The following is a 524,729-nucleotide window of genomic DNA, read 5'->3' as shown; positions in this document are numbered from 1 at the left end:
GCTGGGGGAGGGATGCCTTCAAAAAGTAAAGATATTGCTACCCACTGAGGCAATTGTGACGGCGTTTCACTGCTCTCTGTGCTGATAAAATCCTGATTTGCTATGAAACATAGTCACTTATATGCAGTCTTTCCCACAAACCAATTTCTCTTGAATCTCCAATCTCACCTTGTGAATTAGCTTATTCTGCCCTAACTAGCAACCTTCTCATATCGTCCTGTCGTTAAAATAACAGCCGCTGGACCCAGTGATACATTGAGGGTGCACCTCAGCTCCTTCCCGGTGACGACCGTTTCCTCAAGGGAGCGACTGGGGCGCTGACCTTCACTTGATCATCTGGGTTCCATTGACAGAAACTCTGCTGAAACCACTCTCTCTCTAAAAAGAAAGAAAGAAAGAAAAGCCAAACCCCATATATAAGAACATACAAAGGTGTTAAAGGAGACAGCACACACAGAGTCTTTAACCTAAAGAAGTACTTCTCAAAATTTTTCACTGAACCTGTAGTAGCAGAGAACCATAAACTATCCGGGAGGAGAAAGGAACCATCATAACCTAAATCCCATGTTTTGTCTTAAGAATGCTTGCACACTTTTCACTCTATTCCATAGTGTCTCTGTGTGTTTGATTATTTTAAAATTAGGTTTTATATATCAAGAAAAGTCTCCTACCTGTCTCATTGATTAATGGTCAAGTGACATGTGACGGCACTGCACCCATCCATTTGGAGAAACGAGTGGATTCAAGGGAGCTGACACTGCATATCAAGGCAGTTTCTGCACTCTGTGCATTACAAGATTTTGAAAATTCACACTGGCATAGATATGTAAATATGAGTAACAGGCATTTCGCTGCTCTTTGAGCTATCGTAAGGTTAATGCTCAGAAGTTGCCGGAGACCAATGGTTTCACTAAGTGTATATTCTTGCTGAAAGTTTAGGTCACAAGTCATAGGTTGGCTAAAAAAATCTCTGCGCCCTGATCCATTCCTTTTATTTGTTTCAGAGAAATACATGTTCATGGACTTTTTCAGTGAAGGAGGATAATGATATTCTTAAAATGCTAGTGATGCTATAATTTCATCACATGTAAATGAACTGAGCCTTACTCCAATCTTAGTCCCCACTGTCAATTCTTTTCCTATAGCTTTCACACTTCATTTTCATTGCAATTTTTCTACGAGTATAATTTTAGCTGGGTTTCTTAGGAAGGCTGAAATGCTAATGCTTCATTGAAAGATTCAACCCCAGGTTATCAAGAGTGAGGAAAAGAGGACATGTGGCAGGTAAGAATAGAAAGCAAATACATGGTGATGGTGAAACTGATCCTGAACCTCTTAACCTCAAGTCTGTGTGCCTGATGCACAATGAGCCAGTCATCGAGACACTGGTCCTTGGAGATGGAAAAAGTTTTATTTGAATTGGCCAAAATGAGAAGGCAGGAGGATAGGCTCTCTCAAATCTGCCTTAATGAAAGAAGAAAGCAGGAGGTCCTTGCAGAGCTAAAGGGCTTGGGAGGAGGAATTTCAGAGAAACAAAGGGGAAATCTGTGTTTCTTTCATGCCAGATAAGGCCTGGAGCAATCAGATTTCTGGGTCAACTAGCTGGGGGCTGGTTATCTGGTGATCATGACTTCCTCAAAAGCATTCTTCTGCAAAACAAGCTCATAAATCCTTGTGACCCTTGAGTCACCCCTCAGGTTAAACAAGAAAACAGCAAATTAACAAGATTAACTTTTTTTCATCAGTGTCTGTGATGGGAACAAGGTCAAAGGGTAATCATGTTCTCATTAAATATCTACAGTAACCCTCAGGTACCTGGCTTCAATATGTTACCAACCTGGTCTACGCTTCATGAACTTGAAAAGACACAGCCAGTTGCTTGGTCCTGTGAAGTGTTTGTGGACAGGCTCTCTAGAAAACTGTGCCCAGGAATAGTCTATTAAAGCAAAGACCAAAGAAGAAATTTACCTGCAAACTCCCTCTCATCTCTTATCTCCCAGTGGTGGTAATTTACCCTACTGGTGGTTAACTCCTGCACCTTCCAGGTTGAGTCATACAACTCCTTTGGCAACTAGAGAAACAAACCCCATGCCCTGTAACCACGATGTGGTATTTGTGCTGGATTGTTCTATAGGCAACCTGGTTATGCTGGAAACTGTTTCCCAGAATCCCCTATATAAGCTTACAAGTCTATATTGGTCCAGATGAACAAAACTGAAGTTTCCTGATCGTTGACTTTCATTTCAGCAAAAGTGAAGCAGCAGCCATTAAACCCTAAAAGTCTTCATTGATTAGGGGTGGCAAGAGACAAATGTCCAGATGCAAGAGTGTTCTTGTTTGTTCTCACTCTTCCCTGCTCTGTGTTCTTCTCTGCCCAATAACCATAACCACATTTGGGCTAACAGACTCTTCACAGTGACTCACAGGGGTGGTGGTCACAAAGAGCCCATACTCTTCCATAGACTCCTGCACCAGCCCTCCATGTGGTCTCGCGACAACAGCTGGATGTGCCTAGCTTCCAGATTTTCCTGCAAGCTCAGACTCCTTTGCTTGTGTCAGGGCTGATCTCTGATCCTTCAACCCTTTTTGAGACTCTTACTTCCCCAGCTCCTCTCACAAATGTGGAGATCTAATTCCTATAATAAATTCCTTATTCAACATATTCATAATAGTTCTGCTTTCCTGATTGAACCCTGTCTGCCAGGGGCTTAAGCTTGTGGCTGATCTGCTCCAGGAGGCCTTTGCTGGGTCAGTCACTTGAGGGCAGTTGAGGCCGGGCAAGTAGCTCAGAGACCTGGAGAAATTGAGGCCAAGAGAATCTGAGGAGGTACTCTAGCTGTGTCCTACACCAGCAACAAAAATATTCATACTTTGCTTTGTATTTGTTCATTGTGAGTGTTCAGCCTTGAAAATATTTTTAATATTACTAAACATACTTTGGTGAATCATTCCCATGTAATCAAAATGCACAATGGCTTATTTTACCTTTATTAAGATATCATTTGGCTCCTTGAATGGAAAACAATAAATCAAATCTCAGTTGGACAATTCTGACCAGCATCCTCCCCCAGCAATGGAAGCATCCTGTCTGAGTTTCCACCAACAATGACTTTCAGAGTTTAATGGCTGCTGCTTCACTTCTGTTGAAATGAAACTTAAGTCTCAGGTACCTTGAGTTTTGTCCATCTGGACAAATATAGACTGGTAAGCATACAGGAAAGGGGATTTTGAGTTTCCCATTTTGTTTAAAATTTGAACATAAAGATGAACATTCTCTTTGTAATTTACTCTTTGTAAAGTAGTTGTTTATTTATTTATTTATTGTTTTGCAGATTTCCCATTTTTACAATGCCAAAGGAACACAGTGAGAAAATCAAAAGGCAAACTCTTTGAAACAGTAAGTTCTTGAAGAAGGGCACAATGTTACCTAGTACTTCTAGGATGAGTGGCTTCGATCTACCCTTACCTGCAGCCTATTTGTCAGACTTGGTGCTGCCTTTTTAATATGTACATACATTTTTTCTCCCAATTTCTACAATGCTCACTAAAAATCACATGTGTTGTTGAAAGTTTTCTTACCAAGAATATTGCCACTAAGAACTCCTGGGTAAGCATCTGGGAAGCTCAGAAGCCTAACCTCCAGGTCCCAAACTCCATTTAGTCCTATATCCTTCTTTCCCACACAGTTATGATCTACTCAGATGACTTGCTGATCCAGCCCAGAGGATATTGTTATATCTACTTCAAAGTGAACCACTCATTCAGAGTGCTTATCAGAGTGCCTAAAAGGATCAAGAATTGGGATATTATTGACCTTATAGGTTGTAGGGGGGGTTGGGGTTTTTGGTACCTGTTTCATTCATTTAATTCAATAAATATTTATTGAGTGTCTGCTATGTGTTAGGCATTATTCTGGGTGCTTGAGATATGAGTGAGCTAAACATAGAGCCTGGCCTCGCAGAGCTTACATTCCAGGAGGGGGAGACAGACATAAACAATAGACCTAACGGTGAAGAAAATTACACAGAGTACTAGGAAGTCATACACAATATGGAAAATTTTAAAAATTGAGCACATTCAGAGGGATGGAGGTGGGTTGCCAAGTTGCAGTATTAAGTAGAGTGGTCAATCTGGGCCTCATTGAGAAGATGACACTCAAACAAAGACTTGAAGGAGATGAGAAATTAGTCAAGCAGATGTGTGGGGATGGGGGCCTCCCACCCAGTCGGAGAGATCAGCCACTGCAAAGCCATGGAGTGAGCAGGCCTGGTGTGTTCCAGGAAGGGCAAGGAGGCCAGAGTGCCTGGAAGAGAATGAGCATGGGAGAGAGTGTGAGGAGAGGAGGGTAATGGGGGCCAGATCATGAAGGCCTGTAGGCCATTGTGAGGGCTTTGAATTTTACTCTGAGATGGGCATCAATCACAGGTCCATACTGTAGAGTGAAATGATTTGATGTATGTTTTAAAAGAGCTACTCTGGTTGCTGTGTCAAGAACAGGCTCTAGGGAGGCAAGGATGGAAGCTGGGAGGAGGCTGTTCCATCATTCTGGTGAGCGATAAAGGTGGCTCAGGCCGGGTGGTAAGAAATGGTCAAATTCAACATGCATTTTAAAGGTTGAACCACCTGGATTTTCTGATGGATTGGATTGTACTTGCTAGTAAGTGTTTGCAGGAGTTACAAGTGAGTCTTACTCTCATTGTACTCTTCACTTTCTGGTGAGGTCTTGAGGAGGAAACTTGGAGCCCTGCTGCCTCCAGACATCAGGGAATGCCAATCACTGGCAAAGATCCTAATGATTGAGAGTGACCCTTACAAGGGCTACTACTTTTATCATCCCAGCAACACAACAGTGCTCTAGTCTTTGGGCTTTTATAATACACACACAAACACACCTTGTCAGACACAGGATTAGCTCACATAGAAAAGTGGGATGTTTGGGCATACAATGACAAACCCCTCAGGAGCACAAAAGTTCAAAATGAATTTTTTTTGGGGGGTGAGGAAGATTGGCCCCAAGCTAACATTTGTTGCCAATCTTCCTCTTGTTGCTTGCAGAAGGTTTGCGCTAGGCTAACATCTGTGCCAATCTTCCTCTATTTTGTTTGTAGGTCACCACCACAGCCTGGCCACTGACAGAGTGGTGTAGATACGCCCCAACCACAAAAGCAGAGTATGCTGAACTTAACCACTAGGCCACAGGGCCGGCTCCCTTGTACTTTTAATAGATGAGTTTAGCCATTTATATTCATTGAGTAGACAGATGTATTTGGTCTCAATTTTTTAATGTTATTTTTATAACTGTTTTTTATATTCTTTAAAATAAGTCACGAGTATTCAGTTTCCCATGATTTTTTTGTGAGTATTTCTTCTGCTAAATAGGAAGGCTCACATTGTTCTACTTGTTATCTTTACGATTACAGCTTCGTGTAAGGCCACAGTCCTCTATTTTTCAGGCATGTCTACTATTTTCCTACTGTAAGCACTGATTAAATTAAAATGTTTTCTATTCTACCCCCTACTTGTTCTCTACCACATAATTTTATATTTATTCTTGACTTCCAGCTATTAAAGATAAGGAAATCAGCAAATTTACATGGCTTTTACTTTCTTTCCTCTTTCCTCTTGCAGCTCTTGTTAATTTTTCATTTTTCTGTTGTCAGGCACATAAGATTTACATTTTGTTCTGTTACCCTAATCCCCATACTGTTTTTGTCTTAGATAAATATATTCGCTGCTCCCTGTCAGACCTCTGCAGTGGTTTCTCAGGTTTTCATTCAGCCTGTGTTTGTCATCTGATGGAATCATTACGTAGGGCTCAAGGGACCAATATGCAGGCTCAAAACTTTGCTTTATGCTTTTACACTTGAGCAACAATTAGATAGCATCTTTGGATCACATCTTTTTTTCCTTGAAGATTTTCTAGCATTGAATATTCTATGGAGAAGCCTGAACCTAGTTTATTTTTGCACCAGATGAATTATTTAATTTTTTTAAAAAATTCTTTTTATCTTTGAAATTCAGCAACTTTAACAGGCTATGTCCCTTTGGAGAGAGTTTCTCCTTGGAAATTTTAAGTCCTTTCAAGTATTCTTTTATTTTAGGAAAATTTTCTATAATTATATCTTTAAGTATTATTTCATTACTCTTGTTTATTTTCCTCACATTTTAATTATGCAATTGGCTCTCCTTGCCTTGCCTTTTATATCTATCATTGCTTTCTAGTCCTTGAAAATTTTTCTTCATTTCCACCTTCATTTTGCTCACTTCCTCACTTCTACCCAATACGTCCCTTTCTGTATTTTCAGCAGGACCTACCTTCCCATATATTGCCCCCCATTTTGTTTTCATTTCTGTGATGGCTGCATTTTTTCTTCCACTCTTCCAAGTGCTCTATCAACTCACATCTCTTTTCTTCCTGTTGTGTTAACATCTGTTCCACAAGCTCTTATACCTTTGTTTTATGTTTTTTTATGATAGAGGAGATTCATTCATTCTGTTCTTAAGATTCATGGTAAAATGTTGGATCATAATTTTCAGCAGCTCTGTGGAAACATTTCTCTGGTAAGTGTGCTTTGTCAACCCTTTGTTTCTTCTTTTCTTTGCATAGCATCTTTGTATGGATATTGTGCACATTCCTTTTTGATTACTTACTTCTGAAGCAGCTGAGTTTTTCCTATATCACACCTTGCAAGAGGTTCATGTGGTAGAAGGACCAGGGCCAGTTATAAGCTAGCTGAATTTCTTTATAACTTCAATTTTGTATAATTTGGTTAGCCTTTACTTCTCCTCAGCCAATGGCGACAGGCAGGGAATTTTCACAATGTGTTTTTCTTTTCCTGCTCTGCCACAGAGATAGACTGCTTCCTGTAAATATTGCTTGTCTATGTATTTCCTCATTTAGATCCTCCTCGCAAGCTTCTCAGAACCAAACCAGGTCCAGGGGACTCTCGTGGCCAGCATGGGTACCTTGTCCTTGCTGTTACAAACAAGGGATTTTGGTTTTGCAAATAAAGGTTTACCTTTCACCTTTAAGAAACATTCTTTGCTGTCTCTAAGGTTTATATCCATGGACCCTCTCTCTGCTTTCACTAAGTGCAGCCCTGCGTGTTCTCCCCTGCTTTGGGGGAACTATTCCATTTATTTTGTGGTTTGGAATTTTAGCTGTTTCCTTAGTTTAATGGGAAATATAGCTTGTGAGTTTCCTTGCTTCTTTACTTGTCTTCTTTCTTTCTCTCTCTCTCTCTCTCTCTCTCTGTTTCTTCCCTTCTTTCTTTCTTTCATACTTTCATACTTCTGGTTGTTTTTGTATGATTTCCTGTGAGAGAAGAGAGAAATGGCAACTTCACACTGACATCTTAGATATATTTTGAAGCTAAAGATAGGACTTGATGATTGATTAGATATGAGAAGTGAGATTTCTGACTGGAGCAGTTAAGTGGAATGTGGTATCATCCACCGAGATAGGAGACCCCAGAGGTTTGGTAGGTCAAAAATTATTAAGTTCAATCTTACATGTGTTAAGTCTGAAATGCCTGTGAAGCATTTAAGTGGACATGTTAGGTAGGAAGTTGGAAAACAATGTCTATAGCTCAGAGAAGAGGTTTGGACTGGAAGGATCACCTAGTGAAGAGAAGCATCTGGGGCCCTGGATGAAAGCTTAGAGAACCCCAACATTTAGAAATTGGTAGAAGGGGAACCATGAAGAAATTGAGAGAGGTGAGTCAGAGAGATAACAGGAAACTCATGAGAGAGTGATCAAGAAATCAAGACAGAAAATTGAATGTTTCAAAGGAGAAGTAGTGACATTGTCAAATGCAGCTAAAAGGTCAAGAAAGATGTAGATAGAAAGGTGTGCATTGGATTTGGTCCACATGGAGGTTGCTAAGAACAATCTACGGTGCTTAGTAAGAGCAGTTTTGGTGGACTATAGGGCAGAAGCCAGATTGAAGAGGATTGTGGCGGGAATAGAAAGTGAAGACGAAGAGAAAATTTACTGTAAAAAGGAACAGAGAAATGTACAGTGGCTGGGGGGGTGATGGTAAGATCAAGGAAGGCTTTTTAGAATGGACAACACTAAAACATGTCCATATATCATTGGAAATGATCCCAGAGAGAGGGAGTGTTTGATAACTCATGGAGCAAAGTCCGGGGGGTGGCTAGAGCAGCTGGAATCCAGAACACATGTTGTGTCAATGGCCTCTGATAGGAGGGAGAATCCAGGTTGGTAGATGGGTAAAGGTGGAAAGAAAGAAGTTCCTGTTTGATGGCTTCTGTTTTCTTAACAAAGAATGAAGCAAGATTGTCAGCTGAGAGTTTTCAAGGGGTAAGAGTTAGCAGATTTTGGGATGGAGAAGAAATAGTACTTTTGAGAGCCAAGAAGAAAGCTACAGGAAAAGTAGTATGAGGGCTGTGTTGTATAGAGGGCTCTTTGGAGGACTACAATTCCAAAGGTAGAATGAAGCTAATGTATAATTTTCTCCATCAATGTTCAGCTGCTCAGATGCAGGGCAAGAGAAGCTGGGATAGATGGGTTCTTATAGGGTTGCACTTTAGCCTACCAGAGAAAACAGTAGAGTAATCAAAGATATTTTATTGGAGAATTATGATGGTAGACTATGGAATATAAACTGCATGAAAAGGGACACGAAGAACAGGAGGGAACTAATGGATAGTGAGAAAGTGGTGGGGTGGATGCAATTATTGGCTTGTTGTTGTGTTGACTTTGTTGGTGAGGCATCCTTCTGGCAGTAGGGCACATACATGTTTTTTTCTTGTCTTAATCAAACTCTGCTTATCTCCCTGATGTAAACTGAACTTTGCATTTTCACTTCACCATAGGCCTAAAATAGTTTTGCTGAACTCTACCTATAATTGAAGGTGGAGGACTGGAAGATGCATGAATATTCAAAGTACATTATGAAACTTGCTATGTCATGGGGTAGGGAGGCTTCAAAATTGTGTGTGTGTATGTCTGTGTGTAATTCTTGATTTCATTATTTAAGAAAAGAAAAAAAATACTACTGTACTTCTGCCACTGAATCAAGTTCTGCATCCTTCAACAAGAGCAATCTACTTCTGAAGCAGGTTGTGCATGATCATTATCCTGCAGCAACAGGTTTATCAAAGACACAGGAGGGGCTGGCCCTGTGGCCAAGTGGTTAAGTTCCCGTGCTCTGCTGTGGTGGCCCAGGGTTTCACCAGTTTGAATCCTGGGTGTGGACATGGCACCACTCATCAGGCCATGCTGAAACATCTAGAAGGACCCACATCTAAAAAATATATACAACTGTTTACTAGGGGGCTTTGGGGAGAAAAAAGGAAAAATAAAATCTTAAAAAAAAAGACACAGGAGATAAATGGTTAACAGCAACCAAAATATGATGAGTGATAGCCAGTCCTCAAAAGAATCAATTTTCCAGACAGAAACCTCTGGAAGGTGAATGAATTACCCAAATCTTATATATGTGAACTATGTGAGATGGGGAATATATATTTGAAAGTAACATAAAAGAAATTAAATAATTAGAGGCAGGTAGCATTAAATGTAGGTCCACCTGCTTTCTAAGATTCCTTTATAATTTCTCTCCATTTTATTCATAGCTTTAATTTTCCTAAAGATTTTTCATCTGATTTTTTACCATCCTGGAACACTCTCTGATATCATCTACCATTTTTTCACTATATATAATTTTACTATGTAATTAAGCAAAATCACATGTAGCCAACTATAAAAGACATGTACTGGGGTTCTGATATTAGTTTATAATTCTTTTTTCACTAACAAACCGGCAAAATCTCTTAGCCAGATATAGCTGCTGAGACAACAATATCTGTTTTGGTCTGGTCTCAATCTCTCTTTTTTCTGGTTCCACCAATTCTCTCTTCTAGGTTCCGCCTAAATTGGTCTGCCATGGGACTCCACTTCACACCTCAGGATGTTTATTCTGACTCTCCATTTATGCACCTTAAAACTCACTTTAAGCATAGATTTTTTTCCCCCATCCATCAATTGTTAAATAGGTGGTGCTTCCTCCCAAAATGTTGAAAATGTTCTAAAAATGTGTTACGTACTAACTGACAAAGCTTCCTTTTCTGCCTGTGAGCCCTGCATTTTTTATCGTTCTCCTAAGCACTTCATATTCTGCCCAAGCTTCTGGTAACAGGAAAAACATTTTAAATTCTATTCCTTGTTAGGAGGAAGAATATCTTCTGGATCAGTGTTGTCCTACAGAATTTGCTGTGATGATGGAAATGTTCTGTTTTGTGCAGTCCAATACAGAGTAGCCCAAGACACATGCAGCTATGGAGCATTGAAGTGTGGCAAGTGCAACTGTGGAACTCAATTTTAAATTTTATTTGATTTGAATTAGTATCAGTTAAAATTTAAATGGCCACATGTGACTAGTGGCTACTGGATTGATCAGTGCAGTTCTAAATTGTATTCCACTGTAAAAGCAGATCCTGATTGGTCAAAAAAGAGAAGGTTATTACACTTTCTTCATAAATGTCCTCCCTGGCGGCAGTAATTCAGAGAATTTCCTTTTCAACCATTTTAAGCCAAGGACTCCTTTGAGCAATGCTAACGTTTAGCTGATGCCTGCACCTTGTTCTGTGGTCAATACAGCATATCCTCATGGGGGCTAATAATGGATGAGTTCATTGCCCTGTATTTGGGGAAAAGAGAAAGATCTCTTCCGAATTCTTCAGCTATCAAGAGACCTGATCACTGAAGTTTATCTATTTATCAATCAACAAGAGATTTTTCTTTCCAACTGAAAACAGAGCCTGTGTGAGAGGTTCCAAAGCAATCTATGAATATGCATCCAGGTATTTGATGTTCATCCACAGGACAGGACCAAACAGATGATTAAATTATTCCTGGGGAGTTTAGGATGATGCGATGGTAGGAGGAGGCCCCCAGTCAAGAAAGAGGCAGGGAGCCCCTAGGGAAAGAAACCATGTGTGCTACCTGGGAAATTATAGCCTGTGGCTGTTAAAATGCAGTTAAGTAACTGAGGAAGAGAAACGTTATTCTGGAAGCCATATTTAAGTTATTTGTGTTTTTCTATAATTGTTTTCATTAACTTTGCCCTTACTCTTTAGGGAAGATATTTTGGAAATGTCAGCAGGTGTTAGCTCTGCTAAATGGAAACAAAGAAAAGAACTCTGTGTTTGGGCCAGAATTCCTGAGAGTCGGGGGTGGATAGATCAGGGGAATTGGAATGAGAAAACCAAAGGCAGGCGAGTCTCGGTGAAACAGATCCAGGACCCTTGCTGATCTGGACTCTTATTTCTGACCTCTTTAATAAAAGCTTGGAGAGTGTGGGATATTGTTTTACTCAACTACATACATTTAGTCTTCAGCTGTCAAAGGCTCACCTCCCTAAAGGGAAATTGGTTTCCATCTATTTAGTTCACGAATTAGGTTTTGAAAAAAAAAAAAGAATCTATATTTTATGAATTACTTTTGGCAATTTCCTCTCTGTATCCTATGTTGAAGAATTTGACTATCATTGTTTATTAATATCTCCAAGTCAATTTAAAGCAATAGTTTTTTGTTTTGGGAGTTGAGATATATAAAGTGACTTGAATATTTTTACAGTTCTGTAAGACGGAATGGAGTTTAATAATAAAGTAGGAAGATTATGAAGTTTTATATCTATGAGGCAACTGTTTCAATGGATTTTTCTTCCCAGGAAATGCTGAAGTTAAAAGAGCAAGTACGGACCAAAACCATCCTTATGTCAGAGGACAGAACTCTTACTCTGGGCCCGGTGCTTTAGAGGTCCTTTCTGGCCTTCCTCCAGCCATGCACCTCCCCTTAAGGCATGAGATGTGCAGGACCCAGGTGGCATGCCCATCAGAGCCTTTGCCCCTCGTCTACACCACACTCTGGATAATCAGGTCCCTAGTGCCAAGGGGCAGCTTTTAGAAGGAAGTATGGACAGAGCTTAGATGTGGGGCTGGATTGTCCCATGTGTGAGCATGAAGACCCTCCCAGGATGGGTTAGAGCTGGAAGTGGAGAGAGAAGAGGGGCAGGACAGAGATGGGAGCCAGGGCCATATCTTCCTGCACTGCCAAGTCATCTGGTGAGAATTACAAGGAATTGGAAAATTCTGAATACCTTCCAGGTCATTATGAAGATATAGTTGTCAAGGTAGGAGAATAGAACATATTTTACTAAACAGTTTGTTTCTTTGATTTATAACTTTTGAATGTTTATGCATATGGTATGTGGGCCTCCATTCATACACTCACATTCCTGCCCAGGTCTCCAGGGCAGTGTACTTTGTCCAGGGAATGGGAAAGTGTTTGAGGCCAAGAGAACAGAGTTCTACAACTTTCATTCATCAGTGTGACCATGGGCAAGTCACAACCTCTCAATGCTTCAGTTTCCTCTTATGTCAAATAAAAATCTTACCTGCGTGTTTCACAAAGTGGCCACATGATAAAAAGAGAAAATGAACTCAAAATGTTTTATATAAATAATGCTGCATGTAATTTTTGTAGCAATACATACTGCTGCTTTTGGCATGACCCATACATCTAACACTAGTAGATAACTCCTTTTTTCTACACTGTATAGCAGGCAAGACACACTTACATCTCATGAACTAGTCTGATATTATGGTACAATCTTAACAGTCTTATCAAACCGGAAACTATCTTGACACCAGCTTTGAGAGTGTAAGCCAAGGGCAGTACAATGCTTTTGAGTGCCATTTAATCTAGTGTTTCCCAATCACTTGCAGTGCAAAGACTCATAATATTAAAAGCAAACAAAAAAATTTGCAGACTCATTCATGAGGGTATCAATTGAGGAAAAAAACACCATAATCAAAACTTAATCATACTTTTAAATGAATCGTGCTTTCTTAATCACAACAGCATCTGCACACATTTGCAAAAGCATAGGTCATACTATGTGTGAGAGAATGATTCTGTTTGGGGACAGTACCTTCTGTGTGTCTAGACTCTCAGGCTCTGTACTGATGAGTTCAAGGCCTCCCGGCGGTGGTCAGCAGATCAGATGATTAAGGTACATGTGTTGGGCACAAACTTATCACTGAATAAATGATTAATTGAATTAAGGTACTCAAATATGTATTAATCACCAATAATATACAAGGCTTAGGACAAAAAGCTGCCCTCATGAGGCTTATAATCAAGTACAGGGAACAAGGCAAATCCTGAACTCCAGATCCAAACAATGGAACGTAGGATGAATACAGGAAGCAGTATGTGGGGATTAATGGCCACATTCTAACATGGCAGGAATCAGCAGAAGTGTCATGAAGATCATGACGTTTGTGTTTCATCTCCAAGGAACAGTGGGCCTTTGGAAGGCAGAGATAACCAACTAACATTTGTCCAGAGCCTTCTATATAGGAGGTACTGTACCCGTTACTGTAACAACCCTTATAACAACCTTACTAGGTTTTGGAGATTTTTTCCAACTGTTTTATAAAAAGGAAGAACCTTGGGGCCGGCCCGGTGGCGCAGCGGTTAAGTGCACACATTCTGCTTCTCGGCGGCCCGGGGTTCGCTGGTTTGGATCCTGGGTGCAGACATGGCACCGCTTGGCAGAAGCCACACTGTGGTAGGCGTCCCACATATAAAGTAGAGGAAGATGGCCATGGATGTTAGCTCAGGGCCAGTCTTCCTCAGCAAAAAGAGGAGGATTGGCAGTAGTTAGCTCAGGGCTAATCTTCCTCAAAAAAAAAAAAAAAAAAAAGGAAGAACCTGGGGCTTAGACAGAGGTTCAGAAACATGTTCAAAGTCAAACAGCTAGGAAAGGCTGGTCCTGGGTTTAGGATCTCAGCCTTTCTGACTTTGCTCTTTCCAATTTACCAGTTTTTCTCAATTTTGGGTTGTTTTCTTACTGCTTTTATGATTTGGGGGGGATCACATCTATATACCAACTACAGTATTGTTTACCTAATATGTTTTTGAAAGACTTCTTTTTAAAAAATATTCTTGAATGCATTTTAAAAACAAACTTTATATCAAACCATATCACAAGCTGCAAACAGAAAATAACTTTAAAAATAAGTGCAGTGAAAACCAACAATAAAATGTCATGAAATCCTAGACACATTGCACTAGGATCAAAGGCTCTGAGCAAGCAGTCTGCTTGCTCGTTTTTAATATGGGAGATCTGCAAGTGTTAAAAGAAGATATTAAAAACATACGAGTGACAAATCGAGCCTTGCTGCTTGAGGTCAGCCAAAAAGGAGAGAGAGAGAGAGAATTGAAAAGAGAGACTTTCTCACTCTGTGATTCAATGTCTTTAGAATGTGATGTCTGGGAATGGCCAAAATCATCTCACGATGCCTTTGCCGCATGCCCCATCTTGTAGTAGGAGAGTCTAGAGTTAAACACAGGGGAATGACCCTTCCAAGGAAATGGAGGGAAGCTATCAAGTGCCTCAGGTTAGCAACATCCACTGCTATGCTAATAATCCTTAGAGAACTTTAATTCCCTTAGCATCCTTGTCTATCAAGAGGGTTGGATTCTCGATCCCTTAGTTCCTCTGGAGAAGAAGGAGGCCTGTGCAAGGAGGACTCAAGAATAGCAAGGACGCCTTAAGGATCTAGTCGCCACAGGGCCTGCAGGCTGAGTAAGTATGCTCCAGGTCTGAGTTTGCTTACAGGAAAGTCTTGATTTTCAAATTAGGCCCTGGGATATGAAACTGTGGGACATAAAGTGCATTCCACTTTGCTAATTTTATTCAACAATTTGGAAGAGAACTTAACAAATTCATTTTGGGGGCTGGCCCGGTGGCATTGTGGTTAAGTTCCTGTGTTCCACTTGGTGGTCTGTGGTTCACAGGTTCGAATCCTGGCACTGACCTACACACAACTCACCAAGCCATGCTGTGGTGGCATCCCACACATAAAATAGAGGAAGCTTGGCCTAGATGTTAGCTCAGGACAAATCTTCCTCAGCAAAAAAAAAAGTGCGGGGCTGGCCCCATGGCTGAGTGGTTAAGTTCACGCACTCCGCTGCAGGCGGCCCAGTGTTTCGTTGGTTCGAATCCTGGGTGCGGACACGGCACTGCTCATCAAACCACGCTGAGGCAGCGTCCCACATGCCACAACTAGAAGGACCCACAACGAAGAATATACAACTATGTACCAGGGGGCTTTGGGGAGAAAAAGGAAAAAAAAAAATCTTTAAAAAAAAAAAAAGTACAAAGCCTCATTCCAGATGAAAATGAGCATTGTTGTTCATGGGGTCCAGAAATTGTTAATGCAGCTACATTGAGACACAATCTATGCTTCCATCACAGTAAGTTGATTGCAGTGGTGACAGTTAGACCTTAACATTTTTTGCTAGGCTTATAAGTAAAAACTGGATGTAACAAGACTATTCAATGTTAGAAACAATTAAGGAATAGTATATTTTATATCATTTGCCAACATAGCAATGTACTTCCTATAATTTAACTTCCACAGCCCTAAAGTAAATTTCTTGAAGAAATTGGGTCTCAGAGATTACAGGTGGGGACTTTTTGAAAGTATGTCCATACTCAAGTGGAGAAAAGCCCAACTAAAAGAATGGTGGACTGACTGACATCACAACTGTGGATTAAGCAAAAGTTCTTTTTAAAAGGGCCATCTTGAAGATTATGACTCAGACTTCAGAGGAACTAAGGTGATTGGCAGTGGAAGAAATCACGTGAAATTTCTTAAATAAAAATTTCATGACTTTAAAAAATGTTGCCTATGTTATACATAATTTTTTTAAAATCTTTTTACAAGAAAAGAAAAGTACATTTTGACAGTATTGTAAAGCAAATTCAGTGCTGAATTCAAGAAATATACCTAAAACAAAGTAATTCAGTAAGGATAAAAATAAAAGGACAGGGCAAAGTAAATTAAGCAAATGTAAACAAAAGGAGCAGAGATGGTGGGGCTGCCCCAATGTCATAGCTGTTAAGTTCCCGTGCTCCACTTTGGTGGTCCAGGGTTCATGAGTTCAGATCTCAGGCGTGGACCTAGCACTGCTTATCAAGCCATGCTGTGGCAGTGTCCCACATAAAATAGAGTTAGATTGGCACAGATGTTAGCTCAGCAACAATATTCCTCAAGCAAAAAGAGGAAGATTGGAAACAGATGTTAGCTGAGGGCCAATCTTCCTCACGACAACAAAAAAGAAAAAAAAAAGAGCAGAGAGAGTGATTTTACACCAGACAAGGTTGGATTCAGGCCAAAAACTGTTAAGTGAAAAAAGTACGGCCCTTTGTAACACTTCAGGGCACAGTTCACTAAGAAAATATGAATAATTTATATCTATTATCAAATAAAATAGCATTAGCATTCATAAAGTAACAATAGAAGGTGATGCAATAAAAAACAGAAACCCATCTGTGGTGGGAGATTAATCATTTGAGTCAAGAAGAGAAAAAATAAGTGAAATTATAGGACACCTAAATAACGTCATGAGATAGTCTTTATTGTTAAAACAGAGAATATATCCTCAAGTATCCATAGGAAATTGATAATTTGATAATTTGATAATAATTGACTATATTAAACTATAAAGAAAATCTTAAATTGCAGAAAGGAAAAAGGTAGACAACATGCTCTGATCATAACACAGTAAGAGTAGAAATTAACAGCAAAACCAGATTACACAAAACTACCACCGCTACTAGAAATCTGAAAAGGAGGAGCTCTCTTAACTCCTGGGTGGGACTGAAATTCAAACTAAAGTTGGATACGATATAGGAAATAACAACGATGAAAACCTGTGTCAGAACCAATGAGACTCAGGTAAAGCAAAACGCAAAGGTAACTTTACAGCTGTAAAATACTATATTAATAAAGCAGAGAGAATAACCATGTGTGAGTTAACAAGTTAGAAAATAAACCACGAATTAATCTAAGGAAAGAAAAGAATTAATAGAGATAAATCAGAAATTAATAATTTCAGAAAACGCAAAAATAGCAAAACTAATAAATACATGCAAAAACTATCTTTTCAGGAAAACACAGTAACAATATAATATAAACTATGAATTAATCTTAAAAACAAAAAAATAGAGAAAGCACAAATACAAAGAATGAGAAATGAAAAGGGAGAAATAATCACTTATATAGAAGAAATCAAAAGAATCACAAGAGATTCTGCTTAACTCTATCATAGGTAACTATTGTCTATGAAAATAAAGTTGAAAATAGGGACGCATAGTTAAATGGGCACTTGCAAAGAAGTTATATTCCCTGTTTTAACAATAAGGGCTAACTTATTCATGATAATATCTAGGTGTACTATAACTAGGTAAATATAATTTGCCAAAACTGACTCCAGAAGAGACAGAAAATCTGAATAGACCAATTACCATAGAGGAAATAATGTAGTGAAAAACCAAAATTCTTTTCCCTTCTTGGCAAAAAACATCAGGCACAGAATTCTCACAGAAAATTCATAAGGGAATTGATAATTCTAATGCTATTTAAAGGGTTTCAGAACGTATTAAAAGAAGGAAACCCCCTAAATTATTTTAATGAAAGCCAATAACTGCATTAAGAAAACACACACACACAAACAGTCTCATTATGACTACGTATGCAGGATGCCTTATAAAAAAATTGGAAGTAGAATTCAGTAGCACAGTGAGTATATATATCAGACCGTGTAAGGTTTATTTAAAAAATGCAAGATAACTCAACATTAGGAAATCTGAAATAAAATAATTCATTAAACTAATAGATCTAAGGAGAAAATCATAAAAATCTTAAAGTATTTTTCATGTATGCCATAAAGGCATTTGATAACATTCAATATGTATTATTGGTTTAAGAAAATAAACCTCCTAGCGAAATGGGAATAGAAGGAAACTTCCTTGACCTGATAAGATATAGTTACCTAAACTCTAAAGCTAGCATTATGCTGAAGATACTAGAAACATCCTCACTGAAGACAGGAAGAAGTCAAGAATGTTCTAGAGGTTAACACTGATCTTTATTTAACACTCTTCTAGAGGTAATAGCTCACGCAATTAGGGGGAAAAAAAGAGATAAAATGGGGTACAGGCATCATAATTTCCAGATGATATGATCGTCTATTTGAAAAATACAAGAAAATCTTACAAATAGTAAAAGAATACAATAAAGTTGTTAGTTACAAAATTAGTATACAGCAATGAACATACATATGACTCTCCCTCAACCAGTCAGAGTGGCAAAGGGATGGAGTTACGCTGATTGATGTGGGTCAATCGGACCCGCGCCTGCAGTTAGGAGTGAGGTAAATTCCACTCAAACAGCAAGGGGTAGCTTCCCCAGAAGAAAATCTAAGTGCTGTATGAAGATAGAAGTTGGAATGGATGCTGGGTAGGCAATAAACAAATGTCCACTCAACCAAAGAAGGATTAGTTGTTTTAGTTCTCAACATTAGCAGCTGCTGCTAATCTCCTCTCATAAGATGGGACAATAACAAACAGTATCATAGTTACTAAACAAAGATGTTTGAAGAGAAGCTAGCAAGGATAGTAGTAGCGCGGGGTATTTTTTTCTCCAGCAATATTTGAAATGAAGTAACGGTGTCTCAAATCCTGATAAATCATATAATGCTGTGTTACCCCTTGCATTTTCCTGCCTTCCTTCTCCTGTTCTTTGTTTTCTTTTTTGGCACATAACACTATCCAGACGAATTGTGTAAGGGGACACTAATTCTTCCGGGCGTATGTATATTCAGAGCTTCTGATCCATACTGTTATATAAAGAATGCTGAATATCTGTATGTTGGAATCTATGCATGAGATCAGTAACTTTTTTCATACATCATTTGGTTTACTGTAGATTATTGGATCCCAAATGCCTTACTCATTAACAGGATTCTCATACATTTAAATTACTCTCATTCTCCTTGGATGTTAAAATAATATTTTTTTAAAAACCTAACCAAGTTACCTCTTATCTTTTTATCTCAAACAGATGGCTTTTACAACAGTAATAATTATGTTTTATTGACTATGTATATATGACTTTCAAATACAAAATTTCACAATTGCCTTTAGAAATACACTTTGGAGAAGGATTTTTTTAAAAAACCAAGTTACCTTGGGTATCTGAGAGATGATTGGGAATTTCTTCTTCAGAATGGATTAGTCTTCACTAGATTAAAATTCAATAACTGTTTAAGTTAGATAAAAAATAGAACCTTTATGATCCACGACCAACTTGACTGAATTACAGTAACACAGCAGTGGAGGGATAACAGGTATCATTTGTGTGTAGGAAGAACACAGGAGCATGTTTTGATGGATTTCATTGTGACATTTGCCTCTAGCAAGTATTACTGGAGTTGGAATGAGAATCTTAAAAGTTCTTTCCCCCCATCTTACTAGCTTTATTGAGGTATAATTGACATGTAAAATTGAGTAAATTTAAGGTATACAATGTGATGACTTGATATGTGTCTATATTGTGAAATGATTACCACAATAAGGTTAGTTAACACGTCTATCACCTCAAATAGTTACAATTTGTGTGTGAGAACTTCTAAGATCAACTCTCTTAGGAAGTTTTAAATATATGATACAGTATTGTTAACTATAGTTACCATTTAAAAGTTCTATTAAGCATTTTTTAAAGATAAAATGACTAAAAGAAATCTTGCGTTTATAGTAATAATAAAGGAAAATGAAATAAACACATTAGAGGTTTGTGAAAGCATGTAATGTAATTTTTGTTTGCATTTTAATAACTCAAAATTCAAATTACAAATATGTAAGTTTCACAGAAAAACAAATATTTGTATTATATATTTATAATGTAGCTAGTGCATATATCAATTTAATAAATTAAAATGATTATAATACTGTTTCAAATGTATAATATAAAAATTGTCGCATACTATAGCACATACTAGTATGATTGACTCAGATTAAATAAAATGTTTTTTTTTTTTTTGAGGAAGCTTAGCCCTGCACTAACTACTGCCAGTCCTCCTCTTTTTGCTGAGGAAGCATGGCCCTGAGCTAACATCCGTGCCCATCTTCCTCTACTTTATACGTGGGACGCCTACCACAGCATGATGTGCCGAGTGGTGCCATGTCTGCACCCGGGATCCGAACCAGCGAACCCCGGGCCACCGAGAAGCGGAACGTGCGTATTTAACTGCGGCACCACAGGGCCGGCCCCCAAAATTTTATTTTTAAATGATCTAAAATGCTATTTTCTCTCATTTAAGCCTCTCAAAAGCTACATAACAAAGAATAGACAATGAAAAATAGATTTGACTTGAACTAAAATGACTATTTTAAAACAATTATTATCATTTTTTTTTAAAGATTTTATTTTTTTCCTTTTTTTCCCCCAAAGCTCCCCGGTACATAGTTGTATATTCTTCGCTGTGGGTCCTTCCAGTTGTGGCATGTGGGACGCTGCCTCAGCGTGGTTTGATGAGCAGTACCATGTCCGTGCCCAGGATTCGAACCAACGAAACACTGGGCAGCCTGCAGCGGAGTGCGTGAACTTAACCACTCGGCCATGGGGCCAGCCCCTAAAACAATTATTTTTTTAATAGTTGATGCAAGCACTTTATAATATCCAAAAGCTAAAAAAGGAAATAGTGAAAAATAAATCTCTTTCTCTTTTCTGCTGCCAGGCGTCCAGTTCTCCTCTCTGGAGGAACCACTGGTACTACATTCTTGTGTCTTTCTGGAGCTGTTCAATATGCAAAGCAGCTAATATATGGGTAGAAATTATATAAAATATCACTATACACTTGTTCTATACTAAGGTTTTTAATTGAAGAATACGTCTTGGAGAATAAACCATATTAATGCCTATAGAAATTCTCTATTCCTTTTTAATGTTTTCATAGTATTCCCTTGAATGGTTGCAACAAAATTTATTTAATCTGTTCCTGTATTAGTCAGAGTTCTCCAGAGAAACAGAACCAATAGTGTGTGTATACAAACAAAAAGAGATTTATTTTAAGGAATTGGCTCATACGATTACAGAAGCTAGCAAGTTCAAAATCTGCAGGGTGGTCTGGAAGACTGAAGACCAGGGAAGTGCCGATGTGGCAGTTTAATTACAAAAGCCATCTGCTGGCAGAATTCCATCTGTTCCAGGGAGGTCAGCCTTTGTTCTATTCAGGTCTTCAATGATTGGATGAGGCCCACCCACAATATGGAGGACAATATGCTTTACTCAAAGTCCACTGATTTAATTTAATCTTAGTCTCACCCCCAAATGCCATCACACAACATCCAAAATAATGTTTGACCAAATATCTGGGCACTGTGGCCCAGTCAAGTTAATATACAAAATTAACTATCACAGTCCCCTATTGATGGTCATTTAGTTTCTTTACAATTTTTGGCTAATATACTGTGTATCCTAATACATAAATCATTTCAAAGACATGCAAGTATATGTAAAAAGCAAATTCCCAAAGTGAAATTGCTAGTCTATAGGTGTATGCTTTTAAAACTTTGATAAATATTGCTGAATTGTCTTCCAAAGTGCTTGCACCAATTGATGCTTACAAAGGATGAGAGTGTCCAACAGTGTGTTAGGAAATTTTTGGATCTTCGCTATTTGGATAGGTGTGATATGAGTTCAGGTAACTAATGAGAAGGCTTTGTATGCATTTTAGCGCGGATGGTGTTCCCTGTCACATACACAGATTCAGGATGTATATGGTAGTGTTATCACAATAATGATGGAATAGAATGTAGAATGCACTTTATTTTAGTATTAGCATTAATGCTAAGAGATTAGAAATGAACATTAATCCTGCGTTTATTATTAAGAGTCTGATAAGGGCACATAAATTTTTTAGTTATACTTTATGGGGGAATCTATACACTTGAGGAGTATTCATAAATTTAGAGATTCAGTAAAGTTCTTGGAATATAGGCTCTGTTTTAATATCAAACATCCAAGATTACAACTGAAGGAAGGGGGCTCGTCTAGTGGCACATGGGCTAAGTTCACACGTTCCGCTTTGGTGGCCTGGGGTTTGCCGGTTCAGATCCCGGGTGCAGACATGGCACCGCTTGGCAAGCCATGCTGTGGCAGGCATCCCATACATAAAGTAGAGGAAGATGGGCATGGATGTTAGCTCAGGGCCAATCTTGCTCAGCAAAAAGAGGAGGATTGATGGCAGGGGTTAGCTCAGGGCTAGTCTTCTGTGAAAAAAAAAAAAGGAGGGGACAGATTTGATAGGCATTTGGAAAATAAATTCAGAAGTGAATGATTAGATTTGGAGGTGAAGGAAGGGGAGGAATTAAGAATGGTACCCTCCATTCTCATGCCTTCCTGGCTTTGAAGATTGGTAGAAATTAAATCTATAAAACAGTCAATTCAAAGAAAGACCATAGACTTACTGTGGTGATCATTTTGCAATGTATACAAATATCTAATCATTATATTGTACACCTAAACTAATATAATGATTTATATGTCTATTATACCTCAATTAAAAAAATATATACAGGGGCCGGCTCGGTGGCACGAGTGGGTTAAGTTCACACATTCTGCTTCAGTGGCCCAGGGTTTGCCGCTTCGGATCCCGGGTGCACACATGGCACCGCTTGACAAGCCATGCTGTAGTAGGCGTCCCAAATATAAAACAGAGGAAGATGGGCACGGATGTTAGCTCAGGGCCAGTCTTCTTCAGCAAAAAAAATAATAATAAAATAAAATAAAATAAAAATATATGTATATACATACATCTTGTAAAAAAAAAAAGAAGACCAAGTTGTGGACAGATTTAAATTCCTCATATTGTCCTGTTAGTAGTTATTTACACTGTTGTCTTCAGCAGAGATTCAAGCAGAGACGTCCCAGCAGCAGAATCGTGGTGCCTTCTGGCATCCTGGTCCTCTAGAATTCATTCCCCTTTCCCCTGCCTCTTGGCCTTAGGGACTCTGATGCTCTTTTCTATTCAAGTGACATTTGACCCACAGTGAAAGTGAAAAAATGTTTAAAATCTTCCCTTCCTTCTTTCCTTCCTTTCCCACTTTTATTCCTTTCCTCTCTCCCCATCTCTTTCCTTCCTTTTCTCGTTCTTTTCTTTTTTCCTTTCATTCAACACACATTTACTGAGAGCCTTTATAAGCCAGGCAATGTGTGAGGTCCTGATCATACTGAGACGACTAAGATGCAAAAGTCACAGTTCTCTGAGGAACCGACAGTTTCAAAAAGGAAAATGTAAATTGATCACATCTCAACTTCTTTCGTTTTCATTATTTGCTTTGTTGTAACTGCTGAAATAATTTATTTTAGTAGCCTAAGTTTGTTTTTTACTTATATAGAAGTATAAATCATAAACATAATGAATATATTTTCAACAACAACAAATGCTCAAAGCTGGTCCTATCACAAATTAACTCTTTTATCATATACCATTTTAGACATTTCAACACAGTTTCACCAGTGTTCTGATCTGTGTTTAACATGGTATCTTAAGCAAAGCATATGTCAGTTATGAAATTTATGATTTCAATGATCATTTATAATGTATTTATAATTACATAAATAATGAATTTTGATTACTATACTTATTGTTTCTCATCCTAAATTAATTATTTTTCTTTTATCTGGGGAAGCATTATTATACTATTATGCTGTCCTATAATTTAATATATTGCTCATCTAAAATCTCATGTTAATTTTGCCTAATATTTAGAAGAGGTACAATTTCTAATAATACTATAACCAAAATGATATAAAGCAGAATGGGCCATTAAGAAAATCTGAGCTTATTCTCCTTTTCCATTATGGGCACTTTGTGAGACAGTGGAGTAGATTTTTTCCTGTATCTGTTTTTCCACAAGTTAATTTAGATTAATTCTTATTACTGCTTCATGATTTTGAAGGTCTAGGGTCTTAGAATCAAAAGTCAAATACTTATATGTATTTTTAAAGAAAGAATTTTAAAGAAGTTTATTTCTGATACATAGAAAAGTATTAACACCAAATTATTTTAAAAATTGTATTAGTGGTGAACAAGATCATGGAAATTTCCTTGTCATAAAATTAAAGTTGGCTTCATTCTTTTTTAAGGAAGTAAAATATGTTAATGCATTACATTTAAATATAACTTTTTTATGGCAATAGCAATAGATGAACCTGCATTTCCTTTAACAGTAAATTATGTTATTTGATTTCCTACCATGGGAGTTTTAAATCATGAAACTTTAAAAACATAGAATCTAGGGGCCGGCCCTGTTGCCTAGTGGTTAGCTTCAGCATGCTCTGCTTTGGTGGCCTGGGTTTACAGGCTCAGATCCAGGGTACAGACCTACACCACTGTGTCAGCCATGATGTGACAGTGACCCACATACAAAGTAGAGGAAGACTGGTACAGATGTTAACTCAGGGCAAATCTTCCTCAAGCAAAAAAATCCCAAAACCCAAACCCAAACCCAAACCAAACCAAAACAAAGCACCAAAAAACATAGTCTTATTTTCTTAGTTACAAAAAGCTCTGTTCATTGGAAAATGTACTTTCTCTTCACAGAAACAGATGGTATATAGTATTTGACCTTCTCAGAGAAGGTAGAATTGAAAAGTACATGAACAAGAGTACAAATATATGAATTTTGAAATGCAGCAGGTAAATTCACAATTTCTAGCTAAAAATGCTCTTAAAATAGAGTACACCTCTCATCAGATACTAGGCCTTGTCTTTCGACAATGGGGCTGAAAGAAGATAGGCAGCTGGGAAGGAACTCATTCATCGGAGTAGTCTGCTTCTTCTTTTTATCTCTTGTGGAAGAGAGGCGAAAAATAAGACAGTGAGGGAATGAAGAACGCATACTCTAGCTATTAAGGTTTCAAATGTGTAGCAGACACAACTATTAAGTCTTTGTGCAGTAACACACAGTGGGTTGGCCACTCAGCTCACAGTGATTCTCCAAATGACCCTATTTGGCTTACTCATCTCATCCCTCATTTGGGAGAATTGTTCATCTTCTCCATGCTCGGAATGGGATGTGCCATTCTGTTACAGAGTAACCCCCACCTCTCAAAAGGAAATGCATATGACTCAAGAAGAGTTAATAACATTAGACACCTTTGGTCATTGTGATTGGTCCAAGGGATGAGTGTATAAGTCTATGCCAATCAGCTTCCTTCCCTAAGATTTTCACCAAGTAGCATCTAAGGGGAAGCACTTCCATTTCTGTTTGGTTGCTAAGCTGTGAGGATGAGCTTGGATCCATCAGAGGCCATGTTTCTAGACTTATGCAGATAGCAGGCCCCAAATCATAAAGCTAACAATCAGAGAGAAACAGATCCAAGACATGAAGAGAGAAAGAGAGGGAGCGGGAGAGAGAGGGAGAAGAAACTTAAATTATCACTTTACACCCATCAGGATGGCTACTATTAAAAAACCCCAGAAAATAACGTGTTCATGAGAATGTGGAGAAATTGGAACTCTTGTGCATTGTTGGTGGGAATGCAAAATGGTGCAACAACTATGAAAACAGTATGGCAGTTCCTCAAAAAAATCAAAAATAGAATTACCATATGATTCAGCAATTCCACTTCTGGGGATGGACCCAAAGGAAGTGAAAGCAGGGAGGAGAACAGATATTTGTACACCAGTGTTCATAGCAGCATATTTACAATAGATAAAAGGTGGAAGCAACTCAAGTGTCCACTGATGGATGAAGAGGTAAACAAAATGTGGTATATACATACGATGGAATATTGTTCAGGCTTAAAACGGATAGAAAGTAAGACACATGGTACAACGTGGATGAACTTGAACACATTATGCTAAGTGAAATAAGCCAGATGCAAAGGGACAAATGCTATATGATTCCACTTATATGAGGTACCTAGAGTAGTCAAATTCATAGACACACAAAGTAGAATGGTGGTTGTTAGGGGGGAGGTGAGGGAGAAACAGGGAACTGTTTAACGGCTATAGCTTCAGTTTTACAGATGGAAAAGTTCTGGAGATTGCTTGCACAACGATGTGAATATATTTAACAATACTGAATTGTACACTTAAAAATGGTTAAAATGTGAATTTAAGTTAGTGTATTTTACCACAATTAGAAATTAAAAATTAAACAAGTTCTTAAAATCATTAGAGGAAAATAAAGGTAAAAATCTATCTAATCTAAGCATGGCATAAAGAGTAAAAGCCATTACAGAAAATGTCTACACACACAAAGAATGTGTTAAGGCTGGGTATCTGTTGCTCAGTGTTATGGCTAGTTTTCTTTTCTTTTCTTTTCTTTTTTGAGGAAGATCAGCCCTGAACTAACATCTGCTGCCAATCCTCCTCTTTTTTGCTGAGGAAGACTGGCCCTGAGCTAACATCCGTGCCCATCTTCCTCTACTTTATATGTGGGATGCCTACCACAGCATGGCTTGCCAAGTGGTACCATGTCCACACCCAGGATATGAACCGGCAAACCCTGGGCCGCCAAAGGGGAATGCACACATCCAACCACTGTGCCACCAGGCCAGCCCCTATGGCTACTTTTCTTTCATCTTTAACAAACTATTTTTCCTGTAATGAACATTGTTGATTTGCATAATAAGGAAATCTGATAAGTAAGTTTTAATTAGGAAAAATGAGATACTGGTTTTTTTCTTCATTCTGTCATTCACCAAAGATCATGAAAAATTATGAAATTCAATGTTGGCGAAGGTATGGAAACAGGTACTCTTGTACATTGCTCATGGGAGTATCATCTGGTACAAACTTTCTGAAACGCAATTTAGTCATATATATCAAAAGCCTGAAAAATGTACTCATTCTTTGATCCAGCAACTCTACACCTGAGAATTTCTCTTAAGAAAATAGACATGTAGCTCAAATGTTTAGCTACAAGCTTGTTCATCGCTGATCTCAGTGTGGTTCATAATAGTAAGAGACTGAAAACAAACTAAAGGTCCAAGAATAGGAAAATTATTTTAAATAAATTACAGTCATATTTACAATAAGATACTTTGCAGCCATTTAAAATTGTATGGCAGAAGAATAATAAACAACATGGGGTAATGTTCATGTTAAATTAAAAAGCAGATTTTAAAATTGTATGAGTGGTATCATATCACATGAGTAAAAAGACAGATAATATATAAGCTCAGGGAAAAAAGAGTAAAACGCATTCATTAAAATGTTAAATGTGCTTTTTCCTAATGGATTATAGATGATTTTTGGCATAGTATAGTAGGTGAAATGCTTATGGATCCTCCAAAGTCAGCTGGGCCCAGAAGAATAGTGTAGGATTGAAAAGAAGATCTAAAACCATAAAATTTAATTTGCTAATTTTTACAATATGCTCAAAAATTAAAACGCTCAAAATTTATTTTTCTCTGGTGTTCTCCTTATGAGACACAACACAGACATATGAAGGAAATTTTTTAAAAAAATGAAGCCATCTTTTCACCTCGTAAAATAAAGTGACTTTACTGACATTTCTGTTACTGAAAATTAAGATTTAAGTGTTACTTTTATGCTCTCTACTAGTGAATAGAAACATGAAAAGATTATAAAGTCATCTGATGGCAAACTGTTTTATTTTCCACTCTATTTCAATAATCACTCTATTTCCATAAATTCTACCCTCTTTCCATAATCACCACTTTTTGTTCTAACCCCTTTCTTAATCTTTACTTGAATTCCAATCCTTTCTGTATGAATGGTTTTAGTGTACATATTATGTGCCCAGTGACACGCATTTTTTCTACCCTGTAATCTCCTGAAAATCCACTTTAAAAATTAGTGACTCATTTGGATAACTAGAATTAGACACCACAAATTAATTTTGTGCTGTACATATGCTTCTACTTACACAAGTAGATGGAAACTTTTTTGGGAAAAAGTCTTTGACATTTGTGTTTAAACTAATGGGCACACTACATGCATACATCATTAACAGAGGAGAAAAAATTATGTCAGTCTTCAGTTGGGTCCTTTACAATTGTCCTAGAATATAAAAATCAATCTGATACCGGAAATTCCACAAATAGGTCTGAAATCTCACAGAATAAAAATGATTCAAATAACCCAAATTCCTACATAGAACCAGGGTATAACCTCTAAAATGAAAGAGCTAAGGCTAATTCACATTTTTTCTTTTTACAGATTTTATTTTTTTCCTTTTCTTCTCCCCAAAGCCCCCCAGTACATCATTGTATATTCTTCATTGTGGGTCCTTCTAGTTGTGGCATGTGGGACGCTGCCTCAGCATGGTTTGATGAGCAGTACCATGTCTGCGCCCAGGATTCGAACCAACGAAACACTGGGCCGCCTGCAGCAGAGCACGCGAACTTAACCACTCGGCCACGGGGCCAGCCCCAAGACTAATTCATATTTTAAACTACAGTCATGCATTGCTCAATGACGGGGATATGTTCTGAGAAAAGCATGGTTAGGCAATTTCACCGTTGTGTGAACATCATAGTGTGTACCTACACAAACCTAGATGATATAGGCTACTACACACCTAGGCTATATGGTACTAATCTTATGGGACCACTATACGCAGTTCTATACGCAGTCCGTTGTTGACCAAAACGTCATTATGCAGTGCATGACTGTACAACAAAGTTTTACACCACTAATTTCTGAGGCCTATGATTTCATGAAACTCATTTCCTGATGACCCAAAACACCTTTAGGACACTAGTAGTCATGGTGGAGCCATTAGCTACCACTCCTACATTTTGTCAGAAAATAAGGGCACATACGGAAAGACCAAAAACTGACAATAAAAGGCCAATTTTAAAAAGCAGAAAAGCGATTAGGCGAACAAACTAAGAGCTTAATGCCTCTATTTAGATAAGACCTTGAAGCATTAAGTTGCAAAATTCAAATAATATTTTATCTCAGTAGAGAAAAAAATGGAAATAAGGGTACGTATTTGGTAAAGGAGATACCATATCACATTTATATAACTTGAACAGCTTAAAAGATATTTAGTAATATCCAAGACTACCTTGTTTGGCAGAATTTTAAATCTCACAGCCCTAAAGATAGATTATCATTTTCTTAACCTAAACATTGACTTGCAATGCCACATTCTGCTAAAAATACATGTGAACAAATGAAATAGAGCTAATTTATGTCATTAAGAATTAAACCTCACTGTGTTTCTGCAAAAAATGATTTAATCTGCTAATGCTTGGGGTAAAGGATTTATAGCAACTTTCAAATAGGAGTGGTTCCACATGGTAGTTTTTCCCAAGATATTTCCCCAAGGACTTATTATAAGAGAACGTCAATCGATGTGTAAATGGAGAAGAGGATTGCCTATGTGGATGATTCAGTAGGGTACTAAAAACATCCATCTCGCTAATGCCAACAGATTCGTTACCTTCCTTCCACCATTCTGTGAGAGTGCTCTGAGCACTAGGAAGCCTCATAAAACAGATCCTTTCTAGTGCAAACACTCTATGGAGAAGGACACATTAAGTCCAAACACCTCAGTGAGAATGAGTTACTATTTTGAGAAAGCAAGAGCCATGCAATATGAATACACTGGACACAGGACCACTGGGAGTCAGGGGTTGAAAGAGGGAGAAAATAGCAAAGAAAAGCGAGATGGAGGCAAAGACAAATTTGTCCTACATCTCAATCTTGCCTTCCCAAGGCAGACTCTGGCTCCCACCTATGTTCCTTCTGTTTGCATTCTCTTGGTCTCTGTATCTCCCCATTTCATGTTAGCTGATCAAGAAACAGAAAGTGGTGCAGGTAAGAGGGAAGGTCTCAAAATTTTAATGTTATAGATTATAGCCTTATTTAATAGCAAAAAAAAAAAAAAAAAAAAAGGAAAAGTAATGATTCTTCTTGGCTCCAGAGAGAAATCATTGAGAGACAATGGCACAGATTGGCTTCCCTGAGAAGCAGACTCTGAGTCAGAGATTAGCAGGCAGGAAGTTCATGAATAGTGTTCTAGGGATCATTGTCTCTGTAAGAGAAGACAACGGAAGGGAGAAGGACTGGCAGAGGAAGACGGTGAGCTGTGATGGATTCTCAACGAAAGCCTTAGCCCTTTGGAACACTCTGAAGATGAGATGACGCTTTGGAGATCCCTTGAAGTAGTGTAATAGGGCCAGGGCTTTGTACCTCCACGTTGACCAGTGACTGTGTTACAGGCTATTAATCCCAGCCCTGATATCAGTTCCCCTACACTGAACCCAGCCTATATGGAGTTAAAACCAAAAGGATTCATCCTCTGCCCTGCTTCTTTAGTTACAGTCATATGTAAACATCTGTCTCTTTAACCTTTGACTCCCTGAGCTTTACAACTGAATAGAGGTTATAAATTGTTAAAGCCCAGGTGGCCTCAAGCTGGGCTCCTACTAAAGTTGTGGCTAATCATAGGTCCTTAAAGTTCTTTTACAGAGAAACTAATGTCCAGAGAATATCAAGAAACTGAAGCTTCCCAGACGAATCCACCAAGTACAGCCGCCTGTGGAATTCCTTATCTCCTGCTCTCTGCAAGCAGCCTCTCAAGGCCAAATGCAGGCTAGTGGGAAAACACTGGCCAGCAAGGCTACATGCACCCCCTCCCCTACTCAAGACCCTCAGTAAAAATCGCTACCCCTTTCTTGGCGGGGAGCGAGCAATTCTTGAGGCACTAGCCCTTGCTTTGCTCCCTCTGCCTGGCAAAGTAAAGCCTTTCCTTTCCACTCAAGACTCTGTTCTTGTTATTTGGATTGGCATAGGGTTCAGAGACAGAACTTTTGGTTACGATTGGATACAGAGCGCCTTGGGAAGGGAGTGTGGCCTTAAGCAAGGAAGCTCTTTCCAGTAGAGGCAATCCCTGAAGGGGGCTGACAGCCAAGGGCTGTCGTGTCTGCAGCACTGCTAGCAGCTGGGGGAATACGGCCTTCAGTCCTGAAGTGGGAAGGGGGTAGTATTACAGTGTCCACCACAGCGAGAAAATTAGTACCTACCACAGAGCTTGATTTGTGTAGTCACTCAGTAGATGTTTGTTGAATAGATGAATATTCTTGTTTTGTCTTTCAAATTGCTCACCCCTTTTCTAACAGAGAAACAATGTGATATTATTAAAGCTTTTACAAACAATTGGCTTTGATATCAGTTTTTGTCACGTGGAAAGACTGGCAAGAAATCTTTGCAATGAAACTATACCTGTGGCCAAAGAAAGTGGCATTATGTGACAGATATCTGTGAGAATCTGCTGTAACTTAACATGCACTTAGTTTTGATTTTTGTAAAATGCCTTTTCATTTTGAAACAATGCCAAACATACAGAAAACTTGCAAAAAGAGTGCCAAGGACTTTTGTTATTTGAACAATTTGAGAGTAAATTTCTAACCTAATGCCCCGTTACCCGCTCATATTTTAGTGCGTATTTTGTATGTGCAAAGACATTCTCCTGTCTGACCATAATACAACGAATCAAGATCAGGAAACTAATACTGACACATTACTACCATCTAATCCTCAGACCTTGTTCAAGTTTTGCCAAATGTTCCAATGTCATTTATAGTAAAAGGATCCAGTGAAGAATTAAGTGTTGCATTTAGTTCCCTGTCTCTTTAGAAGTCTGCAATCTGGAACAGTTCCTCATTGACTTTCATGACCTTGACACTTTTGAAGATTACAGGTCAGTATTTTTAGAGTGTTCCCCAGTTTAGCTCTGTCTAACGAAGGCATTATGCTCCTTTGTCAGGAATCTCACAGAAGTGACGAAGTATTCTCATTTTATCATATTGTGGGGGAGGGTGATTTCCACACTGTCAATTTGTCCCATTACTGGGGTGTTCACTTTGACCATTTGATTGAAATGATGTCTTCCAGTCTCCTTTATTATGAAGTAACCCCGTTTCCCTTTTTAATCCATAAGTATTTGTAGGGAGGTGCTTTGAGATCATGTAAATATCTTATTCTCAAACTTACAACTTTTTGATTTATTTATATCAGTATGAACTTGAAGATTCATATTTTATTCAAGGGGTTATAATTTATTACTATTATTTATTTTGATGCTCAAATTGTCCCAGATTTATCTAATGGCATTCACTTCAAGCTGACTTCTAAGTCCTTTGACATGCGCGCCCCCCCTCTCCCCCCAGTTTTGGCATGGCATTTCCTTACTTTCTAGCACAGTAAATGTTCCCGGGCTAGTTTGTACTTCGTTTGCCCCGACCCTGGAATCAGCCATTTCTCTGAGCCTCTATTTAAGACCACTTTTCCGCTAGTGCTCTGGACTCATCACAAGGATATAAAAGAAACGCTAAGGAGGAGTTGATGAAAACTATATAATGGATTTGTTTCTTGCTCTTTGAATTTGAAAGATACGACACGCTGCCTGAAATCCTAAGCTCCAATGGTACAGATTTCACAAGACTTTATTGCAATATCTTTACTATATAGCTATATATCTTCTTTAGCACATCTCAGAAGTAATATGGTTAACAATACTTCGCCTAACATAGTGCATTTGTGTAACCCAGACCTGTAAAAGGTGGTAAAACCTGTTTAAAACCGCTCTGTAAGATTTGTGACTGCCAGTTCAGCAGCATGGTTAGTGGACTTTAAGCAAATGACATGGGTAGTGGAATCATTTACTATGAAAATAATCTCTACCTCACTATGTGGCTGTAAATATTAAATGCGAGAGCTCCTGAAAAATTGCCGTGTAAACAGTAAAGAGTTATTTTAATGTAAAATGGTATTTGGAAATACTAACAATCACTTACCTGTTAAAACCTCTAATAGTGAACTCCCTGGTTTTCTCAAGAAAAGAAAAATCAATGTGGCAAAACACTCTAATACTATTAGCCTTTTAAAAATGTAAGATTGCCTTCATATGACATATTTTTTCATAGGACCTTTAATATATCTCAAATTGCAATTTTGCTGTAATCTCTTGATGATTATGTTATTTTTCCTTATCAACTTTCTCACATGCTCTGTTAAATTCAGAATATTTTATTTTTTGGGGTCATCTACAGATAAAATGCTTGTTAAGCTGTTAAGATTAATGAAAATGAATCACTAACGAAAATAAAAAAAAGTCTGCAGCTCTTTCAAAGTGAAGAGAATGGTTTGTTAGACTATGACTGGACTGGAGTTAGTAAGAAAAAGAAATATTAAAGAATTCCCACCTGTTCTTATTCACTGGGAGTTTTGTAGAAAAAAAGAGGCAACACTAGCAAGCTACGGCAAATTGTTTAGGCTAAGAGTGGTATTGTTTTTTAGAGTCCTACCTTTTAGATTACATACAGAGAGATTTTTAAATGAAATATGAAAGAGAGTTTAGCTGAGGGGGGTGGGCGAGAGCATAGTTGAGGGGTTAGCAAACTTCTTTTGTAAATTTCTGGATAATAAATTTAGGCTTTGCAGGCCATACAATCTGTGCTGCAATTACTTAACTTGCTCTTGTAGCATGAAAGCAGCCATAGACAACATGTAAACAAAAGAGTATGGCTGTGTTCCAATAAAACTTTACTTATAAAAAGAGTGTGGATTTGGTCTGTGGGTCATAGTTAACCAACCCCTGGTATAAATGAAACAAGATTTACCATGATTAATAATTATGGAGCTCAGTGATGGGCACATAGAGGTCATTACCCTATTCTGTGTATAGTATATATTTGAAATTTTCCATAATAAATTTTATATAATAAAAAGTGAAAAAACAAACAAGAGATAAAAATTTAGATGAGGCATAAAGAAGAGAATGGGATAACCAGGCTGTGAAAAAATACACTAATATTTAATATACACATTTAAAAGTACTTTATCTTAATAATCAGAATTATTGGCAAGAATAGAGGACAATTTCTTATTTTCTTTTTATATAATTTGCCTGATCATTTTTTATGTATTTATCTATTTATTTATAGTTTATTGAGGTCATATAACATTGTGTAATCTCAGATATACATTATTATATATCAGTTTCTGTACAGACTGCATCATGCTCACAGTTTTTATCCATCACCATACACCATACATACATGCCCCTTTACCCCTTTCCTCCACCCCCTCACATCTTTCCCTCTGGTAATCACTAATCTGTTCTCTTTATCCATCTGTTTGTTTATCTTCCACAAGTGAGTGAAATCATAGGGTGTTTGTCTTTCTCTGTCTGGCTTATTTCACTTAACATCACACCCTCAAGGTCCATCCATGTTGTTGCAAATGTGATGATTTTGTCTTTTTTATGGCTGAGTAGTATTCCATTGTATATATACACCACATCTTTATCCATTCATAGTTGATGGGCACTTGGGTTGCTTCTACATCTTGGCTAATGTGAATCATGCTGCAATGAACATAGGGGTGCATAGGTCTCTTGGTATTATTGATTTCATGTTCTTTGGATAAATAGCCAGTTGTGGGATAGCTGGACTGTATGGTATTTCTATTTTTAATTTTTTGAGAAATCTCCAAACTATTTTCCATCATGGCTGCACCAGTTTTCATTCCCACCAACAGTGTATGAGGGTTCCCTTTTCCCTACATCCTCTCCAACATTTGTTGTTTTTTGCCTTGGTAATTATAGCCCTTCTAATGGGTGTAAAGTGATATCTCATTGTAGTTTTGATTTGTGTTTCCCTAACAATTAATGAAGTTGAACATCTTTTCAGGTGCCTGTTGTCCATCCGTATATTTTCTTTGGAAAAATGTCTGTTCACATCCTCTGCCCATTTTTTGATCAGGTTGTTTGTTTTTTGTTGTTGAGTTGTACGAGTTCTTTATATATTTTGGAGATTAACCCTTTGTTGGACTTACGATATGTAAGTTGGTGGGTTGTCTTTTTGTTTTGCTAATGATTTCCTTTGACTTGTAGAAGGTTTTCAGTCTGATGTAGTCCCATTTATTTATTTTTTCTTTTATTTCCCTTACCTGAGGAGACACGGTATTTGAAAAGATGCTGCTGAGACTGATGTCAAATAGGGTACTGCCTATATTTTCTTCTAGGAGTTTTATGGTTTCAGGTCTTACCTTTAAATCTTTGATCCATTTTGAGTTAGTTTTTGTGTATGGCAAAATATAATGATCAACTTTCATTCTTTTGCGTGTGGCTGTTCAGTTTTCCCAACACTATTTATTGAAGAGACTTTCCTTTCTCCATTGTATGTTTTTGGCTCCCTTGTCGAAGATTAGCTGTCTGTAGATGTGTGGGTTTATTTCTGGGCTTTCAATTCTGTTCATTGATCTGTGTGTCTGTTTTGGTGCCAGTACCATGCTGTTTTGATTACTATAGCACTGTAGCATATTTTGAAGTCAGGGATTGTGATGCCTCCAGCTTTGTTCTTTCTTCTCAGGATTGCTCTAGGTATTCAGGGTCTTTTGTTGTTACATACAAATTTTAGGATTCTTTTCTCTATTTCTGTAAAGAATATCATTGTGATTCTGATTGGGATTGCATTGAATCCGTAGATTGCTTTAGGTAATACAGACATTTTAACTATGTTTATTCTTCTAATCCATGAACATGGAATATCTTTCCATTTATTTATGTCTTCTTTGATTTATTTCATTAATGTCTTATAGTTTTTAGTGTATACATCTTTGACCTCCTTAAATTTATTCCCAGATATTTTATTCTTTTGTTGTGGCTGTAAACTGGATGGTATTCTTGAGTTCTCTTTCTGCTAGTTCATTACTAGAGTATAGAAATGCAACTGATTTTTGTAAGTTGATTTTGTACCTTGCAACTTTGTTGTAGCTGTTGATTACTTCTGATAGTTTTCTGGTGGATTCTTTAGGGTTTTCTACATATATCATCATGTCCACAAGTAGTGAGAGTTTCACTTCTTCCTTTCCAATTTGGATCCCTTTTATTTCTTTTTCTTGCCTTATTTCTTTGGCTAGGACTTCCCATACTATGCTAAATAAGAGTGGTAAAAGTGGGCAACCTTATCTGGCTCCTGTTCTTAGAGGGATAGCTCTCAATTTTTCTCTATTGAGAATGATAGCTGTGGGTTTTGTGATATATGGTCTTTAATATCTTGAGTTACTTTCCTTCTATACCCATTTTATTCAGAGTTTTTCTCATAAATGGATGCTGTATCTTGTCAAATGCATTCTGTTTCTATTGAGATGATCATGTGATTTTTATTCTTCATTTTGTTAATGTGGTGTATCTTGTTGATTGATTTGTCGATGTTGAACCATCCCTGCATCCCTGGAATAAATCCCACTTGATCAAAGTGTATGATCTTTTTAATGTGTTATTGTATTTCATTTGCTAATATTTTGTTGAGGATTTTTGTATTGATGTTCATCAGTGATATTGGCCTGTAATTTTCTTTTTTTGTGTTGTCCTTGTCTGGTTTTGGTATCAGGGTAATGTTGGCCTTATAGAATGAGTTAGGATGCCTCCTCTACTCTTCAATCTTTTGGAAGAGTTTGAGAAGGATAGATATTACGTCTTCTTTGAATGTTTGGTAGAATTCAACAGGGAAGCCATCTGGTCTTGGAATTTTGTTTTTTGGGAGGTTTTTGATTACTGTTTTAATCTCTTTACTTGTAATTAGTCTATCTATTCAGATTCTCTATTTCTTCTTGATTCAGTTTTTGGAAATTGTATGATTCTAAGAATTTATCTATTTCTTCTAGGTTATCTAATTCGTTGGCATAGTTTTTCATAGTATTTTCTTATAATCCTTTGTATTTCTGTGGCATCCATTATAATATCTTCTCTTTCATTTCTAATTTTATTTATTTGAGGCTTCTTTTTTTCTTACTGAGTTTGGCTAAGGGTTTGTCAATTTTGTTTATCTTCTCAAAGAACCAACTCTTAGTTTCTTTAATTCTTTCTACTTTTTTGGGGGGTCTCTATTTCATTTATTTCTGCTCTAATTTTTATTATTTCCCTCCTTCTTCTGACTTTGGGCTTTGTTTTTCTTTTTCTATTTCTGTTAGGTGTAGTTTAAGATTACTTATTTGAGATTTTTCTTCTTTGAGGTAGGCCTATATTGCTATGAACTTTGCTCTTAGGACCACTTTTGCTGCATCCCATAAGAGTCAATATGTTGTGGTTTCATTTTCATTTGTCTCCAGGTATTTTTTTTTTTTATTTCTCCTCCGATTTCTTCATTGATCTAATGGTTGTTCAATAGCATAGTGTTTAGTCTCCACATATTTGTGACTTTCCTGGCTTTTTCCTTGTAGTTGATTTCTAGTTTCATAGCATTGTGGCTGGAAAAGATGATTGATATGATTTCAATCTTCTTAAATTTATTGAGGCTTGCCTTGTTTCCTGACATATGGTCTATCTTTGAGAATGTTCCATATGCACTTGAGAAAAATGTGTATTCTGTTGTTTTTGGATGGAATGTTCTATATATATCTATTAAGTCCTTATTCTCTAGTATTTCATTTAAGGCCACTGTTTCCTTTTTGACTTTCTGTCTGGATGATCTACCCATTGATGTGAGTAGGGTGTTGAGGTTCCCTATTATTATTGTGTTGCTGTCAGTTTCTCCCTTTAGGTCGTTAATAGTTTCTTTATATACTTTGGTACTCCTGTGTTAGGTGCATATATATTCATAAGTGTTATGTCCTCTTGGTGGAATGTCCCTTTTATCAATATATACTGCCCCTCTTTGTCTCTCATTTTCTTTTTTATCTTGAAGTCTGCTTTGTCTGATATAAAAGCATGGTAACACCTGCTTTCTTTTGCTTACCATTTGCTTGGAGTATTGTTCTCCATCCCTTCACTCTGAGCCTATGTTTGTCTTTAGAGCTGAAATGTGTTTCCTGGAGGCCCCGTATTGTTGGGTCTTTTCAATCCATCCAGCCACTCTGTGTCTTTTGATTGGAGAATTCAATCCACTTACATTTAGAGTGATTAGTGATATATGAGGGCTTAGTACTGCCATTTTATCTCTTGTTTTCCAGTTCTGTATTTCCATTGTTTCTTTTCCCTTGTATTTCTGGCTACCATTTCAGTTTGTTGGTTTTCTGAATTTTCACTTTATTTATGATTTGTGGCTCTGCTCTGATTTCTTGTTTAGTTGTTACCATGAGGTTTATGTAAAAGACCTCATAGATGAGATAGTCTATTTTCTGATAGCCTCTTATCTCCATTAGCCTAAGCAGGTTCTATCCCTTCCTCTTCCCCTTCTGAGTTATTGTTGTCGCAAATTGTTCTTTACTGTGTTGTAAGCTTATGACTAAATTGAAGGGTTTGTAGTTATTTTTGACAATTTCCTTCCTTTTGTCTTTTATGTTGTAATTAAGCGTTTACTGACTTATTCTGATATAGAGCTGAAATTTGATTCTGTCTGTTTTTCTCCTTGCTCAACGTTTTGTAAATGTTTGCTTTTTAGTTTCAGATGGAGAGGGCTCTTTTCAACATTTCTTGTAGGGCAGGCCTAGTGGTGATGAACTCCCGCAGCTTTTGTTTATTTTGGAAAGCTTTTATTTCTCCATCATATCTGAAAGATAGTTTCACTAGATAGAGTGTTCTTGGCTAAAGTTTTTGTCTTTCAGTATTTTGAATATATCACTTCATTCTCTCCTAGCCTGTAAAGTTTCTGCTGAGAAATCTGCTAAACGCCTGATAGGGGTTTCTTTGTAGGTTATTTTCTTCCGCCTTGTTGCCCTCTGATCATTTTTTTTAGCTGTATTGAATTTGAATATTTATGTCTATCCTTCAAGAAACTGGTTAATTTTGTAAAGTACTAAATTTAGGTGTACTTAAGGGCCAAGAGATGTTAAAACAGATTTTATTTTTAAAAACCATCACAGAAAATAAAAGGGAAGCTTCATATAGGGTTCTAGAACTTTGAGTGGCAATGCTGTTGAAAGTTCAATGTTATGATATGCCCTTGCTCTAAATCCCTGGCTGTGATATATAATATATGTAAGGGAAAAAAAATACACAGCTTAAAAAAAAGACACAACTTTGTTCAGTAAGGTAAACATTTCTGTGAGCTGGGAACAGAAAAGAAATGCCATGAAGAAAGTGGGAGCTGGAGCCATGGGCCTGCTGGACCCTGCATCATGAAGTAGGTAGAAGCAGTTGAGAGTCCATATCATTTTGGGGAGCAGAGAATAAAAGTGCTCTAGATGAGATGGAGATCAGAGACAGCCTCACTGCCTAAAACTAGGAGCTGGCCTGGTCATTCTTGCTTACTCCCATTCCCTCACAAGGAATCTTTAAAAAGCTGCCACTGAGTACTGCTTGACACTACAGCTTTATGGGAAGCTGCATGTTTCTGAAAGCAGGAGGACGGAAGTGCAGCCTGGCAATCAATATCCCACATATTACCATGGAGGAAGTGATAAGTTACTGACCCAAACTCTTCTTTCCTCACTGTACCCAGACCTTATACCATTGTAACTTTGAAGTTCTTTCCACAAAATGCAGTATACTTTTCCATCCTTTGACTTTGGGCTCAGCCATGAGACTTGTTTTGGCCAGTGGAATGTTATTAGATGTGATGAAAGCAGGGGCTTGAAATGTGCTCGTTTACTGGGTCTTATCCTCTTGTACTTCTGTCACCTCAGTGAAGAGTTTTCCCCAGGGTAGCTGCTACCCTTCAGTCTGGGCCTCAGCATGAACATCTGTGGAGCAGAACTGCCCTACCTGCCCACAGACCTGTGATGTGAAGCAGAGCTTTCAGCCATTGCCACCTGAAGCTGCTCTAGCTGGCCTGCAGATTCATGAGAGAGGTGAAAGCTTATTGTTATGTGTCACTGAGATTTTCTGGTTGAATTTGTTATGCAGCAATAGCTGGCTGATACAGAAAACCTAATACTGAGATGTTACTGTTTAGTTTTACAAGAAACTAAAATATATAGTACTAGTGTAGGGAACAGGTGGTAGATGGCAAGGAAACTATTAAACAAGCTGGAAAAATGGCAACCTGTGTTTGATAAAACCGTTGCCTGTGGTAATGCGAAAGACAGCAAGACTTATGTTGAAACTGTGAGCTGGTTACTTTTAGTTCCATTTTATAAGGTGCTAAAAGAAAGAGATAAATTCAGAAAAACCCTGCAAACTTGCCAGAATAATTTAGAGGGATTTACAGAGCCTAGAACTGCTTACTTAGGAAATAAAACTCTTCATCTCCAACCAGCAAGAGAGTCTCAGATTCAGCCTTGGGGGAGAAATATTAAATTAAGGGCATTGCTGTAACTTCTTTATTAAGACATCTGAAAGAACTGATTTCTCTAGATCCTCTTGGCTGGACAAAGGGGTTTCTAGAAAGCTTAGGGGCACTGTTCCTCAGAAGGATTATGGGTGGAAGTTACTTCATAATAAAGTATAGAATGAAGGCACAACCCAAAAAGAACTGTGGGGTTGGTTTTGTCAAACAGAGTTCACTGAAAACAAATACCTAGAAAATCCATGTTTTTGAGAGAGTTGTGTTGGTGAACCAATCACTAGCTAAGACTAGAAGGGATTGAGACTGAGCTATAAATAGACCTCCAGGCCAAGAACTTTTTACAGGCAGGAAGTAGGTGTGAAAGCTTCTTAGCACCAGAAGGGACATATTCTCTAATGCCCTCTTCAGTCGTGACTAAGGATGATGGAAATCTAAAGACTTTCTGGGAGGGTGAAACCAAGAGCAGTGGAGAACAATGAACTGGAGACCCCACAGAAGAATTAGGGTCTAAACTTCTTACTCCTGGAGTGGGGGACCTGGTTAACATTTTCCCTATGGTATTTCAGAATATGTGATGCTAATGCCTTTTAATCTTCCCATTTTTGACTAGGATTGTTAATTGCAGTTATCCTATCCTTGTTCCATCATTCCATGTTGGGTAAGTGTAGGGAAGATTTTACACACACACACACACACACCACACACACACACACAGGTATATTTTAGTTCATAGGTTTCCAGATCAAGGGGAACCACATTTAAATCTGATGTATACTGTAAGATACTCGATTTTGATCCTGATGCCATGATTGGATGAGGCTGTTGGAGGTCTTGGGATAAGGGTGAGTCTACTTTGCTATGGGACAGATATAAATAAGGTGGTGGACTGTGATTGACTGAATTGATCCTTGGCCTTAATCCTTCCTACTGTCCACCCCTTTGCCTTGTAACTTTGCAGTTCCTCCCATAAAACGCAGAGTATACTTACCTGCTCCTATGAGACTTGCTTTGGCCAATGAGATATCTGTAGATGTTAATTAAGTAGGGGCTTGAAATGCTTGCACAATGGGTCTTCCCCAATCACGTTCCTGCCTTTAACAGAAGACAAGCTTTCGCTGCATAGCTGCTTCTTCCTCAGCCTGGGCTCAACAATGAACACACCTGGAACTGCCCCAGCTGACCATAGACCCATAGTCTGAATCAGAGCTGCCCCATAGACTTGTGAGCAAAATAAATGCTTATTCCTGTGTGCCACTGAGATTTTGAGGTTGTACTGGCAATAACTAATAAAGACAGGAGAGATATTTAAAATTCTCAGACTAAGACCTGGTTTGAGACTGGAGACCCTGGAGCTTGTTGGCCAAATGCAAAATCCTTAGGGAGATGTGGATAACAACACCTTTCCCATTTAAAATGAACACGAAAATCAAAGTTCCAAAGCACATGAAGAAACCTACCATTAACAAATACTTCCACAAAATCAATAATCAGAACAATTATTTGTTCCAAATTAAACTGAAATAATAGGACAATCTAGAGAAAGAAAAAAATATGTTTCATATCCTCAAAGAGATGAAGCAATACATACATTTTAAAAAGAATAAGACATTATGAAACAAAATCAGCATGATTCAAGAATAGGTAGAAAGGTAAAAAATTTAGAAAAATATACCTATTGAAATAAAAACACAATGGGAATTCTAGACTGCACACAGTCTAAGAGAGAATTACTATTTTAGAAGGCATTACTGAGGAATTGATCTAGAAGACAACAGAAAAAAATTTTTTTTTGAAGAAGATTAGCCCTGAGCTAACATCTGCTGTCAATCCTCCTCTTTTTGCTGAGGAAGACTGGCCCAGAGCTAATATCCATGCCCATCTTCCTCTGCTTTATATGTGGGACGCCTACCACAGAATGGCTTGCCAAGTGGTGTCATGTCTGCACCCAGGATCCCAACCGGCAAACCCGGGGCCGCTGGAGCAGAACATGCACACTTAACTGCTGAGCCACCAGGCCCACCCCAGAAAAAGATTTTTAATGAGAAAGAGAAAATAAGTGACACAGAGGACAGATCGAGAGACTCCAACTATCTAACGGAACTTCCAAAAGAAGGGAATAGAGAAAGTACAAAGAAGCAATATTTGAAGAGAGAGTGGCAGAGAACTTTCCAAAATTGAAGAATACCCTCTTAGCTTAAAAGTTCACTTTGTACTGAGCAGGATAAAATATAAATTCATATCAAGACACATCAAGGTAAATTGCAGGATATCAAAAATAAACTAAATCAAGTCACCATGCTGTACACCTTAAAATTATACAGTGATGTATGCCAATTATTTCTCAATAAAACTGGGAAAATTATAGAGAAAAATCTTAAAAGCAGTTACCAAAAAGGAAAAAAAAATTAACTATAAAGTAACAATAAGGAATTAGACTAATATCAGATTTCTAAGTGGAAAATATAAACAATAGGACAATGAAATAACAGCTTCAAAATTGGTGAGGGGAAAAGAAGTCTGAATGTAGAATTCTATACTCAGCACAAAGCTATCATCCAAAGAGTGAAAACAAAATAAAGACGCTTGCAGACAAAAACAAAACAAAATTCCTAAACACATCTCACGGGAATAACCACTAAAGGTTGTAAGAAGAAAAGTGAATCCAAGGACAGGAGTTAGATGCAAGAAACAATGGTGACTTTATGATATGTGAATTATAGCTCAATAAGTTACTAAAAAAGGAAACAATGGTGAGCATAAAATGTCAGCATTTTGAATATTGATTTAAAAAGTTTTTTATGATAAAAAAGTTGATGCTAACTTTTCAGACAACAATAAAAGAGAAGATAGGAATCTGTTAGTGGGTAAATAAAATGAAGTAATGTTCATTTCCTGTTTGAGAGGAAGAGAGAAATATTGAACAACTTTAGACTCTGGTAAAAATTTTATAGATATATATGTAGAAAATTTAAGGGTGGCCACTAAGGAAGAGAAATATAATTTATAACTTCCAAATAAGAAAAACATAAAGGGTGGGGAGAAAATACAGAAAACCTCATCAATCTAGCAGAAGACCAGAACTAAAGAAGCAAATGTAAATAATGGTAGACAGAACACAAAATGGTAAAAAATATAAATCCAAATGTTATTAATCACAATAAACATAAACTGATTAAACTGACATATTGCATGGCAAATAGAATCTGATTCCATAAAAAATAAAATTCAGCTACATCTTGCTTATAAGAGACATGTCCAAAGTAAAATGACAAAGAAGGTTTGAAATAAAGGGATAAAGACACACTAGGCAGAGTTCTGCTTCTGGAAATGGTAGAGCAGCTTCTATCAGACTAAATCTCCTATAACAATTATAAATTCTGGGCAACATATGAAAAAACAACTATTTGGGGTCTGGCCCAGTGGCATAGTGGTTAAGTTTGCGCACCCCACTTTAGCGGCCTGGGGCTTGTGGGTTTGGATCCCAGGCATGGACCTACACATCGCTCATCAAGCCATGCTGTGGTGGCATCCCACATATAAAGTAGAGGAAGATTGGCACAGATGTTAGCTTGGGTACAATCTTCCTCAAGCAAAAAGAGGAAGATTGGCAACAGATGTCAGCTCAGGGTCAATCTCCCTCACCAAAAAAATTTTAAAAAGAGAGAGAATTAAGTGTGGACAAATTAAAGGGGAGAAAAAAGGGGGAATTCTTTTGTTCTGGTGACTCTTTTGAAAGTGACAGGTTTGGGAGGAGCCAACTTACCTTACCCAAGTGGAAGCTGACCCCACGCATGGCACACTATTTCTTCAAACTACATCAGACTAAGCTACATAAGGATGAGGAAGCCATTTTTTCTTCTTCTCACCATTATGTACTTGGCTCTCAGTACATAGGTGCCCAATATAGTTGTTAAGTAAACTTGCACAACAAAGGTAAAAAAGGAACCAGTGCTTTGACCCTGAAGCCATTGAGTCACCGTCTCTTTATCCTGCCATCTATAACCCTTTCCTCTCTTGCTTTCTTCACTTTTCATCTCAGTTATACTTTTCTGTCCTTTTCTTTATACCCCACTCTCAAGGGGCCATACAATGGAATAAAATCCTCTCTCCATTACATGCTCTATTTTTATATGATAAAGATAAAAACTTTATACTTCATTCTCAGATAAACCAAAGAACAGTGGTTGAATTAAACAGTGTGTGAATTTAAGTGAGGCCATGGAGCCATACTTCCTGAGTGTGAATCCCAACTCCATTATTTACTTGCAGGGTGTCCTGCCAAGTCATTTAACCTCTCTGTGCCTCAGAGTATTAATTTCATAGAACTGTTATAATGGTTAAACGGAAAAATGTTTTACAGTGCTTAGAATACCAGTGACATAGAAAGAGTTCAATAAATGTTACCTATTATTTAAAATATCCCTGAGATTTGTATGTGGCCTGTGATTTAGCTGCTAACAGGATTGTAAAAAACAACGAAAACATAAAACTGAAATTACAATTAGCAGAATCTTCTTTTTTCTTTTGAGGAAGATTAGCCCTGAGCTAACTACTGCCAATCCTCCTCTTTTTGCTGAGGAAGACTGGCCCTGAGCTAACATCCATGCCCATCTTCCTCTACTTTATACATGGGATGCCTACCACAGCATGGCGTGCCAAGTGGTGCCATGTCTGCACCTGGGATCCGAACTGGCAAACCTGGGTCGCCGAGAAGCGGACTGTGCGACCTTAAGCACTGCGCCACTGGGCTGGCCCCAGCAGTCTTTTAAAATGAGCTTAATAAGTAGGGTATCAATTTGAAAAGATAGCATCTGAACAATTATTAGGATATTTATAGAGAATATAAACTCGTTAAGAGAATCTCTGCAATAGGAGACATACATAGGAATTCTTTATGTTGTAATCCAAATGGGTAAACATTTTGTGCCTACTGTGTAAACTGTACAGCTGGATTGGAGGTTACAAAAATAAATAGGCTTTGCTCACAAAAAGCTTTCAATCTTATAGGGGGTGCAGTATACTTTTTAAATTTAAAAAAATTATACATGTTCACCAAGGAGAAACATGGGCAATAATGAAAAGCACACACACATACACATACACACGTTGGCTTTTCAAACTCATTCCAGCTTAAAAGGCTATAAACCATAGCATGTGCAAGTCTGTGTCCTGCTTGCTTTCACTAAAAAGCATTATTCCCATGCTATCTAGTTTTGGAAGAATTTGTTGTTGTGTAATATTCAATTGGTGTGTGTACTAGTTTCTGAATTCCTTGTTATAGCCATTGATATTTAGTAGGTGGTTACGAGTACAGGCTTCGATTAAGACTGCCTGTATCTGAAGTCTAGCTTCCCCATTTGCTGGCTGTGTGATCATGGGCAAGTTACTTCATCTCTCTGAATGGACTTTAGCTTCCTTTCTATAAAACAGGAACAATAGTACTTACTCTATAGGTTTTGAGATGTATGTAAAGCAATAAGCCCAGTACCTGGCAAATAGCAAGGGCTCAATACATTTAGCTATTTTTCTAAGAAGCAGTTGTAGACATTTTGGTTCCCTCACCAAGATCCATTCATGCCTTCCACATTATAAAGCAGCCATGTAGTTAGCGGTGAGGGTTAGACATTGACTCACTTATATAAATCAGCCTAACCCAGCTCATCCAGCTATGATTGTTTCACATAAACCATGCATAATCTGAATTATCCATGGCATTTGTATTGTCACAAGAATGGACAAATACGTACTTTGGCAAACAGATCTCATTATGGTCCTATCAACATAAGTATTACAGTAGTAGCATTTTCTTAATGTGAACTGCTCTCTCATCAAAGGAGAAATCCTACTTGGCAATGGTGAATTGTTCTTTGAACGCATCATTTACACCTTCTAAAATATTACTTAGATTTGTTTATATCCATATTAATGGGTAAACTACGAATCTATAGCTTTGATTTTAACTGTCTTTAAGTTTTAGTGTCAGGTTAATGTTAACTACGCAAGATAAATGTGTACACTCACCTTTTTCTGGCAGCAGGAAAAAACTATAAACCACAGAAATACAGTGATTCTCAAAAGTCTGGATGAATGCGCCAAGTGATCAGGACTCAATTGAGGAGATACAATTCACTGATAACTATCTAAATTTTTTCTTTGGTTATTGACCTGCTCAGGTTTTCTAATTCTTGTTGAGTGGACTTTCTAAACCTGTGTACCGAACATTTCATAACAAATGTTTAAGTTAAAATATATAGTTGAGGATGACATTTATTTTAAGTCTCCTCTGTTTTTTCATTACTGTTACTGTTTCTGGCTTTGATTTTTTAAAGATTGCACTTGCCAGGAGGTTGCCTTTTAATTGTTTTCTAATTTATTTCTAATGAATCTTTATTATGTTACTTTTCTTTCTAGCGTTGTAATGTTTAGTTCATTCATTTTCCCTCTCTATACAATGGCTATCAATTTGCCTTTCAGTATAGCTTTGAATACATCATGCTCTCCTTTTTCGCCATTTTGTTTTCACTTTATTTTACCACATTTTTCTTGACAAAATAGCTGTTTAGATGAGGGTTTTAAAATTATTTTCCAGGTGATTGTGCTTTTATTGTTTCTAGTTTTATTACCTTGTGGTCAGAGGACAGGGCCTGTATAACTTCTGTCTTTCCAAATGCTCTTCAAGGGAATTATCAGGCTCCAAGGACTGCTCTCAGCTCTTTTAGAGTCCATTCAGATGCTGACGCAATGTCCAGCAGGTGGGCACCAAATGCTGACCCACTACGTTCCTTCAGGAAATCCAAGGAGACCCATGGAATCTAGGCTCAGGGTAGAAGAGGATAGGTGGTTTCCTTGCAATTTGTCTTTAGGACACAGAGGCTGGAAAGAACAAGTTTGAGGGTTTTTTTTTTTCTGTTTTGTTTTTAATCCTGCTGTAAATATTCTAAATCAGTTGACGTGCAGAAGTTGAGATCTTCCTGGGTTCCTTACGCTGCCTCTGTCATTCAACATTGCTATCTGACTGATTTGTAAATTATTCCATTTGAGAAAAAGTTACATCCTCTTTTTCTATACAAACTTCTTTTTCTTTTTTTTTTTTTTCATTTTTAGGGTAATTCTCCCTTCTATTTGATTTGTGTAATGATAGTTCACAGAACAGATGTTAAGATTTCCACCACAATCTCCTGCACTATTTTAAAGGCCTCTGTACTTGTACCCTTTAATCCTATATTATCCTGCATACAAATGTTGGGGTTTGCTGTCTTCACTACTGATTATGATTTTATTAGTAAATATGTTACTGTTATTCAGCCTACACTTTCTCCCTTAAATTGTACCCTGAGATACTTTTGGTGTTAGGTGTGTGTGACAGATTTGATTTAAACATAAGTCTCTCGGAAGAAGCAAATCATTCCATTTTGTTTTCAGAATTTAAACAATTTAAACAGCTTTTGGTCTGAAGTGCTTTTGACTTTTGTTACATACGCAATTTTATTCTTGTCTTTTTCAAAAATTTGGACAGGAAACATTTTGTTATTAATTTTATTATTAACCACCTTAACAGATTTCAAAAGATTCTTAAACTTACATTTAATTTTCAAGTAAAAAACAGAGTAATAAATTTCAATTTTTCTTTACAAAAGGTAAGGATTTTTCCCCTTACTTTGCCCCACCCCCCACTCCCCCGAAACTGCCTTCATTAACTTAATCTGGGGTTATAAATCCCATTAAAAAATTTTGAGATAACTTACTAAATCTCGTTTTAAATATTACATTTATAATAATTATCTGCATTGTCCTAATAATCTCAATGATTTCAATACTCACCGAGTGGCCTTTCCACATTCTTTAATTCTTAATTTTGATTCATTTTGGTAGTGTAATGACAATATTCAAGCAATTTTTTCTATAAAGGGCAAATGAGTAGTATGTTGGATATCACAGACCTTTTTTCTGTTACCGTCACATTTGGATGAGTAGAGAAATCCTGAACTAGACAACTCTGTAGACACTGCTCCACTCAGCTGACATTTAATGTGTGGAAGAGGATCTTCAGACTTGAGCCTTTTTTTAGATCGAGGTTTCTTCTATTAAAACTATTTATTGTTTAATTTTTTTGTTGTCTTCTTTGGGAACACCTGTTGTTCGAAGGATAAATCTTTGTAATCAGCCTTTTAAATCTCTACCTTTTCTCTCACTATATCCACCTGAGGGTGCTTTTGGTTTATTGTAACTTATTTAAGCTGCAGAATCCCTTAAAGGAAAGCTTATTCAGCACAATATACAACTGATGGAGGCAGCTCTGATCCGGTTGCTGAACAAGTTGGGGGAACCCCCTCCATCTTTCCTTTGTTGGTTCATGCAAACCCATTGAGTTCTGAAAAGCAGTTTGATAGTCACTGTTCTACATTATGGGTTAGATTTTCTTCAGTTCTGTGACTTTTTACTGTTTCTGACAGAAATTTTAATTTAGCTTCTCCCTTTCCTTTGCTACTCTTATTCTTCTCCCCCTCTTGTAATCATAATGCCCTGTTGCACCAGAGCGGGAGCTGAAGCAGATATTCTCTAATATTTCTTGCTAGGCATGCACTGGAAGAACAAAGAAACCCTTCCTTCTAAATGTCTCAGGATATTGCTCTTCTCTCATACTGCAGAATGTCTGTCCCGTTAGCCTCACGTTGATATTGCTTAACTCATTAAGAAACAAAAATCAAATTGAAGTGTAAGATAAGTGCAAAAAAATGCAAAACCATAAAGAGTACAGCTCAAAAACTTGTCATAAAGTTATCACCATGCTGGTCAAGGAAGACAAGATTCCATAAGCCATAAGCCCCCTTTGCGACCCGCCCTCTACTCCATTCTGACTAAAGGTACGTTTTGCTTGTTTCTGAACTCTTCTATAAGTGGGAATCATAAAGCATACTTTTTGCTGTTGGCTGGTTTCTTTTGTCAACATTAAGGTTATGAGATTCATCCAAATTGTTACATGTAGCAAGAGTTAGCTCATTTCCTTGCTAAAGAGTATCTCATTGTATGCATTCTGTAGATGGACACTGGGGTTGTTTCCACTTTGAGGCTATTATGAATAATGTTAAGAACATTCTTGTATAAATATTTTTTGTACTCATATGTTATTATCTCTGTTGCTTATATGCTTAGAAGTATAATCACTGAGTTGAGGGTAGACGTATGCTTCAATGTTAGTAGGTATCTGTCAAACATTTCCAAAGTGGTTCAGTCAACTTACAATCCCAACAGCAGTTTATGAGAGTTCCTGTTGCTCCACGCTCTCACCAACACTAGGTATTGTCAATATTTTAATTTTTGCTGTTCTTATCAGTGTAAGGGTATCTTACTGTAGTTTTAATGTGCATTACCTTGATGACTAATATGGTTGAACATTTAATAGATTTAAAAACTTCTTAAACTTATACTAACTGTCAAAAAGGAGAATGTTTTAATGTTTCTTCACAAAAGATAAAGAATTTACCCAATTTTCCCCTCCTTTGCCAAAAAAAGGAACTGTGATCCTTTCTTGGCCTTCTTTTGTGACGTGCTGGTTCAGTCTCTTGCCCATTTACTCATTTCTCAGTGAGGATTTAGCTAGGCAAATTGCAGAACTGGCAGATTGAAGATTGCTTTCAGCTCTTTTACAATCCACTCAAGTGCTGTCATATCCAGCAGGTGGTCAGAAATGATAGTGCCATTTCATTCCTCCAGCAAACCCAAGAAGGTCCGTCAGGTCTAGGCTTAGGGAAGAAGCGGGTAAGAAATTTCCTTGCAATAAGACCAAAGTTTTTAAGACAGAGGCTGGAAAGAACACTGTTTCTTTTTTTAAAAAAAAAAAAACTTGCTGGAAGTATTCTAAATCTGCTAGTGGGTAGAAGCTAAGAGATCTTTCTGGGTCACTTACGTTGCTTGGTCATTCAGCATTACTACTATGGTCAGAGATGGGCTCTCTTTTATGATTCCCCTGCCCAGGTGAATGCTAGTTGTAGTTCTCTTGGTTAATGAAAAGCTCCAAGATAGAGCAGCTTCAGTGCCGCTAGTTAAGAAACGCAGAATGAAGCCTCTTCTGATGGGACTTTCAATAGTTGTCTTAAATTTCTAACACAGCCTTCTGATACATAGGTTAATAAGGAGTGTTAGAAGATGGAAAACTAAGGGGTCATCTTGCTTTACTGACAAGTTGTTTTGATGTGGAATTTGAGTCAGCTATTTAAAAAAAAATCCACCCCTTATCAGGATGATGCTGAGAAAATCTACTTCCATTCTTTTTTGTGAAATACTTTTGAGTGACTACAGTGAAAAAAGACTGGGCTGGCTAAAAGATGGGACTACATCATAGTGCCTACAAGTCCCAGATTTAGAGTAAAAGTCGTAGGAAATGAGCCCTGTTAGGAGTTTCTAGTGAAGGGATTAAGCCAAGATGGTACCTAAAGGTAGACAAACCCTGGTCGAAGTTTGTGATGACAAAGCAAAGATAAGTGCTCCTTCTCCAAGCATACGCTTTTTTTTTTTTTTTTTTTTTACCATTGTTGATCCAATTTTGACATTGCTAAGGCAGGTCAGCTGGTCCAAGAGCTGTCAGCAACTAGCATAGATTCTTCCTACAGTAAGTCCTACAAGTCACAAATTGCAATCTCCTTCTCTACCTTCCCCCAAATGTCACAACGGCACTTAAATTTCTTCAGTTACTAATGTACTAATGTGGAAGAGGAAAGAAGTCTTTTGCGCCAATGGATCAATAAAATAAGAATGCAAAAACTATCTTCTAGGGCTAAAATCCAACACAACAGACAGACTATCGATGATGAAAGGAAAAACAAATTAAATTATGTATTTTTAAATATCAGATCTTCTAGTAAATTAGTAGATGACTTTAAAATAGATGACATTAATTCTCATTTAAAAAGCAAGCAAAAAATAACAGAACAAACATGCAAAACCCTCTAAGAACTCTGTGCTAATGAATGTTGTGACCTATGTATTACCAGTGCTGTAAAAATGGTAATAACATATGAGCAAGAAAATCAGTTAGTAGCAACATTTACCTACAAAATCAGAAATGGGGATAGAGGCAGGAAAACAGAGTGTAGATTCACAGGAGTATCTGTGAGTCAGCACTTTAGTTATTCTACTGTGCTCAATATTTTTCCCAATTTCTGTGGAAAACAGTACTTGCCTTTTCACACTCTTCTTGATTTTTCTATCTCAAATGCAAATAATTTTCCTAAAACAGTCTCTTGAGGTCTTCCTTCCAGCACTTCTGCAGCAGTGTGGTCAGAAAGGCAGTCTCTAGGGTGTGGCAGTCATTGCAGCCATGGCCATCTTGCAGCTTAGCTAGCTCAATGGACCCTGATGTCCACATATTGGCTGCAATTCACTGACAGTCACAGGACTCCCTTTTCCTGTGATAACCACTCAAATGGATTTTCACAGAGCCTGGTAACTTTCTCAAAGTATAGTGGGATCTGCACATTCTCCTGAGGATGTCTTTTCTACTTAAATAAAGTCTAAGCATGGTCATTGTAAAGAATGAACCGTAACTTCATATTTTAACTAAATATTTCTATCTGATCCCCTAGCAATACCATACCTTCAGTTCCCAGGATCCATGTGTTCTTGAGTTACTGTTTCTAGAAAAGGAAATAATGCAATCCACTTATTAGAATTCAGATATTAAAATGGAACTTATCTAATAAGGATGACCCTTATGTTTTCTTTCTTTACTGAAATCATATGTAAAAATAACTGCTATGATTTTTAATAGAGCTTACCATCCACATAAAGAAGAAATAAAACTTGCATGTGGCTATACCTCCAGGTGAGAAGGCTACATAAATATTTCATTTGTTCTTGCCCTCACTGATGTTGTTTTACGTATTTGTTAAGAAGTTATTGAAAACTAAACTGCACCTAGAAATCAATAGATTTTTTGAGTGCACCAAAAAAGTATTCATTTTAAAATAGGATTCACTTTAGGACTGCAAAAATGCTCTCATACATATACATGTATTTCTGCACCCTTTTGATTATTTTACTTCAGTTTTTTAGGCACTGATGATAATTACATCACTTTTATACTCCTTTGTCATTGAAAAAGAACGACACTTACCTATATATTTCTTTAGACCTAAAATCTTTGATAATTTATTAACATAATTCACTTCAAAATAAATGTAAATAAAAAATAAAATTAGGTAGAAGCTTTGAATGGCATAAAGCAAATAATTACCATCCTTTCTAAACATACAAAAATATTTGCTAAGATGAAAAAGCTGGCCTGACATTTTTCATTTGTGACACTGCTTGTGTTTTTCAATTTCTTATTGCAGTTCGTATTTACTGATATTAAATTAGGGAAAGTAGGTGCTTAATTCTAAAAAACGCCCAATGTAAAAAGACTTGGAAACTTCTTGATGTCTTACTTTTACAAGACATCCAAGTGTCCAAGATATGGCATCTCTTTAGGTTAGTATACTGCAAAGTCAACGCCATTGACAATCCTATCAGAATCACTTAGGGAGCTTGTTGAAAAACCCACCCAAACCTGCAGAGTCAGTATACCTGTATCTTAAACCAACACCTGAGGTGATTCTTGTGGACACCGAAGCTTAAGAACCACTGCTTTAAACTATTCAAATCCTATCATTTCAGGCTCAGAGCCTTAAATAATGTTGGAAAGCTGCACTTCACTGTTTGTGAGCGGCAAAGTTTATCACCACCTAGTGGTATAATCTCTTATTGCTATTTTCCATCGGTTCATTAATATTGAGTAGGTTCTGAATTAAAAGAGAATAAAATTCAGAGAAAGCTGAAATTTTAGAGTAATAATTTCCTTAGTATTTTGCATTAACTTTTTGTCTAGTGTGGGATAAAAAAATTTTAAAAATAAACTTGAAAATAAAAGTACACCATACCATATGAATAAAATATTGTATATGTGCTAGAGGAATCTTCCCCAAAATATATTCCTTGGGCTACCAGTGCCCTGTTAGTAGTGTGCCTCTAAAAATACATATCACAGCACAAACTATGGTTTTCTTTTGGAGATATAGGGATGATGCTCATTAGCATATTTAAGGCTCTGAGAAGTTTCATGGTCAAAAATCCTGTGGAACTAATAACATTTCCTAAATATATTTGACCATGAAAATTTCTTTCCTAAAGAATATTTATCGACTTCTCTTAAGACATTAGTATTTCAAGGAACATAGTTTGAGACATGATGCTCTAGAAGCAGCAAATGTGATAGCTGCCTTCAGCATCTGTAATCTACCATAAAAGAACTGACAATGAATTTACAAGAAAGTTTTGATCAGGCTTTATTTTAAATGTTATTTATTATTTGAACCACATATTTGAGAGAGAAATTTATTGACCTGTACTGTTTAGCAATTTTTTTAGAAGACATACATACCTAATAAAAACCCAATTATGTTAGCGATTTTAGTAACTGACATATGCACAGCATCTAATATCAACATATCATGTTTTTATACCCAAAGTGCATTTGAGAAGTAAACATTTAGGCAAAGACATTAAGTGCTAGATTACTAAATGCTATTTCTTAGGTTCTAGAATTTTCTCAATTTTAGAAAAATGTGACATTCTGGCTTTTAAAGTTTTAGGAATCAACTGCAAGAGTCAGGAAAGTAGGCATAAGGCTTAATAATTGAGAGGATTACGATTAAAGGCACAACAAAGCCAAAGTAACCATTGTTCACTGAGACCTGCGACTGGGAAAGAAAACATAGCAGAAGGTTGCACTACAGAAGCAAAGAAGTGTTTCGTAGGCAGAGAGCTGTTAGACGAGTCTTTTTAGAATTTATATGAAGGACTCAAGAAAGGATGAGGCACTTCACTGAAACCACAACTGTTTGCTGGAACTGGCCCCCTGACCTTAAATACAGAATGGACAAATTGGGATTATTTAATCTGAATAAAAAATCTGGAGTGCAGGAGGGTAGCAGGATACCCACCATGTGAAAGATTCAACTTCTTCATATGGCCCAGTGAAATACTTAAGAGGAATAGGAGAAAATTGTAGGGAATCAGATTTTACGCCAATTATGAGGATTAACCAAAGATGCAATGGACTCAGGAGGTAGGGAGCTGCCTATACATTATTTAACTACCTGGAAGGAATATTTTTGGGGGAATTTAAGCATTACTTGAGTGACAGAGCCAGATAACCTATAGGCACAATTTAATTCCAATCCGTGAAAATGGAACTATGTGTGCAGTAAATGAGTCTGGGATGAATAAACGTATCTGTTGGTAATTAATCTTTAACTCTCCTCATTTAGGTTTTTCATTTCTAAAGACAGCATTTACTTACTTTTTAAAATATGCCCTTTGGCTCACAGAAAGATACTTGGTTCAATTCTCATTCAGTAAATCTTGCTTGGAAGATAAGACTAGAAATTTTCTTATCTAACTTTACTAAAATTACTGATTCAAAAAAAGGATTTTAACTTTTCACTGGAGAGATGTCTAAGTATGAAATACTCTATTATGCTTAGTGAATTTAATGCTTCACTACTTTCAGTTTAACTCAGGATATGAGAGGCATAATGAGGAAGTAATTAAACGATGTTTTAAAAACTGCATTTATAATGTCTTTTTTTAAGGTGCCAAGTTCCTGACTTAGATATACCTTTTTTGATACATATCATTCACCTCAAGAGCAGATAAAATTTTTTTCTTGGATTTTCAAAATATAAGCAGAGTAGGTTCCTAATTTTTAATCTTTTTTGAAAGGACTATTCTTTCTATCATAGTCTGTTTTGAAAACTGCTTACATGACATATTTTTATATTTATAAAGGGAAAACGTCTACTCCCTAAAGCCACTGACATTTATTTAAGCTTTATTATCAACGATAACTTAAAACAATTTTTTTCTTTGTCATCACTGCTCTATAATTTTAAAGGATATTTACAAAATTAGCAACAAATTTTGGTATAACTGTAAAAATACAGTAAAAGAATATTTCCAATGATATGTCTTTTGGCTCTTGCCTTTGAGCCAGTGTAAGCAGCCAATCTGCATGTGTAGATTGAGTGGCAATTACCATATTTTATTGAATCTAAGATGCAACTGATTGAGGAAGCACCTTTATTTTATGTTCTACTAAGAAAGAAAAAAAGGTTGTCAATTACGTTATGGCACACAATTGATATTAAGTTGTTTCAGATTTTAGAAGCATAAAAATATGAAAAAATGTGCATCTCAAAATCAATGAAAATATGTCATGTGGTCAAATTCTAAACACTGTCTATTAAATTTTTTCATTCTCATCTTTCACATAAATAAGGCATGATTTAGTTAAGCAAAGAAAACTTTATTTCTGCTACACATAACAACATGTTGCTCTAAGAAACAACTACCATATTAGTTTTAGCATTAATGTGTGGATTCAAAAATACAAGTCAACAATTCCTGCTCCCCAGACAAAACAATGTACACAGACTATCAGGTATATGAAAAAAAAAAGCTGTCAACTGTCCACAGGGAGTGCGTCCAGTCACATTTTCAGTCAGTCAGCTGAGGATTATGTCATTATTTAGTCTTTGTTCTGTAGAAAGAACACAACACAAGTATGAAAATCATCACCTGAAAGGAAATAGCTGTTGTATATAGTATTCCTAAAATGTTAGGAACTCTTCCTTTATTTCAATATAACCAGTGTTATCTGCTTCCTTAATCACAGATGCCCCCAAATAAGCAAAACCAAACTTACTCAGAAGGATGATGCAAGCAGGTACTGAATTTCTGGAGGGAAAATGCTGTAAATTAATACAAAATCAGGATGCTCTGAAATACTAAATCTCTATTTTCCTCAAATAGAAAGAGAAACATATTTTGCATATCAGACCCACATCAAAATAGAACTCAACTACTTTCAAAGTTATATTCTTAGACCAGTTTCTTTGCCCATTTCCCAGGCAGGGCTCACTTAATCCTAGGTGTATTACTCAGAGACAAAAGGAACTAGCCTTCAGGAGCAGTGTTTGTGTCCTCTTGAAATTAAAGAAACAAATAAAAAAGTGCCCCTAAAAAAACTCAACTGCTGCAATCACGTAAAATTTGGGAAAGCCTTTCATACTATTTTATTGAATCTTAAAATCAGATAATATATTTCTTCAATGTACCAACAAAGGAGGAGAACCTCATTAAGGAATCCACGGTAAATGGAACATCCACAGCAAAAATAAATTAAGAAGCCGTGCTGCAACTACCAACGTAGCTAATTACGTCTCACCATTTTTAACTAATCTGACCCTACTTTATCTTTGTTCTGAATATGTATAACAGTTCAATAAAGGAAAAAGAACAGATTTATGTTTTATGACTAGTCATGCTGAAGAATATGCACTTTGCTAATGTAGGGAATTGGATGAATGTACAACTTTTATGGGGGAAAACGATATTATAAAGCTTCATTCTCACAGCACGAGCTGGCCATGAGGTAGTGTTATATCATTAAACTTTCAGTTTCTGATCATTTGGATGAAATGATATCTCAAAGCTTTCACTGAAGTCACCAATGCAAGAGTTTTAGCTTATACTTACAATGCATTTTTAAATTTTACATTATAAGAAACTTTGCTGGCTCATTTTCTCTCAATAAGTCTATGAAAAAACTTGGCCTTTGAAAGGTGAAGAGAGCTGCCCAATCATAGTCAGTGAAGTGTCAGAGCTGGAATTCCAACCTGGATCTTCTGATTTTAAGTCTAATATTCTCTCTACTATATAAATAATCATCAGGAGAGGCTCAACCACAGGAGTAATTTATATATTTTCCCCCTACTAAGAAGTTAGTATTATTGTCCTTTTTCAAGAACAAAGATTCTTTGAATAAAGGTAAGAATTCTTACCTATATATTGAAACATTCACAGACATGAATAAACACATTTTTGCACGCTGTTTAGAAGATAGCTTGTCTAAACAGAATTCAGTTCTTAACATTTTATTTATAAATACTAAAAACTGCTTTGTTATAAGAAAGACTTGCTAATTCTTTTTCACTGGCAAATTTAATATTTCTATCTTATATAGAGTAATGAGAGTGGATTCTGTAATTAAATAAAATATTTGAAAACATTTCTAAATTAGGATTATTCATAATGGGCCCACTGGGCACTTCCTATTGCCAACTGCCTTCTAGGAAGGAGAAAGTAACCACTGACTGGCTCTATTAGAGGAAGGGTCATCAGGAGTAAACCTTGAGACAACTCATTCTGATACTGCTAGTTCTCATAATTGGTCAGAAAGAAAACCTAAAGTGAAAAGAAAATTGCTTTACAATTAGTAACTTCAAACTGAATCTAACAAGTGCTTGCCAACTGCTAGCATTTGACCAGCAGTGGACTTGGGAAGCTGGTGTGTGTGGCACTAGGGGACTCTCAACCTCCCCTAAAACTCAGAATCCATTTCCAGAATAAAAAAGTGACAGCTGAGCATTGATAACTTTAAAGAATGTTTCCCCAAACCATGGAGATAGGAATTGACTGCCATAGAAAAAGAAATTTAAATTTAACTTCTGAAAACTAAAAGAAAAAGGAATTCATATGGTTATATGTATCATTATTTATTATAGACAAGAGTTTCTGGTAAATTGCCAGGGTTATTTTCTTAATAAATATATGCACCTGACAATATTTTCTGAATGTGTAGTCTGAGTGCACAAACTCACAAATTAAGTCCAGAAAAACACTAACATTTAGGTTCCAAAGGTCCAAAAAGATGTATTATTTAATACTGCTTTTTAGGTATTTCATTAACGAAATGTCAAAATATTCTTTATAAAGACTGCTATAAATTACCTCAATTTATAACTCAAGACATTAATTCTTCAAGTTAAAAATCCTTAGAAGTATTTTAATTTTAAAGTTTATGTAAGCATATAGTAGAAAGTTCAACTCTTAATATCTAACACATTCTATTCACAAACAAACAAAATACTATTTAATTTTCTAAATTGAAAGCTGATTTTATTTTATAGAAGGGCAAAAACATTCTTCCAGGAAACATCAAAAACATTTTTTTAGGTTTAAGAAGTACAAGTTTAAAAAATATATTGTAAAATTAACCCCTGAGCTGTGGTTTTATCCGCGAAGTTTTAAGCCACAGTGCTTATAATCAACACCTTCTAAATCCTAAATAGACACTCTATGTACATTCCTCTTGCTATACTAGTTAGCCAGTGCGTTTTAAAAGTCAGATTAAAAAGGGCTTACCTCAAGACTCAGTAAGTTCTTTGCCGTTTGTTAGATTCTTCTCTTGGGGAATCCGCCAGCATAACTTTAAGTCTGACTCCATTCAGGATCTTTCCATGTAAAGTAGTAATGGCATCATTAGCGCTTATTCTATCTGCATACTTGGCATACCCCACATTTTTTCCTGACACAAGGTAAACTTCGATCAGGTTACCAAAACGACTGAAACAAAGTAAAAAAACCAGCTGAAATTGATAAACACAGCTGCTCAGGTCTAAAAATTGGAGTCCATTTTGGACTCCTTTTTCACCCCTCTCCTTACATCCAATCTCCAGTTCGTGTCAATCTTCCTTCTTAAACATCTCCTCAGTCAGTTTCTCTTCATCCTCACTCAGGTCTCTCCTCATTCAGACCATCACTCTTTCTTCCTTGATTCCTCTAATACCTTCTTCAGTAGCTTCCCTGCCCTCTGGGCTCGTCCCTCTCCAATCTATCCTCTACCCTGTCTTCTGAGTGATCTTCCTGAAATACAAATATGATCTTCCTTCCTAAAATCCCTTCGGCAGCTCCTCAGGCCTCCAGGGTAAGGAGAAATTCCCTAACACAGGGCTTGCTGGCCTTTCTTGACAGGGTCCCTGTCCTCACCAGCTTCAGCTCCCCTCATGGTTCCTCAAATTCCATATTCTAACCACCTCCTCTCACATTCTCGCTGGCAGGAATAACCACCCAAACTCCCAGCTTTCTTCCCAGGCTAAATGACTATTATTCTTCAGGCCTTCACTATACCTTGCTTTTCTCAAGCAGTCTTCTCAGAGTTTCTACGGGAGGTGCCCCTCCTATGTATTTCATAGCTTGAACATTCCTTTCACAACATCAGTCTTGCTAGGCTGTAATTCCTATTTACCTGTCTGTCTGCTGCATGAGATTAGCTCTAAGAGGACAAGGGCCATTACGTCTTGTTTACACAATGTCTCTTGCCCTTAGCAAAATCACTGCCTGGTACAGAGGAGAGATTCAAGAAAGAAACTAAATGAATTAGTTAAATAAAAGTCAAAATACTTGAACCACATCCCTGATATTTTGTGCAGCTCTTTAACAAGCTTCCTATCTATCTTTTTAGTTCACTAACATTGTTGTAAGGCAAACAGGAAAAAGATCAAAAAGAAAAAGTTAAGGTTAAAGGAGTTATATGAAAAACAAAGAAATGAACAAGAGCCTTCTCCTTTTACACTTACATACTCTTCCCTACAATCAAGTTATTGTTTACCTAATGTAATTACAGTCATGAGTCGCTTAACAACAGGACACGTTCTGAGAAATGTGTCGTTAGGTGATTTTGCTGTTGTGGGAAGACTGTAAGAGCATCCTTACACAAACGTAGATGGTATAGCTTATACATCTAGGCTACATGGACTAATCTTATGGGACCATCGTCACGTATACGGTCCATCACTGACTGAAATGTTGTTTTGCAACACACAACTGTATATAATCCTTAAGGATCCAACAGAGTGCTAGCAAAATAGAAGATGCTTAGTAATCACTGTTCAGGTGAATTAAAATTACAAAGGAAAAGATATGTGAAAATAATTCTAGAGGACAGGTCTATATAGATCTATATTCTATCAAGAAACAAATGATTTGTCCATTCTATGCATGCAACTTTTCAACACAATACTACAGGACTTACGTCTTTCGAACAAAATAACAGGAAGTTCTGTGTAGAGACTTAGGATGTGTAAATAATAAAGAAGAGAAGGAAATGATAATATATTTTAAAAGGTGATATGAATAAGGACTTTATTAAACTACAGTACAAATCATCTCTGATAGCTGATAGCTAGGGGATATACGAAGTTTCAAGATTGTGAGTGCTTAAATTACTGGTTTAAATAAATTATATTATAAAACATAAGTTTGTGGAATACAAATCTTACCAGAATATATCCTCCAATACATCTAAAGGTAAAGGATGAGGATTAAACACGATAAAAAGTCTTTCTTTCACAGGAGTTTCAGGAGGGGCTTTTTTTTTGCATGATGGAAGTACAACATCTGTCTGGATTTGAGGCAACTGTGATCCAGAACTTCCTCCAAATTGCTGTTGAAGAGTCAGGCACAAAATGAGAAAAAGAAAAACTGCACTTTAGAGATTTTTAAGGCAAGAACTAAAGAGATGTGTATCATTGCACCTATGTGGTGTTTTACTATAGCTCTGAAAATTTGCTTACATAGGAAACAAACAAAGGCCACATTTATTTTATATGCTATGCGTATTGTGAGGGTTGAATTCTTACCTACTTACCAGAAATTGCTGCTGACTTGGGTTATTCCACACCATTGACGCAAGCTGTGCAGCTACCATCTGCGTTGCCATTTTTCTAAGGAGACTGGAGATAAGAACTAATAATTTACAGAAAACTAGAAACATTCAATCTCTTAAGAAGTCACCTGTTTCATGTGACTTCCTCACGTGAGAGGTCAATTTTTTTCTATTTTCATTCTTTAAGTCATATCACGTACATCCAAAGGTCGGCTTTGGCCACTCCTGGAATGGTACTTACTCTGTTGCGTTACTCCCATCATCAATGAAGGAAACACCTATCCGATTTCCAGGAGGGTACTGAAATCCATGTAACTTGTATTTTGCATAAATAGCTGATGCTACATTAAAATATTGAACCACTCCATGACCTAAAACAAAGGAGAGAATATACAGGAATTAAAAAGAAAGCAGACTGAATACCTAAAGCCTGTGTTGCTACAAAAATGAAACAATATAGAAATACCCTAATATCACACAACTAGTAAATACAGAATCAAATGTGTTAGGAAACAAAGTTTTCTTACATGTGTGCAACAGCTGTGCTCCTACAAGCAAAGTATAAACCATATTATGGTGAAAACACGAACATTATATTTTAAGGAAAACGGAATCATAAGTTCTGTCCAATGAATTTAATTTTAGGATATTGGCTTTTCTCATATGACAATGAGATACCTAAAAACTAAGTAGTTTTTCTTAAATTTTGATTCTTTGAAATCTACTTTGAAATTCTAAAATTTTCCCTATCATACTGAGTAGGAAATGAAAGGAGAAGTGATATATGAAAAGAATACATAGTCATCTTGGCTAGCTGCAGTGGTAGAGAGAGGAAAAGTCATATGCATGAAAAAAAAACAAAAGGTTGCAAACAGAGGGTCTCAGATCAGAAGTCATATTTCACATTCCTTTGCAGAGCTTCCAGCTAAGGGGATAGATTTCAAATCAGGTGGGTGGGGCTGAAGGGGGGGATAATTTTATACTGGAGTCCTTATACGGAGAGCCCAGGAGCTTGTAACACAACCAAAAGACAATACAACACAATCATAATTATATATTATGTATATATTTATAATACAACCCACTTTGGGGAAAACACTGTTATAGTTTAACGTTCCTCTCTAAACCCACACATTCCAACATATTAATGTAATTAAAATAAAAGTCAGAAAGTAAACAAACATATAAAATTCATATAATTTTTGCATATATGATTCAATAGGATTCTAACTATATGGTGATACTTCCATTAATAAAAACATGTTCCAATGACACACATATTTATCAAACAAATCCAACCAGAGAAACAATACAGAAGGTAAAGGAACAAATAAATTTCAACATACCAGATAAAAGGGAAAGAAAACACAAAACAAATAGAATTATATATGAATATAACAAATGTGCCAGAAAATACAAAATGTGTGCCTTTGAGTGAGACCAAAGAATGATAGTGTAAGATTGGGTTAAGGTTGGAGATGGTCCAAAGTAGGTTCGCATGGGCAGTCTTGCTTAAAAGACCAGCACTGGGTAGGGTAATATTAAGTATGTGGGGGATCTGTGTGAAGAGTGGGGGCACTCCAGGCCTGTCAGCCCATACTACCTGACTCACTTCTCTACTTTCCCTCAACATCCTTGACACCCTAAAAGGACTAAGTCAAGCATATCTTGGAAGAAATGCCAAGTATGATTTCTCTATACCACCCCTCACCTCCAATTCTTTACAACCAACTAACCAACTGAGATTTATTGAGAGCCTATTATGTGCCAAGACTTACATTAGGTATTTTACATATATTGTTTCTAATTCTTATCTAACCCTGGCATAGACAGCATTAAGTATCTCAGTTTACAGATGAGGAAAGAGAGGCTTAGAGAAGATAAGCAATTTGCCAACATCTCAGAGATACGTGCCACCGCTGGGGTTTGCACCTAAGTCTAATGTAAAATGGAAGGAATGTCAACCTTTTTCATTATGCTACAATGATTCCATTTTAAAAAAACACCTTAAAAAATCAAAAGGCTTAAAAAAAATACAAAGACAGGGGCCGGCTCCGTGGCTGAGTGGTTAAGTTCACGCGCTCCGCTGTGGCGGCCGAGGGTTCGGATCCTGGGCGTGGACATGGCACCGCTCATCAGGCCACATTGAGGTGGCGTCCCATATCCCATAACTAGAAGGACCTGCAACTAAGACATACAACTGTGTACAGGGGGGGTTTGGGGAAATAAAGCAGAAAAAAAAAAAAGATTGGCAACAGTTGTTAGCCCAGGTGCCAATCTTTAAAAAAAAAAAAAGAATACAAAGATGGATTAAGCTAACACTAGATAATAAGTTTAATCGATTAACTAGTTAACAAGTTCAAATGGCTGATATTAGAGCCTTGCTTCTATTAAGAGTGGGACTAAGTAGAGAGAGAAGTAGGGCAATTAGATGCTTGACATGAAGGGAAGGAGTGTCATTTCGAGGGATAAAGTTCAAGAAAAAGAGATTAGGGCTGAGGAGGAAACTTTAAGGGTTTTATAACTTTGCCTAGCATTAATCAAGAGTACAGAGAAAGACTCTATTCTGAGGTATTTTTGTTGTACAACTGGAAACAGAGAATGCTCCATTGTGTGGGAATTAAAATATTTCTAAAAAATAAATGACTATAGAAGAGACATATTCCTTGGGGTTTATTTATTAAGGTATCACTGTATTTGAAAGTTTAAAGTAGAGAAAAGGAAACAAAACCATCACACAAACGGTATCTGATGTAAAAAGTGCCACTAGAGAAAAGCATTTTAATAAACTACAGTATATTTAAAAATAATATAAAGATTATTTTACCATAATTAGAATAAGGATCTCGCTGAACCTCACAATATTCCAATCCTGGTACTATATCAAAAATGCTGAAAAGCTGCTCTTCAGTGAAAGGAACTCTTGACACCACTGACAGGCGTTTGGAGATGGCTTCCTGGCCTCTGTTGTCATTCTTGTCAAAACTTGAAAAATCAGATTGTTGTTCTTCAACAATACAAAAAAAAGTAAATCTTTAAATTTCTACACATTCAAGAATTCACTTAACAATTTTAGGTCCTGGATAATAAAATGAACTGTCATTAAGTCCACTGCACTGAGCAAAGGCACTGTACTTTGTAGGATGCTCTCGGTCATCAGCACTAGCAGAAGGGACCAGTGATGAGAAAACAAACAACTCTCCCCACTCCCCTACCTCCACCACAGAAATATAAGCAGAAATGTGTAATCTACCTTCACAGGAATACGTTTTGTATGCAAAACTGCAAAATCTGCCTAGTGTTTCACCTAAAAGAAAGTTTATGCCAAATAACTTTCCCAGGCCTTACTTTCATCATTCACTTTCCCCTTTTTCTAGTTTCTACTTTTGTCATTCCTCTCCTTTCTAGCCCTAATTTTAAAGCAATAGTAGTTTAGGGATAAAATTCTAGTACTCATCCTGAGGGGACATCTGTCCCTGTCTTTCATACTTTTTGGTCAGTTGCATAGAGGCAGCAGCTCACCCAAAAAAGTGGCAGTGATGTGGTCTAATAACTAGATAATGCGTGACTAAGCATAGAAAACTATCATTGGAAATAAGTTAAACAAAATAAGTGTTAAATATTAAGGACATGAGGAGTCATGACCAACTTCTTAAAAATAAACCCCACTACATTATGACTTTTATTCACAAAATGAGATTTACAGACTGCTGATAAAAGAATATTTAAAAAAAAATCAGATTGCATATACTACTTCTACTATTAAGTATAGGCAGCCCACTTACCAAATGGAAACATATTTACTCTAGGTTCATGTCCCAAAGTCTCTTGCCTCATGTTACTATAATAATCTTGTTCTGAGGATTCAGATGCTTTATTTTTAGGTTCAGCCAAGATAGCCCTAAAACCTGAAAAAGAGAATCCATGAATTTCAAGTTTCATAGCAAATTTAACATACCTATAAATATACTGGATTGCTAGTGCTTTACTTAGCTTTATAAATATAATTGTAGAAAAAAAAGTCTACACAATGGCCCTCTCCACCAAACCTCCTTCTCTGCTTTTTGGAAGACAGCAAAGAGTAAATGAGAAACAGCAAGAATTCCAAATTATGGGTCAACGTAGACATGAAAGATCAGCTCTTCTATGCTATTGTTTCAAATCTCCCCCTGCCACAGATGACATCATCATTCATTCTCCCTGTCTCCTCAACCCCAGAATCCTATAAGCCTTCTTCACATTCAACCTGCCATCAAGATTCTTCCTGTGAAATACACTTAGAAGACTTTATCTTTCACTCAAACTTCCCTGCCTCTGTTTTTAAGTTAGATCCTCTTCAATTAATTACAACAACCCTTCAACTGGTCTCTTTGCCTCTGGATCAAAGGTTTTAATTAGGAGCCCAAGGAAGAGCTTCAAAAGGTAAGAAGGCTCCACAAACCCTCTAAAACTTTAAACAAAATGTTTATGCATATGTGCATAGGGGCATATTTCAAGGGAGACGTTTCATAGCTTTCATCGTATTATTCAGTGGCTCCCAAAAGAATACAACTAGCCACTTTGAATTCATTCTCTGGAAATGCATCCTTGATACTGTGGTTAGACCAACAGACAGTTGGTCCTGAAACAGTTTTTATTTCTTTTCTCCTTTTAAAACAATCTATGAGGGAATCCTAACATAGACTAAGCTGGAACTCTTCATAAGCTCCCATATATGGTTCCAATGTACCTAGTCAACTTTGTCTCGTAATTTCTCAACAGGAATATTATGCTTTCCTCAGACTGTCGCCTTCACAGTATTAAGCAAAGACATGGTTATTCGTAGCTCTGTGTCTCTGCTAACACTGCTGTCACCTTCTGTCCTGCCTACTCTACACCACATGCAAAGCCTACCTCCAGATGCATTCCCATGCTCATTTGGAGCACTTGTTTTTCACCATTGATAGACTATACCACACACTTTTGAAAATTTTCTCATTTGGAAAATTTTTACTGAGTCTACTATAAACTGCACTATCTTTGACAGAGAGCTCAAGAAATCTTTTTGAGGACCTATTACTCTACTAGGTACTTGGGCGACAAAAACAGACAAATAAGACATACTCCTTGCTTTCAAAGAGCCTTAAAAAAAATCCTCTATTATTTTCTGGCTATTTTTTGCCTATTAGATCTTGGCTACCCAATATAGCTATAAATTCCTTAAATGCTGGGGCTGCTATAAGTTCCATTTGTATCCCTTTACTTAACATATTGATAAGTACACCACAGCTACTCAATTAATACTGACTGAGAAATTGAGAAGGATCTGAGAGTAAATTTGGGTGTGTACCTTAGAGATATCTAAGAATTCTACTGATTAACCATAATTCTTTCTAGTGTATAGATTTTTATAATATCCTGAAACCCACTAACTTAATTATTCCCATCTCATCTCTAACGGTCAATATAAATAGAAGCATGACAACAAAGAATATTTTCCCTGGCTTCTTTAAAATTCCTATTCTTCATTATGTATACCAGCAACAGCAGAAGAACCAATTAACGTTACTCTAGTTGAAATTAACCCAACGTCTATTTACTTACCTATGTTAGTGAACCTTATAAATCCTATGTTTATTAGTGTACTCAATTTTATTTAGGGTTTAGGTCAAATATGAACAAATATTACAGAAAATTTGAGTTTTTTTAATATAAAGAATATTTAAAAGAAAAAAAAACCCGTGAAAACGTATGTCAACTTTTTAATATGTAAAACTAAATTACTTTAAAAAACCCAAAAACCTATAGAAATAATAACCAAAATATGGCCACAGCATTTTCATTTATGAAGTTAATGCAGTTGCTCATATTTCTCTTCAAGATAATGCCTCAATGAAACCTCAATCACGGCCCCAAAATAATTTTCATCCTCGGACTATATATATTTAAACTCTCATTGCTAAGAGTAAATTAGCACGTATGGTTATTACCGAAAACCAAGATTAGATTCAGTTATTTAGAATAATTAGAATTTTTTAAAAAAAGTCTTTAACAAAGTTAAATGAACACATCCTTACTTCGATCACAATTTTCTATTGCTTGGGCAGCTTGTGATGGTTTTAAGTATCGAACATAGCCCAAACCTTTACTTTCTCCAGTGACTTTATTCTTAATAATGCTGCAATACTCGATATCTCCATACACCTATGAGAGTTAAAAGAAATGATCTTAGAGGAGTCAAAATTAATAATTGAACAGACTATTTCAGAACTAACCTAAAATTTGTTTATTTGTGCTTCTTGCTCGCAAAAAAGAAATTAGAAACAGACTTCACAGCCATTTTTAATAATGGAATCAAAATGTCACAAACTAACGAGGCACTACAAAAACAACCATAATAATGATATAACCAAATAAAAATGTAACTAAAATAATGATCATTTTTATCTACTGAGCATTTGCTTTACATATATTATCTTTTTGTTACAACAATCCTTCAAGGATATATATATATATATTATACTGTGTATTTCACAGAAAAGAAGCTGGGCCCTAAAGAAATCAAATAATTTGTCAAAGTCATGGAGAGACAGTAAGAATTTGTGAATGGTCTGGAAAGCTCAACATTTTGCTAAGTAGTGGTTAAGAGCAGAGGCTCTGGAATTGAACCTTCTAGATTCAAATCTTGGCTCAGCCACTTATTAACTGGGCAGTTTAGTTATCCTGTGTGCCTGTCTCCTTATCTGTGAAATGGGGCTACTAGTTGTACCTACCTCATGGGGTTGTTTTAAGGGTTAAACGAACTAATATACCTTAAGTGCTCACAGAGGGTCTGAGACATACTAAACACTCAGTAAATGTTAGCTATAATTATTTGTCTGTCTCCTAAAAGGAGCAGAAGTGAATGTGCATTCTTTTGAAGGAGAGCCTCTCAAAGTATATCTCTAAAACACACTGGTTCACTCACAAAGTTAATACTCTGTGAGAAATACGTGATGAATATTTGCTTTTAATGTTGGAAGAATTATGGGATGTAAATTCTCAGTATTTATAATTTATGTTACAAAATTCTCATGTAACCAATTAGCAACTTAATTACTACGTATTTAGATAAAAATGTCCTATTTGTTCATTCAGAAAAAGAAAAATTTATAAATACAGAAGGTAAAAACTTTTTCTTATTATTGGAGAAAGTAAGGAATATATATTTTTGGTATTTGTTATTCTTCAAGTATTTAATTCAACTCTCAATTGAGGTAGGACAGAGGGAGCTTGAAAATTACTTTTTACTATTTGTTTCTTTTCTTTCCTGCTTGCTGCTTATCTGATTCATACTACTGGGAAGATTAGTAGGAAAAGGATGAAAAATTACAACTCAAAACAATTTAAAAATTGCCTTTTAAAAATTTTGTGAAAGTATATCACTACATATAAAAGTCAATGGCTAAAAAGAGATTTAAAATTGTCTCCAAATTTCATTGACTATAAGCTTACTATAGTTCAGAGCTGCAGTTAGTTTTTTCCTTAAATAGAACTCCTTCAGAGGCCTAATATGAGGACAAAAATCCTATGAAGGATAAGCCTTTCTGTGAACAAGCACAACATCAACATGCCATAGGCTTGTAACAAATGCTGGATAACACAGTCCACACCCTCAGGCTTGCCTGATTCATCTCTACATGAGAGGCAATAGAGAGGAGTGGTAAAAAGGTGCTTTGAAATTTTAAGGACCAAAAGCAGGCTCTGCATTTAGACAGCCTGGGTTTAAATATTGGCTCCATCACCCACTAGGTATGTGACATTACTCAAAACTCTGAGCTTTATACGTCATTTTTCTGAATCTGTATTTTCATTATATGGGGGGGGGGAAACACCATCATTAATATTTTCCAGTTTTTACATATTCTTTAAAAAGTTAATTTATTCTAGGTTTAATATTTAAAAACTAGAAATAGATGACTTAAAAATAGTTATTTAATTCTCCACCACCAATCTAATGATCTAACTCAAAGAACACAAGATTTTGTAACTATACAAATGACAGGATTATAAGTTATCACAGATGCTAGTTGATTGGAAAATGTAAGTACCTTAAATTTTTCCCGCAGATCTTCTTCCGTGTAGGACTTTGGTATCATAACAAATATTCTTGTAAGTTCTTCATCTTCAACATCTCGGTGACTTCCAGATGATCTGGACTGAGCAATGAAAACCTAAGAAACAAGCAAAACCCCAAAAATAATGTGAAAAAGTCAACTGTTTTCCTATTCCTTAAGTATTTACTTCCTTATTAGAATGAGATTCGTATTAGGTTAAATGAAATACAATAGGGTCCCATCAAAAAGTTTTTTTAAGCAACCTTTATTGCAGTGACTTTTTATATGAGGGTATACCAACCTCTGTGGTGAGTTTTTTCCAAATGTATTTTTACTTTTGCATTTTTGTTTACCAAGAGCAACAGCCAGTGCACCGAAAAAGAATGTGTACTCTGCAGTTGTTGGGTAGAATATTCAATAAATGTCAATTATATAGCTGATTAGTAGTGTTATTAAAACGTTACATATCTTTACTGATTTTGTCTACTTGTTCTATCAGATACTAAGAGAGGAGTGTAACAATCTGATTGTGAATTTATCTTTTTCCTTTGAGTTCTACAAATAACACTTCATGTATTTTAAGCTCTATTATCGGCTGCATAAACATTGTTATGTACCTTTTTTTTTTTTTGCTGAGGAAGATTAGCCCTGAGCTAACATCTGTGCCAATCTTCCTCTATTTTATATGTGGGTCACTGCCACAGCATGGCTGATGAGTGGTCTAGGTCTGTGCCCGAGATCTGAACCTGTGGACCCAGGCCACCAAAGTGGAGTGCACCAAAGCCAACCACTAGGCCATGGGGCCAGCCTGTTACATATTTTTTGACTGATATTTTTATTCTTATGAAATTACCCTATCTCTATTAATACTCCTCATGTTTAAGACCATTTTGTCTGATACCACACGAGTTTTTCCTATCCATTTACTTTCAACTACTTTGTCTCTTTATGCTTAAAGCATGTCTCTTGTAAAGAGTGTTTAGTTTGGTCTTTTGGTTTTTTAAAATCCTGACACTCTCCATCTTTTAATTGGAGTGTTTAGTCCATATATGTTTAAAGTAATTAATGATACAGTTAGGTTTAAGTCTAGACGGTCATATTTTTCATTGTTTTCTTTCTAATATTAATCTTTTAAAAAAGGTAACGTAACCATATTCTGGATGATCTCAGTGAGCAGACACAGGATTTATGTGAGCAAGAGAACACAAAGGATGACTTGAGGCTCTATTTTCCTACTATTAGCAATTTTCATTGAAACATCATCTGTGACATTAGATTATTACTTGGAATTTAATTTGTAATATTCTTTTTATTTAATTTGCAAAATTGTTTTGGTTATATATTATTCCAGAAGAATGTTTAAATCTCTAACTAGGATTATGGATTTGTTTACAGAATTCTAAGCACAAGAATTTTAATGGCTAGTTTTATTTTTTTATAACTTGAAGAAATGTAATAAAATTAATATAAATCATCACACAGGGTCCTTGAAGGTTTTTTCCTTCTTCTTCTTTCTTTCTTTTTTTTTATATGATGAGTGAAAGCTGTTATGTCCTCTGTAGGTACTGTGCATCATCTGGATCTCAGGTCCCTGCCACTCTCTCTAGCAGTGTGTATCTGATTTTTTCCCTTCTGGCTGACTTTATATATATATGTATTTTTGGGGGAAGATTAGCCCTGAGCTAACATCTGCTGCCAATCCTCCTCTTTCTGCTGAGGAAGACTGGCCCTGAGCTAACATCTGTGCCCATCTTCCTCTACTTTTATACGTGGGATGCCTGCCACAGCATGGCTTGCCAAGCGGTGCCATGTCCGCACCTGGGATCCAAACCGGTGAACCCTAGGCTGCCAAAGCGGAACGTGCACACTTAACCGCTGTGCCACCGGGCCGGTCCCTCTTTATTTATTTTTAAAGACTGGCACTTGTGCTAACCATCTGTTGCCAATATTTTCTTTGTTTTTCTTCTCCCCAAAGCCCCCCAGTAGATAGTTGTATATTCTGGTTGTTGGTCCTTGCAGTTCTGCTATGTGGGACGCCACCTCAGCATGGCCTAATGAGCAGGGCTAGGTCTGTACCCAGGATCCAAAGCAGTGAAACCTTGGGCTGCTGAAGCAGAGCATGTGAACTTAACCACTTGGCCACGGGGCCAGCCTCTCTTCTTCTTTTTTAAAGGGGGGCTGCATACCATTCAAGAATGAGAAAATCTGGATCTATGGAATTCCAGAGTAGGAGGCAGCAACCAAAAGACGCAGAACTTCTAAAGCCATGGGATTTTAGAAATATTGAAAAAATAGGTCGTTACGTTTGCTTGGAAAACAGCTTGGAAAACCCCACCCCCACAGCCCAAAGATTCTTCCCCAAGGTGTAGGACCTTGCTTATAAGATACAGCTGGTGACATATCCCTCGATAGAGTCTATTTCTGGTTATTCCTTCAATAAACCTACATTCTCTGCCAAGCACTATATGAGCTAATAGTAATAGCGTATCGAGTAACACAGAAATGGTCCACTACAAAGTTAGTCCAGGGGCCAGCCCAATGGCGTAGTGGTTAAGTTTGCACACTCTGCTTCGGTGGCCTGGGGTTTGCCACTTCAGATCCCGGGTGTAGACCTAAGCACCACTTATCAAGTCATGCTGTGGCAGGCGTCCCACATATAAAGTAGAAGAAGATGGGCCTGCATGTTAGCTCAGGGCCAATCTTCCTCAGCAAAAAGAGGAGGATTGGCAGTGGATGTTAGCTCAGGGTTAATGTTCCTCAAAAAAAAAAAAAAAAGAATAAAGTTAGTCTAGTGGGTGTATCAGTAATGAATGGTCAATAGGGAAGTACAAATATGGAGCCTTTAAGTATATGGGAAGACACCAGGGGAAAAAAGAGTCTCAAGTAAGATTTGAGATTGCAGGTGCCATCAGATCACAAATTTCTAAATTTTAGAAAACGGAACATTTCAAACTTCTGATAAAGGAGACAGTATCTAAGTAGAACAGATGTATAATAATTAACCACCTAACAGGTGATTTCTCCTGAGATTTTATGCTCACAGACTACGGGCTCTAAATAAGAGGCAGTCTTACAAAACTAAAAACCAAGATTTTTCTCTTCTGGTTTCCACGTTTACTCCTTACCTCCAGATAATGTAGCTGGTCAGAATGACTCCTACTTGAAAAATCTTTTCTGGCTGTAGGCCTGGTGCTATAATTTTCTTATTTGTTTTAAGGATCCCTTGGAACTTTGCAAAAGCAAAGTACATGAGAAAAACTGAAACTGAATTAACTTAGAAATACTGAAAAAAAACATATTCCAGTGGAAGACAGCCCAAACTGAAGCTGATGAAGAATGAACTTAGACTGTCTAACTAGGCACTGTAGTGCAACAACCTCTGGCTGAAGCTGAGTGGAGAAAAAGGTGAAAAAGAGAATTTAAACTTTAATAAGGAACAATTTAATTTCTCTGTGGCTACAAGAGAGGGTACCTTTCAGTGTCGGGACTTTTATTTCTCTTGTAGGAATTTAATCAGGGAAAGGGGGGCCTATAAGTTTTAAATTTAGGGCATATTTTTGGGTTGCCTACAAGATCTCTGTGGTTATATTAAACTCGAAGTATAAAAACTGTCTCTGCTAAGATCGTAACTGCAAAGAGATAATTATCAATCTGGTCAAGAGTCAGCAAACTATAGTTTCCTGCTTTTCTAGAGCCTATGATTTAAGAATTGTTTTTACATTTTTAAAGGGCTATTAAAAACAAAAAATATGGGGGCTAGCCCGGTGGCGCAGTGGTTAAGTTCACACATTCCACTTCGGTGACCACACCAGTGGTTCACCAGTTCAGATCCTGGGTGCTGACCTACTCACCACTTGACAGGCCATCCTGTGGCAGGCGTCCCACATATAAAGTGGAGGAAGATGGGCACAGATGTTAGCTTAGGGCCAGTCTTCCTCAGCAAAAAGAGGAGGATTGGTGGCAGATATTAGCTCAGGGTTAATCTTCCTCAAAAAGAGAAAAAAGAGCAAAAAAGAAAAAAAAACCCCAAAAATATGTGACAGAGACCCTATGTGGCTCACAAAGCCTAAAATATTTACTATCTGGCCCTTTACAGAAAAAGTTTGCCAACTCCTGATCTAGTATATGCTGTGGCCTTCTATGTAATTTGACTGATGATCTGTTCGGACCCATTTCAGAGGGCTGGGGAGGTGGGAGCAGCGGGAGTGTCTACTGCCTTCTGTGTTGGTATATTCCCAGGCTCCTTCTCTTTTGTGAATGGAGGTACAGGGAAGACATCCAGAGACTGAAATATCTGAGTCTTGCACTTACACCAGTCCACATTAATAATGTTCTTCTCAGTTTTCTGTAGTAAATGGGAAAAAATGAAAAAAAAAGTTGAGGGAAGAGAGAATTTTGTGGAAAGCTCCAACAGAATTACATATACAGCAACTTTTCTACAGGACAGTGAAGACTACAATTTGTGCAACTGCCAGATTCTCAGGAATGGGTTCTGAATTGAGTCCACAGCAAGTAAGGAATGACATCTTGACTGCTATTGACAAACAATGATATGCTGAGGGCTTACCTGTGCCAGGCACTGTGCTCAAAGCATAGAGTAAATCAAATCACCTCGAAATCACCCTTCCTGCCATGTGTCAGTTACCTTAATTTTACAGACAAGTGAGTGCAGAAACTTAAAAATACCGCCAGGGTGAACTAAGAGTACACAAAGAAGCATTTAATAACAACATAACTACATTACCATCACAATGATTTGGCTCTTCTTAAAGCAGTTTACTTTGGTCTGCTTTCAAAGAAAAGTGGCAGTAACAAAACATGCTATTAATACCTTCACAAAGAGGCCTTATTTTAAAAACCACAGAAGTACAATATACAATAGTAGCAGTTTTAATCACATGCAGCTAAATACTATATACACGCATACTTCTGTCTGGGACTGGGAAAATGCCCAACACCAGAGGGCCAGAGCTTAATGTACTTTTATCAAGTTGCTAAAGCCCCGGACCTGCCTGAGGAAAGCCGAGTCATCTGTTTTGATACATCGTAATCCGGGGGTGTGAGAGAGGAGGGCCAGAGAAGTCCTCCACGCAAGCCAGGGCCAGAGCCAGGCCGCGGAATCCCGAGGTCCGGATTCGTGACAGCGAGAGCGGGGAGGCCCAGCCACTGCAGCTCTGCAGCCCGAGTCGCCGCAGCTGCCCGGTCCGACCCGGGGGCGGATGTAGCGCCCGCATCCCGCAAACCCCGCACCGGGGCCCTGAGGAAGCCTCTCTCCATGCCATCCTCCCCTAGGAATGCCAGGTGCTGCCGGCCCGCTCCCGGGAGCGGACGTACTACCCCTACCCTACCCTGACACAGCTTTGGGGGAAGGGGACCCATCCCTCCCCGACACCGCCCCCGCGGGCACCCCGACCGGCACCCGCACCTTGATGGGTTTGGTGTCGTTAGGGCTGAGGCACTGGCCGTGCATCTCCTCCATGGCCCTGCAGGCCTGCGAGCTGCGAGCGAACTTGACAAAGGCGATGCCCTTGGACTCCTTCGTGTGTTTGTCCCGCACCACCCAGATGTCCTGGATCTCCCCGAAGGGCGAGAAGCGTTCCCTCAGCACCGACTCCGGCGTGTATTTGCTGATCACCAGGAAGATGCGGCTGTTGGGCGGCTCGTCCAGGCTGTCCACGCCCGGGCGGAAGCCTCCGCCGCTCGCGCAGCTGCCTGCCTCGTCCATGGCGCTCCACCCCGGCGCGGGAGCCGGGCCCGGGTCTCCTTCCGTCCTCCTCGCTTCCGCCGTACCCGCCACTGCAGCTGTCGCACGCTCAGCCGTTGCGGGTCCGGCGCTCCGCTTCCGGAAGACGGAAGAGTGTGGCGGCCGCTGCTGTCCGGCCGCAGCGTGCCGGCTTCCGGGGAGCGGCCTGCAGCGCCCCCCAGCGGCCCGGGGGAGCCTGACCCCGCGCAGGCCTCCAATCCCAGACGTCAGGGATGCCGTCGTCCTTCCCACCGTCAGAAGAGCCCCGTCTGGTGCACAGACTTTCCCAACGATGGCCTTACCCCACCCCCACAGCCCAAAGATTATTCCCCAAAACTTGCCATTTTGGTCATAAGCTTAGTAGAAGACCACTGTAGGAGAGAGTTAAAACTATATAGCCTTGGAGCTGGAAGGAATCTTTGAGGTAATCCAATTCCAGCCTCATCTGTTGAGATGTGGAAATTGAGACCCATGGAATAGCCAAAGGTAATAGAGAAACAAGTAACAGAGCCAAAACCAAAACCAGCTTCGAATGCTGATTTACTCTACTCCCGAAAGCACGTCTGGGGGCTGGAGAGCTGAAATGGTGGCTTGCTCAGCCGTGGAACTAGGAGAAATTGTAAGGTGCAAGCAAAGTGGGAAATCTGTACTGACTTCCAAGGCTTCTTCATAAGCCTTAGAGGAAAGGCCAGCAGAAAACTAGCAGAAATCCAGAAACAAGGCCTGGATTTAGCAATGGCATTGAAATGAAATGAAAGGCGATGCCCTTGGACTCCTTCGTGTGTTTGTCCCGCACCACCCAGATGTCCTGGATCTCCCCGAAGGGCGAGAAGCGTTCCCTCAGCACCGACTCCGGCGTGTATTTGCTGATCACCAGGAAGATGCGGCTGTTGGGCGGCAAACCAGAAAGTGGTCCAAGAGCAGAGCTCCTTAAACGTTCAAGGCCAGGCTGCTAAGACCTGTGTTGCTATGAAATCAAACAGATAAATATTATTTATCGTGTGCCAACTATGTGCCAGGCTCTGTGCAAGGAGCTAGACATACCATGGGGAACAGGAAGGACATGATCCCTGCCCTCAGACAGCTTTTGTTCTGTTGTGGAAATCTTACATATAAATACATAACGCAAAGTAGTGTCAGATTGTGTTAAACAGTATTGCCACTGAATTCTATGAGCTTGGACAAGTTACTTCATATTTCCAACTTCAGTTTCCTCAACTGTAAAGTAGAAATAATATTACCTACTAAATGGTGTACTCGTCAAGCTTAACTAATTAATCCATCCATTTATCTAAGCAACAAATGTTTTCGACTGTTTACTATGTGTTGGGCACTGTACTATATTCAATTGATATAGTATTAAACAATATGGTTACTCTCCTTCCCTCATGAAGTTAGTAGTTTGGTCTTGTCTGGTTAGGATTGTGTGAGATAATCTATATGGAGCTAATAGCTTAGAGATCATATGAGATAATATGTGTAGAATGGCACAGTAGAGATTAACTTTCTTGCTCTCTTTGACTATGGTGTCCACTCTGTCACTATTGATGTTGTATAGTTGTATGATGGCAGCTGAGAGTTAGAGATTCTGGGTTTTTACCTTGACTTTAGCACAAAGTTGTGACAATTTCCCCTTGCATTATATTCCACATCTGTAAAATGAGGGCTCTGTTCACCCTGGAGCTTAGCAAGTCAAGGAAGAATTTTATCTTAACTTTCCAGTTCTCTTTACCTTATCCAGGCCAATCAAGATGAATGAAAATAATGTGGTAATGTAACAATTTTATTGATGTGAGGAAGTGCAAAGATCGTAGCAATACTACTTGCACCCTAGTGCCATCTAGTGGAAAATGTGCAATTTTCTTAAACTGCACTGACTGGGCAATTTCTATTTGTAAAACATTACTACTGACTTGGTATCCTGAAAATTTTAGGCTGATATTCAGAGCTGTTACTTTTGTTTTTTTTCTTAGAGAAGGGGTACAAGATTGCATAAAACAAAACCAGGAACATAAATGTTTCGAAATGCTAGGAAAGCAAAATTTCCTTACTACTCAATCATGTGAAATACAACATATTCAAGGAAAATAAGAAACTTACTTATAAATTACTAAAATACAGTAAGTATATTTTTATTCATATGACATCTATTTATTTTAAACAGCTTTTTGAGATCTAATTCATATGTCGTACAATTTATCCATTTAAAGTGTTAAGTTAAATGGTTTTTAGTATGTTCACAGCATTGGATAACCATTGCTACAATCAATTTTAGAACATTTTCGTCAATAATGACAGATTTGTCATATTTCAAATCATATAATATCATATGTGAACATGAATCACATATAACTAAAACAGCTGAAAATTCTGAAGTTTGAGAGAATGATTATTCATTTGTCTTATATTACAGAAAAGATGTTCTGGGCATTTGAAGATTAAAATTTTTCAAAGTCTTTAAAACATGTAGCCTATAATGCACAATTATTAGAGTGATAAACACGTATTTATTTCACATGAAATTCAGATTTCCTTTGAAATTTTTTCTTCCAAAATTCTTATGAATTTCTTTTTAAAAAATAAGAGATGATATTGTGACTTAGTTTTGAAATGCAAGAAGAAGTTAGTAAATTCTTGTTTGTTTTCCAGAAAGTCTTGAATTATGATGTAATTACAATAAGGCTTACTGGTCATTGATATTAGTCTTCATACATTATGTTTAATTAAGTAAAAACGTTTTGCCCTATTTGCAAATTTTTAATAGATTTTACCACTGATATTTATTAGTGATCAATTATTACCTTTCATATTGTTCTGTAGGAATATGATCCAGAGTCTCCATTTTTCCCATCTGTAAGGCTACTGGCTACTGATAATGTATGCAAGCAACTAGCCTGGCCTGTGGTAGGCACTCAAGAAATGATAGTCTCCTTTAATTGAGTTTGCATGTCTTCATTTGAGTTTGAGAATAATATTTAACTCCTGACTTCTTTCTCCCAGTAGACCTGGTCCTTTTGATTCAATTTGATGACGTACATCTTTTAAATATGTAGATCACAGGACAGAAGTCACAGGTATCAGTTAGAATAGTTTCATCCAACCATTGGGTAATTGTGGTTATTTAAATTAAAATAAAATTAATGAAAATTAACAATAATGAACATTATTAAAAATTCAGTTAGTCGCATAGCCAAATTTCAAGTGCTTAAAAGCTACTTGCAGCTAGTAGGCAGCCCTCATGAAGAACATTTCCAACATGGCAGAAAGGTTTATTGGACAGCGCTTTAGAGAACAAGAATATCGGGTAAACCTCCCACTTACCTAATTCATAGAATTTTCACGATCATTTTCCCAAGTACCTTGATTGTTGAGCAATTTAAAAAATTATCTTAATCTTCCTATTTCTCTGTCATAGCCCTACCACTCACGTCTCAGTGAGTAATTATGTGACCACAGGTAGGCTCCTTTCCCTTCCCATGTTTTCGTAAACACAACTTCAACTTTCTCACTTGTCTGCCTTTGGGGTACCCTCATCTCCTTGTACCTTTCTCAGTCCTTCCCTCCATATCTCCCTCCCTTGCCCCTTCAGAACTCATTCTCTCTCCGTTTCTATCCATACTCCATTCTGCTCTTTTGGCAGTTAGCAAGCAGCTTGCTGTCAGCTCTGGCATTATTGTATTTTTATGTAGCTCATTTATAATGATTTAAGTTTTAATATATTTAAATCTTGCTCTAGCTGGATTGTAACTCATAGAAAATCGGGGCTCCGGTTTGGTGTTTGTATTTCCAAGTTGCTTGTCACAGTGCCCTGCCCATAGCGACTCTCGTTTTATTCTTTTGTTGACGTGATTTCATTCTTGTGATCAAATGCTAATGGACCATTCATAAATGTCGAGTTCCTATTTCAAGCAAGAACTGGTACATACTGTAAATATACATAGATAATTGAACTCTTTGGTTAGGTAGAAGTTAAACAAACGAAAAAAGCGCCAGGCTTGGGACTGTTGCGCTCGAAAGACATTCATTCACTTTGCCAAATTTAGACAGTCAGCGACAGCACAGCAGGCTCAAGGCTTTAAGGCCCCGCGAGAGTTGCGATCCCACGGGATCTGGGGGCCAATCAGTAGCGCGGATGGAGCCCGGCCTGCTGTTGTCCCCCGTGCACCGGAAGCACATGTCTGGTAGGACCTCAGTGCCGGTATTTGAGGCTCTGCTGCGGAATTGCCAGCCTCGAGTTTGGGGCGCAGGCTCTGCCCGGCAGCAGCCCCGGTGACTGCCAAGGGTTACCCTGGGAGGCAGAGGGCAGAGCCGCTGGCCCAGAGGTAGGTGTGAGACTGGCTGTGAGGGAGCGGGCCAGGCACTGATTATGAGCCAATGCAGTTTGGGCCTGAGTCCACCCAGAGAGGTGTATCCAGCCATCCTGCTCCCTGCTCGTCAGAGGCTTGCCCTAGCGCCGGCCTGGTGGGCCCCAGGTGTCCTTAAGTGCAACAGAAGACTCTTCTAGCGAGGGGCCTCTGCAGCCTTTCTGAATTCTGGGTGGGACCGATTTTGAGTAGAGCCTTCCGCCCACGGTTGGCAGAAGTCGACTCAAAATGGAGGTGGTGGCATGGAAGAGCCCAGATTGGGTGTTTGGAAAGGTGGATCGTCATTCCTGTTCGGAGGTTCAGTGACAGCTGATTACAAGGGAGAGAGGCCGTAGACGCCTGAGTGTGTGTGTGTATGTGTGGGGGACGGCAGGGGCGGGGATCACAGACGTGAAGCGATTTACCCAGGATCCCACCTTTGTGATGCATCCCACTTTAGTACTTTTTCCACTACAACACGCAGAATCCCACTTAATCATTTTGAGTCTTTGTAGCATTCACCCTTAAAATATTCTAGTGAGCTTACCCTCTTTCATCACTTCAATTTTGTGGGTTTTGTAAATTTTGAAAGCTTTATTGGTGCCTTGATTGTTCTTAACACATTCATCTTTTTACGGTTAAAGTGAGAAATGGCAATGGTATGTACCAGTAGCAGAAAGTGTTTCACTTCCTCCTCTTTAATCACGCTCGCTCAGTTAAGCATGCGCAGTGTGTCAGACCTGGTGTTCAACCTAGGGTTGCTTAGATCACTCTTAAAAGGGAATTGTTAAAATTCAACTGCAAGGATTATACATTTAATATTGCTCTTCCGTTCACCTTTCGCCATTTCTCTCCACTTCTCATCAACTTGTGACTTTAAACAAGCTACTTAATCTCCCTCATCTGTAAAAATAGAGATATTAATGGTATCTGTCTCACTGGGCTGGTGTGAGGATTAAATGCATTAAAAATATATAAAGAGCTTAGACTTATGCCTGGCACATAGTAAGCCATGTATACGTGTTTGCTACTCTCACCCTGTCTATTTACCGTTAGAATTACTTCATTCTCTGGTGAGTCATCATTATCATACCAGATGTCACATCTTTGCCTATTTTTAGTGAGGTATTTCTTCTTAATTACTAAATACCAGTAGAGAGTGCCAAATGATTATAAGACAAAATGAATTCTCTTGACATCCTTTCTGATTTTCCTGCCTCCCTGCTGCCACTGCTGAATCTATTGGTTTAAATGCAATTTGAAGAGGGTCGTTGGAATTGCAGGTATTGCACAGCAGTGATTAAAGATGGCAGCGGTGAATGTTTTAATTCTGATAAATACTGGTAGTTTGAACAGTGGTAGTGGAAATTTTCTCATAAGTGACTTGCATGTGAAATCTATATAAATAAAGAGAATGTTAGTTTTTTCTTTTTTTAAAAAAGTCTCGGGGCTGGCCCCGTGGCCGAGTGTTTAAGTTCGCGTGCTCTGCTGCAGGTGGCCCAGTGTTTTGTTGGTTCGAATCCTGGGCGCCAACATGGCACTGCTCGTCAAACCACCCTGAGGCAGCATCCCACATACCACAACTAGAAGGACCCACAATGAAGAATATACAACTATGTACCGGAGGGGCTTTGGGGAGAAAAAGGAAAAAATAAAATCTTAAAAAAAAGTCTCATTTTCTGAATTACCAGTAACATTTAATTGGTATAAAAATCAATCCGATCTTTCTGCTTTATATAAAAATTGGAAATAAGGATTCTTTAGTTAGTACTGAGATGACATTTTGTTTTTATATGATACCAAATTTATAGTTACAGTGAATGTATTTTGCTAAAAGGCTGTAAATTTGTTTTTCTGACTAAAGTTTTTCTCTCTATGGCTCCTGGTTCAAAGACTCAGTGGATTCTGTATCTAAATAGAGAATTGGTTGAACTCATATAGTTAGAAATTGAATGCAGTGTTTTGAGTGAAGTTTGGAATTTTAATGTAAGCTTCTCTTGGATAAAGTGAATTTTCTTACTCCACTTTTTGTTGGACCTAAAACATTGATTAACAGCTTATTTGTTTTGGATACTGCCCAAAGAAAACTTCTATCTTTCCTTTAGGTGGACTATTGACACTGTTTTGGGTTTCCACATAGATTTAAAGAAATTAGGAAGAGCAGTATATTTTACTGTATGTGAAGTACTGGCCTCTCTTTGAGTAATAGCTAACTTTAGTTAAACAATACTGTACTTTTCAGTACTGTCAGAATAAAATAAACATTTTCTAGTTTTCAGTAGAATTGTAAAGGTGAAAAAATGTGCGTAGAACTGTACTGTCAAAGAATTAGGTATTTTCATGATTTCTATGACAGTGACTTTTATGTTGAAATCCATCCCCACTCCCACCTCCCCAGCACCCATTCTTCAAGTAACACAAAGAGCAGGCAGACTGAAACCCAGCTACTGCATTCATTAGCATTTCAAACTACATTTTTTTTCAATAAGTTGAAATTATTTTAATTTTTACATCATTTTAGATGGAGGAGCATTTATTTAATTATGTAACAGTTTTTGGCAGTCAAAATATCTTTGTATGAAATTTATTGTATATATCTATCACCATATAATAAAACCTTTCCTACTTAAAATTGTGTATTTTCCACTACATTGGTATTAAACACGTAATGCCTGCCACAGCATGGCTTTCCAAGTGTTGCTACGTCTGCACCCGGGATCTGAACCGGCAAACCCTAGGCTGCTGAAGTGGAATGTGCGAACTTTGCTGCACCACTGGGCTGGCCCCTGTGTGGTTTTTAATTTTATAGTTATGTCTATTATTGTAGGCATGTAAGTACTCATAATAAATATCATATTTAAGCACCTTTTCGTTTTGTTCTATTCTTATTTTTAAGTAAGGGGATATCAAGTTAGACCTATGTGTTTCATGTCATTTTTTGTATATGCACTTTTTGGAAGTGAAAAGAAAAAATGGAATATGATTGACCTAGATAAGTTACTGTAATTGTTTGAAGGCTGAAGTAAAACAAGGGTTATACCAATAGCAGTTTCTGAAGCAGCTAAAGCTAAAAATTGAAGATAAACCTGATAAATGAGATGATTAAGTCTTCGTAAAATTGGATGCTATGTTCATGTTTTTGAGCACTCAGATGTTAAAGCATGTGTGCTTTAAATTATGTTTTTGTTTGATATCATTAGTATTGATTTCAAACTGATGGAATTCCTTTTTTCCCAGCTTTGTAAGTCTGATATTTTCTTTGGTCTGTGGTTTAATGTTTCATTGCAGAACAAAATGGGAGATGCTGAAGCAGGCAAGATCTTTATTCAAAAATGTGCTCAGTGCCACACAGTGGAAAAAGGTGGAAAACACAAGACAGGTCCAAATCTCTGGGGCCTTTTTGGCCGAAAAACAGGACAAGCACCAGGATTTTCTTACTCTGATGCAAACAAAAACAAAGGTAAAAATTAGGCAGTTATGGGAGAGAACCAGAAACTTTGTAGCAAAGAAGAAAGCGCATGATTTAATATTATAATAATTTCCTAATTTGCAGCATTAAAATGAAATCCGCATGTTTATATTACTGAAATATTGATTTATATCATAAGATCTACGTTTGGATAACTGTTCATCTTTTTGATCAGAGGAATTAGCAATTCTCTGTGGCATAGGTTTTTGCCTGTACAAGGTATTTGATTTTATGCAGTACATGTATGTTGAAAAAGCATGATCTAAATTAAAAAAAAATCACATCATATTGTAGTGGCATAATGGTAGTTTTCTATTTGTGGTAGTGATTCTTCGGAGTGTAGGGGGACTGCTATATAGTTTGAAACAGTATATTCAGTGATTTCTTTGTTGGTGGAAAGTGGATAGATGGCAGTTAAAGTGAGAGCATTTTAGGGTTGAAATTAAAAATGGTTGGAAAAGACTGTAATATCTTTGCAAAGCAATTTATTCCTCCTGGATATGCATATACATACACATACATACATACATATGTGTATATCATTAGGATTCACTTCAAAAATAGGGTACAACTCTAAAATAGAGTGCAACTCTATTTTGAACTGTTCTTGGGGCCTAACATTTCTTACAGGCCCAAATTTCAGATCACTACTACACTACTTTTTGGAAAGGTTATTTTATTTTATCTTATTTTTTATTTCTTTTTATTCCTTTTATTGAGGTGAAATTCATGTAACATACAATTAGCCATTTTAAAGTGTGTAATTCAGTAACATTTAGTGCATTCACAGTGGTGTATGATCACCACCTCTCTGTAGTTTCAAAACATTTTAATTATCCCATAAGAATCCCTGTACCCATGAAGTAATCACTCTGCATTTCCTCCTATCTCTAGCCCCTGGCAACCACTAAACTGCTTCCTGTCTATGGATTTGCCTATTCTGTATATTTCGTATAAAAAGAGTCATATAATATATGACCTTTTGTGTCTGGCTTTTTTCACTTAGCATAACGTTTTCAAGGTTCATTGAAGTTGTAGCATATGTCAGTATTTCATTTCTTTTTTATGGCCAAATAGTATTCCATCGTATGTGTATATCACAATGTGTTTATCCATTCATTAGTTTATGGACATTTGGATTGTTTCCACCTATTGCCTTTTGTTAGTAGTGCTGCTATGAATATTTCTGAATAACTGTTTGTTTGAGCCCCTGTTTCTTAGTTCTTTTGGATATATATTTAGAAGTGGAATTGCTGGATCATTTGTTAAATTTTTGAGGAAAAGTCAAACTGTTTTCTGTAGCAGCTGTACCATTTTACATTCCTATCAACAATGTAGAAAGATTCCTATTTCTCTATTTCCTCACCAACACTTGTTCTTTTCTCTTCTTTTTAAAAATTTGTATCTTAGTGGGTGTGAGGTGATATCTCATAATTTTGCTTGTATTTACTTCATGAACTGTGATTTTGAACATCTTTTCATGTGCTTGTTGGCCATTTTGATAATTTCTTTGGAAAAATGTCTATTTATGTTCTCTGCCCATTTTTTAGTGTGGTTGTTTTGTCTTTTTGTTGTTGAATTGTAAGAGTTCTTTATGTATTCTGGATACTGAATGCTTATCACGTATGTGATTTGCAAATATTTTCTCCTATTCTATAGATTGTCTTCATTTTCTTGATAATGTCCTTTGAGGCACAGAAGTTTTTAGTTTGTGTGAAGTCCATTTATCTATTTTTCTTGTTGATGTTGCTTGTGCTTTTGGTGTCAAATCTAAGAATTAATTGCCAAATCTGAGGTCATAAAGATTTACCCGTATCCTTTCTTCTAATAGTTTTATAGTTTTGCCTCTCATATTTAGGTCCTTGACCCATTTTAAATTAATTTTTGTATAGAGTGAGGTAACAGTCTGGTGTCATTCTTTGCATGTGGTTATCCAGTTGTCATAGCACCATTTTTTGAAGAGACCATTCTTTCCCAGTTGAATAGTCTTGACACTCTTGTTGAAAATTAGGGCCCACCTGGTGGCACAGAGGTTAAGTTCGCACATTCTGCTTCTCAGTGGCCTGGGGTCCGCAGGTTTGGATCCTGGGTGCAGACATGGCACCACTTGGCAAAAGCCATGCTGTGGTAGGTGTCCCACATATAAAATAGAGGAAGATGGGTATGGATGTTAGCTCAGGGCCAGTCTTCCTCAGCAAAAAGAGGAGGATTGGCAGTAGTTAGCTCAGATCTAATCTTCCTCAAAAAAAAAAAAAAAGAAAATCAATTGGCTGTATATGTTGCAGTTTACTTCTGGACTTTCAGTTCTATTCCATTGGTTTCTATGTTTATCCTTATACCACTACCACGCTGTTTTAATTACTGTAGCTTTGTAGTGAGTTTTGAAATTGGGAAGTGTGAGCCTTCCAACTTTGTTTTTATTTTCCAGTATTGTTTTGGCTATCCAGGGTCTTTTGCAATTCCATGAATTTGAAGATCAGTTTTTCCATTTCTGCAAAACACGCCTTTGGAATTTTGATAGAGATTGCATTCTATCTATAGATTGCTTTGGGGAGTATGCCATCTTAACAATATTAACTTTCCAATCTATGAACATGGGATGCCCTTCCATATTATTTAGGTCTTTAATTTCTGTCAGCAATGTTTTATAATTTTCAGTGTACGAATCTTTTACCTCCTTGGTTAAATTTATTCCTAAGTATTTTATTCTTTTAGATATCATTATAAATAGAATTGGTTTTTTTTTTCCTTTTTGGATTGTTCATTGCTTGTGTATAGGAGCATAAATTATCTTTGTATGTTGATCTTATACCCTGCAACTTTGCTGAATTGATTTATTTTCTCTAGTAGATTTTTTTGTGGATTCTTTGGGATTTTCTGTATATAGAATCATGTCATCTGTGAATAGAGATAGTTTTACTTCTTTCTTTCCAAGTTGGATGGCTCTTACTTCTTATTTCCCCCTAATTGCTTTGGCTAGGACTTCTAGTTGAATTCTGAATAGTCCTGGTGAAAGCGAGCATCTTTGTCTTATACTTGATCTTAGGGAGAAAGCTTTCAGCTTTTCACCTTGAGTATGATGTTAGCTGTGGGTTTTCTGTAAATCCCCTTTTTCAGGTTAAGCACTTTCCCTTTTATTCCTAGTTTGCTGAGTGTTTTTATCATGAAAGAATATTGGACTTTGTCAAATGCTTTTTCTGCATTTATTGAGATGATCGTATTTTTTTTTCTTTCTATTAATCTGGTGTATTACATTGATTGATTTTCTTGTGTTGAACCACCCTTGCATTCCTAGGATAAATCCCACTTGGTCATGGTGTGAAATTCTTCTAATGTGCTGTTGGAGTTAGCTTGCCAGTATATTGTTGAGGAGTTTTGCATTTGTAGTTATAAGAGATAGTGGTTTCTAGTTTTCTTGTGGCTTTGGTGTTTGGAGAAGTTTTAAATATAGATAATTGGGAGCTGTAAGTCCTCTTCATATATGATTTGAATTTAGTATTTTCAGACTTTGTAATGCATCTTATAGTGCTTGTATAGACTATAATGTACCTTATTGGATTGAGCTTTGCAGACCATGTTGTAGGAGAAGGGCTTTAATAGGGAAGTTGTCATCTGGTGCACTAGTTTTTTGAGTACACATATAATAGCTTATACTTTGTCAAAGGAGGGATTCTGCTTATTTTAATCTGTGTTAATGTTTCTAAGAAGATAGTGTTTTGGGTTGGTCTCAGCCTATCAATAGTGATGCTATTGGCTAATAATGCCTAGGGACACTCACCTGGGCCTGTACTACTTGTGGTGAGCTCCCACAGACCCTTCCCCCACTGAAGCCAGTGTTGTGGCTGGACTGGCCCTTGTGGTTCTTATTATGATTGCAAGATGCACCTCAACAACAACCATCAGGGAACTTTGAAAAGACAAAGTTTATTACTTACAAGTCCTGGAAGGTACATGGAGCCTGTGTTGCTGTGATTTTGCTGTATTTTGTAGATGTAATTAACATCTACAATCAGTCGACCTTGAATCAAAGGGGATTATCCTCAATAATCTGAGAGGACCTTGCCCAATCAGTTGAAAGACCGCAAGAGCAAAAGTGAGATTTTCCTGAGGAAAAAGAAATTCTGTTTGTGAGACTGCAGCTTCAGCATCTGCCAGAGAGTTTCCAAGGGCCTGGGGCAACATAGTGAGGTCTTAGGGAGAGAGAGAAAGAGAGAGGGAGAGAGTGTGCAAGCATGAGTCTGGGGTTCTGCTTTTATTGGGGTCAAGGGTGGGGTGCCTAGGATTTCACAGGTTCACTCTTTACTGGTGAATTTAAAACATAAAAGTGGAGATTAAAGTACAAGAAGGAAAAAGCAAATGGTCAGTTTTCTAGGTCTACCAGAGCTTTCTTAAAAAAGGGAACTTCATGGGTGGGGCCACCTGGCTTTTTATCTAGTCAGGTATCTGGCAATGTGTTTATTTGAGATGGATGTCTTAGAAGTGGATGTCTTGGTAATCAGAAGCTTAATGTCAGGCACTTACATTGCAATCAAAAGACTAATTGTCAGGTGTTTATACTGCAGATAGATAAGATATAATGAAATGTTTGTTATCTGGAATTTTGGGCAAAGGGACCTTGTAGATAGTCCAATGGTTTGGTTAAAACAAAATTAGCACATGTAGGGGTTGCCAGCTCTTTTTGAAGATAAGATACTTTTCATTTTCCTGAAGCATTGAGAACAATACAGTTTAGTAGGATGAGAGGTGGCAAAGACCTTGGCCCCTAGACTTCTCTTGTGTTTCCAAGCAAACCAGGGTGGGGTGGGTGGGCAATATATAGTAAGTCTAACTGCTTTAGAGCACTACTAAAAGACCTTAGCATTTGAGGACTGTGTTAATTTCCTAGGGCTGCTGTAACAAAGTACCATAAAGTGGATGGCTTAAAATAGCAGAAATTTATGGTTTCACACTTCTAGAGGCTAGAAGTGCAAAATCAAGGTGTCAGCAGGGCCATGCTCCCTCTGAAAGCTGTAGGGCAATCCTTCCTTGCTTCTTCCTAGCTTCTGGTGGTTTGCCAGTAATCTTGGTGTTTTTGGCCTACAGCTCATAACTCCAATCTCTGCCTTCATCATCACATGGTCCCTGTGTGTTTCTGTCATCTCATGGCCATCTTATTGGGATACCAGTCATATTGGATTGGAGGCCCATCCTACTCCAGTGTGACCTTGTTCAACTTAACTAATCACGTCTATAATGACATGTTTGCAAACAAAGCTACATTCTCGGGTACTAGGGGTGAGAACGTCAACATACCTTTATTCAGGGAACACTCATAATAAAGGGCCATATATACATAAAATAAATACATAGATAATTGATAAAATAGTTATATTAAAACGGAATGAATAAAATTTAATCTTTCTCAAATCAAGGATGCTTCAGCATCTTTTTAAACATCAGTGTCGTTGTTTTTAACACAATATCACTGTATTTAGTATGTGGAAAAATGCTGGATAATGATAATAAGGAATTTGTCTGGTCTTTGTCCCAGGTCCCTGGGAGGGAATCTCTGAAACCTTGGAATTTCCTGAGTGATAGGAGTGTCTTTGTTATTTGAGGTTGGGCCCTGGGAGGATGGCCTGAGTTTACACTAATGAGATTATTTATGGTAGGTCTATTAGCCTACCATTTCAGGATGGTGGCTAGCCAAGCTGGAAAGATCAACTATGTGATTAGAGAATTGGAGCTTTGTGCTAGGTGATGTCAGTTCCACCTCCAGGGATAAGGGGTGGGACCTGGAGATTGAGTTCAGTCATCTGGCTAATGATTCAATCAATCATGCCTATATAATGAAACCACAATAAAAACTCTGGACACTTTAACTGGAAGCTCTGGTTGAGCTTCCTGGTTGGTGAACACATCAATGTACTGGAAGGGTGGTGAGTCCTGATTCCACAAAGACAGGACCCAGAAGCCTTGTGTTTGAGACTTTCCCAGATTTTGCCATGTGGGTCTCTTCATCAGGCTGGTCCTGATTTGTATCCTTTATAATAAAACTGTAATTGTAAGAATAGTGCTTGCCTGAGTTCTGTGAATCATTCTAGCAAATTATCAAACTTGAGGGGGTCCTGGAAACCCTGAAATTTATATCCATTTGGTGAGAAGTTTGGTGGCCTGAGGACATCAGACTTGCTGCTGGTGTCTGAAATGAGGGCAGTATTGTTGGGGACTGTGGAGTCTGTACTAATTCCAGGCAGTTAGTGTCAGAATTCGGTTGCATTTTATTGCAGTAGGGTTTCTAGTTGATAGAATATTGAGTAAACCTGGTTTAAACTTGCATTTATTGTTGGTATTTATATGGCTTTTTAATTTTCGAAGTCATGTTTCTCTATATGATCATTTTATTACTTTATAATCCTATTACAAGAGCAGTCCACTTTTGAAGTCCTAATTTGTGGAACACTTATAACAATATTTCTTCCTTTAGCTGCCACTATTTTGAGGACTTTATTGCTTATTAGCATTGACTTGCAATTATATTAAAACTTGTTACAAATATATCTTTTATTATAGATTATTGTCAAAGATTAAAACCTGTATAGAAGATTTGGCTTTATAACATTATATAAGAATTAGAAATAAAATTTCCCTAAGTCAGATCATTTAAGTAAAATTTGTGACTTATTTGGGAATATAATTTGTTAGTTCTACAGATGAAATAAAAATAATAAGTAGCAGAATGAAATTGGACCCCTATCTTACACCACTCACAATATTTAACTTGAAATGGTTTAAAGACTTAAAACATAGACCTGAACCTGTAAAACTCCTATAAGAAAACATGGAAATCCTTGCCATTGGTCTTGGCAACAATTTTCTGGATATGATACCAAAAACACAAGCAACAAGAACAAAAATAAATATGTGAGACTACATCAAACTAAAAAGCTTCTGCTCAGCAAAAGAAACAGTCAACAAAATGAAAAGGCAACCTATGGAATGGGAGAAAATATTTGCAAACCATATATCTGATAAGGGGTTAATATCCAAAATATATGAAGAACTCATACAACTGAATAGTGAAAAAACAAACTGATTAAAAAATGAGCAGAGGACCTGAATAGACATTTTTCCAAAGAAGAGATACAGATGGCCAACAGGTACATGAAAAGGTGTTCAACATCACTAATCATCAGGGAAATTCAAATCAAAACCACAATGAGATATTGCCTCATGCCTGTCAGAATTACTATAATCAAAAAGACAAGAAATAGCAAGTGTTGGTGAGGTCGTGGAGAAAAGGGAACCTTTGTGCACTGTTGCTGGGAACATAAATTGGTAGAGCCGCTATGGAAATCAGTATGGAGTTTCCTCAAAAAGTTAAAAATAGATCTATATGATCCAGTAATCCCCCTTCTGGGTATATATTCAAAGAAAATGAAGACAGGATCTGGAAGAGATACTTGCTCCCCCATGTTCATTGCAGCATTATTTACAATAGCCAAGATCTATATATATGTCATATATACACACAAACACGATAAAATATTCTTCGGCCATGAGAAAGAAGGAAATCTTCCTGTTTGCAACAACTTGGATGAACCTTGAGGGCATTATGCTAAGTGAAATAAGTTAGAGAAAGATGAAAACTGTATAATAACACTTATATTATACAGTGGAATAAAAAAAAGTCAAACTCAGAGAAACAGAGAGTAGAGTGGTGGTTAACAGGGCCTGGGGTCAGAGGTAATGGTGACAAACTTCCAGTTACAAGATTAACAAGTTCTGGGGATCTAATGTATAGCATGGCACTTATAGCTAATAATGCTGTATTATATACTTGAAGGTTGCTAAGAGAGTCCGTTTTAAATGTTCTTACCACAAAAAAGAAAAAGTAATTCTCAGATGGTGTGGAGGTTTTAGCTAATGCTATTGTAGTAATCATTTTGCAATATATGTGCATCAAATCAACACATTGTACACCTTAAATTATACAATGTTATATGTTAATTATATCTCAATAAAGCTGGAAAAAAGAATAATGTAAGTAGCTTACTACGTTAATTGAACTAGGGTTTTAAAATGAGGTTATTTAGAATAAAATAAGGATTTAAAACATATTTTATCATATCTTGACCAAAGACAGATTTGAATAATTAAGAAGAAAAAGGAAGTCAATAGTTGAATTTTAATACAAATTCTGGAAAACTGTGTATTGTATTTCATTTTCTATGTATGATCTTTCTCTTGGAAATAGTTATACTATTTTAGTTTTCAAAAGAATATGGAAATTCTCTTTTTTTTTTGAGGAAAATTAGCCCTGAGCTAACATCTGCCACCTATTCTCCTCTTTTTTGGTGAGGAGGACTAGCCCTGAGCTAACATCCATGCCCGTTTTCCTCTACTTTATATATGGGACGCCTGCCACAGCGTGACTTGACAATCAGTGCATAGGTCCGCACCTGGGATCCAAACTGGTGAACCCCAGGCCACTGAAGGGGAACATGTGAACTTAACTGCTGCGCCACTGGGCTGGCCCCCAAAATTCTCATATGTTAAAGAAGATTCTTTGTCCCGTATGACTGACTTAGAGCATAGTTTTACAAAATTCATAATTGTAGCAATAATCTTACATGGTGTGGTTTTTAAAAATTGTGGCAAAATATATATAACATAAACTTTATCCTTTTAACCATTTTTAAGTGTACAGTTCTGTGGTGTTAAGTACATTCACATTGTTCTGCAACCATCCATCTCCTGAACTTTTTTATCTTCCCAAACTGAAACTCTGTACCTATTAAACATGCCCTGGCAACCACCATTCTACTTTATGTCTCTATGAATCTGACTATTCTAGGTACTTCCTGTAAGTGGAGTCATATGCCTTTTTGTGACTGCCTTATTTCACTTAGCATAGTGTCTTCGGGGTTCATCCATGTTGCACCATGTGTCATAACTTCCGTCTATTTAAGGCTGAATAATATCCCATTGTATGTATATACCACATTTTGTTTGTCCATTTATCTGTCAGTGGATACTTGGGTTGCTTCTAATTTTTGGCTTTTGTGAATAATTCTGCTATGAACATGGGTGTCCAAATATCTGTTCATGTCCCTGCTTTCACTTCCTTTGGGTATATACCCAGAAGTGGAATTGCTGAATCATATGATAATTCTGTGTTTAATTTTTTGAGAAACAGCTGTACCATTTTCCACAGTGGCTGCACCATTTTATCTTCCCACCAGCAATACACAAGGGTTCCAATTTCTCCACATCCTCCACGACACTTGTAATTTTATTCCTTTATTTTTTTTGAGAATGGCCATCCTAATGGGTGTGAAGTTGCATCTCATTGTGGTTTTGATTTGCATTTCCCTAATGGTTAGTGATATTGAACATCTATATTGTGTTTTTGAAAATGTCAGTAAGTTGATAAAATTTTTGTTCTCAGAATAATATCTTTATGAGTATTATTGAGTACCTATATCCCATTTGTATTTTTTGGGCAATGATAATTGAAGCAGGTTTTAGAAACAAATTGTTTGAATTAATTCATGAGTTGGCCGGGGTTCTATGCTAACAAGTGATAGAACTAGGATTCAAACTCAGGTCCTCTTGGGCCTTTACAGAAATCACATCATGGGTTAGCATATTAACTAAACTAACTTATTATTAGAGATTAATCTTTATCTATTGTCTATTGTCATGTCAAATCTGTTAAAAGAGGCAGTAGGACACACCAAATCATAAATGTGTTAATAATTTGAAAACTATTTTGAAATCCAGGTACATTATATCAAAATTCAAATAGTTCCAAAGGATACCTCCCAGTATGAGCCATGAGGAAATTGTGTATGTTCACTTCTCCTCGTCTTCCTCTGTTCCTTTCCCTTTACCAGCTAATTTTATTTGGTAATATTATTAATTTTAGTGGCCATATTTGTATTTTAAATAATATCCATATGCCTCTATTATTTGATTTAGCTACTTTAAATAATATCTGTGTATCCCCTACCATGAAGGATGAGAAAATCAAAGTGGTTATACAACCTCCCATTTTTCACACCATCTCCTAACTCTTGCTACTTATGTTGTTATATTTACTCTGACGTGATGTATATCATTTACATCTTTTGTAATCATTATTACCACAGTTGTTTTAACATTTGTCTTACATTTAAATGGTATCAGTGCTTATTTCTACCTTTTATACAGTGTCTGTATTTGTCTGTTGGTTAGTGGAAGGTTATCTTTCAGTAGTTATGCCAAGAAAGGATTCTTGGAACTATATTACCCTAATTCTTGGATATTCGAAAACAACCGTGGATTCTCATTATGCTTGAATGATAATTTAGTTAGACATAAAATTATTGGGTGATACTTTTAATTCCTCAGGATTTTGTATGCTTCATGTTGAATTATGCTTTGGAGAAATCTGATGCCAACCTATACTCGGTTTTATTTTTGTTTTATTCTCTTTCCTCTAAGTTTCAGTAAATCCTTACTGAAATTTAGTAACTTTGCTAAGCTGTGCAGAAGTCTTGATTGACTGGTTTCACATTTTCCTGGAATATGTGCTCTTCTAATTGGTGGATGTAGGACTTTTATTTTTGAAAGTTTTCTTGAATTATATGTTTTAATAATTTTCTTCTATTTCATTTGTTTTTAAAAAAATCTTACTTGGGCCACCAATTATACATATTTTGGATCTCCTTTGTCTAAATATCTTCTGTATCTGGCATTTCCTTTAGATCATTTTAAACTCTTCATTCTCTGCATTTTGCTTTTATTCATGTTTTCAAGCCTCATTGTGCTATCAGCAACATCTGTTCTTTTTGATGTCATTTATGTCTTTCTGTTTTATCATATTCTCCTTGAGCCTTTGTAGCTCTGCTTTGAGCCCTTGATTCATAAATACCTTTTTTGAATCCATAGGAATGTGGTCATAATTTTAATCTGCTTAATGTATATAATTTCTGATGTGCATTTTTCCTTTAGCTTTTGTTTTTTGTATTCCTTTATGCGATGTGTGTGTGTGTATGTGTGTGTATGTGTTTTTAATACTCTTTTGTGCTGATTCCTTTTTGATTATTACTCATCTTTTGGTGAGGACAATTTTTATTGGACTGGTTATTTGCACAAGGACAGTAAGAGTGAGGGTCTAAGTGTTCCAGTTAGTTATGAGGTCTTCCTTACCCACAGTATGTGTCTGAATGTGTATCTGTGTATGTTTGGTGGGGAGTTTTTTGGCTCTTAAATTCAACTGACAAAGACTGACAGTTCTAGGGTTAGCCAACACCCTCAGTTTCTCTTCTATAACAAGGTAGGATATTCTTTTAAAGATGGCATGTCGGTGTTTTCTTCTTTAATCCTGGCTCCCCTGGCCCTCCATGGTGTCACACTGAATTTAGGTAGACTTTCACAGCAAGCCAATATACACTCAACTTTTTGGGCTGTAGGATGCTGACTTTGCCCTTCAGGATTTGTTTCCTACTTTGGAGAACGTTTCTCTTCTTCTTTTGAGAACATTAGTGACAGCTGTCCTCTCACTTTGGTCCAGGTTTTATGTCCTTGGTAGTCTTCTAATTATATCAAGTTTGGGGTTATAGGTGCTTCCTCAAAAATTTTATCAGAAGTGGAGTTAACGTTTCTGTTTCTTTTTGTCCATGTTCTTTTTGACTGATTTTAAAAAGGCAAAAAGGTAGAGGCAACCAGGAACTGGATTCTTGAAATTATAGTTTTTTTGATAGAGATCTGGGCAGAGGCAGCTTGGTATGATGGGCAGAAAAAACATGGAAATATGAGTTAGTAGTCACAGATTCTTGACTCTAAGTAGCCTTGTCACCTCAGGGCAAGTTATTCCCCTCTCTTTGAGTCATCATTTACTCATCTGCAAAATGAGAGGTTGGATTAATTGATCTCTAAGATCTTTTCTAGAAGGAACTCTCTGTGATTCTAGGAGGATGGGGTGCTGCTTGGGCACAACATATCTGGGGTGGTAGTTCATTGGTATACCTTGAAGAATCCTAAACAGCCTGTGGAGTATTGGATTTCTACAGGGAAGCCAAAGTGTGGATCACCAAAGACTAATTTTGGAATTTTCTTGTGGGTTAGAAACTGAGTATTCCTGGTTATGATAGTCTTCATATTGAATCCAAAAGTAATCTTTTGTTCCCATACATGGGTCATTTCAGAAAGTAGGCGTTACAAATGTAACTACACAAACTTAAAACTTATTTTCACCTTTATAGGTGTTATCTGGGGAGAGGAAACTCTGTTGGAATATTTGGAGAACCCAAAGAAATATATCCCTGGAACTAAAATGATCTTTGCTGGTCTTAAAAAGAAGAATGAGAGAGAAGATCTTATTCAGTATTTGAAACGGGCAACATCTTCATAAAATGCTCTTGCTACTTAAAAAATATTAGTTATAAGCCAAATTTTCCAATTTCAAATATTGCATGTTCAAAGAAGTCATTTGATCTTTCTTATCAGCCTGTAGTAAGTTTAACATTTTAAAATAAAACTTGAGATTTTTGATTATGTGCGATCTACTGATCAAATGCCTTCAGAGTCTGAACTTACTTTTGTCTGCTCACTAAGGATGTGCATAAGGTCAGAATGGAAGAGGAGAGGAAAGGAAACTGAAGTCTATTGTGCTTCAGTTGTCTCTATATGCTTAAAATATTTTATAAGCCTAACAACTGCTATTGATGATAGAGATAGCTTCCTCACATTTCTCTGAAATTTAAATGTAAATATAGCAGGTGTTAGCTTTAGTTTTTACTAAGCTGTGTTTGGTTAGGTGTTTGTCTTTTATTCTAAACAGTACTTATAGTAACTTTAAGAAAAAAATGTAGGGAAAATTAAATCAAAGGTTTGATCTTATTTTAGGAATATTATTGGGGAAAAAAAGTGCAAATTGTTGACCATGGGTGACATAAAACCTAGAAAGAAGGAGAAAAGCATCTTCTATGTTAATAAACATTTATGTCACATAACATATAATCTTTTTGCATTAATCTTATTATAGATATCCTTTTAATCTTGAATAATGTAAAGCTGGACTTCAGGGGAGGAATAGCAGGGACCCTGAGAGAGAGGGAGAGAAAATGAAAAAATAACCCTATTAATGTGGAAAGACCTCTGGTCTCACTGTAAGTGGGAGTGAGGCCTGGTGGAACAGGTCCACAACAGGGCCTGGGTGGAAAGGAACAGTGGCTCTTGTGGTGTGAGGTGGCCCCTGAAGTGGCTATGCAGTCTATAAGTATTCTGTCAGCCATATAGTATGGCCCAAGGCAAGAAGAAGTTTCCTTACGAAAGAGGTGGGTTATGGACTGGTCAGGGGTCGTTATGGGTGAGGATAGGACATCCATTATCTCATTTCCACTTTACAACATCACCCCTGTGAGGCAGATTTTACCTTCTGCATTGGGACTTAGAGATATCTGGTGCCAGAACCAAAACTTAAATCTTCTACTCCAAGTCCTGGTGACTTTTCACCATATCATAGTGATAATAAGTTAGCTAGTTAATTTATCAGCAGATGCTACTACTGAGAAGATACCCTAACAGAAAGTTCCCGAAGTGAGAGGAACATGGTTGAGAAAGCTGTGATTTCCAGAAGGTTCTATTAAATCAGCTAAGTGTCCGGGCTCAATTTTAATGCTTCTTGCAAGTGGGAGAAAATATGCTTCTCATGAAGCCCAGTGCCACTACTGTATAGGAGGGTTTGTCCCTGGGAGCCAAGGAGGACTTCAGGTAAAGCTGAGCTTGTTACCCTCTTCCTGGAGGAATTCTTTGATGAGGGCAGAGAGATCTGTAGGGACTCCAAGAGGGTGTTAGGGTGTTGCTAGTCTCAGAGCTGAGTTGGGTTTGCAAGGATTAGAATTAGGTGAATTAGAATTAGTAGAATTAGGTGACATACCTCATATCCTGATTTACATGAGAAGAGAACTCTGTGAGAAAGAACTTGAACTTAATTCATATTCATAGTTACAGTTCAGATTTATACAATCCTGATGGACTTGGTGGCTTTGACAAAAAGCCACATTATAGGGAGGAGCAAGAATGCCTTATGTTTGGAGTTTAAATTCTTTTGGCCTAGGAGAAGTAGGAAGTAAATAGTATGAGATGAACTGAGATGGTAAAAGGCAATTGGGTGGAAATGGAGACATATTAAATAGATTTCTTCCATTTAAGAATTGTTCAATTAGTGATAAGATGTTGAATGTTGCTCTACATTTATGTTTATCTTAACAAGAGCAAAAGAAATACCTCTTTGTTGGTAGCAATATTTCTAGTATTAGATAGAAAAAAAATTTGGAGGAAAATTTGCAAATAAGTGTAGTAATTAAAATTCTGTATTATGATAGACTTTATTATTGAATGAATCTGTATTGTCTCTGAGAGGCTTAAATCCATCTTTGGATCAATTTACATGAAAGGACTTCTGGGCACTGTGGTGATTTTATCTTGTACCAATTTAGCTAAGCTGGAACTGTGTTTGCCAGAATTCTTTTTTCTGTATGGCTCCTGGCTCTGTAAGGCTGGTCACCTGAGAAATCTGCCTGAGATTTGGGGAGCATTGGAGTTAGGCAGAAGCCTTTACCTTTGTAAGGTCAGTGCAAGGCCCCAGGTGCAACTCATACTTGGTGTCATTTATCTGTTGACAGTAGCCTTCGTGCGATGGGGCAACAGCTGGGCGCTCAGCTCCTCCAACTGCTACCAAATCTCTTTCAGCTTCTGAGTCATGGGCCAGGGGTATGTGTAGCTTTGAGGGGGAAGGGCCTAGCTTCTTCAGTTCATCCATGTGATCAAAGTTTGAGTTGGTGAGAAACAGACAACACAGGTACCAGTTTGTCCTTGCTCTCCCTAGTTTGCTCCTGGCTCTTCTTCCCAACTTTAGGCCCATGATCAGATGCAGAGCCAGCAACCTTCCCGAGTCTTCACCAGCTGCCCTTTGTGGTCTTAGCAACTTTGCTCCAATCCCTTTGCTCCAATCCCTTCTAGGACATTATTTGTTTCCTCAGCTTTTCTCCAAATTCTGTAACGCCTAATCCCTATTATAACTCCCTTATTCATATCATTCATAGTGCTCCTGCCTCCCTGGTAAAACCCTAACTGATACAGGCACCATATCTATACAACACACGCTTGTGAATAACAGGAACCTCTAGGGGGATTACTTTCTGAGTGCTCTTCAACCTAAATTTGGCGTACCTTGACAGAGCAAAGGGAAGAATAGTTAACTTCATGACAATCTGAAGTTGTAAAGTTATTGAAGTCTGCCAGTCTCCTAAACTTGAATTAAAGATTCAGTAGAAGAAAGATTCGTATTAATAAGAGAACAGATTCCTATGATTATGAAATCTGAAAGAAAAAGTAAGTATCCTTGTTTTTTTTTTTTTTTTGTGAGGAGGATTGGCCCTGAGCTAACGTGTTGCCAATCTTCCTCTTTTTGCTTGAGGAAGATTGTCGCTGAGCTAACATCTGTGCCAATCTTTCTCTGTTTTATATGTGGGATGCCACCACAGCATGGCTTGATGAATGGTGTGTTAGTCCATGCCCGGGAACCAAACCTGCAAACCCCCGGCTGCCCAGGCGGAGTGCACAATCTTAACCACTATGCCATCAGGCCGGCCCCAGGAAACTTGTTTTGTAGCACCATTAACAGGAAGCAGGAGACTTCAGTGACCAGGAAATGTTATGTTGACTGCATATCAACAAAAAAGTATTTGAAAAGTATTGTGACTGTTGGGTGATTGCATAAGATGTACATCTATCGCTGTAGCATAAGCAATTCTAATATATATCTTGATAAGGATCTGGAAGAATAAAGTCTTCTTTCGTTTAATTAGAGTAAAAATGTGAGCTCAGTTAACTTGGCAATAATTTGTGTGTTCCAGAAGGAACAGAGAGAACTCTTCAGAAAGCAGTGGAACATTGTTAGTTTTGCGTTCTTAAAATTTTTTACACCAGCCAGTGAAGTACCTCCCAGATATAAACCTCTAATCAGTGATTCTTGTCGGAAACAACATAAATAAATGTATTTTTTAGGAAGAGTAATTTTTTTAATTGAACTCTTGTATCCTACAAGATGTATATAATACAGTGTGATTTTGAGAGTATTTTGTTGGCTTATTCTCCCTCATCATCACTTTCTTTTAAAATATTAACATAGATAGGAATTTAGAATAAAATTTTCTTCTCTGTGTTTTTCACTCAGTGATCATTATCATCAACTTGTGAGTTCACGTAGTGCTTCAGCTTGAATTCCTCATTCCCCACCAAAGTGGGGCCTCATTTGAGCACAGAATACTATAGTAGTAGGGCAGGTCGGAGTGGGGAGCCACCATAAGAGTGGAGTGGTGCATGCGGGCACAAAAACTGATGGCAGGCACTAAGAAGGCAGAGGGAGCGGTGCAGATCCAACTGATGGTTCATATACTCTCGTTTACTGTTGCAAAAACTGAGGTCCAGAGACCTTTTCAAAATAAAACACTTGTTCCTCAAAACTGGGACTAGAACCTGTGTCCTCATTCCCAAATATCTGATTTTCTTACTTTTTATGTGTGGTTCTGGCTAAATCCATATACTTTTAATTACTATTGTCCATCCATCTACTTCGTCACTTTTAACTTTCCTTTATAAAAACTGCAACAATGATATGGAATCAAAATCTTTTTAATAAAATCTTTCTGTATTAATCCTGCCAAGAGGTTTACTTTTGGTTCATTTTCCTTTTTTGGTATGGTATTTGGAATAGTATGTGAAAATCATGACTATATAAATGCTGTTTGATAATGAAAATAAGGTTGATAATTTTAAACCATTGTGTGCCAATCTCTACCACAATAACAACATGGTCTGCTACAGTAGAAGGTCATTAATTAATTAGTTTATTTAATATTTATTGTTCATTGTGGCAGCTGGTCTCCATAGATGTCCCTCAATAAACCAGCTTAAAGGTATTTCTGCCTTTGTGTATTCCCCTCCCACACTGAATCTAGGCTGACCTTGATTCAGTTTAATAACAGAATGTAGTAGAAGTGATGCTATACCAGTTCTAGTCCTAAGCCTTAAGAAGGCCTGGCAGCTTCCACTTTTGCAGTTTTGGAAGCCCTAAGCCACCATGTAAGAAGTTCAGCAATCCTGCAAGAGAGACCGCATGGAGAAACCTTGGAGAGTGAGAGGGCCTGAGACTTAGAGGGATAGAAAGGAGAGGGAGAGAGAGAAAGAGAGGGAGAGAGATTGATTGATTCAGCTGGGAGAGGGAGTGAGAGAGATGGATTGATTCAGCTGTTCCAGAGTCCCATCGAGCCCAGACTTCCAGCCATCTCTGTCAAGGGGCCAGACAGAGTGAGCCATCTAGTCCAGACAAATCCCCAGATGACTGCAGCCCAAAGATTGTTTTCATGTTTTTAACAGTCACAGTCCTTTCAAAACCTAGGATGGTGGTACAACTGTCTCCAAAAATCTCTTTCATTTTTGGTTTTTGTCAATAGTATCCTGGGTTTATCAGGCTTTCATGGAGTCACATTCTTTTTCTGACCCATTTCTTTGCCCCAAGACTGAGTCTTATTTGGCCTTTGTTGCACAGAGTATTTTTAAATTTCATCTGAAGTTGAGATGAGAAGCAGTTGTAGCTTTCAGGATGGCAACTCCTAGCATTTCTGGATTCTCTATTTCCCATGCATCCTGCTTTTAGATAGGCCAGTCCTTTTCCTGAGGTCAACTCTTTTGTAGAATCTTGTCAAACACAACTAGTAATGACCAAGGTACACTTGTAACTTTTTTTTTTTTGCATTCTCTTCACCCAAAGCCATATATTCATTAGGTTTATTACCTATTGTTCAAATTATTGCAGGTGATAATTTCACCAAATATTTGATCCCTACATAACATGGGTCACCATTTTTCTAGCTCTGAATAACAATTTCCCTGCCATCTGCTATCTGGTAATGAACATAGGGCCACATAGCATCACCTCACTTCTAGGTACTGATTCCTGTATTAGTCAACTTTGCTGTGGTAACAAAATCTTATGGGCTTGCAACAACAGAACATTTATTTCTCATTCACATAGCATGTAGCCTTTGGTCAGCTGTGCCTCTCCAAGTGTCTTCTCATTCTGGACCCAGGTTAAAGAAGTACCTATATGGTATGTTCTTGTTCTTGTGGCAGAGGAAAGGTCAAGAGCCCTGGAAGAAGCTCCTGATGCTCCATGAACCTTCTGCTCAGATGTAGCATACGTTATGTTTGCTTATATTCCAAAGACCAGAACATGTTAAGTGGCCAAGCCCAATGCCAATGAGGTGAGGGGGTATATTCTGCCTGCAGGAGGAATGGCAAGTCACATAACAGTAGTGTGTCATCTTAAAAGGAAGCAGGTAGTGAAAAATGGCAAATAAAATACCATCTTCCATGTATATGCATTTCCTTTGCTCGTATTTTCACTTCAGACAGTCACTCTGTTAGACCCAGCCTCTTTGCTCTTTGATTTGCCTGTTACCCTGACTGATCATACTCTATGTGTTAACTTTGCTCTATTCTTTTTTTATTTATTATTTTACTTTATTTTTTAATTGAGGTATAATTGAAATATAAACATTTTGTTAATTTCTGGTGTACAACATAATGATTCAATATTTGGATATATTGCAAAATGTTCACCACAATAAGTCTAGTTAACATTCATCACCATACAAAGTTACAAAACTTTTTTTTCTTGTGATGAGAACTTTTAACATCTGTTCTTCTTAGTCACTTTCAAATATGCAATACAGTATTATTAACTATAGTCACCATGCTGTACATTACATCCCCAGGATTTATTTATTTTATAACTGGAATTTTTGTACCTTTTGACCCCTTTCACCCATTTTGCCCACTCCCCATCCCCTACCTCTGCCAACCAACAATCTGTTCTCTGTATCTATAAGCCTGATGTTTTTGTGTGTATGTGTGTGTGTGTGTTTTAAGATTCCATGTATAAGTGAGATAATTTGGTGTTTGTCTTTCTCTGTCTGACTTATTCCACTTAGCATAATGCCCTCAAGGTCCATCCAAGTTATTGCAAATGGCAAGATTTCATTGTTTTTTATGGCTGAATAATAGTCTATTGTATGTACATACCACATCTTCTTTATCCATTCATCCACCGCTGGACACTTAGTTTGTTTCCGTATCTTGGCTATTGTGAATAATGCTGCAATGAACATGGGGCTGCAGGTATCTTTTTGAGTTAGTGTTTTCATTTTCTTTGGATGAATACCCAGAAGTGGGATTGCTGGATCATCTGGTAATTCTATTTTTAATTTTTGAAGAAGCTCTGTACTGTTTTCCATAGTAGCTACACCAATTTACGTTCCCACAAAGAGTGCATAAGGGTCCCCTTTTCTCCACTTCCTTGCCAACATTTATTGTTTCTTGTCTCTTTGGTAACAGCCATTCTGATGGGTGCAAAGTGATATCTCATTGTGGTTTTGATTTGCATTTCCCTGATGGTTAGTGATGTTGAGCATATTTTTGTGTATCTATTGACCATCTGCATTTCTTCTTTGGAAAAATGTCTATTCAAATCTTTTGACCATTTTTTAATCAGATTTTTTTTCTATTGAGTTGCATGTGTGCTTTATATATTTTGGATATTAAGTTCTTACTAGATAAATGATTTGGAGATATTTTCTCCCATTCAGTAGGTTGCCTTTTCATTTTGTTGATGATTTTCTTTGCTGTGAACTTTGCTGTGTTCTTGTTTTTGGTTTCTCTACTTGCTCACAGTCTATCTGTTCTGTTTCAAACTTGCTCATATCTGCCTCTGGCTTGTGATGCCAACAACTGTGCTCTGACTATCCCTGCTCTCCTACTACCTCTCCAATTCTGATATGTAAGGGAAAAATAATGCCTTTGAAAATTCCAGATTAACTATAAGCTAATGATCAAATTATTGTGCAATTTTACTTGAAGCATGAAAAATTAGTTAACTGACATTCTTTGGTAGCTAGGACTAGAAGATTCCATTCCACTGTTATATCCGAGAACTACTCAAGAAAATAATCTATCATCAGAGGTTAAATTCTGCTTTAGAAGAGAAACTTATTTCTGTTATAATTCTCGAGAGAATCAACACGGTCTTTCTTCTTGGAGTTAATTTTACTTGAAGATAAAAACCTTTTTTGAATTTTTATACTTTGAAAGGCTTTATTTTTTCTATGTAGAAGGATGTCTATAATACACTGAGTAAAGAAAGCAAATTTCTGATCAATGTTATAGAAAGGTTCAATTATATTTATAGTTTTTTCTATGCACATACAAAAATATGTATACATATATATGTATACATGAAGGTATCTCTGTATCTATTGGTCTATTGATACGTACCATACTGATGAGTATGTGTTTCTAGGGGATGGAGATGGAAGACTTGTATTTTTCCTTTATATAATCTTGTTATATTTAATTTTTTAGAAGCATATATTATAGTAAAAAAAAGAAAAAAGGATAGCTTAAAAGACACTAAAATTTTGTTATAGATACAAAAGCAAAATCTGTGAAACTTTTTTCTGTCAGTAAATCTCATTTTATGAAAATCCAGAAAGAAGAACATTTTCATGCATAGCAAGTCATTGGAAAACTTATTTTGTATGTATTTTGGGACTGTGCTGTTATTAGTAGTACAGCCTGTCAAGGGCACTGTGGCTACGGCAGCAGGGAGAAGTAATGCTACACTTCCTGAGGGCTGGTTGTGGTGATCTGTAAGACTCCCCTGAACATGTGCTTTCTTGGCCAGTCTCTGGACACCAGCACAGCCAGTTCTTTTGAAAAGCAAGTGTGTCATCTGTCTAAGTAGTGTTTTTTGTTTGTTTGTTATTTTTGTTTTTTTGGCTCCTCAAATTGGTTCAGTTTCCTTCCACAATTGTGCTCCTTCAAATATTAGTTCTGTTAAATTCTATTTTTTTCTACAGTGATTTTTCGGTTACCCCCAACTAGCAGAAATTATGGTTTTTGAAATAATTATTCATGTCAGCATTTACTTTCCTTAAAAAATAGTATAAATATTTTAAAACTATATTTCTTTAAGGAATATGCATTGGTGGTTAAAATAACGATAACAACAACAATAACAGAATGGCTAACATTTGTTGAGAGCTTAGGGTGTATCGGATACTGTTCTAAGGACTGTCCATATATGAACTCTTTTAATTCTCACAACAGTCCTATTATGGAAATGATTCATATTTTGCAAACGTAGAAACTGAGGCACAGAGAAGTTAAGTAACTTGCCCTACCATGGCTCAACACTAGGAAAAATATACAAAACAGGGAAATTCAGATCAACCTAGAATCATTAAGGGTGGTGACAGAGATGGCTCTGTGCCGGAGGCTCCCCACAGTGGCGTTTGCTGTAACTAAGATGATGACAGATAGCATCATTCACACTTCACTAAATCTACTAAATCTTCCCCATCTACTAAATGAGAAGAGCCAATCTACAAAGTATTGGATAGTTTCTGATATATATTTAAAGCAGGAGTTTGCAGTTTAAGAAAGAAAAGACTGGGCTAGAAGCAGTACAGTGAAGTCACTACCACAAACAAACAAACAAACAAAAAATGCTTCATACTCCTTCCAAGATCAGTGTCAGGATGTCCTTGGAGGGTGAAGCTCACTTAATAGAGGAAATTTGGTGAAGCCCACTCTGAAGAAATGAATGAAATGGCGCAAGAAAAGGCAGCCAGGCTGAGAAGGATATTTGTTTTCATTGTTAAATGACACATTTTACTGTGCTCAAAAGATTATTTCGGTGACAGACTGAAATTAATCACATTCTTTATCTTATTGTTATAGCATGAATTTAATAATTTGGCCAACTTTTGGTTTTTTTCTTTCTTCACTATATTTATAATGTTAATATCTGGTAAGACACTTAAATTGGTCTATTTCTTGGTGGTAAAATAACTGGTAAATAAATTTCCCATACATATGAAAGTCTTGTTAAGGATCAGGTTTTATGCTATAAAAAAATGCACAAGTGAGAAAATCTTTCAGAGGGTAAACTTCAGGAAAAGTATCCAGCATCAGGTTCTATCTTGGATTGATTGGTTACAATGTGCACAGGACTACATTCATTATCTGTTCTTATAACATATAGCAGTGATGTAATTAAAGTTTCCGGAAGGATAACTAATTATATTAGCTGCTATTTCACATTATATTCCATATTAGTAAGATTAATTCGGCAAGAGATTCACGTTTTCTCAAAGTTCAAACTGTCTTTAATTTTGATGTATTTATTTTAGAAAGGTAGGTTCTGACATTAAAACGTAAATGTTTTATGAGTAACATACAGTATATTTTCAAAAATGCTTATTTGAAACTTATAGCTGCTTGGCCTTGCTCTAGTCTTTCATTTATCATATCGCTCAAAAACTAAAATAAATTTAATTGAGAATTGACATGTTTGGTTTTTTTTATATTAGTTGCTGTAAAAGTTACTTTTGGGAATAATATTTCATCTTTGAATCAAACCATAAATAACAGATGAAATAAATGGAGACTGCCTTTTAAGTGATAAGGCATCTTTATTCTATTCTTATAATATTTTCCCTGGACATGTAAAGCAATGCCTGGATGATTAATTAGTTTTGATTTAGTGAATGAAGGCATGGCAATTAAGAAGAAAAGCATCGATGTTTAAATTTATTTCCACTCTTCTTCTTATATATTAGTTCCCTAAATAAAAACCAAATCATCTATTGTTGAATGTCCCTCCAATTTTTTCCTTCTTTTGTACTGATATTAGTAGGCCTATACATTCAATATTAATACTAATTATGGATTATTATTGAATGTAAACAATATTATATAGCATTTAAGAATACTTCTGATTTCTTTTATAGATTTGCTTATCTGTCATACTCCATCAATGGTATCTTGTCAATGGTACTTTAATGTACATATCCTATCTCTTTAGCTAGACTGGAAATGTTCTTTGAGGAAAGGGATGGTCTTTATACTATTTTATATCCTCAATGTCTAACTCAACAGTTGATTGTTAAAGATATTTTTAGCAAAGTTACCTTTATAAAGATTCAAGGAATTTTTAAAATATTGAATTTGCCTATTTTCTAAGTTTGAATTACCAAATATAGAGAAAATAATTTGTAACAGTTTAAAGCCAATCAACTTATTTTTGTCAACAAACAATTTTTCAGCAAAGTAGTTTGATCACTGCTGTTTTTTCTGTGGAGATAAAATACTCTGTTGACTTTAAGAAGAAAAAAATAGAATATCTAAAACATTTATGACATGATATTGAAGTTTATTTTTCTGTGCCTTCATTGGTCATTATTGCTCATCTAGATATGTTTGAGATTTTAAAAATTTACCTTTCATGTACTTATTATTCTTTAATTATGAATGCAGTTGGCTTATTGCTCAGAGTGATTTCAATTTCTAAACTGAAAGAAGAAGAGATAAATAAAAGAATAAAATGTGCTTTAATGTAAAAATCTTTTTTTACATTAAAAATGGAGAATTAAATGCATCATGTTGAGTTGAATAAATACCAAGTGTTAAATGATTTATAGCAGATATCTGACCAAAATGTGTGGAAGCAGGAGGACAGATCACACAGCAAGACAGAACACAGCTTCTTACTTTGGAAACAGATAAAATTTAACATAGGATGACATGTCAGATAGGTCTTGATGAAAAAGAGAAGTTTGAAAAGGAGGAAAGGGGAGAAGGGTATTTCAAGAGGAAGCCCAGAAGAGAGAAGGGATCTGCATCCTTGGAGATTATATGGCAGGGGGTAGCAGAAGATGAGAATAGAGATGGAAAATAGAGGTGCAATGATGAAGAGTCTTATATTAGTTTCCCAAGGCTGTTCTAACAAAGTACCACAAACGTGGTGGATTAAAACAACAGGCATTTATTCTTTAACTGTTGTCGAGACCAGAACTCTGAAATCAAGGTGTTGGGAAGGCTGATTTTTTTGTGGACGCTCTGAGGGAGAATCCGTTCTATGCCTCTCTCCTAGCTTATCGCTGCCAGCAATCCTTGACATTCCTTGCCTTGTAGATGTATCACTCCAATCTCTACTTGTGTCTTCACATTGCCTTCTCCTCTCTGTGTCCCTGTCTTCACTTCTGTATCTTACAAGAAAATCGTCATTGGATTTGGGGCCCACCCTAAGTCCAGGATGATCTTATCTTGAGATCCTTAATTACATCTGCAGAGACTTTCTTTCCAAATAAGTTTACGTTCACAGGTTCTTGGAGGACATATCTTTTGGAAGGCTGCCATTCAACCCACTACATATCTTTGACAAGGACTTAATCCTACAAATAAAAGAGTTTATGAGCAAGGCTCTGCCATTATTACACTTGTTATGTGGAAGAAAATACTATTTGGTAGAGAATGGACAGATAATGAGGACTTGAATTAAGGCAAGTGGGTGTGGAGAAGAGAAGATGGATTCAAAGAGAAATTTCTGAAGTAAAATATACCTCAGACTGAGTGATTTAAGGTGGAAAGGAATGAGAGTGATCTTGGAAATGATAATTTTTGTGTGTGTGTGTGTGCGCGCACCTGGGATCCAAACCCATGAACCTCAGGCCACCGAAGTGGAGCACACAAACCTAACCACTATGCCACTGGGCCAGCCCCAGAAATGATAAATTTGAGGTGTCTGTGAGACATTCAGGAGCAGATGTCTTGTAGCAGTTGGGAATTCAGAGGAGAGCTTGTGTGGCTGACTGTTAAATTAATGGCTCCCAGTGAACCACACCTATGAGTATTCACATCCCTTGCCCTCCTCCAGCTGACTCTGTGCTTGGCTATTTGACTGGTTTTGGCCAATGGGACATTGACAAGTATGGTGCAAGCTTGATAAGCTCTTGCATATTGAGCTTATCCTCTTGAAACACTCCCACACTGTAAGGAAAGACAGATGGTCCTACTGGAGAGAGAAGCCATGTGAAGAAGACCTGGAGGATGAGACATTATGTGGAAAGGGGTCTCCTGGAGGAGAACTGAGTGGCCTCAGCGCTGAGGCCCTAGATATGTGCAAGAGGCCTTCTTGGATGTTCCAGTGTAGCCCAGTTGCCAGCTGAATGCAGCCACATGTGTGACTCCTGCTAATACAAGTGGAACAGAAGAACCACTGGTCAATCTACAGAATCATAATAAGTTAAAAAAAAAATCTTTGTTTTAAGCAACTAAGTTTTGAGGTTCTTTTTTATGCATCTGTTATAGACTGAATGTTTGTGTCCCTGCAAAATTCCTGTTGAAGCCCTACCCACCCATGTGATGGCATTTGGAGATGAGGCCTTTGGGAGGCAATTAAGGTTAGATGAGGTCATGAGGGCAGAGCCCTGGTCTGATAAGATTAGTGCTTTAATAAGAAGAGACACTAGAGAGCTTTCTCTCTCTCTGCTATGTGAGGACACTGTGAGAAGGCGGCCATCTGCAAGCCAAGAAGAGTGCTCTCATTAGAATATAACAATGCTGGCATCCTGACCTCAGACTTCCAGCCTCTATAACTGTGAGAAAATAAATTTCTGTTGCTTAAGACACCTAGTCTATGGTATTTTGTTATGGCAGCCCAGCTAACTAAGACAGCATCCGTTGACAGAAAACTGAATCATCTTGGAACATAATATATGGATTGGGGAGTGTAAAACAAGAGATAATAATTGAAGTCATGGGAATGGACCTTAAGTGAATAATTGCAACAATTAAGGAAGGCCACAGGAGGTGGGAAAACTAGTGAGATAAACTGAGAAACAAGGGTTACTCACTGTTTTGAGAGAATGTAATTCAAGTCCATTTAAATAATAAATAATCAGGAAATGGTGCTGTTGAGAAAAAGTTTCAAAACAGAGGACTATCATAAAACTAGTGTGAAGATTAAAATAAGCTATTAGATTTGGCAATTGGGAAACCATTGATGACATCAGTGAATAAACAGAGTCTTGGGGCTGCAAACGATCTTACAGCAGCCTTCTCAAATGGAACTTTCTAAGGTGTTGCAAATGTTCTATATCTGTATAGTCCAATATAGTAGCCACTAGCCACATATAGCTATTGAACTCTTGAAATGCGACTAGTTTTCCCAAGGAACCGAATTTATTATTAAATTAAATTTAATTAATTTATTTTTGTGAGGAAGATTTGCCCTGAGCTAACATCTGTGCCAATCTCCCTCTACTTTGTATGTGGAATGCCTCCACAGCATGGCTGATGAGTGGAGTAGGTCCACACCTGGAATCTGAATCTGTGAACCCCAGGCTACTGAAGTGGAGTGTGTAGAACTTTAACCACTTGGCCACTGGGCCAGCCCCTAATTTTATTTAATTTTAATTAATTAAAATTTAAATTCACTTAGCCACATGAGGATAGTGGACACTATCAGGTAGCACAGTATTGGGAGCACTAAATCCAAGGAAACAGCTCCTTGAAGGTTAAGTGTGAGAGCCATATTTTGTTCAAAGATAATTTAGGGAGAAATAGCTCAAAAATGTTAATAGTAGGAAGGGGGGAAGAAAAAGACAATTGAAATGGAGTAAATAAGAGAAATTAACATTTAGAATATTTTAAACAATAATTGCACCATTACAATGTACTGTATATGATTACTGCCAAGAGTATAAGAGCTATTGAGGGCAACCTATTAATTTGGATAATGACACTAGGAAGTAAGTCAATTATACTTTGTAACACAGTTATATTTGTCCAGGTAGCATGTAAATACATGTTTCAGAATTTACACATACAATTTCTTCTCCTGAAGTAAAAGAAACAGACTTCATTTCCAATTGCTTGGCTGGACAGTGCTAATCTAATTTACCCTGCCCAGCATATATTAATCCACACAGTGTCTTTATGTATTTATCATTCTCTTGTGAGTTACTATGGGTTACAAAATTTGACTGGATTAAGGTGAAATCACTACTAGGATAGGGAATGACAATTTAAACATAGACACATGTTGAGATTCTACACAAATAGAATGGGAAAAAAAGTGCTTATAAAATTTAAAACCAGGTAAGGCACCTGAGGTAGTTAATTTTATGTGTCAACTTGAGTGGGCCACAGGGTGCCCAGATTAAGCTTTGTTTCTGGGGGTGTCTGTGAGAGTATTTCTGGATAAGATTAGCATTTGGATTGGTGGACTCAGTAGATCACCCTCCCCGTTGTAGCTGGGCATCTTGCATCTTGCATTGGGCATTGAAGGCCTGAACAGAACAAAGGGTGGAAGAAGAAGGAATTCTTCCATTTTTTTCTTGCCTTCCACCTTAGCTGGGACATCTCATCTCATCTTCTCCTGCCCTTGGACTAAGATTTATAGCGTTTGCTCGCCTTGTTCTTAGGCCTTCGGACTTGGACTGAATTACACCACTGGCTTTCCTGGATTTCCAGCTTGCAGACAGCAGGTCATAGGACTCAGCCTCCATGATCATGTGAGCCAATTTATCATCATAAATCAATCTCTCTCTCTCCATATAGATATATGGATAGATAGGTAGATATAGATATGTAGATATATCTATATCCTCTCTCTCTCTCTCTCCCCCTCTCTCTATCTCCTTTCTCTATATAAAATCCTATTGTTTCTATTTCTCTGGAGAACCCTGACTAATACAGCACCTCAGATTTTGAATTTGGCATAGACTATGACCACTTCTGATATTAAATTCCTGTAAAGATAAACATCTCTGTGGAATTTACAGTTCAGAGGCTTTTGTTTGGTCCTGTGGACTCCTATTTCCTAAAAGAATAATATGCCACTTTAGATTTTTTTTGAAGTGAATGTTTCTTTTTGAAAATTGCATCAACCTATTTGGTGATGCCTGTTGGTCACACAATGAATGTCTTCTTGAGGAGATGGAATGATTAGAAGACAAGCTTAGGGGACAGAAGTTCATTGGGTTGCAAGAGGTTGGTATCAAGTTGTGGGATGTTGGTAAGGGTGGGATGGAAACAGGAGTAGATCAGAGGTTGTGCTGGGCAGGTGACTTTGAAGAAGTTATGTGTCTGCTCTAGATCTCAATTTCCACATGTGCAAAATAAAAGTGGAGTATTAGATGATCTCTAAGGTTCCCTCTAGTACTAAAATTTAATGGGCCCCCTTTGGAATAATAAGAGTTATCTTGCATGTAAACCAGAGTTTTACACATTAAGAGTGCTCAATAAATGCTAATCAACAAAGGCAGTGATAAGGTAATTAATACTTTGATCAAAAAGGAAGCCCTTATTCTTGAAAACTACAAATAAGAGGGCCTCTTTATCTTCTCCAATGATAGGCTACTTGGTTAATATTTACAGCTTGGTGGAAAGGGGGAGGGTAGATGAGGAGGGAGTCTGCAGAGCTTCTTCCTTGAGCTGAGTGATTTATCTTCACAATATCATACCTTTTTCGGTTAGTGCCCTAGAGGGTTCTGGTGACTGCAGATGTTGTTGTGGAGTGTACTACAGTATAGACAGTTTGGATGGAATTAGTAGGTGAGCAGAAGAGAGCAGAATTACACAGAAAATTCTTTGGAGCTATAGCATCCATTATTTCCTAAAGGGACCTCTTTAATTTTCCATATTGGGCCAAGTATCCATTTGCCTCTCCAGATCTTATACACATCCTCCTTAGTCCTCACTACTCTCTGCCCAGGGAGGATGACCTATATGGATTTCATCAACAAGCTTCAGCATCCTCCAGCTTCTAGTTGGGTCTGGTCATGACAGGAGGGAGGAAGGAGAGTGAGTTCAAGGTATTTATTCCTGATATCCCTCCTTTGAGGTCAACTTGAGCTGTTTATGTCCTCTGACAGGCTGTCACTGCTCCTTTCATGGCAGTTGTCACTACGAAAGCCTCTTTTGAGTCCTGGTGTCCTTTCCCTCTCTCCTCCCCTCAGGTCTAGGGGTGGTGACTTCTCTGCTGCAGTGAGTCCTGGGTTCCTTCACTATCCCAGTGGTTTATGTTTACTCCACCTTTGTAATTAGTCTCTTTGTAAATTAACCCTCTTGGGATTACTTTGAGTGTTCTCTGTTTCCTGTCAGGATCATGACCAATACACATACCATTCTACAAATTGAGGATGAAGAGGAAATGGCATTTGGGGCCACATCAATACTCATCTTATTATGCAGCCCTCCATCATAGCCATCTGGTCTATCTCATGTGTGCTCTCTGTCACCTTCTCACTTTCTTCCACAGCCATTGACTACTTCCATGACCTCCTGAACCAAGCATCTGACATTTCATATAAATGAAATCATACAATATGTGGTCCTTTGTGAGTGACTGCTTTCACTTTGCATAATGTTTTCAAGGTTCATCCAAGTTGTAGCATGTATCAGTACATGCATTCTTCCTGTTTGTTATGGACAAATAATATTCCATTTTATGGATATACCACATTGTATTTTATCCATTCATCAGTTGATGGACAATTGGATTGTTTTCACTAAATGCCAGTAAATGTTTAACAACTAGCAATAGGGGGGAAAATCCTGATTCATAGCATTTGCTGATTTCCACTATGTAAATACTCCCATCATGGCTGATTGCAAGCTACATGATGTCACTGAACATGGAATTAGAAAGAGATGCTAAAAAAGGCTCTCGTGATTCTCTACAAGCCAGTTCCAGCATACTATTAGGACTGTCTTTACTGATGAATCACTCAAGGTACCAGAGATGTGGGCACATGCAGTGAGGTTTCCACACACTGTTACTTCAGGATAATAATAATGGTAATAATAAAAGTAATACAGCAGCTAACGTTTATTGAGCATTCTTTATGTACTAGGCACTGTACTAAGCATTTTTTTCTTTATTTAATTCTTGATCACCACTCACCTCCTTAACAGCCAGCGGCTCCAAACTATCAATATTCTATGCTTGTTCATTGCCCCTAGCTGGTCTCTCTACTGTTTCTTAAATACTCCAAACACATTACATCTCTCAACTTTAGCACTCACTTCCTCTAACTGGTACACTCTTTTCTTCAGATATCAACACAGCTCATTCCCTTATTTCTACCAGATCTCTGCTCAGGTGTCCCCTCCTCAGAAAGGCCTTTCCACTACTTCATCCCTTTATCTAATCCTTTGCCAAGTTTTGTTTTTCTTCATAGCACTTATCACTGACATTCTCTTATTCTGTATATTTATTTTCTTATTTATTTAAGAAATAAATGATGTAAGCTCCATGAAGGCAGAATCTTTGTTTTGCTCACAGTTGTCTTCCCAGTGCCAGGGCCATGCCCTAACTTAATCATGCTGACTAAGCTGGGGAGTTTGGAATTTTTCAACAAGTCCCTCTCTTTCCCTTCTGTGCTTCTCTTGGTGCTGTCAGAGGAAGGTTTAGAGAACATTCTGCCCTGGTCCCTGCATCTCTGTTACTGCCCCAAATCCTGCCACAGACAGGCCTCAGCTGACACAGGTGGGAGACAATCCATTGATGTGGCTAAGAATGTGTCTCACTCTGGAGCCAAACTAAATAGATCTGCATCCCAGCTCTGGTGCAGACTGACTGTGTGCTTTGGATAAGTTCCTCAACTTCTTAGAGTTTCCCTATCTTTAAAATGGGATAATAAGAGTCCCCACCTCATAAATCTGTTGTGAGGATTAAATTAATATGTTACTGTAAAGTGATCAGCACATAGCAAGTACTCAATACACCTTGTCTGCTTAGCTGCAAGGACATCTTCCAGGAAGAAGCTTAACTTATTGTGTAAGTCACCTGTGTGTGCCTGTGGAAGCCCTGTAAAAGTCACTACCCATCACCTCTGCAGCTCTTTTCTATTACTCTCATCATAGGCATTCTCTAAGAGCCTTTCTAGATTGTCTTGCTGTCCCAGAGAACTGGATGGTTCTCTGTCTGCATTTGTTTCTCACAAAAGTAGAGACCCTTGGGCTTCAAGAAAGTGTTATCAGCCTGATCCTCTTTCTTGGGAAATCACCTACACTTAACCACTAGGTTTGGAAAACATCTAAGGGAAACCTGATGTTATTCTCAGACTAACTAGCTGAGCGTAGCCAGATCTGGAGCATCCCGAGGGCAGGAGAAAGAAAAGCCTCCCACAGAGGAGAAATCCTAACCCACAGGCCCTAGGATATTGAGAGTAAAGGAAGCATTGGTGGCTTTGCCAGACTGAGTGGAGAAAGAAGGAAGAGATGGTAAGCTGTTCATGAAAAGAAGAGAAACCACCCAATATGCAGGACTAACTTAGAAGGAAGCCCCCTGAGGCCCTCAAGTACACGTTGCTGTATGTCCCTGCTAGGGAGGGTCTCCCTAATCCAGGTAACTGTTTTACATCCTCCCTCTATGTATTCCCCCTCTCCCCCCAGCTCCATGAATTTGTTTAAAGCCAGTGAATTGCTCAGATAGAGAACTTAATTTGCTAATTTCGGATCAATCTAGTTCCATTAATATTTACTGAATGCCCACAAGAAGCTGGGCAGTGCTAGCAGGCAGTCCCAGGAATCATAGGAACCAACAGTTCACACTCACATCCCAGAAAAATAACCCTGCCTGTCTCTGAGCATCTCCATTTCCTCGGACGGAGTCAGCTTCTGTGTCTGATCCCTGCAAAACATCAACACTTCCTCGTACTTGGGCTCCCACTGGGCTCCCGCTGGGCCTCCTTGAAACGCTGGAGGATTAAGGGGTGGGGAATAGGGAGGGCTGGGGAGGTAAGGAAGGAAGGAGGGGGAAGGAACAAGGTGCGTTTCCCCTCTCTAATCGTGTTCCAGTCAGCAGTCAGCCGTGTTCCCAGGCGCCGATTCCAGCCGTCCAGAGACACTTCCAGGAACCGCCTGGCTTCCTGGGCCGTGGACTTTGGCTGGTCCAGTGCTGGCGTCTCCCTCCTCCCACCTCTCTCCTCCCTCCGGGCTCCGTGCCTCACTCAGGGGCGTGTCCTGCCCTACCTCCCTTTCACAGTGGTCCACTCATCCGGTTACAGCAGCGGCGGCGGCGGCGGCGGCGGCAGTCAGAGCAAGAGCAGCGATAGCTCCGGGTTTCCAGAACAGGATCTGGGGCCTCGGCAGCAGCTCAGTGGGGCACCTGTTCGGAGCAGGAGTAGCAGGACGAGGGGGCGGTTTCGTGCCAGTCCCTCTCTGAGCCGGAAGGAAGGGGCACTTCCCAGCTGGGATTCCACTGCTCCGCAGAATCTCGTCACCAAGCTGGGAGCTGGGAATACTGGTGGGGGTAGACATGTGCAGGACCAGCTAGAGAGCTGGGGCAGGTAAACATTTGGTCCAGGTGTAGAGAGGCAAGAAAGCCGTGTCTGGGACCATGACATCCTCCCACCTGGACTTTGGGGAGGTGGAAACTTTCCTGGACAGGCACCCAGAGTTGTTTGAAGATTACTTGATGCGGAAGGGGAAACAAGAGATGGTGGAGAAGTGGCTGCAGAGGCACAGTCAGAGTCAGGGGGCTTTAGGCCCAAGGCCCCCACTGGCAGGCACCAGCAGCTTGGGTCACAGTGCTGGCAAAGGCAGCAGTAGCATTTGTGGTGACACTGGACCAAATGGCTCTGCCAATAGCCAGCCCACTCTGGGTGGTGGGGACGGTTGTGGGAGCCCCCTGAGTCCTAGCTGGGCCAGTGGCAACCGGGGCGATGGGAGCCTGCAGCGGAGAGCTTCTCAGAAAGAGCTAAGGAAGACTTTTGCCCGCTCCAAGGCCATCCATGTGAACAGGACCTACGATGAACAGGTGACCTCCCGGGCCCAGGAGCCGCTGAGCAGTGTGCGGCGGAGGGCACTTCTCCGGAAGGCCAGCTCCTTGCCCCCCACTACAGCCCACATTCTCAGTGCCCTGCTGGAATCAAGAGTGAATCTGCCTCAGTACCCCCCTACGGCCATGGACTACAAGTGCCACCTCAAAAAGCATAATGAGCGTCAGTTCTTCCTGGAACTGGTCAAGGATATCTCCAATGACCTTGATCTTACCAGCCTGAGCTGCAAGATCCTCATCTTTGTCTGCCTCATGGTGGATGCTGACCGCTGCTCTCTCTTCCTGGTGGAAGGGGCAGCTGCTGGCAAGAAGAGCTTGGTCTCCAAATTCTTTGATGTGCATGCAGGAACCCCACTGCTGCCCTGCAGCAGCACAGAGAACTCAAACGAGGTGCAGGTCCCCTGGGGCAAAGGCATCATTGGCTATGTCGGGGAGCATGGAGAAACGGTCAACATTCCTGATGCCTACCAGGTAGGACTTTGCATTGTCCCCCTTCCACAGCCCCACTGGCCTGGGAGCCAAGACTTCAGTTACCCTTTGGCATCTGGGAACACATTAATTTAGACTCTTTCTAATACGAATCTTTGTTTTTAAATGCCTTCTGAGTTTAGGCTAGTTAGAATGTTACTACACCATCCTTGATGTAATGGTCTTTTCCTAACACACAGTGACTGGAAAATTCACATATCACAAGGGCTACATTTTGTACCTAATAATACCACGTGTTTCTCTGTCAAGATACTTTGTCTTTAAGAATATCAGTGTATGGTTTCAGAGTGCATTTGCAAGGTACTAGAAAGAGATGTCTACTCCAGAATTCCAGTGTTAGTCTGAGAAAAACGGGCATGTTGGTGTCTCTGATGTCTTTTTGGGACCGTCACACATTTCATTCTCATTCAAGGTTTGAAAAGGAACAAAGTGCCTAACTACTTCCCTGTCCTCTTTTCTAGTTTACATTTGCATGAGTTCCAAGGTAGGGAAGAAGAGGAAGAGTGGAAAGTCAGGAAAGAATGGGGGTCTGACCCATTTGTGCCTTTTAGCACGTGTTTTAACTGTTTCTGTTGTTGAGTTTAGAGAGATTGGACAAATAGAGGGGGTATTTATCTTTAGGCTTGATACAGCATTATCTGTAGTCAGCTTTTGACAGGACTGAGCAAATAGGTTTTTAGTTTGTGAAACAAACAAAAAAATTGATAATTTTCTAGTAACTCCAAAGGCAATCAGCAGGATAAACATGCTAGTTTCAAGTGGAAAAGGGAACCCAAAATGCTGTTGTCTGGTATTTCTAAGCCTTTCGTTTTCACAGTGATTTGAACTTGATATCAGATGCCAGATCCAAAAGCCAGTCAGTTCTAATTTCTTCAGTATCTTTTCACTGAACATGATGAAACTGGATGCCACTTTCTATGAGACTTCTTCAGGGTTTATAAGAATTAAAGTTCTTATTCTTGGTTATGAAAGTTTTGTGGTCATTTGATGAGCACTTCTTCCAGTTGTCTAATAGAACTACATGTTTCTCTAGAGTTTGGTTGCTGTTAATCAGAATAGCAAAAGTGGTGGGAAGGACACTAAAAGTAAAATTTTCTCTATTTTATCTGAAAGTTAAGAATTTTACATAGAAAATTGACTAGCTTGTACTAAACCCAAGTTTCACGTTTTTTGTGAGTTGTCTGTCAATATAACACTTCAATATTAAGAGATGCTTGTGAGAATACTATTTTCGTTGACCTTTTGTTATTGATTAGGTGCATTATTCATTATTATCCTTCTTGAAGATTTGATAGGTTTAAGTCAAGCAACCAATGAATGATCTTTAACAAGTGTCAATTTCTCTACAATCCTAGAAAGCCATGGGAAGAAATAAAAGCATTTAATAATTGATATGTTGAAGAATCTGTAAAAAGTCGAACAATCACAAGCTCTTCTCTTTCCCATGATTTCCACATCCTTATTGTGTGCTTGGGCTAAAAAAATCCTTTCCTATTTGAATGATACTTGTTATAGTCTGGGATTGCTGTCTTTTCTCTTTATTGCCTTTACTTTTTTAATTCTTTCCCAGTTGATTTTCTCCCATTTCTATAACTTTTATTTCTTGCTCTCCTCCTTCAGCTCCTGACTTTTATTTAATATTGCTCATAGACTACCTTTTCTTCAAGAGCATAATTCCCAGCTTCCGTAGCAGTTAACTTGTCTTCCTGCCACCTAGAATTGTGACCAGAGGTGTTATTAAAGACAGAGAAAATCAGGTTTTCAGCAGCTGATGTTTCTTCTGGGCCCTACTCTTACTCTGGAGACGGAGTATAAAGTAAAGTTGCCTTTTAATATTTGGAAGCTGAATTTAGGAAAGGAGAGTTTGTTTTTTTCCCCCAGAGTAGTAATGATGGCTGTAAAAACTGGGTTGTTGTAGAATTTAAGATCTTGGTTCATTCCTTGTCTTTGTTTTGATCTGCTTAGAAAGTTTCTCTTTTCTTTACCCATTGGTTTCTACTATATATTTATATATTTTTAACCTGGTGTGTTTTTCTTCGTTTTACTTATGCTACTCTTCTTCAATAAAACTACTTTTGTTCTTTATTGTGGTACACAGCAGTCACCACTAGTGTGACCTTGGAGGAATTTCTTGATTCTCCGAGTCTCAATTTACTCATCTGCAAAATGGGAATAATAACACCTATGTGGCAAAGATTATTGTTTTGAAAATAAAATGCGACATTGCATTAAAGCCCCTAAAACAGTACCTGGCACATTGCAATTACTCAGGAAGTGGTAACAGTTGATGATGATGATGATGATGATGTATCTAGTTTGATAGTATTCTTTTTCTTTCTCTTTATCTCATTTTCAATTGTTTTTCTTCTAATCTGGGACTGAGATGTGAACTCAGCACATTTTGACCAGCCTAATCTTTCCCTGAACTATGCTCCACCCTTAAATTAAATGTTTTAGAACCAGCTTTACATTCAAGGAATATAGAAATATGTACTCTTCCACCCTCTACTTATGATTCTTCTAAATGTGATTGATAACCCTTGATCATATCCTAGCCTATCAAAAGTTCTACAATTTGTTCCTCTGGAAAACACATGCAATATGAAGTTTTTATAGAGTTGTATTAATATTACATCCTTCTCAAGTTCTAGTATTTTCCCCAGCCTTTCCGTTTCATGCTGTTATAGATTTATCTTAATGAAAACTGACAACCTTCCAAATTCATGTTCTTTTATCATGATATTGTTGTAATTCTGATCATATATGTAAACATCTTAAAGTTTCTATGTAAAAATATAACCATCCTCCCTGATTCTTTATTAACTGCTATATTTTAAAGATATTTCTTGCTCCGATTCAATTAGTGTACTTTTATTTCTTCAGGAGATGAAATTATCACACAGTTTCAAAATTTAATCATTTGATAATTAGATTGATGATCCTCTTGGAGGTTCAGAATATGAGTGAGAGAAATGCATTAAAGACACTTATGAAATTATGATAATAAGCATGGCATTTTTGAGTCAAGGGTAGACTATTTAATGAAGTACTAAAGTTAAATAAAAGTTTTGACAGCAAAAAAACTCCTCAGTTTATTTCATTATTTTTCATTACTTTCCTCAATTAGTCCTAAAAAACAGACTTGAAATTAGGAGACAAATAAAGAATAGCAAGTGGAAAAAAAATTCATTTTAGGTATCCAGTATGGATCATAGTGACTGTAATTTATCTTTTTCCCTGACAGTTATAAGTTATTAAACAGCCCACTTTAATATAGTAATGAAAAAATTGCCCTCAAGAGGTTGAAAAGAAGAGCACTCAAGTAACAGGTGTTCTCCTTGAGATTATTCTAAGCGTTCAGAATATAGCACTTTAAACATTAATAAAAAGTGTGAGATTATATTTTTGTTAGTGTTGATAATGATGATACAGGTGTTTGATGGGCTTAAAGAGCAGCCAGGATGTTTTGTTAGGTGAGCTGAGAGAAGGAAAGGGGATGACGCAGAAGGGTTACAGGTGTGCCAGGCCTTCAGAAAACCTGCTCTGTTTACACAACAGATTCATTTGTTCATTAGTTCCAACAAACATACACTGAGTGCCTATTATACCTAAGGCCTGGGATGGGGGTCTTAGGTGCACAAATGTTGAGAGGACATGCTTCTTGCCTTCCAAGTACTCATAGTCAAAGAGCATACGATTCACAAACAACTAATGCCCAGCTATACTTAATAAATAACACAAACTAAATGGTATTAGTCGCAGAAGAAAATGGAAGACTTCATGGAGGAGGTGCCATTCAAGCTGGGAAAAGGGTTAGATTTCCCTGTTGGAGATGGTTGTGGGGGTGTGGGGAAGTGATCCAGGTACAGCAAAATGGCTTCTGCAGAGACATGATAATGAGCAAGCCCAAAATATGTATAGGGGACAGTGCTTGATTTAATTTGGCCAAAGTATTGCATATGCTATATAATGAAGATGCAAAAGCAAGGTAAGAGCAAAAGAAGAAAGGATCTTGACTGCCTGAGTAAAGAACCTGAGCTTCACTAACAGCAGGCTGCAGGGAGCCCTAAAAAAACCTTTTAGCATGATCAGAGAGGTGTTTTGGGCAACCTGGTGACAGTGGCTGAATGGGTTGAACAAGGGGAGGCCCAAAGCTGTGAAAATAACCAGGAGTCTATTATGATGGTCTGGTGGAGCCATGATGAACCAGTGAACTAAAGCAGGAGCAGCAGGAATGGACAGCAGGGGACAGATGGGAGATGTCCTGCAGGTGTGGATCTGGGCTGGGAGTGAAGGAAGTCAGTGGTGACTCAGAGATTCTAAACCTGGGTGATATGGAGAAGGTGATGCCGTGATAAAAAGCAGGAAGAGAAACTGGTTAAGTCAAGATTCTAAGTGGAGTCACATATAATTTGTGGAGCTTGATGCAAAATGATAAAGTGGAACCCTGCCTGGAGGTGGAGAAGTTAATCTTCCATTCCCAAGGTGTGCTGCCCCTACTCACAGCAGACATACTGAGTGGCTTGCTGAATGCGCCATAGTGGTGCCAGCTCTGGGTGGGGATGACCACAGCCTTGCTCCTCCCTGTGGTAGTGTGGGGCATGCAACTGACCCTCCCTACAGTCCCACCCAGACCCCAACCAGGAGCAGAGGGCAATGGCAGATGTGGAATGTGGGCCCTCTTCCCCAACCAGTGTGACCTGGTTGTGGCTCCCAGTTCCAGGGCAGGATTGAGGGGTAGGCTGGGTGTGGTCCAGGACACTAGGGAGCAGGGATCAGTGACCAAGAATCTCCTGGGCAGGCAGTGAGAGGGGAGACTGAATGTGAGCCGAGGTTCCCAGCTCTGGGCTCGTATGCCTTTGTCCCATTGGACTTCACTTATAAAACACAAATTCACAGATAAAATTATTAAGAATTTCACACAGCACAGCGTTAAACTCAAGCAGGGGGCTGCTGAGCAAGTGCACTGGTCACGTGCCCATGAAGTGCTGATTCTGAGTCGTATTGAGTTTTAGGTGGAGAAGTTCAGTTTTATTCTAGCCTAGTGTCTACTGCTTTCACATGGCCTCAGCTCCATCCTAATTAGATTACATGCCATTTTCAATGCCTAGATAGTGCTTTTCTATTTCTGTGCTTTTCATCCTTTCTGCCATGACTACTCTTTCTCCATCTTTGCTCATTCAGATCTTGCTCTGCCTTCTCATGATGTAAGAAGGGAGAGCTGATTGCTAATCCTTGAAGAAAGGAGATGGAAAACAAAGCAAAACATTATACAGAAAGTTGTATTTAAGAATGCATTGTACAATACTGTATTATATACTTATTATTATTAGATAATACAAATGATATTTAATAATTCATTTTCACTTGTTTCATTTTAGAGTGATCTCCATTGAAATAACTACATTTAAAAGTCTTTGGTCTCAGAAGGGATTAATTTCATGTATCCAGAAAATTCAGTGATGAATTCATTGCTTGGTGAGCTAGTGCCGACAGCCATGGGTCTACAGTTCTGTGACGCATTTACTGAGATTTGCATAAAAGGCAGATGTTGATCCCACTCCAACACTATATTATAAAGGTGTTTTGTGAAACCTTATTTCAGCTTTGCACAAAGGTTTTAGAAATTCCCCCAAGCCCACAGACGTGTTCACTAGCCCAGAACCAGGATTGATTTTGTGCTCAAAGCAGGAAACATTTGCTGTTTCAGCCCCTCTTCCTGACAGACACACGATCACGATAAACACAGTGACAAATTGCATTTGCTGCTTTGTACATGAGGATAGATTACAAAAAAGTACAGTTCCTACAGAATCATGGGGAGGTAATTTAAGGTTAACTTAATTTTTTCCCACCCCATAAGCTAAATGTTTACTAATCTGACCACTTTATTTTGGTTCCTGAGGTTTGGGTCACCTGTTTATTTACAAGGCTGGCTTAATTTGGAAGTGAGTGTTTCATGTTTAATATAGTGTTGAAGAGTCACATGAAGCTTTCTTCTGAAATAGCTTTGAGTTGTTTTATGGGAAAGTCAACAAGATCCTTGAGGTCCACTCCTTGCTACTTTACTCACTTATTTTAAGGGTGGTGTTTTGCAGTATAACCACATTCTTTCGCAAAGTGGAATATGAATCATAAAAAAGCAGTTTAGTCATAAACTAGTGGGTTGCATTTATAGTATTTTAGGAGAAACTTTGGTTCCTGGTCATTTATAGGCATTCAGGCTAAATTTGTTTATTTATTTATTATTTTTAGGATTAAAAGAGTAAAGCAGTTTTCATGGCATTAGAAAAATGCATATTTTCTATAATTCCAAGGGTTTCTTATTAGTTGGTTGCTTTCAATGACTGAACACTGGTTTCACACATTAATGATAAATTCTGTTTCCTATCATAAAGTATAGCTTTAGGCTGTTGTAAATTTAGAACAAAAAATATTTTTTCACCTGAGTGAAAAAATGAGGAACCTTTGGGATACCTCTTTAGGGTGTCAATTTTTTAAAAAATTAAACGTAATGCTAGAAGGGAAACTGAAGCTCCACTGTTGATTAACAATTACTGCATTTCTGGAGCACTAACTATGAGCTAGGGATCAGGTCATTAGCAAGCATTGCCTCTTTTAATTCTCTCACTAATCCCCAGAGGTAGCTATTACTATCCCCATTTTGCAGGAGGAGAAACTGAGGCTTGGAGGGGTTAAGTAATTTGCTCAAAGTCGCTCAGCTGGTAAGTGCGGGAGCTGGGATTCAAACTGAGATCTTCAGCTGCAGTACTTTCATGCCCGGCCACTCCCAGTGTGGCCTCTACTGACCATTACCTATTGTATGCACACTCACATCCATCCCTCTGCCCTCCCTTTTTCTCTGCCAGTTCAAATCCTGTCACCCCACAAAGCCCATCTTCAGGAAACTCTTGGAATCCCTGCCCCATCTCACCCAAACTGGACATGAGCTCTCCCCACTTTGGACTTCTGTAATGCTTTAATGTGTTCCTTTCTATTTTCTTAGTATTCTAAGTATTTGGGTACTTAAATGACCTCTAGGCTTTGAACTCAAGATCATGATCATGACTTCTCATTTCATCTCTTGAATGCATCTTTTAACTCTTTGGACCTTATTTTGTAGACTTTTTTTTTAAATAGGGCTCATGAAGCCCAGATAACTGGTGAATTATCTGAATTGCTTTTCTGTATTAATCATATCTTCATTTTAATTGCTGGACCCCTACCTTCCTGCCCCCTCCATTGCTTTTTTTGTTTTTTTCTTTTACTGCATTCCATGTGGAGACCATGTTATATAGAAAGCAGACTGCCACTGACCAAATAGAAACAACTAGCAGCAGCCCACTGCCAGCTTCTTCTAGGCAAAGCATAGGATGGAGCATGACCATTTTGGCTAACTGAATTTTCTAGTTTTCTCCTGACTACCCCATTCATACAATACAGCTTATTGAAGGTAAAACACTCCTTCTGGCATTAGGCCTTGCAGACTTAGGATTTTTTCTTTGAACATCCTTTCAGGTATGGGAGATTATATTGACCAACCTTATAACTATTTATAATGGGCCTTATGAAGCCCTATTTTTATACTGACCAACCTTATAATTATTTTTCAGGAGCAGTGCACTTTCAAGTTTATTGGTTATTTATCTTGTGTTTCACATACTCTCAGAAGCTTTCATAAAGTTCAAACTTCTGAGATGGTTGCCTTTATATCCTACCCTTTCCAAGTTGTAGTTATTAGATGTCCATTCCATGGGGCGTGTCCAAGTGAGAACCATCTCCTTCCCTTCTGTTCCTTATAGTTGTCACCAATAAATTGGGCTGGTTGCTACACCTCCTCCTTGTCTCACCTCCCAGATGAAATAATAAACTTTTTAAGCATCAACAGAACAGCTACTCTTGTTGTATAGAAATTGACTGCTACCCCTAGATCTAAAGAGGAGGGTGCAACTAGCAGAGCCCTGAGAAAGAGCTCCAGTGGAGGGGAGAGCCAGAGCTGTGGCCCTGGAGGGAGAAACTCAGCCACCGGCAAACGATGACCTGGACAAGAGGGAGCCATAGAAATGTTACCCTCCTCACACCCTCTACCTCCTGTCAGTGCCACTCATTGGTTGAGCCCAGCCCTGGTTGAGGCCAAGAGGGCAAAGGAAGCCCTGGTGCAGCAGTTCATAGGATTCAGCCTTCTGGCATAGAATAGGGCAGAGAAAGGTGGCAAGGGCATCTGGAGAGCCAAATGGGGACTATCCAGAGTCACCAGGGATATTAGTTTACTCACCAGGAATGTAAGTGTGAGTAGAGGCCAAGTCAGGTAGGAATATCCTTCTTTGACGTCAACACTAAATTCCGTCAGTATATAGAGCATAGTGATTGAAGTCTGTTGAAAATGAGTTCAGAAATGCCATCATGGTATTTGGCTGTCTTATTCTCTCCAAGTAATTCTGTTCATTCCCAATCTCCTGTTTCCCAGAAGAAACCCTATAGGAGGTAGCCTGGGCCAAACACTCCTGCAGAGAAGGGATGACTTTGGTCTAGTTCATGGAACCTTTTCCCTGCACTACCCGGTCAAGCCTATTTGTTTGAGAATTGAATTCTTAGATTACAAGTCACTTTGTTAAACTGTAAAAGACATCAGAGTATAAAAGAACTTGCTCTAGATTTGGGGATAGGAATTTTAGATTCTATTTCCAGTTCTCCCTTAGTTTTTTCAGCTATAACATAGGGATAATATGTCTGAACATGTTTTTTGTAAGGATCTAATCATTAAATCTAATCATTAGATTCTAGTGAGATAATGGGAAGACATATTCAAAAGGATAAAGTAAGAAATGCAAGGCTTTATTAATATTTTTAAGTGCATAGTCCAACAGGCTTTATTCACAGGGCCTGGCCCTGGAAAGGACTTTGCACATAAAGGAGAATTTTGACTTAAGATGTGGTAGTACTTGTATTGACTATATCATCTCATTTTGTGTATTTTTTTCTTTTTGAGGAAGATTAGCCCTGAGCTAACTGCTGCCAATCTTCCTCTCTTTTTGCTGAAGAAGACCGGTCCTGAGCTAATATCCGTGCCCATCTTCCTCTACTTTATTTGTGGGACGCCTGCCACAGCATGGCTTGTCAAGCAGTGCCATGTCCGCACCCGGGATCCGAACCAGCAAACCCTGGGCCGCTGAAGTGGAACGTGTGAACTTAACTGTTGCACCACCGGGCTGGCCCCTATTTTCTGTATTCTTGATATTCTGGTGTTTGGGGCCTTGATCCCAGAGAGATTTTCCTTCCCAGGGCTTGCAAATGACTGGAGATAGCAACTACTGCCCTGCAAGCATGCCTTTGATATACAAACCAACCAACCCAGAGCCCACATCCTCAACTCTCTCCTTTATCAAACTCTCACACACCAAGCCAGTATTCCCCTTGCCCTAAGTCATCCCAGGCCCAGGTACTGGGCAACAAGGGAGCACCCTAGAGTCCAGAGTCCATCGAAATTATTCCAACTATCCAATCCTAGTCTGACTCAGGGAACCTACCGTCCTTCACCTATTCCTTCCAGAGAGAACCCCAGTAAAGGCTCTAGGCCACGCTCTGCCCTCTTCCCTTCTGCCTTCTGACGGACCCTGGCCCGTCCCCATGTGGCTCTGCGTGGTACACTGTGCCTCCTGTTTCTAGGTATTTGTGACTATAAACATCTTTCTTGATGACAGTCATTTCCATATCTGCATGTCTTACCATACCTGATTCAAATAAATCCCGGGTACATTTTAACACATACACCATGTATGCACCACACATACATGATGCCTTATGCACAGGTAATGATTACTTTGAAATGTAATCAAGTGCTTTAATGAACATTAGACTGTCATTTACTGACCATAATACATATTCTTCATATGACAATCATAAAAAAAGTGATGTTAAATTTTTTTACTGTCGATCAGTATGCCTATTTTTCTAGTATAATATGTAATCCCCAAGTATCCATTGGGTTTCTGTGCTATAAATTCACATATGAAGTCTCCAGATTGATCATTTGTAGTTTAATTCTCAAAATCCTGGGCATTTTTAAAAAATGACGGGATTTGGATCCAGTACTTGTAAAATAAATTCTAGCCACTGACATTAAAGGATAAATGAACACTAAACCTCAGTGTTTCTAATCAGGCTCTAATAATTTATTAGGCTAGGTGGAATCTATACACAATTTTATTTTAAACGTGTTGACTATTTACCAAATCAAAGATAGGCTTTCTTTATTTTATGTTTTCTGTTTGGACGTGGTGTTAATTTTAATACTATGTGTTATCCTTTTTGTACTTATGCTGCCAATATTAATTTATCAGATTATCAGAATGTTTTAACCTGTACTTTTTTCAATTTAAAGCAATTGGATGGTACTCCTTTTTCATTTAAATGGCTGTGCACAGTTTAACGAGCTAATAGTTTTTATGGATATTTGGCAACTTAATGTACCTGATTGCATATTTAAAGTTTTAATAACGGCTGTAATGGAATTAAGAACCGTAGGCTTGGGACATTGTGGGAAAGATTATCCCAGGGTTGCTAAGGAAACCAGTCTGGATTTTTATTCTTTTCTGCATAAGGTCCTCTGGAAAAGTGAAGCCATAATCCCCTGTCTCAAATGGCCACCTTTGTGGGGTACCCACATTTTCCCCTCAGCCTCTTCCTCCTTTTGCTTCCAGAAGACCACTAAGTGAGAGGGTGTATGCTCTGCACAGCTGTTAAGGCTGGCTTCTTTTTTTCTTCAGGTATGTGAGACTGGGGTCAGATTCTTTTCTCACTTGCTCTTCTGTGAGCACTGGCGTTGAAAGCCCGGGACAGCCATAGCTTCTCTTTTTTATCACGGCCCAGAGATTATCATGCAGAGAAGCAAGGAGGAGAGGAGCCAGTGGCAGTGAATCTGCTAGGCATTGACCAAGTGGGCAGAGGAGCACAGAATCTCTGGAGGGGAGGCTGATAGCACAGCTGGGAGCTGAGGTATCTCTCCCCTCTCCTCTCCTTTGCCGTCTATTTCTTAAATGAAGAAACAAGAGGAACCGTTTCTGATTTAGTCTCACCTTTTTGCCATGCCTGCTGTGGGAAGGAAAGCCGGAAAGGAACTGACACTCAGGGAGTGCCTATAATTTAAAATAGAAAGGGCAGGAAAACATTTTTCCACCTCTGATGAACTGAATTGAGATGATCTGCTATGTTAAAGGACAAAAAAGTCAGCTGGGGAAAGAGGAGCCCCTGTCATCGTAGGCATGTTTCATACTTAAGACCTTGGGATTCTGTTGAAGAAACAACCAGTTTTATTCTTTAGAGACAGCCTTGAAATAATCAGGATCAAGCATTCATGTATGAAGCAATATAATAATATTAATCATTTCTCATAGGAACCTTGTGAGGCTGTATAATTTAATGCAAATTATATGGAAATTATTATATGTTTTTCCTCTTCTTCTCCCCAAAGGCCCCCCATACCTAGTTGTATATTCTAGTTGTAGATCCTTCTGGTTGTGCTATATGTAAATTATTTAATGTAAAATTATATAGAAAGATATGAAGGTATAAAATTAAATAGATATGTTTTCTCTTTAGCAATTGAAGCCAAAATTTACTCCTAAGCTGCCTCCTCTCTTTACTTTTGGCTATTGATCAGATCCTCCTCCTTGAATGCTAGCTTCTGGCTCTATAGTAGATCTGGCATATAGTAGGTCCTTTGTAAATCGTGTTTGAATGAAGAGAAGAGCCCTATTATAGTTTTTATTTCGTCTCAAGACTGACACGTACTCATGGAACCATTATGTAGGTTAGAGTTTCTCAACAGTGTCACTATTGACATTTTAGACCAGATAATTCTTTGTTAGGGGGTTGGGGGACTGACCTGTGCATTATAAGATGTTTAATAGCATCCCTGGTGTCTACCCACTAAATGCTTGCCCAGTTGTGACAATTAATGTCTCTGGACATTGTTAAATGTCCCCTGGGGGCAACATCCCCACGCCCACTTTTTGGAAACCACTGATGTAAGACAATTTGCCAACAACCATGTACTGCCTTGAGAATATTCATAACTACTAATGTAGCACTTCCAGATTACCCTAATGAAATATTTATGGGTATGTGCAAAGATTTGTCTATATGAATACTCATTGTAGTATTATTTAATAATGTAAAATTATCAATCCAAACATCCAACTAGAGGGTTGGATAAATAGATTATGATACATCATAAAATGGAATATTTGATCAGAGGAAATTGCTCACAAAATATTAAGTGAACAAAGCATATTAGAAGACCATGGCATCCCAGTTTTCTTAACAATCACAGCAATAAAAGCATGAGAGAATGGCTTGAGTTCAGAATCAAACAGATTGGATTTGATTCCCAGTCCCACCACCTAAGAGTTGTGTCATATTTTACTTCTGTAGTTGTTAGTTTCCGCAATCCTAAAATGAGGATAATGATACCTATTTTAAAAGGTTGAATTAAATAAAATTATTTATGAAAAGTGCTTAACATGCTGTTTGTTACATTGTGAGGACTCAGTAAAAAGTAATTGGAATGGTGCCTGGGGAAAGGCTGAAAGATGATATGCCAAAACGTTAATAGAGGTGATCTCAGATTTGCGGTCTGAAGAGTAATTTTTCTCCTTTATTTTGTTTCCTTTTATGTATTTTTCCAAAATTTCCACATATATATTCATTAATAGTTAAGGGTAACTGTAGGTTACTTTAAGAGATGTACCTTCTAAGTTCAGTGGCACAGTGGTAACACAACAGAAGCTTATTTCTCACTCTTCTGAAGCTCTGCACAGGTCTTCCTCAATGATGGGTAGCTCTCCTTCAAGAGGGGATTCTTTCCTTCCTGGGTCTCCATACCTTCAACTCGGGGCTTCAACATCTGGTCAGCAGATGAGGGGAGAGAGAAATGGACAATTGAAGTGGGAGGATTTTTTGGGTCAGGTCTGGAAGTGGCACATATCATTTCCTGTTCCCATTTCATTGTCTTTCTAGACTCTAGAACTCAGGCATGTGGCCATACCTAACTGCAGGGAGCCTGGCAATTGTGGCTTAGTCCTGCCCTAAAGTGCATCCCAGCTCCAAGTCCCATCCAGTCACTACAGGCAGCTCAAAGTCCAGGACCTTCAAGTGGTGAGCCATCTTCTCCAGTAGATCCTCCTGGTTTCCACAGGCTGGCTTATGTGTATGATTAATTACCCACAACAAGATATGAGAAGGAAAATCAGCTAGGCTTTGGAAAAGGGGATCAGAAGGCCATGGGGAAAGGATTTTTCTTTTTTTTGGATAACATGCATTTTTTTTCCTTTTTTTTTTGGTGAGGAAGATTGTCCTTGAGCTAACATCTGTTGCCAATCTTCCTCTTTTTGTTTGAGGAACATCATTGCTGAGCTAACATCTGTGCCAATCTTCCTCTATTTTGTATGTGGGATGCTGCCACAGCATGGCTTGATGAGCAGTGTGTATGTCTGCCCTGGGTTCTGAACCTGCGGCCTGGGCCACTGAAGCAGAGTGCACGAACTTAACCACTACACCACTGGGCCGGCCCCTACGGAAAGGATTCTTGCTGTTTTTCATTGTTGAGAATGAATTGGAGATTAGGACTCTGAAGTCCTAATTTTTCTCTGAAGGCAGGAAATTTGCTAAAGAGGTTGTTGTCTCTAAGCTCAAAGGTCTGAGGATTACAAGGACAAAGGGTGAGGCCAGACATAGCTACACAATTTGTGAGACCTAGTAAAAAATGAAAATGGGAGTCTTGGCATGGGGTAGAGAAATTGATCTCCCCTTCCTCTGGGCCAGCTTCCCCAGGACAGCCACCCCAATCCAGGACATATGGGCAACCCTAAATGATTGCAACCTCTGTGGCAGAACGTGCTCCATACCTGGATCAGGGGTGGGTGAGAGGCCCCCACAGAGTTGCTTACTGAACCTGCCATGGTGCTGTCAGCCTGGGGTGGGGATGGCGAGCACCTGTCCCTCCTTGAAACACTGCAGGGCCCTTGACCCTCCCCATGCCCATGCCCATGACCTCATTGGGAGTGGAGGGCAACAGCAGAACATGAGCCCCCTCTGTCAACCTGATTGTGTTGCAGCCCTGGACAAAAAGAGGCAGAGGTCCTGGGGCTGGAACAGTGAGGCTGAGAACGCATCAGAGGCTGAACTGTGTGTGAGCCCCTGGGGCATGCTCCTCTAGACTTCATGGACAAAGCACAAATTCAACTTAAACTTCAAGTAGGGAAGGCCCTCCTCATTGTGGGGCCCTATGTGACTGCACTGGATGTACACCCATACAGCCATCTCAGAATGGTGCCTATACTGTGCCTTGAACTGTCAGAATAAATAACGAGGATGGCAAACTTCTTGTGGAAGTTATTTTTTTTCTACTTACTCCCATAGCACTTTGCCCGTAGGACTCTTGCTATTCATTACATTTTCAGTAATTTAAATTTTGGCTCACCTATCTTTCTCTCCATTAAATTGTGAACTCCTAGAAGGCAGATGCTATAACTTTCTTGACTTTATAGCACTCCCCATTTGTAGCACAGTGCATAACATGTAGTAGTTAGGTACTCAGTAAATATTGGTTATATGAATAAGTGAGGAAAAATGTTAAGAATTTGGTCACAAGGGCATGTGGCCTAGGTAATAGTACTAGGTTACAAGGTCAGATTAAGACCGGGGTTTAGCTAATAATGCTGGATTAGGCCACTTAGAGGCCAAAAGTCCTTTCAATTTTTCATACATAGGGATGAGTTGGGTTCCCAGGTAAAGTGGTCAGGTAATGGGGCTATAGTGGTCCGGGCGGTGAATGTTAGAGAGATGAAGGTACAGGGAACCAAACAATTCATCTATTACCAATAGAGAAGAGGAATTAGCAGCGTTGAGAGGATGAAAGCAAGAGAAAAAAAGTATTGACTATGACTAATATAACAGGCCTGGGGCTTTGGGAAAATAGTGATTATGTAGTTAATAATGGCAATATTAGAGCAAAGGAGATGTATTCTGCTTTTTATATGTTTATTTAAATGGCAGTAGTGATTTGTTTTAGGAAAGGCAGAATGATTCGCTAGAGAGAATACAGAAGGTCAGACTGGGAGCTCTCTGATTTAGGGCTGGTAATTTAAACCAAATTAGTGTATACAGAGAGCCCAGCACCAAGCCTTTGATGAACGCAAATGCACCATCACCACCACTACTTCCATTTCCCCCCAAAGAACCAAAAGTGTTTATGTTTCTCTAGTCTGTACTTGTTTCCAGGAAGCATACTCCAAGATTGTCGGATTCTTTTCTGGACTCTAGATATTTTTATTTGAATTATCTATCATTACCCTAGAAAATATTCAATCCTTTGAGAAGTATGCAATTCTTCTAAAGTCATCTGTGACCAGTTGTGTTAAATAGTTAAATGACATTTCCAATGACAGTGATCACAATCGTTAATGCTCCAAGACTCAGTGGAGCAATAGTGTCAACAAACTCATTTAGCTGACATATTTCAGAATTCTCTGAACCTCTGGCTTGCCTCAACCTCTTTCTTTTTCCTCTGTTTTCCTATATTTCCTTTCCTTCCTCCTGTCCCTGCCAGCTAACCCTCTCCCTCCTCCTTTTCCTGCATTCCCGCCTCCTGCCCTTTACCTTGCCTGTCTGTCTTTTTTCCTTACTCTTTCTTCTTTTCTCTCTGTCCTCTTCGTGTCCTCTCTGACATTACTGACCTTAACATAAAATGGATATAACATGAAATAAGTGTTTGTTCCTAATTTTTAATTTCCAAATCCAATTTTAAAATCTCATAGGCCTCCCTCAGAAAACAATTGAGTTTCTTTTTTACTTCCATGTGGCCTGTGATTGTATCTTTCTTTTTAATTTTAAAATCAGATACATGAAATATTTGTCTTTCTTTCAAAACACATAGATTTTAATTACGTTTCAAATTGTTACCCCATGTGGCCCTTGGTTGTAATTTATTTCCTGTGGGTCAATGCCTTGCAGTATGAAAAAGACCTTGCTCCTCAAGTACGTTCTAAGTAGAACAAGTGACAGGGAAATTGGTATTTAAACACTTGGTATACAACATCCAGGCTTTTATTAAAATGAGAACAATGATAAATATTATTTCTTTGGTATGTTTTTCTCTTAGCCTGGTATCCACCAGGAATTCTTAGCAACAGCAACACAGAAGTTACCATGCCAGCAATTCTCAGGCTGATTGATTGTTTGAGGTCTTGTCTCTGTTAACCTAAAGTTCCTAATGGTGAATGTCCCCTGCAGGGTTCTTTTTTTCCTTTTGTACACATAAAAGAAATATTTTCCATCCTCCTGAATCCGCCAGGAAGCAGGTGGGATTTAATCACCTCTGTTATTATATTGCTTCTCCCCCAATGTATCAACGCGTTGAAACTTGCTTAGTCATTTGTAAAATTCAGCCACAGGACTTACTGCTGCTCTTCTGTGACAATCCATCACAGGGAAAGTCAACCAAACTCTATAAGCTGTGTGGCTCTGTTTCCTAGAGCTGACGTTTGCTCTTGACTGAGGTCCACATTATGCCTTTACATCTGCATCTTGCTTCATTATTCTATCAGAATGTAATGCCTGGCTTGTATTTTTTTTAACACCTTTACACTCCAGCTTTATGAAAGATAATATTTTCTTTCTTTGATAAAGGAATCTGTTCATATGAATGCATTTCTAATTCACAAATTCTCTATAAATGTACAAAGCTAAAGATTAGGCCAGTTTTTCAACATTTGAAATAGGATAACTTGAATAAATGAGCATTGGACTACTTGTTTTTTTCTTTCTTTTCCTGCATGGCTTTCACCTTTGATAAACCACCATTTGCCTAAGGAGACGTGTATAGAAAAATATCTATAATAACTATTATCACAATAGAAATATTAGTTTGTCCATTTTTTGTGTTCTTTTTGCAGAAGTTCCATCTTTAATTTCCTTAGTCAATGCATTTGGAGCTAAAAGTAATGTTTCCTATATTTGAACATTAATTTGAGCCTGGCGCTTTTGCAGCCTCATCTCATATGATCTTCGTGATAACCTGGTAAGAAAGGTGGAGTGGGTGGTATCCTCTCCCTTTATAGATTAGGAAGCAAGCACTGAGTCTTTTTCCTGAGGTCACAAGACCATGAGTGTTAGTTAGGACTCTGTATTCCTCCATCACTGTTTCTCCCATTCTTGATCTTTAAGAAGCCCCAATAAATAACATCTTTCTTCCCTGCCCTGATCTGACTAAGATGAGAAATAAGACAAAGGAGGAAATGAGACATCACATTATCACATTTATAACTTATTAAGCAAATATTGGAGTATGGGCTTATATTTATGGGCTTATAATACTCCCAGAATTAGATAGACCTACCCTCCCAGATACAGACGAGGCTGGATGCCTACAGTCCTCCCCACATGAAGGGGCTTATCCCTTTGAAACTCACAGCATTGAGGAACAGAGCAGAGGCATGCTTCCTGTGGGCTGCCTGATTCCAGAAGATAAAGGGGAGGAAGTGGCTGGGCTATGCATGCCCAGTTAGTTTCCCTAGCACCCTAATCAGGTAGCTTACCCTACCTCCATGAGGAGGAGCAAGGGCTGGGTCCAAAGGCTGCAGAGGTTAAGGGAAATCTTTCCTCTTGGAATCCAGAGAAGAAGGAAGAGTCATTCCTCCTTTTACATGTACGTGCCACCTCTCAAGTAGGTTGTTATTTCAGAAACATTAACTCTTTCTTTCACTACCTCACCCTGCAACGTTCTCCTGCTCCTATCTTGTCTTCTTTATCCTTAGTTACCCAAGCCAGAAACCTAAGCATCATCTTTGATTCCTTCCTTTTATTCACCCACCATATTCAATCTATCAGAAAGTTCTTTTGATTCGCTCTTTAAAACAGATCTCAAGTCTGTCTGTTTTTCTCCATTTTCATTACCACAACTCCAGTCTAAGTCACCATTATCTTTCACCTAGATGATTGAAACTGCCTCCTAATGGGTCTAATTGTACTCTTAATCATTTCCTACATAGAAAGTTTATGAGGCAACAAGGAGTCCAAGCAGTGGATAGGAAGGTGGGGGCAGATTATCCAAGGGATTTGTTATCCTGGTCACCTTCACTTTGAAGACAAAGAACCACAGAAGGCCTATGAGCAGGAGAGCAACACAGATTTGGGCTGCCCTGCACTCTTCACATATGGGAACTTGGTCAGATGACCTGCTCTGTGGACCTCAGAATCTTCACATGTAATATGAGAGGGCTAGGAAATGATTTCTAAGACTTTTCCAGCTCTAAAATTTCATCTTAATAATGGAAGCAAAGAGCAGAAACCTTACAAAACAATTCTGCTTTACAGAGAGTTGTACAATTAGTAGCTTTGTAGCAAGGTATGCTTAGTGTTGAATGAGACTCATGTCTGAGCCACTCATAGTGTTACCAGTGGCTATTCCAGAATGTTACTGGAGGGGCTCAGGGCTACTGTCTGGCTGGAAGTATAGACTAGGGGACTTGTAATAAAGCTCTATTTGTGTAACAAGATGTTGTCTTTACATATCTTTGGAAAGGCTGGAGATAAGCCATTCCTTGGTATTGCCATTGGGTGATATCTTTAAGAAAGACATGATTTGGGCTCAGATTTCCTTCTGGGTTTTCCCATTAACTGCAACAGAGGATATAGCCAACTATTTTGTCATAGGATCTGAGTCTCTTTGTCTCCAAGTCAAAAATCAAAGAAACTTTTTCTGCATAATTATTCCAATCTAAGAATACTGAGTCCACAGGAAGAAGAGAGGCCCTAGACGTAGGAATAGTGAGCAAAAGATATTGGGCAATGGTCTCTACCCCAAACTAACAACTCCACAACCTATAATTCTACTATTATAGCTTAATTCCCCTCAATATCTCTGGCTTTTCCAACTGTAAGAATCTCTAAACATCTCTGAGAGCCCATCAGCAGTGAACAAGTTGACTAGAAGTTAACACTAACAGAAATAAATTGACCACTTGGTAAGAACAATAATGGAACCAAGATAGGTTCGATGACTGAGAAAAGTAAAGGGAAGCTACAAGGGAAGCAAAGATGAACTGACTAGCTCAGCTTTGCCAAAGGCAAACCATGTTTAAGTCATGTCTGCCTTACTTGAATGAGGCAGTCAACAGCCCTCCTTGACTAGATATCCTCTAACCTTCTAACTCTATAATTTTATCATTCTGAAGTTCTGATCCCAGTTCTTAAATTATAAAAACAAACCAAAGTCTTAAGTAGAAAGAATCATTGATGATTCTCTAACAGAGGTCAACCACCTTATCAACATATTTCTATACCTTTCATAGACAGCTACTCCAGGATTGTTCTATATTATAAGGTTGATAATAAAATCTTCCAAAAATGCATCTTCAAGTGAACTAAATCTGACATTATAATGACACGAGAAAAGACTTCCGCTATTAAAACTTCATTGTTACAAATATAGGCATTGAAGTATCAACTGCAAATATAATTTGTTTTTCAATTAACACTCAAGGACTTGTATCAACTGGACTAACCAAACTAAAGAAAAATTAATAGCAGTAGCCAGCACTTATTGAGTATATGCCTTGTGCTAGGCACTGTGCTAAGATTTAGTTATCTTATTTAATCCTCACAAAGCTCTGTGAGATAGATACCATTATTTGCCACATTTTACATATCAAGAAACTGAACATTGAGAGATTAGTGACTTGCCCAAGTTTACACAGCTAGTAAGTGGCAAAACCAGGATGCAAACCCAGGTTGTCTGACTTTGTCTAGACTCTGCACTTTTATTACTATGGGAGATATTAAGGATTATACTTATGTTCTGCTCACATATTCATGTGTATTAATTCTGTCTGTGAAAGAAGAAGGCTTCTTGACAGAATATGAAGTTAAAAAATCTGTCAGAATGCCTTCCAGAAAGTGCGTTAGCCATTCATATCCATTAACATCAGGTGATATTGATAATTTACATGCAAAGATCCCAGCAATTGTATCATGTTTGGAGAGTTTGGGAGGCGATGCCTCTGGAAACTTCACTGTATGCAATATAACCCGTTAATGCCTGTGAAGGCAAAATAATAATAGTAGCAATAGTTAACATTTATAAGGGGCTTACCGTGTGCCGGGCACTGTCTTAAGCACTTTATATATAAACATATTTATTTTGTGCAACCATTTGATACAGTAGGTCTATTATCAATCCTTTGTAAAGTTGAAGAAACTGAGTACGAATAGATTAAGTAACTTCCCCAAGATCACACACCTAATAAGCTGGACAGCCAGGATTTGAACCCATGTTGTTTGGAGCCACAATTTGTGTTCTTAAGCACCTGCTGCCTCTGTTGTGGTGTGTAAACAATGAGTAACTAGCTATTCAACATCTTTTCACAATGCCCTTTACCAAAGTTGTGAGACAACTTTGACATGGACTATACAGTTGATATTTCTGGAAGCTGGGTTGTAAGTGTGAAACATGGACAGTTCCTTTAAAAATTTAAACCTTTCATTTTGCATCACAACTGGTCAGTACCAAAACCTGCTGAGAAAATCTGTTTACATCATTAGGGATTAACTGGAGGAAATTGTTAACAGATTTCCCATGATATTTTAGAGATATTGATTTATTTTCAAGGCAGAGCTAGGGTTGTTCTTTGCAGATCTTATAATTGCATATATCCATTGTAAAATAAGAGATATACACTTGTCTCTGAGAAAAGACCTAGAGCTCTGGAGTATATAAGCAAGCAAATTATCCTAGAATAAATTGCACATTTTTCTTTACTGTTGAAGCATTTTGGATACTATGGGTGAACTGTAAGTAGGGCTTGAAGTTGTAGCCATAACAATGATTTGTTGGTCCAACAGCTCTTTGCTGTTTGGCTAGAGAGGAAGTCCTTTGGGGGCATTTGCTGCTTTAGCTATGAATTGGTTTGATTGCTGGGGAAAGAAAGCCACTGAAGCAATCAAAAATAATAAGTGGGGTGTGGGATAACATCGGAAATAACATCTAGGGAAATCTCACAGAACTCAAGACAGGAAGTTAGTCAAGCTGTGGGGACAGAATTTGGAGAGTTCCTAATGCTTCTAGTCTGATTCCTGTTCTGTATTCTGAATGTAGTGGTCTATTTGTGTAGCACTTTATGAGTTATAAAATGCTTCATCTCAATTCATCCCTACTGCTGTGAAAGGTAGGAATCATTATCTCCATTTAAAAGGTAAAGAAACTGAGGCTTAGAGAAGTTAAATGGCACAGAATTTTGGGGCCTAAACAGTAGCAGAGCTGAGACAGAATTGAGGGCTTTTGGCATCACATCCAGCAGTTTTTGCACTTCCCAAGAACTTCCTATATGACCATGATCATGAGAGGTTTAGCTCAAGGGAATATATTGGGAAATCATACATTATACTTACATATCAACTTTCTGTTTTCGGAAAATAAAGTAAAATCAGGATTCTAGTTTCACTTTCTTTAGTCATTTCATCATTTCTCTGAAATGGGCTACACCTGGGAAAAGATATTTGCAATTTATAATGTGCCCACTCTTCATGAAGCAAGAGCTTCAAACTTTTGGGGGGCATACTTGATTTCTTCTCTGTTTTCCTTCTGCAGAAGTCAACCTTTGCTGATATGTTTAATTATAGACTGGAAAAAAAGTGATCATGTACTGGCCACCAAGAAGAATGACAAACAGTGTTAACTTCTGACTTTTTCTAGTGCGTTAAGTTGAACATAATCTACTGTTTATTACTGCTGACAGATCTCTTTATGGTCTTGGAGCTGCATTTAACAACAACATGGACAGTGGCCCTGAGCATAAATGGCTAACTCTTCAGAGTGGCATAGTGTGATGAAAAGAGCCCAAGCTTTAGACTCAAGCATCTCTGAGTTAGCACTCTAGGTCAGTTATTGGTAAGTTACTTACCTTCTTGTAGCCTCAGGTTCCTCATGTATGTAATGGAGCCAATCATACTCACTTTGCATGGCTGCTGTGAAAATTATATATATGTAAAATGCGTGGCATGCATACCAGGTCCATGGTAGGCTCTTGGTGAATGATAGCCACTGTATCTGAAGAATCATTCAGTTCCATAGTTACCTCAATTCCTTTACAATTTAAACAGATCACATGCCTCATTTAGTACGTCTTTTAAAGGCTAACTTACCACAAGCAATCCTGGAGTAATTGGTATGACACTGTCTACCTTATGCTTGTCTGCTGGCTTGGAAGACCAAGATTGAAAGCCAAAGTCATGAACTGTCTGCTGTTTCAAAGCCAGATTGTGTTGCTGCTCTCTCTTCAAGGCAAGTTTTAGTGTCAGTAGAATCCTGACCTGTCTTTTCTGGATGGGTAAATATATATACTTAGCACTGCAGAATTTGGCTAAAATCTTGAATTTAGTGTGAAGGGAGGGCACAGTGGAGAAATTTCCTAAGGAATTCATGCTATTTATGAGGTATCAGTATGAGTCACATGTCCATGACAGAGACTGTCTGTGAGGAAAATAGCATTGGTTCTTATCAAAAAGCATACCACTCCTTAAATTCCATTTCACAAATGTGCACTGATTACCTAATATCAGCCAGGTATGATTATAATAGTATAAGGCCACATTGCATGAACCACAACCAGAAATTGTCTTTATGACAATACTGATTAGAATCTATGTCTAAAGTTCATGTCTTATAATTATGAATAAGACGTGAATTATGTCTCATAATTCATCTTTATATTGTAAAAGAAAAAAAACCTATGAAACCCTCCTCCTCAGCATCTGAAATGGGTTCCTCACCACCCACACCCAAGGGGAACAGTAGCCCCTCATCTCTGGAGATTGTTTCGGGTGTTGCCTCCCCCCATTCTCTGTCTCCTACTAAACTCTCTGAACTTCCTAGTCTTCTTTGAAACAGTATATCTAGATTGTTCCTCTCTTGCTTGCCCCTCTGATTGACTGCTTTTTGCATGCTCTTCTTAGCTTTCTGATTTGGCCTTCTTTTCAAATGCTACCTCTGTTTGCCATCCTCTTCCACCTTTTGACCTCATGAACAACATGTGATACCCATCCCTACATCTAACCGAAGCTTTTGTTGTAACACACACTGGTCCAGATCCAGTGTTCTGAGATCTCAATTGACTGTTGGAGGAGACAAGAATAGAGCTTAGGCTCCCTGTCATGACCCATAAAAAGCACTTACCTTTCTTTAGAAATTTATTAAGAAAGCTTGGCCAAGATGTATTGAGTTTTGCAGGATTATCCTGCAGAAGAATATTTTAGCTGTGGTAATTCCTTCTCTTGATAGCTTTTAGGAGATTGTATTATCTCAGATCACTACTGCAGAAAGTACACCTCTAAATTAGTTATTTGCAAAGATATGGATTATCAGAATCATTTCTCATCTGCTTTTATCTCAGTTGAATTTAAGGAATTTGTGGCTAGGAAATTTACAAGCTGTCATGATTCTATTTCATTTAAGAGACCCATCTGAAAAGATGGTGTCAAATGCTAAGGATGCCCTTGGGTGGATGGTTGGGGATGATAAGTCAAGAAGTTTAGGCAGGTTTCTGTTCCTCAGCATGTCACTCTATATACCACAATTGGAAACAATCTTGATGAATTACTAAGGGTCTTAAGACCTCCATCAAGACTAAATTTAGGAGCACAAGACAAAAAACAACAGGGAAAGTTTTTATCCCACCTGTAAGTCTTTGCTAGTTGCTGTGGATCTGGACCAAAGTTGGTTCAAGTTTTTCTAATTAATATTCAGACCACAAGGCATATAAAATCTAAGCACACGATGTGTTGTGTGGATTTGGAAAATCAAGCAGTCCGCTATTAATATCCAGGCTTAGTCACTTATTGCCCTTGGCCTTGGGTACATTGCTTAACTGCTCATTACCTTGGTTTCCAAATATATAAAATACTTACCACGCAGTTCCAAGGGTGTTCTTCTCAGTTGACAAGAGCAGAGCTGTTAGAGGCATTAGAGTCTTCTGTCATTGACATTTTGGATATATTTCCTTAGTACCCCGAACCACCAATAGAAGAAGCCTAAATCCTGTGTTAACCCCTGCTGTCAAAGTTAAGTTGTTATTAAGCTCACAAGATACACCCTCAATAATGCAAAAGCAAGATCAAAAAAGGTACCTTATTCCTGGTTAAAATACTCTGTCAGCTAAGGGAGAGACAGGTGTCATGACTGCTTGGAATCTCTGGGGTTCAATGTTGATGAATTGCTCAGAATTTTTACCTTTCGTTGCCTGCTGCAATGTCTTGGTTACAGCCCTCTTGCCCCTAACTGCTGTTTTTTAAAAACTTCTATGTAACATAATAATGATTTTAGAGAATTCATGGCAGAAAATCTTACATACTTTCAGGATTTTAAAATCAGTTTTTCCATTCTGAATATTAATCAACAAAATCACATACTGAGGCCCATTGTGGAGAGAATGGAAAGCATATTATATAAAACTGATTACCTATACTTTAATATCTTCCAGTATGCACAAAAGTCTATTAGTTTTGATTATCCACACACCCTTCAAAATTCTGTATATAAAGTTCTGTATTAGATCTTTTATAATATAAAATAGGTAAAGTATATAACCAATATGGATTTTATTTAGTTATATGTATCTTTAGAATTATTGCATATTTATGTGATATGTGAGGCTAGCTGAGCCTATATAAGAAAATTGCCACATTTACTAATTGTCCCCTTTGCTCACACAAGAAAGCATGCTCATTACTTAACACCTATAGAAACAGAAAGAAAGAATAGTAATATTTATACCATTTCTTTAAACATCTTTGAAAAGAAAGCAACAGCTTCTTATGTGAGAAAATCATTTTTGTCTGATCATCTAAAGTTTTTGTGAGATGATAAATGTGAGTGTTATGAGGAACTTATGCTCAAGAGAGTCCTTTAATTCACAGGCAGATTCAGCTAATTGTATTGTAACATCTAGGGGGCAATGCTTGAAATATTGTCTTTTCTTAGAGAAAAGGATACAGGACAGGTATGTGAAACTGAACACATAGTTCAAAAGGGGAATTAAGTGCTTTGGTACCTTGACAATGACATCTGTCATATACAGTATTATGGAAAAACTGGAGAACTATTGCCACATGGACTTACAATAAATATTGAGTTCTGCCGCCTTTGAAAAAAGTTTTTTTTGCATGCGAAAATAGCTCATTTTAGGTTTTATCCAATTAGAGGTTAATACTTCTTTGGACAAACAAATGACATAGTTTTTTTTTTTTTAGTTCTGACTGCTTATTATTATCAATCTATATTTGTTGATTAGATTATTAACTTCACATTACATGTCAGTAGATCAAAGTCATAAAAGTTATTTGGACAAAACAGTGTGGAAAGGACTGTAGAGAAGGAAGGCAATTCTATTTAGTAGATTATCTGTAATACATAGCAATGTCAACACAGTAAAAGACAAGACAAGTGAACAAATTGAAGTGTATCGTTCTCTGAATAAACATTCAGTTTTAGTACCAGTAACTCTGGAGAGTAAAGTCTTAGTTTAGTGGTCTAGCCACAGTGTTGCCATTACCATAATGAGAGTTGGGTTATTAACTGCTCACGTACGTTGCTAAAGCATGCCCCTTAGAACTCTGCAAATGAAAGTAAAAACAAAATGTGTGCTGAACATATTGGCAGTGATAAGAGCTTTAGCCCCTCAGTTTTTTTGTATTGTCCATTGCCTTTTTTGAAAATTGTGAAATGTGTCATTATCCAAAGGGGAGAAGAAAATGTATACGTACAGCCTAAAGAATGATTATAAACTGGACATCCTTCTACTTATACCAGGTTAAGACATAAAACATTGCCATTACCACTGAAGTCTGCTGCCCCCTCACAGTTACGTCATACTCCCTCCCCAAACTTACTCCTGTAATCACCATTGTGAGTATTGTGTGATTATTCTGTTGCTTTGCCATCTATGTCTGTTTTCCTATACAATTTCATTTTCTCTGCTTTTGAACTTTGTATAAATGGAATCATTCTATGTACATTCTTCTTTTTCTGCCCAACATTATGTTTTTGAGATTAATTCATGTTGAAATGCATAGTCATAATATCCGCTTCTGTATAATATCCCTGTGAATAAATATGTCACAATTTATCCATTCTACCATTGATAGGCTTTTGAGTTATTTCTGGGCTTTTTTTGCTACTGTAAATAATGCTGCTGTAAACAGTTTGTACATGTCTGCTGGTTTACTTGTGTGGTATGCTGAATAATGGCTTCCCAAAGATGTCCACATCCTAATCCTCAGAACTTGTGAATATGTTGCCTTGTATGACAAGAGGGACTTTGAAGAAGTGACTAAGCAAAGATTTTGATGTGGGGAGATTATCCTGGATTATCTGAGGGGGCCAATATAGTCACAAGGGTCTTTATAAAAGGGAGGTAGGAGGGTCAGAGTTCAAGAGAGACATAGGGAGATGCTGCACTGCTTTGAAGTGCATTTGAAGATGGAGGATTGGGCCATGAGCAAAGGAATGCAGAAGGCCTACAGAAGCTAGACAAGGCAAGGGAGTGAATTCTTTCCTACAGCCTCCAGAAGGAATGCAACCCTGCTGACCTTGATTTGGGATTTCCGACCTCCCAAACTGTGAGGATGAATTCATGTTTAAAGCCACTAAATTTGTGGTAATTTGTTATAGCAGCAATAGGAGACTAATGTACTTGTGTAGGAGTTTTTTTGGAGTATATATGTAGAAGTAGAATTTTTGGGTCCATAGCTTATGCACATGTCAAATTTAAATGACAATCTGTTTTCCAAAGGAGGGCGCAGCATTTTCACTCCCTCTAGCAATGTGTGTTGGTTTCTGTTGCTCCACATTCTTGCTAAGATTTGATATTGTCAGATTTTTTAGTTTTTGCCAGTCTGGTGTGTTGAAAGTTGTATCTCATTGTGGTTTTAATTTTTATTTTCCTGGTCACTAAAGAGGTCCATCAATCATCCCCACCCTTTGTTTTTCAGAGATGCTGATACCACCAGCGTGATTTACCCAAATTATGAAAACAGCAACACTTAAAATCATGCACATTATTTGACCATTTCCTGAAACTACTTTTTGAAAGTTTTATATAAACTTTCCCAGTATAAAAAGATTCCTCAAAAAGTGCATGATAATATTAAACTACAAAATCAGTTTTGGAAAAGTAAGGAGTTATTCTCTAATTTTGGCTTCAAGTTTTTTTTTTTAACCTGTTTTAAAAATATGGTGGGGAGTGTGTTGGGAGAGGTGGAGAAAAAAGGGTTTCCAGCTGATGGATTCAGTGTATTGAAAAATACAGAAGTGATATAAAGGAAAAACTTTAAGAGCAAGAGCACGTTAAAATAGCAGTCTTTCAGCAAAATGAGCAGATGAGAAGTTCTTGTATCAGTTTACGGGAGAAAGGTGTTCCTGAAGAATACTTATTTATAGAAACTTGTGTAGGATAGTGTTGGCTACCTCCAATGAGTACTAAACTGTACTAAAACAATATTGCAAGAGCCCTTGTACTTTTCTAAAAGTTCACTTATTCACTTATTATTATTATTGTTGTTAGTGCTGTCAAATTGATTCTGATTCTTTGTGACCCTGTGTACAGTAGAGCTGAACCCTCACCTTCTGGCACTATATCAGACAATGCTCCACTGCTATTCACAGGGTTTTCGTGGCCAATTTTTTCATAAGTGGGTGGCCAGGTCCTTCTGCCTAGGCTGTCTTAGTCTGAAAGCTCCACTGAAACCTGTCCACCATGGGTGACCCTGCTGGCATATGAAATACCAGTGGCATAGACTTCAGCATCACAGATGCCACAGTATGACAACTGACAGAAGGGTAGTGTGGTTCCCTGACTAGGAAATGAACCCAGGCTGCGGCAGTGAGAGTGCTGAGTCTTAACCACTAGGCCAGCAGGGCTGGCTACACTCTTTCATTTAGATACCCAATTTTCTGAATGTGTTCGACATTGGCTGCTCCATCTGCCATTCTTAAGTCTTCTTGGGAGTCTCCCAACAGAATCATGGTGCTATTGTCTTTTAGTGGATTGAAATATTCTGTTTTTGTTAAATATGTGGATTAAATCCCCTTTATGTTGTTTGAAAACCCCATTTCCATCAAAATCTATGAAATTGGACACTACTTTGACATTTGGATGATAACACTAGCTTGACAGGTAACCTCTTGTAGCACCTCACCTATACAATACAAAAAATATGAACACAGGGATATTGTGTTGTTGGAGCTTATAAAATAAATCTCATATCCTTCCTTGAACATGACATCAGATTATTCCATAATTTCTTTAAGTTTAACTTTGATAGAGTGTTAAATAGTGGCTGGCCCTGTGGCCAAGTGGTTAAGTTCACGTGCTCCGCTTCAGTGGGCCAGGGTTTCACTGGTTCGGATCCTGGGCGTGGACCTAGCACCGCTCATCAGGCTATGCTGAGGTGGCGTCCCACCTAGTAGAACTAGGAGGACTTACAACTAAAATATACAACTATGTACTGGGTGGCTTTGGGGAGAAGAAGATGAAGACAAAGAAGAAGAAGAAGAAAAAAGATTGGCAGCAGATGTTAGCTCAGGGCCAATCTTAAAGAAAACAAAAGCGTTCAACAAGCAAATTATGTGACTTAGTATACTATTCTACCACATAAGGGTAATTCTCTTCTCTGGTAAAAACTAGGTCAACTTCAAAAGCATAATATTTTTCCTTTAGTTGAATATCTTTTTTTGACAATTATCTATAACCAGTTTACAGTTGTCAATGATATGATGACATGTTGGGCATCTTTTTCTTTGGAGGAAAGTCTACTTAGTGTCATATAAAAGTCTGTTATTATCTGAAGTATGGCAGCTCCTTTGACAACAACGCAGATAATTTCTTCTACCCTTGTAGGGTTCTTGATGTGAATTGCATGTTTCTGGAATTTTGGCATCATTTTCACAAGGACAGCAGACTCTTGATTAGTCATTTCTTATTTATCCAATATTCATCTCAATGATCTTGATTTTCTTTTTTTTTTAATTTTTATTTTTTTCAGATGTACATCATATTTCAAATTCTGGATACATTACATCATGTTCACCACCCGAACACTAATTATAGTGCATCCCCTCACATGTGACCCTAATCACCCCTTTTGCCCTCCCCCCTCCCGCCTTCCCCAATGGTAACCACCAGTCCAATCTCCAATGCTATGTGTCTTTTTCTTTTTGTCATTTTTGTCTTCTACTTATGAGTGAGATCATATGGTATTTGACTTTCTCCCTCTGACTTATTTCACTCAGCATAATACCCTCAAGGTCCATCCATGTTGTCACAAATGGCTGGATTTCGTCATTTCTTGTGGCTGAGTAGTAGTCCATCGTGTATAAATACCACATCTTCTTTATCCATTCGTCCCTTGATGGGCATCTAGGTTGCTTCCAAGTCTTGGCTATTGTGTATAATGCCGCAATGAATATAGGGGTGCAAGTATCTTTATGCCTTTGTGTTTTCAAGTTCTTTGGATAAATACCCAGCAGTGGAATAGCTGGATCATATGGTAGATCTATCCTTAATTTTCTGAGGATACTCCATACTGCTTTCTATAGTGACTGTACCAGTTTGCACTGCCACCAGCAGTGGACAAGGGTTCCCTTCTCTCCACACCCTCTCCAACATTTGTTGTTTCCTGTGTTGTTAATTATAGCCATTCTGACTGGAGTGAGGTGATACCTCATTGTAGTTTTGATTTGCATTTCCCTGATAGCTAATGATGTTGAGCATCTTTTCATATGCCTGTTGGCCATCTTTATTTCTTCTTTGGAGAAATCTCTGTTCAGATCTTTTGCCCATTTTTCTAATTGGATTGTTGGTTTTTTTGTTGTTGAGCTGTATGAGTTCTTTGTATATTTTGGATATTAACCCCTTATCTGATATGTGGTTTGCAAATATCTTCTCCCAATTGTTAGGTTGTCTTTTCGTTTTGTTGATGGTTTCCTTTGCTGTGCAGAAACTTTTTAGCTTGATGTAGTCCCATTTGTTCATTTTTTCTTTTGTTTCCCTTGCCCAGTCGGACATGGGACTTGAAAATATGCTGCTCAGACCAATGTCATAGAGCGTACTGCCTATGTTTTCTTCTAGAAGTCTCATGGTTTCGGGTCTTACATTCAAGTCTTTAATCCATTTTGAGTTGATTTTTGTGCATGGTGTAAGGGAATGGTCTACTTTCATTCTTTTGCATGTGGCTGTCCAGTTTTCCCAACACCGTTTATTGAAGAGACTCTCCTTTCTCCATCGTATGCTCTTGGCTTTCTTGTTGAATATTAGCTGTCCGTAAACGTGTGGGTTTACTTCTGGGCTCTCAATTTTGTTCCATTGATCTGTGTGTCTGTTTTTGTGCCAGTACCATGCTGTTTTGGTTACTATGGCTTTGTAGTATAATTTGAAATAGGGGAGTGTGATACTTCCAGCTTTGTTCTTTTTTCTCAGGAATCCTTTGGCTATTCGGGGTCTTTTGTTGTTCCATATAAATTTTAGGATTCTTTGTTCTATTTCTGTAAAAAATGTTGTTGGAACTTTGATAGGGATTGCGTTGAATCTATAGATTGCTTTAGGAAGTATGGACATTTTAACAATGTTAATTCTTCCAATCCAAGAGCACGGAATGTCTTTCCATTTCTTTGTGTCTTCTTCTTTTTCTTTCAACAATGTTTTATAGTTTTCGGCGTACAGATCTTTCACCTCTTTCATTAAGTTTATTCCTAGGTATTTTATTCTTTTTGTTGCAATTGTAAATGGGATTGTATTCTTAATTTCTCTTTCTGCTACTTCATGGTTAGTGTATAGAAACACAACAGATTTTTGTACATTGATTTTGTATCCCACAACTTGACTGTATTCCTTTATTATGTCTAAAAGTTTTTTAGTGGACTCTTTAGGGTTTTCTAGATATAAAATCATCTCATCTGCAAAGACTGATGGTTTCACTTCTTCTTTTCCAATGTGGATCCCTTTTATTTCTTTTTCTTGCCTGATTGCTCTGGCTAGGACTTCCAATACTATGTTAAATAAGAGTGGTGACAGTGGGCATCCTTGTCTGGTTCCTGTTCTTAGAGGGATAGCTTTCAGTTTTTCTCCATTGAGAATGATATTTGCTGTGGGTTTGTCATATATGGCCTTTATTATGTTGAGGTATTTTCCTTCTATATCCATTTTATTTAGAGTTTTTATCATAAATGGATGCTGTATCTTGTCAAATGCTTTCTCTGCATCTATTGAGATGATCATGTGATTTTTATTCTTCATTTTGTTAATGTGGTGTATCACGTTGATAGATTTGCGCATGTTGAACCATCCCTGCATCCCCGGAATGAAACCCACTTGATCATGATGTATGATCTTTTTAATGTATTGTTGTATTCGATTTGCTAGTATTTTGTTGAGGATTTTTGCATCGATGTGCATCGGTGATATTGGCCTATAATTTTCTTTTTTTGTGTTGTCCTTGTCTGGTTTTGGTATCAGGATAATGTTTGCTTTGTAGAAGGAGTTAGGAAGCCTCCCCTCCTCTTCAATTTTTTGGAAGAGTTTGACAAGGATAGGCATTAAGTCTTCTTTGAATGTTTGGTAGAATTCACCAGGGAAGCCATCTGGTCCTGGACTTTTATTTTTTGGGAGGTTTTTAATTGCTGTTTCGATCTCCTTACTGGTGATCAGTCTATTCAAATTTTCTACATCTTCTTGGTCCAGTTTTGGGAGGTTGTATGTTTCTAAGAATTTATCCATTTCTTCTAGATTTTCCAATTTGTTGGCATATAGCTTTTCATAGTATTCTCTTATTATCTTTTATATTTCTGAGGTGTCTTTTGTAATCTCTCCTCTTTCGTTTCTGATTTTATTTATTTGAGCCTTCTCTCTTTTTTTCTTGGTGAGTCTAGCTAAGGGTTAGTCAATTTTGTTTATCTTTTCGAAGAACCAGCTCTTGGTTTCATTAATTTTTTCTATTTTTTTTAGTCTCTATTTCATTTATTTCTGCTCTGATTTTTATTATTTCCTTCCTTCTGCTGATTTTGGGCTTTGTTTGTTGTTCTTTTTCCAGTACCTTTAGGTGCACTTTTAGATTGTCTATTTGGGATTTTTTTTCTTTGTTGAGGTAGGCCTGAATTGCTATAAACTTTCCTCGTAGAACTGCTTTTGCTGTATCCCACAGATTTTGGCATGTCGTGTTTTCATTTTCATTTGTCTCCAGGAATTTTTTTATTTCTTCTTTGATTTTTTCATTGACCCAATCATTGTTCAGTAGCATTTTGTTCAATCTCCACATTTTTGTGGCTTTTCTGGTGTTCTTTCTGTAGTTGATTTCCCGTTTCATACCTTTGTGGTCAGAAAAGATGCATGGTATTATTTCAATCTTCTTAAATTTATTGAGACTTGTTTTGTGGCCTAATATGTGATCGATCCTGGAGAATGTTCCATGGGCATTTGAAAAGAATGTGTATTCTGTGGTTTTTGGGTGGAATGTTCTGTATATATCTACTAAGTCCATCTGGTCTAATGTGTCCTTTAAGGTGAGTGTTTCCTTATTGATCTTCTGTTTGGATGATCTATCCATTGGTGTAAGTGGAGTGTTAAAGTCCCCTACTATTATTGTGTTACTGTCTATTTCTCCTCTTATGTCTGTTAATAATTGATTTATATATTTACGTGCTCCTATGTTGGGTGCGTAGATATTTACAAGTGTTATATTTTCTTGTTGGCTTGTTCCCTTTATCATTATGTAGTGCCCGTCTTTGTCTCTTATTACAGTTTTTGATTTAAAGTCTATTTTGTTTGATATAAGTATTGCTACCCCCACTTTCTTTTCTTTGCCATTTGCATGGAATATCTTTTTCCATCCTTTTACTTTCAGTTTGTGAGTGTCTGTAGGTCTGAAGTGTGTCTCTTGTATGCAGCATATACATGGATCTTGTTTTTTTATCCAGTTGGCCATCCTAAGGCATTTGATTGGAGCATTTAATCCATTGACATTTAAAGTAGCTATTGATAAATATGTATTTATTGCCATTTTGTCACTTTTTCTTTTTTTGGGTTGTTTTAGTAGTTCTTCTCAGTTCCTTTCTTTTTCTCTTGCTCTCTTCACTTGTGGTTTGATGGCTATCTTTAGTAATATGTTTGATTTCTTTTGTCTTACTTTTTTTCCTGCTTGTTATAGGTTTCTGGTTTGTGGTTACCATGAGGATCCTATTTAATATGCTATGCATATAACAGTCTATGTTGAGAAGATAGACTCTTTAGCTTGACCTCTTTCTAAAAGCTCTACTTTTTCACTCCCCTCCTTCCACATTATATGTTTTTCACATCATATATAGCCTTTTGTTTAGTGTGTGTCTATCCATTACCCTCTTATTGAAATAGGTAATTTTAGTACATTGTCTTTTACCCTTCATATTACCTTCACAGGTAGTTGATCTGCTGCCTTTACTATACTTTTACCTTACGAGTGATTTTATTGCCTGTTTTTTCTTATTGTTGTTTGGGTTTTTTTGATAACTTTTTTTCTTTTATCTCTATTTGTGGTCATTACTTTCCCACTTAAATAAGTCCCTTCAGCATTTCTTGTAGAACTGGATTCTTAGTGATAAACTCCTTTAATTTTTGCTTGTCTGGGAAGCTCTTTCTCTCTCCTTCCATTCTGAATGACAGCCTTGATGGATAGAGTATTCTTGGTTGTAGGTTTTTTCCTTTTAGCACTTCAAATATGTCATGCCATTCTCTTCTCGCCTGTAGGGTCTCGACTGAGAAGTCTGCTGACAGCCTGATGGGCTTCCCATTATATGTCACTTGTAGCCTTTCTCTTGCTGCTTTTGGGATTCTCTTTTTGTCTTTAATTTTAGACATTTTGATTATAATATGTCTTGGTGTGGGCCTCTTTGGGCTTCTCTTGTTTGGAGCTCTCTGTTCTTCCTGAACTTGGATGTCTGTTTCCTTCCTCAGGTGACGAAAATTTTCCTCTATTATTTCAACAAATAAATTTTCTGCCCCTTTGTCTCTCTCTTCTCCTTCTGGGACTCCTATAATCCAAATGTTAGCACGCTTGATATTGTCCCAGAGTTCCCTTACACTGTTCTCATTCTGTCTAATTCTTTTTTCTCTTTTCTGTTCTGCTTGGGTGATTTCCTCTAATCCTTTGTCTAGCTCGCTGATCCGTTCTTCTGCTTCCTCTACTCTGCTATTGAGTCCCTCTAGTGAATTTCTCATTTCAAGTATTGTATTCTTCATTTCTGATTGGTTCTTTTTTATATCTTCCAATTCTTTGCTGATGTGCTCACTGTGTTCATCTATTCTTCTCTGCATATCTGTGAGCATCCTCATTATATTTTGTTTGAATTCCTTGTCAAGGAGGTCGCTAGTTTCTGTTTCACTTAGTTCTCTTTCTGGTGTTTTGTAGTGTTCTCTTTCTTGGAAAGTATTCCTTTGCCTCCCCATTATGCCTCTTTCTCTGTGCTATTTTCTTTGTACTAGGTGAGTCGGCTATGTCTCCTGATCTTGGAGAAGTGGTCTTATGTATGAGATGCCTTATGAGGCCCAGCAGTGTGCTTCCCTGTCGTCACCAGACCATAAGAACCAGGAGTGACCCCTTTGTGGGCTACTTGTGTTCTTCTGCTGTGGCAGGGTTGCTCCCACTGCAGGTACCCAGGGAGTCTGATCTTTCCTTCCCTGGCCAGCTGTTTGTAAATCCGGTTTGGAGGGGCCTCAGCACTGTTGGCTACAAAGTCTATTAGCACACTCTTATTGCAGGTGTCCTCTTAATTGGGTTGGTACCCGGTGTAGGTGGTTGCTAGGCTCAGGGGCATACAGTTGTGATAGGCCTGAGGCCAACAAGGCTGATGTCAGTTCTCTTAGAAGTGCAGCTGAGTGGAGGTGGCCCTTGGCATGGAGGCACTCAGTTGTTTCAGGCTTTGGAAGGTGGGGCTGATCCTTTTTATGACTATTTGTGAAGCACAAGTCTTCTGCCTCTGATAAGTCTCACCCCTCTCTGGACCACATACACTGTCAACACAGTCCTGGTCCGTGCACACTTCTCAACCCCCTGGAGCGTACCCCACGACCACACCGCAGAGGCCCCCACCTCTGCCCGAATGCCCCCCACAGTTCACCTGGTCCTCACACAAGCCCTGCCCCACAGAGGCAGACACCCTTGCCTGCCTGTAGAGGATCAAGGCACTCAGTCAATGCAGGCTGAAAAGTAGCCTGAGGGTTTGCTGTTAGGTGGGGCCAGTCCCTAGGGCAGGTTGCCTGCCCTGGCTGAGCTGGATTAAATCTGTGCTCTAGTGGGTGTGGCAGACCCCTGGGCTAACAGCCTAAGGGACGCACCTCAATGGTCCCCACCAGTGTCCGTATCAGCACGCCTGGACCAGCTCAGAACAACGACCCCCACCAATGTCTCAGTCTCAGGAGAGGATCCTCCTCTCACCAAGATGCACCCAGAGCCCACCAGGTGAGTCTTGTTCCACCAAAGGACAGTCAGCCTTCTCTGGTGATTTTACGTTGCTGCAATGAGTGAGTTTCTGCTTAAAGGTGGGCCCTTTAAGACCCGGATCTTTTCGGCTTTCGACCGATAGCTTTTCTGGGGCATCCTCGCTGCAGTTAATAGCCAGCAAAGCTAGATAGTAAGATCCCACTCTCAGTTGGGCTGAGTCCGAAGGATGGTTATAGCACTATTGCCCCTGCTTCAGACCTCACTCCTCCAGGGAGGGCTGCATACCTTAGGTTGGCTCCCGCCTGGCCAGCTGAGAAGCTCTGCTGCTCCCAAAGGTGGCTTTTTTCCTCTCTGGCCGGAGTTACTGCCTCTTCTGCTTTCGTCAGGACTGTCCCTTGTCGTGGGGGTTCTTTTTATCCAGTTTTCAGTTTTCAATCCTGGGTGATTCTTCCCAAAATTGTTGTAACCTGGTTGTGTTCGTGGGAGGAGGCACGTTCAATGTCTGCTAACAGCGCCATCTTGACAAGAACTCCTGATCTTGATTTTCTACTGGCTGTCTTCAAGGTGAATATGTATTGGGCCAGCAACACCATGGCCACCAGGCACAAACTATGGCTTTCCCTGCTGAACCACTCTCCCTATAGCCACTTGGTCCATGGCCCTCATTTACCTCCAGGCAGGAAAAGAAGAAGTTACTCACAGTGGATAGGAAGACATGCACATGCTCCATGGTGAACCCTGTGAACATCTCCTCAATCATCTTTTCGTATGTTTGTGTTATTTGTGTTTCCTATTCTATGAAATTCTTGTTCATGTCAGTTGCCCATTTCTCCTACTGTTTGCCTTTTTCTTATAGACTTTTAAGAGATCTTTACATGGATATATTGTGAACACTAACCCCCTTATTGGTTATATTTATTGTTAATATCTTCTTCTCTATGGCTTGCTTTTCATTCTTAATGGTGAGCTTAATGCAATTTAATTTATTGATATTGTTATTAAATTTTGCATTCTTTGCTTCTTGTTTAAGAAACAAGAGGTTATAAAGAAAAATATTCTATATTGTTTTTGGAAAATTTTATAATTTGGTGTTTGATAGCAAGTATTTAATCTAATTACACTTCATTTTTGTGTTAGAGTGTGAGATAGGAATACAGCTTCTTTTTTTTTCCTATTTGGATAAACAGTTCACCTAGTGTTATTTGTTGACTAGTTCGTCTTTTCTCATGATCTGTAATGTCTGCTTTGTCTTAAATCCATTTTCCATATAAACATGTGTTTGTTACTAGGCTCTCTATTCTTTCTTTGGTCTATTTGGTCTTTCTTTGGGCTGCAGATTTGGTCTGCACCAATGTCACACAGCCTTAATTTCTGTAGTTTATAATAAGTTTTGATAGCTCCTAGGGAGAATCTCCCAACCCCACCACACACTTTGTTCTTCTTCAGGACTCTCTTGGCCTTTGTTGACTCTTTATTCTTTCAAATAAATTTTGTAATCAGCTTTTTGAGTTGGACATGCACATGCACATTCTGATAGAATTTCTATTGGAATTGTGCTGAAGTTGTAGATCAATTTGGAGAGAACTATGATATGCTTTATAATATTCAGTTTTCTTACCAAATAATATGATGGATCTTCCTATTTACTTAATCTTCTTTAATGTTTTTCAATAAAATTTTTGTTTTCTCTATAGAAGTCTTACCCATTCTTTATTTTATCCTAGATATTTAAAAATGCTTATTTCTATTTTAAATTGTATCTTTTAAAAATTTACATTTTTAGCCAATTGTTGTCTGTATCTAGAAATGCAATTTATTTTTGTGTATTGATTTTGGTTCTAACATCCATCTTATTAATTTGAGTTTTTACTTTTTAAAAATCCTTTTCCCCTGGGGTTGGCCTGGTGGTGTGGTGATTGAGTTCAGGCACTCCACTTCAGTGGCTCAGGGTTCGCAGTTTCAGATCCTGGGCATGGACCTACACATCACTCATCAAGCCGTGCTGTGGCCACATAGCACATACAAAAATGGAGGAAGATTGGCACAGGTGTTAGCTCAGCAACAATCTTCTTCAGTCAAAAAGAGGAAGATTGGCAACAGATGGCAGCTCAGGGCCAATCTTCCTCACCAAAAAAAAAAAAAAGTGAATAAAAATCCTTTTCCCATGTGACATAGAAACCTAAAAGTAAATTTTAAGGGAAAGGAAATTAGTATTTACTAAGTTCCTACTCTGTGCCAAATAGTCAACATAGGTTATTTCACTTAATCCTCACAACTATTTTGTTGCTTATTTTCCTGAACAAACATTTATTAAATAGCCACTATGTGTTAAGCTTTTTTTTTTTTTAATTTTCCATGTGAGCAGTCATATCATCTGCAAATAATGAAAGTTTTATTTCTCTCTTTCCAATTCTTTACCTTTATTTATGTTTCATGCTTTACTGTGCAAGGACCTCCAGTACAATGTAAAATAAGATTGATAAAAACAGTAATCCTTATCTTGAACTTGATCTTATGGAAGACGCTTTCAAAGTTTTGTTGTTAGGTATGAGCTTTCTGTGGGTTTGTGAAGCGCCCTTTATTGGGTTAAGAAAGCACCTTCCTTCCCCAAGGGGAAAAAGGACTATCACTTAAAATATGACATGATTTCTTAAAAAAAAAAAAAAGAAAGAGCCATCTATTCCCAGTTTGCTAAGGAGGTTGTTGCTTTTATTTTTTAATCACAAATGGATGTAGAATTTTTTCTAATTTTTTCTGTCTCTATTAAGATATGATTTTTTCACCTTAAACTGTTAATGTGGTGAATTACTTTAATTGATCTTGTCTTGATAAACCAATCTAGAATTCCTAGGATACACCAACTTGGTCATAATAAATTAGCCTTTTTATATATTGTCTGACTTATTTTATAAAAATGTTTATTATAAATGAGATTGATCTCTATTTTTCTTTTCTTATAATATCCTTGTCTGATTTTGAAAGCAAAGTTATATCACAAATGGATCTTTTTCCATTGTGTGAAATAGTTTGTGTAAGATTAGAATTTCCCAATGTTTGAATGTTTGGTAAAATAGCTGAGATCTCCATCCAGTGCCTATGTGTGTATGTGTATGTGTGTGTTTAATGGGACTATTTTAAACTACTGATTCAATTTCGTTAAAGCCTATAGGACTCTCCATGTTCTGTGTGTTTTAAAGACTTTCTTTTTAACCTGTACATATCTGTTTATTTCATCTAAGTTTTCAAATTTATAGGCACAAAGTCGTTCATAACATCTTATCTGTTTAATCTCGGAAGCAACTATAGCTTTGCCCCCTTTTTATTCCTGGTTTAAAAATTTTAATGCCTCTCTCTTTTTTCCCCTTGATTATTCTCTCTAGAGATTTGTATATTTTATTACTTTTTTGACCTTTGTGATCCTCTACATTATATGTTTATTTTCTTTTTCATTAACTTCTACTCTTATTTTTATTATTTTCTCTCATCTTCCTGAGTTTATTTTACTGTTATTTTTTTTCTAATTCCTTATGGTTGGGTGATCACTTTATTAAGTTGAGCTTTTCTTTCTTTTCTAATGCAAGCACTTAAGACTAACCTTTAAGAACCTCTTTAATTGTGTCCTATAGTTTTGGTACATAATATTTATGTAATCATCTTGGTAGTCTTCTAAATAGTTTATAATTTCAATTTTGATTTTTTTGATTGACAGGTTGTTCAGAAATGTATTTTAAATTTTCAAATATTTTGTTTCTTTAGTTACACTTTTTTATTGTTTCTAACTACAGTACATTGGGGTTAAATGATATGTTCTGCGTGATACCAGTTATTTGACGTGGTGATTTCAAATTGGCTGACTTGATGACCCAGCTTTTAGTCGATTTTTGTAAATGCTCAATGTCAACTTGACCAATAATATGAAGTGTCCTGTCATTGGGTATAGTGTGTAGACAGATGTATCAGATGTACTTGTATATGCACATGTTGGTGGGTGGATTATGGTGGAGGGGACAATACCCAATGATACCTGTGAGGTAATCTTTCTTTTTAAGTAAGGTAAAGGGACAGGGCACTGAAGTTTTAAACTTGGAGTTTCCATAGATATTATTGGAAGTCTGTTATAGCTCTGTATAAAGAAGCATGTGGGAGTCTTGTAGATTTGAGCAGCCCAGGGTTTGTTGTGCTTTTTGCTTTTGTTGTTTTATCCTATGCAGATCCTAAACTAGGAAAAAATTGTTGTTGGTTTAATTGATTGCTCATTTTATTAAAATATCTCAGACATGAACTGAGATTTATGGAATTGTTCCTGACTATGTTGCTTCTATGAGAGTGAGTGCCAGCTGGTATGTCCAATTTTCCTAACCCAGCAGAACCCAGCCCTGAAAATACAATGAATGGTGTAATTGGCTGGCTCTGCCAAGGGCTGGATCTAGTTTGTAAAAAGGCTACTGCAGCGTTTTGCCAGCTGGCCAAGGAAATATCTGGAACAAGGCAGTAGGCAGGAGACCAGTTCCAGGAGGGGCTAACCAACCTATCCAAGGTGAAATAACTTAGATGAGGCTGCCAAAAGCCAGGCTGACTCAGTTCTCCAAGGTAGGCAAGCATTTCTTAGAAAGCATTTGGTGCTTCATACTGGAAAAGGTACCCTGAGTGCCGAGACAATCCCTGTGTCTATCCAGACCATTTACAAATGATTCCTGCTGATGGAAACAATCCTCTGAAAGACTTAACCACGTGTTGACACCTTCAGGTGGATGTATCACTCTTCCTCTCAAATTGGAGGGCTGGAAATTTGTGTCTCCATTGTTTTGTGGAGCACAAGGCCGTATAACTTCTAGATGGAGTCCAAGTACTCTCAGCACTGCTGCTTATTTGCAGTCAAGCTGGGGTGAGCACCAGAGAAATGGAGAGCCTGGCCTAGGGACTGGAAAGAAGGGCTTCAGGGACACAGTGGCTTATAGTGGGGAAGGGAATGTGTATGGAAACCACCAGCCCCAGATCCACCTGGAAGGTTGGTGGGAAGTAGTGACATGCTGCTTCCAAGTCCTCTTCCCAATGGATGGGACCTGATTTTTTCCAACCTGGGCTTTCAGTGGTTGAACACACACTTGTGGCTGGAAGATTTGTTCTTATCCTTTTCTTCCAGACTTACATCTACTGATTTAATAGTTTGTTGAGAATTTTATTTTAGGAACCAATATCAGGCTACTAGTTTTTGGTTTCTAGTATTCATCCTTTTGGAAAGTCAGGATGTTTTCCAGCATTATATCTATGCCACATAAGATACTGTGATGTTTAGCAATTAAATGTGGAGAGGGTGAGAGTCTGAGAGAGTTGAAAAATCCATCCATTTCACATATCAGAATGTTGCCCAACTGTGGTAGCTTGGCAATCTTTTTGTTCTTAGTTCTCTGTGATTTTCAGGAAATATCAAATTCCTTTGGCACTGGTATAGCATTTCAATTGGACTTAATTTTTATGGTGAAGAGTTTTATAGCCAGGGTGATAATGGCTTAAAAAATAACAGGGCCATTTAGACTGCTGCTGTATCCTGCTGAAAGTATAGAATGCTATGCTGTCTATTTTTCACATATTTTTATTATTTATTAAGAATGACCTGTCTCCATCTTGACAGTCATTTGGTATATCTTGGCTATCTATTTTACTGACAATCCAATAGTATAATGACTTCTGTCTTTTTGGAGGGCATTTTTGAAGCTATAGTGCTGGATATAATCCCATCACCTCAAGTAACTATGCTAATTAGTGCTGCTTTCTCAACTTCTTCTTCTTCTTCTTTTTTTTTTTGGTGAGGAAGATTGGCCCTGAGCGGATATGTGTTGCCAATCTTCCTCTTTTTGCTTGAGGAAGATTGTCACTGAGTCAACATCTGTGTCAGTCTTCCTCTATTTTGTATGTGGGACACTGCCACAGCATGGCTTGATAAGTGGTGTGTAGGTTCATGCCTGGGATCTGAACCCATGAACCCTGGGCTGCCAAAGTAAAGCAGGCAAACCTCACCACTATGCCACCAGCCTGACCCCTAAACTTCTTTTTTTCATATCATTTCCTCATGTCATAATAAAATGACTTATAACTTGTATAATAATAACCTACAATGCTTTTTTAGTGGTAATGTGGATATACCATAATATAATCAATTTCCTGTCAAATATTTAGGTATTTTTCAATTTTTCTTATCCTAAATTACTAGAGATGAAATTACGGTATTGAAGAGTATTAAAATTTTGAAGGTTTTTGTCACTTATTGCTAAATTGTCCTCCGTATATATTGTACTAATTTGTATTTTCATCAGCAACGTATAAAAGTAGACTTTCACAAAAATTTTCAATAAAGTCAAGTATCTTAACATCTTAAATTTTTAATCTTTGCCAGTTTTATAGCAAAAGCTACAACCATTGTAATTTGATAGTTTTCACGTATTTATAGCCCATGAAAATTTTTTCTTTTGGTAATTGCTCTTCCTATCCATTGCTCATTTTTTCTCATTGATTTTTAAGAATTCTGTATGTTAAAGATTTAATGCTTTGTCAGCCATAAGTGTTTAAAAATATTTTTCCAATTTTATTTTACATTGAATTCTGTTTGTATTTTTTTTTTGCCTTTTTTTAATTGCAGTCATATTGGTTTATAACATTATACAAATTTCAGGTGTACCTCATTATATTTCAAGTTCTGTATAGAATGCATTGTGTTCACCACCAAAAGTCTAGTTGCCATCTGTCACCATACTCATGTGCCCCTTTACCCATTTTGCCCTCTCCCCACCCCCTTCCCTTCTGGTAACCACCAATCTTTTCTCTATATCTCTGTGTTTGTTTGTTTATCTTGCATGTGTGAGTGAAGTCATATGGTAATGGTCTTTCTCTGTCTGACTTATTTCACTTAGCACAATACCCTCAAGGTCCATCTTTAATGTCGCAAATGGCAAGATTTCATCTTTTTTTATGGCTGAGTAGTATTCCATTATGTATACATACCATGTCTTCTTTATCCGTTCTTCTGTTGATGGTCGCTTAGGTTACTTCCAAGTCTTGGCTATTGTGAATAATGCTGCAATGAACATAGGAGTGCATACATCTTTTTGATTTAGTGTTTTCATGTTCTTTGGATAAATACTCACAAATAGAATAGCTGGATCATATGGTATTTCTATTTTTAATTTTTTGGGGGTCCTCCATATTGTTTTCTATAGTGGCTGCACCAATTTACATTCCCACCAGCAGTGTACAAGGGTTTCTTTTTCTCCACATCCTCTCCAGCACTTGTTTCTTGTCTTTTTAGTAATAGCCATTCTGATAGGCATGAGATCATATTTTATTGTAGTTTTGATTTTCATTTCCCTAATAATTAGTGACATTGAACATCTTTTCATATGTATTGGCCATATTTATATATGTGTTGGAAAAATATCTGTTCATATCCTCTGCCCATTTTTTGCTTGGGTTGTTTGTTTTTTTGTTGTTGTATGAGTTCTTTATGTATTTTGGATATTAACCCCTTATTTGATATATAATTTTCAAATATTTTCTCCTAATTGGTAGGTTGTCTTTTCATTTTATTGATGGTTTCCTTTGCCGTGCAGAAGCTTTTTACTTTGATGTAGGCCATTTGTTTATTTTTTCTTTTGTTTCCCTTGCCTGAGGAGACATGGTATTCAAAAAGATACTGCTAAGACTGATGTCAAAGAGCATGCTGCCTATTTTTTCTTCTAGGAGTTTAGGGTTTCAGTTCTTACACTCAAGTCTTTAATCCATTTTGAGTTATTTTTTGTGTGTGGTATAAGATAATAGTATACTTTCATTCTTTTGCATGTGGCTATCCAGTTTTCCCAACACCATTTATTGAAGAGACTTCCTTTCTCTATTGAAAAGATATCTGCACCTGCACGTTCACAGCAGCATTATTTACAGTAGTCAAGACATGGAAACAACCTAGGTGTACATCAATGGATGAATGGATAAAGAAGTTGTGACACACCCACCCACCCATACACGCGCGCGCACACACACACACACACACACACACACACACACACATACACAATGGAATATTATTCAGCCATAAAAAATGAGGAAAACCTACCATTTGCAACAACATGGATAGACCTTGAAGGCATTATGCTAAGTGAAATAAGTCAGACAGAGAAAGACAAACACTGTATGATCTCATTTATATGTGGAATCTAAAAGAAACCCAACCAAATTTACAGAAAAAGAGATTGGACTTGTGGTTACCAGAGGTGGAGGGTGGGGGGCGGGAGGAATTGGAGGAAGGTGGTCAAAAGATACAAACTTCTAATTATAAGATAAATAAGTACAAATAAATAGTATAAGATAAATAAGTAATATAGTGTACAACAAGATGACTATAGCTAACACTGCTCTATGATATGTAGGAAAGTTGTAAAGAGAGTAAATCCTAAGAGTTTTCATCACAAGGAGAAATTTTTTTTTCCTTTCTTTTCTTTTTATTGTATCTATATGAGAAGATGGGTGTTAGATGAACCTACTGGGGTAATCATTTCACAATATATGTAAATCACATCATTATGCTGTATGCCTGAAACTTATACAGTGATGTATGTCTATTATTTCTCAATAAAACTGGGAGAAAAAAGAGTATCAGAAAGGTGCATAGAAAAAAAGTCTTCTCATCTTCAACAACCAATATTTCTAAGAGTTTGCAGAGAGCAGTTTAATATTCATTAAAGCATGTCGCTGATCTAACTGTTCTGTCATTTACATTCCTGTGTTTGCAGTGATTAACTCCACTTAGTCTAAATCACCTAGATATTTAAATAAAATTTTAATAAAAGAATTAAAATAGCGTCATTAGTTAGACAGCTGTAGGGATCTATATAGTGTACTGTGCAGGCCTGACTTCTGAGAGCAGATATAAAAAGTAGCGCTGTTAGGTTAATTTAAACTCAAACAAAAGGTCAGCTGGCAAAAAGTAAAGGCCTCTATGACCTCTTGTTCAAATCCTGGAAGCTATAAATCCCACTAAACTACTTAGGGCTTTATTAAGCAGGCCCAACAAAAGATAATCAACACTGTAATTATTGTTCAATTACAGGCAGAATAAGAAGCCTGGCTTTTATTTGTCAAAGTAACAGGCCTTAAGTCATTTGCAAAACCATTTTAATGAATACAGTCATGCATCGCTTAATGATGGGGATATATTCTGAAAATTCAGTCAGATGATTTTGTCATTGTAGAAACATCATAGAGTGTACTTACACAAACATAGATGGTACAGCCTACTACACACCTAGGCTATATGGTACTAATCTTACAGGACCATCATCATATATGTGGTCCCTCATTGACTGAAATGTCGTTATGCAGTGGCACACAACTGTAGTAGAAAGCTGTAGGTTACATAACCAAAGAAAAATCATAAACCCGAAAACTTAAAATTGGTTGAAACCTTAACAGTATCCATCAAGCTTTATGAAAGTCAAGATTACAAGGGCAACTAAAATGCAAAACTCAAGGACAAAATCTATTCAGGTTTCACAATTTCCAGTGTCTCATTTTTATCAAAAAATTCAGCCAAAGAGGGAAGAAAAATGGAAAAACCTGTAGGACTCCAAAATGCAAGTTGTGACCTTGGTTTTTCCTTGTGAAGTGTCTTAAAAACAAGAAGCAAGATGTTCTGTAAAGCAAAACTTTTAAATCTGGGTAACAATTTACAGTGTATTTTATAAGTACTTTAAAAAAAACAATAAACGATTGGGAGAGAATTCTATCCTTAATTATTTTAAGATATATTTGTGCTTCATGGCTCATGCAATGTGCAATGCAATGTGTTTTACAAGGCCCTTAAAACTGATTATTAAATAATTTTAAAGCACTATATTTCCTGAAAGCCTGCTAAGTTATTACTTCTAATCACTGAGTAGAAATAATTTTGAAAATACATTTTTATTGAATTCTTACATTTAATACTTTGCAATTATTGATAGTATGTGTTTCTTTTGTAAATAAAAACTATAGAGAAGTCATCAATTTCCTATTCTAAATATATTTCTGTTATTGATTAAAAAGTTAAAAATGGAAAGTCAGAATGACACCTTTTGAAAAGAATTGAGTCCCTCTTGAAATGTAAAATGCTTCTTTTTCTGTCTGAATATATGTTTTAAGTTTTTTAAATTGCTTTCACTGGTAGATCAATTAGTAACACTGATTTAATTCCAATTCATAAAAGCATCTCCTTACATTTATGTCTTATCATAAACATCACTTATTTTCCAGAAAATGCTTGCAAGGCTAAGTTCTTGAAATTTTTGATTAGTCTTTAATGACTTGAAATGTACTATTCTGCTTTTCTCCACACAAAGAAGGATAACTAATTGTTCTGAATTGACAGAAGGCTTGAGATTATATCGCATAAAAACAAAGACATGGCATATGTTAACTAGATAGCTAAAGCTTTGGGCCTCCTAATTTGGCACTTGCTGAGAAAAAGTGAAAAATTATCATTGTTATTCTTAATATGTATTCAGAGAATGTCCTTGTTCTACAATAAACAAAAATCTTCTCTCTGAATTGTTTCACAAAAAACTTATAGAGTTTTGAATTGTATAAAATATTACCGAAAAGTCTGTATCTTTTGAAGCTTCCGCCTGGTATGGACCTGAAGTGATGTGGCAGGGGGTGGAACTGCCTGTAAATACATACAGGTCTGCTTATTTGGTAAACATTTAATGGGCACACTTACATTTAATTCTTCTGAACTGAATTAGTGGTTAATCGACGCCATAAAAGAATTTAATATGAGGTTTTGAAATAGTCATTGTTATCACCAAGTTGCTTGGGAGATTATCCATTCTTTAGTTGTGTTGCTAAAGCAGAACAATGTGTCACTTGGCGACAGGGATATGTTCTGAGAAATGAGTCGTTAGGTGATTTCGCTGTTGTGCGAATGTCATAGAGTGTACTTAAACAAACCTAGATGCAACCAAAGTTGCAGGTGAGGTAGTACAAAAGAAAATGATGAATTCTTAAGTTTTTTAATAGATAGCACAGATATCTTTTATAGATATATTGTAAGTGTCCAGATATATTCTAAGTGGAGTTAAAATGCAACTTCATGCTCTGAAAGCTTTACTGTGTGTAATTAAAATGTCTGAGAAAAGGCCAGTACATGAAGAGAGAGTTATGGGAAGAGTCAGCTAGCCAGAGGCAGCTTTCTTCCTCTCACAGTGGGGTCATCTAAGAACTGCAGTGAATCAGGGAGACGAGGCTGTAAGATAGAACCGGGAAGGCCAAGAAATCTGCAAATACGGACCAGGGATGGTCAGCATGGAGCTGTGGTTCAAATGCCAAATAGTCAGGAACCAGGGGATACAGGAAAAGCCAAAGTCAAGAAAGTAATGCATGAAAAGCCAGGTCTGGGTTAGGAGTATAGATGTAACAGTGACACACTAGAGACTTGGTCTCGTCCACTGGTTAAAACCTAACAAGGACCACCTCCAACAGAAAGCCTTTTGTACTCTTCCCACTGTGGCCAATTGAGACAATCTGAAAATTTTAATTACGTGTTTTATTTAGGTTTTATTGTTGATATGTGGAAGTTACTGTTTCTGTTTGACAAAAGTTTAATGTTAAAAAGTAATTTTAAAGTTTGCTTTAAAAAGTTCTAAAACCTCTAAGACATCTAAAATACATGTTAAAGTGAAATGTTTTAAAAAATATTTTAAAATCATTCTTTCTTGTGAGAACATAATGATAAATACAGTGACTACCTCATATTAAAATATACCTCAAAACTATAATAATTAAAACTGTAAGCTACTGTTCTAAAAATAGAAAAATTGAAGAAAGGAATAGAAAGCCACACATATAAACATATGCATATATGTGTGTGTGAATAAATGTATATAGTTAATCATAAGAGTAATATTTCAAATAAATAAGAAAATTATGGATTATTACATTAGTTACATATTTGGAAAAGATGAGTAAGATACTTATCTCCCATTATACATCAAAATTAACTTTAAGCAGAATAAGGAATTAAATATACTCATCTCTTGATGAATTACAAAAGTAGGACAGAAGGTTTACTCAAATCCTACCAAGACACATTTCTTATTTGAACCTAAAATACTAGGAGAAAAACAAGTTTGAGTATTATTATAGTCAATATTATGAGAATGCGTATATTCCACATATTATCAAGTAAATCCTACATTTGCACTCAGAAAATTCAATGGCTTTTCAAGTGTTGGCCTTCTTTTCCACCAAACCTTTAACCAAAGCAGCCAATAAAAGTAAGATTAATTCCATTTCTTTCATTTGTTCTATTTCAGTTAAGATTCTTATCAGAAGTGTAAATGGTCAAAAGTTTTCAGTAGAAGAATGAATAATGATGTGGTAAACAACAAACTAAATCATCCTTTACTTTACTTGAAAATTATATTAAAACTTTATTTAAAAAGTTGAAAGAGGAGAATAAAGTAATAAAAGAATGGAAGAAATATAACTGAAGATTTGTCTGATCTCATGAGGGGAAAGTCTTTCAACTTGTAACCAAAGGAAAGAAGCACAGGGGCCAGCCCCGGTGGCCTAGTGGTTAAGTTTGGGGTGCTCTGCTTCAGCAGCCTGGGTTCGGTTGCTGGGTGTGGACCTACACCACTTGTCAGTGGCCATGCTGTGGCGGCAGGCCAGATACAAAATAGAGGAAGATTGCCACAGATGTTAGCTCAGGGTGCATCTTCCTCAGCAAAAAAAAGAAGGAAGCATAGAGCCACCCCTGATAGCCTAGTGATTAAAGTTCAGTACTTACCACTTCAGTACCCCAGGTTCACTTCCCAGTAGCAGAACCACACCACCTGTCTGTCAGTTGCCATGCTGTGGCAATGGTTCACATAGCAGAACTCAGATGACTTAAAACTAGAATATACAGCTATGTACTTGGGCTTTGGAGAGGAAAAAAAAAAAGGAAAAAAAGACGAAGATTGGCAACAGATGTTAGCCCAGGCTGAATCTTCCCCTGGAAAAAAAAAAAAAAAAGAAGGAAACATAGAGGAAAGGACTGGTAGATTTGATTAATAAATACTTTAAATTTCAGTACCTCAAAAATCATACAAACATTGATTTAAAAAAACTCTCAATAAGATGAGTATAAAATTCTCAACATAATATAGGCCATATATGACAAACTCACAGCCAACATCACACTCAATGGTGAAAAACTGAAAGCTATTTCTCGAAGAAAAGGAACAAGACAAGGATGTCCAGTCTTGCCATTCTTACTCAACTTAGTATCAGAAGTCCTAGCCAGAGCAATTAGGCAAGAAAAAGAAATAAAAGGTATCCAAATTGGAAAGGAAGAAGTAAAACTGTCACTATTTGTGGATGACATGATTACACATGTATAAAACTCTAAAGAATCCACCAGAAAACTATTAGAAATAACTAACAAATACAGTAAAGTTGTGGGATATAAAATCAACATACAAAAATCATTTGCATTTCTATCCACTAAGAACAAACTAGCAGAAAGGGAAATCAAGAATACAATCCCATTTACAATTACAACAAAAAGAATAAATTTAACCAAGGAGATGAAAGACCTGTACACTGAAAACTGTAAGACATTGTTGAAAGAAATTGAAGAAGACATAAAGAAATGGAAAGATATTCTGTGCTCATGGACTGGAAGAATTAACATAGTTAAAATGTCCACATTACCTGAAAAGACTCCAGAAATCTACTGATTCAATGCAATCCCAATCAGTATCCCAATGACATTTTTCATGGAAATAGAACAAACAATCCTAAATTTTATGTGGAACAATGAAAGACCCCAAATAGACAAAGCAATCCTGAGAAAAAAGAACAAAGCTGTAGGTATCACACTCCCTGATATCAAAATATACTTCAAAGCTGTAGTAATGAAAACAGCATGGTACTGGCAGAAAACACACAGATCAAAGGAACAGAATTGAAAGCCCAAAAATAAACCCACACATCTATGGACAGTTAATCTTTGACAAAGGAGCCCAGAACATACCACAGTCAAGTTAGTGTTTTTGTTTCCTTTGGATGTATTCCCAGAACTGGAATTGCTGGATCATATGATAGTTCTATTTTTAATTTTTTGTGGATCCTCCATACTGTTTTCTTTACTGGCTGCACCAATTTACAATCCCACCAATAGTGCACAAGCGTTCCCTTTTCTCCACATCCACACCAGCATTTGTTATCTCTTGTCTTTGGATGATGGTAATTGTAATGGGTTTGAGGTGATATCTCATTGTGGTTTTGATTTGCATTTCCCCGATGATCAGTGACGTTGAGCGTCTTTTCATGTATCTGTTCACCTTTTACATATCTTCTTTGGGGAAATGTCTGTTCAGGTCCTTTGCTCATTTTTAAATTGGGTTAATTGGGGTTTTTGCTATTGTATTGTATGAATTATTCATATATTTTGGATATTAACCTCTTATCAGATAAGGTATGCAAATTTTTTTCCATTCCATAAGTTTTCTTTTCACTTTGTTGATGTTTTCTTTTGTTGTGCAGAAGCTTTTTAGTTTTATGTGGTCCCATTTGTTTATTTTTGGTTTTGTTGCTTGTGCTTTAGGTGCCATAACCAAAAAATCATTACCAAGACCCATGTCAAAGAGTTTATTCTTATGTTTTCTTCTAGGAGTTTCATAGTTTTAGGTCCTACATTTCAGTCTTTACTCCATTTTGAGATAATTTTTGTGAGTGATGTAAGATATGGGGTCAGTTTAATTCTTTTACTTGTGAATAAGCGGTTATCCCAGCACCATTTATTGAAAAGAATGTCTTCTCTCCATTAGGTATCCTTGGCTCCCTTGTCAAATATTAGTTGACCATATATGCTGGGTTTACTCTTGGGCTCTTGATTCTGTTCCATTGGTCTGTTTGTCAATTTTTATGTCAGTATCATACTACTTTGATGAGTATAGCTTTATAGTGTAACTGGAAGTCAGGAAGTGCAATTCTTCCTGTTTTGTTCTTCTTTCTCAGGATTTCTTTGGCTGTTTGGGGTCTTTTGTGGATCCATATAAATTTTACGAGTGTTTTTTCTACTCAGTGAAAAATGCCTTTGGAATCTTGATGGGGATTGCCTTATTTCTGTTGAATAGAATGTTGATTATACTGACGTTTCAACAATATGAATTCTTCTAACCCATGAACACAAGATACTTTTCCATTTATTTGTGTCTTCTTCGATTTCTTTCATCAATGTCTTCAGAATAGAGATCTTTTACCTCCTGAGTTAAATTTGTTCATAAGTACTTTAATGTTTTTGATGCTATTGTAAATGGGATTGATTTCTTTCTTTTTCAGAAAATTTGTTGTTACTGTATAGAAATGCTACTGATTTTGTATAATAATTTTGTATCCTGCAACTTTATTGAATTCATTGATTAGATCTAACAGTTATTTGGTTGAGTTGTTAGGATTTTCTCTATATAAAATCATGTCACCTGCAAATAGTGACAGTTTTACTTCTTCCTTTCTAATTCTGACACATTTTCTTTCTTTTTCTTGCCTGATTGCTCTAGGTAGGACCTCTAGTACTATGTTGAATAAGACTGGTGAACTTCAGCACCCTTGTCTTGTTACTGATCTTAGAGGAAAAGCTTTCAACCTTTCACAACTTTTTTTTATTTTGGTTACATTGGATTATAACATTATATAGCTTTTGGATGTACATTGTAATATATTTTGAATTCTGTATAGATTACATCATGTTCACCACCCAAAAACTAATTATAGTCCATCACCACACGTGAGCCTAATCACTCCTTTTGCCCTCCCCCCTTCCGCTTCCCCTGTGGTAACCACCAATTCAGTCTCTGTTGCTATGTATTTGTTTGTCATTGTGTTTATCTTCTACTTATGAGTGAGATCATATGGTATTTGACTTTCTCCCTCTGACTTATTTCACTTAGCATAATACCCTCAAGATGCATCCATGTTGTCACAAATGGCCGGATTTCACCATTTCTTATGGCTGAGTAGTATTCCTTTGCGTATATATACCACATCTTCTTTATCCATTCGTCCCTTGATGGGCATCTAGGTTGCTTCCAAGTCTTGGCTATTGTGAATAATGCTGCAATGAACATAGGGGTGCATGTATCTTTATGCATTTGTGTTTTCAAGTTCTTCGGATAAATACCCAGCAGTGGAATAGCTGGATCATATGGTAGATCTATCCTTAATTTTCTGAGGATACTCCATACTGCTTTCCATAGTGGCTGCACCAGTTTGCACTGCCACCAGCAGTGAACAAGGGTTCCCTTCCCTCCACACCCTCTCCAACACTTCTTGTTTCCTGTCTTGTTACTTATAGCCATTCTGACTGGAGTGAGGTGATACCTCATTGTAGTTTTGATTTGCATTTCCCTGATTGCTAATGATGTTGAGCATCTTTTCATATGCCTGTTGGCCATCCATATATCTTCTTTGGGCAAATCTCTGTTCAGATCTTTTGCCCCATTTTTAATTGGGTTGTTGGTTTTTTTGTTGTTGAGATGTATGAGTTCTTTGTATATTTTTGGTATTAACCCCTTATCTGATATATGGTTTGCAAATATCTTCTCCCAATTGTTAGGTTGTCTTTTCGTTTTGTTGATGGTTTCCTTTGCTGTGCAGAAGCTTTTTAGTTTGATATAATCCCGTGTGTTCCTTTTTTTTGTTTGTTTCCCTTGCCCGGTCAGACATGGTCCTATCCTCTAGGTCACTGATTCTTTCTTCTGCATGGTCAAGTATACTTTGAAGCTCTCTATTGAATTCTTCAGTTCAGTTATTGTATTTTTCAACTCTAGGATTTCTGTTTGTTTTTTTTTGCTGGTTGCTATTTCCTTGTTGAACTTCTCATTTTGTTCATGCATTGTTCTCCTAATTTTGTTTAGTTTTCTATTTGTGCTTTCTTGTAGTTCACTAAGCTTCTGTAAGAGTATTATTCTGAATTCTTTGTCTGGCAGTTCATAAATCTCAATTTCTTTAGGGTCAGTTACTGGAGCTTTATTAGCTTCCTTTGGTGGTGTCATGTTTATCTGATGTTTTTGTGATCTTTGATTCCTTACATTGCTATCTGTGCATTTGAGTAATTCGGTTCCTCTTTCAGAATTTACAGGTTTGCTTTGGCAGAGATAGTTCTTAACCAGTCAGCTTAGTTTGGGCTTCTGGGCGTGAATGCTAGTAATGTCCTTGGGCAGGTGGGGCCTGATATTATGGTCTATTTTGGCGTGAGACAACTGTTTGAACTCTGAGGATGGGGATGATGGAGGTGTGCAACTGGCTCAGAAAAGTTGGATAGGACTGCTGGCTTGGTTCCCTACTCAAGTGAAGCTGTAGGATGGGCTCCACAGGTGCCAAGATTCTCTGGCCAGGCTTTCTAGATGGTTGGGACTGGGTACTATATGCACTGCTAGATGGGGCTATGAATTAGGGGCTATGAATTAGCTTCCCTGCCCTGGAAGGGCAGCAGGACGGAAGACAGGGCCTGTATAGCTCATTCTTTGGGGAGCCAAATCAGGCCAGAGTGTGCACTGAATTCCTTGGTTAGGTGAGGCCACCAGTTTTGCTCTGCAGACAGGGGAAACCAGAGGCTGTGCTCTCTGTTCAAGTGCCACTGCACGTAGGATGTTGAATGGGCTATGCAGCTTCCCATGTTAGGTTCCCTGGCTGGACAGGCTGAAGGCTGTATTCGGTAATGAACAGGGCTACAAATTAGATTCCCTGCCCAGATACAGTGGAAGAAGCAGCTCTAAAGCCAGTAAAGCTCTTTGTTTGTTGTCTTAACTCAAGACAATTTGTGGACCTGCACCCCAAATTCCCTGACCAAAGAGTGCCACTGACTTTGCTCTGCAAATTATTGGCTCCACTTTCCCACCTCTTGGCTCGAGTGCTGCTTGGTTGCACAGCTTCCAGGAGTTGTCACCAGCTCTTCTGGTCAGATGAGGCCAAAAGACATTTTCCATAGTGGGTGGGGCTATGTCATAGTTCCCTTGCCGGATGGGAGGGGGAGGGGCCGCTCCAGGCTACTCTCAATTTCCCAAACAGGCTTTCAGGTTGGGAGGGACTGGGAGCTACCCTTAGCCTTGGCTATGAATTAATCTTCCTGCCTATGCATAGCATGGAAACTTTTCCACACCCATTACTGGCTTTGCTCTGAGGGTGATCAGCTCTGCTTACCCACCTCTCAGCTTGAGTGCTGCTGGGCTGCACTGCTTCCAGGAGTTGTCACCAGCCCTTCTGGTCAGATGGGGCCAGAAAACACACTCCACAGTGGATGGGGCTATGATTCAACTCCTTGCCCAGGCATGGGCAAACCATGCTTTAGGGCCAGCAAAACTCCTCATTTGAGAATCCAAATCATGCAGATCTGCACCCCAATGAGTTCCCTGGTCAGAGTGCGCCCCCAACTTGGTTCCGCAGATGAGCAAAGCTGCTGGTTGGGATTACTACTTGAGCACTGCAGGTATGAACTTGGTCTGCCGAGATCCATGTGCAGGTTGTTGCAAGCCCCTCCCCCTTCCCCTTCTCTATCACAGTCAGATTCACAGTGGTTGAGCCCCACAGATTCCCCTGCAATCCTCATGGTGCAAGATCAGAGTAGGGCCTCCCACAAGGTGACCCTGAATGCTGGGGGAAGCTGGTTGTCCTCCTTGGGTTCTGTTTTCCTACTGGAGGAACCAGAGGCTTAGGGGAGACCTCGCCACATGGTGCTGTGCTGGTTCAGGGGAGGAGCAATGTGATCAATGAGTAGCCACTTCTCTTATCCTTCTAATGCGGTCTGTCTTGGTATCTGAGGTGCAAGGGGGTGCTTCAGCCTCACTCCTGTGTTTAGGATTCTCTCAGTGATGTCTTGTTCTTAAATAGTTGTTAGTTGTTCTTCTTGTGAGGGAGAGTGAAGTAAGGAATGATGTATGTTGCTGTCTTGGTCAAAAGCAATTTTCTTTTAAGCTTCAGACAGTTTGGCAGTCTATTGGTTTAAATTTTAATAGCTTATTCATTTTATATATTATATTTCCATTAGCTTCTCTATGTTTCAACTCCATAAAGCATTTGAAAGAGAATGTGGGTGAAACGTGGGACTGAACTTTGTCTCCAAACCTTCCTGTGTTGGGAATGGATAGTAGGGTGGTGGGGAATGTATGCAGGCCTGGTCTGTTAAGCCTTTGTGGAAAGTGAATAGAAAACATAACAAAATAAAACAAAAGCTAACAAGCAGATTTGTCTTGAAATATCTAAAGCAGTGGTTTATAATCTGTTTCCCTCAGACACCTAGAGGCCTTGGATATATTCAGGGACCTCTAATGCATTGGTCCTTAACCTTGACCAACAGCCAGAAGTCAGACCCCCTGCTCAGTCCCTGCTCCCACCAATTATGATTCAATTGGTCAGAGGGGAGCTAGGGCATCAGTGCTTACCTAAAGCTCCCAAGTGATTCCAGTGTTGGCAAGGTCTATTCCTGTGAATACCTAACAGTTTCTATAGATGGAAGAAATACCACATGTGCACACATATCTTCTATCACCTTTTTTCTATAATTTATGGACACAATAACTCAGATACAAATTCATTAAACATTTCAAGGAATTAATAGGGGCTTTTTGTATTTAAACGTTTCCTCATCTGTATGTTCTAAAAGCATAATTACCATCGTGTGTGTGTTCTCAGACTTGACGAGTTTGATCATCTCAGCTCTGAAGAACCCAAGGTGGAGTTGAGATTGTGGTTAAAAAATCACCCTTATAGGTTAAATGGTGGTTAAGACTAGTTCTTGGCTTAATCATGAACAGTGGAAAATTTTACTGTAAAGTGTTGGAGAGAGAAGCCTTGTATACAGAAGGGATAAAAGAGATCTAATATGACCCTTCCTTGCCATGAGTCTGAGACCTGGATAAGATTCTTAACTCTGGCTCCTGCCTTGGGAAGCTTTGAGTGATTTCTCTGAGAAAGTGAAAAGAAGAGGGGATGGATTGTCTTTTGCTTTGAGGCTTCTTATGTGCCTCCAAAATATGTCTCTTTGGAGCTGGCTGGGATTCTCAAGGGCAGTGAACATAGCTCTTTTATCAAAGACCTGAAAGCTCAGACTGCAGAAGCTTGTTCTTCTGCAGCCTTAGTGGACCTTGCAAGTGGGACCCATTTTCTGTGACATCACATGCTACTCAGGAACTTGCAGATGAGGCTGCAAGTGCAAGATCCTGAGTCAAAAAGGTATCCAATTACTGATCTCCATGTAGCAGGTATAGGTCAGTTCCATTGCTAAAAAGTAAAAATTGCTTTTGGCCTTATCACTTTGACTTTTTAAATATTAAAAATTATAGCTGAGTGTCACGTGCAAAAAATAGGTCTGCACAAAAGGCGCTGAGAAGATCCCTGCACTTCTCAAAAGCACTTATACTTAAAATATCTGAGATAGGAAAAATATTATGACATAAAAATACTTCAAGCAAGAAGAGTCTACCACAATCATAAGAAACTCATTCCAGATTTTAACAACCTTATTAAAGAAGCCTTTACTTTATTAGAAATCTTTCCTGTTGTAGATCATTTCTTGTTCTTTTGTCCTAAGGGAGATGAATAAAAATTGGATACTATTCTCCATGTGATATTTCATTATAGACCTAGAGGCATTTGTTAGTTTCCTATTCAAGTTTCCATTTTCAGCAATAAATAGACCCAATGTTTCTACCTTCTTTTTTTTTTTTTTTTTTTTTGAGGAAGATCAGCCCTGAGCTAACTACTGCCAATCTTCCTCTTTTTGCTGAGGAAGACTGGCCCTGAGCTAACATCCATGCCCATCTTCCTCTATTTTATATGTGGGATGCCTACCACAGCATGGCTTTTTGACAAGCGGTGCCACGTCCGCACCTGGGATCTGAACTAGCGAATGCCAGGCCTCCGAGAAGCAAAACATGTGAACTTAACCGCTGCACCACCGGGCCGGCCCCTCTACCTTCTTATTGGTACTATTTGCTCTTTACCTGGCCTTCTGTGAAGCTTTGCTGATGAGTGTGGTGAACTCCTGAAGGAAGACCTCAGGTTAAAAGTTACTGAGCAGAGTCCCTCATCTTTACCTAAACAGTCTCTATTTACCAGTCCAAGTCTTTTTCCTGAAATTTAAAAAATATATAAATGGAGGCCGACCCCATGGCCTACAGGTTAAGTTCAGTGCACCTTACTTTGGCGGCCTGGGTTCAGTTCCTGGGCACAGACCTACACTAATCATTAGCGGCCACACTGTGGCAGCAACCCACATACACAAAATAGAGGAAGATTGGCACGTATATTAGCTCAGGGAAAATCTTCCTCAAGCAATAAGAGGAAGATTGACAACAGGTGTTAGCTCAGGGAGAGTCTTCCTTGGCAAAAAAAAAAAATATATATATATATATATATTATGATATATAAGAGAGAGATATATATATATCAAACTACTTGTGGGGCAGCACCACCATGTGAATGGCCTGTAGTCAATTAAAGCTAAAAATGTGCACAAGGCAACCCCTATTCCCTGTCACAGGATCTGTCCCTCCCTGTGTTCCTCACTCAGCGAATCACCCTACCACTCACCCAGGTACCTGCACCAGATACATGGGCTCATTTTTGATTTTTCTAACTTTCACAGCCTTTCATCAAATTAATCAACAAGTCTGATTGACTCTAGTTCCTAAATATCTTTCAACTCAGTCCATTTCTCATCACCCCTACCACCACTAACCACCATGTCAGTCCAGAGATGGTTTGTCTCTCATCTGGATCTCTTGCTTCCAATCCATTCTTTACACGTAACCCAGAGTGCTCTTTCTAAAATGGAGAATCAGTCATATTAAACTCCCACCCCCTTCTTAAAGCCCTCTAGTGACCTCCCTTCCTCTGTGATAAATTTCCAGTTCTAAACCTGGTCACTAGGCACCCCTTCATCAGCCTCCAGCTGGTCTTTCCTGTCCCATCTCTGACTCTTCCCTTGAAAGCCATCTTCAGCTTCTTTCATTTCCTCAAATTCACAAGCTTTCTATTGCCTCTGGGTTTTAGATACTATTCCTTCTTCCTGGGACACTGATCTTTTGAATATCAGCTTAAACATTTCACTTTCTTTGGGAGACTTTTTCTGACCTTTGACTAAATGTGGCCCCGGCTTTATGCCCTATGTTTCTCCTACTATTATGCTCATTTGTGGTCATTACTTGACTAGCAAAATATATTGTTTGCTATCTTCTGTTTTTAAACTTTTCTTCCCTCTGTAACATTAGAGTAATATATCCTTTTATCTCGTTATTTTCTTAGCTTTCTTCATCTCCTACAATTAATTTATACCTCAATTTTGGGCTCAGCTTTCTTCACTTTTTAAATTGGAAAATTAATCTAAAGATTAGGAAATGTGCAATTGTATCAGCTCTTCTGATCTCCCATTAGATTATATTAAGTTTTGGATTATATGAAGTTTTGAGTTAATTTTTGAGAATTATCCCATAAGTAGTATAATAAAGACTTGGACAAAGCATGTTTTAAGATGTGTTGTTTTTAAAAAACTACTAAGACTTAATGAAATAAATCTTCCCAGCTTTTAAATTGGAAGATTAACATTTACACATGTATCAGCATAATTATTTTTTCTCCTCAAGTTATAAGTTTATCAGGTGGTGTAGAGAGCTGGAGAGATGGTGGGGAGGGTTTATAACATTTTTGTGCACCTTGGTCATGCTGAAGCATCTCTGCGTCTAGTTTTCATGTGGCTTTGGATATTTTGGCAATGAATACCCCGCAGTCTTGGAGTTCGTCTACTCAGAGTTGGTCTGTGGTGGATGAGGCCCTTCTCCAGAGATGCAGACCCTCACAAGGTAAGAACAGACAGGCTGTGCTTAACATGGTCCACACCACTGATAGGCAATCACCAGAATACGTGCTGACCTCCTTATTTTTTCCCATTCTAAGGCTTTCCCTATCAGAAAAATGTTATTGATCTCACTAGTGGCCTAAGTCTTTATCATTTAGGACAATTTAAGTCTTTATCATAAGGACATTTAAATCTTTATCATTTAGGACAATTGTTCTATGTTTGAAGCACCTGTGAACATTTAAAGAATACTAATGCCTAATATTGATTGATTCAATTTGAGATGGGGAGGAGGCCGGGTGCTGATATTTTGAAAACCTTCTCAGGTAGTTCTCACATGCAGCCAGAGTGGAGAACCACTGATTTAGGCCACAGGATGTGCCTCACCTTGCTTAATAAACTGATTTATCAACTTTTTGACTTTCTTTATATGTCGACTTTTGCTTCATTTCCATCTCCCTCATTCCAGTAAATGGCTCTTCCATCCATACAGTTTCTCAAACTGAAACCTGAGATTCTTTCTTAAGTCCTCCATCCCCAACCAATCCTTCAGAAAGTACTGTAGACATAACTTCCAACATATCTGTCTGCTTCTCCTCACCTCCGCTGCCTTTCTCTTAACCCAGACTATCCTCTCACCTTACCTGGACCACTGAAATTTCCTAACTGGTTTCTCCTGTTCCAATCCTGCATCATCTTCTGCAAAGTTCTTATTTTTTAAAAAGTGATCTTAAACTTTTCATTATAAAATATTTCAAACATTTAGACAAGAATAAGCCATTAAAGTTTATAAAATCTTAACATTGTAGTATATTTAATTCACAGTTGTTTTTTTTAAAGAAGGAAAACTTTGTTGTTAGAGTTGATGGCATCTCAGTATACCTCTCCTTAATGCCATTTTCTCCTATCCTTCCCACAGGTAGCTATAAATTTAGAGTTTATTATTCCCATGCATGCTCTATACTTTTTGCTACATATTTGAATCCATACATAATATTTAGTATTGTTTTTAAATATTGGTAGTATTATATAGATGGTATCAGATTGCAGCTTGTTTGTTTCACTTAACGTGTTTTTTATATTTGTTCATGTTAATACAAGTAGCTTTAGTTTATTCATTTTAATTATTGTACAGTATGCTATCAAAATAGGTCATAATTTATTTTTCTGTTGATCAACATTCAAATGATTTTCAGTTTTTTCTTTTCATAATTGATGTTGCAGTAAACATTTGTATATCTGTCTTCTGTACATGTGCAAAGTGTCTCTAAATATATGCCAAGGAGTGAAATGTGAGGCCTTAGGACCTTTTCAACTTTTCTACATTTTGCGTGATTGCAGCACAATTTCTAAAAAAAAAATCCTATTACTCAAAAACATATTATGGAACACCTACAATATGCCAGTATGAAGCAGTAAACAAGAGAGACAAAATCTCTGCTCTCTCAGATCCTATATATTAGTAGGAAGAGAACAAGTAAACAAATAAGATGGTTTCAGAGAATGCTAAGTGCTGAGTAATGAATCATATCATCCTTCTGCTTCAGGATCTTCAGTGATTTTCCATTGCGTTTAGGATTAATATAACTCCTGTCCAGGCCTATAAGACTTGGCACCATCTGCTCCCTGCCTCCTTCTTGCATTCTACCTTTGGCTTCCTATGCTCTCACCACATTGACCTTTGAGTTTTTGGAACTTACTAAGCTTTTTCCTGCTTCAGGACCTTCACATGTATTGTTCCAGCTTCCTGGAAAGTTTTTCCCACCATTCTTTGACTGGCCAATTCTTACTCATGATTCAAGTCACAGCTTACGTGTCCTGTTTTCAGAGAGACTTTTCTTGATCACCATAAAAATAGATCCCTACTTTTAAGTTTCTCTCATGAAACCTTGTTATTTTCCTCAATGTCACTTAGCACAAGACATGGTTATACATTTATATGTCATCTGCCTCACCTATCAGATGGCAGGTTCCGTGAAGCTTCCTGTTATATCTCCCAGCCCACAACCTGACACATAATGGTTCCTCAGTGAATTTAAAAAAAAAATCAATACAAATTCATGTTATTCTGAAAGTTTGGCTATGGGCTCATTTTGAGCAGGAGATCTGGTTTTGTTTGGGTTTGATTTCCCTTTCTCCTGTGGGGCTCTCCCCTCCCTAACTATGGATTTCAGGGCCTCCAAAGCTCTAGATCAAGGTAGACGGCAGTGCTTTGGTCTTGTTTTGTAAGCTTCTTTAACAAGGGATCTGGGGGCATTTGACGAAGCCTCATTTCAGGCCCTGGCTTGAAGCAGCGAGCCTGGATCCAGTTTATCATCTTCCCTGGGACATATTTAGTCACTGTTACCCTTTCAGGAGCCAGTCTTTCCTCTCTCTCTCTCTCTCTCTCCCTCTCCCCTTCCTCCCTTCCTTCCTTCTTTCTCTTTCTTTTTTCTTTCTTACCACTTGAAAGTAAGTTGAAGGTGTTATGAAATTTCACCCCAAAATACTCTAGCATGTATATCCTAAAAATAAGAACGTTCTCCAACATAGTTGCAGTACAGTCACGCGCCACATAATGACATTTTGGTCAATGACAGAACGCATATACGACAGTGGTCGCTTAAGATTATAATGGAGCTGAAGAATTCCTATTACCTAGTGATGTCATAGCCACCATAACATCCTAGTGCAACATATTACTCATGTGTTTCAGGTGATACTGGTATAAACAAACCTACCGCCTGTCAGTCATATAGAATAAGGATATAAAGAAAGAAAACATTTCTGTACAGCTGTACAATGTGTCTGTGTTTTAAGCAAAGTGTTATTACAACAGAGTCAAAAAGTTTAAAAAAATTTAAAAGTTTGTAAAGTAAAAATATCACAATAAGCTACGATTATTGTTGAAAAAGAAGTTTTTTAAGAATAAGTTTAGTGTAGCCTAAGTGTACAGCATTTATAAAGTCGACAGTAGTGTCCAGTAATGTCCTAGGCCTTCACATTCACTCAGCACTCACTCACTGACTCCCCCACAGCCACTTCCAGTCCTGCCAGCTCCATTCATGGTAAGTGCCCTGTACAGGTATACAATTTTTTATCTTTTATATCATATTTTTACTGTGTCTTTTCTATGTTTCGATACTCAAATATTTACCATTGTGTTACAATTTCCTACAGTATTCAGTACACATCATGCTGTATAGGTTTGTAGTCCAGGAGCAATAGGTTATACCATCTAGCTAGGTGTGTAGTAGGCTACACCGTCTAGGTTTGTCTAAGTACACTCTATGATGTTTGCACAACAACGAAATTGCCTAACGATGCACTTCTCAGAACATATCCCTGTTGTTAAGCAACACACAACCGTGCCACTATTGTACCCAAGGAAATTTATATTGATACAATGATATTACCTAGCATAAAGTCCACGTTCAACTTTCTCTTAACTGTCTGCCCCAAAATTGCGTAAGAATTCCCAGTGAAGGATCATACATTTTATTTAGATTTCCAGTCTCTTCAGTCTTCTTTAAACCAACACAGCTCCCATGACTTTATTTTATTTTTATTTTTGTTTTTTTGTCTCTCATGATATTGAATCCTTGAAAAGTTCAGATCAGGCTTCTGATAGAATGACCAATAATCTAAATTTTTCTTACTTTTCTTTTCCTGAATGATCAGATTCATGCTGTACATTTGACAAGAACGCTCCCTGTTCTTGGTGATGCTGTATGATTCTCATTGCATCACATCAGGAGGCACACAATTAATGGTGATGCTAAGTTTGATTACTTGCTTAAATGGTGTCTATCAGATCTCTTCATTTGAAGACATCACTTTCTCTTTGAATTTAATAAGGCATCTTTGGGGTGGCACTTTGAGATGATGTGAGTATCCTATTTAGCAACAACACTTCACCCAGTGATATTAGTATTTACTGATGATCCTTGCTTGAATCCATTTATTGGTAGTTGCAAAAAATAGATATTCTGTAATTTAATCATTCTTTCTACATTTTTTTAGCTAAATTCTATAAAGAAGCCTTTTATCTCTTCCCTCCCCACCACACTTTTTTTTAGAGTATTTTTAAGGTACCACTGTGGGCTCATAGGTTCTTTTTTCACAGGATCATTTTGACCAGAAGTAAAGTATTGCTTTTCTGCATATTTTTTATACTGCTTAATGTGTATTTATTATGTATTTTTCTTATATGATATGTCATAGCCAGTTGTCTATGTGAAATAACATATTCCAATAAATAGCATAATGTGGAGTTCCGCTAAAAACACTTGCCCCTTCCCCAATTTTGTTATGCTATTATAGACAGGTTTAAACTTTCTCTCTCCATTTACCATGGTTAACAACTATGGTGGTGATTTATTATCGTTTATGTTCCTTTGGTTAATTCAACATGAAATCAAATCTGTTATTGTTGTTTAAAAATCCGTGGGGTAAAGTTCCCAGTGATAAGTTATCATATGCAGAAATACGCTTCTGTCTCCTTCTCCCTGACGACAGTGTACTTGAGTTAATGCCCTCTCTGTCTTATTTTTAGGATAGAAGATTCAATGATGAAATTGACAAGCTAACTGGATACAAGACAAAATCACTATTGTGTATGCCTATCCGAAGCAGTGATGGTGAGATTATCGGTGTGGCTCAAGCGATAAATAAGATTCCTGAAGGTGCTCCATTTACTGAAGATGATGAAAAAGTAAGATTTCATGCCTTTCGTGACTTGTACGTTCCTTCTTGATTGATTGCTATTCTCCCTGAAAAGGAAAAGGAATTACGCGAACAACTGTTGGATTAGCCTATTCATGAATCACAGAGCTTTTTCTCATGTAATGCAAAATATAATGGGAGTTTTCTGATATTTCATAGAATGTTATATAATTGACAATAATTACTTTAAATTTTTTTTAGCTTACTTTTTATTGAAATCCTCAGTAGTATTCTTATTATTCTCTGGTCTTTATCTTCCTTATAAGTAAGCTTTTTAATTGAGGATCGCACCACCACCACGCATAGCCCAAGGGGAGATAGGAAAGTTACTGTTTCAGAAACTCAGCACTACTATGAAGAATTGTTTTCTCAGTTATTATATAAAAATCTCAATAAAATGAATGTTATTTAATTGTTATTCCAAATTGCTAATAAAAAGAACAGTATTTTTGTCCCTGAAGAGCAGTTGACCTTGGTAGAGGTGATGTACTTTTTGCTTTGAAATTTTCAGTTCTTTCACCAGTAGTTTATTCACCAGCTGTGTTAAAAGAAAGACTCATCAGAGACCTAAAGTTCTTGCTTCATGTTGAATAGGATCTGGTGGAATATTTATAAGATTTGTGGTAAAAGCAAATTTCAAGTTAGTTTGTTTAAGTTTGATGACTGCCTTACTCCTATTTGATTAAAAAAAGCACTTTATAATTTAACCTTCTGGATGTGGGGTTGCTATTTGCCAGTGCTAATTACTAATGCATGAAATTAATGCAAATTTTCTGGTACAAAAGGTCAATATAAAATATGATTATAAGGAAACAAGACTTTTAAGTGAAGAGAGTCCTTTATTGAGGTGATTTCTATAGTGGCATTTGAACAGCCTAAATCCCAAAACAGTTTTATAAACTCTTAGAGCATGATAGGACCTCAGATGATTTCTTACTAATTCTGTAACCAACCTCAAGGGATAAGGAACCACCACCTCATTTGAGTATTTCCTTGCTCCAAATGTTATATTTTTCTCCTCTGCAATTATCCCATGTGCCCACAGTAGCATTTTGTCTTCTAGCCTCTACAATTACCTCACCTAATTAAAAAAACCCAGTCTAGTCTCACTTCTTGGAAGAAGCCTTACCAGTTAGGGCAGGTAGATTGTGTTCACGCAGGTGACGCTTCATGGAGAGTATTTTATCTCAACTTCTGTATCTGGTTATTGTTCTTTCCTGCAAGGATTCTATATATATTGTAAACTAACAGGAGTGAAGAAAAAGTAAAGCAGAAAACAAAATCTGGAAATGGTTAATGGGAAAGAACAAGGTCTAGATACTTCCAAACAAGACACTGTGGCATAATGGCTGCATACAGGCCATATGATGAGTCTAACTGGGTTGAAATTCCATGTCTGCCATGGCCTTTGTAACCTAGGGCAAGTTTCTTAGCTTCTCTGTGCTCCAATTACCTCCCCTTAGAAGACAGATGATAATAATAATACTTATCTCATAGGGCCATAGGGGGATTAAATGAGAGAATACAAGGAAAGAACCTGGAAGAGTACCCAGCACACACTAAGTCCTCGTAAAAGATTAGCTTTTACTGACAGCATACTATGTGTGAGATACAGCAGGGTCTCAGTTGAAAAATTACCTCTGTATAATTTAAGTCCATAAGTTTTTACTAACCACTATCTATATCCCTGGTAACCTTCCACTGTTGGAGTTTCAACAATGAAATGGGGGATGTACTTCTTTCTAAATTCACAGTTCTCTTGTGTGATTGTTAATGCACGTATTGTTTTACTTGGCTGTACAAGGTTAGGCTTATACTAATTTGTATTCTACTTTTTAGTGTAAAGTTATTTTTACACATATGTCCACATGTGAATGTAGTCTACCTTTGCCATTTTTAGGGATTATAAAGTTTTCTTCTTTTTCTTTTTTTACAGAACCTAGTTTGCTTAGTCATTGTCCTATTATATTACTGAACATTTGAGTTGTTTCCAGTTTTTCAGTAATACAAATAGCCCCTGTATGAGCATCTTGAACAAATTACCTTTTTCTTTTGTGTTATTTCCTTGGGGCATATTCCAAAGACTGAAATTACTGAGTCAAAGGGCAAGAAAAGTTTTATAGCTCTCATTCCAGGTTATCAGAGAGCTTTTGGGAATATTGAACCCATTGACAATGGTAGCAGCAGGCATAGACCTCTTTTCTCAGAGCCCTGCCAACTTTGTTCAGTTCACATTTTAAAACTCAAATTAGTTTTCCTTTGTCTGCCAGGCAGGCTTCAGACAATCTCCTCCCACATTCACCAGAATAAATTCTAGCAACAGAAGTTTCAGTGTTACCTATAAGTAAGGAAAGAAGGAAGGGAAATGGAAGCCCAGCGGTTAGTGTTGAGTATGGGTCTCCAGATCAGACAGCCTCCAAGGCAGGTTCAAGTCTTTGCCCTGCTGCTGACTAGCTGAGTGGCCTTGAGCAGGTGGCTCAATCCCTCTTAGCCCCAGAACCTCCATGACAGGGTTGTTGTGAGGAGTAAAATGGATAATAGATGTAAAGGGCTTCGGGTAGCACTTATCAGTAAATGAGCTTCATGACATCTCACCGTCTATTTAACAGCCAAACTAAAATAATTTGAACTCTATTTGTTATTTTACTTTATATACATAACTGCTATGTCATCGTTCATATGGGTAGTGGTAAATTTATTGCACATTTTGCATTAATCGTATGTCCTGATATCCTAAAATGTCAACTTCTGGAGACTATTAGCTGTGTTATGTTTGGTATAATTCCAAAACATTTTGCAATATGAAAGTCAGTAAATTATTTGCCTGAGGTAAATTAAAAATTAAATGTGGCATATTCATTTCCGGGCTATTTCTTTATCTAATATAACTGTGTATAGGATCATATTGTGTTTCTTGAAAATTCTATACCTATGTCTCGGTGGCTATGGTGTACTATGTAATAGTTGAATAGTTGAGCCTGGAAAGGTCATCAAGTCCATTTCCTACCAACTCTGCCCTCATCCAATGCAGGAATCTTTACCTGACAGATGGTCAACCAGCCTCTGCCTGAAAACTTCCATTTTAATGACTTTAAAATCATCATGCTCTTTAAAGTTCTTGCATAATTAGCAATAATTTTATCAGCAGTAGTTAGAGCTTTGTGTGAAATATAGTCTGCCATATGCACATATTAATAATTTAAGTTACATACTGACAAATTCCTAGTTTGGTAATTCACATTGCAAGTGCACACAAAAGCAGACCATACCAAACTGAGGATTAGAATTTCCTGGTTCTCTTCATGTGTTTGTAGCAAATGTTCTCATTTTCAGTGATAGGTATAAGCTAACTGATTTAGGCTGTATGATTAGACTCCTTGCAACCAATTAATTTGTAAAGGGAGGTATTATTTTGTAAATAAAATAATGAGACCTGGATGGGAACAAACATTTATGATCTATTAAGATGTATGGGCACGCCAGAATGAAACCTGGGATACGGAAATGAGCGCAGACTCTTACATACCCTTCCCAGGTTGCATGTACCTCAGCCCCAAAGGAGCCATTTCTTATTGCAATGTTGCATAAAGAATAATATGTCTATTGCAGTTACTTTCCAACAGCCAACATATAAACCGTTGTGGCTTGAAGTTCTTTAGCTAATCTCTATAGGGTTTCTTTAGCCTGTGGTCACCTGTCTTCAGCTAATAATTCAGAGTTTCAGCTACTCTGCTGAATATTCTTCATGTGGACATGTTCAGACTCCCTGCAAAGCTGGAATGCAGCCAACTGAGCTTGGCTGCCATGAGACTGGCCATGTTCCAGGAGCTTGTTATGGGTGACGCTGCCCTGCCAATTGATGTTGAGGATGGTGCATGGATAATGCTAATAAGTCTCACAGAAGCTGGAGTTTTGTTATTTGCAACAGGTCTGAGACTCACAACCAGATAACGGGGGGATTTGATAAGCTCTTGGCCTTACATCTTTAAGCTGTTCCTGATTGTGTGAAGGCTAATGTTTAGGATCCTGGTGAGATGTCAAGGGCACAAAAGGTATTAAAGTTCCTTTTTGTGAGGAGGAGGGATGTTGAGTACCTCATGCTGATAGGGTTGACAAATTGGTGGTCCCAGAAGACTGAATGCAGCTCACAGATGTGTGACTTGCATAGGATTTGACTGACATAGGATTAATTTTTTTTTTTAATTTGAAAGCCCTCAGACAGCTGAAAACTCTAGTTCTACCATAATAACCAATCCCCAAACAACTAGTCTGTTTAATAAAATCAGCTTAATAGGAGCAAAGATGGACAGGCTTCTTCTGTCATCTTCTGAAGAGTTAGTTTCTACACAAAGGTACTTTTCAAAAAGTAATTTAAAAAAAAAAAAGCTTGTTATGTATAAGGCTAGTGGTATTACAACAGCTCTGCCAGGCAAGTTTGTTTTCTGTTAACACTCCATTGTCTTTTAGATACTCAAATGCTAAGCGAGCAGTGAATTAACTAATTGTAAGAAGTAGCCTTTGTGTTTACATCTCATTTTTTCCCCTTTTCTGGCTATATTGCAATTAAGTTAAATTTTCAAACCAGTTGCAATAAAATTATAATTAAAAATGAGTGTTTGGCAAAAAGATTTCAAAAGTCCTGGCAGATGGCTCATGATTTCAAATTACATTTGATCAATAAGATTTCAGTCCTGGAAAAATTTGGATTGAATCTTGTAACTCGTTCATTGTCATGCTTTATCTACATTTAAACTGTCTAGTCGCTGCACTATTTGCCTTTTAATGACTGTTACCCGGATCCCATTAATTGCTGTGAAACTACAAGAGCTTCAGAGACACATTTGTTCATGTTCTATGTGTTCCCTGGACTATAGCTGACTGAGAGGTTCAAAAACAAGTGAGATTTACAAGAAAACTATTACCAACACAGTCCTGTCAGAACTCAGGTTAAAGACTCTTGCTTAGGCAGAGTCTAACTTTGGAGTTGGAAGGCCAGGCTGCCCGCCAGGGCCCAGCTTAGGGGGTAAGACTCAACAGAAATGCATCACTCTGCCCCTGCTTTGGTCCTGTGCTTCCCCTCCCACACCTTTACTTATATTCTTATCTAACTGCGCGAAGTTCTCCTCTTCTTCACCCTCTCTCAAGGCTGAAGTAAAATCCTGTCATCTCAGACTTAAGTAGGCACTATTCCAAAAGTGATTATTGTTTGTCCTTAACAGTGGTTCCTAATTTTTTATAGTTCAACATTTTTTTTCAGATGTCCCCAGTGATTGCAGTTGGATTTTGACTAACCATTCACTGAGAAAATATATAATGACCAAATATTCAAGAATTAAAAAAAAAAATCAATAACAGCAATTGACAAAAATAAAGGGCAATACCTACATAGTGTGTTTTATGTTCCAGATGCAGATAATGCTTTGTATGCGTGCAGATTTTCAGGCCCCTGCCAAAAGTTCCAGTGTCCTCAGATGACTGATATGCTGGCATTTGTAATTTCCTGCTTCCTTAGCCTCTCTTTTTTTGTTTCTAAGAGTTACCAAGGAAATGATAAGTGTTTAGATGAAGGATCCTTCCATCTCTTCCCGTCTACTTTGCAGAACCTAGTAAGGTAGTTTGCATTTAGCAGAAACATGAAATAGCAGGAACACAAAATAAATGAACTAAATAAGTTACAGGGCTGTAACTGTTACAATGCAGAATGGGGAGGATTTTGAGTGATCATTGACCTGAGCATCATTCTTAATGGCTAAATAGTATTCCATTGTGTGGAAGAACCATTGGTTCATTCACTACTTACTGAGTTTCAACTTAGTAGACATTACTATGTTTGAGGCATTGTTCCAAGTGCTGGGGTTAAACCGCTGAATAAGACAGACAAAAGTTCCTGCCCTCTTAGAGTTTACATTCCTGTGGTAAAAACACACAATAAACAGAGCAAATATACAAGTAGAAAGCATAACCTCAAGTAGTGATTAGATATATAATTTTTATAATTTAGATAACTCAACAATTTTTTTTTCTGTAGCTTTTATTCATATGCTTAATTAGGTTGAGGCAATATCAAAAGCGCTCACATAAAATAGCGTCTTTCACTAGGGAACAAGATTTGATCCAAAGCTCTCTCAGATAACTATGATAAATTGTGGCAGACTCTGACTGAATGTCTTTCTCTTTTCCTCTAAACTCCAGGCATTCACGTGAGTCGTGGGTCCCTCTAGGCTGCCTCAAGCACCAAATGTGAAGTACAAGAAAGTGTTGTCTTTTTATTAGATTCACATCAAGCATCTTTGTGCTGCATCTTCTCACGAATATCAGGCTGTGATCACATTATCAATTTACCATCACCTGGACGGGGAAGTTAAGAGACTTGACCTTCTGAACCTGACACAGCTGGGCTGTAGATAGATAGTACTGGACAGACAGGACTCTGGGGCAGCGGGCAGGAAAAGGTCAGGGGCTGAGAGGAGTTTGGTGCATTCTCATTTTCAGGGACTAGTACATCCACAGCTTTGAATAGCTGGCAGGTCATGAAATAGTCTTTTAGTCGAGCCCCGTCTAAAGCGCGAGATGACAAAAAACTGTCTTATAAATTGTATCTCTGATTTATACAGGGCTTGGACGAGGGAGAATAATCTGCAATCACAGATTAGAAACAATAAGCATTTGTTGGCAGGAAAAATTATTATTAAAGAACTAGAACAGGGTGTTGTGGATTCTTGTTTACTGGAAATTTCAAATTGAGACAGATAAGTGTTTTCTTTGAATAACTAGCTTAGTGTTATCTGAATAAAACAGCAAGTTTGCTTCTTTTCACCTGAGAATACTGAAATAGTTGAATTGGAATTTTGAAAACTTAAGTCAAATTCTTTTTTTATTAAAAATGGATTTTAGTAGAATTACAAGTATATTTGGCTATCTTTCTGGGTTTATTTTCCCTTCCTTTTATGATAAGATTATTTCCTAATTGTAGAGGTAATATAAGCTTGTTATAGAAAATTTGCAAAGTACAAAAAAAAAGGGAAAACAAAAAATCACCCATAATCCCAATGTTCAGAGATAATACTGTTAATATTCTTGGTGTATTCTTTATATTTATTTATTTTTACCTATAAATAAAGATGTATTTCCAAATTTGCATCATAGAATATACATGGTATTTTATCATGCTTTAAACAGTTCTTCAAGGATGCAATTTATATGTTTGCATTATATGCTACCGTGTAGTTATACATAGTTTATTTATTTATTTTATTCTTCACCATTTAGGTTGTTTTCAAAATCATGTTATAATAAAATTACAATTAATGACCTTCTTTATAAATAAATCTTGGACCACATCTTAGGATAGCTATATTAAATTGCTGTTTTGTAGGTCAAAAATATTGGTAATTTCTTGTGGTCCAAACTGATGCTTAGGATTACTGGGTCAAGGAGTTTGAACATTAGTTTTTGTATAACAGGCTTAATGAAATATAATTCACATACCTTACAATTCATCTATTTAAAGTATAAATTCAATGGTTTTTAGTGTATTTGTGGAGATGTGTAATCATCGCCACACTCTATTTAAAACATTTTCACCACACACAATTTAAGACATTTTCATCACCCCAAAAGAAACCCCACACTCATTAGTGGTCACTCTCCATTTACCCTCAGCTCTCTCAGTCCAATTTACTTACCAATTTACTTCCTGTCTCTATGGATTTGCTTATTTTAGGCAGTTCAAATAAATGGAATCATACAATATGTGGTCCTTTATGACTGGCTTCTTTCACTTAGCAGAACATTTTCAAGGTTCATCCATGTTGTAGCATGTATCAGTACTACTTCATTTCTTTTTGTGGCTGAATATGATTTCATTATATGGATATACCATGTTTTATTTATCAGTTGATGATTATTTGGGTTGTTTACACTTCTTGACTACAACGAATAATGCTGCTATGAACATTTGCATACAAGTTTTTGTGTGAACATATGTTTTAATTTTTCTTGGCAATATACCTGGGAGTGGAATTACTGGGTCATATGGTAACTCTAATGTTTAACCTTTTGAGGAACTATCAGACTTTTCCAAAGTGGCTGCCCTATTTTACATTTCCACCAGCAATTTTTGAGTGTTCCAGTTTCTCCACTTCCTTGCCAATTAGTCATCCTGGTGGGTATGAAGTGGTATTTCATAGTGGTTTCATTTCATTGTGGTTTTGATTTGCCTTATCCTTATGGTTAATGATGTTGAGCATCTTTTCTTGTACTTATTGGTGGAACATTTATTTTTAAGACTCTTGATAAATTTCACCCATTTTCTCTCCAGAAAATTGTAATGCCAATAGTAGTATATTAACTCACTGAACCTTTACCAGCTTCGATATTATAATTTTTTAAAATTGCATTGCCTTGATTTCTAATTTCATTTTATTTCCACTCCTCTGATTTATTCTGGGTATGAATACATTGCACAAGGAATTAATTAACCATTGGTCTAAGTTAAAATGTATTTTTTTAACTAGAAAAAAAAGACTAGCATGATGCAACTGACCTAAGCCAATTTGATCACACATAACTACTAGGTTGTTCACAATAGCTCCTAGGTACATCATAATAGCTGCCAAAAAGTTTGAAGTAGACAAGAGTTGACTACTGACTATCCTATCAATTTGTTGCTTGCTTTTAATGAAAGCAAGTCTCAGACCAAATTCTACTGCATATAAAGACATTTATTTAAACAAAAATTCATTGGCAAATCAGGTCAAATAGTTCAGACGCTCTGGGCAGTAAGCTTCATGAAATCCAAGCTCTCTTTGTTTCAGGCAATCTAAATATGCCCTCAAAACATTTCAGAAGCAGAATCTGGCTGCTCTTGTGGTGGCCATCGGGCAACCAGAATCCTTTGACCCAAAGGCAGGCTTGGACAGCGTCATAGTCTATCCTAAGGATACAAGTTTGAACTTCCCAGATTTTTATACCTTATTAATACAAGGGTTAGGGGTGTCTCTAGAATATTATTACCGATATACATATCTTGAATACCACTAATCGCAGTAATTAAAGTCTATATCTATATTCCATTGTGCTGATTGACAAGCTACAAATTTCACCAGTGAAATTTCTAACATTGGCAAAGCCCCTCACTATTGCTGGCAGGTAGAGCTCTCTGGAGCACTTGTCATAGCCACATTTGGAATATGGCTTTCTGATTACTCCTGGAGGGTAAATTCTTGATAGGGCAGCTGTCTGCTCTTTGATGGCATAAGAGACCTACCCCCCTCCACATGCATACATAATTTCACATTATCTTTGCTAAAGAACTTAAAGCAAATTATAGACATCAAAAGAGTATGCAGTGTCTCTCAGTGTTTGTTTTTCTTCTCAAGTGAGAAAAATAGAAAATAATAGAAACCATTTATTAAGTGCCTGTTCTGTAATAGTTGCTTTGCATGGTTATCTCATTTAATTACCAAAAACTTTGTGGGTAATTATTATCACCCTCATCTTATGGATGGGAAAACTGAATGTGAGAGGTTTTAATAATGTGTCCCGGATCACTTGGCTTGTACGTGACAAAGCTGGGTATTGTCTCCGCCTGTCCGTCTCCTCATGGCACATGGGGATGCTTGATGGGTGTCCAGGATTTTTCTGTTGTGTTATCCTCACTTCAGGGACTCGTGACCACATACATAGATCATGTTGTACCTGATGCACATGTATAGGTGGTTAAATACAATTTGAGATTCTACATATTTAATAAATTTGGGGAGAGTGTGTGACTGAATAAAACATTATTTTTAAATTACATTGCCTGATGGCATTTCAGCCTTTCATAAATATCTGTAACCAAGTTTGAGCTTTATGTCTGTAAGAAAAATAGCAAGACTAACAGGGTAAAGAGTTAGGAATTATTAAAAAAATAATTGATGGCTTTGAACATATACAACTATGAAGCAGATGATTTAATATTTTCCTTGTATTTCATCTTTGTGTTTTCACTGACAATTAACAAGACATTTTAAATTTGTGGTTTTTAATGTATTTTTTTCCTCCTGAGGATGAAAAGGAGGTGACAATCAGTCTAACTGTAGCTTTCTTTTGCTTTAAGAAGTTGTGCTTCAAGTCAGAATTTGCAAATCGGTGTTCAATTTCACTGGGCAGAGAAGTAAGGTGTTCTAGTGTAAATTACCCTGCAACCTACTTAGAGGGTTTTTTTCTATGTTTAGCAAAATTATGGAGTATGCTGCTTAAATGAAGCTACATTATAGTCCTTGTTGGAGAATTTCAAATAGAATATAAGATGATTTTGTAGCATGCTTTGTAGTTTTTATTTTAACAATATATTGATTTTTAAAATTTACTTAGATATTTCTTTTTTCTTTTTCTTCTTTCCTGTATTGGAGGTAGAAATGAAACCATTTCTTTTTGTCATTTTCCATTATTTCATTTCATTTCTCCCACATGTGCCCTGGATAATATCCTGGCTAGATATGATTGTAGACTATTTTCACTGGCAGATTCTGATTCCATTGCCAATCAACAACATTAAGGAGCATTGCCCCCACCCCTTTCACATTCTGCACACTCCATTTAGAAATGAGAAAAAGTCTCAAAGGTAGGCTCTACTATATTACCAAAGCAGGCAGCAAAGTCCCCGCAGGGAGGCCCTGAGCTGGAGTGAGAGCATGTTAAGAGGGGGAGAAAGTAATGAACAGTTTTGAAAAATGAGGTTATGTAAGTTAGAGCTGCCCAGAGATGCTCTGAAAGTCTATTAGACACAGTTCTTGAAAAGGGTTTAAATGAAACTAAAATGTAATAATGAAACTCTCTCACTAGAGAGAATTTAGAATGATTCTCACTAGAATTAATTGACACCATCAGAAGACCAAAACATGCTTTGTTCATCTGAAAAGTATGTTTGGTGTTTTAGAAGAATTGCTGTCTATAGCATATAATAAGTGACTGGGAAGTCAATGCCTTTTCTTTAAAGGTGCCGCCAGTGTTTAATAGCACTAATTGTGTCCACCATAGCATCTGGGAAGTCTTAACTCTGTCTTCAGTGCCTTGTTTTTTGGTATACTTCATTTCCAAAAACCTATCCGTATCTGTTTTCTTTCTGTCTCTTAAAAAAAACGTGTTTCTGATTAATTTTGTGAACCATTTAATACTGACATCAATTTTGTTTGTCATTATTTCTCAATGGTACTTGTAGTTTAATATAATTGAAATTTCTTCTAGGTATTTTGTCCAACTTTCTATTTCCAAACCTAGGATGAGGCTTCAAAATAATCCTTGAATTATTCTCCCCTGTCATGAAGACAGAGAATCACAATCTTGATGGACCTTGAAGTGACCATTGCTCCTTTTCAATGTTTGACTCTAAATTTATTTTAAAATCTCAACTCAGTAGTTTGACATGATATCTTCATGATTAGGATAATCATGAGACAAGATGAAGGTTTTACTGTTCTTATTCTTTTAGCCTGTGAGACAGGGTGACAGGAATAATTATGTCTTTGAGACTGAAAGCAAATTCATTTTGCTGTAGATCCAGATGTCTGTTGTTTTAAGATTTGATCTTGATGCTTGTGGCTTGTTGCCATAGATCTTTCCATTGCTTTATGCTTTAAAGACCCATCCGGTTAAAAACAACAAAACTGTACAAATTATGGCAAACCTCTGATCTGCAGCTTGGATTTCTTAAGTAAAAGAAAACTTGAAACCAAACTGCTTCTTCTTTTCTTGTCTTCAAATTGTTGCCAGGGGGAAGATTATGCACAGATCATTGGGTTAAGCAAGGGTTATTGTTCCTCCTGCCATGCACAGAATAATAAGTCATCCTCCTTCTTGAAATTACATCTTCACTAGGACCAGTATATAAAACACTGTTCTATTTGTGCTGGAAGTACAAGGTCACAGCCATTCACCTGGAAGATGATCCTTCATAATTATTCCCAGAAAAATACTTTGGAAAAATACTCTCTGCTCTTCATGGTTCAATGATGTAAAATGTTCGCACTGCACTTGTTATGGGCTCTGAAGGCCAGGAGCTCATCCAACAGATAGACCTGTGGGTCTGGTGCTATATTTAGAAAGACAGTCAACTGGAAGATGGTAGAATACATACCATGTATACAGCTCATTACATTTACTATAGTAGAAGCTATTGGAAGCATCAATCATAATGATATCACAATTTACATGTGCACATTCACACATACGTTAACTCATATGATTCTGTAAATATGCTTATGAGATAGGTAAGACAATCGTTAAATTTTTTATGATAGGTGAGGTAACTGCAGTCTGTCTTGTCCAGTAAGAAGTTAAAGGTGGAATTGGGAGGTCAGTGTTCTTCCCTCTCCTTCTGCCTGGCCTGTCGTTTTTGTGAACAGTGCATTGACTATTCCCATTACTTAAAAAGAAGAGAGCTCAAAGCAAAGAGTATCCATGGGTTAAGTGTAGAAATGATGCCATTGACTATGCCAGAATATACAGCTAACCAATCAGAAGGGAAAGGAAGATCATAACAATGAAATCACAGTTCTTCATGTGTGATGCACAATGAGCTTGTTAAAGAGATAAAGGTGACAAAAAATCTTATCTGATCAGTCCTCCTGGAAAATTGTTAAGAACCATCTGCTCTGAATGTATGAAAATCATAGAAAGCAAAGATACTTCAGAAATTGTTTTGTTCAAACTCTCATTTTACAGCAAAAAAAAAAAAAAAAAAAAAGAGGTTCAGAGATTTTAAAAGATTTACTCCAGGTTACACAATTAGAAAAAGACAAAGCTGAGAGTTGAATCTGTGTCTTTAAACTCTGGTGTCCCTGGGCCTTACTCTATACCTTGCAGATGTTTGACTGCCTATTGGCAGAGGGCCAGATAACAGTGGTGGTCCCATTCAACTCTGTGGTTTGGTGGACAGCACCACAGAGCCCCATTTTATGGGTAGAAAATCCTGCTTGAGGAGTATGAGAAGCAGTTCGTGTGTCAGTGGTGGAATGTGTCTCCCAAGTTCTTCCATGCCTGTCTTCTCACAGATGCTGGAGTCTACAATGTTTCTGTTTCCACAATAAAAAGGATTTGTGGAGAATCACCTATACACTTCAGCCACAAGATTTGAGAATGAAAAGATAAAAAAAAGACTCTCTGTTCTCCAGCCAATATTGAAATAAAGTAAATATTGTCATGTTCTGTGACAGTCTCAATCATGCTGGAATCACGTCAAAATGCCAAGGTGAGATTCTAGGCTGGCATAGTTCTGATTCTCTTAAGCTGATATTTGGATAGATCAAGGTTATATTATGTCAAACTGAGGAATCGTCAAAATTTGTTATGTAAGTCAGTAGCCTGCTTGGTTCAAGAACCTTAGAAGAGAGCTACAGTTAAATATTTAACTATCTGCTGGTGATCATTGATCTTTGGTAGTTAACACAATGTATTTAAAATGAACCACTGGAATAAAGTGCTATCTGGAATGTACTCTTAAGAACTATACGAAATAGCAATGTTGGTGGAGATGGGTTAAGAGTAAGTAGGCGGCAGATGTTTATTGGAGAGGAACCTGGTGTGAATGGTAGGCATGTTTTAGTAACTTGTCTTTACCATCTATCTGCATAGAACATTTTGACTCAAGTGTTTTTGATGCAGGCATTTTCATGGAATTAAAGCCAGCAGACACCTTAGAATCTTGTTCCAACCTTAATCCCCATACTAGTTCTGGGCAATTTTTACTTTCCAATTTGTTAATTTACATACTGGTTGGAAACTTGTTAACTTTGGGTTTGTATGGCTTTTATTTCTGGGATGAATCCTGTTTGGTTATTGTTTTGATATATTGTTGGGTGCAGTTATCACTTAGTAAATGAGTTTGATCTATAACTTTGTTCATACTATTTTTAACAAGATTATGTTAGGCATATTAGTTTAGAGTTAGAAAAACAGTAAAATATTGTTTAGTCTATTATAATTGGGAAGTCTCCAAGGGGTTATCAGATACACCCCCAAAAGCATTATTATACATGAGTTTTACTATAAGTGTGTTATTTAGAGAAGAGTTAGAAACTTAATTAGGGTCCCTTGTGCCGTCTGAAGCTGAGAACTAGAGATTTTATTATGGCCCAAATGTCCTTCCCACCCTCTCTAATACATACCAAATTAAAAGGGAAATTCAGGAAATGTACAGGAAGAAGATAATGTTCTTCCTTTAGATAGGTGTTTTGCAACATTTAAAAACTCATGCAGGGGTCTGCCCCAGTGGCATAGTGGTTAAGTTCGTGTGCTCTGCTTCAGTGGCCCAGGGTTCACAGGTTTGGATCCTGGGTGCGGACCTACACACTGCTCATCAAGCCATGCTGTGGCAGCATCCCATATACAAAATAGAGGAAGATTGGCACAGATGTTAGCTCAGGGTCAATCTTCCTCACCAAAAAGCAAAAAAACCCCCCAAAACTCATGCCTTCCTAAGAATCTACAAGAGCCCTACCGTGACCAGCCACGAAGATGCTGCCCAATGAGACTTTCTGCAGTTTGTTTTATGGAAACAGTATATATATTTCCATTTCCAAATATAAAACTATATTATATTTTAAATATTTTTTCAAACTGTCCCATTAGGAATTTGTAGCTCTGAAAATTACTGCTATAAATTTTTTAAGTAAAAATTGTAAGTTCTGTTATTGATCAACTACATTATATAAAAGGCAAAAGTAAGTGAGTGTCACTATTGTGACAATAGAGGTGGAATTGCAACATCTGAGATGCAGAAAATTCAAGGTGCAAGTGAGTTCTCATTGACTAAGCAGCTATTTGATTGGGATAATTCATGTTTCCTTTTGAGATGAGTGCATGACTACTAACCATATATAGTTTGTACTACGTTAACTTCACCCCAACGCCACCTATCTTCATTGGTGCCAGGGTGAGATTGACCAGAGAAAGAATGTAGTTTTGCTTATTTTTTATTTGCTATACACATATATATAAAATATGTATGCTGATACTGTAGTAGCGTATGTTTTAGGTTGGATCAAAATGTCACACAGTCAATTCTCTCTCTCTCTCCCCTCCTTCCCTCCCTCCTTCTCCCTCTCATTCCTTAAAGGATTTGAGACAACTGATGGGATATACTGGGACATGAATAAAAGTCTCATGGCCAGATGAGGTGATGAACTGGGAATTCTCAAAGGTTTTTTGTTTGTTTGTTTTGCAATGCAGATTTTGGGAAATATAAGGACTTCAAGCTGCAAGGATATGATGGTAATCTCTGACTGCCTTCAGTCTTGACTATAATGTGTCATTGATCCACCCTATCTTTCTGGCATGGGGTGGGGTTGGAGAATTCCAGTGCCCTCCTGGTATTTGGACTGATGCTCCTAAGCAAAGGAATTTCAGACCAGAAGCAGTGACCCACTGAGAATGAACAGAATGAGTAACACTACTCAGGAAATAAAACAGTTTGTGACCTGCCAACCAGGAAAGCTGCTGTCTCTCAACATGGAGAAATTTATCAACTATAATAAGAAACTTTACAATGCTTAAGTATAATTATTAGGATTTTGACCCTAGCAGATCAGTTAGTGGATCCATTTCCCCACTGTGTAAATGGCATAAATCCCTACTTGTGCATAAAGGAATTCACAGGAAAAATGTCCTTTGCTTACAGAGGAAATGAGCCTTCCTTTCCTTTCTTATTTGTAGCTTGCCTCAGGGTGCGACAGGAGGATTTAGCCCTGGGCAGATTCCTCTGAAGTTCATTCATTCTGTGCTATGACAAATAACTTCCTCATAACCACGTCAAGAATTGATACTGCTTTAGGAAACAGCATTCCACATCTCTATTGAATTGCTTATCTTTCTTGAAGCAGAGTGAATTGCTCATCTTGTCATTCTTATGTATATTCTGACGTAATAGAGGCACTAAGGCTATTGATTGCTTTAGCCTGTACAATGGGTATTGAGGACCGCTTAACAGAATGCTGTGCCCAACGACTGAATCAGACTGAGCTCACCAGAGTTCAGCAGCAAGCTTACTTTGCTGTCCTCTCTGAGATGTCATACTGAAGTTTTGCAAGCAGAAGGGACATATTTTTATGTACAGGTAACACACTAACCTTGGTGCATCTAGAATTCTCTGGTTAATTTGGAGCAAGGAAAAAATAATGGGGCTACAGAAGACCTTAAGAAGGTTTCAGAGGCTCTAATTTCAGTGTCCATCTCTTGCTGCCCATACACTTGTCATAGGAACAGGCTTTCCACAGCTGCTCTCTGTGAACCCCAGCTCAGCTCTAGCATTCATTCTTCCAGCATTAATTCTTGCCTGAATCCCAGAGTCACAGACAGTGAAGAGAAAAATGGGCTACCACGTGAGAATGGACCTAGACAATTCAGCCTCTGTAGCAGGGCAGGCTACATAATTTGTAGGACCCCAGGGCAAAATGAAAATGTCAGGCCCCTTGTTCAGTAGAGCATGAAACTGAGCTCGGGACTCTTCTAAGCACAGGATGCTGTGTGATCACCCAGGTTGCATGCCCGAGAAGCCAGCCAGCTCTTTGGTCTGGAAATATAAAGGTAGAGAGGGCTTTGTTTTAACTCTACGGAGTTTAGAAAGGAATAATAGAATGGATGCATTTTGTTTATGGCATCTCAGAATATTAAATTTAAGGAAGCCATTGAAGTTCCAGGGTGGAGGATGGTAGCATGTGCTCCTTTATGTAGTAGAAGCAAACTTCTTTGAGAAGTTTCACAGGGTGGATCCAGCCACAAGGTCAGGTGGAGCCATGGGGGCATTGAGAAGTGACTCCCGAAGGCTCAGTTTGGGTGGCATTCCTGAACTTCTGAAATAATCTTAGAAGAAGACTAAAGGTGAAAGTTTTGTTTATGGCTCCAGACGTGGTTTGCTTTCATTAGTTAGAGTTTTAGAGTGAAGATTCTCACAAAACTTCCAAGAGATGAAAAAATATTGCCTCTCAAGATTTGGTGTGTGGCAGTGTTGGCACCTGGTGACTTCTCATGCATAACTCACTAGAAATTATGTTTGTAGTCATTCTCCTCACTGACTTTATTTTACACAGCTGGTCAACTTTTAACGAACGGACTGTGACAGTGGAGGAGAAAGCATTAACTTAAGAAAGCCTTCTCTGAGGGAATGTTCTAGAGTCAGTGAAAAGCTAGTAAAAGAATATTGCCTGGTTCTATCTGTCATAACACAAAGTATCAAGCAAAAAATAAAAACAAATAATAAATGATAAAAATTAAAACACAACAGAGAAATTTCTTCTCAAGTTCCATAGGAATGTCGTAGACTCCATCTTTTTAAGGTAATAGTCACATATAGAATATTTGTTTCCAAATAAAACAATGCCAGAGACAACAGTCTATTCTCTATTCATCTAACAGTTTAATAAAACATCTGTTTATTTATGATGAGAAAAAATAACTCATGCAGGGACGTGAAACCAGCATTTATGAAGTGGCTCACTATATTAGACACCTTCGTATGCAGTATCTTTATCTTATGTGACTACCCCGTTTGGAATGTACCATTATCCCCACTTAGAGATAAGGAAAATGTGGTTCAAACAAGTAAACATTTCACTAATCATCTTCCTCAGAATAGTGATTCCATAAATCATTCCATGGTAGTTGGATGCTTGGGAAAATACTTGACTTTATCAAGCATTAGGACACTGGGAGTATATAATAGACATTCCGAGGCCCTTTGCTCTTTGCCCTTTTCCCTCTTACATACTGGGAGTATGAAATGGATTTGCTGAGGCCCTTTTCCCCATGGAAGGTTAGAGGGTTCTCTGGTCTTCAATTCTGATTGTAGGAAAAACTGCTCTCAGACAGCAATAAAAAAAATGGGATCAACTATAGTGTTGTAGACACCTGCAAGCTGGTGGGGAGTATACTTAGGGGACAGAGGGTCTTCAAGGAATCTTTGAAATTTTACTATGTGAGCAGACATCCATTGGTGAATCTGCCTCTGTTTGCAAAAATACAGAAAGATGTAATTTCAGGAATGTTTGTTGGAAAAAACTGGACACTAAATATTATATCCAATTTTCAAAGTTAACATCTTAATTTCCAAGAGTTGAAGCAGTTATCCAACTACAGTTCTTTGAGTAAAATAAGTGTTATTTTCAAGTTACTGTGTACTCTGTAAAACCTGGAAGATGTGACTGTGCTAGATTAGGTCAAAAATAGGGTCCCGATAACATAGAAGAAGTTCTCTTATCTTATCTGATCAGGACTGGTGATTGGTTAATTAGGCCCAAAATTCATTAAAATAGTGAATTATTTCAAAATTCTACATATACATTTTAAACATCTTGTTTTAATTAAAACTATTGATGTGTATTCATTGGACAATCTCTCCTTGTTGGGCAAGTGTTTTCTTTATGGATCTAGTAACTTTATTTTCCTTACATAAACCACCCCGTAACGCTTTACCTGTAATTGATAATTTAGTATGATTTAAAATGGAGCTAGAGGGGCCAGCCTTGTGGCCGAGTGGTTAAAGTTCTGCGTGCTCCGCTTTGGCAGCCCGGGTTTGCGGGTTCGAATCCTGGCCGTGGATCTGCTCCACTCATCAGCCATATTCTGGATGCATCCCACATACAAAAAATAGAGGACGACCGGCACAGATGTCAGCTCACAGCTAATCTTCCTCAAGCAAAGAAACAAAAAAAGAGGAAGATTGGCAATGGATGTTAGCTCAGGGCAAATCTTTCTCACCAAAAATACATGAATAAAATAAAAAAAAAAAATAAAATGGAGCCAGAGTAAAAACGTGCTTCTGAAGAAATTTGGACTTCTTCTAGGCTTTTATGAATTTTCTCCAATTTTTAACAATTATTTTACCCATGTCTAACTTGAGAGCTCTTTCTTTTTGATGACGCAATTTTATCAGACTCTCTGGATTTCAACCTAATTTTCCTAGAAAAAAAATAAAGCAACTCTTTTTGCCTATTTTCTTGGTTTGTGTAATAAAAAACACATATCTGAACTTACGGTAACAACTACATAAACAGGTTTGGGAACAAATAGAGTTGACACTTGGTAAGCAAACATGTTCAGCTAGTAGGGGTGGGCATATGCAAGAGTACTGGTTTCCTAACCACAACCTTGCAGCATGTCATAGATAGGTCAGTATTTTTACAGAAGTCATCAATTTATGCTGCAAGTGGCTTAAGAGGAGGTTATTAAGAGAGCTTCTACTGTAGTAACAAATCATATTTTTCTATCTTTCAGCTGCCCTTGATACATCAACCCCTTCAGGCCCTTCCACTTACTTCTGGGAAGCCTCAGGGTGATGGTTGACCTGTGCTCACAAACAAGTCTCTTTTCTTTAAAAATTCTGAGCCTCATAAAGCTAATACTCCTTAGATGGCTACAGCTAGGCTGCCTCCTACAGGACACTCCATCATGGCTGGAAACTACCATTAACCTAGGAGTGAAGAACTTTCATCCCTTAAATGTAACCAGCTTTGCAGATTTTGCCCATATCTTTCTTTATGTTTAGGAATCAAACATAAGCATATGGAGGCCGGTCAGTCACAATTCTGATCAATAAACAGTATATCCTACTAATCACCCCCTCCCCTCTGACAATTAAGGCGCTGTCACAGGGCTAAGCTTATAGGCCTGCCCTTCTCTTCCCTTAGGAGGAGTTACTTCCCAAGCGGCTGCTCTGTGTCTCATGTAAGTGGACTCCTGACAAGTCCAGGCTGCCAGACATTGCTCAGACGTGGGCCCACAACTCAGACATTCCTCAAGTCTCCATATTATATCAGGCCTCCATGTTTGTTTTTTATCCTTTGTTATTAGCTGCAGCTGTAGCAGCAATGGTAGCGCAATCTAGTAAGGTATTATAATCCCCATTTTTAAGAAGAGGAAACCCAGGCTCAGAGTGTAAGATAAACAACTACTCAGTGCTGGAATTAGGACTGGAACCAGCTCCTTAATCCCTTTCCATACTGTGTCTAAGAGAGTGAACACAGAATGTACACCCCATTCATGAAGCACGGCCTGTAGTGGGCAGAGCAAGCCCATAGGGGCTGTAAAAGGCTACAGTCCGGCATCACCTTTTCCTCTCCCAGAGATGCTTCTGCTTGCCTTCCACTCTGTCTGGTTCTATGGCTCCTCCAGGCTGATGCTGCAGCAGGAAAGAAAGACACAGCTGAGGAGAGGAGAAGGGAGTCAAGAGTGTACTAGCCTGACAGTAGGAGCTGGAATCCCCACTTCCCTGAATGTCTCAATGTGGAAAATGATAACAGGTGTGTGCTTACCCCCAGGGACATGATAGTTCAGTGCTCTCATTTTCTATTCCTTTCTGTGTCTGTAGTTGCATGCAACAGGGTAGGGTTAATCTTACCCTAGTTTAGGACAAAAAAAGGGATGCATAAAGTTAGGGTCTCTTTTTCCTTTACTATATTTTCCCCGCTACTTGAAATAGTTTGGCAATCTCTTGTTTGAGAAAACTTGTTCTAGATCAAAGGGTTTTTGTCAAAGATCACTCTGGCTCCTGTTTTTTAGGGTAACTCCTCCCTTCTCCAACATAATGTCTAAACTTTAAGGAAGCACACCGAAGTACCTGGACATTACTTTGGCTCTTCATGTAGCATTTTATAGAACTCCTGGGATCCTACTTAGATAAATATTTTTGTCTTTGCACTGCACCAATTCTTAAAATTTTAAAGTTCAAGAACAGAAGTCCTCTTATTTTACAGAACAGGAAACTGAGGCAGATAGGAGAAGTGACTTGTCCAGTGGGACACAGCTGGTTAATGGCAGAGTTTGGATTAAGCTCAACATTTCTTAACATTGAGTTCAGAGTTCTTTCTACTACATTGCATTGCCTCCTATGCCACTAATTAATGAATTCCTCTGAATATGGCAGCTGAATGCCTAAAATGCCTTTGAAAATGAGAAGAGAATATTATTCCTTACTGATTGTTTTGGTTTAAATGAGTTGCCAGAAAATGATAGTAACTTCTGTTCTGCTTCTGTGTTCCCTGCCTTATTTAATTTTAGCTCAAATCAGATTTCCCAGTACTCCCAGAAGGCAATGGATATTTGGTAGATGAAAGCAACACACAGATTAAGTGAAACGAAGCTGGAGGTAAACCACAGGCACCCTTCAATAAGGTTTAGTAATGTTAAAATTCAGTACTCCAGATTATTATTTTCCCAATAAGGTTTACTGTTCATCTACACTATTCATTTCACTTGCCAACTCTGCTTAACATTTAGACATTTTAGTAGATTTGTTGAAGGAAGAAAGCACTATTTTGACTGTAATAAACTGAAATGCTAATAGTCAGAGCACAGTGTCACCTATTAGAAGCCATTGAGGACCACTTGAAAATCAAATATGCACCTTCTTTCAGTTATGTCAAATGCCAGTGGATTTATTGGTCTATTAGAGCAACTGGAGTATGTTTCACTAAAGGGTTTATTTGTGCAGTTTGGAGGTAGCTGAGAGAAGTTGGAAGGTTCTTAATAAGAGTTTTTGAATTTCTACTTTATGAACTGCTGGGTGGTATAATAACAACTAAATTGGAACAAGGAATGCCTAAGTAATGTGCCAAGACCATAAAGTCAGTCAGCTTGGGAGCCAGATAGCCCTCAGGCAATGTGCCATTAACCACCGTGCTCCTACCTCTGCTCTGCAAAGCGAGCCAGGGGCTTTGGCGAAGAGTATTCTTGGATTCAAAATTCTTGGCTCTGCTTCTTGGTAGTTATGTAAACTTGGTAAATTAACCTATACCTTTGTTTCTTCTTTATTAACAAAGAGAGCATTAGTACTAATCTCATGGGATTTTTTGGTGGGGTTAATATAAAATGATAGCTACTTATCACAATACCTAGCATCTAATAAGAACTTAACAAATGATAGCCTTTATTTTATTATTATTATTATCACTGTGGGGGACTTAAAAATTAGAAGATACTTTACTGAGTATAAGGAGCTTATGACTTAATTGGAGACTGAAACATAAGTAGGTGCAAGTTAGTGTAGAATGAATAATAAAATCATAAAGAATAAAACTCCATAATTTGAAAATGCTTGAAGGAGATACTAGTATGACCTATATTTGCTTTCGTTTTGTGTTTGCTTTGGCTCAGTTAAAACTGTACATACAATATATACAAATATCAATTCATTATGTTATAAACTTGAAACTAATATAATGTTATATGTCAATTATATTTAAATTTAAAAAAGTGTACATGTGCCATTCATAAAAACCTTCAGCAATATGCTATTGATTTCATGAGAAAATTATTATTTCTAGAGTTTTATATATGGATTATCTAACTTTTTATTTGCCCTGTTACAATCTGTTTAGATAAGCAAGCAATTTCATGCATTTTTGCTATGCATCATTTTAGCTCTTCCATTCAGCATCAATGTAAAATCAGCATAGTATTAAGATACTCTCAAATTATAGTAGGTCTTTTTAAGTAATTGGCACATTTCAAATTTTTATGTAAATTCCAAGCCCTCCAACAATTGCATAGCAAGAGATAGTCATTTTGGTATTGATTGATAGCTGCTAAGAAGTGAGAATTTCTTAGAAGGAAATATGAGTACCAGTGCGTTGAAAAGAAGATATGTTACTAGTTTGTTTTATTAATTGGCACTACTTTGGGAATTGGCTTTGTCCCTTATCAGCTTCAGAATTCTTTATCTGGAAGGTTACTTTCCTAAACTGTCAATGTCAGTTACCTTGCTTAGTTGACTGAAACAATTAGATTACATAGACTTTATGACTAAACTTGTTTATGTTATGAGTATAACTAATGAACTAATAATTCTTAGTTTTCTGTCTGTCTTGCAGTCTAACTGTGAATTCACTGGTGCCATGTATTTCAAAATAAAGAAGATTAAGCAACCCAGAACATATGAAAAAGTTTCCTTTAGTCCATCAAATAACAAAACTCTCATGGATTTATGTTTTATTTTGTAGGTAACTAATTCATCACTGTAAATAATAGGGGTCTTTAAAGTGGCTTCCTACGAGTAGTAGAAGACCTGGAGTGTGTTTTCTATATAAGGATTATAGCTGCTGCCTTTCCATTTATGTGATCTTTCCTCATCTCCATTCTGCACTGCAGTCTCAGAGTTTTTCAGTTTTCTTTACAGCCACTTAGACTGGATCAATTTTTAGAGTAGATGCTGATCAAAATAAGCACCAAAAGCCCATTGCCTATAGTGCCACCTTGTGGTCTTGATCCATTACTGCTGCCCATTAGCAGAACTGCAGGCCCTCAACTGGGGCTACATCTGAAAATAGCAGTTTCTTTCAGAAGTGTCTCCCTAGTGTGTATAATTTTCTGTTTTGAGGTCACTAACTACTTGAGAAAACTGAGGTAAAGACAAACTATAGTTAAAATGAGAAATGACTACCACTGAAGACAAATTAAAAGTTAAATCATTTCTGAATTATTTAATGCAGTCAGAGGGAAAGTGTGGTTTGCTGTATCAGGGCTTGATTTATAATTACATTTTCATGATCACTTCTATGGTGAAAAGAGAGGTAGGTATACACTTGTATTCCTTTTTTTTTTTGTTTTTTTTTGACTTTCAAGAATTACATTTGGCTAGCATTTTCTAGAGGGCAAAAATTTAGTGCCTGAAATTTCATTTTGTTACATTGTAAAATACTTAATTCATTCCTCCTCTCTATTTGCATTCTTCTCCTCCTTCACATTGGCATATAAACCTTTTTTTCCTCTGCTACATGGTTCTGTTAGAGGAGGTCGTTGATGCATTTGAATAAAAGTGGATCAATACAGCCCTGAAAAAAAATTTAGGCACTGTATGCCCTACTGGCCTGCATGTTATCCTCCAATATCCCTATTTTTATTTCTTATGTTACCTAATTTGAAGCCTTTTATAGGTGTATCCATGACTGCGCTGTTAGGAGATCAAACCTTCAAAACATGTTCCAGTTTTGGGCAAAAATATATGCCATTTTGTAAAGCATATGAAGAAGTAGAAATGAATGTGTAGTGTTTGAGTATTATTTTGCATGATGAAAGTGGGGTTAGAATCAGGGTCATGGCAGAGAAAACTGGACAACAAAATGTCCATATTACTTTTTAAAAACATTTAGGCAAAAAAATTGGCTGGAAAGAATTCATTTTGATTAATAAGTATGTAATTTACAGTCATTTAAATTCCGTTGAAGAGCCGTTCTCTTTCTGTTGTGATGAGGGAAATTGAGGTTGTTGTATAACTAACAAACAGCTCTGAGTAGAGGTACATGCTCTTTTTCTGTGGCTTATACTTTTGCAGGCCTGGCTGCATAGGCCTGTGGCAGTTTTCTTTCCTCAAGACCAGAAAACCATAAGATGACAGAGAAGTCAACACCCATTCATTCCGGATTCAGCTGAGAGCAGGAAACTCACTAAGTTTGGGCCAAAGTCATTACAAGAAAAAGACCAAGTATTTCTTCTGTTAAAAAGAAATAGAAAATGAACACTAGAGAAGGACATTCTACAATTTTAAAGTATTTTATTTACTAACCTATCTCTTGCAAAATATTTCTAGCAATATAGTTTAGTAGATAATTGTTATGGATGAATAGTGTTCCCCTTGAAAAGATAATTTCAAGTGCTAACTCTCAGTCCCTCAGGATGTGACCTTATTTGGAAACAAGGTCTTTATAGAGGTAATCAAGTTAAAATGAGATCGTTAGGGTGGGCCCTCATCCAATATGACTGGTGTCCTTATAAAAAGGGGACATTTGGATACAGAGACAGACATGCCCAGAGGAAAGACTGTGTGAAGAGACATAGGGAGAACACCATGTGAAAATAGGAATGATGCTGCCACAAGCCAAGGAATGTCTGGGGCTTCCAGAAGCTGGAAGAGGAAAGATCCTCCCCGTACAGGTTTCAGAGGGATTATGGCCTGTTAAACACCTTGATTTAAGACTTTCAGCCTCCAGAACTGTGAGATAATACATTTCTGTTGTTCTAAGCCACCCAATTTGTGGTACTTTGTTAGGGCAGCCCTAGGAATCTAATGCGATCGTAATATTGAACTAGTACTTACTACATTGCCCTATGAACACTTTATAGAAATTGCCTTAATTACACCTAATAACAACCTTGAGAAGTTTGTTATTTAATTATCTTCCCAAGTTACTAACAGATGAGGATACTAACTTACTGAGGTTAAATGATTTGCCCAAGATCATAGTTAGTAGTTGAGTGAACTGGGTTTTGAACCCAGGTCAGTTTAACTCTAAATTCTGCTCTGTGTGTGTGTGTGTGTGTGTATGTGTAGGAATCTGGTTCTCTTCACTGGATTGTTTAGGGTTGCATCATTTTCACACCACTTTCAAGTCTCATCTAGAACCACTCACCTCCATTTGGAGGAGAATTACTCTTGACATTCACTGGCAACCCTACCCTCCGTTTTCAAGGGCATGAGTAAGACTCTTCATTTCTCTGCCAATAAAGGGTTGGTAATATTCTATTGTCTCTTTGTAATTTGAAATTTATAACCTTATTGACCTCTTCCCCCACACCTCTCCATTTCTTTTCACCTCCTTCCATCACCCAAATGAATGTAGTTTAATATGTGTAATGGAGTGAAAAATCTACATTGAGTCAATTTTCTGCTTCACAAGAATTTCTTAAAAAAAAAAATCCAACCAATGTCTTTGTCAAAAGACTAAATAAACCTGTATTTAATTGTGTAGATATCAGAGATACTGAAAACTGGACTAACACTTAAAACCCAAAATTTTATCAGTGAAACTAATCCCATCATTCTGAGAGCAGAATTGTTTTTCTAAAGATAAGAATGAGTGCCTTTTTTTTAATATTAAGAATTATTTCTATGTTACAGTTTAACTCTATTCACTGATGCAAAAAACCAAGAAATAAATTTAATTTATAACAGAGCCATAGGTTGATGTAGTTACAAAAGGAATTCTGGCTAAACCGATAGTTAGACAAAACAGACAGTTGATTGTACATTAGTCATAAGATATAAAAGCTAAAACCATCAAATTAGATTCCTATTAGCTCTTTAGAGATACAAAGAGACAATTAGGAATCTCAGGGCATGCTTGATTGTTAATCCCTAAAACTTCTCCTTATCTGGTTTTCTTGATCTTGATTTAGGATGTCACCTTCCACATTAAAGCAAGAGGTTTTAAACGTCTTTGACTGCAACCCATAGACATAGTAGCTAGGGAAGGAGTTTCAAGGAGGAGGGATGGTAGGCATTGTCAGCTGCTTCAGGGAGCTTAACAGGATGACTAAGAATACTTGATACTTAGGGGATCAGTATTTATTGAAGCAAATGTTATTACTGTTCTTGGATCCAATGGTCATCTAGGGAATATCTGGTTGTGCATGAGAAACAAAGCTGTCAGAGAAATAAAAGTCACTGGATTCTGTAAGATTGAGAAGCTGAATAGCAAGAAAAGCCTACTGCTTAGTAGGTGTTCCATGCTCCAACACGCATTGCTATATAGACAAACCACCCAGTAGCAGAGCCTTAGGCAACTCACAAAACAGCAGCTGTGCATGCTGCATATCCAGCCGGCTATCTGATAAAAATACAATACAACACAGAAATAGTCAGCAACCCTCTACAGTATATTTCCTTTTACTTTTTCTTCTCAAATTGTTTTTTTCTTTTCTCCAACACATTGATCACAAAGTAGGGAGGAGAAGTCAGTAGTTTTACATATTTGGAGATTAGAACTCATAATGGGTAAGTGACTTGCCCAGGGCTCCACAGCTAGTTAATGGCTGTGCTGGTGAGGCTGGAAAATCTCAAAGTCACTAGCATTATCCTGCCCCTTACTGAACCTTTGTTTTAGGAGGCTCTTCACAGAGCCATGGGCTTCAATCCTGCTACCTTGCCTGACTAAACAAAACTAAATTAAAACTAAACTAAATGGCTAAAATACAGATCTGTCCTTTGTTTAAGAATGTCAGGTAGGGGCACCTTTTGTTGGCTGGTTATCAGCTACCCAGTACACGTTTACGTATATAACTGAAATAGTCACAAAACTTACCCTTCATATGTGCAATGCACTGTGATATTTTTACTCTATTTCATTTACAAAAATGCACTGTTCAAGGCTCAACTGATTTTGTATCCCAACTAGTGGGTGGTGATCCAGATTTTGAGAATCACCACCTTAGAGCCATCCTCGCGTGTTCTGAATCACAGCCACACATCTGATGGGCTGGTAGAACCTGCCTGCTCTGCCTCACAATTGTCCTCCTAAACTGCCTTCTCTCTAGCCCCATCCTGTCAGTACCTTAGTTGAAGCTTTCCCATCTATCATTCGAACTATTAGATAGACGCTCCTTCTCTTCTCCCACAGTAGCAGATCCAAAGCTTTTCGTTTCTCCTTAAGGCCCCTACCAACTTCTACCTTAGTCACGTCCAGTTGATAACTGGCTCCTCAGTCACAGAGAAAGTATTTGGCAGGGGCTTCAATCTCTAAAATTACCTTTTAGGACATTGGTCCTTCCTTCTTAGTCTCCATCCCAGAGATGTCCCTTCTTCTGCCTAGGGCCAGCCCCTCCTCATCACTGGACCCTTTCCCTGCCCACCCTTCTGAAGTCTTGTTTTTCTCACTCTCCCTTCTCCTCAGACTCCCTTCTCCCCCATTATAAAGTATCCTTCTTTCCATTCAACTTTTCTTTTCACTTCTCTCCCTGCCTTCCCTTCAGGGACAGACTTCTTAAAAGATGGTTTTACCCTGATGTGGCTGCTCCATCCATTTACATCTATTCTTCACTCTAGTTTATTTGGTTTCTCCTCACCACTTCACTGAAGCTTTCGCTGAGGTTGAGTATTACCTTCTTGCCAAATCCCAAGTCGTAGTTTGAATCATTGGGCTTTCTTGATCGCGGGGAGGTAAATGATACTGTTTTGAATCTTTCTGTCCTCCTTCTCTCCCTACTCTCTTCCTGTCTCCCAGACCATCCCTTCTTTGGCACTTCTTTTTCTTCATATCATTCAGTATCAGGATTCTTTACATAATCCTCTTTAGTCTTGATCTACAAACATTTTTTTTTAAATGATCTTTTCCATTTCCATGGCATTGCCTACCTCTTTTACCTTTAGATTCCCAAATCTCTCTTTGTAGCTTTGATCAGCTATTATAGAAACTGGTTTTGATGGCTTTAGCCTCTACATCCTACTGCTAGTATTGCTTTCATCTAAGTTAGGAAGACAAGCAAAAAAGTAACATATGTTACTCGCTTTCCTGTGAGAATATTATTGGCATCTAGATGGTTCTAGTTCCAGTTCTTGTGTCTGTTCAGCAGTCCACAATGGAAAATCACTACTTGATAGTCATATTGCCTCTTTTATAACTGCCTTTTTTTCTCTGACTTGCTTAGAGTTTCCTGTTTTCTAGAATTTTCTTTTTGAATTGTCTGAGAGTTACCCACAATCTCTGGAATAAGTTGAGTGACTGGTATTATTGTCCTTTTCCTGCCATTTTACTAATAGGCAGGAAGAAAAATACCCTGATGACCATAAATAATGAGACATTATAAAATATTGGTCTCTTCTCTCCCCCTTCATCTCTTTCCCCTCTTCCTCCTTTTTTCTTCTAGATAGCTCATGACCAATCAATAAAGGGTGTCCCTTTTTGACATTCTTAAACTCAGATCTGTATTTTAGTCATTTAATTTAGTTATTTAATTTAGTTTTGTTTAGTCAGGCAAGGTAGCAGGATTGAAGCCCATGGCTCTGTGAAGAGCCTCCTAAAACAAAGGTTCAGTAAGGGGCAGGATAATGCTAGTGACTTTGAGATTTTCCAGCCTCACCAGCACAGCCATTAACTAGCTGTGGAGCCCTGGGCAAGTCACTTACCCATTATGAGTTCTAATCTCCAAATATGTAAAACTACTGACTTCTCCTCCCTACTTTGTGATCAATGTGTTGGAGAAAAGAAAAAAACAATTTGAGAAGAAAAAGTAAAAGGAAATATACTGTAGAGGGTTGCTGACTATTTCTGTGTTGTATTGTATTTTTATCAGATAGCCGGCTGGATATGCAGCATGCACAGCTGCTGTTTTGTGAGTTGCCTAAGGCTCTGCTACTGGGTGGTTTGTCTATATAGCAATGCGTGTTGGAGCATGGAACACCTACTAAGCAGTAGGCTTTTCTTGCTATTCAGCTTCTCAATCTTACAGAATCCAGTGACTTTTATTTCTCTGACAGCTTTGTTTCTCATGCACAACCAGATATTCCCTAGATGACCATTGGATCCAAGAACAGTAATAACATTTGCTTCAATAAATACTGATCCCCTAAGTATCAAGTATTCTTAGTCATCCTGTTAAGCTCCCTGAAGCAGCTGACAATGCCTACCATCCCTCCTCTTTGAAACTCTTCCCCTGGCTGCCGTGACTCCATACTGCTCTGCTCTCATTCACTGCCTGCTTCAGCTTACCCTCTTGTACCTCCTCCGACTCATTTCCTTTACCTGGTCTTGAACTGGTGGCATCTCCAAAGCTGTTATCTTCTGCTCTCTCTCTTCTGTTCTTCACTCTATCCCTTGGCAGTCTCATTAGTGCATATGATTTCAACTCTCACTCTTGTACTGAATGTAGATTACTAGATTTATTTCATTTCTGAAGCTCAAGATTCCACAGATCATTTCTACTTGAGTCTCCTGCTGGCTTCCCAAATGCTACATATCCCAAACCAAACTCACTGCATTTCTGCTCTGGTGCCCTGACCGTAGTCTCCCTCCTGAGTTTTCTGTGTTACTAAATAGTATCACCATTCTTTTAGGTACCTGGCTATAGATCAGAAGGTCCAACAACCGCCTCCTTAGGTTTGATTAATTTGCCAGAGTGGCTCACAGAACTCAAGGAAACACTTACTTACATTTATCAGTTTATTAAAGGATACAGATGAACAGCCAGATGAAGAGGTACACAGGGCGAGGTCTGGGAGGGTCTGGAGCACAGGAGCTTCTCTCCCTGTGAAGTTGGGGTGTGTCACTCTCCCAATGTGTGGATATGTTCGCCAGCCTGGAAGCTCTGAACCTTATACTTTTTGGGATTTTGTGGAGGCTTCTTATGTAGGCATGATCAATTATTAACTCCATTTCCAGCTCCTCTCCCGTCCCTGGAAGATGCTGGGGTCGGGGTGGGGGCTGAAAATTCCCGTCTTCTAAACATGGCTTGGTCTTTCTAGTGACCTGCCCCTATCCAGGAGCCATCCAGGAGCTCACTCAGAGTCGCCTCATTAGAACAAAAGATACTCCTAGTGCTCTTATCACTTAGGAATTTCCAAGGGTTTTAGGAATCCCATGTCAGGGATGGAGTCAAAGACAAATATTAGAACAAGAAATGCTCTTAGTGTTTTTATCACTTAGGAAATTACAAGGGTCTTAGGAGCTCTGTGCCAGGAACTGAGAGCAGAGACCAATGTATATATTTTCTGTTATCTCACAGATGGTATATGAATCATTTCAGCATCTCAACTACTTTTTGGAGTCTCATTTCCAGATACATTGCCCATACATTTTCACATTTAAGTCAGATTGGAATTCTTGCCGTTTCCAGGATCCAAAATGTACTTTCCTAACTCCTTATCTTTGCTTATTCAATTCCTTCAGCCAAGAATTCAGTTAAAGTCACTAACATTTATTAGAAATCTCCTATAATGCCACTCAATAAATGTTTGTTGGATTGAAACATAATGATTAGTTTCTCTCCTGAACATAAATATGAAAGAAGTGATCAAATCTTTTTCATCTTTGTACTTTGTGTTTCTAGCAATTAGCAGAGTGCCAGATGTATAGTAGGTACTCAAGAAATATTTACTTGGAAACAAAATTAAAGAGTGATTAGTCTGCATGGTTATATGTATTTTATTTATTTACTTATTTATTTATTTGGTGAGGAAGATTGGCCCTGAGCTAACATCTGTGCCAATCTTCCTCTGTTTTTTATATATGGGACACCACCACAGCGTGGCTTGAGGAGCGGTGTTTATGTCCGCGTCTGGGATCTGAACCTGAGAACCCCAGGCCGCCAAAGGGGAACATGTGAACTTAACCATTATGCTACCGGGCCAGCCCCTATATGTATTTTTAATATTCCATTTTCTCTAATAGACACAAAGTAGTAAAACAACCAGTTAAAGAAACAAAATCAGCATTCTCTACTACCCACCAGCATGCATTGTTATTCACGGGGGAGAATGGCTATCTACAGGATTGATACTAACATAAATAGTTGCAAACCACTCTTTTACTTACTAAGATCTGATGGTTGATAATAATAAATGTTTGTAGTAATGAGCTTGCTTACAACTTTTCTTTACATGAGATTTTCCACATATAGGACCCTCAGATTTCAGTATCATATATTACAGATAACATATCTATTCCCTGCCCTCTGCTAGCAAAGCTTGCCAATATGGCACACTTGAAACACTGGATGTTTAAATCTATATCATAATTAACGATGAAATTGTGGTTAGGATGCAAACACTAGAAAGTCTTTAATAGCTGAAAAGTTGTTCATCCTATAGGAATTTACTTGACTGTGTGCGAATAGAGCATTTTCGTCTGAATCATTTGTTTCTTGAAACAGCTCTATCTCCAGTCTTAAGTTTATTTCGCTTTGTCTATAGTAATTCTTTTTACCTTCTCAAACAGTCAGCATTGCTTCGGAGAGCACCAGAACTCTAAATCTTTCTGAGTTTACTATAGAAAAAACAATTTCTTCCCTAGGATAATTCTATGATACTGATTAAATAGAAGTCAATCAAAAAAAAAATCTACCAAATCAGAGAAGTATTTGTCTTCTCAACTAGGTTTGCCTGAGTGAATTATTTTATTATTTTGAGAACACAAAGGAACTTCATTGCTGTTAGCATAAAAGTAAATGTGCACGTTGATAAGCCTTGATTTTTTTTCAAGTATGTATTTTTTTTTATTGAGTTAATGATAGGTTACAATCTTGTGTGATTTCAGTTGTACATTAATGTATGTCATTCGTGTTGTAGGTGCACCACTTCACCCTTTGTGCCTAGCCCCCACCCCACCTTTCCCCTGGTAACCACTAATCTGTTCTCTTTGTCCACATTTTCAAATTCCTCATATGAGTGAAGTCATACAGAGATTATCCTTCTCTAACTGGCTTATTTCACTTAACATAATTCCCTCAAGGTCCATCCATGTTGTTGCAAATGGGATGATTTTGTTCTGTTTTGCAGCTGAGTAGTATTGCATTGTATATATATACCACAAATTCTTTATCCATTCATCTGTTGATGGGCACTTAGGTTGCTTCCATGTCTTGGCTGCTGTAAATAATGCTGCAATGAACATTGGGGTGCATAGGACTTTTGGAATTGCTGACTTCAAGCTCTTTGGATAGATACCCAGTAGTGGAATAGCTGGGTAGTTCTATTTTTAATTTTTTGAGGAATCTCTATACTGTTTTCCATAGTGGCTGCACTAGTTTGCATTCCCACCAGCAGTGTATGAGGGTTCCATTCTCTCCACAACGTCTCCAACATTTGTTACTATTAGATTTAGATATTTTTGTCATTCTAATGGATGTAAGGTGATATCTTAGTGTAGTTTTGATTTGCATTTCCCTGATGATCAGCGATGATGAGCATCTTTTCACGTGCCTATTGGCCATCAGTATATCTTCTTTGGAGAAATGTCTGTTCATGTCTCCAGCCCATTTTTTGATCAGGTTGTTTGATTTTTTGTTGTTGAGTTGTGAGAGTTCTTTATATATTATGGATATTAAGCCTTTGTCAGATATATGACTTGCAAATATTTTTTCCCAGTTAGTGGGTTGTTTTTTTGTTTCAATCCTGTTTTCATTTGCCTTGAAGAAGCTCTTTAGTCTGATGAAGTCCCATTTGTTTATTCTTTCTATTGTTTCCCTTCTCTGAGAAGGCATGGTGTCCGAAAAGATCCTTTTAATACTGATGTCAAAGAGTGTACTGCCTACGTTTTCTTCCAGAAGCCTTATGGTTTCAGGTCTCACCTTTCGGTCTTTGATCCATTTTGAGTTTATTTTGGTGAATGGTGGAAAAGAATGGTCGATTTTCATTCTTTTACATGTGGCTTTCCAGTTTTCCCAGCACCATTTGTTGAAAAGACTTTCTTTTCTCCATTGTATGCTCTCAGCTCCTTTGTCGAAGATAAGCTGTCCATCGATGTGTGGTTTTATTTCTGGGCTTTCAATTCTGTTCCATTGATCTGTGCACCTGTTTTTGTACCAGTACCATGGTGTTTTGATTACTGTAGCTTTGTAGTATGTTTTGAAGTCAGGGATTGTGATGCCTCCCGTTTTGTTCTTTTTTCTCAGGATTGCTTTAGAAATTCGGGGTCTTTTGTTGCCCCATATGAATTTTAGGATTCTTTGTTCTAATTCTGTAAAGAATGTCATTGGGATTCTGATTGGGATAGCGTTGAATCTGTAGATTGCTTTAGGTAGAACGGCCATTTTAACTATGTTTATTCTTCCAATCCATGTACATGGAATGTCTTTCCATCTCCTTATGTCATCATCCAATTCTCTCAGAAAGGCCTTGTAATTTTCATTATATAGGTCCTTCACTTCCTTAGTTTTTACCCCAAGGTATTTTATTCTTTTTGTTGCGATTGTGAATGGTATTGTGTTCTTGAGTTCTTTTTCTGTTACTTCGTTATTAGAATATGGAAGTGCTACTGATTTATGCAAATTGATTTTATACCCTGCAACTTTGCTGTAGTTGTTGATTACTTCTAACAGTTTTCCAATGGATTCTTTGGGGTTTTCTATATATAAGATCATGTCGTCTGCAAACAGCGAGAGTTTCACTTCTTCCCTCCCTATTTGGATTCCTCTTATTCCTTTTTCTTGCCTGATTGCTCTGGCCAGGACCTCCAGTACTATGTTAAATAAGAGTGGTGATAGAGGGCATCCTTGTCTCGTTTCTGTTTTCAGGGGGATGGTGCTCAGTTTTTGCCCATTGAGTATGATGTTGGCTGTGGGCTTGTCATATATGGCCTTTATTATGTTGAGGTAGTTCCCTTCTATGCCCATTTTGTTCAGAGTTTTTATCATAAATGGCTGTTGGATCTTGTCAAATGCCTTCTCTGCATCTATTGAGATGATCATGTGGTTTTTATTCCTCAGTTTGTTGATGTGGTATATCACGTTGATTGATTTGCAGATGTTGAATCATCCCTGTGTCCCTGGTATGAATCCCACTTGATCATGATGTATGATCCTTTTGATGAATTGCTGAATTCTGGTGGCCAAAATTTTGTTTAGAATTTTTGCATCTATGTTCATCAGTGATATTGGCCTGTAGTTCTCTTTTTTCTTGGCATCCATGTCAGGCTTTGGTATCAGCGTGATGTTGGCCTCATAGAATGTGTTAGGAAGTGTTCCATCCTCCCTAATTTTTTTGATTAGCTTGAAAAGGATAGGTATTAAATCCTCTCTGAAAGTTTGGTAGAATTCCCCAGGGAAACCATCTGGTCCTGGGGTTTTATTCTTTGGGATGTTTTTGATTGCTGTTTCAATTTCTTTCCTTGTGATTGGTCTGTTCAAATTGTCTGCTTCTTCTTGAGTGAGCTTTGGGAGATTGTAGGAGTACAAGAATTTATCCATTTCCTCTAGGTTATCCATTCTGTTAGCATAGAGTTTTTTGTAGTATTCTCTTATAATCTGTTGTATTTCTGCAGAGTCTGTTGTTATTTCTCCTCGCTCATTTCTGATTTTGTTTATTTGAGCTTTCTCCCTTTTTTTCTTTGTAAGTCTGGCTAGTGGTTTGTCAATTTTATTTATCTTCTCAAAGAACCAGCTCTTTGTCTCATTGATCCTTTCTACTGCCTTTTTCATTTCAATAGTATTTATTTCTGCTCTGATTTTTATTATTTCTCTCCTTCTGCTGATTTTGGGCTTTATTTGTTCTTCTTTCTCTAGTTCAGTTAGGTGTAGTTTAAGGTTGCTTATTTGGGATTTTTCTGGTTTGTTAAGATGTGCCTGTATTGTGATGAATTTTCCTCTTAATACAGCTTTTGCTGTATCCCATATGAGTTGGTATGGCATGTTATCATTTTCATTTGTTTCCAGGTATTTTTTTATTTCTTCTTTAATTTCTTCAATGATCCATTGCTTGTTCAGTAGTGTATTGTTTAGTCTCCACATCTCTGTGCCTTTCTCAGCTTTTGTCTTGTAATTAATTTCTAGCCTTATAGCATTATGATCAGAGAAGATGCTTGTGTTTATTTCAATTTTTTTAAATTTGTGGAGGCTTGCTTTGTTTCCCAACATGTGGTCTATCCTTGAAAATGTTCCATGTGCACTTGAGAAGAAATGTGTATTCTGCTTTTTTAGGATGAAGTGATCTGTATATGTCTATTAAGTCCAATTGTTTTAGTTTTTCGTTTAGCTCCACTATTTTTTTGTTGATTTTCTGTCTGGATGATCTGTCCATTGATGTGAGTGGGGTGTTGAGGTCCCCTACTATTATTGTGTTATTTTTAACATCTTCTTTTAGGTTTGTTAATAGTTGCTTTATGAACCTTGGTGCTCCTATGTTGGGTGCATAGATATTTATAAGTGTTATTTCTTCTTGATGAAGTGTCCCTTTGATGATTATATATTGTCCCTCTGTGTCTCTCTTTACCTGTCTTATTTTGAAATCCACTTTGTCTGATATAAGAATTGCAACACCTGCTTTTTTTCCTTGCTATTAGCTTGAAGTATTGTCCTCTACCCCTTCACTCTAAGCCTGTGTTTGTCCTTGGGGCTGAGGTGTGTTTCCTGGAGGCAGCAAATTATTGGATCTTGTTCTTTAATCCATTTTGCCACTCTGTGTCTTTTTATTGGAGAGTTCAATCCGTTTACATTGGGAGTGATTATTGATGCATGTGGACTTAAAGCTGTCAATCTGTTGCTCATTATCTGGCTTTCCTGCTTTTCTCTTCCTGTGTGCTTTATCCTACCCATTTGATACTGCAATTTCTTATGCTGGGTTTCTTAGATTTTTCCTTATTTATGTTTTGTGGCTCTGTTCTATTTTTTAGTTTAGTGGCTACTCTGAAGTTTGTATTTAGAATCTCGTGTATAATATAGTCTATTCTCTGGTGGTCTCTTACTTGCTTGGCCTAGACTAATTTACTCCCTTTGCTCTTCCCCTCCTAAATTATTATTTTCATTTCTTGTTCCAACTTGTGTTATGAGTTTGTAGTTAGAGTGATAAGATTGTCTTTGCTTTGGTAGTTTCCTTACCTTTATCCTAATGCTACAGTTGAATATTTGCTATCCTATTCTGGTTCTATCTGTCTCCCTACTCTGTGGTTTGTGACCCCTCTCTCCCTTTTTTCTTTTTTCAGGTATGAGAGCCTTCTTGAGGATTTCTTGTAGTGGAGGACTTTTGGTTACAAATTCCCTTAACTTTTGTTTGTCTGGAAAAGATTTAATTTCTCCCTCATATCTGAAGGATATTCTTGCTGGATAGAGTATTCTTGGCTGAAGATTTTTATCTTTTAAAGCTTTGAATATGTCACTCCATTCTCTCCTAGCTTGTAAGGTTTCTGCAGAGAAATCCGCTGAAAGTCTGATAGGAGCTCCTTTGTAGGTTATTCTCTTTTGTCTTGCAGCCCTGAGCATTCTTTCTTTGTCATTCATTTTTGCCATTTGTACTACTATATGCCTTGCAGTAGGCCTTTTTACATTGACAAATCTAGGAGATCTGAAAGCTTCTTCTACACACATTTCTCCCTCAATCCCTAGATTTGGGAAGTTCTCTTCAATAATTTCGTTAAGCACACTTTCTGCTCCATTTTCCTTTTCCACGTTCTCGGGAATTCTTATGATCCTTAAGTTCTTTCTCCTCATTGAATCTGCTATCTCTCTAATACTTTCCTCATTCCTTTTAATCCTTAGTTCTCTTTCTTCCTCTGTCTGGAGCAATTCAGCCTGTCTATCTTTGATTATGCTAATTTTCTCCTCTATGTTGTCTACCCGGGCATTCAGGGAATCCGTATTCTGTTTTTTCTGGTCCATTGTGTTTTTCATCTCTAGTAATTCTGTTTGATTCTTCTTTATAATTTCAATCTCTTTTGTGAAGTAACTCCAGAACTCGGCTTGTTTCTCTTTCTCTCTACCTCATTGAGTTTTTTGATTATAGCTGCTCTGAACTCATTTTCACTTAGTTTACCTAATTCCAAGTCCTCAGGACTTAATTCTATGTTTTTATTGTTTTCTTTCTGGTCTGAGGCTTTTATAAATTGCTGGATGGTAGAGGAGTGGTTTTTCGCATGGTGGTAGAATTCGGTTGCAGTTGCAGCCTGTCACCACTAGATGGGGGGTTGAGTGCCACGCTTTCTGAGCTCTCCGCCTTCGGGCAAGATGGCGGTGCCCAGTGCGGTTTGCCTGGGCAGGGGCTTTTCTCTTGTGCACCGATTTGGATTCGATCAGTTCTGTTCTCTGGTCTCCCAGGGCCCTGGGTTTATGGGGTCCCCGCACATGGAAGCTTTCCCCCATCAGCAGGTTTCCACTGTACCGGCGTCAGGAGTCCTAGACGATCCCCCGGTCACGCAGCCCCTCCCCCGCTCCTTCCCGGACCCGCAGGGCAATCCCGGTTTCTAGGGGAGGGAGCGATGTTCTCTCCTACCCCGTTCTAGCTCCTCCGAGGCGGGCAGCAGGGGCTCTGTCCTCTGTCTTTTGATACTGTGGGTCTCTGAGTCCTGGCATTAGGTTCATTAGCTGAAATCCAGGGGTTTTTTTCGGTCCTCTGTTGTACTTTGGAGGGGAGAGAGTCCCGGGTCAGCTCACCCCACCATTTTGCTCCACCTCCTCAGCCTTGATTTTTTAGGAGACAAAATAATCTCTTGCAATTAAGGGTCAGAATAAACGTGGTTTCTCTGTCTTTTTAGTCTGTGGCACCAAGTCTATGTAGTATGAGTCAAAATTGCCACCTTTTCTGACTAAATCACCCGTTTTTCATTTAAGAGAGTGTGGGAGAGTGGTTAAGACCATGGGTGTTGGCATCAGACTGTGGCTTGAATCCTTGCCTCACTATTTGATAACTGTGTGACGTTGGGCACATGACTTGATGTCTCTCAGCCTTGATTTCCTCATCCATAAAATAGATATTCATTCATTCATTCAATTATTCAACAAATATTTATTGACCAGCTACTATATGCCAACTCCTGTTATAGGGATCTGAGAAGTAATGGTGAACAAAATAGACAAAAACCTTGACCCTCATGGAATTTACTCTAGTAAGGCAATAATAACAGTATCTACCTTCCAGGATTGTTGTGGAAATTAGCTGATATAATGCAGGTAAACTGCTTAACACAAAGCCCAGCACCTAATACATTTGGTAAGGTAGGGAAGGTGACTGGTTTAGATTGACAGGCATGCATAAGAGGTGCTGGGGTGGTCTGTGCCCTCAGGAGAGGGTAGGTTGGAGTCAGGGTAGGTTGGGGTCAGGTTGTAAAGGCTGAGGTTTGTTGAGCACTTTCAATTTGTCAGACCCTGTACTAGGTGCTTTAAACTTACAACAACCTTATGATGTAGGTACTCGGAGTGAGCGCATTCGTTCATTCTTCCATTCATTCAAAAAGCCTTTGTTGAGGATCTGCTATAAGCAGGCATCATGCTGGTTACTGGAGATAAAGCGAGGAGTAAGACACAGAGCTTCCCCAGTGGAAGGCACTCACTAACAATGACAGTTCAGTGGGGAAAATCCCATGGGAAAGCACAGAGTACTTCCCCAGCACCTAGCCCAGTCTGAAAGGGTAGGGCTGAATGATGGAGGCCTTTGGAAACATCTCGAGCCTGGGTTACAGAATGGCTTTAGTTCCTAACTAGCCACCCAGCCCTATCCCTAAGTTGTACTTGTGTCTGGCTAGATACTCTCTTGAAAGTTGCCCAATGCTTGCACTTTAAGGTAAGAGCTATTTTCAGATATAGTATTTCTGAAGACAGATGTTGAGAGAAGAGCAGAGAGCAGGACAAGAATAAATTGGACATTTCTCTTGACTTACCCTCTTACCTTGCAGGTGGACAGTAGAAGGGGAGCTTGGGTAGCTACTTGGGTAGCCAGACTGTGGCCTGAGTAGGCCTATTAACTTCATTTGGCTTGAGCTCACCTTTCAAAATTGGGAAAATAACTTCCTTTGGGGTCACTTTTCATATTTGCAGGAGTTGTACTAGAGGATTTTCAAGATCTGTTCCTGCTCTGACATTTCATGATTCTCCTTGTAGGAGGGTAGGTCACTGAATAGTTATGTATATTTGTAGGTATGTGCAATGCAACGTTGCACTAGCACATGTTCATGCATGTTTCTGGTTGATGGTTTCCCTGGAATCCATGTGGAGCTCCATGCAGAAATACTGGTGTGGCCAAGGAATGTCGATCAAATTAAACAGGAACCCTTACAGATTTAGTCAAAGATATTTGATAATTTGGAAGCAGTAGGTTTTACTTTCTTATTTTTCTGTGTTTGAGATAATTAAAGCACGTAGAAACAGAAAGCTGATTGACTCTTAAATTTTATGTATTTTTCCAACACAAGGCATAGGACTTGGAATAATTTCCACCACTCCAAAGAGTTTCCCTATTCAGTTTGTTTTAAAAATTCTTGTCGGCAGCTTTTTTTTTTAATGAAAACTTTGACTTTTGGGAAGTAACAGTTCAAAATTTGTTTATAAAAAACTTTGGAGACAATATTAACTAAATCTGTAGTTAGTTCAGATCTAAAAATTTCTGGGACTTTTTATTTTTAGCTTTTCTCTGTCCTTGCATCTACTTGTGTTCATTTTTATGATAAAGCACAATTTACTTTATCTAATAAAAATGTTCCTAAAATAGAAATCAAACCACATTTAAAATGTTGTAAGGATTTTCTGTTTAAAAGGCTTGTATTATAAATTTATTTTGCAATGTAAGTTATTTACCCTAATTTATCTTTGAAGTATGCTTGGATTTTAATCTATTAGGTTTGTCTAAATCAAGGCATATCAATTAACCATTGTCTCCATTCCCGTTTATTACTCTCATAAAATCTAGAGCTATCACTTTAAAATTTTAAAATACAGAATCTCCTATGGTTAGTAGTAAGTTACTACTAACAGCAATGTAGAGTCTTTTTAATTTACAATATATTTTATATCCAAGATACTACACTATATATATAAAGTCAATATATAATTAAATGGCCTCATTAAGTTTAACTGAAGGATTGAGCATCTTTATTTTACTGATTGTATATCTACAAACAGTGACTAGAGGATATTGATATATTTGTCATCGTTTATTCACTGAACAAATATTTATTTCATGCCTACAATGTGCCAGGAACTAGACAAAGAAGATTGGGAAATGTGAAGTAAAATATATGACCTCCTTTAGGAACTGACAATTTATTAGAGGAAATAGATATAAACACATAAAAAGTTACATGATATAAGATGTAAATTGCAATATGAGACAACAACATAAAGTAGCATTTCCCAAATTGTGGTATGTGAGATAATTTTAGGTAATAGACATGGACAGACATTTTTCATATTAATGGTTATATTTTGATTGTATATACTTTTACAGTTACCTTCAATTTATGTGAAGTGTTATTGGCTTTTCATTATGGTCATGATCTAAAATTTTCTATAAAATTAAGTGTATTTAAGCAAAAATATGGGAGTTGGTTTTAAGAAAATATTAAAGATGAAAACATAACAGGCAGTATGTGGATATAGAAAATAATGGTAAAGGATATGTGAATGCTGAGATTTGGGAGGCTGAGGAAAGAAATGCTATACAGTCATTTTGTAACAAGATGTATTGTCAGCAATGCAGCCTGCCTGCCAGAGGAAGGAAAGGTCCTGGCGGGCTGGAGGGCCATGCAGGCTCCATTGAGAAGGAAGGATTTCAGACTGGATAGAGAGGAGGGAGGACATCTTGGGTGAGGTTCTCACAGTGATAGAAGATGCGGAGCCTGGAACTCACATTATATTAAGGGGCAGGGAGAGTCTAGAGTGGAGGGTCTGTGTAGGGGAGGATGCGAGGAGAGGCTGAAAATGTAGGCTGGAATGAGGAAGATGGTATAGGACATTGAATGTTATGCTGAGAAATCTGGGCTCTTCCTGCTGTTTATAAGAAGAAGCACTTTATTCCACTTGGGCCCAGCATGCAGGAAAGATGATCAGGAAGCTTCTGGAAAGCCTTCTGGATCACATATATGTCTCCCAGCAGGAGCTTCTCAGCATTGGCATTACTGAAGGCTTTACTATCTGGGATTAATATCTCCTTTGCTACTGACTACGGTTCTACAGCCACTAGTAGCTTGAAAGGCCATCTAGTCAGGAGGCAAGGTTAGGATATGGATCCATTTAAAGGGGAGATGTCTAGGGCAGGGCTAGAATGGCCTCAAAAGATGAGATTCTGGGTAGCTCAAAATAACTTTCAGTAGTTTTCTTAGGGCTAACCTATCTTCTCTATACATAGCTATGTGGTACACAAAAAAGAACTGTAATAATGTGTTATTTGTTTTGTTGTAGTGTATTTTCATTTTTTCTTCTAGACTTGGCAGCTTTTCTGTGTTAGACAATTTTACATGACTATGGCAGGTCTAATGTTCCCTTGTACATAATTTGCCTTAGTTCTCGCGTGTGATTTTACTTTGGGGCAGCCTGGGCATTTTCAACAACATGGGAGTTCTCTACAGTTTATTCTGAAGTATATTTAAATACAAATTTGGCTTTAAAAAACAAAAACTGGAAATGACTCTAAGGTTTTATAATGAAATTCAATTTGGAAAAAAAACTCATAAATAATGAAAACCATTACTAATTTTGCTATTCAGTTGAAATTTCTTCATTCCAAATGAGTTCCAAAATGGTAACTTTAGCTTCTTGGTAACACAATGGTATCGACGTAGATGTATTTTCAAATTGTTTTGTGTCCTCTATGGTGGAAAAGAAGGAGAACTTTGGGTCCTGATCTCTACTTGAACTAGAGCAAATTTGCTTTAATTTATTTTTCATATCTGTCCTCTAATGACACTTTGAAACTCTAAAATAAAGATGAGAAAGATAATGAAAACTCTAAGCAGTGGAGTACTTCCTCAAGAGGTCCAGAGATCAAAGCAGTAATGACAGTGATTGCTCATCACCCCCGCCAGGAGATGCTGGGATAATTACTAAATCTTTTGTGATATACAGATAAACAAGGCCATCACTGTTTGGCTGGAGTCAAGACTTGGCTATTTAGAAAAAGAAGAGCATGTTTTTTACTCAATTACTCTATTAAAAGCATGTTACAATGATTTATTATACTAATAAACATCAACTGGTATTCCTGATAGCTAAAAATTTAAAGGCATTACAACTGAGTAAAACTTAGAGTAATAAAATGTATATCTCACCTTTTCACTAATACTTGATATACTTGTATCTCTACTCCTACCTACCTAAATCCAACCCTCTACTTGATTTGACTTTTGGATATCTAATAGATATATCATATTTAATATGGCCAAAACCAAAATTTGGTATCCTCCTTGCAACCTATTTTCCCCCAAGTGTTCCTTATTTCAATAAATGACTCACCATCCACCCAGGTATTCAACCCCCAAACCTTTTTTCTCACTGCTCAAATCTAATCAGTCCATAAGCAAGTCCTATTGGCTCAAAATATATCCCAGTCTCTCCTTTCTCTCTACCTTACAGCTAGTATCCTGGTCCTGATCCAAGCCACCATCATTTTTTGCCTGGACTATTGAGATAGCCTCCTACCAGGTCCTCTTGATTCCACCAGTGCTCCGTAACAAACTGTTCTCCGTACAGTAACCAGAGAGATCCTTTTAAAATATATGTATCAGATCATGGTGCCTTTCTGGTTAACACCTGCCCCCAGGCTTATCACTCTATCCATATTCTGAGCCCTGGCTTACAGGGTCCTACACAATCTAGGCCCAGTCTTCCTTTGAGACTCTTCTACTACTTCCCTCCATGTTGAGTACTCTCCAGCCACTGGGATTTTTCTGTTCCTGGCACATGCCAAGCTTATTCCCGTCTTAGAGCTGTTACGCCTCTCCTCGTCACTCCTCTTGGAACTCTTGGTCCCCAGATCAGCTTCTTCCTGTCACTCAAATGACCCTTCCATGGGAAAACCTTTCCTAAATCAGTCCCTCCACCCCCAAGTCACTCTCTTTTTTCATAGCAGGAAAATTATTGCGTTCATTTCCTTGTTCGTTCATTGTCTGTCTCTATCTCCCTGACTCTAGAGTGTCAGCTCCATGAGCTCAGCAGCCTTATATTCATGGGAACCACTTATTCCCAATAATTAGCGTGGTGCCTGGAATGTAATTGGGCTCAATAAATTTTGTTCAATTATTTAGTTTATAAATTCAGTATTTTTTCCTCTCTTATTTAATGAATTTAAGGAGAGAAACCTTTAGCTCTTTTAGATTCTTTCTGTTTTTCTTTACCATTATATCAATCTCTATTTAACTCTAGAATGAAATTATATGGAGAGACAGGAAAAATGTAGAGACAGCTATATTTTTTTCTCATGAGCCCAGCTCTGAGAGTTGCTCAGTTTAGGGAACTATGTCTTTTCCTCATGGCTTGATTCTGATGAAATTCACTGGAGGTTTTAGCATTTCTCCTTTGATAGCTGTTCTTTCCACTTTCATCATGAGGCAGAATCCAAAAGAGGGAGATTAATTATTCCCAGTGTGTGCAAGAATCACATTCCATGACTGCCTCTTTAAAATTACAAGGGAATAATTTGCCCCTCTCAACCTTATCTTATTTCCCCTTGTAGCTATAGATTTGTTAGTCTGAATTTTCTCTCCACATCCAAAATAAAATATACTTATTCAACAATTAGGTAAAGTTGCACAAAACTTTAAAGTAAAGCTAGAATGATAGTAGTTTCACAAAGGGCTTGTGCTGATCTTGTGATCTTGTGCTGCACCCCTCTACTCCTCTCTCAAGGCCATTAACAAAACTCTGCTCTGTCCTTGCAGGTATTGTGGAGAAAAGCACAGTGCAATGCTTTATGTACTGTAGGGTTCTAATTATACTTAAGATGCATTGAAAAAATAGAAGAGGAGAAAACAGTACATAGGTCCTCAATAAAAACCTTGGAATGATGGATATTTTTGTTTTCTCTATATCTTTTAATACTTTCTACATTTTAAAGTAATAACATGTATTACTTCTGCTCATTGTTTTTATTACTTTTATAACCAGAAAAAAAGAATACTCTTTAAAATAGAGAATTATTGGAACTAAAACCCCAGAGTGGGCTGTGAGAGCCAGGTCTCTGGCACCTTTCTGTGTGACTGTTGCTGGGCTTCCAAGTCTTGTCTCTAATAACTGGAGAATCACGCAGCTCAATGGGCTCTGTGTTATTTCTGGTTCAGAAAAGCTGGTTTCAGGTTCACAACCAGTTTAAAGTATAATTCTTTTCCAGACAAAAATGGTTTAAAAATCACATTGTACTACATAATGGAATTTCATTTCTTCCTGAGCTATATCACCCAGGGCAAGTATTTCATTCTGTTTTGTTTTGTTGTTGTTGTTTTTAGGATTAAAAAATTGCTTCCTTTGAATTGGTAATGTTTGGTTCCATGAAAAGAAACACTATTGAATTTAACAGTTCTAACAATTGGAGTTCGGAGACCATTGAAAATAGAGAATTAAGTTTGTCATCTTCTTTATCTTTTTTTCTTGGGAGAAATAGCATATGTTATATACAATATTGGGTTTTCAAGAAAGGTGGAAATATTTGTACATTTGTGTTCTTAGTTACTAGGAAAAGCCCATAAGGTTGATGACACATGTCCAAGTGCCTTGCTGCTCAAACTCTGATGTATGGAGCAGCGGCGTGTTAGAAATGCAGACTGACAGGCTCACCACAGATCTACTGCATCAGAACTTGGAGTTTAACAGATCCCCAGGCGATTCTTATGCCTGTGAAGTGAGAAGTGTTGTCTTAGTATACTTTGGGAACTTCCGGGTCCTGCTTGCTTCATTTACTGCCTTTTCTCCTTTTCCTTCTCTCCAGTTCCTGACCAATGACTCAAGGAGAGGTCCATAAAACAGGAGTTCTTAAGCTGGGGTCCGTGGACTCTGAGGGAGCTGTAGGTGGTGGTTTGTGAACCCACTGAAATTCTTTATAAAATTATGTGTGCAGATGAATACTCAATTTTCATTAAATTCTCATGAAGCCAAAAAAAAAAAAAAAAAAAAAAAAAGTGAGTCATTCCAGACTGCAAAAGCATAGGTACTATGTTCTGCCTTGAAAGATGGAATAGGATAATGCTTGTAATTACAGAATTATTATCCTTATCTGGGAAAAGTCTAGGAGAAAGCTCAATAAGCCTTTTTTATTGTTTTAATAAAAAGAATCAAACTGACCAGAGAGTCGATCATAGAGACAAGGAATTTTTGGAAGCAGCTTTCTAGTTCCCAAAACTTGAATTCTCCTCTATGCTCCTGATGTGTTTAGGTTAGGAGAAGATTGCCTGTTCAGTTTCCATAGGTCCTACATCCTTTAGGATAATTAAAGAAGATAAACGTCTCCATAATATGAGTTTTGTGCCTTAACTCTGTCTTTTTGATTATTTTGATTCCCTGAAACCGTGTTCTTAACTCTGGCTGCATATTAGAATCATCCCACTCTAGAGCAATTGAATCAGAATCTCAGAACCACTGGGGTGAGGACCAGGATTACTGGTTTTTGTTTTATTTTCCCTCTCCTTGAGTGATTTTAAAGTGTAGCCAGGTTAGGAACCACAGAGCAATGTGTTTGATAAATTCCAGAATGTCTTTCTTGGGGAATCTTACGTCTTTCATTATCTAAGGGATACTGATTCTGTTTCCTCTGAACAATGAAGACCCTTTTCCTGTTGGAATATCATTATATAGATGCCCCACTGTGCTAGCTTCCTTCATTGTGTCAAATGGAGGCTGATGTACAAAAAATTTGTTCAAATCTGATTCCAAGAACTGTTGAATCTTCCAGTTTCTTATCTGCTGCTCTAATTATTAGTTCATTTCAGAAAAGCTCCTCAATTTTTATATTATGAGTGACTTTTCAAATATGGTAAATCTGAAAGGGACCTCTCTCTTGGGCTCTTTTATGGAGGATACTTGATATGCTGTAAGAAATGATGGAAATGAGTAATTGTGCTATAACTAAATAATTTAATTGTAAGAAACTTCTTTCCCCCATTTAGGTATGTTTGGCTGATACTGTAGTTATAAAACAAACTGTCTCTGGCATTTTGCAAACCTAAGAAACAAGAATCTGTAGGATTCAGTATTTCAAAGAGAATGGGAAATAGCATATAGACTGGAAGTAATCTACGATCGCTAGTAATGCCTTTCACCAAATAAAGGATGTAAAATCCTATGATAAAGTTCCCATTTATAAATCTTTACCCTAAGACACATTCACAAATTGATGCAGAATTACATATTCACATTTTTCCGTTTTGTACTTCAAGCATTTCTAGTATTATTAGATTTTGCAGCCAGTCCTCTGAAAAATAACGTAAAAGTTTGTTTTTTTCTTTTCTAAAGGAGATTTCTGGCAATCTGAGCACTCATCTCTTTGCTCTTTTGGGACTTACCATGAGAATAGTGGGATTTGTGCTCACCTCATGTTCACCTCTGGGTCACCAAGGGTTCATTTAATCACATTTCCTTCAAGATCATGAGAATGCATGTCTGAGAATGATAAATTAGTTTAACATCATGTGGGGGAATGGGAAATGGGGAATGATATTACAGAATAATTCAAATCTGATGAAGATACTTTTGAAGTAGCAGTTTGTACTCAACCTTAATGAAAAATATTGGAACTGATTATTTTCCTAGTATTAATGCTTCACTCAGTTTGGAGAGAATAAATATTCAAAAGGATATAATGTAACTTGCATGATATTAACTTTTCTTAACCTCTTTCTAGCCAAGGGATTGCTTACTTGTCTCCTAGTGAATATATATAAACAAAATGACTTTCTGTTTGAAATGGAAAATGCAAGTAAGTTGTATCTTTGCGTCTAATCTTTACATAGGATTGCTTAATTGTACAAACCTCAACAGGAAGCTCTGTGATAAAATCGCTCTTCTGTTGGGTGTGCTTTGGCATTAGAATTTTTTTCCTGGTGGAGGCTACAGTTTTGTGACAACCCAAACACTTGTCTGATATTTCCCTCTTTTCTAACTTGCAAACGAGGTCCTACATCTGAGTTCATGAATGACCTGCCCATTTTGTCATTTTAATAGACTTTGCTCTTAATTTAAGCCAAACTATAATAATCAAGGAGATTTGACCAAAAAATTGAAAATATTTTTCCTCTCTTGGGGAGGCAAGTGACTCCTTGAGTTGTGAAGGTTTAACTGTCATTCTAATTCAGTGCATGTGTGTGAGTGCCTAAAATGTTCCATGTTCTGTGCATATAATGTTGTAAGCACAATGTACGGAGTGAGGTAGGACCACAGAGAGATGGCAAAAATCTCAGAGAGTTGGAAAAGGCTCCATGGAAGAGGATTATCAGTTATCCATATTATTTGTTCAGTTACGTGCAACAGAAACCAATTCAGGATAACAAGCCAAAGGAGAGAAAAAGACAGAGATCAATTTACTGGAAGGATATGGGTGACAAAATGAAGAAAAAAGAGAGAGACAGAGAGAGAGAGAGAGCTGAAGAACCAGGCCTCAGAAGGCACCTAAATTGGAGAGTTCTGGGCATCTAAGTAGAAGAAACTAAAGGATAATCGCAAATGGGAGCTACTGAGGAATGAATCAGCTTCAAATATTTTCTTTTCCTGTGTCACTTCTCTCAAGATTCCCAAGCGGAAGCCTAATTGGCCTAGTGTGAGCCGAGTTCCTACTCCTTAGCTAGGAAAGGACAGGGCACTTTGATTGACAGTGCAGTCAAGGCTGTGTGCAAGGGGGAGGGTAATTCCCAAAGGGAAATCAAGGTGCTGCTATTGGACAAAGGTGGAAGAGAGGCTGTCAGGCAAAAGTAACAGAGGTCTACTCCAGGAAGGGATATTTAATCCTTAGAAGATAAGTAGGAATCTCTTAAGTGGAAAAGGGGAGAATGGCATTCTAAATAGAGGGCATAGAATACACAAAGAGTCATAAAAGAGTCTAGCTTGTCATATAATGGCAAGAAATTTAGTATAGTCGGAATAAACTATATATTAGGAAGTTTGGATGTTGAGAAGTGGCAGGAGATGAGGAAAGATCTCTATATGACAAGTGAAAAGATTAGGACTCAGTCTTATAGGTAAGCAAGTTTTATTATTAATTTCTTTTTTCTGGGGAAGATTGTCCCTGAGCTAACATCTATGCCAGTCTTCCTCTATTTTGTATGTGGGACACTGCCACGGCATGGCTTGATGAGAGGTGTGTAGGTCTGCACCTGGGATCTGAACCTGCAAACCCTGGACTGCCAAAGTGGAGCGCACAAACTTAACCATTATGCTACTGGGTAGGCCCCTATTATTAGTTTTTTAAATAATTTAAGTCAATAGAAAAATAGGCAAAAATGTGAGCAGAAGATTGACAGAGAAAGAAATTTAGTTGACTAATATACATATGAAAAATGATCAACTGCTAGAAATCAAAGTAATTAAAAAATAGATACTGTTTTCTATTAAATTAAGAAAGATTTCAAAATAATAATTATACCTAGAATTTGAGAGGGTAAGTTGGAATGGAACTTTTACATACTGTAGGTGAGTATAAATTGGAACAAGTGTAATTTTTCTAGAAAAGAATTTGACAAGTTATATCAAGATCCTTAAAATTTTCACCATTTTCTGATCCAAAAATTCTACTTCTAGGATTTTGCTTTAAGGCAATAACATTGGATGCAAACAGATATTAAGGTTCAAAGATCATGATGTCTTAAAAAACCAAAAAACTGGAAATTTCCTAGATGATCAATGGTAAGAAAATAACCCTATAAATTATATATCCGAATTCAGACATTAACCGTGTTTTCAAAGAATTTATTTACAGAGGAGGATGCTCATGATATGTTAAGTTAAAAAAGTAGTACACATACACATACACACATATAATAGTGTGATTATAACGTTATAAGAAAAAAAGGTAATACACATATATATGTATCTACCTACCTATATACCTATTTGACTAGAAAGAAAACACAAAATGTTAAGAATGGTTATTATCTCTGAATGGAGGGTTTGTGGATGATTTTAACTTCTTTACAAATTTGTAATGAATACATGTTGCTTTTCTTTTTAATTTAAAATAAAAATTGATTTTTTTATTGAGTTATTGATAGGTTACAATCTTGTGAAATTTCAGTTGTACATTAATGTTTGTCAGTCATGTTGTAGGTATACCACTTCACCCCTTGTGCCCACCCCCCACCCCACCTTTCCCCTGGTAGCCACTAAACTGTTCTTAGTCCATAATTTAAAATTCCTCATATGAGTGGAGTCATACACAGATTATCCTTCTCTCGCTGGCTTATTTCACTTAACATAATTCTCTCAAGGTCCATCCATGTTATTGCAAATGGAATGATTTTGTTCTGTTTAGCAGCTGAGTAGTATTCCATTGTATATATGTACCACATCTTCTTTATCCATTCGTCTGTTGCTGGACACTTAGGTTGCTTCCACGTCTTGGCTATTGTAAACAGTGCTGCAATAAACATTGGGTGCACAGGACTTTTGGGATTGCTGACTTCAGGCTCTTTGGATAAATACCCAGTAGTGGGATGGCTGGATCGTATGGTAGTTCTATTTTTAATTTTTTGAGGAATCTCCATACTGTTTTCCATAGTGGCTGCACCAGTTTGCATTCCCACCAGCAGTGTATGAGGGTTCCTTTTTCTCCGCAACCTCTCCAACATTTGTTGCTATTAGTTTTAGATATTTTTGTCATTCTAACGGGTGTAAGGTGATATCTTAGTGTAGTTTTGATTTGCATTTCCCTGATGATCAGCGATGATGAGCATCTTTTCATGTGCCTATTGGCCATCAGTATATCTTCTTTGGAGAAATGTCTGTTCATGTCTCCAGCCCATTTTTTGATTGGGTTGTTTGATGTTTTTTTGTTGAGTTGCGAGAGTTGTTTATATATTAAGGATATTAAGCCTTTGTCAGATATATGACTTGCAAATATTTTTTCCCAGTTAGTGGGTTGTTTTTTTGTTTCAATCCTGTTTTCATTTGCCTTGAAGAAACTCTTTAGTCTGATGAAGTCCCATTTGTTTATTCTTTCTATTGTTTCCCTTCTCTGAGAAGGCATGGTGTCCGAAAAGATCCTTTTAATACTGATGTCAAAGAGTGTACTGCCTACGTTTTCTTCCAGAAGCCTTATAGTTTCAGGTCTCACCTTTAGGTCTTTGATCCATTTTGAGTTTATTTTGGTGAATGGTGAAAAAGAATGGTCGATTTTCATTCTTTTACATGTGGCTTTCCAGTTTTCCCAGCACCATTTGTTGAAAAGACTTTCTTTTCTTCATTGTATGCCCTCAGCTCCTTTGTCAAAGGTAAGCTGTCCATCGATGTGTGGTTTTATTTCTGGGCTTTCAATTCTGTTCCATTGATCTGTGCACCTGTTTTTGTACCAGTACCATGGTGTTTTGATTACTGTAGCTTTGTAGTATGTTTTGAAGTCAGGGATTGTGATGCCTCCCGTTTTGTTCTTTTTTCTCAGGATTGCTTTAGAAATTCGGGGTCTTTTGTTGCCCCATATGAATTTTAGGATTCTTTGTTCTAATTCTGTAAAGAATGTCATTGGGATTCTGATTGGGATAGCGTTGAATCTGTAGATTGCTTTAGGTAGAACGGCCATTTTAACTATGTTTATTCTTCCAATCCATGTACATGGAATGTCTTTCCATCTCCTTATGTCATCATCCAATTCTCTCAGAAAGGCCTTGTAATTTTCATTATATAGGTCCTTCACTTCCTTAGTTAAATTCACCCCGAGGTATTTTATTCTTTTTGTTGCGATTGTGAATGGTATTGTATTCTTGAGTTCTTTTTCTGTTGGTTCATTACTGGAGTATAGAAATGCTACTGATTTATGCAAATTGATTTTATACCCTGCAACTTTGCTGTAGTTGTTGATTACTTCTAACAGTTTTCCAATGGATTCTTTGGGGTTTTCTATATATAAGATCATGTCGTCTGCAAACAGCGAGAGTTTCACTTCTTCCCTCCCTATTTGGATTCCTCTTATTCCTTTTTCTTGCCTGATTGCTCTGGCCAGGACCTCCAGTACTATGTTAAATAAGAGTGGTGATAGAGGGCATCCTTGTCTTGTTCCTGTTTTCAGGGGGATGGCATTCAGTTTTTGCCCATAGAGTATGATGTTGGCTGTGGGTTTGTCATATATGGCCTTTATTATGTTGAGGTAGTTTCCTTCTATGCCCATTTTGTTCAGAGTTTTTATCATAAATGGCTGTTGGATCTTGTCAAATGCCTTCTCTGCATCTATTGAGATGATCATGTGGTTTTTATTCCTCAGTTTGTTGATGTGGTGTATCACGTTGATTGATTTGTGGATGTTGAACCATCCCTGTGTCCCTGGTATGAATCCCACCTGATCATGATGTATGATTCTTTTGATGAGTTGCTGAATTCTGGTGGCCAAAATTTTGTTTAGAATTTTTGCATCTATGTTCATCAGTGATATTGGCCTGTAGTTCTCTTTTTTCGTGGTGTCCTTGTCAGGTTTTGGTATCAGCGTGATGTTGGCCTCATAGAATGTGTTAGGAAGTGTTCCATCTTCCCTAATTTTTTGGAATAGCTTGGAAAGGATAGGTGTTAAATCCTCTCTGAAAGTTTGGTATAATTCCCCAGGGAAGCCATCTGGTCCTGGGGTTTTATTCTTTGGGATGTTTTTGATTGCTGTTTCAATTTCTTTCCTTGTGATTGGTCTGTTCAATTTGTCTGCCTCTTCTTGAGTGAGCTTTGGGAGATTGTAGGAGTACAAGAATTTATCCATTTCCTCTAGGTTATCCATTCTGTTAGCATAGAGTTTTTTGTAGTATTCTCTTATAATCTGTTGTATTTCTGCAGAGTCTGTTGTTATTTCTCCTCGCTCATTTCTGATTTTGTTTATTTGAGCTTTCTCCCTTTTTTTCTTTGTAAGTCTGGCTAGTGGTTTGTCAATTTTATTTATCTTCTCAAAGAACCAGCTCTTTGTCTCATTGATCCTTCTACTGCCTTTTTCATTTCAATAGTATTTATTTCTGCTCTGATTTTTATTATTTCTCTCCTTCTGCTGACTTTGGGCTTTATTTGTTATTCTTTCTCTAGTTCAGTTAGGTGTGCCTTAAGGTTGCTTATTTGGGATTTTTCTGGTTTGTTAAGATGTGCCTGTATTGTGATGAATTTTCCTCTTAATACAGCTTTTGCTGTATCCCATATGAGTTGGTATGGCATGTTGTCATTTTCATTTGTTTCCAGGTATTTTTTTATTTCTTCTTTAATTTCTTCAATGATCCATTGCTTATTCAGTAGTGTGTTGTTTAGTCTCCACATCTTTGTGCCTTTCTCAGCTTTTGTCTTGTAATTAATTTCTAGCCTTATAGCACTATGATCTGAGAAGATGCTTGTTATTATTTCAATTTTTTTAAATTTGTAGAGGCTTGCCTTGTTTCCCAACATATGGTCTATCCTAGACAATGTTCCATGTGCACTTGAGAAGAATGTGTATTCATCTCTTTCAGGGTGAAGTGATGTATATATGTCTAGTAAATCCAATTGTTTTAGTTTTTCATTTAGCTCCACTATTTCCTTGTTGATTTTCTGTCTGGATGATCTGTCCATTGATGTGAGTGGGGTGTTGAGGTCCCCTACTATTATTGTGTTGTTTTTAACATCTTCCTTTAGGTCTGTTAATAGTTGCTTTATGAATCTTGGTGCTCCTGTGTTGGGTGCATAGATATTTATAAGTGTTATTTCTTCTTGATGAAGTGTCCCTTTGATCATTATATATTGTCCCTCTGTGTCTCTCTTTACCCGTCTTATTTTGAAATCCACTTGGTCTGATATGAGAATTGCAACAACCTGCCTTTTTTTCCTTGCTATTTGCTTGAAGTTTTGTCCTCCACCCCTTCACCCTGAGTCTGTGTTTGTCCTTGGGGCTGAGGTGTGTTTCCTGGAGGCAACAAATTGTTGGAGCTTGTTCTTTAATCCATTTTGCCACTCTGTGTCTTTTTATTGGAGAGTTCAATCCATTCACATTGGGAGTGATTATTGATGCATGTGGACTTAGTGCTGTCAATCTGTCGCTCATTATCTTGTTTTCCTGCGTTTCTTTTCCTGTTTGCTTTAGACTACCCATTTAATACTGCAATTTCTTATGCTGGGTTTCTTAGATTTTTCCTTATTTATGATTCGTGACTCTGTTCTGTACTTTATTTTAGTGTCTACCTTGAAGTTTGTTTTTAGAATCTCGTGTATAATATAGTCTATTCTCTGGTGGTCTCTTACTTACTTGACCAATACTGATTTAGACCCTTTGCTCTTCCCCTCCTAAATAATTATTTTCATTTTTTATTCCAACTCATCTTATTAATTGGTAGTTAGAGTGCTAAGATCGTCCTTGTTTTGGTAGTTTCCTTACCTTTACTGTAATGCTATAATTGAATATTTGCTATCCTGTTCTGGTTCTATCCATCGGTCTCCCTAGTCTGTGGATCGTGTCCCCTTTCTCCCTTTTTTCTTTTTTCAGGTATGAGAGCCTTCTTGAGGATTTCTTGTAGTGGAGGGCTTTTAGTTACAAATTCCCTTAACTTTTGTTTGTCTGGAAAAGATTTAATTTCTCCCTCATATATGAAGGAAATTCTTGCTGGATAGAGTATTCTTGGCTGAAGATTTGTATCCTTTAAAGCTTTGAATATGTCACTCCATTCTCTTCTACCTTGTAGGGTTTCTGTAGAGAAATCCGCTGACAGTCTGATAAGGGCTCCTTTATAGGTTATTCTCTTTTTTTTTCTTGCTTCCCTGAGTATTCTTTCCTTATCTTTCCTTTTTGCCAACTTTACTACTATGTGCCATGGGGTAGCTCTTTTTACATTGACAAATCTAGGAGATCTAAAACCCTCCTCTACACACATTTCTCCATCGATCCTTAGATTTGGGAAGTTCTCTTCAGTAATTTTGTTAAGCACACTTTCTTCTCCATTTTCCTTTTCCATATTCTCAGGAATTCTTATGATCCTTATGTTCTTACTCCTCATTGAATCCATTATCTCTCAGAGATTTTCCTCATTTTTTTTAAATTCTTAGTTCTCTTTCTTCCTCTGTCTGGCGCCATTCAGCCTGTCTATCTTCGATTATGCTAATTTTCTCCTCTATGTTGTCTACACGGGCATTCAGGGAATCCGTATTCTGTTTTTTCTGGTCCGTTGTGTTTTTCATCTCAAGTAATTCTGTTTGATTCTTCTTTATGATTTCAATGTCTTTTGTGAAGTAACTCCAGAACTCGGCTTGTTTCTCTATCTTTCTCTCTACCTCATTGAGTTTTTTGGTTATAGCCGCTCTGAACTCATTATCACTTAGTTTAGCTAATTCCAAGTCCTCAGGACTTAATTCTATGTTTTTATTGTTTTCTTTCTGGTCTGGGGCTTTTATAAATTGCTGGATGGTAGAGGAGCAGTTTTCTCGCATGGTGGTAGAATTCAGTTGCAGTTACAGCCTGTCGCCACTAGATGGGGGTAGAGAGCCATGTGTTATGAGCTCTCTGCCTTGGAGCAAGATGGCTGCACCCACTGGCTTTGCTGGGGGGAGGGGTTCAGACCAGTTCTGTTCTCTGGTCTCCCAAGGCCCTTGATTTGTGGGGTCCCTGCGGACGGAAGCTTTCCCCCCTGTCAGCGAGTCTCCACTGAATCAGCAGCAGGAGTCCTGGATGATCCCCAGGTCGCGCGGCCCCTCTCCTGCTCCTTCCCGACTCGCGCGGCAGCAATCGCAGACTCTAGGGGAGGGAGTGATGTTCTCTCCTACCGTTCCAGTGCCTCTGAGGGTGTAAGCCAGGTTTATGATCTCCGCCTTGCTGGTATTGTAGGTCTCTAACGAGCTGGTATTATGTTTATTCTCTGAAATTCAGTTCTTCCAATCTTTTGTTGTATTTTGGAGGGGAGAGAATCCCAGGTCAGCTCACCCCGCCATTTTGCTCTGCCCCCTTCTCCCTCAAAATTGATTTTTTTTAAAGCTTGGCCCTGAGCTAACATCTGTTGCCAATCTTTTGGTTTTTTTCCTTCTTATCCCCAAAACCCCCCAGTACATAGTTGTATATTCCAGTTGTAGGTCCTTCTAGTTCTGCTATGTGGGATGCCACCCCAGCATGGCTTGATGAGTGTTGCTATGTCCACGCCCAGGATCCGAACTGGCAGAAGTGGAGCAGAAGTGGAGCATACCAACTTAACCACTTGTCCAGAGGGCTGGCACCAAAATTAAGATTTTTAAAGTGGAGATATATTTATAGAAGTGATCAAGTTTTTGTAAAAAGTCAAGCAATGGAGAGATCTAACAAACTTTATTTATTGTCTCAGCATTTGACATAGCAAAGAATTTCAAACAACCTAAATGTTCATCAGTTTTTTCAGCAGAGCCTTGAAGAGTAAATTCCTATAAACAGGAATTATTGGTGTGGTCATCTGCCTTGTTGAAGATCTCATTTAGAGGGCACTCTATGTTTCATAAAGATTTGTTTCAGAAAATTTTTCCAGTTACACATTTATGACAGATAATTTCCATAGCTTCTAATCCAAGGTTTTTCCTACCCTACAGTAAAACACTTTCCCCCTCCTCTCTGTCTAGAGGATGTGAGGAAGAGATGGAGCTCAGGCGTTTATTTTAATCCTCTGTGGACTGCTTCTAGTTTACCATACTGTCTTCTTTCCTTTAGAGTCTAGACTAAATCATGCAAATAACCTCAGAAATGACAAAGTCCCATACTCTGAGCATTTATTTGAGAACATCTGACAGCATACCCTAAATACATAAAAAACAAACAAACAAACTCAACATTAACTTCTGAGTGTATAGAGGAGACCATTTAAAAATGGCACCTTCAACAAATGGTTCTTGGAAAACTGGATATCCACATGCCAAAGAATGAAGTTGGATCTTTATCTTATACCATATGCCAAAATTAACTCAAAATGGATTAAAGATCTAAATGTAAGACCCTAAACTATAAAACTCACATTTCTTCTAGAAAGTAATTAATACAGGAAAGGAAGGTGCTCATTATAGAAGAACTGGATTGGGAGTATGGAGTCATGTTCAGTTAGCCATGGTGGCCTTCCTTTCATCACTGACTTCCCTGAGCTCATCTGGATTAGATGGACCAGATGATCCCGTAGGGCCAATTTATGCTGCATAAGTATATAAGTTATGTGCCCAAAGTAGGGATTGGGGCTACAGACGAAGTTATGCAGGGCTTCTACTGCAGGGGGGAATGTTTGAGAGTTCTGGGTAAAGAACCCTCTGGTCCTGCCCCTGCTCCCTCAGAGAGCTGATTCTGGTAAACTGCCTCCATCCTTAAAGTAGAACTTATTACTTATCCTCATCGCCCAGGCCCTGTCCCTCCAGATACTCATGGAAGCAGCAGGAGAAGACAGCAGGAGGGCCGCTTGTGGAATCAGGTCAGTTAAAGTTCATTCGAGAACCCATTTGGCTGGACCAACAAGGTGTTCTGTATTCCAGATCTCTTTGTAGAGAGAATAAAATATGCTTTAGGTTGCTTTTTAAATTACCCTGGTCAGGTGGGGCAATCATAAAATGATTCAGAGCACTCAGTATTTTGGAAAAAAATCTGGATTCCTACACCTGAAACGTTCTAGGAAAAGTTGCCTGCTGCTATAAAACACTTGCATCAGGAAAATGGGGAATTTGAGGGACTTATGAATTTAACTGGTGGAAGAATCCTCAGATAGGAGAGTTAGAAGAGAGCTGGGGGTTGGATCTGATAGAATCTCAGCTTTGCCACTTACCAGGTAGAAAATTTAGGGCAAGCTGCTTGATGTCTTCACTGCACAGCTTCCTAATGTGTCAAAATGCGATACTCAATCAGAGGGTCAACCTGAGGATTAAGTGAGGTAATCTATTCAGAACGCTTAGCACAGTGTCTGGCATGGAGCAGGCAGTGGCTAGCAGAAAAGGTGAGAAGGGAGCTTTCACTACCTGGAGTTCAGCCTGGGAGTTGTGGAGAAGGTTAGGAGCCTAAATTTCTCCTCGACTGGTGCTTATCTTTACTATACATTCCCCTTCCAATATTTTGTGCAGATTGGTCTGATCTGAAATATGGTTACTTCAAGCTAACTTTGATTAATTAAGAACTGTATAAACTTGGAAGTAAATCAGTGTTTGCCAATATGTGTGCCACGAAACACCATTCCCTTTAGATTCTGTAGGGTAGAGGCTAAGCGGTATGTCCTTTGAGATTCACAGAGCATATTCACCTGTGGTGTGGAAAGTACTGCCCAGCATTCTGTTTCATGCAGCAATTCCTTAATTTATTTGGCAGAACCCTTATTAATATCATGGAGAACACACTTTGGAGTAATTTCTTGATGACTATTATTTGCGAAGAAAATTGCTTATATTTTAAAAAATAGCTTTTTAATGTTGTACCAGAAGGTTTGTTTTCTAAATGAAATTGATAATGGTATTAGCTAAGAGGACAGCAGGCTAATAGGAAGGCAAACGATTATAAATAGGACTTGCATCCTTCATTCAAGCAGCTGCTGAAATGTCACCTCCTTTCTTAAGCTTTTCTGGAATAAATAAAATAGCATAAATTCCCAGGACCCCATTCTGTCCTGATTCTCATTTCATGTGATTTTTCCAAATATAATTCTGGTATAATCAGGTCCAGCTGCTTTTGAAGAAACATAGCCCAACAACAAGTACATAATTTCACTTAATTCATATACTGATTCAGTCTCTGAAGAAAACACTACATTGGAGAGTATATTCTTAATATATAGAAGAAAATCGTCAAAGGAAACCTTTTTTATTATGGAAAACCTCAAACTTGTCCAGATTAAACAGAATAATATAATAAACCCATCACCCAGTTTCACAACCATCTACTGTTGACCAATCCTGCTTCATTCCCACCCCACCCATCCCCCTATCTTATTCTGAAGCAAATTTCAAAATCATTTGGTTTATCTACAGATATTTCCATTACATCTCTCTAAGAAAGAAAGATTCACTCTTTTAAAAAAACATAACAACAATACCATTTTCACGCTGAAAAACTGACAATACTTATTTGCCTCATAAAAATTTTTAACAGTTCATTAGTTTGTTCAGAATAAGGTCCAAATATTATGATTGGCTGATATGCTTTCAGTATTTTTAAAGTATAGGTTCCCTCACCATCTCTTTTTTCCCTTGCAGTTTGTTTGCTGCAGAGATGGCTAGGGTAACCAACTTGTCCTGGTTTGCCCAGGACTTTCCCTGTGTTAGCACTGAGAGTCCCATGTCCTGGAAACTCCCTCAATTCAGGGATATTTGTCCTATAAAGTTTCCCACAATATGGGTTTTGCTGATGGCAGCTCCATCACAAACATTTCCTCTGTCCTCTCTATTTCTGTAAATTGGTAGTCTAGTGTCTTGGTTAAATTCAGGTTCAATTTTTATTTTGGGCGACAAGATTGCTCTATTGGTTGTACTGTTATGTACTTCTGTCAGGAGGCACATAATGTCTGGTTCTCTCTCTTTTTGTGATGTTGGCAATTGTTGATAAACATTGTCTAGATTAGCAAAATGTCTTAAAAATCCTTTCCCAGCTCATATTTCTTCCCCAGTTGCAGACGTTCCTGGTTACATACTGTATTAGTCAGCTCAGGCTGCCAAACAAAATACACAGACTGGGTGTCTTAAACAACAGAAATTTCTTTTCTCACAGTTCTGGAGGCTATAAGTCCAAGATCGAGGTGTCGGCAGGCTGGTTTCTTCTGAGGGTGCTCTCCACGATGTGTAAATGGTCGTCCTCTCCCTGTGTCTTCACATGGTCTCCCTCCTGTACACATGTGTATCTTCATCATCTCTTCTTCTAAGGACACCAGTCGTTGGATTACAGCCTACCCATATGACCTCATTTTATGTTAATTACCTCTTTAAAGACCAAATATGATTACATTCTGAGGGCCTGGGGATTAAGACTTCAACATATAAATTGGGAGGGGGGTGCAATTCAGCCTGTAACACAAACATTTATTATTCATCTTCCTCCTTTCTAACAGGAATCCACCCTACACCTCACTACTTTGGGTTTCATGGGAGGGGAGCCTCATCCTGAGCCCCAGGAGGGTGAGTTATGGTTGATCCAAGCCAGATAGGAGTCCTATTTTCCTCACCGGGGAATGGTTTAAGCATGGGTATAAAATGCAATTCCGGCCAATGAGATGTGAGAGAGTCTGCTGGGAATCTTCTGAGAAGAGTTTTCCTTGAAGATTAGAAAGATGATGCATGGGAAGAATTGGAGCCACTTCTGCTGAAATATGAGGGAAGCAGGCTGAGCAAGCTGGCTGACAAAATCTTCTAATTGACATGGATGGCAGAGCACCAGGATGGAAGTCCAGAAAGAGACTGTGTAATCTGAATTCACCAACCCTGCCTTCTTGTTTTGGAATTGCCATGTGTGATGATAAAACTTCCCTTTTTTAAAGGCACTTTTAGGTTGGATTTCTGTTACTGCTTTCAGAGGCATCCTAAGCAGCATACCCCTTAAAATCTCCTGCGCATTCAACAACTCCAAACTCGGCTCAGGTTACTCTTCACTCCTCCCCTTCCCTTTCTGGAGCCCTTTCTTTTTATCCTAATAGCCATTTTTTCCCTTTCCACTCTAAACTTTTCAGCCTCTCCAGTGAGAGAGTTCTCTTCAGAAATCAAAATCTATAGACTCTGTTTCCTGGAAGCACCCTTTATATTGGGTGAGAGAGAAATCTGCCTCCTGTCTGGGGTATACACCATCTTCTCTTCACCTTGGGGATCAAGGCAAAGTGAAAGTGTTCTTGCTCATCCCATTGCAGCTTTTTGGAAAGAAAAGATGGAAACCAACTTTAGATCATCTTCGTAGGTAGATTTCACAGGAAAGGTTCCATACCTTCTTGCCAATAAGGCTTTCACTCTATTATTAAATTTCTATGTTTAATCAACTCTTTATCTTTCATATCTCCCTCAGGCTTGACTTATATAACTAAGTGCATTAGAGTAGAGTGACCATATAATTTATCACCCAAATTGGGACACTTTTGCAAGTGAAAAGAAATGGGTCAACAGTATAAGCCACATCTCCCAAGCGAACTGTGGTGTTTGGTCACTCTACTTGCAGTGTGATGAAAGCATTCACAGCTTTCCTCTGTGGAGGTGTGTAGTAAGATGCCTCACAGATACTTTGGGGACATGGTAATTAGCTTTAACAGTCCCCCTGGCAGCCCAAACTCTCAGAGAACTGCGGCTCCTGGGATTAGCAGAGGAGTGTTCAAAATAGAAAACAATTTAATAAAAATATCCCTTAATTTTTAAAACTCTGGGAATAAATAAATAAATTTCCAACCCAAGGCACCTTTCAAATATTCCTCTATCCATGGTAGAGCATCTGAGATGGGGCAACTTCTGGAACCCGTCCTTCTCAGCATGTCTCCCCATTCGGAGAGATCTGTGAGCAGCAGAGAAGGGATTAAGGAAAGAGTTACAGATGCTTTGTTTAAATTACACTAAGGGCACAGGTTTTCTGTCCATGGCTTCAAACAACGGAAGTAGAGTGACAGTTTTTTCTAGAAACCGAATGAAAAATAGATCCGAATGTCACTAGCAGAATGTGAAATGACAGGCTGTGACTGTGACATTGTCACTCAAATGCTGAAATACAACCAAGCTCAAAATAGACCAAGCAAAGAAAATACTGGCTGTATGTTCTGGAATAGCAAGGGAAAAAATAGTAAAAGAATGTTATTTATTATGGGTAGAGACTCATGGATATTTTTCAAACTTCAAACTGCCTAGTAAAATGGGCACTTGCCTTTTTTCTCTCTCTTGATACCTCACACTCCTCAAATGACATCCCGCCAATCTTTTTCTATGGTTCCCTACGACATTAGGTTAAGATAAATACATAGATATCTATAGAAAAGACTGAATTGCCCAAAAGAGTGCCAGGAGAAATAAAGCAAGAGAGAAAGTATGTTGACAAGTGATTTTACGTTCCAAGACACCAAACAGAGCAGATTGGTGGCTGATTAGGTATTTTGGTCTTTCTGACATCTGCTTGAGAGAAGGAGGTGGGGCTGAGATCCTTCGTAGTATTATTACTTCCTTTAGCCTATGTAAATTGTTGTACTCAATGTCACGTTTCTGGTAGGTGTTGTGGTCAGGACCAGGACTCGAACCCAGATCTTCTGACTCCAAATCTTAAGCTCATTTCATCGTCATGCCCCTGAACAGCCAGCCCCTCATAGATCTTTCTCGGGTTGCCACGTCCCCCAAGGAGCCTGGGACATGGCCTCAGGCTGGTAGGGATGAGGCAGGAACTCCACCTTGAGTGTGGAAGGAGTGGAGGAGCAGTCCATTCGTGTGCTCTCTTGGATATTGCCTGTTATTTGTTGTGTCATGCCTCTGAAGAAAATGTAACCTTGTACTTGCCATGGGCTAAGATGCCAATTTGAGGTCATCACCCTTCACACCACCAGCAAAAAGCACTACATTATAAATTTCATACCTAGATCAACACAGTAAAATGATGCCTCACAGTGGTATTCATTGCAGCTCAACTACTGTGGTTTTCTGGACCTAAGAAAATTTGTAGCTATTTTAGCCTAGTGATTCCCAGCACAGGGACTCTTGACTCCTAGCAGTCCAAGAAGGCAGTAGTCGTGGTAAGAGTTGGGGTGTTTGTAAGTAGCTGGTAAGAGGTAGGATCTATAAATAATTTTTAAAAAACTAACAGAGAGGCCAGTCCCATGGCATAGCGGTTAAGTTCGGCATGCTCCGCTTCAGCAGCCCAGGTTCGTGGGTTCATATCCTGGGTGTGGGCCTACACCACTCATCAGCCATACTGTGGCAGCAACCCAGGTATAACATGGAGGAAGATTAGCACAGACATTAGCTCAGGGCTAATCTTCCTCAAACAAAGAAATAATAATAATAATAAAATAAAAATAAAAATAAAAAATGTTAACAGAGACAACATGCTTAGCTAGGATAAGTCTACACAGATGAAATAAAACAAGGTTTTAAAATGTCTTTTGGTGGGAATTTTATCACTATTCTTATCAGAAGGCCTGATTGGCACTTATACATGTCTCTGATGAATAAAGAAATGAGAAAGAAATTATAATTTAATAATAGAAAATTTAAAGATGAAGATTTTGAAAGATGGTACCCATAAGGGGAAAAAAATAACAAAAGGTATTCTTGATGGTGAAAAGTGTGGTGATGACTGAGTATGAGTCCCAAGGGGAGGTGAGCATGGCTTCAGTGCAGGACTCTCCTTGATGTGAAAATTCTAGGACTTTTCCAGTTAAGGTTCAGAGACAAGTTAAGGCTCCAAGCTCTCCACAGTCCTCTGTGGATCCTTGTAAGGTCTCAGTCGGTTCATGGATCCCTCTTTGGGATTCAGGTCAAGTAATTAGAGGGACCAACATTTGTGTTTCTTTCAAGGCTCCCAAAAGGACTCTGGGCCTTGTATTAGCCGATGTGTGTAGTAGCTTGTCTATGGATCCCTTTGGGATGAGATTTCCTACCCTTTCTACTCTTCTTTGCCTCTCATTTCCAGGTAGAGGAAGGGTTGGGCCCCAGAACCTGGGAGTTTTTCAGTATTCTCCTTTTAACTCTGATTGCTGCTTCTGCCTTTGACCTTGACTTCCCTAGGATGGACACTGGGACACTTGCCAAGACTGTATTTTGTATCTTTCCTGATCTGTTATTAGCTCGTTGGCTACCCACCCACATACTGATGTGTGTGGCTGTTGATTACCTGCAAGGTAGGCAGTATGCAGCTGCTAATACAAGCTTGCCCACCTGCTTGCCTGCAGGCCCTTCACTCTATAAGTACAAATGGGCTGTCTACTGCATGCACAAAGGAACTTGTTTAAAGAGTAAAATTGCCTTTAATATATCTTCTCAAATTTATCAGAAAAATTAGCTTCAGAAACACTAGTCATTTTATGACTAGCAGCACACATATGTAATGATATTGTGAAATAGCCGTTGAATTGCACATAATTAATTGATCAATTTAAACCTTAAAGCATAAGCTTCAAATTGAACAAAAAGAAATCTAAAGTATCAATTGCCAAATCACACACATATACTGACAAAGTGAACAGCCCACATTTATTCTATCAAACTCGTAAAAGGTGATTCATTCCTATTCCTCATCAGGGAGTGTATTTTGTTTATAATAATCATATTTATCCTGGAATTTTGTTTTATTAAGTGAATAAGTTGGACAAAAGTGGGATTATTGCTCAAATATCAGCTACCTATTTACAAACCTTACTGCTCTCTGTAGATTCCTGCATAGGAGCAGGCTGGAAGAAAAGCAACATCGTGCACTATGGTTTCTGTACCAGCAGTTTGATGTGAGATTGGGTATGGGGGGGGGGGCTTTATAAATTCTAAAGAGAATTTATTCAACTACAAAATTAAGTCTCTCTCCTCACACCCCCACATTCACCCACACACAACCTCCTGAAGTAATTTAATTGAGATTAAGTGTAAAAGAAACCCAAGAAAACGTCAAGCATGCAAATGTTAAAAGAAAGAAAAGGCCAACCACAGAAGCCACCTCACAGGAATTATGAACCGAAACAAGAGTCTTGTCCTTGTACAGATGGAGCTTCAAGTTCATCCTAGCAGGCTTTAAAATACTTATGCAGTCTTTAAAATATGATTTTAAGATGAGGTTATTTAAAGTGTAGTAGTCTTTGTTGCTCAAGGTTAATGCAGTCTACTAAATATTCATTTAGTTTTGATCTTATTGACCTCTAATCAGTGTTTCTGAACATTTTGCCTAGCACATCGAGATTCTCACTGAATTAAAGAGTGGTCTTTCCAAATATGGTCTCCAAACTCCAGAGTGTGCACTCCTCTTGGAGTGAAGAGGAAAGCCGGCTGTGGAGCTGAGATGCTGTGGGCTGATTCACACTGCTCTTGGGGAGAGAAGAGAGAAGATAGGCGGCTGGGCGAGAGCCGGGGCTGCTGGCACTTAAAGAGAGGAGCTGGGGCTCCTTAGTCTTCGCTCTTCCCATTTACTAAATGGTATTTCCTCTATATTATGTCCTTTCAAAAAATTAACCAACTTTAGTTTTTAGAGAAGTTTTAGGTTCACAGCAAAATTGAGCAGAAAGTACAGGGAGTTCCCATAAGCCCTCTATCCCCACACATGCATTATCCCCCACTATCAACATCTTGCACCAAATGGTACATTTGTTACAGTTGATAAACCTACCTTGGCACTTTATTATCACCCAGAGTCCACAGTTCACATTAGGATTTACTCTTGGTGTTTACGTGCTATGGGTTTTGACAAATGTATAATGGCGCGTATCCACCCCTGTGACATCATACAGAATAGTTTCACTGCCCTAAAAATCCCATGTGCTCCACCTATTCATCCTCCCTCCCCCAACTCCTGGCAACCACTGATCTATTTTCTTCATAGTTTTGTCTTTTTCAGATTGTCATATAGTTGGAATCATACAATAGGTAACATTTTCAGGTTGATCTGTCACTTAGTAATATGCATTTAAGATTCCTCCATGTCTTTTCATGGCTTGAGAGTTCATTTCTTTTTATCACTGAGTAACATTCCATTGTCTGGATGTACCACAGTTTATTTATCCATTCACCTATTCAAGGACATCTTGGTTGCTTCCAAGTTTTGGCAATTATGAATAAAGCTGCTGTAAACATCTGTGTGCAGGTTTTTGTGGGCATAAATTTTCAATTAATTTGGCTAAATGCCAGGGAGTGTGATTGCTGGATACGATGCTAAGAGTTCTTGTATTCTTTTAAAATTCATTGTAATCATACATGGTGAACCTAGTATTGTAGCACTTTAAATCATAACTCCAGAGCCTTGAGATATTCCTTACTTTAGGAAAGTTACTATTGATATTTCTCTTTCAAAGGTAAAGAAACTAATGCAAATATTGAGATACTGAAATGGTAATTTTATTGTCCTATTTTTACCAATAATCTGATATATTATCAGCAAAGGACTTATTAGAATATGGAAAATGTGTTTTTCTAGAACTCTTTTGTCTAAATATGTGACTCTGAATGCTTTTATTACCCATAGAGAAATCTCACCTTTGACAGTGTGAGCCAAGAGTCTGGGACCCTGGAGGACGAGGGTTTTGTTCCCATTTTAATCTCAACAGTTAAGAGACACATTTTTATCCTTTTCACATTTCCACTGAACAAAATCAATGCTGAAGATTGGATATTTAAGAAATATTTGCCTGGGGGCTGGCCCGGCGGCATAGTGGTAAAGTTTGCATGCTCTTCTTCAACGGCCTGGGGTTGCCCAGTTTGGATCCTGGGCGTGGACCAATACACTGCTCATCAAGCCATGCTGTGGTGGCATCCCACATAGGAGAACTAGAAGGACTTGCACCTGTGATACACAACTGTGTCCTGGGGCTTTGGGGAGAAAAAAAAGAGCCACATTGGCAACAGATGTTAGCTCAGGGCCAATCTTCCTCACCAAAAAAAAAAAATCATACCTTGAAAAAATATTGCTATGCCTCAACTTTAAAAAACAAAGAAAAAAAGGGAATATTTGCAAATTTGACTCAAGTACCAGAAGTGGCAGGTTATACATTAAGGCAAAATTTTCTAAAATGATTGTAAATAACTGAGAAACAGAAAACATTTCAAATGCAAAGCATGGCCTGAAAAGTTCTATTAGCTGTCATGGCAATGCCCTTTAAAGATTAATAATTAAAAGGAAAGGCGATATTGTCTGGCCTCATATTTCATTGCTATGGATCAGGGTGAGTAGTATGAGGGCCAGTAGATGAGAGTGGAATATATATGGAGGCTAGACAGAAAAGGGCCAAGAGTGCCCTGAGCTGGTGGCAGTAGGGAGCCACTGAGGACATTTAATCAGGAGGGTACATGATCAGATCTGGTGGCAAAGAGGAGGAGAGACCTCAGTGGAGAGACACTGAAGGCAGGAAGACCTGTGAAGAGACTTTTCTGGTGGTGCAGGTAAAAGTTGATCAGGACTTGGAGACTCGGAATAAAAAATTACCAAAATGTGCCAGTCCTACATGTGCTCATAGTGGGCAGGGTTTCTAAACACATAGGTCCAAAAATATGTGATTACAGGTAGACTGAGTGGAGGAAAAAAAGTCAAAAGGAAAACAGGTAAATAATGAATAAGATATTGTCCCTACAATGTTATGGACTTAAATAAATCAATAAATAGTTATGGAAGACTTTGAAATTATCAGTTCCCTTTAGAACATTTCTGAGAGCCCATCCTACTCATCAAACCTCTCAAATCTCCAAAGCTGGAACTTGCTCTGTCACCCATTTTGTAGGCTCCGTATTTTACTGGCTAGAGCTGCTCACTCTCAGTATCTTAACTTCCTACTTGCTTATTGGGGTTGTATCCACTGAATTATAATGCAAACACCAAGGATATTGAATTATATATCCGTGAATCAAAATGTCACTCTTAGTGAAGGCTCAAATTGATTTTCTTAGACGTACAATTTACTTCTCAGGCAGTAAGAGGGTTTCTAACTGGAAAATCTGCTACAAACTTTTCCCTAAAGTGTCATGAAACCGAGAAAGAAAGAATGAGTTTCTTTTTAACTTAAAAAAAAATATTTAGTAGAAGTACAGGTGATAAATCAAGCATTCTTTTTATCCCCTAGGAAATGAAAAAGATGCTTCTGAAGTTAGCTTGAAGCTAGCTATTAAGAACGGCTGCATAGGATATGTAGGCAAGATGAAATTAGTGCTGAGTCTATCATATAATTGGCACAGATAATGCTCCTAGGGATAGAAATTGTTTTGTTTGTTTTGGTTTCTATTATCTTTACTAACTTTGTAAATTGGTATAGATTCAGAGAGAATTTTTGCTGCTCCCCTATTCTTTCTCAAAGCAAGAAAAGTTGGTATAATCTAAAAGTTGGTCCTTCATCGGCTCCAATGCGCCTCTGCCCCCTAAGCCTCCTGGTTGCTGTGTGAGTATGAGACCGTCACTGTGCCCTCTTGGTAAGGGATTGTGCCTGAAAAAAAGCTTAATGGCAGAGAGAACTTGAAAAAACATTAAATCGTAAAGACATATATATATATGTGTGTGTGTGTGTGTTTGTGTACCTATATCAATTCAAGAATTACTTCTTGAGAAAATTTTGTGCCAGATATTGTGCCCTGTTTCAGAGGGATAGGGAAATGAATAAAATATTGACTCTAGCATCAAGGAGTTCATTCTCTATTCGTGGGTTTGACATTGGATCTTATAAATTCCTTGAGCTGACAGCCTTGTCTAACTCTCATGGTCAATGGATAAGCATTAAAGCAGTCATGAAATCAATCTTACTTGGTGGAGCAGGTCTGCCAGAGATAGTAAGAAAAATGTCTGCCATTTAAGACCAAAACAAATAGCATTATTGCTTTTATCTCAGGCAAAACTCTACTTGGTGGTCAGCATTCTGTAGTGTCAGCTGGAGCCAGGCTCAGATTTGATCATAATTATGGATGCTGGAATATAAAGATGTAAGTGCAAAATACAATTTGAGTTCATACATGATCATATTACAGTTGATTTTAGTAAGCAAAGACAAGAATTTAAAGCAACGGCTCATATTCTGAACTTTTTTTTTAAAGGAAAAGAAAAGAGAAAGGAGTGGGGAAAATCTAATTTTTTTCTTTAAGCAAACACAAGTTGTGTTCCTCTTGGTCACTTGTTAAACAATGAACTGTACTTTAGGGTAAAGTAGATCTCTGTATTTCTTGTCTTGGTTAATGTGTCTATTTCTGTATGACATTTTCTATGCAATCTTTTAGATATTATTTTACAGACTGTGTCATTTATTACGTCATTCTTTTATTTATTTAACATGTATTGCCTAAGCAGCCACTATGTGCTAGGTATTATGCTGGATGTTCAGAAATATCAACCTAGTGCTCTGAAGAATGCAGGAATATTTTTGGAATAGATTTCAAATTTTATGAAATTTCAAGTAAGTGAGGTAACACTGAGAGTTCTATCTGAAAGGAAGGTTAATAATTTTTGTCAAGAATTTTCTGAAATACTGTGTACACATTATTTTGGAAACCCAGCATATTGGTAGTAAGCCCTTGATTTTCCTCTAGATCACTACCCTATTCTCCATTCTTAGTCTTTGTTTCCACCCCAAGCTCAATGATGGCCATATGGCTCAGTTCTGGCCTATCAGAGCATCTGTTTTCTTTCACCTCAGGGATTGGTTCAACAGTGACCATGAACCCAATTTGGGCCATTGAGGGCCTGGCCCAGCATTTTTGTGCAAACAGTCATGGAAAAGAAGCTCTCCCTGCATTCCTGAAATTTCAACTTGAATGACAGTCTAGAACTACTGTGGTGCTTGAGAATAAAGCCCACATGGAGAGCTGAGATAAGAGGTGAGTAGGGGGCGGCACTTTATGACCTTATTTGAGCTCTAATCCAACACCTGCTAGAGTTAGTTCTACCCCATATTTTTTATTATGTGGACAAATAAATTTCTTTTTTTATTCTTATGCGAGATCCATTCAGGATCATGTTCAGTTATAACAGAAAGAGTCTTGAAGATATGCTGTGGAAACATATATTGAGGTCCTACCTTACATTGTGCCCAGGCCCTGTGCCAAGTGGCAGAAGGACACAAGGATGAGTAAGCTGTTGTCTCTGTCCTCCAGCAATTCACAATCTATCTGAGGTTATAGATATTGATAAAAATGAACTACAGTATAAAATTGCTGTATTAGTGGTATGTACAAAGAGCTATAAAAGCATGATAGACCACCAGTTTTTTTTTTTTTGAGGAAGATTAGCCCTGAGCTAACATCTGCTGCCAATCCTCCTCTTTTTGCTGAGAAAAACTGGCCCTGAGCTAACATCCGTGCCCGTCTTCCTCTGCTTTATATGTGGGCTACCCACCACAGCATGCCTTGCCAAGTGGGGCCATGTCTGCACCTGGGATCCGAACCAGTGAACCCCGGGCCACTGAAGCGGAATGTGTGAACTTAACCGCTGCACTACCAGTGTTTTGTTTGGCATAGTGGAAAGAGTGGCAAAGAGAAAATGGTAGGGCAAAAGGAAAGGTCCAAGAAGATTTCGTTGACATGATTTGAGTTGGGCCTTGAAAATTAGTAGAGCTTGACAGATGGACAAAGTAGGCAAGAAGATTCTAGAATGAGAGAATAACCATGAACGAAGACAGAGGTATAAAACTTTATTATGCATAGGAATGAATAATCTACCGTGGTTAGGATACAAGGGATGTGGAGGGAGAAGAGGTCTGGAAAAGTATATTAGGATCAGATTGTTAAGGGCTGTGAATGCCATGTCCCCTAGGCAGAAGGAAGCCATGGAAGAGCCATGAGTGTAGTTTGGATCAGAGTGGAGGTGAGGGAGTGGGAAGTGATGATGAAGGAAAGCAGACAATGTTGAGAGATAACTAACAGGTAACACTCACAGGACTTGGTGATGTGTTGGGTATCAAGCATGGCTCCCAGGCTTTTGGATTCAGCCATTGTTTGAAAGGTGGTGATTGTTGAAGTTGGTCAATTGTGAGTTCTGTCTTGGATAAGGTATCTGAGGTGCCTTTGAGACATCTAAGTCAAAATGTTGAGTAGGGAGTTGGATCTAGGGCTCAAAGGAGAAGTCTGGTTTAAAAATATAAGTTTGAGGATCATAGGCATGTAGATAATAATTTAACCCTGTGTTGCAGATAAGGTTTTCTAGGAAGAGAAGATAGTGAGATAAGAAGTCTCAGGATCAAGCCTTGAGGGACTCTAACAAGTAACAGTTAGACAGGAAAAAGAAGATCTGCAAAAGAAATGAGAATGAGCAAAAAAGTTTTGTAGTTTTGTAAGGTTGGCAAAAGATATTTTAACGGTATTCACTTGGGACAACTTTGTTTTTCCCTTCCAACTTCCTGTCTGTCATGCTTTCCTATTTGTCAGGTGTTGCTGGAAGGGCTACAGACATTTTTTGGACCTCGCTAGGGAAGAAATCAAGTTGGGAATGTATTTAGTTTGAATTTAGTAAGATATGTTTATATGGTTTTCAATACCTTTTTGTGTAGAGTTAAGTTGTTGCTAGGCTTCTGTTATAAGAATGGCTTCTCTGAATACTCTTCCACCCACTATCCCAGCTCATTCAGCATCTTGACATGAAGATTTAAGGCCAGAGGTTATTCTGCGATATGAATGTATTCTACAGTATGTGGCCCTGGCAGGTATGCTCGGTGGAGGAGAAACAAGGTTTGAAATGGATGGAGCCAGAAGCTAGTCTATGGAAAATTCTTCCAATCATCAGATGTGTAAAATTTGGCTTTTATAGATGCCTAGACACAGCAGAAGTTCTCTCCTGTAAGGAGCATGCTCAGTAGTGTGGCATATACAGTGATAAACACACCGTGCTTTCTTTTCCTTATAACTGTTGCATGGGAATTATGCAAAACATAATTTATCAGAATTCCTACATTTGTAGGACACAAACCTGTGCTAGTGCTGCAAATAAGAACTATGTCTCTAGGTGAAGGTGTATGTATTATGCATCCCAACCATCTATAATATAAAACAAATTTTGATTAACCATGCTAGAGAAGACTGAATTACTTTTCTGTATGTCTATAGAACAATAATATTAAAAACTATCATCACATCAGAGGCAATCACAAAGCATGCTCTCAAAACGTTAGGAAAATTAATATAAATATTATGCTATTTTTCTGGATGTTGTGTTTGTGGTATTTGTTAACTTTTAAAAATTTGTAAAGTATTATGATTTCTTTCTTCATTCTAAATGAGTATTCATTTTTATAACTTATTTTATTTTCATAATATTTTTTTCTCAAAGAGCTCCCTTCCTGAATGTATAAGTTTCAGGCCTTACAAAACTGAATTTGCCCCTGGTAAGATAGGAGCACATTTGAGTAAACCTGTCTGATCATTTTCTTATGATAAATTTCTAAGAATGGAATTGTAAGGGCAAACTACCTCTACTTTTTAAAGGCATGCAATGCATTTTGCAAAAATGTTCCTCAGGAATGCTGTACCAGTTAATCTCCCTCAGGAGATGCCCGTTTCCCCACGTTATTGTAAGCTCTGAGGTTTAGTTTTACTTATAATATTTGCCAATATAGTAGGAGTAATGTGATAACTCTGTTATTTTAATTTATATTTTTGTGATAACTCGTCTACTGAACACTTCTTTTAGTCATTGTGTTTCTTTTTTTGTGAATTGCCTTTTTATATCTCTTGATCATTTTTATGAGATATTTTTTTCTGATTGATTTGCGAGAATTCTTTCCCCATTTAGAATATTCACAATTATCACAAACATTGCAAATCATTTTCCCCAGTTTGTTTTTGCCTTTTAATATTATTTCATATCTTGAGTCATAGTAGATGTTTTCAATTTTAAATGTATTCAAAGTCTGTCACATAATTTCCACGTTTAATGTTATGGTTAGAGAGGACTTTCATAATTGAGGTCCATATAAATATTTACAACATTTACCCCATGATTTTTATAACTTTTTAAAAAGTTCTATCTTTAATCTCTTGGACTTTTAAAAAAAGATTTTGTAATTTTTAAGGTTTTTTTTTTTTCCAAATGATAAACTATTTGTCCCAACATGATTTGTTAACTAAATCTTCCTTTTCTCATGAATTTGAAATGCCACTTTTGTCATGTACTAACTTGTTATATAACTAGTTCTGGAGCTCTGTTCCATCATGTTGTGTGGTTATTATGTCTCCAGTCCTATTCTATTTTGATCATCATAGCCTTACTGACTTCTTCTTATTTCTCTTGTTTCTCTTAATGTTGGTTATTGTTGTACATTTTTCATTCCATCTGAATTTTAGAATTGCGTTTTTTTTTCAAATTCCAAATGTATCACTCAAGTTCTCACTAGAATAAAATTTATAGATTAATTTGGAGGGATAATTGATCTCTTTTTACTACTGAGTCCTTTTGCTTAGAAATATGGCTTATTTCTCCATTTAAAAAATCTTCTTTGATATCCTTTAAAATATTCATTTTAATAGCCTTGAATATGCTTTAAAAATTTCATAGCCAATGGGTTGTGAATTTTATCAAATGACTTTTTAGAATATTAAGCTGGTCATATTCTTTTCCTTTACAAATTAATATGAAAGTTTGTAATAATCAATTTTGTAACATTGAACCATCAGTTTATTCTGAGTAGAAATTCTTGGTCATGTTCCATTTTTTTAAACATTTTCATAAGTTCAATTTCCTAATATACAAATATGGATATATATTTACTCTTCCAATATTTTTATTTAGGATCTTGCTCATCTGTTTTCATAAGGGACTTATTTTCTTGGGTTAATTTTTGTGCCATTTTTATTAGGACGTGCTTTTAGGAGTGTAGTCTTCAAAAAGCGTGTATGAGTTTTTGGGACCAGCCCAGTTGCTTAGTGGTTAAGTTCATGCACTCTGCTTGGGCAGCCTGGGGTTTGTGGGTTTGATCCCGGGCAGGTGCCTACACACTGCTCATCAAGCCATACTGTGGCGGCATCTCACAGTCAAAATAGAGGAAGATTGATGCAGATGTTAACTCAGGGACAGTTTTCCTCAAGCAAAAAGAGAAAGATCAACAGTGGATGTTAGCTGAGGGTCAATCTTCCTCACACACACGAAATATTTAAAAGAGTTTTCTACCTTTCTCTGGATTCTGCAATAGTTTGAATAGCATAGGAGTTACCTTGTTATTCAACGTTTGAAAGAAGTTGCCTATGAAACCATCTACACCTGGCACCTTTCTGAGAATGATTCTGTTACAACTCTATAATTTTTGTGGTAATTGTTTTACTCAGATTTCCTCATTCTTCTTGATTCACTTTGTTAATTTATATTTTCTTTAAAATTCATGAGTTTACATTAGATTTTCAAATTTATAACCCTAGGTTTGTACAAAGAAGTTTGTTATCATTCTTTTAATTTTTTTCTGTAGCTATGATTATATTTTCTTTATCACTTCTGTTTTGCTATATTTGTGAGTTTTTTCTCCTGATTAAACCAGCTGGTGATTTATTTGTCTTATGGCATTTCCCTACTAGAACTATTTTTGGAACAATTTATCAATTCTACTGGTTGTTTTCCCATTTATTATTTTCAGCTTTTATTTTTATTAATTCCTTCCTTCTGCTTTATTTGGGTTTGTATTTTTGGTTTTATTTATTTATTTTTTGCTTACTCTGTATGGAATTTAGCCCTTAAAATTAATATTTGAACTATGAAAAGAAACAGCAGGGAAAGGAAGCGATGAGATTATATTGCTGACAGACTGAGCCTGGGTGAAGAGTGGAAAGTAGGGATGGGGCAGTAAAGCATTTTGGCTTTGATGATAGCTTCCCAGCTTGTTAACTAGACTGTTCTAAGATACAGAATGAGAAACTTGCTAAATTACTGATGAGCCACATAGAAAGCTTCCTCTTGCTCCTTTGGATTGATACCCCACTCTGGTAATAAATGGTTAACCCTTCACAAAGTTTTGTTTATTGTTAGGCCAAACTCTAACTCTCTCCGTCTTCAAGTTTGTCCATTAAGAATGTCCTGAAATTACTAGGTACCAGTTCTGTGCTTTAGTTGAACAGACACAACTTATGGATTTGATCAAGGCTTTGACATTTATAATATTCATTTTAGGATCCTACTACATTAATTAAATATTAATGCTCTAAGCATATTTTTCATCGCCTTCTCTGTTTCTTCTCCACTGGAGAATATTGCTGGAAATTAAAAAGTAGTATGGTTTATTATCCATGTCATTGGTGTTGCGTTTTGATGATGAATTGTTTTTGGAAAATGAAAAAAAGATATATAAGTAGAAGAATCCCCTCTGAGTCTCATGTGTTTCTCTGAATAGCACTTTTTTATTTCCTCCCTATCTTTCCTGAGATTATTACATATCTACCATAAGCATGTATAAAATACCAAGCTATAGTCTTAAATGTTGGAAATACTTTCTGATGAGCTTCTAATGAGATTTTTAAAAATACTGTATGTGGTATAAAAATGCCCACACAAAAGTAGTTTTTAAAAAACCTAGTGTTTAATATGTGTAAGCATTTGTATCATTTCTTACATTCTTTAATTATGACAACAGGGCCCATTGGGATGGACAGTCAGTATGCTTACATTTATGACTTTTCTGGATAGGAAACCAAAGGTTAGTAAGTCTTGGCACATTGCAAGGGTGAGAGGGTCTTGGCTACTGTTACAATAGTCCAGAGATGGTGAGGGATGGCAGTGCTGGGCCAGAGAAGCTCAGGAGTATGAGGATGGAGACTTCAAAAGCTGCTAAATTGCTCTGACTTGCTTATGTGTAGATACGGATAGCCATCAAAGACGGGTTCAAGTGTTTGGAACTGGGTGATTAGAACTTTAATGGCTTCTCTGGCACATAGAGGGCATTTTAAAGAAGGAAGCTCTCTTTCTTTAGGAAGAGAGGGGGAGTGAGGTGACAAGTTGTTGTTTTTGAATGCTAAGTTTGAGACCTTCAAGTTGAAATGTCCTGTAAGCAACTGGTGATGTGGAACTAGAGCACAGAGAAAACATCAGCACCAGAGAGCCAACTGTGAGAATTGTCTCAGAGGTTACTGTTGAATGGTTCAAGTCAGAGTTGAGTTCAATCTAGGTCCAGGAATGCTAAAATTAGACTATAACCACAGAGGAAGCAAATATTTTCAGAGCTCAAGTTGTTAGGTCGGGATCAGAAACTCTGAAACCTGAATCTGAAAGATAAGAGGGTAGCTGAGAAGAAGTGGAGTTAGGGACATAAGGAGAGGGAAGTCAGAGGCAAAGGGAATTAGTGATGGCCCAAAGTTCAAGAGTGAAGCAGCAGAAGCAAGTAAACAGAAGCAGGAAGTTTCTTGGCTGCCTTAAATACCTGTCCTACCAAGTTAGTTATCTTTTCTAGATGACTTTTGCTTGAAGTTTAATTCTTGCATGGCCAGCCTGCCTTATTTTGTAGGATTCTTATATTGTGAGAATAAATAAATCCTTAGAGGGAGACTGTAGAAAGAGAAGGTTAGAAGGCCAAAGACTGAATCTGGAAATATAAGTTGAATGGGAGTGTCAGAAACACAGAAAGAGAAATAAGAGTGTATAGTGCATGGAAGCCAAAGTTTTAATATCAAGCTGATGACCAAGTGTCAAAGGCTTCAGAAAGGACAGGGACTTAGAACAAGTTGATGGATTTTGTGATCTGGTGATTGTGAGATCGTAGACCAGTGAACCATTCCTGTAGACCAAAGATTGTAGGCCAGATGACAGGGAGTGAGGACCTGAAGATAAGCAGATGTAGGTCACACAGTGAAGATGGAAATAGCAATATCAAGTGAAGGAGGAACATATTCCCCTTTGAAGGGAGAGGGGAGGAGCCAGACACAGGAGAAAGAAACGCTGATGGTAGAGAGGAAGTGCCCCAAGCTCCCCCAGAAAAGACAGAAATGAAAAACCCCAGTAAAGGGCTTACCTCCACAGACAAAACATGCCTTTTCCCTTGGGCCTGGATAAAAGGATATTGTCCTGGGTAGCCTGATATTGAGATTAAGTTGAGGGGCCGGCCCCGTAGCCGAGTGGTTAAGTTTGCACTCTCCACTTCGGCGGCCCAGGGTTTCACCAGTTCGGATCCTGGGCGTGGACATGGCACCGTTCATCAGGCTACACTGAGGCGGCGTCGCACATGCCACAACTAGAAGGACCCACAACTGAAAATACACAACTTTATACCCGGGGGATTTGGGGAGAAAAAACAAAAAACAAAAAAGAGATTAAGTTGAAAATAGATGAGGAAAAGTATTAAGATCTTTGATTAATCCTGAAGTTCTCTGGAATCAGAATAGAAACAAATAAACAAAAAGTCTAGTTAAGCTTTACACAAAAATAACATGTAATGAGTAAACAAGCCACAGGCTGGGAGAAAATCTTTGCAAAACACATATCTGATAAAGGAATGGTATCCAAAATATATAAAGAACTCCTAAAATGCCACAAAAGGTCACATATTATATGATTCCCTTTATATGAAATACCCGCTACTTTAAGAACCAAGAGTTATAAAAAAGAAGGAGCTAGGTAAATGACGTGGTGAAAGGAAGGATCCTGCTATTAATAGGGGGAAATAGTGTTAGTATGTTTCAAATTTAAAGAAAAACTTATGTATTTCTCACCAGAAAATAGTGTAAGAGAAATTTTTCTGTTCATACATTGATTATGATATAATAAGATTTTCTAGCATCAAGTTGTTGATACCATGACTAAATTGCTATGCAGTGTGGCTTCCTGCATTTATCCCTGTGCCTGGTAAGTGGGGAAATCACAATGATCTTAACAGTTAAAACTCAAGAATGCCTGGATCAAACTGTAGCTCAAGCTGATTTCTTACATGAGCTCTGAGTTACAAAAATGGATGGAGCAAATGGGCAGGATGAGATATGCGGGTCAACCAGCTTATAAAAATAATCTTGAAAGAGGTATATAGGTAGGTATTGTTGTAAAAACTCTTCACACCAAGAGAGGGAGTAGGCTAAGTGTACTGAGTCATAATATCCATTCATCTTAGACGAAGCAATCAAAGCTTGCAGACTTATTGGACTGTATCAAGGAGGTGATAATTGCTAATTATCAAGTAAGATTCATGATTTGCAAAGATAGAAGATGCTTAATACTCAGAATAGAAAGAGTGCTTACTAGGCAATAAGAAATGGATGAGGGTCCAGTAAAAAATAAGCAAAAGACATAAACAGGCCAAACTAAAAAACAGGGATAACCAACAAATTATGGAAACTATAACCAACAAATTATGAAATTTTTATCAGTATCACTAGTAATCGAATAAATGTAGGTTAATGCAAAAATGATTTAATCTGGCAGACAAAATTTAAAAAGAATAATACCCAGTGTTGTGTGAGTAGAGGGAGATGAGTGCTCTGATTACTGCTAGTGGGAGTGTAAATTGGTAGAGCCTTTTTGGAGAGTGATTTGGCAGTGGCTATTAAGATTTTTTTTTATGCACGTATTCTTCAACCAAAATTGCACTTCTAGGAATCTGTCCAGCAGAAGTATTGTCCAGGTGCACAAAGATATATTTGTAAGAAAGTTCATGGCAGTGTTATTTGTAATAGAGGAAAATTGAAAACAGTGTGAATGTCTATTAATGGGTACATTCGCCTCCTAGAATATTCAGCACAGATTAAAAAGAATTAAGTAGATCTCTTTGAACCAACATATAAAGATTTCCAAGATATATTGCCAAGCATAAAAGGAGGCGTAGAATGTAATAGTGTGATCCTGCTTATGTTTATAAATACCCCTAAAACTAGATATTGTATGAATGCAGTTAATAAAAAAAGGTCCAGAAGAATACCCTGTAAATGCTGATGGGGATTGTTCCTTGGGAGGGGAGGGAGTAGCAGGACAGGAAGTGAAGGGGGATCTGTAGTTATTTTACTGTGTGTACTCCTATACTGTTTGATTTTTTTTTTAACAAAAAGTAAAAATTTGCATATTGTTAGGAGTGATTAAAAAGTGTACGCACACGTCAATGAATTAATATTAATAAAGCATTTAGAATATTGCCTGGTACAGATGAAGTGCTGTGTAAATGTGTGTTACATTAAATAAAGAAGTTAAAGTCTTAGGGCTTTATTCTAAGAAAATAATTGTGGGATATGCAAAGATTTAATTGCAAGAATGTTTAACCCCAGGATTGCTAAAGTTAGAAGCAACCTAAATGTCCAGTAGTGGATGATTGACTAAGTAAATGATGTTAATCCATGTAATGAGTGAGATTTTTATGATAATTTTTTCTTTTCTTCTTCCTCTTCTTCTTCTTCTTCTTTTTTTTTTTTTGGTGAGGAAGATTGGCCCTGAGCTAACATCTGTGCCAATCTTCCTCTATTTTTTATGTGGGACGCTGCCACAGCATGGCTTGTTGAGTCATGTGTAGTCCACACCTGGGATCTGAACCCACGAACCCCAGGCCAAGAAACAGAGCACATGAACTTAATCACTATGCCACTGGGCCAGCCCCTCTGAAAATTTTTAACAGCTATATTGAGGTGGATGTTACGTATCACAAAATGCACCTTTTTAAAGAAAACTTCAATGATTTTTGGTAACTTTCTGAATAGTGCAACCATCATAGCTCAGTTTTAGAACATATTCCAGTAAGATCCCATATCCCATTTACAGTTAATCTAGTTACCATCACTAGCCCAGGCAACCGCTAATCTACCGTCTTTCTCTATAAATTTTCTTTTTCTGGACTATACAATGGAATATTTTGCATCCATATAAACTGGTCATAATATGTGATAGCTGGTTATAAAAAATGAAAAAAGCAAATAAAATATTATGTATAGAATTAGCCCATTTGAGTTTATGTGAAGGGAGTAAGAGAGAAGAAAACTGGAATGATAGACTTTAAAATGTTAATAGTGGTTACCTCTGAGTGGTAGAAATATGAGTACTTTTTTCCTGTTCAAATCTTGTGATTTGAAAAAAGCAATACGAATTATCTTAAAGAAGACATGGCTCCTGAAATGGGTTCTTTCAGAGTTTTCCCTTTCGTGGAGTCTCTGTGAATAAGAGGGATGGAATTTAGAACTGCTTCTGGATGTGAGAGGGTCATTTTTCTTAAGTCTCAGGGGTGGAGGATGGGGCCAAATGGAAATAAGGTTGTTGGACGATATGACTGGTACCTGCATGATTCAGGTGCTCAGTGGACCAGGGTCTCTAAAAAGTCAAGGAAAGTAGGAACTGATGCTGCAAGGCTGCTGGCCAGGAGCTGGACTCAGCCTGTCTACCCTCAGATACACTTGGCCTCTTGGGGATATTTTAGCCAATACTAGCTTCAAAGAGAGAGGTGAGAATAGTGGAAAGGTACTCATTCCAATTCCTCTGGGGTCTTAGCTTTGTTATCCAGGGGCAGAAGCAGAAGCACCTACATCCCTCTGTCCTAAGGGAAAGTGGAAGAAAAGTGAGCTTCTCCTTTATTTGCCATCTTGCTCTCTCTCATTTTTTGTGAATGAAATCCCTACTCCCCAATCTCTTTAGAGTGTTAGTTCTTAGGGTGGACAATTTCAAAAAGTATGTAACTGGATCAGCTACTCCATGCCAATGTTTATTTTTAAAACAAAGTTGTTGCTCTCTGTCTCTGTGTATTTTATTGGAGACTGTTTTCTTCAAAAAGGGCACAGCACTGATAGAAAAAGGCATGCTTTAGCCAAGAGTGTATATACTTTGGTGTGAGCTGACAAGGTTCATTTATGATTCTGATTCTTGAAATAAAAATTTGACCTATTGTCTTTACTGAATTTGCATAGAAACAAAATTGCAGCGAACCAAACTGTACCTCTGGAAGCAGAAATTTCCTCAGGAGTCAACTTCAAACTCGTTTTTTACTATTTTTGATATTGTTTCTAAATGATGTAGAAAATGTTTCATTATGTGAAAAGTACGTGACTGCTTCCATATTTTGATAACTTATTTGCCAAATAACTCTACTTGAAGAGTTTATTTAGTGGTTGAATTACAGCTGTCTTCAAACATTCCCAGTTTCAGATCAGTGGGGCCTGAATCCATGAAGCTTTGCCTTATAGTTAACGCCTGAGGACAGAAGGGGCTTGAGAGCACAAATCTCAGGATCTGCCCAGAGGGAGGTGTTGCATGATGGTGGGAAAACACTCTCACCCATTAATTTGGCTAACAGTGTGGTGGCTTTTCAAGCTGTTTTGCCTTCAGAAGTGGGGTTCATAAAGGGAATGGCTGCAGGCCCCTCACTGACAGGCTCCCTCCAGTGTAGACCTCCAGTGTTCTTTAATGATGTACGCTTGGACCAGACCAGATCACGGGACTTTAATAGCCTTTCCCTGTGGTTTGTAAGTTTGAAAAGGCTCAGTACCTACTGTCTTTCTTTAGGACATTGATAGAAGGTCCCAGTACTCACATTTTATGCTTATTAATGATAGTTTTCATGAGTTTCCAGGGCTAAAGTGACTTTTTCACACTGTTTAATGGGTTTCAGTTTAACTCCCTTTCTGAGTGGGATGTTGTAAAGATTAATTAGCCAATGTTCATAAAGTGCTTTCAAGCTGAAAAGTGCTGCACAAGGCTGTGCAGACTCATTAGCTTCTTAGTCATTAAGGCTTTTTAGACCTTTTGGTATTCAGAAACTACATGGTGAAGGCCAAATGAGTCTTTTTTTCTTGGAAGACGGAGACTTCAGAAAGAGCCAAATAGAGTGGTATATCTTTTTTTTTTTTTTTTTTAAAGACATCTGTTGCACTGGGACTGAAATAAAGACATAAAAATATTTTGTTTTTCATTTTCTTCTATCTCCTTACTGCTTCAGCTTCTGCTTACTTTTTCCTTTCAAAATATATTTGCCTGCTTCTCCTGCATATTTATTTAGAAACTGTGGGTCATGTTGTAATACGGAGTTGAGTCTGGCCCCAGAGTATTGAATTGTGGTGGTGATGAATGACACAGGGTAGATCATTCCTTTTGTAAATAAAGATCCCCTCTCAGTTTGCAGTGTGTCATTAAGGTATGATACTGTGTCGATCCACAGTAATCTTTGCTATGTATATATATACATAGCTATAGATATATATCAGAGTTCTATATGATTCAGTTAAGCCTTTGATTGAGGCTGGAAAAGTACAGATTGGCGGCTAAAGATGGAAAGAGGTCCTAAAAGAAACCAGAGACAAAGGTGGATAATCTACAAAGAATTAGATCAACAGCAATTTTTTAGTAGCATCAACTGCACATGATAGCAGAATAATATCTTCTAAGTACGGAGAAAAAATAGCTGTCAACCTGGAATTGTATACCCAACTAAATTACCTTTTAATGTGGATCATAAAATAAAGACCTTTTTATATAAAACACAAAGAATTTATCACCAATGCTAAAGGATATTCTAAAGCATTGTATTCAAAAGGAAAGAAAATTATCCCAGAAGAAAGGAAGGATATGCTAGAAGGAATGAAGAGGGTAAAATTGGTAAACATGTGAGTAAACCTAAATAAGCATTGGCTAATAATAATAATAATGTCCAATTTGCAGTACAAAACAGGATAGACTAGAACAAAAGTAACATGTATACCAGGAAAGTAGTGTTGAGAGTTAAGGTGTTACAAGGTTCTTATCTTATTTGGCAGGAGGCTACAGATGTTAAATTCAGATTTTATTAAGTATGTACATAACATTTCTAGTTTAATCACTAAAATAAGGGAAATGTAATGTAGCAGAGGGGAGAATCAATGGAATGAGAAAATAAAATCAGTAGCAACTGGCTCAGTAAAAAAGGGAGTAAAGAAATTTAACATGGATTCTAGTAATTCTTCCTGGGGCTCTTACCTTACAATTAGGAATACTAAGTATCTATGTTGTGGAGTTCATATATATATATATACACCTACAGGATGAATGAAACAAAAACCACAATAGTCTTAATGATATGTGAACAGGTACTTCTGACTTGAGATAAAGATCTTTAGTAACAGTATCACATAGATTATACAGGGCATATGTTACAGGAGAGAAACCTTAAATGTGGGGAACTCAAATCTTTTATGATGGACAGTAAGCCTGCCTAACCTCTGCCCCAGAGGGAGATGTTGTCTTCATAATAGTGCATAGTAAACAATTCTGCTCTTTGCTCTTGAAGAAGAGACACTATCTGTTTTCCAAGGCTGTTCACTATACAAACACCCTTGTAAGACAGAGCCAGTGCCTTTGTTTGTAAGATGTCCAGAAATGTGAGAGACCCACGTGGTGAATTATCTCCCAGTAACTTTGGATAAGTTCATAAAGCCTCAGTTTTCTCATCCGTAAAATAGAATTAATAGTATAACATATGTAGTTGTGAGGATCAAACAATATAGTACATATAAAATGCTTAACGTCATATCCAAGGGCTTTGTCAATATCAATTACTATTACAAACGATCATTTCTTGAGTAAGACGTGAGCATGTTTATTGAATTCTTTGTTTACCCTGGCAAATAGAATATTGTAGCTCACTGATGTGTCTAATTATTTGAATCACCAAATATCAGAACTAAAAAGGACCAGAAGGATTACCATGCAAAACCAGGCATTTTCAGATAAGGAGATAGGTTCAGAGCGGTTAAGTGACATAGTCACTTTCACACAGAACAGCCATATAAAGGCCAATGGTCATCTGATTTAAAATTCAGATTCTTTTTAATTATACACAATGCTTGCAGCTCAATAAATATTCGTATTACAAATGAATTGAAGCAAGCCTATGATATATTAGGGAACATTTCATATGTTCATTTTGTCCTTCTCTTCTTCCTACTTGCTTGACCTATAATACATCTTAAATTTGGCCCCTGAAGGCAAATAAATACAGGAAGCAAGGGGTAGAGGGAGTGAGAGAAAGAGGGAGGGAGGGAGGAAGGAAGGAAGGAAGGAAGGGGTGGTGAGTTAAATTAAATAACCCGTATCTCCTCTTCTCTTTCACCTCCACCATAGTCACTGTCCCCACGGCAGAGAAAAAAAAACAAAAAACTGTAAGGAAAGTGCTTTCTGTATGTGTAGGTGATGTTGAAAATGGTCTCATTCTGGCTAGAGGCAGGGAAATTCTGGCAGAATATCTGGCAGCTTTATGTCAACAGCTTTATACTGACTTATTGACAAACTTCCTAAGGCATGAGGGGGAGTAGTAAGGAAGGAGAAAGAGAGGTGACAGAAATAACATCCAGTTCTGGAAGGCAGCATGTTGTAAGGAATTATCATCAGTAGTAGAATTAGATGACCTGAGTTCCTGTGTTAGTTTGGGCAAGTTACTGAGTATCCTGATCTCTAAAATGTACATGAGGTTCCTCCATGAGGAGTTGATGTGCGATTCAAATGAAGAAATGAAGTGAGAGTATCTGGCACATAGCAGGTCCTCATTAAATATTAGTTTACTTGGAATCAAATTCAGTGGAGGAGTTTATCCTGAAAAGATCTGTAAAAATCAACTCACTGATTTTGTACCTCTACTTAATACCAATCCTGCTGTTTCTCTCCCTTCTTGAGAGTGGGGTCCCGGCGTTAGCTTCTACAGCATTCTGAAACACTTTCAGGGACCCGAGGTCAGAGTTGAGTATGCCCAGGTAGCCAAAGCGAGATTTTAATAGGAAAGAAATGATAGGGCATGTGAATTGCCTTTTATCTTTTGTCCGCCTCAAGCCTCTGCAAAATGACCTCCCACGCCAGGTAATTCTGTTCTGGGTGTCCCAGGAGTGTCTCACAGGTGCTCCTGAGCAGGCCTGCCCTCTTCTGGGCGTGGCAGGAATTGCTCTGCTTTGCTGCTGCTCTGTACCTCTTCACAGGGCACCACAGTGTGTGGGGTGTGTGCGTGTGTGTGTGTGTGTGAGAGAGAGAGAGAGAGAGAGAGAGAGAGAGAGACAGAGACAGAGACAGAGAGAGAGAGAGAAAGAGAGTGATATAAAACATGCTTTCCCCTCTGCTTTAGAGGAGTCCCAAAGCAATGTCACTTGTCACAATGCCCTTTGTTGTGAAGAATTTAGGGGAATAATTCTTTCGATTTTTCACTTGGGGCATTCTTTCTTCTGGAATCAGAGATTCTGGAAATGAATTTGAGTGAGAGTGCCAGGCAGTACTGAAAATTCCTAGACCTGGCCCCCTGTGATGAGAAAGTCTTTGTTAGAATCAGGCCCATCACGCCTAGCTGTTTCTTCCCGTAGGAGGAGCGCTCTCTTAAAAGATCCCCAGCCTTTCCTCAAACACCCTTCTGTAGGACCATCCCACCAATTTGCATTCATGGCCAGTTATGTCAGCAGAGCAGTGGACACAATTTGAGCTCTTTTGCATAAGGCTACTAGGCCCTTTGGCCCCTAAGTTCCCACTGGGCCCATCCTAACGGACATAATCTGCAGCTGACAGAGTTCTAGGGTCAAACTGAGATCCCTGCTATAGACACATATGTACAAAGAAATTGACTTATACCCTGCCTACCTCCAAATGTGAGTGTGGGCATTTACCTTAAATTCTAGATATATCAGTAGTATTTGTTTATTCATTTTTTATTGATCAAAGAAGAAATACAAAGATGTTTTAGACGCAATTACTGTATCATAGCCATCATAGTCTGTTGCTTCCCTTCTTGTCTTCATGGATGTGACCATCCCTACTCAAAGCTTGACTGAGGCTGTCCTATAGTTAACTCTGAAAAATATCCCTTCTGAAGTTAAGATACTAGTATCAACAACTCCATACTCAGTCTTTATGGTTGAAGGGAAAATATTACAATCAGGCACATGCAGGAAATGTGGAAGTTGGTTCAGTGATGTTTTAATGTTCTTAACCCTCTCTTTGCCCCCAGGTTATGCAGATGTATCTTCCATTTTGTGGAATCGCTATATCTAATGCTCAGCTATTTGCTGCCTCAAGGAAAGAATATGAAAGAAGCAGGGTGAGTAGAAAGAAACATTGCTGAAAACTCTCAAAGCTCTCTGTCTTTCAAGTGTCTGTGAGTCATTGTGTCTTTTAAAAACAGCAGATGATCTTTGAATAGGCCAGGAATCTTTTTTCCTTGTCTAATCCTTCCACGGTTTAGACATCAATTCAAATGGTTGAAGTTCCCCTCTAAGCAATAAGCCCAAGTGGAAGTGGATACAAATTCTCTGTTGTTTGGGGGGAAATAGTAGTACCAGCTTCTTTTAAAAAGGAAATTAATTTCACATCTATACTGTAAGGCAGCAGATATCTTGTTGCTTACTTATAGCTTTGAAACAATGACACAATTTAATGATATTTTTACAATTTAGTTCCTTTAGGAAGCAAGGTAAGTTATGACTGATTTCACTGCACTGCACCAATTTTGGTTTTGAATTGAAAGGTTTTCTGGAAGAGTATCACAAGATAACTGGACAATAATGGAAACACTATTTTATAGGATTATAAAGAAACATGCATGGGGGATTGATCGCATATGACTTTACCAGTTATAGAGCTAAATAGAAAAAAAAAAAAGACCAATGCTCAAAAAAATGCTAAACTATTATATAGAGATTAAATTATATTAGGCTTGCTATGCTTTTAAATATAGGAAATTGCTGTCACAATTTAGAAATATATTTAACAAGATGGTGTTCAAAAAGATTGGAAACCCTTAGTTAATCTGGTAATCAAATTGATTAAAAATTTTCTTTGCTAACATTATGATTTATGAATGTTTCACAGTAAACAGATAAACACAATTGACTACCACAGCCATCTTCTTTAGCATAACATACCATACCTTTTCTGTGACTGGGATCCTGTTTCCATCTTGAGCCACATGTCTTACCATTCTCCTCCTTTCATTTGGCACTCCAGCAACATAGTCCTCAGTTTCCAGAAACCGATCTGTTTCACTTTCTCATATCTTTAGCCACATTTCTCCCTCTGCTTTCCACCTTTTTCCTCCCACTGCCATTTGCCTTGCATATCCTTCAGGACCAAGCTCAGTCTTCCAGTTACTCTTTCCTTCTTTGCTTACTCTTTTGCCTTGTATACACTGCCATTGTTCTATTGTGGATACTTATCTCACTGTATATTTGTTGATGGGCCTCCTCTCCAACTACAATTTGAACTCCTTAAGGGATGCTTCATGTATTATTAATCTTTGCATCATCATATATGGCACAATTCATTCACTCATTCAACAAATATTTATTGTGTGTCCTCTTCAGAGAACCTATTCAGGTACTCTATTTGTCCAAAGTCCCTGACCTCATAGAACTTACTGTTCTAGTGGGAACAATAGGTAATAGAGAAGCAAACAAATAAAAAATAATATAGCGTCAGGTAGTGATAAATGCTACAAAGAAAAGTAAAGCAAGATAAAGGGATAGAGAGAGGTCACTGAAGGATAGTTTGGGAGGATGTTTATTTCAGATGGTGATCAAGAAGGTCTCTGAAAGGACATGATATTTGAGCAGAATCCTGAATGAAATAAAGGAGCAAAACCACACAAAGATCTGAGAAGAGCATTCCAGGCAGTGGAAATATCAAGTGCAAAGGCCCTGGGGCAGGAGAAAGCTTGCTCTGTGTGTCTAGAGAGAAGAGAGGAAAGACCTTGAATAGCCAAAGCAATTCTGAGAAAGAACAAAGCTGGAGGCATCACACTTCCTAAACTATACTACGACGCTATAGTAATCAAAACAGTATGGTTTGTTGTTGTCAGTGCCATCAAATCAATTCCAACTCCTAGCAATGCTGTGTACAGCAGAGTGGAACGCTGCCGTCATTTTGCACCATCCTCTCACCTTCTGGTGTTATATCAGACAATGCTCTGCTGCTGTTGATAGGGTTTCCATGGCCAATTTTTTCAGAAGTGGGTGGCCATGTCCTTCCTAGTCTGTCTTAGTCTGGAAGACTCTGCTGAAACCTATCCACTATGGGTGACCCTGCTGGTATCTGAAATACTGGTGACATAGTTTTCAGCATCACAGCAACACAGCTGCCACAGGATGACAACTGACAGATGGGCAGTGTGGTTCCCTGACTGGGAAATGAATCCTGGCCACAGCAGTGAGAGCATTGAATCTTAACCACTAGACTCCCATGGCTGGCTAAACCATATGGTACTGGCATTAAAAATAGACACATAGATCAGTGGAATAGAATCAAGAGCTCAGAAATAAACCCAGGCATAAGCAGTCAACATATATTTGACAAGGGAGCCAAGAGTACTCAGTGGAGAAAAGATAGTTTTTTCAGTAAATGGTGTTGGGAAAACTGTATGTTCATGTGCAAAAAAATGAAATTGGACCCCTGTCTTATGCCACTCAGAAAAATTAGCTTGAAATGGATTAAAGACTTAAATGTAAGACCTGAAATTATAAAAATCCTAGAAGAACACATAGGGGGAAAGCTCCAAAGATTTTTTGGATTTGCCGCAAAAGCACAAGCAGCCAAAGCAAAAATAAGCAAGTAGGACTACATCAAACTAAAAATCTTCTGCACAGCAAAAAAAACAATCAACAAAATGAAGAAGCAACCTATGGAATGGGAGAAAATATTTGCAAATCATATATATCAGATAAGGGGTTAATATCCAAAATATATAAGAAACATACAGTTCAATAGCAAAAAACACAAATAATCCAGTTAAAAAATGGGCAGAGGATCTGAATAGACATTTTTCCAAAAACGATATACAAATGGCCAACACGTACATTAAAAGATGCTTAACATCACTAATCATCAGGGAAATGCAATTCAAAACCGTAAAGAGATATCACCTCACACCTGTTGGAATGACTATTAGAAAAAAGAAGAGATAACAAGTGTTGGTGAGGATGTGGAGAAAAGGGAGCCCTTGTGTACTGTTGGTGAGAATATAAATTGGTCCAGCCATTATGGAAAACAGTATGGAGTTTCCTCAAAAAATTAAAAATAGAATTACCACATGATCCAGCTATCTTACTTCTGGGTATATATCTGAAGGAAATGAGATCAGTATCTCAAAGAGCTATCTGTACCCCCATCTTCATTGCAGCATTATTCTCAATAGCCAAGACATGGAAACAATCTGAGTGTTCATGGAAGGATTAATGGATAAAGAAATTGTGGTATAAAAATACAATAGAACGTTATTCAGCCATAAGAAAGAAGGAAATCTTGACATTTGTGACGGCATGGATGGACTTTGAGGGCACTGTGCTAGGTGAAATAAGTCAGACAAAGACAAATACTGTATGGTTTCACTTATATGTTGGATCTATGAAAATCAGACCTCATAGAAACAGAGAGTAGAATGGTCATTGTGAGGGGCTGAGGTGTGGGGGAAATGGAAAGATACTGGTCAAAGTATACAAACTTCCAGTTAGAAGATGAATAAATTCTGGGGATCTAATATTCAGCTATACTTAGCAATACTGTATTTTATACTTGAAAGTTGCTAAGAGAGTAAATCTTAATATTCTCACCACAAAAAAAAAGTGATTATGTAAAGTGATGGATGTTTTAACTAACCTTACTGTAGAAATCATTTTGCAATATATATATCAAATCATCACCTTGTACACCTTAAACTTACACAAAGTGATATGTCAATTATATCTCAATAAAGCTGGAAAAAAGAAAAAGAAATAATATGGCTGAGGCTAGGGCAGTGAGAAGCGAGAGATTCCCCCCAAATTAGTGGTGAAATATACAAGGCTTATTGATGTGGGAAATGAGTCAAAATGACTTTTGGCTGGTACAGCTGGCAAGTTAACATTTAGATACAGAAGTTTAAGGTTTTGAAGAGATATCAGGACTCGAGATTAATATTTGGGAATTATCAACATATAGATAGTATTTAAAACTAGGGTACCAGGTGGGTTAATCTGGGGGAGAACGTATAGGAGAAGGGAAGATGTCCCAGGATAAGACCAGGAGCAAGAGAAGGTCACTAGAAGGACTGGGGAGAATGCAAGTGAGGTCAGGAAGCAGGGAGTGTTCAACTGAGTGGCAGGCTTCCAAAGTCTGTTAAATTACATATCATCCTAGATTTTCTTCTCTTTTTCTCCTATTCTGGAACTAGTCAGCTGTGTTATTTGTGAAACTTGTACCACTTGTTAGTAAAGCAGCAATTTTTAATTAGAAACAATAAAATTACTATAATGTGCTTTGTCAGTGCAAGACTCAAGGCACAATTAGTTTTTCCTCTGAGATAAATGTTCTTGTATGTGGGTCCCAGAGGCCCTATCCATGCAGTCACAACAAATTGGAAAGTTAAATAATTGTTCAGTTAATATGATCCATCTGAAGAAATTGTCTGGATAATTAAGGAAATACTGTATTCTCCCTTAATAACAGGGAATTTTGTTGGTAATCACTCAGACAATTGTCTAATTTTTATTGTTATATTTGAATATGAAATTATTGCACATTGACCTCTTACAACAATATGCTATCCAAATGCCAAACAGTCAGGACACACTTCACACTTTTTTTACCTCCTGGTCTTTCTCTTTGCTCTGCGATCATAAGCAACCCATGGCTCTTAGGCATATTCACAAGCTCTCTTTAGAGAAAATGTTACCAAGGGTATTTGGTCCTCTTCTAGATGCTCTGTGAACTAAATTCATTTCATGGATCTTTTAACTCAATCAAATGCTTTTCTACCTGAATAGATTCAGAGAAGAAATTTTGACATGTTTCAAATGGTTTCAGGACAAATCAAATTCATTACTAAAGCTGAAAATTTGTCACATCCCTGAGATGATGCTGAACACCATCTACATGAATGGATGTGAATTTGAAAGCCCATGAAATCCTTTTGTGAGAGATGAGACTTGAGAGTGCATATCTTATTAAATCTATTGAATAAAGGACCCTCTGGCCAATTCACTGGCTGTGTAATTTTCTGATTGCTCTCTGATAAACGCATAATATCTACTACATGTACTTAGTCCACTGTTCTTAAAACTCTGGAAATATCCGTGAAAATAGAAATTCCAAATAAATATTATTTCAATGCAAAAATTGCAAGCTGACTTAGCTGGATAAAGTGACAGGTTATTACAATTTCATTTTTAAATGAGTACACAGTTTTCAAGTTAGAATTTAAGGGTTTTTTCCCTTTAATTTGTATGCTTTTCATTCTGTTATTTTAACAGAAATTTTAATGGTGTTTTCTTTCCTGAGATATATAATAGTGTTGAAATGTTTTCCCTGACAGATTGGCATGAAGCAATACTTCTTATGTAGAGGGATTAATGGTGGTTTTGTATATTTTTTTGGAAGGCTCTGAAACTTAATTAGCATTCACCACTATAATTCTTTTGGAGTTCTGTGAGAGATGTGTATTAATGAAAATGTCTCAAGTTTGATCACAAAGCTCTGTTTTCCTGGTGGTGAGGAAGAGCTGCTTTGTAATTTTCTGAAATAAATGTGCTTTGGAGAAAATCAAGTATTTGTTATTTTAAAAATGTTGGGTTTATACCTAGTTGCATTGCAGAAAAACTACTGTAGGAGGGAGAAAAGCCTATAGCTCATGACTATATGGGCTCATGTAGTCATCAGCTATGTAGGATGTAGTCATATAGCTACATGTGGGATTATATGGACTGGCACTCTTCTCAAGTTGTATTTTGCAGTTCAAGACTGTGTTATAAAACAAAATGATGGAAATATGTCCAAACAATCATAAATGCTTTAAAAATTAACCACATTAAAATATTTATGTTTTCTTACAGCAGAGACTAAATGCAATTTTGAGATAAAAATTTTTTTTTAATTCAGTCCTACATCCACCTAAGTACATCTGTTTCATCTTTCCTAGGCTTTGCTAGAGGTGGTTAACGACCTCTTTGAAGAACAGACTGACCTGGAGAAAATTGTCAAGAAAATAATGCATCGGGCCCAAACTCTGCTGAAATGTGAACGCTGCTCTGTTTTACTCCTAGAGGACATTGAATCACCAGTAAGTCATCTTTTGTCTGTCATATAGCGTAAAAGAGTGCATTAATGGAAAAAAGTTTAGTTTATTTGTAATTAAGTTGTGAAATCATGACTTGAACCATTCTCTTCATGACTCTTTAAACCGTGAGGTGATTTTTTATGACATTAAAGTTTTTTCTTTTACACGTATTTCTTTTTCAATCTTGTTTTGCTGTCACTTTGGAAGCACAGACTCTTATGCTCATGGGGAACTTAGAGATCTGTCCAGCCTTGTGTATTTATAGATGGGGGAAGTAAGGGATTAAATGGCTTACCCAATCTCACAGAGCTAACTGGAAGATAAGCTCGGGTGCCAGTCTCCCATCATATTCAGGCCCTCAGCATCTATGGCTGTGGATTGCAGTCCAGACAATACTCCCCACCCTCCTACGGGGAGGAGGAAGCAAACGAGCGCTGGAGAACAGTGCCCTTTGCTCTTGGAGCCCGGACAGACTGTACGTGAGCTGAGTGGAGTGAGCAGCCTCAGCTGGGCTGTGCTCTGCAGCTGAAGTCTGTCTTGCTGCTTCCAAAGTGCAGTTTCCAGGTTCTTTTACTGCTGCTTGGGACCTGTGGACACCTGCACAGAGCCCTCCAGTCAGGCGGAGGAGGCTCCTTGCCCCTTCACCACAGGGGCTCCTGTCACCCCAAAGGCTGGTTCAAGGCCTCAGGCCTGCTCCACTTGGCTTTCAGGTTCTGTTCAGCCCTTTCGCTCTTTGGGGGAAATCTGCTGGGTAAATACACAACAATATTGAAAATAATGACCATCATCAATCTAATTCTTGAAAGTTAAATGTCTAAACCCTCGGCAGCAATTTAATATCTGTGCTGCAGACTCTCTTCAAAGACAGGGAATTGTGTAGCAATTAAGTGCTGTTTTAATACCTCAGGGAATGATATTTTAACTTGCTTTACTTAGAAAAGGTTATTGTCTTTGCCTTTAGGTTTGTTTTCCTCAAAGAATAAGAACCTTAGAGTGTATTTTGGAGGTTTAATAATAAGTATTGTAAAACTTACAAGATTAAGTTTAAAAAAACCTGTATATGTTTAGAATGTTTGAGTATTTCTCCATATTTTTGCAGAGCTTGGGTTTTTTTCTATTTCAGCAAGTGTTTAAATAAAGAAAAGGCTTTCAATTATACTGTTGTGTAAAATTTAGCTCAACCTTGGGAGAACACCCCTCCCCCCCCCCCCCCCCGTACTTCTGGAGTGCTTCTGGACACTTTGTGAAGCACTTGAGTTCTTTTAATCCTCCCTGCATCCTTATGAGGTAGGTATTATTGTCATCCTCATTGTATAGATGAGGAAATAAGGCTCAGAGTTGAGTGACTTGCTAGGCTCCTCCACCGCCTGACTCTAAAGCCCCTGAAAGGAGTGGGAGGGGGTGGGAGGTGCTCATTGGTGCCTGTCAGACTGTGGGCTCTCACTAAGCAAAGGCAGGAAGGGGTGGCTGCTAGGGCTTCAGCTGCCAGGATTCCCTGAGCCACTCCCAGGTCCCTGTGAGGGCAAGCCGCTGGGGGGTCAGGTGGAATCTGGACAAGGACAACCTCATTGTTTGCTAGTTCAGTTGTAAGTGGACATGAAAGTAATTTAAACCAGCTTAGGGCAGTCATACTTGCTGATCTTCTAGCATGGACTAGTTTTTATACTGGAGTCTAGCTCTTTGCAAATCAAATGAAAAAGTACAGATGACAGACGTTGATAGGGAAGGTGGAGGCAGAGCTGGACGGAATAGTAGGGACAGTAATAGCTTCATGGTGTAAAGTCTGCAGGGGGCCAAAAACCGTTATCTAGAGTAGATGGTACCAGCAACAAAGGTGTTGGTATATTACCAACCAAAGCTAAAAGACCTTTTTGCTATCACAGCTGAACATTCTAAGACTGTCTTGAAGGGGTCAGAGCAGAAAATTCTGGACCACTCCCCACAATTTCTTCTCTTTGCCCATCGTCTCCCTCTCAAAGTGAGAATGCTCTTCTCTAATTCAGAGGGGCAGGTCTGGAGGTAAAAGCGAGCCATTTACTAAAAGAGGAGACTAATGGCCTCTGTAATGTGTTAGAAGCTGTGAAGGTATTTTGCCAAGGCTGCTGCCTGCGGAGTTGGTGGGAGAGTTGAGGGTTGGACTGGGGGTATACATATGCAGCATCACCATGTCGAAAGCCCACCGTGCTTCCCATAACACACTTCTCTCCAAAGGTTTCTCAGAACTTCAGGCTTAAAGGGGCCGCTGTTCCGTGCACTACCCTAGCTGTCAGGTAGAAATTATAGGAAGGAGACCAGATACAGTCCCACCATGTACAAGAGGAGAAGCCAAACTGAACAGGGCACCAGATGCCAAAATCTGGCACTGGCATAGTGGTTTCAACAAGCAGAAAATCACGCAGAGACAAAGTTCTCTGGCTGGGACATCCACCTCCCCATCTTGGAATGCTGAATGGGTGGACTGATATTAAAAATCTTTATCATCTCAGTTTAATGAGGGGTTTGAATGATTATCGGAGGGAATCCAAGCAAAACCTATAAATACTATTTGATTTTATTTTACTGACAAAAAGCAGACCTAGATAGATTTCTATCCAAAGATGAGAAAACAAAGGGGTAACTTGACAACATGATTTTTAATTTCAAAAAGTTCATATGGAAAAATAAACATGTATGAGTAGCCAGAAAATTTGTTAGAAAGGCCACAAAGATGAAGAATAGATGAGGTTTTGCCTGTGAAGCTGTTAAAATGTATTAAAAAACTAGAGATTAGTTCCGCATAAGCAGCTAAACAGAATAGAGTCCAAAGTCCCCCACACATGTGAGAATCTAGTAAAGACTGTTCTCTTACTTGTAGAGTTTAGAAAATTATTTCTCAGAAACAAAATTGTATTGGAATACCAGAGAGTTTCAGGTTTGAAATGACAAGGTTCTTTTGTACTGCAAGTTTTTCAACAATAAAGGTGTTTTTATAATTATAGAGGAATAGGTATAAGATCTCAACATCACTGAGCCAATCCAGAATTCAATTATACCTTTCCCTTATAACTTATGACTTTCCTTTCCTTATCAGCAGACGTCACTAGCAGGATGTTTCTTAGACATTCCTGATCACTTTTGATGCCCCTGGTATTTATGACAAAAAGTGAAGAGCTTTTTCCGATGCAGTGTGCTAGTTCCAGTTTTAGATGTGTTGTAACCAGTAGTTATCTATGGAATATAAAGCAAAAGTTGTATGAAAAAAGATTGATATCAAGGTATTAAGGGAAGCCCCCCCAACCACAGACCCTCCAGTCAGCCCGGTACATTGCTTCATGGGAGGGATTATGCAGAATACAGAAACAAATAGCTAAACTCTGGGCTTGCGAGCTCCAAAGTGGCCTTTAAAAATGTACAGCAAGGTTGTTATTCTCAAAAACCAAGACTTTTCATTTGTAAGAGCTAGGCTTTCCTAAAGACTTGAAGGAATCAGAGCCTAAAGTTATGCCCAAACCAATAGATTGGAAAGGAAATAGATGAAGTCCTAGCCTCTCCCACTTGTGGATTACCCAGACTAAGGTGGGAGAGTTAGAGAGGAGAATAGCAAATGTGGGGTATTCAGCTTTCCTAACTCTGCCCCGAGACTCAAGTCCCCACAGTGGCGGTAGTGGTAGTGGGGGTGAGGGGATTGAAAGTTCCCCCAGACACCAGGACAAGGAAGAAGACTAGAGGTGGCAATATAGGGGGAGCCATGGAGCAGTGAGAGCCTGACAGTTTTTCTGAAGTCCCAGAGGAGCATGAGAAGCAAATACAGTTTTCCCATTTCCTGACAGAAGCTAACAGAGCGGGTGCTGAGACCTGAAGAAGCCTAACTGTCAGGATGAGGGAGGCACAGAGGATGTGACCCAGACACAGAGACCTACATGGGCATGGACATGTAAGCATATGTGCTGTTAGGGATGACCTTGCTGAGCGCCAGCAAGGCTGTCTTATCTCTTAGTAGAGGCCCCTCACCCAGCCTGGGTGACATGATGACTATACATCAGTTCCTTTGTTCTAAAGAATCCGGAAAGGTATATGTCACCCTGATAAAAATTTAAATGTTAAGTGAGTTTAAATCTGAAATGACTGAAAAAACCTGAAGTGACTGAGTTTACTGGAATCATCTCTTTTGTCTTCTATCAACAGGTAGAATTGGGGCTCAAGAAGAGATTTGCTTGATTTTTAGAAAAATAACATGTGACTTTTTTGAGCAGCAATGCCTGTGGTCTTTGACATTTATAACCAATACACAAATTATATTCTCTAATTAGTCAATCATCTTATATTCAATACACATAAATGACAAAGGAAGCATACGAAATTAGATAGGTAGAGAGATTGACAGATTGTTCTACAAATGTTTTGGAAACAAATAGCTAGCAATTTAGGGGAAAAAAGAACCAAAAAACCTGGATTCCTACCTCATACTTCTTAAAATATAATTTTCTAAAAGGCAAAAATCATGACTCTTATGTAAATATAAAAGAAACGTATATTAAAGATTGTTTTTAACTCATTAATTTATGAGGGAACCAGTAAGATGTTAAACCCATCCAAAGAGCATTTGAGAAGTTAGGTATTTCTAGGCAATATTAAGATAAGACTTCTCAGTTAGAGACAAAACAAGGCCATAAACTGTAACCTTAGAGATTATCTTTTCCCTGGGATAGAAATTACTTGTATCGCTACCAGAGAAAAAGCTACAAATTAACATGTAATTTTACCATCTCTGGAGTCTTTAATCAGTAGTAACCAAGGAATGGGACTAAGTATGTTCCTTAGATCAAGGATTGGCAAATTTTTTCTGTAAATTTCCACATAGTAAAATTTTAGGCTTTGCAAGTCATCCAGTGTCTGTTGCAGCTACTCAACTCTGTCACTGGAGCATGAAAGCAGTCCTAGACAATACCCAAAGAATGAGCATAGCTACATTCTAATAAAACCTTATTTACGAAAATAGTGGTGGGCCAGACTTGGCTTGCAGGCAGTGGTTTGCAGATCTCTGTCCTAGATACTCCTTAGGTGGCCTTTGTCCCCAGAAAACGTTGAAAGATGAGCCACCTACCTTTTTGCCTTGTTTCCGTAAAGTCAATATACGTTTCAGATGGATCAAAAATTTAATGTTAAAAAAAGAATACAAAAAAACTGGTGAATATTGTTTTATAGTCATTGGATGGGTAAAGTATTTCTAAAACGTTCATGCAATTCCTAAGTGAATATAAGCACAGTAAAACACTTGTATGATTTTTCAGCCGTCAGATTGGTAAAGATTTAAGAGAATTATAACGACCAGTATGAGTATCAGTATGAGAAAATGGACAGTCTCATTACTGATGATGGGAGTTTAAATTGAGGTAACCTTTATGGATGTAAGTTTAGTAACATATATCTCAATTTTAAAAGGGCATAGCCTTTGCACACAGCAATTCCTTCTCCTACCTTTAGCATAATGAAAGAGATGGAGAAGAGAGCAAAATGAGTATGTAAGAATCTTTATTGCGTATTTATAATAGTGAAAATATAAATAATCCTAATATCAACAGAAGTTTTATATAATGAAATTCTGTGTAGTCCTTTAAAATAATTATGTATGTATGCATTTATAGGAATAATGTCCTTGATATATTTTAAAACAAATAATAAAGGAGAAGAACCAAGTATAAAAGGAAGCCATTTTAATCAAAATATGGGTAAATAAATGGGATCATATTTTCACAAATATTAAATTGAGTTTAAAATTTCTCCCTTTGAGTCATGTTTCCTTACATCTTTTCTTCCCAAGCAGAGTCATTAATTTATCATCTCATGGAAGGACAGGGCAGTTACTGGACCCCCTAGCAAGAGACTGAACTTAAAAGTCAGGCTGTCAGGGGGCTGGCCCCGTGGCCGAGTGGTTAAGTTCGCGAGCTCCGCTGCAGGCGGCCCAGTGTTTCGTTGGTTCGAATCCTGGGTGCGGACATGGCGCTGCTCGTCGGGCCACGCTGAGGCGGCGTCCCATATGCCACAACTAGAAGGATCCACAACGAAGAATATACAACTATGTACTGGGGGGCTTTGGGGGAAAAAAATAAAATCATTAAAAAAAAAAAAAAAAAGTCAGGCTGTCAGGGGAGAGGATTTGCTAAATGGATTTATTTTACTTTTTAGCAATTAAGGACCAATCTGAAACACCAAGGACAAGAAATAAAATTCCATAATTCACAACAGAAGAAACCTGCATATCCCTATGCTCCCAATCATCACCCCACCCACACCCCACGTAATGTGGGGAGAGCTGCTAAATGCATGGAAAATTGGTGGGATGAGGTAAAAGGCTGAGCGAGGTTGCCTGCATTCAGCCATCTCAGGCAGATTACAGTGTTCACCAAAACGGGTTGTGCACACTGGCTTGGACTAGTAAGGGCAGGGGCCTGGGCAGGCTCAGGGATGTTTCTGGAGTCCTCCTGGCTGCCATAGAGTGGCAGGAGAGGTCGGGTGGTGGAACAAGGAAGGTTGCAGACAAGCCATCTTGGAAACAAGACTGTCAATATGTCAGGATAAATGGCAACGTGAGTGATGAGTCACCCTGCAGCTGGTAACCTTGGTCAGCTGAAGAGAATTAAAGGCTTTCATCAGGTGAAAATATCTGTGTCATATGGGACTTCACAGTGCAAAGGAGGCTTCTGCTAGGCAAGATCTGAAATTGCTGCCCAGAGGAGAGTGTTGGTAACAAATGCTCTAAGACAATAGATGGAAATTCAAGTGCAGTCACCCTAAATCACTCCCCTGACATCAACCCCCCACCTCCTATTATTCATTTAAAGATGAGCACATAACAAAAATTCACCAGCAAGGGGCTTACACAAAGATACCATAAGAAAATGGGAGGAAAGGAATGTGAAAACAAAAGCCAGATGAAGAACACACACCAGAAAAATTGCTAACAGTTTTCCGCGAAATGAAATTAGATATGATCTCTCAGGAAAAATAAAATTGTTCAAGGAAGAGATACTAGGACTCAAGGAATAAATGATAAACAGTAAAAAGACCAGAAAACTGAACTGACAGAGCTTGGAAGGAAGCGGAAGAAACATATATAACCGTACAAAAATGAATACTACATTAAAAACATCAAAAAAGAAGAAAAGAGACTCCTAAGATACTTTCAGGGGCATAAAGAATAAAATTGAAAATGAAATGGAAAATAACACAGTATAACAAGATAAGAGAGAAGGATATAATGGAGTCAGAATAAAGGAAGTCCAAAGTAAGGATAATTGGTATCTCTGAAAAGAACATGACAAATGGAACAGGAAAAAAAAAATCAGAATTATAATACTAGGACATTTTACTGAAATAAAGGCAAACTTGAATTTACACACTGAAAGAACGCATCATTCAGGAAAAGTTGATACTGATTCCTTAGCACTGAAACACATTCAGTGTTAATGGACTTCAAAGATAATGAAAATTCTAAGGGCATCTAGACAAAATCGAGTCACCTTTTGGAGGAAAATTCATTCTGGTGTTAGACTTCCTCATAGTCCTCTCTAGTGCAAGGAGACAATATAGTGTTAAAGTCCTCAGGGAGGGAAAATACGACCCTACGATTTAAAATCCAGCCAAGTTCAATTGTATAAACCACAGATAGACATTTTAAATATGCAAAGAAGACTGCGGGAAATCAAGTTCCAGGAAGCCTTTCCTGAAAAATATGAGAGCTAGAAATCAAGCAAAGCGGTGGAGAAGACTCGATAAATAAAACTAGTATTGAGTATTGAATGCATTTAAATGTAGAACTAAGGCTAAAAAACAGAGGGACCTATAGAAACAAATGTAAACTTTATACTATAAACCATAACAATGGTGCTGACTCCCCGTGCCCCCCAGGTCCCAAGGGGCAACAGATGCCTGCCGGTGCAGTGGGCTGCATTACAGAAGAGGAGCGCTGTGCTTGGAGAATCTCTCTTTTACATTGAGTGGAATCAAGCCTGCTGTTTGTCTGGGGAGAGATATTACCTCACCCCTCAAGTTTGCTCGCTGAGAACATGATCCTGAGAAATGAAAGAGAGAGCAGGGCCTTGCGTTCTTGGCATACACAGCAAAGACTGTGCACTCAGGGCCGTGCCTGTCCCAACAGGAATCTTGGTTGCGTGGAATATTTTAATTTTAATGTGTCAAATTTATTAATCTTCCTTTTTGATTTGTACTTTAAGGGTTTTATTGAAAAAAATCTTTATCTATCTTTGTGTTATAATGGTCTTCTCATATACCTTCTTTAACTCATCTGGTATTTGTGGTCTTTCATATCCATCTGGAATTTATTTTCTGTGTATGGTATAAAGCTGTATATGTATAACCAGTCGTCTTGTTTTCCCCCCACTCTGTAATGCTCCTTCTGTATTATGTCAAGTTTCCACATATACCTTGGTCTGAGCTCACTGTTTTATTCCACTGGACTCTTTGTCTATTTCTGCAGCAGTATCACATTGTCTCAATTTCTAGAATTTTATAATACACTTTGATATCTGATAGGACAAGTCCTCAATGTTGTTGTCCTTTAAAATTGGCTTGCTTATTCTTGGCCTGTTGCTCTTCCTTATAAATTTTAAGAGCAGCTTATCAAGTTCCATGACAACTTCTGTATGGATTTTGATTGAAATTGCTTCATTTATAGATCAGTTGGGGGGATTTCTGCAAATTATAGAATATACAAGGGAAAATGGCGTAAACAATAAGAACCTCTGTATCTAACACGACAAGAAATCTGCAGGCAGTGGTTCTAGGGGCGCTGCAGCAGCCAGGTGATGAAGTCAAGAACCCAGGCTCTGTCCCGCTTTCCTGTGTTTGTCTCGGTGGTTGGCCTTCACCAACTAGGTCTCACCCTTGTGGTCCAGGAGGCTGGCACAGCTCCAGGCAGCATGTTGTCATGTAACTGTGTCCCAGGAGAGGAAGAAAGGGAAACTTCTTTTCACATATTTTTTCTTTCTCTCAGGGAGGAAAGTCTTTTTCAAAAGGGGTTTTTCCACCTGACTTTCCCTCAAGACCTATTAGTCAAGAATGAAGCTTTGTTAAAAATCATTTATGTTGTTAATTTTTTTCTTCACCTATCATTCTTTGATAGAGATGTGTTCAAATCTTCAGCATAATTAAGATTTATCAATATCTTCTTGTCCGATTCTGTAGGTTGTTGATTTAGTTGTCCCTATAATCTTAATTGTTTATGGGTTTTTGAATTACAGATTGGAGCTCATTTTGATGGAAAGGCATTTTTGTTGTTTGTGCCACGTTTTTCTTTCACTCTCTCTGTACTCTTCCCTTCCTGTCTAATAATTTGCACAGTTCCTTGGCCCCTGGTCAAGAACCAAGTCTTATATTGGTGACTTGGGTCTCCTGCTGTGTGGTAATATTACACTAAGCCAGAAGCAGCTTGGTTCAGTTTCTGGGGGTGAAGCTAGGTCACTTGTCTCAAGGGAACACTTTTAGTCTCCAAATCCCAGTAGAAGCTGAAATTCCAACCATTGCTGCCTGCCTATTTCTGGACCTGGAGCACGGTGGGCCTCGGTCTTCAGGCTCATGCCTTTAGAGATCTTTTCTTTTCCCTTCCTTCTGCCGCATCCCCTTTCTCTTTTTTCTGCCTTTTAACCTCTAGATGTCTTTCTGCATTTTATCAATCTTTGCTCTGTTTTTGGAAGAGAATAGATGTGAGAAAACATGAACTTATAGCATGAGCTCTACTGATATTCCATACACTACTTTTTACAATCAGAAAAAAGGAGTATCATTTCAGGACAAAAAAAAATCTGCTCACAGTTTTCTTCCTCCAAAAATAACTTTTGTTTTTCTCTATTTTATTAGAATCATTCCTGGAAACAAAGACTGTTAATTATTTTTTTGTGATTTGAGTATTTTAAAAAGCTGGTTATTGCAGATGTGTGATATTTCATGGCCTCTCTACATTTGAGGGAAAGAGGGAGGAAAAAAATTAAAATGCAATTGTATAAGCTTTGATTCATCAAGCTCTTAACTCAGTGTTTAGAGACTGCATTCATATCTTTAAACTGGGCAGTCAGGTGTAAACTGATCAGTGTACTCAATGGGTGCCAAAAATAGAAATGCGGCATGCCTTTCTAGCCCTCTCTCCTGCCAAAATTAATATTTTACCCTCTTTTGCTTCTCTTAAGTGTTTCAGTCAATCTATTTTAAGTGACTTTGTCAATGGTATTTTCCACTAGACTGAAAAAATAAAAAGATTGTTCCATAGCTGCTGTCAACATTAAGAAATATTTAGTCCTTTGAACTGAATATTCTCTGCTTAATGTTATTCCATTCCATGAACCTGTCTAAGCAATTCCTATCACTTCTCTTAGATCCTTTCTAGCTCGTGTACTTACTATTATCTCTACTATTTCCTTTTGTACTTAGTCAAGGAAAGCAAATGTAGACATTTTAATCTTATGTCCTAAGGCACTGTCTTGGCACTACTGTTTACAAGTGTCCTCCTTTCGTGGATCATCCTGATGGCTGGCAGCTATTTTGTTGTCCAGAACTCCATGAAGTACTTTATAGCTGAGTTTATACATACAAGGCTAGTTTCTGGAGTTCATTTTCTAAACCATGAAGCACAAGTTACACTTGTTTTCTAATATGTTCCTTAATTTCTTGGTTCTTATATAGATACACGTACAACTTAGCCATGTATCCAGCCTGTATCTAGCACTTGAGAGGAAGAGATGGGGATAATCATCATCTGACTGTTCTGGAACAGCTTATAATTCAATTCCTTCTATCCTAAATGGATGGTAAAAATTGCTTCAGGCTTTTCTTTCTATTTCATTTTCTTTCCATTTCCCCATCTTTCTTTACCTTTCCTTTTCCCTGTAAGGAAGCCAACTTAAATTCTGTTGGATTTTTGTTCCAAGTACTTTTTCTAGAGTGCGAAATGGAAAGTATCTACAAATCTCTGATGATTATCTAAATAATCATTGTTATATATATATGTATATACATATGCACATATATAAATATACACACACACACATTTGTTGTTGTTAGTGCCATTAGTTGATTCCAACTCTTAGTGACCCTGTGGACAGCAGAGCAGAACTCTTCCCTGTCTTTTTACACCATCATCTCACCTTCCAGCGTTATATCAGACAATGCTTTGCTGCTATTCACAGGGTCTTCATGGCCAATTTTTTCAGAAATGAGTGACCAGGTCCTTCTTCCTAGTCTGTCTTATTCTGGAAGCTCCGCTGAAACCTGTCTACCCTGGTTGACCCTGCTGGTATTTGAAATACTGGTGGCATAGCTTTTGCCATCACAGTAACACACAGCCACCACAGTATGACAACCAACAGATGGGTGGTCTGGTTCCCTGACCGGGAAACAAACCCGTGCCATGGCGGTGAGAGCGTCTAATCTTAACCATTAGACCACTGGGGCTGACTACACACACATAAAATACATATAAATGATATATAAAATATAAGGTACATATATTAGAAATATATATAAAATCAACTACTGAACTTCAATCTCCACTGCCCATCTCCATCACATCCTGCCCCAAATCTTCACCACTTCTGAAATTTCCTATTTCACTTAATAGAGTCATCATCATGTAGTAAGCAACTCAAGCTAAAAACCACAGACTAGTTTCTAAGTCTGTCTTACCAACACATTCTGTTATCTCTAAGTTCAGTTGCCTCTACGTTGAAACATCGTTTCTAGGCCCTCATTCCCACCCCTTCTACCACTGTCTTTACTCTCTCTTTGCTAATCTCTCACCTGAATGTTTTCCTTCTGACTCATTTTTTTTCCTCACAAATAGGGCACTCTTCTTTTCCATCAATTCTTAATACTATTTCTAGTTATCTTTCTAAAGCATGCATCTACCTTTCCCTGCTTCAAAACATTTGAGAACCGTCTGTTGCCTACACAGTATAGTTCAAGCTGCCCAACATTCAAGGTTCATCACCTCAACTCTCAACTTACTTTTGATTTTTCTTTCTGGTCCTCAGCCTTGCTCTACATAGCCCTTTCTTCCTCCTCTCCCCACCTCCCCATGGTCAGCCTATGCCTGTATTTGCCTCTGTATCCTTGCTTATATAGTTCTGTGAAAGACAAAATGCACCAGACAATTAAGGAGATAATTTCATCCAGGCTGTTGCAATAGGGAGAACATTCATTAATGAGGAGCTTCTCAAAGAACAGGAAAGGTGCCTGGGGTTTTACAGAAGCACATAGATGAGGGAGTTATCTGCATCATTTGGGCATCTTATAGGAGTCATGAGGAAAGATAAAGATGGGTCTTATTTTGGAATATGCACAGTGGTCCTTTGAGGTTAGCAATTCAGGAAGGCAAAATGGTAGGGAGATTTCTTATCATAACTGTTTTTTGGGAGTACAGGGCTCAGGCAAAGTTCAATATTGTCAGCTCTGGACTGACTATTCTCTGCAACCCCCTCCCCACCATCTCTTGTTGATCTTTCTCTCTTTAGCTCAGTGCCCTTGCAAGCGGATCTCTATGTACTGTGCTACTTGGGCTTTCTTGTCCTCTGGCTTCCAGTTGAGTTTTACAAACAGGGGAAATCAGCAGAAGATTTAAGGGCTGGAGGAAAGAGAAGTTGAGGGTAGTTATTCCTCTTGTTCTTTCTCTGCCGGTTGTAAAGGTGGCTGGATTCTTCCAAAGTCCCTCTCCTCAGCTCCAGCTCCTGCAGGGCACCAATAACATCATTCCCTCCCTCCCTCCAGCCCTCTCTTCTTCCCTCACTCTCTCCTGTGTCCCCTCAGACCTAGGGGTGTTAACTACTTTCCAAAGTTGCTAGTCTCTGGGTGCCTCACCATTCTTTATTGGTCTCACTTTAATCCTGCCCACACCTCTGTAACTAGTCCCTTTATTGAATTAGGTTCAGTTAAACCCTTTTGAGTGTTCTGTTTTCTACCAAAACTTTGATGATTTAGTCCCTCAGCCTGGAAAACTTCTCAACCTAGAGCATACCCGCTCATCTTTTAGGGCATAGTTCACACAGAGACTTCTTCACCACCCTCTTCAATGTGCTTGTAGTATTTTGAACATACATTGTGGTGAAATTATCCATTTGTGAATTGTTTCCCCCTCTGTACTATGTTATGAGTTCCTCAAGGACAGGACATAATTTATGCTCCTTGGTATTTCCAGACCCTATACAGTGCCTGGTACACTAAGTATTTGATAAAGGTTTATTGAATGAATAAATGATTAGAGTAAATTACTCATCAATATAAGTGAGAAATTTATCAAGAATGATGGCAGTGAATGATCATTTAATTAATTGCTTTGCCCTGTCAAGTAGGCCTTTTATGGAAAAATAGGGATTAAGGAAACTCAAAAGAAGAAAAATGGTGATTACTTAGTAGATCATTCCTATTTTCTTTTTGGTAGTAGGAATGTCTATTTGAGCATAGTTTTTGTTTTTTAATTGTTTTAAGTTTAAAAAACCCAGAAGGAAACCAGACCAACTAGTGCTTGATAAATATCCAAATCAAAAAGACTTCTGTTCATGGAACTTTTCCAAAGAACAGGCAGAGGTGCTTAGGGACGTTTTGTTTACTTCCCTGTGGCATGTGTACTGCCTTCCCCAGGCTGCAATCACAGAGCTGATCAACAGCCGGAGGAGGTGGGAAACACTTGTTCAGTTTCATTGACGTATAAACCACTCCGATATTTCCCTTATAAGATTCTCTTTTTACTAGTATATGTGAATATGTGTACTTATTTATTTAATATATGTTCATTTGATACATCTATAATAAAATCAGAATTGAATTTAGAGAATTAATGAAACCAAGAACCATACAATTGGTCCAAGAATAAAGCATGAATTTTATTCTCTTTTATTTATGCTTTTGTCTATTTTTTATTGGTCATAATCTCCATAATGACACAATATATCCCATTAAATTATATCGAAATGTTTTAGCTGTTTTTTGCTTTTCATTTTTTAACCCAAGTGTCTGACTATAAATAATTTTCTACTTGAATGTGTTATATTTTTAATAAGTTCTTTTAAAAAATATAAATTGTTTGAGGCATGCTTGCCTAGAGTTTTGCTTTTCAAATAAAGATAGTTTTGAGTGGGACAATTTCAATAATTGTCCCAGGACAGCAGGCTTAATTACAGTGTGATGGTCCCATGCCAACTGGGACATATGTGCATCCTCAAGTATATGCCCCACCACTTGCCTTGGTACCTAAAATTTCTACCATTACAATGTTGTTTCAGATGAGAACATTCTGAGTCCAGGAATCCCCTTTCTGAATTATAGATAAATTAATGAGAATATTAATGCATTAATCTATCATCAGCCATTAACAGTTCAGCAGAAAATAGTTAGTTGACCTGGTCCAGAGATGGCTTTAGACCAGGAGGCAGCAAACTTTTTCTATAAAGGGTCAGCTAGTAAACATTTTAGGCTCTGTGACCCTTATGGTGTCTGTTGTAACTACTCAACTCTACTGTTCCAGCAGAAAGCCGCCGCAGACAATATTTAAGTTAATGAGTGGGCTCTGTTAAAATAAAACTTTGTTTATAAAGTTGTAAAGATCTTATCTGGCTTATAGTCAGCTGTGAGTTTGTCTTCACGGTTTCATTGCTCTGCTTGTGTTCTACCGCTCTCTAGGTGGGGCTCCAGCCTGCTGCTCTCTTCTTCTTATCTTGTTTGCTGTCAGCTTATAGGCCCTTAAATGTTGTATTTCTCTTGCCCTCCATTCCAGATTCCCTTACCATACCCCTGGAAAATACTCTTTTACGCAATTTAATGGCCCATAATAGCTTTATTCAACTGTAATTAGTTTTACATAAGCAAATTTGTTATTTCACATGTAAAAGTATTTTTATACACATTTATACATTTTTCAAGTATGTAAGTACTTCATTTTCTGTTTGTTTATACTTTTACTCAATTACCAAAAGCATTTAAGGCACCTTTCAGCAAAAATACAAGAATTCATGGTGAATAAATATTTTCTGAGTGTTTGTTATGTGCCAGACATATAACAGAATGAAAGGCAAATTTCCAATAGAAAGGGAGAAAGAGAAAGTAGATGTTGTAAGCAAAACCAAACCAAATCAACAAACTCAAAACCAAATTATGCTGCAAAGAGATAAAACTTTGAACCTAAAGCTTTGCTCTGAGCTTCCCAACAACCAAAGTAAAAGAAAAAATTTAATAAACTTTTATGATTCCTTTGGTTTAGTAAAAGGAATCACATCAACTGATCAAGAAATTTTTCCTGACCCTTAATTTTAAACTTTTTCCCTTTAAAATATTAATTATTTAAAGGTTAGAGACCTTATTCACTATTTCTTTGGTATCTGTTTATGCTATCCAGTACTTGGTACACACTGGATAATAAATATTTAACCAAAGACCAGTCAACATTCGTATTATCCTTATTTTTCTTCTAAAGACACAGGGACTTAAGATTTATCATACAAGGTGCAAGATTAGAGAACATAGTCTCCAATACCGCCCTCACCTCTGCCACCAATTACAAATTCAGGGGTTCCAAAGACCACTCTTAGCCTCAATAATTTGCTAGAAGTGTTCACAGAACTCACTGAAAGCTATTATACTCATGGTTATGGTTTATTATAGGAAAGGATACAGATTAAAATCAGCCAAATGAGAGACCCATGGACAGAGTTTAAAAAGCGGAGCTTCCAGTTGTCCTCTCTCTGTGGAGTCATGGAGAGCATTTACTTCTCCCAGCAATGGTGTATGATAATGTGCATGAAGTGTTGCCAACCAGACAAGTTACCTAAGCCTTGGCATCCAGAGTCTTTTTGGGGCTTGATAACCAAAAGCTAGTTGGCCACCCACATAGTTGACCTCAGTCTCCATCCTTTCCAGAGATCAACTGATGCCACATGACCCAAAGCCCCCACCCTAAACCACATTGTTGGTGTGGCTCAAAGCCCCCCTCTAAATTACATAGATACTATCTGGGTGGCCCAGGGCTCCCAGATAAATAAAGACACTTTTATCAAGGCTGGACATGCCAAGGGCTTAGAGGTTACATTGCAGGAGCCAAGGGCAAAGGCTAGACCTTTCTTTGGATAAGGTTAATTCTTTACTATGCACAAGGAATACCATGGTTCATGAATCCACTGTCTAACTTTGATGAGGACACCATGGGCTGGTTTATTGGAGGACACAACTGGTACTTTCCGTGGTATAGAGTGCTGAAATTGAAAGATGTGTAATCCTCGACTTTCCCTTTAATCATTAGACATGAATTTAGAAAATAAAACAAACATATAAAATAAGACAAAATATTTGGCCCTGGTTTTCTTTTCAGCATGATTTATGTTGGAATAAAAAGTTCTAACATTTTCGAAAAGAGTGTTTCTTCCTTTTGGTCGTTTTAATAGTTCTTCTTTCACATTTCAAGAGTCCAAACATTCTGACATTTCATCAAGCGATACTTGTTTATCTTATCCATTCTCTTCGTGAATGGAGATCTATAAGTTTTATAGCTTTACAATTCCAAGATTTTCTATTCCATTTCTTGTAATCTGTCATCCCTCAGAAACTTAAACAAGTTCTTTTAAAGATCTTTATTCTCTTTTAATCTCTGGACATTTCCCAGGTTTGCTTTCGTAAGGTATGGAAAGCAGAAGTTCGCTTACTATTCCAGGGAGCACTAGTTTTGAGGAGCCAGGGCAAATCAAGCTCCACACCCTAAAGTACGCTCCGTGCATGCAGGGATTTTTTTTTCTTTTATTTTCACATGTGTCACCCCAGTGCCTACTGCACTACTTGACACAGACACTCAGTACGAATTTGTCGTATCAAAGAACAGTTTTCAAAAAGTTAAAAACCTAACCCTTGCACAAATCTTAAGTGAGCATATATCAAAGATTTATTCTACTCAGTAAGAGAAACCAGCAAGGTGGTCAAGTCACTTCTAAAACAGGCACTGAAAGAATGCTGACATAAGATTGATCGGTTAGATTTTAAAAATGGGTACTACCATCCAGTACAATGGCTTAAAGACTAGAGCTGCTGACCAGTACCTCTACATGTAGCCTCTCTATATGATTTGGCTACCTTTCAGCATAGTGACCCTAGGGTGGTTGGACTTCTTACATGGTGGCTCAGGGCTCCAGGGACAAGTATTCCATCGATAAGGCAGAGCTGCATTGCCTTTTATGACACTCTCAGAAGGCATATAGCATCTCTTCTGTACACTCTCTTGGTCAACGTGGTCAGAAGCCCACCTAGATTCAAGGGGAGGGAACACAGACCCTGCCACTTGGTAGGAGAGGGCAGGGTCATATTGTAGAGAAGAATGTGGGAGAGGAGTTATTGTTGTGGCCGTCTTTGGAAAGTAAAACTTGCCACAATAAGTGATTTTGTATAGACTTATTTCACATTAGAATATGAAATAAAGTATATTCTATGGTTGTCAGGGTAATTCCTTGCAGTTGAGCTATTGTCATTGCCTTGCGTTCAGCTAGCAACACACAATTTTCTTTGTGATGGGGTTTTCTTTTCTTTTATCTTTTCCTAATGTTGCATTTTCTTAGTTTGGGTTCATTACCTCACTGATAAAGCTGTTTTAATATTTAATCTATCCCCAGTTTCCAAATCGTTTTCTCAGGTGCCCATCAGTTCCTTGTAAGTGGTTAATTTGAAAGGCCTTTGAAGCATAACTGTATCTGGCTAAAGCAAATCTAAATGTCAACCTTGGAAGCATCCAGTGACATTCAGATGACTCTTTTCAGTACAAGGGACTTATTTTTCTTTCATCTGGTATATTTTGTCAAAAGAGGGCCAGAAATAGTGCCTTTCCCACTCAACATTTTTAGTGTTGTTCAAAGCACTGGTACTCTTGAGTCATGCAGACTTGCTTTAATCCCAGTTGCCCCATTTAGTTGTATAAAACTGAGGAAGTTTCTTAAAAATTATGGGTTAGTTTCCTCACTTATATACTGAGGATAAAAATCCCTGCTTTACAGAGTTGCAGTAAAGAAATTAGATAAAGAACCTTCTGATATAGGGCCTGGTTTGTACTAAGAACTCAATAGTAATAAAAAAAACTACCTTCGCATTTTCTGTGCCCATAAGTTCCCTTTCAACATAATAAGTCTTGGTCAGGCTCTTGCATTGGGTGTGCTGGTTTCACTGGATGGGTGAGGAAGGAAGTGTCCACCTTAGGGATGATCTTTCAAGAAGATGGCTTCCTCTTCTCTACCCTTTGGAAGGTGGCAGCAAATGGTTCACCTGAGAACAATGATAATCCAGGGAAGGTAACTTCAGGAGCCTGGAATGGATGGAGGGCCTCCTTCTTGATGGGTGTTTTGTCTCTACCTGGTTCTCCTTGGATGGTGATGTGGTTGTTAAAAGGACAGTAAAAAAAAATTGTATTCAAATGAGATGTCCCTTTGCCTGACCACCATGGGACAATTCACACCTCATTGTAAAAATATATACATATTTAGTAAAATGCGTCAAAACTTTGGCAATGTATGCCATATAACAAGTAAAAGACAAAATGCAAGACATAATTTTCTTCTTCTGTCCCTTGGGATTTCTCCACTTAAAATTTCTCTTTAATCTTCAATTATCATAATAGTCGTTATAAAGATGAAAAATGTTTATTGCATTTTTTTAAACTGTGAGAAAGCGTTAATTGACTTGGATTTATTGTCTTTCTGTGTGGCAGGTGGTGAAGTTTACCAAATCCTTTGAATTGATGTCCCCAAAGTGCAGTGGCGATGCTGAGAACAGGTAGGGCTTGTGAGTTTCAAGTTTGTCTATCGATCTTTATTTTCAGTCCTTGATGTTGGCAACATTGCATAATTCTGAGGATAGGAGTTGTTCTTTCTTTTTTTCTTTTTTTTTAATGGTTATTGAGGTCACATTGGTTTATAACATTGTGTAAATTTCAGGTATCTATTACTATATTTCTTCTTCTGTATAGACTGCTTTGTGTTCACCACCAATAGTCTAGTTTTTATCTGTCTCCGTACATATGTGCCCCGTTACCCCTTTCGCCCTCCCTCCACCTGAGTTGTTCTTTCTTTATATCAGCAGCTACAGCCACATGTCATCACTCTTCCGTATTTCAGGGCTTAAATAAAAACTACAGCTTAAAAATACATGTATTTACATCTAAAACTGCTTACTAATGAAGTCAATTTTTAGATATTGCCTAACTACACAGACAACCTAATTTTCTTCCTTATTATGGCCTTTGTTTCTCTTTCTCCCTTTTGTTTACTTATATTTGGCCAATAACATCCCCTTGGGAAAAAGAGTGAGAGTTTTCAGTAATTCACTTTTTGTCCCCATTGATATCTTTGAGGCTATAACAGGGGACAAGTGAGAGATGGGGACAATCAGTGAATTTCTTTTAGCTTTGCACTTCCCTGAATAATAGCTGGGCTGCTACAAAAAGGAGTTCTCTTTACTTTGGTCACCTCTAGAGGAAGGGCTAAGGAATAGTAAAATGGACCAAAATGCAGAAATATGCAGAAAGACAAGTAAAGTGCTTAGGATAGCACGATGATACCAATGCCAGCAAGATAAGTAACTTCCATTCATTGAGTGCTAAGTGTGCCAGGCACTATTCTAAATTCTTTCTATGCATTTAATCCCCCAAATAATCCTATGAAGTAGGCATCTTTACCCCTGCATGACAGAGGAGAAAACCAAGGTTCAGCAACTTTGTGTAACTTGTTCAAGGCCCTGCAGCCAGTAAGTGGTAGCCATGTCCAAGGACAAGATCACCTAGATAAGACTCTCCCAATCTCTGAACTTTGATTCCATCACCACGCATAATTTACAATCTGGTAGTTGATCTCATATAGTGAATATCTGTTGGGTTAATGTTTCCCAAATCTGGCTGGTCAGTCAGAATAAAGCTTGGAGGACCTGCTGAAAACTAAATTCTTAGGACCCACACTGATTGATTTTTGATTCACTACTTCAAAAGTGAAGTCCTAAAGATCTCTTTATTCAAAAGGTTCAAGGGGAAGTTGATTTTATGTATCTATTATTGCCTTTAAGTTTAGGAAATAGAAATCAGTAAATTAAAATGGACACTTTATTTAGTTACTTCACTTTTTATCAAGTGCATGAAGTTAAAAAGAGACCTTTGCTATATGCTGTATAACCCCATTTATAGGGCATTCTTAAAGAGGTGAAATTACAGGAACGTCAAGCACATCAGTAGTTGCCAGGGGCTGGAGCTGGAGAGGGGCTTTACTACGCGCGGTTCCGGGGGAATTTTGGGTTACGATAGAACTGCTCTATGTCTTGCTTGTGGTGGTGGTCATACAGCTGTATTTGTCGAAACTTGCAGAACTTTATACTAAAAAGGGTAAATTTTATTGTCTGTAAATTATACCTTAAAATGGGAAAAAAGGCCTTTTGTAAACATTTTTTATTTTCATGAAAATATGTTTATGTCCACATCTATATTTAACGTCAGCTAATTTACATCTAACACAGATATTTAGACAGAGAGATTTACTAGTGGGGTACTCAACAATTTTCCCAAAAATTCCATGTAAAATAACATGAAATACGTTAGAGAAAATATCCATGCTTACTCTTTTTGCTAGTCATGGCCTCATATAAGTTCTCTCTCTCATATGTGAGGGGAAAAGCTTTATGGAGTTATTAAAACACAACGTTTGAAATCCTGATGCTTCAATATTGTTGTTGTTTTTAATACTGATGAATGTGTCCTCATGGTCACTGTAGAGTTAAATATTTCTGGTCTTTTGATTATTTTTAATGCTGAAAGAACTTCCATGTCAAAATGAAATGACCCAAGGCCCAGACTGCCCTTGGCAAACTTTCTGATAGCAAAGAAAGAAAGAAAGGTCAGTTTTTCTTTAAAGAGACATTTGAAACGTGCCTTTGAACTTTGACATTATGCGATAGTACTCTCCATCATTCCATTTGTGGCCTTTAGATTAATGTAGAGTGTTCATTTATCTCAGAAGACCTTTCTTGCATCGTCTAGTAATTTTCCTCTTGTAGATGTGGGATCCTTCAGCCAATTACTGAAAGTTAAAAAAATAAAGACAAGTGACTCTAGCATTTACTTTGCCAGTGGCCATGAGAGACATTGAAAGAGGCTACGAGTCTACAAATCACAGCCTGTTCTCAACACGTTGTAAATCTTTCCTTTAACCTTTCATCACTTAACATCTTCACTGTAGATAATGTCCATTAGATACCTTAGTCCTCTGGACATCATTCAGCGTTATAATAGGATAGCTTTTGAAGATAATGTCTGTGGCTTCATGCAACAGTGTTTCAGGGTACTGTTTCAATTCTGATGAATTCTGATTTAAGCCTTGCTGATTTTTTTTTTTTTTTTAAGATTTTATTTTTTCCTTTTTCTCCCCAAAGCCCCCCGGTACATAGTTGTGTATTCTTCGTTGTGGGTTCCTCTAGTTGTGGCATGTGGGACGCTGCCTCAGCGTGGTCTGACGAGCAGTGCCATGTCCGCGCCCAGGATTTGAACCGACGAAACACTGGGCCGCCTGCAGCGGAGCGCGCAAACTTAACCACTCAGCCACGGGGCCAGCCCCAAGCCTTGCTGATTTTTATATACAGTCCTTGAAGACTTTTTGTAAAAAACAGTTTGGTTGCTGACTCATCATTTCTGCTTATTGTCTTATGTAGCTAACTCCTTTGTCATGACCAGTCTTCTCTTGGTCTCCATGTAATTATACCAAGCACTTTGAGAGTTGGAAATTATTTGATCCATCTCTCTCCATGAGGTGTGTACCTCCTCTGGGATGTCCTTGACAACTCCTCCAGTGATAAGACTCTCACTGTGTCATGATGGGCTTCGTCCACTGATAGGGAATTCTGTTAGGAAGGCATTTCATGTTGAATTACATTCCTGTAACTTTCACTTATTTGTCTAAATTTGTCCATTGGAGATAATTATTGCTTGATTAACTTTATTTCTTCATTCAGTAGCCATATATTCAGTATCTACTTTGTGCTGGGCGCTCTGATAGGTAATGGGGTTACAGAGATTTTAAAAATCAGCAGTCTCTGCCCTCAAGGATCTCAAGGCCAATAAACAGGGGTAGCAGTGGGCTAAGAATATAACATAACCAGACCAAATTTCACCAAGCCTCCAGATATGGCTACAAATGGAGTCTCATTAACAACGATAATTTGTATTTGGCTGCTTGGTTATTTTTCCTTTGTCATGTAAGATCTCCAATCCCTTGCAAAGGTCAATATTAAAGAAGTTCTGGGAGTCCCCAAGATTTTTTTTTTAAACCAATTTTATTGCTGACTCATCATTTCTTCCAAGTTCTCACCCCTGAATCCTCTCCCTTTAGATGTCACAGAGCAGCATCTCCTGGGCATGGGCTTCCTTGCTGATTCTAGAATTCCCATGGGCACAACTGGACTCCTCACCAGTGCTCTGTCACAGCTCCCCAGGCACTGTCTGAGATGCACTGGCAGCCTTTCCAAACATGAGCCAGGCTGGGTAATTTGTGCAGCAATGGGAATAAGGTTCACGTTCCCTACCATATGTTATAGTTTGTTGCCTGACCCCTAAAGAGCCCTGAAGGTACCCTATTTTTTTTTTCTTTTTTTTTTATTAAGGTTATGAAAGTTAACATCCTTGTGAAATTACAGTTGTACATCATTATTAGTCATGTTGTAGGTACACCATTCACCCCTAGTGCCCTCCCCCCACCCCCCTTTCCCTTGGCAACCACCAATCAGTTCTCTTTGTCCATGTGTTAACTACCACCTATGAGTGGAGTCATACAGAATTCATCTTTCTCTGTCTGGCTTATTTCACTCAACATAATACCCTCAAGGTCTATCCATGTTGTTGTGAATGGGACGACTTTGCCCTTTTTTATGGCTGAGTAGTATTCCATCGTTTATATATACCACATCTTCTTTATCCAATCATCAGTTGCTGGGCACTTAGGTTGGTTCCATGACTTGGCTATTGTGAATAATGCTGCGATGAACATAGGGGTGCATGGAACTTTTGGAATTGCTGATTTCAGGTTCTTGGGATAGATACCCAGTAGTGGGATGGCTGGGTCATAAGGTATTTCTATTCTTAACTTTTTGAGGAATCTCCATACTGTTTTCCATAGTGGCTGCACCAGTTTGCATTCCCACAACAGTGTATAAGGGTTCCCTTTTCTCCACAGCCTCTCCAACATTTGTCACTCTTGGTTTTGGATATTTTTGCCATTCTAACAGGTGTAAGGTGATATCTTAGTGTAGTTTTGATTTGCATTTTCCTGATGATTAGTGATGACCCCAGACTTAGGGCCAGTCGCAAAGTTGTTCTTTTCCTTCCCCCACCTTTCTTCCATCTGAGCCACTAGGCTCAAATGCTCAAAACCTCTTCCTCACAGTCCCCTTCCTTTCATGTACATCAACTCGTGCAAATAAGTGCCCCTCCCATGTACAGATGTGTCTCAGTTTAGGCTCATATATCCTGGTCTCAAGTAAATCAATGACTGCAGAGCAATTCAATACTCTATAGAAGGTTCATACAAGGTAGTATTTTAATACAGAGGAGGGACACCCTCCTAATCTGAGGAGAGATGAAAAGTCATCCTCAGGGAAAGCTTTCAGAGGGGATAAGGCTTCAGTTAGCTCCTGTAGGATGATGGGAAGTCAGTGACACAACTACCTTCCAGGGAGAGGAAACATTGTCAACAGAGGCATAGTGGTAAGAGAGTGAACGTGGCATGTTTCAGGATCTTTAATGAGGGCTGTGAGCTGTTGTCACAAGGGTCATCATAATTGATTATGAGGGCCCTTAACTCCTCCTGAGGGCATCCAGCTGCCCGGAATGCCATCTGATTGAGGTGAGGGTCCTATCAGGTCTTTCTGAGATGCTCAAACCCTCTTAATTGGCCTGGAGACTGGCTACATGCCTGCTTGCTCACAGGGGACTAATGACAGGTAGTGTCATATTGAGATTTATGTCTGGAAAAATCTTTTGGACAGTAGTGTGAAGAAGGACTGGAGGCATGGCAATCTAAAACTACCAAGGGATTAAATCTACTGCCTCACTGTGTGGCAATGGTTTGGTACTGAAGCCTGCCACAGATCCACCATCCTTACCTTTTCTAGGTCAGCAACTACTATTCTGAGACTATTTTCATATTTCATTGTCCCCAGACTCTTCACCACCCTTTTTATTCTCCTCTGGATGTGCCCCAGCTTGCCAGAGTCCTTCTTAAAGTGGTGTTTCTAAGATTAGAATATCATTTTCCAGTTATTTCCAGAATCAGAACAGATTAGAAAAAGACATGTACCTCTCTTTTTCAGAATATAATACTGTTAATGCATTGATTATTTATAATCATCTTGCGTTGTCAATACTGGCTTTTTTAAAAAATTAAGATCTTTGTGATCCATTCAACTCTCCTCCTCCTCAGATCTCACTTTAGGACCTTTCTTAAGAACCCTAATTTAAGAATATTCAGGGAATCAGCCTGAATAAACTGGCTTGGATCTCTTATTCAACCTTTAACAAACCTCTTTTCTATCCTCAATGGAAATAGGTAGCTTGAATGATCATATATACTTTGAAATGGAAAAGAACATTTATGGAAGTCTTAATAGTTAGAAATTTTTGTTTAGTTTAAAATATATTTGACCAGATTTTGTTGATGTATCTCCTAGATATAAATATGGGTGCTTTGGTAATTGTACTTTGTCAGCTCTTCTACTTAAGGAGTAAAAAAATATGCCAAATGTGTATAATTTCTAGAGGGTAACAATTGACTAAAAGAGAATTTTTCATATAATCATTTAATGGAATATAATGAAAATATTGTTATTTAAAACTCCAGCTCTGTAACCACTTCAGCTTTCTGGGAATATGGGAGTCGAGGAAACAAAATTTATTTCAGTAGGAAACAAGCTTTTTTTAAAAAAAAAAAATCTTGATCTTTATACTGTATTTTTCATTAGTTATGACTGGAAGGGGAGGAGAATCTAAAAATCTCAGAGCACCTGAAGGGCAAGACCCTTTGTTTAAAGAGCCTTTGAGATGCAGGTCAGCCTGGAGGGTAAGAGCTAAAATGTTCTGTATGAAAAGACAAGGGCATATGGTAGGCAGAATAATGCAACCCACCCCCCGCCAAAGATATCCAGATCCTAATCCATAGAAATTGTAAATGTTACACGGCAAAATGGACTTTGCAGTTCTAGTTAAGAGTATTAAGATGGAGAAGTTATCCTGGGTTATCTGAGTGAGTCCAATGTGATCATAAGGGGCCTTATAAATGGAGGACATGTGATGACAGAAGCAGAGTTCAGAAGGATGCAGTTTGAGAAAGATTCGACCTGTCGTTGCTAGTCTTGAAGATGCTCGAATGGAGCCATGAGCCAAGCAATGTGAGCAGCTTCTAGAAGCTGAAAAAGGCAAGGAAATGGGTTCTTCTCCAGAGAATTGTAAGAATTGTAAGATGATAACTCTGTGCTGTTTAAAGCCACTAAGTTCATGGTAATGTGTTACAGCAGCAATAGGAAACTAATACACGGATTTACATTTAAAAGGAGTCCAAGAAGAAGAGAATTCAGGAATTAATGCAGTAAGGAGAAGCAAGCAGTCATCAAGGATTACGAGGGTTGAGCAACACGGGTAGAGGCTGAAACTTGGGCAAAGATGGCCAGTGAAAATTCCCAGGGATGGGACAGCTAGAGGATTGATATGAACCGTAGGTTGTGCTCAATTTTAAATTATTACCCCTGCTTTGTCCTTTGGCTTGCTGTCTTCAGTTGCTGCTGGAATTCTGATGTCTAACCCAAAGGCTTCTCTGTGCAGTTACTCAAAGTGACTCTCACTTCACAAATCCAAAAAATTGTTTCTATGTGCTATGTCTTAGTAGATATAGAAAAAATAAGAGATTTTTTGAGATTCAAATAGAAATATTTAAGGTAGAAATTTGTTCTTCTTTAAATGTTATTTTAGTAAAACCTGTTTCCTCAGTGTAGTAAGTTGAATAGTGTCCCCTCAAAATTCATGATCATCTGAAACCTCAGCATGAGACCTTATTTGGAAATAGGGTCTTTGTAGATGTAAATAGTTAAGAATCTTGAGATGAAATCATGCTGGATATAGGACAGGCAGTAAATCCAATGACTGGTGTCCTCACAGGAAAGGGAGAGGACACACAGGGACACAGAAGAGAAGACCACGTGAGGACTGAGGTAGAGATTGGAGTGATGTATTTGCAAGCCCAGGAACACCAGGAGCCATCAGAAGCTGGAAAAGGCAAGGGCAGATTCTCCTCTAGAGCTTTTGAAGGGAGCAGGGCCCTGCTGATACCTTGGTTTTGGTCTTCTGGCCTCCAGACCTGTAAGAGAATAATTTCTATCGTAAGCCACCAAGTTTGTAGTAATTTGTTACAGTGGCCCTAGAGGACTAATACACTCAGTTGTTAAATGAAGAAGATGAAATAGATATGTCCACTAAATGTCCCCTCCAGCAACAAAGTTCTAGGAAGTTCTGATTCTGCAAATCCACTTTTGTGCATTATAGTGATTTCTTATTTAATTAGGGAAAGAGAACTAACTTATTGGAAGTCTACTATCTGTCAGACTTATGTTGTCTTAGTTTATCTCACAAATGCCCAGTGAGTTCCATTTTCTTGTCCTCATCTTACGAATGAGGAATCTCAGGCTCAGAGAGGTTAAGTAACTTACACACATTCTTAGTTTGTTGAGAGTTTTTGTCATGAAAGACTATTGGATTTTGTCAAATGCTTTTTCTGTGTCTATGGAGATGATTATGTGATTTTTGTCCTGTATTCTATTAATATCATGTATTGCATTAATTGATTTTTGGATGTTAAACCAATGTTGAATTCTTGGGGTAAACCCCACTTGGTCATGATGTATAATCCTTTTTATATGTTGCTGGATTAGATTTATTAGTATTTTGTTGAGAATTTTTGCATCTATATTCATAAGGGAGATTGGTTTGTAGTTTCTTTTCTTGTGATATCTTTATCTGGTTTTGGTGTCAGGGTAATACTGCTTTCATAGAATGAGTAGGAAGTGTTCCCTCTTATGTTGTGGAAATGAAGGATTGGAATTTAAAGAAAAATTCTTCTTTAAACATTTGGCACGATTCACCTGTGAAGCCAGCTAGCCCTGAGCTTGTCAAAGATTTTTAATTATTAATTCAACTTCTTTACTTATTATAGATCTATTTAGATTTTCTAATTCTTCTGGAGTCTGTTTCAATAGTTTGTATCTTTCTAGAAACTTGTCCCTTTCATCTAGGTTGTCTAATTTGTTGTCATACAGTTATTCATAGTAGTCTCTTGTCATCTTATTTCTGTAAAGTTAATAGTAATGCCCTCTCTTACATTCTTGATCTTAGTGATTTGACTCTTCTCTCTTTTTCTTGGTAAGCCTAACTAAAGATTTATCATTTTATTGATCTTTTCAAAGAACCAACTTTTGTTTTTGTTGGTTTTCTCTATTGTTTTTCTCTTTTCTAGTTTGTTTATTCCTCCTCTAATCTTTATTGTGTCCTTCCTTCTTCTTGCTTTAGGTTTAGTTTGCTCTTCTTTTAAGGTGAAAAGTGAGGTTATTGATTTGAGATCTTTTTTCTTTTTTAATATAGGCATTTTAGAGCTATAAATTTCCTCCTAAGCACTGCTTTAGCTGCATCCACTGTGTTTTGGTGTTGTGTGTTTTGTTTTCTTTCATCTCAAAATATTTCCTAATTTCCCTGTGATTTCTTCTTTGATTCATTGATTCTTTATGAGTGTGTTGTTTTATTTCTAAATATTTCTGAATTTCCCAAACTTCTTTCTGTTATTCATTTCTAATTTTATTCCATTGTGGTTGGAGAACATTTTTCATGATATCAGTCTTCTTAGATTTATTGAGACTTGCTTTATGGCCTAATATATGGTCACAGAGAATGCTCCATGTGTACTTGAGAAGAATGGCTGTTCTTCTGTTGTTGAGTGGAATGGTCTATAGATGTCTATTAGGTCTAATTAGTTTATAGTGTTGTTCAAATCTTTTACTTGCTTATTCAGCTTCTCTGTAGTTGTTCTATCTGTTATTGAAAGTGGGATGTTGAAGACTCCAACCACTACTGTTAAACTATCTATTTCTGCCTTAAGTCCTCTCAGTTTTCATTTTATATATTTTGAGGCTCTGTTGTTAGGTGCAATATGTTTATAATTGTTATATTTTCTTGATTATTTGATCATTTTACCATTATAAAATATCCTTCTTTGTCTGTGTAACTGGTTTTTTTTCTTAAAGTCTATTTTGTCTGATATTAATATATCCACTACAACTCTCTTTTGGTTACTGTTTGCATGGTGTATATATTTTCATCTTTTCTTTTAACCCATTTGTGTCTTTGAACCTAAAGTGTGTCTCTTGTAGGCAGCATATATTTGGATCATGTTACTTTATCCATTCTGCCAGTCTCTGCCTTTTGATTGGAGATGTTTAATCCATTTATATTTTGTGTAATTACTCATAAAGTAGGATTTACATCTGCCTTTTTGTTATTTGTTTTCTGTATGTCTTATATCTTTTTGTCTCTCTATTCCTCCACTACTACCTTCCTTTGTTCAACAAATATTTTCTTGTCTCCCCAATGCCCCAGTACATAGTTATATATCGTAGTTGTAAGTCATTCTAGTTCTTCTATGTGGGATGCTGCCACAGCATGGCTTGATGCGCAGTGCCTAGGTCCACGCCCAGGATCTGAACTGGCAAACCCCAGGCCGCCAAAGTGGAGCACACGAACTTAACCACTGGACTGTGGGGCTGGCCCCAAACAGATATTTTCTAATGTACCATTTTAATTGTCATGTAATTTCTTTTACTATGTATTTTTTCAATGATGTTTTTAGTGGATTACTCTGGGGATTACAATTAATGTCTTAATTTGTAACAATCTAATTTGGATTAGTGCCAACTTAATTTCTATGGTATACAAAAACTTTGCTCCTATAGAGTTCTGTTCCCTTTCCCCTCGTTTGTGTCATAGTTGTCTTACAAATTATGTCTTTTTACTCTATAAGCCCTTCAACACAGTTTTACAATTGCTGCATTATGCAGTTGTCTTTGAATGAGATAGAAGGGAAAAAAGAGTTACAAACGTAAAATACATTTATACTGTCTTTTATATTTACCTGTAGAGTAATCTTTATCAGCGCTCTTTATTTCTCCATGTGGATTCAAATTACTCTTTTGTGCCCTTTCACTTCAGCCTGAGGTTCTGGTTTAGTATTTCTTGTTAAGGCAGATCTACTGGCAATGAATTTTCTGGGGTTTTTTAAATCTGAGAATGTCTTAATCCCTTCTTCATTTTTGAAGTATAATTTTGCTGGATGTATAATTCTTGGTTGACAGTCTTTTTCTTTGAGCACTTTGACTATGTCGTTCACCTGCCTTCTGGTCTCTCTGGCTTCTAATCATGGAGCTATTAATCTTAGTGAGGATCACTTATACATGATGAGTCACATCTCTTTTGTTGCTTTCAACTTTCTCCCTTTGTCATTGGCTCTCAACAGTTTGATCATGATGTGTCAAGGTGTGGATCCCTTCAAGTTAATCCTACTTGGAATTTGTTAAGCTTCTTGAATGTATAGATTAATGTTTATTTTAATCAAATATGGGAAGTTTTCAGCCGTTATTTCTTCAAATATTCTGTCTGCCCCCTTTCCTCTCTCCTTTCTTTCTGAGACTCCCATCATGCATATGTTCATATGCCTCTGGGACTCTATTCATTTTCCTTCTACTTTTTTCTTTCTGTTTGTCTGACAAGATATTCTCAATTTACCCGTCTTCAAGTTTAGTGAGTCCTTCTTCTGGCTTCTCAAACATAACATTGCACTCTCTTAGTGAATTTTGCATTTCAGTTATTGTACTTTTCAATTCCAGAATTTCTATTTAGTTCTTTTTTATAATTTCCTTATCTTTATTGATATTCTATATCTGGGTGGGATGTTGTTCTCATATTTTCTTTTAATTCTTTACATATGATTCCCTTTAGTACTTTGCATATATAGTGATAATAGCTTATTTAAAGTCTATGTCTACTAAGTCCAACATCTGGGCTTACTTAGGGACATTTTCTATGGACTGCTTTTTTCCCTGTGTATGGGGAAAAAAAGAGTATTGACTGCTTTTTTCCTGTATACTTTCCTGTTTGTTTTAATGTCTCAGCTCTTCTTTGTTGTGTGTAGCAACTGAATTCTCTACTTGGTTGTTTAATTGTCAGCTGATACTAGACAGATATTTCCTTAAAAACTTTGAACCAATAAGTCTTCCAGCCTCGCTGAGGGATCTGTGTGCATGTGGGAAATATCTTCAATTCTCTGACATGACGTGTACTTAGCTTTCACTTTCTGCTTGCTCAGAGCTTCAAAGGCAGCCAGAGGTGAGAGATTAGGGCCTTCTCAGGTCTTTTCCGGGCATGTGTACAATTCCACAAGTGTGTGTGTGCCCTTCTAGATTTCCAGGAATATGTCAGAGCTTTTCAGAGCCCCCTGGGAGTATCTCATTCCCACACGTCTCCTTTTAAGTTTTCTGGTCAGCTTCTTGTCAGCTGCAGCTCTTATCCCTGCCCAAGGTAGTTGTGATGTTAAACAATTGCTGCTGGTTTTTTTCCCACAAATACCCAGTGGGTAAAGGTTGTTCTAGATTAGCAAGCTCCATGTCAAATAAAGGCAAGCTCTTTGAGTGGAGGTTTCCATGGAGCTGCCAAACAGGTCAAATAATGACAGTTCCCTGGGGATAAGACTTTTGGGGAGCTACAAATCTGTTCTTCCTCTGCCAGTGACTGCTAGGCTGCTGGTTTTCACAGATAGTGTGATCATGAGGCTGTTGGTTCTCACAGTTACCCCAGAGCTGGGGAGAAGGAGATGGGAATAACGTAAATTAAAACACCACGAAACTTGCTGTCCTTATAGAGATTCAACTGTTTTTCTTGAATAAACACTCCTTTGATTTTTATAAGCATTTCCTTAATTTCCAGAGTTCTCAAAAAGTTGATTTGGGCAGTTTTCGCTAGTGTTCTCACTGCTTTTATTCATTCATTACAAATAAGAAACAAATTTCAGGAACAAATTTTCAGTGGTCCTTACTCTGCCAATTTGAAGGTCTCTCCTCTTCTTTTTACCTTCTTTTTAATTTCTGTATTACCTAAAGTAATACGGAATGTTAGACAAACTTACGCACTGATGTAAGACAGAATATTTCTGCAGTATGACATAAATATATCCTCTTCCTTCTACTTTTTTCTTCATGGCTCTTCTTTCTTTTACTGTGTCTCTACTAGAAAGCATGTGGTGGGTATTTTGTATAAATAAAAATATGACACCTATTCTGATTTCAAGGAAATGAAGAAAATCTTTAAATCATTAAAAGTGAAAGCAACACCATTACCACCCCCACCAGTTATCTTGGAACATAAGTAAGATGTGTGTTGCTGTGTAGTTTCTGTTACACAAGAACCTTAGGACATTCTTTTTGACTGTTGTCTAGCACATTCAGGGCTGCTAAACCTCATTATGCGAATATTTAATGTTTTTGATTGAAGAACAAGAAATCCAGATGGCCCTGGAGACTCATTTCTATCCCTTTTCAGTTGTTGAGCAAGGAGGTGGCTCAACACGCCTTAGTTAGCTCATTGGAAGATAAGACTGGTACCAGAGACTGAGCTCTGAAGCTCCCTCTTGGTATCAAGGTCACTCCTTTACCAGGAAGCTCCATTGTTACGGAGTCACCTAGATATTTCCTGCCTACTTTCCCTAAAAATATACAGAGTGTTATGAGGTTGGGATGTTTCCATTGAAACAATTTATGCCTGACCTAGGCACACCTCTCAGGGAACCATATCATTTTGATACTTCTGGCGTGCATGTTTTTCCCACCAAATAACCCTATTTAATAGATACCCTCCATGGCACTGGTGGTGTATGTGTCCATGTCCCATTTGCGTGATGCTAATTATAAGAGCTTAAACATCAACAAAGGAGAGGAAATATTTGTAATGAAGTTTTGTGTCTTCCAAAATCTTAAGAAACTCCAGGAAACATATTTCCCAAGCATCTAACTTTCACCTCTTAAATATACATAATTTCTACTTTTTTCTTTTGCCTGCCTTTGAACATGAAGACTCAAATGAAAGACATACCCTCTCATTACCCCTATTTATTTTGGACCAGTGGGCTTGCCACTCTAGTAAAACTGTCACAGAGGAGAATGAAAGCTATAAAAATGTTCCATGAACAGCAAGGCACATGAATGTGTACTGAGCTCAAACATAATAAAGTAACCTATGTGAGTCAGCTGTCCTGTGGATTGATGCTACACAGTAAACAGAATTATAGCAATTTGGAAGCCGTAATAATTGGTTTTTATGTTTGGTTCTCTTACTTTTGTAGATCTATCATTTAACATGTTTTAGTTAATATTTTAACACATTGAGTCTACTTCTTTCTTGCTGTGTAGACATATGCCCAGGACTTGTTGGAAAGGCATGGTCTCAATCCAGAGAAGATGGATGGAGTTGGCCACAGCACCCCCAAAGAGAGATGTGATGGGGCTGCTTGAAGTATCTAGCAGGACAGAATTTTAACTGTGTGCTCTATTTTCAACCATGTTGCCAACTAGCACATTTTCTCTTCAGTACCTCTCTAAATCTGACAACGATGGCACAGTCAAAAACATCTCTCCTGCCCCAGGAGTTAAGCAGTTAAATGGCGCATGTCTCACCTTAGGGTTTTTAATAAAAGAGAAATCTCTGTGCTATAAGGAACTGATATTTATTGAGAGTTTTCTATGTGCCATGCGTTCTTCAACATTGTATTGTTTTATCCTTGAAACAACGCTGTCAAATGGGTTTTATTTCTCTTATTTTCCATTATGGAAACTAAGAATCTGAGTTATTAAAATTTTATCTGTAGTCTCCCAGCTGGAAATGTTGGACCAAGATACAAAAACATCCCTCCAGACTTTCTTGGCTATGAAACCAAGTAGTTGTCACTATATCACGTTAAATTGTAGACACCAACCACTCACTCAGTGCCATCTGATACCCATCTGAGAGTCACAAGACTTTTTCTCAAGTGACACCAACTCCTTGGGGTGATAAATCTCATTCTAATTGTACAACCTGAGGAAATGAAGGATAGAAAATGTATTCTTGGTCGCCATGCCTTAATTTCTGATGACACAGAATGCTTAAAATGAGAGAAATAAGAGTGTAATGAAGTGTCCTCAGGCACGACCTTAAAGGCAAGTCCATTAACAGGTCATGATAGGCTTCAGGAACTTCTGCAATTTAGTGCATATTCCACAGTGAAAGAACTGAGAGGCTGGTTCTACCTAATCACGCTTTCTACCATTAATTTTTATGACTAAAAGACGTGTTTGGTAACCTTCAAAGATATACTGAAACCAGTGGGAGATTATTAACGTCCCAGTCCAGGGTGTTCAAGACTCTCCTGCTGGGGTCCTAGCTTTGAGTCCCACTGGTATTGACTTAGTTTCTTAATCTCCTCATTGAAAGACAGCTGCAAATAATGTTGCACAGCTTGAGGCTTCCAGAAGGGTCCAGGGATAGACAGTCTTACCTGAGAAGAAAAAGTAAGGCATGGAGTTTCTCTTCGTGAACCAAAGTTCAGACCACCCTCTAGTCAATGAAGCAAAATGGCAAATAGTACCAGGCACAAGCTGTAGATGAAAAGTCAGTTTTTGTTTGCAAAGCATAAAAAAGAAATACCTGTACTAAAGAGTTCTTTGAGTTCCTGACTCTTCGCCTCTCTGAATCCTACCCCCTCTGCATAAAACTCAAGCTGTTGGAAGACCAATTGACAATCATTCCTTGACAGTGAGAAAATAGATTGTGTGTCTATGTTGAAACTTTTCTTCTTAACCCAGTGATCTATTTTTAGTTAATGGTCACAGTTTTCACTAATGATTCTTATCACATCCAGGAGAGCATGTTAGTTCAGTCTTAAAAATGTTAAATTTGAGGTGCCTGGAGATAACCAGGAGGAAGTGCCCACAAAGTTCTTGTATATATGTGTAGAGAACTCAGGACTCAAGGGCTGCTGTTACAGATGTATATATGTGGTTGTGGTTACAAAGTATGTGCGTGGAATCATGCAATATGTTGGTTGGCCTCTTCCACCATGTATCCTAAGTTTTAGCTCTAGTATTTATCATATCAATACAGAAAACCTCACATTCTAAAGCTTTACTCATGCTGTGATTTGTCTGAATTATTTTTACCTTCTTTCTCTGCCAGAAGAACTCTTACTTATCCCCCAGACCAGCTTAGACCAACTTCCTTGGTGAAGTGATTCCCCAAATACAACTTCCAACCCAGAAAAGAACTGATCCTTCTTTTCTCTGTTCTCGTAATTTCTTGTACATCCTTCTATTAAGGCATTTATCACAATCCATTGTTTGTGAGCTCCCTGAAGGTGTGGCCTCTTTAGCTTCTGCCCATACTCGTCTCTGTATAGGTAGTGGCAGAACTGAGCTGACCATCCACGTACAGATGGGTTCCCATGTGGCAACTCCTTTCAGCAAAAAGGAAAAGATCCTTATTGATCAATTCATGCAAGATTCACCCCACTATGGTCCAGCACTTAGTAGGGGCCCAACCAGTGGTCATTCTTGAAAGAGTGAAGTCTTGGGAGTCTCTAGGGAAGACTAGAGTAAACCTTAGTGTTGAGAACAGAAACGTCAACACAGGCACAGTCTAATGATTAACATTACTTTTTTCAGATATTATGTCTTCTAATTTAGAAACCGTTTTGAGAATTAATTCTAAAAAGTAGTCAAGTTTATTTTCATCTAATTTTCTGTGTTTGTACCTTTAGCTAAGATAGACTTGTCAGACAATTGAAGATGGTGAATTACTTGTCTTGGGTATTTTATTTTGTCTTGTTTTGCTTTACTTGTATCGATTTCTCTGCTACACAACTCTCCAACCTGTCAACCCTGAGGCTTATATCTACCTCACTGGCCCTCACTTCAGGGACAGCCTCATTTCAGGAATTAAGTGTTTTCTGAAATAGGGCAATTCTCTTTTATCCCTCCATGGTCAATATATTTGAGCTCAGGAAGCTCTCTTTGAAGTCAGCGTGAGTCTCACGCTTAGAAGCAAGATACCACCCAGGAAGAAGAATCTGGACTGCAGCCCTGCAGGAAACTCTCTTAAAACCCTACCTCTTTCCACGCACCTGGTTCTGGTAAAATAACAAGCTAAAAGATTTGTTTACCATTCACTTGTTATTTTAAACAAATCTTGATCTTAGGGAGGTCTACTTTTTAAAGAGTTAAAACAAGCTATTAAGTAGTTAATTTTTACTTTCAAGGAAGTTTCACTGAAGTTTAGATGTCAATTATATTATTTTAATTTTCTCAGACTCTTATTTTTTTTTGTCTGCTGTGTTGTTTTTTTCTTTAAGTAGGAATTTTTTGGAGCATCTCCCCAGCAGGGGTCAAGATAGTGTTATGACTCGAAGGTGAGAAGCTATTAAATATGGACAAATAAATTGATTTGTTTAAAAAAAACTTTGGAAACTTTTGAATGGTTGCTCAACCAATCTTTCGTTTTCAACAACAAATGAATGTTGTCAAGAATTCTAAGCCCTTTTTCTTCTTTCTATTGTGTACTCATGTGCAATAAGTGTCTTGGGAACATACACACACCCAACACTCATACTAAACATCTGCTTGCAGGAAATGATTCGTAAGAGTCTTTTTCTTTTTGCTGAAAGAAAGAGTTGGCACCCAGGAAGCCATCCATGTATGAATGGTCAGCCCAGCCCTATCCTCTATCTATACAGACAGGGGTATGAGCAGAAGCTAAACGGGTTGTTTAATGAGGAAACTTGTGACAATGTAGATACAAGTAGTATGGCCCTAGGACCTAGGGACCAAAAGAATATGCAGAGCTTGGGAGAGAGTATTCTTCCCTTACTTCATGAAGCTTTGGTGCTCTGGGAGCCAGTGTCCAGCCTCCTTCCCAGCAGTGGGCTTGACAAGGGATGGGGAGAGGACTTGGAGGTGTCCGTGGTTTTGCAATCATGCACAGGGCAACTAAGATCCACTCAGCTGACGTGATCTCATTTGTACCCACAAGCTGCAGAGTAATCAAATTATAGATGTGTTTCCAAACTGCAGAGACTCTCCTTATCTTGGGTAGGGCCCAAACTGAAAATCTTAGTGTTGGATATTTTGGCCTGTGATATCTCTTGTCTGATTTTTTGGACCTAGAAAGTTGGTTAATTCCACTTTAGATATTAATTCTAAAAATCTATAAAAAATTAAGATCTATTACGAGCTATCAATCCTGACCTTTGTTGGTGGGAAAAGGATCTAAAATAAAGGAGTTGGTCATCCCATCTTCATCCTGCTCAGATCTGCCTCCTCAGTGTTGCTCTGGACTGGCTTTCATACTCAAGAGTGGTATTAACCAGCAGGGACACCTCTAAGACTGGGCTGGTGAGAATAACGAAGGCGTGCTACAAGAAGAGTAGCTGAAGGACTTGGAGATAGGCTGGGAAAGAATGATTTTAGGTGGAAGACTATGGGGAGCACATTAATTTATTGTGAAATATTTCAAGGTTGAGATCCATGCTCTGCAGCTAAAACCATAGGACTAGGAGCAAAGGATGATAATGATTAGAAAGTAAATTGAGCTGCCACAAAATGGAATGGAATATTTTGGTAGGTAATGAGTTCCCCGTCACTGAAGGCATTCAATTTGATATTAGATGCCCATTTGTCAGATGTGTTGAAGAAAAGATTGAAGCAGGGTCATTGTCAGCCCATACAGTGTCTCTGTGAAAATTAGAAAAAGGTACCCTCTTTGGATGGATGCAGCTCCAAGCCAATGTGCACATCTAGGCTAGATTTCAGCCCCTATTCATCCCTTTTATGGGGCACCCCTGTGCAGGGCAGAACCTGCACAACCATATGTGGCCATGTCCATGATCTTACCATGTTCTGCTCCAACAGCAATCAATCGAAAGGAAGGAAATCACACAGAATAAAGGGTCCTCATAAATCGGAGGGTGTTGACCTACCTTAATGAAAGAACTGATCCTTTAAGCCAGGTGTGTCCCTCAAGAAGCAGAAATAATTTGGGCCCTTTCCTTTGTGATTGAATTCATAACACCACATTGCTGAAATGTACAAAGGGATCCTATAACATGCAGAATTTACTTTAGAAGTTGTTAAAAAATTGGTACTTTTAAAAAATGTTCACAATGAGCTCAATAGTATGCTAAGCACTTGCATAAATTATTACTTTAATCTGCACAACAGTCTAAGTAGTACTATTATACCTATTTTTAACAGATGAAGTGTAAATAGCTTGCCTGAGATCACTTTGCTAGAAAGCGTCACAATAGGCATTTGAATCAGGTCTGTCTAACTCCAAAATCCATGGTCTTAATCATAAAATAAAATTACCTTTTTTTTTTTAAGAAAGGAAGCAAAATTTTGAAAGCTGTAACTCAGAGTCATGATTCTGCATTACAGTAGAACATTAGGATTTGGAAGGTTGAACTGGTGCAAAAGCCAGAATATGATACAAATATGAGGAGTGACAAATCAACCTTCCTGACTGTCTCTCTTGGCATTCTGTCACCCTGGGCCTTAATTTATGTACCTGGGCAACATTAAACTGAAGAAATGGAGAGGTAGTTTTCAGAAAATCTGTTTGCACTGTTGCCGCTATAGGTCAGTTCAAATCTCAGTTCCTCTCTGAAGACTTAGCTAGTGGTTTCTCCCTCCCTGGACTTCTTCTGCATTCATGATTTGTATAACTGAGTTGGCAATTGGTCATTACAGCCATGTGATAAGTTTTTGTTTGGGAATTTGAACTTAGTATTTAAATTGTTCATTGTTTAAATGTCAGTGTTTATTTTCCATCTCCCCAACTGGGTGGCAAGCTCCATGCGGGCAGAGACCATGGCTTATGCTCTCTAGGAACCACCTCGGAAGCTCCTGTGCACGGTGCCTTGCACAGAGTCGATCCTCTTAACGTTGTTCAACAACTTTAGAGTGATTCCAGTACATATGCAGCCCGAACTAAACCAGATTCTAAGCATGTTTTAGATTTAGAATGAATCTCTCTGGAGTCCCTGCTCAGTGTTTCTGTCGTCATCTTTTTTGGGAGTTCTGTAAGTAGGGACCTAAAGCTCTGGATTATCAAACCCAATGTTTTTTCCTCCCCCTTCCTTGACTGCAGTCTTGGACTGAAGTCTTTATTGTCTGCAGCATCTTCCTGAAACTCTCTAGGCTGGCTACTCGCTTATTTTCTTTAGGTGAGAACCTGTGATTCTTACTCTGTTCCTACCCACTCCTTCTCAGAGAGGCAACATGATAAACAGAATAATCTGGGACTTTCAAGTCACATTTTAGCTGACAGTCCGAACTCCACTTGGGAAAGTTAATTAGCATCTCTGAGCCTCAGTTTTCTGATCTGTGTAATGTAGAGAATCATACCCATGTCATAGGATTTACGAAAGGACAAAACAAATTAGTTAGGTAAAGCATCTGGCCTGGCCCTTGGCCTACCATGAGTGACAGTAAATTTTTTTCTCTTTTTTCTTTATTCTCTTCATCTTCTCCCCTTTTATCACTCTCTTTCTTCTCCTTCCTTCCCCTAGATACAGATTTCCCTATATATTCTCTCCCTGAGTGATCTCATCCATTTTATTCTCCCTGAAGGTAATCCCAACCCTGTATCAGTGTTTTCAGTGTTAAAGATTTGATATGGGTTCTAGTCTTGGATTTTCAACAATGAATAACATGTTCCAGGGGCCGGCCCAGTGACCGAGTGGTTAAGTTCGTGCAGTCCACTTCGGTGGCCCAAGGTTTCGCCAGTTTGGATCCTGGGCGCGGACATGGCACTGTTCATCAAGCCATACTGAGGCAGCATCCCACATGCCACAGCAAGAAGGACCCACAACTAAAAATATACAACTATGTACCAGGGGGCTTTGGAGAGAAAAAAGATAAATAAAATCTTTAAAAAAAAATAGTGTTCCAGGCTCACAGAATATCTTTTATCTTTCCCCATCTCCCCACTCTTCAAAACAACTCCCTTCTGCTAATAGAGCCAAGGGCACACAGGAGCAAAATGCAAGCCACTGCTGTCCGCCCACCAAGCCCTGTGGAATCTTCTGCAGCACCTCTGGAGTGGCCAGCATCATCATCTCCCACCTGCACGACCTCACCGGTCTACCAGGACCTCTCCCCACCTTCAGTCTCTCTTAGCCAATTCTTCTTGCTCACTGTCCCTGGATTGAGCTTCCTAAAATAGCTTGAATGATGTCTCTTCCCTGCCCGACACTCTTAATCGGTTCCCCATTGCCTATAACTAAGGTCTCAGCTCCTGGTCAAAGCCTCTGCCTTTAAGCCCTGGCCTCCTTCTCAGTCTTATTCAGCACAATGTGTGTCCTGTGCTCCCACCAAAGGGGATTACTCAATGTCCCAAGAACACAGCCTTGTGCTCTGTTGAGTTTGTGTCTTTTGCTGCTGCTGTTCCCTCCTCCATCAGTGCTTTCCTCCTCACCCCTCCAGCCTCTCCTTGCTGGACTCTTGCCCATCCTGAAAGATCCAGCTTAAAGGTTTTTGACACTTGCTGATAAAACTGATTCCTTCCTTAGTCCCTGTTCACCCTCCCTTGCCTGCCCCTCCCCCAAATATTTCTTTCTCAGATTCCTTCCCTGACCAGTCCCCAGGGTCCCCCTGCAGTTCTTCTTCCAACTACACAGTAGGGCAGCACACTCCACACTATTTTATCACAGAACTTTAAAAAAATTGTGGTGTGGAATCCAGTGCACAGACAGCACAAAATGAATTGACAGATCAATTAATCCCTGCAAGAAATGATGAGCATGCAGTTACTCCCTTTTATAAAATGGGACGACTTCATTAGGTTGGATCCTTGTATCAGGTGCATTATCATGTTTCTTCTTATATTTTGCTTTCGTTGCAGCACAACATAAAATTTCACTCACAGATTTAATATAGCAAAGAGAAAATACAACATGGACTTTTTTGGTGTTCCTTCTTTTTAGAAAATAAAGCCCTCATCTTGTGTTTGAAGTCCTCGATCGTTTTACTTCTTTGATTTAGGCACCGTCTATAAACTACAAGACTCAGCTTTTTATTAAAACTTCCATTTTTCAACCAGAGATCAATAGAGAATGTTTATGTACTAGTAATGTTTAATATACAATAAAGGATGAATAATATGACAAATATATGTTGAGTTGATCAGACACAAACCAGCAATCATTACAGATGAAATGCATTAATGACGGCAAATAATGCCTATGCTTCTCACTCATTCATGCATCTGGTGGCCTCTCCATGCCAGTTCCCAGCATTCTCAATATAGCACAAATTCCATACAGGCACGTTATTGCATAATAACAATGACTATGTACAGGGTTTAGTATTTTTCTTACATACAATGCAATTTAGATTAGAAAGTCAATAGTGTTGTTATTCTTCTTGCTGTAGTACATTCAGTAACATCTTATGGAACCCAGGGTTCCACAGAATGTAGTTTGGAAAATATTATCCTGGTATACTTGCATTAATGCACGTAATTTTGATTATTACCTGGCAAGCCGCAAATCTAACATCCTCCATGAAAATTTTCCTTAATAATGCTAATTTGAACAGTACTCAATTTTGCATTTCCACAGCTCTTGGCAGTGCTCAATATGTAAGGAAAAGATGGAAGGGAGGGAGGGAGTGGGGAATCTTACTAATTCTTACAGCATTTCTATACATTTGATATTTGAGGTAAAAATGATACAGGGGAAAGTTCACAAAATCATTTAGCATAAAATTCCTTGTTCAAATTGAATATGGATATAATCTAAGCTATTAATGTTAGGGGTCAGTCGAGTTAAAACAGGTTTTCCAGTGAGATTTTGCAAGTAGAAAATGTGTTTTTGTCCAAAAAAGTACTCTCAGGCTACAAAAAATAGTTACAAAATTACTAAGATTACGCATAGTGTAGATGTGCTCTTTTGCTACGTTTAAAATTTTGTGAATTCTCAGTTTAGTTCCTGATTTTTCCCCATTCTTGGGTTTAATCTTTCTTGGTACCAAACATCTATTCTGCTCAATTGGGGGAGGTACATGAGGAAGGTCAGTGGAATTTATTATGCAACTGCATTGGCGTCCTGTCGTCAATTTATTATGTGATTCTTTACTTTATGTCTGCCTGCTTTGGGGCCTAAATACAACCTAGAGTTGCTCTCCGGATTATAGAGAATCTATCATTTCTATCCATGGATTTGGTTATTTTACATTATAGCTGGTAAGTCTTTTTGAAGTAGCTACCGATAATTACTTCACCATTATTCTGTAACTAAAGTCCCTTATCCTTTCTTAGTGAGGATAGGCAATCTCGCTATGAGTGTAGTTTTATAGGGTTTGCTTTCAAGCAAACTTATGTTTCTCTCTTTTCTTACTGCCTGCCTTGGCGTTCTGATAGTTTCAAAGAAAGCGTGGAGAAATCATCATACTCCGACTGGCTAATAAATAACAGCATTGCCGAGCTGGTGGCTTCTACTGGCCTTCCAGTGAACATCAGTGATGCCTACCAGGATCCTCGCTTTGATGCCGAGGTAAGAGGAGTCCTCTAGTTGCAGTCTTAAGAGTTCACTTGTCACACTGTTGATGGCATTGGTTGAAGCAAAAAACGGACATCATACAGATGGACAGCAATCCCTAACTTTACTGGCAATTCTTTTGCATCTTTCCCCTGTAATCTGATTTTTAGCATTGCCTACTGTTGACAGGAAAACTTCCTGTCTCACCCTGATTGGTGGCAAAATGGCTATCTACTGTGTATTAGTCTGATGCTCTTTTCTGATTGGGTACATTTTATATTAAATGTACCATACACATGTACCCATGCATTAAATGTACCTGTGTACATTTTATGCTAAATTTATTTTGTATTTATTATTTATATTAAACTATGAAATATTTAATAATAAAAATGTGTATATAACATGGTTATTTCCCAATAGAAGTCAGAATAACTACCGTATTTTTAAAAATTGCTCCCAAGAAACAGTAAATTGTTGGTGTTATAGTTTAACGTTAATTATATAGGCACATTGTGCTGATATACAGAATATATTGAAACAATACAGATTCTGACCTGCAGAATCCTAGGTAGTATAGAATGTATATTAAATTCATATGAACGTATCAAAGGCCTGCGTGTGTGTGTGTGTGTTTATTCAATAAATTACAAGTGTCCTATTCTGGATTGCCAAGCTACAATCTGAAGAGTAACAGGAGTTTTTGGGGAAGAAGAGTGAGGAGACAGGTGTCCAGGCAAAGCTGAGAAAGCAGGGGGGTTGGGGAACTGAGGCTGAAGAGAGACGCGGGGGACAGAGCACTGAAAGACTTTGACAGCCGTGCTAGGAGGTTTGAGTATTTATCCTGGGCAATGGAGAGCTGGTAGCTGAGTTTTAGGTGGGGGAGAAGCAGGAGTTCTATTTCAGAAAGATCACACTGGCTACAGAACAAGGGCTAGATTAGTAACCATAACTGAACACTGAATCCGTGCAGCCCTGAGAGGTAGGCGTCATCATCCCCATTTTACAAAAATTGAGGGCTGGTCTATGACTCTGGAGACAGACCAGGATTCTGTCTCAGACTCCACAGCCCTTACTCTTAACACTGCCCTGTGCTGTCTCCACTGTCTGGAGTGGGACACGATGATGGCAGGGAGGCTGGACTGGTAAGTCTAATTTATACCTTTAGTCAGATCAGCTTTCCAGATCTCTGCAGGGAACTTTTAAATTCCCCAAACTCACCACTTCTCTGTAGCTACCTGGAACTCTCTTCCCCTAGGCTACATCCTCTGTGTATTTTCTCTTCATTCTTGAGCCTCTCACTGAGATGCTGCTACCCTGGAAATACTTTCGTGAACTCCCAGTCTGGATTGAACGTCTCTCCAGGGTGCTCCCTCACCTATCTCAGTGCTGACCACTACTCACTCTCCTCAGTTCTGATTTGTGAACTCTGAGTTACCTTCCTTGGCAAAGTACACAGTCCAAAGCTTCTTAGGTTCTCCTTCTGTAAGGAAGAACACTGCTACCTTGGTTCTGTGACTGGCAGAGTGGAAATGATTTATGGATGTCAATATTTGTATACATGGGCATTGCAACTGAGTTAGTGATTTTATGAAGTTTTGAGTTTTGCTATGTTTCTTTCTTCCTTGAGTTTAGAGAGAGAATACTGAAGAACGAATTTCTATGCCCACAATTTTGTGAAGAAATTCTCTCAGTATTCTATTATTAACATCAGTAATAGCTGAAGAAATTGAAAGACTTGCTAGGCAGAAAAATCATTAATTGTCAATTCATTGTTACAAAGTCAGCATATTAGATTAGATGTAAAGGGATGATGGCTGAGTCTTACCCCAAATTATAGCACTAAATCTGGTGCGGATTGCTATTCTTCTGCTCTTAGCTTTGGACCATGAAGTCAAATTCTGAGGAAGCAAAAAAATCAACAAATTACACCATTTTTAATAGTTGGTTCATAAGACATATGTAAAGGTATAACAAATATTAGGCAGTGAACACCCACCACCCAGTTTAAGAAAAAGAATGTGGTCATGACTTATGAATCCTTGTATTGATCTTCTCTAATCCCAACTCCTTTATTTTCACCATAGAGGTAACAACTATCATAGTTTGAACTTATCCCTTTGCTTCTCTATGTGGTTTCATCCCATATGTTTGAATCCCTGCCAAATATATTGTTATATTTTGAATATCTCTGAACTTTATATAAACTGAATTATACTACATGTATTCTTATGTTCCTTGCTTTTTCATTCAACCTATCTTCCTGAATCACATGAATTTATAATTCATTCATTTATTTTCACTGCTGCAAAGTATTCCATTGTATGGATAAACCTCACTTCATTTATCCACTGTAGTGTTGATGGACATTTGGATTCAGAGTTTTGCTGTTACGTACATAACTGCCAAGGACATGCTTGTACATATCTCTAAGTGCACATGTACAAGACTTTTTCTAGCACCTATATCTAGTAGAATGACATGCTAGGTCCTAGGCTATAGGCATCTTCATCTTTATCAGGGAATGAAAAATTCTTGTCTAATCATTGCTCTTTTTTTCTTATGAAAATTAATATCTCAAGAACACTTTTTGCTAAGACAATAGTAAGCTTGAATATACTGTATCCTTATGTCTACAGGCAGACCCTTACCACATCTCTTCCTGATTACTGATACACACATTTTACATTTTTCTCCACACTGACAGTCCATGCCATTAATGCAGCCTGCCCCACTGATTTATACAAAGAAGAACATGGACTCTTGAGCAAAAATGGGACAGTCATTTCTGTGGAGTTGGGCATAAAAACTTCATGCCCTTATCTGGTAGTTAGAAGCAATGATGTCTGAAGACAGTAAACTGTGGTAGGTTAAGCAGTGATTATTCATGGAATCACTCTCTTCCTTATGATAAAATAAAGCACGTACTTAGACCATCACTACTTCTTGGCCTTCCACCGAAAATGCTTTCAGTCTGCCACAGCTAATGTCAGATTTTAAATGCAAATCTGAAGATGTCTTATACCATGATTTTTACGTGCTCTCTTTGCATGGTGCTAGAATTTAAAGTTACTTTAGGTTTCCCTCCTCTTCCTTGGGGGGGGGGGGGGGGCGGGAATTGGAAAGGAATTAATCAATGCAGATGGAAGTGAGAGAGAGTTCTGCCTAAATACAGACATTTAGTAGATATGTCCTACAATTGTGTGTATGTGTTGTGGTGTGTGTGTGTGTTATGTTTCACACCAGGAAAAGCAAAATTATTTATCTGTTTAGGCTTCCTCCCTTCTCAAGTATATTTTGCCTCCATGACAGGTGTTAGCTGTTTATGTTAATAATAAATGAAACAAACTCCAGACTGAGCCCCAGCGCTCCCACAAGAGGCTAAGAGGCTTGAACGTTCTTCCCACAAAGCCTGATGTAAGATGGTGATCATATGATAAAGACAACCATTTCAGATAATATTTTATTTAATGTATTAAGTATTGTCCTCAAGATAAAAAAATACCATGACAAAATGGAATTGCCTCATCTTTTTACTAAAAGTAATTCTGGAATCATCCTAGAGATAAAGGGTACCTTTTAGAACTGTGTCGTCTTCCTGCAAAGGTTTGAGTCCTCTCTTCTTGAGTCTGGCACGTGGGAGTCATAATTTTTCCCAGGAGTCATAACTGAGTAGTTATTTATTAGTGGTAGAATGTAAGGAAACAATTTTTTAGAACCCAAGATTAATGAATTATCTCCAATGGTTATCTCCACTGGGAAAAGTGCTTTCTTTTTTATTCTCCTCACTCACTGATGTCCCTGAATAGTTTAAGGCTGGTTAACAAGAATGATAATTTTCTGAGAGCTAGCATGGGGGATCCTTTTCAAAGCATTGCTTGTTTTTCACACAGATTTTCTCAATGTAAATCTATATAATGGACTTAAATTTGCCAGAAACACAATTATCGTAAACTCTGATATCTATCCTAAATTTCTCAGTGGCTCAGTGGCGAATTTTGGCAACCTGAATTCTCTTTACTGAACATGAAGGAGGACCCCAATTCATCACGCAGTATAGTGACTTTGGATAGAACACCCAAAAGTGATTGACATTATTCTGGGGCTTCATACTGTAGATATATCAACTTTCAGTTAATAGAAATATTAGTGATTTCTTTAATTTACAGATGAGGAAACAGAGACTCAAGAGCTGAAATGACTTGCCTGAGGCCACACAGCTCCTCAAGGCACAGTATGGAACAGACTCTGGACCTTCTGATTTCTAATTTAATTCTCTCTTTCTGAGTGGCCTCTTGGGAGGACCAGCTGCTGAGGGGCTGGCTGGGCAATAGCGTCGCCACTCTGTCTTTCCTCTCTCCACACAGCTGCATAAATTTTTGGCTGGTAGACCTACCTTTTTGTCTTGTCTGCTCCACTCACCAGCTGAGTAGTCTTCAGTGTACTACTTATATACATATTGCAACATGTAAAATTCTATATAAATATTTTTTATACTGTGCAGTCCTGTATAAATATCAGGTGAAGGTGTTAATCTGATGGAGGACTAGCTTTTTAGTTCCGGGGGCGAGGGGCTGGTGCTAGAAGCAGGTCCTCTTCTCTAAATGAAGGGGTCTTTACACAGAGCAGCAGACCAGCAGCCCTTGATTATGGACCAACCAGCTCCAATGTCCTCTTCCTCCAGAGACACAGTAGGGAAGGAAAAAGAAAATCCCTAGTCAAAGAGAGGAGTTAAGGGTGATTGTTTACAATAAAGAAGGGATGGTGGCAATAATCTGATAACCTGTAAGTCTTCAAGAAAGCTAGGTCTTTCCTTTCTAGTCAGAGGAGGAACCATAACGTGAGTAAGCTGCAAAGATGGTGAAGGCTGGATGCATGTCCTGTGGTCTTAGGCCACCCTGGGGAGATGGTTACCATATCTTCCCCTATAGGGGCCAGCAGTATGCAGACCTGGCTCTTTACAAGAGCGTCCAGACATCCAGGAGCCAGATTACCTAGAGGTATTAGGGATGATCAAATTTCAGGAGCTGGCTACACTGCCCAGGCCCAAGCAACCCACCAATCCTTACAACATATAGCTAAAAGCCAGTTACACTGGTGTATTTCAAACACGGCTCTGCTGCCCACATTCAAATAACTTCATCAGTTAAGGCAATAGATGAACTCCCACATCTCTGTGGCTTAATACAATAGAGTCTAGTTTTTGCTCATCTTAGACCCAAATAGATATTCGTGATGAGTGGCAGTGGGTAGGGAGGTGTTCCCTGCTGCATGAATGAAATTGTTCAGCAGCAATTTATGAATGATTTGCCCTATGGACCATCTTGTGGATTCTTCAGATCTCTAACTGTGGGTGCCAACCCCTAAACATCCTCTTGTGTGCATTTGGTAGTTGCTTCTCCAATTTGAACTAACACGGTAAACTTGTCAATTTGGGGATTCATGATGCCAGTGTCTATTTTCTGTTAATAAGAGAGAATTTACTCTATCAGCCTTTGCTTTAGCTCCACAGTTGAAGTAGAAACTAGATTTTCACATTCTGTATCTTTCCTACCTTGTAATAACTTCTGGGAATTCCTCAGAAACTCTGCCCAAAGATATGCAGCAAGAGAATGATCCTTATTTTGAAATCTCAGTTTTGAAACTGTTGGTCTTCCTTTTGATAGAAGCTACAAAGGGATGTCTTTAAAGTGATGTAAACCTCATCCCAGGTGCTGGCAGGCACTTGCTGTGAGGGTTATGGGGCAAGTAATCATAGTTGTCCACCTGCTGGGTATTCTCATTGTGATTGTGTTAAATATTTAATGGAGTTCCCGCCTTGTGGTGAACAGAGTGACTTAGTCGGCGAGCCACAGTGATTACTCGCCTTCTGTCTGCCTGTTCAAGTTGAAAGTGGTGCCTGCTGGGCTTGATAGAATGCGTGGTTTAAGGCCAGACTCCTTGGTTTATGGGTGGAAAATTATGACAAATGGTTATATAAAGTAGACACAGGGCCAGAACTAAATTTCTGAGCTTTAAATTCTGCAACCTTATGAAGATCACTGTATGTTTATTCCATTACAAGACTCTGTGATCTTTGAAAAGGATGGAAGGCAGAAATGACCTACTAAATATAACTGATTATATTTATTTATAGTGGCTCAAGAAATACTCACATTCATGGGTTATCATGTTAGCGAGTTTCGCAGTTTCTTCAGCCATTTGCTCCTTGGGAAGGAGGTATCCACACTTGGCTCCTAAAGACATTGACAGGAATACAATGAATATTAATTTTCTATTGCTGCATAACAAATCACCACAAATTCAACAGCTTAAGACAAACACCCATTTATTATCTCACAGCTTCTGTAGGTCAGAAGTTTGGGTGTGGCATAGCTGGATTCTCTTCTCAGGGTCTCACAAGGCTGAAATCAAGGTGTTGGCCAGGTGGCATTCTCATTTGGATCTTGGCATTCTTTTCAAAACTCATTCAGGTTGTTGGCAGAATTGAGCTTCTTGTAGTGTAGACTGAGGTTCCCATTTTCTTACTGGCTACTGGCCAAAGGTCTCTCAGCTCCTAGAGATTGCCCTCAGGTACTAGCCATATGGCCCTCTCATAAGATGGCAGCTTGCTCTTCGAAGCCAACAGGAGCATCTCATTTCAGTTGGCTATGACAGAGGCTTATGTAATGTCAGGAGTGACTTACATAATCACAGGAGTGGCTATCCCATCACTTTTGCAGTATAACATCACCTAACCATGGAAGTGATGATCCTATCATATTTATAGGTCCTGCCCACACTCAAGGGGACGGGATTATACCAGACTTGTACAAAGTGGAGGGTGGGCAGATGGAAATCTTAGAGATTATCTTTAGAATTCTGCCTAGTACACTATAATAAAGACTAAAATGAATCCACACAAAATATCTATGTCCTGTGAGACAATCTGTATGTCCTGATGTAGAAGAATATCCACAAGAAAGAAAGCAAGCCACAGAGTAATGTGTTAGAATAATGTATAGAAGTATGTATAGAATAACTTATGTGGGTGTATGCACATATATATACACACATATTTTTCTAATAGACACCTCAAACTTAACATGTCCAAAACACAGCTTACAATCTTTTTTCTCCCAAGCCTGCTCCTTTCTCTGTTTTCCTATCTCTGTTAAGGCAACTAAATCCTTTCTGATGCTTATGCCAAAAATTTCGCAGACATGATTCTTGCATGTTGCACATCTAACTCATCAGGAAGTCCAACAGTCTCTACCTGCAAAATTTATCCAGAATCTGACCACTTCTCACCACTCGACTGCTACCACCCAGGTCCAAGCCACCATCATCTCTGGACTATTTCATGGCTGTAGCCTCTTAATCCAGCTCTCTACTTTCACTCTTCCCCTCTATGTTCTCTTCTCAATACAATAGCCAGAGGCTTTTAAATTTTAAGTCATATCCTATCACAACTCTGCTCACAAACTCTTCAAAGTCTCCTTATTTCACTAGAGTAAAAGCCAAACTCACAGTTCTTTCAGAGGTTTGCAATGCCATATACAATCTGGCACCTCATTATCTACCCTCAGCCCTCATTCATACTTCTCCAGCCACGTTGGTCTCCTTGTTATTTCTAGAACATGCCACTCACAAACCTACCTCAGGGCCTTTGCGCTGGCTACTCCCTCAGCTGAAATACTCTTAACCCAATATCAGCATGGCTCAAATCCTCACCTCTTTAAAGTTATCATTCAAATATTACCTGTTAGAGAAGCCTGGCACCTGAGTATTTCTAATCCCTTTTATCGTGATCTATTTTTGCCCCATAATTCCTAGCAGTTTGTAACACATAATTTATTTATGTATTTTTTGTATTGTCTACCATCTATCTTCTCTCACTACAGTGTAGGCTCAATGAAGATGAGGATTTTGTCAGTTTTCTTCACTCATGTATCCCCAAGAACTAGAACAATGTTTAGTACATAATAGACATTATTGTTGAATATTGTTCAGTATCATTGAATATATTGTCTGTTATTTATGCATATATGTTGTTGAATATATTAAAAATTGATGTATGAACGTATATATTTGTAGGAAAAGGTCAGGAAGAACTTAAACCAAACTGTTACTAGTTGCAATCTCTAGAGATGGCAAAATTAGAGCTTTTGATTTTATTTTTAAAGATTTCACCTGTTTATATTATTTTTGTAATCAGCAAAATTACAAAGCTAATGCTTTATATCTTACGTGAAATTATATTTTACCAGGCTATTGTGAGCCCTCCAAAAGCGATATACCATTACTCAAACCAGAATTGAAATAATACAAGATCTAAGTAAATGAGCTTGCCTTGCTGTATCTCTGGGGAATTTAGATGGATTATTTTCTGTTGCCCTTGCCAGCATGGAGTGTTGCTTGGCTTTTATTCTAAGATCCTTGTCTGAGACTGTCCCAACAGCATGTACAGAGACTGCATTTGCAGATGACCTGCTGTCGTATCAGGTGGCTTCTTGGAGTGCATATTCTATTTACAAATACCTTCACCATTAAACAGTTATTCTGGCTTTGCTTTTAGTTGGCATTGTACTTATGAATTCAACTCCCAATAATGACTTGCACTGTAGTACATCATCTGTGAAGCGTTCTGCCCTTCTTTTCATGCTAGATTCAAAACAGCACCTTAAAACAAATACGCTTATGTACAACAAGCCATTATTTGGTCACTATAAGGTATAATATTCTCTCGCTTAATTTAGTATTTCCTTCCATTTGTATAGTTATGGAGACAATTTTCAGAGCCATTACATGCAGGGTTTGTTTTCTACCTGCAACAGGAATGAACAATTGGACCCTACATTTACATATGAAAGGTTCAGCATGGGGAATGGCAGAAAATAACTAAAAAGTGGGACAGGCCTTATGCATGGATGGTTTAGTGTTCTCTGTATTTGTTACAAATTCAAGAGTGGTGGGAAGTCCGTCAGCACACAGATCTCCTCTTTCATGGGTGGCCGATGCCCACAGTTACACAGTTAAATCTGAGGTGTCATCATCCTGAACCTGTCACCTTTCAATCCCATGCAGTTCTTCCATATGAAGTTCTTTCTCTGATTTTTTTATTAAAACCCATCATAGACAACTCAATAGTTCTTAACCTTGCAATGTAGCACTTAAGGATAATGGCACTCCAGGCTCTAAGATTCTTTGGCTTAAAGCATTAAAGCCCATTTTGCCTGTCAGATTTTCATAGCAAAGCACTTCGAGATCTGGAATGCTGAGTGCGAGCCTGGTAGGACAGTTCATTGTCTATTCTCTGTAACACCTTCTGGTCTATCAGTTATACTTCTTTTACAATGGGAAATGTGCAAAATTGAAACCATTAAGCGACAGAGCTCTGTGGATCTGCTGAGATGCATCTGCTACTGGTAATCTCTCAGTTACTGATACTTGGTGTAGGACAGTTTGAGATTCTTTCCTGAGAGGAGGGTTTGGTAAGGAAGAGTGGATAGTGGATATAGGATTTCCAGATGACCAGGAGAGCCAGGATGGTTAGGAGGATTACTAAGACTTGCATAAGATATAGAATGGTGTACTTGTCAGGGATGAAGACAAATAGGGGTCCCATGGTTTTAAGAGTCAAACAGACTTTGCTGCATAGGTGGTGGAGACAATGCCTCAGTTCTAAGCCCAAAGGTCAGTTATTTTTTTGTGCTTTTGTCTGGAGTTTAAGGAATCATTTGTAGGCAGTGTTCTAGAAGCCATTAGGACTGCTCCTATGTGCAGGTAAGATAGGCAAAAAGAACCCACCTCTCTATTGTTTCAGGGAAATCCAGAGACTGACTCCGAACATCTTTCTCAGCTTGTCCTAGTACCAGAATTTTCACTGGTAGATTGACATTCGGGGGATGAAGTGTTGCTTTAGATTATTGTTAAAGTTGCACATATCTTTCTAGGAAGAAGGAACACATTGCACATGATTGAGTAGTATTACATTATCACCAATTCATTTAACACTACCTTTGACTGCCTTTGAGAGTCTGGGAAATATGACAAATACGTTTTGATGGCTCCAAGAGATAAACCACCTTTAATTAGATTGATTAACTAGAAAGACCCAATGAGGACAGAGACTAGGCAAAATTTTTAAGTAGACAGATCTTTAGTTGGAGAGAACATGACACTCCCAGATAATATATTTATTTTAACTGTAGCCTCCTAGAAAGGCTGCTTAGTCTCATGTGGTCTAATGTTTGGGACTCGATGTGTATTTTAAACTGAAAATTATTGAGCAGGGGCCCTGTGGAACATTGGGCTAGATATTTTTGGGTAGGTAGTCCTTTCAATATTAATAATATTTACATTTGTAAAATGCCTTACCAATTTTGAAGCCCTCTCACACACATATTCTCATAAAACAACTTGGAAAATAAGCAAAAGCACAAAGAGGAAAAGATGAGAATCTTCTATAATTCCAAAATCAGAGATAACTAATGCCAACATTTTGGTGTGCAGGAAATAAATATTGATGTGAAAATTGAGGCATGGAGAGTTTTGGTGACTTGATTGGGGTCAAGAGGCTGATAGTTATTTTTGAGCCATTGACTGATACGATTTGGAGACTTGGGTTTATCTGATGAACAGAGATGATTCCTTCCTTCATACTGTATTATTCCTCTTTATCCCTGTTTGGGATTCATTCTTCAGAGGTCTTGAGCTTCTATGATGAGCTTCATCTCCCTTCTCTTTCTCCCTCAGCCCCTGCAGAGGATGATGTATGCTCCCCGTCACTGCTGTTTCATATGGTCATATAAACTAACCTGGATTAGTTTAACTTTCCAGAAACAATAGCTATTGCCCCAAATAGAAGACTAGGAGATTGCCGTAATGATCTTAAAATTGGACAATTTACTCTCATCCTACTCTGCCCTCCTTCCTTCCGCCCGCTCTCCTCCTTGGGCTCATCAAACATGCTAATCATCACCACCCCCTCTTCCCTGGTCTCATAGCCAGTTAGTGTGGCTTCACTTCCTTCCCTCAGCCACAGTGGGAACGATTTAAAGACGCTCTCAGCATTCTTTGTTGCTTCTCCTGTCCTCCTGTGCTCAGCCCATGCAAGACTAGCTCTGGATTGATGCAGTTCTGTTCTCTCAACGAGGCCTTCCTCTCCTCCAGAACTAACCACTTGACTTCTATTCCTGATCCCATCCCTTCTTCCCTTGACTACCTTTGCCTTCAGTTAGCCTTTTGTGTTACTAAATTCAGTAACCCATTTCCAGTGCTTATCCTATCTGACCATTCTGCGACATTTGACACAATTGTTCCCCTTTAGTTCTATTTAGAAAATAACTTTTTCCCTTGTGTACAAGTAATCCATTATTGAAGATTTAGAAAATAGAAACAATAATTTAAAAGCTCCCATAAGCAGAATTCTTTCACAATGTGTACATATATCAAATCATCATGTTGTACACTTTAAGCTTTTTTTTTTTTGAGGGAGATTAGCCCTGAGCTAACACTTTAAATATGTCAGAATTTTGTCAATTGTCCTTCAATAAAGCTGGGGGCAAAAAGGATCAGTGGTTGCCAGAGGTGAGCAAGGATGGAAGGATGAATAGATGGAGCACAGAGGATTTTTAGGGCAATGAAACTACTCTGTATGATACTATAATGGTGGATACATGTCATTACACAGTTGTCAAAACCCACAGAATGTACAACATCAAGAGTGAACCCTAATGTAAACAATGGACTTTTGGTGATAATGATGTATTAGTGTGGGTTCATCAAATATAGTTAATGTACCACTCTGGTGAGTGATGTTGATAGTAAAGGATGTTGATGTGCATGTGTTCAGGCAGGACACATATGGGAACTGTCTGTACTTGCACTCATTTTGCTGTGAACCTAAAACTGTTCTAAAAATAAATTCTATTTAAAAAGTAAAGAAACAAAAACTCCCATAGGCAAATAATTCAAAGGGAACTATTGTGGTTTAATTTTTCCGGGATTTTCTAATGTATATAATATGTATTCGTACACCCACAGATACCCACACTATTATCACTTAATATATTAAAATTTCCCATGTTAATAAATATTCTTCTATAGCATGATTTTAATTAGATGGATAGTATTCCATGGTGTGGATGTGCAATGATTTACCTAAACAACTCTCTTCAGTTGAATATTCAGGTTATTTCTAATATATCATTATCATAAATAATGCGATGGTTCACACCTTTTTATGTAAACTTTTGTGCATAGCGATGATAATTACCATAGGATAAATTTCTAGACATGAAATTGATAAGTCAAAGGTATTTATTCTGTTTAGACTCTGGATACACGTCAATAAATTCCTCTCTGGAAAAGTTGTAGCAGTGTGTTCACACATTAGAAATGCTATGAAGCCTTTAGGTTCAGAGTATGAGCTTTGGAGTTGTTTTCCATCCCTGTCACTGACCCCACCTTCTTCTTCCTGCCCTAAATATTGTGTCTCCTCAGGTTCAATTTTTCGTGCTTTTTGTCTTTTTCTTGGATGAGTTCTCCCTTGGAGATTTTACACACTCAGTTACCACCAGAGCCTGATGACTCTAAGGTTACTGTCTCCAGCTCCTCTCTCATTGTCATCTCTCAATTGTAATGTGTGTGAACTTGAACTCGGTATTGGTTCCATCAAACTTCCTGAGTTCCCCACCTCAAGGAACTCCTCCACCCTTACTTAATGTTACCTCTGTAGGGATGAGAAAACACATACTTCCACCTCCCCAGAATAAAAAATTCTTTTGGGAAACTACAATAATTTTTTGTAAGCAAAATTCTTTTTTATTTCACTGGCAAAAAGCCTAAGGTTTGTTTTTCTCCCTACCGGCTTCTCAATCTGTCTCTCTCCTTGTTTCTCTCACTCATTGCATGCTTTTCTTCTTTTTGCACTGTGACCTCCTCCCTCAGCTGCTTCAGATTTCCTACAAGAGGTTAGAGAGGGGCTACGGTTGTCCCAGAGTTGGCAGAGGCAGTTGTGCCTACTGCTCAGTGCTGGTTCAGGACCACTGACAATTGTGTATGACCCTCAGCAAGACGAAATAGAGCCAGCCACTCTAGTGCTGCGCTGGCTAGCCCAAGTCTGTAGATTATACCTCCCAGACCTCTCCAAAATCGACCTCCTTCTCTTCATGCTCACTAGCATTGCTGTAATTCAGACTTTATCCTTAGGGAGAGGAAGGAAATCACTTTGTTCTTTTGGAAGATAACTTTAATAAATGTGTTTGTTATTGTCTGGCTTCCTTGGAAATAGTGTCTCCACTTTAAAGGCACTTAATCTCTCTAAGTCTTATCTGATTGTTAGGAGGATGTTAACAGTAACTCATAGGGTTGTTTTAACAAGTATATGAGGTGATGCATTTGAAAGTTCTGAACAAGGAGCCTGACAGGGAGTGAACATCCAGTAAATGTTAGCTTATCATCATGACTGTCATCATCATCTTTGAAGACCCACTTTCAAGGATCTAAAGCTGCTTCTGATTTCTCTGAACAGTCAGTTACTGGCTTTACTATAGTGTTTTGAACATTTTTTACTTGGACATTTATTTTATATTAATTATTTCCATCTTTACTACACTGAGCTCCTCAAGGATAGTAGCTCTTTGAATTCATTTTTATATCCTCAACATCCAGCAATGTGTCTGGAGCAATAGAAGGTGGCAAATAAATATGTTGGAAGAATGCACTGAATAAATGGTTTATACATCAAAAACTAATGTTTTTGGTTTTGTTTTGTTTTGAATCTGGAATTCCCAAAAATCATGATGTAATTCATCCTATTAGCAAACTAAAAAAGAAAAAAGATCATATGATCTAAAAATCACATGATTGAAAGGTATGGAGTTGAAGAGTAAGATAATGTGATGATGTGCCTAGAAAATCCAAAGCACTATAGATAAGATATTAAAGTTAATAGTTGAATTTAGCAAGATTGATGGATGCAAGTTCAAAATACAAAAATCAATTATATTTCTATGTCCATTTAAAACATTAGAAAATAAATTAATAACACCATTTACAATAACATGAACTTTCAAAACACCAGATTCAAATATAACAAATTATGTCTAAGACTTCTGCATAGAAAACTAAAAAACTTTGCTTAGAGAAATTTTAAGAAGCTTAAATAGAGGGATGTTTATGGATTGAAAGACTCAACTTTGTAAAGATGTCAGTTCTTTCCCACATTGGTCAATAAATTCAAGAGAATCCCAATAAAAATCTCAGCAATGTGTGTGTGTGTAAACTTCAAGTTGATTCTAAAATTAATATGGAAACACCAAGGGCCAAAAATAGTCAAGACAATCTTAAAGAAGGACAAAGTTGGAGGATTTACACTACCAGATACCAAGACTCATTATAAGATCTTATTATTTAAAGGAGCATAGTATTGACATAAGGATAGACACATAGATCAATGAAGTAGAATAGAAAGTCCAGAAACAGATCCAAACATATATGGACATTTAATTAATGAAAAAAGTGGTACTGCTAAGTGGTGGGGAGAAGTATTCTTTGTTCCCCCAAAATGGGACTGGGTCAATTGGATACCCACTGAAAAAAAAAAAAAATAGAATCTTGATTCTCAGTTCACACTATATGTGAAAATCATTTTCAGTTGGATTGAAAATCTAAATGTGAAAGTTAAAACAATGAAAATCTAGAGAAAAGAATAGGAGAATATCTTCATGAGCTAGGAGTAGGAGAGGATTTTTTTAACAAGACCAAATATGTACTAAAAACAAGAAAGTAGCATATTAGTATCAAGAGCAGAAGACATCTGGAAAATTAATTTCTCAGAGAAAAATAAATCTCAAAAAAAAATCCAAATGTAAAATTTAGGTGTGTAAATTAACTTCCAATTTCAAATTTTTAAAATATAGAGCTCTTGCCTTCTACAGTGAATATTGAAAAATATAAGAATTTTTTTTTATCTCAATACCTATGATCTGAAACCTTGACATCTTATTTTTTCTCCTATAGTATTGGGATGACAGGTTGACCTTTCTCACTAGAAATCAAGATCGTATTAACCCACAACAGCCTTTCAGTCTTTAGTAGCTCCTATCTTACAGTTCAAATATGAGCCATTGGTTTTAATATTAAGTGGAGCTTGTTATTGAATGATGTTTGTTTGATGCTGAAAACTGTACCTTTATATTTCAAATCCATCATTTCCTGTCAATCCGTTAGGGTACAGAAAGAAAATCTTTGAACCTCTGCATTTATCTTATCTTTTGCAACTTCAATTTTTTGTATATGATTTTATAATATACATAGTAAATTAGTAATGTTAAAAATATAGAACATTAAAAGCAAATATACATAAGGCAGCATTATAGGCTCAAACATTTTTACTAGCAGATGTACCCAATCCAAGAGAAATATTGACCGCTGGTTTAATTAAAACGCTTTGACTACTCAGAGCAGAAACAGTTGTCAGAATTCTTGTTTGGTGGTGCGATTGTGATCAAGATGGTTATACGTCCAGCTCTGGACGGCTGCAGGAATTGGGCGAGGTAGTGCTGGTGTGGGGAGTTTTGGTTGATTCATATTAAGGCTTGATTCCCTTAGGATGTTCATTGTGATGTTTTAAATTAAAAAAGAGAGGTGAGTGTATACACTTAAAAATTAGATGATAACATATCTTTTTAAAAGTTATTTCAAATTATCTGTTATGAAGAGTGGTAAGCTGTAAGTCGGGAGTGGATAGCTAATACTTAATTTAATTAACTGCTTTCTTATATCCTAGGCTGACCAGATATCTGGTTTTCACATAAGATCTGTTCTCTGCGTCCCTATTTGGAATAGCAACCACCAAATAATTGGTAAGACATTACCTAAATAGTTCAACTTCTTTTATAAAGAAATACAGATTTACTTTAAAATTCATCTATATCTTTTTTATGTATTTCCTCTTTTAATGTGCAGGACTCATCAACCTATGTTTCTTGTATAATCTCAGAAGTGCAGACTCCTGATGAATCGACATTAATCAGAACAATCAACAAATATTTATTCTTTCAAATAAGAACCAATAATTTTGAAGTTGGAGGGGATCTCAGAAATCAGTCAACAAATAGAACTCTTATTTTGCCTTGTGGAAATTGAGGCAGGGAGAGAGATGGAGACAGAGACAGAGAGATAGATTAAAAACTTGAATAAGGTCACAAAGTGAGTCAGGATTAAAACTGAGGCCCTCGTAACTCCTAGTACAAATTTTCCCACTACATCTGTATGTTTATATCTATGCTGTTACACATGGAGTAAATGCAAAAGAAGAGAGAACATGCATTACTAGATATATACTGAACATACATCTTTCTGCCTGGATGTTTCTGAAATAATTACACTTTCCCCAGAATAAGGGGATTGTGGGCCAAAGCAGCTTCCAATGTTTCTCTCCCTCCCTGCTCCTTTCCCTCCTCTCAAAAACTCAAGTCAGGAAAATATCAAACATAAGAAAGAAGTCTAAGCAAGAAGAGGTCAGTGGTTAAAGTAAAGTTATGAAGGATAGAGGCATTAGTTCAAATTATTGAAACACAATGAAAATTAGGGGTTTTTTCTAAGAGGCATAAGGTAACTGATGCATTTGGTAACTAATTCATGTATTTGCCTCTCTTTGCTTCCCCATAAGATTGCCTGTTAAACTCTAAGACACCACTACTTACCAAAGGATGTAGTATTCTGTAAATATTATCAAGACTTGAATTCTAACAGAATTTTTTCATCAGTTTGCTTAATTTGCAGAGAAACACTGTTACATTATTGAACATGAAGAATATTCTAGGGGCTGCCCCTGTGGCCGAGTGGTTAAGTTGTGCCATCCACTTCAGCAGCCCAGGGTTTCACCAGTTCATATCCTGGGTGCAGACCTAGCACCCTTCATCAGTCCATGCTGAGGCGGCATCCCACATAGCGCAACCAGAGACACTCACAGCTACGATATACAACTGTGTACTGGGGGGCTTTGGGGAGAAGAAGAAAAAAAAAGATTGGCAACAGATGTTAGCTCAGGTGCCAATCTTTAAAAAAAAAAAGAATATTCTAAGATTTGGGAAATTGAGTCTCTAGTACAAAGCACTGAATTACATCATGTACAAAGTTTTAAATATATCTAAGTTTAAAGAGAAGAGAAAATCCATAAGAAACATCGTGTGTGATCTGTTGATGTCCAATGGCAATCTCACATACAGTCCTACAGTGCATTCCTAACAGTCAACATCTGTGATTCTTTCAAAATTAAGACTAGTTTGCCTGTTACTTGCTAAAAGATTTGCATCTCATTATATATGTCTTCTAGCCTATGATGACTTATCTCCCTGGTGGAAGGTTAAGTGTTTTTAAAAATACGAGTGTGCTTTAGAATTACAGCTATTTTTTTGTTTGTACTAAATGGGGACACAGGAATGGTTTTCAAGATTGTCCAGTTTTTCTGGTTGGAGTTTTGTGTTGTGATAGTCATGTCCCCAAACATCTGGTATAATGCTGGAAATGAACTTTGGAAAGAGGAAGCACACGTAAATTAATTTTGTTACAGCTATATTTACCCCATTGGTAGCAGGCAACAGAACTAAATTTGCTTTGAAGGTTAACTGTGCCCTAATTCGTAACATTTCTTCAATGTTCACTCAGTGTGGAGCAACATGCTTTACAGACATTCCAACGTTATTTCATTTAATCTTCATAACCCTCTGAGATATTTAACATTTAAATCCCCATTTTACAGATGGGGAATTTCGGTGCTAAAAAGGTTAGATAACTTGCTTAAGGTAACAGTTGATGGTGGAGTTGAAATTTGAACTGAGACAAGTCTGACCCCAAAACCCATGTTCTTAATCACTATACCGTACTGCCTCACTCAGCCACTGTGCTTCATGAAACTGAAATATGTATATACGTATATATACATATGTATATATGTATACATGCACATACAGCTAGATATACTCAGTTATATATATAATTGCATATATATGTATGTTTATATGACAGATATATCAGAGTTACTGTGCACAGTCATCTTGAAAACCATTTTAGGGAATCAGATTGATGCCTGGTAGAACTCGAGGCTTCGCTGAGACCTAGTCTGGATATCATAGCCTTGAAGATAGACTGCATCGCTGTACGTGTCGGATCGCTCTCCTGGAGACAGCAGGCACTAGAGAGACCAGAGATTAAACTGAGTGTCTGAGTTACTTAAAGGAGGCACAGAGTCAGCTGGGGCTTACTATATTGTAGTAATACAGCATCCGGTGCTGAAAATGACCACATATCCCAAACTCTTCCCACAGGAGTGGCTCAAGTGTTAAATAGACTTGACGGGAAACCTTTTGATGATGCAGATCAACGACTTTTTGAGGTAAGAAAATAAATTTGTGAACCAAGGGTTATAGTTGAGTCAGCAATAGCCTCCTGGTGCAGCTTGCCCAAATTTGTAAGGATGAATAATTGTTAATCAATTACCATTATACTTACAAGTTTTGACAGAATTTAAAGGAAGATTTAAATAATCTGTCAATGCTTAGGTAAAATTTGATTCTATTTTTTACTAATTAGGTTATTTTGTTTGATTGCTTTATCCTAATGTTATTACAGAAGTGAATCGCCCCCTCTTCTCTCCAAAGTATTGTCTTCTTCTTGTCTTACTCGCGTGTGTTCAGAACCAATCTTGAGACTTCTAGCCAGCTCTGCTAGGTGTATGGCCCTCACCTTTCTTATGTTTACAAACTTCTGTTTACTCCAGTCTTCCCTCTAGCTGGATAGGTTAGCCTAGAATAGGCTTCCCCATAGACTACCAGCAGCCAACGTGAAAACCCTGTGATGATTTTTCTCTAGTTGAGAATATCTCACAGCTTCTTTATTAACTGGTTCTAAATCTGTCTTCCTTCCCCTTAACATTCACCTTAAGAGAAAACTCACTTGGTTTCTTCACCAAAATATGTTATAGCTTAGCCACTGACAGAGGTTTTTTTGGTTAAATGGAATGGAACTATTAAAATTAGTCCACACTCTCAATAAATTAAGAATACATTTAAACAGATTGTAAGTATGTTTTTAAATGTGTAAAGTCATTTTGTCACAATCACATTAAATCAGTAACTTTTCCTCATGTGCAATGTGAGCTATAAAGTTGTTACATGACAATAGTAATTAAGAATTTTAATGTGCATATTTCCCCAAGGTCTACCTTTGTGTACAATAAAATTATATTTTCAGAATCATCCCTGATGACTGCCTGCTTTCATATTAGATTATGCCAATAAGTTTTTGCAATTTTTAATTAGTGGGCTTTCTCTTTCCTAGGCTTTTGTCATCTTTTGTGGCCTTGGCATCAACAACACAATTATGTATGATCAAGTGAAGAAGTCCTGGGCCAAGCAGTCTGTGGCTCTTGATGTAAGTACAGTATTTATGTCAGAATGGTACGCCTAAAAGGCATAATTTTACAAGGGAAAAATATCCTTGTTATGGGCTTGACTCTCAATTTTTAATTATCTATTCATTGAGTCTTAATCATTTTTGAGTCGTGGGTTTGAATTTGATGAAAACTAGAGACCCTCTCTAGAAAAATGCACATGTGCTCACAATTTTGCATATAATTTTAAGGAGTTCACCAATTCCTTGAAGCTCATTCATAATGTTGTACTGTTAGATATAGATTTTAAATATTAGGTTTATTAGAAGTGATGATGCAAAAATAATTTGTCAGGATTTTAAATGCATTATGAACTTATATTGAATATGTATAGATATTCCGGAAATTCACAACTTTTCTTACCATAGGAGAAAAGCTTACTATAAAGATATGTGACCCGGGGAGGGGAGGCTGCTCCTGTCGTTATCCAACTCCCCCCCAACACACACACACACACACACACACACACACACACACACAAAGCACCCAGAACTCCCACCAGTTTCCCACCCCTAAACCGTGTGTCCTCTCAGACTCATCAGGTTCTCAAAGAACAGTTCTTATCTTCCCTGAATCCCAGCTGGTTTTGACCCAAGACCTGTTTTTTTTCCAACTTCTGCTCTGTAGCTATTATCAAAGATTTTGTTTATATCTATGAAATACTTATTAAGTAGGGCAGATAAAATGTCAGTATACATGACATTATATATCACATAATATATAACATAATCTAGAACAGTGTAATATAATACATTTGAATTTCAAAATATTCAGTGTACCAGGGGAGATATTGGTAGAAAGGGAAAACCAAGAGAGGATAAGTAGGCAAGTCAATGGTACCTGAGTGCTCTGATTTGGGGTTTAAAAGACATAAAATTATAGCTATCTGTCTATATACTTTTTTTCTCTTGACTAGATCGTGAATTCTAAAAACAAGGGGATTTTTATCTTTTTGTAATCTTATTCCCAGTGCCTAGCAGGGTGCTTAGCACAGAGAAAGTATTTATTGAGTGGTTTTTGGATGGAGGGAGGGAAGGAGAGAAGAAAAGAGGAAGGAAAGAACAGAAGGAAGGGATTCTTTTGCTCTCTCTCTGAGATAGTCCTGCTTTGTTTATATGTAAAATCTTTACAGCGAGGAATAAAAACAATATCTATAGGATTAACTAATAAATGGATGAGCTGTAAACATGCACTCAACCAACAAGAATCACTAGTAGTGCAGAACTATTTCCAAATCCTGGCTCTGTCACTACCTCAGTTGTGAGAATTAGGTGAGATGATGCATGAGAAGATTTGAATATGCAGTCAATAAAATTATAGTAATAAACATACTCACTATATTATCACTTGCAGTAGAATATTTACCACTGAGAAATCACCGTAGATTTTGAGAAAGGGCAGAGGACTGGAATTTGGAACAGCAAATGTCATGACTCCTTCACCGTCTTCAAAGTTTGATCTGCACAGAGTTGCCTCACCCATTGTTTCTTAGTTTCTGCAACTATAAAAAGAAGGACACACTATATACTAGTCCTGCCTAAACTGTGCTTCATGTTGTCATGACATAATTCACACACACACAGAACGTCTCTTGTATACCCATATTCTCACTCCTCACCTACCTCCGAGTGGATCTTCATCCTGTTGAGAAGCAGCTGGAATAATGGGTTGAAAGCTGAATGGCCATTTACCAGTGAAGGGCAGCACTCTCCCTGGCACTACTTCTTAATCCCCCCTTGACCCAAGAAACCACAGTTCCCATTACCTAAAAAGTGCTAATATAGCCACGGGCTCCTCACCAGGGAGTTGCTCATTTGGGCACATCGTGAACACTCTCTTGTTTATGTGACTCAGATATGTTCTGTCCTTACACACAAAAATTATTACTAACACCCCCAAATTTCCAACCCAACTCTGAGCCTTGCGGCAATCTCACCCTTTCAGAAGTTGACTTATACATGTGGACTTGTATGTTCTGTGTGCTTTGTTTTGTGCCAGTGTCAAAAGTGGCATTCCTAGTCAGAATTCTGGTATGGCCATCTTGGTTTTCTCTCCCACCTCCACTCAATCCCTACCCCACCAGATACCAGATTCTTGGCACTTATGATCAGATGGCATCCACCCCACTCTCCAGCCTGGGAATCCATATGCAAGACTATCTGGAAGGATTTCTTATCTTAGGCCTGTATGAAGACAAAATATGACGTATTGAGAACTACTAAACCCACACCCTGGAATGAGATCTACATTGCTATAGTATACATTAACTTCTGAATGAATAGTATATTTTAAATTTATGTATTTGCAAATATTATACATTAATATGAATCATGTAATATTGATGTAAATATTTCTATTAAAAGTATGTATTAGTATCTATGAATTTATACAGCCTAGTCCAGTAAAGGATTTAAAGTACTTTATAGGAATATAAATGATCCAGAAAATTTGTCTAAAGGGAAGCTAATGATAATAATAGTAACAGAGCTGGGGAGTGTTGGGGTGCTAGCCAACAGGGTAGAACTACTTGCAATGGTGTCCTTGTATCATTTCCATCCCTCCTCCCCAAAGACCTGGAACAACTCTCTCCCCTTCTTTCATTGTGGCTAAGGGAAGATTCCCCACTCAGATCTGGCCAGGTTCCGCTCCTTGTGTTGTCTCATTTTTGCTTATTCTCTTTAGTTTTTATCCTACTTGATCTTGCCCAGGAAGATCCATGTCTAAATGTAGCCTTCTCCTTCCCATAATCTTACTGCAGTGTCTTTTTTCAGTTGGCAACAGGAGTGAAGGGAAATAATCCACTCCACAGCCCTCAGCGACGGTAACCGCCCTAGAAGCCTTTCCCTCCCCAGAAAGGAAGCACGCATAGTTCATGGCCTGGAGCAGTAGGGAAGATACATTTCTTCCTGTGTGCTTAGAGACCGTGAGAGATAGCACAACATTCTCTTGTCTTTTGAAAATCCTTTCCCTCGGGCACTTTAAATAAAAATACCCCTTTGGCACATTCTCTGGAAGTAAACATTCTCCAGATAAATTCTCTGAGAAGGCTAATCCTCACAAACCCTCGCTCCCTCAAAAATGTTCAGAGCTCATTAGAAGTACGCTTCCAATGCAGGCCTCGCTTGGCATCAATATCCCCTGTGGAAGGGGGCAGCCGGCTTTGTCCAAGCAAAAGCCAGTGTAAGGAGAAGATTTAAAGCCTTGTCTCTGGCATTAGTCTGATCAGTCTAGTTGGGTGTAAGTCCTGGTTCAGTAGATGTTGATCTTGGGCAACCTACTTCACCTCTCAATCTCAGTTTTTTCCTATGTTAAATGGGTGTGATAAGAAAAGTGTTTTAACAATTGAGTAAAATAATACAGGGAAAGTGTGTAGAGAGAGTGTTTAGTTACAGTTGGCACTTAGTAAAAGTTAGATGTTGTGTAGCCAGAGCACTTGTTGTATTTAATCTGCACTGAGTTCTGTCTGCTCAGCCCAAGATTTGCTTAAAACTGTGCTGGTGGAGGGGCTGGGGAGGAGGTGTAATTTTTTGCCCCTTTTGTCAGAAAGATTATTTCCTGCCTGAAGTTTGAGCTGAAAACAGATCCCCCATTTCCCAGTTCCTCAGCACGCCCTGTGTTACACCATTGAGCATCCCAGCAGCACTGCAACCACAGCTGCTGCACTCCAGCCTGCTGTTCTACTCACTACTGCTCACTCAGCACACGCCCATTGTCTGTGGCCTGTGTTACCCTGTACATTTCTGCAGAAAAGGCCAGGGCATGGAAATACACAATTTCCTATGTCAGACACAGCCATGCAGGTCTTCAAAAGCTATACATCTCAGGGCTGGCCCGGTGATGCAGTGGTTAAGTTTACACATTCTGCTTTGGCAGCCCAGGGTTTACCAGTTTGGATCACGGGTGTGGACCTACACACTGCTTGTCAAGCCATGCTGTGGCAGGTGTCCCACATATAAAGTAGAGGAAGATGGGCATGGATGTGAGCTCAGGGCCAGTCTTCCTCAGCAAAAAAGAGGAGGATTGGTGGCAGATGTTAGCTCAGGGCTAATCTTCCTCAAAAAAAGAAAAGAAACTACATCTCCAAGATCAAAGCTTTCCTCAAAAGACATGCCCTTTCCTGTTGCCACATACTGGCAACTTCAGCTGATTTTAGCCTAATCTACAAATGGTGAAAAATAGAAATGTAAACATAAAATATTTTCCTCTTTTCTGGCCTTTAAAAAGTGAAGTGACTAATACATTATCTGGATTTTGTTTAACAATTGAATTATAAAAAGGCCATGAGTAAAGAATTATTTTGATGATTGCTTTACTTAATTTCTCATAATTTAGTTATATAAATCTATTGTTAAAGTCCTTTTTCCTAAATATATAAAATTAATACTCTGAGGCTCTTAGAGAGCAGAAATACTCTTAAAGCTGAACAATGGAACAAAGAGAGGAGTTTACTGTCATTTTTAATAACTTTAGTTTTATGATCCTGATTTCCATTCTGCATGAGTAGCCAAAAGCTTCAGGAGAAGTATTCTACTGTATGTTTACACTCTTGAGGAGTAAAGATCTTAAGATAAAATGGGGAAACTACCTGAAAGTCCAGAATACAGAGAAAATAAAATACCAACATTGAGGTAGAATATTACTTCTTCATTTTGAACATCAAGATTGGTCCTTTGGGATGTCTTTCATAAGTATTGCAAATGAAGCCTTACCTAATACTGATGAGAAATTTTCCAGGAAATATAAGTCAGTGTAGTAAGGGACACATTACACACTTTTATGATCAGAAGAAGGAAGGAATGAGGGTCAAACAGAGGGTGTGGAAAGGGCATATGCAATCAGGAGCAAAGCCCCATTTATTCCACCTCCCAAAGGCCTCTCCCATCCATTTCCTCCTTTCCAATTGCTTCAGCAACCATCCTACTTAAGGGCATCATTACCTCTTGACTGAGAAATTGTAATAGCCTTCTATTTATTCTTCCTAAACCATATTTTAGATTGCATCACTCACCCACTCATAGACCTTAAATTACTCCCCCACTAACTATCAAAGTACAAACTTTCTGGCCTTCGGGGCTCTTGGTAATCTTGTACCAAACTATCTTCCTACCCCTGGATCTCACTTCTCAAAGCATTCTACACTACTTACAAACTCAGCTACATCATAGTCCACAATCAGCTGCCTGCTTCTCTGCCGTCTGATCTTTACTTCAGCATCCTCTCCACTTTAGTTATTCTCTGTTCCAATTATGCCATCTCCCCTCAAAATGGTCTCATCATTCAAAGTTCAATTTAAATGTAGTCTTCTATACAAAGCTTCTAATCCCATGATTATTTGTTCCTCTCTTTGCCCTATATTATAGTTAATTGTGAGTCTATATGTTTTCCTCTTCTAGAACATGTGTATTAAATTATGTAATCATGTCTTATCTATCTTTTATTCCTTTCAATATTTTATATATAGTGGTACTCAATAAAAGCATATTGAATAAATGAATGCATTCAGCCACAAATAATTATTTTGGTCTACCAAGTCAACATTCCAAAAATGAAAAGCTTGGGCTGTGATGGAGGAGCCAGCAGTCACTTTGGTGGCAGTCTTGCTGGCCACAGACTTGCATAGCATCTGCTCTGTATTCCCTTCCCTCATTATAGGCCATGAGTACAAAATTATTTTTGTTTATTTATTTTGAGGGGACCTCTTCCCAGATACTGTGTCCCCTGGGGTATTTCCTGAGATGATGATTAAGGTGCCAACCTGGCTTCCTGAAGGTAAGGAAGAAGGAGAGAAGTGAAAGAGATGATTCTTCCATAAGGAATCTTCTAAGCACCAAGGAGAGAATTTTCTCTAACTGAGCAATTGAGAGAGCTAGACTCATAGGATGCCAAGAGAATGCCACTTCATTCTTTCTCGCCCCTCTTTCTTTAAACTTACTCTGTTAAATCAATGTTCCCTACTTCTGGATGAACTCTCTGGTAGATTCCATGGCTCTTCTGACACACTCAGGTGTTAAATAGTCTCTGAATTCCTCCCCTTCCCTGGGATAGGAAGCCTGTGGTCAGGAGAGGGGCACAGTGGGCTTCTTTACTCTTCCTCACTTCACCTCCTCCCCTAAGACAGGCACAGGGAGCAAGAAGGAGGTAGGATAAAGAGCAAAGCCTTATATGACTGGTGCTGTCCTAAACTGGTTTCAAGGCCCTCTGTGTCAGAACCAACGTTCTCTTTTTATCGTGAGTTGCTTTGATAAATTCTTCAGAGAACCCCTAGGGCTGGGACTCTGTCTTTGGCAGTCCCTAATGTGGGTTTGTCTCTTCTGACTGACAGGTTACAATCCCTACTCAGTCTCTGGTTTTCAGTGGCCCATCCAGACCCTCCCTCTGTGGGGATCATCTCACTCCTCCAGGAAGTCCTTTTTGTCAGGATCTGTTTTTGTTTTTCTCTTTTTTTAATAAAGGTAAAATAAAAACAACACAAATTGTACTATTTTTAAGTGTCCAGTTCAGTGGCATTAAGTGCATTCACATTATTGGGCAGTCGTCACCATCATCCATCTCCAGAACTTCTTCTTCATCCACGTTCCAGAATAAGTGTTTAACTCTGAGCCCATTAAACACTAACTCCTCAGTCCACCTTCCAGCCCTTGGCAAACATTGTTCCACTTTATGTCTGTGAATTTTAGTAATCTAGATACCTCATACACAGGTGGAATCAGACAGCATTTGTCCTTTTGTGACTGACGTTTCATTTAACATAATATCTTCAAGCTTTATCCATTTCACAGCATGTGCCAGAATTTCCTTTTTTTCTTTTTAAGGTTGAATAATATTCTTTATAAATATATACCGTATTTTGTTTATCCATTTATTCATTTATTCATTGATGGACACTTGCGTTGCTCCCAGGGTCAGAGTCCTTTTAAGCCTGGTTATCTTTCATGGGTCCATTTCCCCACGGGAAAAGTCACATGTCTTCAGCCATTAGATTGCAGATCCTTTCTTCTTGAAACAGCCCTCTCCTCCTGCCCACTAACCTTTAGAATTTTTAGGCATGAATCAAGTACCAGTTTCTGATTCCCACACCACACTCGGGAGAAATATATATTAGGTTCTACAAGTGGTTTTCCAGAAGAAACTCTCAAAAAACCCTAACTAAAAAATCTTCAGTATTGGGCTTTCTGATGAAGTTACCCTTTTCTTACACAGTGAAGAGATGGGCAATGGACAGCTTAGCTTGGAGGTAGCAAAACTAGTTTGGGACATCTTTTTTCTAAGTCCTCTGGAGAAGGCTTAGAAGGCCTAGCACCTCCCTTTAGAATGTAATACCTGTTGTTCAATTATAAGCTCGGACAGAAGGAGTCCCATTTAAACATTCTGTTATCCAACAAAATGATTTTTTCCAGACCAAGTTATTGTCAGACTATGATCTTGTGATTGTCCAAATGATAAATGTCCACCCTTGAAAGATCCATCTTTATTTGCAGATACAGTGGATGCAGGTTATCAGTTACAAAGCCAAATGCAACACATCAGCAGAAAGGGAATTGTTCCCATTTGTAAATTCTTTACTGAAAACATGTTGGATTATGTAAAACTTCTTTTTAAGAAAGGAGAAAAAAGAAACCCAAATGAACTACTTCCCTGAAATGGTCATGTGGTAATTAGTTCCCTATTATTGTCACTACTACATCTTAAGTTTCTTTAAAAACAAACAAAGAAAAAACACTTTGGAAGCTGTTCTCTGTGAAAATTCTAGGCTCTTATTGAGCTGGTTTATAAATTATGATCAAATAATTATGGCTTTTTAAAAGACCTGAAAAGAATAATCATGCCAACTTTCCTGAACTTCTTTGGATAGCACAGTAAGGACCAACTAAAGAGATAGTGTGGGCTTCAACTTTTCACTTGCTTCTTTTTGTTGCTCAAAGAAAAGTCTAACAATGACATGCTAATTGTGATTTTTAGGTATTAGAATCATCAGGGGAGCTTTTAAAAATATATTAGCTCCTGAGCCCTTTCCTAGACCAATTGAGTCAGAATCTCTGAAAGTAGGGACTGAGTATGTGTATTTAGAAAAAGTTCTCCTGGTGATTCTGTTGCACAGTGCAGATTGAGAATCACTTGTATAGAGTCATCCGTATGTGAGATAATTTTTCCAAGTCTTTCTTTCACAAAAGGCAAACACGGTATTGGATATTAGTACTTCCTTTATAAATATTTGCTGAATTAGGTTGAAGACAGTAAACGAAATGAGGTAGGACTAGAGGTGCTATCTCCTCCCTGCTTTAAATACCTGTTCATTCTTTGACCCTTCTTACAGCTCCTATTCTCTCCTCTTTTGAGGAGTCCTCTAGAAGATTATCAGTGAACACCTGTGCTCAGTCCTCATTCTCAGTCCTTGACCTCTCTTTTCTGTTCATGCTGTTGACTATTTCCTCCTACCACAGAACAGAAAATAACCAGTCCACTATGGTAATTGCCTGTAAATAACTAGTTTATTTCATGGCCATAGGAGAGACCAGGATGCAGAGCAAAGATAGGTGAACCTTAAAAACAAGGAGCAGGGCAGCAATATTAGTATTACACTGCTCAACAGGGTATTTACTAGACTTTTACAGACATCTGTAATAAATTCCATTTTCTTTAGTAAGAGGAGAAAGCGTTTCTATTCCAGTGCCTAGAATAGTACCTGACACATAATAGATGCTCAATAAATAGTTGCTTATTTATGTTATTTGTTTATTTATGAATAAATGAATGAAGGAACCTAATTTCATACCTAATCATGTACTTACTTGGTATCTGAAGCATTTTGTGACTTTCTAACAGCTTCTTAAGCACCTAGTTTTGCAAATTTAAGACATAGTCTTATGCAATATCTGTGAAAACTATGTTGCCAGTTTATAATTCTGTAAATGGATTTTACAGATTCCAGGCAGCTGACTATGTGGGGCATTTCCTTGATTAACAATGAGGAAGTATATATGTTTTCATTTCTTTTGTCTCAGTAATGTCTGCTGTGGATGATTATGGTCACAAAGGTATTTTTAAAAATCTTTTTGTTTGGAAGCAGATCAGTCATAGTTCTAGAAATTTCCCCACTTCCATGTTCTCTACTACAGCTTCCCTTGGCTTCTATGACCCTATACCCAAGAGGTTCTTCTCCAGTCTTTCATTCTTAATCTCCTCTATTCACCCCTCTTCTGAGTATTCTTCAAAGTTGAGTCGTCTGACCTATTCGCTCCTATTTCCTCTCTACTCTTTCCCTAAGCAATTTCAGCTACTCATAGGGCTTCAACTGCCACGTCCGACAAAATGATCCCCAATATGTGTTCCTTGTTCACTCTGTCTCTCTTTGAAGCTTCAGAATTTTATTCCCGAATAACTCTTAGTTCTTGCAGGTACCTCCGAAAGTTCAGACTTACCATATCTAACAATTACAATCTCCATTAAAAAATAAATACTTATATATTATTAATAGAATATTGATATGATGTTTTTATTCATGGTGGTTTCTCTCTAACTTCCTCTCTCCCTGGCTTTCCACATCTGGTCCCTTTCCAGGCACAGTCAGTTTTGTTGCTGTGGTACCTCCATTTTCATTGCCATCTCCATGGTTCAGGTCTTTATTTCGTCTTCCCTGTATTAATGCTACTTACTCAAACTGACAATCCTGGCTCTAGTTTCTTCTTTTCCCCACCCATAGTACACACAATGTACAGATTTATTTTCCTGAAGTACCATACTGGCTATATTTCTTCTCTGCTCTAAAACCAGTGGCTCCCTATTGCCTACAAAATTAGAACTTTCAAGATTCTCCACTATTGACAGCAGTCTTCTTTTTTTTACCTTAGCTCTCATTTCTTTTCTCTAGGAATAAAATCTCTGTTAGTTTGTGTTTCTCAAAGATATCCTGAGATTTCCACTCTGGATCTTTTCTCCATTTGCTTAAAGTACCTTCTGACAAACCTCAAATTACATCTCTTCCATTAATGTTTCCTGATCTATCTCCAACAGATGTGATTGTTTCTTTTAATCTCTTTATAAAAGGGCTATTGGTGCTTAAAATCTCTGTTGTGTTAGTTCATCTTCAGATATAAATATTTTACAAAGACTAGTAAAAGCACAGTACTAATCATTTAGATATCTGATATGAGGATATTAGTCAAATTGTTTTCTTATGATTTTTCTATAAGTATGACCCATATATAATAATATTATTTTTTTCTTGCTTGTTCTTTTTTAATGTTTTTAAGTTATATAAAGTATATTGTTAAAGAATATGTAAACATTATTTAGAAGAAATCAAAATCAGTGGTAACCTACTGCTTAGAGCTAACCACTTTACATTTGGGTTGATAATTTTTTCTTTCTTTCAGCCCTTTTAAGACATCACTGTCAGGGCTGGCCCAGTGTCATGGTTAAGTTCACATGCTCCACTTTGGCAGCCCAGGGTTCACAGGTTTGGATCCCGAGTGTGGACCTACACACCACTCATCAAGCCATGCTGTGGTAGCGTTCCACATATAAAATAGAGGAAGATTGGCACAGATGTTAGCTCAGCAACAGTCTTCCTCAAGCAAAAAGAGGAATATTGGCAACAGATGTTAGCTCAGGGCCAATCTTCCTCACCAAAAAAAAGAAAGAAAGAAAAAGATGTCACTGTCTTCTGGCTTTCACTGTTATTAAGGAAAAATCTGCCATCATTCTTTTGGTTCCCCTAAATGTAATGTATCTTTTTTTCTTTATATTTCTTCTGCTTGGGGTTCACTGAATTTCTTGGATCAAAGGGTAGAAAGCTTTCATTAATTTCAAAAAATATTTGGCTAATATCTCTTCAAATATTTATTTTTCCCTATTCTCTCTTTCTTTCTGGGACCAGTTGCATATATGTTGAATCTTGCGATATTGGACCACAGGTCTCTGACATTCTTTCATTCTTTTTTTCCTTCATGCTTTAGTTTAGGGATCTTCTATTGAACTTTCTTAGAGTTTGCTGATTCTTTCTTCTGTCTAGTCTTCTATAAAGTCCATCCATTTCTGATATTCTGTTGTATTAATGTTGTATGTTTTGGATCTAGACATTTTGATGTGTCTTTTTTAAGCTTTAATTTCTCTGCTGAAGCTTCCCAACTGTTATTGATTATGTCTAACTTTCTTCTACATTGTTAACATACAATTCTTCACAAGTTATTCTAGAGTCTTGGTCTTTAATACTAACATCAGGGGCATCTGTGAGTCTGCCCCTGTTGATTGTTTCCTTGCTTGATTGTGGGTCACATTTTTCTGTTTCTTTGCATGTCTTCATAAATATTTATTGCATCGCAAACATCTTGTATAGGGCAAAAGTAGATGGTATTTTTATAAGATACTGTGTGAGCTAAATAATATTTTTTTGTGTGCTGCTTTTCATAAGAGAGTATGTGATATTTTTATACCAGGCAGCTAGAATGAGGGGCTGATCATTCAAATTCAACCATTTGTAGTGCTTAACTGGAGATAGGCTGGACTTTCATTAGTTTCAGTTCATTTCTAGTTTCAAAAGAGATAATGGAGCTCTCCCTTTGTCCTTCAACCCAACCCCAACTACTCAGGCTGCACTGAGTGACTGGTCACCATCAGGATATGAGCTAGAAGGACTTTGAGTTGCACCTTAAGTTCATTTCACTTCACTTCTAGATTCAACTCCAGCAGGGCCTACAACCTAACTAATGTGCAAGAATATAAGATTTCTGTTTTCCAGCTCTGCATTCACCACTACTTTCACAGCAGACTTCTCATGGGGGAGAAATTTCAAGCTGAGAGGTTTGCTTTTGCATTTGTGGCTCTTCCAGATACCAGTATGTCATGTCAGCCCACACTGTCACTAAAAACTTGGCTAGTCTTCTTCCTTTCAGCAGTCACTCTGCTGATGATAGCTTCACGCCTCCCCCACTTTAAGTAATTGGTTTCGGGTGTGAAAGCAGTCCTTGTTCTTTATTCATCTATAAAAGACTTCTCCTGACTGTAAATTAGTCCACTGGGATTTCTCTGTGTCCACCACTCACTCTCTGACAGCTTTAAAATGAAGTATGAATTTTATTTTATCTCTTTTTTCTTGTTCTTACAAAGGTAGTGACAGTCTTTTAAGATCTTCATCCTATCTGTGGAAATTTCTGACCAATTCTTTTTACTTTCACTGCTGATATGGATATATTAAATATTACCTTTTTTTGGTAATTTCGTGGTATTTTGTCAGGAAGGGAGTTGAACGTATTTTAGTCTGTCATCATCAATCTCTCTTTGAATTGTTCATTTTTCTTGCTTTCAACTCTTTTGATTCATATTATTTGCAAAACCAGGTTCACGAATGAGAATTGTTTCTTTTACAGATTTAAAATTACTCTTACGTTTATTTGATTTCATTTTTACCTTGAAATCTGCTTAGTTTGAAATTAATGTCATCTGTGCTTCTCTTTTATTTTACTTACTTTATTTTTTAGAATACATTCATTCAGTGAATACTTCTTATGTTCTAAGCACTGTGCTGGGCACTGAAGATAAAGTAGTGAGCAAAACAGACCTGGTCCCTGTCCAGAGCTTAGAACGTGAAGTAGGCCTAACAGGCGATGTTACCTCCACTGGGGCTTCAAGCAAGTCCTCTCTGAAGGACATACATTTAAACTGATATTTCCTTACTCAGCCTTTTATTTTTACTACATCTGAGTCATTTTGTTTTAGGCATGTTTCTTGTAAACTACATACGTTGAATTTAATTTTTAATTCAATCTGAGAATCTTTGTTTTTAATGAGGGATTTGGTTTTACATGTTATTGTATTCTTTCTCAGTTTTTACTTTCTTATGTTTTGCTTTTTCTGAGTTTTACTATATGAATGTATTTTCCCTTTTTACTCCAAGTAGAACTTATTTATCATACTTTTTCTACAAAAGTGTTCTTCAATCAATATTTCTGTAATTAATAAAGACAAAAATGAACCAGTATCTTTTAACTCCTCACTATGTAAGAGAATAAAATGAGTATGTGCTTACCCACAGTTTTCTAGCTTTTGTCCATGTACTATAGGATTTTAATTACATTATCATTAGTAAATTGTTACATTTGCACAATGCAGTTCATTTTTCAAGAAGTACTGCTTATATTTTTCAGTGTTAATATAACTGTATATATAATACTTAAGCACGGTGTTTTAATAAAGAGTGAAATGGAAATAGGGGGCTGTTGCGGATATACCCAGGAGAGCCCTCCTTGAGAAAGTAACAGTTGAGCTTTGCTACCTCATTCTTTTGTTTGTTTGTTTTTAAAATTTCATCCAAACCTATTTTACCTATACAGTTTTCTGCTCTAGTTTCAATGAGGCTCTTTCTTCTTGTATCGTATTGAAGAGACCAAGCATAAGATTTCTGAAAGCCAGCCTTGATGGTCTACTAGTTAATATTCAGGTCTCTCACTGCCACAGCACAGGTTCCTTTCCCAGTCAGGGAACCACACCACTCGTCTGTCAGTTGTCATACTGTGGCAGCTGCATGTTGCTGTGATGCTGAAAGCTATGCTGCCGGTATTTCACATACCAGCAGGGTCACCCAGGGTGGACAGGTTTCAGCAGAGCTTCCAGACTAAGACAGACCAGGAAGAAGGACCTGGTCACCCACTTCTGGAAAAATTGGCCCTGAAAACCCTGTGAATAGCAGCAGAGCATTGTCTGATATAGTGCAGGAAGGTGAGAGGATGCTGCTAAAAGACTGGGCAGAGTTCTGCTCTGCTGTGCACAGGGTCACTAGGGGTCATCTACTCAGACAACACTAACAAGAAAAGGCCCTTGTGTGAAATATTATCAGAGGTACATTCTCTCTGAATTTTCAGGATGGTGCTCCCTTCCCCTTGGACTTCAGTGTTTACCAAACTAGCACGATTGGCCTTGAGCCTCTCTCCCTGTCCACTTACTTACTATTGAATCCTCTCTTTTATACCAAAGGAGAGCAAACTGATGTACTTAGTTCCCAAGCTGATTCTCAGTATCCAGTATGTAGGCACAGATCTGTGTAGTTCTGCTGGGCTGAAATGTTGTACTCTTCCCCCAATCCAGTGGACTCTGGGTCCCTTGGGTCTAAGAGTGTGTCTATGTGTCTGCTTCACCATTGTGTGTCCTCTGCCAGCACAGGACCTGACACACAGTAGACATGCAAAAAATATTTGTTGAATGAATCAAGTACAGTAAAGTACAAATAAAGATCACAATTAAAGTACAATAAGAATCTCAATCTTCAGCATACACTGCTACTACGGTTTTTTAATGAAGTTGGGTGAAATGATTAAAAGTGTGGGGCCTGCCTGCTGGCGTAGCGCTTAAGTTCACACTCCATTTTGGTGGCCTGGGGTTCACCGATTAGGATCCTGGGTGTGGACCTAGCACCACTTAGCAAGCCATGCTGTGGCAGGCATCCCACATATAAAATACAGGAAGATGGGCACAAATGTTAGCTCAGGGCCAGTCTTCCTCAGCAAAAAGAGGAGGATTGGCAGCTAATGTTAGCTCAGGGCTAATTATCCTGTTAGGATTTTAATTCTAGCTCTGCCACTTTCTATCTGCATATTTCTCAGCAAGTCACTTAACTTCTCTGTGCTTCAGTTTTCTCACTTCCCAATCTTGTGGGATTGTTATGAGGATGAAATGAAATAATGCAAGTCAAGTCTTCGCAGTCTTCATAAAGTGTCAATAATAACTGTTATTTATCTTATAACATCCCTCCCATCACACAGTGCTTTATTTACAGTGACTCTGTCTGCCGAAATGCCAGCTAATATTTCAAAAACAGCTGCCATTCAGAAGAAGGTCAACTGGCTAATTTTCTGGTTAGTACGAATCCTGGGTCTCTGAGTGAGAGCCCGGACAGTAGAGAGAGGAACAGTGCTCTCCTGTCCATCTTCTCTCAGACCAGAGGGACTGCATCAGAAACAGTGCCCTCTGTCTTCTTTCAGAGGGACAGCTTTATTTCAGGAGGTGAGATATGATTCAGCTGCCAGTTATTTTTCTCAGTCCAGCTGCATCTACCTTAGAGTTGGTGAGAATTCTTCCCAGAATCTGGTAGTGCTTTGTCAGTTTTAGTGACAATTTCTGGGTTTCATTTAGGTATTTTGTGGAAAGAACCAACATTGAGAATCAGCTAGATTACTTTTTTTAAATAAAGTTTATTTTTTAGAGCAGTTTTACATTTACAGAAAAATTGGCAAGATAGTACAGAGAGTTCCCATGTACATTGCACCCAGTTTCCCCAATTATCAACATCTTACATTAGTGTGATGCATTTTTTATAATTAATTAATACTGCTACATTGTTATTAACTAAAGTCCGTATTTTCTTCAGATTCCCTTAGTCTTTATCTAATATGCTTTTTTTTGTTCCAGGATTCCATCTAGAATGCACTATTACATTTAGTCATCATGTCTCCTTAGGCTCCTCTTTGCTGAGATTTTTTAGGCTTTTTTTCTTTTAGATGATCTTGATAATTTTGGGGAATACTGGTCAAGTATTTTGTAGACTGTCCCTCTGTTGGGATTTCTCTGATGTTTTTCTCATGATTAGACTGAGATTATGGGTTTTGGGAGGAAGACCACAAAGGGTAAAGTGTCATTTTCATCACATCATATCAAGGGTACACACTTTCAGCATGACTTATCACTGTTGGTGTTACCTTCAGCACCTGGCTGGGGTGGTGTTGTCAGGTCTCCCCACTGTAAAGATACTCTCCCCTCAGTTTTCCGTACTGTACTCTTTGGAAGGAAGTCACTATGCACAGCCACACCTAAGGAGTGGGGCATTATGCTCGACCTCCTTGAGGCAGAAGTAGCTACATAAATTATCTAGAATTCTTCTATTCAGGATATTTGTCTGTTCTACCTGTTTATTTATTTGTTCAATTCTTTATTTATCTCAGTGTACACTCATAGATATCTATTTTACACTTTGATCATAATCCACTACTACTTTATTTATCAAATGTCATTTTATACCAGAATCTGGCAAGGTAATTTCTTAACAACCACCACAAACTTATGGATATGAACAAGTGGCAAAAATAGTCAATTTGGGAGCCTATATACTTCTTCTAATAATCCTATCATCATTTAAATATTCCTGAAACACTTTAACAGAAACTGTGCAGTTTGTAAGAAATAAATAATCATAATGAATGGCCTACCTACTATAAGCCAAGAACTTACTTAACCCTTGCCAAAACAATGTGGAGTAAACAATATGTACATTTCTTAAGCCATAGTACAATACTTTAAGTAATTTCAATCTAGCAGAGGATAGAGACAATTGAAAGTGTGGTTGCCATCCAGGGTGATGAGTTCCAGAAGAGAGGCAGGTACAAGGTTGAGAAGCATGGAGGAGGGGCATCTAAGTCGGAGAGTTCAGTCATTACTGCTTTATAGGGAAGGTAACTTCTGAGTGACAGGTGTCAGTGAGCTCTACAATTTTGAAAGACAACTGGCAGGAACATTCTAGGAAGAAGGAGGTCATGGACAGAAGCAGGGAGGGATGAGGGGGCGTGCTGTTCAGGGCCTCTCAGTAGAGCTAGAGTGAAAGGCACATGAGGAAGAAGCAGGGCATGAGGCTGGAGAGGTAGCAGGGGCCAGCTGACAAGGACACTTGTGCTGCTGGAAGGTATTGGAACTTGATTCTAAAGGTGGTGAAGAATCATTGAAGGGTTTTCAGCAGGAGAAGAACATGATCAATTTGACATTTTAGAGGGATCATTCTGGCAGCCGTAGAGAGAAAATTAATCTCAGTACTTCATAGTCACACTTTGTTTTTTAACAAAAAATTGACCACGTTTTCATTTTATTTCCTGTTAAACGGCATTTGGTGGTTTTCCAAAGTCAAATGCACCCTCAAATGATTTACCACCACTGCCATGCTCTAAGGAATGTGCTCTGGGATCCTGGACAAGAGTTCTCAAACACAGCAGGACGTTTGGAGTAACTTAGCATAGTCCCCATGGTAACTTGTTCTGGCTTATTTGTTTAAATTTTTTTCTTTCATTAATTTGCATTCTTATTCTTCCTTATTTTTGTTATGTTATTCTTTGGTACTTTTTAAAATGCTGTGTGTACTAAATGTTTACCACGTGTCAGACACCACATTAAGTTTTATCTCACTTAACCTTCACCCAAACAGAATGGAGTAGACAATATTATTGCCACTTGGCAAATGGGCAAACTGGGGCTCAGAAAGGCTTAGACACTTGCCAAGACTGGTTTTGTGGCTTGCATTGCACAGCCAGAAGCAGAGCCAGGATTCAAGTTCAGGTCTCCCCGTTTCGAATGAGTGGATCATGATCTAGACACCCCAGCTGCCTTGATGCTGTTCCCTGACTTACTTCCTCCAATCTGATCTCTATGTCTTATTTTTAGTCCTATTTTTGGACTTCCTTTTCCTCCATGGCAACCCTTCGCCCCTGTGGCCCCAGTTTGACAGTGGCCCAAACTAGGCCTGGTCCCTCCTTACTCCTTTCATCCCAGAGGGAGCTCCCAGCAAAACCACACTACTTCACACGTGTAGTTCTCCATAGTGTTCCTGCATAACCAATACAAAAAAGCAATGTATCTCTCTCAAATCATCAACCATGGTAGCCTTGTTGATTATGCAAAACCTATGAGGGGAGAGGTATAGAAATAATGGGCTACTTAGAAGTATGGCAGTAAGTGAAACACTAATAGTTCCAGATATATAAATTATAGATTTGAAAAACCATTGGCACATATTATAGTTGTTTTAGAAATAGCAATAACCAATCCAAGTTGCTCAATTAGTCCAAAAGAATACTATGTTCTCCTCTGTTCCTATTAACAAGAAAAACAAGTAAGCAAGTTCATTAGAAAAGCATTTGTGAAACATTAATGCATTTAATAAGCTACATGATTAAGAAAAACAGCCTCCCTTTAAAACATAATGTGGAGAGCCATGCAATTGTGGGAAAGGAACACTTATTTTGAAACAGTTATAAATTATAGTCTAATATGCATATGTAGTCATGTTGAATCACATGAAGAATTAATCAAAAAAGCCTTGTTAATGTAAGTGTTAATGGCTGAGATCTTTTATGAGAGCCTACTAAAAACTTTTAAAAATTAGCAGAATTATTACCACATGCAACTTTTTCAAAAGAAACGGGCTGCTGCTTTCACCCTAAGGACAGTGAAACAATTGAAACTAGTAACTAAGCAGTTTTTGAAAGTTATGTGACAGAAATAAGCCAATCATAATCCTTCACTTATAATAATTTTCTTCTATTGGCATCAGAATGTGTTTAGTTAAATCAACAATATTTAATGAGCATATGTTACATATACTATATATGTTAAATATAAATAATATTTAATAAGCATATAGTATAATCCCACTTATTTGGAGATCCTGCCTACCAAACACAACTCTTTGAAACATAGAAGAGAATTGGGAAATAGGCAAAAGTTGAATAAACACCATAAAATTCATATACTAGAGTTCATATGTTGGACTCATTTGCTCTGATTTCAAACACAATGGTAACACACCTTGCTATTTGATTGCCTAATCAATTATGGTAACCATTAGAGCTTATCACCAAATATTTTTGATTCTCTCCCTTCTGAGCCTGTGGTAGGGTTACACTTTTGCACTCCCTTGAAGTTAAATGCAACTACAGGACTTGCTCTGGCCAGTGAAATAGGAGTGGAAAATGCAGACATTTCCTGCCTTTACTGATGAGGAAACTGAGCCTCAAATAGGTTAAGTAGTTAGGCCATAGTTACAGGACTAGTGGAGCCAGGCCTATGAGCTCGGGCAGTCTGAGTCCAAAGCCCCTGTGCTCAACTGCCAAGCTATACTGCTTCCCAATGTTGGTGTACTAAGTGGTGACAAGTTAAGAAAACAAAACTTGGTAATGAAAAGAAAAGGCCTGCCTTAAGAATTGCTGTAGATAATCCATACAGCAATTAATCCACGTAAGCAAAAGTACTACTACTGACCCCTTTAGATATAGAGAGCATGAGGTCATGATACAAGTGTCTTCATTAAGATCACACGCACCACCCCTTGCCACAATCATTGAATTCTAACAGACTTGTATTACCTCTTTTTACAGTTTAAGTTCTTTGTTGGGTTACATTAATCTGTGGATACCACAGGATGGCAAATCCCAGTTGAAGGTTGATATTTTGTTTATTTATTGCTTCTTAACCAACTATCCCAAAATTTAGTGACTTAAAACACACAACAATTGTGCTCATAATCTTATGGGTCAGGAATTCCAAAAGGGCTCAGATAGATGGTTCATCTCTGATCCACATGGTAGCAGCTGGGGTGGTTGGGGCTGGAGGCTGCATTTCAAGACTGCTTCTTCACCCGCTCACATGTGTGGCTCCATGGTACTCATTGGCCTCTCTCCTCTTGCACTTGGTGTTTCATCCTTCAGGCTTCTCCATTTGACTGGAGCTCCTCAGAGAATAAACAGACCTTATACACGGCAGTTCAGGGCTGCAAGAGAGAAAGTTTCAAGGGCCAGGAAATAGAAGCTTCCAGTCACTTAAGGTCTGGGCCCAGTGCAACTGGCACAGAATTACTATTACTTATTATGTTATTAGTGAAGCAGTCGCAAACCCCACCTAGAGTCAAGAGGAAAGGACATAGACTCCACCTCTCGTGAGAAGAGTGTCAAAGAATGTGACTTTCTTTTTTTTTTTTCCTTCTTTTTCTCCCCAAATCCCACCAGTACATAGTTGTATATTTTAGTTGTGGGTCCTTCTAGCTGTAGCATGTGGGATGCCACCTCAGCATGGTCTAATGAGGGGTGCCATGTCCATGCCCAGGATCCAAACCGGTGAAACCCTGGGCCACCGAAGCAGAGCGCGCAAACTTAACCATTCGGCCACGAGGCCGGCCCCTGTGTGACTTTCTTAATCTGCCACAGATAATAATTTGGATGTAGTTGCAGAGTACCTGTTAACTTTCAGGATTTATATAATATAAGGTGCGTTATCCTCTGGCAAGTGCACAGGTACCAATGTTTAGCAACCTATGGGCAAAGGTTGAAAGATAGTCTGGGTGGCTACCAAATGAATGACAGTGTTGTCATTATATCCTAGCCAATAGGTAGTATTTATAATTTTGAGAGTATTTTAAGGGCTTGCTTTTCAAAATTAGATTGAAATTTGGAGCATGATTACCAATGTTAATATTTTAATCTGGCAATGACATAGAATGATTAGGTTAAATCTTTGTTTTGGGTGAATACTTGATGAATGCATCCCTCATCCTAAGTTGAGGGCTCTCTCAGACCACTGGGGAGGTTGACTCCATACCTTTGAAAGAACAAATGCAAAAATCGCATGTCTATTCTGTCAAGAAGATTACTTAAAAGAGAATCCAGCCAAGATGGGCAGGCCACATTGACCTCAAAGTCTATGCTTCTTCTATGGTGATATTGTCATCAAGGTAGATTTCAGTACACCAAGCTCTTTGGAAAATTCCTTTTACTCACAGCCCCATGAACACAATTTGGTAGATACTTTTATTTTCTTCTTCTTTCTATATAAACAGCAAACTTGTTTTTTCAAAACCAAAAAAATTCTTTTTTAAGTGCCCAATAAGACGGACCCGAAAAGAACTTGGTACTTTTTTATAACTGGAGTTTCTTATACCCTCTACTAATTTGTCCTACTAGTCAAGTGGAGGACTTTTAGCCTCCTACCTGAGAAGGTCGCTGTTTCTTATATCATAGAGGGCCAGAGGCTGGCTGCAGAGCTAATAGTTTCATTACCAGTACAAATTTCACCTAATACAAAATGAAATTAAAAATCAAAATTACATCTATGTTTTAGATATATCCCTAATTGTTTAAATTTAGACACCTTTGATTTTCTCAAAATGTATCTTTGTATCTCTTTCATCAATAGGGTCCAGGACTGAATGTGTTTGCTCCAGAGGGTCATGTCTTATATTCTGATGTTTCCAGTGATTGCAAATACGTAGCACACATGCCACCACTTTTCCCTCCCAATGCCAGAGGAAGATGTCATTAATCAATCCTAGCACATCCTCCTGCTGAGCTCCTCCTTAAGCATCAACAATCATTTTCAGAATGGTGCTTCATACAACTGCTAGCAATTAAATAAAACTGAGGCCTCAAATAAAAATTATTCACCAGGATGGGAAAAAGAAGGCCGAAATGTTTATCACAATGGCTTACACCTAGTAACACCCCGTCAATATACATTGATATGAACTACAAGTGTGGCCCTTCTTTCGTGAATGTAGTAGTTGAAAAGCAGCTGATCTTAAAGTCACTCAGATAATTGATTATTTTATTACCCAAGATTCAGCAGATATCTTTTATTCTGCTTTAAATTCAAGAACTTTGAGTCTTTTTTAGATTTTTAAAAATATTTTTTATGACAGATATATTTTGAAGGATATGATAACAGATCACACAGCAGAGGCAGTTATCTGAAGTACCTTTTTGAACATTTCATTCCATTACACGGCAGGCAGTTTCTTAAATTTTGACAGTAGAAACTGATGCTTTCCTAGTGTCTACACATTTGTTCAGTTGCAGTGTCTTTGAAGCCTGTCATCACCTTGTTAGGAAATCCTGGAGTATGGTTATTCACTCGGTTAGATGGCGCTTCTGTCAGGTCATTCCAAGTAAATTAGCTTTTCATTCCTTGTGGTTTGTCACCATTCTTGGCTGGAGGCCTACTGCTGATAGCACAGCTTCTTTATTTCTTTGGAGCTCATCAATGTAAATTATTTGGGATTTTACTTCAGATCAGCTTAACTTAACTCTGACATCAGTTTAGTTTCCAAGTGCCACCAAGTGCCGCTTTGCCACCAGAGCCACGAACGTGTCAGTAGATATTCATGCAGCCATTTTCTGCCCCAGACAGCCAGTCTAGGTGCTCAGCAAGGTCCGTGTTCCTCCTCCCTGGTAAGTGGTTCTTTATGTTCCTGCTCCTCTCGGCCAGGAGATGTAATGGTCCATTTCTCATTTCAGGAGCAAATGGCTGCCCAGATCCACAATAAATTAACATTCAAAACTGTAGATGGAGAGGTTTGCCCTCCACCACCCGGGGCAGTTCCTGGGATTGCAAGGCAAGCACTGGGCTCTGGTCCCGGAGCGCGTGCGGCAGAGGGCAAGGCTTGATAGAGCAGTCCTAGTTTGTAGCTCTGCTCATTGCTTTTCTTTTGAAAGATAGTTACTTATCTTTTTCGCTGTGGGAATTCGACACAAAAACGTGACTTCTTTACTCTGCCCTTCATGGGTCTGATAATTGTTTTATCTTACTTTTTCTCACTTTTTTTTTTGGTTTTGTTTCGCTAGGAGCAAGTTCAATCCAAAAGTTAATTGAAGTTTCTAAGATTTTGCAAATAGTGATTTATTTGGGGAACTATAAAGATTTCTCAAGTTAGAGCTCACCAACAAAACTGAGTCACTAGTTTTTACTTTAAAATATTTTCTAAATTCGTACAGACACAAAAGATAAATCTTTGGATAGAAATTTTCTTGTGAAAGTTTAATGTTTGTCAAGTGTTCTGTGGATCAACTGTTTACTTTTGTATGTAAGCTTTATACAAGTTTTATTTAGTTGTCAAAAAAATTTAGGAGTGTATATGTTATGGCTAAACTCTCATAACCTAACAATGTTCCTCACAGGGAAAGTATTTATATAATTAAGATTTGCAGATACTTCTTTCTCCAAAACTATTACGATGCATTCAATTAAAGCTTTTTTTACTTGATCAAAGATATTATTACTCAAAAATGGATGGTATACCTAGATCCTTCATATGAAATATACAGCTTAGGAAATTCTTGTAAAATTAATATAGCCTGGAATCATGGAGGAAGTTTTAACTTATCCAAGAGGGTTTGACAGTAGTAGTTAAAAAATGTAATTCTTTAATTTATTGTTTTATTCTGAACTATACAAATTTGCCTGATTTTTAGTCATTAGCTGTGCCATATGGTGATAATATCACATGGTGATATATCATTACTGTTGTGTGTGTGTGTGTGTGTGTGTGTATATATATATATATATATATATATAATGATTCTCTTTTGAATATTGGCTATCCTGAAAGTAATCAGGAATTACTTGTATCGTAGTACCTTCAATGGCATCCATAGATTTGTCACAGATCTTAGATTAATGAGGTTACTTGGCATTGCTGAAAATATTTCAGACTCGAGGCATTTGGTAGGCTTGCCAGATAAAATACTGTGGAGAAAAAGTCACTGGGAGATGTTGTAGGGTGGCATTGAGGGAGGGAATATGAATATTTTGGGATGTAGCTTAGAGTTTTCCATATTTGTTTCCAGCTTTCTTTATTTGGAGAGAGCAGAAGTAGGGTTGTGAGGTAAAAACACAAGACACCCAGTTAAATTTGAATTTCAGATCAACAACGAATAATATTTTTAGTATAAGTATGTCCAAAATATTGCAAATATTAATTGTTGACTTGAAATTCAGATTTAATTGGGTGTCCTGTATTTTCATTTGCTAAATCTGGCAACCTTACCTACACTGCTCAGTTTATGCTCTAAGACATATTATGATTTCATTGAGGAAAAGGTACAATTAAAGCCACTAATAATACAAGCAGTGAGGCAAATGGGAAATGGAGAGATTCTTTTCTTTTAGATCATTTTATTTTTTATTCCTTGATGCATCAAATATTTACTGAGTGCCTACTAAGTATTTGGCACACTCCTAAGGACAGGATATACTTTGGTGACCAAAACCAGACCTGATCCTTGCTCTCATGGTGCTTACAGTCTAGTGGGGGAGGCAGGTGGCGAACAAGCTAACAATTAGCTCCAACCGCGATAAGTAGTGTGAAGGAAACAACCTGTTAACTCAGAAAATAACGATGAGTGAGGTGGTTTCCCAAGGTGGTCAGGGAAGCCCTCACTGAAGAGGTGACATTTAACCTAATTTCAGATGGATGAAAATACCAACCAGGTGATGAGGGAGGGGAAGGCCCTGAGGTAGAAAAGAGTTTGCTGTATAGAAGGACCAAAAGGAGGTGAGTGTGGCTTGAGTGTGTACGAGAGAGTGCACAGCATGGAGGGCAGTTTAAGAGGGTGCAGAAGGCCAGATCGTGCAGGACTTGTCAGGTCACTGTTGGGGTTTGGATGTTATTCTAAGTGTCATGGGAAGCCTCTGATGAGTTTTCAGCTGGGGCATGGCAAGATCTGATTTCTACTTCTTAAATATCACTGTGGCTGAGGTGTGCCAAAAAGATTGGAGGGGACCAGGTTAGAAAGGGAGCAGTATTGCTGGAGCCCAAGTGGGAGAAGATGGTGGACTGGACCTGGGTAGTCGTGATGGAAGTGGCAAGAATCAAAACATAAGAGTGGAAATAACATGTTTTTCTGATGGATTCAATATAAGGGAAAGAGGGAGGGAAAAATCAAGAATAACCCTTAGGTTTCTGGTTTAAACAACTGATTGGATAGCGTGTCATTTGTAGAGCTGGAGAAGACTGGGAGAGAAACAGATTTGTGACATTAGTTTCCTGTAGCTTCTGTAACAAATTACTACAAACTTAGTGGATTGAAACAACACATATGTATTATCTTAAAGTTCTGGAGGTTAGAAGTTGGAAATGGATTTCCTTGGGCTAAAATCAAAGTGTGGATGGGGCTGCATTCTTTCCAGGGGAGGCTCTAGGGACAATCCATTTTCTTACCTTTTCCAGTTTCTAGAGGTTGCCTGCATTCCTTGGCTGGTGGCCTTTTTCCATCTTGAGAGTTATCAGTGGTAGCTCATGTCTTTCTCACATATCATCACTATCACTCTGACTCTCCCTCTTTCCACTTTGACTTATTACGACCTCTGTGATTACATTAAACCCACCTAGATAATCCAAGATAATCTTATTATCTCAGGGTTAGCTGATTAGCAACCTCAATTCCATTGGCAACCTTAGTTCCCTTTTGCCTTGTAACGTAAACATATTCACAGATTCCAGATTCCAGGGACTGAAATGTGGACATCTTGAAGGGAGAGGGAGCATCATTCTGCCTACTACTTATGGGAGAATAAACATGTGTGCTCAGACATGTTAAGTTTGAGATGCCAGTGAGTTGAGCAAGTAGGAAGTTAGTGATGTAGGCAATTGGATATGTGAGTTGAAGGTCAAGGAGAGATTTGGGCTAAGTTTGGAAGTTGTCAACACAGAGATGATGTATAAAGCGATGAGAGTGTGTGATGTCACTGAAGGAGAGACTGAGCCTGCAAACTTCTACATTTAGAGTTAAGGTAGAGGGGGAGGGGCCAATAAAGAAAACAGAGAAAGAGCAGACAAAAATAGGATGAAAACTAATCTAGTGTGGTGTTACAAAAGCCTGGAGAGGAGACTTTTCGAAACAGGCAAGAGTGATAAGCTGGGTTCAATACTGCTGCAAAAGGCACTTGCAGATTTGTCCATGGAGTTGGTAGCAAGAAATTGGAAACCTTGACACAAGCTGTTTCAATGGAGTACTGATGCAGGTTGGGGAGTGAATGGGACATGATCAGTCACTACAGGTGATGAGGAAAAGTCCTGCATGTCCTCAACAGCATTTGTAGATGCCTGTTAAAAATAGTGAGGTGATCACATTTGATCAGAGGCTTTCCAACAATAAGAAGCTAGGAGGTAAACAAGATCACTGTTGTGTATTTATATCTAATCAGAATTGCCTGATGGCTACGTCAATAGTATACATGAAAGGGGTACCGATATTGCTGGGTTCTCACTGCCGTGCTCTGCATGTAAAGCAAACCCTGAGAGTAAACTGGGGCAATGAAACACCACCACCTTCCTGAACACATCCCAGGAAATCCTTTAGGACCAAACAGCAGAAACTACTTGGAAGGAGAAAATCAGAGTGTTCTGTAGCAGGACTCAAGGATCCCCCTGCGTTAGAGGGGACAATGCTACATCCTCCCAGACTGCGGTTTACCAAAGGGCCTTCCCCTGCAGGAAGGAAGTACTCTTATCAGCTGGTGATGCCTCCCTGCTCATCCACAAGGGACTAGCCTCTTTCAGGAGCAAGTGGTTGAAAGATTCTTGCGTGACACTGCTCCTCTGCTCCGTTTGATGATTCTCAGAATCCGACAAAAGGAAACTCTCAGAACAAAAAGATTCAAAGATTCAAAAGGTAAAACCAAAAGCTTCCTTACTGTTAACTTGGTCAAATTAGATACAATAAGTAAAGTCCTATGGACTTAATAGATTAATAGTAGAGATTAATAGTAGAGAGGCTTAAAATGTCAGAATGAACTCCAAAAGGGTTTTGGCTCCAAGTTATGGCCCTGGAAAATTTAAGAATCATGACAAAGTAACCAAGGCATTTATTTCACTAAAGTCTTAATCTCACATCATACACAAATTTAATTTCAGGCATATCATAGACCTAAACATAAAAGATAAAACTATGAAGTTTTTAGAAGACAGTGCAAGATATATATTTACAACTTTAGGGTAGAAAAATTTCTTAGAAAGGACGCATGAAACTAACAATAAAAAAATTGACAAATTACACTTGACCAAAATTGAAAACTTTTGCTCATTAAAAGACACATTAAAAGAAAATTGGGTGTTGATAAAATAGTACAAACTTTCAGCTATAAGATGAATAAGGTCTGAGGATCTAATGTAAAACATGGTGACTATAGTTGATAGCCCTGTATTGTATAATTGTAATTTGCTAAGAGAATAGAACTTAAATGGCACCAAAAGAAAAAAAAGATAAATATGTGAGGTGATGGGTGTGTTAACCAACTAGATGGTGGAAATCCTTTTACGATTAAAAAACAAAAACACAAAAAGGAAACTTAATAGACAAGCCGCAGACTGGGAGATAATATTCTCAAATATACGTGTGACAGAGGACTTGCTTCTAAATATAGAAAGACCCACAAGTCAATAAGAACAAACTAAACAAAGGAGTATTTTCAGTGGACAGAAAGTCTTAATCTGTAATAATTGTCTGTTTCACTGATTCGAAGAGTTTCAACTTGGCGGAGTTAATAGTTTTTTTCTTTAATAATAAAGGAAATGGGAAAAGTTGATTTAAACAAGGGGAGTGGGGAGTAGGCCTTAAATACTAAAAACCTGGCTAAGCACCACCTGGTGGCAGAAATTTTGAATTTCAGCTTGAGTTTTTGTGGAATTTTTTTAAAAAGTAAATAAAGATAAATTTTGAAGATTGAATCTGCAAAAAAGACTTGTAAATGATAAGAGATTTTAGTAAGATGACAGCCAAATTAAAGTTTGCCATAGTAAAACCAAACCAAAAGAACAAAATTAAGTCAGTTATTTCTGCGTTGAAAATACCTCTTAATAATTATGAGACAATGAAGATAATAATATGATGGCATAATACTCTGCCAATTATTCATATGGTAGAATTGTAATTGAATATTAATACAATAAATATAAGTTGATTATTTGTATGCCAAGTATTCGACATGTATTAATTAATCTTCCTAAGCACTGTGTGAAGTACAGGCCCACACCCCAGAATTTTCCCAGTAGAAAATCTGCTGGTTTTTAATAAACAAGCCTCATAGAATATATTTATCTCTCAAAACAACATTTTTATGCGTTTGTTTATATTGCGAAAAAATTACATTTATATCACCAAAACTAGAATTTTTTTAAACAAAATGCAGTGTGGGAAATGTTTTGATTTACATTCCAGATAGAATTGGTCTAAAAAATGACCAAATCACTTGTAGACACTTTGAGAACCACAGGGAATTCAGTAACGGGGCTGTACATCTCAGATGTTGCTGGTGCTGAGAAAGGCAACTTGTCCTGAACGTGTCACCACTATGCCGCTGATATTTAGCTCTTGTTTTTGCTTATTATTTGACAATGAGTGCCCTCGCAAAGACGAAAATGTGTTGAGAAAACTGGGAAAATAAGTGAGTGATTAAAGTGTCTCAGGAAGAGAAGATACCACTGCATATAAAGCAACTTTTAGTTAAGGACTATGGTGGTTATGATCAGAGGGGAACACTTAAAGCAATTTATAACCTAACATCCTTTTTCATTTCATACATACATATGAATTTTACTATGTTTTCATGAAGTTTCAGGAAGTGGTTGCCAGTCTCATAATGTGTTCGAATTTTTTCCAATTAAAAATAATGGAAAACAGGATCCCTGTAATTGTTTTCAGGTGGAATCTCTGGTTTTCAAGGATAGATTGCTCATATTAAGCAGGAGACGCCTTTATATTATTAATATTATACCATTTTACCAATGAGGCCCAAAGAATTAAGACACTTGCCCAAACTCCCACAGCCATGAAGCCGTGGTGCCCCAGCAGTCTAGCTGGCGAGGCAGTTCTAACCACTCTGAGACACAGCTTCCCTTGTGGCCCTGCTTCTATCATACAGATGGTTTGTACGTACCTTGGGTCAGCATTTCTCAAAGTTCTTGGTCAGTAGCTTATTAGGTTGGAATGTTACTAGATTAATATATCTCCTAAAAGGGAGTTCTGTGGCTAGATTTGAGAAATGCTGAGTTTAATAAGATAAAATGTGTTGCTTTACTTTTTAGAGCCAAATGTGCACTGCGATTCTCTATGGTTGGTAGCTGAAGAGGGATTTAGCATTTCCCAGACTTATTTTGGTGGGATTTGTATAAAGAATGAGATTGGTAGCATAAAATATATAACATGTTACTTTATGTGTGTGTGTGCACATATGTATGTGTGTGCATATGTATTCCGTATAACATACCAATACTGACTTAAGCAAATGGGTGTTTACTTGTCCCACATAACAAGAAATCCAGGGCAGGACAGTCCAGGGCCAACTTCATTTCTTTTTCCCTTTCTGCTCTACTATCCATAAAAAGCTGTCATTCATACTCATGGTTGTCAGCTCGTAGACGCTAGACTTCGCTGCACTTCCAGACCTAACAGCTGTTGTCCAGGGAGGAAGAAAAAGGAAAGGAAAGAGGCAACCCCAACACTCCCACTTATATTTCATTGACCAGAGGAGTGTCGCATGGCCACCCCACGTGACCACCCCTAGAGAGCCTGCCAATTGGGTTTTTGACTTTTAAGTCTTTGTATCAGTAAGTTATGATGTAGTAATAAACCACAAATGTTGATTTTTGCTCACCTGACATGTCATCGGCTACGGGTTAACTGTGGCTCTGCTCAATGCATCTTCTTCATTTGGGGGCCCAGGCTGAGAGAGCAGCCCCCCTCAGGGCCATGCACTTCCCATGGTGGAGGGGACATGGCAGAACTACGTGATGGCTCTCAAAGACTGCTCAAAAATGGCATCTGTCACTTTCCCCCACATTCCACTGGCTAAAGCAAGTCATATACTAAGGCTAATGTCAATAGGGCACGGAAATATAATCCTGTTACAAAAAGCATTGCAGATAGTTGGGCATGACAATATAATCTTTCTTATACAATAAAAGCAGGCAAGTGAGAGTAGACCAGAGATGGAAGCTGAGTGAGCAGTCTACAGTGTCTGCCATGGTACACACATGCACACACACTTCACCTTTTTATTTATTTCTGTTCCAGAGCATTTCACAGGATAAGTATTCACATCCTTTGGGAACTGTGGCCTTGAGCCACATCATGTCCCTTTGATAAAATAACTACCTATAAAAACATCCTGGTATAAAATACTTTGCCTTTAATGTGGGCTGTCATTCCATTCGGCATTATAATAGATTCCACTGTAATTGCACAGATGACAGTCTGTGTCACAGACTGTTATTGGAAATTTCTCGTCGTGCATTAAAATCCACTATTATGTCAGGGTGATATACATAAACAAAGTTTATTTTTAAGCCAGGAGAATTTCAGAAAGTAGAGTCATGTCTAGTTATGAAAGTTTTTTTCCTTTTCTTCCAAATCAGGTACTATCATACCATGCGACATGTTCAAAAGCTGAAGTTGACAAGTTTAAGGTAAGGAAGCAAATGATGCCCTATTGGTGCGTACAGTTACACTCCCTGTGGCTTTCTGACCCTTAGTCACTTGCCTCTGTAGAATTAGTCCTGCCCCCTGGGTGTTGGGGGAATAGAGTTGGACAAAAGTGTGTTTGGATATTTCTGTTTTAGAGTTTATATAACTGAGTGGCCCCTTCATGATCGTTTAAATGATTCAGTATTTATTTCTTCCTATTTGTTAAGTAAGCAGGATATCAGAAAAAAAAAATTGTGTAATATGGTGAGAATCAGGGCCTGGGTTGGGCATTGGTTTTACCTCTAACTTTCTGTTCACTTAAAATCTTAGGGCCTATACCTTCATCTGTAAAAGTAAGTGAAGAGATTAGGACAATAATAGCTAACATTTACCAAGTGCTTATTATGGACCAGGCACAATACAAAGCATTTTACCTATTTTAATTCATTTCAGTCTCATAATCCTGTGAAATACATACTATTTACAGATGAGTAAACTGAGACACAGAGATGTTGAGTAGATGGGTCAAGATCAAACCATCGTAAAGGGTATAGCCAGGCAATCTGGCCCTGGAACTGGAGTTCTGAACCACCAGGCTTCACTGGCCCTTCAGCTCCAACGTCTGATGAGTCTGTGTATAAGACTTAGATACTCCTTTTCACCTTAGTCACCACCATTCCCTTAAAGGCAGCTCAGAATTCTTCCTCCTCTCTCTGCACTTCTAACTGGCCATGGTCAAACATGGGAGTGTGGTGAAACTGATTTTCCTCCCATTTGAAAGTTTTGGTGTCTGCCTTTATAAGTTTTTGTGAATTATCAGACAAGCTACCACAGCCTTAAGAAAATGTTTTGTATGGTAGTATTTGTATGTATTAACACTTGATGATGGCTACTCTTCTAAGAGTTTCATTCGCACATAGATGCATTTGTCTTTCCAGGAAAAATGGCACAAGTCCTTTGGGCCTGATAAATGAATCAGACCATTAGAGTTGAGTCACACTAATACAGAAAGGAAACAGGGAAGACACCAAACTCAGAGTAGGAACGAAAGAACTGCTCGGAAGAGCAGGGAGCAGCACATCTGCAGTGGGCATAGGGTGAGCTGTGTGGATATGGTTTCTTCTTGGCCTGGAGAAATGCTTATGAAAAGACCTGCAATGGTGACCCAGTTCAGGAGACACATGGTGCCAGCTAGAGGCGACCGCTGGCAACAGAGGAAGGAGCCGGAACAACCAAACTACAGCACTCAGGGCCCCTTTGTTGTCGAGATAAACATCCTCCATATCAGCTAGAATCAGAGCGCCATCAGGGCTGTGCTTTTTGTATGTTTTGTTCACTGCTCTATCTCTACTGCCTTTTACGGCTCTTGGAACATAGTAGCATTCAATAAATACTTGTTGAATAAATGACTGAATGACTAAAGAAATTCAAAAAGCATCAGTGTTCTATAACTCAAAACAATTATTCATTAAGAAAATGTTAAAAGAATGTTATATATAATTATTTTTTATATTTTATATATATGTTATAAATATTTCCATCAAAAATATTTAAAGCTTCTTTACTTTAATAAAGTTCGGTTACCTGGAAATCCTATTTATGAAAATAACTATCCATAAATATTTTGCTGTTTTTACTGTTATTGTTATTATCATTATGGCTAAAAGAGAGAAGGTGCAGGCAGAGAGAAAGATAGCAAAGCTAAATATGACTGCCAGGCTATTTGATGGGCCATGTCCAGTGCTATAGCAGGCCAAAACCAATAGCTTGTCTACAGTCTGGAGGTATTGCCCTATGTTTAGGCTTAATTCTTTGCTTAGAGTAAGGAAAACACTGTTGTGTTGGAATTTACCACGTTTTTCTATTGTTAGCCCACAAACATACTAAAAATATGAAGTATTTAAATTTGAGAACAAAGGGTTATTTCCTCTTAAAATTATCATGATTTAGTCCCAATTTTATCCTGAAAGATATTAGCAAGTATCTTATTATAATGTAATTGAGATATAGTGGATAATTTAACCTAATGGCTTTTTTCTTGAAATATAAAGTCCATAAAACATTATCATAATTGGTAGCTGATGTCTTATAACTGCAGCAATAACATTAAAATGTAGTGGGCTTAAAATAATCTTGCAAGGAGACACCGAAAAGTATTTACATACTGAAATTTCACACTAGACTATGTGCAATGGCAGTTTGCTAACATTGTGGCTAAATAACAGTAAATAAATGCTTTGTTTTGACTAATATATGCAGACAAACCATGCCTTACATTCAAACGTATTGTAATCTTTGCTACATGTAATATTTTTTTTAGCAGAGAGAATTTTTTTTAAAGTACAGTCATTTGAAATCTAGAATCAGAGTTATTCATGAGATTTCATGAGTTAAAGGATAGCTGAGTTTCAATGTATTGGATTATGCCCAGCCGGGACCAGGATAGTGATCAGTGATTCAGAGATTAAGCCAGAGTTTGGGAAGAAAATGATTTCATCATCCAGGGCTGAAAAGGATCTGGAGGTCAAATACATGCATACACAGGTCAGACTCCAGTTGCAGCCCAAGCTGCGTCACATCTGGGATTCAGACATGTCTGGAAGACCAGTGAGAAGTGGTCTGTTTCTGTGAGAGACCAAGAGAGCTTCTGAGTCAAGAACTCTTCCTAGTGGAAGTTGAGACCACAAGCCTCAGTTTCTGCATGATTCCAAGTTCAGCATGGGGTTTGTCCCTTGGATTTGTCCCTCACTTCAGTCTCCCATGGATTCATGTTCTCCGCTAAGAACATGAATGGACACAAAAGGTGTGGACTCTAGTATGGTTTCGGTGCACTTAAATGCCCCTGAGAGCACAAGACTTCCAGAATGTCAACAGCACACAGCGGAAAGCAGCAGCCCGATGGAAGGAAGCATCGCTCTGGATCAGATGCAGGGCAGCTTCCCACCCGTCTGACCAGTAGAGGCTGAAGGAATCAGTGCAGGCTGAGTGGTCACATTTTAAGGGCAAGTAAGGTGTACTCTTGGAACTCCCAGAAATAAGTAAGAGAGATGGAGCTCCTATAGTATTGGAAAGTGTATATGAACCATTAGTTATCTTTAGTTCACTACCACTTATACTCCTAGGTGGTGTGACCTAAAGGAAGATGGATTTCATATACAATAAACCTGTATGAATCTTTAATAATCATTATTAATTAACCACTGTTAATAATCATTAATGCTAGGCTGATACCACCTTACTTTTCCTCATATCTTGTCTTCCTATTTCACACCCCTCCATGTGTTGGAATTTCTTTTCCTATTCTAGAATGCCATTGGAGAGGAGGAGGATGTGTCTGTTTTTGTTTTGTTTTGTTCTGTTAACTCTATTTCTCCTGTCTGGAAATATCTCTTTGAGGAGTGTGTGGTGGTGGGTGGGAGAATGGTGGTTAGAGTGTGGAAACCTTTCTAGAAGTGTCCCTGGATTGCCCAGCCAGAATAAGAGGTGAAATAACAAATTGCTCATCCAAGAATGTCAGAACCTAAGCTTTTTTTGTGTGGTTCTGATATGTTGTTTATACCTTGGGAAAGAGTACTTTTTATAGGACCATCTATACACAAAAAGATGACAGAACTTCCTGGAACTCGTGAACTAACTTTTTTTAAAAGTCTTATTCAGGTTATAATGTTAATAATTTATCCTTTATGAGTTGGTTGCCCTGTGCATTGAATGAGGAAACCAGGATCTAAAGACTGGTTTTTATCCTCATTAACGTTTTACTGCTCTTCCATGAACTTGAAATAAGAAAGGTGTGCCCAGAAAATTTGTGCAGATTTTAGTGCCTGTTTATATCTCCTCTGCTCTGTGCTAACAGGAATAATGTATAAAGACCATATTGACAATTAGATCTCTTTGAAGATGACTGGTTTAAAGGCTTTTAATAACCTGAAGATGCCAGCTGTGATAACATAAGAAAATGAGTTTAGTACACCCATTATATGCTCCTGTAATTTTATGCACTTTCCTTAAATTCTAGTACAGTGGACAGACCAAACAGTTATCACTATATATGCCAGTTTACCACTTAAAATCAACTCATGGATGTTCTCGTGTTATATTGCCACCTTCTATCATCCGTTCTTTCAATTCCAAACTGCATGGGTTATGGCTGCAATCAGAGATTAACTCGTTTACAGCACTATTTAACTGCCTCCATAATTAAATGCTAATAACTCATGTTGAGTGTTTGGGTTTGGACTACCTCTTGTATATTTCAGGTTTTCAATGTTAATGCCTAGGCCACAAATTAATATCCTGCTAAAATAAATAAAATAAAGTACCCAGGAATAGGTACTCCCTGTGGCCTTTCAATGCCAAAATAAGAATGGCTATATCAAAAGTAGCATCTTAGGGGTCCCCTCTGTGAGATGCATGGCAGGGGACAGGATGAGCAATGGGATGTGATGTACTAGGGGGTTTTTTTTCCTTAAGTAATTAAGTTCGAGGAGATATGTTTGATTCATGAAATAGTCAAATACTATAATAAGAAGCCTCCGCCCTCAGGCCCACCGTTGCGGTTATGCCAGTAGACGCATCTGGCACAAGCCCTGCACAAGGGTCCCTGCGCGAGCAGGCAGGAGTCAGGGCTGCCCCTCCTTGGCTGGCCCAGTGCATGGGATGCCTTTTAGTAATTGATCCTCCAGAGGATGCGCCTTTTACTAACTGCACAGAGGACAGCCCCTGCTCTGCCAATATTATGTCTTTCTAAAACTGTGGTAAAGCCCAATCCTTGCAGTAGCTTCTTGCAGAGAAAAGTGCACTATGTGGAGACGGGGTAACACCATGCATTTACCCAAACCCAGGTGATGTGGTGACTCCCAAGGAGGGCGGCGGTAAGGCAAGGCACTGGGTGCCAGAGGTTTGGGGAGCTCGTGTTCCCCACCCCAGTCAGCAGGGAGCACCTTCCAGCTCCTCTCCTGCAGGCCAGGTGCTCCCCCAGAGGCACCTCCACAGGTGGGGCAGGGGGTACCTGGGACCTCAGGGTGCCAGGGAGGGAAGAAGAACTTTCTTTTGTTTCTCTAGTCTCAACCCTCACAGCCTTCCTGACGTTCTGCCTTTGGAAATCTCAACAACCAGTGACTTTCCACTTCACCTAAGCTTATTTCTAAGATTGTTTAAAAGGTGATCGTGTAGGAGTGTAAATGGAATTTGGGTATCATTTCCACCTAAACTATTCTGTCTCCTCTCTTGTCCCCACCTCTTGAATTGAGGGGGTTGTTTAGACTTTAAATAGTATTTATGCTGAGTTTAATATCTGAGATTTTTTATCATCAGAGAAAGTTATTAAACCTTCAGCAGGAAATTGACTGCAGGAGGAACAGCTGAATCAGCATCCTAAAGGGCATCTTCTGCTCCTAAGGCAGCAGACCGAGCTGGGCAGCCTGCCCTACTTAGGACACATCCATAAATATGTGGAGCGCCTTGTGTTCAAATGTCCACATGTTCAGATGGGGTTCTCTTTAATAATTGTGTCTTAATCAAATGCCACATCAGAAAAAAAGATGGTTGTACTTTGTCACTCTTGAGTGTTAAAGATACTGGGGACAGGGATGGTGTGAGGAGTCCCAGGGCTGCAAGTCCAAGCTGGCCTTTCCCACTGCTAAACTAAGCGGCTCTGAGTTGAGGGCTCTTCAAGGACCCACCCGGCCAAAATATAGCCTGCGGTAAACCTGACCTCCTCTCAGATCAACTTCAATAGCCACTGTTTGTCACGTCCTTTCATTTGAAAACAAAATGGGGACACTGTCTCCAGAAGGTCACTATGAACATCTGCTTTCTGTGAGAGGAAGAATGAGCCTGGAAGGCTTTCTCTCACCTTCTTGCTCCTGCACACTAACACAGCTTTCCTCAAGTGTCGCACTTGAAGGCCCAGGGAGTCTGAGCCTGCGAGAATGAAATAAAAGGCAGCTCATTTTTTGTTTCAGAGCAGTGATGAATCCTGAAGGTCCTGAAGGTCCAAGGAAGACAGGCGCTGAGGGTGATAGTGTGGCCCAGCTGGAGCTCGGATCCCTAAATAGGGAAGGAAAAGGCCAAAAGGGTCAGAACCTTCCAGAACACTAGGGCATCTGGGACTATATCACTCTTCCTTCTTTCTGGTTTTCCTCTGATTAGGGCTCTCTGTACCTATAGATATGGAACTAGGAAATAAAGAACTGATAGCCCCTCACCTCAGTGATAGGGGCTTGGTTTCACAATCGTAATGGCTGGTCTTCTCTGCCCTTCAGTATATGTAGAAGCTGCAAACTCCAACTGCTATGCTTCCCTCACCCTCCTCTCCAGATGCACACTTTGGGTATAATTGTATAGTCGTCTTTGGGTCCTCGCATCTCCCCACCCCTACAGGCTGTCCCCTCCATTCTGACTTCAGAACATCTCTCACCCTCCCATCCTCCTCACAGTTATCACTGGTTCTCTCTCGTTCTCTCTCAGACAGACAGTTGTTGTACAAGCCTCTCCCAGCTGGTCTCCCTGCCTCCTTCTCTTGACTGGCTCCTCAATTCATCCCATACACAGATGCCAGATTACCATTGCTCTGCTCTTGGTGCCAATTTCCTTCTCACAAAGCTTGACATCTTCTTTAAGCCTCTCGATTCCATCATTTTGAATTCTTTAATTGGACATTAAAAGTGCTCTGAACTCTAACCTCCAGTTCACTTTTCCAGCCTGTTTCCTGTGCTCCCGTTTACCCACCCTTCACATGAGTTCAGTTTGAAGTTTTCTGTCCATTCTCTGCCCTGCCCTATCTTTGTTCCTATCTCTGCATATTTAAAGTCCTAGCAATCCATCTGACCCTGCTCAGCTGCCCCCCTCTCCACAAAGTCGTTCTGACTGTCCTTCAGGCAAAAGTGATCTGCTCATTTGACATTCTTTTCGTTGTGCTTATCAGTTTCTACCTTGTGATATAAATCTTTGTGCACTTGTCTAATCGCTTGGTTAAACTAGGAGCATTTTTCGGGGAGAATCCTTGTCTTACTCGTTTTTATAATCCTTATATCACCTAAAGCCATGCCTTGCACTTTGGTACTGGAGAAATTTCAACCAAGTGACCAAATTTGTTGAACTGTTGGCAGTTTTGATGACAGAAACAGTTGCCACACATGAGTAGGATTTTGAAGCCGGGATCTGTGACAGTGGGAATGTTAGCAAATTCTGTCTCAACCCCTTGTTTTAAGTTCTCAGTTGTTATTTTCCTGGGTTTCCTATGAAGCCTAAACTATATGAAAATAAAGGAATTCATTTTCTTTGTTTAGGATATGCTCTTTGGAGTGTTCAGGACTGACAATATCACTCCTTCCCTGCTCTGGGCAAAAGCCCCTTGCCATTAATTTTTAGTTGATTGAGCAATTTCTTTAATATTAAATAAGATTATTTACTCGTATATCTGGCTACTACCACACTGCTGACTAAATTTTTAAAACCTCTATTATTTTCTTGAATCTCAAGATGCCTTTCTAATTCTTTTTATTTGTATGGCCCTGCTTTCTCTCCCTTCTACTTATTTTTGAAATTATATACTGCTTTGGAGGTTCTGCATGTTTTATCTCAGTGGGAAATGGATCCATCCAAAATCTTAAAAATGGCCATGAATCATGATTCTTTGGGTCCCAGGGCACCATATGAAACACGAAATTGGGAGAGAATGTCTGACCTAAGGGTTTTCTGCAGTCTCAGTAGCCAGAGCTGCCCCTTTAAGCAGTCTTTGTAAGACACAGTAAGACAAGAGAAAGCAAATGTGTAAATAGACAAAGCAGCCACCAGACCTCTTGGTTCGTTTAAGATTTCCGGGCCTCGGGTTTCCTCATCTGCAAAACAGAGCCATTTCCACAGCTATAAAATGCTATAATTTTATGAGCCTATAAAATTTATCTCTAGGAGGAAAGGAGAAAGTAAAACACAAAGCAACATAAAGTTGACAGAACATCTTGGGATCCTTATAATTTCTGAATATCCAAAGCTTTAAATTTAAGCTCTGTTTAAAAATTTGAGTCTTTGGTGGAAGATTTGGCTCAGCTTGATTCGATTACATATTATAAGTGATTCCCAAAGCCCACCATGGCTATATTATATTTGAAGGGTAATATAATACAATAATCCTCATGAGGAAGGTAAGTAACTATTTTAGGTAAGACTAGAGTGTTAATCTTATCAGTATAAAAACTATACACTAATTCTACCTATAAATGTTTAAAATAATAATAATAATGTCATAAGTAATATGTCTTAGCAGTATATGAAAGCCTTTTCACACCCATTATCTCACTTGAGCCTCACAACCTTTTGGTGAGGACAGAGTTATTATAGCTCCATTTTACAGAGGCAACCAAGAACCAGCAAGAAAAATGCACATATTTGGCTTTGACTTTTCCTCTCCAATGTTTTGACCTTGAGGACAATGCTTCTCTTCAAGAGGCTGAATAGGAAAATGTAAGCAATATCATGGAATTTTATCCTGAAGTCATTTCTTTTAATTATTATTCTTGGAACCTTCATGGCGTTTTGACAGTTTGGGGGCCCAATAAGCATGAATGGTGATGATGTCTGAGAGAAACAGAATTTTGAGCTCAAGTTAACATAGACGTTTAAAAAGAGACTTTTCATGGTACTCTTTGGGCAATCAATATATAATGCGATTTTATTAGAAACTTCTTTTTGTATTGTGCTTGTGCCATCCATATGACTTCTTGCCCTCGGGTTTCAGACTGCTTAGAAACCTAAGGAAATTGGAAACAGCAAACCTTATGAAGACATTGCATCATTCTTAGCAAGAGGGTATATGATCCATTATTCTGACATCTTGCTTGTCTTCCTTACAGTCTGATTGGCTATCTAGCTGTATAGAAATCTCTCGACAGCTGGAAAGCTCAAAGGAAAAAGAGCAGTCCCACTTTATTATCCTGTGCTCTGCAGGTCTGCCAAGTACCTTGTGAGAAAGATAACAAGCGTATGAGATTGCCAACATCAGTTTAATGATAAAGCACTTGTCAGGAGATAAAATCTTATGTTTAAGGCATAAGAACTCATGAGCTAGAGACTACTTGGGGGAAGATATGAAAAATGTGAGACTGGGTTTATATTTGTATAATATTTTCTATAGTGATGCATGATATTAGGGTCATCATGGACAGTGATCTGCGTATATGAAATATGACTTTAACGTAAGACTCAAGGTAAACTTATAAGGATTTTAAGTCATTATTCTGAATTAATCTTTGTATACTGCCTCAATTTGTGTGTGTGAGTGTATGTATGGGGTGTATGTATGTCCACTTTTGCTTGGAGGGATAATGAAGTGATTTGGAGTTTCAACTCTGGCTTTAGAAAAAGATCTTGCAGCAATTCATTGTCTCCAAAGAGACAAGCAATGGAAAATCTGGGAGAAAACAAGATCTGAGATGAAACACTTTGGCCACTGGGTGCCATCCTTGCTCCACGTAAGGATTTGCTGAGCCACATTTCTAGGAAAATGGTTAAAACCTGAAAGACGGTAATTTAAAAGTAATTTCAAGATACAATAATGTTTGTGTGTGTGCATGACCTGGAATATGTTAGTGACACAGCCAGCTCGTTCATTTGCCCAGGCGTGGGTCGGAAGGACTGGGGAAATCTCCCCTCTGGTTCAGCCTTATCAACAAAGCCTGGGTAAAGCCCTTTTGCTTGTTGTATCCCCATGAGCCAGCCAGTGGGTGGCAGGGGAGCTGCCTTGGAGGGACTGGGAGTCGTTGACGAGGTGGCGTGGTAGGTATCCGGAGGTCACCAGGTCAGATGTTCCATTAATTATTTTTATTGTTGTGTATATTGCAGCATGCACGTAACAGGACTTGAACCCAGCCATCTGCGTGGCTGTGCTCTAGCCCTTCAAACACATTCCTTTCATTACCAATACTGGGAGCTGTTATGCACTCTTCTTCCTAGGAATGCTGCCTGATGGTGGAATAGTAACTCTGTTCCGGTGTTTTTTGTTTCCCTAGAAGCAATTCATGGAGTTTACAAAGACACCGCCTTAGCCAGGCATCAGAACATCCGTGGTCAATGATGCAATATCTGTGCAAGATTTTGCTGTCTTTGGATTTGACACTCATATGCACAAAACCATGAAATTAAACTCAGCATTATGAACAAGAATAAGCACAGAGTGTTCTAAGACTGTCATGTAATACAGGCTGATGTTTCCATCCAGGGCCTCAAACATTTGGTTGGAATTAAAAGGAATTAGGGTGTGAACAAGTAAGAATTTTAATAAAAATTGAACATCTGTTACAGTCACACTGTAACAGAAAACTCTAGAATCCTTTCTACAAGACCACATTGTAGAGGGGAATCCAAGCTCAAAATAGATTTTACCTCATACCCCCACATTAGGGGCCATGCAGCTGGCCTCATAGTTGGCCCTAGAAGGTGGCTCAGAACAGTGCCTACAGGTACTTCTTTAGACTCACTGTAATCAAATCCACACGCCCATGAAAGGGGAAAGTGTGGGAAGGGCTGATGAGAACTTACAAAAGGGCAGGCTTTTTTCAACCTATCTTGGGATAAAAGGCTTAAATACTATTCTGCTGTTAAGCATCTGCAGGTGGATGGACTTTAAAATACATTTTCTGGGCTTACTGTTGGATAACATGATACCACTCATTATATACTCTTAAATATTGCTGTTCGCCAAGAGTGGTGCTATTACAACTGTAGCATTCTTGCTGATTCAAAGTGCTTTCGTAGCTCTTATTTCATTGAACGCTAACAGAAGACTTTAAGGAGGCGTCAGTGGTTATATCCCACTCACAGATCAGGCAGGTGAAGGAGACAGCACACTGCCAATTTAGAGGCCTCACTTCTTGCTGCTGAAGTCCTTCCCTTGGACTCTGCTAGCCAGCATATGCTCAGCCCACACAGTGTGACGGTCACCCGGAAAATAACAAACATTTCATGAACATTTTACCATGTGCCAGCTCTGTTTTCAGTGCTTTACCTCTATTAACTCATTTAATCTCACAAAAACTCTACTATTATTTTTCTTGTTTTATAGTGATGAAACTGAAGTAAAAAGAAATGCCCAAGTAATTATAGTGCACAAATTAAGAAATCAAGATACACATAGGCAGGCCGAATTTGTAATATTCCCTTCCAAAATGGCATGGAACCCTTTTTGCTTTAGGTTCTTCTGGTCCTGACTTGGCCCTATCCTTATGGTCTGATTACTAGCCCTTCTGTGGTCATTGCTTAGTTCCTTAATGGACAAGTTCAGATTTCAACAGACTCTGCTAAGGATGTTTTTGTTTGTTTGTTTTTAAGGTTACATAGTTCTTAAGGTCATCCAGCCCTACTGTTTAAGCAGGTGTGTTTTCTCAGCCTTCAGCATTCTGGAATATCAACTTCAAGGGACAAGTTTGTGGGATCTGAAAGCAAAGTTTCCCCTCAAAGTATAAATCCCAAGCAATTCTTGTGATCCCGGTCCTCTGTCTACTAGGTTCATTTTCCTAACGTATAATTCATCTTGGGCCTTTCTGGAGACAGAAGGGAGTTCTGTGAAAACCAAGCTTGGTGATGGTTTCTGCAGAAACAGGTGGCCATCCTCACTACTGGGCTTAAATTTGTCAAACAACTCTGTGAAACACTGAAGCTGGATTTTAAAGGACACTTTGTACTCTTCCCCTCACCACCAACAGGAAAGCCCTAGAATTCAGAGAAGAAAGAGAAGAGGGAGAGAGGCTTTCTATGACTATATCGCTCCAATATGAAAAATCATAGGAATTGCCTTCCCTTTAAAACCATAGGGAAATTTGTGCTTCTGCCTGAAATATCTTTCAAACCATCAGTGATCTCCTTGAAAACAGCTTTCATCTCGTTCTCTGAGGAGTTATGTGTGAGAGCAAAGTCTGATTATTTTGATAACCCCTTCAAAACCAAAGACCCGACTATTCTTTTGTTAGGAATGTCCCTGTCTGCACTGGGCTGTGATCAAGCATCTCTCTCTGCATGAGCTCTTTCTCCCGCTGCTCAGTGATTCACTCAGGAGAAGGCAGGATTGAGTAGGGTGCAAGGTCCCAGATGTAAAATCTCCTTCCTTTGTATAATATATGTAAGCCCAGAATGCCTCCCAGGAAAGGTTACAAACAGGAGTACGCTGCATACCAGAAGGAAACCTGCCCCATGGAATGTGCTCCTGCAGAGCTAGCTGCTGCAGGCAGAGCCACCTGCCCACTCCTGGAGCTGGCTGCAGCAAGCACCCCGGTGGTCCCTTGAGCCAAATGTGCAGAGCCATTTCACTGCAGCATTGAGCCCTGGGGTGTGCTCACTGCAGCTTGGCTTTCCTTACAAAGGCATAAACGTGACCTCTGTCAGGGCCTAAGTTTCTCATCTTTCAGCAACACCCTCTGGAAAGAACTATCCCCAACTTCCAGTTTGGAGAATCTCAGGCAAATTTTCCTATTGGTCCAGTTTGGGTCAAGTGCCCAACCCTGGACCAATCAACTCTGACAGGGGCATAGTCATAGAAGAATATGTCAGCTCCCAAGTGAAAACACATGGTTGAAGTGAAGAAGGACGAGTTCTCCTAGAAAGGAGGGGCGTACTAGGCAGATGGTATCATAGTTGTCCTTCACAGCTGAGGTGCACGTGCACGTAACTTTCAGATACCTGTCCATGGCCTCTGTCATGGAAAGCACACATTTCCTGGAGCACGGGGGAGACACACACAACAGCCCCTTCATAATTTATAATTTGTAGACAATGAGTGACACCCACCAGTGATCTATCTGCTGAAGTAGTTTCCCAAGCAATTGTGTCTGGCATTATTGAATAATTGTTGAATAATGCCAGACATAATAAATGCATTATTGGAAACAATGTTCTACTATGTCCTTAAAGCATTTCTGTTTCCACAGCTAATCCTACTATTGGTCACCCTGATTTGGGTCTCAAACTCACTCAAATTTTATAAGGCAAATAAATATAATTTCCAGAGATGTGACAATTAAATTGGCCCAGAAACTCCTCATGAACAACTGTCTGATCTGGGTCATATCTTGGCAGCATCTTTCCATTCCGCTTGACTCAGGCTCTGAAGTATAACCAGAGAAGCCCCCTTCAACCGGATCAACAATAACCCACAGATTCCTTCTGTAGTAGTCATTTCTTCATGAACTAATTAGGACCTACTGGAGAATTAGGCAGATCACTAGGCCAAACATCCCTATATCTGATGTTTGAAACTCACAGTAAAATAGCTCAATTCCTAATCTACTTCTTGGCCTCATTAGAATTCAATTAGTAGAAGGACATTCTTTCCTAGAGGCTCTTTGGCAGATTTGTGTATGAACAGTTAACCCAGTGTTAGCAAAAGCAGTTACTTGTATCCAGACAGCTCTCTCTGGCAGCAAAGAGAAGCCCAAAGCTGTTTAGACAAGACTTTGCTTATCCTCCCACCAGGATGCAAATATTTTAAGTGGACAGAGTGAGATAAAATGCAGCCAGTGCTGTCCCCGACCCTGACCACATCCTGTGGCTGCTGGATTTTTGGATTTGAAGGTCAGGGGAGGAAGGTGAAGGAAGGGACACTGGAGACAAGGAGACAAAGAAAAATTTAAAAGGCCTCCTTGACATTGTTTAAAGTTATTTCCCTGAACAAACAAGTTTGGACTTTAAAAATGTATCAACACATAACTACGAAAGATATGTAGCAATACGTATAGATATCTAGGACAGATAGAACTGCTAATCAGACCGTGAAAAGCAGGGTGTTTGAGGATAAGACAACCTTGAGTTGGTTTTTTTTCCCATTTCTCTGCAGTGGTCTCGTAACTGTTCTTCAGATGCCTAAATGTAGACTCAGGGAGATTTATTTTTCTTCTAACAGGGTATGTTATAGTTGTCACTCAGCCTTGAAATAGTTTTCATCTCCAGTGGAACATCAGGCCAGTAATATATTTGCATAGCTATTCCCACCTGTCATTCTTCTGCCAGCCTAATGCATCAGCTTTGCAGAGAACGCCCAACCAGCCAATGGCAAGCTTTTAAGCTGCTGCATTTATGGGACAAGTTTTCAAAATATTCACAGTCACCCAGCAACAGGAAAAGGTATTTCATTGGCTCTCTTGCTGTCAGCTAGAAAGGAGGACGATCTGGACAGACGTCAGCTGTGAAGATCAAGTTGAGGCGTTGGAAAGTGCGGGAGGCCAGATGTTGGAACACAGGAGTCGCTCAGCAGCAAATGTGGTATTTTATAAGTATCATATAAAACATGATGTTTTCATCCCCCCAGATAAAAATCAAATGTTAAAGAATAGTACTGTAACAGGGTAGGTAGTTTTTATCAGCAGTGTCATAGGATGCATAAAAGATCAATCATGTCCCCAATCTTCTCTGCCTGATCAAAGGAAGTGCTGCTGAATGTGGAGCCTCAGTGAGAAATAAATTACAGCGTTTCGAAACAATTAAGCTTCCCTCTGCTGGAGGTGGGATGCCGTGGATAGTGGGTATTCTAAAGGCAAAGTAAATCTCATGAGTTACTTCATCAATATCTGATCTTGTGAATTATCTTGCCCTTAAAAAGTTCTAGCTAACTCTTCAGTCTGATTTTCCTCCCAGAGAAAACCCGAGAAGAGAGCCAAGGAACAAGTCAAGGTTACTTTGAATAACACGCTGTCACGCTACCTCAGTCTCCACCAATTTCTCCTTTGGGTGGTCCCATGCTATCCATAGAGGAAAACAAGGTTTCCTCTTTCTGTTTTTATTACACTGTTGTTACTATAGGACAGAAAATTAATATTGACTGGGTGCATATGTGAATCAAAACAATTAGGGAATGCTCTGAAAAGAATGTGCTGTAAACCAGACAAAGAAAAAAATAAATTCTGAAAGTGATGACACCCAGTCCTTGCTGAGATCCAGCCTCTTGACTCTTTAGGCTGTATGATGAAAGGACATGCACTCTCAATAATTAGAAACAGTTAAACTCCAAAGCCTTCCGTGCCAGGAACACATACATATCTTGTCATTGGTTAAGGACTTTAGCGTAACGTGGAGCAGGCTGCTTGATTCTAAGAGCTCACCCAGTGTAAACTCTTCCTGCCAATTCACCTGAGCAGCTGCCTTTGCAGGCTTAGAGCAGCAGAATGGAGGGAAGGTGCTGTCTGCTTTTCCAGAGAGTTAGTCAGATTGGAAATTAACCATAGTTAATAGTAATTATAATTAACAACGGGCAACATTAACTACACATCCAATACTATTACATGCATGTTAATTCTGTAGACTCACATTAATAAATTAGGATGTGAATATTATTTTTGTGTATCTCTAATGGGTATAAAAAAAATGGTAGTCAAATTTGCCTTAGCTAGACTCTAAGCTACTTGAAAATTGCTATATCTCCAGTGCCTAACAAAATGCCTGGCGTATGGTGGGTGCTCAATATATATTTCTTGAGTCACTAAAGCAATAAATTGATGAATCAATAAATGACACTAAACTTGTGAATCTGCCTATGTGTCACAAATGACAAGCCTTGGAAAGGTGTGAAACATTTTGATCTTCTTTTAAATGTTTGGGTGTATGCGTCTCATGGAAACTAAACTCAGGAGACTTGAGTTGTAATCTTGTTCAGACACAAGTCTATGAGATAGATATTATTATTACCTCATTTTATGGATAAAGAGAGTGAGGGCTAAGAGATAAAGTAACTCACTCAAGGCCACGGAGTTAGTAGGTCACAAGTATAAGATTTGAACCCAGGTCTAATCCAAAACTCAGGTTGTTACCATTAGGCCAGTCTGCCTGCACGCCTAGGTATTTTGTAAGGACTGAAATATGAACTCATGGAGGAGGACATGCTGCCTTTCCCACAGCATTAACGTTTCTTCTGTTTCAAAGCACATAGTAGAGCATTGAGGAGAAAAAGCTTATGAGATTCAGAGACCATTTCAGAGATGGTACAAAATAAACTGAGAGTCAAGATGAGGGAAGGATGAAAAACCTTGAACCTGCTGAGCTCTACACAGGTCATCAAGTTCAGACTGGAGTCTTGTGATGGGCATTGCAGAGGTGGGCAAATTGTTTGTCTAGGTCCAGTGTTGCCATCACTGTCACTACACCTGGGTTCAAGTCCCAGCTCTGCCTTACATTTCCAGTGGGACCTTGGACAATGCCTTAACCCCTTTCAACTTCCCTTTCCATAATCAGAAAGGTGGCCTAATAGGAACCACTCCAAGAGGTTGTGTAAGGATTAAAAGAGATGACAATATGGAAAGAACTGTATTTATCCTGGCACATTGCAGATGCTCAATAAATATTAAAAGCCTTTTCTCTTTCTCCTATACTCTTAAGTGAAAAGGAGGAAGAATCTTATTTGTTTAGCAGATTATAAAAGAAGTCCTTAAAATTATCCAGCTTTTCTCTCTGGTCTTATTTAATCAGTAAATATTGGTTCCTTATTTAAGGAGGGAGAGAAATGCATTTTCTGTTCCAGTAAAACTCTAGAAAAGTTCAGAGACAAGGTGCAAATTTGAGCTAGAAATTTACATTAGACAAGGCTTTCCAAGGCTCCAACTACCAGTCTATTGCCCCGGCTCTCATTTCCCAGGTAAACTGCACTAATAATGGACATTTCAGGGCTTTTATCATCCACTAGCTCAAGTTGGAGACAGCCATGAGAGAAGTCATGGAAAGAGCCATCGTAGAGATAAGTCATAGAGAAAGTCTTGGAAGGTTTACCTGCAGTAGAGGTTCTCAACATTTTTTGTGAGGAACAGCAATTCCCCACTTACCTAAAGTCATGATATTAGCAGGTATGGGTTTTCAGGAAAGGTACTAGGTGAAGCAGGCAGCCTATCCCTTCCCACTGAAAATGACAATGACAAAGGAGAAGGAAGCATGATAGGGCATGGGCCTGTGAAACCAGCAAATCAACATATTAGCTAAAACTTCAAGATCAGTTGGTGATCCAGACCTGAACCCAGAGAAAATTTCTTTCTCTGACACTTCAGAGCTTTGGCGGGTTTTTTTCTCTCACTCACTATGGCTCTATGCACTGGAAAGGGGACACTTTGGTATAAGTGGCAGCTTAGGTCAGAGATTCTCCGCCCTGGCTGGACATTAGACTCACCCAGGGAAGGGAGCCTTTAAAAACAATACTAATACCTGGGTATCACCCTAGACCAATTAAAAAGAAGTGGTCTAGAGGGCTGGCATTGGTATATATTTTTAAGCTCTCAGTTGATTCTATTATGGAGCTAGGAATGAAAAGCACAGTTCTAGCTAAGGTTTCCCAACCTGTTGTCTCATAGAAAACCATTTCACAGACTATTAATAGATGTGCCACACACCCACAGAAAGTATTCTGGTAAATACTCAATTAAATAAAGTTAATTAGGTGACTTTACTGCACCATTTCTGAGACTTTATTCATGGGCACTGTGCCTCATATGATAGAGTATCAACTTTGCCCAGCCATTTTTGGCCATACTTTTTCAAAGCCCGTGTGCTAATGGCTTCTATAACAGGGTGCCAGGGACCACCAGTCTGAGAACACGCTGGCCTGGGTCCACAGGTTGTCAGAGGAAAGGCACAGAGAGTCCTGAGAAGAATGAGTAGAGGCATCTGCCAGTGGCCATGTTCTGTAATCTGAAATGCCACAGGACATCCAGATCCTGGCATTGGTACTGTTCTCAGAATGAGCCTTTAATTATTGTGCTCATCATTAAATAATAGTTATAATAAAGACTTGTCTCAGGAACTTCCAAAGAGTCACTTTAATTACAGTAATGTATATCTCAAAGCTGCTCCATTTTTATTGTCAGTATTCCTACCCTGAAAAGAAAATGTGTTGCTATTTTGAGTTGTAAATTGCCTCAGAGAAGGGGAGCTCCTAAAGATTCACATTGCCTTAGAATAATACCAGGAGATTCTCAGAGAGCAGTTCTTTACCTCCAACCAGGGGTCTCGGAAAGGAGGTGGAAATAAAACGGAACTGACAATGATGTTGAGCTTCAATATGTGCAGGAATTAATGATGTACTAACTATCTAACTGCCTAAAATAAAAGTGGGTCGTCAGTGATTTGTATTTTACTGGGCAGAGGTGGCAAGGTTTCTTATGTGCGGCCAAGATTATGTACTGTTGTAAATGAAACCTAAGCTCCACTTTTCAGGATCTGAGAAGGGAGCTCTCTGAGTCTGCATCTTCTCTTCTGCCCAGGGGATTTTCTGAATATCCAACCTATTCCCTTTTCCGATAACCTCATCATTTTTCCATTCATGGTGTTGGGAGTATATGACAGTCAGCAATTTCTATGTCACAGTAAAATAGTGACCATACTCCACGCCAAACAGCCAAGATCCTCAGAAGTTATTCAAGTTAGGTGTAATGAAAATAATAGTAATAACAATTATTATTATTATCGTAGCTGTCATTTATTGAGCACCTACTCTGTGCCAGGCACCTTACATGTGTTGTCTTAATTTAATCAGTGAAAGTGCTCTCTGAGATTAGTGATCTGGACCTTCTTGACCTGATGGGGAGTTACAGCTCACAGAGGTAAAATAACTTGCTCAAGGCAGCTTCGAAGCTGGGATTGGAACTACTGTCTGTAAATGCTCTTTGCGGTGAGCCCTGCCCATAAATGTATGGTGTCCCTTGTTCCATTAGTTAAGGGAAATGACAATTAATATAGAGGAGAGAATGGCACATGTTTATAACTTCATGTTTGAACTACTTCAGTATATTGAGACTTCAGTCTCCAAATATAAATAATTTTACAGCATTTTTTAATTTTTAAAAGAATATTTAGCATCATATAATTGTGGTCCTTATTTGCAAAATGATTTATGGGGCTTAAAATAGCAGATTAGTGGACACAGACATAGATATACACACATATGCCAGCTTCTGTGTTGTTCAGTGAGCATTCTTTGATGTCTTTATTATGGGAAGATGACTTTCCAGACCCATCCCTGTGGCACATTAACTCCTAGTTGTTTGGGGAGCTGTGATACTGGATTGGTTTTATCTGGCCGCATTCCTTTAATGAGCCCCTTCATGACATATTTATTGATGAGAAGGTTGGCTGGAGTAAGGACCACAGTCTGTAGCCATAGAAAATAACAAAGCTAACTAGCTTCCTAATCCCAGAATCACTACCCAGAAAGAGAAGAATTTTTGACATACCTAATCTGACTGAAATATGAATCCGATGTTTGGTGAACTCTGAAAGGGAAGTGTAAAAAAGAACAATAACAAACAAACAAAAAAGCAGTTAAAAGATGAACTCCTATATCCCCAGCGAAAATAATGGTAGATGGTTGCCAAAGTATATTGTGTCTAATGGGAAAGTAGTCCATTCTGGCCTATACACAGCATACCCTGTGTTTGAGTCAAAGAAAATACCTTTTGGCATTTATCCACGTTATTTTTTTACCGCGTAATTTGAAAGCAGAAAACTTCTAGTTCTGGCACAAAGCTATTTTGATATTTTTATTCCCCAGAAAACAGCTTTCAATGCCAAAGAATAATTTTATCAATATAAATAATCTACCTTCAGGTGTTTTATATCACATTCAGTGACAAACCATGAAATGTAACATTTTTTGCTTTGACAGCCCATGAAATCCATCATCTATTTTCATAGATCTTTCATTCAGAAAAAGATTTGAATTTTAAGGATTTATGGTCTGATCAGAAATATTTGAATAAAAGATTTGCCACTTTTAAGATCACTATCAGGATTTACTAATGAAAACCTAGAGTGAGTGGGTGAAATGTTATTGTAATCATTTATCCTTTGTAACCTTTAAAAGAATAAAAAAAAAAACTGCTGTCTCATGCCCGTAGTTTATATCCAGCAACACTAGATAAGAGCAAGAAGCTTTTCTCCTTCACCCTGCAGTTCATGACTCTTCCAAGAATTACCCATACAACGTGGCTAGCAGACAGAGGTAACACTGCGTGATCTCGGGGTTTAATAGGACATGAATAGATAAGACAGGAAAGGGGCTTGATTTACCTGGTGTGGCTTTATAAGAGTAACTGGAATGATGAGAAATATGACTTGATTCATTTTCAGAATATGAATTTACAATCTGTCTACTCTCTTTCTTAGACAAGTTAGCGTGCGGTTCTCCTATACGGGTCCGTAAAATGGACTCAATCTAAAATTTCCATTTAATCAAATCATTGTCGTAAAGGAAAACTATTTCCTCTCAGTGTTAATTAAAATTTTAAGAGTATTCTCTCTTGGATAAATTATATTGTTTGTCGTTTATTAGATTTTTAAAAATGTTTCCATGTGCTGGAATTTTCTTGGTATAGAAGTATAAATATGATCATTACGTTAAATGAATCATCTGAAATGCCTCATATTCAAGGCAAAACTACAGAAGGCTACCAATTAGAATCAGATCTAACAGAAAGATTGAGCAGAGCACCCTGGATGTTGGTAAATTCTGCCTCAAATTGGCAGTGGGGCTTGGCAGGGGCAGCAGGGTGTGGTAGAGAGAGACCTGGGCTGGCAATCACATCCTGATCCTGGCTCTGACACCAACAGTTGCTCTCACCTTGGGCAAGTTATTCAACCTCTCTGGCATTAGACTAGAAGGCGCCGGCCTTCTATCATTTTGGGACTTTCTGAGTGATATCCAGAGGCCCACACCTATTCTCCTTTGTTCCTACTAAGCTCAGTTGAGGATGAGACAAAGGTCTCTCAAATGCTTTCCTGAAATCCCTGAGTGCTACAGGCAATCCAATGAAAGGCAGGTCACAGGATGCCCAAGAACCCAAAGATTCAAAATGGAGCCCAGAATTAGAAGGAACCTGGGTCAAGGTGAAGGTGGGTTAGAAAAGAAGAAAGGTGAGTAGAATCATTCCAGCATCCCTAAGGATTTAAACTGGTCCAACAGAGCTATTTGGAATGCTATCCTAGAACACCTCCTATTCCACAGAATCAATTCCTATTCTTTCCTTTAAGAATTTGGAGATCCAGAGCCATCCTGGGCTTGGCCCAGACTCTCCTTAGCAAACTCCCTGTGTGGCCCTGAGTCCATGTGGCAATGAAGTACGGTGATGAAGCACTTAGGTGCAGAGAGGGCTGGAGCCCAGGCTGCTGGAAGCTCAGGACCCAAAGCGAATGAGTGCAAAGTGGAGCTCTGAACAAGGTCAGAGCAAGGTAGTTTCCCTGGGGTGTGAATTTAGAAATGAGAACCAAATTGTCGAAACAGGGCACAGTTGAGGGAACATTAGATTTATATCAGGAGCAGTGAAGCAGGTCCCTGACAAAAGCTTTGGTGCTTCTCAAGATACTCTTTCTCTTCCGCTGGTGAGAATTGTACCCCTAGAGTATCTTACTTACTGTTATATGGAAGCAACAAGTCAGCCATTTCCCCACTGCTTCTTCCACTCCCACCTCAATAAACTTTCAGACCATTTCTACTGCCCACCTCTAACTAGCTGAGATCGTGGAATGTTTTCCTTCCCTTCCCTTCTCCTCTCCTGTGTCCACCCACCTCATATCTGTCCCGCTACCCTCAGTTTTGCTGTCATAGTTTAATACTTTCTCTTCTAGATGGTTATTAGGTTTCCTCTGGCAGTCGATATCTATCTTATTTCAGTAATCCTTATTTGACACTTGTATTAGGAATCTCAATCAATCTTTTATTATCTTCCATTTAGATTTAGCTCTTTATATTGCAAGTTTCGTTGCTCACTGCCTTTTTCTCCTCTTCTTCTCTTGCTCTCTCAGAATCTCTGCTCAAGCCCACTTGTTTGGTTAGAAGCTGAGTCCTTGCCTGGACCAAATGTCTTTCTCTCACACTGGCAGGTGAAGCCCCTCTGTGCTGGGCATAGGAATCTAGGGTTGCAGTTCCTTTGTCTCACATGTGCATAGATGTTATCTTTTTGCTTTCAAGGTTGCTTTGAGAAATCAAATATCATCTGATTCATTTTCCTTTTTAAGTTACTCATTGTTTCTGTTTGGAAGCTTGTAGATTTTTTTCCTCTACCTTAGATTTCAGGAATTTTGTCAGAATATGCCTGTATGTAGGGCGTTTTTCATCGTTTCTACAGACTCTAGACTTTCTTCAATTTAAGGAAATGGCTTCTTTTGGTTGTTTAACTATTTCCTTTTCTCAGTAGGTTTCTTTTTCCCCTTCTGGAATTCCTAGTGTTTGCTCATTTTCCTCCTGGATCTATTCTCCAAGTATTTTGTCTTTTCCTTCTAGATTTCCAAATGTTTATATTTTTCTTTGTGCTTCAATATAGTTCTTTCACTTGATCTTCCAACTCACTACTTTGAATCTCAATAGGAACTATCTTCTTCAATTTACCTACTAATTTTGTTTTAGAAAATCACACTTTTAGTCCCATTTTTCTGCTGTAATCCTTGGATGTGATGGTGATGATGGTGATGTGTAAATTGTCTTCTGTCTCCTCCAGCAGTTCTGTTTCTCTCTGCTGGCTGGGTCCTTTCCTATGCATTGTTATTTTCCTTTGTTCACTGGGGCTCATGTCCAACTCCTGAGAGACTTCGGTGGCGCCAGTACAAGGAGCGTGGGAAGGTGCAGAGGCCCATGGGTAAGCAATGAGCTAACAGGCAGGTTGTCAACCTCTTCGGAGACTTCAATAGAAGACCTCTTGGCTTCCTGGTTCCCTCAACTGGCCACAAAGGCTGATGCGATCTCTGCCTCTCAGGGGTGGAGGAGGACTCAACCCAGCCAATAAGCTTGCAGAGGAGAGGGTGAGGAGAGGCCTAGGAGAACAGATATACTCACTTGTGCCATTGCTGGCCCCCTCCAGGAAGGACCATTGGGGGCTGAATGTTCCTTGGATTCCTAGAGCTCTCCAGTAGTGGGCCCAGGCTCTCATAGGCTCCATGCTCTCATCTGGCCGGAGAGACTAGTATCCAACACCAGCCTTCTGACCAGAACTCTGGCAGGGCTTGGGTTTCTCTGGTACCCTCAAGGCCCTGCAAGCCTGCCAGCATAGGGGAGCTGGCGGTGACTTCCCAACCTGGCATCTCACCAGCATCACCTGGGGAATGTTTAGAAAATAAAGATTCCGGGACCCCCATCCTAGACTTACTGAATCAGAATCTCAAGGTAGGGCTGGGAATTTGGATTTGTAAGCTACCCAGGTGAATCCGGAACAGAACTGAGTATCAAAACCACTGATTTAAGGTAGAAACTAGTGCTTCTGCTTAGGGGTGCTGGGAGCCCATCCTAGAGGTGGTAGGGGCCAAATACGCCCTGGTGAGGGTTCTGGCCATTGTGCTTTTACACCCACGGGTGCTATGTCACCCAAAGACCTGAGATACACTCAGTCTCTTTTTCCTTCTCAATATGATAGTCCCCTCCTTATCTGTGGTTTCACTTTCCATGGTTTCAGTTACCCACAGTCCAAAAATATTAAATGGAAAATTCCAGAAATAAATAATTTATAAGTTTTGAATTGCACACCATTCTGAGTTGCATGATGAAATCTTGTACCATCCTGCTCTGTCCTGTCTGGGACATGAATCATCCCTTTGCCCAGCAGATCCCCGCTGTATAGGCTACCCGCCCGCTAGCCACTTAGTAGTCATCTCGGTTATTGGATCGATTGTTGTGGTATCGCGGTGTTTGTGTTCAAGTAACCCTTATTTTACTTAAAGATGGGCCCAAAGTGTAAGAGTAGTGATGCTGGCAATTCAGATATGCCAAATAGAAGCTATAAAGTGCTTCCTTAAGTAAAAAGGTGGAAGTTCTCTACTTAATAAGGAAAGAAAAAGAATCCTATGCTTAGGTTGCTAAGATCTATGGTAACTTTTATTACAGTATATCGTTATAATTGTTCTAATATATTAATAGTTATTGTTGTTAATCTCTTACTGTCTAATTTATAAATTAAACTTTATCATAGGTGTGTATGTATAGGAAAAAACATACCAAACGTAGGGTTTGGTACCATCTGTGATTTCAGGTGGCCACTGGGGGTCTTGGATTGTCGCTGTGGATAAGGGGGCACTACTGTATGCCAGTTTTTCTCTCTTTCCTTGTACCATGACTTTTCTGTGACATACAAAGTCTGCTATAGTTTGGGGTAAGAAGGAAAAGTATTCATGAATGGAAACAGTTACACTGTACAATGGATGCTGGACCTAAAAAAGCCAGAGCAATATAAAATGAGAAGAGTGTACAGAGGAAAAGGTTATTATAGCAACTGTCATTAGGCTATGTTTTGGAAAGAACTACAACAAAGGTTTGGTCTAACTCTCATGATATGGTAGCTTTGGGTCGGCTATGGCTCTGTGGCTCCTTCTACCCATCTTCATTCCAGGATTTGAGCAATAGAGCTGGCAAAACCGCATGATGGGCCTTATAGATTTGCTCTGTGTGTGTGGGTTAGGGGGGTGGAGTCGGTATACAATCACCTCCACTCACATTCCATGGGCCAATGCAAGTCATGACCAAGCCTGAAGTCAATGGGCAGGGAAGTATTGCCGTTCCACAGGAGGCACTAGGCCACATGGCAGTGCGGGGACATGTGGAATCTTCTCACACACAGGAGAGCAAATAATCAGGAATAATAATAACATTCCTCACAGTCACTGAGCAGGAAAGCATCCCTTTTGGAAGTTATCCCCATAAAGAGGCCCAATAAGGAAATCACCTGATAGACAATGATTGAATAAGGTGATCTGGACCAATGGCCGGCTGCACCTCCTTGCTGGTGGATCTCAGGTACCCCCTGGTTCAGGAAGCGGGAAGATGTTCTTTCCCCTCCTGCCTTCCGCAGTGTGAATGTACAAAGTGAAATTTGAAGTAGGTTCAAATATACTTTAGGTTCATGCTGATCTATCTAATGTTACATAGTCAAAAAAGCATGGAACATTCAGAGTGGTCCAACCGGTTGGCACTCTACCCCAGCACAGAACATCACTGTCAGACCTCAGGGATATCCTACTAGGTCACCAGAGCATATTTCTCCTCCTCCGACCTCCCACTCAGAACTCTCTCACATGCTCTTTTCCTCCCCTCCCCCAATATCTGGGTCTTTTTCTATTTCTAGCCCTTCAAAGTTCCCTCCTCCCTCTGTTTCCTGAGCTGGAGTCCCCCTTTGGTCCTAGAAATTTTTAAGTCTCCAGCCCAGCCAGTCCCTTTGTGCTTGGTTTCACTGCTGGGCAGGGGAAGAGGAGGAGGGGAGGAGAGGAAAGCCCCAAGGTGATCTGGACACCAGGTGGCAGCTAGCTTATTTCCCTTTCTGAATGATCCAGACACTTAAAAAGCACAAGCTATCTCACTCAGCCAAGGCTGATACTGACTTTAGGCTCTCCTGGTCATTTGTTCTCTCATTCCCAACTTGAATTTCATGCATAGGCCTGTTCAATGATCCCTTCCTGGTTCCTGGGTGTTAGAGTTATAAAACTGACCAAATCCTTGCCCTACCACCCCTCTCCCTTTTCCCTTTAGATTTTTCATATCTTCTTAACTTATTCAAGCTTCTTACCAGCAAGTTGGTCAACCTCTCTGAGCCTCATGGTTGTTAGTGCCATGGAGTCTATTCCAACTCTGCGCCCTGTGTACAGCAGAGCAGAACCTTGCCTGGTCTTTTTGCATCATCCTCTCATCTTCCAGCACTGTATCGGACAATGCTCCACTGCTATTCCTAGGGTTTTCATGGCCAATTTTTTCAGAAGTGAGTGGCCAGGTCCTTATTCCTAGGCTGTCTTAGTCTGGAAGCTCCACTGAAACCTATGACTCTGCTGGTATTTGAAATACCAGTGGCATAGCCTCCAGCATCACAGCAAGACACAGCTGCCACAGTAGGACAACCGACAGATGGGTGGTGTGGTTCCCTGACCAGGAAATGAACCCAGGCCACCGTGGTGAGAGTGCTGAATCTTAACCGCTGGATCACCAAGGCTGGCTCTGAGCCTCATAGTGGTGTGAATATTCAATGAGATACTAGCTGAAGGTTGTAGCCCTGCAGAAAATGCCAGTTCCCTTCCTTTTTATTTCTCTTCAAAGGATCTGAGTGAACTACTACTTCTTGGCCATCTTAACTTAGGTGAGGTTGATTTGGGAGGCATTTCTACACTGTGGCCTCTTATCCAATGCTTGCACAGTTCAAAGCATACAGTAGGTGCTCAATGAACACTTGACAGCCCAGTTTCCTTCTTTCATCCCTCTTCCCTGCTCCTCACCTTCCAAGTCCCATGATTTCTGTGTACATCCTGTCCTTATTTCCTGTCCTTCACAGCTGAAACCAAGAGGACAGCATTTGCACATTTAACTTGTGTGGGGCTAACGATCAATGATCCTAATGATCAGAGACTGTGAGAATTTAACGGAAAATAAGGAAAGCACCATTATTTAAAACTAAATTCCACTTCTGGTGTCTGTAATCAACATCCAGTTTTATTCTTCTACCCCTCTCCTTGTTCCAAAGAGAACTAAAGAAAAAACCATTATAAACAGCTTTATCAAATGACTCTTCACATCATTAAATCCCTTTGCAGTTTACGTAGAAACAAGATGCAAATTCAGAAACACATTGTCCACAAATTCCAGAAGCAGCAGAAGAGGAAAAAGCAGCTGATGCTGAGCTGCCTGGGAATTCTCCTGTGATGAGGTTGGTCCCTTGCACTCCCCTCATGCTGGCTCTGCCACATCACCTCTTACCTGAGGGCCCTCTGGGTGATACAAAAAGGAAGCAATTTCTGTCCTGTCTTGCCCTTCAGAAAGTCCCTATCTAGTAGGATAAATGGATACATACAAAGCACCCTGCAAAGTACCTGGCACATAGGAAGGCCTCTGTAAGTATTCGTTGAATGAATGAGTGAAAGAATGACTCCACAGTAACTTGAACAGAGAGCAGACTATGGTAAATGCTATAGAAGAGAAAAGAACAATCTATGCTGGGAGAATTGATGTGAGAGACTGCTGGTGGTTAGAGGCACTGGGGAGGGCTCCATAAGGGGAGGTAGATAAGAGCAGAGCCGTGCAGACAGAGGAGTTCTGTTGAGCCCAGCAGGGTAAGACAAATTGAGGTTGGCACACCAGGCCTCTCTGGGAACAAGAAATCTTTCCTAGGCCTTTTCGCAACAGCATAGCCCTGCAGAAATTTTCTAAATAAGGGAAGTAGAATGATAGGAACACAGGGATGGTAAGGGCTCATTCAACAAGATATTAGGCTGGAGAATGACTCGGTTGCCAGCTCTCTACAAGAAGATCACCTTGCCTGGCAGAGCAGACAGCCTGATTTCATATTCCACAAGTTTACAGCCCCTGATCCTTATCTTTTGAGGTGTTTAACTTGAACTTGATGAATCATGTTTTCCTCCAGTGTGTCTTGGAAAGCCCAACAACTGAATATATTTCTTTCTAAGAGTAAATATGGTGCAGTTTGCTGGGGAGAGAAATCCTGTCTAGATTGCCTTCATTAAGGAACCAGAGAGAGGAAGGACTAGAATTGTAATCAGGATACTTTTGAAGAGGATCACCATTCTTGGGTCTGACATGAATCATTTATTTTGAATTCCTGGCAACTTAGATTCAATTTATCTGCAATAGTGATAATCATCTGTAATGGACGGAAGTGTGTCCCCCCAAAATTCATATGTTGAAACCAACCCCCCAGTACCTTAGAATGTGACTGTATTTAGAGACAGGGCCTTTAAAGAAGTGATTAAGGCTAAATGAGATCATGAGAGTGGGGTTCTAATCCAAAATGACTAGTGTCTTTATAAGAAGCAGAAGAGGCCTCAGGGACGCCCACACACAGAGGAAAGGCCATGTGAGGACACAGCAAGTAGGCAGCCATCTGCAAGCCAAGGAAAGAGGCCAAGGAGACACCAAACTTGCCAATGCCTTGATCTTGGACTTCCAGCTTCCAGAACTGTGAGAAAATAAATTTCTATTGTTTAAGTCACCCAGTCTGTGGTATTTTGTTATGGCAGCTCTGGCAAACTATTACACTGTCGTATATTGAAGGCCTACCATGAGCCTGGCATTGTGCTAAGTATTTTATCTCATTTAACACTTTTAATGACTATGAGAGATAGCTATTGTTATGTTATTTTATCAGAAGAGGAAATAGATGCCCAAGGCCACAGCTCTAGCAAGTGACAAAACTCAGATTCAAAAGCACATCTGTTTGGCTCCAGACATTATATACTTAGCATACCACCAACCCACATTTATTAAGTACTGGCTGTGAAAGAAGTACTGGGCTATAATAATTGTTGACATTTGAGAATCTTAATCCTTTCCCTGTGAAATCTATAAGTGATGAGAGACAGACTTACAAAGATAAATAAATAAATGCTGCATATACTAGAATGTCTGGAATTAACAATGCCAGGCAACACCACAGTGAATCTAAGCTAAGAAAGTGTTCAGATGAGTGTGAAGACAATATAGGGAGGGGTTGCAAACATGGAGAAAGGAGGCTGATTCAGCATTGTTTAGTTATATGACCTTGGACAAGTTACTTATATTCTTAACCTCAGTTTCCTCATCTGTGCCATGGGGGCTAAATTAGGACTAATAATGTAACACTACCCACCAGGTTGTTGGAGGATAAAATGAGATACAATAAAGCACTATGCATGATGCTTGGTACATAGCATGTCTCAATAAATGCACCATAATGAAAAAAAAATTCTTCTAATGCATATTCTACTAGGCACTAACAAAAATAATCAACCTGTCTAAACATGGTTGAGTTAATTGTTTAAATGAAAATTATTAATGTTAAATTTATTAGTATTTTCACTGACCCTTATATGTGGGTTTCTAAATATAATTTCATTTCCAAAATGTTTTTGCCTTATCCAGCACATTCAACTTAAGTCAAATACCAACATACACCACCAAAAACACAGTTGGGGCAAAATTAAAATGTTCATCAGTGTGGAGGGACAGGCTGACAGAAAGGCAAAACAGAAAGGACTAATAAAATATCTGATAGAAATCAAAGAGCAAATTAAAAAGAAGTGTGCATGACATTGTGTGCATGGATGTACATGTGAGTGTCTTTTCAGGAACACCTGTGTCCATCTGAGAATAAATTCAGGTACAATTCAAGACAGGGTATCTTGCCTGAGGAATTGGCTCTGCATAGCTCTTTGCCTCACTTGATAGATTGCTTCTTCACTGCAGGTGATTGCTTTATTCACCCCTAAGAGTAGAAACTTCTTTTTATAATGCTTCATGTGCTTTTATGGCACAAACCAATATAAATATTTACTGGATCTATAAGTAAAAGTATATAAATTCTTATTTATCTTGCTGCATAAAGGAACCTTGAAAAACATGTGTAAAGTTGAGTCTGTTTTTCTCAAAAATACTCCCAGCTACGTGCTGAGGCAACAGCAGAGAGATGCTTAGTTTCAGAAGTGACAAAAAGGCTCTGCTCTACTTTTTGATTCACAGGATGGGAAATAGTTTTTATTGAATGCATGAATATTGAAATATTTCTTCTGACCAGCTCACTGGAAAGTGATTTGGGTGGCCAGCCACATATGTCCATGGTGACCAGTTGCACTCCTAACCTCAACTAGCAGGCCAAAAAGATGGGGCTCAGGATATGGAACAAGAGGAGAGAGAGCGTGGCATCAGGCAAGTGACATGAATGGAAAACCCAAACAAAACCATGTCCTTGTCAGTGGCTCCACACCATCCTCTTTACCCCCAGGGGTGCCATAATTGCTATTAGCTAATAATTCTAATCCCAGGTTCATGTTTTGCCCCTCCCCATCTCTGCTGCTTGGTGGGGTATGGAACTCTGTAACAAGGCATTGGGCCCCATCATCCCAGCACACACAGGGCGGAGTCAGGTGGACTTATACCAACACCATAAAGAGGGGAAGTCGAGCCATCAGTTCCCTTTGATCCCCCAACATTGTCCTTTTCTGCCACTTCACAGGCCTCCAGGCTCCATGCCCCTTGCTCTCCCCTGTGCCTTAGATGTCATGGTTCAGTGTTAGTGTTTGCTTGCTCCTGTGAATTCTTACTAGTGGCAGTCCTTTGAAAAACATACAATTTCAAACTACAGAAACAAGGGAGTGTGATGTTATGTAGTCTTTAGCTGTTAGTAAAGTGCAGAACCAACTCACTTGGTCGCTATTACTGGATTCCAAACCAGGGGCTGATGTCCTCGACAGCCTCACCTCTTGCTGGTGCGAAAGTTCTCTCACTTTCATTCTCTTGTCATCTTTTTCTGTCTGGTTGCCAAAACAATTGTCAAATTGTTGTCTCATTTCTTAGGGAATTCTTCTCATTTTCTACCTTGCCTTATGAGCCTTTTTTTCCACACCCTTGCCTCAAAGGTATTTCTATTTTAATAGAGAATAATTTTCTGATCTACGCTGATGAAACTCTAATGGTGATATTTCAGGGAGGCGAGAGAGAGTTCCCCTGGAATTGTAGATTTCCCCCCCAGCTTGGCATGCGGGCAGTTATCCGTTCAACCCATGCTAAGATTGTATTTGTGGAGAAAGTTGCATTTTTTTCTTTGCACTATTCTCACCAAGACTTTGGAATTTCTGATAGTCTTTTGCAAGTTTCCATTTGTGAAATAAATATCTAAGCCTGCTCACTAAATCCAAACCTTTAGAAAATTGTAGCATGCCAGCCACTAGCAGAAAAGTTGAGTGTTGGGTAAAATTGTTTTGTTTGTTTTCTAAGATGCCTAGATTGTTCTAAAACTAATATAGAGTGGCTGTTGGAGTAGATTGTATTTAAGCTATAAGAAGCTGAAATTTGAAGTGTCCTTTTCTTTTAAATGGGAGCAATGTTGATTAAATCTATATAATTCATTAAAGAATCCATTATTTCCTAAATGATGACCTAGGTTATCTTCTATAGGTCTCTTTTGTAATATTGTTTAATTTCCTATCCCCCTTTTAGTGGTATTCTTCCCTGGACCTAGGTACTGAGATAAACTACCAGTGAGTGTAGAGTTTATCCTCACTCGTCACACAGTTATAGAGTCCCTGCTATGTGCCCTATAAGCTGCCAGGGACCATGGAGTATGGAGGAAGCATTGGTGGCTGTGCCTTCCCTCTCTCAGGTGAGGCTGCAACAAGAGGGTCAGCAAGGACTCAAGCAAAACCCACAATGCAGCAGGTTGACGTTGAAGTGGGCAGGAAGCTGTTAAGGTCTAACCACGTATGTGAGTCAGAGAAGCAGTATACAAAGGGGATGGTGGTTCTGAAAAGGCCGAGACTAAGCTAGCAATTTTCTGGGCTAGAAAGACCATGGTGGATGGGCAGCACTTGCTTTAGGGTATTCATATCTCACATCTCTAAAGCTTCAAGTCTAGTGCAATCTATACAACCATGGCTGTCTGCAAATATCCACCATATTCCCACTACTAAGACATGGGAAGAAGGATGCCAGGAGAAGTTCATGATAACGTCATGGGGCCACTATGTTGCACTCACGCATCCATACTGCAAGGACACATCACTTCCTGGAGGGAGGAAGCAGGCTATCTTGCCTCTCAGGGTCACAGCTGGTGAGCTCAGATTGGAGCCTGAAGACCAGGGCCACAGGGTGAGGGACCCTCTATGTGTCTCCTGATACAAATAGCCCCAGTGATGTATTAAAAAAAAGTACATTAGGTTCACTCAGAGTTAGAAGGCTACTTGACTCACTTGTGTTACCTGATCTTGGATTTCTGTGTGTATGTGTGCTTGTGTGTAAGTGTGAAGTATTCATGGAGGTTACTGGCAAAAAGTCCCACAACCGCAAATCCACCAGAGGATATTGTGGCACGGCTTGGGAAGAACTAGTCAAATAACTTTCAGTGAGATTATCAGGCCTTCGTGCACTCATCCAATGAATATTTAATGAGTTTCTTCCATGTGCCAGGTACTGCCCACAAGGGTGAAGACTGTGCTGGGCACTCAGGACACAACAGTAAACAAGACAAACATAATCCCTACCCTCCTCTATCAGACCTTTAACAAGTAGTTACACAACGTGTAGAGCAGGGGTGTCATTATCCTCTGTCCCAGCTCTCAGGGGGTCTTGAGCTGATTCATTTCAGCTTCCCACCCAAGTTCAGGTGTGCAGCACTCATCCACCAGCACTCCTCTCGGTACCCAGGGTCCTGCCCCTCTTTCTTGGCATCCTTAGGTATTATGTGTTTGGGAACTGAGCAGAGGTGCGTTGTCCAGACAGGTGTCACTCTCATTGGGTGGTCAATGGATGAGGTGCTGGACACTGATGAGCTAAAGTCTTCACCAGTCTCCCATGGGAGGAGTAGCTGGTCAGTCCCTGAGTGCAAGCAGTGGGAGTTGTCCACTTGAGCAAAGACGAGACAGTGCATGGGTCCTGATTCAACTACCATATGGCTCATGGGAGTTCAAATAATGCCTGCGTGGTGGTCCTTTGCTAGATCCTTTGTTAGGTGCACCTGCCTCCTAGGTAAGTGCACCAGGATCAGCTGCCATGCTGCCAGGGGCTCTCTCCTTCCTCTCTTACCCCGTTCTCTGACCTCTATGAAGTGAGGACATTCCTCCTCCCCCTTCTCTTATCTCTCCCAGGAGCACACTCTCTCCTTATTTGGTTCTTTCAAACTAGATCCTGATGGCTCATTGACTCAGAGCCCTACTCAATCAAAAACAAGTTCCTTTTCCTATAGGACACAAAGGGCTGCTTGATCTTCAAATTCTCCCGGAAGAGGAGGGAAAGGGTTTGCTGCTGATTGTACCAAAGGAAGGGAAAAGGAAACAATGGCGATTGCTCTTCCAGATGAAAAGAGTCCATATATCTATCACCAGCCACAACAAAAACTGTAATCGGAGCTTCAAAGGGGAGGTTCTGGGAGTCCTGACTACACAGGACAGGGACTGGTCACTGCCAGGGGAAAGGGAGAGGCTGGCACAGATAGTGAAAGGAAGTCAGTCCTGGAATCACAGGCAAGACAGGCTCCTGAGCTATGGTCCGAGGCCACTGATGGGTGCTTGGTGAAACTGATGCCTCATGGGCTCTAAAGGCCAGTTAGAGCAAGTCTTGATCAAGCAGCCTTTTCATCATTTCTGGGGCCTTGTAGGTCTGCGCCTCATGGTATTGTTCCATCTTCAGGTGAGATGGGAACTCAACTCTGCCCATGCTATTCTCCCTGCTTGGAATAGAACATGTTTCCTAATTCCCCTGGCGAACTTGTATTCATCCTTCAATGCCCACATCAGATGATCCTCCTCCACTGTTTTCTTGGCTTCCCACATACTCCTTCCTCTTGTTGCCTCTGAACTTTATGCCTTTATTTTTTCAATAATCATTCTGTTGACTCTTCCTTCTCCTTGAGTAGACCATGAGCATCTCAGGAATGGAGTCCACATCTTTTCTTAAGTTCCAATACAAAGTCTATGACCTTGAGAAACTTTTGATCACAGTAACTATTTGTGAACTTTTCAAGTTATTCTAAATATACCTCACAAAGCTGAAGTTCAATGATGATTTAGAATTAAGGCAGGGGACCGGCCCTGTGGTGCAGTGGTTAAGTTTGCATGTTCCACTTCAGTGGCCAGGGGTTCGCCAGTTTGGAACCTGGGTGCAGACCTACACACTGCTTGTCAAGCCATGCTGTAGCAGGCATCCCACATATAAAAAAGTAGAGGAAGATGGGCATGAATGCTAGCTCAGGGCCAGTCTTCCTCAGCAAAAGGAGTAAGATTGACAGCAGATGTTAGCTCAGGGCTAATCTTCCTCAAAAAATAGAATTAAGGCAGGGACACAAAGCTAGATGTATTTCATCAAACTCTCCCCAGTTCCGACAGTGCCCTGTATTTCCTCCATCACAGCACTTCCCACCCTGTATTGTAATTGTCTGTTTACTTCTTTGTGTCCCCTGAGAGACTGTGAACACAGGGACCACAGTGATTTCACAAATGTACCCGTAACACAGCGCCGTGCTTGCTGTAGAGTTAGGCATGCAGCACACCTGTGTTGAATTAAATTTAGAGGTCTCCTAAGTGAGCAGGTAGAGTTGATTCCTTAGGGTCTAGTCACTGAAATCACCTGTTTTCACCTTTTCCTTCTTTGAGGCTATCAGTAGAAAAATAATAATGAGCATAACAACATGCCAACAATGACCATAATCATAACCATCACTATTGTTTAGTGTTTCCTGTTTCTAAGCACTGTGCCAAACTCTTTTTGTGCATTATTTCATTTACTCCTTACAACAGCCATGCAATGTAGTTTTATTACTGTCTACACAAGAATGCTCAGTCCAAGTCTTCCTCCAGCTTCTTGCCCATGGCCACTTAGCGGGTAGGCGTCAGAGGTAGGATTAGAGCCCAGATCTGTTGTGAAGAGTGTTCTAGGCAACTACAAGGTAAATTTAATAAAGAGCTTCAAGAGAAAACAATTACCAGAAGAATTTCAACCACACTCCTTAGTAACATCACGGCACAAATCCCTGATAGCTTCAAACCTTTTTCTTGGAGGATAGTGTTGTTAGTTTGCTGTTTCATCACTTATTGGCCGTGGATTATTTTTTCCCAACATTTCACTATGAAAAATTTCAAACATAGAAAAAAGTCAAAAGAGCTGCACAGTGAACCCTCATCAGTCAGTGGGTTTCACTTCCTTGGAGAAGCCCCACGTTCTGCCTTCCGCCCCCTCAAATCTGCACACCACCCAAAGCCGTCCCACCTCTGAGTGATTCTCCTCTGTGCTTATTGCCAGGATAACCTTTAGGATGATGGTTCTCAAACTTTAGGGGGCATCAGAATCACCTGGAGGGCTTGTGAAACGCAACTAGAGTTCCTAATTCAGAATTTGCATTTCTCACAAGCTCCCAGGTGATTATGCCCGTGGTCTGGGGTCCACAGTGAGAATCACTGGCTTGAGAAATTTTTCCCTGAAAAACACAAGAGACGTTTCTCTCTTGACTCCATCAAGCATAGCTGTGCCTCTATGGGTTTCTTTAGCCCCTTTTTTTGGTGTGTGTTTGTGTGTTTTTTAATCTTATGAACACTGCAAATCATCTGACATCAGACTTTCTTTGTAGTGGTTGACAGGAAGGTTGCAGACAAATTTCTGGCTATCCTACAAAAGTATTGATGCTATGGTATGCATTTTGTCTAGTAACTTCACTTCTGATCATGTTTTACATTCTTATCCTTAGTTTCCCTTTGATTTGTCTTCCTGGCCTATTTTTAATTTCTTTTATTCTCTGTTATTGTATAGATCTTTGAAATCCACATTAAACATTTTTTGAAACAGAGCAGGTTATGTATATACCACTATCACCAGCAACAACAAAACAACACTTTGATATACCATATTAACTAAACTTTAATAAGAAAGCAGTAAACTTTTATAACAGCAACATTTTTTAAAAGAAAAATTACTTCAGCGTGCCCACCTCACTTGGGCTTGGTGAATAGCCATTTTAAATTAAAGATACGACACATCCTCAGCTCTTACTGCTGATTCTCTTTCACCTTCCACACTACCTTTAAGATCACTGTAATGTACACAATGCAACATGGATTAATCTTATGAGCTTACTTTTAAACAATCTTCTTTCATAAAGAAACGACAGAAAATATGGAAATATATACACAAATATTATATCAACTGATATGGGATATATGCAGGTGTTTAAGAAGAAACACTTGAAATTGTTTTCAACCTTATTTTAAATATTATATCTTGAACAAAAGAAAAGTCTCTTTTAAAATGACCTGTTTCTGTTGAAATACAGCATTTTAAACTTCAGTGCTGCTAAGGAGAACTGTTTCATTGATAAACATAAATACTGAGAACAGACTAGAAATAGCAAAGAGCCAGGGTTGAAAAGACAGTCACATGGGAGAAAGTTTCTCTGCTTCGAAAGGGAACAGTCTCTATGATGTTTCTTTTTCTTGGTTTTCACCGTGACAAGAAAAATATGTGGGAACCATGCCTACCCATGAGGTTTATGTTGCTGCATGAAAGATAACAAAGACAGTTTCTGAAATTAATAGGAAACAGTTATGGATAAGATTGTTTCACTACAAGAGCTCAAACAAAAATAAAAGAAAGGCCGTAAGATCTTTAACTTCTGGTGAAATTTCTGAAAATCACATGTGAAGAGATGATAGAAGTTTCATTCTCATATTAAGAGATTCAAAGTAGGGCCAGCCCAGTGGCGCAGCGGTTAAGTGCACGCACGTTCCGCTTCAGCGGCCCAGGGTTCGCGGTTCAGATCCTGGGTGAGGACATGGCACCACTTGGCAGGCCATGCTGAGGTAGGCGTCCCACATACAAAGTGGAGGAATATGGGCACCAATGTTAGCTCAGGCCCAGTCTTCCTCAGCAAAAAGAGGAGGATTGGTGGCAGATGTTAGCTCAGGGCTGATCTTCCTCAAAAAAAAAGGAGATTCAAAGTAACAGGTCTACTCAAGCCTCAAAAACAAAATGAATTAAGCAATAATTGAGAATAATTAAAGGTTAGTAAGGAAGGGGGCATGTTGTACCTAGGAGTTTATATTTCTTTAAACTTCCCTCTCTTTTTCAATATAGTGATCATTGACTGCTAATCTTCTTTGCTTTTATGCACTTAAAAAAGACAAACATATAAAATGCCCTTTGAGTTGGTTAGCCATTATAATGGGAGGTTTTGCCACTATCCAAGTGAAGCTTAGGTATTCACAGGTACCAAGATCCTAGGAGCACGCAGCCCCTGGGGAAGTACTTCCCAAACTTGAGTGTACATAAGGATCACCTGGGGAGTCTGTCAAGCTACAGAACCCGTGGTAAACTTCGGAGGAGTCAGAAGAAAGCTGTGGACCCCGCCCCCAAATCACACATAAACACAAGCAAGCCAATCTGCATTCATGATTCAGGGGCCTAATTCCCGCTCTAATGGGTAGGCTTGAAAACTCTAGGGTATAAAGTGACTAAATATTACAGTGATTTATACAACTACAGAGAAGAAAAAGGTCACTGCAGGATAAGATAGAAATGAATGAATGGAAATGAACTTACAAAGAAGATAGGGTTTGAATTTCAGTTGGCACAGAGTAAGGAAGAAGTCAAACCCCATGGCTAGTGGGTAGAATAATCTGAAGCTGTAGAGGGAAAGATGAGAATACGGATAATGAATTTCCCAGCCTGATGCTTCAGTAGAAGACTGGAAGATGATCTGCTGGATGGGCATTGTGAAGCCAGTTTATGGCGAGCCTCAAATGCCAAGCTAAGGAATTTTACTTCATTTAGCAGGCCGCATTGAACCCTTAAACGTATTCAAAGAGGGAGTGACACGACAAAAAATGGGTTAGGCTGAGTTAAAAGGATAAAGTCTATCTTGTAACATATAAACATATACTGTGTTTATTATATATCTTAATATGAGATAGGATAAGGCCTTATAATTCATCTTTTAAAAATATTTCTTGGCAATTCTTGGACATTTAGATTTACTCTTATGTTCTAAATTTTACTACTTTTGTATGTAAATTTAGCCCCTGAGCTGCAGAGTTTGATGATCTCATTGTTGTTTGCCTGGCCCCAGGAACACTGGAATCAGATCTTCACATCACTGCTGCACATGCCACCAAGTGGCTTCACGGCCCTTTGTAGCTTCTGGTGGTGTTTTGAGCTGGTGAAGGTGAGCAAGCTGGTGCAGCCTGCAAATGTGCTGGGCCAGCACCTTCTTGCTCAGCTGAGAGGGCACTACTGGAGCGTTATTGCTCTCTCTCCTTGGAATTCTGGATCTTTCCCCATGAGTTTCTCATGTTGTGGATGAACCTGTAGGCACCTAAATATCCCAGCTTTCCCCGTTCAGAAGTTGTTATAGGTAAGCAACGTAGTACTGGGATTCATGAGAAATTGTGTCCTCCTTTCCTGAGCAAGAATAGAAATTAGTTAAAATTTCACTCTTCACCACTGGAAATGTGACTGGATGCTATCTAAACTACTAGTTACTTCTAGTACTACTAGTCCCTCTAAAGCCTGAATGCATGTGTGTATTTTAAGCATTTCTCAGCCGTGTCTCAAACGTCCTGAGAAGGCTTCCCAGAATCCCATTTAGACAGAAGGATCCCTTATCTCCCTGCTCCCCACCCCACCATGTCACCTGTTTGCTGCTTCCGTTATTTTACCGAGTTCCCTTCCTGGCCAAGGGTGGTGTTAGAGTGCCATGAATGCTCTGCGGGCCAGTCTGAGCTAACATCATCTGCCTGAAGCCTGCCTCTGCTCCCTCAGAGGACGAGTTACTTTTACAGGACGGTTCTGTGTTTGCTCTAATCACAACAAAGCTAACAACTGGGGCTTATTCCAAGATCAGCTGTGAGTTTAGAGACTTCCCCAAATGGATTCATGTAAGTAAAGACCAAGCGTTGTCCCATCAAATGGATCCATGCTGCTCATCGTAAAAATGGATTGGTAGGCCAGTCATCTGGATCTCAATCCCAAACATTGCCCATGGTGCACCCAGGTTAGTTTGCATAATGCAAGAATGGAGAACCCTTTGGCTTAACAGTGGCCTATTTTTAGAGGCAGTGTATTGGTTAGGAGACAGTCTCTAGAACTAGACTCCCCAGGTTCAAATCCACCTCTACCAATCAAAACTATGCAAATTTGAACAAATTGCCCATCATCTGTTTCAGTTACCTCATCTGTAACATGGAATTAAAAATATTCCCTCCCTGTAAGGGTCCTCATGAAGATCAAATGAGTTACTATGCATAGAGTGCTAGAACAGTGCCTGGCGTGTAGTAAGTGCTAGAACAGTGCTAGCAAAACAAAGAACTTGGCAGTCCTTGGGCATCACCACATCCCAGTCTCCTGTCTTCATTAATCCCAGAATCCTAAAGTCCCCGGCTTCTGCTTTTGTCCAGAGGGGTATGTGGGCTGGGTTGGCAACAAGTCAGTTCTCCTTTGAATTGCTAGGGCTAGACCACCACCCACTTTGTTGTTCCTTCCCATTTTTCTGAGCATCACAAAAGGTAATATTCATGTGTCAAGGGATCCAGGATTGTATTTTAACATTTTACGGCCTCTTTGTAAAGCTACCTTTTCAATTTTAGAGGAGGCAGTTTTATGACTCCCTTTGATAACCACTTAACTCTTAAGACCCAAACAAAGAAGAGGAATGGTCAAAGGATATCAGGTACTCCCAGCCTGCTAGAGTCCTACTTCTTGAACATTATTCAAATTAGCTGCAGGACTCATAATTCTGTGTTTTCATTTATTGCTGCAGTAAAGTAAATGGTTCTTTTATCCAAATGTTATTTCCTGGCTATTAATTCAGTAGTTATTTTGGATTGTAGCACTCTTCTTTGATTTAGGGATATGGTGCCTTATAAATATTTAAAAGTTGAAGACTGACACTTAGAGAAATTGACTTTGATTTGTTTTGTTAATATCCGATGGCTAGAGTAATTATAGGTTTGGAAGATGTGGTCTCCTTCTCTTCTTATCAGAAGAGATGGGGATGTGTCTCTATAACAAGGAAATTTGGCAACAGAAGGCTCTTCCCACATCCTTTGCAGACTAGATCTCTGTGCACTCCTTCAGAGGACACGCACTACTTTTTAGTCTTCGTAATTTTCTCCAGAAACTGCTCTTGAACCCAGGAATGTGGATGAAAACTATCCATACTTCTCAAAATAGCTGAAAATGGTCATTCCTGAAAGGCTTGGGACTTTCTCTGCATCTACAAGTGCCAGCAAGGGTTTACGACAGGGCTCAGGGTGATCTACGGACTGGGATGATTTAACTGTGGATCAATCAACCTATTAGGGAAAAAAAGACAAGGTCAATAAGGATGGGTCTTGGTGAACCAGAGGTCATCCTACATTTTTCAACCTAATGTTCTTATTTCCTTTCCATTAACATTTCATAATGAAAAAATGCCTATATTCTTTAATTTTTAAGATAATTAAGTGAATTTAGTGCTTTTGAAGGGTAGAGGATTTATAATGGCATCAGGGAATACACTATTAATAATCTACAAGACAAGGGCCACCTGGAGAACAGCAAGGCAGTCTCCAGCACCAATTCAGAACCGAACTCCTCGCCTAAGACCAGAAAGACTTGTGTCTTTTGGGACAGAGCTTCTACCCTCTTGGGAAGTGGTTTTCCAGTTGTATTTGAGTTTGAATTTTAACAAATTACAACAAACACAGAATATTCTAAGTACGTGGCTTCTCTGTATGCAAAGCCCTGAAACGTGTGATGGAAGTAGAGAGTGGTTCTAGGGTTTCTCTAAGGGAAAGAAACATGGCATCTGCCTCTAAGATTGTTACAGCCTAATAGCGAGGTAAGGATTGACACAAGTGAACACACGAGGGTACAGAACAAGAGAAAGAGGTCTGCACAGTTGTAGTGAGGCACATGCACATAGAAACAAAGGGACTACAGACCAAAGGCTGGCTTGCCTCTGAGTTCTCCAAGCTGATCACTTAAGGCATAGTTTAATAAAGGTAATTTCAATGATTTTTGGATAAAGATAGTAAACACACTCATTTTCTTTTGTTCCTTCCCCAAACTCCATTAAAACAACAATAAAGGGATATATTTTTTAAGGCCTAAATTCTCAAAGGCAAAGAAATTGGGAGAGGACTTGACAAAATTTTGAAAACTAGAATATAGATGGGTGAATATTAAATAATTTAGCAAACCCAAGAAAGCCAAAATGAGCTAGCAATGGGAAAAGCTGAGAGGCAAACAGATTTATACCACAGACCCCTCCCCCTAAATAGCTCAGGAATTGACAAATTAAATACCTTTGGAAGTGGGGATGAAGGTGGGGCTATAAGCAGGAAAACAGCAAATCAAAGAAGCAATTAGATCTCTAGATCCTTTGTTCCACTCCTCACTCTGTAAAGACTGGAGGCTTATGCTCTGAAGAGGGTATAACAGCAGGTCTTTGGGTCAGAGGGACAGCATTGCAGAGCTGGAGGGTAGGAGTACAGGCTGAAAGCAGGGAGATTGAATGAAGAGTTATAGACCAATGCTGAGGCTCCTCCTCCAACCCCCTTCCCAACCACGCTCCACCCAGAAGATTCTTCTCTGTGGAATCTGAGTAGCAGAAGAGGGAAGACCTGAAGATACGAACATTTGGTGTCTTCCCCAAGGAAACAGGTCAATCAGCTCCTCCTACAGATAAGCCCCCAGAAGCTCTAATAGAAGCTTTAGAGCCCTACTTTTAAACAGGAGCTGAAAAACAAAGATTACCACACAGCTGGGGAAAACCTCTACTACCTCTAAATCCTCTAATATATTAAAGTGATTTATTGAAAGACAAGCTGATTAAGAAAGAGACTAAACCATCAGTGGATGAATGGATAAAGAAAATATAGTATATACATACAATGGAATATTAGTCAGCCTTAAAAAAGAGGAAATACTGTCATATGGTGCAATGTGAATGAAGCTTGAAGACATTATGCTAAGCGAAATAAGCCAATCACGAAAAGACAAACACTGTACTGCATGATTCCACTTACACGAGGTATCTAAGTAGTCAAACTCGTAGAAACACAAGGGAGAATGGTGGTTGCCAGGGCCTAGGGGAGGGGGAAATGGGGAGTTGCTCATTGGGTACAGAGTTTCAGTTACGCAAAATGAAAAAGTTCCAGATATCTATTAAACAACAGTGTATATATAGTTAACAATACTGTACTGTATTTATATATTTGATCATGTTCTTCTATGTTGTGGGGAATAACCAGTGTTTAGATTTTAGCCGAGAGGTGTAAACTCCCATGGAGGAGCATGGAGTTGGGAAGGAAGGATTGATTATATGGTTTCCAGAATGCTTAGAGTGACCAGAGTTGGATTTCATTGCTCAGCCAAAGGAGTTTCAGGGTATAAATTACTCCCTGGGAATATACACCCAGTGAATAGGCTAAAAATATGAATACAGAATGTCCCTGATAACCTGAAAACATAGAAAAGATTCCCTTACCAAGAGTGGCCCAAAGGACATAGTAAACCCAATCAGCATAAATAAAAATGATTCCCAAAGATTTTTTCTTCCTTTTGAGTTAAGTTTAAGGCAACTGATTGACAGCTGCCTAACATGAGTGTTTTTAAAACCCTGAATATGACCAGGGTTGTAATTACGTTGTGATGTTTATATAGAATGAAGCTAAACGATATTGCAAAGTTATTCCTTCAATGAAACATATGCTTATGCTAACCCTCCAAACATCTCTATTTTATTAAGAAAACTATTTTGCACCAGAGATGTGCTGTCTGATTTTTTCCATCCTTCTGAATATACAGAACATGTGTGTAACAAAGAGCACATGCACAGCTACAGGATATAAGGATACAAGAATCAAGGCAAAGTGGTGTATTCCCATGTCCTTCTCCTGAATAGCAGCAATTAAAATTCACAGCTGCTGGCTGCCCAGATGTTTCTTGCATTTAGTGCTCTGTAATATGCATCAGAATATATTGTATGACTGCAGTTTCAGTAAACTAGACAGCTTTGTATTCTAAATTCTGCAGACTAGATCCAGTGTATATATTTTTTCTTCAGATTGGCTTCCCTTCCCCACCCCCCTTCATTTGCTTGGGGCATTTGCAGTTCAGAAACAAAAGACATTTCCAGCTCAGAGTTTAGCTGTATCAGAGTGTAAGTGCAGGTCAGGTCTGATTTATGTGGCACATCTGATAAGCAGGAAAGGAGGGCAAGATGAGGGGTTTGGAAAAGCAGGTGAACTTGGCTTGACTTATATCTTCCCCTTTTGTAGGCAGCCAACATCCCTCTGGTGTCAGAACTTGCCATTGATGACATACATTTTGATGACTTTTCTCTCGATGTTGACGCCATGATCACAGCTGCTCTTCGGATGTTCATGGAGCTGGGGATGGTACAGAAATTTAAAATTGATTATGAGGTAAGATGTTCTGTGTTGGGTGATCCCAGGAGTGCATCTGGACAATGTGGTAGCCACTCTGAGCCTCAGGTTTCCCAAATACAAATTGGAGATGATAATTGTTTCCCTGCACACCTCATGGGATTACCATGAGAATCATATGAGAGGTTTGGGGAAGGACTTTGATCATTGATGGTTACTAGGACAGAAGGCATTGTTTTGATAATGGGCCACTGGAGACACATACACTGCCTGACACAACCTTTCTCTTCCCATTTCAGACACTGTGTAGGTGGCTTTTGACAGTGAGGAAAAATTATCGAATGGTCCTGTACCACAACTGGAGACATGCCTTCAACGTGTGCCAACTGATGTTTGCACTGTTAACTGTACGTATGCTCAGTGACGCAGAAGGTCGTCTGTCCCTCGTGTGGACCTATGGGCCTTGTCCTTCACGTTCCATTTCTCTGACAAGTTGCCATGTGCTTTATCTTACGCTGGAACTTACCTGCCCTGGCTATGGGAGCATATATTTCACGACAATTTCTGAGCTTTAAATCACCGACACTCTGAAACAGGTGTAGTCTTGGAATGATTGCTTCAGCCTCTTTTCAATGTTTTATCTCGGGAAACTGGTTCTTTTTACAAAAGAAATGCTTAGATTTTCAAAGTAATCTTTTCACAGAGGACATGGGAATGAGTGACAGAACAAAGAGATTACTAGGTAAGACTCTCTAGGCTGGTGGAAAGCCAAAGTAGGACTGTGTGAACACTACCTACAGGGACACAGAAATCCTGCGAGAATGCTTATCTGGGAAAATGCCCAGGGTGGCCAGGGAAGGAAGGAGTGGGAGCAAATGCTCTCAGGGTTTAGGGGCACGCTAGGCTTAAAATATCTGCCCTGGGGCTGTCACCCAGTGAGGGTGGCCAGTCTGCTTTTTGGAGATAGCTATGGCAGCTGGCCAGAGGTAAGCCTTGGAATTTAATCTAAAAGCAAACATTTATGGCAAAGATTGAAACAAAATCCTCTATTCATCTCCATTTTGCTGGCAGGAAATAAGGCTTGTTTTGGCCTTATTTTCACTTGCACTGTTAAACTATCATCAAGTAAAATGTTTTCTGGCTTAAATATATTGGTTACTTTGGCCTCGTGCTTATATATACCTACATATGTATACATACGTGTGTGTGTGTATAAACACATTTACATTACAAAAAAAGAGAACATAAGTTTTGGATGCTCAGAACATAAATCTAAATACCTTACATCTTTACACCCAGACTAAAATTTAAACCCGAAATAAAGAACTCCAAATGACACGTTTTCCTTTGTTCCAAGTGAACGAAGACTATTCTACTCCTTCATGAAATGCTCTGCCTATTAAAATTTTACTCATCCTTTAAGGATTAAGGATTAAGGGTTGGTCTAATGTCAATTTTCCCACAAAGTCTTCTGCTTTCTCCCCAGGCATCAATAATTGCTTCTTTCTCTGCACCATGTCTAGTACAACGTGTCTGTCTTTCTGCTGTGCATTTTAAGTCACAGACCTCTCATTCTGCTATAGAGTAAACTGCTTGAGGCTGAAGAAATAATTTCTTATTCTTTCAATAACATCCACTTATTTGCTCAACATCATTTATTGAAAGCCTCACCAGCACCTTGCAGCCTATCACACACTTGGCAGGTTTTCAACAAATGCATGCTGGATTGACTTGAACTCAAATGTGCATATAGCATAAGAAGATAGAACCAAAATATCTTCACTTTTATTCTCAGGATCCTGGTTTTTGGGGGGGTCCTCAACTGCTTAAGGAGCAAGCAGACTGGCCTGGAAAAACTGGAGTGGCCCTGTCCTGTTGCATACACCATGAAAGCAGTCAGCCAGTCAAGTGAGGAAGGAAGATGCTTTGAACTATGAGGCTTAATTGTCCAAGTGCCAATGTTGCTTGAAAAAAAAATCATCACTTTCATTTTGCTTTTCCATCAGGCCTCAGTAGACTAGGAATAATTTTCTCTGTGCAGAGTTCCTGTGTCTGGCTCACAGAGGCCATTCAGTAAAGAAATTATTAACCTATTATTTTGGAGAACCTATGGATTTGTGATGAATTGCTAAAATAAGTAAGTAGGAACCTTGTTCAACAAAGGAAAGAGGAATCACCATGACATTGTGAGTTAAATGTCAAAGACAGAAACAGACTTTCATGACAAGTGTTAAAATAGCTGGGATGGGGGGAAGCTGGCAAGAGCAGCAGCATCAGGGTGGACACAAGAGTAAAAGGAAGCACATACCCAGTGTTCTTCAGTAAATGTTTCCATAATACAATCTTGATCCTTTTCAAGACATGGAAGAAAGCAGAACTCTCAAACTATGTCTCCACAATGGGGATACTCATGCCACCCACATGTTTCATGGGTATGGTTGTTTTCGTAAGTCTGCTCAGCAACCTTGAAGAGTATCACTGTTTGAGAAGGTTTGGATTTGTTTTTGTATTAATGCTATTGCGAAAATTGGAGAATTTGCTGGTAAAGTTCTCTTGGTGGGGGACGGGTTTGCAAAATGAAAACATGACTTTGGAAAGAATACATTGGTGAATGTTATTTTTTTCTCCTTAACATTGAATTGAGTAGTCACATCTGGAAAAGATATTATTTTTGGCTCATTAAATTTTGCTGAACTTGACTAAGGGTTACAGTAGGTTGAAAGTGTCAGCTTTTGTTTGTGCCTAACACAAGCAGTCTCTTCTCCAACTTGACCATGGACAAACTGATTACTCAGACTTTTTTAACTAAGAAAATAATTATTGTGATAAAAGTTATTTGATCAGTGAAGATAACAATGAGTTTAATTCACTTATCAATTCTAGTTTCTGGGATACCTCAGCCTATGGCAAAATGATAACCTACTTCTCTCTGTGAATGGGCACTAATGTTTCAAGCACTCCAGCAGACATTAGGGTCTTTCCCTGTTTTGTTTTCATCAGTGATTCTATTTACATTCCAGTGATCTCATATTCCATATCCATGTGTTGAGTTAGCACCAAAATTCTCTATTAATCTGAAAAAAAAATCACCATTCACCAACCCCTGGATTCAGCCTGTCACAAAGCCAAGAAAGCATGGCGCATGTGCGCTGAATTTTCCTCTAGATGGCGCTCCAAGGCAAAGTTTCCCAGCCAGTTGCCAGGAAAGAAGCGTGTGGAGAAAATCTCCCAACCTTCCCTGAAAGTGCTTCTTTTCTTCTAAGACAGGAGATACTGAGGCACACACCCCACGCTTCTTTATTAACAGAGACACCAACAAAGTCAGTGTGTCCGAAAAGAGCCCCTCCTCTCAGGCCGAAATTATTATGCCTGCCTCCTCGCTCCAGGAGCTGTTAGCAGGATAATACGGCAGGCACTCTGCGTGTGACCTTACATCTGTGGGTGTGTATTTTTCCGAGCCCATTGTCTCCGGGAATGGGAAGATGCATAGCTGTGTGTCAATGCTGAGCAAATTATGAAACCATGTGCAACAAGACAAGCAAATTATAAATATGTGCACTAGCTTCCTAACCTTTAACCCTAAAATCATTTCAAACGCGGAAAATAAATGTATTGACTGGGAATTGTGTTTTGTAAAAGTATTCAACCTCATGTCTAGGTAACAAAGCAGTTTTGTTCCTTTAGAAATTAAAGAAAAAAAAAGAACTAATTGCTTTGTAGGATAGGCAATTTGATATAAAATGGTGGAAATTTAGTTCACTGGGAACCCTAGTAATGACTACTAATCTATTCCATGACTCTGGGCTGAAATTCCAATTTTTTTAAAAAATCAAAGTTTCAATATTATTCTTTGCTTCTAAAGGGGTATTTAGGTAGTTAAAATTTACCAAATATTTTTAATTCCTCAGATAAATACAGTATGTAATGCTAATTAATATTTGTGATTAAAACAAGGAATAAAAATCTGCAGATCAAGGATAGTTATATAAAATCTATTTATTTATGGAAGCTTGTAGAATAAGTATTCCATGAAGCACAGACATAATGAAAGAATTTCTCATATTCACAATGTAAACCAAATAAAGGAAACGACTGCGCTTTTGTTTGTGTTCTGTAAAATAAAAGGCATGCAGTGGTGCCAAGGTTGCAGAGACATTTTTCAGTTTTATAAATGATGTATGAGCTCTGACAGATTTTCCAGGGGGGAAAAAAAAGCTTTCCTTAAGAGTCAGTATTCTTTACTATCCCATAAATGTACTCATTAGCACTTTGGGCCAAGCCCTGCATGCTGTGGGGCTCAATAAAGATTCATTGAATGAGTGGATTTAGTTTAGGGTAATATTATTCAGGGAACCATGTTGCTCGGTGTCCAGTTTTTCAAAAAACTATAAAATGATGAACAACTATCACCACTAGAAATCTTGTTCTTTCTTCGTATCACACTAAGGTTCAGCTAGGGTTCATAGAGAATGTTATGATCTTGCGGAATTCACTGGATATGAAAAGAGAAGAGCACATGATCACATTAAAATTTATGGTGGTACTGGCGGCATGGCGCTGGTGGGGAATTGCAGTTAAACACTAATAATACCGGAGTATTGCAGCAAACACACTGACACCCCCTGACATTTACTGGGGGCTTCTTAAATCTCAAATGTGGAGGGAGCATGTTTAAGTCCATATTTGTGTTGTCAACAAGGTTATTTTCAGGGATAAGCCAAGTCGTTTTATTGATAATTCAAACTAGAAAGCAGAAGGGACGTCTAGGGAGAAAAACCGTCCTATTCACCAGCTTGAGGATAATGCGCTGTCTGCTATCTGCCGTTTTCAGGGAAGTCTTTGATTTTTGAGGTAGAAAATTTCTTCTGGAAGATCTTAGACGCACAATTGGAATCCTCCCACCAAGAAGGACAGAACTAATTGAATTTTTAAATAAATATTTTTGCTCAATAACCAGAATTTTAATCTCAACAGAAGTCTAATTTCTTTGTAGATTGTAACATTGGAAGGTACAAAGAGAGCTACATATTTTGTTCTGTAAGTGACTATAATAAAGTAACAGTCATATTTTTAATCATCAAACATCATTTTGCATTACATTTTGTTCAATATAAGTAGTAACTAGTTATATTTACTTTAAAATAAATGGCAGCATTATCATAATACAATAAAATCTGCACATTATAAAAACGAATTCTTTAATCTTCATGTAGGTATATTTTGATTTCCAGTGTAACTTCAAAGTTGGCAGTTTTTAATTTAGGAAAGCAGTGGTTTTTAACGTTTTTGCAGAATATCAGCACTGGGCACTATAAATTAACTAGGGAGCTAATCAATTTGAATACTGTGTTTAAATTACATTTAAGACTCCTGCCTTTTAATCATTGAAGAAGGTTTCTACTTTTATTCTCTCTGGCCACTTCTCAGAGCCCCTATTAGGCACTCCATGCTTCTAGCTGACATTCCCTTTATCCACATTTATTTCATAAAAGGAAAAAGGCAAAACCGCACATAATTAAGAACCTGGTGTGCTAATAATCAAACATACAATTGGGCAGAAGGATAATCCAATCCATTTCCTCACACAGGAGAGTAACCTCCATAACTCACTTTAAGCGCTGCCATTCATGAGTTATGGGTCATTCCCTTTCTAGTGAAAATAAATTCTCCCGCACCATCAGCCAGAGCTGGGTATTTTCTTAGGACATGTAAATTGTAAAAGTGTATGAACATAATCATGTCCGGCGTTTCGGGGGAAGTATAAGCTCTTGGTTGTGGACCCAGGCTTGTCAGGAAATGTATGTGGTTTCAGGGCTGGGGCTGCCTAGTTACAATATAGGATTTTTGATTAAAGTGAATTTATTCTTGCGATTTTTATGATGTTGGTAAACTGTTTAATCTGGCGCTTTGTGTTTTATGACACTAGCCAAATCCTCCAGGTCAGGGAGACCCAGCAGCAGAGCCGCGGTCGTTTATCACAGCCTCCGTTTTCCACGGTTTATGACTTAGTAGTGGCACTTTCTTGGTGCTGAAACCTGGCATCTAAGGGTGTCAAGTTGGGAGCTTTAACAAATTTTAATTTTTCATGAGTCTGATTTTTAGTTTTTCCTCAATGATGACAAATAAAAATTTGGGTAAGTTTTGAAGAGGCCTCATATTCTTGAAATTCATCAACCTGGCCTCTCGCGGCACTTGGGGAGGGCTGTCTCTGCATAATTAACTCAGCAAGTGATCTGCTCCGTTTCTGCGTTCACAAACCACGTTATATTCAATTCACTACTAATTTATCCTTAAAATATAAATGATGTTTCTAAACATGCTTTGTCCTCAAAAAAATCATAAAGCACACATATTCTTAGTGTTGAAAGCTGTCCTTAAGAATCTAATATGCTTCTCCTCTTGTTTCTTTTTGAAATACAGTGTGTGTGCTGCGTGCATTCAACTACATTTATCTAAATTAAAGTAGAAACCTCAATTTTTTCAAGTCTTATTAAGATACTTATTCTGAAATTTCTCTTAGATCATTTGTATATCGTTTTGCACATTTTATCAAAATATGAGAGCAGAGATGTATTGACCTATTTCTATTTGATCACATCAGGGCTTCTTGAAAATAAAATACAGAGTGTTGGGAGATGCCAGAGGTTTGCTTTGAAATACTCTAGCAAACAACATACAAAGCAGTGTATGTACAGAGATAGATGAAGCAAGACTGGCAAACCGTGGATTGCTGTTGAAGTTAGGTGATGAATACACAGGGATTCATTATAATATTCTATTTTTTGTGTGCTTTTAACTTTCTGAAATAAATAATTTTTTAAATTATGATAACAAGTAGATTAAAAATTGTCATGGAAGTGGTTAAAAAATAACTAAATAAAATTGACTAAATCCAATTTTTTTAAATTCAGGCATTAAACATTTACTCAACATTTACAATTGTTCCAGACAGACCTTAGGTTTTGCTGCCCTGCCCTTCTGAGACTTACATGGACAAGAATTTGCATTCTTATTTGAGGCTGAGAGACAAGTGTGTTCAAAACATGACGTAGATTTTACTACTTCATAGGAAATGCCTTCAGAAGCTTCTGGTTGTAAAAGAAAGTTTTTAAATGTGGACTCTACTATCTTCCCAACTCTGAGCTTGGTAAGGAAAGGATCATTGTAGACTGAAATCAGTATTTAATTAATACCAAATCAATATTTGATTACATTCATCTTGAGAAGAAAGAGAAGCCAATTTGATCAAACCACCCCACTCCTGTGGACACAGACAATTTACGGCTGCCTGTGTTGCACTGCCTGTTTTGGTGAGGGAGACGTGTAAACATGGTTCTGGGTGTAGTCCCCTAACAGCTGGAAAGATTCTGGTCTCTGGACCTCAAAATGGGACTGAAGCGCCTCTTTTTCAGCCTTGTAAACCCAAATATTGGCAGACAGACATTACTGTAAACACCAAAGGGGTATGACCTTTAACTCTAGGTGCTATGGTTTGTCCAGTAGGTTTTTTCTCCAACAGAGGATTGTGGTTGTGACTACCTGTTCTTCTCCCCGTTGTGCTTTCATCACACATTATCTCTGGTTGGCAAAGATGGGATCCTTTTTGAAAAGAAGATAAGATACAGCATCAAATAGTACACAATTATTTCTGAGCACTCCAAGCAATTGACATTTGCTTCCACCTTAAAGACTGAGAAAATCCTCTGCCTAAAATCATTGCTTTAGAGCATATTGAATAGGTTGATACCCATCAGCATTCACGTGTTGAGAGGTGGCCACTCCATCTTGAAGCAAATAAAATAGAGTCCTCAAAAGAAGCAAGCTGGGCTTGTGTAAATGCCTGTAGAGCCCAAACACGTGCCTTAACAATTCTCTCACCACTGTGACCGCCTCACACTTGGGATATGTGCTGAACTGGGAGGCGGCTCTCCTAGGCTCTTCTCCTAGAACCTTCAGTCCTTGTTAAGAGATCTAAGTTTCACAGACAGACACTTCGTGTGAAGGATGGCCTAGCAGAGCTGTGCCGGCCATCAACATTGCAATTTGGGGCATTTTTTAGAAAACTTAAGCACCTTGTATGTGGCATTTACAATGGAACCCTCAAAGATCAAGCTTTGGCTAAAGTAAATTTGATTTTAATAAAGTACCAAGCAAAGGCCCCAGATAGTGTCCCTGTAACACTGCATACCAGAAATTAAGAAATACTAGAAATTAAATGCTTCTTCTGTAAATGCTGCCTTTCAGACCCAAGCTCACACCACTTCCAAGTTGAAGTCATATATAGATCAGTTGACACATGATGACACAGATAAAGGATATGGTGTGCTGATTCTTCTCAAGGAGACACTTCCTTGAGAAACCATATTCTTTAAAACTCTTGGCAATGGTTTAAGCAGTCTTCTTCGCTTTGCTCTTCTTATCCAGAAGAAAGACAAAGATGAAAGGTTGAGAAGAAAGACTACGAAAATCCATCATGCTTTCCCTCAACCTTAGCCAGTCCACTGAGGGCTCCACTGCAGTGCCTGGCTGTCAGCATCCATGGAGGAGCATTCGGAACCAAGGACCTTGTTGGGTTTGGGATCTCTAGGACTATTAGGAATTTCCAGTACATCGTTGGATTCCCTCCCTCTCAGTCTGCCACCTGCCAGATCTCAGAATCAACAAGATGAACTCAGGAAATCCCTCATCATTTAGTACCTACAGTAGTGGAGTTCAAAAAGAAATGTGAAGGCAGGATTTCTGGCATCATTCCTTGGATTCCCATAGCTGAGTGCATGACAAGAGGCATGCAGTCCATGAAACCCCTTCTCCAGAAACAAACCAGAGGCAGCTGGCCACTTTCACCATTACTTTCTTCCACAAATTGCAACCAGTGCTTTGATGGCTTCTCACTAGAAAAGGGCACTCCGTGGCACTGTTCTGTCTGGCATGAGGTGTGACCAGACTACATGCACAACAAGGGACAGACACGCTTATCTTCCTCAGTGCTCTGTCCGTGTGCCTGGAACTGTGTAAATGCTTAATAAATATTTGCTCAATGAGTAAATGAATGGACACTTTTCAGGATGTCACTATTTTATTCCAAGCTAGAACAGTATGATGAAATATGGGTTTGTTCTTAAAAAAGAATTTACACACAGACACACACACACACATAGCGTATATATTTTAATGAATAAATGTTCTTTGTGGAAAATTTGGACACAAAGGAAAACTTTTTAGGTCACCTGTGATCCCACTATTGGTAACGTCTAGATGTGCATCCTGACGGTCCTTTTTAATGCATACATCGAGACATTGTATAAAGTTGGATGTTACATACAAACCGTTGTATCTTTCCTGTCCACTGTTTACTGTCACCTACGTCTCTTTTCAATGCACGAGAGCCATATTTAGGCTCAAAATGTCCAGTGGTTCTGCGATATCAACCTCTTACCATTCAGGAATAAGATCCTTTGTGGAATCAAGCACACGCCAATGATTCTTTAAAGCCCTGTTATCTAACACTCTGTCCACACAGAGTATTTAAAAGCTGCACGACTGCACCTCACCCCCGCCTTTGCAGCTGAATAGCACAGTGATGGGAACACAGACTGGGGGCTGGGTTGCCTGGGCTCTACTCCCACCTCTGTTACATTCTGGTGTGTGGTCTGTTGCCCCCATAGCATAATCTATAAAACGGGAAACATAAGAACACTATCTCCCTCTGAGTGTCCTTGTAAGGATTAAACGAGTTCATGTACTTGAAATATTTAGAACAGTTCCTGGCATATCTTAAACACTATAGAAGTATTAACTATTCTTAGTAGTAGCCCAAGCCTCTTTTCTCAGATATAACAATAAGCACTTAATAACATTCATTCAATGAATCAAGCCTCTATAGCACCATCTAGTGTTGATATTGTGGCTGTTGTTTTTGACACCTTTTGGATTCTGCAGAGCCACAAAGCAACAGTCATTTTTTTCTGGCCATGCTATTCCCCCATTCACTAGTGTCACACAGGATCAGCTTTGAGAAGGGGGCACATCCAAGCTGGTTTAAACTTTATGTTGACTAAATGATGGGAAATTACTGGGTGGTCTAGGGAACCCTGTGAATCAGTCTTACTTTCTGGGTCCTTTGGAGTTCCAGTGATTATATGCTGTGGTGGCTGGGGATAGGGTTCTCCCAACTTACATTTTAGCCCAATGAAGGACTGTCCTTGGAGGCCTTCTTGGAGAGTAGACACAGGCTTTTCTGGAGGGAACTAGGTCTCTTTGCCTCGACTGTCTTTTACTTGGATATATTCACTGCTTTCCATTTCTGATCTGGACCATGAGGGAATACAAGAGATAAGATGGATTAACAAAAAGGTCAATAAAACCAGTCATTACTGAATCAAGAGCAGAAAAGATATAATTTTATTTGAAAATAAAAGAAGAAAATAGAGTCAAGCATGGGAATGCATTAAAATATATTTCCTGCTGCTACTCTGTTCTCTTTTGAAAGTATGTTTTCTTCAGCAGGCAGCTGACTTTTTCTCCTCGGTGTAGGTAAGTCTAGGTCAAATGGATGGGACTAGAAGGAAGATGGATGAGGGCTGGGGAGGGGCAAATGGACACTTAGTGGCAGGTGGACACTTTCAGGCCTGACTATTCTCAGAAACCATTTACCAGGCAGCTTTAAATCACAGTCAAGAGAGAGGTGCTGCTTCAGTCACTCAGGTGTCACAGTCAAGAGAGGTAAATATATTTTGTGTGACTGTGTGTGTACTGCTCTTCAGGGATTCTTTATTCTGAGGATCCAGAGGTGAGCTCCATGGTCTTTGAACACCATAAAAATTAGAGAATAATCTCTGGGAAGAGGGTCCATGACTTTCATCAAATTCTCGGAAGTAGCCATGATACAAATAGTTTAAGAGCTAGATGCTGGTTTTCCAGGAAGGGATGGGCAGGAGTGGTGGTGGTGGCTGTATAAGACATTGTGATAAAACATATCCCATCATATTATATAATGGGTGCTAACTGATGGCTTAAAAATGATTTGAGCTTTTGACTTTGAGTCTATTAGATGCCATTCCGTTTTAACTTCTAGTTAAATTTCTAGTCAAATTACTTTATTTTAACATTATCCCATCCCTATTCTTACTGTTTGAATTCATCGGCTAGTTCTAATCAATAACATTTTCACAGGCAAAATCTTTCTAAATTTCAGGGCAGTTTCATTTTTGTTTACAACACTGATTTCCACAGTATTGTGGATAATTATTTCATACCTGATAGACTTTCAGGATTTACTTAGTATTAGCAAGACCCAAACCCAGAAAACCTGACTTAGAGTTTCAAGATGACAGAGGTGACAGATAAAGACCTTTATACTCCTTCTCCTTTCAAAAATCACCCCAAAATAACAAGGAGAACAAGAAATGGACACAAATTCTACCTTTCATGGAACCGTAATATATGAAGGCAGAAAATGGAGGGAAGCTGGTTCATAGCTTAGCAGAGAAAAGGAAGGTCCAACCCAAGTGCCTTCAGGGTGAGGGAGTGAAGGAAGGGTGCACATGAGTAACAACGCCCCCCAGAATCTCTCAAGGCTCAGGAATCGTAGGATCATGCCACACAAATGGGGTGAAGTAATGTGAGGGGGGTGAGGTCAGGTGAGGGGGGTGAGGGAAGGTGAGGTGGAGTGAGCGATGATGCCAACGTGGAGTCCCAAGTCCCGATTCCCTCCCCATGCAGTCAGAGGGCTACTCTCCCTCTCACCTATTCAGGAAACCAGAATGTTTTCTGGAGAAACTGAACCCCAGACTTGGGGACACCAGCAAAAGAAAAGTTAGGGTGAGGTGCACCCTGAAAATAAAAGAATTAAGTGAAAGTCTATATCCTCAAAGGCTAGAAGCTACAGTTCTCTTTTCTCAGAATGCTAACATCCATGTTTATGCCATTTTCAAGCAAGAGATTGGAAAGTCTAGAGAAAATGAGTTTAGATGATGACATTTGGGGATCTCCAGCAAAAGACCAGCTGGCCATCTGCTCAGCCTGTGGTAAGGCCCAGCGATCTACAGACACTACCCCGTGCGCTGGTGTGCGGTGAATGTTGTAATGCTTTACTCTGAAATATGCGTAGACTACCCAGGATACCAGGAATTTGAGGAAACCACCAATCCCAGAGAAAAGGCGTTCAGAGGAAACGGCAATCAGGGAGCAGAAGAGAACCTCAGCAGAATTATAATTAATATTCTCAAAAAGATAAGAGATGATAATGCATCCGTGAGAGAAGACTAGCATGCTGTTAGAAAAGGAGCAGCAGACAAGAAAAGCTTATAAATTAAAAATATTACTCCTGGAAAGTAAGAGGGGAAAAGTCAACATGGGCAATGGGAAAGAAGAGACGAGAAAATAAGGAAATCAATACAGGAAGTCCAATATCCCACCAACTGGAGTTCCATTCAAGTAGGACAGAACAAATAGTGAAGAGGAAATTATAAAAAAAAAAAAAAACGATTACAAAAACATACCAAAGAAAATGAGCCTCCAGATTAAAAAGACTTACTGAGAAAAATGATGGGAAAGACGTTCCAAACCAAAGCATATCTTTGTGAAACTGCCGAACCCCAGGGATAGAGAGAGGATTCCAAAAGAACGAAAATCAAGTAACATTCAAAGTATTAGGAATAAGAAGGGTATACGCTTCTCGAAAGCAACTTCAGGAGTTAGAAAACAAATAATAGAGCAGTCTTTCAAAATTCTGAGTGAAAATATTCCAACCTAGAATTGTCAGGGAAGCTAACAACTGAGCAGGAGAATAGATGAAAGACATTCTCAGTCACGCAAAGCCTCCAAAAAAGATTTAAGTGCTCAGTGTTAAAAAATTAACACCCTTTCTCATGAGGCCACTGTCAGATGTACTCCCCCAAAAATGAGGGGGCAGATGAGGAAAGGAAGGGATGTGAGATGCAGGAGACAGGAAATCAGCCCCAGGAGAGGAGAGCTGGCAGCAGACAGAGAATCCAGACCAAAGAGCAGGACCAGGCCACGGCCAAGAGTCCCCACAACAGGAAGGAGTCTAATAAATGAGGCTTTGGAGAGCTGTGTAGGATGCAGAGAAATCTGAACTCCAGGAAATGAAAGCATTTACATAAGAAAGAAAACAATCATTGGATACTAGCTGGCTCCGCAGTGAATAATAATTATAGAGTAATAATCGGGAAAGCACTGTCTATGGATTGCTGTGCGCGGGTGAGGGGAGAGAGGAAGGGGTGGCTGTGAAGATCAGTTCTCACTTGCCCCAAGACATCAGTGGTTAAGGGCAAACTGTGGCGGGAACAGGCTGGGAGTTTGCCTGCTTCTGCCGCTTACTAGCTGTGAGCCCTTGGGCGCATTAGTCAGTTTCTCTGTGCCTTGGTTTCCTCTCCTATACCTGAGGAGAATAACAGTTCCGACCTCACAGGGCTGTTAATTAGAATTAAATAAGTTAAATAGTTGTAAAGCTCTTAGAATGGTGTCCAGCACGTAGGAAGGACTATAGAAGTACCTGATGAATAAACAAGTGCTAATAATATGTGGATACTACATAGAAATACCGTGGAAAATACCTACCAAAGTAGGTAAAGAAGAAAATGGAAGGTGGTTGCCTTTGGGAATCAAGCAAGGAGAAGGATGACTAACTACTGACTACTGTTTTTTGATTCTAAGTCTCTTACTACAATTTGAATTTTTTAAAACTGTTACAGGGGCCAGCCCAGTGGCATAGTGGTTAGGTTCACTCACTCTGCCTGGTGTTTGTGGGTCTAGATCCCGGGTCGGGACATACACGCTGCTCATCAAGCCCTTCTGTGGTGGCGTCCCACATACAAAATGGAGGAAGATTGGCACAGGTGTTAGCTCAGTGACAATCTTCCTCAAGCAAGAAGAGGAAAGTTGACAATAGATGTTAGCTCAGGGCCAATCTTCCTTACCAAAAACAAACAAAAAAACTATTACAGATATTACAGAAACATATTGTTCAGTTATTTCTGCAATAAAAACATAATTAATTAAAAAATAAAGTTTTCGTTGTTGTAAGAAAAGTGTTTTACAAATACTAGCTAGTCATCCTAGATCTGGGGGAAAAAATACATGTAAAAAGGGAAGCAATTTGAACCCCATCTATCCTCTGCTCCCACCCTCAGATAAAGATTGTAATAAGTAATGAAGTGGGAAACTTACTTAGAGGGGAGACATATAGGCCTTGGATTAGGAAAATGCATAGCCTCACTTTCTAGAGGTTCACTTCCTTTTCTAAACTGATGAACGGACAGCAGGAACCAAAGAACCGTTGCTGATCCTGGTTACGTAATTAATCATGCTGCTCCCCAAAGAAATCACCCCACACGTATGCATTTCACAAACGAGCTACCAGAGGATAATAAAAAAAGAATTCCATGTAACGCATACTCCACCTGATCCGCAATCTGGCTTGCCTAATCCTCTGCCAAATTCTAGTTTTCAAGACATGCACTGCCTTATTATCTGTACAAATTTAATCTGTCCACCAAGCTAATATGAATTAAGGTATTTACAAGATAACTCCTAGAATATCATCATGTAACAATTTGAGCACTTCTAAGTTGCTTATTTTCGTATGAAAAAAAGATTTTTTCTTTTGCCTGCTTTCATTTAAGTGGCATCTGGTGGATATAGCATTCAGTTCTAAATTCACGGCCCCTTCTTCTCCCCCGACCAGTAAGCACGATGCCCATCATTGAAATGTAGAATCACACAACACATTCTGCTCTGGGCCTTTGCCAAACTGTCACTGCATCTGAACAGTGCAGCCTCTTCTCTAAAAAGGGAACAAAATAGTCTGAACTTTGTCCTGGTGTGCCAGCGTGGGCCACTGTGACAGCAAGCTAATTCATCACTGTGGGGACCTTAGGCTGTCCAACTGACCACCCAACTCACTGTCATCTGAGGGGGTGGCAGTTAATCATTTCCTTAAATGATGTGGGTATGAAAACAGAGCTGATTGTTGCTCAGCAGACGAACCTTATCCATCCTTTCTGCCCCGAGTAGTGACTGTTGCCATTTTCCCTTCTTCTCAGACTGCTGGGTTTCAAGAGATTCTGACCGAGGTGGAAATTTTAGCCGTGATTGTGGGATGCCTGTGTCATGACCTCGACCACAGGGGAACCAACAATGCCTTCCAAGCTAAGTAAGTGTTCTAATTGTTGTTATTTTAATGCATTTGCCTTTCTGTTCAGAGCCAAAGGTGACGAGTGCTAAAGAGTAAAGCATTAATTTCTGGCATCGGAGGCCAAGGCCACGCAGGCTTGGGCGTGCGTGTCATGGGGCCCATCCATCTTTATAATTCCCTATTCTTCTTTTAATTGCAAATTTGCCCTTCATGTCATGCTTGTTGATTTGGTCTGTCTCTGTTGACCTCAGTCAGATAACAAAGCTCAGTTTTTAAAGGGCCTGTTTTTTTTTCTTCCAGAATATTTGCCTTCATGGCCTTATGAGCTTCTTGGACTTGCTACTCTCAAAATATGGTTTTGAAACTGTTGAAATAAAAGTAGTCTTAGGAAATTTTGTGAAATAAAATATCTCTTCCTTCCCCAATAGAATCTCTTCCAGGTTCTTTTGAGGTTGAGTGTCATACAAACTGCGGTGAAGTAAAGCAACACAAGAGCGCTGTAGTCTCTGCCCCTCGTATGCCTCCTCCCATAGAAAGGTGGGAAATGAACAAAGGAATTACATCCATACTGGGCATGTGTCGGCACATAATGTGCACCACCAGAATAATCTGTCCCTAAGCAAGTTGGACTGGTTAAGATAGCTGTTGCTTGGTGGCGCACACTGTGGCTAAGGCCATGGAATTTGTGGATGCTGGAAAGAAGACCAAAACCCAGATCTTCTAACTCTTATATTTAGGGTCCAGTTTTAATGTTCTTTTTACTACCTGTCTGCAAACAAAATGATATATGAGTTCAGAGGCTGGAGAAAAAAGTTTGGGGATGGAGAAGTTAAGGAAGGCTTCAACAAAGAGGTAAGATTAACTTTCAGATGACCAGTTTCAAAACCCTTATAACAGGTGTATCTCCATAGTCTCAAACATCAACAGCCAGCTGTGGGTCAACAGCTCGTCACTCTTTGTTCCCAAAATACCTACCTGTCGAGGCCTTGGAGTCCTGGCCCCTTGCGTTTGCTCCTGATCTATCAAATAAACTTTGATTTTGTGCCTTTCTCTATCCTCCTGGATCCTACAGCCCATCAACTCAACCCTCTCTTCTCAATATCCTACAATTTCTTGACCCTCTTAACTTTGTGATATCTACTCTGCAAAAACTCAGCCCCAGTTCAATCTAACAATTCAAACTCTTGCTATTCTGACTGGACTTTTAAAGGCTTTGGGGGAAAATGTTACAGTTGTGAGAGTTTGAGACAAACCAAATATATATTCTCCCAACTTAGCTGGATGCTCACTACTCCCCACCAATCTTTCTGTCCCTAGGCAGCTCTGTCCCCCATTGCTCTTAGCAGTTATCTATACCAAACGTCCTCCCTTCCTAACACTCCTCCTGTCTACCTCCTCCCCCACAGCACTCAGCAGATCACCTTGCCTCCTCCTTCACAGAGAAAATTGAGGCCATCAATCGAGAACTCCCTCAATTTCCTCCCCTGCCATGTACAAACTTATCTGTCTGGCCCCATCCTCTCCTCCTTCCCCACTATCTCCGTGAAAGGGCTGTTCTTCCTCTTGTTTGAGGCTAATCCCCCCACCTCAGTTTTGGATCTCTTTCTCACTCCCTCCTCCGGAACCTTGCTCCATCAATCTTCCTCTTTCTGCCCCGTATCTTCCTTCCCCTTTCTACTAGCACTCAGCATCCTATTAATATGAGCAATTCTCCACCCTCTTGAAAAGCTCACCTCAGTTGCCACTTCTCTCCCTAGCTTCTGTTCTATTTCTCTTCTTTCCTTTCTAGTCAATCTTCTTGGTAAGTTGTCTGTTCATTGTCTTCCATTCCCCAACCCCCACCCTCCTATGTGGCTTCCAGTTCTGCCTCACCGGGGGAAGTGCCCTCAGTAATGCCCAACCCCCCCAGAGCTATTGGACTTTCTTATTGTCCTTCTTTCTTGACCCTTCTTGCCATGAGACACATTCTGCCACTCCCTCCTTCCTAGAACTCTCTTCCTTTGTCTCCCAGACAGAGGGTTTTCAACTGCTTTTCCAGCCTTTCTTCTCAGTTCGCATCAAGGCCTCTCTCTGTCTGCCCCAGCCTTTATTGGTGATGTTCTCTCCTGCTCCCCTCTTTCTCTACATCATCCTTCGTGCAGGGCCTCCGCCCAACTGCTGGTCAGCCCTAAACTCATATCTCTGAACCATAATTCTTTGCTCAACTCCAGACACTTATTCCAGCTGTTTGAGGAGCACCTCCTGTTTGAAGTCTCACAGTGACTCCAATCTCGGCCTTTCCCTTTACAGTTGTTCCTTTCTCTCTTATTCTCTATGCCAGTGAATGGCACCACCAGAAATCCACAAGTCACCCAGATTCCTTCCTTAGCACCCCTCAGAGTCGACTTCTCTGCATTCTTACAGTAACTACTGCTTCTTTGCATCTCTCCTGGATTTCTACAACAAACAACCTCACTCTCCTCCTCCAGTCTCCCCCTATTGGCACTCCAGAATAGTCTTTGTAATTCATAAAGCTGATGAGGTCACTTCCCTGCTTCAAAGCCATTCACCCACCTCCTGTGACTTTCAGGACAATGTTCAAATTCCTTTATTTTGCCCCTTAAGGCCCTTTTCAATCAGGCTGCTCCCCATTTTCCTGGCCAAGCATTCATTCCTTCCACCTCCACCCCAACCCATGCATGTGTGTTCCCGACACAACGGGCCACTTGAAGTGCTCCATGGCGTCTGTCTAGTTCGTTTCGCTCTGCTCCCCAGTATGCTGTTTCCCCTGCCTGGAATGTCCTTCCTCTCCTTCTTTGCCCACAACTCCTCTGAAAGTACCACCGCCAGGGTTCTATCCCTGATGTACCTTCCCCTTGTCAATTTTCTGCATCCACATAATGCCCTGGCCATGCTTTTTCGTAATTGTGCATCTCACTCTATTTTAATTGCTGACTTAACATGTGTCTCCCCTTCCTCTTGAGTACCCCTGATGTGTAGCAGGTACAGGAGCATAGTAAACTCACAGCGTGTGTTTGCTGAGTGAATGAATGAATGATGAATGCATGAATGGGTGAGATTTCATTTTAACTATTTTAACATAGCTTTTCAATAGTTTCTTGATTTCTTAAACAAGTGTAACCTTTTATAGATTATTATAAAACATAGTTTTTATACATGAAGTTTTGATGTTATACTAAAGACACAATAGTGTCCCTGGGGTCTACTGAAGTGTAAACTGTGTATACTTTCATTATAAGGTCTGACAATTCCTTATGTTTGCATTTCTGTCTGCATTTCATTACTTGTTTTAGGATGCCTCTCTCTGTCTCAGGCCAATGGCATCATTGTCAGTCTTTCTTCCTCTAGCACCCTCTCTCCAGCCCCCTACCATTTGCCACTTAGGCATAAAGAAGAGATAAATGTATTAGAATTGTGTCTTTAAAACAACAGTGACCAGCTTGTGAGTTCTTTTAACAGTCAAGTGCACAATACTCGTACTCAGGTACTAATGGCCCCTCCCCAGAGAGAGCCTGAGTCTCACACCGAAGGAGGCAGCCCTTCGTGCTAGTTGACCTCTCAGCTCTTTGGACCAAAAGTACACACCTAATCAAACCCCAGCTAGTCATATTTTATCTCCCAGGAATTTGGAGTTGGATTACCATGATATTGACTCAGTTAGCTGTTGATTCCAACCTGCAGATCCACATAGGCTTGGGAGCTGAGGCTGCCATTTGGGGAAAGCTGTGATGACCACATCCTAAGTGGATAAGAGCAACAAGAAAGCGAACCTGCAGAGAGAAGAAACTAGATATTCAGAGAGAAGCAGAAAGAAGAGATTGTACAACCCCAGAGAAAGACAGAGAACAGGCACCCCTGCTTTCCACATCTCTACTCCTGTTTCCAGGAGACCCAACCATACTTGGGCTCCCTCGGAGTTCTTGCTATCGTTTGATCAACTCTTTTTTTAGTGAAGCTGGTTCTGATTAATTTCTGTTCTTTGCAATTAGGAGTCCCTGAGACAATGAGAAGAACTACAATTTATTTGTTGTTTGCTATTTTAAGCACTCACCAACATCCCTGTAGGGTAGGTATTTTTGTCTCCATTTTATGAGAGGAACTGAGCCTCAGGAAAGAGTAATGTGGCAGATCCAGAATGTGGCAGAGTGGAGTCTGGACCTGGGCTATCTGATTCCAAAAGCCGTTCTTTAACCGCTGCATCATACTCTCTTTCAAGACTTTGTGATATTTATTTTGGGCCTTTGAGCTCCCAGTTTATTGGCTGACTTGCCATATATGTGAGCTCATGGAAAACTAAAATATATTTTGACATCCAGAAAATCAAGACATGGAGCCATAAAAAATCATAGAACTGACCTAGACCTTGTTAGCCATATTTTTCAACACCTTAATTTTACAAAAATGGAAACCGAGGTCCCCAAATCTCAAGTGATTTGTATAAGATTGAATATCGTTCACACATATGAGATAGGCATTATGTCGCTGATACTAGTATTCAATTGCTTTTTTTTTTTTTTTGCTTCTTCATACCACGTGATCAAATCTAGCTGTTCCAAGATGATCTGATGTGTTTCCTCAAGACAACTGATCGTGTATACAAGTTGCCAGCTCATGGGATGTCCATCACCCCTGCCCTTAACTAATAGAGTCACTTTTGAACTTAGGACACCAAGTGCCACCACCACCCAACCTCAGTTAAAATTTCCTTCGAAAATGAATGTGGAAAGAGACCTTTTTACATCATGGTGGAGGAAGTACCTTTCTATTGATTAGAATAAGATTTATTCAGTAAATGTGCCATTGTTTAGAAAATCCCTAAGAAGAAATCTATATCCTTATTTCCCTTTCTATTCCCCAATAATTGAGCACTTTCTGTGTGCAAGCTCTGTGCTAAGCATTGTGGGAGAAATAAAGAAGTATAATAAACAGTCCCTTCACTTAAAGTATTCACAGTCTAATTCCAACCTTTCAAGTGATTTGGAAATGGGATTTAAATGCACCGATTATTATGTAGCAAAGCATATGCTACCTTTTTTTCATATATAAGGCTATAAAGAAACAGGAGACATTTAGCAAGGGACAAATTACTATATAAAATGCAAAATGCCTCTACAATAAAAAGTTGTGACTTTAGTTATAGCACAATATGATTTATTCTCTTAGCCTTTCTGATAAGTGAACCTTTGCATTTTCATATTTTATTCTTAATTTTTAAGTATTGGAGTGCATGCAACGAATGATCAATAGGGAGAGAGGGCAGTGATACCATAGTCCTTTGAAATTGCTCTGTTAACACCTCTCTCCTGTTTTCTCCAGGGACAGCGTTCCCCACTCATCCCCCTCTCTATTACAGCTGCCCCTGATGATTAAATATCAGTACTGAGCAGCTTTGTAGTATATTCTCCTAGGAGACTTCTTCTATTCATTTCTAGCATAATCTCTTATACTCATTTCTTGGGAGTGAAAACCCATCTTGTCGCTTTCAGCCAGGTCCCAGAAGTGAAATACTGGGGCACATTAATCTGCCGTGACAGCCTAATCCCATTCCTCGCCACCTCCCAACAAGTCTCAATTTCCTAATTACCTTTCATAGTTTTCCTTTTTAAAGTTTCCTATATGCTGTGGCTGTGCACGTCCGTGAAGTCTCTTTTTCAAAGAATATGCTTATCTTGGGAAGTTATGAAAGTACAGTTCCTTTTACACGCTTAATTTGGTGCCTGTGCAAAGTGCTGGATGCCTGTAGGAACAGAATTTTTGCTTTGACTTTTCTTTTTAATAAGTTTCTCCTTGGTGTGCTGCCTGTCCAAAAATGAAAAAATTGTAGTCTTTTGGGATGACCTAACCAATAATGAGCATCATGAATAATCACATGTATAAATATCCTTGTGCTTGGGCAATGTGGGTACTCTTCCTCTCTCCTCCTCTTCTCCTCTCTCCACACACCCTACCCACACACACGCCACATGTCTATATCTCATATTTTCACGATTACAGTGTGTGTGCTCCAAAGCTACTTACATGGTGGATATATTTACCACAATTAAAATGGAGTGTGGTGTTACAGTCCGTTTTTTTCCATAAGTGATTGATTTGGGGTTTTCTTCATCGTATTTTACATGAAAATGTGGAAGTATACCTTTACACAAAGTATATTACATGAAAGACATGGCCTCTTTTAAAAAATGGTTTTCTGACTAAGTAAGATTGGTTAATACTGCATATTATATTCCCCTCCTGCAATATCACAATGCATACTTTCACATAGAGATGTTGCTGCAAAATCCTACAATAAACAGTTTAACTTTTTAAACCCAGCATTTCCCAAATGTATGTGACCATGGGACCCTTTCTATTTCTGCCCATACTGCCATTTAACACTCCAAAGAACTAGTATTCTATAGAATACTTTTTGATAAAGTTTATCCTAGCAGATACATTTTGTTTTTTGACACATATCAAGTTTTATGACTGCAGACTTCCCTCTCATGTGCCTAGGAGATTCACAGTGTGTATATATGTCATAGCAGGTATAGGCAGTGTTCTCGGTGAGCCTTGGCCTGAGAGAGAAGGCACCAAGAGGTTTTGCAGTCTTAGAAAATCTGACGGAGACCAAATCTAACAGTGTAAATCAAGGATCCATATGGAAATAGAAGCATTCCTGCTTAGATGATTTTACTCTAGAAAAGTCAAAGTAGAGTTAGTACCATGCTGCATTCCATGAATGCTAAGATGGCACCTTGCTCACAGAAAGGTGAGCATTCTTAGTGTGAATCTGGTCAGAGAAAGTCTCCTACACAATTATAGGCGACTGTGAGCTTCCTGAGGGTGAGCGTCGTGTCTTATTTATCTTCGTATTCCATGTGCCTGCAGCCTGGCATCGTAATAGTCATCAGTACTTGTTGGGTGAAGGAATGTAGATGACGGGATGAATGAATCAGTGTCTTCCTACACTTTCATTGCATTGGTCTGGTTCAGTTGCAAAATCTACATATTTTTGTGATTAACTCAGTATTGTGTGAGGGTGAGGAGAATGTAAGTAGGAATTACAAAAAGGAGCAAAGAGAGAGTCTAATGATGATGCTCAAACCATGGACGGTCAGAGGACGGCTGCCTTTGCACAAACACCCTGAGAGTCCTTCTGATGAAACACAGCAGTTCAGAAGCCATATGGCCCTGGGGAAGGGGAGAGGTGCAGCATAGGAGGCACCAGTGTGTTTGTGATAAGCTGTCCCCTCGTTAAAGGAGGAAACATCCTACTCACCCCCAAAAAAGAAAATATAAAGTGATTTGTGATCATCTAGCTGATTTAACTTTTATGAAGTCTGCTAAACCTAGGTGATAAAGGAAGAGATAATATTTTGCATCTTGACCCTACCTTACATCAGCGATTCTGTTATCAGGATTCACACCAGGAAGTGAGGTGCCCACATGGCTGGTTAATAGAAATGAATTACAGGAATCTGAGCCTGCAGTTAGTGGTTATACTAGTAGAATTCTGAATTAAATTTTGAAATCTTTCATTGATGACAACCTGCTTGGCAAAAATGGAGAACTGAATATCAGAAATATATAAGTTATAATTATCATTCTCATTACGTAATGAGAAGAAGCTTAAAAACTTAGATTCCAGTCTAGAACAGGTACTTACTAGCGGTGTGACCTTGGAAAAGTTGCATAATTTCTCTGAGTCTTGGTTTCTTCATCTGTGAAATGAGAAAATAATACCTGTTTCATGGTTGTTGTCAGGATTAAGTGAAATAATGTATTAAGTTGTTAATATGTTGCCTAGTCCATGATAGGTACTTACTCCTGATAGCTATTATTATTATTAACATTATTATAAAATGTTAACACACATTACTGTCAGCCTTCCAATTTGAACTGCAGTCTCATACATACCACTGCAAGCTTACTAACCAAGCAGCTAATAATTTTTTAGGCACCTACTTCATGCCAGGCATTCGGATGTGACATGCACATAAAACATTCTAGAATTTCAAAAACTAAAACAAAGACATACAGTATGCATTTTGAAAAACATATTTTCATAAAAATGAATTTTATGTTAGAAAAATAGTAACTAACATTAATTAATCACTGATTACGAGGATTAGCCTAACAAATTTTTCACTTATTAAATGCTATAGATTAAGGCAAGATTTAAAGAAATAACACATACCTGATTAAAATCTAGTACCCTCCTTACTAACGTCATTCGTAATAAGCCCTACTGAACCTAACCCTGCTGTTTCTTGCAACATGTGCTCAGCTCTGATTCTTTCCCCTGGGGCCCCGAACTGGCAGTGACCTTGGGCTGCCTCGCACTGGAGATGAAGGTCAGTTTATGACCGAAATCCTTCACTTTGCACTAAGATGCAGTCTTTGCTCCTCTCGCCAGCAGGGTGGACTGTGAGCTGTCAATCTCCAGCATTTCCAATTTGAGGCCAAATTGCCCTTTCAGTGTCCAACCTCCCTACAAAGATCAAGAAAGAACACAAGGACCTTGATGGGTCCTCAGCCGGAGTCCCATGACTGCTCTTTAAACTGTAGGGTTCTCTGGATCTCTCCTGACTCTAAGGTGCTCTAAATCCTAATCCAAAAGAATCGGAAATGAACGCACTTGAACATTTTAAATGACCACATTGCCCAAATGACATTGTTGAGGAATGAGTTGTTCGATGTAAGCAAAATTTACAAATAATTCAAAATAAGCCTTTCAAGTATCAATTAACATTTTATTTAAAATGGAAGTGTACATGTGTGTTTTAATTATTGATTAATTAATATAGACTATAATCTACTACATGACAGGCAGTGTGATAGGCACTTTCAAATATTTTATTATATTCTCTTAAATGACAGGTGAGGTAAATAGTATTATCACAAGTTTAGAGATGAACACACTAAGTCATAAAGCACCCAAGTAATGTCCAAAGCTGTTAGTAAGAGCTGCGGTCTGATTCCAAATCCTGGGAACTTTCCAGAGTTCTACACTGAGATAGCGTAAGCGACTGTGGGCTGGGAAACCATAGGAGAAGGTTGTCAACCTTACATGTAAAGTAGATTAAATGGGCGCCACATAATATTCACAAATTCTTTTCCCACAAAGAGTCAAATACATTTGGTATAAGATAGTTGTTCTGGACACTCAGAAACTGTATAAGGCTTAGTTCATGCAGCCTATCCTGATCCTCAGGGACAGAAATTATGTCTTTTGTCCTCAGATCATCCAAAGCACTTTGGACCTGGAACACTTTCTATGGTATTTGTATTGTGTGTTATGTGCATTATTTCTCCTTATGATCACATCTCATCTCCCTTACTAGTCTGTAAATTTCTTAGAGGCATGGACTGTGTCTTATTCATCATTGAATCATCCACAGCACCTAGCCTAACTCATAGAAGTTTCCCGAAAGGTTTACTTCATAGATGAGTGAACTGCACAAGCGGTTCCCTGAGAATGTATCTGCTCATGGTCCTTTGCCAAAGCAGGAAAAGCAGTTTGATCCAAAGAGCTGGTGTCAGGGACATGTTGACAGGTGAAGGGCCTGGTCACTCACCCTTCTGTCCTCTTTCAGGAGCGGCTCTGCCCTGGCCCAACTCTACGGAACATCTGCTACCTTAGAGCATCACCATTTTAACCACGCTGTGATGATCCTTCAAAGTGAGGTACTGACTTAGTGTTCTGCCTCTCCCCTCCACAGAAAACCAATACAACGCTATTTCCTGCCTCTCTTTCTTTGTAGTGCCACAGGTAGATACAGATACAGAGACATGGAACAAGTTTTTTTAAACCAAACTACTGGACCTTTTCTTTGTGGCTTTTTTTGTTGTTATTCTTTCAGATGCCTGACCAAGGACCTTGTTCAGATTCTTCCTGAACTGATTCATTTGGGTTTCATTACTGGTTAGGGAGCTTTCAGATTCACTCATCAGAGGAGACTGCCTATAGCTTGTCGCCAGAGCATGGTCTTACCCTCTTTAAGGGGTACAGAAGCCCACCAACAGAGTGACTTGATCCAAGTAGTAAGTGGCTCAACACTCTCGTTTTGTAAAACCCAAAGCCATTTTAAAATATGGTAGAAGCAGAAACAGGGTGAGAAAGTTCCACTCTGTTAGCACAATTTAGAAACCTATGAAAGATAAAAGGACTCAAAATTGCTGGTGGGACCACATTGAAACTAAGAACTGCAACTAAACTGGAGACCCAGAGCTAAGGCCACATGCCTTATTTTGCTTCATGTGGCAATGCAGGAGTTGAAAGTAGTCGGACTTGTATACTTTTAGCTCTCCATGGAGAAAAAGAAAAACTACTAGCTGACTCTGGCTGAGGCGTCTGAGTTTAAAATTGCCAGGAAAGGATCTGTTTAATTTTCTGCAGGCGTGCAGACTTTTTTTTTTTTTTTTTTGAGGCCAGGAAGGGATCATCTGTTCCCCATTATTTGTCAGTTCTCTAGCTGTGCCATTAATTATTATTATTATCATCATTAAGGCCCTGCTACGCTGGAATAGCATCATTAAATATGGAGGTTTTTTTCCTCCAGCCTATCTTGAGAAAGTGTGTCTTTTGCAATATCAGGAACGCCTTCTTCGACCCCATAAAGGAGAGTCAGCACTCCGGAACCTGAATGTAGCCTGGGAAGGGCAAACCCGCTGGGGGAGATGTGTTTTCAGTTGGGAATGAAACATCAAGGGTTAGGCTCTCAGTAACTCTGACAGAAACCAGCATCCCAGCACCTGGGGCTCTGGAATTTTCCTATGAAAGCCATGTTTTCACTGAGTGCTGTGGAAGAGGGAAGTAGGACAGGAGAAATTTGGGTTCAGGCTATCTTTTCTCTACTGGTAATATGAAGGGTTTATACCTCTGATCCCACCTTTGTAATAACAGGGTTTATAAACAGAATGTCACGGATTTCTTGGAAGGTCACTTGTTTCTTTGCTCAGGGAAACAAAACCCACAAACTCAGAATTTGTCTTCAGATAAACACATGGGCTGCCCTTCACCCTTGGGTTCTCTATGAAGAACGCGGAGTAATAATAACAGAACCGTGCGCTGAGCAACTGGTGTGTGCAGGGCCTTCCCCCACAGCCCCTCCTGTCCTGCCCATCAGATAAGCAAAAATGCAGATGCTACCATCACCCTACTTTCCAAATGATGCAGAGGCACGGACGTGTTAAATGCCCTCAGGAAAGTTGCTGCAGACCTTTCTCCCTGCACATTTGGTTTTTTTTCCATCAATACCACTCCTTCCTGACCAATGCTGAGGTGGTATTTCAGGGACCAAACCCTCTAGGTGCTATAGAAGCCCAATTTGCATATAAACAATACACTGATTGCAAATCAACTCGTTTTATCATTATTATTAAAGCTGATCTGGCTTGCTTTGTCACTCTGTTAGCTGTAAATTGTGTTAGTTACTATATGTCCTTTAAAAGTAGTAAAACACACTCTCTCACAGAATAATCAAGAATTTGAAATTCAGACCAGCTTTCTCCTGGACTTCACATTAGATTTTACTGTAACTTGTTCCTAACATCTGTATTTCTTTCACTGGGAGATGCTCAATGTGTGGCTGGATCTGGGTGACTACTATTCCATAGCTTCCAACCACTTTTTCCCAGGCCCCAGTTCACGGGCCTGTGATTGATCCATGGGGCAAGGCTCAGGCAGAGAAACCTGGGCAGAATTATGGTATGGCATTCCTTTAGTTATTTGTCTTCTTCCTAATGGCTGAATTAAGGGTCTGGAAGAGTTCATTTGAAAATTATTATTAATATTGGACCTCGTCCCAGGTGGAACCAATATACTCTAGTCTTTAAGGAGTGGCGAGTTCACCCAGTGAGATAAATTAACTCAGGGGAGCAGATTATCATCTGGTGCCTGGTAGGCGGTAATTTACTAATTGATATTCTGGTTCTCTGAAAGAATTAATTTACCTCTCGTTGGAGAATAGTTTATTCTCAGGCAGTCATTCCACCCCCTTCCTTCTGCACCATCTTCTGGCTCTCAACAGTAGGTTTAAAACAAGTCCAGTTCCTGGGCCACATATTTATGACTTCATATTTCATGCTAAGAAAACCTGATAAATGAAAAGTCCTGACTTTCAAAGCAAATTAAGTGAACTGTCAGTCACTTTACAGAAGGATTTTTCGCTTTACTAAAAACATCGTGGATCTGCCTAGTGTAGCTAAAACAAATTCTGATGAAAAGCAGTGTGCTTTTCAAAGGTTCGGAGCTAACAGGTGTATTTGCAAGTTTTCCTAGGTGTAAGTCATCTTTTAGAGTCCTGAGAATTAGGCCAAGAACAATATCTTATACGTCCTAGCTACTCAGTAATTATGGGCTGAATTTAATCTACTACACACTTCCTCAAGATGTATTTTCACAGTTTAACACAAGTTTTCTCAACTTCAGCGGTACTGACATGTTGGGCCAGGGACATCTTTGTTGTGGGGGCTGTCTCGTGCATGGTAGGATGTTTAGTAGCATCCCTGGCCTCTACCCACTAGATGCCAGTACCACCACCCCCACCAGTGTGACACTCAAAAATGTCTCTAAACACAGCCAGAAGTCCCCATTGCCAGTCACCCCCAGTTGAGAACCACTGGTCTAATGTTTTTTCTCCTCCTTGAAGTTATTTGTTGCCATAACAAGTACTTCCAAAACGCCAACTTAAGTCTTTGCTAGTGAAACTAGTATTTATTTTAGGGTCAGAAAGATTCCCAAATGTTGTTTCAACTTCTCCACTCAGTAATTCCACAGGAAATGGGCAGTCACATGGAGTTGTTGGCATAAACATATCCATAGTAATACAAGTTCAAACGTTTTTCAGAGTTTTCTCTTCAAAACTAGACATAATAAAGTGTCCCTTGGTAGTTTCCCTCAAAAATGATTGCACTTTCTAGCTTTGCTGTGTTTGCCAGGGAATTTGTTTGTATTTGCACAAAATTTCATTAACCTCTTTAAAAAAATGTTTTTATCATGTTCCCATACTTTTTTTTTAATATAGGAAAAACACGTAATAAACAACCTCTGATTTAATGTTGTCTTTTGTGACTTTTTACTTTCCCATTACAGGGTCACAACATCTTTGCTAATTTGTCCTCCAAGGAATATAGTGACCTTATGCAGCTTTTGAAGCAGTCAATATTGGCTACAGACCTCACGCTGTACTTTGAGTAGGTATTGGCATTTGATCGCTTTGACAAATTGGTATCTAAAGTTTCATCCTGTAATTAATTTTCAGGTCCATATTGGGGTTACTTGTTATTCTAGCACTGATATCAAGGTGTAAATGAGCTGAACTTTTTGTTGTTGCTTTCCCCTCATCCACATGAACCTCATTAAGGCGGAATCTACAAGACAAGAGAATCAGGGCTGCAGTAGTGAGATTTATGTCTTTCTTCTGTTTTATGAGCCTTGGTTGGGACTCTTGACTCTGAAACTAAGTGATGGCCATTTTTATTTTAGAGAATGGCTAAGATTGCTATTTTAGACTATTAGTTCTGGTCAGATCTATAATGGCATTGATGATGCTAATGAAAAAGATTTGTTGCTGAAAAATTGACTAAAAGTCCAGGCCTTCATTCCTTGCCTCCTCTCTCTTTCTCAGAGGAGCTGTCCCCCTTTTTTCCAAAAGTCAGGCCTCTATATGAGGCGGAAATTCCATCCTCTCATCTCAGTCATTTTTCATCCTTATCTTCCACTTCTCTCCTACGTGATCTGTCTACTCCAATCAGACTGGTCTCCGTGTTACCTTTTGAAAACACCTTATGCAGTGCCCCTTGTGCCCTAATCATGTCATTGTTTCTACCTTGAATCCTGTCCCTCCACTTCCCCATCTGGCTGAACTATCCTTTAAGGTCTGTCTCTTCCACCACTTTTTCTAGGAAGCCTGTGTCACTCCCTTTGAAGTCGTACTGCACTTTGGCGTTTTGTCAGTTAGAATTATATTCAGTTGTAAGGAACAGAAAACCCAAAATAACAGTGGCTTACTTCTCTGTCACATAAAAGAAGTCTGGACATCAGCAATCTGGAATTGGTAGAGTAGCTACATTAAGTCATCGGGGACTCAGGCTCCTTCTGTCTTTCTGTGCTGCCACCTTCAGCACATGGTTTCCACCTTAGTCCAAGGTAACTGTTCAAGCTCCAGCCATAATGCCACATTCCAACTAGCAGAAAGGAGGAAGGGACAAAGAAGAAAACAGCCAAAAGGTGATGCAAGATATCTTTTAAGGGATTTTTCTAGAAGCTCCACATAGCACTTCCACTTCATTTCCTTTGTCAGAATTTAATCACTTGGCCATACCTAGGTTGAAGGAGGGTTAGGAAAGGCAGTCTTTATTCTGGGTAGCTATGTGCTCCACTAAAACCTAGTGGTTCTATTACTAAGAAAGAAAGGGAGAAGGATATTGGAGTAGACAACTGACAATCTATGCTACATGTATTTCTTGGTGGATTCTGCTGAATGGGTTTTTCCATGGTATAGTGGAAGGAACAAAGGCTTTGGATGTATGTTGGTCTGGATGTAAATCTCATTCTGGCATTCTAGTTAAACCTGGGGTATTGAGCCCAAGTGTCTATGTCTTCTCCCTCCTGAAATTCCACTGAAATGACACCAAATAAATTTAAAATAAAAAGAAAGGCATAATCTGAAAAGAGAAAGAGAGAGAATACACAACAACTGATAAGAGATGTCAATGCCTTTGTGGAAAATGGAAGGCTGACCAATGAATGATAACTGTTCTAGCAGAGTAGAAGTGGAAAGTAGGCCCTACAGAGGAGGACTACTCTGAGAAGCAAGACAATTTGCCTTGTAGAACCTTGTTTGGGGCTTCGAGACAAAAAGCACCATGAAAAGTGGATGTGACACTCAAAGTTTAAGACAAAGAGATTGCTAGAACGTCAGTTTGCAGAGCACTCAGAGCCCATGACGTCTTCTACCACCATAGCCAGTTAACTCCCTTTCCTCTACTCCTGGAGAGGGCCAAAGGTTTATTCCCTGGAGAAATGAAAGAAAGAGCTCTGGACTGAGGAAAAGTACAAGGTGGGAATCAGATGCAGAGCTCAGAACAGAGGATGAAATGAAATGGAACAAGTCTCTGGATTGAAGACTCATGGACCATACCCCAGTCACCCAGAAGCTAGGAGTCTATAAGCCACATGCCCAGGGTTGTCAGATTTAGCAAATAGAAATACAAGAAGCCCAGTTAAATTTGAATTTCAGATAAACAATGAATAATTTTTAGTACAAATACGTCCCATGCAATGTGTGTGGGGGACACACACATACAACTCCCACTCAGCCTTTTATTGCCTTACTGTTACACACAAATAGATACCAAGGATCACAGAACATTTGATGAAAGCCTCCCATGTGAAACACAGAGGCCAAAACAAACAGGAAAAAAAATGGAATTCAGAGAAAACAGGAAGAGGAAGAAAACAAAAACCAAAAACTATTGTTAATATCCTGAGAGCTAAGATATTGTATCCATGAAACAACAGGATGCGTTAAAAAATAATAGGAGCAACCACAGAAGAAGAAAGAGCTCATGAAATTAAAAACATAATAGATGAAATAAAAAATAAAATGAAAGCAATGGGAAATACTGTCAAAGGACAAAAAGGTGACAATATAGAAAACATTGTTTTATTTTATTATATGCTTTTTAGTACTGTTTGAGTTGTTAACTATGTGCATGTATTACCTTGCTAAATATAAATTTAATTAATTTAAAGAATATATTTAAAAATAAAAATCCTAGCTTTGCCGTTATCTGGCTATGTGTCATCAGACAAATTATTTACCTCTCAGAGCATCTTTACTTCGTGTGTAAAATGGAGATAACAATACCTTTGTTACCTGTCTTATAAGTGTCTTATGTCTTATAAATGTCTTGTATGTCTTATAAATGGCGGCGTCTACAACCTCATCGCTTTATAGCCTATTTATTTCGCACGTTTTGAGGCCCTCATGTTTGACTTAACTATCATGATCCTCCATCTTTTTCTGAATTGATGCTCCTTGATTTGGGATTTATGGAAGCCTATATTCCTTTAATGTTTTTAATTCCTGTCTCTGACACTTGCAGGATTTTATGTTATTTTTCTCAAAGTAGAAGCATTTTTCCAAGCCAAGTTTCCAAGTAACTTCAAGGGGGGAAAGAAATCTCAATAGTTTGAGTCCATTTATCAAGCCCTGTTAGGGATGTGACGAATCACTGAGTGACCGCTGGAATGCAGTCAAGGAAGCTGGTTGCAACTCGTTTTCTCATTACTCTGTTCTTATCTTACTGCTGCAGCCCTTGCTAATGTTTGCTGACTCCCAGAGAAGCTGGCTTGTTCTCTTTTTGTCAGCATCATTGTTTTTTGAGGTTCCGAATAGCTGCTCATTCTCTAATCTAGACCTTCAGGAGGCTCATTCACTTGCCTGTCTGAAGTTGCATTAACGTATTGCCGTATTTTTAGCCAAAACAACCGCTAGAGTTAATGACGGGAACAGCAGCTACTATAAAGTCTCACCCAGATGCTTTTATTTCACAAATATACAGTTATGGAATTGGAAGCAGTGCTAGAAATGATGTAATCCAATTCATCTTCCTTATTTTGTAGATCAGGTACTGAGCTCGAAAAGGTTAAATAGTGTAGCTTGGGTCATATAACTACTTAATGGCTACACTGGAACCCACACCTCCTCTTTCTGGACTTTTTCCACAATCACTGTTTTCCTTCTCTAGTTGAAGAATCAAGAAATAGTTGTCATTTGAATCGAGATTACATAGCATGGCAATATTGACCTTCCCAGGTGTATATTAATCAGCTTAATATGAAAATCAGCATGGGTCCCCTCTGCCCTCTCCCAGAGCAGAGCCGGAGACAAGGACCTGCATGCAGGTAGTTTAGTTTCAGAAGTGACATCAGGCATAGGAGTGGGAGACTGGGATAAGGACACATTCCCTTGTTGGTCACCACTGTGGTCATCTGGGCTTGATCCTGCAGGGACTGTCTGAAATGTCTCATATGCTGCACCTCAAAATTACCACCAACTTCCATCCTCCATCAGCCAAGGTTGTCCCATGAGTGTTAACTGTCACGAACTTCCAGGACTTGCATGCCTGAGGGATGGGGATTCCCACAGCTGTGCCCATCCCACATGTACAGTCAGAGCCGTGCCAGAGCAGAAACCAAGTGAGGCAAGGGGCCACCGAGGCAGGATCTGTGGCGCTGGTTGAAGAAGCAGCGGCTGGAGAATGGTGGGCCAAGAGGATATGAAGTGGCCCTATACACCTACTTTCTAGAAGTCTGGATTATCGTTGCTTTTTCTGCTCTGACTACTCAGCTCAAAAGTCATAATTCAGTTAAGGTCAGCTGAAAAGGAAGCTCACTGCTTTCCTCCCCTGGGGAAGGGAAGGCAGTCTAGCAACAGCCGGGGCGGGCAGGGAGAAGGTCCAGGCCTTTTAGAGAGGTTTATGACTCATTCCTCTGGACAGGGTCTCCTGCCGTGCGCCAAAAGAGGAAATGTAAGATTCCTGGAAATGTGGAACCCCTTTAAAAACAACCACAAAAACTTGTAACTTTAATTTCTAATGACTTTGGGTGTCCTCGGGATTCTATGCTACAAATGACAGATGAAAGCAGAGTTTATAAGGTTAAAAAACAAAAACAAAACAAAACAAGAAAACCCCAGAGAGAATTTCTAGGCTTCACAACCCAAAACATTCTTCAGTCTGATTTTCCAACTCATTGAAAACATTTTCCAGATTCTGCTGAATGGTGTTTTTTTTTTTTTTAATTGATTTCTGTGCCTATTTCTGAGTCCCTACAGTTCATAGGCTTTGATAATTAAACGGTCATTTCAGCATCTCCAACAGGACTTGGATATGCTCTATTGGTAACCAGCCATGTGACTTTGAGACAGTCACTCACTTAATCTCACTTTGCCTTGGTTTCCTTGTCAGCAACATGGGGACAGGCATATCACCCACACCAATCCCCTAGGGTTCTTGTGGTGGTCAAAGGAAAGATAACTTGGTTGTTTAAATAATTAAGATTTAAATGATATAAATAATTTAAATTTGATAACTTTGATCATTTAAATTACCTTCTAAAGAAAAGAATCATTCAGCCAGAAAACTTAATAAAAAGTGTACCATAAAAGATGACACTCATTAGGGTAAGCAGAGAGATGCAAAATTGTAAGTGTTAAACTTCAAACAGTACAAATGCCCTGTACTATTTGTCTGCATGGAAGTCAACAAAGATGACCTATGCAACTTCCACAGTTATTAATAAAAACAACAACTAATATTTCCTGAGTGCTTACTTAGGTGCTTCATATACACATCATCCCATTTAATACTTAGCGAGGTCTTATTAGTGAGGTCCTATTACTGACCTCATAATACACACGAGGAAATAGGTTGGAGAGATTCATTGAATTGCTCACAATATTAAATGGTAAAGCTGAGATTCACACCAAGAAATTGGACTCCAAAATGTTTTTTAACTACTCTGTCATTCTCTCTGCATTTATATAACTGTTAGTTTAAAAGGACTGAAGGGGAAACTGAGGCCAATCCTGGGAACCCTATGGCATTAGGGGCAGCAGTAACTTGAGTATGCCCATGCCTGAGGCCAGTTCCAAACATTATGTAGCAAGTCAACTAACTGCAGACTCCACCCCCGGGCAGAGGGGTGAGGGGGGGCAGGTGTGGTGTCTCCAGGTTAGAGTTGCTCAGGAGACTGTCTGGTGGGGCTGAGACTGTAATAAGAGGCTCCTTGTTTGCAGTTGAGCTAAGCTGGGGCATGAGAAGTTGGCAGTTCTTTAGCTTTAATACAGTCGTGGAGGCTGTTTCTATCGGGTGGCAATAATCGTTTAGCATCCATTCCCAACAAATTGTGATCATGTAATACTGTATCTCTTGTCTACCAGGTACCTGCTCCGTGCCCAGCGCTGTTCTGGACATTACAGTATCTCCCTGTATCACCACTAGAATGGGTGCCCCATGAATGCAGATATCTCACTCCTGGATCCCCAAAACCTGACACACTGCCTGACATAATGAGTTCTCAAAATATTCACTTTTTGATATTGAATTCTCATATCAATCTGCAAGGTAGATGTTGTTATGGCATCTTATAGATAAGGATACCTGGGCTTAGAAAGGGTAGGTAATTGGCCCAAAGTCATCCAATTGTCTGTGCTCACATCTCCATGCCATGTTGCCTCAGACTACTATTTAAGCTGAGAATTACCCAATAGTTCAGATTTTATAAGTCCATTTGGATGCTCAATACTTTTCCAGTTGGCTTTCTAAATTAATCAGAATCATTTTCAAATTGAAAATTTTCCATTTTCCTTGGTGCTCTGCAAACATTCATCAGCAGTTATGGAAAACGCCCAATCTAATGGTTTCTTTGTCTTTGTCTTTTCAAAGGGATGCAGTAAGTAGCATTTCGCAAAAGCATCTGATGATGACAGCAAAATGTACTCAATTATCTTATATTGTTAAGAGTTATACTTTGACCATCCTTTTGAAAATTAGATTATTGTCTACAACAATTTATTTAAAAAAATATGATAGGAAGTCAACAAATGTTTCTACTGCTATGCAGACAGGAGCGTTCATTCATTCATCACTCAACAAATGCTTACTAAGTGCCCACTATGTTCAGTGTTTTCAACTTCCACAGTTGCCTGCTTAAGTAGCCACCTTATTGGAAAAGAAGAGGATAAATTAATGCCTAGTAAGGTTATTATAGGGCTTAACTCATTGCTCTTTCCCAAACATTCTTCTATTTTAACAGAGCCTAATAAGACAACCCACTGAAATTATTCTAATGTTAGAATAACAGGCCCTGTGGCAGGTTGATGGAAGAAATACTTTGGTTCTTCTTGATGTGTTGCAAAGCACTTTTGCACATATTCATCCCCATATCCCATCCACATGATTTTGCAACTGAATAAAACATGAGAAATTCATCCACTAGCACTTATTGATGCCTTCTTTATGCCAGGCTCTGTGCTAGTTGCTGAGGATGCCCAAGCAGACAAGACACAGTTCTCACCTTTAGAGACTCAGCACCCATTGGGGAAGAGAGAAAAACAGTAATACCACAGCATGAGGAGTGCTACAGCCAAAGTCAATGCATGGGCAACGAGGGCAGGCGCCATCTAGCAACACCTTAACACACTTCTTGGCCTAGCGATTATGGTTTGACTGAACTGACAGCCAGGGCCTTGTGTTGTCTAATCTCCTGCCATTTTCAACATTCAGGGTCTTTCTAGTCTTTCCATTTCCTGCATTTTGCCAATTTTGTTCGTGTTGCTGAAAACAGCGCAGCATCAAACAGGTCATTTCTTTCAGGCTTTTAGGTGGCTTTTGTGTTTTCCGTGCTAGTCCAAAGCAGGGAGACAGTTCACTTCCAAAATTAAATATATGACTTTTAAAAATATTTTTTTTTGTGAGGAAGATTGTCCCTGAGCTAACATCTGTTGCCAATCTTCCTCTCTTCCTCTTTTTGCTTGAGGAAGATTGTCCCTGAGCTAACATCTGTTGCCAATCTTCCTCTCTTCCTCTTTTTGCTTGAGGAAGATTGTCACTGAGCTAACATCTGTGCCCGTCTTCCACTATTTTATGTGGGGCGCTGCCACAGTGTGGCCTGACAAGTGATGCTAGGTCTGCACCAGGGATCCAAACCTGCGAACCCTGGGTCACCAAAGCCGAGTGAGAGAACTTACCCACTATGCCACTGGGCTGGCCCTTAAATATATGACTTTCTTTTCTTTTAGTCATAATTACTGGAGTTAACATCTGCATATTGCCTTTGTATTCTTCTCTGGTGCTTTTACACCCAAAGTCCAGAAATGTCTCTAGAATCTGCAGTTAGCAATCAACTGCACATGTCTTATTTGCCTGTTGAATGAGCTGCAAGAACACTGAAAGAACCAATATCCTCCTCCTCTGCACCCCCCACCTATCCCCTTATATGCACTCCCATCGCCCCGCCAGATAATTCTGGAGTTGAAATTGCAGGAGAGTCACAATGATGATTTGCTACCTTGGCAGTAAAAGCTTCCTAACATTCACGGACTTTGGGTAGATTCAGAACAGTTACATAAATAGATAGATAAAGAATATGTGTACATATATACATAGATAGATAAATTTACAAAAAAACTATTTCTGATTAAAATATACACAGGAGTGGTAATTTCTCACTTTACAAATAAAAGATGACTTGCAGATAAATTACAAACCAGAAAGATTTTCAGTGTAGTGATGGGTGACTGGTAACCAATCTTTAGAATTATTTTTGAGGGTAATTTTAGCAGTTCTATTCAAATGAATGCTTTTTTAAAGACTGCTATTTTTCTAAGTGGAACATATTTCAAGAGACCAGGATAAAAGCCTAATAAAAACATATCTGATTATAAATGAGATTTTCCAGTAAGTTGCTTTTCACTAGCAGAGGTATTTGCCATTGTCCTTGAAAACCAAGGTTCCCAATGATCTGCTTGGGAAGTTAATGATATAGTTCCTCATGACAGAGGAGTCCAGATCCAGGGAGTATGATATAATTTTCTAGATTTTCAAATGTTCATTGTAGCAGTCCTGTGTTTTTAAAAGTGCTCCTATTTCTAACAGTTTCGCATATGCTCATGCTGTTGACTCTATAATCTATATACACATACACATATAGATGCTAAAAGGAGCAGCTGTGTGGGCAAATTCATTTCTCAAAAGCACCGTGAATTTCACATTGTTGCTTTGTAATGACTATCACTAAGGAGGAGGTCAGAAATACACCACCTGTCTTTGGAGCATCCTCTTGTTGACGATGGCAAGACCTCTGACTGGTGTCTTCCTTGGTACTCGGTACTTGGCAATTCCTTGGAACAGCAGCCTGCAGTGCCATTACATCTCATGAGGACTTTGGGCTACTGCTGTCCATATCCTCACAACATGCAAGGCCATCTGGCCCCCGAGGTTCACGCGACACAAGTTTACAAAGATGATCTCAGAGGCCAGAACTGGGAGGCTGGGGACCTGGAATCTACTCAGATCTGCCCGTAACTGCCCTGGGACCCTGGGCAAATTGCTTCACCTTCCTTCACCTTGAGTTCCTCACCCATAAAATGGGGGAATTACAGCAGATGTTTCTCAAAGGTACCATATATCTCTAACAGTCTATAATTGTAACAAAAACTCAAATTAAACTTGGAAAAGAAATCACTCTATGACCCAGCGATTTTACATATACCTAAGTATATGTGGTGTATACAGAGAGAAAGATAGACAGAGACAGCGAGATCAACAGGCAGAGAAAATACTCACACACAAATTCACAAGGAGATGTGTACAAGGATGTCCCTAGCAGCATTGTTTGTAATAGCAAAAACAAAATGGAAATCATCTAAATTTTCATCATCAGGAAATAGGTAAATAAACAGTGGTATAATAATCCATGGAACAGCACACAGCAGTGAAAAGGAATGGCCTATAACTATACGTAACAACGTGGATGAATGGCACACTGAGCAAGAAAAGCAAATTGCCAAAGAGTACACATACTATAATGATACCATTTATAAAATTTTAAAATATGATACCATTTATAAAGCTTTAAAATCTGCAGGGCAATACTCTGCATTATTTATCTAGTAAAATTATAAGGATATGTGTGAAGATGATTTATAGAAATTTAGAAAATGGCCATCTCGTAGTGGGAGGGAGGGAGGCAAAAACGACAGTACAGAGATGCACAGGGGCCCCATACAGCTTTATTTCTAGGCTGGGTGGTGGATAGATAGATAGATAGATAGATAGATTCTTTATGTCCATTGTGTAATTTTTAAATATATTAAATATGCATAATAAATTCGTTATGTGATCCTTGCATATCGTCACTTCAAAAATCCTTTTTGCAGCTTTATGAAAATGATTAGCGCCATCTCCTGATCTTCAAGACGATTAATTTTCAGAAACTTTAAAAAATTTTTAAATGCACTTTGGTTTAAACTTTAAAGCATCTATTTGGTTATTTATGTGACCAAGTATATTGCCAGATGTATAATATACAGGGTTCCACCAGTGACTAGACTTTTCTCATGTTTACCGTGACAAAACGGGTGTTCAGTAAGTCTCCTGTTACCTTCTGAGGCCATGGTCAAACCTTGGGATGCCAGAATAAATAGAATCTATCAAGAAATAGCCAGACTTTTGTCAGTGAAGGAAAAATAAAATTAATATGCCAGGCTTTCCTGTGCCCTATGAAGAGACTCCTCCCGTCCCTCCTCTATCCGTCCTCTCCTGGGGATAGTGGATATGCCCTGTTGTCCTGATGCAGTGGAATCCAGCTTCATTACATGTGATGTGAAGCCTATGACCGTTTTGGGTTCCATTGATTTGAAACTTTCACACCAGCAACTCTAGCTATTAAAATGTCCATTGTTGGGGAATTTACTCATCTGGTGCTGTTCGATTGTCCTGTCATAGATTTGCATTTTTCTTCTTAATTTCTTTTCTGCATTGAGTTAGCCATCTAGGTAATATGCCTCCACTTTCCATCGGAGAGGTTATGTCTCCTATATTGAACATTCTCGCAGCAGATATAACAATAGTTATGGAGGGCAGCTGTGACATTGGATAGGAATGGTGTTTTAAATTTCCCACAACTTGCTATGTTGTCCACTTGGTTCAAGTTAGAATCTACTCTTCAAGAATCTGACAGGGCTTTTCTTGGATAGAGTTTATGTTGTTTTCTTATCTCAGTCTCTCCAAACGGCAACTGTGAAGACCCAAGAACAATTAGAATCTAGGTGAAACCAGTGGCTGGAGAGTTATTTTTAAAAATGAGTAGGGTTCTGAGATAATCATTTTCATTCATTCATCAACTCAACAAATGCTTATTGAGCTCCTACTACATGTCAGGCACTGTTGTGGGCACTGGGGATCCAGGAGTGAAGAAAAATCAGCCAGGCCCTTGTCCTCACGGAGCCTGCATTCTAGTGATTTCTTAGAATAATCTATAGAATTGAAATGACACCCAGGTGTATATCATGACAGGAATGCTGACTGACAAGCTCTTTCAGAAAGCCTTCCATGATCTTCCATGACCCTCCAAGCTAAGCTAAATGCCTTCCTCTGTGCTCCCAGGACGCCCTGGGCATATTTTAGCTGCTTGGGGCAGCTGTTGTTCCAACAGGTTGCACTTGTATCCCGGCTCTGCCACTCACCACCTGTGAAAGCTTGAGCCAGTTAACTCAACCCTTCTCAGCTTAATAACAGCTTAATAGGTGATCCTTCCTGAGCACCTCCTGTGTGTCAAGCATTCTTTTAAGTGTCTTATATAAATCATTTTATCTAATCCTCCCACAAACTCTACAAGATATATCCCATTACTATTACTCATTACTGATAAGAAAACTGAAGCCCAGCAAGGTAAGGTAACCGACCCAAGGTTGGTCATACGGGCAGTAAGGGACAGAACCCAGGCAGTCTGCTTGGGACATAGTAAGGACCACGTAAATTTAGCCTCCTCAGGGCTGGGATTAGGGGGAGGCAAGTGAGGTGAGTCATGCGAGCGCAGTGTCAGATCCTGTCTTTATTTAAAATTTTGACATTTTGTTCATCATGATTTTTTTATTTATGTTGATTTTTTAAATATTGCATTAAAATAGTGTTTATCTTGATTACTGAGTTTTTGGCACCCACTTAAATTTTGTGCCCAAGGTAAGTGCCTTCCTCCCTCACTCTAGCCCTAGGATCATTAGTATTATCATTAGGATCACATTTGAAGGGGAATCACCTATTTACTTGTTGACTGCTTCTGCTAAATTCAAAGATGTTTAAAGATTGCACCCATGTCTTGTGTCCATAAAGCCTAGTAAGGAGTTGGCACAGAGTAGGTGTTCAATAAATATTTGTTGAACCATCTTTCTGCTCCACAATAATTCAAAGGAAGATTAACTTCCAATCAATGAGAAGAGGAAACTAGATGAATTCTTCAATCTCATGGAGTGCAAATAATCCATTGTGTATTATTGTTGGCTGTAACACTATTAGTATTATTTACATATTAACCACAGCTACTAGGTATTGAGTATCTATAAGTGCCAAGCACTCAACACATCTCATCTCAAAATCTCACCACAGAATCGGAAACTGAGACTCAGCAATGTGGAATCGCTTGCCCGGGACCACATAGCTGTTAAGTGACCGTCAGTATTAAGCCCAGGTCAATGTGAGTCTAGACCTGACTTCTTTCCATTCCACCACCTCCCTTGCTATTTCAGTTCACAGTCGGTGGTGGTGATGTGAAAAAAGTATGACCATGGTCACAAAGAAGGGAGTGGGCAAATGAAGAAGATGGCAAAGTTATACAAAGAAAAGACATGCACACCCAAAGAGGAGGGGCATTGGCTGGGCCCTTCTGTGTAACCGTGCAATTCCATTTCTCCCGATTGCTACAAGGTCATTGTGGAGATTGTCCCATACTGTAGTGTGACCTTGACCTGTATCAACTTGAAGAGATAGATCCAGGACCTGGCTTTGTGTCTCAAATAAGGAAGTGAGCCACATATTTGTCTTCCCGACCTGCTCTGTTTCATGTAAGTTGAGTAGTCAGTCTAACCAGGCGACAAGAAGTCCATCAGGTGGTGATGGGCACCCCAGACCAGATACGGGGGAGCCAATTGCACTCAGCATCATGTCCTTTGTCCCCCAACTGCAATGGGTCAGCACTACATGCCTAAGATCCTACTCTGATTTCCACCATAAATAACGTGGTAGTATTTTCCAAATTGTATTCCTTAAAACATCAGTACTGTGGAATTCTGTGTTTAAGTAAGGTAAAACAGGCTTTTCTAGCTCAGTATTTCTCAGAGCCTTCAAAAGCTAGTGTGGGTGGTGAATCTCCAAAAGAGATGTATTACAGGCAGCATTTCTCAAACCCACTTGGCCAGGGAATCCCTTTATGTGGAGTACCTCCTCAAACCAGGATTTTGTGGGACGCATTTTGGGAAACTATGTCAAGATCCTTTCAATAGTCTCTCATTAGGAAGCGCCAAGAAGGTGAAATCTTGGGAAATGGTTCTTAAAGAATCAAAATGGCGACGTCCTCTTTTATTTACCTTTTTGACTATAAAAATTAAAAGTCATATAACTAGATTAAAGAAAAGTTTTGAAAATAGGAATAAATCACCCTTATTTTCACAGCTTTAGAATATTTCCTTCTTGTCTTTTCCATGCCTATACATCTCCAAATGTGTATCCGTATGTGTGTGTATCCAGCACGTAAAATGTTCAGATACTGTGCTAAATGTTTTGCATGTCCTCCCATTTAATCCTCACAATAATTCTGTGAGTTAGCAAATGTAATCCCATGTTAGACATTAGGAAATTGAGGCTCAAAGGGTTTAGGTAACTTCCCCAAGTTGCACAGCAAGTAGGTGACTGAGCTATTGTTTAAACACAGTTATTTCTGACTCCATAGCCTGTGTATTTAAGCGCTGCAATGCTGAAATAGTTATTTTCTAAACTAGAAAAAAGTATTTGTCCTGAATTTACTACCACGGAGTTTATCTTATCTTGGATCATCATACAGCTCAGTTCTATGTTGAATGATAAAAGAACATTCCAGGATTGTTCCTGCTTTTTATTTGTCCTTGCCTCCCTTCTCTGACTTTCAGTAAGTGTCACAAGGGCTTCACAGCAAGTAATCCTGAATGCAGGATCACATTGTTCTCTGTTTTATGGCTCGATAATCGCCTCTGTTATAAATGCATTCAGAAATGATTGTGGCTTTTTCTCGAAGCTTCAACATTTTTTAAAAAATGATTTGTTTTGATAGTGCTTTAGCCTCATGATTTCAAATATTAAGTTACTTGGTTCAGGTGGTCTTATATTTTCCCATAAATGTGTTTATGTCACCCAGCAGACTGAGAAATTTCATTCCAGATTTTTTTTTCTTTCTTCATTTGATTTTGTGCAGGAGGAGAACTGAATTCTTTGAACTTGTCAGTAAAGGAGAATATGATTGGAGCATCAAAAACCATCGTGATATATTTCGGTAAGAAAAAGCTCTTGTTTATAGTGTTTCTTCATTATTTAAAGATTTAGCCACACTTTTCTGACAGTGCTAAGAGCACACAAGTTATATTTAAAGTAACAAATCTTGGCTTAAATTAAAAACGTTCAAAGATTCATTAAATAATTAGAGAAAAAATAGAGAATATGTCATATTATGTTAAATTATACTTTTTCCTTCTCTCCATAAATTTGCATTCAAAATTAGAAAATGATGTTCACCTGGGTTCATTTTCGGCAAGCCATGACTCCTCTTTTTCCCTAGGAAGCAGAGGTGTAGGTTGTCAGGAGAGGGGATTTTTGAACCTCAGAAAACAGAGTTACACAGAACAAAGGAGAGTACAGAGTCAACTTTTGTTTTTCTTTAGAGACAATACGTATGGTAAGTAGATAACCAGTCGAAATGATTTTGGTGGTGGAAATGAGGAGTCTGTTCTTGACTTTTCACAGGACTTCTTCCCAGTTGTTTAGAAAAGACAGCAGGGCTGGCCCGGTGGTACAACAGTTAAGTTCACACATTCTGTTTCTCAGCAGCCCGGGGTTCGCTGGTTTGGATCCCGGGTGTGGAAATGGCACCGCTTGGCAAAAAGCCATGCTGTGGTAGGGGTCCCACGTATAAAGTAGAGGAAGATGGGTATGGATGTTAGCTCAGGGCCAGGCTTCCTCAGCAAAAAGAGGCGGATTGGCAGTAGTTAGCTCAGGGCTAATCTTTCTCAAAAAAGAAAAAAAAAAAGATAGCAGCAAACCATCATTTTCATGTGGCACATTTTAACCACCCAATTGCATCCACTCCAGCCAGTTAAGCACGATTCCTTTTTCTTTCATATTCTCTCCTTCCACTGTCCCCACCTCACCCATCCCAGATCTTCTGCTGTTTTATCCCTGTTCCAATGTGTTGAGTCTTCCTAGGAAGGCTGTGAGGCCAGGATTATGAGCTCACTGTGTCTGCTCCACACCCAGCAACCCTGGGATCATCCCAGCGGGATCCCTAGCACAGACCCCCGCCGTATGTGCTGTGAGCCCTCAGCCACCATCTTCAGCACACAGAGCTCTGCCTGCCCCTTCCCTCTGCAGCTGACCTCTCTTTACACTTTGCTGAGACCCTCTCACCAGAGGGCCCTCCACTTCTCCCCTCTCTGCAGTAATATTTCTCTGTGTTGTCATTACAGACCTTTTTATTCCTCCTTTCCAGAGGGAGAGGGGACCCTTCCTCTCTTCAAAACTAGCACCTTCACTTATGTCCTAATTCCACTCCCCACGCCCCACCCCTGACCTTGCCATATCAATTATACGCCTTTGGCTTGCATTTCAAAATCTGGTGTTTTCCATCATGACCTTGCTGGGCTTAGAGATATGTTTCTATCTCCTCGGTGAGAAAAGTTATCTCTAAAATCTGCCTTTTTCTCAAGGTCCTATCATAGTTCTCTACTCCCTTCAATTCCACACTTCACTCCTACTCCTAACTTCCGGCAAGGCAATTTCTTTCTTTTTAAGTATTTTTAATTCCACAAGTAATTACATGAGTATGTTTTTCTGTAACAAATGAAAACATTACAGATAAACCCCCAAATCTCCTTTGAGCCTCACTCTCGATTCTCGTACTGTCTCACAGCTATACAGTTACCAATTTCTCGTACCTTTCCAGACCATTTTCCAAAGCATTTATATCCTTAGGAAAAATACTGTTTAGTGTGGATGTGTTTGTTTGTTTTAAACATAAATTATATATTTACATATCAATCAGACTTGCTTGTTCACACAACTATATGCCTTGGAATTCTTTCCACATCCATACCTCATCATCTTTTCTTGTTGCATGGTACTCCAAAGAACGGATTTACCACAAAGTATTTAGCCTTTTCTCCACTGAGGAATTTAGTCTGTGAAATGTGATTTCTGCTTCTTTTGAAAGTCACCTGTCACCTCCCAAGGATCACATCCTATGGCTTTTGTTCTCTTCAGCTTCCTCCATCCCTTCACAGCCCCTACTTACATTGGCCTTTCCTTTCTTAAAACTGCCTCCTGCCTTAGATTCTCTAAAGCTGTGTTCTTCTGGGTTTTCTACTTTCCTCTGACTCTTCCTTCTCCTCTTTGTCCTTCTCCAGTGCTTCCTCCTGCCCACCACCCCCTAATGGTAATAATTTCCCAAGGACCTATTTTTGGTTTTCTTCTTTTGTTCCTTAGCATCCCCATGATTTCAACTCTCATCTCTTCTCAAATGACTCCCCCCGTGTTTCTTGGGCCTGGTCTCTCCTCTGAGCACAACTCCTAAAATGCCAGTGCTCATTCCACTTCTCCACCTGGGCTTTTTCCTTCAGAAGTTTTCAAACTTGTTGGGCAAGGAACCCCATATGTAAGAAAACCCTTATTTGGAAGCAGAGTATGTAAAAGAGAGGTGCTCCCAGGGCTGTCCACTCCCCCAGCTCTGCCCTCGCCCCCATCCCCATTTCATGGTTAGACTCTGACCACGAGCACGTGGGGTGGGGGATGCTCTGGGAGAGCACTGTCTTCACTGTCTTAGAGAATTTTAAAATAGTAATAAAACCAACTCAAAGTCGGTCTGCTTTTTGTCATCCCCATGTGCCTGCAATCCAAACAATGTCAATGGTGAGATACTCCTCCTCAAGAAAAATCTTTTATTGGTATAAGTTCTAAACAATTCCTGTGGTTACTGTTGCATATGAAAATAATTGATGTGAAAGCTTCAATTAGCATATTATTACTTACCCTTTAATTGTATGCCTCTCGTACGTGTAAGTTAATTCCAAGAACGCCCGCCCAGTTATACAGTCCGCCCCTGACACAGGTGGACTCGATACACACTTTCGAGATAAGTCCCTATTGGGTCAGAACCTTCTGCACTCGCTCCGGTGTACTTCATGTCTCCAGCCCTGCGGAGCTTCACATTCCTGCTTTTAAACCTGTATATTCAGAATAAACAATGACAGGACAGTGATGGGAAGGATGGAAAAACAAACATGAGTTACTTCAATTCTGCTGTTTTATGTGACCATTTGGGGTTTTTATTTGTGTTTAAAATTTAAAACAGTGAAACAGAGCACAGACGGCGGAGTGTAATATTTTTATTCGGTAAGTGCAAAATTCAGTCCGTACGTGAAATCTTTTACTGAATTTGAATATATCTTTAAAATTAAATTTTATTCTTTTTACATTGCTAATTGTTTTAAAACTAGAGAACAAGTCAAGAAAGTAATGATTACCGCAAGATTATTATGCAATGATTGTGGCATTTAGAGGAAACGTATGGTAAACTGATGGGCGGTATCAGCTACTCCAGGCACACCTCGTTCTTTACCCGCCCCACTGCGCGCCGACAGAGGCGGCCCTCCTCAATCCTGACTATTCCATCCTTCAGTTGCTCTAACAGATTGACACCATTTAACTGTAAATTGGGCTACAATTATGCGGACCTCAAGACTAAAACAGTAGGCACAAACTCTCTCCCTGCTTTCTTACTCTAGAAAAGACCTTTCACTACCTGCAGAGGCTTGATCTAAAAAATAAGATAAAACTGCTGCTTCTCCTCTTTCAGTTCTTCCTTTGAAATCTCCCACCCGTGCCCTCGCCTTTCCACTCTCCCTGCCCTTCTTTGTTCTAGGCCCTTATCAATTATGCTTTACCACTGGTTTCGCTGTTTCCGTTCTCTCCTTCTTCAAACCATTTTCACACCCACCACCTAAGGTTCTCTCCTTGAAGGTCTAGCCAGGTCCCTTCTGAGCCTCCAACCTTTATCGACTCCCCGGTGCCAATTGGATAAAGGTTTCAGGTGCTCCATCATCCTCCCTCCCAGCCTTTTTCTGTCTTCCTTCTCTGTGTGGACTTTCTGCTCCACTGTAGAGTATTCTTGAAAGTAGAGACTCTCTGTGAGACTTTATGCACTCCAATCCTAGCTTCAATCCTTCCTAGCTGTGTAATAACCTCTGGCAAGCCACCTAGCTTCTCTGATCAAGGAATGCAAGGCACTATTTGCTCTGTAAAATGGAGATAATAACAGTATCCCTACTTCACACAGAGACTATGTAAATCACCCTATAGTGCCTGCTCAGTAAATGGTCCCTATTAGAATTATCATCTGAGCACCTAGCAGATACTCAATAAGCTTGTTGATTGACTAATTCCTGGCAATATGAATTTGAGAAGTAAACTTCGAATTATCAAGCAGAATTAGAAGCAGAGCAGGAACCTAAGTAATGATCCAAGTTATGGTCCAAGTAGACAACATCTCAGAGATCACTTACTGTCCAGGAGAGAGACTACAAAGTCCCGTGCGTTACCTACAATCCTGTCCCCCTCTGGTACCAGCAAAACCTAAAATGAGAAACCTCAGAGTGTAGCAGGAGTGAGTCTGGTAGCTTTGCTCTGACCACAGAATCCTGAATCCTTACTCGCCTGGAGGAAGTTACTTTATCTCTCATGTCTCCATTTAGCTCTCTGTGAAACAGGAAAAGTAACACTACCTCCGAGGGCTCAGAGGATTCAGTTAGTTAGTAGTAAGTTGGTAAAGCACTTAGTACAGAGGCAGACAGAAGAGCAGAAATGAAGAACAGGCTGAGTGTCTCTCTTGGACATGCTTAGCAGGGGCCACTTGGGATTAGATGCCGCCTGACTCGGAGAGGGCTGCTGACGCTGTGCTGCCTGTGCTCTGAATGACCTATTGTTATCTGCCACTCTGCCTTGTTCCCGGGAGGGGTTTCCTGGGGAATTTATACAAACCCTACTACCATCTAGGCGTGCTCTGCCATCTGGGAAGCAGACATGTTTCCAAGGCATTTGAATCCGGCGGAGTATGAAATGTTAACACCTGACATCAGGACAGCCCTCTGACCTTTAACAAAACACCCCTTCTTCCAAAAGGAGCCAGCCAAGACGTGGTTTCCAGCTCAGATCCTTCATCACTTTTCATCACGTACTGCTGGGTTTAGTATAAAGAAAGCAGATTTTAGACGAAGAGTGTACCGTATTTTCACCTTCCCACCACACCAAATTATAAGCACCAGAGCTATGTACAATTTTAATTGTTGCTCAAGTTTTTATATCCACAGTTCAGGGTGAATTCTAGTTAAACCCAATAGAAATCTGCCCCTCAAAAATCTGATTCAAATCTTTCCTGTGCTTTCTTCTGTGCTCAAATTAATGAAAGCTGTAGCAGACTATATTTCTTCTTCATAATGCTTGTAAAACGTGGTTGTAGCCAGGTAGTAAACTGGAGTGAAACAGTGTGGCTCCACCCGTAAATCTTAGCTCCAGAGAGCAGATGAAAATGAAGGAGCTCTCCAAGCGGCGTGTGCTCACCTCTTTGGTACGGGTTTTCTTTCGTTCCCATCAGTCAGTGATAAGTTGGTAAATAGTTTCATCAGCTATGTATGTGGTATTATATACTGATTCTCTTGCTGATAGGTAAAAATAAAAAGCATTGTCCGTTATTTGAAGCAGAGCTTGCTAAGCTCAGGTATAGAGAATGTGGTGGTTTGCTTCCTAGATCTGCTGCAGACAAAAGGGCCACCTGAGCATGTGTGTGAGCTTTGTCTTCCTAAGCAGTGTGGCCAGCGATGGAGATGCTAAGCATGGGGACTATAAACAGTGCTTCCCTTGTTGAGGAAAAGAAGATGTGAGCCCCTCGGTGCTGTTTTATTTATTTATGTATCTAGGACGGGTTTGTTTAGGAATGCAACAAAAGATTATTCAGGCTGTTTTGTTTGGTTCTGTTTTTCAGATCAATGTTAATGACAGCCTGTGACCTTGGAGCCGTGACCAAACCGTGGGAGATCTCGAGACAGGCAAGTGGTGATTAATGGCAGGGCTCAGCAGAGGAGGGACGGAGCGGGGGACAATATTCCCAGAGCCCTGTCTACCAGGCACTGAAACCCTAGTCAATTTGCATCAGTATTAAGATGGTGTAAAAAATAGCAGGAGGCTTAGGCACGCCGTGGTTTATTGCACAGCCTTGCTGTATTGTGCTGCCACCGAGTAATAATATTTCTGACTCTGTAAGATTTTTTTAACACACTAAATCCAAATAACGCTTTGACCATTTCTTAAGGCAAGAGTTTCAAATATGGTGTTTTTGAATAGGTAATCATGTTTTTAGCACAAGGTCCAGCTTTTTACATCTAAAAAACACCCCCCAAAAACAAGGAAGTAAAAAGGAAATTTTCTTTTTCTTTTTTTAAAGTCTATTTAGAGATCAGAGGGCTCTTTGGCCAAGTTGTGCAGTATCTAATTTAATTTGTACCCCGAAATCATGCCTTTACCACCTACTGAGTTTCACTGCCAAAAAATGTTAGTTCTAGGGCAAGAATAGTTTTTAATCCACTAACTACCCAATTTAAGATCCTTGGTTACTTTTTTTTCACAGTATTTGTTTACTAGCTCTCTGAGTTTTATAAGGCACCCACTGGATGGGCTGTGGGGTCTAAAATAGTAACTTAGTGTCTTAAGATGACATTTTAGAGAAAATAAGATACATTCATATAACAATAAATAACTAGTATTTGGTGATTAAATAACTAATACTAAATGATTGCTTTATATGTATTATATCATTTAATCCTCAAAACTCCTTTCAAGGTAGGTCTAGTTACTCTAATAGACTGAATAATGGCAACCCAAAGATATTGGTCCTAATTCCTAGAACCTGTAAATGTCATCTTAGAAAATAATAGAATTTTTGCAGGTGTGATTAAGATAGGGACCATTATTATCGTCATCATTATCCTGTATTATCCAGATGGGCCCTAAATTCAATCACAAGTGTCCTTATAAGAGAAAGGCACAGGGGATTACACATTCGGAAGAGGAGAAGACAATGAGAAGACAAGGCAGAGACTGGAGTGATGTGGCCACAAGCAAAGGAATGCTGGCAGCCACCAGATACTGGAAGAGTTAAAGAACAGATACTCCCCTAGAGCCTCCAGAGGGAGCAGAGCCCTGCCAGCACCTTGATTTCTGTCCAATTAACTGATGTTGAACTCCTGACCTCCAGAACTATGAGAGATTAAATCCCTGTTTCAAGCCACCAAGTTTCTGGTAATTTATGGCAGCCCTAGGAAACTAATACAGTGATTATCCATTTCACAAATGGGAAAAATGAGGCTTAGAAAGGATAAATAGCCTGAGGTCACACAGCTAGTATGTGGTGGAGCTAGATATTCAAATCCTAGCAGATTGGACTCCAAAGCCTTCGTTCTTAACAGCGTTTTACACTTTCTTACACAGGATGCATCAATCAGCATTTTTAAATGATGCAAGTGTGTTGTCAGAATAGGCTACATTATCACCAAACTCAAAGTCTCAGTGGCTGAAACCAACAAGGTGCCCATGAACATGTGCATCCAGGGTTGGCTGGCACCTCTTTGTCCTCATCCTGGACTGGGGCTGAAGGAGCAGCCACTATCTGGATCATTCCGGCAGAGGCCCTGGTGGGTCGTGCACTGGCAATTAAATCCCCTACCCCCAATTCAGTGGCCAGAACTTGTCACAAGACCTCACCCAACCAGGAAGTACAACCTTTCCATGTGACTGGAAAGCAGAAAGCCAGACATAGTTGGTGAGAACATAACTATGATAGTTTGCCCTTCTAATCACCCAAAATGTGATTCACTCTCCTTCCTTTGGGCAAAATATGCTATCTTCTCCCAGGGGAGATGGCCCAAATGTCCATCAGTCATGGTACCAAGCTCAAAGTCAAGGGTCTCTGGGTGATATGTACTAGTCTTTACATTGGTCTGGATGCAAATTAAAGACCTACACACCCCAAAATACAGCATATAACACACACCCAAACCACAAAATACTCATTATAACACTCCTATTTAGAAAGGAAAGAGATCGCAACATTTGGCAGTCAGGGATCCACAGCAATTCCAGAGTCCCACTGGGCATTTTCTGTGAGGGCCCTCTAGTATGTGGTGGACCCTGATTCTCTGGGAGTGCTCCCCAATTCATTATTTTCTGTGCCCTTTAGATCTACCCTGGGAAATTACTCCTTTTCCATTATCCTCCTTGGCTATATCTGAAGGCCAAGTAGCTTTCTCAGCCTGCTTCCCACCTAAAGAAGGTTGAGGGCCCAAGGCTTGTTTTAAGCTTTAAGTAGTCATAGGCTTGTGGCTTTCTTGGCACCAAAATTCTCTTAAACATTTAGTCAGCTTCATATGTCTTTGATTCCAGTCGTTTCCATTTGCCAATAACCATGACCACCGTTCTATTCTATACAAACTTCTTAGATCTGCTGTATTTCTTTGCTTCCTTATATTCAAGAACAAGGGAATATAGCATATATACATCTTTCTTTTTCTCTCATGACTAAATTCCTAGTACTTTGGGCTTAATAGGGGCCAGTGAGAGAAGCATGTAGTTAAATTATTTCTGTGGGCCATTTTGTCCAACTGAAAAGCTATCCTGTGTACTATCTAATTCATTCAGAGTTTTTAACTATTGGTGTACCGGCCATATCTTTGATTTGATTATTCTTATAAGCCTGAGTCTTGATCAAACTTTGTCATTCAAAACATAACTCAATTTTTGTTTTTATAATCTGGGATTAAGAAGCAACTTCATCTTCCATCCCTACAAGACCCTGAATTTGTAACTTTCTGCCAATCCTTTTCTGAACTCTCTTCTTATAATACCCAGCAAAACACAGTCAATAGCAACCATCACATGCTATTAAGGTTTTGTTTTCCAGTGTTCCCCTAAAGCTATAAATTCATTAGATACATTATTTGCTTTATTTCCATGGGAATTATACAAAATATTTTGCCACTGTGTAACATGGATCATCAACCTTATAGCCTCTAACAACCATTTCCTCACTATTTTATACCTGGCCCCCAAGCTGATGCCACATATTTTAGGGTCTTTTCCTTTCTTCTCTTTCCTTTCTCCTTCCTTCTTTCCTTCCTTCTTAATAGCAGAACCTCACTTCCATACCAATTTTTGTGGTAGTCAAGGCTAAGCTAGGTTTTGCTGCAGTAACAAATATATTCTCAAATTTCAGTTGCTTAACACAAATAAAAATTTATGTCTTGCTCGCATCACGCTCTGGTGCAGATGGTGTGGTTTTCCTGCAGAGCTCTCCTCCAATGAACAGCTCTTTCTAATTGAGCTTTGGTTTTCCTTTTGGTGTGGCATGTTTGAAATTACATAAAGCAGGGCAATTGTGAAGAATTTGTGTGACCAAGTAGATTATTTCTACATCTCTGCCCTCCCTTCACTTCCCCCATGTGGGAAGACCTTCCTTGCAGTAAAGTCTGAGGAAAAAAATGCAGAGAAGAGGTCAGTGGCTCTTCCAGGCATGGGAAAAATTGTAGTCCTGGGGTGGCCCCTATGATAGGGATGGAAGTGGGTGGAGGGATGGAGAATGGGAGAAAGCTTGGGGCGGGGAGAAGAATAGCAAAGATTAGAAAGGGAGTGGGATGAGGTGTGATGGGCCCCAGTGAAATGTGTGTCGAGACCTAAAGGAGCAGCAGGCCACTTGGGGGCGGGGGCGGGAAAATGACAGGACCAACTACTTGGAAGGAGAATAAGTTTCTAAATTGATATTTTGGACCTAAGGGACCCAATGGCCACTTGTAGGTGGTCTTCTTGCTTACAGATATAAATATTATTTTATTTTTAGGATTTGAACTTCTGCTGATAGTGCAGAAACTCAAGAGTTCAGGGAACTAAAACGCAAAACCATGTTTTTTCCCAAATGTTTCCACCAGAAACCTTGTCACAACTCTAAACTGCAGATCTCATTTGTGTTTGTCTCTAAATTGAATAGGTTACATATTTTCAAAAACATACTCACTTCTATGATTTTAGAGAACAGTTGGACAAAAACAGTAGGCCTTCTTTTAAAAATACAAACGTATTTCTAGTTTCCTGGATTTTGATTTTTTTAATTCTCTCAAAGGTTTTTTTTTTTTTTTTTTACTGATGTCTAGTCGATGTTTCCTTCCTCACAAACATGACTCTGAGCATGTGGGTTTCCCCAGTGATCCTCCAAGTCCTGATTAGCATCTCAATTTCTTTGTTTAATAAAAAATTCAGTCATGAGCCCTTCATGTTCCTGACTGGGTTTTTAAGTACAAACGACATAGTGGTACAAGCTGAGCTGTGAAAGAAGCTCAGGGGAGGTACCCAGGGCCACTTTAGAAGATCAAGGACAGGATTCTGTTTTAATTTCTTTGCTTTCCAGGGGCTACAGACCTATGCAGGGCTCCCACCTTGGGGTGACCTGATGTGCACATCTGCATTCTTTATTGCAAAAGACCCACCTCAGAGCAATCTGAGGGAGAGTTCTGGGAATTGAATAAATGAGGCCAGGCCCTTTAGGGACCATCTGTTCTTTAAAGGAAGGCCAGAGAGAGATGAGAGAGGCCTAGAGTCCTAAAGAGAAAAGTTAGTGGCAGAGGCTGGAGAGGAGAGAAGTGAATCAAGTCCTAGAAAAATTAAGTCAGTTCCAACTAGGGTTATGCTGTTGAATTTTTTAAAAGTCAACGGACTAGATATTCATTTCTTTATAAATGACTGCATACTTGCTGCTCTCAGATTTGTGTGTATGTGTGTGTTTGATGTTGTTTTTAAGTTTTATCAGTGGTTCCCATTTATGGTTGACAAAATCTCTTGAGCAATACACTTAGGTAAATCATCTTGATTCTATGCACTTGACCAAAGGTAAACCATTCTAGTCTTTGCCAGACATAAGAACCTCATCTTTATAGGAACCTGGAGTAGAGAAAAATTAGTCTGGGGATCCAGATCTTCTTGCCCTCAAGTTATCTGGGATTATTTTCTTCTCTTCCAATATTTTGTAAATCCAGCTAGTTTGTCTCAGAGATTTCCTAGATTATCACCACAGCATTGTTGAAAATACCTGCTCAACACTTACATCAATTTGCTTCCCATAAAGCTATCCTTAGAAGTACAGGCCTTGGAGAAGAAAACATATCTGTAGCTTGACTATGATCAGTAGCTTCTGATCACTGTGCTGATGGATGAAAAGTGGGAAAATACAGGTTCTTTGGAAAAAATATCTATGGTTTGGGGTAAACAGCCCTTCCATTGTGCTTGTACCAACTAGAACCTACCATACTTAACACTTTTTGTACATAGATTCAGTCAGCCTGAAGACCAAATCTTGTTCTTCAAACTGTATCATGACATACTGTAAGAGTCCGGTATAAACAGTGAATCTAGCATTAGTTCTGTTCCTTGGTTGACTGCTCCAGTAGGAAGCAGAGGGTGTGCCCTGGGGTTATCTCTTGCAGAGTACACACAAATATTGACAGGGCGAGGCTGTTAAGGAGTTTTTGTGATGGCAAGGTGAAACCAAGCTAAGATGAAAGTATGCAATAAAGTAAAGAATCTACATAGAAACAACCAAAAGTTGGCTGAATTATTATAACAAATGTTATAATAATATATTATAAGAATGTAAATTATTATTAGGTTATTGTATGCTTCATTTTTCTGTCTAACAACATTTCCTACTTGAAGGTGGCAATCTAGTGCCCCATCCCGAATACGCCAGCTGTGCTATTGGAGATCATCTATTGGCATGCATATAAAAAGATGTTGCACAAGTTCCCCTGAATAAAAGGAAGTTTCATTGATTAAATTCTGTAATACCTTCAAACACAAAAGGTTAATGTACTTTCTCATAAGCTTTTTAAATGATTGTCTGTGTTGAAGATAATCACCATTCACGTAAGCCAGAAATAACTTCTGAGTCTCATGATGAGTTACACTTAACCATAAGTTAAGATATTTATGTTTCAGGTGGCTGAACTTGTAACCAGTGAGTTCTTTGAACAAGGAGATCGAGAGAGATCAGAACTCAAACTCACTCCTTCAGTAAGTTCATTCTTTTATTGTGATGTATTTACCCTTTTAAATGACATTTTCAAAAATAACCACAAATTACAACTTGAAAGTGGGAAAGACTAAGCATAGATTTAAGGGAGCACCCCCAAAAGTTTAAAACTTTAGTTAAACTTAGATACTAAACATTCTTTTTCCCAGGTTTCTGATTAAGAGTGGTGAGCTACTTAATGAGCATTTCCCAAGCACCCACGGGGGGATAAGTAGGCACAAAGGAAGATGTGCAGAGTGGCATTTGAATAACTCAAAGCCCAGGACTGGCATTTCATATGTGGTCAATGGCTGCTTTGGAATAGAAATACAGAGAAAAAAGGCAAGCTGTCCAGCCTTGAGGAGCTAGAACAGATAGCTGCAGTAAATAATGGATATTCTGGATTTTATTTTCCAATTCCAAACTTTCCAAAGTCTCAAAAGCAAATCATTTCAAGTCTCTGTTTCTTTTCTTTGTTTGCAAAATGAAAAGTTTCACCTAGGGAACTAGGTTGTGCTGATTGAAATGTTTTTTATATTGGATTCATCCATTCAATTATTATTTGATAATGCTTACTGTAGGCTCAGGATGATGCTATTTTTACTCATCAGGATACAGAAGACATAAATGCCTCAGTCACCATCCTCAAGGAGGGGGCAGCCTCTTTATTCTTAATGAATGCTTAGCTAAAAACCCGCTCTCTGAGAATAGTGCACAAAATTTTAAAGCCTAGCACAGCACAGTAAATTCAATAAAGCTCAAGGAATGTGTCAATTGTCAGGAATGTGTGTTTATGAAGATTCAAAACAACTGAGTTTTGAACATTTGAGGGTGTCTTTATAAGTTCTTCTAGTTTTAAGACATTTTTCTTTGCTGACATTTAAAAGCAAGGAGAAGCAGCCGAACTAGCTCATAGCTTAAATGGTTTCACCTATTAGTCTTAGTCTTACTAATTTTGACTATTCTTAATTTGTTGCTTACAAAAACTTAAACCTTAAAAGGTCAGAAGACTACATAGGTTGAAACACTCGCCAGTTATTTTAGTTTCCAAAGCAACATCTATTATACTGTTTTCAAAACATCCCTTTATTCTTTTTCAGTGGTTTCACCGAATTTGGTTATAAAAATAAGGATACTAGATTGGCATACATAGTTAATGTGGAAAACCTAGTACAACCCAAATTTATCTCACCCATATATCTATTTTCAAATAAAAGCTTTTCCCTTCTTTAAAAAATTGTTTCACAGGCTGACCCGGTGGCATAGTGGTTAAGTTTGTGCACTCCACTTTGGCAGCCCAGGGTTTGCAGGTTCGGATCCAGGCATGGACCTCCATAACACTCATCAAGCCATGCTATGGCGACATCCCACATACAAGGTGGAGGAGGATTGGCACAGACGTTGGCTCAGCAACAATCTTCCTTGAGCAAAAAGAAGAAGATTGGCAACAGATGTTAGCTCAGGGACAATCTTCCTCACCAAAAAATAAAATAAAAATAAGATAAAATAAAATAAGCACTCCTAAAGAATTTTTTAAAAAATAACAACACTGTTTCAGAAGCATCCTCAGAAGGGTTTACAAGGCAGTGATACCACAGGTCATTTAATTAAATGAAAAAAATGTGAGTCAATTGCCAGCACTGGCGAGCTGGCAGATGTGGTAGCACAGCACTAAGGAGCCTTTGTCTGCAGGCTCAGGTAAGGTGTTTTCTGAAGACATACATGAAATTAATTTTGTGATGGAAATATATCTCTAGATGCTACTCTGTCCTCCCAAAAGGCTACTTAAGACAGCTGATGACCATCTCTTCAGGAGAGGCCTGGCTGCTGTGGCAGGGGTATTCCTCATTAGCCCTTTTCCTAAGGTGTCTGAAATGCATGCACCCAGAGCTGACACCTGCTGTGCCCATTATTCCTTGATATTTAGTAACAAAATTGTCCAGGAGCCCTTTTCAGGTGTCATGGTCCTAGGGGTCATCAGAGTCACTTCGTGAAGACAAAGGCTAATCTAGACCACAGCCAAAGGGTTCATACTGGAAGCAGTGAGTCAGTAAATGGAACATGCTTGAACAGCTCTGGGTATCAAGCATGAAGCTGGGCACTGTGCATCCAGCCATGAGCAAGGTACCATCTTCCCTGCCCTCAAGAAGCTTGTCAACTGGTAGGAGACATAGACATTAAATAAACAATCACTAATAATCAATTACAAGATACAAAATGCTGTAAAGGGAAAGTGCAGGACACTTTGCTGGCTCACACTTCCATTCATCAAACACTTACTGAAAAGTGACTAGTTCAGTAATGAACCCTTACAGTTATGGTCAAGTGATTTTCCACAAGCATGACAAGACCACGCAATGGGGGAAAATAGTCTTTCACCAAATGGTGCAGGGACAACCAGCAAATGAAGTTGGACCCCTATCTCTCACCATACCCCAAGATTAACTCAAAATGGATCATAGACCTAAATGTTGGAGCTAAAACTATAAAACTCTTGGAAGAAAAGAAGGTATAAATCTTTTGGACTGGATTCGGCAATGGTGTTTTGGTATATACCAAAAGCATAGTAGACAAAAGATAAGATAGGTAAATTGGACTTCATCAAAATTAAAAACTGTGTGTGTCAAAAGACACTATCAAGAAAGAGAAAAGACAACCTTACATATTGGGAGAGATTATTTGTAAATCATATTTCTGATATGGGCCTAATATCTAGAATATATAAAGAACTATTACAACTCAACAATGGAAAGACAAATAACCTAATTTTAAAAATGGGAAAAGGATCTGAATAAACATTTCTCCATAGAATATATATAAATGGCCAATAAGCACACGAAAAGATGCTCAAAATCATTAGTCATTGGAGAAATACAAATCAAAACCACAGTGAGATACTACTTCACAACCACTAAGATGGCTATAACCAAAAAGACAGACAATTGCAAGAGTTGGCAAGGATGTGGTGAAATTGGAACTTCATGCATTGCTGGTGGGAATGTAAAATGATGCAGCTGCTTTGGAAAACAGTCTGGCAATTCCTCAAAAACGTTGAACATTAGAGTTACTATATGGCCCAGCAATTCTTCCTCTAGATATATCCCCAAGAGAAATGAAAACATGCATCCACACAAAAACTTGTACATGAATGTTCATAGTAGCATTATTCATAATAGCCAAAAAGTGGAAGCAACCCAAATGTCCATCAACTGATGAATAGATAAATAAAATATGGTATATCTACACAATGGAATATCATTTGACCATAAAAATGAATGAAGGGGCCAGCCCTGTTGCCCAGTGGTTAAGTTCGCACACTCTGCTTCAGTGGCCCAGGGTTTGGCCAGTTCGGATCCTGGGTGTGGACCAGCACCACTCATCAAGCCGTGCTGAGGCAGCATCCCACATAGCACAACCAGAGCGACCTACAACTAGAATATACAACTATGTACTGGGGGGCTTTGGGGAGAAGAAGAAGGAAAAGAATAAAGAAGATTGTCAACAGATGTTAGCTCATGTGCCAATCTTTAAAAAAAAAAATGAATCAAGTGCTGATGCGTGCTACAGGGGTAAACCTTGAAAATATTATGCTAAGTGAAAGAAGCCAGTCACAAAAGACCACATATCATATGATTCCATTTATATGAAATGTGCAAAATAGGCAAATCTGTAGAGACAGAAAGTAGATTAGGCTGAGGGTTTGGGGGAGAATGAAGAGCAACTGCTAATTTGTATGTGATTTCTTCTTGGGGTGATAAAAATCTTCCAAAATTAACTGTGGTAATGGTTGCACAACTAAATGTGAATATGCTAAAAACTACTGAATTAAAATAAAGAATTAAGTCTATATAATATACCAGAAACAGAGAAATTAAAAAATAAGAAAATTTCAGATAGCAAAGAGAGATATAGAGAAGATAAATCAGAATAATATTTTTAAAGGAATCTTTTGGACCAAGACTCATGCAGTCACATGAACCATCCCTTTCTCCAACACATTTAACACTCCTCTAAATTCTAGTCCTCTTTCCTGATATTTAACATTTCATATTGCAAGACAAGGAAGAGCAGAGCCTGTGGGAGTCAGTGACCTTCTCTCTAACTTGGAGGTATTTCCCTCAGCAGCATCCTTCCTCGTAACCTTGTAAGCTAGTGATTTCGGCCCCACTCACTCCCACCCTCGTTCACGAGTCTGCAGGATGTAAGATTTTTCAGCATCTCTGGACCAAAGGGACAGCCTGGATCTGCCCTCATGACGTATGTGATTGCCAAAATGATTTGGATGCCACATTTTACCTAGAGGAAAGACCAAACCTACTGTGAGACAATAGGGCAAGGTCGCTTGTTAGACTCTGGCCTTACTCCTTAAGAACAAAGAGAGGGACATTCTCACTGGAGTGGAACTGGCAGTGTTTGTTCAAGGAATCCATTTAAACCCTCCAATTCCAATTGATTGTTTCCCTTTCTATGTCTGCCCAACAGAAATATGTCACTTCATTTTCTCCAAAATATACCCAAATTTTCTAAACTTTATAATATCATAAAGTTTAAAGGCTAGGAATGAGGAGAGAATGGATACCTCCCACTATCATCCACCCAATGCTAAATGAAAATTTATGGATTTATTAATGACAGAACTTGATTGAAAACCACACAGAATTGTCAAACCAACACCCCACCCTGAAAAATTAACACAAATAGTTTCTATTTAAAATGAAATTGCTTTTTAGGATCTTTTCCAAGCTATCCCACCCTCTTTCACTATAAAAACAAAAGCCTGAATTATTTTTGTGGCAGTAAAACATATCCCCTTCCCCTTGACTTGTACCCAATTCTCAGTGACCTGATGACTTGATTTAGTGGCAGTTACCTATATCTGAAGACAGATTTTGGCCCCAAGGAATTGCATGCTGTAAAGTTCAAATAAATTCACTTACAAATCTCGTAAAAAGAGGTGAAAATATTTTATTTCTCATCACAAATAAAGGAAAACAAAGTACGGGTAAAGATTGATTGTGATTTGTGAAGTGTTCACTTGGTAAAAATTGGATGATTGTGGCAAAGTGTTTGACAAAGCACCTGTAAAATACTCCAGTGTAATAACGCAGGGTTCTCCTCCCCAATTCTAGGCTATTTTTGATCGGAACCGGAAAGATGAACTCCCTCGGTTGCAATTGGAGTGGATTGATAGCATCTGCATGCCTTTGTATCAGGTAATCATGATTTGGGAGGGTCTGTGTATCCTCACGGTCAGGAAAGAAGAATGTCTGTACCGAACTTTTGGAAGCATTCATTTTAGGAGACCATCCCAGGGTATGTATGTTGCTGAGAACACCAATTACGGTTTATCGCTCCTCAGATTTCTGACCGTCCCCTGGGAAGAGTTGGTATTAGGAGGCTGGAACCTGAGTTCGCTTTCTAGGATATAATCTCCATGGATTCCCAACTCCCTCACCTATAAATCAGGGATAATAATATTTTATCTCAGTATTTCCTATACTGTGTCCCATGGAACACGAGTATCCAGCCATAGCCTAATAGCTATGTCTTCAAAAAAAGCTCTCAGGGCCAATAATTAGGGGACCTCCCATGTACCTTAAATACTGAAGGCTCCGAGAAGTCCTTCAGGAGAGAAACATGTTTAACCTTGAATAACTCTGAATTTCTCAAACATTTGGCCATGGAAATCTTTTTCATTTCTTACAATTTTTATTTTACTTTTATTAATATCGTGAGAAATACAAGGTTCCACGAAACACTGTTTTCTGCTCTGACCGCATGGTCTGGGCCATGGAGTTTTGTGAAGAACCTTCCATCTTAAAACTCTACCTCTTTCTGAGATGCATGTGACAGATGCCGACCGCTGAATTCTGAGCGAGATGCACTGATGGTTTCTAGCTCTGCTGCCTGGTATTTGGGACCTGCTCCTGGCAAGGAGACAAGTGTCATTGGCTTTGAATGTTCAAGCTCCACTTTTTGAGTACGGATTAGGGCTGGCGTCAGTTAACACTAACAGTTTAGCATACATTGGCTTTTAATTCTACTTGTAAGCGTTTGCTTTCATGAGTAAAACCTGGTGAGTTCTTTACCCCCCACCTAGCTCAATCAGACTGAGCTTCTTTTCTAACTTCAAAGTGAGGAACACATGCAGGGAAAGCCAAACCGCTGTAGTTTCTCACTCTGTGTAATTCCATTAAAAACACAGTATTGTTTTTTAAGGACCTCACAACCATCAAGTTTCAGGTTTATCTACCACGTCGTTCTCAGCACTTTTAGGAACTGCTGGGCCCTGTCACATTACCCTAAAAAAAGTAAAACACAACCCTAGAATACTGTCTTGAAGATGGAAATGTAATTTTTTTAATGATTATAAATAACAAAAGTAAATTCATTTTTTTGTTTTATGTTATCCAATACATACATGATAGCATAAAATTAGACAAAGTTTAAAATAATCTAAAGTAGAGTATTTTAGTTATAAATGGACTGTAACGTTCTTTTACTTAATAATGAAAGATGGGATGAAAAATATTGAGAATGATGTTCCCTTTATTATATGAGAATCTGCAACTCTCTTTTCTTCCTCTGTTCTCCCATCCTCGCTCCTCTGGTCTCTCTGAACAAGCTGGGCCCCCATGAGTAAAGCCCACAGCTGTTGGGTCAGGTATTTCTTGCTTGCTAAATTGACCTTGACAACACATGTTGAATTATTTTTAATGTTATTAGATTTCCTGTGCACACAGGCAATAAATGGGATGAATAAATTATTCTTGCAATTAATAAATTCCTTTTACTGTGGGTAGAGCTTAGGAGGATGAAGACATGAATTTGTAGGACTGATAAATTTTTGATACTGGTTTGCAAAGCTACTTTGGAAGGAACCCAAAGTCAACACACCCTTCCTGTGTAATTAGTTATATTAAATGCTGGGAAGGACTCTCATGTGCTTTTCCATGTGAATTTAATTGTTTCATTACTGATTCACAATCATTTGGGCTTATCTTATACTTCCTAGTGAATACTTTGAAATCTTCAGGTTAAAAAGGAAGTTACTTGAATTTAAACTGTAAATTAGGGAGTAATATTACCATATCACATTAGGTATCATTCTGGATTTTTCACATCTGTTTTATGTTACTACTTATTTGTAAGATTAGATACACCTGCTGTTTTCATCCACAGGAAATTAACATATAGAAACGTTACTTGGTGCTCCCACCAAATTAAGAGCTGTGTCCTGCTCATCCGGGGCCTGGGTTTGCTGTAGTGACCTTTCTACTGCCCGACTCCACTGCTGCTGGGTATTTCTTCCACAATCTTTTCTTATTAAACTAACTGGGGAGAGTCATGGCACACTAAAGAGGAATGTGAGAGGAGCTGTGTATAAAAGTTCACATTCTTACCTGCTGCTGTATCTTCTCAGTTAACAAAGCATGAGAATCATGCTCTTTTTTGAATTCCTTATCATCACTAATTCTTGACAAATATCTGTTTCATGGATTTCATTTGTAAATTCTTTACGAGGTTCTGAAACTACAATTTCAAAGAGCCCTCAAACTGAAACTCTGTAGAATGATTTTAAGTATCTTCTCTGAGGCTCCCTATTTTGTTCCATCTCATGCTGTCGCGTTTTTTTTTTCTTCTTCTTTGTTATTTAACTGGATAATGTCACACTAACTGTTGGTGCTCCAGAACTGAAATGGAATCAGTCAGTGGGCAGGAATCACCATTAGTGTGAAGACAAAAGTTTGAGGAAATGACTCACACTAGTCACTGAGGCAGAATGTCTGCGGGAACTTGAGTTGTTGCTGAAAGGCCAGTTCGAGGTTTTGAACATGAAAGTGCAGTCACAAAGAGTCTGAGAGGCTAGAAGGCAAATGGGAAGATATGCAGGTGGCAGGACTCCCAAATGTGGTTGGTCTGAAATGACGTGGTCTGACGATAGAGCATAAGAATTCAGTGTAGCCTTGCTAAGTCAGTCTGATCATAGGGCAAAGGGAGGCAGAATAGCAATATAATACACAGAATGTCCCTTTTAATGGCCAAGGGCCCTGTCCCCAATGTGGAGCAGGTTTGGGTGGCAAGATACCTCATGCAGAGCCTGAGGGTACTCACATAGAGAACTGGAACCCCCTTGCAGTGGAGCAGTGTGGAGCGATGGAGTCTAGACAGTGTGGAAACTAACCAAGGGCCCTCCACGGCCAGAGGCTGCCGGGAGCAGCAGTGGGCCGGAACGGGCAGTTTGCTAGGGGAGGCGGAGATGCAGCTGGGCAGCAGATGCAAATGTAGTTCTAGTGCAGCTTATTGACTTTCACTGGGTAAATCAGCTTTACTTCATGGTTTTGAAAGGGTTGTGCTTGTCAAATATCAAAATAGACCAAGCACTTCCCGCTTGTGCTCCAATTTGCTGGATTTTGCCTCTCCTCCAAGCAAAGGGTAAAGATAATCACTACTCTCAGGTGCCAGAAAGACTACTTATTTGTGTGCCTAGGCGGGAACCCACAGAAGTACACCAGTACGTTTTGGATGTCCCCTTCATTTGAAATTGAAACTCATCTCTGGGACAACTTCAGTTTCCCATCAATTTATGCCTACATTGAGGGGAAACAATGAGAAACTCTTCTCCTCCCCAAAAGTCTATTCATTAGGAAGTTACCTAAGTAATCTAGTGATTGACTGAAAGTGACTAACAGAACATATATAAAAATGTATAAGTAAATCGATGGGTAGGGAAGGCACATGCAGAAAACAGTCCCAGATCCATGGACAGTTATATAATAGAGATATATGACATGTTTATACACGTTTATATGTTTGAGTATATAATTCTCCAGAACTTGCTCATCTTTTTATTTATTTATTTATTTTTGGTAAGGAAGATTGGTCCTAAGCAAATACCTGTTGCCAATCTTCCTCTTTTTGCTTGAGGAAGAGTGGCCCTGTGCTATCATCCCTGCCCATCCTCCTCTACTTTGTATGTGGGACGCTGCCACAGCATGGCTTGATGAGTAGTGTAGGTCCATGCCTGGGATCAAACCTACCAACCCAGGCTGCTGAAATGCATAGCACTTAACCCAGCCACTATGCCATCGGGCCAGCCCATTATCTATTTAATCTTATGGTTCCCAACTTTTCTTTTAAAAAAATAAAAAATGATCCTAATAGACAGATGTCATGATTTATCTGTGACAGCATTTTAATCAGGAAGCATATAGGAAGCCAAGAGTGGGCAGGGAACCATCAAAGCATGTTCCCCAAGAGGAGGCTAAAGCCCTGGTTAGTTAGCTCTGTCCTAGCAGGGTATCTGGGAAGAGTACATTGACATCTGATTCCCGTGCTTTCTGCTGTCTTTGCACCCTGCTGGGGATCCATTAGCCTACTGCTGAACATCTTTGGAGGGAGAAAAAATAGAAAGAAAGAAAGAAGGGGGAAAAAAAAGCCACCATCAAACTTTGAAGTCATCACTGCACCAGCCTTAGGGATAAACAGAAAACCTGATGTCGCAGCATCACACTGAGCCTCTCTTTGCAATAGCAAGCTAAGTTTTTGCCCTTTCAGTCTCAAGTTAAGCAAACCTCAGTGTACCTAGAATTTCAGTGATGCACAGAGGCATTATAAATCTTCTGTTTGTTAATAATTGAGGGATTCAATTTTTATTATGAACAGAATCAGGTTTTCAGCTCATCTCAAACTGCCTCTTGCTTTTGGAGTGGATTTTTTTTCACGCATAATGCAAAAGGGCTTGACCTGGACAGGATCTAGCCAGAATAATGCTCTCTCTTCTTTCAAAAAAGGAAAAGTTTAGCAAGAGTATTGCCTCTTTATAGAAATGTCATGCTGTTTCTGCAACAAGCAAGGCTTCTGATGTTACAGTTAGAGTAACTTTTGACTTTTTTCTGCCTTCAGTTGTAATAGTTGTTTTGGAAAATACTTTCCACCTGATGCAATGATTAGTATGCTCTCTAGAAAGAAGGTAGGAAAAAAATCTTTACAATATACCTGGAACCGTAGACACTGGGAGTTGGAATTGATAAACTGGAAAAGAGGCTGGAAGGTGCAACTCCAAACAATTTTTCTGGATACCAATAAAAGTACTTTAAAAACAACTCAGTGTTCCCCACATGGTTCGTGTCTTGTGTCCAATGAAAAAAAGAAAATAATGAGAGCTACAGAGTAACTAGTTAGAATATAGCATCATCTCCTCTTAAAAGCCTAAGAGGAATGGAATGTAGGTGAAGAAAGGAACAATTTCATCAAGTATTGAAGAAAAAAAAAAGACCACCACTCAAATCAGTTTCCTATAAATGTTTCTCTACAACATTTAGTATTCTGATAGTTGAGAGTAAGAAATAGTTGGGGCTAATTTCTTACTTGTCTTTACAAAGGGGGACATATATGGAATGACATCATGTATAACTCAGAAAACTTTAAAAAAAAAAAAAGAAAGAAAGAAAGAAAGAAAGAAGGAGGAGAAGGAGGGAGGGAAGGAAAGAAAATAACTTCCAGGGCCAGCCCCTTGGCCAAGTGGTTAAAGTTCCACACGTTCCACTTCAGTAGCGGGGGTTTGCGGGTTTGGGTCCCAGCTGCAGACCTACTCCACTCATCAGCCACACTGTGGAGGCATCCCACATACAAAATAGAGGAAGATTGGCACAGATGTTAGGTCAAGGCAAATCTTCCTTCCAAAAAAGGGGAGCAAAAAAGAAAATAACTTCCTATATTCTCTATAATTAACCCATCTGGCTCTACCTTTTCCTGGTAATGGGATCGGGGGAGAGAGGGTTCAGGAACTGTACTTGAACTTGACAATAAAGGATCTCAATCTTTTCTGGTTAGAACAGGTCATTGGGAGGACTAAAATTTGAATTCCTCCCAATCAGAGCTGTTTCTTCTCACCAGCTGATATCTAGATGCCAGGGGAACTGACATATCCTCATAACCATTCTGTGACCGGGGAGAAGGACACGGGTACACATGCTGCCTGTTGGGTCTTACTGAGTTCACTGAGAGGTGGCTGATCAGGACTCTGGGCGTGATGCTGCTCTATGTGACTGTGGGTGTGGGTGTGATGGGTACTTTGTGCAGGCCCTGCCCCCTAGCTCTGGCTGCTGAAGCCCATGGTCCTTGTAGTAGCTTCTCATGAGAAGCCCCCACCAACTTCATGGTCTGTTCTGGTTAACTAGTTCTCTTGGGATTTGCTCAGCCCCTGCGGGACACCCATGAACTCCCAGCTACGTTCTCTTCACCCTGCAGTTCACACAACTTCTTCAGTCCTTTCTTTTTCATTTATTTATTTTTTAATTTTTTTATTGAGGTAACATTAGTTTACAATATTATATAAATTTCAGGTGTACATCATTATATTTCGATTTCTGTGTAGACTGCATCATGTTCCTCGGTCCTTTTTAATATGCTGCTTAGGTGATGCCAGCTTGTTGTAGGAAAATTCTATCATTTTGCTGGATTAGGCTCTGAGATTCAGGAGACAAGCCATCCTCCCACCCCCAGAATTTGACCCCCAAGGAATGTGGAGCCAGGACACGAACTTCCAATCTCATTCTCCCTCTCACTGCCCCAACTTTCTCTCTCTGTCTCTCTGTCTCTCTGTCTCTGTCTCTGTCTTTCTGTCTCTCTCTCTCTCTCCCCCTCGCGCGCACGCATGCCTCCCTCTTGTCTCTCTGTCTCTCTGTCTCTGTCTCTCTGTCTCTCTCTCTCCCTCACGCCGGCACACGCACCTCCCTCTTTCTCTTCTCTTCTCTCTCCCTCCTCCCTTCCCTCCCCGCTTCCCTAGCACCCACAGTAAAAAGTGTTTAAATTTCCTTTTCTTGTCTGATGGGAACTACCCTTTTATGGTCTCCTCTGTGCTCTCCAAGATAGAATTTTGTAGTGGAACTTGATGATCTGACCCAGCCAGACTTGGTTCTAAATAGATGGGGTTCTAGAATTTAGGAATCCCCTTTTTCACCACACAAAGCTGGCATTGAGGGTTATTCTCTCTCAAAGCTGAATGATGACAGCTTGCTGCTTCTAGCTGGGAACCGCAATTTGCCTGAAGGAGGGAAGTCTACTGAGTTAATGTGGGGGGAGCCACAGGCAGCACGATTCAAGCAAAACGAAAATGCATTGCATGAAATGAAACGCATAATATTATCCTTGTTACATATACTATACCCAAATCTGAGTATAGTAAATAGTAAAACCTGACAGTAAGACCTGTTTACTTCAAAATTTTCTATGTATTACTAGTCAAATATGAATGGAAGAGAAATATAAACATTCAAAACTGTCAGTTTTATGTAGTTTATAGGCTTATCCACTACATCCTGCCTCCAAACTTTTACTGGAATGGTCTTCCTTTAAAAAAAATCCCCATGTTTAAAAACCTCAGGTTTCTACCAGCATACATTTAAGGTACAAGATACCTTCCAGATTCCTTGGTTTTGTATTCAAGGGTCCCCTTATTCCAAGCCCCCTTCCTCTTGGCCTCCTCTCCCATCCTCCACCCACTTCCTCACCCATGCGCTGTTTGCACCAAAGCGCATACTCACTAACGCTCTTATCCTTCTTCTCTTACCTTGTTTATTACTCCCTCCCTCTCCTTTCTGCATGGAGGATGGCAGCCCAAACTGTCATCTCCTCTGTAAAACCCTTCCTCCCCCTCCACATTTCTACAACGTTCTAGCCATCTCTTCATAATCATGCATAACAGTCTGTATTATGATTACCTTTCTGTCTGTCTCTCTTCCCCATCAGACTAGTTTCTCGGGACCATCGTATTCCTGGTACCCAGCACAGTACCTAGCACATTAGAACTGCTCAGTAAGTGTTTGTTGAGCCAATGAATGAAGAAACAGAAGAGTGACTGATAAGATGCAGTACCACAGAATTAATTATAAGCAGCAGAATGTATGAAGTAAGGTTATAATGTCATTTTAAATTATCATCTATAAATGTATAAAATCTTTCATCAGAGTATGCACTGTTATATTCCTGCCCATAATCTGAAGTATATGGCCTATGATATCTTTTTAGAAAGTAGTTTAGTTCTCATCATGGTTGAATTGGTCCTTAATTCTAATGTAAAAGACCAGTTTATAGCCATGAATTTTTCAGAGCTTTGACTTTTTTAACTAGGAAATAAAAGAAATTTTCTTTTTTCCCAGTATTGCCAGAAAATGTAGTTTTCTAGTTATTTTAATATTCAAGTTAATAGAGAGAACTAGCACACGTACATTGATTTTAAGCAATTATATTGTGTATTACATACATGATTTCAAGACAATATAATACAATAAAACAATAAATTTATTATGATTAAAATTTAATCTTTCTTTGACTTAGAAGCCTTGTCAGATCCTACAGTGCCTAACAGTTATCAATACAAACATCAAATAATAATGTGCTGTGTAGATGAAGTGGTGAATAGCAGAGAGGGCTCATTCATAGAAGAACTCAAGAATTCAAGTTAATGTTGCTTCCTGCGTCAGGCATGGTATGTGGCAGGTGAAGTCATCTCACACCCTCGGCTACATCTCAGAGTTCTTCCTGCACATCTGATGTGCCACGTTGTTTGTTTTTGTAGAGATTTTTCCACCTCTAAAAACTGAATTTGGCTTGATAAATCAACCAGCTGTATATACATTTTCTTGTAAATATAATGGACTTTATTTCATGCAACTTAAAAAAAAACTGTTCTTTATACAGTAGCACTTAATCCATTTGTATTCATGTGCACTTTATGAACTCAAAACTGCCATTATGAATCCATATTAAAACACCAGAATCTGGTGAAAAAATTATAATATACTCCCTAATATGGCTTTTGAGGGTAGAATTTCAGATAAGATCTACTTCTCCTTATGCAGCTGACCAGCATAAGTAACTCTTTTTAAGTGCTTTTGCTTTGGAATCATGAAGCCAAATATCACTTAATCTCAAGTCCATACAAGGCTTGGAATGTTGTCTTTACTTAGAGTATTTTCCAGTTCCTCTAGAAAGCATATTTTGAAAGCTGATTTACCTCCTCCTCATGGCCCTCTCTTCTTTGACTCTCTTTAGAGGAAAATGGAAGGAAGGAAGTGAAGGAGGGAGGTGGGGAGGGAAGGAAGGAGGGAGAGAGAGAAGGGAAATTGCATTTTTTTCACTAGGAAATGAATTAAGGCCTCTTCTGCACTTACTGTAAATGCCCCTCCAAAATTTCTGCAATTTAATGTCCATTTGGATGGTTGGCACTGTTTGAGCTCCTGGAAAGTGAGGCATGAGATAAGCATAAAGCTTTCCTGTTATGCTATTGCCCAACAGAATCTTCTGTACTATTCTAAATGTTTCCTAAAAGAATTCAAGGAGGCACTATCTGGATCCTCAGCTCTCACTACTCTTATATTTAATTATCTGAGCTGCAGCCATCAAAATATTAAATAAATCACTCAAGGCACTATGCCTTATCGTAACGAGCAGATGCTATACGCAGTGTGATCAGAGAGAGCCAAGCTGTCAACCTCATGCACCAACCAATATGGCAGCCCAACAGTTAGGTCTGTTAGCCAGAGTGTAAAATGAAGTTAAGACTTCTGTCGGACTGAGCGTTTGGAAAAGGAGTTCAGTATTAGAGTCCTTCAGATATGAGGGTATCCTTATGCATTCGTTTTCAGTATGCAGACATTTATTGAATACTAACTGTATTGGCCACTGGATAAGGGCTTAAATTTCGAGTTTATAAAGTACTTTTATATACACTATTTAATTTAACCTTAACTCTGTAAAGGAAGAAAATACATCATTCTGGATCCTATAATGTCTCATGGTCTAAGTTTCACACATGAGGAAACCGAAACCTAAAGAAGCCAGTGGACTTAATCAGAGGGAAGCAGTTAATACGTCGCAGAGCCAGAATTTCAGAGTTTCGAAGCCAAGTCCTCTCAGTCTTACTTTGCTGCTTTTTCCTATACTGACACGAGGAAGTGGGAGGCAATTCCATTTTGTCCAGCAGTGCTCCTCCTTTGTAAAGCTCTCATTTACAAAATAAAACTCTGAATCCTCCTGTGGGGAGGGCACAGGGCCCTGCGGAGAGATTCCAGGGAGAGCAATTCCTAGAGGACCAAACGGGCTAATGGATTCTGTTCAGCTGGTTACTATAGAAACTTTCTCAGAAATATTTTGTGTCAAGTTGTCCTTGATCTAACACTTTCACCTGTAAAGTGGGGTTGATGTTGCCAAGAAGAGATAGCAGCCTGACCTCACCAGTTTTTTTCTTCATCCTCTTGAGAATTCCATTAATATATTAATAAAGAAATTTTTTTAAAGATATAAACTCTCTTGAGCAATGGGAGAGGCTGGAGGAATTTTGAGGAGCATGACAGAAAAAGCCTAGATTAGTCTGAACAAACTACTAGTAGAAGTAAGGATGTTAACGACTCTGCTAGTGAGGACTCAGAAGGAAATGAGGAGCACAGTAGAGAAAACATATTGCCTTAGAGAATACCTAAACCATCAAGAGCAGACTGTTAGGAGAAATAAGGACCGCCCGTTCTCGTCTTCCTGTGATGTCTCTTCATGCTGTTGTCCACATGTAAACACGTTTTTACCCAGGTACACTAGTGTATTCTGCTTTGGTCACTTAACATAAAGTTCATCACATGTTTCCACATTCCTAACATAATTTTCATAACATCCTTTGAAATGACAGCCTAGTATTCCTATCAGTTGACTTGTCATAATTTATTAAGTCATTTCCTACTTTTTTCTTTTTGCTAATAGAGATAATTCTGAAATGAGCACCTTTGTTCAATATTTTATTGATTTATTTAATACTATTAAGTGTGGCTAGAAATAATAAAGTTGCATTTCTTTAAAAAAAAGGTATAAACTCAAGGACAACAGAGCGTGAGAGGAGACAAGATATCCTCAAATATTGGAAGCTGGAAAGGAAGTAAGGTCCTAGAATGATGCAGAAGGGCACGCCAACAGGAAGTGAGCTGGTCTGTTCTTCAGAAGGAACTCCTGAGATGCTCAGGCTTTAGAGGGGCCAAGTACAGCCAGGAGGGGGGTTATTCATTTCCTAGGGCTGCCTAACAAAGTACAACAAACTGAGTGGCTTAAATCTATTCTATTCTCTCACAGTTCTGGAGGCTGGAAGTCTGAAATCAAGGTGTGGCAGGATTAGTTCCTTCTAGAGGCTCTGAGAGAGTGTTCCATGCCTCTCTCTCCTAGCTCCTTGTGGTTGCCAGCAGTCCTTGGCTTGCCTTGGCTTATAGCTGCATTACTCCAATTTCTGCCACTGTCTTCACGTGACATTCTCCCCTGTGTCTCTGTGTCCCTATGTCTTCACATGTCCTTCTTATAAGGACACCAGCCATTGGATTTAGGGCCCACTCTAATCCAATATGACTTCATCTTAACTTGATTACATCTGCAAAGACCCTATTTCCAAATACCCTATTTCCAGGTACCAGGGGTTACGACTTCAGTATATCTTTTGCGGTTCACAATTTGATCCACAACATTCAGGTTGGGGCATGAGCCTGGATACAAGGGGAAAGGTTGGAAGTTAGTAAGCGGGGTCTCAGGAATCTCCCACTACCCACACAGCCAGGTAAACAGCCTCTGCAACCTCTGCCAAGTCAGGAGACCAGAGAACTCTTCTTTCCGGAGCACTAATTAGGAGAACTCACAGCTGAAATTAAAAGTCTGTGGACTGGCTGGACCCCCAGATACCCTCCCACTCTGCAGCCAGGACACCAGCAGCCAGATACCCCTGGAAACAGAAAAAGGAGATTTCTCACTAGGAAGACAGAACAGCCTGAGAAAAGATCTGCCTGTCCTTGCGCTTGGGACTCTCTCTGTGAAAGAGTCAAATCCCTGCAGGATGCCCTCAAAGTGAAGCCCACCAGTCAAGCACAGCCTCCCCCACCCCTCCCCACTTCACAGGCTGCCTTGAAGAAGTCTTTCGGTGCCTTGCGCTGAAATATATGCGAACAGATAAGGGCCACAGGATGTTTGAGGAAAGCCTCCAATATGAAGGGATGGAAGCAAATCAAAAAATGAAGGAAAAAGGAATTCGGAGTGTACAGTAAATGCAAAAACCAAGACAACTTCCAAAAACCTCTAATATCATCAAAAGACAAGAAACATGTCATAAAACAAGCCCAAATGCCTGGGATTTTTTTCTCCTTTATTATTTTCTAGTTGCCATGTCATGATTTTCCTCCCTCCTCTGAGTTCCCTCTGATGCGGGGTCGGTGAGCCGAGTCGTCGAAAGAAAGATTTCTTGGACTCTCAAGATCTGGCAGTAGTGCTCTTTTTATTTAGAGAATAGTGTGGAATAGCATGGGGACAGGACCCATGGGCAGTGAAGAGCTGTAGGCATGGGGACAGGACCCATGGGCAGTCAGAGCTCCTGCTGCTGCCCTGAGTTGAGGGTTAGGGCTAATTTTTATAAGGCATGGGTACGTGACTTATTTTTACTAGAAAAAGAAAAGATGATGCCAAAAGTCATTAAATGATTTCAGTGCAGATGGGGTCTGGTTATTGTGCGGTCATATAACTTTAGATACGAATCTGGTCATATAGATCGGCATGTAGGTGGGGATGCCCTGGGCTTCTCTCCCTGGGGCAGCCCTAATTCATACCATAAAAAAATCCACCGGGTCACATAGTTTGGCATGTAGGCCAGGTCACCTTGGGCTTCTCTGGCTGGGGCAGCCTTAATCCACATCACCTCCACTAGGAGGGTTCTCCTGGCTCTGTTCGTGCTGCCAGCTGCCTCCACTCAGAGTCTTGTCATGCTCTGCAGCCCCCCTCCAGTTTCAGCCCCTCAGTTCCATCCTCCACATCAACACCAGAGTTTCCTTCCTAAAGCAAATGTCCCTGTGGGTCTTCAGACGCTCCCTCCCCATTACTAGAGGGAAAAATCTCAGCTGGCATGCTTGACCTTCCCATGCTCACCTCCTCCCCCTCCTTCCTTTGTACTCTCTGCTCTTGACAGAATTGGCCACCAGCCATTTCCCAAATTGCTACCCCACTAATGTCCCATGCCTTGGTGCCTGTGCTCCCACAGCTATCCCTGCCAGGCCCACCTTTCCCTCTTGTCCCCCAGCAGATCCTACTTACTTAGGAATCTGTTCAGATGCTAGGCTCCTTATAAAACCACTCTTTGCCCCCAGGAGGTAGATATTCCAGCCTCTGGGACCCTTTGCATTTTCCCTTATTAGCACATTATGCTTATTTTCATTCATTGTCTCGGTTTCTCAGCCACTCTTAAGTGCCACCAACCTCCACCCTCGTCCAAGCTGGAGCAGCAGTGTGTAAGTTGTTACTCAGCGGCTAGCAGACCCCACGGTACTGCCTCAGCAACGCAGCCGGTGTACAGAGTGACAGAATCAGGAAGGAGTGGGTTATCACACTGTTATTAGGAAGATCTTGCATTCCCTCAGCATCCTGTGCTTTCAGCATGCCCTGAAATAACCCGCCATTCCTGAGTTGCCCTGTGGCAGAAGTTAGCATTTCTGTCTTTATTTCACGGCTCAGAAACTAGGGAGTTTATACGTGCTGCTCAGCATCGCCCTGGTGAGTTAGGGGGAGTTTCAGCATATGAACCAACGCCTCCCACAAGCAAAGGGAGGGATAAACTACAGAACCATAAAATAACAGAAAGGAGGAGTTATTCTCCATGCCCTTGACTTAATATGTCATCTATGATCTTAGTGCTACAGATGGTCTGAACAGCTGAAAAATCTAAATGGGAAAGAAGAAAGAGAGCAACAAAGACATACAGAGAAGAAAGAGACGGAAAGAGAAAGAGGCCAGAGACGAGGCACTAGGGCGGAGTGTTTTTGTAAGTGTCCTCTTTCAAATCTGCCCTCCACACTCATAAAGCCTCAGGCTCATTATCCTCAGCTTTCTTTTTATGGTGATCTCCACTGACTTGTAGGTTTGACTGAAAGTAACTCCACTCTGCTCCCTTTTTAAGGGCTTTGACCTTACAAAGTGACTTTCTTCTTGGAGCAAAAGGAGTTGACGATCGTTAATATCAACCTTTCAAGCATCTGAACCAAGGGAGGTGAAGTATGTAGAAATGCTTTTGCCGTCATACGTTAAAGCCCTCCATCCATGTGAGTCATTCTTCTTGTTATTATCATCAGTACCCTCGCCAAGCTTCAGTAGCCTCTGTCATCAGTGTGGATGGTAATCGCTGAACTTCCTGCCTCACTAAGACGGAGCGAGTCTACAACATTTCCCGAGCACTGACTCCATGCCAGGCACCAGACTGACTTTCCAAGCATTATCTGATTTAACTCTTAGCAATATCAGGTTAGATACTATTATTATCCCCCTTTTCAAATGGGAAAACTGAGGCTAAAAAGTTTCTGTACCTTGCCAAAGAGTACACAGTTATTAAGTGACAGAACTTAAGATTCTTTGTGCTTTCAAATCTGGGCTCCTCACCCGTCTGACCTACTGCCACCTGATATAATGTGTGTGGGCATTGGCATTATACTAATGTCATGTCCTTGTTGGGTCACCTTAAACAGAAGCAACTGGCTGTTGTAATACTGAAATGTTTAACTGGAAGCGAACTTGCAGATCATCTTTAGGGGAAGAAAGCGAGACCCTGAGAGGTCACGTGTGACCCGACTTAATAGTGGCAAAGCTAGATTCAGAACCCAAGACTTTTGACCTTCAATTTAGGGTTTGTCCCAATAAACCCTGCCATTTACGTTTAAATTTGAGGCATATTATCTCCAAGTTCTCAAAGCTCTCCCGAGGGGACAAAATTTAAAAAGGAAATCTATATGAGTAGCGATGCAGATTTCAAACAAGCAGAAAGCAGGTGGAACCAGGGAGTTCATTTTGAAGGACAGCATGGTGAACCAAGACGCCTCTGAGAGCGGGGAAATGGAATGAAAAGTCAGCAAACAAGGTAGAAACGACAGCCCTGAGAGGGCCTGAGAAACCCAACAGAAAACCTGAAGGAAGATAAATGGATAATTTAACAGCCATTCAGTTTTTAAGAAAGACAAAGAACAAGCTACATTGCATCAGAAAAGGCCCAGAAATGATGATGGATGGGGCCCTTCAAAGGAGCGGTGAGCACAGCAGAATCACAGTTGCCCACACAATTCCCAGCTGAGGGCAAATTTGAGGAACTAAATAAGGATATGAGACTGATATGGATTGAAGAGTTTTTCAAAATCTATTTAATGGCTAGGCAGGGGACATTGATCGCTTTTCAGAGGAAATGTTTAGGATCAATGAGGTAGTCGGCCCTTATTTGTGATATGGATGGGTGAGTGGAGAGAGGGCAGTGTTTATCCGTAACATTATCACAACATACATTAAGGTATTGAAACAATTTTTGAATTATGGTGGCGAAGCACTAAATTGTTTTCATCTTTAAATAAGCATTTCTCTTTTTTACCCTTGTACTTGGAAGCCTTCTGTAACTATTAACAAGCAGATGATTTGTTATATAATAATTCTAACACATAATCAAAGATTGCTAGTTCCTTTATCAGTTCATGTTAAACTTTTAAATAAAATATTTTATTATTAAATAGTTTCTGCATACCCAGTAAACAAAATTCAGAAGGCACGAAAGTGCTAGAGAAAAGTGATCTTCTCTCACACTCCTGTCCCCCAGTCACCCGGTTCCTCTCCCTCCACTTCCTCAGTTACCCACCGCTATCCGACTTCTTGCGTGTGTGTGTGTGGAAAGACAGTCTATAGAAAAGCAGAAATACAATGTGTCTTTACACTGTTTTTATACATAATATTTATACATTGTGTTTTATACATACAGTATATATATGTTCTTATATACACACTATGCTCATATATATGCATCTGTGTGTATACCTACATATGAGCATAGTGTATATCCTGCCTCATATCTTATTTTCTTTACACTCAATATATTTTTGAGATTATTCCTTTTCAGAGTCCATACAGCAGCTGTCTCATGCTTTTTGATGGCTGCAGAGTATTTAGATTTTAAAGATGTAGAATAAATTATTTAGCCAATATTTAATTATTTATGGGCACTGATGTTGTTTCTAATAGTTTGCTACTGTAAACAATATGTAATAAATATGCTTGTAAATGTGTTATTTTCACACTTTATTTGTAGGATAAATACCCAGAAATGGAATTACTGTGCATTTGGCATATGGGCATTTGAAATTTTGATATATATTACCAGTTTTCCCACTATGGAGTTTGAGCCAATTTATATTCCCACTAGCAAAGTTTGAGACATCTATTCCTCCCATCTTTAGCAATATAATGTGTTATCAAACTTCTTGAATTTTGCCAGTACAATAGGTACAAAATCTATCTCATTGTAGTTTTTTTATTTTCCATATCCTAAATGAGTCTGATCATACTTTTAGTATAAATTTATTTACTTAAAAGCCATTTGTATTTTTTTTCTGTGAACTCTTCATATTTTTGCCCAGTTTTCTATTGGGCTGGTAGTCTTATTGATTTGTAGGAGTTCACTATATATTAAAGAAATAAACCTTTATCTGTAGCAAAAGTGGCAAATATTTTCCCCAGGTTGTCATTTATTTTTTCACTTTGTTTATGCTATACACAAATAAATTGATTTTATGTAGTCAAATTCATGAATCTTTTCTTTTATGGAGTCTTGATTTTATGTCTTATGTAGAATGACTTTCCCCTTCCAAAATTATAAAATTAAAAATTTTATATGATTTCATTTTTTGTATTTATACCTTTGCTGCATCTGGTTTTGCTTTATTTTGTTGTCTGTAAATTGTGAGGTCAGAATCCAACTTTAGTTCTTCAGATTGCTACCCAGTTTTCCCATCAGTTTTTGACTAATCTTTTTCCTTGTGATTTAAAAGGTCACCTTTATTATATACCAAATTCCCTTAAACTCCATTCTATTTTCACTCTTTCTATTCTGTTCTATTGATCTGTCTGCCTTGTCGTGCTATTTTAATATCACTTTAATATATTTTAATGATAAGCGTAACCTCACCTTCCCTGATACTATTTCAGTATTTTCTAGGTATTCTTGTTTGTTTTTCCATATAAGCTTCAGAATTTAGTTCAAAAACAAATCTAGTTTGTCTTTTTATTGAGATGCTTATTTAGTTTTCAACTGTCAATGTTTGAAAGGTAACTTAATACAAAACTTTCCAATATTGAAAAGATAGAAAATGTTGCCCATTAAGAAGGTTTTCTTTTTTTTCATAAAATTATAATGTTCCCTTCCTTAAACTGCACTTCAAAAATGTAATAAAAAATACTCAGGGTATTGGTCCTGCTGTCCCCACACATACAAACTTTTCCCATATCTTAGTCTTTGGGGAGTTAGCGTTGAACTTAAAGAGCCACAATAACGCGCCCTCAACCAGGTCTTAGAGCGGATGGGTTGGCCCCTTTCTGTGGACAAAGAGAAGGCCAGCTAATGATACAACTTACTCCTCTTACACTCCTCTTACACCCAGTGGTACATGTAAAATAGTCCTTTCTTGTCTTCCTATTCTTTCTCTCCAAAATCTCACCTTATTTACTATGTTGTAAAATTAAGAAAAAGAAAGTTCTCTTACCATATGCAGAGAGACCATCAAAATAATAGAGAATTTTTGTCCCCAAGGATCTTTACCTAAAGACAAAGCATTTCTCCTGCCTGCTTTGGGTCTGGTCCTCTGTAGGTCTGAGACATGGGGATGCCCACACTCTGATTGCTCCTCCCTGTCTCGAATCTTAGCACTGTTTGGTGCTGGGCATGAGGACCACTTTTAAACTCTCACAAGAAATGCTCAGTAATCATCAGATTAGCATGGTACTCACTAGGCAGTTCATTAATACAAGTAATTAGTCTTTTGACTCTTTTGGGACTCTGAAATATAAGCTAAAAAATAGAAAAGCAAATGCTAATAGAGAATGCCAGAATCCATTCTTGGAAGTCCTAGTACCTTTACTCAGAACACCCTTCACAGGGCACGGAATTGCAATTCCATATTTGTACAACCCTCTCCCACACAGGCACCCTATTGTGTTTGGAGAACCCTAGGACTCAAGGCACATGAGAAGTATACAAAATATGTGTAGTAAACGAATGCTTGCAGCTCAACAAGCTAAATTTAAAAAATGGTCCTTTTTATACATTGAACTTTGCAAAAGTAACAAGTTTTATATATTTCTGTAAAATTTCAGGTGGCACAGTTTTACCAGAAAACATTCTGGTGTTTGGAGCAGTGGATTATTACCATGTGGCTGTGTTTTAGTTACATGTTCCAACCACCTCTTATATGAAGCCCCATTCATCAAAGGCTGTGGCTTCTGGGTCAGCAGCCATTCCTTCCAAGTCAGATGTTGCCTACACAGTGAACATGATTGATTAGCTACCAATCTGCTCTGAAAACCCAACCAAGAGGATAACCTAGGACAGTATCCTGGAGGGACTCATTATAACAGGAGAGGCAGTTCTCTTTGCTCCCATTTACGCGAACTGTCTTTAGGCCTGCCTGTTATTTACTGCTTAAAACCCTTGTCTTATTTTCCCAGGGCAGGAGAGAGTAGATGAATCATAGATAAAAGATTCACTGTCTACACCTAGTGTTTGGGAGGTGGTGTTTCTTCATTACTCGCTGAGGTGGCCTCCCTCCTTTGAAATTGTCCTGAAACAGTGTCACAACCACTAGAAAAAAAGTTGCTCCACTGTCCTGACATTGCAGTGAGGTGTATGACATCTGGTGTTACCAATGTCCCGGCTGAGATCTCTCATGTGAAGACACCATGGGGTTTGTACTCAGACAGGCCTGGACTGACATTCCAGCTCTGCGGTACACTTAACCCTGTGAACTTTGGCTCTTTTAACTTAATTTCCCCAATCTCAGGTTCCTCCTCTGTCAAAACAGGGCCAACAATACCTATCTCACAGCGTCATTGTGAAGTTTAATCAGCTCACTTGTGGAGAGGTCCTAGAATGGGGCCTGGAACATAGGGCACATCAGGAGTTAGTAGTTGGTTCATTTTGGCAAGATGTGTTTTACGCTCTATCACAGGGAGCAAACAAGTGGCCTACAGAACAGATTCAGCCCACAGACATGTTTTATTCAGTTGAATCCTGGGGGTTTTTTTCTTGGTGAGGGAGATTAGCCCTGAGCCAACATCCATTGCCAATCTTCCTCTTTTTGCTTGAGGAAGATTGTCCCTGAACACCTGCGCCAATCCTCCCCTACTCTGTACGTGGGACACCACCACAGCATGGCTTGATGAGCAGTGTGTAGGTCCACTCCTGGGATCCGAACCCACAAACCCTGGGCCCCTGAAGCAGAGCATTTTTTTTTTGTTTTGTTTTGTTTGTTTTTTTTTTGTTTTGTTTTGTTTTTGGAGGAAGATTAGCCCTCAGCTAACTACTGCCAGTCCTCCTCTTTTTGCTGAGGAAGCCTGGCTCTGAGCTAACATCCGTGCCCATCTTCCTCTAGTTTATACGTGCGATGCCTACCACAGCATGGCTGCCAAGCAGTGCCATGTCCGCACCCGGGATCCGAACCAGCGAACCCCGGGCCGCCGAGAAGCGGAACATGCGAACTTAACCGCTGCGCCACCGGGCCGGCCCCTGAAGCAGAGCATTTGAACCCAACTACTACACCACCAGACCAGCCGCAGCTGAATGCTGTTTTTAAAATTATAAAATGTCCAATTTGCCATAGGCCCCACCACTCCCAACCATATCATGCAGCCTATTTCTTTCATTATCTTTACTGGCGCTGTAGACATTTGTGTTTAAGTCTTTCACCCTGTGTTATGGAAATAACAATGCTATTAATCCAAGGAGACTAAAATTCCTGCCTCATTAATTCAGAATGTTAATGTCATTTGCAAATATCATGTTCCACAAAGGAATCCCTTGAGCATATAAATAAAATAAGCAAAACAAGTAACCTAAGAGGTCAGCAAGGAAACGAAAAGGGAAAGAAAAGAGGGAGAGAAAATTGCTGTTAAGCTTTGTTGCATTTTCACGTTTACAGGCACTACTAATCTGCTGCAAACCTTGGAAAGAAAATGATCTCTGGCTAAGTTATTACTAGTACTGTAATTAGCTTTCAGGATATTAGACATTGATGCTACGAAACATCAATGTTACAACTCGACTAGACTATGCCCTTAGGAGTCTGATTACAGAGCTGAAGCATTCTTGCGTTGGATTCTAACAAGCTTGCTTCCCTCACGCTAAACATTCCCTCTGTGGCTTCATCATCTTCACTGCTATTTGGGTAACTGTCTCACCTTATTTAGATTTTAAGATCTCAAATGTCACTAACAAAACAGAAAGTTCTGACAATATCTTTTTGGCATTTGCAAAAATCTGACACAGCCAATCTGTTAGTGCCGAATAGTAACAGATCCACAGACTAAATATCACATATAGAAAAACAGTTTTCCCAACTGGGAAAATAATCTCACCTGATGTGATAAACATGGCGTGATATTGAATCCCACCAAGGAGAAAATAACAGCTAGCTGCTGTTTTCCTTCCTGTCCAACTTCACCTGGTCCACAGAGAAAAATCCATAAATGGATGCCAACCCCCATGCCAATTTCTCTGAGTACTCCTTCTGTGGAAGTGAAAATTCTGCTGACTTTGCCACCAGAAGGAGGTGACATCCTCTGTTAGTATTTTCTGAGTCCCCATAACACGGAAGGCTAAGAATTAACAATCTTTTAAGACCTTTTAAAGCGTCTGTTTGGCAGACTCTGGGGATCAAGGTGAAGGGAGATAACTGCTGCTGGCCCTGACTCTCATTAACTTGGGTAAAGAGGGCTGCCCAGCGGTGTTAGCAGCAACTTTTTATACTGGGGGTGTTGAGATCCCTTATGTGAGCCGCTAGTTCAAGGCCAGTGAGAGTTCCAATCTCAAGTAATTCCTGGGGCTGACAGAGAACAATAAGTGACAATAGCAAAAGACCCATTATTTGAGCTCAGAAACTCACTCAAGTTAGTTTGAGCAGGAATGGGAATTCGTTGCCTCAAGTAGCTGGTGAACCTAGAGGTACAGTTGGCTGGGCGGCATACAGCTGGATCCAGGGAATTCAAAGGATACTGTAATGTGTATGTTCCCTTTTCTCTGCCTCCTAGTTATGTTTTAGCTCCACCCAACCAGGCTTTCCTCACACATCCCTGGCAGCTGTAAGGTCACATGTTCATTGCAGGTATTATCACACCAAAAGAAAAGAGAAAAAGAAAACTTATTTCCAGTAGTTCCAGGTAAAACCCAGAGAGAGCTCTGATTGCCTTAGCTTTGGCCACATGCCCATCCCTACACCAACCACTGGGGCACTCCTGTGGGTCAGGCCTGAATTCTATGCCTGCTCTTCCCAGAGGAAGGGTAAAGGGGCAGTTATAGCCTCTACTGTGTACTACAGTTCTCTTATAACCCACTGCCAAAAAATGTTAACTCATACCCCCTCCAACACTGGGGATCAATTTGTTCAAGTGTTAAGATGCCTAGACTCCTCTGACACCTGCACATGTAGACAGAAAATAGAGACCTACAACATGACATCAATTCTCTTAATTAGGAGTTGCATACAGCCACTAGCAACAGAGACTTGAAATCACAATAGCATAAACAAATAGAAATTTATTTTTCCCTGATAAAAATAATCCAGAGAAGTCAACTTTAGGCTGCTATGATATGGCAGCTCCATGGGCATCAGAGCCCTAGTTCCTGTTTGTCTTTCCTTAGCAGATGGCTGCCATACTCAAGGTTGCCTTTTAGTCACAACATGGTCACTGTAGCTCCAGCCATCATGTTCACATTCCAGCAGCAAGAAAGCAATGGGGGCAAAGGCAAAAGGATGCATCTCTCAGTTGAATAAACCCCTGTTAAAGAGTTTTCTCAGAAGCTCTTTCTTATGAATTCTGCTTATACCTCCCTAGCCATTGCTAAGCTCAAGGGAAGCTAAAGTGTATACTGGGCAGAAAACTAGCAATCTCTGCTAGAGCTACCACAGTCCTAGTGGAATAAATGACTTTGTCCCCAAATGGGGCAGAAGTCATGGGGCTAGAGCCCTTTAAATTCCATTGCGTTCTAGCCTGGGAAGAACCCAATAGAACGCATTTCAGATCCTCAGCTGGTATGAGCCCACTGAGTCAGTTATTCAACGCCCTTGCTTCTGACTGGGCCCTTTCTTATTACACCACCCTTATTCTTGATCCCAAAGCTTCAGCTTTGTATTTGGACAACCTTGAACCCTGATCATATTTTCCACGGTGACTCTGCCCCTTACCTGCCCCTCTGGCCAATCTTTAGGTCTTCAGACCTAAGTCATTTCAACATATCTGAGACTACAGCAGCACTTGTGTCTGTTAAGGAAAACATTTATTGGATAACCAGATATTCCTTAAGATGGACAAACAGTGCCTGTCTAGAAATTCACTTTCCCTTCATAACTAAGCGGCAGAGCTCACATATGCAAAGTCATATGTCAACATTACCAGCATAGTTATTGGTTGCCAACTTGAGCTCTGGAGTCAGAGAGACTCGGGTTCAAACCCTGGCTCTGTAGCCTCAGGCAAATTATGTAGCCTTTGGGAGACTGATTTTCTCATCTCTAAAATGGGACTGATAATGGACATAGCCCCCTCATCTAGTTGTTTTGAGGATTTGATGAGAATAAAGTATATGAAGCACAGGGACCAGCCCGGTGGCATCACAGTTAAGTTCGAGTGCTCCACTTCTGCAGCCCAGGGTTTGCAGGTTCAGATCCTGGGTGTGGACTTACACACTGTTCATCAAGCCATGCTGTGGCAGCACCCCACATATAAAATAGAGGAAGATTGGCATGGATGTTAGCTCAGGGCCAATCTTCCTCACATACACACACACACACACACACACACAAAAAAATATATATATATATATATATATATATGTGAAGCACCCACATAGCACAGTTCCTGGCACAGTTATATGTGCAACATATGTAAACAATTATTATTCCTCTTCTGACTTTAGCAAATTACACACTAAAGATTTACTTTAAAGCTAGTATCTTTAATGTGAATGTTTAAAAACATTCATCCAAAGAAGTCTTGGCTTGCTTCTGTGTTCACCATTATTGTTTGATTGTTTGTTTTTCGAAGCAAGTTTTAAAAACTGCTGGAAGCCCCCTATGGTAGTTAATACATTATCTCAAGCAATTTAATGCAAATTAATTTTTACGCAACCTTGAGTTTCAAAGGCCATTGAACTGGGGAGGGAAGGAGTGGGGTTTAGAAGGAGTCTGAGCTGCCTCCATCTGGACCCCACAGCCAGCTCCATCTGCTCTCACATGTAGTAACTAACACTTCGGCTACTCCCCTGCCAACCACACCATGTGGAGTTTAGCCTATTTTTTTTAACTCAGGAAAATGTTAAAAAGCATAGGAAGATGTGTATTTCTGATTTTGTAGAAAACTTGATGGGATTATTTTGGCAACTCAAAATTCTGTTTTTGTACCAAGTTTCCCACCAAGCTTTATGGTTTTTTCCTATTTTGTTTTGTTTCTGGATTTTATCCTCTTTTAATACCATGATTTTCCTTTTCCAATAGGGTCTTACAGCACATTCATATCAAATGGGAGCCATCGAAATGTTCAGGGTAGAGAGTGGCGAGCTCAGATTTGTGATTTTGCTTGACCACTTACAATGCAGAGAGAAGACTGGACGGGAAGGAAAGCAGGGAGCCCACCAGTTAGGATGCTGCAGCAGGTTTAAAGCAGTGGAGAAGATGATGGTAGCCTGAACAAGCGTTGTAGAAATGGCAATAGACTGACACACAAAGACACTTTGGAAGTAGGATTGACCAGACTTGGTGATGGCGATGTGTAGGGCAGAGGGAGAGACCATCGATTACCCATAGATTTCTAGATTGGGCAGTTGGGTGGAGATGAGAATGCTCAGTCCCCTGAGAGAGTAAACCTGAGAGCAGAGGCAGGTTTGGAGGAAGGTGATGAGTTCAGTTCTGGTCAGTCAGTCAGTCAGTCTCTGGTCGTTACAGCAGTGGAAGAGCAAGCCAAACGTGATACTTAGCTAACTGCATCATTGCAGCATGGTAAAATTCGGGAATATGTCAGATTAAATCATGAATAATCTTAGCCTTTGGAAACCAAGAAGGATTAGCAGTTCAACAATTTACTTATTTAAAAGTTTGGATTTGCTCCCACAATTGGCCCCTTCTCTCTGAAGTCACATACCGTAAATAGAAGGCTCGTCTGTTTCTCAGAATTTCCAGTGCATGCTCTCTTGACCCTCTTGTTGAAGGTCTGAGCAGAGATGACACCAGTTCCTCATATCATCAATGATTTTTCCTTTCAAAATACCAACCCCCAAATGGGCTTTTTAATATTTTCACTCAGAAAGTAAATAATCATGGTAGTAAAGTGATCATATCTTCATAACAGGGATATTGCCTCAAACAGATATTTGAGTTGGGCTCCAAGTCTGTTTTTATATTTTATCCAAAAATTAATATTTAAAGAAATAGTTTAAATTCTTTCTTCTCTACCACGCATTGTATCTTTTAGTCTCTGATTATTTCTCTTGGGTAAGGTGGGAATGAGGGAAGGCAGAACATACTGTCTTATTGCCAGCACTCTGGAAATATATAATTTGACAATAGGAAGCAAAAACCATTTTCTTGCTTGACCTTTTAAAAAAATAAATAGATAGCCAGCTCAGATAATTTCCTCAAAGTTTTTAAAAAGTATTAATGACATAGTTGGACATTTTTAGGTTCAAAGATAAATCTGGTTTTAATTTGGGGAGGTTCTTCTGTGCCCTCTTCCAACAACAGAGGATGGGAGCCCTGACTTTCCCTATGAGCATGGCTTTCTCTTTGCTTATTTCCTTGTCCCACATCTGCCCCATCTATCCAGCAGATGAGTACCAAGAAGTGATTATGGTCAACTAATAAGGACACACTGGGCCAGATGATAGCAGATGTGATCATGATGATGGCAGAGGGAAAGCAAGGCCAGAATCTGACTCTTAGCAGCTTGGTGAACTGAGAAAAACAAGGTCTCAGAATAATGGTAACAGGAGAAAATACTATATTCATTTCCCAAGGCAGGGTCATTCTGGGTTTGTTTTTACAGCAGGATTTTGTAGCAGGTCAGAACGCCCCACTCTCGGCCACTGGTAGCAGTCCCAGCCTGACCTCTTCTTCCTGCCACTGCTCTGTGGGCAGAGTGGAGAGGGCGCTGTTGTTCCCTGGGGTCACTGTGCTGGAGCTAGAGATGGAAAGATAAAAGACCTTGTTTCCACTCTCCCTGGGAACTCATGGGATAATACCCAAGGCAGAGTTATTTAAAACCAATGATAAGGATTTTAAACAACTGCTGGCAATGTTAGAGTAACAGGGGGTGTGGGGGAAGGGGGACACAGAGAAATACATGAAACAACAGTTTTCAGACAGTGGACAACAGGCAGCACAATACAGTGATTCCTAGGAGAGGGGGACAAATTAAATGAGCCCTGCAATTGTCCTAGCTTACTATCTAGAGAGAGTTTCCAGGTCGCAGCACAGGGAGGGGGAACCCAGGCAGACCCTTGTCGTCTCACTGAGTTGAGGAGGCAGAGCCAGGAGTCTGGGGAGACCAAGGAGGTTAGAGCTCCCAGGGAAGAGGACCGGAGTGGAGAGAGTCGCATGAAAGAAAGCTCTAGAGATCTGCAGAGGCCTCTTGAGTCTTCAGTGCTGTTTACCACAAGAATGTGAGGAAACAACTGAAGCTGAAGAAAGAACCAGCAAAAAGGAGTAAGTAGAACAATGCTCAGAGCCCACACAGGCTGGAGAATAGCCACGCTCCCACCAGCCAGAATGTTAGAGGGAAACCTTGGAATGTATGAAGTACTGAGCACAGTTCTCAGAAGACTATTGTCTCAGTAGTGGGGCCAAATTAGCTCCACACTAAAGGCTGCTCTGGACACCGTGCGAAGCCTAAAAGCCAGCCTGAAAAGGACCACATTATTTCCAAGTAACCTAATGCGTTCCAGAACAAAGCTGAAAAATGTTTAAAGAAATGCAAAACAAAAGAGAAAAATCCAGTACCCAACAGCATAAAATTCACAATGTCTGATATCCAACCAAGAATGACCAGGCAGACAAAGGAGCAAGAAAATTTGACCCATAATAATGAGAAAAATCAATCAATACAGACTCAGAAATGATACAGATCATAGAATTGGTAGAGAAGGATATTAAGACATTTTGTTGTATTTTGTGTTCAGGAGGGTAGAGGAAAGAGTGAGCCTGATAAACAGAGTCATGGAAGATATAAAAAAGACCTGAATCAAACTTCTAGAACTAAAAATTACAGTTTTTGAGAGGAAAGCTGTAGTAAATGGGATTCACAGCAGATTAAGCTCTGCAGAAGAAAAACTCAGTGACATAGCAATAGAAAATTAGAATTTGGTCCCTTTCCTCTCTATATACTCCAGATGCTAATTTCTACATAGTACTCTTGGTCTCATTCAAGCATCATAATAATGTTGTACCACAAGGTTTTTATTTCACTCCTTCTCTGAAGGGAACACCCAAAATGGTGATGGAATCAATTTAATTATACATATATACATTATAATGTATATAATGTATTATACATATACATTATATACATATACATATGCAGTTTATGTGAGGTATATTTATGTATGCTTACATATGCATTAAATGTTTCCTGAAGGATACCCAAGAAACTGATCATATCAGTTGCCTTTAGAGAGAGAAACTAAGTGTCTGGGGGAGGAGATGAAGGGAGATTTTAGACTGTACTTTTGTACCCTTTGTGAATGTATTACTTATTCAAAACATAAATAAAGGATGGTATAAACTGTACATGCTGGTCACAAGCGGACTCAACAATGGAGTGTGAATGGAATCAGGAAGGAAGTGGCGTTCGCTCAGACATCAGGTGTCACTTGCTGATAAGTTTTTAGGAATATTCATATCTTGCTAAATACTGGGAGCAGTTATCTTTCTGATGGCACATTGCATGTAATCACCGTAAATCTTGGAATTTAGGTTTGTGGATAATCCCTTGCTTTCCTAATATTCTAATAGTTCCATATTTGCTTAGCTAACTGCATTTGTGTAACAAATTTATAGTGTGAGTAAGAGTATTCTTCAGGATGGGATTTTTGCTACCTTTGCCTAGAAAGAGCACTGGCCAAAGGAAAACAATATTCTAGTATGGCAGTTCTGTGTTTAAGGAGAATATGAAACAAAGAGAAGAAGTAATTCTGAGAAATATGTCCCCTCCAAAAAAACTATTTTATTCAACACAAAGGAAGCAAGAGGGAGAACAAAAGCTAGATCGCTTGTTTGGGGCTAAGCCAAATAAACTTAAATGGTTTAAGGAATAAATTGGTGGAGTAATTCGAATCATGGGCAGGTGCTATGAATGTAATTTGGTAAATGCTCGGGAACCTGCCAAGGAAGAGAAAAATGTGTAGCTTTTGAGATCATTTCCCAGCAGCTTCATAAAAGAAAACTGATTACAGGAATTTAATAAGTAAAACAGAGCCAGAAATATAGTAATCAAATGAGTTTTTAATTACATTTCAGGCGAAAAAAATAATTCCAATTTGTACTCCTGGGATTAAAAAAAGTAAGTTTGAGAGAAATGCTTTTGTAGCAGGAAAATAACATAAACACTAATTTCCATAGGAATTATAGTAGTCAGTTTAATTAAAAGCCTTGATCAGAGTGAAGAGGAGCCAGTGCCAAACCATACTAAATAACACCGTAGCATGCGTTACTGCCTCACACTGTTGTCTAAATAAAAACACTGCACTGAGCAGAAAACAGGCACCTCCATTTTTCTCATGCAAATAAAGGGGATTTTGATCACTGCCCAAGTTATTACGTGGCTACGTTTTATTTTCAAATAGAATAACTAATACATCTGATTTAAAATTAGATGTTGCTGTTTGGTATGATAAGTAATGCTTTTAAGAGAGAGAATGTGCTCCGTGTAAGAGACATGGAGCTGAAGGACACCACCTCAGCCAGGGCGGAGTGTTCCCGCTTAACTTACATCTAGTAACATTTTACTTGTATCTCTGTAACTCCCTGGAGTGGAAGATTGTTTGAGGGGATCGATTAGGTCTTACTAACAAGCGGTTTGCAGTTGAGCTTACGGAAGTTCCTCTTCAACATGAAGAGCTGTTGTTCCTGTTGAGGGACTTTGCTGTTGACTACTCCCTGACCACAGGTCATGCTCGGAGAACGCTTTTCAGGAGGTGTGCTGAAATCACAGTGGTTTCGTCATGTGTTCACCTTTTGTTCCTCTTGTGATGAATGGGACACACCTGCAAGGTGTCAACATGGGACGTGAGGTATAATCTGTGGCCACACAACACAGACCCAAGGCATAAAGTGGGAACATCACCTTTCCATGAGCTAACACCCCCACAGCTCCATGATCCTTATTATATTCATTGCTTTACAGGAAAAAGTTAAAAAACTACATTATAGGGTTTAGTATAACAAGAGAGAAACTTTGATTCACCAGAATTCTAGGGAAGACAGACTGGCTGGCAGGGCAGCTCTGTAAGAAAACAGTGAGATGGGGCTGGGGAGAAAACTAGATGACTCTTCCCATGGCCTTGGAGATGGGGAGGAGTATGTAGGCTGAGTAAGTGGGTAAGTCACTTCACCTATGGCAACCTCTAATGTTCAGTCACGTTAGTAGGCACCCAAAATGTTCAGGATGATAGGGTTCCCTGTGAGAAGTGGAAGTTGAATGGAACTTTGCCTTGGTGATGATGCAGAGTGGAATCAAGAAGCCCAAATGGACTCAAGAAGGAAGTCCAAGAGAAGCACAAGGAAGTTAAGATGTGGAAATCACGCGAGGTGTTTGAAAGGTCCTCAGAGCATGAAATAGGTTTGAGGTCAAGTTTTACTTAAATCTCAAGAGGTAGGGAGGCCCCAAGTGACATACAGATTCCATTAATGAACAGTGTCAGAATTCAAGAGAGTTCTGTACATATCCAGGAGGGATGGGTGAGAGGAAGGAAGGAAAAGACAGTTATAAGTCAGTAAGAAGAAAGGAAGGAAGTTCCTGGCATCAGGCTCACCCCAATTTGATGACAGTAATCATCAGTCACACTCAGAGTGACCTCAGTCTCTTCCTCACCATCACAGACTCTCTAAAAACTTGTGAATAACAAAATTATAGGCTGGTTTGAATCGAATACTGATAAAGGTTGAAGCCACACAATTTCAAAATGTCTAACTTATTATTCTTTGTTTTTTTCTTCCTGCCTTTTTTAGAGCTATCTTTCTATCCTACATCCTCGACAGCTTTCTCTATATACTCATTCTAGATGGCAGGTTAGTGTCCTATCCTTGATTTTACTTGAGAAAAACAATGGTTTTCTCCAAAGCTTCCAAAACAAATGGTAAGCTTAGCAAAGAGGACTTCTTATATGTATTCTTACTTTCCTCCTGTAGAGGAAGGACTGAAGAGCATATGTGATCCTAACGTGTGAGGGGCATGTTTTATCATCTGTAAAATGCAGAGTATTGTGAAGAATAACTGAGATAAAGTATGGAGAGCAGCTGGCAAAGTATTTAACACATATTAGTTGTTCATAAGTGGAAGCGCCTCATCATCCATGTCGGATTCCAGGTTTCTACACTTCTTGTGACCCTGAAGATGGAAAACAGGTCCAAGAAATGCAAATTCTTAAAATCCATGTGTTCTCATTAGATTTTGTCCATTTGTGAACTGCTATTGTAAAAATACCACCATATAAATATATTTTAGATGTTTGGATAATTTAATCAATTAGAAAACATAATAGAAAAATCTCACTAAAAGCAGCAACCAAAAGCTGGCTGTGGTTATCTCTGAGCTGTTAGATTGTAAATCATCTCTATTTCCTTCTTCTTTTTAATGTATTACTTTTATATTTTCTAAAATTCACACATATTACTTTAAAAAATTTAAAGTAACTACAAAAAGAGAAATATTATTTTTAAACAAACTCATGTTTCAAAAGGATAAAGGCCATGTTTCTAAAAAAGATTAAATTGTCATCAAAATCTTATTTCCTTTTTTATTGAGCCATCCAGAAAATTAAAAGGCTCCCAAATCCTTTTTTGTATATGTTTTATATGAGTGGCTTTTCTCATAGTTATTATTCATACTTATTAGCCTATAGATGCTTAATAGATGTTTTTGCTGATCATATTTTTCTGGTTAAATATGTTTGAAGCCTTTCATAATGAAAAGTAAAAGAGATTTCAAATCAAGAAAATGTAGATATTCATGCATTTAAAAGAAAGAAAAGGGACTCTATGAAATTTAAAATTCACCTTTTACTTAAAAGAAAAGAAACAGTGAGGCAGAGAATAATGGAATTTTCGTTGTGAGCAGAATAAACTCTGTGCCCCTCTGGCCTATAATACATTTCCTATGGAACCCGAGCTTCCTGAATTTATCCTAGCCCCCAGCTCAGAGGCAAGATTCTCGCCCCCTCTCCTCAGCCGCGACCCCGACCCTCAGTAGCCCTCTGATGTGAGAGCCGCAGAATCACTCATTTGAATTAAGTTCAAATGAGCCATCTTACTTCCGGAGCTCTTGTTCCACCACAGGGACGATCCAGGTTTTGTGAGGCCGGAAGTTTATACCATTTGGGAGTAGGGGGCTCATTTTAAAAAGTAACACAAAATTTAAGTACAAAAAGAAAATATTTGGAAGGATCCTGTGCAAGTGAGGATCCTGAATCCTGAGCTTCATTAGCTTCAAGGTCAGGCAGCCTCTGGCCACAGCCTACATTTCCTCTTCCCTCATCTCTCTTAAACCCCTCCGCCCCTCTCTTCCACTCTCCTTTTTCCTTTCTCTCATGTCTGTTTCCAAACATGGTCCCGTGTCGATCTGTACATTTAACACAGCTCTCAGCTCCCTAGTTTGAAAGATGAGCATCTCTTCCTGTTTCAGGGTTTTACCAGGCTTTTCTTATTCGGGTAAGTCCACTCAGAGTCATCTATGGTGGAGCAAATGGTAGGTTTATTTTTGTAAAAATTTAACTTCATGGTCTATTGAGATCTGTAGGCTTCGATAGCAGGCAAAGATAGACATATTAGTAGACGTATGTGAGCTGGGTATCTTATTTCCTGTCTGGCTTGATGTGCATTGAAAACAGAATCATATTCCACACTGCTGGCACCCCCTAGTCGTACACAGCCACCTTCATTTTCTCATTTTCTGCATAGGCTCTATTAACATAACATAATGGTGTTAAATGCATATTTACTTCTAGTAAGTAGCTTATGTTTACCAAAATAATCATCACTTTCATTTCTTACAGCCCGTTTCCATTCTCCTCACAAGTGAAAGCTGGAAAATCATGTCGACTTCGATTTCTCTCTCCCCCACCTGCTTTTGTTTTATTTTAGGCGTTGGTGAAGGTCAATGTGAAACTGAAGCCGATGCTGGATTCAGTGGCTGTGAACAGAAGGAAGTGGGAGGAGCTGCATCAGAAAAGGCTGCTAGCCTCCGCTGCCTCGCCCTCCTCTGCCAGCCTCACGGTGGCCGGGGAAGACAGAAAGTAACCCTCCGGTCAGCTACTGCTGCAAGATGACTGCGGCCTGAGGGCCATCCTGGGTCCAGCCACATCATCCTTTTGTTCCCTAAAGCTCAGACAGACCTGAAGTCTCGGGGATGTGCTGGGAAGCCTTCCTGGGCTTTCTCCTTGAAGTGTAGTCAGCAGGAAGGACAGAGGAGGAGGTGGGGCAGGGAGCAGGACCCTCGACTTTCCCTGATGAACACACATGGGCTGAGACGAAGGCTCTGGGCAGAGGACCGTTGTTGATCCAGGACCTGAGGACTGTCAGACCTGCTCACACTTTGCCAAGGGAACACGGAACAGTGAAAATGTGATTAGTCCTGCTTCATTTTGTAAATGGCTCTTCTATTTGTTACAAGCCAAACAATGCCTGCCTTTGCATCCTCTCCCGAGCGCCCTCATGTGCCAGACTGTCCCCAAAATCCTGATTTGTATTCAGAAGAGGTATTTTATTTTGAATCCTAAAGCTTCTTAATGATGGATCAGAGCCTTTAGAATTGCCTACCTAAAAGATAAACTATATTATCGTTACAATTACCAAGCATTCCCAGTTTTCCCCTAAAAAGGTCCACAGTAGCAATACAGCAAATGCGTTTGTCTCACTGTGTTTATACGAGATTTGTAACACTGCATTGGGATCGTGGTCCCCTTTTTCATTTTTTTAATTCAACCTTCATTGTAGACTAAGCCTTCTCCCAGAAGGAATGGATTAATAGACTTTAATTAAGGTAAGGATGAAAGGAAATCTATAGCTGGATTTACCACAAGTGACACATGAACATTTAGGAAGTATTTCCAGCAGGGAGACATTTCACAGGACACAGCAGAGCCACGGAGAACGATCACTGACTACCTTGAATTCTCCTAGTGATGAGTTTTGGTATAAAATTAAGGATACTACCAGTCCTAACCTGAAGCCAAACGCAGGGGTCCCCAGTTTTGGATTTTTTTCTTAAGTGTAAGAAATAATGCTTGAAAGGTTAAAAAATAAGAGTTTAGGCAGAGAAAAATATTCTATAGGAATCCAGGTTTATAATAGGTAAGAAAAAACAATTAATTAGATGCAATGGCAAAAAAGCTACTTTGCTTCCCATTTTAGAGCAGATTGAGGACACTTAGAGAGACTGAGGACATGGTATGCCTTATCCAAAGAACGCCGGCTGGAAGCCAGGCTTAGAGCTCCAGCTTCAGCACTATTGACTGGATGTCTTTGGACAAGTCACTTAACTTCTCCCAGCCTCTTTCCACATCTGTCAGATGAGATTACACTAGGAAATGATTTTCAAAGATGTTTTAACCTTAGAATTGTTTGTTCAAATAAATCTTATAAGGGATCCCCAAGATATGAAACATCTAAAAGCTGAAGTCCTCTGTTTGAAGCGGGGCTGGGAGATCCAGAGCCCCTGCGAATCCTCATCTCTTTGATTATGCACATGGTGGTCCCTAAAGGGGCTCTGAGAAGTTTGAAAATCCCTGGACTACATGAACCTTGAAGTCCATTCCAGCTCTGAGAAATCTAAAATTTACAAACCACCTTTGTTCTTGTTGTTACTGGTCAGCATCAGTTATTAACTTTACTACTGAAAAATTAAAGAAATAGGGGCCAGGTTCCACAGAGGACACTGTTTTCCTGGCACACAGTAGACATTCAGGAAATGTTTAAAGAATGGGTAAATTAAGGTGCCCAAACAGAAGTGAAGGAAGAGCAGGTACTCCTGAGAGAGAAGTAAGAGTCTATGTGGCAAGAAATAAAGTAAAAGAAATTATAAACCAGGCAAAGGGGGGGGGGGGGGGAAGGAAGAGGAAGAGGAGAAGAAGGAGGGGGGAAGGGGGAGCAGGTAAAGCAAAAGATGCCCACCAATAAAGAGAGCTGGGCACAGAGGAGGTGGTGAGAGAACTGCCAAACGAAAGGGGAAAGTCAACCCAGACAAAGAAAAATAGCGCTTCCCATGAAAAAAATGAAGGTCCAGAATCCTGCCATCAATTACTTAGAAAAGAGAGATACTTGAGCAGGGCAGGCTTTGTCAAAAGAGAAGGAAGGAGCGGGAGCCCTAAAAAATCGTGTTCCCAGCTAGTCTTTACAGCCGTCTCTGAGGGAAGACTGCAGAAACGAGAGGGGAGAATGAGTGCAGGAAGAATGGCCTCCACAGAGCAGGTAAGAGGAGGTTGTTCAGATTTATGGATTTTATTAAGCTAGTTTTCTGAATCACTCTGCTATAAAGGAAAACAGCTTCTGCTGGGCTGTCTCCCCTCCTTCAGGTGAGGAACAAAGGGTGGGCGGAGTTAGGGACAGACCCTGGTCATGTGACTGCCACTCAGAAGCACTGCAGGTGTTTCTATCTATTGTGCCACATCATGTTTATATCACAAATGGGAATTGAAAATCAGTCCGTGTGAGGCCGAGATGAACCCACATCTGTTATCCTCCCCAACAATAAATAAATAAATAGCCCAGACAGACGGATGCCAGTCTATCTAGAGCAAAATTTTAAAGCATGTGCTTTATGATAAAACTGGACCCAGGGTCCGACGGAGACTGCAGGCTGCTACAAGCACTGTAGCTACCGTGGACATTGATGCCGCATATTGCTAAGGGGAGCATAATTTATAGCACAAACCCTATGGCTTCCACTAAGGTTGAGTTTTCCTCTCATTTTCTTGCCTTTTTATTGGCTTCACTGCACGGTTGCCAATAGCAACATCCACTGGTAGCAAGGGGAGTTCAACACCATTGCAATCTGCCATACAGTGGAGCCCTGACAATGTCAACCATCAATCAAGTAGCTGTTTGTAATTGCCTCCATCTATTTTTCCTGTCTCGAGGTATCTTTGCCATTGTGGGTCAAAATTCAGAAACTGCTGACTAATGCCATGCGTCTGTTCCTCCAGGACCATGAAGCAGTGGAAAAGGAGGGTAGCAGCCTCCCTGGTGCCAACAACCCAGCGGTTTGAGGTTGAACTCTTGGGAGTTTGAGATATTTTTAATCCCTTTTCTAAATAATGTATAATTTTCCAAGAATGTGAGGCATGTGTCATTATCCATATGTTCTGCTTTTCCAAAATAGAGAAGGAGAAATTTTCCCAATCCTTATTATTAATGTTTATTTCCTATTAGAGGAAGGCATTTGAAATGTGAGCTTTCTCATAAAACCTCCAACTAACCAGATTGTTTGCCTCCTCGGGTCTCTTGGCATTAATGGTTGAAATGACTTCATCCTACTTTCTCCACAAGATGTATTTTTTCGGACATACTATTTATTCTCTTGCTAGTCAGTATATAGATAATACATGCACAACCCAGGCAGTAGGGACAGCTTGGCAAACTGTCAAGGGCGCCACCCAGTGCGCAGTAGCCCAGGGCTCCATCCTGGCCTGGCCACCGGCCGGATCTGTTATCTTGGGACTCTCCAGGTCTCGGGTTTTCCATCTATAAAATAAAAGCGCTGACTTATTCAGTTCATTTCCACACCAAAGAACCAAGCTGTATTTAACTTTTTAAAATTTTTCCAGATGACTGTCTTGTTTACTCTTCTCAAATAAAATAGGAACAAACCTAAGAAGATCATCTTCTCATTAAAGACAAAATAAAAAGTTACATATATGGGGTAGATATAAAAACAACCTTACCACAGATGTGTCTGAGTCTGCCTCTAGTGATCATGAAAGATATGGTCATCAGTATAATTTTTTTTAAATATACCCTTTTATTTCATAAGGGACAATTTTAGATTAACTCATATCATAGATATCCCATAAATGATAGTCAATTTAATTTAGAAGTAAATTTATAAAGTGAGTCAAAAGAAGTTACAATTGCATGTGCATTTTCTGTTTCTAAAATCTGAGATGTCTATGCATTTCCAGGTGTTTTATATTTGCATACACGTTGGGTTAGAACTAATCTTTACAATTTTGTTAGTGTAATAATATTATCTAATATTAATGCTACAGGAATCCACTTGCTTTTTTCATGTAGCAAAATTTATCATACTTTATCCACTTACCTTGGGTTACTAAACAGAGTCTGCTCAATATTCTTTGTGGTACAATTATTTAAAAATCCATTTCTCCTTCTGACTCTTAACGAATTGCAGAAAGATAAAATACAGTTTCATCCCCAGTAATAGTGTGAAACAATTCCCTTTAAGCAGGACAGAAATCTAAACATATTAGGGGAACATTTAAATCTAAAGAAAAATGTTTGCGCTGGAAAAAAGAAAAACTCAAAAAAGGATTCATTAAAGCAACAGAACAAAACCTACTTTGGGACCCTGGAAACTCTGGCAGTCCCACTGTAGTGAAGTTTCATTATCTGCTTCAGAATAACAGTCTCTAAAACTTTTGTTCTGCCATGTACTGTAAAGAACTCTCAAAACTCAAATGTATCAGGAAATTTAAAGATTGAGGCTGGCTACAAGAAGGCCAAAATCTCATAAGTTTCCTAAGTGAGCAATAAGAGAATAAAACACAGATATGGCAGAGAAAAAAATGAAGTGTGTCTGGAGAATGCCATGATGAGCACATGGGTTTAGCAATGCCTGTTGTCCTGCTTACATTGTGTGTATTACTACCTTTCCCTCAGCTAGTCATTTTGGGTGGTACATCTTTTCTAATTGAATTTTGAATGTTCTTGCATACTTGGTACATCTCTCAACAGTGCTAAAGCCAAGTTGTTTATCCGTGTAGCACATCTATGCCAATTTCGTTGAATGTATACACTGGTACAGAAATATGTTTGTTTTATTAAGTAAATGAAGTATTTGCTGTAAAAAAAAATGTCTTATTTGAGGCCATCATTTATCTGTGTTCATTTTATGTGTGTAGGTGTGTGTATTAGAATCGCAATTAGTTTTTTTCTTTAGACTTAGATTAAATCATATTTAGATGAATTTTTTAAAAAAAGAAACAGCCTAGTATGGAAATAGGAGGCTAGGTTTTGTTAAGTCTTTCCCTTTGGGAAAGATTGCTTTTGCCATTTTGATGCATAATAATCTACAAAGGATCCCCTGCTGATTTGCTTCCTCATTGGTATTGTTTTACACAAAAGAAGGGACATATGTCTTTAATGGAGTTGTTTGAAGTCACTCCCTTTGTGTAGATTTCCCAGGCTGATGTTTCATTATAAGAATACTACATTATAGACTGCTTGGCCATTTCACAAGCAACTAATCCATGATTTTGAAACAGTCTGCTTTAAGAGACCCAAATATGTTTCTTTTTAATAAAATGCTTAAAGTTTAACTAACGCTCTGGAATAATCTTTATTTCTCTTGAGAAGGGTGATTTAAGGACTGAAAGAGGCAAGCATGCATCCAAATACTACAATTTAAATTTTGACTGTCAATTGAGCCCATTAACCTTGTCTTGATCTGTCATGTTTGCCTGTGTGAGAGGGATACTGGGACAGCCCCGTCCATGGAGCACTGTAAAGATGACAAAAGGTCTTCGAATTATTGAAGTTTTCCTGGAGGGAGAAGAGTCTGCGGCCGATGCGAGTTCCTGCGTTGGTTACAGATTGCTCAAATTTGCATGGGCAATTACACAGGGGGATCGCATCAATGCAGAGCCGCCAGCCACACTGATGCCGTACAATTACACAACGGCTTCGGTGCTTAAACTTTAAAATTCTTACACCATTGTGCCTGTTCTATTAGAACAAACTGCAGTAAATGATCCAAAGCCAGTTCAAATGACTGGAGAGGAGGTGCCCGGGGGAGAGAGGGAAGAGGTGCAGTGTGGCCCCTGCTGGCCAGCTTAAGCAATCACCAGTCCCTCACGCTGGCTGCGGCAACCACTGGCTTCTTTGTGCTCTGCAGTCCAAGCTTTTCGAGTGGGGCCAACAATAAGCAGCGCCTAACTCACAGAAGGGCTGTGAGGATTAATGAAGGAAGTTAGGCAAAGCAGGACCTGGTCCTGGTACAGAAAGTGCTGCATAAACACAGGGGCTTAGAGCCACTCCTTGTGTGGATGGTTGGTTGCTTTCTTTAAATGTCAGTATCCACAATTGTACCTTCCCTGCTAATTCCATTTATAAACCATAATTCTACTGTGCTCTCCCTGATAAGTTAATTTACATAATAACACATAAGCCCCAAAATATAAGCTACTTGATAAAAACAAGGTATATCCAAGAAGGAAATCTAATTAAAATATTAATAAAGCTGGAACTACCAGCAAAAGGAGAGTTCATAATGAGGTTAAATGTCTCACCATCTGAGCATAAATGTCCCCAAGTGTTGATCTGGTATACAATCTTTCCGAAAGTCTTAAAAGTTTGAACAGATGCTCCTAAAAGTCAATTACATTACCAATTTAGCACTAATTTATTCTGTTTTCCCTGTTGTTTATGCTCGGAGATGGGGGGAGAGGAAGCAAGGTAACTGAGCCCCCCAAACTAGCCATCCTGTTGAAAATGGCCTGGAATGAAAGAGAAAAAGAAATAACTGGAAAAATGGTTTTGCAGAAGGTCTTCCTTTAGCAGGGACGATGTTCAACGAGAGCCGTGGTTGTTGAGCTATTCATAAATCACCAACATTTACCAATAGGAAGTGATCGCATTTACAGGATAAATAAGAAAACATACCTTCCAACTAGTTTTAAAAGACAATGCCTAATAGAATATACATGGGATTTGGTCATCTCACATTCTGCTGGCAGAAACATAAGCATGTTAAGAACCAAGCATCATGCTTTTAGCTCCTATATATTTTGCCTGAATGGAATTCTTCTGTGTGGTAAACATGCCTCCCGTTACACAGCAAAATCCACCCTGAGTCCAACACCATTTTCTCAAAGCCTCGTTCCTTTCAATAAGGCACTAAATCATTTTATTGCAACCACCAAATGCTTTGTTTTTGCTAGGAATGGTATGATACACTTACTTTTTGATATATGCTCCAGCTTTTCAAGATTCTGTTGGAAACAAAATGATCCTTTATGTCATTTTACAATATTCCACTCTGTTTATTGCTTTCCAGAACTTCTATCATTAAGTAAAGTCCCTTCTTTCACTATCCCTCCCCCGCCCCTCAAAAAAACCTAATCTATTCCCCAACTGCCTATCAGAGACTGAATAAAAGTCTATCACAGCAGCAGTGATGGTCATGCCAATTTCACAGTGTGATTTGTGCACTCATTTCATTTTGAAAATGACCCTGCCCTCCATCTGTCTAAGCCGAATGTCCTGCTTTTTTCCAGCCAGGCCTCGGGAGCAGCAGCACATGAAATAAGGAGGAAGACACAGAATGGCCTCCCTCCTGCCCCCTTCCGCTGCCACTCACGGATAGTACCAACACAAAGAGAGGAACCTCAGCTGATGCCTGAGGGGGTCAGAGAAATGTGGGCGAGAGCAGATAGTCCTGTTTTTCACACACTTCCAAGAAGCCATTGGAAGGCGAATGCTTTCATGATGCAGTTTCAGCTCTGAAAAACAGACTGACAGACTAAAGATGTAAAAAGCAATTTCTCATTTCCATGTTCTGTCATCTCACCTTGATTTAATAGCAACTTACCCAAGATAACAGTTCATACACAAGGATTAAAATATGGAGCCTGAGTTTCCAAGGGACAAGTGTGGTCAGGCAGCCATAAAGGTGACGATCCTCTCCCACCCACCCACTCACCTCCTTCCCAAATTACTGAGCAGCATTAGCCAGCATCCCTCAACCCATGTCCTTCACTGGGTTGAAGGCCCTAAAAGAGTGCACCAGAGAGCAGGTTGAAAGAAGCCTCGGAGTAGGTTATAGTGGTTCTCAGCAGCAGATTTTCTGGGGATCTTAGGTGGGTCGGGGCCCCACCCAACCCCTCTGAAATGGGTGCAGTCTGTCCCTTTCTTGGTATTCATGCAGTGGGAGGTTATTTGCCTGGTCCCACCCAGAAGGACACAACTCCGCCAATTTTTCAGCAAGGGAGAAGACTGAATGACTACACAAAGTCAGTTGTTTTATGATAGAGCAATCACATGCCTGCAGAAGTCTTCTCCTAGCTATGGCAGGTGACTAGGAGCTATAACACCCCCACGAGTTACTTCCTAACATCTGCTCACAACTGCAGTTCAGGCCTGGTAGTTCAAATTTCTACTGCCCACACCAAGTTGGTTGGTTGTTTTAATAGAGAAAAAAGACACTATTCTTCCATCATACAACTTGGCACCAAACACTAGGCCCTTAAACTCATCCATGGGAAATATATGTAATAGATTATTCATCAGCCACTATTTCCTACTGAAACTAGCTGTTGGACCTCATGGCACAGCTGCCAACTACCTAGCTGTGTGGTCTTCCACAAATTACTTAAAACTTTCTAGTACACAGTTTCTTTGTCTCTAATAGATAGAATACAAAGTTATTAAGATTAGAAAAATATATACATAAATGGTCAAATAGAGTGCCATACAGTATGGTTGGTATTGGCTCTGAAATGTATATATAGAAAAGAAGAATGGGCTGCAAAACTACAGAGGAGGCAGATAAAGGATTTGCACTGAAGTCTTTAAGCATATAGCAAAGACATGCTTTTATTCAGACACCGTTTATCTTAGGTACTGGACAGGCCAATGCAGACCACAGAAGATCAAAGGCCATGTAGGGAGATCAAGGAAGATGGGTTAATTTGTAGTTAAAGTTGGAGGACCAGGGCAATAGACATGGACAACTTTAAACGCCAACTTCGGCTCAGTAATAATTGTTTATGAAAAAGCAGTGAGAGAGTCACTTGGACCTAAAATTGAACGTCTCTCAGTACCAGACAGGATACACAAAACCATCCTATCGTCAACCTGTGGAAATGACAAAAATAACGACTCTTAGTCTCTGCCTATTATGAAAGTGTGCCCTCAAGGCAGTTTAAAAACAGAACCTACTCTAATTCCAGGAGATATTCCACTTTTTCCTTCCCATTAATTTACAAAAACAAAAACGCAAAACAACAGTATTTGTATGCACCACATAGCGTATAAGGCTCAAAAACGCAAGGGACTTCGGACCACAAAACCTCCTCCTGCGCGCCAGACGCCAAGGTGACCCACAAGAAGCAGCCAAAGAAACCTCCTCTACCATAGGGAGAGGAGACCAGTGAAACCTCACCACCCCACCAAACAGGGTCCGTCCCTCAAGGACTACAACTCCCAGCATGCAGTGCGGCCGCGTCCCGAGCGGCGGCGCTCATGGACTAATGCATGCCGGGAATAGAGTTTCCGTCTCTGACCTACGAAGAGACTTTCCCTCTCCCTTCCGTGACTCACAACCTTCGCAGCCCAGTCGTCCAGGGCTAAATCGGTAACCGAAAGGCTCACGTCAGTGATTCCTTTTTGTTCGTAACAGGCTACTTCCGTTGTAAGTAACCTCCGGAAAACAAATTTCCGTTTCCGGGCGGTTCGTTGCCTTGGTAACGAGGACGCACAATCGTCTCGGAGGTTATGGCGGGGCTGGCCAGTGCGCAGATCTCCGATGGCGAGTTCACCGCCGTCGTGTACCGGCTCATCCGGGATTCCCGCTACGCCGAGGCGGTGCAGCTGCTGGGCGGGGAGCTCCAGCGGAGCCCGAGGAGCCGCGCCGGCCTGTCGCTGCTCGGCTACTGCTACTACCGCCTGCAGGAGTTCGCGCTGGCGGCCGAGTGCTATGAGCAGCTGGGCCAGCTGCACCCGGAGCTGGAGCAGTACCGCCTGTACCAGGCCCAGGCCCTGTACAAGGCCTGCCTCTATCCAGAGGCCACCCGGGTCGCCTTCCTCCTGCTGGACAACCCCGCCTACCACAGCCGGGTCCTCCGTCTACAAGCCGCCATCAAGTACAGCGAGGGCGACCTGCCCGGGGCCAGGAGCCTGGTGGAGCAGCTCCTGAGCGGGGAGGGCGAGGACAGTGGGGGCGAGAACGAGCCCGATGGCCAGGTCAACCTGGGTTGTTTGCTCTACAAAGAGGGACAGTATGAAGCCGCGTGTTCCAAGTTCTCCACGGCCCTGCAGGCTTCGGGCTACCGGCCTGACCTTTCCTACAACCTGGCTTTGGCCTATTACAGCAGCCGGCACTATGCCCCAGCGCTGAAGCATATCGCAGACATTATTGAGCGCGGCATCCGCCAGCACCCAGAGCTAGGGGTGGGCATGGCCACTGAGGGCATTGATGTTCGCAGTGTTGGCAACACCTTAGTCCTTCACCAGACAGCTCTGGTGGAAGCCTTCAACCTCAAGGCAGCCATAGAATACCAACTGAGAAACTATGAGGCGGCCCAGGAAGCCCTCACTGACATGCCGCCTAGGGCAGAGGAAGAGTTAGACCCTGTGACCCTGCACAACCAGGCGCTAATGAACATGGACTCCAGACCTACAGACGGGTTTGAAAAGCTACAGTTTTTGCTCCAACAGAACCCCTTCCCCCCAGAGACCTTTGGCAACCTGTTGCTGCTCTACTGTAAGTATGAATATTTTGACCTGGCGGCAGATGTCCTGGCAGAGAATGCCCATTTGACTTACAAGTTCCTCACACCCTATCTCTACGACTTCTTGGATGCCATGATCACTTGCCAGACGGCTCCTGAAGAGGCTTTCATTAAGCTGGATGGGCTAGCAGGGTTGCTGACTGAGCAGCTCCGGAAACTCACCATACAAGTACAGGAAGCAAGACACAGTAGAGATGATGAAGCTGTCAAAAAGGCAGTGAATGAGTATGATGACACCCTTGAGAAGTATATTCCCGTGTTGATGGCCCAGGCAAAAATCTACTGGAACCTTGAAAACTATCCCATGGTAGAAAAGATCTTCCGAAAATCTGTGGAATTCTGTAATGACCATGATGTGTGGAAGCTGAATGTGGCTCATGTTCTGTTCATGCAGGAAAACAAATACAAAGAAGCCATAGGTTTCTATGAGCCCATAGTCAAGAAGCATTATGACAACATCCTGAACGTCAGTGCCATCGTATTGGCTAACCTCTGTGTTTCCTATATTATGACAAGTCAGAATGAAGAAGCCGAGGAGCTGATGAGGAAGATTGAAAAGGAGGAAGAGCAGCTCTCCTATGACGACCCAGATAAGAAACTCTACCATCTGTGCATTGTGAATTTGGTGATTGGGACACTTTATTGTGCCAAAGGCAATTATGACTTTGGTATTTCTCGGGTTATCAAAAGCTTAGAACCTTATAATAAAAAGCTGGGAACTGATACCTGGTATTATGCCAAAAGGTGCTTCCTGTCCTTATTAGAAAACATGTCAAAACACACGATCATGCTTCGTGACAGTGTTATTCAAGAATGTGTCCAGTTTCTAGAACACTGTGAACTTTTTGGCAGGAACATACCCGCAGTTATTGAACAACCCCTAGAAGAAGAAAGAATGCATATTGGAAAGAATACAGTCACATATGAATCCAGACAGTTGAAAGCTTTGATTTACGAGATTATAGGATGGAATATGTAGTAATGTCTGATAACAGCATTTGTAAAATGGCTGTCTATTTTTGGCACTCTTTCTATCCTTTGGCATCTTTCTATTTGTTACATGCTGAAATTTTGTATACACTTTAAAATTATAACTAAGATAATTTAGATGTAACTTTTGAGAAGCCATACAAAATGAAATATAATAAAATGAATTTGAACCCTAGAAGGATTTATGAAAAAATCCAAAAATAAGTGAAGAAGTTATCTAATAGTATTTGTAATGTCTCTGTTCCCTCTCCTTTGTATCTTTTGTGCTTTGCTATATCCTGAGGGAAACTTGCAATGACAAGATTGCATCATGCAGATACTAGGCCCTATCAAGTCCAGAACTCCTTCATGTATAGGACATGTGGACATCAATAATCATTTCAAGGATTGCATGTTCTGCTCCAAATTTTACCATTATAATTACATTAATTTGTGATGCATACATTTTACATAGATTTTAGTATGTTTTAGGAGAGTTTTCCAATACAGTTGTTTGTTTTATCTAACAAAAATTCCTTATGTTCTAGATGTTTTTATTTTTAATGTGCAAGATTCAGTGGGGCATCTTGTGCCATAACAAAATTATGGTACTGTGATGTGGAGACAATAAACAATTGACAAACAAATGTCCATGGTTTTCTTTTGCCCCATTTGTTAATAATTTGAATATATGGAACATAAGACATGATCTTACTGCTTTCATAACTAATCCTTAATAGTGATTAATAACAGAGGTAGCCTTACAACTCAGTTCTCGATTCTTGTGTTTCTACTTAGGGCACTTGAGTGCTAGAGTTTGTTTCCACATAGTAGCTTCTTGGAAAAGGAAAAATATTCCACACCATTCCCATGAGCCCATCAAACTCCTCTCCTGCTCACACAACAGACGGAATGGTCTATCAATGGATTCTGAAACGTTATCTGGTAGACTCATAATGCCAGTTTCATATTCAAAACCCTCTCACTGTTTTGGGTTTCTCACTGTGAACCCCACTCATTCTGCTCAGGCAGTTAATTTTCTATAAGCTACAAGAGCTTTACTATTTTCCCCCCACCCCTTACCTCTTTGCTTTTCATAAATATAACTGTCAACCCCACTTGACCTGGCTTAGAAAAAATCAAAAGTATTAGATTGAATCATATGAAATTGCTGATTGTGACAGTTTCAACCTATAAAAACAGCAATTTCTATGGGTCAACCTAATAGCTTTTGATAAACACTAGGGATTCCTGCTAGAATGATTTTTTTTCCCTTCAGGGAGGAACCATTTAGGCTGCATAGGTACTCAGATGACTTATGTACAGAATAATTCACCTGTAGCATGAAATCCTTGGGTGCTGAAATTCTATCATATCTGTCCAAGAATTCGGCTCATTGTGAATGCTACTGTATGGTCTCTATGTCATTTTTAATCTGTATTATCTGAGCTACTACCATGTATCTAGTTGATGGGGATGGTCCTATAATTGGAGGAAAACCTGAAGGAATCTTTGAATATGAGATAATATAGTATATATTGGAGGAAATTTTTCCATTTGCTTAAGAAGTTTAGGAAACATAGTGTCCTCAGTCACCTAAGTGACTCCCTTCCAATCCTACCAGTTCCTTCTACTACAAATTAACTTCCAAAGCACATAAAGAAACAAATATGTTGTAGCCTTCCATTTCTGGTCAGCTAGTTGCCTGAGTAACTTGGACACACAAGCTCTTGGCAGTTATGGCGGGGCTGGCTAGTGCGCAGATCCCTGATGGTGAGTTCACCACCATCACATACCGGCTCATCCAGAATTCCCACTATGCCGAGGCAGTGCAGCTGCTGGGTGGGGAGCTCCAGTGGAGCCCAAGGAGCCACACTGGCCTGTCGCTGCTCAGCTACCGCTACTACGCCTGCAGGAGTTCACATTGGCGGCCGAGTGCTATGAGCAGCTGGGCCAGCTGCACCCGGAGCTGGAGCAGTACTGCTTGAAACTCTACCATCTCTGAATTGTGAATTTGGTGATTGGGACACTTTATTGTGCCAAAGGGAATTATGACCTTGGTATTTCTTGGGTTATCAACAACTCTGAACCTTATAATAAAAAACTGGGAACTGATACCAGGTATTATGCCAAACGATGCTTCCTGTCCTTATTAGAAAACATGTCAAGGGGGGGGTGACATCAGGCACATGGCGGAGTGAGCTGTTCCCTTTTTCTCTCCCCCTCTGAATTACAACTCAATGGACATTCCTTAATGAGTGGAGGATACCCACACAGCACCTCAGGACCCCTGAGAGACCCACACAGCTGATCACCTGACAGAGGATGGACTGGATCCCTGGGAAGCAATGAAGATAGGTGGGCACTCCCCTACCCCACCCCAGCAGCAGCAAGCCAGGTTGCAGGTCCTCACACAGCAGCCAGTACTACTCTTGAGAGGAGGCAGGGACAACCCAACCTGAGTGTGAATGTTATCCTGGCCTATGGGAGTTCCCACCATGCTGCAGCAGCCCCACCAGTGGGAATTCACTCCAACGTGACTATAAGAGAAGGCAGGGGCAGCCTTGTGCATGCATGCAAACACTATCCTGGCCTACAGGAGCTCCCACCATGCTGTCATGGCCTCCATGAGTGGTCCTGGCTCAGACCATGCAAAGAAGCCCTGCCCACAAAGCACAGCAGCCAGAGCAAGTATAAGCAGAGGCGGTGGCAGCCTGATGCGTTTGCAAACACTATCCTGGCCTGCAGGAGTGCCTACTGTATCCGCACAACTTCCAGCAGATGGGGTGAGATCAGAAACACATCTCCTGCTTCCCCCCAGTGGTGGCAGGTGGAATCTGCGACCTGATACTACCACAAATGTGCTCGCAAATGATCAGTTCATCAAGCACCATGAAAAACTACAGTCACACTTCAGAGCAGAAGGAAAACGACCAGACTCCAGAAACCAACCCTGAAGTCACAGAATTTTAAAATCTAAATGACAGAGAATTCAAAGTAATTGTCATAAAGAAACTCAATGAGTTATAAGGAAACTCAGAAAGATAGTGCAATAAGCTCAGGAATAAAATTCATGAGCAGAAGGAACACTTCACCAAAGAGAATGAAACTATAAGAAAAAAAACAGAAATTCTGGATATGAAGAACACAATTAATGAGATAAAAAATAACCTAGAATCCTTGAAAAATAGAGCTGATTTATGGAGGACAGAACTAGTGATTTAGAGGATGGAAATATAGACATGCTTCAGGTGGAGGAGGAGAGAGAACTAAATTTTTTTTTAAATGAAAGAATTCTTCAAGTAATATCCAACTCGATTAGGAAAAGCAACATGAGGATTATAGGTATTCCTGAAGGAGAAGGGAGGGAGAAAGAAGTAGAGAGCTTGTTCAAAGAAATAATAGCTGAGAACTTCCCAAACCTGGGGAAAGAACTGGACTTACAAGTACATGAAGCCAATATAACTCCTAATTACATCAATGCAAAAAGATCTTCTCCAAGGCATATAATAGTAAAACTGGCAAAGTCAATGACAAAGAAAAAATATTAAGGGCGTCAAGGCAGAAGAAAATAATCTACAAGGGAACCCCTATCAGGCTTTCAGCAGATTTCTCAGTAGAAACCTTACAGGCTAGGAGAGAATGGAATGATACAATCAAAATATGAAAGACAAAAACTTTCAGCCAAGAATACTCTATCCATCAAAACCATCCTTTAGATATGACGGAGAAATAAAAGCTTTCCCAGATAAACAAAAGCTGAGAAAGTTCATCACCACTAGACCGTCCTTACAAGAAATGATGAAGAAAGCCCTCATACTTTAAACAAAAAGGCAAAGGTCTACAAATCTTTGAGCAAGGAGATAAACAGACAGACAAAAATCAGAAAACACAGTTGCCTATCAGAACAGGTTAGCAAACACTATTATAACAAAAGATAAAGGGAAGAAATGCATCAAAAATAACTGTAAACACTTCAATTTAGTTACAAAGTCACAATACAAAACAGAATAATTTGTGGGGCTGGCCCCAGGGTGTAGTGGTTAAGTTCAGTGTATTCTACTTTGACAGCCTGGGTCTGTGGGTTCAGGTCCTGGGCACAGAGCTACCCCTCATCAGCCATGCTGTTGTAGCGACCCACATATAAAGTAGAGGAAGATTGGCACATATGGTAGCTCAGGGCTAATCCTCCTCAAGCAAAAAATGAGTAAGATTGGCAATAGATGACAGTTCAGGGCTAATCTTCCTCAGGGGGGGAGAAAACCCCGGAATAATTTGTGACAACAATAACTCAGAAGAGGAAGAGGTAAGGGATGGATACTGCTTAGGCTAATGGAGATAAGAGGCTATCAGAAAATGGACTATCTCATCTACAAGAACTTTTATACAAACCCTACAGTAACCACTAAATGAAAAATCAAAGCAAAGCCATAACTCATAAATAAAGAGAAAACTGAGAAAACCATTACAGATAACCACCAAACTGAAATGGCAGTCAGATATACAAGGGAAGAGAAACAATGGGACTATAGAACAAACAGGAAAAAAGAGATCAAGTGGCAGTATTAAGCCCTCATATGTCAATAATCACTCTAAATGTAAATGGACTGAATTCTCCAATCAAAAGACACAGAGTAGCTGGATGGATTAAATAACAAGACCCAGCAATATGCTGCCTCCAGGAAACACACCTCAGCTCTAAAGGCAAACATAGGCTCAGAGTGAAGGGCTGGAAGACAATACTCCAAGCAAATAGCAAACAAAAGAAAGCAGGTGTTGTCACACAAAGTTGACTTCAAGATAAAAAAGATAATGAGAGAGAGAGGGGGCAGTATATAATGATAAAAGGAACATTCCACCAAGAGGATGTAAACACTTATAAATATATATGCACCTAACACAGGAGCACCAAAATATACGAAGCAACTATAAACAAACTTAAAGGGAGACATTAACAGCAACACAATAATAGCAGAGGACCCCAACATGCCACTTATATCAATGAATAGATCATCCAGACAGAAAGTCAACAAGGACGTAGTGGATCTAAATGAAACACTAGATGAGATGGACTTAATAGATATATATAGAACATTCCATCCAAAACCAGCAGAATACACATTCTTTTCAAGTGCACATGGAACATTCTCAAAGATAGACCGTATGTTGGGAAACAAGGCAAGCCTCAATAAATTTAAGAAGATTGAAATCATATCAAGCATCATTTCCAACCACAATGCTATCAAACTGGAAATCAACTACAAGAAAAAAAGCTGGGAAAGTCACAAATATGTAGGATTAAACACGTTATTGAACAACATTGGATCAATGAAGAAATCAAAGGATAAATTTAAAAACACCCGGAGACAAATGAAAATGAAAATACAACATACCAACTCATGGGATGCAGCGAAAGCAGTATAAGTGGGAAATTCATAGCAATACAGGCCCACCTCAACAAACAAGAAAAATCTAAATAAGTAATCTTAAACTATGCCTAACAGAACTAGAAAAAGAAGAACAAAAAAATCCCAAAATTAGCAGAAGGAGAGAAATAATAAAAACTAGAGCAGAAAAAAATGAAATAGAGACTAAAAAAACAGCAGAAAGGATCAATGAAACTAAGAGCTGGTTCTTTGAGAAGATAAACAAAATTGACAAACCCTTAACCAGACTTGCTAAGAAAAAAGAAAGAAGGCTCAAATAAATAAAATTAGAAATGAGAGAGGAGAAATTACAATGGATACCACAGAAATACAAAGGATTATAAGAAAATACTATGAAAAACAATACGTCCACAAATTGGAAGCCTAGAAGAAATAGATAAATTCTTAGACTCACACAACCTTCCAAAACTGAATCAAGAAGAAATAATCTGAATAGACCAATCACAAGTAAAGAGATTGAAAGAGTAATCAAAAAACACAAGTCCAGGACCAGATGGCATCTTTGGAGAATTCTACCAAACATTCAAAGATTTAATACCTATCCTTCTCAAACTATTCTAAAAAAATTGAAGAAGATAGAACATTTCCTAACTCATTCTATGAGGCCAACACTACACTGACAGCAAAACCAGGAGAGGATAGAAGAAAGAAGGAAAATTACAGGCCAGTATCACTGATGAACACAACATGAGGCTGGCCCCATGGCCGAGTGGTTGGGTTCGCATGCTCCGCTTCAGCAGCCCAGGGTTTTGCAGGTTCAGATCCTTGGTCTGGACATGGCACTGCTCATCGAGCCATGCTGAGGTGGCGTCCCACATAGCACAGCCAGAAGGACCTACAACTAGCATATACAACTATGTACTGGGGGGCTTTGGGGAGAATGAGTACATAAAATTAAAAACAAAAATCCTCAACAAAATACTGGCAAATCGAATACAGCAATACATTAAAAGAATCATACACCACAATCAAGTGGGATTTATACCAGGGATGCAGGGATGGTTCAACATCTGCAAATCAATCAATATGATACACCACCTTAACAAAATGAGGAATAAAAATCCATCTCAATAGATGCAGAGAAAGCATTTGACAAGATTTAACATCCATTTGTGATAAAAACTCTCAATAAAATGGGTATAGAAGGAAAGTACCTCAACACAATAAAGGCCACATATGACAAACCCACAGCCAACATCATACTTAATGGTGAGAAACTGAAAGCTATCCCTCTAAGAATAGGATCAAGGGAAGAGTACCCACTCTCTCCACCCCTATTCAACATAGTACTGGAGGTTTTGGCCAGAGCAATAAGGCAAGAAAAAGAAATAAAAGGTATCCACATTGGAAAGGATGAAGTGAAACTCTCCCTGTTTGTGGATGACATGATTCTATATATAGAAAACCATGAAGAATCCACCAGAAAACTATTAGAAATAATCAACAACTACAGCAAAGTTGCAGGGTACAAAATCAACTTTAAAAAAATAAGTTGCATTTCTATACACTAGTAATGAACTAGCAGAAAGAGAAGTCAAGAATACAACCCCATTTACAATTGCAACGAAAAGAATTAAATATCTAGGAATAAATTCAACCAAGGAACTGAAAGACCTATACACTGAAAACTATAAGACATTATTGAAAGAAATCAAAGACATAAAGACATGGAAAAATATTCCATGCTCATGGATTGGAAGAACATAGTTAAAATGGCCATATTACCTAAAGCAATCTACAGATCCAATGTAATCCCAATCAGAATCCCAATGACATTCTTCACAGAAATAGAAAAAAAAAATCCTAAAATTTATATGGAAAACAAAAGACTCCAAATAGCCAAAGAAATCCTGAGAAAAAAGCACAAAGCTGGAGGCATTACAATCCCTGACTTCAAAATATACTACAAAACTATACTAATCAAAACAGCATGGTACTGGTACAAAAACAGACTCACAGATCAATGGGACAGAATTGAAAGTCCAGACATAAAACCACACATCTATGGACAGCTAATCTTCAACAAGGGAGCCAAGAACACACAATGGAGAAAGGAAAGTCTCTTCAATAAATGGTGTTGGGAAAACTGGACAGCCACATGCAAAAGAATGAAAGTAGACCATTCCCTTACACCATGCACAAAAATTAATTCAAAATGGATTAAAGATTTGAATGTAACACCTGAAACCATAAAACTCCTAGAAGAAAATATAAGCAGTACACTCTTTGACATTGGTCTTAGCAGTGTCTTTTCAAATACCATGTCTACTTAGGCAAGGGAAACAAAAGAAAAAGTAAACTAATGGGGCTACATCAGACTAAAAAGCTTTTGCATGGCAAAGGAAGCCATGAACAAAATGAAAAGACAACCCACCAACTGGGAGAAAATATTTGCAAATCATATATCCAACAAGGGGTTAATTTCCAAAATATATACAGAACTCATACAACTCGACAACAAAAAAACAAACTACTTGATCAAAAAATGGGCAGAGGATACGAACAGACATTTTTCCAAAGAAGATATGCAGATGGCCAATAGGCACATGAAAAGATGTTCAACATCACTAATTATTAGGGAAATGCAAATCAAAACTACAATGAGATATCACCTCACACCTGTCAGAACAGCTATAACTAACGAGACAAAAAATAACAAATGTTGGAGAGGATGTGGAGAAAAGGGAACTCTCATACACTGCTGGTGGGAGTGCAAACTGATGCAGCCACTATGAAAAACTGTAGGAAGATTTCTCAAAAAATTAAATAGAAATACCATATGATCCAGCTAACCCACTCCTGGGTATTTATCCAAAGAACTTGAAATGAACAATTCAAAGAGATTTATGCACCCCTATGTTCATTATAGCGTTATTCACAATAGCCAAGATTTGGAAGCAACCCAAGTGCCCATCAAATGATGAATGGATAAAGATGTGGTATGCATATACAATGGAATACTACTCAGCCATAAAAAAAGACAAAAATTGGGGCTGGCCCCGTGGCCGAGTGGTTAAGTTCGCGCGCTCCGCTGCAGGCGGCCCAGTGTTTCATTGGTTCGAATCCTGGGCGCAGACATGGCACTGCTCATCAAACCACGCTGAGGCAGCGTCCCACATGCCACAACTAGAAGGACCCACAACGAAGAATATACAACTATGTACTGGAGGGCTTTGGGGAGAAAAAGGAAAAAAATAAAATCTTTAAAAAAAAAGACAAAAATTGTCCCATTTGCAACAATATGGATGGACCTTGGGCGTATGATGTTAAGTGAAATAAGCCAGACAGAGAAAGACAAACACTGCATGATTTCACTCACACGTGGAAGAGAAACAAATACATGGACAAAGGGGACAGATTAGTGGTTACCAGAGGGGAAGGGGGTTTGGGAGGGTAAAGTGGTAAAGGGGCACATATGTATGGTGATGGACAAAAATTAGACTATTGGTGGTGTGCACGATGCAGTTTATACAGAAACTGATAAATAATAACGTACACCTGAAATTACGCAATGTTCTAATCCATTAGGACCTCAATAAAATAATTTTTAAGAAACCAAAAAAAAGAAAACATGTCAAGTCACGCTATCATGCTCCATGACAGTGTTCTTCAAGAATGTGTCCAGTTTCTTGAGCGCTGTGAATTTTATCACAGGAACATGCCTGGCATGCATTCTGGAAAGAATGCAGTCACATACGAATCCAGACAGTCAAAAGCTTTGGTTTACGAGATTATAGGATGGAATATGTAGTAACGTCTGATAATGGCTTTTATCAAAATAGCTTTGTTACCTATATTTCACACATTTTTAAATCTATGTTTATCTTTGACATCTTTACATTTATTACATGTTGAACTTTGTACACTTAAAATTGTAATAAATATTCTGTTTGAGGAAGTTTTCTATTTAATTAAGAAGAGTAGGGACCATGCACTATGAGCTAAATCACTTTTGCATTCTCTCTGCCAGTAACATCGCCAAGTCTAGCCCTCAAGCAACAATTGCTAGAATGACATCTTTGTATAAGCAAGAAAGCCTAAACAGCAGTTTATATTCTACTTTAGGCTGTAGAAAAGGGTGTGGCATGAGCCAATGAACTGTCGGAATGGATGTGTTTGCATTCCTCTGCTGACTGGTATGGAAATATTGCTAGCCCAGGGCTGGACCATTTCTCAGTCAGCAGATAAAGACAGGTCCGCTGTGCCATCTCAGGGTGGCCTGTGCTGTCCAATGAGACCAATTCTTACCTTAACTGTATGCCTCCACTTCACTTTTTTAATCCTTTAACTTTCTGGGTCTCAACAAAGTCAAGCTTTGACCTTGGCCTAAGCTCTTTTAGAAGTGCAGGTACCAAGTGGATGAGAAGTTTTTCATGGTTCTTTTCAGGTTAGGAGGTTTAGTCTGTGACAGTTTTTCTTCCAAAATTTGGTTGATTGGTTGATCTTAAGTTTAATAATCTATATTTCCCTCCACGTACCATTTTTGATTTCCCAAAATTGATTGTGCCTCCTTGTGAATACTCACAAACATCCAGCATGGAAGTTTTCTATTGTTTTCAGTTTAGGGAAAAATAAGCAGTGAACTGATGATGAAAAGACTAAGGTACGAGTTGCAGAGTTCCACAGTTGAGCTTTAGGCCTTAAGAAATTCATTTACGCCTTGAGGTCTCACAGTCGTTTGAACTGCGAGATGCTCTTTACAATTACGTCTGGCTGTAACATCTGATTCTGTATAAGCCATATGGAAGAAAGCTGCCTTTCTTCTTTCATAACCTGCATGTATAAACAAGTCAGTCAGGAAACGAAATATGTAATTGTATTTCAAATGAATGTCTTCTGATATTTTGCCTTACAGTTAACCTCTAAGGTCAATGCTGTTATCTTATGCTTGGACTCTATAACATATTGCTTACCACTAGGAAATTTGGATTTTTGTCTTTTTATTCTTGGAGCTTTCGCTTGCACTCCAGCTATGAATGTATGTAAGGCAGTCCTTGTTCTCTGCTATGGTTATGCATAAATTAAGAATTTTGTAAATATTTAGAAAGTATCTATTTCTCTTAACTTCCCCTTTTAGTTTATATACCAATGTGTGTATTTGTTGAGGAAGGAGAGATTTGCTTTTAATTCTTCCCTAAAAGGATAGATCAAAAATGATATGTAAGTGATATATACTCCTGGAATTTTATTAACAGGCTATTATAATGTGCATTTTTTATCAATTATTCTTGAAATAATTACAGCCTCTCCTGCCCCAGAGGTGAAGGCCTCCAGCTGCCAGTTGGCCAGAAGTCTGGAAACAGAGGAGCAGGTGAGGAGAAGATGAAGCGGAGATTTCGCTCCATGATTTACTTCACAGCCCACCTTGGATCCCCTCCACGTCCAAATCTCAGTAGTTAATCAAATGTCTGCTGCCATTAACAGAACAGAGCGGAAGTAACAGATGCCACAGCTACTTCTGTAACTAACTCACCAAATCGAATCATCAGTCTTTACACCCTCCTTTTATTTAATACAAGGAGGAGAGGTCATGCAGACTTTCCAAAAGGACAAAGCCACAGAGGACAGGAAGACAATCTCCAGTTTGTAAAGCTTTCTCTTGAAGTGTTTTCTTTTTCTGCCTTCAAAGGGTCTATTGAAGAGATAGTCGTGTTTACTGTTACAGAATGTATCACAAGATAAGAAATGAAAAATCTATCTTCCTTACCATCCCCTCGTTTCTTCCCTTTGTTTATCTTTTATTTTCTCCCTTTTGTCAAATATAGGGACACTTCTCCGATAGCTGGCGGCTGAAACCACAAGCAGGTGTAAAAGATGCACACCAACCTTTTAGCAATGTCAGGTAAGCTAACTCTGTGATTATCAAGGCCACTTTGGAAACCATTTAACCATGCATTTCTGCAAATAGAGATAACACTTATCAATAAAAAGTGACTCTCAAATTGGTAAAGCCAGAGAACATTTAAGAGGACTCACCCAACGCACTGGATCTATAAAATTTGCAGAACACAGTGAGCTTTATTGTATAATGACAGTAACCCGTATCCTTTTCTTTTACACTCTCTTTGACCTCAATAGAAAACAGTGACTGAGGAGCTGGCCCAGAGGTGCAGGGGTTAAGTTCGCACTTTCCGCATCTCGGCGGCCCTGGGTTCGCTGGTTCGGATCCCAGGTGCGGACATGGCACCGCTTGGCAACCCATGCTGTGGTAGGCATCCCACATATAAAAGTAGAGGAAGGTGGGCATGGATGTTAGCTCAGGGCCAGTCTTCCTCAGCAAAAAAAAAGAGGATGATTGGCAGCAGTTAGCTCAGGGCTAATCTTCCTCATAAAAAAAAAGAAAGAAAATAGTGACTGAAATTTTAAAGATGTGCAATATATTTATTATTCAAAATGTTCTGTGATGCTGGGAATTAAATATACTCTTAACTCTACAGGACACTTGCTTTTCTGTATCCGTAATCATTTTATATTGGAAAAATAGAACCAGGCATTAGCCAGCAGGTAATTAATTAATTAGCCATAGGTATAGAGTGGTCTTGTTTTAACCCCCTGGGGTGGGGGTTGAGTCTTTACAAGGCGATTACTTTATACTTGAATCCACTATTAATTGAGGTTCTTTTGGTTGTTTAATTAAATCAGCTCCCTTGGATTTGGGCCAAGACTGATCCATCTCGTACTGACATCCTGTCTACAACACCATAATGTGTACATATTGGAAAAGGAATTGCCTTCCTAGGAAAAAATTCTTAGAAAATAGAGTTCTATGTACACTTCTAGTATGAAAGATAAGCATTTGTTGGTTTAAGTAGGACCTGCCAATAACTTGATTATGAACATTATTAGGTGAACATATAAACTGAGTCCAAGTCCTTGTTCAAAAGTGAAATTTTCACATTTGTGAAATTAAACCCATCATTATCAATGACTGGGTACCTCAGTTCAAAGAAACCAGTGGCTAAAATTGTACTGTGCGACAGGACCTGAGTGAGATGTGTGAGAAAGCATTTATTTTTATTATTATTTTGTTTCCAATTATTTTAGTACAAGAGGCAAATGCTTAAAATAAAGTTTACACGACCAAAGCTTTCACCAGCACTCGTGGCAACTCCTCTAAACAGTCTGTCCACAGAGTGTCCACAGACTGTTGAAGAGTTTGTCAAGACTCCCCAGGAAATTACTGGCTGATTAGTGCTTCTGTCTCTGCCTCAAAAGGTCAGAGGCTATTCTGTGAAGACTCAACCTCTTGATCCCAGTTTTTAACTTGCCAAAGCCATCTCCTATAGTTTATGCATTTCGTGTGTGGAAAAGAGAACATATACTTTGGGGAACATAAGATGTTTAGTCCATCTTTACGTCAGGAAATACCATATTTATAGCAAGAGATGGTCACACCCTAACATTGTAAAAGCAAAAGAAAGCTTCAGGAAAGAATCATAACAGAAATACTTTACTAAAAAAATTCTGTTAAAATACAATGCCACATAACTAAGTCTTATGCTTAGGAGTGCCCTTATTTTGTGTGTTGACTAGAAAAGGCAAAACTTTTTCTGTAGTTAATACGGCATTTTTGTTTCCAGATCTTTTCTTCCTGTACTGATTCATTATGTTTAAACTGTTTCAACAAAACGCCAAACAGAGGTGAGCTATACATGATTCGACTGAGATGCTGAAGGTAGCTATTACGCCCTTCCAGAAAGTAAGGGGACTGTTTCTAACAAAGTATATAAGATTTACAATGAAATTATTGGCAAAATTGTAAAATTATTCTGGAAATAATTATGTGGAATATAAAATGGAAAATCATAAATGCATTCTTCTATAATATGTATAAATATGACAAATAGATTTGTTAAATTAAAACCGGCATTATGATAAACATTTGGAATGCATCTGCAACAATGAGCCCAGGGATCAGACTAGTTCATCTCTTGAATCATAAAACTGAGGCTCATTGAGATTAAGATGATTTGCCCAAGATCACAGAGCCAAATAGTGGCAAAGTCAGATCAGAATCCAGGGCTTCCGGCTCAATTCTTGTGTGCTTTCCACTCTACCCTTAGGGTTTTTTTTCAAGTTATTCTGACTCTATCAATGCTAAGCATTTCTGTTTCCAGAGCTATGACTTCCACTGCTTCCATTGCTACTGATTGTTTAATTGTTCATTTACCAAGCTTTTCCCAAAGTACACTCAGCACGCACATTGCTGGGCTGGCCTAAATTATAATATATGCAGTTTCCAAAAGTGTGCTGGAGGAGACTTGAGTAGGCACCACATAGCATCTGCAGCAGGCACAGATTTAGCCATGGTACAATCTGGGTTGGGCACAAAGATCATTGACTCACCTGTTGTTTCATCGCCTCTTTAAAAAATCACTTTTTATGATCCTTCTTCAAGTTAGTGACTTTCTTCTCTCCGTTATAGTCTCTGGCCACCAACCACAGTAAAAACAGCTGTCGGAATGCTGCTCTGCACCTCAACTGCAAAGGGCTCTGTATTGAGGTACTTATTCAGAAATCACAGTAGAGGGCCAGCTGCTTCCACACGTATTTACAGAGTGTTACCAGAGACTTTTCAGGCTCCATAAAGCTTTACCTTCACTTGCAGAATCTATTTGAGCCAAGACCTTAAACGCTTACACTCTTCAACAAGATTGATTACGCGGTTTAGCTTAGATCTTGGGGAGGAAAAATGAAAAGCAAGCCAAGAACAAGAGAACAGATTGAGTCCCTGTTACCGACCTTCCTTTTTCTCTTTGTATTAGTAACTCTCAGTACTCACTCTACATCAGAATCAGCTGGTAAACTTTTCAAAACTGGAGATGCCTGGGCCCTAACCCCTAAAGATTCTGTTTCAATTTATGGGGATGGGAGTGGAAGGGAGGTGTCAGTTTTTAAAAGTCCCCTGGGTGATTCTAATGTGTAGCCAAGGTTGAGAACCATTTTTCTAGCCTGACCTGCCTCTGGGTCTCCTGGAGAATGGAAAAAATAAAGTATCTTATTGTTTAAACTTATTTGAGCTAGATTTTTCTGTAACTTGTGTCTAAAAGCTCCCGAACCATACTCACCACACTGAGGCCATACATTTTGAGTATTCTCTAAGAGGTGATGAATTTTATGCATATTCCCAACACTTTAGTCATCCAGTCTTCCTTGAGACCCCGTATCACTCCTCGGGTTCCTGTGAATAGGACAAAGTTAGTTGAGCTTTGTGAGGACATGGCCTGAAACCTTGACTTCATTAGCATTAACTGCTCATCCAGTCATTTGAAACTGCAGCAGTTACTCGTGAGACTGGGTGTGCTTTCATATCTTGGGAGAGCATTCACTCATGTAAAAGCAAATGGAGAATTAAATTGCTCTACCCAAATGAGCCACCCTAAGTCTAAGGCTTCCTCCCTGCTTCTTGGCAACACCACAAGATAAACACCAATGCATATGGTGACTCACACAGAAAACATATTCCTCAATTTTAGGATTTCCTCTATATTCATAGAAGGTTGTTTCGTAAAAGCTCAATAATAACAGAAAAATAAAAACGAAAATGAAAACAGCAGCAGCATTTATTCATGCTTAAACTTAAGTAAACTTAAGTGTGAAAGTGAGACAACCTAATTTTTTTCTCCAGTGAGAAATGCTAATCTATGTACTGCACTATTTCAGCTTTGGCCCTTTCCAGTCATAAACCTGGTTATACGAAAAACTCCATAAAAAATAAATACATTAGTTCTTGATAATCCCCCCAGCACTGCATTCTACCTATCGGGCCCGACTTATTCTGAGTTGTTGGCTTACATCATTCTCTAGAATAAAGACAAAAGAAATTCAAATTCAAACCGGATGGTCCATATCACATCAGGGGATTGGGACAGTTGATTTACTCATATAATCTCTTTAAACATCTACCAGGAGAGGTTCTAAGACAGAATTTATTGCCTCCTCCTGCCATCTTTGGGACCACAAAAAGCAACGCAAAATCCTTCTATGAAATCTGAAACTCCAGTCACTGATTCCCTGGCTGATGTCATTTCAAAGGCACAGCATAGCCCTGTGATGGTTGCAGCGGAAATCTGCCTCTCTGTGGGGTTTCCATCTGTTTGCCATCAGAAGGAACCTCTTTGGAGAGCCCCATAAACGCAGAGCACCCATCCCTCCCCATGGGGCCCGGAGTCTTGGATTAGTGTTTTTCAGATCAAATGTTGTTAGGATTGAACGTGCTTCAATTTTCCCAGAATAAGGAGGTATACAGAATTACATTGCTGTAACTTTAGTTTTCACTTCTGTTTGGCTTATCATAGACTATTTTGTAAAAATTTTCCATATGATTCTGAAACTACTATGCCAATGTTACCAAAATGAAAATTCAGTTACTGAATTTCTTTCCTTTGGGAGAAGAGTTTTCTATATGACTTTATGTAGTGCACTTCTCATAAAACACATTGCTTTCAAAGCAATTCTTTCTGAGCTCTTTAGGTCTGAAGCTGCTTAAAAATGTAAATATTAAGTATCAAAAAGCTATTTATTCACTTCTCATTAAGGATCAACAGAGATGATGTAAGAGGTTAAAGCAAAGAAAATAAATTATAATGACAAGAGGTTTCAAAACTGATCTTTTGCTGGTCTGCTTCAATACAGATAATCCACTGCAGATAACTGGGGATTCACAGTGGCATCAAGTTATAACTAACTGGGGCTGAGCGCATTCATCCAGCAGTAAATGCATAATGGTCACCTTTATTGCTGGAGAAACAAAGCTTGAATTAATTCCACAGGAATGTTTAATAAAGGAAAAGATTCCATGAAGATCAGCCTTTTTCTCATCTCCATTCTCCCCTGCAGATATTAAAGCTTTCACAGCGCCTGAACAAAAACAGACTCTCCATTATATTCCTCGAGGAATAATTTATTAAATGTGTTTTTATAAATTGGACTTTCTGTGTTTATGTGCCATTTCCTCCAAGAAGACTGACTATAAGGATGAAATAGAAATAACATCACTTTTCAATATTCCTCAAGCCCCAGTGCCTACAAAAGACAAAAATATAAAGGTCTTTTTATTCATTCTGTCAAATAGCAGTTTGCTTCCATAAGGTTTCCAGGAGTTCAGTATCAAAGGAGGCACGGTCCCCATTGGGCAATAGAGAGGGTAAGTTTTCCTCACTCACTGGGGAGAAGGAAAGATGAATACAGAACCAAAGGATGTGAAAGAATGGAGAGGGGATGAAGGAGCCTCAGGACAGAGAGGAAGGCACGAGAGAGAGGCCAGGTGAAGAAAGGTGTTGAAAAACTTGCCTTTAACGGGAAAATGACATTATGACCACTACATTCACATGACTTAAACATGAGATATGTTTACCACAGTATTTTCTAAAGCATGGCGAACACATGACATAGTTGAATGAGATGAATTTAGCTGGTACCTAGAAGAACATTTTTTAATAGCCACGTATTTTATCGCATGCATGTAAACATACACATGACACATCAAACTTGAAATTTCATGGATTCTTTTACATGAGATGAGGCTAAAATAAAAATGACTTGACTGAAAGAAAATATTGAATAATAAGCACACAGTACTTGGCTGTGGCAAGAAGTATGTCAGCGGGCCAGCCTGGTGGCGTAGCGGTTAAGTTCGCACCTTCTGCTTCCTGGGGTTCACCAGTTCGGATCCCAGGTGCGGACATGGCACCACTTGGCAAAAGCCATGCTGTGGTAGGCATCCCACGTACAAAGGAGAGGAAGATGGACACAAATGTTAGCTCAGGGCCAGTCTTCCTCAGCAAAAAGAGCAGGATTGGCAGTAGTTAGCTCAGGGCTAATCTTCTTCTTCTTCAAAAAAGAACAAGTATGTCAGCAATACTTGAATGATGAGAGTTTAAGAAACCTTGGTTTAGGCAAATGGAACACAGAATTTCATGTGAGGATGTGAGAGAAACCTACTCTTCACTGAGCAAAAGTGGGATTTTTACCCATTATTGACTCAGTAAGTATTTGTCAAGGGCCTTCTATTTTCGGAAAGTTAACCACATTTTAATTCAGAGATTTTTGCCAGTTAGTGTGAAAATTTCCTCAGAAGAATGTTGCTTAACAAATTTAGGAGAAAACAATTTTAAACTTTCTAGATTTCTGTTTCCTTGTGTAAAAAGTTGAGATTTTAGACTAGATATTTCTTCACATTTCCTTACAATTCTAATCTGTTGTGATCCTATGATTTTTATTTTCCATTTTCCACAAGTTCTTTTTGGTGGGTGACGAATCCTACCAGTAGAGGGGGCCTCACTCTGCTTGAAAAGTGTTCTAAAGGCAGAAGGGATGGTTTGCTCCCCTCCAAAGAGGATCGCCCCTCCACTAGTTTACTGAACACCCTGTTGCTTTTCTCTGAGTTAGTAATTTTAAAATGAGACCACTAGCCTATGGATCGGCCTGGCAGCGGACATGCCATCACAATTCAGTCTGAGAGCCAGTCTTGAGCTTTTGCAAGGATCTGGTGAGCCAGCGTACACCACAGCTTGCTAAAATAGTGAATATTCTAATTGCTACCACATTTTTCATTATGTGTGTAATAGTTCTGGGCTGCCTAGGCAGGGGTTCAATTGTGTTCATTTTGAGTTGGATTCAAAGTTTTAGAGTTGGAAGTATTCTTAAGAGCATTTATTCCAACTCCCTCCTATCACAAGTGAAGTAAAGACCCTCAAAGAACTTATGCCCACAGATATTAGGGTGAAAATAGGACTATTCAGCTTATGTTTTTAAAAAAAGCCATTTGCAGCCTGTTTAGTCCTGACTGCTCCTAGGAACTGCATGGCAGGTCATTTAACCTCTGGCCTCAGTTTCCTTTTCTGTAAAATAAAAGCACAGAACCAGATAACCACTAAAATCAGTTCGACTCTATTTTCTCAGCCTCTCTGCCTCTAAATGATGCTCGCTTTGCCTTCAATTTGCAGACAATTCTTCTTCCTTATTCATCTTATTTAAATTTATAAATGTGCTTTACATTTATCAATATAGAAGGGATTAAAATGCAACTACCCCAGAACAAAAAGTTATGACTTCAAAAATATAATCCAGGACAATAAGAGAATGTGGAAAAGTGAAAACAGTATTTAAGTTGCAGAATTGCGAATGAATTGTCTTCTTAAAAAAAAACATTTATAACTATTGTGTAATAAACGTAATTCAAGAGGATGAAAAAATCCATCTAAAAGGCAAAGTGGAGGTTAACAAATATCAAACCGTGGCAACCAGAGATTTTAGGAGGTGGAATGGAAGCATCAGCAGACCCACAAGCACTGACGCCCAGCTCCCCCACTCCTGGTGTACTTCAGCCTTTCAATAAAGCTTCCCATTTCTCAGGATATTAAATTTGAGTCCAGGGAAAGCCAGACATCATGTAATCACAGTTTGGAATTACAGTGTATATCTAATAAAAGCCCACAGAACTTGCCAAAAAAAATTCAGAATCTTTTAAAGAGCTGTGTGTTTGCTAAGAAGGAGGGAGGGAGGAAAGGAACCACGTGTAAAGGAAACCTTTCACAGAACCAAGGCAACTCCAGACCAGGCACAGAGACTGGCAGGTGGCTTAAAACTACCCGGGCTCCTTCAAGGGACAGCTCCCCCTTGAAGGAAAGGGAGGAAGGGGGACAGGGAATCAGACTCCACTGCAGAGAAAAGGTACCTTTGTTCAGACTGGACCCGAGGGAGGCCACCCCACCCTCTCCCACCCTCTCCTCCCGCTGGCATTGCTGCCCTGAGGAGAGGGCAAGGTTCTTCCTCTGATTGCCATGTAAAATTAATGCAGAAGAGAGTTGTGATGATGTGCCCTACACATTTGGGTTAATTCTACTGGAGACACAGGGTCAACTTCAGGGCAGCTAGGCAGTCACACAGGGCTTTGCACACAGAAGGGCCCCCATGCTTGGTTTAATCCTCTGCTGTCACTGTTTTGAAATTCTTAATCATCTATGAACAAGGGACCGCACACTTTGATATTGCACTGGGCCTCAAAAATGATGTGGCTGGTTTTGGCTGGGAATTTT

General features: G+C 38.9%; 4 protein-coding genes, 1 non-coding gene and 1 pseudogene across 6 annotated transcripts; 4 read left to right on the top strand and 2 right to left on the bottom strand.

Moving 5' to 3' along the window:
* The first annotated feature begins 15,198 nt into the window (after positions 1-15,198).
* Positions 15,199-15,332, top strand: LOC123285403 (small nucleolar RNA SNORA1). The gene has a single exon (XR_006527150.1). It is a non-coding gene; the product is annotated as a small nucleolar RNA SNORA1 (small nucleolar RNA).
* Positions 15,333-58,287: 42,955 nt separating this feature from the next.
* RBM45 (RNA binding motif protein 45) lies at positions 58,288-74,547 on the bottom strand. 2 transcript variants are annotated; one of them, XM_014834069.3, is made up of 9 exons: positions 74,090-74,547; positions 68,659-68,781; positions 66,646-66,772; positions 64,375-64,497; positions 63,417-63,596; positions 60,831-60,960; positions 60,572-60,656; positions 60,204-60,367; positions 58,288-58,488 (listed from the first exon to the last, which is right to left on the bottom strand). In XM_014834069.3, exons 1-9 carry the CDS (start codon positions 74,387-74,389, stop codon positions 58,296-58,298), a joined length of 1,425 nt encoding a protein of 474 aa, XP_014689555.1. In that variant the 5' UTR covers positions 74,390-74,547; the 3' UTR covers positions 58,288-58,295. The 2 variants fall into 2 exon arrangements, with proteins under 2 accessions (XP_014689555.1, XP_044624594.1); XM_044768659.2 differs by having other exon boundaries at positions 58,288-58,376.
* Positions 74,548-82,044: 7,497 nt separating this feature from the next.
* Positions 82,045-94,693, top strand: LOC106826627 (cytochrome c, testis-specific). The gene is made up of 2 exons (XM_014834080.3): positions 82,045-82,210; positions 94,450-94,693. The coding sequence occupies exons 1-2, from the start codon at positions 82,045-82,047 to the stop codon at positions 94,596-94,598; spliced, it is 315 nt and encodes a 104-aa protein (XP_014689566.1). The 3' UTR covers positions 94,599-94,693.
* A 19,467-nt stretch (positions 94,694-114,160) lies between these two features.
* On the top strand, positions 114,161-498,053 carry PDE11A (phosphodiesterase 11A). Its single transcript, XM_014834082.3, has 20 exons — positions 114,161-115,412; positions 178,343-178,501; positions 263,172-263,261; positions 269,106-269,246; positions 287,956-288,020; positions 310,801-310,933; positions 326,694-326,769; positions 329,236-329,303; positions 330,248-330,340; positions 360,286-360,336; positions 403,037-403,183; positions 403,444-403,551; positions 418,210-418,319; positions 427,880-427,970; positions 431,380-431,480; positions 445,300-445,377; positions 451,129-451,192; positions 457,179-457,253; positions 462,381-462,464; positions 493,674-498,053. Exons 1-20 carry the CDS (start codon positions 114,501-114,503, stop codon positions 493,827-493,829), a joined length of 2,802 nt encoding a protein of 933 aa, XP_014689568.3. The 5' UTR covers positions 114,161-114,500; the 3' UTR covers positions 493,830-498,053.
* LOC106826583 (cytosolic 5'-nucleotidase 3A-like) lies at positions 142,912-144,452 on the bottom strand (annotated as a pseudogene).
* A 4,976-nt stretch (positions 498,054-503,029) lies between the features above and the next one.
* LOC123285212 (intraflagellar transport protein 70B) lies at positions 503,030-506,561 on the top strand. Its single transcript, XM_044768660.2, has one exon. It carries the CDS (start codon positions 503,259-503,261, stop codon positions 505,251-505,253), a length of 1,995 nt encoding a protein of 664 aa, XP_044624595.2. The 5' UTR covers positions 503,030-503,258; the 3' UTR covers positions 505,254-506,561.
* The last annotated feature ends 18,168 nt before the right edge of the window (positions 506,562-524,729 follow it).

Source organism: Equus asinus, chromosome 4, assembly GCF_041296235.1.
Source record: "Equus asinus isolate D_3611 breed Donkey chromosome 4, EquAss-T2T_v2, whole genome shotgun sequence".
NCBI classification, from domain to species: Eukaryota; Metazoa; Chordata; class Mammalia; order Perissodactyla; family Equidae; genus Equus; species Equus asinus.
This window is presented reverse-complemented; position numbering and strand designations above follow the sequence as displayed.

Coding starts and splice junctions, on each gene's coding strand:
- LOC123285212 (XM_044768660.2), top strand. CDS start 503,259: ATGGCGGGGCTGGCCAGTGCGCAGATCTCCGATGGCGAGTTCACCGCC.
- RBM45 (XM_014834069.3), bottom strand. CDS start 74,389: ATGGACGAGGCAGGCAGCTGCGCGAGCGGCGGAGGCTTCCGCCCGGGC. Junction 68,782..74,089: donor ACGACACCAAACCCATCAAG/GTGCGGGTGCCG, acceptor CTTGTTTCTTAG/GTTTTCATTGCTCAGTCCAG. Junction 60,961..63,416: donor AGATCCTTATTCTAATTATG/GTAAAATAATCT, acceptor CCTTTGTTTTAG/GTCATGGAGTGGTTCAATAT.
- PDE11A (XM_014834082.3), top strand. CDS start 114,501: ATGACATCCTCCCACCTGGACTTTGGGGAGGTGGAAACTTTCCTGGAC. Junction 326,770..329,235: donor TAGCAACCACCAAATAATTG/GTAAGACATTAC, acceptor CTCTTCCCACAG/GAGTGGCTCAAGTGTTAAAT. Junction 418,320..427,879: donor AACAATGCCTTCCAAGCTAA/GTAAGTGTTCTA, acceptor GTCCTCTTTCAG/GAGCGGCTCTGCCCTGGCCC.
- LOC106826627 (XM_014834080.3), top strand. CDS start 82,045: ATGGGAGATGCTGAAGCAGGCAAGATCTTTATTCAAAAATGTGCTCAG. Junction 82,211..94,449: donor TGATGCAAACAAAAACAAAG/GTAAAAATTAGG, acceptor TCACCTTTATAG/GTGTTATCTGGGGAGAGGAA.